The following is a 512,701-nucleotide window of genomic DNA, read 5'->3' on the forward strand; positions in this document are numbered from 1 at the left end:
TGTATATCTGTATCTGTATTAACCTTCATCTGAGAATATAACTCAAGTTACTCAATGCAAATCAAATCCAGAAGGCAAAGGCATGCCTACCTTTCCAGCTCCACCTGGAAAGCTTTCCAGCTTTACCTGAAGCCCAATCCCTGTGAATGAGTTTCATCTCACCTAACTTCAGCTTCCTGGAAGTTATTTGCCCACTCCAATCTGGATAACCAGACTCCTCAGGTCAATCTTCTAGACATAGACATCCAGTGATATTTCAGATGGATTACCCAGGATATGACCCAAGATTTGCTCCACTGATTGTAGCTGGAGCACTGCTGAACAACGCAGACAAGATACCTGACCTTCAGATGGCTAAAATTAGGTGATATGGACCCCATGCTTGATTCTATCAAGTTTACTCACAGTGTACCTTTGAGGAGAAATAAGAGGTCTAATTGGTAATTAGATGCTGTTAAGCATCAAAGAAGACAGAATAACATCCACAGAATTTAAGCAGTCACAGTTTTCCTGTATCCTGAAGAATACTGGTATCATTTTTTTTAATGCAAATAATTATCTTGCAAAATTGAGTCTGAAAAACCAACATTCAGGCAAAGTGAAATGAGAATAGCTTCTTAGGACAAGCTTTTCTTACTGTCCTTTCACTTTCAAAGGGACAATGAGCACAAATCATATTATGGGTATGCAGTATCCAGTCTCATGCAATCATTGTTACTGTTACAGAGCAAATTAGCATTTTTTACACTAACCTGGAGGTATCGATGCACTTTCAGTTTCATTCTCTGAAAAATGAGGGAAGAAGACAGATACTGAGCTTCAAGTCAAAGCAAATATTTTTCACACATTTGGTGTATACTTGATGAATTTGGACACAGTTTGAGTTCATTTAGTATTTCTATGTTGTTCTTAATTTTTTTTTCTTTCATACATGCAACACACGGCATCTTCAGAGTGATATGGTCAGAGGCTTTAAGCTTATGCTCTGTGAAGAGAAGGTACTGAATTTGGTCAGTGTGAGGAGATATAACATCCGTAGAATGACAGAATCATAGAATCATTTAGGTTGTAAAAGACCTTTAATATTATCACATCCAACTGTTAAACTTACATTGACAAGTCCATCACTAAATCATGTCCCTAAGCACCGTATCTATAGGTCTGTTAAATTCCTCCAGGAATGGTGACTCCACCACTTCCCTGGGCACCCTGTTCCAGTTCCTGACAACCCTTTCAGTGAAGAAATTTTTCCTAATATCCAATCTAAACCTCCCCCGGTACAACTTGCAGCCATTTCCTCTTATCCCATCACTTGTTACTTGGCAGAAAAGACCAACCCCTACTTGGCTACAACCTCCTTTTGGATAGTTGTAGAAAGCAATAAGGCCTCTCCTTCACACACAGGTCATCTAGCTGCTTGTATTCATGTTAATTTATACAGGTGTGCCCCTGTACATTTTGGTACTCTTTGGCAATTCCAGTTCAGGACAGTTCTGGAATATCGTGGAATTCGAGTTAAATTTCAGGTTTGGATTTGATTTGCTTAAGTAAACTGGTCTTAAGCCTATACTTAAATGTATAATTTACCAAACTGATACGGTTCTGTCAGACGATATCCTATGTTTAGGCAAACTTTCCATCAACTGGAATAATATCTGGTATGAATTTACTCATGAAGTGCAATGGATCCATTAACTGAGGAAGAGCATGCACAGAGGATCCAGAGACCTTTTTCTCATTTTCACGACACCATTAGATCAAGAGTTCAGTGCAAACAGAAAGTAAAAAATGAGCATTGCTGCTCTGCATAGGACCTACAATATGTTTTGTTTTTCTTTCAGTCTTGTTTTTAATCTATATCTCTTCTCTTTCAAATGTGTGTTACAGACACCAGGCTTTCTATCCTATTTAAATGTTACCTTTTTGGGACCAACTCTGATCTAAAAATGTAAGAGAATATTAGCTTAAATTTATTTTAAAACACTAAAGGAAGTTTATTTTCAACCTGTAAAAGCCTTAGAACTCTATGCTTGTAGAAAACTAATATTTAATGGAGATTGTAAATATTTGCTTATTGAAAGTAGTTCAACTGCAAGCCAGTGCACTAAGTTGAAATCCTTCACTGTAAGACTAGATGGCTCCTACTTCTGTCATCTTCTGGGTATTAACCTTTGGGACTCCACTTTCCATTATATGCAGGAAATAAAGTTTTGATTTCTGTCACCTACAGATGCTGGTAAGGCTATTCCTTTGCACTCAGGTCTAAATATAACTAATTCATACTCCTCATTCTTAATAAATCCATGTAATTGTTAAAAAGGAGGAATACTTTTAGTTCAAATATAATATTATGCGGACTGTGTGGAGTTGATATTATTTAGGAATTTCCGGCCACACACTTGGATTCTATAGAAAATTCTTATAGAGACTCCAAAGAGAATCCCTCTCTACAGGTAAGGAGCTTTTTAGTCACAGCACCCATGATAGAGAATAAAAGGGAGAAGAACAATAGATGCATAGTCTGATAATAACAAAATAGCTTATGGCAATTTCTTTTTTGTGGTCTAAGTTTTGCATTGTGGCCTGGGAAATTACAGGATTTTTTCACATGAAAATTCCAATACAACAAATACATCTTGGAACATATCCCCTGTACTACCAGGATGTTTCTCATTGCTTCTCCTGAGAATAAAATGACAGCTCTGTGGCACAGAAACCTATATATTGCATGGAAAAGCTATAGTAGAAAATTGTTCACTATTCCCTTGTCTCACTGAAATTTAATAGCTAGAAACAGGGAGTATTCTTATGAACTCTGAATTGGAAAATTCTCCCTAGCTCACCAGCAAGAGACACAAATTTCTACAAAAAAAGCACCAAACCAAGCACTTTGCAGTCTCAGATAGAAAGTTTATGAGCCTTTTGAGAGACTTGCCTTGAGTTTTTCTTTTATTTGGAAAAGTATTTAATTGCTTCCTCATACAGTTGTGTTGGTAAGAAATCACACATCTTTCCAATCCTGTGTTACCTACAAGTAGGGAAAATCTACAGCACAGATCAGACCTGAAATACTATTATTATAGACTGAACTTCCTCTCATACATGCAGACATCCAAGGAGATATTCAAAACCTGAGCTATGTCATGTGCAACCTACTCTAGTGGAACCTATTCCTAGCAGGGAGGTTGCACTACACAATCTCAAGAGATCCTTTCCAACCTCAGCTATTCTGCAATTCTGTGATGATGTGATGACTGAAGACAATCCAGGAAGTCAGTAATTTATTTACTAAACCATAATTCAAGGGGCTCTGGGCTATTGATAGGAAAACTGAGGCAAGAACTTTGCTCAGGGTAGAGACCTGAAGTATTCTGTCAGAGAAAAAGAGAAAGGGGGAGAGTTCCAGGCTGTGGCAGAGACATAGGAGAGACTTCAACATAATCTTTTGGGTATGTGGGACCCCTTTCATGGTCATTCTTACAGTTCCATTCCTGAGGACAGCCAGGAAAAAACCCATTAATAGCATCAAGCAGTTTCCACCTCCCCAAAGAATGAAAGCCCTTTCTGGCTGACCTCTGCAACAGGCTTGTCAGCCAGGAACAGGCTGTGTGCACTCAACCAGCAGCTTATGGTTGTGCTCCTTCCCTAGGAGGCATGCTCACCAGAGGCCCCAGATGCCATTCCCAGCAGCCCCATTGCCTAATATGGTTCTCTCCTGAGGCATTGTCAGGGGGGCTGGTGGAGGAGAAAGTGTTGCCTCCAGCATGCATGCCTCAGCCCCTTGGAAGAAGTTTCTTGCCCAGGTTGCAATGATGCCACTTGAGCTCCAGGAGGAAGAGGCTGTTGCAGGTCCAGTCACCACTAGATTGGTACCATAAGGTCAACTGGGCCTTCTGCTAAGCAACTGAAGTTAACTTCTCCCTCAGTTTCTAAGACAACAGGCTTTGCAGTTCTTTCTTTAAGTAGTTAAGAATGTTTCATTTCAGTGGGTTATGTCATGCTAAACCCAGACTTTGGGTTATTCATTGGTTGGGTATCTTGCAAAGCAGCTGGCTATATAGAATTCCACACCAAAAAATAAATAATAATAAAAAAGAATTAACTTTGCAGTCCTTTCTACATTGCTACTAAGAAAGGATAACATATTGAGAAGTGTAGTTAGCAAATAAAGTGAAAGCACAACTGTCACTTAGATAACATCTCCAGAAATGCTTTCATGTCTCAGCCATGTCATGAGATGCATTCAGGATCCAGTTTGACATAGGATATGAGTACCTAGAGCCAAGACATTTTTATTTGTGATTTATAATTGTACATGCATACATACATTCTTGAAAATCAACAGGAGAAGCAACTTGACCCATTACCAAAAATTTTCCATTACTGCTTCACATTTATAATGTTCAGCTTTTCAGATAAAATAAGACTTAAAATCTCTTGCTATGCACATAGATAACTAAGCTTTCAAAGATTCCATGAGATTACCCATGTGCTAAAGTTATGGCAACACTTAAGAACTGTGTTAAATTTGGACTATAATTTTTTTAACGTTTAATTCCATTTTAGGTCTGGCTGCACTGACATCCGACCTCAAAACCACAAGAAGCTTTGGCAGGGGCCTGGTGGAGTGCTTATGTGTGGTGACTCGTTTTCAAGGGCTCTAAATTCCCGCTTCCACTGGCTTCTATCTATGACAGCAACAGGCATAGTAACTCCTTTACATCATATATATTACTTTTCACATTGAAGTGTAAACATAATGAAGCATGCTGACAGTTCTAAAACAGTCTCTGGGTTCTGTTCTACTATTGAGATCTGGGAGCAAAATATTCTGGACTTAGAATATTCAGAGCATTTGAGAACTACAGGTTATCTGCAAGCGCATTGGGAAAGATGTCTGTCTGGGTAACCCTTCTCACTTTGTGACTCTTTACTCATGACCAGGTTTGTTTTGGGTAGGCTTATTCTCAATAATTGAGGAATTCTCAATAAGATTGGAAAATGAATAGCGAGTTTGAAAGAAATGACCTTGAGCATTAAAATGAGAGCTTGCACAAAATCTAAAGATATTTCACCATCACCAAGCTGGAACATTCGCAAGAGGGAGGAGGAAAGTGTCCTGGATGAATTTCTCCCTGGAGTTAGATATGGATAGGTTATGACCCAGAAAATACTGCGGTTTGAATAGACAAGGGAGTCAGGATCTCACCCAGTCTCACCAGAGGGCTTACTCCCATTTACCTGAAAGGGAAAGGACGGATATACCTGCATCATCACAGATACAGGTATGACATCAGTCTGTGTAATAGCAGCATATTAAGTGACTTCCATATGTCAAAGAGCACGAGGATGGTCACTTAATGCTTTTTACCACAAAGATCTGTCAACTTCTGCCAAATTTAAGTAGGTGGATTAAGCTTGCGGACGTAGTCTCAAGGGATCAGACAAATATAACTATTACGTAGGCATTCCTAAAGTGCTGACTCTGCTACTCAGACAAAAATAGACAAAATGCTAGTTTGGGGAGAGAGCATGGCTCCCCCCAGCTCTTGTGCAGTTGTCTTCTGCAAGGTTTGTCCCCTCTGTGCTGCTCCTACAAGAGAGCTCATGGCTTTCTCCTGGAGTAGATTGAAGTAAGTGGGTAGGAAAGGATGGAGCATGTGGAAAAGCTGCTTGAGAGGTCTCATGTCCAGATCATCAGCAGAGAAAATCAGTAAAACTTCTTCCTTTCAATGTTAACTTACATTACCTTCCAAAAGAGGTGCTGGGAAGAAGAGAAATGGCTCAAAATAATTTGAACATTTTTTATGGGTCACTGCACAGGCCAGTTCAGAGTAGTAGCGGCCTGTCTATGTCCATATCACTGATATGATTAAAAGCCAGAGGGTCATCTTTTGGATGGCAAGAACTTGCTCAAAAAACTATAGAGATTACCCAAGCATGATGAGCATTTCACTGGGAAACATTACTGTCACAATACCCCAGATCAACTGAGCTGAGAAACAGAGTGCTTGATTCAAAGTAATTTGTAAAAATAAAAGCACTCTTACTGTGTTAGGTTGGAATGAAATTGAAGTAAATAGACTCTTGTCAACAAAGAGAAAAAGTAGTTCTAAAGATTTGAAATGACTGAGCAGGGATGCTGCTCTGGTGACTGCAAAGGGGGCTGTTGTTCTGGCCAACATTAATGATGGATCCAGACTGGTAAATTTGTTGATGCTTTTCTATTTTCTATTTCTTCTTTTAATATTGTGTAGGCAAATGAGACTGGCTATTTTGGCTTGGAGTGACTGTTTTTAGTTAGACATAAAACCCCCACAACCTTAGGTTAAATAATGGCTCTTACTGCAACAAAATGAACAGATCAGCATGTTCACTGAAGCTGAAATAAATTTTATATTTCAACAACTAAAATTTTCCAACAATCATAATTCAGTCATATATTTTCAGCTAGGGACTGGAAAAGCAATAAATTTAACAGTGAGTTTTCTTACATATTTAGTTTTACAATTGAGTAAAATCTAAAACTTCCTAATGAATTTCAGCTTGTATGAAAAAAAAGGATAACAATAAATCCCATCATATAATCTCACCTACAATATTAATTTTTAAGGAATAATCCAAATGCTTCCAACTATAAAGGATTTTATGGTCCACAGGATCCTATCAAATCATCATATGATAAATGAATAATATTCCCTGACTTAAGGACTGAAAAACTGAATGAACAGTTGGAACAAAAGCCCAATAATGATGAATTCTGTGGAATGGATTAGACACCAAAGAAATAGTTTATAGATCCTCTTGAGGAGCTGCATGTTAGATGGATATTCCAGATTTTGTCTTCATTGCCATCCATAGTTATGAAGTGCATAAAGCAACCATTGCTTGTATAATGTGTTCCTTCAGTTCCCATTTTATTAAATAAATTAAATAAAATTAATTAAATAAATTAAATAAGATCTGATCATATGGAAGTTCACTCTCACAACTTTCTTTTGAAATCTTTGTTTTCACCTAGTAATTAAACTCTAAAGAACACTCTAAACTTGAATGAAAGTAATTTCTTAAATAAAACGTCTGGCTACATACCTATAGTCACCTAAATTTATTCAAGTAATCTGTCCAGTAAGAACTACATAATCCATGCTCTAACCACTCCACACCCCTCCTATTTAATTTCTGGTGGGTACGAGGCAGTGCTCAGCAGTCAGCACCCTCATCAGATGGTGCGAGGCTCCCTTGGCAGCCTTGTAGTTGCGTATGTACTGTAACTGGGAGCTAGAAGGCTGCCAAGTGTTGACAGTATTTAAAATAGATAATAAAGATAGAGTTGGTGGTTCCCATGCATTCTCAAACTCATATTTAACCCACTCAGCCCACAAGGCACCGACGTGGAATAATTAAATCCTATTTGTATTTCCACTGTATCTTGTTTATCTCAAAGAAGTGAACCAGTAAAAGTTTTTTGTTGAGCACTGTGTATCCTAGAGAAAAAAAGTGTATTTATGCTTTTATCTCTTAGATAACAGACTGAGAGTAGATTGTAATGTGAGTGACACAGCTGAAATTTCTGACTAAATTTTCTGACTAAAGAATTTCCCATTCAGCTTTTCACAATCAGAATTTTCTAACTTATTCCATCATCTTAAAAAAAAATGTTGGGTTTTTTTTTTTTTTTTTTTTTACTTTCAAAACTAAAATTTTGTGAGGCTCTCTATCCCACAAAATCCATATGTCAAAAGGATTTTGCTGAAACATGCTATGGTGTTTACCAAAGCAACTTGTGTTGGTAAGGTAATTCAGCTTGCCACCATAACTATATGTATAGTGGAAGGCTTTATCAGCCTTGGGAAGAAAAGCATTTCATTTTGAACTATCATTGAAAAACTTGTTCTAAAATGAGGTGTATACAATCCTAAAAAGCACTGAAAAAAATTGAGTCATATTCCCTGTAATACTTGCATAGTGAAAACTCTGGAAATTCTACCCAGAGTCAGCTTATTCCTATTGATGGTAGCTCAGTGATAGAAAGTGTCAAACTTTCTTGTATCCTGGCACCATCTGAGTTTATTTAGTGATTTAATGTAAGTCTGCAATTATTCCCTACTCATGAAATTCTGAATTACTCACCTACCTATTCACAGTCATCTGAACCATTCTTTAATGTTGCTTCAGGCAATGTACTACATGGTTTTCTTCTGGCTTCAGTTAAACAAGGAAGGACTGGCTGTGTAAGTGCTTCCAACCAGGTGGGTGTTACATCTAGAGTATGGAAGCAGTGTTCCTATTTTTGTGTTGTAAAACTAGCAATAAAGCAGTCCTAAAACAGCTGATCTGTGCTTCTCACCCTCATAAATATCCCCTGACAGTTTCATAGCAGAAAGGCCTGGTTCTCTTTAGTCTGAGCAGGTAGCACGGATTTCTGTAGATGTGGTGGAAGCTCTACAGAATCACTCCTGCTATACTGCAGTCGACCTATGAGTATTGACTCTGCCTGTTTTATAATTGGTATTTTAAAGGTCCCACTAAGGTCTATGAGCAGATTCACACTAAACCTGCTGGTGGCCGTAGTTGGTGACCCGTGAGGGGCGCTGGTGGCTTGCAGATCTGCTGCCCGGTGTCCCCATCTGCTGCCTGGTGCCCCAGCCTCAGGGGTTACTGTGACTTCCAGAGCGCAGGGAGGAATCAGAGCAGGTCTGATTCTTGTCTTCAGGTTAAAAGTCACCGGTCTGGCTCATAGTTCAAAGGTGAGTGATCTGTCTTTTAGTCTTTGCAAGGGAGGAAAGACACACAGCCACAGATTGCTGGGTTTTCTTGGTGACAGTGTTGAGGAGAAAGTGTTTTCTGCATAACCCCACAAAATGCATGAATGCAGCATAATTTTAATTTCTTGTGATTCATTTAACAGTGCAACACATTTTTAATGTGTTAAATTGCCTGTAAATTAGTGCATTTTTTTTGTCAGCAGGTGCTAATGTGAAAGCAAGGGTTCAAAATGACTCGTAGCCCAGACAACTGAAAATCTTATTTTAAAGAACCTAAATCTAACTAATCTTTGCTATGTATTTACTGAAATAAATTAATTAACTCATCAGTTGAATTTGATCCTGTGTATAAATGTATGGAAATGTACTTCATTCTCAGTTTCCTATCCTTCTTTGCAATAGAATCATAGAATCCTAGAACTAGCTGGGTTGGAAGGGACCTCAGAGATCGTCGAGTCCAACCCTTGAACCACCGTTGCGGTTGCTAGACCATGGCACTGAGTGCCACATCCAGTCTCTTTTTAAATATCTCCAGGGACGGAGAATCCACTACTTCCCTGGGCAGCCCATTCCAATGTCTGATCAATAGCTTGTTAATAATTTTTCTCTGGAAGTAAATAATTTCATTTAGTTCAAGAGATTCCAAAGGAAAAAAAGAAATCAAAAGGCATCATGATATGACACCAGAAACAGTACATTCAGTAATGCTGACTTGCTTTCTGAAAGCTACAATATGTAACAAAGTGAAAAAGGCAATTGGATTAAAAACTTCATAAAACAAAGCACTGTTGCTCAGGAAAGACAGTAATGTATTTCTCTAATTTTACCATGTATTCTCAATGACTATTACGTGTCTTATTATAGGATAAAAGGCATCACTAAAGTTGAAAGGGCAGTTATTTCAAGAGGTGAGTACTTAACCAGTAAAGAATTCCCTTTCAGAATTTCCAGATAATTTCTATACTAGCTCAGGAAGCAATTCCCTAATTTAGAAAAATGTCTTCACTCTTGCTTAACCCAAATGACAGCACTGTTCTTTGGCTGCTCTATCTTAAAATACTTCAGTCTGAATCAAAGGAACTCATTGCAGTATTGTTTAATGGACACCGTAACACGGACCAGACGCTCTACATAGCTGGAGTGAGTTCCCCAAAAGACTGTGCCTCCTGTTGTTCAGTGCAATCAGGTTTGTCGTGTGAGCCACGTAAGTACGTGCAGGTAGTGAGAAATCATCCCACATTTGGGAGCTTGACTGTTAAGAAAAAATGAGGGCCTTACCATTAATCAACAGTGAGGTGAATTCACGGAATCCAACTTACTGTAGCAAATTGCAAGAAAGAATTTGAGACATGCTGGTAGGTTACATTTTAACCAAAATTCAGAATAAAGCATTTCAGCCTTTTCAAAGTGAAATCTGCTTTCTATTCCATAGTTTTGAAATGTAAACTTTTCTTTGAGGATCAGGGCAAAACCAAACATGAACATTTTGCCATTTCCCCAGGACTAATTTTCTCATCTTGTTCTCAGCTCTTTGTCACCTGAGTCTAAATGCTGTAACGACTGTGTCCAAATGCAAAATAAGAAGAGCATTTGCTTCACGTCTTTTTGACAGTGGGCAGTGGATAATCTGATACCTTGTAGTCTTTTCAAGAAGGAACAGTCTGCACAGACTTCCTTCAGATTGGGGAACTCTCCTGTCATCTCCACTTGAGAGCTTGGCCCCCTCTTGAGAGACAGCGTCTTACAGAACGGGATTGTATGGAGGAACCCTGACACATGGCTGTCAGGTGCATAGGAAATTAAAGATCATTCCGAGTAGCTAATCCCTAATAATGCATTACTTACTGATTTTTTTACCCAGTGCTACTCTTAAGTCATTGGACTTATGGAAAACAATTCACTGAAGATAAAAACGAAGGTGGTAGCATCCCCTCGGTTTACTAAGGGTGACTCATTTTTATGGACTAGAAAATTCAGAGGCTATTTTTGTGAGTGCTGATGTTCCTCTACATGCCAAGCAAAGATGATTTGTAATTAAGGCTGCAAAAGAATTTCAAAAATCCCCATAAATGTCAATGCAGGAAAGCTTTGTATTCGAGAAGCAGTACTGCTAATACCAAATACTGAAAGCATTTGAAGTTACCTTAGAACTCAGAAACTTATTTATTTAATGGAAATTCTATGTACTGATTTTGTGAGTTTTCTTTCTTTCTTTCTTTTTTTTTTTTTTTTTTTTTTTTTTTAAGAATGTTTACATATAAATAGTTATTGTTGCTCAGATGCTGGCAATTCCACATTGTATTGAAAAACCCCTAGGAGTGTATTGCACATGTGGAAAAAAAAGACTTTTTCTGTAGGTAAAAATTTAGATCTAAAGTAGATTTAGATCCCAGAGACATATGGCACCAGGCCAGCCTTTAGCACAGCAATATTTATGTGCATGAAAGTCACGTATGTCCCCTTGTGGGTGTTAGGCATACAAAACTGCATATATCTCTCTGTGTTAACACCGTTGTATTTTCTACCTCTCAATCTCATTTCGCAGTAAAGAAGATAACGGTGAGAATTATAAGCTTCACTGTAAAAAGAATCATTTAACTTTGCCTTTTTGGTAAACACTACAGCAGGCTAGACACCACCACAGATAAATTGTGAGGGCTTACATCAGTAAATCTGTAAGCGACTTGTATAAAAGAAAGCTCTTAAAAAGCATGACAGCAAAATGCATTTAAGATCCTTTTTTCAAATAACAGTCACTGCTCGTTGAATACTCTTTCTCTCCAGCTAAAAATGCTGTTGGGTAAGAAAGAAACCTTCATTGCAAAACATGGAAATGCAAAACAAGGGCAAAGAAGAAGGGGCAGAGGACAGAGGTCAGATTTCCCCTTTAAAAATAGGGCTAAGGAAAGCTTAGATGAGAGATTAGTAAGGCTGGAGGGAATGCCATGGAAAAAATGTCATCAGGCATCTGACCCTCTGTGCCTCCACTGAAGTCTGCATCTGTGGAGGAGTGGCAGCCACAGCCTCCATTGGTATTACAGCTCCTCTTTGGGTCTAAAATAAGTTTTTGGCCTAGATACTATGTTCTTATAAAAACAGAAGATACTGAATGTGCTACAGTTATGTGTATGTTTATCTCCATCTACGTGAATATCACAACTCGAGAACCAGAAGCTACTAGCCAGTGGATTACTCCATCTGCATGGCATTTCTCCTGTGACTGTTCCTAGATATCTCTAGCCATAGATAGTCTCCAGATCACCAGGGATAAGTGTTTTCTGTGAATTTTGCAAGGAACAATGTTTTAGTGCCATTGGAAACTAATAAAGTGATGAAAAGGATCAGAAGTGCACTTCCGTGGGTGTTCAGGTGTGAAAATGGTTTAAAATGTTTCATTTTAAATCAGGAAGCAGTGAGAGGTCCTAAATCAGCTCAGATTGGTAAGAGTAAGGTTTTGGGTTTTTTTTTACCTTCCAGAACAGTTGGGATGGGTGCTAGGTGTCACAATCTGTGCATTTCTCTTGCACAGAAAAGATCTCATGGAAGAAAGATATGAAGGTGAATACTGAAATATCCAAAGGTTGGAATTCAACAGCTGTTCAACAACTATGTCTTACTGTTCTTTCCAGTCCACCAGCATATAGGAGTAGGTGAGCATCGAGGAGTAAGTCCTATACTACCAACTGAACCATTAAGTTTTTGATTTGGGATCCCTTTCTGTTTTTGCTATGTCTGTATTCAGTTTAATTTCATCACAGCTGCAGAGCTTTGAGAGAAGGCAAAATAGGCTTTCAGATTGGATCTCCTTGCTGGTTGAGCAAATCACGTCTCCTGTGCAAGAAAAAAGTGACCATTTGAGCTGTTTTGCAAGTTGCTTTTGCTGAGCCCCTGCCTAACATGTTCCATCCAGTCAGTTCAATTGGAAGAAGTTGTCCAACCTCTCTGCAGTTTATGTCTATGCACAGAGAGCTAAGATTTATAAGCGGAAATCTGAGAGAAAAGAAAATCTTCATCTATGTCTATGTATGACTGCAATCTACTCTTGGCATTTCTGATAAAATTATGAAGTTATTCTGAGCCTGCAGAGTCGTGATGAGCATGTATTTTAATACAGATCTCTCTCAGGAAGCATCATGGTACTACTGAACAACATTTTCAGACGCTCACTAAAACCACCATTTAATCCTATGGAAAATTAAATTAGAACAGAGCTTTTTGCAATAATCACCTGACCAAAATAACTTTCTGGAGCCATCACATATAAGGGCTACTGCCCTAAGATACTTCTATTCTAATACTTCCATGATCACATGCTATTTGCAATCAGTAATAGGGCCAGGGGATAGGAGATGATGTAAGAAATGTTTCCTGATCTCCAAGTAAGGGAGAGCAACAACTCTCTTGAATATGTTCCATTGCTGCAAGGTAGAGCAGGACCCCCATCTTGCTGCACTGCCTGTGCACTTTTGGGAACATGGAGATGGGACACAGGGATTCCTCTAAACTGTAGAATGAGTCACCCAGGCATACTCACTCATCCTCGTACTGCAGCTCTCTGCACCGCAGGGAAGTGACTTGCATGGACTGACTTGCAAGTTATTGTATCCATGAGAGTCCTTTCTGGAACTAACAATTTTACTGCAAGGCTCAACATGAAGCAATTAATTTTAGGGTGATGAATGGTTTTTTAAATTTTGAAACTTTTCTGAGACTGTGCTATATTTGACTTCGTGTTCAGCAGCCTTCAGACACTACTCAAGGAGGCCTGACATCCTAAATTCACTTGCATCCAACACTATCAGACAGCAAAGTGTCCAGAATCTCACTATTATGACATCTAACACCTCCATCATGGCTAACTACAGCAGAGGTCAGAGGTTATTTTGGCCCTTTGAACTGAATACACACACAGAGACACTTGGCCAAGCAGTAGAGGATTGTGGCTGTGATTTGTCTCCTTTTTAAGAGGAAATTCTAAGCAGTCTGGACCTGAGATGTTCTGCTCAGCTTAGCATAGGTCACACAGACTGCTCTGTGGAGATTCCATTATCAATACAGACGAAGGTGATGGGGGAGGGAAGCCAGAGAGAAACCATTCAAATTTGGAGTGCTGCATTTTTTTAGGGTTCCAAGAGGTCTCTGGGCAGAAATATAACTTTATATTTCTTGAATCCATGGTAATTTCCTTTCTATTCATACCGTGTCTCAGGAAGCTATGAAGATTGGCTGAAACTTTAATCAAAACATGCTTACTAAAATGGCTTCTTAGGAACTGTCATTCAGTTGGACAGAAATATCCACAGGAGTGGATTTTGACTCTAATTCTCACTCTTCTGCAAGTCTCTTCATCTTGGCCAAACCACCTGCTAGTTCAGTGAGATCTAGAAGCTAAAACCATACCTGAAAAATTAGGAAAAAATGTTCCAGAAACAGGAATTAATGTAAATTCCTTAATCTACATGTGTTTTGTTGAACACGTAGATAATTCAGAGAAACCTAATAAGGTTTAACATAAAAAGGGTTTGCTACAAATGCCCCTGATGCAACTGGTCATTCATCTGACAGCATAAAGCTATAGGAGGAAATGAGAGTAACCTAATGTAGAAAGAAAGAAGAGGAATTAACACTGATTTGAACAGAAATGCAAGTTTCTGCTTCCTCTCATTCACGCTGAAAATAAACTTAATTTTGAGTGGATTGAAATACTCATATTAGCCATGAAACAAAATACATTAACTCCTTTTTATAAAAAAAAAAAAAAAGCCAGTAAAACCAGTTGGGTCTCCAAAATAATGAAAAAGTAGCACCTTTCTTACATGGTAGATTACTGGGTGGACTCACAAAAGAATCTGGGCCCAAGGTTTTCCCTCATTTATGGAGAGAGAGCACCTGAGTATCACATTCAAATAATGCTGGAGTGGCATTCACTCCTTGTCTTATAAAACTACCCATTGAAGAAAATCCTGAGACACTAATTGAGCAAATTACAGAGAACAATTCTGCTGCCTTATTGTCAAGGTACTCAGAAAGAAAAAAGGCAGACACAAGAACGTGTCTATAATGTGAGCCAGGGGTCCAAGCTACCATTATAATCAATGGGAATAGATTTTTGTTCAACCTAAAATTGCTGCTTAAGGCTCAATTCATTTCCTTATACACAGGGGATAGCTGACATTCAGATGCTGCAGCATACCCTTCTGGTTTCTAGCTGCTGCTGCAGGGTGTTGCAGATCTCCATTAGGTCCTGAGTCATATCTTCCAGCCCAAAATGGATATTCTCTGTATCCGTGAGTGTCTCATATGGCAGGAGGCAACTATGTTTAGGCAACTGCTGGTTGGTCAGCTGAGCCTGGGCTCCACTGACTGTAATGACCTGCTGTCCCTGACTCCAGTGGGAATGGGGACACCTCGGTCACTTGCACACATTTCCACTTGGGTATCTAGTTCCTAACCCGAAGATCTCCTGTGACGGTGTGAAGACCCTTGGGATCTCTGTACGATTGCAAACTTATCAGCATTTTCAATGAACTAACTTGGACATTCACATCAGATCAGGCCTCTCTTCTCTAACTCTTAAAGCACCAGCAGCTCTTCAAATCAAAAGAATGAAGTCTGTCAGTAAGTCTGTCAGTGGCCATAAAGTGCAACAAACTCTTCCAGTGAATGATGGGAAAATGGCTTCAAATACTCATTTCCTAGCATCAGTGAAAAAGTGGAACCTTTTACCATTTTCAGAACCAGAACTTCGGTTGTGACTTGAGAGCAGAGAGGGCTGGATGGGTAGAGAAGGGGCTGATTTTCAGCCACACGGTTCCTCAGACTCCAGAGACAAAGCTTCTTGCAGTGGGACTGAGAAAACTCTAATTACAGCTAAAGTTAATGATTCTATCCATTTTCCCTCTTCCTTATTTTAAATGTTTGTACATTTTGGGCAAAATCACATTACTGTCTGCATGACAACAACCTTTTTTCCCTCACTCTAAATTTAGACCCCTAATACTGGAATCTCTTCTTTTTTCCTGAGTGAGAAGTCTTGTATTTGTCCCTATGCCAAAGGAAATTTTTCCAGGAAATATTTTTTCAAACTTTGTTTGCTCTTCCACTTCAAGGAACCCGCTGGATGTCCCTTCATGAAACACAAAATATATTATACTACACATTATCCAAAGACTTTTAATATGCATGGTGGCTACTAATGATTTGATTATTGGAGTCACCCTGGATCTCACTCATAATTTCTTGCTATGTGACCGTAGACCTTGTCCTCTTCTTTTCTAGATCTTCTATGGAGAAACTCATCCTGTTTTTCATGAAACAAAAGGTTAATGTTGCATAGTTGTTGTTTGCTTTTTTTTTTTTTTTTTTAAAGCTCTCTTAAAGTGATATATTTAGGAGGTATGAGAGGAAAGAGCTGGACAGTCCTTTATTTATCTTCCCAACAGGTGCAGCATAGGGAGGCACAAAGGCAGCATTTGCTAATTTCAGTTTTGCCACGTACAAAGCACCCTCTGGATTGCTGAAAGACTGTTCCCTGCTTTGCTCCTAAACTCAAAGAATTTTTTGTTTTACTACAAAGATAGCAAATATTTTCCTTGGGCATAGATACACTGTTTTTTTGCACAGGGTGGACAAGCTTTTCAACTCAATGAAAAACAACACTATGCCAGATGAATCTTGCATTATCCTACCCTGATAATAAAATAAAATAAATGGATTGTATAGGAATAAAAAAAAATTGTTGGTCCTTCAATTTACACAGTAATAAAACAAAAAATACCACATCCACAATAAATCAAGTTTGAGGCATTTTCTTCACCAATATAATTATTCTAATAGGGAAAATATTCTTAAACTAGCAGTGGAGCAGTGGAGGCGGAAGGTCAAAGAATAAATCTGAGATGCTCTGGTATCTCAGAAGGAAGTGTGGGCACAACAGTAAGAAATTAGCACTGGGAGGACAAAGGCAGTCTAAGAACAACTCAGTGCCCAGTGTGCAACAAGATCTGTGCAGGAGGACGCTGCTCTGCAGGGCTCAGGATGGGAGCGGAGCCCACCCGCACAGATCCAATTACAGCAGCTAGGCGTAAGTTTGCTTTCCATTTGTGAGGGCTTTAAATTTATTAGTTAAAGGTGATGAAGAGAAACTTTCTAAAGAATTGAAGTGGAAAATAAGATAAGGGGTTAGGGTTTCCTCCTCCCTTCATCCACTGAAAACTCATTTACCTGTGACTCATACAGTGCTTGTAAGCGATATAGACAGGCCTGATTTCGAATGTGATTTGGCTCCAAGACTGAAGGAAGTTAGAAATAATGGGAATGAATTTTACAGTCAGTCCTGGAGAGGGTCAGTGATGATGGCAGAAGATGGATATCTGTATGCTTCTCTTTTGCTTCACTGAAGCATGTATCTATCTATGCAGCAAGGACAGCAGCAGCTGCACTGCCCAGTCTGATGCCATAATCAAATGGTTATACAGGTCCAGTCTTTTGCATGAAAAGCACTGAGGAATGTAATACAATGTTCACATGGTGGCTTGTTGAATTTTTAGGAAAACATTCCATCAACAGTGTTTTGGGGGGTTTTTTGATGCAAGCCAAAATTGTATACCAAAGCAGAATTTTGATTTAACATCTTTTCTAGCCTTGAAAATATGATACTAAAATAAATCTGAGATAAATTTTTATCCAACTTGATACTGATATTGGTTTCCTATTGGAATGCTGCTCTAAGTGTCCACTTATATGATTTATATGATGAGCTGTGATGAAAGTTGTTTTACAGTTATAGTTATATAATGTAGTTATAGAACAATCATGCAATGAAACCAAACCAGTAATATTTAAAAACCCATAGCAGTACTGTCCTTCTTCAGAGAAAACAGCATCACCCTATCTTCAAAGCAGTCTCTACTAATAGGTTTTTTTTTTCTCCTTTCACAAATTGCTTCATGTTTTGGAGATTATTGTTCTAACAGACAATATTCGCACATAATTTGCGTCACAACTTTCACGTCTGTGCTGTTCATACATTCAAAAAAAGTTTCACTGAAACACTGCAGCCGACGCACTGATTTTTTATTTTGGTTCCTTGCCAATATATGGATGGTCTAGACAGTATACAAGCAGAGCTTGCAAACCCTTAGAAAATAAGTTGGCAGATAGTTGATAAATGCTTTGGCTTAAAATCTGGAATGGTCGCTTAACTCATGGCAATGACTTATTTCCTAGACTGGGAAAAACACTACGAATGTAGAGAGCTGCCTACTAGGGACAGACTTGCACCTGTCCCTGTGGGATGATGCCCACAAATAGTTTGAAACCATTACTCTGGAGAGGTTTGGTGCTTTTACAAAAGCGTGTCCAAATGCCATGGCCTGTGACAGTTTAAGAGGGCGTGTAATTAATGGGCAGCTCTTATGATGAATATTGGTTAAAGGAAAGGGGGGAAGAGGAAAGACTGACTGGGTGATTAAAATAAATTGCAGAAAGTAATTATACGAGGGAGGTTCTCCTGTCACCAAGAAAACTAAAGGCCTTTAAATTTAAACGCACTAGTAAAGGTCTTTGGTTCCACAATCCTATCTTACTCGTCCTCTGGGATCATTTAAACCATGGAGCTCTTCACCTTGAGACTATGAAATTTTGAACAAGCCAAGATAAATCTATCTTACAACAAGAAAACATACTCCAAGGTAGCCACAACTGATATAAGACTTTGACTTTTTTGGAATACAACAATAAAGGCCTTAAATCATTAAGCATGGAAGTCTCTTTCTACAGTGACAAATTCCATTAGTCTGAAGTGCCCCAGCAGCCTTCTCTTAGCTGAGTGGTGTGTTTAATTTGGTGATCCTATTTGTCAAGTGTGCACTGTTAGGCTATACTCTCACCAAGACAGGAAATTTCTCACTTTGTTAATCTAATAATCTTAAAATAGCTCAAAGAGCATTTGGCCTGAAAAAAAAGCCTGTGAACTTATTACAACACTGCATCTGAAAAAAATCTAGCTATATTAACTTCAGAGACTTCAGTGACAGCAAAATGCAAAGCTGAGATTTTCTTAACGTTCAAGTGTTAGCCAGCTTCTGATTTCTCAGCTGCTTGCTCTTGTGTGTGCTGTTTTTAACTGGCAGGACCTATGAGAGTAAGGAGATTAGGATCATTCATGTAGACTGCTTCTTTTGGAAATGTCAGAAGAATACTGCTTAGGTGTTTGTGTGATACAGAAGCCTATGCCTTTTTTTTTTTTTTCTCTGCTTTTTATAGTAGTCTGCCAACAAGTTCCTCAAAGGTTCCTCAAAGAATCCTTCCAGTGGCACCTTCTAGAATGCAGTCAATCTGAAGTTCACCTTTATTAATGGATTATCTTCAGTCCTTCATGCCTTGGGAATTTCCTTGAGAACAGTCATTTGGTGTAAGCTTATGAATTCTTAGTAGTAGAGCTTGTGCCAGTAGTAGCACTACTGCTACTGTACTATTACTGGTACCAAATACTCCTGCCACTAGTAAGTACTTGTACTTGCTATACAGCTATGGCCACCAAGTCAGGTGAGATCCTGATCAATGGAAAATCTTTAGGAAGCATCTAGTCTCTTATTTTACTTCAGACAAACCTACCATTACTCTGATCTATTGGCTGAAAATACGTTTTGTGAGGTGAAGATCAACCAGTGTACAACCTGCACGTACCACTTTTTCAGAGCTCCTTACTACTTGTGAACTCTACCTCTATCAGAACAGAAGCTTCAATATTGGTTACTTCACTGAATATCAACTCACCAAAACCAACATTTATTTCGCTGTCTAGATGATGTTGTTCGAAGTTGCTAAAGTTATTTTGGAACACAATTACAGAGCTGCATTTGTAATCGCTGCATTGTAAGAACATCTTTGAAATAATCGAGTCTAAAATAGAATTATAACCTTTAAATACATAAATAAATGATAACCTTTAAAAACATGAGCGTCCTAAAAATTTTTCTACAAAGCACATATCTTTTGAAATTGCAGAAATATTTTTTTTTTCACTTGGCAGCCGCAGAACACATTCTGATTAAACTGTGTAATATCCAGTCAAATAACAGATCAAATAAAAAGGACACTTAATACACGTGTAAATCATTTGAATTACAAATCAGACACTCTAGAAGGGGCTTGGCTCTGGGTTTGATATAGGGGATTAGGCACTTGTATTAATACATGCACTTGGTGTAGCTATTTTCAGAAGAAAGCTTCATCCATCATTGTCCTCCAGCACTAAGGAGGGCCAGTAAGTAGAATGATCACGTTATTCTGTCAACACTACTTGCTTAGGACTCAGTCATATAAAAAGTTTAGTTTTCGTATGACCCCAACCCAGCAAGATGCTGAAACTGCCTAATGCTCCTGAGAGCTGCTTTGCTCTTGCCTTCCACAAAACTAGAAATATTTCAGGACTACTCAAATACAGCAAATGCTCTTGATAGGAGAGTGTTAAATCCAATGGACTCATTCAAACTATACGGATGGGCCTATCGGATCTTTAAAGAAACAATGGTAAAGAAATGCTGTTCAATGACTTACATACTTTCCACAAGATTATCTTCAAGAAGAAATTCAGTTTTGCATTTTGGAATGCATTAGGGAACCTGTTTCTATACCTATTTTTGCCAGGACTTGTAAGGCATATACAGTTTGCACATTTATGGCTTTGCAGAAGCTATGTATATTATCAATGCTAAACAATAATCATCACAAATTCTTACCCAAATGTCTAAATTTTAAAGAAAAACAAAAGAAGAGCTATGGAAGTAGCACGAATACAAGAAGTTTATTTAAGTTAAATTTAAAATATAATAACAAATAATTACATACTTTAAAAAGGTTACTAATTAATAGACCCTGAACGCTTTACACCTGCTTGGGCAGCATCCAGTGGACAATGCTGTATCTTGCTACCAGACTACATACTCATTTTCTTTGCTATGAACTTAATAATACCACAAAAGGGACCAGTAATGCTCCCTCTAAATATCCTTCTGAAATATGAAATGATAATTTCTGTAGCATGGCAAAATGTACCATTCCAGCTTGAACTGTAGAAAAAAATTTCTACATTCTTCACTTACACATTAGACGTACAGAATATATCTTCATTAGAATTTTAAAATAGTTTCATTAACATCCTTTGTATTCAATAAATTGTAAAAACTCAGTAAAAAAAAGTATCAACAGGCTGACTTTTTAAACTATAAGAAATATTTGTTCCCTGTTTTCAAGAGCTTCGAAATTTTACCTATGGAGAAACCACTAATTGCACTCCAAAAATACTGCAGTCTTCAAAAAGTGAATACAGAATTTGCTCAATCATGTATTTTCTAAATACCTCTGCAAAGGTATTGTCTATTGTCTAAAACAATAGTTGGAGTACAAAACAATTTTGTACTGCCTGCCCCTTACTGAAATTAAATTCTTAGTTTAAAAGGATCGGTGTTCTGTAATGATATGGTGATGTTACACAGCCACCGCTTTGAGATATTAGCTGTTGCTGAAAAATGGTCTAAAAAGGTGATTTGTGTGTGAACACACTCGTAATTCCTGTAATTAAGAAACGTTCAGGTAATATTTGTTATGCTTACCATCCTTCTTGGTGGGTTCCGGCATTGCTACAGGAATTCTTTATTCCCAGTGAGTTTCAGCCTTTCAGATGCTGTGAGTAGTAGCCCCAAGTCCAGCTGAGAGAGTATGCAGACCAGTGTGACAAGCAGAGGGTAAGAAGAATTCCTCTGCTTTATATACTGCGGCCGAAATATCAATCAAAATAGCACCTCCTCTCTTTTCAATGCAAACACTTTGAAAATTGACAGTTATGGGAACCCCTCTCACATCTGTTGTCTGCAGCCTCTGCTCCCTTGGCTTTTGGAAGGAATCTCTGCTGCATTGCATGGGGCTGATGAGAACATCTATAACTTTCTAAATTCAGCCTCGGCGCTCGCTCTCCGCGTCTCTCCCTGTAACGTGCAGACCCACAGACACACACAGACAGTGGCTGAAAAACAGACTGCCACACTGTTAAAGAGCCCCTCCTGCCTGCAGAACTTACAGGCTCTACCTGTATCAATTTACACCTTTTTCCACAACATTGAAGAACAAATAAGTCCCTTTAGGTAACAGGAGGTATCCCTGCAGGGACATTTCAGGTCCTTCCTGTGAAAGAAAGTGGTAAGCAGAGATGGAGTGAGAAGTACAGTATTTTGTAGTGTTAAAGTAGGAAAAGGGATTATTTTGTTTCTGTTTGGAGCAGTAAAGAGCCACTACATCTGTCTTCTGCTTACATTTGATATGCTGTCTTGGGTCCTTTTCTTGTAGCCACCCTCATTTTGGCTTTGACAGAGATCATAGCATTCCTTTCAGCACTGCCACCTCATTAACTAGAGAGGTCACTGCTGAGAGATGAGATATTCTCTTTTCCACTCATCCAGGAGATGCAACACTCCCTGCCTTTGCCAAGCCAGGAAACCAGACAGAAAGAATGGAAATCCTATCTGAAGCGCACGCCCTGAGCCACTAAACCAAGGCACTGGGCTGCCCTCCTCTTAAACTCCTACTTAAACTATGAATATGCAGACAATAGAAATACAAGCCAAGTTAATCAGGGGGCACTGGGATTTATTTTCTTATGCCTTTTCAGGATTTTGAGCTATAACTGGAGTGATTAGTGGAAGAGATGAAGTGGTCCTCAAGAGTTCCATCCTATTAAAACACATTTATGTCATTATCACACATCAGTAAGCACTAGGCTACTAGACAGACTGCTCACTGTCTAAACACACACAAATATTATGGAAAACATATCTACATATCTTATGACTTTGGAAAGGAGTTAGAGATGGAATACTGGTCATGTGCCTATTGATGCTATAGCAATGCATAATTTTTTCCTCTACAATCTGTTTTCTGGCTATTTAGACATTTTATAGACATCTTCTAAGGAATGTGCATTTCATTCCTTTTATTAAGGGACCAGCCTATCATGTGTCTTTTTCTTGTCTACTTACTGTGGTGCTTTATTATTAGCTAAAGTCATTTGTCTGAAATACAGAGAAAGGCAATACCCCTGCCTACAACACCTAAACAAGGAACATTAAATCTATTTTTCTCCTTTGTTCCATGTCACTATCCAGGTAAACCTCCTTATATCACTGAAATGATTCCTGTCCTTGGAAAGCAGAGCTCTAACCTGAATAGATACCTGGGTATTTGCATTTTAACTTTGCACTTGGCCTTTTTGAACTTCATAAGGCCCATGCAAACCTCATGAAGTTCAATAAGTCTAAGTGCAAGGTCCAGCACTTGGGTCAGGGCAAACAAGTAGAGGTTTTTCCGGGAATGGATTGAGAACAGCCCTGAGGAGAGGACTGAGAAGTCCTGAGAGTGTTGGTTGATGAGATGTTTAACATGAGCCAGTAATGTGTGCTTGCAGCCCAGAAAGCCAACCATATCCTGGGCTGCATCTAAAGAAGTTTGGCCAGGAGATTGAGGGAGATGATTCTCCCCCTCTACTCAAGGGTATTTCAAGAAACCCCATCTGGAGTACTGTGTCCAGTTCTGTCTTTCCCAGTGCAAGAAGAACATGGAGCTGTTGGAGTGAGTCCAGAGGAGGACCATAAAGATGATCAGAGCATCTCCCCTGTGAAGACAGGCTGAGGCAGCTTGGGTTGTTCGGCCTGGAGAAAAGAAGACTCTAGGCAGACCTTATAGCAGCCTTCCATTACATGAAATGGAAAATGAGAAGACAGCTGGCTCCCACAGAGGGTGCCAGACTTCATGTCTAAAATTAAAGAATGTCACAGGTTGGGAGCTAGATTAAATGCAATGCTTGTCAGTACTACCTGATGGGCTTTGTTTTTCAGTGATTTATTTCAAGGCCAGCATGAAGAAAGTTCAAAAATGGTTCATCAACAACCAGGAACTGGACTCAGCTTGTAAAAAGTCACTTTTGGTAGCACTGTTGCACAGCCTTAGAAAGATCAAGAGACCAAGATCAAGGCCAAAGACCAAGAGAGTCATGAGGCTGGCTTAGTCCCTTACCTAGATATGATGTCTTCAGCACATGCAAGATGGAAAAGAGAAAAGGGAATGGGCATTTCTGGAACAGGTTGCCCGGAGAAGTTGTGGGTGCACCTTCTCTGGAAGTGTTCAAGGCCAGGTTAGATGGGGCTTTGAGAAACCAGGCCTAGTGGGAGGTGTTCCTGCCCATGGCACAGGAGTTGGAACTAGAGTATCTTCAAGGTCCCTTCCAACCCAAACCATTCTATGGTTCTATGATGCTGTGATTTTGTCTCTCTGTGTATGAGTGGTGTTGCATCAGAGGACTGGTGCATGAACAGACCTAATAACATTGCAGAAACAATTTTTTTTCTTAATCTTTTCTCTTCTACTCAAATCCAGACATTGAATGCTCTAATAGCTAGAACCAGAAGGGAGTGAAGAGGAACTGCCAATTCTCTCCAGCGTGGCTGTTTCCTTAGTGGCTCCTGTAAGATCTAAAGACAGTCTGCTTTGCATTTCACCCATCACATACCAAGAGGTGCTGAGAACTATGTGTCTGGAGATTCCTGCTAATACAAAGAGGATTAAATACGGTCACAGTCTATCAGTGGGTGGGTTAGAGAGGACCTTCATCACAATCTCACAGTGATAAAAGATTGGAGGCCAGTGTGCATATCCTTACAGATTTAAAGGGCTTCTTCTACAGGAAGAAGGACATACAGGAAGACAAGATCTAACTCAGATTACTTTTATACTACTGATCAGTACTGAGGCCAATGAGTGAAAGCGTGTGGTTCTCATACACACAGCAAAACTTCTCTAGCCCAAAGGTGGGAGACTGCAGCCAAAATGTCCACAGGGAACAGTTCCTGGCATGTGTCTGAGCTATGCTTAGGCATGGGTGGGAGACCTTCTGCTGAGCCAAGTGGTACCAGTAAGCATGCTAACCTGAGCAAAACTTGAGCCCATACCCTAGCTCGACTTTATTTACTGGTATATACATAGATAGAAAAACTACATTGACTCTATAACCACTGCTAGGCAGCAAGGTCATAAGATAGGTTATGGGTAGAAAAAAATCATGAGACGCTGTAGTGTGTGGAGTGATGTATGTTTCTTGAGGTCTCTGTTTTATAAAGGCCAGCTGAGAGTGCAATCAAAAGGCTGTTCAACTGCATAAAATTAATAGAAACTGTAGTGTAGCAATCATCTGAAAATTTGCTGATCTTTTCCCTTTTCTTACCCTTACATTATACTTGTATAATTCATTGCATTTCATATTAGGTTCTCTCTTATTCTGACAAAAAATCCAGTGTTGAAACTTTCTTGTAAAGTATTTTTGAGTAGTATAAAAGATACCAGAGGGATATATTTAGAGTGTGACATCTCATTGTGCCTTAGCACAGGCAGTGACAGGGAAAGCAGTTTATTTCCTAAGTAAGCAAGCTATATTTTGTTTCAGTCTATTTCCCAGTTTTGTCCACGCCTCAAACACCTTCAAATACTTCATACTCCAATCTAAGACAACGTAGTAATTTCAGGTTACTTTTCTTCCTGAACAAATGTTGTCACAATGTTCACCAAATTTTGCTTATGCTGAAGTTTTTATTAGTACTTCAGTACTACTGGATAGGTGTCATTCAGTGCTTGTTTTCTTATAGTTCTTTACCACATTTGCAGACTGCACAGTAGTCATCAAACTTACTTCATCACAGCATACAGGAGAAGTGTTGATTTTGTCCAGCACTTGCCCAAATAACTTTAAGAATAGTTTAAAAGGAAGTAAAAAAAATGAAAAAAAAACCAACAACAAACAAAAAACACTTGGCTAGGCTTTACTTCCATTTTGATCCACTTAGGGTTTTTCCCATTTTTATCATCCTTACACTTATGCTTCTTGGATCACAGAAATGCATTATTTAGGATATACAATTATCCATACACCAAACGTGTACCCTCTCTGTTAATAAATGCATTTATCTAATCATTCTATGAATCTCAGATTTTAAATAATTTCTTCCTGATGTCCTATTCTGCTTCCTTGTGTATGACAATCACTCATCTGATTTGCTTGCATGTGATCTTGTGAAGGAGCTGAGTCAGAAGAGGAAGACTTTAGCTCCTTGGTGCCAAACACACAACTCCTGAGCAAGTGAAATGGCCAAGAACCACCTTTTGACTCAGCCACCAACCTGAATGACTGAGCCAGACCCTTTGCAGAAATTGTGATGTGGAAAGAGTTGAGCTGTATTTTGTTTCTAGCCCACCTCTTATACTTGAGTTGATAGAATTAGAGGCTGTGGTTTCCCCAGTCACACTTTCATTAACTTACCCTATTGTTTAAAGCAGCCTTGTTTGCACAGATTGCCTCATGCCTCTGGATGGAAATGGTTCTTTCGTAATTTGATATTCTTCTTCAATACGTTGGCCTGTAACTTGCATTTTTCCCTTCCATAAGGTGAGAGCCTTCTGACCAAAAGTTACTCTTATAGCAGGATGGCTTTCGAGTACCACCCTAAGTCCTCAGCCACCTCAGGGGTCAAAAATATTGAGCTCTCTGTGTCTTTCCCTTCCATGCCTGCCTCAGCTAATCTTCTGTGGTCTCCTTCCAAAATATGAGCATCCTATTTTAACTCTGTTCAGCTCCTTGAGCTGTTTCCAAACAGCAGCTAACCAAGGCATCAGATAATCAAATAATTCTCCCTCGTCTGTTTTTAATAAAATCCCTTGGTCAAACATTCAAAGCCCTTATTTGCTCTTGCAGCTGCTGGATATGTGTCCATAACTTCATATTTGCTGCTATTCCTAGACCTGAACTCATTTACTTCTGTCTCTATTCTAGTAAGTCACTGTCTGTTTGTTACCAGAGAAAAATCTTTGTCTTGTCACCAAGCCAAAGTATCAAGACTTTCCCAGAACACCTCAGAGGCAAATCTTTAATGGAACTATTTAAAAATTCTCCAATGAAAGGTTTTACTGATATACAGAAAAGGTGGTCAACTGAAATACAAATGCTGGGCAGAAATCACCAGTTTAGATGAGAGTGGAAAGAGTTTCCCAGTTCACACAGGGCAAACTCTGAAGATAGTCCCCCAAATGATCGTGTGCATTTTCACTAAAAAATAAACAGCACCTTGGTTTTGTTTGAATAAAAAAATCCAAAGTCTTCTGTAACAGAAAACCATTTTAACAAGTTCTAGTACTTGGAGTTTTGAAGCCTCTAGGAAAATATTATTGAGCCCAAGGCTGAAGGATAAGAAGCAGCACTACAGTAGTCTTTGCTCCCATCAGGAGGAGCTCAGAAACGTGCTTCTTCGGGAGGGCTCTGGAAAGATGTTTGACAGTCCCACATCCCTTCTCACGTGCACAAGGCCTGAAAATCCTGTTCTCCATATCTTCAGCAGATTCACATCATAATAACATCAGCATAATTTTGTGTTTAGATTCTGCCTTTGGTACAAATACAATTTAGAGCAGGACATTAGAGATTTTAATGAATTTATTTATTTTTATATCACTGGCAATCCACAGAGCTTTTTTTTTTCTTTTCTACCAAGAGAAATAACAAATCGATTATTTCAATTTCTACCATGTTGGTCATCCTCTTCTTCCAAAGAGAAGACAGTTCCTCATCATAGGAGAATTCTGCATCTCAGGATCTATGTTACTTTGAGTCCCCATCTAGTTTTTAAAGGCAGTCCCTTTTACATGGTATCCCTGCTGAACTTACTGGTGTCCATGAAATGACACCTGGATTTACCTGGATGACTCAATTTAATCACAGCCTTGCACTGCCAGAAAAGAAAAAATTACTTTCCTCCTCTGTCAAGAACCCAACTTTTCTGCCATGTAAATGAGCCATGACCTTGGTTGAGAAATGATGAGAAATACCTTCTGCATAAATGCAGCATCCACAAATGGGATCTTACTCGATGCAGAAAGATGAGGAAAGATTAAACTTTAAAGCCTAGATTGCATTTTTTTCCCAAGACAGTCGGCTTGGCGACACTTCAAGGCATGCACAAGATATCGTTGACAGATAAACACCACTTGTCAGCTTTACCTTCTGCCTTACAATGACCCAAAGGGTGACATTACTGTGTAAGCAACACATGCCCCATGGTGTCCTATAGCAATCAGAGTGTTTCCTTTCTGACAGGATATTCCAGCTCACTGAGGCACTCAGCACCAAAGTCAAGAGCTGGTCCCTAAATCATGGCAGCAGGGAAAAGGCAGGAGGAAGAAGGAGAGCAGCTTCTTTCTGTTGACTGCTTGGCTGAATCAGTCAGAAAAAGTAAGATGAGGGCTGCTTAGAAGGGAAAAGTGATTGGAATTTTGCCACTGACTTCAAGAGAGCCAGAGCTTATTTCACTCTGTTTTAAAGAGGCAACTTGAAAGAGGACCCTGCAGCCAGCAGAAGAAACAGACACTGCAGCCCAGATTTTCATTCTTACTTCCACAGGTGAAATTGAGAGCAGCTCCTCACCTGAGCTATACCTAGGTAGGCAAGACCCATGCTGGGTTTACCTGTTCTATTGCACTGAAAACTGTCTAATTGTGAATGTCTGCTTGATGCAGTGTAACAAACAGAAGGTTCTTTGGACCTGATTTGATCTGTTCATTAAGTATGTGAAATTTCCCTCAGTAGATTTTGATGAGCACATGATTTGCCTCAGCAGATTATGGTGTTATCACACTCGTGTGATGCCTTCAGTACTGGCCAATGAGGCTTGGGATGAGGATAACGCTCCTTCATCCCTTCATCATTAGAAACCTAGGATTCTGATCTTGACTTCTCACTCAGAATGTCGTTTTATTTTTTTTTTTTTCTTCTGATTTGAATGTTTTGAATGTAGCATTTCACCATTGTGATTAGTACTTATACAACACCAGTCTTCTATGTTAAAAATTTTTACAAGCCTCCAAACTAAAGTACTCAAAATACATTGTTACTAAAAAACCACATTGCTTAGAACTTAAACTTTACTTTGAAATTTTAAATATTGAGGTCTTGCAAACATTAATACTTCATTGAGTTAGATAAATATTTCAACAATTCAGAATGAATTATGTGAATCCAAGAGTCATAATTCATCAGTGTTTTAAGAAAAACATCCAAGCCCCAACCATGGAGGGGGTAAAAATAAAATTTTAAACTCACTCTAATGTTTTCAAAGTGGCTGTTCACATTCAGATTGCCACCATGTAAGGTCACCTATGCTGTATGATGAACACTCTACAAAGGTATTTAACAGAAAGATATTCAGTTCCCAGATGTCCAAAGGAGTTCATACACATAATCATAAGCAGCTTTTTAAACTGGGGTGCACTGGTTCTCTCTTTGTAATGTAGGAATGATACCCCATTGTTCTACCCTATAGCTACCATCATACCTTCTTTGTTTCCTTAGAGAGCCTATGGAGTGGGCATTAGTAAATATTTGCACAGTGGAACTTTAATCTCAGTTGCTACTCTGATATATTATTACTGTTTACAGTGGCTAAAAAACACTGCTGCATATAAATAGATGGAATAAAAAGTATCAAGTTCTGGAGCTGGTATTCTCTTTTATCTATTAAATCACTTATTCTAAGCATTGCTGCAGTATAATTATAACAGTATAATTCTAATGCATTAATACGAATACTAATTCATTAGTATAATACTAATACTAATTCATTGGACATATTAACAGTACAGCTTCCTGACAGATGGAATCCAGTGCAGCTGCAGACCACTGCTAACAGGATGGACCTGTTCTCCCTTCCTTTCTCCTTGTGTCCTCTATCACCCAGATGGCCACCTCCTTGCATTGGATCTTGTGGCTATATGGGATGAGCCAGTTCAGCTCCCTGACCCGAATGAGCCCAACTCATTTGGATCAGGAGACTCTTTATTTCTGCTGGTTTAACCTGCTGAAGCAGTGCTCTCCAGCAGCCCTGTGGTCTCTAGATACAAAGCAACCTGAGTGCAGGGCTGTGGGCAGGGGAGTGGGACCGTCCCTCTTAGCTGCAGCCTACACACACATAGTGTTGGGTTTAACAGGAAATTATACCCTCGTTGTGTCAGAGATCCACAGTTTATAAACATCCGCTTCCTATTCTGGAAGAGAATTGAGATGTATATCAAGAACTGCATATTGATCTCTGAATTCCAAAAATGTCTCTTGCGTGGAGACAGATTATTCTGTAATTTATCCAAATCTTTTTTCATTTGTATTGGATGAAAAAAAAAAAATTAAAAATAAAATTCCATTCAGCTTTCAGTGAGTCACTGGGGGTCTTACTGATTCAATGAGGAGGGGGAACATTGGTTGCAGGGGGAAGAACTGGAAAAGTAGCTCCATGCACCAGGAGCACAAAGCAAACCTGCAGTGAACAGCCTTGGAACTCTGCAAAGGTGGAAGGTTATTCATTTTTTGTCATTTGTTCTAGGAGCCTGACTGGTCCTCAGAACTTTTGTGTTCCCCTTGAGCTCATCATGTGCTGAAGATTTACCTTCTTCCTATGTACCTCATATAATGAAGGAAACAGCACCCCCCCCTTTGCCCATGAACAAACATAATCTTTTATATAACATGTCTAATATGACTGAATGACAGGAACATGGTGGCATCACCCTAGCTTCACCTATTGGCTTTAACAGGAATACAGTGCTGGTTTCTGTTGGCATTTTCAAAATCTTTTTAACCTCTATTTATTATAAGTCAGCACTGGGCTGGAAATGAGTGATGTCTTTTAAATGAGGGGTGAGGAGATCTTCTTGGGGAAAACCCTGTATGGGGAAGGTTCTGACTTCAAGCTTTTGGAGAACATCCAGCATGAATTTTAAAGAGGCTGTAACTCAAAAAGTGACAGGAAGTAGTAAGATTAAGATTTTAAAAGACTGTCAGAATCAATTAACAAGGACTTACTGCATTAACTAAGCTTCACAAGAAGCCTGGTGGAAGTGGGCTAGGAAGAATATTTTATATGTAAAGGAATAAACAGAGATAAGTCATGAGATCTGAAGATTCACGTGAGTATCAAAGAACAGGACCCCAGAGATACTGCTCTCTATGTCCTTGGTTCCTAGTCTAAGGTACAAGCTACTTTCTGGATCTGTGAACACTGGAAGAGGAATCCCAAGGGGATGTATTTAACTTTTGCCATGGACTGCACGTCTGATATTCAGAACACACACTTCCTTTTGACTTTTTGGGTGACATCATTCACACTTAAATTTGAGTGAGTGCAGTGCCAGCCTCTGCATCTGAACTCATCTTTTCACACTATGCTGTCAGTGGAGATCTAATCATCAGTTTCAGTTCAGTTACTTAAACATGATCATGAAGCCACCTAAGAGTGTCCTCTGGTACCCATCACAGCCTCCCATGGCCCCTGCACAGCGTGTGGGTAATCAGTAAGTCTGGAGTCAAATCTGTCTCTTCCACAGATCTGTCTGAGAGGCTTCAGGCACCTCTGATGGCACTATGGATGCATGCTCAGGGAGCTGGAGCATTATCATAGAGGTTTTAGAGTGCAATGCACTCTGAAGTGATTTTTAGGGCAAGGTGTTTCATGTCTTGGATTTCAATTGTGACAAGCCCATGTGGCAGCGTAGATACCCAGAGAGCCGTACCTGATGCCTCTTTCACAGAGATTAATGATTATGAGAGATTGTTGGGCTCATAACTACAATACCTTGGATGCCCCAGAATGATGCCTCTCATGTACCCATACTCTCTTCCACGGGCTCGTTCCAGCTGCTGCCTCATGTACCAGGGCTTGTGCAACTTCTCCCTGAGTGGTCACAGCAGATCATCCCAGTCTGGCTTTTTACTTTTGCAGTAGCTGTGCATCCACAGAGTTGCACATCATCCATAGAATACATCTGTGCATACATGAGGCACCCAGCTCAATATTTTCCCCACCTAGACACACGGTGTCTGGGAGTGCAGACTTTACAGTTTGGGTTCTGTATATTTCTGTCTTAGTGGTACAGTGGCATCTTGGACCAAGTTTTTTTTCAGTTTAGTCTAAGTTTTACAGTATGGTTCATTAAAAAAAAAAAGAAAAAAAAAAAGAAAAAAAAAAAAAGAAAAAAGTTGGTATTGCAGCAGTTGTCTATGGGAAAAAATTCTTCTTCCAAAAATAAACCCTTCCTGCTCAAGTTAGAGCCTGAGGCTTAAGGCATTAGCAGTCTGGAACCATAACAATACAAACATTTGAGAAGCCCAAATGTGACTGAACAGCATTTGTGCACTATGCCATCACTGCTTTCTTATTACCAGTTCAATAACCCTCATGGGGTTATTTCCATGGGACTTTGTCCCTGCATGTGAACTGCATAAGCAGGAAGACTGTGTGCCATCTACTGGCACCTAAACAAGCAGGGCAAACTTTTTTTCTTTCATTTCTAGATTTGAAAAGCTTGAAATATGTATGCAGTAAAATTATCATTTATATGATTGAAAATGCTTTTTTTTTGGCATAAACTTTTCAGGCAGGCAATGGCAGTGCATCCTGTGCCCTGCCCAGCAGGAATCAGGCACAGTCCCAGACTGTCAGTCACAAGTCTTCCTTGTGAGCCACACAGTGAGCTGCTCCCATGGGAAATTTTGGCCAAGTCAGATGGACAATATTCTCTCTACTTCTACCTTCTCATAGATATGGGTTAACATATCTTTATGTTAACATATACTTAACATAAGTTTAAGCAGTTGCTATCATCTCAGCTATTTTTTTCTCACCCTCTTTTGGCTATTAGAGACAGCTTCAGCACTCCTCTCAGCTGGAGATGCTAACAGCACACTGGACCGAACCAGAAGCACTTGCAGGTTCTGTTGTATATTGTTAGGCTGTCTGGCACATTGGACTACCTGAAAATGGCCTTTTCTTAAACCTTCTTGCTAGTTTCACTAGTAGCCACCAGGATAACCTGTCCAGGTATTTCCAGTGTATTCCAGCAGAGATTGTTAATTCTCTCCTTAATATTCCTAATCACCCCTATCTCCTGTCTCAAAAATCTCCCCCTCTGTTGTTTCTTTCATTAGTGGCCTGCAATTATTGGTTGTTGTGTGATTTTTTCCAAGGATCAAGCTGCAGAGAACTATAAAAATAGAGGGGAAAAAACAAACTATCAGATTTCTGCAATGTCAAAAGGATCAGCCAGTAGGTTGTGTGTGGCACTATCATTTTTCCTTGGCATTAAAAGTTATGAATAGGGATAAATGTCACATTAGTGAATGTCACATCATTTTCCCTCTTATGTCTGTGCATGGTTTAAAATAAAAAATTACAGAATTTCAAGATGTACACCAAACCAAATAATTAACTTTAAGTTTAGATTTTGGGAGCCCTAAGTTGTCATAGGGAGCTGCAGTCTATGCAGTGCTGTCAAAATTAGCCACAATAATATAAATATGGGCTTAAGAACCCAAGGTCAGGCTCCTAGGTTTTAAAATCCTGGATTTATTTTACTAAAAATGAGCAGGCAAGACAATGGAGTTTATACCACTTCATCATGAATATGCAGACCAGAACTTCTAATCCCATCTACTAGTGTCACCCTGAGCAAGACAGTCTCTGATGTAGTTCTTATACTTAAAACTGAGGAAAATGGTGAAAATCTCCATTTCCTTTGGCCAGTGATAATGAAAAACATTTAACTAGGAGAAATCTAGAGCTGCCAAACTCACTGAATGAAGACGGCATCCTCAGGAACTGAGCAAGTTCTACAATGGATCCAAAAGTCAAAATCTTCTTTCTTTTGCCACATATGTGGCTCATCACACAAGTCAACTTTCATCCTGGTTTGAGAATTGTATAAATCTCAGGATAAGATGGTCTTTGACCTGTCAGTCAAATGTCTGTAAGGGTACTGACACACACAGTCATAATTCAGAGTGTTTTCAGGACAATAATAATTTAAGGAAGAATTTAAACAAGTTTAAAGAGTTATAGACTAGAACTAAGAGCTAATTCAATTTGTACAAGAGGCCTCAGAAGAAGAAGAGGGAGTTGTGAAAGAAAACATTTGGATGTTGTGATAGGTAGATATGCAAGCACAGGAAGTTAGGCTTGATTGTGGCACCTCAAGGGTTTAGGAGAGTGAGAATGTGAAATGCAATTTGACATGATGAAGGAGGAGAAAGCCCTGAAAAAGTTCAAAGTCATATAAAGTACCAGAGAGTGGGGTGATTTTCTTGATGAATTCAGCCTCCCTTGGGTTTCAAAGTGATATTAAATCTCAAAGAGATATTTAGTCTGAGGATGACATGAATAACTGAAATATCTCTAGTCTAAGACACAATGATGGCAACCAACAAGTTAAGATTAGCCATACTGGTTCATAAAGATTTTGTGCATGAGCAAACATACTTGCACAGAAATGTGCTTCCCTGCAGGTAGTTACCTCACCGAACCTAGCAGTATTCCTTGATGCAGGTACTGGTGAGAACCTATGACAAGGATTATGGGAATTCAAGAATCCAAAAATCCATCATACATTGAAGAAACTCTGCTATCCTCCGGGTAATGGTATAATTTCCTAGGACTTGCAGAAAGAATGGCAAGGGTGGCCAGATTTGAATTCTTGCACAGGAAGAAGAGGTTTTTCCAGAACAAATTCAGCTGTCCCTGCAGCAGTCCAGGTATCAGGAGTCTAAATAGTTTCATACACAGTTTAAAAAGAGAGAGTGTATTGGCCACTGTCTTTCCAGATGTAAAGGAACATCCAGCTATCCACAATTAGACAGGTACAGACTTACACAATATTTTAATCCTCTGTCTGTAGAATCTCATACTATCAAATATTGCAGACTAAATGGCCTCTGACAGAATGCCAAGAGTTCTTGTATTCTTATAAAGCTGATTTGTCATCCTGACCTAGACACTATATTATCTGTTCTACCCTTAGCATTTTGTATGGAAAAACTGACTAACTTCTGAAAGGCCCACTGTAAATAATACTAGACCTTAATTTTGTTGCTATTCAGTAGATAATGTTACCAGAAGCCAGCAAGCCCTTCTACATACTCAACAAGTGAGAGCATATCAAAGAGCAAACTATGTTTTCTGGCAGTGATTAGTGGATCAAAATGTGCTCTCTCTCCTCCTTAATATCAACTTAATATTTGACTTTATAGGAATCCCTATCTGGGATATCCTTTGGACAGTTGCATACATATCTTGGATTTTATTTATTGAGTTGCTTAGCAGGTCACACATACCATTTCAATAAAAGCTCAAGATGCTGCTAACTGAGCGATAATTTTCCAGATTCTTATGGTCTTCTAATGTTTCGTATATAGCAAAGACTATAAGGGTTGTCATTTTAGATTTTCTCAGGCTGTTCTGCTATTGACATAATCTATCATGGTTATTTTTTTACACTTTTAAGTAGGAGAAACTTTTGCTTCTTAATGCTTTCTTGCTTAATGCTTTCTTCTTAAACATTCTTGAACTCGGAATCTGCTGCCTTGTATTTGCAGCTGACCACTTAATGCTGTTCACTTCTCTCACTTTCTCAGCCCAGCCACACTTCTCTTTTACAAAGTTATATGCGGTGAAGGATGCATTTTTGAGTCAGTGGGGCCCTTTACACTCATCAGTTCAGCTACCAGTAGACACACATGTCCTCAAGTCAGTTCTCCAGTGAGCACATTGTAGCAATCACGGTCTACCCATTCAGCCAGTGAAGGTGACAATGTCAGACTCAGAAGAACAGGTTTAAATCTACATTTAAATCTTATAGGGGATGTAGCTCCCTTCTTGAGCTCTGTCACCGAGGCATATCTTGGCTCACCTTTCTAGGCACCTCCTCTTCACTGACACTGCTTTCCTCACTGGAGGTATCACAGAGGTTGTATTGCACTGGCAGCATCCCTTGACAAAATGTCAATCTGATTCATCTTCCATTTCATCACAAGGTCTGAAAACATGTGCAGCTGTCAGAGGTTTACAGTGACTTTGAAGCAGTATGGTAAAACTATTCTTACTATATTGTTCAAATAGAAACAACCTCCATGGTATCAGAAGAAAAATACAAAAACTAAAGTCACAATTCCTCATACTTGCTCAGCTTGGAGCAATTGCACGGTATACAATAACTGCAAAGAGAAAGCTAACATCCTATTGCAGGGTGAAGAGAAAAACAAATAAGATAGAAAATACAAGAACTGAACTGCAAAATACAGCATAATATACACATAGTGTAATGTAGACATCTTTACAACATAATGTTTTGCTACTGCTTGAACTTATTTTTACTGTCCAATGGGAATATTTCTTGAGGGTGGTATTTTTTTTCCCCTTAATTTATCATGTCTTCTTAAGAGGACAATATTAGTCAAAATTTCTTACTTTTGGCATAATTCCTGGAAAGCTTAATATCTTTGTTTGACATATGATGAGTACATTTTTCTCATATGCCTCTAATTTACAAACACATTTATGCAAACTGCACTCCAAGTTCCAACTCTCTCCATTTAGTAAAAAGAACCAATTGCATAATATCAGCACCTCGCAAACATATAAGCATATCAATACCTTGGCTTGTAAGAATAGGTCCACTAGTTTAAATACAAGAATTTGCACTACAATGATGAGTGCACTGGGAATCCTGCTATTTAAACCCACCCATTTAGAGGATATCTGCCCAGTATTTAAATTGGATATTGACAGCAGATTTAGCTTTGGCAGACAGGAATACAGCACGGGTGTCAAAACCCACAGAAAAGGTTGGATATTCAGAGGGACTTTGCTCCCCACGGAGCACCATGGTCTGTGACTACACTACAATTAATCTTTGAAATAGTTTTCTTCAAACTGCAGCCATGACAGGGCACACAATTTCTGAAGATATGGTGCTTCAGCTCTAATCTACTTTCCTGAAGACAATCATGAATCGATTTCCACCATGCCAGGCAGTAAATAAATAAAAAAGTAATTAAAAATAAGGACAGAAATACTGTCTAAGCTAGAAGACAAATTATGCCTATTTAGGAGACAGATTTTAAAGCTTGTGTTTTCCTAAGTGCACTTATTACTGATGTCTACTTATAACGATGCTGGAAAAAAAAACTTTCTATAAAAAGAACTCATCTTTTACAAAATTGTCAAAGGCATTACAGAAATTTAGCAAGTGTTTGTTGGAGCAATCCAAGATTCTTATCTAATTTCAATGATTTGATATACTTTCCTGTGATGGAGAATACCATCATTCAAGACAAAATGATTCCCTTTCTGAAGTTTGTTGATAACCCAGAGGCTGAATTTCAGGTTTTTTTTCAATAAGTAATTTTCCTCAAAACCAAACAAGGTATTAAGACACCCACTGCAGTGAGTGAGGTGACAATATTTAGTATTTTTTTTTAGGATCATTTTATCTCTAAACAAACAGAGGTCTGAGACAAATTAATACAGCCTGGTGCTGATGGTCAGGACCAGCACAACCATGGTGAACCTGTCTGGAACCAAAAAACAAGAATATGTGTGGAAAATCATCCTAGAAAAGTGGAAGGAGATGTGGCAAAAAAAATAATAATCAAATTTGCTTTTAACTATTGCTTAGGTTGCAATATTCTACTTCTGTTTAATTTCTCAAAGCATTTCAGTTTGTCCACAAAGTAAGTGAGAGGTAATATGTGTCAGCAGCCAGCTGACATTTGTGTTGCTTTGGAGTAATATATCACAAGGAAAACAAGAAGCTGCTGTTCCTGATGACATCAAGGTGATGGCACAATGGCAGATTTTGTACTATCCCTGGAACTGCAAGGCAGAGGACACTTGGTGTCTGGGCAGCCGTGGGCAAGGGCTGCTTTGCATAGTAGCCACTGTGCTCTTGGAAGTGGAGAAACCAGAGGAGATATATCTGAAGTCAGCTAAAATAGCAATGGATTCAAACTTTTGCAAACACCCCTTGGTTTTCCTGCCTTCTGTTTTAAAGGTTCTTTTAGTTTTTACTTATCACTGCATTCCTCACTGATGGAGCTGTCTGGAACTTCCAGAGCTCTGGAGGAGGGGTGGCTGCTCCTATCCTCCTTGTCTGAAGGTCTAAGTGCATATCATGCCAAAAACATGAAACCAGCTATTTCATGAGAGGTTTCATGGTAACTCCAGACAAGAGGCTCTGACAAGGTTTGAATAATCACTGCAGCTTTGACACTTATCTAAACTTAACACTCTCTTACTCTCTAATTCAGATTATGCATCTGCCCAGAGAAATGAGAAACCTTTTCCACCCAGCAAGGGCAGTTGGGTCCCTGGATTCAGATAGCAGACATCAAAAGGGCCAACTCAGAGTTGATGAGTTGGCAATGGTTGGCTCTGTCCCCTCACCTCTATCTGCCATGAAGAGTGGCTAAGCTAGCGTGAGAAAGATGAGTAAGAAATTACTTCCCTCTTCTCTATAACTCCTGGAAGCAAGGCTGATGCTAGGAGGATCCTCCTGCTCAGAGCTTTGCCTCCAAATCAGGCCACCAGCTCACTCCTGTCCTAGCCCAGTTTACCCACTCCCTTTTCCTCAAAGCTGTGTCTGAAAGTTACAATCTAGTCTAGTAACATCAAAAAAAAAAAAAAAAAAAGAAAGGGAGCAAAAAGACTGTGACTTACAGTACACAGGAGCTGGCAAGTAAGAAAACCTTGCTGATCTGTAGGGCACAGCACTGATGCAAGAGAATAGCAACAAGGTATTTTGCAAGATATATGTGATGGAAGATAATAAGAACAGCAATGAGATTTAGAATTCATCATACAAGGGTACAATAATGAAAAAAAAGAAGCCATGTCTCTTTTTGAAGAAGTGGTAGCAAACAATTATTCTAGCAACCCTGACACTTTTACACATGGTCGGACACACGTTTAAGTTTTTGTAAGTGTCAACAGTTGGAAAAGATACAAAGTGAAAAAATAGAAATATGATCCTTAGAAAGACTAGAGAGAGAAATGTTTACCACTAGCTCTGGCAGGCTGACTTCAGTTCCAGGTAAAATATTAGCAAAACCTGAGAGAAGCACCTGTTTTTAGATAGATAGAGCAGACAAACCTACTGGCTTAAAGCCAAGAGGGATTTGTGAATCAGGCAATGCCAAAGAAACCTGATAACCATTTTTAATGTGGTATCTGTGTGGGTGGGGTTTTATAAAAAAGACCTGTGCCATGTAGAAACAGTTAAAATAGTGCCTGGGTTACAATTCAATAAAGAGACAAGCAAGCACTTCACACTCATACTCTGTCTTTACAGAAAGTCCTTGCACTTCTTTAAAGGCTATCTTTCTACCCAGGTGGTTATTTATAAGGCAAAATAAGTTTTGCTCAACATAACTCAGAAAATAAACACAGGATAGACACAGTATAAGACAGCAGACTCTCCCACTTGACATTTCCTTTTCTTTCTTTCCCTCTTTCTTTCCTTTGCTTGCTCTGTCTCTTTCACACCTTCTCTTTCCTTCTGCTCTTCTCAATTTCTCTCTCCTTTCATCTTTCTCTTTCTCCCTTCCCTTCTCTGTCCTCTCTTTTCCCTCTCTCACACATACTTTTGTGTACAAACACACAACTTCATGCTCTCTGGTTTGTTTGGGGTGCTGACTGCAGGCTGTTGAGATGAGCTACACTGAAGGAGCACACTTAGAAGAACTCAAAAGCAAGAGAAAATATTCAGCCCTTGAAGTGCTAAAATCAGTGTGTAATCTACTAAGTAATTATACTCATGAGGTGCAATGTTCACACCAAACTTGTTATTGTTATAAACCCATGGTATTATTGAAGTGACTCAAACCCACAACAGAACAGATGACCTACACTCCACCCTGTGTGGGATGGGTTAATCGGGAAGCATTTCTTGGTAAAATCAGGCATTATGTATGTGCCCCACCATGTGTTTGGACACAGCTATGGCAAGTTGAATTTCCTTTTGCTTGTCCATGAGTTTTGAATTCAAAATGAGAAACAGACATGGCTGTTCTTGAGTGGGATCAAAAGAAATTCTTCTTTCTTTCCATCAGCCAGTACAGCAATGGAATGGCATTGTAATGCCTCCTTTTGTTTTTTTTTCATGTTGGAAGATATTAGAACCACTTTGATTTTTCTTGCAGTTCTAGGAGACAGCATACTAGAAGCTTCATGCCAGGAAAATACAATTGAAAAGGAATGTTCTGGCTTCAGCTCCCACCATAGCTCATTAGTCTGGCTAAATTTCCCCTCCCCATTCTCCTCAAACAAGCTTTATCTTTTTGCTGTGGTAGAGCTTCATGCCACACACACAGCAATGCAGACAGCAGGCGCCTGGGACGTTACCTCTCCCTCTGCTGTGCTTTGCTTTGCTTTGCTTTGCTCTCTCACTCCTAGCAGTACAAAGTAATTGCACGTGTGTAATCAAGCAGGTCCAAAGAAGGGCAACTAGGCTGGTGAAGGGATCCAGCACAAGTCCTGTGAGGAGAGGCTGAGGGAGCTGGGGGTGTTCAGCCTGGAGAAGAGGAGGCTCAGGGGAGACCTCATCACTCTCTACAACTCCCTGAAAGGAGGGTGTAGCCAGGGGGGGGTTGGTCTCTTTTCCCAGACAACTCTCAGCAAGACAAGAGGGTGCAGTCTCAAGTTGTGCCAGGGGAGGTTTAGGTTGGAGATTAGAAAGAATTTCTCTACAGAGAGGGTGATCAGACATTGGAATGGGCTGCCCAGGGAAGTAGTGGATTCTCCATCCCTGGAGATATTTAAAAAGAGACTGGATGTGGCATTCAGTGCCATGGTCTGGTAACTGCAGCGGTAGTGGATCAAGGGTTGGACTTGGTGATCTCAGAGGTCCCTTCCAACCCAGAAAATTCTATTCTATTATAAGATCCCAGACATTTTAATAAGGCTTCCTCAACAACCGAGCTTCCTGTGTATCTACACTTTCTTTGACACAATATATTTGCTCTAATAATTTTGCATAGATAAATTCTGAGGCCTTTATATATTTATCTAAGGTTTCTGGCTAACTCCAATGTCTAGGCAGATAGAACCATGGGCTAAATTGCAGAACAGCCATCCTGGTGTTATACTCATGTCTCTGTTAGCATGCAGGGCAGATTCAGACTGAAAGGTTATGGAAATTCTAGAAAACCTCTTGAAGTGTCATCATTGCTTATGAATTTGTCTGCAGAAATCTAATACATAGAGACTGCCTGGTTGAGAATAGTTCTGTGCCTAAGGACTGCCTATCAATTTCTTTGCCCTTTATGATTAAAAAAAAAAAATCAAGAAATCAAGGATAAGGTTCTAAAATTGGCTGTGCCTGGCACAGAGAATTTAATCCCTGCTAGCACTGTAAAAATGTATCCCACTACTTCTGTGAGCACTGGAGCAGAGCTCCAGAAACCTCTGAGAGTGAGTCCTCATGGAAGCATTTCCACCTGGGTTCTTCCAAGTGCCAGCTTTACGTCCTTGCAGACAGTCCTGCACAAAATCAGCTTTAATGACTCCCCAGGGGAAAGACTCTGTTGACTACAACAACTGTTTTCAGGATAGTGCCCTCTGTCTTATATTTAAAGCAGAATCAGAGTGTGAGAAGCCGTCACAGCTGTAACATGTGCAATGATACGTGAAGGGAAGCTCATGTGCTCTGCCCTGGTGTGAACATACAATTGCCTTCTTTGCTAAGCAGTGTTAGAGAAAGACTTGTGACTTAAAATAGAGAGTGACACTTCAGGCTAGAGGCTGTGGAGAATACTAAATAATTCTCCCTGGATAAGGATTTTATTACAGAAATTGAGCGTGAAGCCAAACCAATAATAAGACGTCAAAGCTGGCACTGTTCTTACCCCTTACAGGAAATCTTGAAAGAAAATTGAGAAGGGTTCTTTAGCCACACAGGTAGGTTGCATTTCTCCTCTCTACCAAGGATGACTTAATAATTTCTGAGCAGCAGAATCCTTAATTCTCAGCACATTGACACCTCCAGAGACCAATGATGGAAATGAAGGTGTCAAAATCAAGTAGGATCAGATTGCTTTCTTAGCTTCAGCCTAGCAATGCCTTCCCAAATGTCTAAACCTTCATTCCCAGCTGATTCCTAACTTTGCTTACGCAGTCAGAGTCCTGCCAGATTTAACAGAGCCTTCTTTTACATGTATTGCATAGCCAAGTAGAGCAGGGCCTTAGTGAGTTTTGAGACAGAACCACCACTACCCAAATATTCATCTCTCTAGTCTATGATATGACAGATAAATTAGTCTCAAAGGTGACTCTCAGGACGTATGTTCATGTAACTGTGCACTTATATTCAGCCCAAATAAAAATCCATACAAAGTACACACATTGTATGAATATAAGCACAGACATTCCCATGAGTGCTTAAGTAGAGCAATGGCACTACTTAGCTTCTAATGGTCTTCTCAGAATTTTATATCTGGTTCTTTCAGCTGGATTTAATTTCATTTTAATTAAGTCAGCTACACTAGTGGTTAATTTCAATTTTTTGTATTTTTTGACCCAATTTCTCTTATACATACAGATTTCAATCATTATTGGCATCTCCTATCCTGCAATAAATAATGATAGGACTAGAGGAAATGGCTTGAGGTTGTTCCAGGGAAGGTCTAGACTACATATTCAGAAGAATTTCTTTACTGAAAGAGTAGTCAGGCACTGGAATAGGCTGCCCAGGAATGTGGTGGAGTCACTATCCCTGGACGTATTAAAAAACTGTGTAGGTGTGGCACATCAGGACATGTTGTAGTAAGCATGGTGGATTTTTTCTGGGTTTACAGTTGGACGCAGTGATCTTAGAGGTCTTTTTTGAACTCTGACAATTCAGTGATTCTGTGATTATTACTTAGTATTGCTTATTGCTCCTATTTACAGCAAGAAAAGCTTTAACGTAAAATTCTAAGGGACAAGGATTCATGCAGTCCCCATGCTAAGGCAAGGTCACCTGTCCTGGTACAATTCCTGGGTTTTTTTCTAGCTACAGAAATCTCCAGGGATGAAGAATATGTACTCTCCTGTGAGATGTTTTGCATTGCTTCATTAATCTCACACTCCCTAGATTTTTCTGAACAACAAAACAGAATTTTGTGTTCACATATCTGGTACCAGAGTGGTAAATGATGATTTTTAAGTTTCCCATGTAATGGTTTCAGATAAAACCAGCAAAGGAGCTTTGGAAGGGAGTGTAATGAAATTTTCACTTTAACTCATCATTTGTAAAATGACTTTTGTATAATTATTGTATAGCTAGAGAAAAGACATGAAAAACGTCATGAAGATCAGTGTTTCTGAAGTTTGTGTTACCACTGATGACATTTAATGACAGAGTGGGAATAATCTCAGTAAGTCATGTCACACAAGGACATAAAGATGAATCTCACAAGTTTTTTTATATAACAAATTTAATTTGGTTTCTTCCTGCAGGATTTTTAGTAGTTATTGTTATTTAAGATGAGACCTTGATAGTCCTAATAACATCAAAAGTTATTTTCAGTATCCATTAACATAATACTTTTGTTAGAAAGAGCCACACCAGATTACCAGTGAATGTGATTTGATATGAGTTACTTATCAAGAACTGACATCAGTGTTTCTATTTTTGTTGTTAATAAATTTCTGTACAAAGCCATAAAACATTCATGTCTAGCAGGAGGGAACAGATGAAGTGTACTTTATACACAGATATGTGATGCAGTTACTGGAAAAGTGAAAAGCTGGTGTGTTAGCATAGGTTGTACACAGAAGACTGAGTTTCCCTTGATAAAAGGCATGCCAAGACTTTGTCTAGGTTCATTCAAATTTCAAACACAAACTGATAGTATTAAAGGCTGGTAGAAAGTAAGACTAGGAACCTTTTGGGAACACTGCAGAGGGAGAACTTCAGCAGTGTTGGGCACCAGGGGCATGGGAGTGGAAAAGGTCAAAGCAGGGGAGGTGACCAGAGAGGAGGGAAAGGGATGGAGAGAAAGCCATTGGGAATGTTAGCATCAGAGTGAGCTGAGCACATGGTAGCCGAAGGCTTCTAAGAGAAATGCCATAGATGTGAGCTGGTGGATGCAGTTGTAACACTGCAACAGTTGCTTTATACCCAGAGAGGAATCTTTCCTCCCCATAGATATGTGTTTCCCCAAACCTCTAAAACAAAGATTTAGCAAAATTAGGGAGCACTGTTTGCATCCTATCTGTCCTACACACTGTAAATACCTTAAACCAAGTTGACTGGACAATGGTTTTTAATGATGCCCTCAACTCACTAGAAACAGGGGTTATCAATGGGCTGGCATTTCGATGCTTTTCTTAAAGAGCAAAACAGAGCAAGACTTCTGTCCATGTGCATAAAATAACAAATTCGAAATTAAAATTGGAATTGCACTGAAAGAACATGAAAGAAAAATTCTTAGCTCTACTGCGATCTAATTTATGCTCCTTATTTGCAGCAGCAACCCATTCTGATGATCAAATTATCATTAACCTTTAAAAAAAAAAATCAAATTTTAGTAACAAAAAAGAAAGATTTAAAAGGGTTTAGTGTCGAATTTTACAGACCTTGCCAAAGGGTAATCTGAAGTCTTACATTTTATTCCCATCTTCAGCATGCCAGAGCTTGCATCATAAAGCTTGCACTAAGCATCTTGGCTATGGGTCAAGTCCAACTGAAGTCACATGCAGGGTAAAGTGGTGAAGGTGACATTGCTTCTACCTGGCTCAGAAAAACAACAACAAAAAAACCCCCCACAACTCTGCAGCAACCTGCAGAAGGACTTCATCTCTCAGAAGCCTGTGGCAGTCTCCCTGGTTCCAGTTTTCCACATCTAAATACTCTCTTTAATATCCAGAGTAAGAACGTGCTAGACAGAGTTGGATGTAAATCATTGCTGACCTGGGACATGCAGTGCTGTGCTCTTTGATCATATGATTGACAACTGGCAAGAGCCTGCATTGTTTCTCTGTTACCTAGTGAGTATATTTGCAAGGAGCATGACGAGTGTCAGTACAGGACAAGAGAGAAAAAGGGTGAAAAACAACCAGCAACAAATACCTCCATGCAAAACAGGACTCCACAGCAACATTAAGATGATGATAAGATCAAATGAAAAGGTGAAATTTTAATGCCCCTCAGTTTCAAAGAATGTGAGGAGGTGGGTCTGAATACAGACTTCACAGTGTGATCATCTCTAAATGGAGCAGACCAAGCAATGTTGCCTTTTGGAATTTCAGTGCCAATTATTTGACTCCTAGGCCAGACTACTCATTACGAGAGAATTAATTAACTGACAGTATTTGGCTTATGATCAAAGCAGCTTATAAAGTATCTGCGTGCCTATGATGATGTTGAAAAACTCTGACAAAATACTTGTTACATGAAGATGCACTCACAGCTGCTGACACAGAAAAAAACCCCACCAAAAACCCAAAAAAACCCACAAACCACTGAAAAATGCCAGGGCATGTGCAGTCAGCCCTACAGACACTGACTCTGCCAGGCAGCCCTGGGAGCCCTGGTGGTTCTGCTGGGAATCTTAGCATCCTTCCCCTCTTGCATTTCTGCAGTTCAGGGTTGGGGTGACTTAACCTTCACAGGCAAATGCATGAAGAACAACAGGATATTTACCTCTTCAATTATTTTTTCACAAAATATGCCCTGGAATATAATTTTGGTGTCTACAAAACACTTTGGAGAAAACTCCCACTTCTATTTCAACTCCAGTGTCTGAACAAAAGTCATTACGAATCATTCTGTGGTTCAGCTTACCTTATCCCCACCACTGTGTCTCTCAGAACCTTTAAACCTCATGGATACCTCTGGAGAACATGGTGTGTGGGGTGAGACCTGTCCCTGTGTAGATGGGTGTCTGAAGTCACTTTGGGGCCATGCAGGGTGTCCTGGTTTGAACCAGGATAGAAGCTATTTTATTTCTTATAATTTTGCTTTCAGTTAAGTCTCTTTAAATATCTGTACTTGCTGAAATAAATGGCATGTTCCTCTGTCAGTGTATGCCTCTAGGACTGATAACACTCATATTTATAGTTATTATTAAAGAATGTTATGCAGAACCAAGGCCACTGATTGGCTCTGAAAAACATCTCATGCTCCAGAAAGAAAAAAGGAGAAAAAGGGTCACACCTGCAAAGCTCCTTTAGGGAGGAGCAGAGCACTCAGATGACCAAAATTGACCAAACAAAGTATTCCATCCCATACATGTCACACTTGGTATAAATTTCAGGAATCACAAATGTCAAGCCCTCTTTGTCTGTGGCCTGCATCCTGGGAGAATTCTGTGCATTTATCTGCTTTTGATCCCAGTCATGTGTTGATCCCTGAATCAGCGTGTTCCTGCATTCAGCTCCCATATGCTGCTGACTCCAGGAGCCCAACCTGGGACTTTTCTGGGGCCTGCCCTACAGGCTTGGTGGGGAATTTCTTGTACAGATCCCTTGACCTTGCTTCTTTTTACAGCAAACTCAACTTCTAGAAGAGTTTGGATCATTTCCTTACCTTTCTCAAAGCTGACATTAGTAATTCATAACTCACAGATAAGAACTGTGACACGGGGTCTAGGGCAGTCTCCCTGGAATTAAACTGCATTTCCCAATGGGATAGTAAGCTACTGTAAAGAACTTAACTATTTACCTATGTTTGAGTCAAGAAATAAATTTGAAAACACAAATTTTATTCAGATGTTTTATCCACAACATTATATGCGTGTGTATGTAAAGCATGTACATATAACTGGATCCTTTAAATATGTTCACTAAGAAGAACCCTTCCACCCTGGATTTGATCAAAATTACTTCTAATCAATACAGCAAAGCATGCTCTTCCACTTCAAGGCAAATATCTAATTACAAACCACTTTATTTCAAACTGCTTTACAAAGCATTCATTCAAGCATTATCAAGTATTAGCAAAAGTGCTGGTAAAAAAATAAGGTTCCATTGCTTAACTCTCTCTTTTATAACACAAAGTCCTCAAAGCACTTAAGAACAAATAAAGCTCTGAAAATTACATAGAAGTTGTAAAGAATAACTGTAAGAAGGTTGTTGTGACTCTACAGCCACTCATACCTCTCAGTACCTTGAAGTTAAAAACTGGTTCTGTCAAACAGGCATAAATCACATAAAATTTTAAACAGATTCATTTTCAAAGGGCAACACAATATGAAAAATATTTCCATGAGCTACTTTCTGAACTCCTTACATCAACAATTGAATATCAACAACCATATATTATATTAAGGAAATATCAACGTTCAAATAGCCCACACCTTTCTTTCTTTTTGTTTCAATCAATAAAGAAAATTTAAATATTTACTACAGCATTTCCACTTTGTGTATATAAATTTTTATGACTGTGTGTATGTTTGCCTCATGTGTGATGAGTGATACAAATACACACAAACTCGAAATATTAGACAGTGGATGATTAAGTTATACGTGTATGTATGAACCTAACTGTTTGAAAATCTGCATTTATACAATAAATTACATGACCATTTGCTAAATTGTGTAACTTGGGTATTGCTTGAGCTCCTGACTGGCTGGTTTGCACCTAGCCCACTCAACAGGTGTGGGTGCCTTGATGAACTTACATGAGTTTTTTTGCAGGATACAAAATTAAGACTTACAGACCTAAATGCCTGTAGCATTGAAGCTTGGTCTATCTCCTCGTGAAGTACTTCATCACTCCATGCCGTTGAATATCTATGAGCAGCTGTGGTTAAAAAGATAACTATGACAGAGCAGTACAAGCCCTTATGGTCATGTTCAGTCCCAGTGAAGGTAGTTCATGGTCTTAGCAGATTCAGACTCTGAAATGGGGACTCCTCTGCTTCCAAATTACTTTGGACCATGTCTCAGGCTGACAAAATAATAATTTCTCTGACCCAGACCCCACATCTGTACCTGACCCCAGGCCTAAGGAACATAAGAAAGGGAGATTTTTGCCACTGGAAAGAAAGAAATTCACCTACCTCACAGTATATAGTGCTCCTTGTTCCCAGTCTCAGAAGATCATTTAAAACAAAAGTTGAAGGTAACTGTGATCACTTTTAAAGGTGTTAATTTTTTTGGAGTAGGCTAGTTGTTAATTTTCTCACAATTAAAATGAATGGAAATGACAACACCTTTCACACCTAATATTGGAGAGTCAAATTGCATGGGTATTTGACCTACAGCCCAGGACAGGGTGACAAAAGTATTAATCTCAACCAAAAGGAAGATTGATGTGGATTTCCTGGGACACCTGCTGCCAAAGCCATTAGCATTTGGGGCACTGTCCTGCCTACACTGAAGTTGGTATGAACTGTCCTCTTTCCCTTTGCAGAAAGAGGATCAGGCCCTTACTGCAGAAGATTAATAGGAGTCAGCCTGCCATTGATTATGTGCTGCTGTCCTCACCATGTCAGAGGGCAAGCCAAGGGGTGAATTACTGCCACCCAGGGACTCCAGACATGAGAAGAAATCAAGCCGAGAGACACACAGTGGAAAATAAAGCATGCTGTACCTGAGAGAAATCAATGCAGGAAGCAGAAAGACCTACGTTTCCAGTTCCTTGCAGCCTGCAACAGCCCCAAAGCCTGCAAAGCTGTTTCATCAACATCACTTTGCTTGGTCGAGATAAGGAAGTGCTACCAATTACACCACTGACAACTATACTTGTGTAATGCTTGTTCCAGAGGAAGTGTGGATTTGGCAGAGACCTGTGAGGAAGAAGAGCTCAAATGAAGAGGGGAAACTACTGCTGTTAACAACATTAGTTTATATTTGCAGTTTAGCACGTTATAAGAGAACTTCCCTCTGTAGAGAAGAGTTACATGGGTTGTTTTTTTTTAACCAGGGGCCAGAGAGAGGATGAAATGCTTCCCATATGCCAAATGATATTCTGAAGGTCTGATTAGATACTATTTTCAAGTAATTCCTTTTGAAATTGTGTTTCATTACACTTCCCAGGATCTGGTAGTGTCATTCATCTTTTAGTACTGAAAATGTTATAGACTCATAGAATCATGGTTTCAGTTGGAAGACACCTTAAGAGATAACCTAGTCCCAACCCCCCTGCCATGGGGACCTTCCATTGGACCAGGTTGCTCAAAGTCCCATCCAAACTGGCCTTTAGCACTTCGAGGAAGGGGGCATCCCTAGCTTCTCTGGGCAACCTCTTCCAGTGTCTCACCACTGTAGATGCTGGCAGCAAGAGCTGGGTAAAAATGTGGCTTCCTGTGTGATGGCAGAGAATTCCAGTGGCCAGGGACCTCCTTGCTGCTTTATCTTTGTTCCTTCATCTCTGACTGCAAGTCTTTAGCCCCTGCAGGGGATGAGTTTGCCTCCATTACAAAGCATGCTGCTGTTTGTACAGAAGTTGGAGTTTTCCTCACTATTCTGCATCAATTAAAATGTTCTGCTTTGCCAACAACCTCAGCTCTCTCAGTCTCTGGCACTTTTTTTTTAAGAGAGTTACACTCAGCATTGATGTGTGCAGGCTGGAAACCTGGAATTAGGGAGCTTAAAACCTAGAATAAAAATAATTCGAATAAAAATAATTCAAGTATTAATGGTTTTGATGCAATCTCATGATTTTCAAGCCAGTTCTTGAGCTTTCTGGACCTCAGCAAGATTGATGGGTTTAGCCAAATCTGTAAAGATTTGTGATTGGACTCTAATAAGGCAGAAAAGTCAACCTAGACCATGGGACTATTATGTATGGCTGGTAATTGATTTGCTTAGTTTTCATTTTCTCTGAAAGAAAATATGGCATTGCTTCACCAGGGCTCTGCTTGGATACAGTAATATAATGAATAGCTACATTCCCCTTTAACTGTCATTAATATTCCCCATAGGTAATTAATGCCTCTAATTCTACAGAGAGATCTTATGACAAACAACCAGCTGCCTTTCTTTTTATTTCATTGTGGTTCTTGAACCCCTGGCTCAGGTTATGTGTCTCTAGAATGTCAAATAAGGAATTTATTCTTCCATCCATCAGTTTACACTATGCATGCAGTTTGATGGCATCTTGCTAATACAGCCTGGTTGCACAGTAATTCACCTTATAATCCATTGTATCAACACTGGCTGTTCTATTTACAACTTTCTAACAAGTCTGCTGCCTTTTAGATACCGTATTGCCTTCAGAGAGTGGTATTTAAAAACGTATGCTCAGCACCAAGTCTGTCTGGCTTGAAGGTCCTGACTGTCATAAGTAGATAGGACTTCCCACACTGAAAAAAAAAAGCAAAATAAATGCTCTGCTCAAGCAAAAAGCTGTCCATCTGCTTCAGGACTGCCCTTGCACAGTATGACATCCCGCACTTCATATCTGAGATGTGATGTTTACTAATATGAAAAGCTTGTGCTTCCTCTGCTTCCAGGTGTGTTGTATGTTTCAGTGGATCACTGCTGATTTTTAGGCACTTTGCACACCTGGATTGGATCCTGCTAATTATTTTATTTGCTTCTTTTGATGCCCTGGAAACATCAAGAAGCTGGAGTGGCACAAGGTGGGCCTGGTTGTTGGATGCAGGGCAGGCTCTGGATGCTGGCATTCTCCTCACTTTTCATCGAGTCTATGGAAACCTGATGGTACCTCACACATGGTCTGCTCTACCTACAGGTACAATGGGCACAGTGGTACTTTTGCAGAGCCCTTTGAAGTCTCCTGGTTAAGGAGATGTAATAAAAGACGTGGTAAGACAGTCTGTTATAAGATAAGGTCGGCACTGTGTTGCTGGTCATGCATTTTACTCTGGTGTTAGAGGTCCAGCCCTGTTTCGAATAAACCGATGGTTATTTCATAGTTGCTACTTCCAGTTTTTAGTCAAAAATATGCCACATGAAATTCACAGCATCTCAGAAGACACTTATAAGCAGGATGAAATAAGGCTCTAAACAGTCATGGATTTCAGCAGAGGTCTTTGCACAGGTAGATAGAAACTGCCTGTGAAGAGCCACTTGCTGGTGGCTAGTTGATAACTCACAGGAAAATTTGCTGGACCCAAAGCTCCAAGAAAAAGATGAAGTTTGGTAAAAAAAGCTCTGCTGTCATTATCAGTAAGGTATTCCTCTACTGAGTATAGTTTTCCAGGTCTTCTGTAATACACGTGAGGCCTTCATCATGTTGCCTAATGGAATAATACAGGAAATGTTTCATTCTGAAATGTGGTGTCCTTGTAAAGCTGGTTGAAAACAAAAATGAAAATCACTGTCCAAAAAATACTTCTGATGCAAATTTTTATAGTCTCAGACTCAGTCCCTCGAATCTGCTCATGCAGACAACATATTGCCTTCAGCTTATGTACAGATGTACGAATCTGCTTCTACAGTACACAAAGATACTGGGAGTTTGCCTTGAGTTTCTTTGTAAAAAAAATTTTGTAAACCAGAAAGCTGTGAAAAAGTTGCCAAGGTCAAGGAAACCTAACTAGAAAAGAGCCTGAACACCTAACTTGAGCTTCAGCGTTACCCTGATATACCAGTGAGAGTTTGTAGTCATTCATTCTCTGGGCATTTGGCTATGGTTGTTTAGCTGTTGCCAAGAAAGCAGGGGAAGCTCTCATTAACAAAAAAAGATTATACAATTTTGTTTACATCTGGCATACTTTTTAGGAAACTATCCATGGGGTAGTTTCTTGCAAAAGAGCCAACTGCTGTTTGTACTATATTCCAATATTTTACACTCACTAAACAATGTAGTAATGGTAAACCAGCACATGCAGCTCTGTGAAATGATAGGAGAAAATCTCAGCTTGTAAAGAGTAGGAAATAGTAACCCAACACTCTCCATGGGGCAGCATCCATCTGGACGTAGGGCAGTCTCACTCATCTGCCACCAGAATGCTCATCTGGTAAGCAGCTGACAAGGTGGAGGTGAATACTTGATGTGTGCTCAATGTGCTGCCAAAGGAATAAAATTCATTCAAGTTAGATATGACACAAAATAAATAAAATCACTTTCTCAGCTGGAAGCTAAGAATCTCTCCCGTTTTTCATCTGCTGAACAGGGTATATATATGTGAGTATTGCATAGGTCAGGCAAGGTGGGCTAGATAAAATGTGTTCCAAAGATGATGTGCTCTGTCCTTTTCACAGAGTCTGTAAGGCAGCCGAAGTAATTCCTGCTAACAGGATTTCAAAAGTCTAAATGTGGAAGATCAGCTGTACTCCTTCTCCAAGCACCATGCTCAGCAATGTTAGAAGCCATTGCAGCCATATTTATTTTGGAGAAGACACTGAGCTGCAGCTTGAAATCTGACTGTTGTTCTGGGTAGCTGACAACAGGTTATGTTGTGGAGCTGCCGACATAACATATCTGCTTTAATTTGTGGGTTTCATACCATTATCTTGGTCAAGACATTTTCTGTATCTGCCACACGTGGAACTGGAGTGTCAATAACTTTAAAAATAAAAGCTTTGTTTCTGTCACATCCACAGCAGCACTGTGCAAAAGGTGAAAATAATTGAGAATGAAAAGAAAAGAAAAAGAAAAAAAAAAACAAACAAAAGAAAGGGACGTGCAGAGCACAAATGATCTCCTGGAAAATGTTGCCTGAAGTCTGAAGTGTCACCAATATGGTGGGAAGAGCTGTCAGTGAGTGCCACCTTGTGGGCCCAGGGCCACCACTGTGCCAAAGAGACACAACTCCTCCAGCATGCAACCCCACTTCATGCCAGCCTTGGCTTGTAGCACAGGAACCTTTCATCAGAGGGCAACTCTGAAGTCACAGAAGATGTCCTTGAGCAAATGAGAGCTGTGCATTGTGGAGTGGCACCAAAGCAGCACTCACCTGGGACCCTCTGATCTTGTTTGCCACATCTGAACAGAAACCCAGGCTGCAAAATTGGCACAAGGGATGAGCAAGGAGACTCTACAGGTGACTAGCTACATCCTTTATAACAGGATTTCTGCCATCCTTTCAGAGGCATCACTCTGAAGGGCTCATGTCCTCATTAAGTGCCTAAAGCGTCATGAGGCACAGCATTAGTTACATTTAGGAATTCAGTGTGGGGCACCTTGCTTGGACTGGGGTGTCCTTCAGAGTGGTGAACTGAGTCTGGAAGCTGGAATCAGCCTAAACTCCTTCCCCTCCCCGAGGTCCTATCCCACACTCTTTTGAGGCAGATGCAGCCTCAGAGTCAAAGGAAAGTGTGAAATATGGGCAGATGGGTGGGCTGGCTTACTGCTATCTGGCCTGATCTGGCTGCTGGGGTGAGGAAATAGGAGGCAGGAGAGATTGTACTGGGAATGAAAATGCTTTCCAAGTATCCACTCAAGTCCTGTTTAGATCTCCACACTCAGCCTTGAATTTCCCATGTAGAATTACATGACAGGATCCCACAAATACTACGAGGAGTACAACTTCCTACAATCAGTCTTGTGTCTAGTAGTACAGCTATGATTTTACCATGATTTATTGCAGTGCTGTACATCTTCAAAATGGCTGTGGTCTTTGGTTTAAGATGTTGAGGAACCATGAATCCACCACACCCCCTGATGTGTTTTTTTCGGTGGTTAAATGTACAATTAGAAACAGATACACCTTATTTCAGGTCTCAGTAAGCCTAAGCATGTTTCAGATTTGGCAGTTGTATGCTTTTGCTTATGATTTAACTTGTCTTTGCTAGATTAAAGCATTGCTAATAGCCAAGAATCTTTTCTGTATGTGAGCTCAATATCAGTGCATTGCACAGTTAAAATACCCTTCTGTATAGCCACAAAACTGCAGTAGGAGCTTCTAAAAACTCTCCAGGTCCTCTTGAGTAGGGTGGGCAGAAAAGGGGCAGAGAGGTTACCCTCTTTCAAATAACTCTTTCTAAAATTGTCAGTCCCCATGGCTTCTCCTGTGCCTGAAATCTGTCTCTTCCATAGATATCATGATTCCCTCATATCTTCTCTGCCTGAACTTCCTTCGGTTCTTCTCACCCTTTACAGTCTTCTCTTTCAGCTCTGTACTGTTCTCTGAGCTGCTCTGAGTGATAACATCTCACCTGGTTACTAGACTTACAGGAAGCAAATGCTAATGTTTGCACCTCAGTTAGAAACGTAACACAGAATACGAACAACTCTTTATTTCCTTAAACAGTAGATGAGTCTTTGGAAAGTGAATTTAAGCATATTGTTTAAGTAAGCATTTTACACAAAGCAGACCCATAACCCAGTGTATGCTACCAGCCTTGTAAATAAACTGTAACTAAACTCTTCAGTTTCTTGGCACAAGTATGTACAGTGATTTTTGAAATGTTGTATTTACAAATGTACTCACAAAGTGAATGAATGCCAAGTGAAAGACCTCAGTGCTTTGTAAGAGCTAAATACTCACAACATTCAGTGACACGGGAGGGTCCAGATTAAGTCCTGCAAGACCAGAGACAGTTTTGTGATGCTTACTGACCTAAAATCTGGCTCTGTTTTTAATACTATTCAACACGTGTTAGATTTCTAGGGCATGCATCTTGCATCTCACCAAAGCCCAAACTCAAAACCTTGAATTTTGCTTGAACAAAGTGTGTTGCATTGTCTATATTACATTAAATTATATCCCTCTACAAGTAAGCAGGGGCAAGGGTTAACTATCAAAGTCAGTGGATTTCATCAAAAATCTCACACTACTATTTATATCTCTCCATAGAGATTAGGTGTGCCTCTGTTAATATACAAATGTGTACTCATTTGATGCAAAATGCAAAACTTGGAATTGAACATAGTTAAATAAAAGTATTTTGGCATAACAGCCAAACATCATAAGGTGTTGACAAACATCACAAGTTGATCAGGTAACACAGGTATGAGAATAAGTGGATTTATTGGTATCATCCTAGCATAAGGGGCTAGTACTCTCTTTTTTACCTAAACTTAGTCCGTCCCTATAAAAAGAGTGTAAAATCACTGAGCCTTTTAACTGCAATTCTGTGTAGGAAAAGAGCTTGAGAAGTGAAATTGTACTTATATGTATAAAGTTAAAACTCCAAAAGAGGTTATAAATTACAAAGCTATATTTGTTAGGTGAGTACAGAACTGTTTGATAGAAGTGTAGCTTCTCATATTAGTGGAGGAAGAACTGTAAATAACTTCATGAAAAGCATAATCCTTTACTAACCCTCTCATGGTATGGTCACTTACCCGATGAATCCACTGCCAACAGTGCACCTGGCAATACTAATGCCATATGTCAGGATATGTGCTAAGATATGTTAATTTAAGTGATTAAGGATTAACAACTTAGCCAACAGGTGCATCTTCATGTGGACTCTACCCTTCAGCCAGGCATTCATTCAGAGCATGTCTCACAACAAAGAACATTGCTGAAAAAAAGCAGGCAGTAGCTTCATGCAGTTGGCACACCTCTGCCCTTTCTAATTCACAGGCACCCAGATGATCAGGGAGTGTGTGTGCTGTGGTATAACAACAACTAAATTCTGATTGGAAATGTTGGACCCATGCATAAGACTTTAAATGAGAGTTGTCATGGTGGGATCTTTGATGTCCACTAACAGCCAAAAGCCTTGATCTTGAGCTTGGATCTACTAGCTTGGATCTTCAATAATTCCTCTGGTTAAAGTCATGGAGATTAGAATATGCACCACAGCTGCTGCTTTTCTTCAATAGTCAATGGTGGTTAATCATTCACTTCAAAAGGAACAAAACTAGGGCAATATCATTTTTAAAACCCTCCTCCATGTGTGCTTTTATATCTTAAAGGAAAACCTATCTGCAGAGAAGAGTTCCTGGGCTGGGAATCATTAAAAGCTAGCAAAGGCCTGTTTATGTGAAAGATGTGTCTAGCTGCTAGCGTGCTGTAATGCACAACAATTGTTATACATGTAATTATTGTAAGTGGTCCAGTCATCTGCACACTGATACTCTTGGTTAGACTGAATATGGGGTTTATAAACCATTTCTTTTCCCAGGAAGTAAGATGGAGCAAGTCTCTGTAAAACAACAGCACTGAACTGGTATGTCAGCTTCCTTCGAATTTTAATGATTTCACCTGTTCTTCCGTAATTCCTCAGTGCTCTGGCCATTTTCTGGTATGTCATGATCTTGCGGTTTCCCTTTCTTTCTCCCCACAGCTCTGCAAGTTTCTCTTTGTTTTTGGAGACAAACTGGAAGACACCATTGGGCTTGTCTACCCACTGGATGCAGTTTGCCATAGCTGGATCATACAGAGACTCGTGGAGGTACTCAAACAGTCGAAGTTTTTTTCTGCCTATCAAGAAATAAAGTACAAAAGCTTAGAACAGACCTTATAATTGTTTCAAAAGATGAGTCTTTTTACTGGAAAGGATTTTACAGGCAAAAGCTTAAGTAAACCTAATACCCTGTCAGAAATTAAAAGATCAATAGAAATTGTTCAATGGAAGATCAGGAAGAGCAAGTGGGACAATAGTTCTGAAACATGCACAGATCTGTGGTGACAGACAGGGATTTGGTTATTAAGAGTTTCAAGAGTAGGTTATACAGGGATCATGACAAATGTCTGGTGACTTCACTGTGTGATAGGTCTCAGAAGCCACTTTCACCAGACTTCAGACACAGCTGTGCAGGTGCATAGTCAAGGAACCCACTTCAGGAAATTATATCCTCAGATAGTGCAGGAAAGAGGTTCTAGAGAGCCAATTTGAATGACCATTGGTCTCCCTCCTTAATCAAAACTCAAGGACTGTGAGATGACTCAGTTTTGTAAGGTTTGTTTCAGGAGTGAGTTTGGGCTGCCAGATGGTCTGATATAAGAAAAGGTGATTGGGTGAGTGGGAAGAGTAATCTAGTTTTGAACCATAAACTTCATCTAGTTAATAAAGAGCTAGACTGTGGTTCCCTAAACACGTGCAGAAGTGTCCACTTGCATTCCATCCAGGATGGAGCAAATACTGTGATATTTATTAGTCAGCTAAGTGTTTCTCCCCACAGGCTCATCTTTCAAACTCAAGTTTACTAGTGAGGTTTATTGAGTTTCACTTAGGTCTTGTGGATCCCTCACTCTTAAATACTGCTAGTTTCCTGCACAAGAAGCTGCTGTAAGGAGGAAGAATTGTAGATTATGAGGAACATTCTGCAGCAAAGAGAGGCTATGCAGAAGAGCACGTTCCACTTTAGCCAAAGTGGAAATAAGCAGCTGCACCTAAAGTTCATGAAGCCTTGTCTTGCATGGCTATTTTAGACAAGGAACAGGGGAAAAGTGACAGTTGCTAAGGAACACTGAGGTCAAGCCAAGACATCTGTTAGGGATGACAGTAATTCTGCATCTGGTGGTAAGGAAAGAGGAGAGAAGTGACAGTCAGACTAGGAAGAAGAAGAGCCTGAAATTGGAGGTACTTTCCAAAAAATTAATAGTTTCATTATCTAAATAAAAATTGGCCTGTGACTAGAAGTACGAATTCTACTATAAATACATAGAAAATTACCAAGGTGAGAAGCTTAAAAACAAAAGTCACAGAAAACACTTCTTATTAGGTGACCTCCTTATGTTCCCGTCAACCCAAATTATCCTGTAAACCTATGAACTTGTGTCAGAACAAATAAGATCAGGGGAAAATCCACAGGTTATTGCAGACAGTGTCTGCTGGAAAAAAGATAGTGTAGCCATGTCTGCAGAAGAGCCTCACATTTCTTTCTATCTGCCCTTTTAGTCAGCTCTCCTTTCAGCCTTTTATTTCTAGACACATCATCTCTAACTGATGTCTTGGTTTGAGAGGGCTTATTGGATCTTATGTGTTAATGCAGATATGTTTTTTTATGCCCAGCTGTTCTCTCCAAAGTGATACACAATGTGGATACAAGAGTTTGAGCTGGGGTTAGTTCACAGGTCTCGGTACCTCATTGCATGAGCTAGTGGTGCTTGTTACCAGGCCCTAAACCAGTGTCAGCTAGCAGGTATCTTCAGATTTCTTACCCTCACTTGGTCACTGGGTGTTCCTCCAGAAGGTGTTTCAGAGCATCTGCCTTAGATTTCTGTGCTGAGCTGTCCTAAGGTAGCCCAATCATCTCTGGCTGTGTCCAATTCAGATGTATTTCTGAATTAACTCCACTCAGCCTTGACTCACAAAGCTTTAGTTCAGATCATGGAATAGTCTTGACATGCATGGACTGGACTCCTTTCAGAGGAAACCTAACTCAAAGATGATTTCCATAAACATATCTAAGTTACTGCAGCTTTCAGAACTTGAGGTTAGCCTAAAGTTCTAGCTATTGTCCTAAATAAATCCCTGTAAAACACTCCAAACATAAACATTGCATCCTCAGTATGTATCTTTTCATCTACAGATCTGTTCCTAAAGGGCCACACTACTTGCTAGTGTACAGAAAACCTCTCACATCTCAATAAGAAGCCAAGTGGACTATTTTATTTAGGGATAGTAGAAATAGCTCCCCTACCCCAGTTTCTGGCAGGAATATCACCATGGAAAAAACCTAAAACCCATGAGAGGACACCCAAAAAACCCTGCAAGACTGGTTATTCGTTCAGAACATTTATGTAGTATGGGATTCTGAAAAGGAGACTGATAATAGTGTAAAAGAAAGATGAAATAGGAAATGAAGTGTAACAGAGTGGTAACAACTGAAGGAGAGTTCAGATACCAATAGGTAAAATTTCCCAGTGAAACACTGGGTAAGACCTAAAAACCCAACATTTATGGATTGAAAGGTTTTCATTTGCAATGGTGAATTTCAAGCAAGAAGTACAGAACATGAGAAGGGCTACTCTTGCCATTGTCCCAAGGAATTTGTAGCAGTAGAAGTGGCAGTAGTAGCTATTAAGCAACAGAAACCAGAGTGTTCAGCATCAATGGGAAGAGATTAAACCAAAAACTGACACCATGTGGTTAAAGTTGAGAGAAGGGGATTTCAAAAAGCAGCAAAACCAGGAAGCTACTCAAAAAGACCCCATAGTCAAAAGTAGGTACAACAGCTCAGGATGGAAGCTGTGGAAACCTCATCTAGCAGTCATAGAAAGGATGTTGAGTCCCAAGCAGAAACCAAAGAACTGTTTTGTTCCAGTGACTGGAACAAACAATAAAGTACTGTAATGACCAATGTCACCTGTAGAGAAACAAGATAAACCAGGTGCCTCGAGTTGCCAAAGAGTGGGTGTGAGTCCACTTGTGCCTGATTAGGACAGGCCCCCTGTTGGGCATGAGCAAGACCAGGGGGCCAATAAAGGTGGGACACACACCCACAGAGAGAAGCTAAGCTCACTCTTGCGCAAGGCAACGGAGAGGCCAGCAGCTCATTGAGCCTCAGGAGCAAGAAAGGCTCTTCCCGCTACAGTCACCTAACATATTCTTTGCAAAACAGGTATCTATTCAAGTGAAGTCAATCAAAAGGAGCACAAAAATAGATTAAAAAATGCACAATGGAAGTAACAAAAGCTAAGAGGTAATTTGAACAGTAACTAAAGGCAGGCATAAAAGCAGGTGCAAAAAAATTCACACTGTGAAGCACAGCCCCAACTCGTTGTTGGGACATAATGAAAATAAGTCATTAAAGTGGGTGAAAATGTTACTGATAGCTCCATTTTCTTTGCATAAGATTTCATCTCAGACAGTTTGGAGTGAAACACATCTTAGTTTGTTTTTTCCTGTACTGAACAAGAGGAGAGGGTAAGATGTTAACAGATTTACCTTACCCTATTAGACTTAGCAGATAGGAACTCAACACTAGCAGTTGCACTCTATTTACTATTAAAGGTTAACTATTAAATGTTAACTTATTTTTTCCTAACAAAAATCTAACAAAACACATACACAAAAACAACCAGGAAAAAGAGAAAGCACGATTTTCCACAAGATTTTTTTTTAAAGCAACATAGTATACACATCAAGATACTCTTTCTACACACCTTTCCCTGCTTTTGGCTGGCCAACAGCACCATGCATCACTTGGCTTTCTGGAGTATTCTGCAGCATATGGTAAACAGTCTCATCTGCATAAAAATCTGCTGTACTGTTCTTAAAAAATAAGACAATCAAGAATTACTAATTCAGTACATTCTCTGAGGAAAAAGAAACTTATTAAATACCTGAAATCTTCAAAAAACAACCTTTCAGCACCTCACCCATGGAGGACACTGCCATGAAGACACGCAGAGTACTGTACCAGTAACAAGCAGCAGCAATTTATGTCCAGTAGACAGGAAGGACATCCCACCAAGGGAAAAATTAAGATAGAAAACAGCAATTTCCTCACTCTGGATGGTCAACTCTTCCACTGGAAGAAGAGGAGGAACAATGGGCTCTGTTTGCATAGTAAAAGATAAGAGCCACCTGTACTGTGGTCCCAACAGATTCTGTAGTTTCTGTGTTGTGTTATTGCTAATCTGCTGGTAAAAAAATCTGCTGGCTTTTGTGGAATCCATTTATCTGAAATTATCTCCCCTGCAATGTAGATTGTCTATCACTCCTGGTGCCCACACTCCCAGTGTTTTCAAGAATGTTTATGGACTCTGCAGGTTGACGATGAACTCAGAATCCAGGAAATGTTGGTCTTTCCAGAACTCTTAAAGCAAACTTCTGGAGAAGAAATCAAAGGCGTGATATTTTCTCACAGCATCAGAAGTTATGCAGAAGTTGGACGTTCTTTGCCTGTTCCTGGAGAGTAGGGAGACACCCTTTTCCTTACTGTACTAGCAGGTGTTTTTTCCAAGTTGTCATGTTTCGTGATGAACCACATAAGAGTACCAGAGTTAAACAGCTAAGATGAATACTAAAAAGAGGCTATTAAACATGTTTTTCAAGTGTTTCTCAAGGCAATTGACACCTGAATCACCTGAATCAGCCCTGACCAAACTGAATTACTATCAAGATTTCTCTTAGAAGTTATAAATAGGCAGCCAATTTTATATGTTGATCTGACTCTGCTAATAATCTCTTAAACTTACAACCACATTTCTCCAGTTATATCCTGGGTTTTCTGTAGAAGGTGCTGCAGAGGAGCTGGGACTTGCTTGGAGGTGATGGTGATGGTTGGTCACAGCCAGGCCATTTTTATAACCTGATGGAGCAAAAACTTAGTGAGTAAAAGGGAGAGAAGAAGGGGAAAAAAACAGTGGCAAAGAATCTAAAATGCTTCTGGGTCAACTGAAAAGCATTTATCCTATGTCTGCCTTCTAGCTAATACAGTCTTCAGAGCTAAAGATGTTTCATATCAACAGATTATCCAAATTATCTGTACTGTTACTACTAATCTCACTCTTGGGCTGGTTTTGTTTGCCTTCATGATGAAAAGCAGTAGTTGTTAAGAGAAAGTGTCAGATATTTCATGAAATATTTTGTTTAATAGAAAAAAAAGCACCAAACAGATCACCAAACATAATGAATGGCATAATTACAGACTAGTATAATACATGCATTAGAGAGGAAAAGGGAATGTCACAGTTCTTTAGGGAATTAATACAATGCAAATCAGAGTCTCCAGTTGTGAATAAAGTGAAGAAATGTCACAGCATCTGTAAGGCCTGAAAGAATGACATGGAAGGAATGCCAGACCACAGGATGTTTAAAAGAAGCAGAGAAGACCAGACTGAGGCACTTGGAATAAATTATGCACTGCAAGTCATCAGAAGATTTTGGAGGGTGCATCTATTGCAAGTGGAAATGTGGGTGCAGCTGTGGGACAGAGTAAGCATTGAGTTGCAAGTAGTACCTCTCTCCATTGGCCCTAAAATAGATAAAAGCCAGAATATTGCAAGAAGTTACACATAGTCCTTTACCATATGTAAATTAACAGTGCAGTGGAGGCAAAAACTTACTAACAACAGCTAAAGATTTGGGCCAAATGGTCTTATTTAAGTTTCAGTATACAACAGACAATAGACAACATATAAAAAAATTTCCTTGAATGAAATTCATTCCACATAGAAGATGGTACATTTTCGTTATGGACTTAAAGGGTTAATGATGTAGCCTCGTATTTCCCCTTCCTTTTATTTCTGTTTACAATGTAAAAACACCAAATACAAATTCCAAATTTCATAGTAATTTAATTGCCAAAATCTTGCCTGAATGAGAACAATTTACAGCTTGCCTGTATTTGAAGTATTATAAAATAGAAAACTCTTGAAGCAAAAAAACCCTTTTCTAATAATTATCCATCCTCAAACTATTATTTCTGAATAAAAATATTTAGAAATTATATTAAACATTAAAATAATTGTGGAAATAAATGTAACCCATCCGAGTCTTGGTTTGCTTTTGTTCTCTACACTGGAATTCATTGCAATGTGAGTTTATTCATAGCATAACAGAAGGGAAATCTTCAATTAAAACATATATCTGGAAAATGTCTGCCCCACTATGGTCATATATCCTCTGATTATAGGAAATCTGGGCTCAATGCACCAAGACTAGTACTGGGAGGAAGGGTTAGAGGGACTGTCAGGCAGTTTCCCTCTTGTATGACATGGAAGATGCACTCCACTCTGAGCAGTGCTAATGGAGGGGTGGGAACCCTCCAAACATTCTTCCCCCTTTCCATCCTCCCAGCAAACCCCTCTGCTGTCCATTAATCCACCTCTGGGAAACTGCTCTCCCCAATATGTGCTTCAAGATGTACCTTCCTGGACAAATACAAAGTGGTAAATGAAAGGGAATAATGTTTTGGGTTTTTTTTTTACCTGGTGAACACTGCATTTCTCTGTCAGAGTGCTGCTGCAGGACTTGGAGTGCATCTTCAAAAGCCTGGCCCAGTACATCCTGGTCAGCAAAACTCTGGAAGAACATTATGCAGTCAGGATCCAGAAAAGATCAGGCTGGTTCTATCAGAATAGTCAGTCAGAAAATCCCAAATAAATACAGATTATAGAGAAAATACATTTTCCTGGAATATGTATTTTGCAGGCACTGGGGCATTACCATAATGATTTACCATGATGAGAAAGTTCTCCCTCTGAGAAGTCTCTTTGAGGTCAGTGGGACAACTCACAGGGGCATCATTACTCACTCACACAAGAGTTTCAAGGTTCATTTCCTTCATTTGCAGCAGTTTACATAAAGGATGCTTCTGCTGTTGGATTATTTTATAGGATGGAATACAAAGGTATATATCACTTGCGTGACATGATTTATAAATCCAAAGTTATCTTCCTATAACACTGAAATGGCAAAAGTTATTATGCACAAGTTATGAAGTAGTTATGCAGAAAAAATGCTATACTATGCCAGTATAGGAAACCAAGTGTGGATTTCCAGAAAGCACTTGTTCCAAAATGCTAAAAAATCCCCCCTCCTTTGCTTAGGAGTTTTCTGCATCATATTTGAAGCACTCCATCAATAATGAAAGAGAATAGAGGCATTGTAGACTTACCATTCTTTAGATATCAAAACTTGAATCCTGTTTAACAAAACCAACATTTTAAACTTGTATATTTCAAAATAAACAAGGATTCTCACAGTACAAATAAAATCAAGGAAATTAAATAACTGCATTATTTCCAGTGATGGAATAAACTATATTAAATAATATAGGAAAAGTAATTCAGAAAGTGGTACTTTAATGAAATGAAATAACTGCAACATTGTATTTTGCTGGGGTTTAATTAATGTTTTTAAACTAAAGTTTTCAGTTTCACTAATACTGTAAATTTTAGATTACTATCTACATACTTGTAAAGACAATTTTTAAAGATATTATGAAATGAAGATGCATTATTGGTGACATTCAGTCTCAGTTAGCACAACTAATAATTTCTGAAAGAAAATATGTTTAACTCCTGTTGCTTTTCAGACATAGTTGAAGCAAACAGTTTTTTTCTATAATGAAGATTAGCATGAGTGCATATAAATACATAAACTCACAGACTAATTGTGAGTTTCAGAAGCAAATTTTATAGTTTATTAAACACTGAAAATAAACATATTTTTAGTCAGTTTAACATGGACGATACATAACCAACACTAATCAGAGACAGTTCCTTAGTACCTCTTTTTTTGTTACATATTTATTTTTTACAGATTATAATAACCAGATTTTGTTGCCTTGCAGGGTTTTTTATCTGTCCCGTCATTTACATTAACATTTCAAAATTATAAAAATTATAATAACAGTAGTAATAATAATGTTAATGTATTCATTAGTATTTTGCTAATTAAAAGCTTGATTATAATCTGCAAATACTGGAAATTTTGCCAGTGATATCAGCAAGTGCAAAAATGGTGCCTGTGTAATGTTTTGAAATGCAAAGAAGATACAAGATACATAAGTGAGGAAGAATTTTATTCTGAACTCACCACTAATCTAATTATGCCTCAAACAAATACATTATAAAGTGCTGTTAAAATGTCTGAAAGTTTTTTTTAAATTTTGATGACCAAGCATATATGGAGAAATCCTGGTGATTCAGTAAATTGATCTCATTGAAGTTGATGAGATTGTTCTCTTTGACTTCATTGCAGCAAATATTTCAATAAACTGATCTGATTTTTATCTAAAACCAGAATTAATCCTTTAGCTGCAGTGCTGGCCACAGATTCTTGGGGTATAGAGCTGTAGAAATTCAGGACATGAATCACTTTTGTAAAGATCCTCACATACTGTTCCCCTAATTTTAAGTAATTAGCTTTCTTTAAATTGCTTTTGTCAAACTCTAAACTGATACTTGACAACCTTGACAGAACATCTACAGTCAAAGCCTAAAGAGGTACAAGTATTGGCAAGGTACTGTTGAAATGTTATACCATTTACACAGCTGAATTCGAACACACACACACACACAAAAAAAAAAAAAAAAGAAAAAAAAATTCACTTTAATTAAGTTTTTTTAAAAGTCTGAATACTTACCTAGAATTTCAGAATTTCAACTCCACATGCAACACAAGAATCTGTCTGGTTTCATAAATAAATGAAAGACTGGGTTCCCACAGCAATGGGCTGGCAAATGGGCTGCATTAAATAGCTGATTTTAGGGAAGTGTTTTGGCTAGGGATTTTTTTGAGAGTAAAGGTATAGTGCCTGGCCCTTCATTCTGCACAAAAGAAGGGTGATTTATACTGATACAAAAGAAAAGAAAATGTTTAAGTGGTGTCCAAGACATGCAGATTTTAGGCAGTGGGAGAGATTCCTTTTGGTTATGGCCCATCCTAACAAATCTGTCACCAGTATTGTACGGGCAAAGACATCCATCCCCCAGACCTAGAGGTTTTATCTCTCTTTGCTCAGTATAAGAAGCCAACCAAACCAGATCTCAAAATAGGAATTAGGGAGAGTTACAGAACTCTACTCCAGAGCATTTGAAACACTATTAAAGCATTTACTAAAGCATTCAGTACAGATTCAGATTTCTCAGGTGCTTCATGAGAAGCTACAAGCCATGATGCTGCATTCTAAAGGATGAGAACTCTTGTGTTTTTCAATATAAAACTTCTTACACAAACATGACATTTCCTGTGCCTCAGCTCTTCGTAGTCAAGTCTTTCAGACTCACATTTTACAAAATGTTCTCAGCGTTTTCACTGAAACTGCTGTAAAATAATAATTGCCTCTTAGAATATTTATCTATAGTCCCTCAACCAATAACCATAGCCAGGAACAAGCCTGGCTGTGGATGCTCAGTGGAAACAGTTTCAAGCTATTACCTGCTGGGGTTTGATTCAAAATATTCACCTGAAAGTTTCAGAATATTGGGTTTGGTGTTTTTTTAGTGAATTACATTTATACATGCATGTGGTTTTTTGAACTACAAGTTCCATTTTGTAGCACTCCTTGTGTGGGCTTATAAAGGAAAATTAAGTGGTAATTTTACGCATCAAATTGTGACACAGCACTGCATTTCAGGCCAAAATACAACTGCACAATTAATGTCTTTTCCACATATGGTTAACTTTACTTTGCAACATGGAAAAGTGCAGATTTTATGTTCAGTTCTTTAGTGAAGTAGAAGGATGTACCAGATTTAAAATTACGAATCAGGTTCAAGATCCCTCCTGGATTCCTTCTCCAAAAATGATGTGCTCATAAGTCCTGTGATGATGCAATCTGACCTGCCCACTCATACATCTCTACCTGGAGCTGGGAAGTTGCTGTTCTGCCCCATTTTGCTCCCTCCCAACTTCTCCTGGTCATGGAACTGCAGGAGGAGGATGAGGATGTCCTATGCAGGTCACACCAATACCAACTGGCTCTCCAACAGCCCCACTAGGTGCCAAAGCAGATCCTGTGTGTATGGCACCTCTGTGAAAACTTACTGAGTATAGGTCAGAAAATGCCAAAACTGAAGAGACAAACCAGGGAGAAAACACCAGAGGGGGCAAGGAGAGAAACAAGGGAATGAAGGGAAGGAGTTGGAGGTGTTCCATGACTGAACAGGCACATTCCCAAAGGGACTGTGGCACATGGAGGGACCACGCTGGAGTAGGGGAAACAAGAAAGAAGGAAGCAGCAGCAAAAAAAAAGGAGGGGGAACTACTACATCCTGAACCCAAACCCCTGTGCCACCCATCTCCTCTCTGAAGGGGATGAGTGTAACCCCAAGGGACAATAGGGGAGGAGATGTGTCTGGAGTGCAGTTGAGCCTGGGAAAGGGGAAGGAAAGATGCTTTAATATTTGTCTTCTTTGTTTCCCAGTACCCAAATCAGCACGTAAATATATTATAGCAATAAATTAAGTAAAATTCACAAAGTGCACGAGCAGCAGCGTTGGGTGTGTGGCTGATGGACAGGGCCAACATGCCTCAGCTGTAAAAGAGGGTGAATGCTGAGAGATTAAAGCTAATGGTTTTAACACCATTAAAGCAATCAGTCTTTCTAAATGAAATTGCTCAATCAGAATGTTCTCACTTCAAGTAAGAGGCTACACTATGAGGCAGCAAAAATTTCCAAGGAAATGTGAAGGTGCGAGACGTAGCACAAACACAGCATAAAGACAGAAGCAAGCACTGCCTCAGGGGGGTAGATTTAAACTCCATAATTTATTTGTGCATTGCATCTTTGGCCCATCACATGGTCAGAGTTGAGGGCTCAGGCTGCCTCCCTGCGAAAGCCTGTAAGGGTTTTGAGGAGATGGAGTAAGGTACATCTCAGGGCTGAGCATCAGATATATGGACTGCCCACTCCTCAACAAACCAAAGTAGAGTCAAGGCAGGCAGCAGGCTGGCCTCTGTCAAGAAGAGTTATTACAGAGGGATACCAGCTTTGATTTCTGCATTGCATGGGAAAATGGGTTCCAGATACAAGCCTAAGAAAGAGAAGTCACTATTCACATTTTTATGTGTCAAAAAATTGATGTGCCTGATAACAATACCAGTTAGAAACCACAACATCAAGCTCTTCTTCCTCCATGTTTTAAAAAAGAAACTTCCAACAACAGAACAACTTTTTAAGTTTCAGAACTTGCTTTGCGTGCCACTAAAATCTAGTTCATAGCAATGGGACAGAAGAAGCATTTTGCATCATGTCTTTGATGAAAAGGCAGAACAAAATACTTTATTACAACACTTGTCAGAGGGCTTGAGAAAACATAAGGTCTCTTGCAAGAGGCATTGTTCAAATGTAGAATTAAAAAAGTCTCACCCTTACTAAAGGAATGTAAAGCTTGAAATGCCAAGTTTTCTCACCAGGCGTTTTTAGCTTTCTCAGAATTTTTTTGAATGTCAGGCAATTGGTAACTGTCCAAGTAACACACATAGACCATTCATAATGGAAGGCACTTCACAGAAAACGAACAAACAAAAAATGGTTGCAGAAATGTTTCTGTTCCAGTGAGTCATTGGCACATACAGAACAGACTCAACAATCCTCAGAAATCAGAAACTAGGGAATGTGACATCCAGAGAGTGTTTCTGTGCTTACACACCTGTCCTGGCTTTTGGCAGATGTCTTTGCCACTCCTTTTCTGGCCATGCAGCTCTGTAATAATCTTTGCCATGAATCCTTATGGTTCACAATTGCACAGCCACAGACGTTGCCTCCCTCAAAGTGCAAGGGCTGTGGCATCACACGCTTGTGCTCACCTCCTCGGAATCACCATGCTGACCAAGGAATTTTCAAATTTCTGCCATATTCTGCTTCTGGTCTGCTCCACTCAAGGTTCCAAAGAAACTGGGAAGTGTCTTGCAGAAGAGAATGCAGACAGCAAGAGCAGGGATCAACACGTGGAGAGCTCTCTTCTGCCACACGTAGAGTGCAGTGATAATCCAGGTGTGAGTGTTTTGCAGTGAATAAGCATGGAGTTTAAACTTCAAATTACTGGGCTCAGAAAATGCCTGAAATCACATTCCCAGCCCTGGAAGACAATGAAAATAAACCAAAACAATCAAACAAAACAAACAAACAAAAACCACCAACCAAGCAAAAGAAAATAATAGACGTGCTGGTTAATACCACGTTAGTCACTATTGTTCATCATTACTTTGGTCAGATAACTAAGTGTAGAATAAGTACAGAAAAAATCCTGAAAGGGAACAAAAAACCAATACCACAGTTACAGTATCATATCATATAAACAAAATAGATGATGAAAATGCTTCTAATAATTCCATTTGTTTTGGGAGGCTTTATTCTTTGTCTCAACAAACATGATTGTTCATTCAAATATCGGAAGATGATGATATATCATAAACTCTTTGCTTACAAACCATTCTACAAGTGGCAAACAACCAGCAATTAAAAATATAGATTTTTGTTGAAATTGGTGTAGTTATAACATTTATAAATATAATATTATTATATTATTATTATATTATTGTATTATTATAATTATAATACTATTATAATTATAATATTTATAAATATATAAATATATATTTATATATAATATAGCTGGTGGAAATTGGTAGAGAGCTACTTACACAGAGTTATACAAGACAACATTTTAAAAAGAATTTTGTTCAACCATTATCTCCAACTTCATCTTATATATGAAAATAAAATATTGAAAATATTTATGAGTTGAATTTTAGCACTAAAATCAGATATTATCTCGATTAGACTCCTTTCCTTACCTTTGAAAATGAAACCTTTGCATAGCACATTGGGATCACCATCTCAGTATTGGTTTTAATTTTGGTAGTTCCTTAAAATATAAGTATTTAAGAATACTTATAGTATACTTAAAATACTTATAGTTTATAATTTTCTGGACTTTACAGGTCCAAAGAAAAAAAGTCTTGCTATTTCTTAGGAAGATACACTCTACTTTTAGACTATTTCAGAATTACATATGATTATATTAGTGTAAAGGATATGAATAGAGACTGTGACATGTTTGGATCTCAATGTTTTTCTGCTTTAATACTTACAATCTTATTAGATATATTTAGTTAATTTTACATTTGTAACATATTCAACTTAGAACCTTCAAATAATTACAGTTACAGAATCAAGTACTTGGATAATCTTGTCAGAGGTTGGGCCTAAATATTTAGTTACCTCTTCTGGGGGCTAAAAAGAGAAGTGCAGCATGAAGGCTGAACCTGCCTGAGTGGGTACATCAGCTCTTCAATGGCAAACCCACATCTAAAGCTCCCACTTTACAGCTTTAAATATATTTACCAATATATTGGTTCTGTTGCCTGTGTCAGGAGGACTTCTCAGGAAGCTGCTTTTTGGCTCCATATAACCAAAGGAAGTGACTTTCTGCTGGGAAGTCCCGTGAAGACAGAAAACCAGAAACCACAACAGAAGCACAAGGAACTACTAACAAATTGTGCATTGGGAAAACAAAAAATAAAACAAAAACAACACCAACCCTGAACCCTGAACAACACCAAGAATATTTAAAGATTTTAAAGTGAAATATTAATTACTTTGATTAATGTACAGTTACAATGAATATTCCCTAAAATATTAGAATAGTTAAACCACCTGCAAGCCAATAAAAATTCAGCAGAAAAAAAATCAAAGCAAAACAGGCTTAATAATAGGAGATTATTTAATAAAAATAGTGATGGATAAGGGAAAGATTATTACTAAGAGGTAATCCTGATAAAGGTTAGAAGTGGAATTCTTTTATTTAAAGAGAAAGCATATAGAGTACTTTAATAACACTTAATAGAGAAACTGGGAAAGCCAAATAAGAACTAATCATTTTCCAAACAACCCAGATATCTGTGGAAGAAACATACCTTCAGATTCAAGGGGCACTTAGATAATTTAGGATTAATTCAGTAGCCAGTTTCAATCCCATTCCCCCTAAATCATATAGCTGACATTTGATAAATGTTAAGAGTAGGTGACAGAGCTTCTTGGACTCCAAAGGAGGAAGCAATTGTATCTGGAAAAGGTAAAAAGCCAGGCATACAAAAGCTGCTGTACTGCAACCAAACTACGACTTGGAAATCTTGCCTTTTCACTGCATAGACTTGTGTCCTGGTCAATAAAATCAGACTTTACAATTTAGGTACTGAAATACAGATGCTTTAGATGTCTCCAGAATGCAAGACATTCCTCTCCTCTGAAGATGTCAGGGGCAGTTTTGTGTCTCAAACTTGAATCAGCAGCTGCAGCACCTCGCAGGAAGTAATATATCCAGCAATTAAGAAACAAGTAGTTTGAAATCCCAGTCCCTTCTATTACTTTAAAGCCTCAGTGTTGAAGAGGGCAGTGGTGAGCATTCTAGATGAATGATGGCAGCACTGCCCTGGACAGTAGTGATGTGAGTTCAGTTGTCCCCTCAGTTTCAGGAGTTTAACCTCACATTCCCCATCATTCAGGGAGAAGGCCTTGAATAGTAGACCTGTGTGTAAAGTCCAGGCTACATTACTTCAGCTTGAAGATGGGCCTTAGTGAGACATCAAAATTTGAATGTCCATTAATCACTGAAAAGGCTGTTTCCAAGTCACTTGTTTCCATAGCAAGCGCTCCTGCCACTGGATCACAACACTAAAAAGAGGCAGCTCTTTCTCACATTTTAAATCAAAGTCTCTGAAATCACATCAGAAGAAATGTCTGTTCATTAGCATTAGAAACAGCTGCCAGCTTGGACAATGCAAAGGGCATCAGGCAGGAAGAAGTGCAGCATCTGGATCCTGGGCAGTTCAAGGAAGAAGGAAGGCACTGGTCTAGTCAGACTGGGTGGGTCACTTGTAGATATACATAAAAGGGGCATTGCTTCTTCAAGCTGAAAAAAGTGTAGATAAGGGATGGAAGGAATCTATTAAATCAGTATTACCTTAAAGAATATGTATAAAGATAGCTTACAGTTCTATTAGAGCCCTTGTATTAGAAGTGACACAGAAGTAAGCCACGGGAGGCAAGTACACAACCAGCAATGGATACTGTACTTCACACAACAAATCATTAATTTACAGAAGACATCAGTTATCTACAGGATGCTGCAGAAACTAAGAAATAATACCTTTTCAAACAATAAATAAGGGAAAATCTACTCAGGGATATTAAATATGGAGAGATTATTGATTTGCTTAAGCTACAAGTCTTTGGGAAATGCCAATATGTCTGCACAGAGTGGTCCTTGAGGTGTTTTATATTACATTCAGATCTCTAATAGTTTAGAAAACTTGAAAGGCAGCTGGAGAGGTGTTGATATAATTCAGTCTTTCCAGAGTTAGGCAACTGCACAACAGTGCATTCTAGTGTGGTTTGGGTAAGGGTGCAAAAGTACTTCCTGACGATAACGTGTCAGGCAGAGCCTAGAAACAAATTCGAGGGGGTGACTATTTGAGAAAAAGCAATATTCACAGGATATATACATGCCTTCAAAGAAAACAGATAAAAGCATATTACTGAGTGGTTGTTGGCTGCAGTGAAAGATTTTGAATTGTTGGTGGGACAAATTTTTTGGAGTATGAAGGGAACGCAAAATGTATTTCACTTTAGTTGTGAGCTGGAGGGATGCAGCATTAAAGAGAAAGGCTTAAGAAGACAAGAATGGCTGAAATTATTCTGACCAAAGGTCCATCAAGCTCAGTAGATTGTCTCTGATTGTTTTTCACACTGGATGCCTAAATAAGTTCATAAGAACAGAAGATGCATGGAAACCTGGTTCCCAGTGCTCAATTGCACACAGAACTTCTTGTGGCTAACATATTTGCTTCCTTAATTTTTTTTTTTTTTTTTATTACAACACTGAATGGAGCAAAATAATCTCTGATAACTATTATCAAGTCTGGGAATAGGGGGACTTCAAAGGGCAAGCACCTAGATTTTATAGAAACATAACATTTTTTGGGTTGAAAGGGACCTTAAAGATCATCTTGCTCCAACCACAAATTGCTTTGGGTACAATGAGTTATCACAAAACAGATACAATTGGGAAAAAAAAAAGACAGGTTTAGAGGAAAAGGAAAATCAGGTCTTAGAAACTATGAATCAGGTGAAAAAAACCCACAATTAAAAGACCTATAGCAGACATGTAGAATTAAACAGTATAAATGCAGTATCCTAGCATTTTTAAGACAAGATACATACCAGGTTCAGGTAGGCAGACCACATATACATCTCTTGAAGAAACACATCTAGTTGTTGAACAAGTAGAAAAAACAACATCTATTATTAAACAGGCCCTAAATTATCTTGAAATCCTCTGAAAATTACCAGGAATCAGAAAAAAAATGCCTATAACAAAAAGCTACATAAGAAAATCATGAGGTCAACTGGAATTCCTAAGTCTATTGAGCTAGAGAATAGAATTAATGAGTGCACTATTAACGAAACTGATACCATACATTGTAAGAATATAAGGTGGTTTTTTATTATAGGAATAAAAATTGACCTTTACCTTAAATTAAATTCAACACTTTACAGGATACTAGGGTAAAACCTATAAAGTGTATGCATTTCATTTCTACCTTCAGAATAGTCAGAAATAATATAAGGCAATATAAAAGAAATAGATTTCCACTTAAAATAGGAGGAAAATGGTTTTAACACAATATGGGATTTTTTCCATGAAAAATGTGCAAAATCATTGGAAGACCAAGAAGTAGCAAAGCAAACTGCACACTGACATTAACTTTCTGAAAACTGAAAAGAGAATTCAGTTTGGGCTTTCAGTGAAAAGCTGAAATGTTCCATAGGAATTTTCCTCCAGATATTTGTGCTTCAGGAACATTTTTCTAAAATAATTATAAATAGCCCTACTAGATGGGCCCAAATTCAACAATGAAGATGAACTGTCCTTCCCAGGCAGATGCACTGAAAAGTGAATATGCTCCTATTTTTTCTATTAAGGCAAAATGTTTGATCACATTTTGACATGATTCCCATGCAAGTTATTGTCACACTGCATAACTGGTACCACAAAGTTAAGGAAAAAAAGCAAAAGCAAAGAAGTCTGAGCTTCTGACAAAATACCCATTTTTGAGGGACAGATATCTACATTAAGTCCCACCAGGGAGTTGGACAGCTGTTTTCTAGACAGGGCTGAGAAGGGGAAAAAGTGTAGTGAAGACCTGAAAACAGATCATGTGAAAGGAAGGAAGCTGTATGGTTTGGAGGAAGACAGTAATAAATAGTTGTGAGAGGACACCAATTGATCTAGTTCAGTTGGAGACATGAAAAAATGTCTAACCTTACAGTAAAATGCTCTGAATAAAAGTAGTAAAAATACAAAAAATATGTAAATCTGCTCTTAGTCCTGTAATTCTCATGTTACAAAAAATCCAAGCACATTCTGTCTGCTGAAGGAATAGAATGAGGTCAGATTCCTGCCAGAATTCTAGATAAAAGAAATAAATTTTAGGGAACTGCAGACTACTAAAAGAAATTATTTAAAAATAGAATTCCTATCACTACTATACTCTGAAGGTGACTGAAAAACAGCTGTGCCAGATAAGGAGGTTTTGTGCTTTGATGAGGCAAACAGTTATGTTGGCACAAAATGCTATGGCTAGCAAATAAATGCTTCCTATATTATCAGGGAAGTGCCGAACAAGTACTTCAGCTTTGGGGATTTTTACAAACTGGTGCTAAAGAAATCCTGTATCTCAATGGTAGGGTAGAAGGCATTTGTTTTTAATATTTTAATTGTTTTAATACTGTTTAATATTAATTGTTTAATATTTAATATTGTTAATATGTTAATAATGTTAAAATTGTTAATATTGTTAATGTGCTTTGGAGTCTTTTTTGAAATAATTTTTTTTTAAGCTCAGTGAGTTTGTTTTTAAATCTCGAATGAAACTCTCTTTTTGCAGTGGCTTCTCTTTGGTTATTGGTTATACTCTTTTCAATTTCTCTCTGAGGTAAAAGAAATGGTAACATCTAACAAGTAACTTGTCTGTGGGATTTTTTTTTTCTGTGTTCCATTGGGTAAATGTCTAGAAAAGAGAAATATAAATGGAAAAGCTAAGAGTTAAGAAGTTAAGATAAAAAATTAGAAATGCCTTTTTTGTTGTTGTTGTTGCCATTCTCACTTCCATTCTCATCAGCCACAGAAGCCCACAGAATCGAACACTTTAAAATTTAATTAATTTAAGAAAGACCTACAACAGACAAAGGCTCGATGCCTGCATTTTGAATTCTTACTGAATTCAGCAAAAAGGAAGAGACTTGACAGCTACACCACACCTTATCCTTACATGTATCCTGTAAAGGTTTTCCACGGAATTCTTCCAACTCACACACATGATGTCAGCAAGCCTGGCTCACTCTAGTTTACGGGGATGACAAAGGTAGGTACAAAAGAAACACAAAAAAGCATGAAGTGAACTGAGAAGTGGAATCATGGGTTTGTAAGTTCAGGCTTTCATGAAATTTTCAAGCTGTTGACCAGCTAACTGCTTAAGTCAGTCAGACACAGGAATCTAGAATAAAGATTTGAGATTTATTTTAAGTGACTTTAAAGAGTAAGTCAAATAAAATAAGGGCTAGATACCCACTTTTAGAAAACATTCAGATGTGTACATCTTAACTTAAAACTCTGTGTGCTTAACATACCCAGATAAGCTGCTGATTACTGCACGGTAAGAGGTAATTGTAATTAACAGCTTCCCCAAAGGATTTCAGACAATTTACAGAAACAAATATAATTAGGATTCCAGAGAAGGCAGCTTGCAAGTTATATTGTAAACATGATGCAGAAAAGGAAAAGCGACAAATATTCTACATCAGTCTTCAAATATTCTACATCAGTCTTCAAATTGAACAGCATTTTTGACCTGTGTCTGCTGTACTTCTCTTGTTTTCAGCCAAGCTCTTAACATTATCTCTGCAAAATATATGTTGGAGGCTTGAACAACATATCAGTTCAGGGAATATAGAGGTTACTCAGTGAAATTACACACAACTGAAACATTGCACATTTTATGCATAATAGCCTAGAAGATCAAACTTCTTCATCCCATGTCAAGGAATGCTAACGTGTTGAGAAAGGTCCATAAATGCAAATCAGGACAGAAATAACTGGGTAGATATTAGGTTTTCATGCCACCGTGGACCTCCTGTTGAACATTTGTTCAATAGTTTTAAGTGTAATGCACGGCAAGCAGAACTGCATTGTCCTCAAGAAATATCTGGAGGACAGAAAACCTCAGAGGTATGATATGGTTTGTGTTTGGGACATGACGGGGTTTTTTTCTGTCCCATAAAAACTGATCTGAATTCAGATTACATTGCAAGCCACTGGAATTCTTCACCTGTGTTCAATGAATTTTCATACTTCAGCATCTGAAGCACCAAGACCCTGGGCAATGAAGTGTGCTTTGTTCCTTCCCAATTTATTCCCAGGCACAGGACTGTGGAAAAGTGCTGCAGAGGCAAATTAGGACTTGCCCTGTAACAGAAGCTTTGTGCCAGGACACAGCTGAGCACTAATAGTCTGAGAACTATCTTTTCCCTGCTCTTTCAGATCAACTCTTTCTTTCTTCTTTCAAATCAACTCCTTCTACTACCACCTGGGCTGTCACCAAGCTTCATGGGAGAAGCAGCTGCTTGACTGGCATCCAGGCACAAGAAGGGCTGAATCTCGAAGGAAGGAGTACCAGAGACTGCTGTGCAGGACTCCAGGAGAGCCATTAGAAGAAAGCTGTGATTGGTAATTAGAAGAACAGAAAATGATGGGTAGAAAGACTGGAAGGCCACCAGAGATAGGTGGATTCACTGGTACTGGTTCTGTACTCCAGTGTGTTCAGTGGAGTGGGTGGGAAGAGGTTCCAGAGATAGACTAGATCAGAGAAAAGAGGACTGGAACTTATTTGGCAAGGAGATAAAAGGAAGGCATAAGGGAATCAGGGCTAATTTTGTGGAACCTGGATGAAGAGAGTAGGATTGGGGCTGAAAAGTGTGGGCTTGGACCGAGGGGGGCAAGATTAATAGAAGTCACAGATAATGGAGTCTTCCCTAAGCCAGTATTCCCTAAGACTGGCATTTGAAAGATGAAGGAAGGGGTAAACTTGAGGAATGGGGGGGAAGGCCCAATGTCCTCTTTTTACTCTCAGACTCCAAGACTACAGTGGAGCTAAATATTTCAGCTGGACACTTAGTGCTTCCCTGCTGCAGCAAATATCTGTGAAACTCTCTAGTGAAGCAGGAAGACATCAACCTGCTATTGCCATCAACTAAGCAGTTAACTCAAATGATGGGAATGCATGTATCAGACTGGAGAGATATTTTTATGCAAGCTTTTTCCAAATACTACTATTGTTAACTGAGGAATCTGAAAGTGGGGCATGAAGGAGCCTCTTCCAGAAGAACGCAGAAGAACTCTTAAGACAAAAAAGCACTAAATCAAAACATAGTTATCTCCTTTCCTTCCATTCCTAGTGTATATTTTAACATTTTCCTCTAAAAACCTCTACTTTTTTTTTTTTTTTTTTTTTTTTTGTGCATGGGATAAATTGTACCCTAATGGTACACTGGAACTGTTCAGGAAATGAGACCGTGATTTACAGAAATGCTGCTGCATCTGTTGCAGAAGTTACAAATTGTCTGGCAAATAAGGAAGAGAGAAGATGCTCTCAAATTAAAGCAGCTGAATGCGACCCTGGAGAAGTGGGTTCTGACCCTGTCTCTACCACAGAGTTCCCAATTGATGCTAGGCAAGTCCCTTTGAACAAATTTTCACAGGTGGTCATTTACTGTATGTTCCTCATTTTTGGGATTTCTGGCTTGAGACCTCGATGTCAGATTTGCAGAATTGCTGAGCAACACCACCTGCAAGTGCAGTCACTGGGCAGTGGGCTGAGCTGGTGGCAAGAACTGTGCACAAATGCTGAAGTCTCTAAAACATAAATTCTTAGGTATCTTATGCTGAGTAGACAAAATTAGTGGGTATTCTCTAATACAATCTCTTTGTGTCTTTATCCGTGAAGGAGGGCTAATAAAATTATCTTCACAGCACAATGCTCTTATGAATATAAATGTCTTAATGGTGTTATAGCATTCATATGCTGTAATGGAAGAAGGATATAAAGAGATTATCACTCTTTTTTGAAAGCAACATCTGATTGTCTAGTAAATAAGGTTTGGGGATCCGATCAGTAACGAAATCACACTGGTTAATTAGTCCCTAAAAGAGCACTATCCCATATTGGCACTGAAAGAAGGAAAGATCTGCTAGCAGAAAGAGAGGGTGATTATGTCAAAATAGTACCATAACACACATACACATTTAGGGTAAATTCAAGTTGTACAGGTCCACTTAATTTTGCCATGTTATAACTGATGATTGTAGTAACTTAGTAATTTATTACTTTAGAGTATAGTCACATCTTCCTTTTTTTTTTTTTTAATTTTTACTTGTAAAGGGCCTTCTTGATCCTTACCAAAAGTAATAACATATTTTCCAAAATTTTGAAGAATTTTGAGTCACATGGACATAGTCCTCTAAACCAATGTTAATAAAAAATGTAACTAGCTAAAAATTCTTTCCCCTCAATTCTCAGATTCTCAGCATTCGTTTGTATTTTAAAAATCAACAAATTAACAAAATCTCAGATCAATTACAGGCACAAAACATACTTCAGAAAGTTGTAGGAAGGGGAATCCGGGACTATTCACAGGTCAGAGATGACAAATATATTGCTACTGCTCCATTTGGGAAAGTGTCTGGGCTGAGCCAGTAAATAAATTTCCAAGCAATGTCAGCCTCAGCAGCACCATGCAAGGAACTGGGAATGAGATCTTCCTACAGACCCCAGTTAGTTATGAGATGCAGGCAGAGTTTGAGATGTGCCTGTGACCAAGCAGTCAGAGTGCTGACACATCTGCTCTCCTTATTTCATGGTTTAATTCACTTTCTAGCTGTCCATGGCCTTCTAACACAAGCATGTCATGAAGATCTTGATATGTGTTGTGCAAAAATAATCAGCTCATACACTGATGAGGAAGGAGAGGCATTGGGTCCTTTTTCTACAAGCAAAATTAAAAGCAGAAAAAGAGCATAGCTACAGTTTCCTCTGTGTATCATTTAAAAATAATTGGATTGTCTCATATTCAGTATATTTGCCTACAGCTAAATATTTATTATCAGTGTCCTTTTAGAGTTCTGTCTTTGCTATTTCAGAGTACGAAGACTGATGAGAAAACATTTGCTTATGAAAATGACACAGACCAGCAATAACTTGGAAACTGAAAGGTACCAAATGAAAAGACAATAAGCAGAAAACATGTCATTGGCTTTGATTAAAATAATCTCTGTTGAAAGTATGGAATTCCCATGAGAATGTTAAGAAACAATCATAAATCTACTTTTATAAGACTTATATGACTCAGCATAATGTTGATTACAAGTAAGTTCCTCTTTTTTTTTTTTTAAAAGAACTTGAAACCCACTAACATATAGTAGCACTATTCCCTCAGAACAATAGCAATATATCCACATTCTACATTTCAGCAGACTACTAGCTTGATTTTAACATTCCTTTGAAGAATAATTAAATACAGTATTTATGCAGAAAACATGGAACATATTTTTATACAGAAGCCAGAAGGAATTACACAGGTAATTTGCCCATGTGTGGCAAGGAGGAGTACAATGCTAACAGAATTTCAGTTGGCAAACACATTTTTTCTTTGTCAGTGTAGAGCATTTGCCTTGCAGAGATCAACTACAGATAATCAAAACTAGTCAGCCTACCCTGCTGGTTGCAATGGATTCCTGGGCAAAAACTGTTTTGTGGATCATCTGACAAAACAAAAAAAAAAATGAAGACGCAGCAGACTTACCTGAAATTATGTTTTTTTTCTACACCAGCAGTAAACTCTTATAGACCACATTGTCTTTGGTTTCAACTGAAATACTTTTCTGCAGAATGCCCATTATCTGTGAGTATCTTTGAATTCATTCCCATTTTGCTGCTTCATTTCTAGTTAAACTACACATGCTAAAGCATTATGTGTCATTTAGTTCTCCCTTTACCAAGCACTTATTTCAGCTGGGATTCTGTTTCAGATAGTATGAATATATTAGTTATACATCTTAGGACACTACTGCAAGAAGATTTTGAAAGCACAGATTGCTGTTTGCTTTTGATGAGATCCTTTACTCCGTTTATCCCCTGTCACTGTAAGCAGATGCCATTGATCCCTGACTCATTTCCATGTGACATTCCAGGTGATCACTGACACACCACATGAGCAACCTGGCATTTAGCTGCTTTTTTCCTTGGTGTGGTCAGAGGCTACAGGTCTTAAATTTGTTGCAAAGAGTTGAAGAGTTTTCTGGGGCTCAGGGTGCCTGTTGATTATCCTGTGGATTTTTCTCAGTCAGCCATTTAAAAATTATTTGTTCATGGCTGTGAGTGACTACAGTTGACGATCTAGTTGATCCATTTTGTGCCATGTTCCAAATTGTTTTGATGTTACAAAAATACCAATAATCCAGTCATAAAATAGCAAGTTGCTGGGTTTTTTCTCATCACTATGTGCAAACATAGAATTTCCATTCATAAATATTACACGCTGCCATACAACATACAGCTGGTGGACCATGAACAGAAGTGTAGCGGGAGGAGCCATTCTTGCTCCTGAGGCTCGACGAGCTGCTGGTCTCTTCCAGGACTCCAGCCACCACACAGCGCTTCCAGAGTAGAAGTGTAGCGGGAAGAGCCTTTCTTGCTCCAGAGGCTCGACAAGCTGCTGGCCTCTCCATGCCTCGCACCAGAGTGAGCTGAGGTGCCTTCTGTGGGTGTGTGTCCCACCTTTATTGGCCCCCTGGTCTTGCTCATGCCCAATAGGGGCCTGTCCTAATCAGGCACAGGTGGACTCACACCCACTCACTGGCAATTCGAGGCACCTGGTTTATCTTATTTCTCTACACAGAAGTAAGTCCTTATCAATGGAAGTGCATATTTTGTCTAATGGGATGAAATACTGTATGATGAGGCCAACTTCTGTGTTGTTACTGATTGCCATACAAAATGAAATGTTCAGTAACAGTCCTGGTTCCTGAAAAATTACATCTTTTTGAATCATAACACATTCTGAAAAAGTACTGAGATTTTCAAAAAACTTTTTGAACTGTTGGAACTGCTGATTTAAATCCATGCATGTTAAGCAAATATTTGTGATACAAAGATAAGTAGTTTGGTGGCAACTCTTACCTGAAAGAAAATAGAATTGCTATTTACAGTCTGTCAATAGAGAGGTCAAAAATTAGAACACTTAGAGAAGACATTAACAAACATATTCAGATTCAGTGTATTAAGACAGTAGATAATGTGAACAGTGGATAATGTGGTGACAGAGGCAGGCAAACGTGCTGTGAGACAACAAAGGCTTTGAGACTTTGACCATCTCTATTTGCATGTTTCAATAAACTTTCATTTTGGTTGAATCTGATGCTTTCCCTCTCTACCTTGCACAAATTTCATCTTGAATTTCTATTCTAAATTAAGACAAATAGAAATATAAAAGCTGAAATCAACAGATTTGGTTTTTTTTCCCTTATCATGACCATGACACCTTCCCTGTCCTTTAAAGAAGTAGCTTTGTGAACAAAGATATTGTTGCACGTATATATAAAAATGGTTAATCCAAGACATTTGGACAAAATCAGGCAGAGAACTCGTTAAGGGCTTCCGTGTAGCTCTACCCAGCATATAGACTTCTACTCACATAGCTTCTCTGTAGAAAAATCAAAAAATTCCTGATCAGGATATGGCCCTCGAACTGCCCATGTAAGGATCACCCTAGTATTAAAGGAGTCATGTCACAGTTTAACACTGGCCCGGCGATTAAACCGAATAACAGACGCTCTCTATTAATCTCTCTCTCCTTGATAGGGAAAGGAGAGAGAATAAGGGAGAGAGACTTATGGGTTGGAAACTAAACTACACAACTTTAATGAAACAGTAATGATAAATAGGAAAAATTACTAAATATATACAAATATACAGGAAAATGGATACCACATTCCTCCCCCCTCTCCCCCAATAACTCTCACGTCACCACCGAGGCTGCAGGGCAGCACTGGGAAAGTCCAGGCTGGACTCCTGGAGTCGGCAGCAGTCGGGAACCGGAGGCAGGAACACACAGATATGGGCTGGCACGGATCAGGACCACAGGCAAACGAACGGATGGGATCCTTCCAGGATGCTGAGAAGGAAGGGAAGCAGGAAATCAGGAAATCCAGAAATCCGGAAAAGATCTGGCTCGGCCCTCGTGATGCCTCAAATTTATACTGAGTGTGACGTATATGGGATGGAATACTCTGTTTGGTCAATTCTGGCATCTATCTTGTCCGTTCCTCCCTAAGGGAGGGTTCAGGTGGGACCTCTGTATCCTCCTGGATGGTAAAATGTTTTCCTCAGAGCTGAGCAGTGTCCTTGGCTCTGCATACCAGTCTCTAGCAGTAACTATAGACATCAAGTGTTATCAATCCTAGAAACACACACTGTCTGAGAAACTTGCTGTTAATTTCAGCAAGTGCAACTACTTACAAGAGACTTAGCTAAAAGTAAAAGTACAAAACAGAAAATCACCTTTATCCTGGCCCAAACCAGGACAGTCATTAACCCTATTAAGAAGCCTTGGAATAGAGATGTGCTTCAGAGGCTTAGTTCCAGCTCACCCATGTTTTAGGAGATGTCTACATATGAACTGAAAGAGCTCTGCCTTGTTCTTCTAGCAAGAGAAGAGCCTCCCAAAATACTGACTTAGGGAAACAACCACCAGGAATAAGACCTGTAGCCTGAAAAGTAATGGGAAAATTCCCTCCCATGTTAACCCCCCTGAGTATAGGATAAAACTGTGGAAAGCATGACTCAGTCCTTACAAGAATGAAGTAGGAGAGACATGTAATCCATGGAGGAAAGAAGGGTCTAGAAGAGAGGTTCTCAGGAAGCTTCTGAAAGATGAAGGAAGCCAGTGCAGAAGGCAGTAAGTCTGTGAGACTAAAATACCTCTTTTGAGGGCATGAAGCTGAGAGAAAAAAAGGCTATGGCTTACGCAATAAACTGACATTTTGCACCTGCACCAAGTAACTATAGTATGCCAATGAGAAATGACAATATTGCCCATGTACTCAGCGCTGGTGAGGCCACATCTCGAGTCCTGTGTCCAGTTCTGGGCCCCTCAGTTCAGGAAGGAGATTGAGGTCCTGGAGCAGGTCCAAAGGAGGGCAACCAGGCTGGTGAAGGGACTCGAGCACAGACCCTATGAGGAGAGGCTGAGGGAGCTGGGGGTGTTCAGCCTGGAGAAGAGGAGGCTCAGGGGAGACCTCATCACTCTCTACAACTCCCTGAAAGGAGGGGGTAGCCAGGGGGGGGTTGGTCTCTTTTCCCAGGCAACTCTCAGCAAGACAAGAGGGCGCAGTCTCAGGTTGTGCCAGGGGAGGTTTAGGTTGGATATTAGAAAGCATTTCTTTATGGAGAGGGTGATCAGACATTGGAATGGGCTGCCCAGGGAAGTAGTGGATTCTCCATCCCTGGAGATATTTAAAAAGAGACTGGATGTGGCACTCAGTGCCATGGTCTGGTAACCACGATGGTGGTTCAAGGGTTGGACTCTATGATCTCTGAGGTCCCTTCCAACCCAGCCAATTCTATGATTCTATGATAGCTATACTGTGAATTTTCAGCCCCCAAATTATTTTTATTTTCAGGAGCAAGGCTACTTGAAACATATTTATGCAGCAAAGCAAACTGTACACAATATGAATTCTTGCATATAATAATAGGCTGGATTCTTCTCATTAAATAGAGAGCTTGTCTTATATACTGTCCATCCTGACAATATCTGAAAGTAACTGTAGAAAATGAGAATTAATACTGCTCTTTGCAGAAGCTGCTATATCTCTGGGACAGCCAACAGCCCCACAGTCTGGTGTACTGCAGCAGAACAGAATTTCCAGTTTCTTGCTTTTGAATTGCAGGTACACGTACCAGTTGCAGGCTGGTTGATTGCTGGTTTAGTCTGCCACTAGGAAACTCTTGGGACTGTAGCTGTAGGCTTGTTATGCAGACATGTTGCCAATTAATCCAGATTTCATAAATACAAGTCATAAGTGAAGAAATGAGAGTAGTACATGGAAATAATACAAACACTTAAAAACATTAACTACAGCATTTGTGGACAACGTGGTACTGTTGAGTGGGTCATGGGAGGGAATGGAGAAAAATATGAGATTTTTTTTTTTTTTTTGTGATCTAGCTGGCTTTAAGACAGAAGGGGAGAAGTGTTACGGCTTTTACATCCAGCCTACAAAAGACTTATGTATGATCAATGACTGTCATCCTTGGATGATCCTCCCTCAATATGATTGAACATGGGAGTTCTGAGAAGTATTTGGGATTCTGTATCGCCCCATGGACTGATATATCAAAACCAGAATTAATGGAAAAGAACAAAGGATGGCTATATCAGACTGGAAGGGCCCCATTAAAACTATTTCAGAAAATAGACAGCTTGAAAGGATACACTGTTCCACAACTGATCTATTTAGCAGAGCAAGCTGACATAAAGGCTATGTACTTGGAAACTCTGGGCTTGAGAATTTGATATCTGTCAAGGAATGATTACCTCTACCAACCAGTACTTGTGATGCCATCCTATATTCCAGCACTAGGGAGGGAGATTTGGGTACTACCAGACTCTTGGGACTGATCCTCAATTTACAAGCCTGAAAAAACACACAGAATTGCACAGACTTTGGATGGCAGGAGGACACTGAGAAAGGATTTTAACAACTACAGTTTACCACAGGAGTAGGTAAGGATAAAATACCATCTAATATGAGATCCAAGAAGTGGCTGTGGTAATATAAGAGGAAGAAGGTAGTGAGAAACTAACATCAGAATGGGAGATGCCTGCACCAGTAACTATCTTTCTGAAATTCTGTGAGTAGTGGAAGTAAGAATTTACGATCGAAGCCAAGCTGCTTCCCCAGGGCTGTGGGATTTCCAGCTCTGAGAAGGATAAAATCAGTAAAAAGTGGATAGTTAATTACAGAGGCATTTCACACAGGCAGCTCCTCGTGGCTTTGCAACTGAGATGAGTGGACATCTTGCAAGAGTTTCTTGAGGGGCAGACAAGACACTCAACTTACATTGGCACTGTCAGGTGGGCAATGAAACTTTCTCTCATATTATTGGATATTGTCCTATGGTTCAAGACACAACCAATCATGTGAATTATTATCTGAAGAGCATAAAAAGAAAGGATAGTATTTAAAGAACTGCTATTAAAAGATAACAAAAATTAATTCTATAAACCTGACATAGTATTTGTTAAGGAAGCCCAAATGTTGGTGGTAGACGTCACAAATGGGTATGAAAGTAAACTGAGATTGTTAGCTGATGCTGCACCACAAAAGTCAAAGTAATAGCAACTATCTTAACAGTCAAATTCAGGAAGTGATGAATGCAATTGTTATTAAATATATGGGACAGTCTTGGGGCACACATGGGGAATGACATTAGGGCATTATGAATTGTTAATGCAATCAGGACTTTCAACATCCCAACAGGAAAAAGTTGGGCACTTTTTACATCAGTAGATATTGTTCACATCTTTACTGCACAAGAACTGACTGTGTTAAAATTGTAATGAACTGTTATAAGTGATCATGGTTAGCAATAAATTGATGTGCATGGGAAAATGCAGGGACAGCAATGGGGCTCATAATGACTATTTACCTTAACTTGTCACCTGCTGATGCCACATACCGATTATCATTAATAAGGTGAAGGAACCAACTTTACTTAACTTGGAAAGGAACACATACAATTTTATATGTTCAACAAATAGCAGTCATTATTATCAGACCAGTTGCAGAAAATAATCACTGAAGGTTTAGCAAAGTGTTTAAAATGACCGTGCTGTCAGACCATCACTGGGAAAATTATTAGCCCTCTGAACACTTGTTTAAAAGCAGGTTGAGAGGCAATCAAAATCATTAGCAAGCAAACATTCTAACTCACAACTGTATCTAAATCTGACTTGTTCTGACCATTTTCCTTACATCATCTTCCAGAACAGACAACACAAAGCTAGGAGCTTCACCGTGCTAGCTAGGAAAAGGACTAAAGCAGATGAATGGAGCAGGAAGCTGGGTACTATGTAATGTTACAATAATGGGTATTTTAAAGATGTGTGCAAAAATTCACAGGAAAACAATTCAGTTACTGTATTTTGAAGATCAGTGCATGCAAGATTATGAAATTGCATCACAATTCAAATTAACATAATTACCCACCAACTCTTCCTAAAATAAAGACATTAGTCTAATGATTGGCACTTGAAAATTTCTAGAAAAGTTTTCATACCACAATACATCAGATGTCAGCAAGGGTGGCTCAATGAAACTGCACTACCTTAAGTCTCACTGTTATTAAAAACCTACTTGCTCTGAGTCCAGCAGCTGTTCAGGAACCATAAGAACTGTTTTAAGGGAGCTTATTATAGATCTAATGCACAAAGCAGTCATAAACTGTAGGTAGCATAGCTTACATGCAATTATACTACAATGGCATTTAAGAAAATAGTTCCAGCCTTACCTTTAATTATGGTATTTGACAGGTGAAGAGGAGCTGCTTATGTGTCTTACATGCCCCACAGGTCTCCTGTAACCCATTCTTACATTGGAGGTGCTTAATTTTACAAATAAAAACTGACTTTTCCATTAGCAGAAAATTCTGAAGGAGAAAATACATTTTTGCTTATATATAATTCATAGGTGGGGAAGTTCTATCAAATCAAAGAGGTACTTTTTTTCTTCCTGAGGAACATGCCACAAAACAAACTATAAGAAACTTGTGTAAGAAGGAATAAGTTATGATTTATTTCAAGTATGTGTCCCAGGATGGGAAGGTATTTAAATTCAAATGCATCTCTGTAAATCTCTCTGCATCAATCACTGACTGTTTTTCTAGTTTTACTTTTGTTCACATGAAAAGAGACAGAACTATATCTCTGCTTGAGAGCCTAAAAGAACCCTACAACATTCTAACTGCAAATCAGGAACAGCAATATGAACTTCCTTGTGGTACACACACCAGCACATTGAAATCATTTTATGATGAAAAGAAATGTCATATTTCTGCCAAGTGAGTGTTGTTTCTCAGAAGCATGAGGAATAAAAGGATGGAGGGGAGATGCCGTTCAAACCACTACCTGGACCACACAGTGATGCTGAGACAGGTACTTCAGATGTGAGAGGTTAGGAGCCAACTAGATAGGATGTGCTTAGGGCCCTAAATGGAGGCCTTCTGGCGAGAGCAGGACCTGTCTAGTCCATGCTGGCTTCAGTGCTGGTTGTGACTATGAGAGGGTACCCTAAGTGATGGTTTAGTCAAGGTACCTCCTACTGATGTGGCAGTACAAATAGCAATCCCACAGGTTGAAAAAAATCAGCAACATGCCAAAGTTAGGAGTCAGTCAACCCTGTTCTGAACAACTCAGAGAGGAAATAGCTCAGTTTGGGTTTGGACCAGTTGACCTCCTCTGATCTTCAACTGTTCTATGATTCTGTCAGTTCTTCTCTGTGGTGTGTGATCTGTCACAATTGCCTGGCCACGAATGTGGCACCTGGACTTCAGGGGGTATCCAGGGAATTGCAGAACAGGAAGCCAAATGACTGAAAACTATAATTTGGAACAGAAGGTGTCGGAAATAGAGAATACTAAGGAAAATGGTCTTTTTAAATTTATACTTCAGAAAACACTGGAACTATTTGCAGGCATTAACAAGGGTCAGAAGACTTCATGCAGATGGCTTTTAGATTTCCAAAAGTTCTTCCCAGCAGAGGGCAGTCCTCCAGTGCAGGCCTGCTCAGGCTTCCAGCGTTCAACATACTCATAAACCAACAGGAACAAAGAACAAGGCAGTCCTCAAGTTTGCCAAGAACTTTGTATTGTTTGGAAAACAGTAATTAAGGCAAAAGATGGAGAATTGCTAGAAGACCCTATAGAACACTTGATGACAAAATGGCACCTTAAATTCAATGTAGATTTAAACAAGAAGGCAAGAACTATCCTATCTTCATGTGGATAGTATTGGCTTCTGAACTCTGAGAGGTCACAAATGAGATCTAGGGAAAAAGATGTAATTCTATGACACCACCACCTCACTTGTGTCTGTCTGTTCCCTCATATGCTGAGTCAAAAAGAGAGCAACAAGAAGGACAGGAAGGGATAAAGGTCATTATGAAGCCATTGTCACCTGCAGCTTCTTGTCACCTGAAGCCATCATCTCCTGTATTCTTGCATATTAATTCTCTGGATGGTTCTTCATAATCTACCAATTTACAGAAATGGCAGAGATCAAACTTCGAGCCTGTGAGGTCTAAATACCATCAGCTCACCTGAAAAGCTTTTGAAACTGATCCAACAGCAGCAGCCAAAGTGCTGAGACTTTTGTGCTTCCTGGTGTGATACAGGGGATGCCCACACTGCAACGAAGAAGGAAATATAAGTACTGTCACCCACAGGTAGGTAACCATTTTGCTCTTAGGTATATGAGTTATGGATTAGACAACTTGTGAGTCAGCAACTTCATGAATTAATGCAGTGATGAGCTAGTGAACTCAAATTTCAGACAAGTCTGTACGAAAGGGGACCGAGCCCTTGTTTAACATCCTTGTTTGTCTTCTTTCCTAATAAGCCTCAATTTACAGAGTATGTTGTGCTGTGAATTTGAGATCTCTAAATTAACAGTGACACTCTACCCTCAAAAGTAACCAACAAAATCAAACAGTAGGAATTATTAGGAAAGCAACATAGGACAAAATAAAAAACATCAAATGTTTACTCTGCGCATTCGATGCACTCATATCTTTCATACCATCTTCAGGTCTGCTTCTTAAGGAAGGCTGTTTTAAGGCAGCAAAGGATGACAAAGATAGCTCAAGCTATGGAATTTCTTCCATAAAACAGATAAAAACAGACCAAAATTTTCCATTTATAAAAGAGATGACACAGGGGAATAATGATCAGTGGGCAGAAAATCAGAAACTCTAAGAAGAAAGTAAATAGGACTTTTCCTGTGTTTCAGGAAATCTAATCAGTGAACAATGGAAAGGATGGATGAAGGACAGTGATGCTACAGCTTCTCATATTCCCTTCTAGGCATCTGTTGGTGGCCTGTCAGAGGCAGGCTACAAATCTATATGAACCTCTAAATGACCTAGTATAGATGTTCTTCTGTTCGATTTACTTGTCTAGTTTCTCATTTTGAGTCAATATTGTGCAGCACCAAAAGTGATTAAATGACCCAAAGAGGAAGGCACTTAAGAGAGATGGTGCCCATTCTAAGGAGTTTGTGAGCTCCTAGAGGTGAGAACATTGCTTGGCCATGGTCTTGTGCCACAGCTGCAGTGCGAGGATGCAGCAGCATCAGTGACACTGTGCAGGAGGTGGTACTACAACCATGACAACCAGGGCACTTGCTTATCCAGCAGAAATGTGTGACTGAACTTTTAGCTTAGACAACAAAAGAAAGGAGCATAAGAGTGACCTTCATGATGTAGCATCAGAAAACTACCATCAGAAAATTGACACAGGTCAAAAACCTCAACTGCTTTTTTTCCTGGTGCCTGAGGCTGAATTCACACATCAGCTTTCTTTCTACAATTAAAGGTGGTGAAGGAGACTTTGCTGCAGCCCCTCTTCTCCAATGGTCCTCTTATTCCTATAGGAAATGTGTATCCTTGCAGATGCCACCTCTTTTTGGTAAAATTTGGTTAAAAATGGCTTTTATATCCCAAAAAATCATCAGGAGAAGAGAAGCAAAGGCCCCTAACAAAGTATCACTGCATGTCTCACTCCCTGCACACAAAGTCGAGAAAACCAAAGCAAACCACATCCCAAACCTCACCGAAGCGATTTCAAAGCCTTTGTGTGACCCTGGGTTTCTGGGAGCACCTCAGCAGGAAAATGGTGACTCCAGCCTCGGGAGCAGTGTGCGGCCACGGCCTCTTCCCCTCTGGGCTGCCATAGATTCATAGAATCATTAAGGTTGAAAAAGACCTCTATGATGACCATCAAGCCCAACCTGTCCTCCCAGGGAGGCTTGAGCGAGAGGCAAGCCCGGCCCAACCCAACCCAAGAACCAGCCGCAGCACCTGGTGGCACAGGAGGGCAGGAGCATCCGGCTCGGACTGGGGCTCCGGGGCAGCCACCTCCGCTTCCTGGCCACAACCCACCCGTGGCCCGCACCGTTAGTTTCGTTTTCGTTTCCCGGCTCCTTCGGAAGGAGCATCCCGGGGAGGAGCCGGGCGGGTTCCGCCTTCCGTCCGGGGAAATAAGCTTCGGTGATGGCCGTGGAGTGTACCTCCCGAGCGCTGCGGGAGCTGTGCGCTAGCGGCGGCTGCTTGGAGAAGGACGAGCTGCAGCGGCGGCTGCTGGACCGGCACACGACGGCGGAACATCTGGGCCGGGTGCTGCAGGATTCTCAGAGGTTCACGCTGGTGCGGCGGCCCGGCCAGGCGGGAGCAGCGGGGGGGCTTGTGACGGTGGTGGTGGCTACCAGCCCCCTGCGGCTGTGCCAGGACTACGGCACCGGCTGCGAGGGGAGGTGCGGGCGGCTGCATTTCTGCAAGTACCACCTGATGGGGCTCTGTCGCAACCAGCTGGCGAGGTGAGGAGTGGGGCACGGAGAGCAGCCGGGGCGCCGCTATCGCCGCCTCTCCCCCCCGGGGCTGCCAGCGGGACCCTCCCTCCCTTCTCTCGCCGGCGCTGACCGCGGCTCTGCCCTGCGTGGTAGCACAGAGCGGGGGGGTTCGGGCTGCGACCGCTTTCGCCTCTCTGGGTGCGGGCAGGTGGAGGCGGGAAGCTTGGTCCTGTGCCCGGCTTGACCCGTGGGGTGAAGGGAGGGGTCTGCCTCGGGTTGTTGCTCGGGGTGCCCCCTTCAGTGGAAGGAGGCTTCAAGAGAGTCCTCGTTGCACTTTTTTTCCGCATCGGAAAGGCTCTTCCCCCACCTCACTCCCCCAGCCACCCCCCCCTTTTTTTTTTTCCTTTCGGATTTTTGTTCTGGTTTCTTTGGTCCAGAGAAAAGCGGAAGCTATTGTTTCACAGGCTTCGTGTTGCACCAGTTCCTCCCTGGCTCCCGCTTACCCCTTCCCCCGCCCCTCTCCATACACACCCACACCCATGTGTGGGCCCGTGGGGGGGGGAAAGCTTTGCCCCCCCCTCCTTCCTCGCACACGTGCCCGAGGTTGGTGATTCTGCTCATCAGTGTGAGGGGGAGTGTTTTACTCTGGAGTTTTGGCGTTTGTTAGCCCCAGGTCAAAAATGCCAATGTTGTCCAACTACACTGATTGGCAAATTACTGGAAAGCAGAAATAGCGTGGCAATTATCCTCAGACTAATTATGTACTCTTTTAGCAAATCACACAATTACTTTATAAAGGAGTGCTACAGATTTTTCTGAAATTAGCTATAATTTCACTTTTTCAGCTGTTTAGTGTGATGTAGTTAGGGTAATAAAATTGGGAGTTTCTTACAATAGTTTTGCATTGGGTTTCTTAACTTGTAGGAAGGAATGCAGGTTTGTTCACAACTTCTATGCAGGCCACAATGTCTGTGTTCTTAACCAACTTGGACTTCAGAATCTCAACAGTGATGAACTTCGCCAGCTTCTGCTTCAAAATGATGATTCCCTCTTACCAGAGGTGAGTAGTATTGTGAGTTTCTCCTGTAGTTTGGGCCCAGCTGGCAGCAAAGATCTACATGGCTGCTCACTCACTCCTCCTCCCACTGTTGGATGGGGAGGAGAAAATACAGTGAAAAGCTCTAGGGTTGGGACAAGGACAAGGGAGAGTTCACTCACCAGTTGTGATCACAAACAAAACAGACTCAGCTTGGTGAAAAAATTGGTTTAGTGTGTCACCAGTCAAATCAGAGCAGGACAGTGACGAGGAAAAAAAACCAAAAAACCCAAAAACCAATTTTTAAAAAAACAAGCCTAAACCTTCCCCCATCCTTACTTTCTTCCCATGCCAAATTACTTCCCTCCTGATTTCTCTATGTCCTTCACTTTGAAGTGCAGATGGTGATGGAGTTGTGGTCAGTTCATTACAAGTCTTTTGCCACTCCTTCCTCCTTTGAGGGAGGACTTCTCACTTCCCCTGCTCCAGCCTGGAGTCCCGCCCATGGGACGGAGTTCTTCATTAACTCCTCAGATGTGAATCCCTCCCATAAGGTGCAGTCCTTCAGGAATGGACTGTTCCAGCATAGGCTTCCCACAGAATCACAGCTATTTCTGGGGCAGCCACCTCCCCTGGTATGGTGTCCTCCATGGGCTGCAGGGTGACAGGTTGCTGTCTCACCATGGGCTGCAGGGGAATCTCTGCTTCTGCTCTAGTGCCTCTCCATACTCACTGACCTTTGTCCCTGCACAAGTATTGCTTTCACCTCCCTGTCTTCTCTCACTTGTAGGTTCTTTAGTAGTTTCCCTTTCCTCTTCTTGTTTACACAGAGGTATTAATCACCCTTGCTTGGCCCTGTCTAGGGGCAGGTCCAATTTGGAGCCAGGAAAGCTGCCAGCACCTTCTTACAGGAGTCACTCCTGTAAGCCTCTCCCTGGTTACCAAGGCCCTGCCATACAAACCCAACACCGTTTCTTAGCCTTATGTTTTAGCGAGCATCACAAAGTAGAAGAGGCTTGATGGTGGCTAGAGATGTTGGGTAACAATTTGGTTACCATAAGGCAAATCTGAAACCTTAAATCTGCACTACCTGTGGTGGTTTGAATCTGTTCAAGTATTTAGCTGGCAGCTACAGCTCTTGAACAGCTTTGGCTTGCTCCCTCCCTTTCTCCCCTGGCCCCAGCAGGACAGGAAAGAGGAAAAAAACCTAAAAAAACCAAAACAAAACAAACAAACAACAACAACAAAAAAAGTGACACAACTTGTGAGTGGGGATAAAAGTAAGTTTAGCATGTGGAGTAAAGATGGGAGGAAACAACTGTTAAAAGGAAATTAGTGACCACCTCCCATAAGAAGACCAATATCCAGCAAGTCTCTAAGCTAGGAGCCACCTCTGCCCTCTGTCTCCCCCTCCCCCTGCCTCATTTTTTCTTTTTAAATTGTAGCATGATATTATGATATGGAATATCCCTTTGACCAGTCGGGGCTAGCTGTTCCAGCTCTGTCCTGTCTCAGTTTCTTCTCTGCTTCCAGCCTGCCTCAGGGTGGAGGAGATAGAGTGCCAAAGAGCAGAAACCTTGACACTGTGCAAGCACTGCTCAGCAGTAGGCAAAACATTGCTGTGTTATCAACACTGGTTTGGTCACAAATCCAAAACACTGCAGTGCATAGACTGCAATTGAGAGAGTTAACTCTGTCCCAGCCAGATACAGTACTTCTTACCATCAAATTCAGCTAAAAAAGATTTACTATTCCAAAACTTTAAAACTAAAGAATTTGGGTAATGACACAATAAAAAATTCACTCCCCTAGATTTATGTGACTTAGAGCAAAATCCCCTCTGCTTAAGAATGTCTTTCAGATTGTTTCTGTTGAAACATCTTTCTAAACATTAGCAGTCAAAGAAGAAACTGCTAAATAATAATCTGGAAAACAACAAAGAATAGTGTAAGTCTTAAATACAGGTGTAAACACATAGCTGTAAAATATTAAAAATCATGAATTAACACAGTCTGTATGAGCATATTGTACTTCAATTTTAATTATTTTTTTTCTCTACCCAAGGTCTGCTTGTATTATAACAAAGGTGACGGACCTTACGGATCTTGTACCTATAAAAAGATCTGCACCAAACTGCACATTTGCCAGTACTTTTTGCAGGGCCAGTGCAGATTTGGCAACAGCTGCAAGCGATCCCATAACTTATTAAACTCAGAATGTCATCAGAAACTGGAGAAACTGGGAATGAGCTTAAACATTATTGAGAAACTACCCTCCATTTATAGGAATATGTACGACATAAAAAATAACAACAAGAACATGAATGATGTAGAAAATGCCAAGTCTTCACTGTGCAAAGGTAAATGGTACCATCTTCAGAAAGCATCAAAAAAAGAATCATTATAGTGAATGTAACATTCTAAGAGATGTCATTTAGAAAAAGAAAATTTAATATCTTGATGTGTCTTCTAGGAGGGACCTTGCACCTATCTTGTTGACAGATTTGTCTTGATGAGGTAGATTTCAAGCCACTATGCATTTCTGAGCAATAAAGTTCTTGGGGTTTTTAAAGATCTTAAATTTGGGGTTAGAGAATCATAACAGGAACCGAAAATAAGGACATGCATAATTTTTTCATGGCAAAAAGCGTAAGGGTTGAGAACTGTTGAAGAACAGGGGTGGGGATTACTTGTGTGATTATAAACTACCCATTTTTTTCTTTAGTGTAGCAGTTGTTTAACACAAGAATTCACTGACAGCACTACCTTAGTTTCTTCTTAGAGATGTAGTATTTTGTTTATTCTTTTCTTTTGAAGTTCCTTCAAGTATAATTTAATTTAACAGGAAAGAAAAGGATAACAGAATGGAAAATCCAAGTCTGTTTGTTCATCCCTGCTATGTTCCCTGTAGTTCCTTTTTCTCTTGGTTGTTCTCTTATGCTTTGATTTAAAAAGTATCAAATTTTGGTACTTCTGGTTCTATAGCTGCCAGTGTGAACAGCTCTGTGGAGAGTACTTTTGCTGGTTTCACTGGCATAGGATCATAGCATCGATTTTCTATTCAGGAAAGATGCATTTTTCAAGAAGACTGCAGCACCCAGTTTGGTGGGAGCAAAATTGATAAGGCACTTTGTTTAAGACTGTGGCTTAAGACTTCTGTGGCTGGTTTTGCTTCAATCCAGCTATGGTATGAGGTTTTCATGGCAATCAAGGTCTTTTGCAATTTGGAGTTAGCCAGTTGCTAAAGCTGGAGGGGGGGCGGTGGGGAGGGAAAAGCCAGGGCAGCTGACCCAAGCTGGCCAACAGAAGTGCTCCATACCATAAATGTCACACTGACTATATACTGGAAAGTTTGCTGGGGAGGGGTCTCTTTCCTTGATGGCTGCCATCCCTGGAGTCCTGCTGCCCTGCTTCTAAGGTCTGCTCTCCTGTTTGCTGTGACCATCACTCTTCCGATGGAGCTGTGGTGCTTGGGACCACCATATGGGCCCAGTATAACTTTGTGTATTTGATATTAGTATAAGTATTAATATTATTTTGTTGTTATTATTTTATTGAGGCTGTTTTTACTTCTATCCAGAGGTCTCCTTTCCTATCTCAGTTGCCTTTCTCAGATGGCACTGGATGATGGAACAGCTAACTAAATACAGTACCATTAATTCAAATCCATACAGAAGTATAAAGGCGTTGGATTCTATTTTTATTTTGTGGTGATAGCTAAAAACTATGTCTGATGAATTAAGCAGTTACAGGAAAGTCAAGTTCAGTAAGGATGGATAAAGGAATAGACTTCTGAGTATACCAGGTTATCAAAAGACTACACTGTCATTCTGGAGCTGAATGCAGTTACTTTGTTATGAACACTGTGTTTCAGCATCTTCACTGCTCAAAGGTGCACTTAAAAGAGGGCTTGTTGAAACCAAGGGCACTAATAAGTCTTATAATTTTGTCCTCTAGAGAGAAAACGCAGCTCTAGCCAAGACTCCTCAACTACAAATGATGATGAATTGGAACAGATATGTTTATATTATCTGTACAAAAGTTGTGTCTTTAAAGGTAGGTTGAGACTGCAGCAAGTTCAGTCTGTTTTCCATTTCTCATAAAGAGAAATTGATAGATGCCTTTGACAGAAAGGGGAAACTTTTGATCTAGATTCATTGTAAATTTTTGTCTCTGAAACTGAGTGGTCCTTCACCACTGAGTTCCTGCTCACCATTTTGATGCACAAACAGAATCAAGTAGGTACAGAAAGTGAACTGCTTAAGTTTAGAAGTTTGAGTTTGCTTGCTCATGCTGAAAAATCATAGTATCATAGAATCATAGAATTGGCTGGGTTGGAAGGGACCTCAGAGATCATCGAGTCCAACCCTTGAGCCACCGTTGTGGTTGCTAGACCATGGCACTGAGTGCCACATCCAATCTCTTTTAAGTATCTCCAGGGACAGAGAATCCACTACTTCCCTGGGCAGCCCATTCCAATGCTTGATCACTCTCTCTGTAAAAAAATTCTTTCTAATATCCAACCTAAACTTCCCCTGACACAACTTAAGACCGTGCCCTCTTGTCTTGTTGAAAGTCATCTGGGAAAAGAGACCAACCCCCCCTGGCTACCCCCTCCTTTCAGGGAGTTGTAGAGAGCGATGAGGTCTCCCCTGAGCCTCCTCTTCTCCAGGCTGAACAGCCCCAGCTCCCTCAGCCTCTCTTCATAGGATCTGTGCTCGAGTCCCTTCACCAGCCTGGTTGCCCTCCTTTGGACCTGCTCCAGGACCTCAATCTCCTTCCTGAACTGAGGGGCCCAGAACTGGACACAGTACTCGAGGTGTGGCCTCACCAGCGCTGAGTACAGGGGCAGAATTGTAAGCTACTGCTTGTAGTTATTACACAGGTGAATACTTCTCATAGCTATGAATTTGATACTTTCACCAGCTTGGTGCTCAGGCCTCAAATGTGGGTGTTTTTGTCATAGCCTGTAAAAAATAACGCGTCTCTTACTTTTTTATTTTCAAACTTACAGACAAGTGTATCAAAACTCATTTTCACTTGCCATATAGATGGCAGATCTTGGAGGGTCATACCTGGAAGGACTTGAAGAATATGGAAGAAATAGAAAAAGCATACTGTGATCCCAAGAACGCCAGGTATAAACTCTTATAAAATTTAATAATGTTTGGGGTTTGCTATATTGGACTCGATCCTTAGTGACTATAAATTGCTGCAGTTCTGTTGCAGCAATTTACTTACATAAGTAGTTTCATTTGGAGTTTTACTAACCTCACTTTACTGATCTACTGTTACCAGAATTCTGATCCATCATAGCTTACTGTCCTGGTTTTGCTGGGACTGAATTATCAGTTTTTCTGCTCAGAGAAACTGTAGTTTGAGAGACTGCAGAGTCCAGTTCTGTGAGAACAAAAGAGATAAGATGCATTGTTTTCATTAATATGCAGCTCTGGTATGCAGGTTTCCATAGTGACCAAGGCTGAGGGTAGTTTTGAACAATGCAGGGTGCAGTGGGCAAGGAGGAATGAAGCCCCAGGGCAGCTGCTGGTTCAAGCTGTCCAGCCAAAGTATTCTGTATCATAAATATCATCCTGCCTATCAGGAAGTTTGGGGCATGTTTTTTTTTTCTACTGTGGCTGCCTTCCTGAGAGGGTCCTGTCCACCTCATCTGTTGTCCTGCACCAGAGGCCTCCTCCTCCGATGGCTGTGAACATTGAGTTTGCACTGTTTAGTGTTTGTGTTTAGTGTTGGGCCTTCAGCCCTCACTGCTGGGAGCACACAGCTTGCAGCTGCTGTCTGGAGCTGAGGAGAATTTTGTCTTTTATTAGTATTGGTATTGGGGTTAATATTAGTTCATTATTATTATTCCATTAAACCTGTTTTCATTTCAACCCATGGGTAGTGGACTGCATGAGGAGGTGAGGAGCAATTTGCTTTGCTTTTTAAAATTTATTTATTTATTTACTACCGTTCCACCCTTCCTTCTTCACTCACTGAACTGCCATTGTATTAACCCAAAACTTTTCTTGGTTGTGCCCTTCCTGTTTTCTGCCCTCTGTTGCACTGGGGAGAGAGAGGGAGTGGGCAGCTATGTGAGTACTTGGTTGCTGGTGAGGGTCAATCCAGGAATCCACCTCAATTATTTTATGTGACTGTCCCATAGATGCTAGTATTCTTTGCTGTGATAATTTCTATAAACACTTCCTACTGCTGGTACCATAAGAAGTCTTAATCCTCATTAAGAATGGCTGGGAAATTGCAGATAATGGTAATTTTATCACTAGTACTCATGGGAATCTGTCTTTGGTTAGTGCTTGTCCATACACAGCTTGACCCCACAATTAGAAGTAACCTTCTCTGTCACCTTTTGAGATGGAGAATGGAAAGGAGCGTGAGATTTGTGCCTCCTGTACCTTTTCCCATATTATGGAACTGGTAGAATACCTTGTGTACCTGGAAAGAGAGAGACGTTTAGGTGCAGAGAGTGTTAAGAACATGGAAATACTTCTAGGAGTTTGGAACTGGTTATGTAGCACAAAGAGGTTATGGGGAAGGGGGTCCTGCCAGTGTGCTGTGTCCTATGCTAGAGAGTTTTCCTAGCTCTCTTTAAGTTACATTGGAGGCTCTTTGAAGCCTTGCATAAATTAAGACAGTGGTCTGTTTAGAATATGATTGGTTAGCAAGAAGGCTGCATTTGTTTTCCACTGTTCTGCACATCCTATGTAACTGATTTACCAGTTGATAGTGGTTAAGGCTCATGGAACCAATGTGAGATCTAATACTGCAGTGCAAAATATGTACAGACAAAAGACAGAGCCGGGACTTCTGTGGAAACTGCAGGTTTGTGTTCTGCATTTCAGTGGCTTAAATTGCCCATTTGTGGTGGGCTTCTAAACCTATGTGTAAAGGTTTGCAAGCAGTTCTGATTTTTTTTCCTCTCCTTTTTTTTTTTAATAGATTTACTAATGGTGTTACTGAAAGTGGCTCTGTCTTGCCACATATCTGTTTTTTGAATATGTCCTGCGGATTTTCAAAAATTAGACGTCTCTCTACAGTCTCCTCTGTGACCAAACCACCTCACTTCATTCTTACAACAGAATGGATCTGGTACTGGAAAAATGAGTATAACGTGTGGCAGGAGTATGGAAAAAAAGTAAGTGTCAAGAAACAGGGAGACTTTCAACTCTGTGTTAAAAGTGCAGAACTACTGAAAAGCACACAGTGTTTATATCCTCCCCACTTTTGTCACTCTCTCCCTCCCTCTCACTCATACTGTACAGATGGACTTTAGAGGCCTACTAGGATCTTTTCCCTGTGAATTTGATTGGTTCAGGTAGAGGAATGCTCATTGGTGAGTCACAAGTATTACTGACAAATAATTCTTCAGTGAGTCATGTCAGATAGGATCACATTAATCCATCCTTTTCATTGCTCCTGACTCAATCGTCCTTCTCTGAGATTTCGGTGGTATTCTGTACATCTTTGCTAAAGGTCTGGTTGGTGAAATGTGTGGTGTCAATAGTAGTTTACACAGCATGCACTTTGCAGTGTAAGCTTAAGCGTCATAACACCGCTTGCATTGTTTTAGGGGCAGTTTCAGCTGCTTAAGATGTGCCTTTTGCCTGAGAGCCATCATGCCCCAAAGCAGATACATACTGTAGCCACCATACCATATGACAGTGGTTGGTTTTTAAACTTGCTTGTATGTAACAGACCACAAGAATCTTTCTTTCTCTCTCTGGTTTTGGCCTGACAGGATAAGGATCATGAAGCTGCCACTGTGTCAAGTAATGACCTGGAGAAAGCTTATTTAGGCAAAAGTTCTCCAATGCTGAACTTCAAAGCTGGAAGACAGCAATATGAACTAAATTTTGGAAGTAGGTTCCATTTCCTTTGTGGGTTTTTGTTTGGTTGTTTGTTTTCACCCTCCCACGTCTTTTGGGGTTTTAAACTATATTAGTGCAGAAGATAGAAGACAGGAATGTGGACTTTGAACTACAATGCTTACAGAGACAGCTTCTGTGAAAATTCTCAGGATAACTGCATTTCATATAAGCAAAGTGGCATTCCTGTTTGTTCAAGCCAGCTTCTGAGAAGTTCTTGTGCTGGGTTTCAGAATGTTTGTTAGCAAGTCCAAGTGTGTCATTCCCCAGATGCCAACACAAATGGTGAGAAACTTCTGAAGGATTTGGCAAGCCAGCTTCTGGTCTTTTTTAATCACTGGCTTTCAGAAAAATGAATACTTGGGCAATGGGTAGGCTCCAGACAATCCTTAGCATTGCCAGAGCTATGTAGCTGTTTAGTTTTTGTAGCTCTCCCTGTCTAGATAGAGGCTGAGGAAATACCTTGACTATGTCATAGCAGGGAGAGTGTGTTTCCTAATAAGTCAGGAAATTTAAGCCACTTGTGAAGGTACTGTCCTTTATGTTGTTCCCTGGCCAGGTATCCTTTTCAAAGACCAAGGGGAACAGTGGTGGTGGTAATCAGCCTGGCTAGACTGATTTTTTTTTTTTTTTTTTTTTTTTTTGTGTGTAGTTGCCTTTCCTCCAACTCTCCATTGCTATCTCTGTCACTTATTCCATGTGGCAAAAAAAACCTGAGCAGAAAGGACATGATAAATTGGTTGTGATTCAGTTGAAAGCAATGCTGTAATCTTCTCTATAGGCTGGGGAAGCTTTTCTGGCTTAGAAGGAAAAGTTGCCTACTAAATCAGTTCTTTTGCTAAGCTTTGGGCTTTTTAGTAACTTGGGCAAACATACTCAATGTAGGTGTCTTCCAAAAATTGAGTATCTAGGCTTGGTGGTGCCAAGAAGTTTGCTTGTTTGTTTTCTTCTTGTGTATATCTCTGAAGATGAGGCCTCATTCTCCTGGATACTGCTGACTCTTAGTTGCTGACTCTCAGTATGATGCAAGGTTCCAAGATCCAGGACAAATGCCTCTAAAATTCAGGTTGCTGTGACTTGTCTCTGGTGGTCAATAAAAATGAATGGCCTGTGATAGCTTTTAGATTGTACTTATGGGGCTTGAAATCTACAACTACATTTAGAAAGGGGTATCCTGATTGCAAATTGAGAAGGAAGGGATGCAATCTATGGAGCAAAACTAGGTACTTATTTTACACTCGTCCTTTTAGGTTAAGTGTGGATGATGGAACAGTGAAGGGAAAACAGCTATCAGTGTCTGTCATTCCCTCTACAGTTAAGAAATCTGAAACTAAAATTCTTCACAGATTTGCTCTGATTTCTCTTTCTGTAGCAAAAAAAAACACCCCAAAGAACCCAAAGAAACAAAAAAATACCCTTGGTGCCTTTTTGTCAACATTTTTGACTAAGCAACTTAGTGAAAGTTTTGCTGCAGCATGAAGCCTTTCTAAGACATCTTTCTGACTGCTCAGGGTTTTTGTTTGGATTTTTCTTTGTTTTTTGGTTGGTTGGTTGGATTTTTTCTTGTGTTTGTTTGGTTTTTTTCCTTCCCCCAGCCATGACTCAGAAGAACCTTCGCTACACAACAGAGAGACCGATTTGCAGAAGACCTAAATTTGTCTCTCAGAAAGAGGTAGAAACGATTAAAAAAAGGTAAACTGCAACTGCTCTTTCTCAGGTGATGGATTTAGTGCATTGTGAACGCAGGGGCTTCCAAGGGTGTAAATAAGATGAAGGAGTAGCTGTTAAGGCAATTTTAAGAGAAACTGAATGGAAAGGGACCTACTTTTCCTACAACAGTGTTTAGCTGAGGCAGTATTGCAGTTTTCAAGCAACCTGGGAGCCTTGAGCGTGAAGGAATTTGAGACTTGGCCACAGAAAGTGTGGAAGCATAGAAAATAGTTGTAATGTAGCAGTGTTGTAGGGAGCTGCTGATTGTAGGGAGCTGTATTATTAGAGCATCTGATTCAGTGGGAAGCAACAATGTTTATGCATACTGTCCCTTTCATAGAATCATAGAATTGGCTGGGTTGGAAGGGACCTCAGAGATCATCAAGTCCAACCCTTGAACCACCGTTGCAGTTCCCAGACCATGGCACTGAGTGCCACATCCAGTCTCTTTTTAAATATCTCCAGGGATGGAGAATCCACTACTTCCCTGGGCAGCCCATTCCAATGCTTGATCACCCTCTCTGTAAAGAAATTCTTTCTAACATCTAACCTAAACTTCCCCTGGCACAACTTAAGACCGTGCCCTCTTTCTCAAAGCTATGTACAAGTTTATAAACAATTCTTTTGAAAACAACCAGGCAGTCTGAGGGGAAAGTAGTAGCTGTTGCAAACGGAACAAAAGGTGGGAGTCTGCAGAGGGAGAAGTTTGATATAATTGCATTTAACATCCAGCTCTTTTTTACACATTTCCTTGTAGCATGCTTGAACAGCAAAGAAAAGGGCAGCTAAGCACACTGATCAAAACTGAATTGGAAATAGAGGGGAGGACTGTTTCTGTCCTATTTCTGTCATACTGATGTGATACTGAATGCAATTTTATTTAGCTACCCCAGTGTAGCAGGACTTTTATGTGCACATTCAACTCTTTAGGAACTAAGAGAATTACTTTCATGTTTAGTTCAGTCTATATCTAATTTTTTTTTCTTGTTTGGAATTTTATTTCCTGCTGCAAGTCTTGACATGAATAAATGGAATAAATATTTTCATGTCCTGAACTGAAAAGATAATTTTGAAGTATTTCTGAATATGTTCAGTTGCCTATATTCTCCCTGAACTTGGCCAAAATGTTTAGTATTATATGTACATAAAACACAGGGATTTTTTTTTTCTGTTTTAATTACCTATTTGTAATGTCTTGTAATGTACAGAGGTTCTAAAGATACAGAAGAGTTTAAGAGCATTCCAGCTCACTGGGACAAATCTGCTGTGCCTGAACTGGGATTCAAGGTCTGGAGCTTTTTTTTGTTTCCCCTTTATCAGTTTTGTCACATGCAGGTTTGTTATATCTTTTTTCTTATGTAATTTAGTGAAGAGGTATTGGCAAATTTGGGACTGATACCACACTAGGCAGACCTGGAAGCAAAGGTAGATCTAGTTTTAACTAAAAATGGTGGCAATATAACAGTGGCAACTTTTGTCTTTCACTGCTACTGTTTATCCTGTTGCTTGGCAAATTTGCCTGAAGCTTATGCTGTATTAGCAAAACAAGATATATAGCTTTGATATCCAACATCTGCTGATAAATCAGGGATAAATCATTCCTCTGAACGTCAGGGTAGCCATGCCCCGAGCTGTGTACAAGGGGGCTCTTCTACATCTATGGAGCATTGCTGAAATCAGCAGAGTTCAGGCTATGATCGTTTGTTAAGACAAACCATAATTCCAGTGGAGTGAACTTGTTTATCTTTGCAACACACCCAGTTAACATCTGCATGGTTTACCTTTGCTGACTTCCTGCCTGTCTCCACCACATCTGTTAACTCTAGTTTCTACAGAAAAGATTTTCTTAGATGAAGCTTGAAAATTGCTAACTTGCAAAATGCAAAACCTCAAGAAAGTGTCAATGAAAATAAGGAAGGCTAACATTGACATTCTTTATAATCCTAGGGAAAATGTATAAGTAGAAAACTTTGCTTGCTTCCAGGAGTGCCATGTAAGGAACTGACTGTGTCAGTGTGTCACTACTCTGCCCTAAAATTATTGATTGAATAAACCCTTTTAAATTTATTTTAAAACATAAGAGTCGGTGCAGCTTGTGTTCATTGGTTGTAGGGAGTGTAGAGATTTAAAAAGTATGGATTTAGTTGTACTCTCAGATTTGCTGCTATATAAATTCTTCATTATATTTTTTATTTATGTTCTCATTCCTTCTATGTATTTAGGTACTGCTTAATATCTGCATACAAATGTATCTTGGCCCAAATATTAAAAGAGGCTGTGTGGCTGCACAAAGACCTGTAGTTCTTTTAGTGTTCTCACTTTTACAGAGCAGGAATCTCTAATCTGCCTTTTTATTAAGAGTATTTTTTGGTGCTTGTACCTCTGCTTCACAGAAAAGACTTTAAAGGTCTCAAGTAGCTCACTAGGTAGGATGTTATGATTGTTATGATTTAGCAAAAGAGAGAGTAGCTTCTTAATCTTTTCCTTACAGCTGATTAAGCTTGACCACTCTTCTGAAGAATATAGGACAGTGAAGATGGACTTTCAACGCACAATGCCCAAAACCATTATTCAAAAGATTCAGAGAGTACAGAACCCATCTCTTTGGGAACTGTTTCAATGGTACGTGTAAAGTACAGCTCTGGTATGTGTGCATGAAGTTTCTTGTTTCTGCAGTTAGCTGTGTGCTTGATAGACAAATGCATGCCTGAGAGGCAGCTGCTCTTAAGAGTCTGCTTCCACTCCTCCCGTGAAATAGCCAGGATCAACATGTAGATCATAGGTACTGACATATCCAGAACTCAGTTGAAACACAGAGCTCAGAACAGTCAGATGAGCTTTGTGGGAGGAATTCTTACTCCTGAATAAGTGGTTCTGACTTCTGCCAGGCCTGTGTCCAGGACAGCTGCCTTCCGCTGAAGCCTTGAAGCTGGTAATCAATCACATCTAGCACAAAACTGGGTTTGTAGCTGGTCAAAACTGAAACAACAGTAAAAAAAGTGCCAAGTCACTGAGGGAAAGCCTTAACTTGAGCTTCTGCATTTAGAAAAAAAGCAACGCAAAGTTTCCTCCCCCTCTCCCAACAGGCAGTGAATGAAACAAAACATTTTTGCTAATAAATATCTCGAGGCATTTGTGTATAACAGAAGCACGTTTGTATGTAGCTAGACAGCAAGATATCCTTTATGCCCAAAGTTTAAGCCTTAACTTAAGGATTTTCAGAATGTAATCTTTGTGTAAAATTTTTTCAGTGCTAATATGGCTGGAACCTGTCTGGGTTGCATGGAAATGCAAAGATCTTGCTTCTTTTTGCAGGCAGAAGGAACAAATGAAGAAGACCAAAGGTGGACAGGCTGTGGATGAGAGACTTTTATTTCACGGGACCAGCAGCAGATACATTGAGGCCATCTGTCAGCAGAACTTTGACTGGAGGATCTGTGGCCTTCATGGGACAGTCTACGGCAGAGGTTGTTTTTCAGGTTTTTTTTAGAGGTTGTCTTTCATTAACCCAAGGCTTGCTTAAAAAAATTCTCAGGAATTACTGCAGATGTCTTAAGTTAGAAAAAGGGCACTCCGCCAACTGAGGGCTTATGTCTGTGATGATGTGGATAACATAGCTGACTTTGACAATGATTATTTTGAGCTAAGGCATACTTGAAGAAGACCTTGGCCTCTATATTCCAGTCTGTCCTTGCAAGAAAATACAAGCTTAAGAGAGGCCAGTTTCTCCTAGAGTCCAGATTTCTCTTCCATTTTCTCCAAGCTCTTACAGGAAGGCAATATGCCATAATTTGGGTTTGTGTTTTTTTCAGGAATGTAAATGCTATCCTAGTTACAGGCTTTTTGCTTTTCCTAATTGTATCCCTTTGCATTGGCCTGAGTACAGGAAAGGATCACTGATCCAAGCAGAATAGCCAAGAGGCAGGCTCACTGACTACCTGCTCATCCAACCTGATGTATACCTTGCAACACTCAGAAATGTTCTAATGAACATGAGTAGGCTCTGTTAGGAGAGGGGGTTGGGTGAGATTGGAACAGGTGGATGTCTGGTGTCAGGAGGAAATCTTTTTGGGGAATATGGTAACATTTAATGCATTACTTGTGTGGCTTTTTCAGTGTGTGCTGTGAAACATAAAAGCCTAGGAAATACATAGTGGTCATGTTCACTGAAAGGGACATGCAAAACAAGTGAAGACCCATTCATGATCTGCCTAATGGATTGTCTTGTGAATTTGTTTTCACACTGTATCACTTCCTTCCTTGCAATTTCGGTGTCTTACCAACTCATCTTGGTGCCTCTTCTGCAGGAAGCTATTTTGCAAGGGATGCATCGTACTCTGACCACTACTGCAAGAAAGAATCAAACGGCAAGATCATGTTTCTGGCACGGGTGCTGGTGGGGGATTTCACTCTGGGCAAATCTTCTTATGTTCGGCCTCCATTCAAGGATCAACACAACTTTTATGATAGTTGTGTGGATAACTTGTCAAACCCTTCTATCTTTGTCATCTTTGATAAGCAGCAGATTTATCCAGAGTATCTGATAGAATACATTGACTAGGCGTTGGCTTGCAAGAGAAAAAGTGATTTTTAGAAGTTTTTTAATTAGGTAGGTGAGTGTCCAGAAACATTTATTCTCTATCCTTTCTGTGCAATAAAAAAAAAAAAAAAAGGAGTAAAATGACACAAAGGATGTTTTAGAATTCAAATCCTGTCTCCTATTCTTTAGAAGGTATGTTTCCCTCCATTAACAGAGACTTTTATAAATTTATTGAATTAGCTGATAGTTGTAATATGAGGATTGGCTATGACTGCCAATTTTAAACAATATTTAGTTATTATTTCAGGATAGATCTTTACATGTGCTTGTTGGTCAGAGGCTGTCTCCTGCCTGGCTATCTCAGAATTTTATAAACCAAGTTTTTTTGAAATATCTATCTCCTGTAACCACAGGCATTCAAGTTTTGGCAAACAAGCCTGACTTCATCAACAAAGACTTTCTATTCCACAAGCAACTTAAAATTTAAACAGAGTTATTTTCACGTAATAATTTTTTCACTTAAAACAAGTAGCAAAGACATGAAACATCCAGGTTTAATTTTAAGAGTTAATTTTCTTCCTAGCAGCTGGGATAGTGCTGTGTTTTGGATTTACTATGAAAATAATGTTGATAAAACACTGATGTTTTAGTTGTCGCTAAGAATCAAGCAAAGAGCTTTTCAGCTTCTCATGCCTTGCCAGCAAGAAGGTTTGAAGTGCAGAGGGAGCTGGGAGGGGACACAGCCAGGACAGCTGACCCAGACTGTCCAAACCATCACCATCTGACATCCTGCTCAGTGGATAAGCTAGGGGGCAGCTGGGGGGGGGAGGTGGGGATTGCTGACTTGGGGCTGGGCTGGGCATCGGTCAGTGGGTGCTGAGCATTCGCATTGTACCTAACTTGTTTTGTATCATCTTTTTTTTTTATTATTTTCTCTTCCTTTTCTGTCCTATTAAACTGTCTTTATCTCAACCCATAAGTTTTGCTTTTTTTGTTTTTTTTTCTTTTTCCTGATTCTTTTCACTTCCCCACTGGGGACAGTGTGGAAGAGTCAGCGTGTGGCTGCATAGTTGTTGTTGTTGGCTGTTGGTTGGCACCTCTGTCAAAATTTAATTAATTATGTATCTATTGAAGTCTTCCAATGTGCTTACAAATGAGAGAGTGCTGGCAGGTGTCAGGGAGGAAGAATAGGAGGCAACTCACTCTGTCATTAAGAGTATCATACTAAGGGGTGAAGTGCACTACTTGCGCTGCTTGGTTAGCAATCCTCTGGTTCTTTGGAGCAACTTTAAGGTTCTTTGAACAGCTGATGGGAAGGACAGTGAGTGACTGTGTCCCTTTAGTTATAATGTCCCTTTGGTTGCAGGAGATACTTGCAACCTGGAATTTTTTTTCAATTTTACCTGTGTAATCAAATTGTCTTGGGACTTGCAGGAAAAACTGGGCAGCAATCTTCAGCCACAGAGCCTAAATCTTTAAAAATCTGAAGTTGAATATTTAATTGTTCCCAGCAAAGCAATGGTATTAGTCAACATACCTTTATGCAGATAATGAAAAAACCTTGAACTGTCAAGTATTTCTTAAGATTAAAGTTGCTGATGTAGAGACAGCTGCTTTGTAAAAGCTTTAATGCTTCTAAATGAGTACTTGTTGGGAATGGTATACTGCAAAAGCATTAAGAAATACTTTGTATAGGACAAAAAAAAAGCTCATCTTTACCTGTATTCTAGCAGCACTTCCTTTGAATTCATCTGGATGATCACACACAGGTGTACACAGGGTAAATGTTGCTGGTAGCTTAGCCATGATTAGCTGCAGTATGGCTGTGCAGAACTCCTTTTGTATGAACTGTAAAACTAGCAGCACAGTATATAAAGGACACTATTCCTATCTGTGTTTAATCCCAGTAAAACACAGGGTACTGAAAAGCAAATTGTCTGTATTCTTTCTTCTGAAAGATTTGTTACAGACCATACACTATAAACCTCATGATAGCAAATGAGATTTTCATCAAATGGTATGTTCATTAAGGAGGATACCGATGTGTATGAAAGCTTTCATACCTGTGCCAAATAACAAAACAAAAACCTTGTTCAGCTACACATTAATGGCAAGTGAGAATATTGTAAAATGTCACTCTTTCTCTGAATATAACCAGCATTTCAGCTAAAATCTGGAATAGCTTAAGTTATGTTAATCTTTTGCAAAAAAATTGAAACAGTTTGCTATGCACAAAGTTCAATATTTTTTAATAACATTTTTGATGGCAAGTATTTTTTTGAAAATTTTTTACTTCATTTTTGGAAGGGGGTGTGCAAGTTGTGTGTTTGTGTATGTGTGTAAGTAAGTAACTTAAAATGGCTGGTTGTGTTACTTTGTCATCTGTTATTTCCCCATTACACACCCAAAAAAAAGTTACCATGTTTTCCACTTTTGAAACTAGAGTGTTCGCTTCCTGTATGTAGTAAATAATTCAAATTATTAAATTTCTTGTTATGTTTTCTCTCTCAGTACCAAAGGCACCATATTCTCTGTGTCGTGGAGTACAGGTGTTTGGATTACATTTGGAAATGAACAAATTAAAAGAGGTTTTTGCAGCAAATGTAAACCTACAACTTTGCTATGCCAGCAGTGCAGGATGGGGCACGGTAGTTTAGGAACCCCTGACCCTCCTCCTGCTGGGATGGGTAGGTGCCCGGCAGCCAGCCAAGGTCAGCTCACCACACCATTTAAGGAGTTTTACCTATAATAATCAAGTTTGTCCTGATATTCTGTCTAGATTTTGTAAGATGTGGGTGTCAAAATCCTGCACACCCAGCACAAAAGACTTCTTTACTTTTTTTTGTACTTCCAGCACAAAATCTGGGAGGGATGGCTGCCCCAGTGGCTGGGGTTGCTGGTGCATAACTGTTTTACAAGAGAGCAGACTTCAGAGGTCTAAGTAGTTCCCTTGTGCTTCTTGTTTCAGGCCTGGCCACAAACTCATCTTTACTTGCAAAAGTCCCAGCATCTTAGGGAATCCTGCTCCCTTCTTAAAAGTAGCCACGCCACTCAGCAGTGTAGGTAACAAACATCTTAGAGATTTATCAGACTTGTCACAGAAAGCAGGACCAGCGCAAACCAAGCAATGAAATTAACAGTTTATAAGAGGACTTTACTTTCTTTTAGCATGCTTACTACTGTAAATGCACAGAAAAATCTGATGTTAGGTGAAGCTCTGTTCAAGATGGAAACATCATTTAACAAAGTGAAATGAGAAGATGGTACTTTTGGAAAGTATCACACACACAAAGGAAATTCTGCAGTTTAATTCCAGGTAAGAACAGACACTTCAAATTTGAAACCAGTGAAGCTTAATATTTTCTAAAACCCAGCTTAGTTTTTTTTAGGAATGCTATTTATAAAGTACAAAACTGTAAAGGTTTTCTGTATCAGCAGTCTGATTAAAAATACCATTTTATACTGACAGCTTTCTGTAATCATTGCGAAGTCCTAGAGTATATTTTTAATAGAAGCTTTCCTTTACCAAGCAGCCTTTGCTTTATGTCATCTGCCAGAGAATGACTACGACCTTTTTGTGAAAGAGACACGCCCAATTTTAAAGAAACTCAGAGCTCAGCAATGCAAGAAAACACACATTGTTTCTGAGAAGAGAAATTATTTTACATCAGCTTCCTTGTTTCTCCCCACAGTCAAGTGCTGTTGACTGGAGCATGCTGTACCAGCCATGCCAATAGTTACCATAACTGAAGGATATGAAGTTATGTTTTGATCTTGCAATGATAAACCTAATGCCTTTTTTTTTCCCTTTATAGGATTTGGTTTTGGGGGGAGGGGGTTTATGAATCCTTAAGCCAACTCTGCTCAGGATCAGTTTGGCACTGTGTGATATGGGTGCACAAACACTGTGATTAACATCAGCTTCTGTTTTGGAGAGCTGCTTTGAGTCTCGTGCCCTGCTTTTTCCACCTGTGTGCTTCCAGGGGGCTAGAGCAGTGCCAGACCCTCAAGACAACTCACTCTTTAGGTATGTTGCTGAGCCCACACAGCCAGAGCAAGGGCCAGCATCATTAAGTGTCCTGGTAAAATGTCTGTGCAGTGTGTGGTGACTCTATCAGCAGCTGTTGTTTAAAAGGATGAAATGGCTTGGGGCTCTTGATTTTATTTCTGGAAAGCTGGCAGCCACCTTACTTTTCTAGCTGTCTCACTAGGCCTGCACATAGAAGAAAGGACAATGGACTTTCAGAAATATGACTTGGCCCAGAGCTGTAGTCCCATACCACTACAAACTGACAGGTGAAAATGGCTAATACTTAAACAGAAAAGCTTGCAGAACAGTTGGAAAAAAAAAAATAGCTAGCACAGACTCAAGTGAGTTTACTTGCTCAGGTACTGTCTGCATCAAACTTAGAAGCAGCTGGAAAAGACTCTTGGTGCAATTTCCAAGCCTGTAAAACACGATGCACAGTTGCAGGCTGTGCAGTACTACCAGTGGAGCCAACATGGCATTCAAGATGCTAATGCTCTGTTCAGACCCAGAAATGTGAGTTGTTAAACTACTCTACTTATTACTGACATTTTCATGGATAAATATTGAGGATATCAACAGCATTCAGGCAGCTGTAGAAGAGTCCATACAAAAGCATATGGAAGAAAAGCACAAGCTTGATTTAGGCTTGGAATATCTAATTGAAAAGGAAGCACCCCCAGACCTACTAATTCACATAAGAAAGAAAAACAGTGTAAAATTTTGAAGGGGCAAACAAGCCTTTGGCAGCTTCCTGCTCTTTCAGGTATGTGAGAAGTTTTTAGTTAAGGTCCATCCAACTTTTTGCCAGCTATAAGTAGAAGCTGTACAGAAAATCAGCTGCCAGCACACTATTTTCAAGAGGGGAAAAATGGTGGGTAACCTGTAGAAACAGTGTGTTGCTTTTCAGATAAATAACAATCACTCTGTCAGTAATTTTTATAATCAGTGTTTCTCTAAAAGGGCACCTCTGTTTAGCATGCCAGAGATGCTCCATGGAAACAGGAAAACTTCCAAGAGTTCCAGGGCAGTACTTAACCACTGCTACCTGTACAGTTCTGGTTAAAAAAAATAAAAGTAATTTTAAAAAATCCCATGAAAGAGAAAGAAAAAAAAAATCTTCCAGGAGCAAGATACAGTAATTTCATCAGTGTTAAGGCAGCATGTGAGAAGAAAGCAGCAAAAGGTTCTTGCCAGATTAAAACTAGGGAACCAGCTAAGGATCAGTGAGCAGATGGCTCCTTCCAGCAATCCTTGCAGTGAAGCTGAGCAGTCAGCCTCAGCCTCCTGCTGCCATGACACTTCTCTGTGCATACAGCCTGGTGAGATGCAGTACCTAAGGAAACCTTGAGCAGAGTGTATCAGCAGGCAGCAGGTCAGTACTTGCAAAGAAATAAAAGGTTCTTCCATATTTTTATGGGGCTAAGAGAATTTATGCCACTTATAAAAACTTGAAAAAAAACAATTAAAAAAAAAGGGACCCTGAGACTGAGACCATCTCTGATCTTCTACAGTTTTGTTTTACAGCCAGACAACTTGTAGTGCCCACTGAAGGAATTTTTTTTTTTTTTCTAGTCATTTGAACACTGCTGTGTGATGCTCCACCAGCTGTGTGGTGATTGAAGGGGTTTGTAGGGGAATAAGAAAGAGCACGGAGGGAATGTAAAGAGTGCAAGTGCACTGTGAAGATGCATGTGCTTAGTCAGTCAGCATGAATGGATTGTGGGTGCTGCCAACCAGACAAGTTCCTTCCTGAGTGGACTGAGGCACTTGGGATATGACCTGATCCAGAGTCACATTAGGAATCAAGATTGCTGCTGGGACTGATGGTCCTGGATCCCACTCCTTTGCCATGGCCTTTGTCCATGAGGCACTTTTAATTTCTTGGAGTTGATGAGCTAAACAAAGATGGTGCTAACTGTAATGCTTGGAAAGGCCTCAACATGAAGCAGATGTTGTACCAACACCTTTTGATTACCCAAAAACCTCCTCCAGTCCTGCTTTCTTTAAATTTGTGCCTTCTTTTGCTCCACCTTTCCACCAGCAGTTCAGTATCAGAGCAAAATGGCTGTTACCTCATTTCTTTGGTCTTTGCTACTCACTTAAATGGCAAGCAGAGGAATTCTTCGTGCCTCTTCAGACGATGCAATGTGCCAAGTGCAAATTCTCAATCTGATTGCATTTCAAATCACTTAAAAATCATGAAGAAGGAGCAACTGATTCCACATTACAGACACAGAGAGAGAACAAGCATTGTGCAGGACACTCAGCTTTGATTTCTAACATAGTTCATGATCAAATCCAATGCACTGGATCATGGGTCTTCTGTTATAACTGTGGTTCCTCTGGGGCTTCTTCTAGAGAAGAGACTTTTAAATGCATGAGAATGATGTGTGAAATAATGAATTGTGATTAAAATCTATTGAAAATTGCATGTACATTTAACATCTGCTCCATTTATTGAACGTGAGCATGAAGAAAGCAATCTCAAAGATGAGTAAAAAAAAAGTGTAATGTAAAAAAGCAATTGAAAGTGGTATGCTTCTGTACAGATGGTGTTCAGAGCTATTAGAAAACCACCAGAAAGACTCTGGAGCCCATGTCCAATCTAAAAAAGTGACTGTCCCACAGGTGAGCAGTGAGGCAGCACCTGCTGACCATCAGTGGGACTTAGGTTCCTACCTGTCTTTGGGGTTTTGAGAAAGAGTTATACACAGCGAGCCACTGAACAAAGGGTCCAATCCCAGTAGTCTTCAGGATGTACATTTCCTTTTAGCGAGGTTCTAGGATTATGTAGACTCCATTTTTTGGTCCAAGTGTGGCTTTTGATTTCAGCTGCAAAGGGATCTGAAAGAAAAAAAAGAGCATCTTATGTACAGTTGTGTGTATTCATTTTTGTGAGTAAAACATCCCCACATACAGACAAACATTTTTGCTGGGGGACCAGTTCATGCCAGGATTACTGTGGAGGCTGCAAAATACTTGTTTGACAGCCAGCTGTTGTAGTATTATATTAAATAGAATTTACAGCCAGAGGCTGTGGTAGTGGTTGCCCAGGTATACTGTAAAACTGAACAGAAAGAAATTAACCCTGTAAACTCTAGAGCTGCTGAGTGCAAGTGCAATGTCTACAGCAACAGGCATTTACTGAAGTGCTGGGATCCCACGAAAGAGGTACACCCACCCTGACTCTGTTTAAATCAAGACATTTTGACAGTACCCTGCTCTACCCTAAGATAGGGCTATGTAACTGCTCATTCTGATGGAAAAATCAAAAAGGTTAAATCATATCTTGACTAAAACCTGGAGTCCAGGCCCCATGTCCCTTATTATGGAAGTTGCTGTAGCAGTTTTCTCAAAAGAAGTGGCAAAGGCAAGTCAGTTGTCTTGTCAGGAAACACTGTCAGCTCCTTGAAGTTGACAAGCATGCCCTTTAAGCTTCTGGATATACAAACCTCAGTCTCTGGGCAGGTCTTAAATTGAAATTTCTGCAAGATCCTCAGCAAAGTAATTTTTGTCTCCAGCAAGCCCATTTTCATGCCCATGCAGCCACGGGGTCCTGCCCCAAAGGGCAGGTATGCAAAGGGATGTCGTTCCTTCTTGGCCTCCTCTGTAAACCTAGAAGGTGCAAAGATGGAAAGTGGTTCAAGAAATGCTTTTTGGTTCTGAGTCCATGCTTTTCGTTTACATCTCAAAAGGTGGGTATTTTAATTGGTCTTCATGGACAGGCCAAGGGGACTGTTGATATATTATGTCCTGATCAGGCTGACACTCTTAAGTAAAAAGGTATTGACTTACAGCCATCAGCCTTTGTCAGCTGGTGATTCCAGGAGAGGACATTAGTAATACATTAGTATTACTTCCAATCTGTCTTTAATGACTTGTCTTCATTTGATGGCCATGATCAGAAGAATAACTTCAGAGGCAGACATGCTGTGTAGACCTTTGCATGTATGAGGGAGAGGTAACAGCTAGGTGGAAACTAACAGGCTGCAATGTGGATTAACTGAAATCAGCAACAGCACTTCCCTGCTGTGCACCATAGATGCAATCCTGAGAGTTAAGTTCTCTTTGAAGCCTGTAAGAGGAGATGGCATCTCATGAGATTGGACAGGCCAGGGGAGCCAGTTATTACCATTCAGTACAGCCATTCTTTCTACGCTAGGCCCAAAGAGACCAGGTTCCCAGTTGGGAAACTGAACTTACAGACAGTTCTGTTCATAATGCTGAAGTACCTGAGTCCAATGTGGCAGGCTGTATGCAGATCTGCATCAACTAGCTAGCTTATTAACCCATTAGAAATTAGCTTCACACACACACACACACAGACACACACCCACACCCCCAAGGAAGAAAACAAAATTCCTATTTGAACAGCAGTTGAAATGAAATAAAGTAAAAGTAATAAATAAATAATAAAGTAAAATCTGTTTGCCAACATCTGCAAAGACGGATGTCTACTGGACAGAATATGTACAGACAAGAGTGTGAAGTCTGAGTCAGTGCAAGTTCTTAGGGCTGATGCATAATGAGTAAGGTGAGGCTCACCCAGGCCTGTGCTGTCTCAATTATCAGAGTGGTTTCTTCAAGCAAGAAAAGCTTTACAGTGATAATATCACCCTGGAAATTTACGTAGTCCTCCCATGTCATAAAGTATTTGAGCCGTTCTGGAAGTACAGATCTGCTTTTCCAGTTCTGTATGTGGATAAAGTTTCTTTCCTTCATGTATATGGTCATCCCTGAAAATCTCTCATCTCTTGGACACAGTTAGCAAGAACTATAGACTGCTAAGGCACAGAGAGTTCATGCAGAGCAGAAAGAGATGAGAGGTAATACAGGCTATTTCTAGGTTTGGAAAAAATTAGTAGTGTGTATTTCTGCTAAACTCTTCACCATGTTTAGATATCTAAATAAGATTGGGTTACTGCTTCAGAAAGTACTATAGAGGTCCATAATTTGAGACTGAAGGGCCATTGATTCATGTACTGAGCACTATTGCATATCTCATGCAAACAGGTTAATGAAATTCTTGCCTTGCTCACCCCTATATATTATTCCAGTAAATTTAGATTCTCTCTTGTGTTATTCCTGAAGCAGATTTTACAGCAACATATTAGGGAAAAAAAGACTACAGCTGAATTAATTTAATTTTTATTAGGGTGTTATTTTACAATTCTTACTAACATAACCAACTGATACAAGTTGGGGAATGATTCTTCCTTCCCCAGGGAAATTTCATAGAGAATTAATCTCAGATTCATCACATCCATATGAGTCAAGGCAACTGCAGCCCCCATGATATATTTTACCCTGTGATGTTCTTTGATACTACTCTGAAAATGGTGAGTAAACAATTAAGACAGCATTTCTAGATAAGCCTTGCTAAAAAAATTAACCACCCCAGACTTCTAGTTATTTCCAAAATTCCTCCCCAGCAAAAGCTCTGGACTTCTTTAACCCTGGCATTGCTGTTTTTCATGGCCTAAGGTACCTCACAGAGTTTATGCCAAGATTTGTTCCAAAAGGAGCATTGGGCAAACCCACCTATATGATACCTGTGTGGTCTTACTAGCAAAGATGGTTCTGCCTGCCTCATACCCAGTTGTTTGTGGAGCATGTATTTTTTATCTTAGTAGACTTTTCAATGTAGTGGTAGCTTAAAATGCAGCAGACTACTGAACAGCTCAAAATATAGATGCCCATGAAACTAAATTGTGCTTCCACACACCACCATATCAAGCTGAAAGTCTCCCTGTAAGATCAACTCAGCATCTGTAAGATAGGGCAGGGTACAAAACCACAGGTTGCCTGTGTCTTTCTCCAGCTGAAGAGGACAAATGCTCCATGTGAAAGTACATCTTGCCAAGCAGAGCTAAGAACCCAGGATCAAAACTTATGGACTGAGAACAAGTTTCCAGCAGGAGATGGGATAGATTCCCCACTTGCAGTGTACCCACACCATTACAAGATCTCAGGTGAAAGGACTGCTCTAAACCAGCCAGGAGCTTCATGAGTTTCTCAGGTACCTCTGTGCCAGTGAATATACCATCTCACTTCAGAATTTCATTTTCAGCATTTGATTTGGGAACAGGTCTGAAAACCTGCAACACGTTTCAACCTTGACCAAACCTTGCACCTTCTGTTGGAGGCACCACTAACACCATTTGTCTGATTTGGTAGAAATAACATATTTTATAATCTCGATTAAACTGTGCTCCTCTTGATGGAAATACTGCTTTGGGGCAATAGTGGATGACTGTGGCTATGAGGGAGCAGCAGGATCTGGCACCTCCATCATTTCTCCCTAACATGTGGAACAGCATTTGAAGCAGGTCATTGATCTGAACAGACCCAGATAAGCACTTCCACCTAAGAATAGAAACACTACACCACATACCTCTCAGGAATGAACTTCTCAGGCTCTGGCCAGAACTCAGGGTTGTGGTGGAGATGTCCAACTGCAGTTTCAATGACAGCCCCAGCTGGAATATGCTGCCCCAGCACTACGCAGTCTTTAGCTGCTTCCCGAGTGAACCTGGAAGAGTAAGTGTCAGGTATCCCAGATGACTACTAAAGGTAAACAGACATCAGGAGGGAAGCTCTAAAAGTTCAATCAGTTCAGCTAGACTGACTCCACAGTTCTGGGAGTAAGACTTTCCCAGAAGATAAACACAGCAACAATTGCTGATCATAATGTCTTCTCAGGGTACAATCCTCCCCATCTAGAAGCACACAACTCCACCCCAGCCAGCTAACTTTTGCCCTTTTCACAGCAAAGCATTTCTGGTTGCTTGTGGTTTTCCACAATGTTAACTGTTAAGCTGCAGTTTTGCTGCTAATGGTGGTTTGTAGACTCACTTTTAATGAAAACTGCAGATGACATATGTCAGTCATCCCTAATACCTGGCAGAAAGAGAATACCACATTTCCTTCAGGAAAAAATAAATACAGGTTTTCAGTTTATTTATTTAAGAAGCTCCCTCACATTGAGACAGCACCTGAAACTTAGCAAGGGAGGGTTTTAATGTTAGGCTAAGTGTTCTGCTGCTGAGGTACAGAAATACAATCAGTTCACAAGCCCTAGAAAACTGCCTTTCACATACACCCATCAGAGCAGGCATGACGTTAGCAAGGAAAGTCTCTGGTTTCCACCCACCCTGTGGTGACAAGTGACAGAGTAGGACTGTCCTTAGAAACCTCATTGTGACAGTAAGACTTAGAAAAGCCACCTGCCAAAGCTGAGCTTGGGTCTGTAAACCTTGCAAAAAATAGTGTGAGGGTGGGCATGTGTGGTGGCAGATCCTGATCTAGATCTTTTGGTGTACAAGTGGTTGCTACAGACCCCCGATCAGCCCAGATCCAGGTGGATGCTCTGCTATCTTAACCTGGGAGCTATTCCCTGGCACCAGATGGGATCACAGGGGTGAGACAATGTGCAGGAGCTTCCTTTGCTGCTCCCCAAATTGTGCCTGTGAAGTTGAACAAATATTTCAGTTCCAGGACTGTCAATCTGGTATCGTTACAGGAATATATTCTTTTCTCACTGTCACCTGTCTCTCTCTCTCATAGGTGAATAAACAACAGAGGCTTCAAACCTGGAACAAACACTGACATGCTAAAAAACACATTGACAAAGCCATCCTTCTCATCCTTCCACGAACTTGGTGATAGTGGAAACAAATTCTGGGGAAGAAAGTTCTCTGGCTAATGAGTCCATTTTAAAAACAAACAAACAAACAAAACCAACCAAACAAAACAAACAAAGCAAAACAAACAACAAAAAACCCAAACAAAACCAACCAAACCAAACCAAAACAAACCCATCAAAATCACAACTCATTTTATAATAAGCTTGGCTGCTACTGAGTTTTTCCCTAACTCAGCGTTTTCCTTGTCATAGGTAATTAGAATCTTTCTGAGGCACTGGGCTGTCCTATCCATTCCACATCCATCAGAGTAAAAGCCAGCTCAATAAATACCACCAACAACACCAATTGAAACTTCAGAACAACTTTGCTCCATTCTGATTCTTCCATCTGGGAAACACTGATTTTTCTCCCAGTGTTTCAGCTGAAAATCAAAGATGCACAACACTTTGACTGGCAAAATAATGTCCTCTTATACACCATCTATAACATAGTAAAGCCCACTCATCTCATACAGGAGCAATTACCTTTGACATTTACTCTCTGAACAATCTTGCAGGTGTTTCAGGTTCTTGCTGTTGGGGGGTAAATTTTATAAAGACTCTCATAGCAAGCTTGTCTTTGGCTCCTTTCTCATTTTTCTCTGGGCTTTATTTTTTTATGAGAATCAGTGCAACTGGCTGACCAGTTTGAAAAGTTCCATTCTTTAAGTTTGCATTGATGCTTGTGATATCTCAGAAATCTGCTGCTCAAACAGTTTTCTAATTTCTTTTCTCCTTTTTTTACTTCATCAATCTTAGTGAAATTAGTCTTGCAGGAATTGGGGTAAATCTTTCAAAATGTAATGTAATCATTAGCTTAGCTGTATTAGTATCACACAGTACTAAGACCAAAAGAGTGAGCATCCAAGTTAAACACATATGGAATAATATACTTTCTGAATTCATAACTTTTCCACTGATCAGGACCTGGATGACCACCAGGCAAGGATAGGTCTTTGCTCCATATCTCTGATGCCCATGAGATATGGAAGCAGCACCATCTGCCTTTCTAAGGTCAGTCCTGCTGCAAAATAGCTCCATCCTCTAACCTTGAGGGGATGTGAAGAACAGTGATGAAACAATCTTGGCCAGTCTGCTGTAAAAAACTGCTTTAGAAACACCAGTATTAGCCAGATTTTTTCTTCAAAAGCCACAATATATCTTTCAAATGCACAGGCAGTATTGATGTTGGCACAGAGACTAAGGGCATATTCATCTTCCAACAGCAGATTTCCATTTTATAGAGCTAGGGATCTACCATATAGAATCAGAAAGGGGAAAAAAATGGTACCTGAATGCAGGTGGGTACAAGCGCAGTGTCTCTGCAATCACCATGTCCAGATAAGGGAGTTCTTGCACATTTTGATAATCAGGGACCATCTGAAAAGGCAGGAAGAAAGGAACAATTACATTTTCTCACATTTAAGTGCCAAACCCATCTCAGATTAGCTTTTAAATAATCTATTTTTACTGGGTATTTTTCCCGCAGAACTCGATGTCTCATCTAAAACAGTAAACGATAAAATTACATAAAAATGTGGGCAGTAATTAAATATGTGTATAACATTCCTACCATCGTCAAAATGTTTTGGTGTGCAGCCCAACTGAAAATACAATAATAAACCAAATTGTCAGGCAGCATCAAAACCAGGGCATTACAGAGAGCATTAATAACTACAGCAGAGCTATTGCTTAATACATCCACCAATATCTGCAGAGGACCCTTGTTTCTTCTCCAAGGCAAGAGGGTGGCAGACCAGGAGCACTTTGTTCACAAGAAATGGCAAGTCCTTCAATTCAGTGTTGGGGGCAAACCCCTTGCCCTCTCCCAGTTAGAGATAAAGAGCAAAGTGCCAGTGCTGCGATGCCTACAGAGGAGTGGGAGATGGCACTGGAAGAAACTGGCACCCTGATGAGGAATGGCACGTGGTGACAAATTGCTCTGCTGAGTAGAGAGGCTGTGGTAGACCTCAAGTCCCACCTGGCAGGGTTGCAATCATGCCTGAGAAGTCTGTCTCCTCCTGTGGCCATCCCTTGTGTGATGCTGCTGAATTTTCCATGTCAGGCAAAGCCTGAGCCCATGTTTTTATAAGCCTACAAAACCACCCAGCCCTTGACAAGCAGCAGTGGGCATGAAAACCCAAACTGGGCTGTAGCTCAGAAGACTCTGGCCTCTGACAGGCAGCAAACACACAGTGAAAGACACCAAACCATGGACTGCCCGCAAACACCAAAGTAAGTGCACCAACAACCAGAGAATTTCTCCCACTGTTATTTTCCTTGGGAAAAGGACATTTTCCCTGTTTTGTCCAGTGCTTTCAGCAGAGGGCAGCCAAAGTACATCTAATAACCTAACCAGGAAAGAGTTTTGTTTTAAATTAGAGCATCTCCTAAGGACTGACACAGAGTAAATTGGAGAAAAGCACAGACGTCAGACTAGACTAAACCTTTTATGAAGATTTGGGGCCCCTGCCGTTCACAAAGGGGGCTGGATTCCATCCTTCCTTTATTTACTACAGCACTTTCCATGTATAATGCATATTTTATTGAATTTTCATGCAAAAACATATGGTACATACTGAAAATACTAAGCAGAGAACAACTCCAGATGGTACGCAGAAAAGGCATACAATAGAATGAGGATACCTTGCTGGATTAGGGTATCCCACTTATTCAGCACTAAGCCACCATGCACCATTTCACATTAAGTGATCTTTTCTACAAAGGAAATAGATACATTCTATTATCCCCATTTTTTGGCTCAGGAAAGAAAAGCAAACACAGAGAAAGTAATTTGCACAGGCTGAGCAGGACCAGTGTGTCTGCTCCTCTGTTAGGGAAAAAGATGCAACTCAGCTTGTCAATAGATGAAGTATTTTGTCAGTATATGTCAAATATTAGCAATACAGGAAGTATAAACTGCACTGACAGCCTTTTATATTGCAGTAGTGCCTGCTAATTCATACCTTTGGCTTCAGTTGATGTGATGGTTATCAGACAAAAGACTTGGAGACTAAAAGCCACAAATGGCCACAATGTGATGAGAACCACAGCTGAATGCTGTTTGAGAAGTTGTGCTCCTGTAGTCTGCACAGCTAAAACCAAAGACAGGAGGATGAATTTTATCATTTTTGCTTCAGAGAAAAGAATCCAAAGGGCTCCCTGATTTTGCATGGGAAATCAGTAGCAGAGCCTGGAAATTAACTGTGATCAGACTCAAATGTCAGGCCTTCATGGCAAAACTGTCCTTCTTCATGACCATGTCAGTGCTCCAAGCTTGATGCAAAGGCATGCTGTGGTGTGTATAAATTTTTTCCTGCTAATTTTACATCTCTTTCAGAACTTTCCTCTGTCCTCTTTTTTTTTTTTTTTTTTTTTTTTTTTAACTTCTGTTGCACAGCTCTTTAAATCTTGGGTCAGCATCTGAATACTGTCCTTGCAATTCCTCTGCTTTCATGGCCAGGATGGCTCGGTGAAGAGTTCAGGCTCAGAGTAAATGGATGGTGGAGCCAAAAGCACACCATGATGTGTTTGATTCTCTGAGCTGTAATCTTTCCACTGGGCCTTCCCGTCTCTCTCATAATCCCACCACTTACTTCTGGAGTCAATAATTAAGATAATTACATGGTAACCTGATATAATAAGTAGCCACTAAATCAAACCATACATCAACAAATAATATAACACTAAATTATGGGAGCTTTGATTTGCTCTTTCAAATGGCTTCTATACCTTCAGGGGATTAGCAGTTCAGAAAACAAAACAAAGGTGCAAAACCAGCTGATTTTCCTTAGAAGAAAATTCCTCTTGCTTACATAAACTAAAAGGGGTCAGTCAAATGGCAGCACAGTGAACTCTGCTATCGTGAGCATGGCAGATACATCAGTCATTTCCTACGTCAGATGCAACTTAATTATTGGCACTTCCATGCTTTTAGCATCAAAGTAGCTGGACCTAATTTAGTAGTTGTTTGCAAGGTCTGACCTATGGCTGAGTAAATTACACACCAGCCAAGTATCTCTATTTAGGAAGGACAGTTTGTTGCTTTTTTTTCCCTTTCAAAGAAAATATTTTCCATTTGTTTTTCCACTCCCTCTCTTCAAAATATTTCTTTAGCCAAGCACATTTCAAAGGAACTTAAATATAATTTTCTCCCCTAAATGTCCCTGTTTATTCTTTCAACTGCTGGCAGTTTTGCTGAGGTGGGGGGTGTTGTTGTGCAAAGATGCCCCTTTAACCCCCTGCAAAGAAAAAACATCTACATTGCCTCGTATGCAAGATTGGGTGTTTTTTCATTAAGAAAGTGATTCCTTTCTGTAACAAGTAAAGATGTGGGGGTTGAAAGAAGGCACCAAATTGAATGTAATAAAACATCCTATATTTTAATTTTGCAGCCACTACTGTGCACAGCAGTTTGTCTCATGCATTGCACAGCCTTCTAGTATCTTTGCCTGTTGAGATGGAAGTGAAATGGCCATGCAACATCTTGTGGCATTTCTGAGCATGCACGTTTTCCTGGTTTGATTTCTGGAGGTTTGGTTGTACACCCTCACCCATCCCAGAAGTTCAATCACTTCTGAGGTCCAGAAAGCATTCTAGTTTGGCCTTTATGAGTGACAGCAAATCCTAGGCCTCTATTCATTAAAGAAAGGTAGAAAACTAATTCTTCACCCCACAGAGAACCCTGAGGTGAAGTAGCAGCAGTGATTATAAAATTGCCTGTGTGCTACAAAGATGATGAGTGTTTTAATCCCCATGTAAATTCCAAGAGAGATATATGTCTTCAGATCCACCTCTGCTTTTCAGTATTGGCTTTAGCATTTTCTAGACAGGCAGACCTATTTTTGCCACCACCCTCAGTTAACTTTTAATTCCTCAATGAACACGAAAGGAATCCAAGTGCTGACAGGAGGGGTCTGGCCAACCATTCTGCTGCAGTTTGAGATGTTACTGTTCCCAGTTGCTTGCTCCTCTTTACTGGCTGTGGTTAGCATCACCAGAGCCAAGTCAGCAGAAGGCAACATATGCCTGCACCTCAGCTGCTTCCATACAACGTCCAGCATGAACCCCTCTTCAGAGACAGTTTAAGACAAGATACTAACTTCTCCTCAAAGTAGCTGACGAGCAAGGCACAGATGCACAGATCCTCCTTTACCTCCTCTGTTTTGGGAATGGTAATCCAAGTACACACCAGTGACTAAGATTTCCATTTATGCTGTTGGTCATGGTCTGGTGGTGCTCAGCAGCCAGAAATAGGAAAAAAAAAAAAAATCAGAGAAAATTATTTTGCATTGCTGACAGAGTGTGACGTGCACCTGAAATCAATTTGGAAGCAGAGAAGGCTGCAGAGATCACATTCCTCCTGACAAGCACTGCTGAGTCATGGCCTGAGACTGAACTGGCTGTGGTTTCTGAGAAATTCAAATCAAATGCCTCATGGGCAGGTGTAACCGGGACAGTATCCACGTCAGAGATGATGTGCAGATCTGGTTAAGTGCAGATGCAGATCCATGAGTTATCTGTCTATGCATAGCTACACAGTTCACATCGTCTCTCCCCCAAAATGAAGACTTTGGATGGCAATAGGATAGGAGGTGGTCAGTCAAAAACAGGCCAGAATCATCCCTGGTGACTATCACCCACCCCTGTTTCAAATTGCCAAAAGAGGTATTCAGAACACAGCCAGAGCTAAGATGCACAAACAGGTCAATAACAGTTCTTGATCAGATGGATCAAAAGTGCTGATAGATCAAAGAATCTGCCTGGGGCTTCGACCTCTCTTTAGTCACCTCTAGGAACTGCTCATCCCCTAACAGCACTAGAGCCTGTGTGATATGCTTAGACTGGGAGCAAGGAAAGAAACACAGGAATACTATGTAAAGTGAGGGTTGCCCCATGACAACCTTGATAACAACTATATCAAGAAAGAAAAGGTTAGAGATAGTACAAAAATGCAGCTGGAATGGAAAAAGGGGTGGGATAGTCCAACAGGCACCTATCTTTAACTTGCTTAAAGAAAGCTTGCCTCGTGTTTTACCACTTTCATGACAACATGCTGGAATACCTGTAAAGCATAAAACTAAACCCTCCCTACAATGTCAGGCAGAGGAATAGGGACACAGCTGATGAGGTAGAATTTCTCTGCCAATGGTATGTTGGCCATTTTCAGTGACAGAGGCCTACAGGAAGGGTATCTTCTAACAATATTTAGTTATTGACTGTAGAATTAAGAACAAGGTTCAGGAACAACAAATAGGACAAACATCCTGATTTCCAGATTAAGATGTTGGAGCAAGAGGCTTCCTGAGCTGCCTAGGATCTCTTGAATCCTTACAGCACACCTTGGTAGCCTCCCCAGCAGCGTTGTGCCATCTCACATGTTCTCAGAAATGAAGATTAAAGCAAGTCCTCAGCCCCATTCCCTCATGCCTCTTTCCCCAGGGGTAAGCAAATACTATCCAAAACATGTACACCCAAGCTTTGCCTTTACTTCTTTATTCCACACAGGTCACCTGCCACCTCTCTCATCTGCCTGGGTTGTCATTCAAATGGAAATGCAGCACGCAGGCTCTCACCCCAACCTCCAGTGGGTGATCACTGGGTTTGGGAACATTACTTTGCTCACTGAGGCACTCCCCAAGCTGCAACAGCACTTGGCATTTCAGTGAACTCAAACAATTCCTCCATGCTCCTCCCAAAGACCGCGAGTGCCAAATAAATTCAGCATTACAGCTTCTTGTTCAAATAATCTTCCAGTCACCCTCACACTTCCTCCAACTCCACCCTTCGTGTTCTGATGAACCTCTCACTGGGTCCATCACCATCAAGCCATGTGAGCAGAGGCAGGTGCTGACTCATGGGCCAAGTTCAGAGGTGATGGGAAAGGACGGGGCACCAGTTACGCTTTGGTAACCACATTACACGCAGACCTTGGAGCCAAATTCCCTCTTTTACTTTGGTGCAAATCCGCACAGCTCCCTGGGGATGTATCAGTGTAAGGGAAAGGAAAATGCGGTTCAAAGCATGTACCCAATGGTGCTGGGGAAAGAGCCAGAAAGTATAAGATTACACCAGTCTTGACTCTCTTTAATGTTACTCAGCTTTTCGAATCAAAGATTTCAGCTCCTGACAGAAGACAGACCTGAAATACCATCAGTAGCTTTCTTGGTGCTAAAACAAAGTCTTCGTAGCATTGCTGTTCACAAGGAAACTTCTGTGAGATAAAAATACTTCCTGAAACTGAACAGTGTCCCCAGACCAAACAGATAAACACAAAAGCTGCAACCAAAACAGTCAGAAATTCTCTTCCACCTACATTACTACTGACACATGGTGATCAGCAAGAACAGAACAAGTGCCATCAGGTAGAAGGTCTGGGGGGGAAAAAAAAAAAAGACAGGAAAAGAGAAGAAAATCACCAAGTAAATTCTCTACAAGGCAAACTACAAATGAAAAGAGAGCAGAAAAATCTTGGTTTTGTAAATTTGCTGACTCTACCTAGTCCCAGATTCCTGTGCCAAGAATCATAGAATCATAGAATCATAGAATTAGCCGGGTTGGAAGGGACCTCAGAGATCATCTAGTCCAACCCTTGACCCACCGGAGCAGTTGCTAGACCATGGCACTGAGTGCCACATCCAGTCTCTTTTTAAATGTTTCCAGGGACGGAGAATCTACCACCTCACCGGGCAGTCCATTCCATAGCCTAATCACCCTCTCCGTGAAGAAATTCTTTCTAATATCTAACCTAAACCTCCCCTGGCACAACTTAAGACTGTGTCCTCTTGTCTTGTTGAAGGTCGTCTGTGAAAAGAGTCCAGTTCCCACCTCGCTACACCCTCCTTTCAGGTAGTTGTAGACAGCAATGAGGTCTCCCCTGAGCCTCCTCTTCTTCAGGCTGAACAGCCCCAGCTCTCTCAGCCTCCCCTCATAGGGCCTGTGCTCGAGTCCCTTCACCAGACTGGTTGCCCTCCTTTGGACCTGTTCCAGGACCTCTACATCCTTCTTAAACTGAGGGGCCCAGAACTGGACACAGTACTCGAGGTGTGGCCTAACCAGTGCTGAGTACAGGGGAAGAATCACCTCCCTGGACCCACTGGAGAAGTGGGTGTCTTAAAAATGAATTAAAAACTGCAAGTGAGACTGGGTGCCTTGGGCTTTTATGAAGGAAGAGGTCCCCAGTGTGCTGACAGTGCTCATCCAAGAACCTTTTAATATACAAGTACCCTCAATATACTGTTTTGGTGGGTTTTGTTGTGTTTTTTGTTGTTGTTGTTGTTTTTGTTGTTGTTTGACTTTGGTTTGGTGGGGGAGAGTAGCTCCTTTCCAGATGTGGCTCCCTACCTGTATGAGATGCCAGTCTCACTCCAGCTCTTTGTGGATTTGATGTAAGTCCTGGCCGTACATTGTAGCAGGCTAAGCCCATCAGAGGCATGGAGACTGCCTGTTTCTCACCTCCTTAAAAACCACTCAGCCCCTCAGTTCTATCCTCAGCCAACTGAGGCTTGAAAGTATCTCTTTCTACACTTGTGTGACACAATCAAAATTTCTACTTGGGTGGCAGAAATGCTGAATGGTGAAGGATCCCAGAGGGAGGGAGGCAAGGAGGAAATTAAACATGAGAAAGGACTGCCAGAGGCCCAAAAGGCTAAGAAAAAGAATTATAAAACTGGGGTAGGTCTGTCCGAAGGGCATGTCACCAGTCCAAAGCACATTAAGCACTGAAGTTGGTGCAAGGATTAATCCTTCCCGCTATACAAGTGTCCCTTGGAGGTTGCTGCAGATCTACAGGAATAAAGAGAAGGAATTTTTTTCCCCTCTCAGCAGACATCCATGGTATCACATAAAAGCCGGATGATTTAATTTAATCATTCCTCCTGCCACTGATATTTTCTGTATGGAGGTGACGTTGCTTCAAATGCATACAAAAAGTTCATGTATTTAGTTTAACCAAATGTTCATTTCACCATATTAGGTTTAAATTGAAAGGTGTCAGCATGAATTTTCATGGTGTAAATAGAGGCTATCAGATGTGCTGTGTAGTGAGGTCCTCTTTAGTAGCTCTTCATCTCTATGGCCTCATATACTTGGCAGCCTTATGCATTGAGAAATTACTCAGCCCCAAGCATAAAGTATGGGGAGATACAACCTAGAGAGCACAGTTCAACCTATGAGGAGAGCAGAGCTTTGCACAAAATTAATTAATTTGTTAATTCATATTTCTGTAGATACTTAAATATGGGCTTGAGTCAGTGGCTGCTTAAGTCATTGGCTTAGCAGTTGCTTGATGCCACCTTTTCTGAATTAGTAAACAGGCAAACCTTTCCAGCAAAGGAACTGCAAGATTCTCCCATCACTCAGTGTAATTATTATTTTCTCTGACAAGGGCAGGCCAGTTTTAATACCATGCAGCATTTATGTAGTGCCTGATGCCTTGAAAGCATTTTATGTACATTAGGTGCAGTACTATAATAAAACTTTGCCTCTCCGTAGTTGTTTTTCCCCTGAGGTTCACGAAGCATTTAACAAACAATAATTAGTTGGTCATCTTCCAAATGCATGTGTGAGGTGCTCATGGTGAATACTCCCTCCCCATACACAAGGGGCCAGCAGAGATGCTGAAGACTGAGGCCAACAATTTACAACCTCGAGTTTAGCACCCAACAACTCCATGATTTTTTTTTCAGCATCAGTGTGACTCCTGTGAGAAAACAGGCGAATACTGCTCCAATAAATAGACTTAAAATGACCAAAAAAAGAAATAAATCCATTGCATAGCACTTACATATGTCTTAAACAAAAAGGAGATTTGTTTGGTTTTAGTTGCCAACATCATAACTTAGGGCATCTGTCCTTGAGAAACTGATGGTACTAAAAGTACAGAATGGAAAGAAGGTTTTTGGTGTGAGAGCTCCAATTCTTTGCTGGAGACTACTGCACCTCCTACCTAATATAGATGCAATCAACAGGAAAAATCCAGTTCTAGCATACAGTGTAGCATATGGCCTTTCTACAAGTCATGAGGGGAAAGTTTATTCCAGTAGAAACTTCTCACATTTTAGCTGAAAATATGAAAAAATCGAGAAAGGGGGGAAAAAAAACTTCTGACCAAAGCTACTCAATACTTTTGCCTCTTCTGCTCCCTCTGGAAAGGGCTGACTGCTTGGCTACGACAAAGCAATTTACAAGTGGCATGTGAAAAACTTGGTAGCACTTCAAACAGCTTTTGTGTTTTCTCCCCCAAGTGCACAAGAAGGATCTTTTTTATTTTTTTTTTTTTTTTTAAACCCTGTATGCCAGTCCAAAACCCACTACCCTCAGCTCTGTGGGAAGCTGGCTGTAAGCAGGGGTGTCTTCTACCATGACACTATCCTGTAACAAACCTCTCTAGATATTCAGATAAAGCTGTCTGAGAGGAATCCTGGCAGACGCCTATTCAAGGGTTTCTTTACTTTTCTTCCCTTACTCCATCTCTTCTCCATCTGGGATTGCAGAAATTTCCCTAAGCCTGTTCACGCTTAGATTTAGTGAAGCCATCATGGTGTCATGTTCTGGCACTGATTTGTGTCTTTGCTTTCCTTTACCCTTTGTAGAGCAGCATGGCAAGGCTGTCCATCTGTTTATGATTTCCTTCACACAATGACTTGGTCCTGATTACACTGATAGGCACAGTAGGCTATTTGAGGGCCAACTGGACCTCTGTAATGACACTCAAACTGTACCCAAATTGTGGGAACATTTCCAATAGATAAAAAGGCCAGGGGAAAAAATCAACTGAGACCTGCCCCAGGAAAGCCTTACTGCCTTTAACCAGGAAGTAAACTCAAAAATCTAATTTTTTACCTGGATTTTTTTTTTTATCATCATCAGTGTCCAAGAGAACCACAAAACCAGAAGAGAAGACAAGAAAAGAAACCAAGACTTGGGTCTTTCTGATGCTTAGAGATGTGTATTGGAAAAGATTATAAAGAACAGTATCCAATTCAGGAGGCCACTTGTTTTGTGATCTCCTTTAGTAAAGAATCAGAGAGTCAGAGGAACTGTACCAATCTGCACCATCTGAGGACAGACCTGGGAGGTGCAGGGGTCTGGAGGGCACTGCATACTCCCACAGGTCAAGACCCCCTCCAAGTTCATTGAAACATTGGCCCTCAGGAGAACTCAGGAGAGAGGGGGAGAAAAAAAAACACAACTCAAAAAGCTGCAGGAAAAAGTCAGAGGGTCAGCAGTGAGAAAATACAGAATTCATTTTTAATCTGAAGGAGGTAATTTCTAGCATGTTTTTGGATTATATAAGACTTTACAGGGAAGGCAAATGGAAAGTATTGCTCATGATTTCTTCTGCTTTATGAGTATGTTTCAGCCTTTATTTATTTATTACCTCACAGTCCCACACTAATCCTGGTGTGAAGACCAATTTGCTGTGCTTTCTCTCTTGCTTTTCAAACATATTTTTCCTTCTTGAACCTGACCCTTTCCTGTCTCAGTGCTTGGCCACCTCGCTCATGTACCTCTGTATTTCCAAAGATAAATTTGTTATTATAATTCATAGAATCACAGAATCATAGAATGGTTTGGGGTGGAAGGGACCTTAAAGATCACCTAGTTCCAAGACCCCTGCCATGGGCAGGGACACCTCCCACTAGACCAGGTCACTCAAAGCCCCATCCAACCTGGCTTTGAACACTTCCAGGGCAGGGGTATCCACAGCTTCCCTGGGCAACCTGTGCCAATGTCCCACCACCTCCAGCTTTCCTGTGGGCCCCCATCAGGTACTAGAAGGCTGCTATAATGTCTCTTTGGAGCCTTCTCTTCTCAGGATGAACAACCCCAACTTTCTCACCCTGTTTTTGTAGGACAGGTTATTCAACACACCTCTCCTTTGTGCTGTCATTTCACTTATGGCTACACTATTGTAATACCCAGTTTGTAATCCTTCTTCTTCCCCTTTTTCAAAGCTCTGTCCTGCATCAAGTTGCAACAGCTCTGGGGCACAGGGGATCCCAGCCAGCACAGGCATACCTACCTAGATTTGACCCACAAAGTGCCACATTTGTTGAATCATGAAGCACAAAAAAAGCACTTTTAAGGTAGAAAAATGCACAAACCACAGCATTCTGCAGGGGGTTCACTAGCAATTTCACCAGTATAAAATACCTACTAAAAGATGGTACTCTGTCCTTTTTAGCATGAAGTGTGGCACAAAGATCTGCAGATATCTGTAGATGGGCTAATTTGTGAGGAGGAGTTTTTGGAGAGTACAAAGATGGAGCACAGCTGTAGGCTTTTCCTACAAAGGGCCTGTCACACACACAAGAGCAGCGAGGCTTACTCAGAGTACTACCAACCCCAGTCACTCAAACATTATGAGTGAGGCCCCACCATACTTAGAAACTGGCTGGAAAACACATGAGATTTATGACAAATAATATTGTGAACTTCATTTGCCTTCTGGCTTCTGAGCTGGGATTCATGGGATTCATGTTTTCAGCCTTACCTTTTCAACTAGAAACCTTTTTCCATTTTTTTTTTTAATTATTTTTTTGTTTTAATAATAATGAAAGACAATAATAAATACACCTGACTTCAGCATTGAATGATTTGACAGAATACTGAACAAATACCCAGAGACTTGCAGTGTGATGGCAGGATGCTGGTAATATTCCACTTACAGAGCACCATGGGCCATCCCTGCCTGCCCTTTGGCCATCTGCTGCTAGTGCTTGGCTAGAATCACACAGATTCTTTTTTTTTTAAAGACTGGGACCTTCAAGTGAAAGAACATCACACAAATATGATCTGCCCCTTAGAGAGTCCAGAGTTTTGAAGCATGTGTTTCGGGGGGATGTTACTGCAAGAGGGGTGCTGGGTAATAAGCATCCAACCTCCTCTGAAAATGCTGAACTTGATGCACAATGAGGTTGAAACATACACACAAAGTAATTGGGGGGGAACAGTGCTGAGTCTATATATAGCATTTTGTTTCTACTGGTACTAGATGGGGGTGGGGAAGAGAGGAAGTAGGGAAAATAAAGATAAATTTTGGTTGATGCTGTCATATGCAGATACACTCCTCTACAGCTGAAGCCCAGACAGCTGTGGGACTCCAAATGAAAAAAATTAATTAAAAAGTAAAAAATGAAAAAAAAACAACAACAACAAAACAGATTAAAAACAGGACTCCATGCTTCCCACACCTACCCTGATGTATAAATAGAGACTATCTGACTGGTGAAGGGGGCTTTTTTTTTTTGAGTGCCATGAGAACAAAGAAATCTACAACTCTTTCTAATGAACAAGCAGAATAATCACAAAGCTAACAGCATGTTGCTGCTGTTCCAACTTTGCTGCTCTAGTTTAAATGACATCTCTGTAGTCCCAGTCATATAACACCTATAATGTGCTAAAGAAAAATGGGGTTTGGATCAATTAGGAAGTAAAAAATTTTGGAAAGCAGGTTATTTGGGATCATATTCTGAACTGAGTTACATCTCTTGTAAGAAATATGTTGGGTAAAACTACAAGTGGATGTGATTCCCTTTTGCACCTCTTGCACACTTGGACTTGCCTTCTGCCAGTGTAATTTAGAGCAAACTCATGTTGCTCCCTGCCTTAGCTCCCAAAGCATTTGTGATGCAGCTTAGAAGAGCCAGAGGATTTTGCACTTTTTAAGCATACCCACCTAAAATGTTTGCTTCCCGTGTCCCATTATGGCATAGTAAGAGAAATTGGTATTAATATTTTTGGCCTCCCTTCATGTGCACACACATGTATGCATGTGTATTTTCTGTAACACATCCATCAATTTCAAATGGTATAAAAATAACTAAAAAAACCATCCGCTCTTCATATCTCAGAAGATGCAAAGTGTTAGTGCTGTGAAGCCAGAAAATTCATTCCAACTCATATTTAACTAGGTCAGGATGTGAGAAGACTTTTTTTCGTGTGTGTGTGTTCTGCATATGCACATCACCGCTTTTGCTCCTTGGTACTACACAGACTGGGAGCTGAGGAGCCAGGGAAGATGATGGCTTGCTCCCTGTTTCTAGTGGACTTGATAGAAATATCCCTTTTGTGTTTCTTATAATGGAGTCTTGTCTCATCTCTACCACAAGAGATGCTTTGACCAGTACATTACAAACCCTGTGCTGACAGACAGTGCGTGTACATAGCTCTGCCTCAGTGCCACATCACCACTGCCTCTTCTTTAAAGCAGAAGAGAAAAACAGCCTGCAAAGCATAACAAGAAAAAAAAAAAAAAAGCTTCATTTATCTCCAGATGATACCAACGTGACAGCGGGAAATGCGGGGTCAGATTCCAGGCACGTTATTGGAAGGGCAGGAGGAGAGCAGGGAGTAGCTGCCGTGTGGCAAAGCCACAGGGCTCACAGTCAGAGGGTCAAGTCCTGACACAGCTTTCCAAGTGAATTTAGGAGAGACTCTTCCTCTCCTCCCGCGTTTTTAATAAGGCCAGTAAACCTTAATCAAGAGATGGAGTGGATACTGTTGGAGTGCTCAGAGGAGGGAAGCATAGGCGGCTCCTTGTCAAAGCCAGATTGTTACATAGTATTAGCAACAATTACAAAATAAAGGTAAAATCTGAATGGACAACAAAATTGTGGACAGACTATGAGGACAGAAACATTACGTTCCTTCTGTGTAAGTTAAGAAGTGAACTTAACCCACCACTGAAGCTTTGCTTTACCATGTGCAATTGCTGGAGGAAAAAGCTGTAATGGGCGTTATACACTCAGCTACATGACAGAAAAAAAAAAAAAGAAAAAAGAAAAAAAAAAAAAAGGCAAAGAAACTCACTGTTTGCCTACTTTTGCATGAAAAAAAAAACAACTCTTAATTTGAAGTTTAAGGGATCTGTTTTCTAGGTTTGTCAATTATGCCCTCAGGTACCAAACAGAGGTTGGGATCCATGGGGGTCCTCCCTGCTTCCTACACCTCTGCCCTCTCATATTTTGAGAGAAGCATGCAGGGAAACTGCTGCTGCTGCTGCTATGGGGCCTCTGGAACAGGAGCGGCACCAAAGCTCCCCGATCAGACACCAGAGCAAGCTCCTGCATCCAGTGTCAAGGTGCAGAAGCTGGGCTCATGCCACTCTCATGTCCTGTGCTTCCCCAAACCTAGAGGGAAGGCTGCTGGGAGAAGTATATCTCTCACCATATCTCTTCTCCAGCCTGGATAGTGCTTCTCTATTTGATTTTTTTTTTCATCATGCATTTTTTATTTCATAAAGGGGAGTTATTAATCAGGTGACCCTGGAGTTATGAGGCTTCCTGTGAAGCTGGCATTACCACAGCAAGGGAGAGAGCTGCTGCTCTGCTTGGTGTCCCTCCTTGCTTGAGCTGAAAGATGGCTCATGGCTGTGCATCACCAGGCTCCAGACAACATGCAGTGTGCTCAGCTCAGTGGGAAATGAAAAGGATACAGGCTCTTTTGTCAGTGCAGCTTGGTCTTAATGATGTTTAAATATCTGAAGGTCGCTAAATTACAGAGTGCAGAACTTGGCACAAAGGCCCTTTCTCCAAGATTATCTAGGTTTGCTGAAGTAAGACAACACAAAAGAATAAACCAAAGTGAGCCAAACCACCAACTGCTGCTAAGACGTTTTTCTTCTCATTAAGCCTATATGCTGAGCCTATGGAGAAGGCAGCATTTCCTGTCCCTCTTGCTGACAGCTCAGCATTAGGGCACAAAAGCAGGTCACTGTCCTTGGCGATATGGTAAACAAAGATAAGAGCTAAAAGCAACGGGGTATTTTTTTAACCCTGATAATTCACTCAAAATAAATTCCATTCTGAAGAGTTTTATTGTTTACTTAGCACTCCTCAAAAGAGCTTCTCAGGAATGCAGTCTCCTTCCCATGTGTTGGGCACGGAAGAAGTGTTTCAGCTGAAAGCAGTAGCCAGGCCTGCCCAGGGCATCTGTTCCTCATCCCTGGATACACATCTATGAAATCCATGTGAACCTGCTAGAAAAACATAGCCCCGAACATTTGCCCAGATCTGCTTATTATACTGGGTTGGGAACTTAAACAGATGTCTTCAATGGGCAGCTGTGCTCATGAAAATTCTTTGCCAAAATGCCAACAAAAAACCCCACACTTGCTTTCCTTTTCTGCTCACAAAATGTTTGCAGCAGAGCAGCAAAAGAGTGAAAAAACATCAGTTTTCTGGCACTCTTAGTAGAAGAAGTGTATGTCTTCTACGTACCTGCCCCTAATAAATCTGCCCCATCCCTTTCCCCTCACAGCACATCCTCCCAAATACAGACATACCAAGCCAGTATAAGGGAAAAAACCTGATGAAGTTCAATGAGGGCAAGTGTAGAGTTCTGCATCGGGGTACAATTAACACCAGACACCAGTACAGATTAGGGGATGTCCTGCTGGAAAGCAGCTATATGGAGAAAGAGCTCGGAGTACCAGTGGGCAGTAAATTCTCCAAAATTCTCCATGGAGCAGCAGTGTGGCCAAGAGGGCCAATGGTATCCTGGGGTGCATCAGGAAAAGTGTGTCCAGCCCATCTAGGGAGGTTCTCCTCCCCTTCTTCTCTATCCTGATGAAACCACACCTGAGACATCCAGTTTTGGGCTCCTCCAATTCAAGGGAGACAGGAATCTACTGGAGAGAGTCCAATTGATAGCTACAAGGATGATTAAGGAACTTGAACATTACTCCTATGAAGAAAGACTGAGAGAACTGAGAGAACTGGGCCTGTTTAGCCTTGAGAAAAGGCTGAGAGGGGAACTTACTTATGTCTATAAATATCTAAGCGTTGAGTGTCAAGAGGAAGGGGCCAATCTCTTTTCAGTGTTGTCCAGTAATAGGAGAAGGATTAATGGGTTTAAGATAGAACATAGGAAGTTCCACCTCAACGTGAAGAGAAACTTCTTTACTGTGAGGGTGATGGAGCACTGGAACAGGCTGCCCAGAGAGGTTGCGAAGTCTCCTTCTCTGGAGACTTTCAAAACCCACTTGGATGCATTCCTGTGTGGCCTGCCCTAGGTGATCCTGCTTTGGCAGGGGAGTTGGACCGGATGATCTCTTCCCTTCCCACCCCTAACATTCTGTGAATGCCAGGAGGGCATTGCTCACAACAGCAAAGACAGTCTTATCTTCTCCATGTAAGAGGCTGAGTTGCCTCAGCAACTCAAAGTAAGGCAAGAGGTTAAGCATCTTGCTGATTTGGATCCTCAGGCTTCAGATGAGTATTTGGGAGCTGTTGATGGCCACCAAAGTGGCCATTTAATCCTCCCTAGTAGATTGGAACCTCTCTGGAAGGGGCATTTGGTGGACTTCTCCTAGAAGTATCATAACAGAAAACCCACGTGGGTTCAACTTCGGCAAACTGTCCTCGGGAAGAACATAGAGTGGGGACTGGAGGAACAAGGGATTTTCCATTGTTTCTGCTGTACATTTGACCTCCCCTACCTTTTCACAGGGCCTCTGGATTTCAAAAGAGACAAAAATCTCTTTCCAGGACACAAAGAGGTTTGTTGCAATTCAGCTCTTAAACATGTGCTTACTCATGACATCCTAGGATTGGCAGAGATGGATTACCTATGGCCTTGGGCTATTTTGTAAAGTGGATTGTGAGTTTAAAATGTTTCTGTTTCATTTTCTGAAAGAGTTATAAGCTTGCTAAAGTTCCCAACAGCATTCTTGGGGATAGCTTTTGTAACCCAATCTCATCTCCCAAGCCTACATCACTCTGGTTCTCAAAGTGCTGCAATGCTCATAGGATGTACACTTCCATATTCTTGTTGAATGTTTGCAGGTCACTTCTACTCCTGCACAGGGCGTGCTAGTTGCTCTATTGATTGCAGCAGGCATGTACTTGCTCTTTTTCAGATGTTCTCATAACCTCTTTTTACCACCTCTCTTGCCAGATAGTCTGGCAACTCAAGATACAGAAATGAGTACTGCTGTCTGTTCCAAGGCAAGTTTTTCCAGGACGACTCAAGGATGCCAAAATGATGAAGGAATTGTTTATAAAGGTCAGGACACACTGTACCAGCATGCCATCCAGCTTCTGATATTCAGGTCAGTCAGGGCTTATCAATATAAGCAGTGGTTCTTGTTGCAGATATCTTCCTGCACTGAGACCAGTCAGCCCACAAACAGAAGCTGAGTGGTTGTGAAGTCATGAAGAAAACAGCAGTAAAATTCAGCAATTCCTCTGCATTGCAGGGCACTCCTGGGAAAGGAGAGAGATGCCTCTTTGGGGACATCACCCTCAAAACACATTGGGGGCTTATGTGCTGTCTCCTGCTGCTAAAACTAGCAATGTCCCATCCAGATGTGTACATGGAACACACTTTACACAACCTAATACACTAGGTAGGAGCCTCAGGAACTGCCAAGGGGTATTGGTCCACCAGTCGTCTACCAGTTCTCATGGATCAACACTGGCATGCATGCCCATGCCTTGTCTTCAATTCCTCAAAAGAAACTTCTTTTTAAAAAGAAACAGAAATACAAAATTCAGTGCAACACGACAGTAAATAGATTGATAGAATTTCTTCAACCTGTGTAAGTCATAAGTATATCTATGCATAGGAAAGAAAAGGAATCAGTCTCCTTTGAAACAGTGGTGACAGAAAAGAACCATAAAGCACATCCCCTGATGGTAGATTCACCTAATTTGCTTAATAGACTGATTTCGATTTTGTATAATTATATCAGATGGGAAACCTTTGTAATTAAAACAAATTAAAGAATAATGTAAAGGCATTAGATCAAACTAAAGATGCTTGTTCAGGGAAAAAAGAAGTTATGCTGATAGAAGCAGTTCTATATGTGTACATTTCTATGCATACTAGGAAGTTTCATGGCATAAACTGCATTGGTTTCTAAAGTATATAGCTATCAGCTACAGCTATATGATGTGTAAAGCTATATACACATGTGCACACCCACCCACATCCTGTTTTCCCTTCAACACTGTACACAGAAATTTACTGTTCTTTTCTGTAAGAACAGCCATTTGAGTACTCTGTAATACAGAAAGGGCAATTTTTACGCATTATTTTTCAACAAAGATCTAATTTAAAAACAAGACCAAAAAAAGGATAGATTAATAAAGCCCCCATCCACATGGTATTGACTAAAGTTTTCAATCACAAGCCACTTCAGAAATAAGCAACAGAGTCCTACATTAAGATGCTCACTCACACAAACACACATGCATGCACATATGCACACACAAAGGAGAGACTAACAGTTATTTATATTTCCTACTCTGAGAGACAGGAAACCTCCTTTTGCATCTGCTTTTTTCTCACTAAGAAGAATAATTTTAATTACAGTCACTTGGCAGGAAGCCAGTTTTGATATTTTTTTTTTTTTAATGACATCTGTCTAAGCATTTTTAAACTTCCTGCTCAATGTAACTTCCTTCATTTTATAGACCAACACCCAGTTACAGCAGAAAAGAAAAGGGAGTAGCAAATGATTTATTCATTTTTCATGTTAACTCTTATCAGGTATATCAAGTGGTTCATTGTTCTGAGAACTGATGGCACAGAAAGCAGATTTACAAGGGAAATTTAGGACTCAAGCAGTCTGGGAAAGGAAAAAAAAATAATAATCCATGCATGGAAAAAAACAACACAGTTGTAACTTAACCCTAAAGCAACTCAACAGTTCCTGTTCTGTAGGCTGATTTTCCTAGGTTTGGCGAGGCTTTTTTGTTTTTCAGGAAAATTAAAAAAATTTTAAAAAGGAGGGTTGAGAATAGGGGAAAAACTGGGGTGACAGACTTGAATGTGAGGCTTCATGGTCAGCGCATACCACCTACATCAGCTTAATGCTGGGCAAGTCTCTGCTGCACTGATGATGTCCCCCTTGGCTTGGTTCATGGAAGCAGAAGTAGAGTCTTGCCTCCAAGTCCATATCCCAAGCCAGAATGGCCCCCCTGCTTCATTCAGATAACTGGGACAGGAACCTCAGAGCTCCTCTAGAAAAACCACAGAAAAAACCAAAAATTAAATTTTCAGATGACAAGTGTTAAAGCATCCTCTGCCCTTCACTGTGCTGTTAGTTGTGGCTTACAAGGCTGTATTGCATGGCTTGCTGTTCTCCTCCTGCACATGGAGGATGGCGAGCTGAGAACTGAGAAAGAGGAGGCAAAACCACCACTAATAATGTGAAAGGTGAGAAAATAGGAGAGCTGAGTAAAAAGCGGGTGCCATGGGGTGGAAAGAAGAAGGCAAAGACAGAAGCAATGGCAGTCAGATGAGTGGGGGAGCTGCTCCTACAGCCCTTCACAGGTACCTTGGCCACTCCCTGAGATGTGTCAGGGTGTAACAGAGCTGGGGCCAGGGGAAGGCTATGGCCTGGGTGGCCAGGCAACACCAGGGAGCAGTGAGCAGAAGAGCCATCAAGCAGGCTGGAGTAGCACATTTTATTCCTTCTGGCCACTCATTCCCTGCTGTGTTGGAGTTCAAGCCACAGACACATACCCACACCTGGCTAAGGAAAGTCCCAAAGGAATGGGATTTATAACACACATCAGGTGTGCAGCTGGTGTCATAAGAGCTGTAAGAGGAAGCTAGAAGTGTACCTGCCTCTTGGCTGGCCTCATTGCTGGGACACACGTAAGCCTAATGAACTGCTAATGCCTTGACACCCAAGCTGCATTTTCATTCTTGGCTCCAGACAACTTAGATTTTATTCTTTTGACTTACATCTTTTCTCAAGAAGGCTAAATCAACACATGAGCAAGACAACACAAAAATAACCTAGGAAAACTTTGTCTCCCTCCTGCACTTTCTGCCTCCATGCAGATCTAACCTACAGTCATCATGAAAGGGCTACAAAAGTTTCCATGTGCTTTTTAATTTCCTGGTCCTGGTTGGAACCAGAACTGTGAGTGCTGGAAGCCCCCAGAGGAAAAATTGGTATTGTCAGATTCTGCCCTAATTTTCCAAGATTCAGGAGTTTCAAAGGATACCTCAGCTCTTTAATTGTTTGGAGACTTCACTTTCACAAGTGTCTGGCTGCCCTCTGACTTGAGTCAACACAGCTGGAAAACGGAGTATAAAAAAAAAACCAAAACTCTCAGTGAAAACCAGATGTTGCCATTGAGCAGAGCTACTGTGTTAATAAAACTCTAGCACCCCTGAGCTCTCTGAAACAAAATGAATAGCTCTAATAGATTTCCCAAATTGTGCTTTATGCCAGAAAGAAAGTTGGAAAAATATATTTTAAGACTTAAAGAAGACTGTGGAGAGGTACAGTTCTGGTGCTGGCACTAGGATTAGTGTGCAGTAAGAAAAAGATCTCTATTTTTAGGGAGGTCAGACTGTGTTTGTTATTTGACAGGAAGAGATCAGGACTGGTGATTACAACATTGTTGCTGGACCCCTGGTCTAGTGGGTATGAATGATGTGTTTTAACTCATGGTTTGGTACAGTGGTGCCCAACATGCGTGCCATAATATTTAAGCAGAGTCAGGAGTTTATGTGTACCCCCAGGGCACATGGTGTTCCCCCAGTGGTAGTTGTGTGGTAGATGTAAAGGAAAATATCTCAGCACTGTCAGTAGCAAGGCAAAGATTTTGGGGCAGTTTTGCTTAAAAATACCCCAATCAAAGACATTTTTCTATCAATCATGTGCACCTCACAGGATGTACATGCATTCTGTGATATGATATATATACAGGTAAGCAGGAATGCAAGCAAGAACTGAAAAAACTACAGTGGCTTGTTTAAAAGCCCTGCTTCATCTCATCCAGCCACCATTCCATTATGAGCCACAGGGGGCCAGATTTCTGAGGCCACCAAGATGTCAACAGTTGGAGAAAACCTTCACTCAAATGCCCCTGGGGTTGTTCTGAAAGCAGGCACTGACATGACATCCACAGCCTTCTGCAACAGCAGCAGCAGCGCAGATTTGTTAGCAGGATACTTGAAGACACAACAAACTAGAGAAAGCTCATGTCTTTGGAGAAAAAGGCTGACCTCTCTCTCTCCTTCCCATCACAAACAACATCCCAGCCTTTTCTTCTCCCTCGGCATGGCTGATAAAGGGTCTTTGGAGCCAATGAAGGACATAGAGAAGATCCACATGCCAGACGGACACAGCCCGTGTGCCTCAGTCACTGCCCGCATAGGATGATGTTGGTTTGCTCAGAACCAGATGCCAAGAGAAGGATGTGTTTCACCCCTCCTGCTGCTTTCTTGTGATCAAGCCCTAAGAGCATTGGCAGTACTGGCTGCTTATACCACTAACTTTAGGTTGGATCATTGGTATGACTTAGACTGCTCTGAACATCAATCTCCTTAATCTGTGGGGGTGTTATGTTTTAGCAAAGCTAGAAAAAGTGAACCCAAATTAAAAGTATAAATATGACAAGGTGTCTCAAATGCAGAGCTGTACATTATAAATAATGTGCTGAATGCATGCAGTGCTCTGACGCTTAACAAAATAAAAATATGGCATCTTTCTCCTGGTAATCTCCAGACACTTTTTAAAATACAGCTGGGGAAGCTGACTCATGGAAAAGGTAAAATGTTTTGCTTAAGGTCACAGATCACAAATTCAGTGCTAGAAAAATCAGTTCCTTAAGCTAATTCCCTTGCTTTGTCACCAGATAATATTGGCTTCAGCGCACTTGAGCAATAAATTAGACTTTAAAAAACTCAAGGGCATTAGCAAATTATAATTAAGCGCATATACTGCCATAAGATGAATTGTTTTTATAATAAGAGGCAGCAAAAACTAGTGGCTATAAATTGCACATTGTAGGAGAGTATTACTCCTTCTTAGAGACAACAACAAATATTTTTGCCAGATTTTGATGATACAGATGTGTGTGTACGCCTGTGCATGTTTAGAATACAGTAAAAGCAATAAGAGCCTGGCCACGCTCACTGCTGTGCACCTTGATGGGGAAGATAAGTGATGCTAGATTCAGAAAACACTCCAGAGCCTGGTTTAATTCAAAAATACACAGGTTTTTTTTAGATTAACACTGCTAAACATGTGAATTGTATTTGCTGGAGTGGATGATCTAAGCAACAGCCCCAAAGATACACCAACTGGCTTTGATAACAGCATACACTTCATTGACATTGCTTCTTTGCAGCTAGATGCTGATTGCAAAATCAGGATGACAAAATCAGCAATGACATACCATATTCAAACCTTGATGTTTAAATTGAGATGCCAGATTAGAACAGCCCTTAGAAATAAATGCTTTGGTGTTAAAGGGCACTGAACATCTAAAGCTCTAATTCACGTTGGTGGAGATTGCTGGTGGTTAATTCCCTCTAACAGACTCAGGCACCTATTTAGGTGCTTGAATAAAGAGTTAGAGATCTAACTTTAGGCACTCATGGCTGAAAATATCGCTGCTAAATTCTATTTGTGTGGGCTGATGCTGAAATACTACTATGAACTTCCTATAATGTCACGAAAAAGTTAGAGATATAATAAAATTATAATAGTATGTTCCCTTTCCTAATGCCCTTCAGCCAGAATCTCAAACGTCCATTAAGAGACATATAAGTATGCTCCATTTACCACATGAACGGAAGTTAAAATAAGTCAGAAGCAAGGAGTTCAAGTAATGTTAGCCAGCATCCATTCCCCAAACAAGAAACCAGCCTTTCCTTCTCTGTTCAGAGGAGGACAGGCTGCAGGTTTTACCATGTTTGTTGTGGTTCTTCTGAAAAGCACAACATCATGGATATGGAATGTGTGCCATAGGTCAGGTCTGAGTGTACGCCAGAGTTGAATCAAAAGGGAACAATATTTTAGCTTAGAGTTTAGAGAAAACAAACAAACAAAGAAAACAAACCAACCCAATACTGATCAAGGAAACCATTGTATCCCTCACTGTGTTCTTTACTGATTTGTTCTTAAGTCAGCCCAAGCTACCACCTTCCCCTGGCAGGAGAGCTGGTCAAACATATGCTTCTGCAATTGATCCAAGTGCCAGCTGGCATAGTGTAAGAGGGGCAGTCATGCACAAAAAGGCTGGCCCACATCTTCTTCTGACTCTGAAGATGCTGTTATCTCTGTCACCCACTCCAGCTCTTATGTCCTACAACTAGGCTGTGGCACAGTGGGTCTTCTTTTTGATTTGCCACTGCTGTGAAGCCACGTCTCTTTCCCAAGGTTAACCATTTAGCTTCCAGCAGCGTGCAGCTCTTAGGACCAGCTCATTACAGCTTAATGAGCCAGTGGTGTTGATTAGATGGTTAATCTACATGCTGCTGTAGCAACCCAATAAACGAAGCCAGTGTTGTTCATTGGTACTCCAACTGTACCAAAATGGCATGCATCAGGTAGAAAAGAGAACTAAGGGATGTCTCAGCAATCATTAACTTTACAGCTACACAACTTCTTACATACTCCAGAAATCTGAGATGCAAGGGTTTACATTCCTTGAAATCTTACTCTTTTCCCCTTGGAGACATAGAATCATAGAATTGGCTGGATTGGAAGGGACCTCAGAGATCATCAAGTCCAACCCTTGAACCACCATTGCGGTTGCTAGACCATGGCACTGAGTGCCACATCCAGTCTCTTTTTAAATATCTCCAGGGACACAGAATCCACTACTTCCCTGGGCAGCCCATTCCAATGCTTGATCACCCTCTCCGTAAAGAAATTCTTTCTAATATCCAACCTAAACTTCCCATGGCACAACTTAAGACCACGCCCTCTTGTCCTGTCACATGTGACAGGAGTGTGACTGCTGGAAGCCAACAGCCAAACTTCATGTGGGCTGCCACTCAATTTCATTGCTGGCACCTTCCTCCTGCCAGGAGGATGAAGGGTTGGGTGTGATGGGTCTCCTGCTTGAGGTGTCCAGGAATGTCTCTAGGTCAACCCAGGAATAACTGCAGAATTCCTCCCATCACAAACCACCTAGGCTTTTCCCATGGGAGCTTTAGCTCTGGCTAGTTCAGGGAGTGAGAAAGTAGACCTATGAGTTTAATTCAGAGCAGAGGACCTGAGTAGATGACAAAGCCACTGATGAACACAGACAACACACACTCTGCACCCAGGGGCCAGGACCAACACCTGCCACTAGAGCAGCATAGGTAATAAAAAGCATCAAGCCCTTATTAACAGAGTGATAAAACACTATCTCATCTGGGAGGCATGACAAGCACAAGCAACTACTTCACAGCACCCTGATTTTGTCAGTTTTGCTGCTGAGGAGGCCCTCTGCCTCTGGTAGAAATGTGGAGTGTGAACTTCACCAGCCCTGCAGGTGCCCTCAAGCAGCACGAGGAGCAGGAGGTACAACAGCCCCCAGATGGCTCTGGGTGAGCACAGGGCTGGCTCTGCACAGCATCTGGCTGCCCCTGTTTAAAGGAGGGAAGTTTGGGGTGGTGGGGACTGTGGATGAAAAAGGGTTAGCCCTTCCTTGTCCCCCCCTCTCCCTTCTGCTCTCTCAGCCTTCTCCATGACTGCCTATTAACAACACACACAGACCCTGCTCAGCGACTGAAACTGCTGCAGCAGAATGATTGAATGAGACAGGGGGAAAAATGCTTTTGCAAATTCAAATATCCATCTTTTAATAATATAAACAGCTTGCCTTGCTGAAGCAGCAAAGCTGGGCGTTGATGGCTACGTCTACTTCCATTTCACAGAGGAATTAAAAGATTAGCACCAACCTTTAAACAAACAACTGCCTCCTTGTCTGTTCCCCTTGTCTGGGCTGCTTTTGTGGGCACTGAGCAGCTGGAACTGAGTTGCAGGGGTTCAGACCCAAGCAACCATGGCTCGACCTGCAAGCCCACCTCACCTGAATCATGCCCTGAGCCCCTAGATTATTAAATGCTGATAAACCTGCATGAATGCATCCTTTTGCTTACTTGAACAGAGTGGCTCTTACCTCGGGGAAAGAGAGGTCCAGACCTACCAGAACTTTACAACCTTTAGTAAAATCTTTGTAAGCCTCATTTTCCCTCTTGCACTGAATGGAGATGGTGGCACCCAGCCTGACAGCGTGACACACTGGACCAGGAAGAACAGAAGACCACAACAGGGATTTCCTTGGCCATTTCCAAGCTCAAAAAGATGAGCATATGGCAACATGGGCAGTGTGAAAGTGGCACACTGCAAAAGGTTACAAGGTCCTTTACAAGGCAACTGGCCTTTTTTTGCCTCAGTTTGTCAGTGTACTACCAAAAAGTATTCTCATCTTATTTGCACTATCTGGATAACAAATAACCTGTACCCTTTTTGTTTGGTACAATATTGCTCTCTCAAACCTCCATTTGTGTGCACATACAGACACAACATCTGCTACAAAGTTTTTTGTGCAATATCCACTAATTATTAGAGCCACCTCTGCTCCCTCATGGAACAAGGAAATGTCATATAGGGGTTGGCTCTCCCAGCTGAGCTTTATTCTAGTTGTAAATAAACTTATTAATACCCCAGACAGCATAAATAGCTACATATCTATTTTTAAACATATGTAATTATCAGTCTGCTAACTATTAGTTTTATTCTCCAGACCTTTCCAAATGGGTTTAACTATGACACAGGCAGTATTTATTTTTCATTTATTCCCAGCTACTTCAATTGGAAAAAGGAAGCTGCAAAGAGGGTGACTTATCTGCAACATTACAGTTATCTGTCAGAATGACATTCTGATTTAATATGGAGGTTATAGGGCATGTATGTTTTATTATGCTCTGGCCATTTCATGACACTTGCAATTACGGAATTAATAGTGTTGATGTTAAGAATTAGAAATAAACAATAGTTCATTTAATGATTGATATTCACTGGAAACAAAATTATCTTTAATGTAATTGAATAATTAGTTATTGATGAAGGGCTCATGATTAATTACAATTTACCTGCCTTAGCAGGATTTTAAAGATCCAGTATTCATTATTTTCAATGACAATGAAGAAATAGAAAAGGAGAAGTTGCAACTGTTAAATGTCACAATTTCAACACCATGATCATTCTAAGTAGGTTAAAAGATCTGAAAAACCTTCCTAATACATTAAAATCGAAACCTGCCTCCCTAGAGCTGGCTGCCCTTTTCCTCTGGGCTACACATCTCTCTCCACCATGAACCCTCTGGATTTGAGCTTCAGGCTTTGGGCCAGAGTGCCAACTGGTGCAAATCAGCACAGCTACTCTGAAGCCAGTGACACAAATAGTAAAAAATTCAATTCAGTTGGGTATTTGTATAGGTCACCAAAATTATTTAGACTTTGTAAGGAACCCGGGTGCTGAAATTGTGGTATCAACTGAAAAAATAACGGGTAAACATTTAACAGTTGCCATGTAACTGATCAGGGATAGATGTATAAGGATTGATTTACATGACACCAAATCACAGCATCACAGCTATGTTAATAGTGTCCAGGAAGGGCATAAGAAAGTGACCATGCTTATGCAAGTAAACACCTTATGAAGACAAATGTTGCTAAAACACTGACTAGGTTTTAGCCTTGCTGCTTTCATTTCTGTTTGGAAAAGAGAGTACAAAGCGACTTTGACACTGGCTAAAGAAATTGCTAAGAAATATTTTCAGGTTTACAGATGCTACACACACTTTCTTAAGGCATTAATTCATTTTGGCTTGGCAGTCAGTGTCCCCAGTCTTAGTAGCCCTTGACCAGCTCAAAGACCTCAGTGTGTTTTCATAAGAGGGGAAGAGGAATGACAGATCCATCACCACACAGATCTTACGACTGACAGCAAAGCATTTCCAAAGTGGGTCCAATAATTTTAGCACGAAGCATCACTGGTTTTCTGGCTGTGTTCAAGAACACAACGTGTGATGGGATCCCTCCCAAAATACAAGAAAGGATCAACTAGATGGAAAAGAAAGGTGTAAATACCATTGGTTTCCAAATGCACTTAACCTGGCCAGCAAAAATAATCCCAACACAGTTGATTCAAGACTTTTCCTAAAAATTTCTTTGTTCTGCATGTCTCTGCAAGACACTCTGGACACCCTATATTTGGATAGAAAGGAGTTCACTATGCTCCTTTCTTCCCCCTCTCTCCTAAACTCTAATTCAGTGGTGTACTTTTCCCCTTCCCTCCCCTCTCTTCCTCAGAGCTTAATTAAAAAAAAAAAAAAAAAAAAAAAAAAAGTCATTTATAAGGTGGAAGTAATATAACAAATTATGCCTTATAGGGAAACCCCACTGCTCTAATAAAGACCTAGTAGGATCTTGGGATCATTCCTTGTTGGGGAGGGTTAATGGAGGCCCTGCTCCTTTGCATCACAGTATTAAGCTTGAGATTTTTAAAGGAGAAAACACTCTCCACTAAAACATAAAATGCTGTGCCTACAGCACTGCCTATACATTCCACTTCTCTTACAACTCAAAGTGAAAGCAGTGGAAGCTATAAACCACTCTGCAGTCACTGCCAGCAGACAAAGGACTTTCTTTAGGGAAAGCCAGAGACTGCAGCAAGAGTTAAAACAAACAGTTAAGATTATACAGCTCACTTAATTTTCCCTTAGGAAACTGAAACATCCCTTTCATTCTACTCCTGCTCCCTCTAAATCAGGTTCAATCCATTCATATGAAAGGGCCACAATACAATACCCTTAAGGAAAACATATCCCAACTGTGATGTGCACTAATCCTATCTGAAGACCTTGGAGGTCAAGGCTGTACTAAAAGAGCAACCAAACAACACATGAGCCTGGAGAAGTTAAGCAAGAATCCTTTGCAGCAGCTGTCTCTGGGAATTTGAGGAAAACCTTGCGTAAACTGATGGCTTTGGGGAAGTGACCCTGGATTGTGTAATGGCCAATTCAACTGTTGCCTAATGAGAGCGTCCTGAGAAATTCAATTTTGAGAAAAATTAGCACTCAGAAAAGGCCCTCTTTTTATGACTTCCTCTGACATGGTGAGCTGTGGAAAGATAATTTCTTTCTAAAGTTTATAAAGATTTCACTCACTATTTAAAAGGTTAATGCTAAAATGAAAGCCATTAAAAGGATATCTTTGCTCACCCATATACTAATAACACCTTTGATCATTAAAGATGAGTTTTATTTAACAAACCCCCCGCTACTGCCATGCCTTAAGATCTTGATCTCTCTTTCTTTCTTCCTGTAGTAAATTATAATTGCTGCTAGTGATGTTTTAATAGAGGTTTCAGGTTGGCTATGAAGGTTTGGGAAACATTCCATGATCCACGATGTGTTGGTAGTGTGTGGAGGAGGACTTCTGTGTATCTTTTCAAATGAAACTCCTACATGAAGGCACATGCTGTGATGACCCATGTTGTCTCCCTGGGTTCTTGAGAAAGAAGTGCAAAAATCTAAGATTGCATTTTCTGTCCATGATATAGCTTTAACTTTCTGAATTTTACTCAGAATGGGTAGTGGATGCATTTCAGCAGTCCACACCCACATGAGTACACCACGTAAGCCACTGGAAGTGGCTGTATGGGACAGTGCTGCCTAGGGCTAGGAAATTGGACAGATCAGCACATGTCCATGTTGTAGGCACGCTATGCATTTTGCATGCAGCTGAGCTGGATGAAGTTATGGCTTCCATTGCTCATCACCATCCTTACCTGCAAGCTACCAACCCCTCAGATCCTAAAAGCAGATCTGCTCAGATAATTGCTCTTCACTCATTCAGCCAAAAATCTCTACTTCTTTCTTATGAAGTCTTGCACTAAAATAAAATTTCTTCATGCTAAATAGGGTCATTTTGATTGAGGCAGGTGTGGGGGGCAATTACTCAGGCTTGCAGGTTTGAAGGGAATATAAACTGTGATGCAGGCCAAAGGTTGGCTGACCAACTGTTGCTGTCCTGCATCCAACTCAAGGGCATCTAGATGACTAAATGGTCATAATCAGAAGCTTAGATGGTGACCTCAGGAAATATCCAGGGTCTAGTACCACAGAGTGCTGAGAACCCAAGTACTTATTCAGGGTCCTAATAATTTCAGTTGTGTTTCACTGAAGAGCAATGGCATACCCATATGCAGGTTCCTGTATTAGAAAAGGAGTTAATATCTCTAACAGAGACATACATCCATCTATGGACCAAACCCATAGAAGGGCCATGAAGGCAATCAGAAGTCTGCAGCACCTCTGCTGTGAAGACAGGCTGAATGAGTTGAGGTCTTTCAGCCTGGAAGTGAGACCTACAGCTGCCTTCCAGTATCTGAAAGGGCCTACAGGAATGCTGGAGAGATTTTTTTATAAGGGCAGGCATGTGGTGATAGGACAAGGAATGATGGCTTTAAACTAGAAGAGAGTAGATTTAGGTTAGACATCAGGAGGAAAATCTTCAATGTGAGGGTTGCACAAAGTTGCCCAGAGAAGCTGTGCCCCTCCCTGGAAGTGTTCAAGGCCAGGCTGGATGGGGCTTTGAACAATCTGGTCAAGTGGGAGATGTCCCTTGCCATGGGAGGAGGGTTGGAACTAGAGGATTTTGAAGATCCCTTCCAATCAAAATCATCCTGTGATACAGCTTTAAATGCACATTGTTTTCTCAGTTTAAGTACACACCATCTTTCAAGAATCTATGTCCTCTTAGGTTTTTTAAACACTGTATGCTCCCACACCCCCCCACCTCTAGGGTGGAAATTCTCAGCGGTACTGTAGCAATAATCACAGGAATAAGGATTGCAGCAACTTTCCCTCAGGAAGTCTGCTTTGCTCTCTGGTTCCCATGGATCAGGGATGTGTAAGTTATTCAAATGTACCGTTCAGGAAAAGAGATCTTGTATGAAAATAAGTACAATTGTTATTTAAGAAGAGAAGGAAATAATGAAGAAGGAGCTTTTTAAAACACATCTGTAGTTTTTTTCCACAAAGAAACAAGTAGAATTTGTACGAAGAACTATATACTGTGAAAGTCTGCTTTGTTTGTTTTTTAAAATGGTATTTTTAAAATTGGAAACACCAGAAATATGGATACAAAGCAAGTTTAAGTTACAAGTGAAATAGCAGCTTTAAAATACAATAGTAACAGAGAACATGTTCAGTTAATTTACTAGCAGGAAACTCTCTAAATTTTAAAGATTCATTTTACTTACAACTAAAGCTTTGCAAAATTGGGCTTACACCCATGATATACATTTCTCTACTTGCTCTGGCATGCAAGAGAAAAACAGAGAATTACAACTGAACTGGCATAAAACTTCAAACCAAGTTCATGACAGAATTTACAAAGCTAATGCCGTGTGACGTGCTTAGCAGGTCAAATGAAAGCAAACCAGCAAGTGGAAGTGAATAGTGTAAGAGAATTACGTTTAATTTGGGGAGGTAGAACAAAATGATTGCTGTGTTCTTGCCTTGAAAATAATACTGGATGAATTCAGAACTCTAAATGAAAGAAAAAAAAAACCCAAAACCTGCCAGTAGCAGCTGCACTTTACACTTGCGTGGCCACATGGGGAAACCAGGGGCAGGTCCTCAGCCAGGGTAAATTGCCCTAGCTCTGAATGGGACCTGAATTCAGTAGGAGTCTATCTGTTCACCAACTTCAATGAGCTGTGAATTAGACCCAAGAGTGCCAGGTTTCCACATTTTCAGAATTCTCTCCCGCTCATTAAAATGTACTTACTAGTGACAGCAGCCAATGTTAACCTAATGAACAAAGTTCATTACTGACAAAAAGTGCTAATACATTTTTATGCACAGCTCATGACAATTTCATTTTTGAGGAAAGCAGAATGACATCCTCACCCCTGGTTGGATTGGATAAAGTCCTTGTCCAAACACTGCAGTAGATCTCCGACAACTATTTTGCAAGCCTAAACAAAAGGACTACCTTGGACTGGGCAAATTTGGGAAGCATTGGTACCGTGAAGATTTTATCTGGACTTTTCCTGAAGATCCTGCTTTAACTTAAATTTCCCAAGGCTCTCAATTTAACAGGAAGCGTAGACCTTGCCCCAGAGAAGCTGACACAAGAACAAGGTGCCAAAAGGATTCCCTCTAGATTTTTTACCTATAATTTTTTAAGACTTATTTATCGCACACCTTTGTCCTGAAAACCACACCAAGCTTCCTAAAGTCCATATTTCACTTAAGGCCTCTACTGTGAGTACTTGCTGAGAGAGTTTTGAGCAAGCTATGAGTAAAGGAAACCCCATCAGAAGCAGAAAGGTCAGTGAGAGCTGAACTAGGTTAATACTCAGAGACTTAAAACGTCTGTTGTCTGGATCAAGGTTACTTAGCTAACCAGAAGCTAAGAAAACCCATTATCTTGGTTATGCAGCAACTACTGAACACAGAGTATATATAGCTGACCCAATCCATAATTTTTTTGTGTCTGGACTCGGTAAAAGCATGACTCTTTGAATGCTCCTCACTTGTTTTGCTTGCCCTGTAGTGCCTGTTGGTTCCTCAAAGCAGGGAGAGATGTTCTGCCACAAAACCAGGAGTAATGTACACTGCTGGCCCTCAACACACCCCATACACAGCCATAACAGTATTTACAGGAGCAGCAGAAAGACCCTGCAGGTTTGTTCAGCAATAAAGGGAGTCACTGAACGACCTCCAGAGAAAGGGACATTTTGAAATCTAAAACGAGTACACAGATGCCAATTTTCCAATGAGGGGATAGAACATGGCAGGGCATCTTCCAAAGCACAAAAGGCAGCTAGCTTGTCCAACTACCACTTGAGCCTTTGAGAAGAAGCTGGTAAAACTTCTTGCCAGAATCTACTCTGTCCAGAATCCTGTTAAATTACTCATACTTTTACAAACTGAGCCTAAAACACATATCAAAGTGCTTACCTCAGAGCTGAGTAAGAAGGAATTGCACAGAAGACAGACCATAGAGCATTGAGCTCACCAGCTCCAGAAAGGAAGAGGAGCAATAAGAGCAGGTAGTGAAGGATACTTAAAAAGAGCTTGAGTCACCTCAGGACAACCCAATTCAAATGGCCCCTGACAGTTTGAGAGGCAGGGAAGGATTGCTACACCCAGCCACATCCTCCAGCTCTCCAACACACTTTTAATAAGGAGCAAACCACAGACAAAGGTGAGGAGCAATGGTATTGCATCACACGCATCCCACCCAGAACCTGAACCCACCTTTGACATACTGCTAGCCATATTTTTGGCCCGTGTACCAATAATTAAGAATGAGAGATGGGATTCTCTTAGATACAAAACAGCAAATCCCACATCCAGCTCCACCCTCCAAACACCAAACCCTTAAGCAATACTGGAAGTATTAAGAGTGTTAATTGCTTTACAGCTTCAAGAACTCAACCCCCTGAGAGAGTTGCATTAAAAGATAATTCTGGCTGCTATCTCATAGCTCTATGCTGAGCAGGAAAGCTCCATAACCTGCCATAAAAGCAGACAGGAATACAGTATTGCTGTAAATACCATCATGTCTCAGAGCAAAATCATAGTGACAGGCACTCTGGTCTGCTGTAGTTCACAATTGCATGAAATAAGGATGTGGGTAGGGTACAGTAACAAATAACAGGTATGGATTTCAAAAGAGAGAAACCCATTATTTGTAAGAAAGATGCAGGCTGAAGGAATGAATGACAAAGCCTCTGGATGTTGATCTTAGTATGCTAAAAAATTACTTTATCCCCTTTTCCAAAAATGTCATGTTTACTTAGCAGGCATTAAAAAGGAGGAGAGGAAAAAGGGTAAAAGAACAGAACCCACAATGGCTGAAGCTAAATTTGTAAGCACAACAGAGACAGATAAAGCATCCCAGGGGGCCTTATCAGTTTTACACAATAACCAACAGGCTGTTTCCTGTATATAACAGCTTAAGGTCGGCGGATGTTTATTAGAGGCAGAGGGGAAAGGAAATGCAGTATCTTTGACTGACACAGCATGGATATATGAGAAGTGCTATTTATGCTTTTGACTTGAATGAGAACCACAGTGACTCATAGCTGTCTTCTACTTACTATTCCAATAAGGCTCCAGGAATGCTAAGCACCACTGTCCCAAAAATGCAGGGCTTGTTTACTGTTTCTGACAAAAAATATTAAGAGGGTAGTAAGAATTTAAGCTTCCTCAATCCATGACCATCTTTCAGTTAAGAACTGCTGGTATGGATCAACCTCTTTCCACAGCCTTTGATTTTTTTAAAAGAGATATTAATTATTAAACATTTGTATCGTGTCCAGTGGGAATCTAGCCTAGGTTTGAGGCCACACTAAATACAGCTCTGTGGCATGCTAGAGAAATCGGCTGCCTGTGTGCTAATTCTTTTTGTTCCTAGGAGCCCTGTAGAAACATGAGAAGAGATTTAGGCATTCAGTCCACTGTTTTTCTATTAATCAACCTAATACATTATTGAATTGGGAGTATTGGAAACAAAACAGGCATGAAGGGGGAGGAGAGGATACCTTCTTTGAGCACAGGCCTCCTTGCTACCTGGCTATGACGAGAAGCTTTAACTGGAAGAGGGACAGCATGATGGGCAAATTAGTAACATACTAAGTATTTAATAGAGACCCTTCCCTAGAAAGGCAAACAGGCATTTGCTTGTCATCGTTCTGCTGCAGTGTGCTCCTAGAGGAGGTCTTCAGAGCTCTGTCATGCTGATTCGTCTCTGAACTAAGCCTGGGGTACAGCCACAGATGTAACATTTTGGCCTCAGAGGGGTAACGGGGGAAACACGACTCTTCATGTTCATGTGGAAAACAAGCATAAAGAGGAGCTTCTTGACAAAACAAGGCATTGTGCTTCTTGGTTGGAAGAGTAGAGACAAGAAGTATCTGCTGGAGACCTTGGAACTAAAAGAATGTTAATTCATTTTAGGGAACTAGAACTACCCTGTTATGTGAACCCAAATGTTTACTTTGCTCTCACCCCTTCAGTGTGAGAGAGTAAGGTACAATAACACTTCTCTTACTTGCTTTTTAGAACACCCACTATTTTCCACAGTGCTGTACAGAAAAACAGTGATCACACTCCACTCACAACTTTACCTGCCTTGGCAGAGGAGACAACTTTTTTTGTGACTCTATAGAATGGACACAGTTCCTAATGTCAGGCACTCAGGATTTTCTCATTCCTGAGAGCATCGAAAGGGACACAATGAGAAAGGCAGGGACAAGGGTAAAAAGAAAAACCTGTTTTTTTCTCAACCCTCAGGATTATACAAGGCTACAAATAAGAAAGAGCAAATGGCACTCTCCTAGGGAGATGAAGCTGTACACATTTTACATCACCTGAAGAAAAAAAAAATTGCTAATGATTACTGTTCTCTGCAGAGAACAAAACTCCTCACTCCATCATGCTGGACAAAAGGACACATATTCACCTTTTGCCCCAAATACCTTTCAACAAAGCTCATATGTAAAATTGTACACTGTTTAACCCTATTCAGATGCACATTGGTGCAACCTATCACCTGCTGTACATCCACCCAGAGGTGTGTTGAGGGAAGCAAAGATACAGCTGGACATTTTAAAAATAGTTCACAGAATGTCTCCAATAAATTGGAAGTAAACGTACCTACCTTTCAGAAAGGTCCTCTATTCTTTTTAGGAACTGTGCCTTCTAATCATAATTTTTCACTATAGAACTGCATGTTGTACAATGAGGCTTGGATGTTCAGAGGATTTAATTTCTGCAGCAGGTTTCCAAGGAGAGTTCATCTCCCACCTAGATGTCATGCAAGGAGCAGCCAAACATCTGAGATTCAAACAGCTGGGCATACCAGTATTATGCTGGTATTACTGTGTGTTAAATGCATCCTCAATGCATCTTAATCAAACACCTAAGTGGGACAAACTTCTAGAGGCATCAACAAGTGCTTTTAGGCATGAACCTTTCTTGCTCTGCTTCACAAACTGGAGATCACTTGGGTAAACTGGCAGCAAAACAGAAGAGCTTCATGCCAGCTTGGAAGCACCAGCATGGTCCATATCCTCAACTCCAGAGGCCAAGTACTCTGAGAGGCCCTGACTCCACTTATGCCCTGAAAACCCCCTCTAGATTCAAGTCTCACCTTTATACCAGCATCCTGCAAGGATCAATCAATGGACTCCTCTCTCATATTTAGGCAAATATTTATACCATGGAAAGTCACCAAATCAATGTTTGGAAAAAAAAAAAAAATAAAATCCACAATTGCAGATACCAAGCACTGAGTTGAAGCCATCTCTACTGACTGTTTTGGAAAGGGTAGGCAGGAGGAGACCTTGAATTACTGAGTAGCTACCCTTAGCTGCATATCTCCCAGCAATGCACATCTCTAAGCTATGTCCAAGAACTCAGCCTTAGGGAATTTAAGTCAACCAGTAGTAGCAGCAAAGGCCTGCTTTGAATAAAAACAGGGATAGACTGGACTGAAATGATTGAGGTTGGAAATGGGAACGAGTTCCCTGTGAATCATATGGCTACAAAAAGGCTATGACACGTCCAGTCTTCTGTAAGGCAGAAGGGAAGAGAGGTGTCTCAGGAATTATGAGTAAAGTGGGACAACTTAGGTAAAGTTTTAACTTAAAAAAAAAAAAAAAAAAAAAGAGAGAGAGACCAAAAGCCATTAGATACATAACCTTGTAGTCTAATATGGCCATAAATTAACATCTGCACTATATTATGTAAATTTATGTTAAATTATTCACTACCTGTCACCATATCCCCATAAAAAATCTACGTTCTGACATTTACAAAAAATGACATCTTCTGATAATAGTATTGCTACATATTTCAGTGGCTGCAATTGCCTTTTAACCATCTTGACTGCTGCTGAGGCAAACACTACTGAAACAGGGATGCTTTAGGAAGTTTAATGAATTCATTACTATTCAATGATTCACCCTCCAGGAGGGCACTGTCCATGTAAGCCAGTGTCCTTAGGGCCGTGCACTTCTCCTAGTTTCAGAACTTGCTGGAGAGGAGCCAGGAAGGATCACACAGGTCCCTGCATCTCTCCAGCTATGAGCTGAAACTGGATACCCTGTAAAGGCCCTGGCTGCACTTTTTTAGTGTTGATGTGCTGGCCACTAAACACAGTAGAGCCACGTTCTTACTTCTTAAAAGCCATGTCTTATTTTGGAACCTATGTTAGAAACAATTCTACCTTAAGCTACATCTTTCATAGAGGCATAGAAATGCTTTGGTTGGGAAAGACTTTTAAGATGATCATATCCAACCCTTGACCTAGCACAGTGCCAAGTACATGACCAAACCATGTCCCTGAGCACCACATCCACAAGTCTTTAAAATACCTCCAGGGATAGGGACTCCACCACTTCCCTGGGCAGCCTGTTCCAGTGCCTGATGACCCTTTCAGTGAATAAATTTTTTTCTTAATATACTCTAAACCTCTCCTGCCACATCTTGAGTCTATTTCCCCTTGCTCCTGGCAGAGCTTACTTGGGAGAAGAGACCAACCCCACCCCTTTCAGGTAGCTGTAAAGCACCGGGTCTCCCCTCAGCCTCCTTTTCTCAATGCTAAACAGCTCTGGCTGCCTCGGCTGTTCCTCACAAAACTTGTGCTCTAGACCCTTCACCAGCTTCATTGCCCTTCTTTGGACATGCTCCATGTTCTTGTGGTAAGGGGACCAAAGCTGAACACAGTTTGAGGTGCATCACCCACATTTCCCCATCCTACATCATAATAAAAGACCACAGGAGATTATTCAGGTCTTAGAAGAGGATACATTTCCCTCTATATGTGTCTCTCCCCACCAACTACAACAGGAGTCTGTGATGTGGGTTCCTGAGAACCTGGCACAGGTTTACTCACTCCTCATTGCCACTGAGATGGTGAAGCTTGAAAAGAAGCTCATGTGCTGGCCTCCTCCTTAAAGGCCTAGGCAAGAAGCTCTGGCTCAGCCCTCCAGTCAAGGAGTCAATCCAAGTGCTTTTACTCTCCATTTGCTAGCTGACCTCTAACATCCAGCTTAAACACCAACTATCAGCACTCACAGAGCAGCTTTTGCTGGCAGCTACTGCATCGTGACTTAAGGTAGCAACATCAACTGGAGTTCAACAGAAGACTCCCAGTGATTAGATTTGGACCAAGTCAAGAATAAAAAGGAAAGCTCTGAAGTTGACTGAGAAATGGGATAGAAGTTCAGCTTGCTCTGCCTTTTCCTGATCAATTTTTAGTGTAAGCGAAGAAAAGAAGCAGAGGGCAAAAGACAAAAAAATTTTAGGCCCTCTCCTGTTAAGCCAAAACCCATGCAATAAATTACTAATGTATTTCCAGGGGCACTGTCCCTAATTTGACCTTGCAGTTCTACTCACAAACATTAAGCCAACATTTTAGAGGCAGGAGAAAGGGAAAGGGGATACATATAAAAGAAAGAAAGAATGGAGTGAGGGGGAGGGAAGGCAGAAGAATAAACAAGCTTTTGTGACAGCAGGAAGCTCTCTCTTAATTCTGAGATAATGAAACGCTCCTAACCAGGCCCAACTGCTGAATATTACAAGAGCCATCATCTCGTGTGGATTGCATGCAGCTTTATTTTCTACTCCCCTGCATGGACTGAATATGATTCACAGCACAGTCACTGGAAACAGTCATTACTATTTATTTGGAGCAAGATGACTGACTGTTCTAAACAGCATCAACCGCACCTGTGATAGTGCAGAAATTTTTTTTTATTAAGCACATCCATACCCTCTTTTTTGCCCTTCTTCTCTTCAATATCCTCTTCACAAAGAGCATTTATTACAGTGCTGGCTGCGCAGTTCAAAAAGGAAAGAGGCAAATTTACAGCCATCATTAGAGAAGATGCAAAAGCATGGCAGCAAACACCAGCTTCTCCTCTTCGTGTGCACAGAAACATGTCACACAAACAGGATGTAGACAAGCATGAAGAGACAAACAATTCATAAAGTGTAGCTAGTTATAATATAATAATGTGTTTGGCTGTGGGTGAGCCTCCTAGCTCCAATTTCATATTTTTGCTGCAATGGGAACATTTCAGAACATCCTGAACTCACTCTGCTCCAGACAACCCCAAAAAAACATCCTGTCTCCCTCAACCCCCAAGCACAGCTCCTCCATTCTATTTGCAAGACACTGCTCACAATTTTGCTGCAGCAATTTATCTCTGGCTGCACAGAGAGGTGATCAGCCTGCTCCCTGCCTTGCTGCTGCTCTTTCTTCTGCCATACTTCAGTAGCCAATGCTGATGCCTCCCTGGCCCCCAAAACACTGCACCTATGAGGTGACAGGGCCTCAGCTAATTCCCACCCCCACTGTTATTCCTCTCTTCAGCAGTCTCTGCCAATGAAGTTATGCTTTTAGACTGCTATTTAGAATGTAATATACTGCTATAGAAAATTCAGAGTGCTCAAAGCACAGACCTCTCTCTTGTCTACAGTCTTTATTGCCCAAGTGCATGCACCTGATGTGCTTACAAAAAATGTCCTTGCTGGCAAAATCCTCTTAAAACAGCACAGCTCTGTTTTCTGCTGGTTTCAGGCCAACTGTAAGGAGAAGCTAAGGCCATTTCATCTCTCTGCTGTAGGTATCAGTGTCTCAAGTACCTGCATCCTGTGATGCCATTAAAAGCTTCAGGAGATTAAAAGTGTGGGTTTTCTTGTTTGTCTAACAAAGTAAGGTACTTCACAGAATAATGGATTGCTCTTGAAAACTAATAATCCTAATAGCAGTGAACAGATGCACAGAATGAATTGTTTTTCTATAGTGCACTTGGGCTCTTATTTTTTTCATTTACATGTGGCCTCTGGAGCAAGTGTGATTTCAGATCACAACACTAAGGGGAACACCCTGTTTCTATATGATCACTCTGAAGCCACACAAAGAAATCTTCCTCCCCAAACAGGGAGCACATCACCTTCCTGCACAAGGGGCCACGGTGAGACCAGCAACACAAAGGAGAGCAAGAAGGAGGTACAGGGCATGGAAGAGGGGACACATGATGCAGGGTAGAAGTGGGGAGCAAGGATTTCACAGTGACATGTACCCTGTTTACACTACAGCACTATAGTTATCACTGGTACATCTGGGACCCAGATACTAAAGCAATTGGCAGAGATAAAAATATGGTGGGAAAAGAAGAAAATTAATAGGGTTAATATATCACTAAAAACTGCTTTTGACTGGTCTACAAGCTATAATTGTTCCTAGCCATTGCATTGATTGCTGTAGGCTTTTCCCCAACTGGGTGCAGAAAATCTCTTAGTATTGATTCTCTTACTACTGCCTGGCAAAGGACCACTGCAAGACAGCTTACTTCTGAACTGAGGGAGGGCTGCACCCACCTTGGGCCTCAGCAAACTGCAACAGCACAACACCCTTCTCTTCCTCTGTTCCACCATCCAGTCACAGACTTTGTCAATCAAGAAATAAGGACTCTCATTTAATTGTTGCAAGAATATGCAGAGAAGTGGAATCAGCCTCATATCAAGCCTGTGAGAAATTAATCATTCCAGCATTAAGTCTTTTCTGGATCCCAAAGAGAACATCTTAAATCCTGAGGCAGGAGGACCATCAAAAATAATCCCATTTATGGCAGAGTTAGTTTTGTAATACAGACATTATAGCTCACTAGGACCTCATCCCAAACTATTATCACTCCACTTTTGCCTTTGATAACCATTAGTCAAGCAAAACTGAGGGACACATTCTCCTCCCAGCAACTGCACAGTAAACCCTCCAAGCTGATAAGGTTATTCTGTATTTGTATCCCAGAACTGAGAGGCAGGACTCAGATTTTGTGGGGTTTTTTTAAGCCAGAGGTAGCTGATGGGAAGAGTGGGAGTAGCCTGGAGGGAGATGTGAGGGAGAAGCCCCTCACATATAGGAGCAGCTTGATGCTGTCTGTGCTCACAGGGCCAGGTAGTGGGGAAGCAGATCTGACCTGGCTGAGGAAGGATCTGTCCCATGTCCTTGGTGATGGGGACCTCCGACAGCAGAGCTCACCACTACAACAGCATGCTGAGGGCTAAAGCAACCATCAATCTTCCCTCCTTCTTTGGCACCAGTGTGGAGCCTTCCCCACCAAATTATTTTAAGCAAAAGCCAGGGGTTGAAGCAGAAAGTGATTCTTGATATGTGAACTCTCAGCCTGTGAGCAGAGTGAGAGCCATGAAAGATTTGTGGGCTCCCCCTGCCCCCAGTGTTTAAATGATTAATTAGCAATTTCTAGAAAGCAATTCACAAATGGAGAAAGGGCAGATTTTCAAAACTATCAGCTTGTTAATGGAGCAGAGCTGATTCTCTGGCAACTCTTCTAACAAGGTTTCTTTTTTCACAGTATTTGTTTTATGCTTCCTAAAGATCTGTCCCTAGTCTAAATCCCAGCAGGGGGAGATGCCAGTGGAGTTTAATTACATTCCAACTATGGGGAACATTCAAGGAATAGGGCTCTGGAAAAATCCCCACAACTTGGTCTAAAAAAAATTTAAAAATGAAAATTAAAAATGGAAAAAAAGTTATCTGATTAAAGCAATGATATGAATGTGCTGTGTCTCCTAACCATAGGTTTAAAACATTCTCCTCTTACAAGTCTCAAGGCATAAAGCCAGATCTTCTGCGGAAGCAAACAGGGAATTTATACCATCATTTTACAGCAGACATTCAACATTCAGGCTTACAGTTTAAGTAAACAGTTATGAGAGGTGGCATTTTAGAGGGTTTTGCTGTTTTCTTTTTTATAAACTAGACATGTCATGTGCCATACTGACAATCCCTGTGACTGAGGACAGTTTTAGCTTGGACCTGAATTATTAGTATTACAAGGGATTAAAATGGGCCCTGTGCTCTGCTAACAGGCGGTCCATGTGGGCATTCAGGTGACCTCCCAGGCCCCAGGAGATGCTGGAGACACATCTCATCCTGGCCAGGAGGGTGGGCAGGAGCTGGAGAGGGGCACATTAAAGGCAAAACAGAGACTCACTGATCCACAGTCATGACATGGGAACCTGTTGCCCTCAGCACAAGCGTGAAGGAGACAGAAAGAAAACTGCAGGCAGCCTCCTCCAGGTATAATTCTTTAAATCAGGAAAAGCCATCTAGCTGAAATATCTTTCTCGGCAGGAACTGGGCAAATGACTTCTGTGCATTCAGCTGGGACACTTGAATGGTGGACTAGGCATTAGAGGAAAAATATTGTATTCAAAGCTGAGAGGGAAAACTAGGCTTTTTCACCATTCCTGCTTCTGGTAATCCAAAAAATCAGGCACCTCGCTGTTCTGCAACTACCCGTGATGAGACCCAACCTCAGCTCTTAGAGTAGTTTCCAGAAGGGGCTGCAGAAGGGACAGCAAACATCACTTCCTCACCGACCCTCTGGACTCAGCATCACATCCAGCTGTACACAACAGAGAGACTTTTCACCAAACAAGCACTGAAATATTTAATCATTTGAAACATTCAAGTGTGAGAAAATTGTCAATGAAGCTAATTAAGAATCTTGAGATAATAAGCACTGATGGCAAAATGTTCCACTCTAGCGCTTGCCATCAGGCAGCCAGGATTTATAGTCTGTCATTTATAAAACTTATACCCTGAAGGATCTCACACTTTCAAAATGTGTGCTTCCACATATAGCTAGCTCTGCTCCCCAAGGTGACTCAAACTATTCATGCACAGCCACCAATGGTCCCCAGATGATGGGTGAGGGCTTTAGATCCCAACTGTGACATACAAACCTATATGGCATTGCAACCTCAGAAGCTGGGAAGTGCCAGCTTTGATGTCTATGTGGCCATGTTCTGAGGTCTCACCCAACCCAACTTTATCACAGCGACCAGAAAGGGCAGGCCACAGGAAGGTAAGCCACAGGTACACAGAGCCAACACAGGGATGGAAGGACCATGGAGCAGAAAAAAAGCCAAGGCACCAGCGTTTTATGCGCCGGGATTTTTCAGCAATTTAGGACAGGAAGTGAACTGGTGTCAGGCGATCGACACTGCAGATGGGCCTTTAAGCAGCCAACATGTAAATGGAGTTTGGCAAAGATACCGTGACTAACAGCCTTTTTTTCTTTCTTCTTTTTTTTTTTTTTTCCTTTTTTTTTTGTGAGAAATGCCATTTTTAGATACAGAGAAACGCTGCCTTCTGCCTGCTAAGAGCAGGTGTGCAGATGTCGACAGCGAGTTCAGGCAAGTGCCAGGTACTCGAGAGTTGTCACGGGGTATGTAAGCATCCTAACACCACCTCCCAGCTTTTGCAGGAGGCGGGTGGGTTGGGTTTTTTTTTTTGTGCTGAGCTTTCCAACAAACTGCTTCTCTAGCAGACCCCATCTCTGGGCTCAACAGCTCAACGTAGCCTGGTTTTCTTTTATCTTTGTTTCTAAGTTAAGCCCTCTGCACCAGCTTCTCAGGGAGGCAAATGGTAGGTCTCTCTCTGACTCACCAGTGTGGCTCCCAATGAGCTGCCCACCAGACAGGTACAGCTAATCTGAAATGATGCCTGGTAACTGCAACGTGTAATTTCAGACTAAAGGCACCAATTTCCCAGTCAGTTTGTAGCTCCACTGTGTTACTGGAACAGGTTCTCTGCACAATTATCACGACACTTAGTAAGTTATTCCTTTCTGAGAGAGCTAAGAAACACTTTCGTTTTAGAGAAAGCAGGGATATCTCTCCCTCTGGAAGAAAAAAATAATAACATTCCCCCCCCCCTCCATCCCCCTGTGCTGTGTTTATCATTAATGTTTCATAAATAAGATTATTCCATCATAAGTATTAAAATACCTTTACTTTTTTAAAAAATGGAATACACAGGCAAGGAGTTAAAACGCAGGTGTGTGTGTGCCTTTGTGGCAACAGCACGCATCAGGCACAGGCAGTTTGAATATTTTATACTTCATAATTTTTTTCTTAAATAATTAACTAACTTTAGCTAGTGATTGTCCAGTCCTACCAGTGCAGAGGGTTTAACTGCACATTACATCTCTGAGTGTTCTTTTGGTTGCTCTGATTGTCCTTGCACTGAATCAGGACAGAATACCTCCACAAACCCCACTTGATCTTTAACACAGAGATCTGTTTCCTACCTCACTCTGAAGAGTGATGTAAATCTATTTCCTATAGCTTTTTCCTTGTGCAGCAAACCCAAACTACTCCAGTTAAGATATCTTGTGTCCAATGGATGGACCAGAAATGGATGGATTCAGTCCAGTATCTTTTAGCACACTGAGGGAACCTCCTAGCTGCAGCTGGGAATGTGGACTCATTTGATCTTCTGTTTGTCTCTTGCAGTCTAGAAATGAAGAGGCTAAAAATCCAATAGCTTGGTGTGATTACTACATTGCTGACAGTAATGCAGAGCTGGACCAGGAGACAAGGCACACTGCACTAAAGAGTTGTACCCTTTGGATAACACACTGAAATGAAACCATTCCCACCCCTTGCTGGCTTGGAAGAGAAAGTTCTCTCAAGAGTTTTTTTCAAGAAAAAACCAAAAACAAAACCCAAAAACCTCTACCAGAGAATGACCTGGTCTATAATTACCATTCCATAGCACAGTCCATTACTGAAGGATACATGTGTACATATATTTAGATGAATAAAGATGCACATGAGGGCCTGGTAGGGTTTGCCAATGCACTGCTCACAATTTGCATATTTGCTTATGCACAGCAAGCGTCTCATGGCTACCACATTTCTCTGCAAATTCTGAGCATTAGTGGGATTAAAGTCATTACTGCCTTAATCTGAAGTGCTAAAAATATAAAAGACAGCATTCTGATTTCAATTCCCCTTTAAGAAATGATTTCAGCAATTAGTTTTGACTTAGTGGGAGTTAAGAGATCTGGTAACATTGTATCCTGAAAAACAAAGCCTCAACCCTAACTTGTGACAACACTTCCCATCTATATTCTCTTTGTATATTTATAGAACTATAGAAACAGGAAAATAATATATTGACAAGAAGATTTAACAACACATAGAAACACTTAACTCCACCAACTGCAACACCTGAAACAAAAGCAAAACATAGCAAAACCAGGTCTGTGATATAAGTTTGGTAAGAATTCACACAAGTGGAGATTAATTTTAAAATACTATATCCAATTCCAATATCTACATTTTCCAAATGATGTTAAAAGCTCATAGGTGAACCTCTAAAACCAGACACAAATACAGAGCAACTTTTAAAAAAGCAAAACAAAACAAAGCAACCTTACCATTTTTAACACAAGAAAACACAAACAGGTGATATCACTGCAGTTTACAACTAGGGTCACACACTGAGAAGAAAATACTTTTCTTATGCAAAGGCTCTTCTGCACAGCGGTCCAAGAATGAGAGAAGTTCAGGGGAATTTAACAGCAATGCAATGAAAATGGAAACAAATTCTAATCTTTATTTAGGAGAAGGATAATTACCCATGGGCAGAGTTGAAAAAAAAAATTGCGGTAAGCTCACTACTGCCAGAAAGGTTAGGGTATGAGAAGGAGAATCCTTTGCATGGCAATCCCAGTCCTATTTATCCTGGTGGCAGGATAACTCCAACCAGTCAGGACTGGTGGCAAGATGAATCCTTACAGCATGAATGGGGATGAAATCAGAGAGCGATTCCAAACATTGCCAAACACAGAAAAAGTTCACATCTGAATGCTATTACCTGTATCTATAAATTCTTTTTTTCTTGTAAACACAGAGCTAGGAGAGAAAGTGAAATGTTCACTTTGCACCAAGTCTCTGTGTCCTTGCATTGTTCTCCATTTAAGTGCATTGCTAAGGCTCCACTGCTAATAAAAGATTGATTTAAAAGACCATTCTAGAACCTAAGCAAACACTGAGCCTGGTTAATGTTACATATCATATCCCCTTGTCATTTACTGCTACTCGGCATGTTTACTGTGTCTCTCACTCCCCCTCAGTACCAGCCCCAATTTACAGCAGAGCAGCTGCTCCTCTGGGGCTGAGTGTACAACCCTAACCCCCAGCCCAGCAACAGCAGCCTCTTGATTGCAAAAGCACAACACTGATCTCACTCAGGATCTGAACCAAAGCAACACCCTCCTGAGGTTTTGGGTCAGACCTTTGCAGATTTCCTAAGTGACAGCCATCTCTATGTCACTACCCTACAACAGAACTTTATCTCCACTAACATCAAAAATTGCATTTATATATATATATATATATATATACACACATATACACACACAAAGGTTACTACTTCAGGTCAACAGAGAATATAAAAGAAGGTGGTGTGAACAAAAAAAGAATATAAAATAAAAATTGCTTCCACTCCACCTTCCATAAGATATTATTTTCTGTAGGCTACATTTTTTATATCAAATTCGGTGCATAGCATAACAAAAACATCCATGTTCTTCCACCTTATAAAAAAGGAAAATTTAATAGAATGTGTCATATTTTGTCTTTTCTTTCTCTTATCATTTTCTGAGTTACTGGTTTGCTTTGTAATCCTTGCCAGCAAGATGAGTGTTGCTCCTTTCCTTTAAATAAGTGGATTGCAAGAACAAGAGATGTGTCTTTAGAGCCTGATTCTCAGTTGCACTAAGGTCCTTCTATGGCAGCATAAATAGACCATACCATAGTTGCAAGTGCTTGTTTATATGTTAAATCACTGAGGAACAAGGTGCTGATAACACCACTGCAGGAAAGGTGTGAGGATGATGCAGACCCACCTTGAGAGTCCATTCCCAATACAGGAGGGGTGAAAGAGGGCACAAATGTAAACTGAGAATCAGGCTCTTGGTTTGCAGTTACCTTGGATACAGTTCATAGGTTTTATATGTTTAATTAATGTAAAATGTGGAAAGTTCCACAATCCTGTACAGACAACATGTTAAATGCAGCTTTGCTCAACATTTCTAGAACACCAAAACTTGTAACAATGGAGCAAGGGTAATTAAAAGAGACTACTAAAGCATTTTGTTTTGCTTGTTCTGCTTGGGATCGTTCATTTTCAAAGTCAGGAAAGACATTTTATACCACATAATTAAAACAACTGGGAGGATTTTTTTAAAACAGATATACTAATTTAAACAGAATTAATTCAGTGAAGTCCTCTGCCTTTGGTTGTACACAAGGTTAGACTATACAGTAATAAATCCCTAAACTTAAAATCTATGGTTTAATTAATTTTATACAGAAGGCTTCTTTTTTTCCTGCTGCTGAATTGAATGGAGTGTATTTTGTAGGGACCACTCAAACTACTGCCAAAAACACAATCTGCATTTCTGTCCTTGCATAGGGTGATGCATACACACCCTTTACCTTGAGCACACCAGTAGATCTATTGACTTCAGTGATTTGGATCTCCGATGAAAATCACTGGATTTCCACTTAAAACCACGGCGGGAACAGCAGATGATTTTAAAAGGGTTCCCTATGGGACGTAAGGTAACCAGAACATGCAAATATTTTTGACGGGTTCTTTATTTCCCATGCCAAAACTTTTAAATTCTCTGTGCCTCACCCTGAAAAAGCAGGGACATTAATGTTACGAGTCTTTCAGGTACATTTGGAGGTTAGTATTTCTGTATCATTTGGGTGTCATCATACAAAAAGTGCTAAAATAACCTAAAATACTTAGAAGAGATAGATCTTCTAAATAGATCTATCTATTTAGATCTTGCTCCCACTTACAGAAGCCTGTGGTGCCTAAGTGGCCAAGCACCTAAACTAAAGAAAAGTAATCCATTCTCCTGACAGTTACAGTTTGGGTTAAACATTGCTCAAAGCTGTAGGTAAAGCAACTGCTCACCTTTTTGGGTAAACATAAGAAAGAGATAAGCACCATTATAGACTCCAGTAAGGAGGATTACAGCACCCACACAAAGTCAAACAGACGACTGTCGCAATGCAAAATGACAAGCAAGGTTATGCACAAGGCATCTACGGGCAGACCTCTGTGTTCAGGAAAGAAGGAAAAGGATCAGACAAGGAAAACAAAGGAGAAGAGAAAGCACCAGGTGTGGTCTTTGAAGTAAACACAGCTCAGTGAGGGACTGCCACCATCCATGCCGCTCCACAAAGCTGCAAGCATGGGAGCCGCATTCTGCTGCTCCATTCCTGCTTGACTGGGGAAAAAGAGTTTCTATGTTCCTTGTAAACAAATAAGGTCACTTCACAGATCGTTGGAACCCACCTCTGAGCCAAGCATCCCAACAGCCCTGAAATTTCAGCTGGTTGCAACACTCAACACAGCTAGTTAGTGTAAACAGCCAACAAATCATGGTATGGCACAAAACCTGACAAATGTTGCAATCTTTCTCAACTGACAGCATGGCCACATATACAGAGTACCTTTCAGTACCACTTACACACTCCTTTGGTGAAGGAGCAAGCACTCCAAGTTTGCATCCAAATTGTGCATTTTGTCTCACATTGAACTTGCTCAAGTGACAGGCAGTATTTTTAGGTAACAACCTACGTCTTGCTCCCCGTATCTCCATAGGAAATTGCTCCTAGTCATGACTTTCTTATTAAAGAGGGTATCAAACACACAGAACTGCTTTAAAATAACAAGCTTCTGAGGGAAAAACCTACAACCTGTGACTCTGTCTGAAGACAGGCATGCAACTGGTGTCATGCTGTGCCACTTAAAAGCACTTCCGCGGCACCCACCAAGGACAGCCCGGCAGCGCATATTTGTGAATTTCTCACAGGCAGGGAGTAAAATGCTTTTAAACATCACCTTATTTCCTCCCCTCCCTCCCCCCTTCTCCTCCCAGCAGGGATCTCTGCCTGCTGTTTTCTATCAGGCAGGTAGAGCAAGATCACTTTTACATACAACAATTTTTCCCACTGCTTGATTTCCTTGCCCCAAAGCCTGGGGACATGTACCTGGAGCACTGAGGTGCCAGATGGGGCATAAGGAAATGTGATACTTTGGGCCATCCCCCGGGGTCTGGAAGAAAGTCAGCCATGGAGTCACCATGTACCAGAGACTTTGGTGGTGAAACCAAGGGAGTCTGAACGTTTCTGAAACATCCATCGTAAGTAAAGCTGCTTCTGAAGACACAGTCTCCAAGGTTGGAGGGCAACATCACGAAGAAGGGAGGGTGTGGTAACCTGACAAACCATAAAGGGGTAGCAGGGCCTTCCTCTTTGGACAAATGGTGGAAAAACTCACCTTTGGGTGAAGGGGCATTCATACTGACGGAAAATTGTGAAGCAAAAATTCAAGCAAATCCCTCGCAACAACTCCTCCCCTTTTCCCCTTACACTGAAACAACATCAGAGCTATCTGCTGGTGGTTCTTAAATGCTTGTGTTTTTCACATCACAGAGGCAGGAGTTTTGGACCCCCTGATTCCTGTACTTACATACCTTTGGAAATTAGCATAAACATCTCAGCTGGCTACCGATGTGATTAAGATGTGCCTCCACTTGGCAGTTTTTTCCTTTGAAACAAAGCAAAGACTTTCATTTGTTAAGTGAAAATTCCCTGGTGGAAACCCCTCTCTCTTTCCCTCCCATTTCTGACCCCATATTGGGCACTTTAATCTAATTTTGGTTTGAGGTTTTAAGAAGCTGAAGGCTGCTTCTGAAGATCACTGAGGGAAAAGAAATCACTGGGAGGAACACCACACTTTGAACTGAGAGTCCCTGGCACAATGCGTATTGGAAAAAGCACTGAGAGCATTCCCAATCAATGGAGCTGTATTTTTCACACCCAGCTAGGAAAAATGGAAACCTGTGGTAAATAATGCTGCTTTGCACAAGTCCAATTACCCTAAATGATAAATCACCTAATTATTTTGGCTCTAGAGTCTTTCCCAGGTTCTTTATCCTTTTCTTTGTAGTCACTGTCTGCAAAACAAGAGCATTTGACTGTTACTAATTAGTGAGAGAGAGAAAGAACCAGGACACTTAGTAAATTCACTTCCCTTTAAATCCATCTTACAGTTCTTTTCCCCATCATGGAAAAAAGTAATAATTTATTTAAAAGCCACTCTGCTGGAAGAAATTTTTTCTCCATGACTACTCTATGATATTAAAACAGTCAGCTTTTGTTTTTTACATTCTCCAGAATGCTAAAAGATTAAAGGCACAGCAAGGTTAGATTAACACCTTGAAATTATCTGTGAGGTTCTGTTTATCAGGCTATTAAATCTTCATTCTTGACTGCACAAAGCCCTCTTCATATCATATCCTGAGTGCATACGGACTTGATGCATCTCAAAACAAATCCAAAAAAGCAACAGCTCTGAAAAGTGTTTTGTTCCAGCTCACAATACAATGACCTCTGACATCTCGTTACTTCCTTCCTTCATTTAGATCAACAGCAATGGCGAAAGCCTGTGGAGAACTGCCCAGTGCTCAGAAATTTTTCACTTCTCAATTTTCTCTTTTAAATTTGAAATGTAACTACAAGTATTGCAAAAGATATTAAAGTTTATTAAAAATTTCTATTGATCAGAGGGTCAAAATAACTTCATGCATTCTTCCTTTTGAACTGAGGATGCCTTAAGCATAATAAGTATAAAAGCATCATGTGTTTTTTCTCCCACTTTCCTGAAAGCTTTTCTGAAATTGAAAATGTTTTTCATATAAAATAATAGGAATATTTTGTTAAGTTCCAAAAGCAAAGATTTCATACAGGTGGAAAGTATTGAGCTAACAATAAAAAAGATGGAATTATTCTGATTGCACAACATGCCCTAACACACTGTGCCTCAGTACAAATCAGGAAGGATAAGTCCCAGGACTGTGAAAGTAACTGAGTTTTCAGTCTCATTACATCTGAGACCTAAGAAAACCACAGAATTTGGTACCAGCTAATAAATGAGTCTTCATTCAAACATATTTATCCACTCAGAGTTGGCTAGAAACCAAGAGAGCAGTCTGTACCAGGCACTGGCATTTATATATAATAGGTACAAATTTCTCAGTCTTTCCTGATCAAGGCTCCCAGTGCTATCTCAGTGGCTGCTACAGGAGTGAAACTCCACTTCTGACCAACCCACTTCCACAGAAAGCATTTCTGGGGCCCTGGCCAAAACATTCAGATGTTACAAGTTACACTGAGGTAACAGGTGTTTGGTTGCTTTAAAGGATTTCATTTTGCAAAAGACAAGCAACCTGTCTTTTCTAAACAGATATTCAATTAGTTGGCAATACTAATGAAAAATTGGTATTACCCAGTTCTCTGAGACAATAAAATCTATTAGCTGGTGTGAAATGGAGCCGCCCTTAACTAGCACATATCTCCCACATTTTTGTTTGGTTTTTCTTCCTGACTACTCCCTGTGCACCAGTCTTTTTATCTGGTTTGGTAAGGAAATGGTCACTCACGTCAGTGTAAGACCACTGACTTTCTAGTGCAAGGGCAGACCCAAGAATACCACATTTTCTTCCTTTCTACATCAAAAGAGAAGCGTAAGATGAAGCAGGACAAACACTCCAAAAGCTATTAAGAGTGCTGATTAGAAGTATCACACAAACACATTGTTAGAAATGGAAATTATTTAAATAGAAATGTGCTGCTAGGGTGGCAGAGAAGGAAGAAAAAAAAAAAAGGGAGGAGGAGGTCACACGAAGTTCATTCTACCAAGAACTGCTTTACATAATCATGAAATGCAAACGAGTTTCCATTCCTTCTGGCACAGGCTCATTCAGCCTTCACTTTGAATGCTTATTGACAAATAAATGGACTGGTTACTTCCCATTAATGCTACCTAATTCATGTACATACCTGGAGGAAAAATTCCATTTTGACCTCACATTCATACAAGCTAAGATCATTTTTAAGCTATGAATACTCTGAATACAAGTTTAATTTCTTCTTGGTTGCTGTTGGGGATTTGCTGTTTCTTAACAAATTAGGCACGTGTTCTCCTCTGCTCAGCTTTCTCACCTTATGCATATAATATGTGCAACTCAGGAATCTGTGTTGAACTTTCAGATGAAGATGAAGGGCCTTCTTTTCTTCAGTTGTGATTCATTCTCTCCCTCCTCCTCTCCCTTATATGCAGGCATTGTGTGCACTCATGGCTTGTTAGCTGTTTTTGTTTTATAAGCCAAATACCTCTTCTTTTCTTCCTCTGTCCACAAAAAGTCCTTACCAAGAAAGTGATACTTCTTTTCACTTATCTCAAAAGTCGCTCTCATCCTGACCAGTGAAATGGTATTAAAGCAAGATTTTATCCCTGAGTCTTGAAGGCATCTCATAAGTAGACAGGTGAGGGAAGATCCCTGAAGCAGAAGAGGATGCCAGGGCTGGACCAGTGCTGTCACCTCCTGAAGAGTCTGCCTGCCAATTTGGAACATGGAGGGATCTCATTCCAAGTGGATGCTGACTAACATACACTTGGAAAATGTTTCTTTGTTTAGCTTAGTGTCCAGTACTCCCCAGGAGAGGAGTTCCTGCCTGATGAATGCAACTGCCTGCTAAGCTGAGACACAGTGTGGGGTCCTGACACAGATGTCTAAGGCCACCCTTTCTTTGTAAGTTCTTTTAGGTTTAGGTCCGATGGTTTGGTATCTCTGAGGTTGTGCCTAGGGCTGCCTATCTTCCCTTTCATTGCTGGGTATTAACAATTCAGCAGCAAAAGCTTCTTGGTCCCTAACTCCCATGAAAAAAAAACAACCATGTATTTATTAGTATAATACATTTTTGGACTTGACCCCTACTTTACACAGAAAAAACTCCTTAGTCTTAGGCAGACTGCTATCCAAAGATGAATGAGGGACCTAGGCCCATGAAGGGCCTCCCAGTTCCTGAGAAGTCATGGTCATGCTGTGTACACCTCTCTTCCTGCCATATGTAACTCCTCTGGCAAGACTGGTGGGAGTATGACCCTCTCAAAATCATAGAGGGGACTGGTGCTATTTACTGTGCTTTGAGTTTATCCCCCTACTCCTGCAGTGTTCAGCTGTCCAGTGAAAAATCTCATCAGCCAGTTCTACCTGGAACCATGCTCTACCCTACAAATAATGTTAAATTTCTGTGGCTAAAAAAGTTAACACTGATACTGGAAGTCTGCATTGATTAAACATTGGTATCAGTACGAGTTTGTCCCTGAGGAAAGCATGTAGATTGAATGTAACACCAGAGTGGTACACAGAAACACCTGGAGTAAAAAACCTGAGGAAAGAGTAACCAGTTTCTTGCTCAGAAGTGATACTTTTACTTAGACTAAAAGCAAATATGCTATTTCCTCCATAAAAGCCTCAGATGGAGAAGGGAAAGAATAGAAGGATGGCAAAAATGCATCCTCCCCATACTTCCTCTTTAATCAAATCAAGGTGATCACTTTTAAAGTACTGTATTATTAAAAACTTTGTCATTAAATGTTCCATGTCACTAGAATTTTTTGTTCTTTAACATGAACCCTGTAGCAGTGTAACCTAAGAAACACAGCTTTTGTAAAGAAGGAGCCAGCAATGAGCATCTTCCAGAAAGGCCTCCAGGACAGCACTAGCTGGTGCTGTGAGGGTGCCTGGAAGAGAAGGCAAGCCATACAAAGGTGACCACAGTGAGCAAACTGAGCCCAAGGTTTCTGCCCAGGTGCTTCTGCTCAGCATTTTTGTCTAGGACAAAAATGTGGCAAAGTGGGCAAACACAAGGTAGGCTTGGACTCAAAAGCTTTCTGAGGCTACCTTGCCTTATAAAGCAGAGACATGAGCCAGGGAAGAGAACAAAGCTCAAAGTCTCAGAAGTCCTTAAGTGACTGAAAGTTAGGAAGAGTTGGGAACTGAAGTACCCTCTGACCAAGCAAAGCAAATGTGGGTGTCTCAAATCCAGAGCCTGTATTCAAATTAGTAGATCCTAGATCTACTAAGAGAATCCTAGATCTCCTCTACTAAGAGAATCCTAGGATCTCCTCTTAGATCCTACTAAGAGGATCCTAGATCCTACTAAGAGAAGGGGACAGGGGATGCAGAGAAGGGCTTATTGTCTACTCCTGTCTTTTGCAATCTCTGACTTTTATGAAGAAAAGTACCATGAGACAAAGATAATTAACTGACTTCAGACAATGAGCAATTGTATGAAAAACTAACAGCATTCTGTCTCTCCATTTTTAAAAGTATCTTTTTGTTTGTTAGCATCAAAACTGATTGCTGGCAGCTGGCATTCATGAATGATTTGAGGCTCTACAACATCTACTTAAACAAATAAAGGAGACAGAGAGGGTAATTTTCCTTCAACAGAACAAACAGCAACACCGTGTAACATTTCTTGTGCTTCCTGGTTTTGTATGTTTTGTGCACATATGTGTATGCATGAGTAAAAGCAACTCTCTTCTGAGGCCCTTTTCCTGCAACTATTTACAATTCAGTCTTCCTTGATAAATTCAAGCCTCCACAGTCAGCAATATTTGCTTAGTGAAGCTTAGTCTCTGTTGCAAACTTCTGAGAGCAGAGTGCCTTGAGATACTGCATGAAAGCCACCAAACTCATGCAAACTGTCGTGGTTATTCCCCGACAGTGTCATTTATCTGACTTTCACCTCTCATTTTCACTAAATGCTCAGAGAAACCAGTCTGTGCTACCAAGGAGATTCTCTGCATAAAGACTTTAAACATCTGAAGTACTCAATTGGACACCATTGAAATGGCCCTGTCTCTCACTGCTCTCTGGTAATTTTATGGGAAGGGAAAATTTTGACATGGCAATATCTCTTTACAATAAGACAACTCCATTAGAATGCAGAGATGTTAGTGAAGGGGCTCTCTGATGCAAAGAACAGAATCATAAGCCAGTATAAAATATTATCACTCCACTCAAGTCAATGATGATGCGCCAAGCTGCTGCAGATGAGCAACTGCCACACCCAGTATCTTTGATAAATTACAGCACCAAAGTCATAAATTATAAAGGAGGAGTTTATGTATCAGTCCAATTCAACCCAACCCATTCACAACTGACCACACATAGCTGTTAAAATTGAATTAAATGTGCCTTTTCATAAATGAAACTACAGATTTCAATGACTTTGGGCTGGCATAATTCAATATTATTGACATGAAGGAATACAGCTGAAACATAGCCTGGTCAACATTTTCAATTAGACATATTGAAAATAGTCCTGGGCCCTAGAACAATAGAAGAGAAAACTTTTAGGAATTAGGAAGATTTCTTTCCACTGAAAAAAGCCCCTTCAGATCTCCATTTAAATAGTGGGAGCATATGGCAGAACTTTGAAGCTTTCTTAAACTTTATGGGCTGAAGTGACCAGTGAAAAAATTGGCAAGTCACACCAGCACTGAATAGTTATGCTAGTGCTTCGTGGGGATAGGAAACTGGATGAACTAGAGACACACTGGGGCTTACCTTACTCTTCATTCCTCCCCACACTGATGTTTCCATGTATCAGATTAGGCAATGAAAAATAAGAGCTGTACATGGCATTTTAAAAACAGGATGGAAAAGCTAGCGGATCTTGCAGTCTCTAGTGAATGTTTTACAGTAACAGCTACCCTTTCATCCGTTTACTTTATTACTCCTGACTCTTATGCTCTCCTTCACCTTTGCCAGGGGTCCTGATAACAGTCCTTGAATTCAGGGTGCTCCTTTGCTCCAGATTTTCTATGCTCAGCACCTTCAGGGATGCATTTTCTTTATAACATGGCAGCAAAGTAGTTCATTCTTGTACCTCTTTTGCCCAGACTAGCTGCCCCAAAGCATTTTTAGTTTTCCCTCCCTCAAGAAAATGACCTCATTTCAGTGGTTTAACCTGATCTGTTTACTTTGCAGCAGATCAGGAGCACACACATAACCACATACCACATTTCACCTAAGGGCAACAAATAACTTCTTAAGAGAAGTTTGCCTGATCACCTAGTTTTTGCAATCCATTTTGTACCAGCACTCTGCCTGTCTAAAATTGTACAGTCCAGTAAAAAAACAACAACAAAAATAATAATCTATAATTGTGACTGACTCAGGCTTGAGAGGAGGGAGAAAGGTAGAGAGACATTTAAATAATAAGATAGAAAAAGAGGTAAGAACCTCATAGTAAGCAAATCCTCAGCGTGGAAGACAGAGCAATTTTTAATGCCCTGAGCATTGTGGCTTAGGACAAAACACACAGAGCAGCTCAGAGTGCAGTGGGGCTCAGAAGAAAGTTACCATCTGCTCAGAATGCATGTGTGCTGCTATGCTTTTGCTAAGCACACACACATGCAAAAAAAAAAAACCAAAAAACCAAAAAAAACACAAAACCCCAGCTTGCTTTTTTATAGCAAAATAATCAGTCACAAGTGCAAAACCAGTTCATAAATGCATGTCCTCTGAAGGGCTCTTTTAAAAACTCTGCACAGGAATCGTTTTGAATTGGAGAGGGTGAATACCCTGGGTATATTTCTTCTCATCTGATTAATGTGGATAAAAACATCTTTTTCACAACTGTATAGCCTCTAACAGTTTAGGGACGGTTAGCCACAAACCCTATAAATATAATCCGGTCTTGAAATAGCAACAACTACTTTTTTTTTTTTTTTTTCTTCCTCTGTCCTCATACTGGTATTTGCCAGGCTAGCTTCTCAGCTGATGCATATCACCATACCTGTACTAATGCCAAGCATATTGTGCCATTTACAACTTTCTAAAAACCTGACCCCTCTCTGCTGTCCTGTAAACATATTTGTGGTCTCTACAGAAAGTAATATTCTTTTATATACACACAGATGTAGGCATCCTGCTCCCACTAGTTCATATTTAACTCTCTTTTAATCTTGTTTACTTTGTCTTCACGGTACCAAAGCAAGCTGCACACCCAGCAACAAGCTTACAGTAAACAGTAGCATCTTATTTTCGGTGGATGGTGCTTCACAGGGCATGCACTAAAACCTCCCAGGGATCCATGAAGAGGGCCAGGTCTGAATCTTTACAGTTCTAATTTTGGTGTGTCTGCTAGAGGAATTATGCTTAAACTTGTCTGTTTGAATGCAGCTGGAGCAGACACAGGGCTTCACAGGCAAGGATGGGAAGGTGCAGTGCATGCTGACAGCAGACACCACTCAGTACCCCGTCTCTCTGCTTCCCCAGAGATGATGAAAAGTTGTGTGCTCCCTTTCTCCACATGCCAAAGATCCAAATAGAGGTTAGGAGGGCAATAACTTGTGTGTCCTGCTCTCTGCAATAACCAAGGACAGAGGTTTCTCCTGCTTGCCAGACTCTGAAGAAGTCCAGGTGCTTCTTCTCATTTTCAAGCCTACCCACTAAGCTATCCAGCCAAGAGGAAGACTCAAAAAGTCTTTTAGCAAACAAATGAGGAAGGTCCTGGAGGTGAAAATGTTATATACTCGGAGATACTAAAAGGTAAAAAACGGAGACAAAACACTATCATGACTTGCTCCAGCAGTGTTTTCTGAGGACACTTGCCTGGAAGTGTCATCTCTACAGTGTATTTTGGAAGCGTGATGGAGAGAACCTGGATGGACACAATACAGCAGTGCAACAGGATCAGTTGGACCTCTCTCTCCCTCTGGGTTCCGAATTCCCAGCGCAGTGCTGGTGCCAGACCACTTCCAGCACCTAACCTTGTATTTCTGCTCCAAGCCACAGCAGATTGCACCAAGCTAGCACAGAAATGTCCAACACAGCAGTGCATTGGCTTTCTCTCTCCCCTTCATGCTGTCCAATTCTGCTAAGAGGAGCAGATTCCCTGTGCAGTTCCCTAAGGATTCCCTGTGCAATCAAGGCAGATGAAGATCAGAGCAAAATCAGAGGCATCCTCAAGTACAACACCCAGAGCCACCAACATACTGCAGTAGGCCCAGATGGACCAACTTTGCTCTCCTCTTAGTGACTATTACAAGGTCACAATGCCTTGAAATTTTGACTGGTGTGACAAAAAAACTGGAACCACACCTGTCATTTAGAGCACCTTTTCTCAGATAGCTCCCACATGCCTTTATAAACTTTAGTAAATGAGTGTATAAATCACCCTGTCCAACACCAAAGTACAGCCATCTCTGGGATGATACAGAACAGCTGCTATAAAATCAGACCACAGCTCTGCACCACAGAACAGGGCCATAAAACATGCTGTGTGAGGTGACTGAAATGGTTGGAGGGAGGAAGAGAGAATGTGGTGAAGAGCATTTTGTAGTTCTAATTACCTGATTATAAATTTGGCTGAAGAGGTTACTGTATTTAATACTTGCATATCTTTAAATCAAAGCAGTTTTCCACCACCTGTCAAAACAACCTGACTGTACCATTCTCCATGTTTTGGCCTTTGAAAGCCCTTCCTTTCTGCAGAGCAGCTTGATAAAAGCAAAGATGACATGCTGAGCAAAAAAAATAACCTACTAAAATTTCTTAGCAAGTGAACTGATTTGATAACTAACTGTGAGACTACAGCTGCTGTGCCCCTTCTTTTCCTCTTCCTTGCATGACAACTTAACATGGCATCTATATATTCCCCGTTTCAAAATAGCTTCTGCTCCTGTAACTTGCAAACCATTTGCAAAGATCTTATTTTCTAGGCTAGGAGTAGTTAATTACAGTCACTGAGACACTTAAATGCTGAATCCTTTTCCTTATTCTGCGATGAGCTCCTCGAGCAGTGCATCACCCTCCCTCCCCCGCCTTAAATCATCAACTGTTTATAATAGGAAATTTGTTGAAGGATGGGGCTGCACAGAATAGATCTATGAATTTCCTGGTGTCAAGGAGAGCAGGTGAATAATTATACTTCTCTTCCTCTTCTCCTTGGTCATAGAGTCATATGCATCATCTAAAGCTAAACCTGAAAAGTGGAGAAGTATGGGGAAGTGTTTTGGAAGGTACTTCCAATCAATATATGACATGAGACAGCATAGTTTGGGATTGGGTCACCAGTTTGAGTTGAGGCACCACACAGACTGTGTATAGTGCTCACCTGCAAATTTTTTTCATTTCATTCGAGTGCCATCTCTACACCAAGTTCTAATTTCTCTGCCACAAGTGTCCCTAGGTACACAACATCTCCCAGATACTGAAAAAGCTGAATTTATTATCAAAGTATGCCTGTAGAGAAGAGAATCAATCATTAAGAGTTTGCATTGTATTATTATTGAAATGCTAATAGTGAGTGTCAGCTTGGACAGACCATACACAACACAGGGCCCATTTAGTTATCTAGCTTGGATCTGGAGAACATTCCCATGCAAGTCTCTTCCAATGGCTCACATTGCAGTCTCCAACTGCACAGCAAGGGCTCCTTTAACTGGAACCAAACCAGGAAATCAGCCCAACTGCTAAGGGCAACTCCCTGAACAGGGCCAGACCTGAAGTAGCCCAAACCAAACTCCTGAGGTGTGCCCAGTGGGCACCCAAGAGTCCTCACTACAAGCTGTGCTAGATCACAGACCTGTGTCTGTGGCAGTACACAACTTGTTGACCTAGACAGCCATGTGCGTGGTTTCCTGATGTGAAATGCCTGTATGTGAATGGCCAACTAATGGCTGCTTGAAGTCAGCTTTCTATGCATTTATACAAAGAAGTTTATTAATTCATATCCCCATCTACAGAGAGATATGAATGACATCGTGTAGCTATCATACTGGATATCTATGTCTCTCAGTGATTTCACTTTGGTTCCTTAGGGTTTCAGTTTTCAGGAACTGGCAAGGAGATGAACCATATTTTCCTTGGGGCTGCATAATAGGGCTTTCTGTGTGCAACTTTGCCACCAGTATTAGCCAGTAAACTGCACATAGTTGGGGCCAAGTTGCACCTTCACATCCTTGCAGGCCTTCAGGAAGTCAGCTGAACTAACCAGACTCAAGGGCATAATTAGGTCTGCCATATTCGAATGAAACAAGTAAATACACCCCAGCTGGAGTGTTGTAGAGCTAATAACCTAAGAGAATAACCCAAGTCCTATGGGTTAGAAAATCACACCATCAACGGCTCCATTGTGTCGAGTTAACTCACACCAGAGGTATGAAGCATGCACAGAGAAAAAGCTCTGTGGATCAGATTGCACAGTCCCGACCTCCACTGCTGTCCTCCATATGCACCCTCAAAGCAAAAGCAATTGTGGACAGAGAACCCCCATGCTCAGAACCTTGTCACGCAAGACAAAAGAAGACATTTTCAGTATACACAAATCCTGGCTTTTATGTTTGCACACGCAAAAGGAGAGAAATGGTAGCTTTTGAATGGACACAGTTTGCATAGTCAAGCACTTTCTATTATTAGCAAATCAGAAAAGTATCTAACTTTTTTCTGCTTCTTAAGAACACCACAGAAAATGGAATGAATAAAAAGCATGCTGGTCTCAAAATTGTATAGTTAAGGCTTTCAGCATGCAAATCCAGCAGCTAAAACCCATGGCAAGACAGCCATGCCTGGTGTAATTTTATTCCCGTTTGCCTTGTGTTCCATTGTAAAAGAGTTCATGAAAAGAAAAAGACCCTTGATCTGAATTCTCATAATTAACAACTTGTGTAGAGAGTGTAGGGTGGAAAAATGGCTGCTGCATGGTCTGCTAGATACACAAAAATATTGTCAAATGTTATCCAGGAGGAAAAAAAGCACTTGGTAAATACAGACAATTAAGGAGAAGTAATTTGAACACAGTATAAGAGAACTAGAAATTGTGAATTTTTTTGAAGTATACATATATATTCTGCTGCTGAGGTACGAACATTTAAAGCAAAACTTTACAGTTCATGGTTTGTGAGAATGCTCTTTGCATCCTTACAAAGACCAGTAAATAAAATTGACCACAAAAAAACTCCAACAAAAAAACCAAAATGAAAAATCCAAACCAAACCCCCCCTCAAAAAAACCATGAGCAATAAAGGTATCTAGACAAGAGGGAAAACTTAAAAATATGTAGTTTAAGAGTCTGGTGACAGCTGGTTCATTTCAACAACATAAACTATTTTGTAAAGGTTAAGCTTTCACTATTACACAAAGTTTCTGGGCCCTCTCTTCAGTTGATGTAAAGTGACATTACTCAGCAGTTTCCCCCCAAAAAAGCAAACCTAAAGAACATAGATTAACTTTGAATGCTTTGACTGAAAATATTAACAAAATGTTAATAAATATTAGCAAAATGTTAACATATGCATATATAACCGAGATAAATAGGGGTCATGCAGGTGCCCCAAAAGGCATGGTGATATTCACATTGCCTTGCTCCCTGTACCAAGCCCTGTAGAAGCACATTGTACTCACATGTTTTGTTGAGAACTCATCGACCTCCTGAAGCACTTTCTCCTGGCACTCTGGATGGGTGGCTAGCAGGTACGTGGCAAAGGCCAGCGTGCTAGTGGTGGTCTCATAGCCCGCGATCAGGAAAAGGAAAGCTTGGCCTGCTATCTCATCCTCTGTTAATGTCTTCTGAACCTTTACAGATGGGGCCCTGCCAGCAACAGGTGCCTCAACCTGCTTGGAACCAGCAGATGGACTCATCCCACCCAAACCCCCTGGTGACAGGGAGTCAGCTGAGTCACGGCAGTCGAGCATCCACTGAAGAAAATCTCTGCGCCTCTGCAGGATGAGAGGAAGAACAAAAAATGGGTCACTCATGGGGAATGGAAGGAGAAAGCTGTTTCCTATTTATACTGCCCCCTGGGCTCCCACAGAATGACCACCAAATTTCACCAAATCAGGAGACATCTATAAATCAGCTGGAAATGCTATCAATAGGAGACAGTCACCACTTTCTTCCTAGTGGGATGAGACTGATCTTCATCCAATAGGCAACAGGTACATATTTTCACAGAGGATTCCTAATGGACACCTCCATACAGAGCTGCTTTTCATTTTCAGGGTGAATTCCTGGCATTTGCTGGAAGGAGACTGACATGGTCAATGCACAGTCCCATGTGCACCTATTCAGTGGAGGTGACACTAATCATGCTTGGATAAATTGGCCCACCTGCTTGGAGACACTATCCTCATTTGTTCACCTGGCCCAAAGCATGAGAGTCACTAGCTTAGTTTAGGGTTGCATCAACAACAGTTTCTGTGCTGGCTTAGTAAGACAGGACTAGAAAATGATTTCTTTAAACTGGCACATGAGAAAGTAGAGTTATGAACACTTGTACCAACATAGCATTTTAAAAAATATTTTTTTAAAACATATTTGTTGCACATTAAAGCAGTAAGCATTCCTCTATCATAAAACCAGTTTCAGTGGCTTATCTTTGCAAAAGGCCCACAGAATAATTTTGTTATGAAAACTGCTTTCTTGCACGCTACTTTCTGACAGAAAAACTCTAATAAACAGACCTATGGCAAGAGTGAGTTGACTTCAAACCAGTCTGGACAGCAAGCTTGATTAGGCTTTGAAATATAACACAAAAAGTTTGAATTGACTTTTGGGAGAGGGCATAATAGAATTGTGCTGAACCTGAGCTATAAGGCTACATGATTGATTTTTGGTTCCTCAAATACCAACATCTATTGCTCAAGGACTTAGGAGCAACTGCAATACCAGAACATGACAACTTGTGCAGTAGGATGGACAAAAGAAGGGACCAAAGCTTACTTCAAAAGAAAAAAATTATGTAAAGCTGCATTTATGTGTTCAAATAAATAATTTGAGTGATTTCTTGGATCTGATGATTGAGAGATAAAGTACAAAAAGGGAAAACCAGAGAAAAAGACACGCAAAGGAGATGAGAGTAAGGAAAGATTAAATAATTATAAATGTCAAAGGACTTAATCTGATTTATTTTTTTTTTCTTAACATGACATGGCAAATGACAGCAGCAAGACAACAAAAGAGGAGCAATACTTAGTGTCCTGTGCTTAATTCTGCTGACAACAAACTGTTCCGACCAACCTATAGATTGAGAGGAATCCTTATTTTGAGGTTTCTGTAATATAAGGGATGAGCCCACTGCCTCTTTAACAGCTCCTTCCCTCCACTCCACAGAACCTTTTCCTTATTGACCTTGAACCCATGACCGTAGTGCATCTTGGACACTGGGACACCCAAGAATCAATGTTCCAGATAGTTTCCTGTGCCAGTCACTGCATGCTGATGGGCTCCACAAATTGGGCAGTAAAACTGTGTCACATCCAAGGCATGGGACACATACTTTTCCCACAGTAAGTGAAGGTGCAAAAAGCAACATCATACACATTATGCTCAGCAAATGAGCTCCAGGTCTGAAAACATTCCCTTATGCCCAGACTTAGGCAAAATTTCTGTTTTCAAATTGGCTGTATTTCCTTGGTCTCTCATTTCTAATACAGAAAGCCAAAAGTTGCAGCTGTTCTGACACCATCTTCCTTCTCCAGTGCTACAAGATACCTCTGCTCTTTTCATCACAGAATTGCCATGGTTGGAAAAGACCTCTAAGATCACCATGTCCAACTATCAACACCTCCCCAGCCAAAAAAAAAAAAAATTTATATATATATGTCCACTAGAGGATGTCCTGAAGTGCCTCATCTACATGGCTTTTAAATCCCTCCAAGGATGGTGACTCCACCACCTCCTTGGACAGCCTGTTCAGCACCCAACCACACTCTCAGTAAATTAATTCTTCCTAATACCTAGTCTAAACAACTTCAGGCCACTTCCCCTGGTCCTTTCATTATTTACTTGAGAGAAGAGGCCATAACCCATCTCCCTACAACCGCCTTTCAGGTTGTTGTAGAGAGCCATAAGGTCTCTTCTCAGCCTCCTCTTCTCCAAACTACACATTCCCAATTCCCTTTCAGCATAAGACTGGTTCTCCAGACCCTTCACCAGCTTGGCTAGGCCAACTTTTATATTAAACCCCTCCAACAAAACAGTCCAGTATGTTCTTTAGTATCTGTGTAGACTAGTGTAGTATAGCAATAAACTGCATCTGTAGAGACGTTTCCTAAAACTAGTTATCATAACCTGAAGGACCTTCATAACATAAACATGTATAACTGCATTCATATTCAGTGGAGTTGTAACACTGCAACATACAAAGTCCAAATGGTGTAACATTTGATATATTTCTGCATTCCTCCTTCTCTAGCTGTGAATTTTCTTGTAAACAAACCCATTGCTCTCTGAGGGTTTGTGGTTCCCAGTCAGGAGCTGTTAGCTGAGTCTGGTCTTATATTTAGCCAATGCACTCTCTGGAGACCCTATAAGACGTTTCTCCAGCCTTACAAAAAAATCAGGCCCTGGCCTTATACAAAGCATCTGGTTATGGCTGTGATAGTAAAATAATAATCGCAATGACTAGTGGATAAAATTTCATTCATGAGAATTTTCACTAAAAGCAAACTTAATGAATGCTAGCACAAGTGAGTATTCCCAAGAACGTGCTATGAAATGCCTCTGTGGCCATTTTGAGGAGCTCTTTTTATTACCCACCAAATTATTATTATTTGGCTAGGAATTTTAAAGCTTCTCTTGGTGCAGAATCTGTTTATAAGGTCGTCCTATCAAGAAACAACTAGGTGCCTTATCTGTGCCACATAATTTGTTCACAGGTGAGGAAGGGGTGCTCAGAGCAATGGCTTCATAGAAAATCCTTACAAAACCCACATTAATTTGGAAGAAGTAGGTGAATATCAGAGGAGGGGAAAAAAAGCATAAAATTAGCAAGATGCAAGCTGTTTTCAAGATAATTCTACACAGTAGAAGGAGCCATATTTTAGCAAAGCATCTCTTAGTTATGGTTCATTCTAATTCACCTTAGACAGCAGGATAGAATGCAACATAAAAAATTGTCATCAAGTGAGAGAAAAGATTTCCAGGGTTAAAACCAGTCATAATGAAAGATATATTTTTCTGCAACATCAGGATGGAAAAATCACTCTGGTTTTTGGAAAAATTACTCTGACTCAAAAACCAAACAATGGCAACACAATCAGACACTAGCATAAAACCAAATATAATTGGACTGCTAAGTGCTGGAAATGAGGAAAAGGTATCTCATGAAAATACATGGAGGTTTTTCCCACTTTGATTGAGAGCAGGGAGAAAAAAAAAAAAAAAGCAGTTTTTCCAGTTTGGTAACAGAGCAGATACTGACAATGTCACTGCACAAAAACATTCTCTGGCCATCACATACAGCTGCTGGTTATTTTTTTTTTTTTTTGTGTCGGGGACATTTGTTTGATTTTCCTCATAAAAAGCAGAAGCCCATAATAGCCTCTATCCTGTCCTCTGACACTTTCATAGTTGTGTTACAATGGCCTCAGAAACAAGTTCTCTCTTCAAAAGAGTGGTGTGTCAATGAGACAGACTCTTGTTTTGCCCTTGTACAACACAGAACCCATCATAAAGCCAATGAAAATTAAATGGAAAGATATTATTTGAAAAAAATACATCTAATTTGACTGCAGTATGGGACAGGGTGCTTGTCTAACTTGGTGGTGACAAAGACATCCCTTCTGAAATATATAATAAGACAAGCCCTGCTTTCAGCTTCCCCAAGACAGACACCTTGCAATATATTTCCTGACACCAGTGTTCTGGGCCGTATCATTTCTCTCATTAGTCTCCTTAAACATCACCTGGCCATGCAGAGAAATCACTCTGCACAGAACCGTAACAAGCTATGTGCTGCACGATGGGAGAATAGATGGGTGCTGTACTGTGGAAGGCCAAGCTGGCAGCATCTATCACTCCTCCTCAAATCACTGCTCCCTCAAATCACTGCTTTTAAGTTTTGCCACTGTCGGGAGGAGAGATGTATCGCTCCTACACGTGATGTACCATGACTTTCCTCAGAGTAGGCAAAGGTCCTGGGGGTTGGGGAGGTGGACAGGAGAAAACTCCATCTCTTTCCATCCTAAACAGGGCACTGTTTTTTCATATCCAAGGCTGACATACTGGCCAACATTTTGGCAAATTCATCGCTGCTTTGGGGACCCTGAAGACCACTGGGTTACTTTTTTTGGTAGAGAGATCAAGCCATTCAACTTCTCTGCGAGGTCAAGTAAAAAATTACTTCAGGAAAACTGCCAAATATATATATCAGTTGGATTTTTGTGTTTTTAATGCTGTGATCTGTTGTGTTTTCTGCAAACTATGCCCAAATTTTGCATTACTCCGATAGTTTAGCTCCACATTTTGAATCTACAGAGCTGAGACCTCTAAAGCTGCACTCCTTTTTTTTTTTTTTTTCCCCTAAAACAAGTTATAACTGTAAGCTTCTCCAGCTGTAAAATCAGTACATCACGTATCAAATCTGAAAAACCTTGTGAGGAAAAGCTAATGATGATCTCAGAATACCCTTTAAAACCTAGGATGAAAACAGATTTACACAGACTCAAAGAGTTTAAGGCAAAAGCACCATCACATGGGGGAAAGAAGCCCAGAAGTAACTGAGCAAGTTATCCGTTCCATCCCTTTGCCATGAGGCAGCATCAGCCAAACCACCCCTGACAGCTGTTTGTCTGACCTTCTCCTATGAACCCAGCCAAATTCCAGCTTCCCACAATCTCCCCAGGCAGTCTACCCTGGCACTGAACTGTTTTTGTCACTGGAAGGTCTTCCCTCCTCCAGTGAGTCACTGCAGATATTACAGATCATTAGATTTTCAACCCAGCTACACCTGTAACATCTGAGGCTCCACAGTCTGCACATGTATATGTGTGTGTGTATATATATATGTATATGACTTCAGCAGCAGGTCTTCAACTAACCATGTCGATAACAGAAGAGTCCTACTGCTGAAAAATACACAACTGTTCTCACATGGTAGTGCTTCCATTCATGACATGAGGGAGAAGAGTGCTCAGGCACTGCTGGCTTCTTCGTCAAAAAATTCACACTTTTCTGACCTTTAATATGTAAAATTAAAAGAAGAGTGTTATTAACTGACAGAGGCATGAACAAGCCTAATTTGACCTGAAGAAGCTGGGTGAAATTCTTAAAAATGGGATTTTGTTAGGAGCCCACCTCCCTGCAGCACAAACTGTTGCAAGCGGTGCTTGAGGGTTCACATCTGGGAAGACCACAGCCTCCTTCTCAAAATGTTCCCACACAGTCTGGGAACAAAAATAAATGTGAATTTCAGATCTAAGAGTTAGTGAATGGAGGGGAAGCAAAGAACTGTTTCTAGTCGAGACGAGCTTAACACAGCTCATTACAGCTCCTGTAGAAGGATGCTGGTTTTAATCTTTGGTGTGTGGACCTGTTACCTGTAAGCTGCAAAGATCCTAGCTAGAAGCCTAACTTGGCTGAAGTGCTATGTAGAATGAAGACATACTACAATTATGGGAGAGTCAAAATAAGGCACACACTTATTTGATTGTTTCATTAATTATGTGGGCCCACTGAAAAATCTATGGCTTGCCTAGAGAGCTGGAAACCCTCCAAGTAGTTCTTCAGTGTAAAGCCAAGGGATTGCCTGCAGCCTGCTCCATTTACACCCCTAATGAACTGATCTCTGTCTCTGACTTTGGGGAGTTTCCTTCCAAGACCAGGCTGAGCAGAATGAGAAACACTAAGTTTCCCCATGACACTCAGTCTAATGGCAAACAAGTGTCATGTATCTTGTAGCTGCTGGTTGGCATCTGTGCCGTGTTGGGCTGGCAGCCTCAGCCCTGGGCACAGCACAAAATAGTATAACCACCAAAACACCCCCCCCATCACAGGAAGGCTCAGAAAACAAATCAAAATGCAATGGCTACAGAGTCTCATCCACCCTTCCCAATCACTGCATCACGGTGGGCAAGAGTCACTGGTAGCTCCTAACAGTGGCTACAACCTCCTTATTCTGTTTTTTCAAAACATTTAGAATGACAACACCCCAATAACAACTCCTGGCATTATCAGAACACAAACCATAAACACCGGATTTGCGCATGTGGCAGCTGAGCTTCTCCTGCCCCACACATTTTCCTGCTTAGAGATGGAGGAATGAGGTTATCAGAATGGGCAAATACAGCAAGAAAGGAATAACTGGGCACAGAGAGGAAGAACAGTTTTGGTCAGGCCCCCTTCCCCCTCATGCACACCAGTGTGTGAAACAGGCACTGACTCCAAAATCACTAGCAAGCTGATCACCCTCTCAAAGTTTATCTGGCCTCCCAGTAAACCACCCCTCAACTCCAACCTTCCACAGTTCTCAGGAGGAAGGGAGGATGCAGGAAGAGAGTATTTTAGGCTAAGTGTTTGACATGCAAAAGCTTGACCCTCTGCAGACTCAAATTGCTGACTAAAGGCTGCTGGTGTAGGCAGCCCTCTCTTCCTTTTATGTTTGCCACAGATGTGGCAAATTCTATTTTGTTGTGCTGTAAATTTTAAGCAAGTTGCACTTGCTTAAAATTAATTCCTGATTAATAATCAGGTTCTGGTTTTAACAGTTGCCTGACATTCAAGGAAATGCACAGGAATCTCAATATTGCATTTTTATCCTTTGTTTTCCCTGCCCCATATGCTCTTTTTAACAGGCTTGCAAAGCCCTGACACTCACTTTGAAGAGCTATCAGGACATTTCAAGACCATCCTGGGAATTTTCCATTCACATCCTGTCCTCCCTCACTTCTCCCCATGGTTTGTTCAAGATTCTCTCTTTCTGCATCACATTACATGTAGATTACACAGTTTCTACAGTGAGGAACACCACATTATTTGGTTTTGTGATGGTCATAAGTAATTCTGGGTAACTAAAAAAATAACTTTTTTTTTTTAAAATAAGCCAGTTATGGCTGTGAGACATATAAATGACATGTACTGTTACAAAAAAAAAAAGTACAGTTAATGTTATTTATGTTCTTTATTAACAATATGGAAAAAACACTTGTCTTTTCTATTACTCCTCTGGGCAACAGTTCTTCAGTGCTGGCAGGCAATCCCACCACTGTCTAATCCATTCATGATCACACCTGCACCCTACATTAAGATTTATCCTGGATCTTTGGCTATATTAAACTGGCTTTTACCTCAAGTACATAAATTGCTTTTACATCTGACTTGCGTGCATGAAGAAGAGGAGTACAGGTTCCTAACACATTGAGTGAAAGCAGCACTGGGAAAGAAAAGATTATTTTCAGCTAGCCTGTGACCAATAACAAATTGTGTTATCCCCCACAGTTTCATGGATGCTCAGTTCAGTTATGGGTTTTATCCAATAGATGGCTCCTTGGTAGCAGGGAGGATTCTTCCTTTGCTCTCCTTTCCTTCAGAGTTTCAAGATGACTTTCTAATATTTACACAGCTATTATCTTGCAAATATAGGCATTTTGTGCACAATGATAAACACACAGAGGAAGCATGTGTGCATGAATTAAAGAACAAAAGAAAAATTAGATGGCATTTTATATATTTCATGCCACTTTGTCCTCTGCCAGTACAGGGATGCATGAAAAATTAGTCAGGCAGCCCTGTGGTCTGGAATGCTTCCTGAAGTCAAACTAAACTAAAATAAAATAAAATACAACTTCAGAAACACATGAACAGCATAACAGAATACTGGCTTTCTCCCTCAAAATATAAGAATATCTCCCACATCTTATAGATCCCTGACTGAGCAATAGTTAAGCAACTTACAGGCATCATTACTCCTCTGTCAGTGAAAGATTTTTCACAAGGAAAAAAAAAAATGTGTAATTATTGATCTAATGAACCAGGAGAGGTCTGTAATTGGCAGGGTGCAAGTTAAAATCATTAAAAGTAACACTGCCATTGCTGAGATGGGAAATGTGAATAAGGTTTTGTTGTTTTCCAGAGAAACACAATCAGGATAATAATAGCAAAACCCAAGCCATTAATTACATTCAGACAAATCATGCTTATCCCATATATGTGCTTGTGACTTCTCTCAATCAGAAGTTCTCAGTCATTACTATCCTGAGATCTACCTTCCATCTGACTCAAATCATGTTAAATTCTTGTCAAACACCACTTTGGAGATTGTGACCCTCGTGTGGGGTGGTCAGACCAAATGACCAAGAGAAAGGTGCTAGCAGAGTGCCCACAATAAATAATAAATCTAATAGAAGCCAGACCATGACTGTTTAAATTCCTACATCTTAACACTTCAATGGGCCACAACTGTAAGCCCACCATACCTCCTATTAGAATCTAAAATAATAACATTCCTAATAATAACATTTATCCTTGAAATATTAAACTGCTTTGAAAAGGGGGGTAGTGATGTATCAAGTATCAGTTACTAAGAATATACATATCTATATATCTTAAAATCTTATCAATAGCACAATTTAAGCCATAACAACTGTCAATAAGAAAAAAAAAAGTGTTTCGTCCCTATTCAAAGCAGAATACAATCACTGTTTACACTTCAATGCTCCAAAAGGCCACGCTTAATTCCATACCTCAAATTTGCTTTTTGGTAGCTAAAACCTGGAAAATTCAAACCAGCTTGCATATTACTCACCCCAAAAGAAGCTCTTCAGCATGCTTGATCATGGGCTATTGCACTATTGCTGCCCTTTACCCCTGAGCAGACACCCTAAACCATCCTCCAGCCTAATGGCTGTTGTGCAAAGAAACAGCACATGTATAGGTACCCCATGCTTTGGTGACCCCTCAGATGACATGAAGGCCCATTGCATGCCCAGCAACCAGTTGGGGCATTCCTCTTAAACTGTGTCAGGAGAATATTTAACCCTTGGCCAGTCCCAATAGTGGTGAAACACAAAAGCTCCATCTTTCCCCTGGTCTCTCTCTTGGGATGCTGTAGCCAGCAGAACTTACCCAGACCCAAAGCCAAGGCTGCTGACTTTCACCCCCCTCCCTTTTAAGGTGCCAGGTTACAAACATGGTAAAAATCAGAACTCACAGGTGAAATACTGACAACCAGTTTTCACCACGGAGAAGTTTTAAACAGGCAGCAGAAGTTTTAAACAGTGATATTCATTAAGCTGTTAATAATGGATTGTGGCACAAAGCAATTTATCATGTTTCCATTGTAATTAAAATCACTGAATATTTGGGCACTTGCAATACACCTAAGCACTCTTTGCTTTTGAAGCTTTACATTTTAATGTGAATTACAGCTCCTTCTCCCCAGAGAACAACTAAAAAGCCCATTTTAATTGGTATTTTTTTTAATTGAGATTACATTATTAAAAAGTGTACATTTCTGTTGAAGAGAACAAGAAGGTGCTCAGCTCCTCTCTAGCCTCCTCAGTCTCTCTTACATATAGCTTGCTTATTCCAGCAGGAGGGAAACATGAAGGATAATCACTGGGAAGAAAGCAGAGAAAGCCCTGTAGAGACACAGACTATGAAACCAGAACAAGGCTGCCACTGATGCAGGATTTCCTAGGCAGATTTTTTGGGAAAGAAGAGGCATGGTGGTAATCGTTCAGGCTGCTCTGTAGCAAAAGGCAGACGGAGGAGCAACATGCAGGGATTCCTGCCTTGCAGCCAGCTGACATCGAGGGCACATTTTAGAAAGCCTCTCCTCAAGGCTTCCAGTGACAGACAATCTGTTGTTTTCTTCCATAATAAGTAACTCTAATGTTAAATTATCCTCATAAATCCAGATATGGTCATAAGTGGCTGGTGCCTTGCTCCAGCAGTCTAGGGAAGGAGAAGTTGTTCCTGGGGAAGCCAGGGCACGGTGGCAAGAAGAGAATTGCCCCAGCAAACAAAGTTGATCACTTTTGTGCATTAAGGTGGCCAAACTGACTTGCCACCAGGTTCAAAACAAAAACAACTTCATGTGCTTGGCATCCACATGCTGGCCACATAAATAGATCTCCTGTTGGCAAGAGGGGCTGTCAGTGTCTCTTACAGTAGAAGTGCGGATCTGGTAAGGTAAGGACACACAAGGAAGAAATATCAAAGGAGTGCAAAGTAGATTTCGAAGAAGAGACAGCTAAGGGTAAAAACTCCAGAGATCAAGACGTGCCAACAGATGGGCAAGACAGTAGAACCAGAATGAAATATCGTGGAACAGCTTTTTCATAACTGCTTCAGAAAAGGTCATGCTGTACTGCAAAAAGAAGGCCATGCGTGGGGCTGAGAGGTCAGTGCAGGCAAAGAGAGCCTCCGAGAGACTAACAGAGACAAATCTGAAAAACACCTGCTAATACCACAATTCCTGCAATTCCCCTCCCAGTTCTGAGGGTGACTCAGGGAAGAAGAAGGGTGAACTAATAACAGACAAAAGAAAAGAAAAAAGAAAAAGGATGAAATATGAACGACAAAACTGAAGATGTTGAAACTGACAGAAAAAGGGAAAACTCTGTTATTGTAATTAGGTCCGTAAATCTGTGATTTTTTTTCTAAATTAAGAATTTAGATGCTGTGCTCTAGTTACATATGTCAGAAGAAAGTCTGTTTATAGATTGAAAGTACCCAAACATGGTGTTGCTCTGAATGGCAAGGCGAAATAAATACATAAAACTCCCAGGCCCAGTTAACAGATCCCTTGCAAATGTAGATCAAGAACAAGTTTTAGTTTATTTTCTTTTTAAATGCTATGTAAAAGAAGGTTAGACCTTATATCTCACATTGGCATTCAAAGGTCATGACCCTGCTATGCAGAAAATGTAACTCCAGATGATTTCACTTTATGGCAAGATTCCCTTTGTTTGCTGATTTCAAAACCCCACACCCTGGATGAAGACCAGATCACAGATTAAGCAGAAAAAAAAAGGAAAAGCTTTCAGTGACCTAAAGTAGGATCTTATGAAACACTTGGGATGGACCACAAGGCTAGTGTACAGAAGAGACAGAAGTTATAAAGAAATAGAAGAAAAAAGGGAATGTGTACAACTTCAGGGTGAGGGTTTTTTTTTCCTTTCAGCCAAAGGGATGAATACAGAGACTGTACCACACAGGAAAGCAAATGACAGGAAGCGGGAAAAGGCACGTTGGAGGACATTTACTTTATGCTGAGGGAACCACAAAGGGCAACTGTGCTTCCAAACCCATAGGAAAATAACCCTGAAAGATAGAGGTAACAGTGCTTAGGCTGGGTAACTTGCTCAGACGAGAACATGCAAAAGAAAGGACAGACTACTTACTGATTTGGCATGTATCACCAGATATATGACTACACCAGGTTTTGCCTCAAGTATTAGAAAAGAAAGAAATCTCGAGACCCTTTATTGCCTTCCCAGAAAACAGATACCTTCTTCTCAGCCTTGGACATAGCAAAGTCTCACTTCCGTGACCCAGCACCTAGGAACATTTCTCCAAAGACAGACAGTGACCCAAAAGGTTGCAACAGCCTCGATCCAATTATTTTCTCTTATCAGAGTATCAGGAGAAATATTAACTAACCAAGAGATAAACTTCATGTCTAAGGTCATGAAACAGCAGTATTGAGTACTGGGTATAAAAAGTATTAAAGCCTATGCCACATCCTCCTCAAACAGATGGCCTTTCAGAAAGATTTAATCAGACATTGAAATGCATGCTGCGAATACTCATTACTAGCACAGGATCAGGCTGGGACAAGTGGCCAGCACTGACGTTATTGCCTACAGGGAATTACCACAGGCATAAACAGGATTTTCAGCATTTAAACTTCTCTCTGGATAACAAGCACAGGGTCTCCTTGCCATCGGAAGGAAGGGTAAAGCAAAAAATTAATGATGGGGTGGGCAAGATCTAGGTTGCAGAGAAGTAAGAGACCCGGGCTCTTAAAAGGAACAGCCCCCTTTTTTGGGGCTTCCTCATCCTCTGTTTTTCACCTGTGCTGGTCAAGCCACCACAAAGCTGAGTGGCACAGACTGGGCTTTGCTGATTCCCTCCTTCAAAGCACAATGAGCTCTTGCTGCTCCTATTCTTACAAACACATAAACCAAAAATGTGACTACTCCCTCCTCTTCAGTATCAAGAAGAGGAAAAACAGGGTATAGCCATGAGAACAAGTGCTTAAAAGAAGGTGTAAGTATAGTTGGGAAAAAAAAAAAAAGACATCTGATCTTCCCTTCAAGAACAGGACAGGTTTTTTTGGAGAGGACAAGTTTACCTTTTAATTCTTTCCTCCTGTTTTTCTGCAAATATTATTTGAAAGAGTCCTTCAGCTATCTTTTGGCCTGGCTTTTTGATAAACAGTCTTTTAAGTGACTGACCTTACCATATAAACACAATTTTTCAAAGTCACTAAAACCCTTGACATTACCAACAACGGAACACGTAGATTTATTTAATTTTACTCTGGATGAAAAAGACTTTTTCAGGATGAAAAATCTCACCCTTCTCAATTAAAAGACATTTCTCATGTGCTGTAGGTCAGTCAGCATAGCCAAATGTCCATCCTCACTTTGTACACTGAGAAGTGAAAACAAGAGGAAAATGCATGTAAATCTCACTGACACCACTTCAGTCCTTCCTCCCTACAACTCTGAAGACATCCAGTTGGCCTAATGATTTCCTGGGGATTAATCCTACCAAAGAGAGCAACTGAACCTCCCCTGCTCTTCCCAGAAAGGGCCAAAGTTACCATTGGGGTTTTTCAGGGCTTTTGAAGGAGCTCCACCACTTTTCCTGCAGACATAATCACATTTTCTCAGTACTGTCCGCAAGATACTTTCTTGGCAACTCGAGATACCCAAAAACTTCAGCAGCCTAATCAGTATGAACACCCTAGTTCTTTGATTTCATTTCTATCCCTCGGCCCAAGCTTTGCAAACTGGAGCACATGAGCAGTACTCCAAGATGTCAGTGGGATTGCTCACGTGCGTGACAGCAGTTTGAACACCAGATTGCTGCTGAAGTGGGACACATGAAACATGAGATAGGGACACCACTCCTGCCACCCCCAGAATGAGAAATGAAGATGCACAGCAGTGGCTGAAAAAAGACTAAAAGGGACTGAGGAGAGCTGGAGGTTTGGGAGAAAGTGTCCAGATGCCAAGATGATTTTGTTATGGATGCTGTAGAGTTTGCTGGAGTGGGGCAGATAATAAATATGTTATACCATCTGCCTGTTCCTTGCCTAGGATCCATAAACTACTCTGATCCATTACTGAGGAGACAGTAGAAATAGCCCGATAAGCTCAAAAGGTGAATGAAAGCAAACAGACCTGGTATGTGTGTGCTGGCAGCAGGTAACCTCTAGCAGACATTTACTCTCTTTTCATTACTGCAGCAGTCGTAAAACTCTGGGCTCACTGGTGTGCTGGGACAGCTGCAGCAGTAATGCAAAACTCTTCCTGCTTCCCCATCAACACACCTCAGGGAGGTGAGAAAGTCACCACTCTCGTTACTTATTCTGTCCTTGATCTCTTTTGAGCAGAGAGACTGCAGAACTGCATTTCATGATGAAAGCACCTCAGCCAGATGCTTTAGTCCAGGCCTGAAACTAAAAGATCACATTTCATAGACCTGAAATTCATCGTTGGAAAGATAACAGACTGATCAAGAAATTTCAACTGGCAACCAAAAGTAATAGGGATTTCAAGATCATCTCCATTTGAGGTTTTGAGGTCTTCCTATGTTTTAATGCTCACTTAAGAAATCCTGAGGAAGTTATAAAATTCATTACACCTTTAAGAAAAACGAAGAAAGAAAGAAAAAAAAAAAAGGAATGATTTTTCTTTAAATGTGGAAAGGAATTTTAAAAGGAAGCAGTAATGGCTTGATTTTTAAAAGAAGATGAATAACTAAAACACCTTTTAACATAATGCCACATTTTTTCCTCTCAGAATCACTGCATGCTGCCCAAGAACAGATTTAACATTCAAAAGGTTTTTAACATATTCTCCAGGAATCATATCCTTCTGCTCAAAACAGTAGAGACACAAGTTTGAGATTTTAGTTCAAACCCATTATTTAGCACAAATTCATTTTATATCTTTGAGACACACATTTACCTTTCTGAAAAGCCCACTTTACATTTCCACCCAGCAGTGGCAGAGGATAATGACATGATCAAACTATGAGAACAGACCAGGGAAACAGAATCACAGCATCCCTCCTACACACTTAGAAAAACAAAAGGGCCAGATTGATCCTTTGTTTTACTGACTTGGTAAACCAATAAATATAGATTATTTAGTATTGCCACATGGTGTGCATACCCTTAAATGGACACCACCTTCTTTTAGCTATAAACAAGTTTTGCTTGGTTTTCTACAAAGGCAGGAAAACTGCACACTATTAGAAGGTGTCTAATTCCTCCATCTGCTGTTTCCTTAGAATAATATTTGCTTTTTAACATCTGTACTGCATTTCCACAGTTCAAACACACACAGAGTTCCTGGAATGTACATAGTATTTAGCAAATTTTAAACTAAGTTTTCTTAGTAATTGTATAGTTTTCCCTTGACAAGAGGAGGATCAGACTTTTTCAGGAGGATTACCTCTGCTCAACTCATTTCAAGCAGCTCTTGAGTAAAATAGTTCATTAGTTCATGAAAAGAAAAAACTCCAGGGAACTGCTGGGGAAGGAAGAGAAAAGAACAGAGTGCCACAGTAATTAGGTTTTCAGATTGTCCCTTATCCTCCAGAATGCAGGTACACACATGTATGTCCCTCTTCCCCTTACGTAAAGCATTTGGGGGAGCTCATAGAACGTTTTTCCCTGGGAATCAATCTTCCAGAGATTAAAGTTGTACCCAGGCCATAATTTCCCAGAAAGATATTCAAAAATACCACTTCCTTATAGTACATTACTATTGCTACCCAGTAGTGAAAGGGCAGCTCTTTTCTTCACAAGTGTTTAAACAGCTTAGTTTCAGACTTCCTCAAAATTAAGTTTCTTGACCCTTTTAGGCAGAAGAACCAGAGGACCTACACACACCAGGAATCACACATGTCTGCCCAGGCGTGCGGGTAGCCAAGGGAGGCAGCAGAGCCAATGACTGAACTTACCAGGGGCTTGGAGAAACGATTGGTGGGGAAAAAGATGAGAAGTGGGGAAAACTGGAGGGGGTTGCAATTGTTGACTGGCAATTGCTGACCAGAGGGGAGCATCTTTTGATCTAGACCTAGCACAGTAGAGTACAGAGCATCCCAGGGCTGTATCAACTCACAGGAGACCAGATCATCACCAGAACTGACAGCACCATGCAGCTTCTTTGTGGCTTCACATCACATGGCTCATGGGCAGTGTGATTCACAGCAGCACAGCCTTCTCCTGTGGTTACTTCTGTCTGCTCTGCACTTACACCAAAAAAAGCAGGTAGTTCATAGATCATTGGCCAGACTAAGCTGCCAATTGAGATGCCAATGAACACAGTTCTGGTCATACTTCCCTGTGCTTCATCATCCTCTCATTTCCAGTCAGCTTGAGACCACCAAGAAACAGCTGATCATCATCAGAGACATCATGAGGTCACTATCTGTCTGGCATGGATCAGTGACCTTGAGGTACACATTCACAGCAGACAGGATGACTGGAAAAATCAGGAGATGCCAGAAGAACGTGTGGCAGGCTCTGTGAATTCTCCAGTTCTCCGTGTCAAAGGGCACATATTTGAAAAGTGAGTTTTGCCACTGCTCTGTTGTGATTTTCCAAAAATAATGCTTTGAAATATCACGAATTGTATCATTCCAATTGTTATCATTACTATGGATTACAAATTAAATCCTGGCCTTTCACCTGCTGAGATGGCTAAATTTCAACCCACAATTTTAAAAAGGAGTTTCAGTTTCAGGGGCCATATAAGACTCCTTTGTCTAGGTACCATCTTTTAAAATAGACTGGTAGGTTAAGTAACGAGATATAACATGATAGAAAAACAACAATTTTATGAATAGTGATATGAATAGTGCATACCAGATTAATAAATTTTTTAAATCTATCAAATTATAACTTATGGAAGTAAACAAATGCTCTATTTGCCCCATTTCTGGAAAAATTTTGCCTAAGGGAAAAATTTAAACCTGGACAGATAATCAGGATAAGGTATTTGAACACTTAAATCCTTCTGGAGTCTTCAAAGTAGGTGTTAAGTGGTGCATTAAATTTGTGCTGTTTCTTCTGAGCAGGGTAAATTTACTCTTCTGTAAATAGTGGGAAAAGCATTTTACAGTAATTTGAATCCATGAATAAATGTAATATATTAAAATTGCTAAAGTACAACCACTAAATGTTTTGTACATAAGCCAAATGATTGGAATATCCAGGACTGAAATTATTTGACTGACCAAAGAAAGATAATATGTAATTAAAATGACATCTGCAGCACTAACTGATGGGATGAGAAAAAGTGACATCACGGATCTCATAAGATACAAGTGTATTATTAGATCCAAACCTGGCTGTAAAATTACTATCTGCCCATGGGATTATCTTTAGGCATTCAGAACCATTGTTTCATTTACTGATAGAGCAGGGATGATAACAGGCTGACTTTGCTTGTCACATTGTTTTTTGGCCTTCCTTTATTCTTTGTTCACATTAGCTACAGAAGAGAGGAAGAAAAGCTTCAGCTGAATCACTTTCATGGAGATTTTAATTGTTTTAGTTTGTTCCAAAAGCGCTTTTTTTTTTCCTTTTTTTTCTTTCCCAGAAGAAAAAAAAATAAGCATTTTTAATGGTGACAAAAATCAATGAGGAGTAAAATAGGTGCACAGTGTAAGATCTAGAAATGTGGCAACCAAAGGAATACCCATTGGCCTTAATGCAGCATGGGGAGACTGTAAGGCTTTGCTTGTAGCTCCCATTATTAGCACAAAGAACCAGTAGCTACCGGTTATATCTCAGCCTCATTAAAATTCATTGCCAAAACTCTGACTGACTTCAGTGGGTACATTTCATCATTGGAGACCTAGGACACAGGACATAATTCTCCTTCATATCCAGGGCTATCTGGGACACCTAATCTCTACAGACTACATTTCTGCAGTAAATTGGACACAGCTGCATTTTGATCTGTTTCACATACCATTTTTATGTTCCTGGCAGATTATTAAGTTGCCCATACGTGTAACGTGACTCATGTGCCACCAACCTTAACCAGTCAAAATTCTAGGAACATGTAAGGAGACAGGCAGTTAAAAGGGAAAAAAAGGAAGCTCCAGAATTTCCATTCACATTTCAAAGCTGTGCTAATGATCCTGGACTGCAGAGGGCACTTAATGTGCTCTCAAAATATGGTCCTAAGTGTCTAACTCCCAGCATTTGAAATAAGTGGCAATTTTGCAAAGTAGGCAAAAGCCCAGGAGCAGGTGGGACCATAGCCAGTCGTGGACTCATGCATACACTGATACAGCAAACATGGACCTTGTACTTTCCTCCACATTGCCTCGATACTCAGCAGCTACTGCCATGTGTTATCTCTTCCAATATAACCTTAAACTTCTGCTCCATCAACCACTGAAACCTGCAAACAGCCCAAATAGGCAGAGGATACTGCCTTCTGCTCTCATCATCAGAAAACTGCTTTTCTTTGTGTTTTTCCCTAGCCATACCCACCTTCTGTCCTTTATCTGAGTTGGCACTTTGAGGGAGTGAACATCTCTAGTATAATGAAGGATTTATCCCACGATCAATTCCCTCAGTGCTACTATCATAGAAACACATTGAATTTTATTAACAGTAGTTAATACCTTAACTACTTCTAACCACATAAAATTGTTCCATTGTCCCTTTTATAAGTGATACACGGAGTACAGTTTTCAATAAGACCCCTTCAGCATAAATCCTTGATTCCAAACTCCACACCAGTATGTCATTAAAGGTCACAATGGATCTCACTCAGCATTAGAAATAAGTTGTCTGCAAGCAGCTTAGATATACATCACCCCTGTTGGAAAATATTCCTCCAGACTAAGCCTGGGTCAGGAACCATGTTTATGAATAATGAATTGTTAAGGCCCATCAATGGTGCTCCCAAGACTTTTGTATGTAAAGAAGGATGGAGACAAAAACCTAAAGGCTAACAGGGGCAAAGACTACTAGAGGTTAGCTGGAGGAAAGACAAGTATGTGGGAATAAAATAAAACAAATACAGAAGTGAGAATTCACTGCAGTAAAAGTCAAAGAAAACGAGCAGGAAATGAACACAGCAAAAATCAACAATATCTTGGAAAGCCAATTTAATTTTTAAATGTGTCCTGGATGTAACCTAGGATAAACTAAAATGCATTTTCTCCTGAAAGTTGACATCTCTGTGGCTAAGCAGTTAGAAGAATTTGGGAAGATCCATTCTTACCTGTTCTGTTATCCCATCAGCAATGTTCTTCAACTCAAAGTGAAAAAACATCTCATATTTCAATATTAGCATGCTCTTAATGTATACATTGTAGTGTGTTTCATGTCAGCTGATATGCAAAACTTGTCTCAGTTACCTTTAAAATTAAATGCTCGTTGATATTCTTTATTTCTTACTACATAGCCATAATTGTGTGGTTGACTTGCTTTTAGGAATATTAGGTGTAGTAAAGAATGATCCAAAAGGTCCATTCTTCAAGTCCAAAAGTAGACCTGAAGAACATTTGCATCACAGAACTGAAGCACATGCATATATTCTGAATCTATTAAAAACAGAGACTTTCATAGAAATGCATGTGCCTTCAGGTACTTCATAAAGTACTATTGATTAAAACAAAACTAAAAAAGCCAAAACAGTCTTACATCAGAAGAAAGAAAAATACATGGGTAACAAAAGATTTGCCAATAACACATACCATTAGTATGCACACTTCAGGCAGAATTCACTACCTTTCTCTATGGCAATCTCAGTATTAAGTGTCTGCTCTTAAGCAGGTCTTTTCCATTTTCAAAAGGAGTAGGAACTGCCACAGGACTGTATAAAACCTGCCTCAGTTTCTAGGTAATGACTGAGTTAAAACAATCAGTGGGGGGCTCCCTTTTCTCTGGTCATTAAGGAAAAGTAGCACAGACAAAACACCTGAATTTAAAATGAGGAGAAAAAAAAAGCTACAGAGTGAATCCTTCCTTCTTGGTCTAGAAACTGGGTTGGAAAGTCATCCCAGATGTAACATTTTCTGCATCCTTATTTGAACAGAAAAACTAAGAGAAGCAGTCTTTCTTGTAATGTGTTAACAAATTCTGCATCAACGCAGAGCCTGGTTGATGGTACATAAAGCTAAAAATGAATAAAATCTTCACTAAATTGCTTTGAATGTTCAAACAGACCGAGTTTGCTTTTTCAACTGAGGTTTATGCCACTTTCAATTTTTTCCTCAAAACGTTTGCTTATCCATATATTTATCACAGAAATAGCCTTACCTCAACTGCATCTTGCTGGTCTCTGAAGGCAATTGCATTTTTTATGGTTTCGATAAAAAAACCATTCAGTTCCTTTTGTTTCTTGTTTGGCAAAATCCGGAGCAATGGGATCATTATGAATGGGAAAGAAACTGTAAGAGATTTTAAAGGGGAAAACACAGAATAAGACTATAAAAGCATATAATGTTCCTTTCTTTTCATAAATACTACAAAACTTATCAAGTGGGCTGTGTCACTTCTATGAAACCTGTTTTGTTTTTTTCCCTCTTCTTCCCTTCTTCTTTTTATTCTACCCCCATGGGCTAGTAAAGGATTTCCTTAAAGTTAGGAAACTTTTAAAGAAATTAAATGTTTAAATTAAATTTCTTTTAAAGAAATTAAATCTTAAAGAAATTCCACGTTAGCCATGACTCTCTTGTCAGACAGATGCTTTCCAAGCTTTCATCCACAATGCTTCAGGATTTCAATTCAGCTTCTTGATGCCGCAGACAAACCACAACAAAGGTGAGAATTATTTTCCCTACCTACCCAAGCAATTACATCCAGAAAGTGGGGGATCTTGAACTACCCAAGCAATTTAGGCACTGATCCATGAAATTCTGTAGTAGTAATTCTCATTTGCAGTTATCCATCATTAGGATATTGGTTTGCTACTTTATTTTACTTTTCTAAGCCACAAACTGTGGAAGCAGGATGTAATCACAGGAATGGTCTCCAGACCATGGTCTTTATAGTCAGGACTTCACCTGAGTAAAGTCTTGAATCTTAATAAACTCTTAATTGACTTATGAATAGTTCAAAACTAATAAATCCTGCCTGGCCATCAGGGCTGAATAGTGTGGAAATTCAGACCATATAATGTATCACCAGAAAGAGGTAGATCAAAGAATGAAAGCCTAAACCCTACATAGACCTTCTTTAATGAAGGACATGGTCTTAAGATGTATAGAGGCACATTTTTGTCCCTTCGGAAATTAGTCATAAATCCCACTTTGCAATCAGGTTAAACATTAACCCCAGGACATTTTGGATACAGAGCTCCAGAAGGAAACAGTTCATGTGCTGCTAGTACAGGTGCAATCTGTAATGCCAGCAGGATCAGATGGGCAACTCTGCCACTGTGCCACCTGACACTACTACAAGCAGGTCTAGGTAAGGAGATGGCAACCTCAGCATCCTCAAATCATGCTGTGGTTTCCTCAGCTATGATTCTTAGTGCCCATGTATTAACAATGCCACAGACACTGTAAAACCTTAGCTTTTATGCCCTAGAACTAAATGGCTTTATACCTCATATTCTTGCATACCCTGTCTATTCACCTGAAAATAAATGCACTGTCTTAGTGACAGCCTGTGCTGGCACTTTATCGTATATAGCCATCAACCAAGGTACTGTTGCTATTCAAATGAGAATTTGGAAGGCTTGCACTATCTGCTTAGGTTTCTCCACCTCTTTTCTTTTGTGGCTTATTAGCCGACTGTTGTTTATGGATGGGATTTCAATCTCTACCAAGCAAACCGAGTGCACAACAGCTTTACTCTCAGGCTGTAAGTTACTGTAGCTACTCTGTTTTAATGCAGAAGCATATCTTAAGGGATAGTGTACAAACTACAGGTCCCAGGTCCCAGAAACCTCCCCCTCAGATCAACCTGGAGTTATCACCACCTCAGACTCTTCAGTTTCTGGAGAAAGTTACATTATTGATGACAAGAGCTGTAGAGCATGTGGTGGCAATCTCAAGTGTATATTAGGCTTGTAGGTTGAATTCTGACCATCTCTGAAATAAAGTCTGCTATGCAGCTTCCTGCTCCATCATTTCTTGCAATTTGGGAGCAACTTGTAGAACATCATCATAAAGAAATAGACAAAGGTAGACTATACTCACGCATTAGAATGAGGAGAGGCTTAAACAAAGACATTTCAAAGAATGTTCTGCAATTCTTAACAAAGGGGTCGTCGGGATTCTTCTGAGAATCCACCTGAGTACCAAAAGCTACACTACCAACAACATCCAAGGTAAAGCAGTTGTAACACCTGCATTGAGTTGAAGAATGATAAATCATTAGCTAAAAATCACGTATTCATTAAAATCTTGCTTCAACAAACATCACATAACATTAATTATTGCCTCTGATATTCTTTTTGCTTTTAGATTTTAATTTTGCTGACAAGAGATGCTTCCATCATTCTGACAAATGTTGATGCTTAATAACTCCCCTCTCTGTCTACATAGTGAACACATTCTCATATAGTTCAACAATTCCACTAAAAAATTACAAAAAATAAACAATTTTATTTGTTATTACCTAGAAATCAAATGCAGCAGGTCAAGATTCATAAATATTTTACCACGCATCCTAATAAAAGAGATCAGTCCTGTCTCATTTTATAAAGTAGAAACCACATCTACTACCAGTCCAGTCTACATTTTCAGTGACAAGAGGTGCTTAAGGAAAATTTTCTGTTAAGGATTTCCTTCATCTTCTTGATGGCTGCTTTGTAACATAAAAACATGGCTAAAACCAAGAGGAACTGACTCTACGTAAAATCAGTATCTCTGCAGAGGAGCAGCAAATGCTTTGAGAACTACAGTTTGTGGACTATGGATCTAGAAACTTCAGAATTTACTGCATCTCTTTTAACTTGAGTGAGAATGTATTTTGAGAAGAAGAGTACTCAGGCTCAGCCTATCCTGTATCTATGTTGTGAAGCAGCATTTGTAAACTATGATTTTTGGGCATTGTCATGTTGATGACACCAGAGCAGATTCGGAAAATAACAGCAGTAATGCAAAGCTAAATAACTTCTTAGCATTTTGAACTCTTTCACAAAAAACCCCAAGCATTAATAGAAATTGAAATGTTAAAAGAGGAGGCACTGCAATAAAACAGTAGTTTCAGAAGCACTCAGTCATCCACCCCTCAAATATACTGCAAAGGATTAAAATCTAGGTTTTGAATTGTTGTTGGAAAAAAATGGCTAAAGTACAACCAATGTACAAGACAACAGGAGGCTGCAGATAGGGTATTTAAATCCCAAAAATAGCTCCCTAGGCAGTTCTGGAAAACTGCAGTGCAATGAAAATCACATTTTTATATATATATGTCAAACCTGCTGAAATGGTAGTATTATGAAACAACTGGAAGATCATACTCTGAGACGGTCAACATCATTCATTTAGACTCTCAAAAGGTCTTTTACAGAGTGCCTCTTTAGTGGTGAAACCCTATCATGGATCAATAGCTTAAAGACCAGGCAAAGAAAAAGGACAAATAGAAAAAAGGGAAAAGCCTAGAAGGACTGAAAAGGTCAGTTTTCATCAGAGCACTAAGCTAATTGTAATGCATCTAAAAATTTCATAGTATCTCTTCAGATGTTTAAAAAAGAGATTTCTGTGTGCACACATACACTTGCCTCTGTACTTGAAAAGAAATGGGTGAATTGTGGCTAAATATCTATTTCTTTAGATGAAACAAAATTATTTGCAATGATCCAGTCTGGGGGAAATCATGAAGAATTTCAGAGGGCACTGACCAACCCAGCAACTGAAGTGTGTTCAAAATAGAGCCTATTAGAAAGAATGCATTTGAACTGCTCATATGTCATATGTCCTAGAATAAATTTATCTGCTCAGAGAAAAGGCTAGACAGTGCTGTGAACAGTTCAGTGAAGACCTCTGACGAAAGAGCAACAGAAGAGATAACTGGATATTAAATGCAGAACAAAGGGGAGGAAGCAAAGCACAGAAAATATTAAAGTGTCATTTTATAAATCAATGGTGCAGTCTCATCTGTAGTACTGATCCCATCATCTCACAAAAGGCTAGTGTGCCATTAGAGGGGGTTAGGAGGAATGGAGGAGAAATTATTAAGGGCTCAAAAAAAAAACCATATACAAAAAGCAAGATGGTGATGGACTAAAATGATTTGATACTAGATCAATTCCGGTATTTGTACATTATTGGCGCATTACAGAGAACAGACTGGACAGACACTGATTCAGCTTTCCTTTCCACTTCCAGCTGCTACAACTTCATTAAACAACAGCTAGAAATACATTAGATGCTCTTCCAAAATTACTTCTCAAGCATGCAATGGCTGCCCCCAGGAAGAAAAGGCATCTATCGACACATCCTCTATTAAACTATGGTCTCCACTTTTAAGAGCCAGGGAGGAAAAAAAAATCTTTCATACAGTAAGTGCATATTTAGAATAACTGCTGCTATTGACTTTTCCTTTTCTTTTAAAATCTGCTACTAATTTCTGGCATGTTGAACATACCTCTGGATATCAAAAGCTTTGCCAGAATCTGCATAGACTTTCAAGTTACACAGCAGGACGTCGCAGGCCTGGTTTAGTAGCGGTGTCATCTAGAAAGGAACACATTGCATTGTGAAAACCATGTAAAATGCTTTGGTTTGTTTTTTTCAAATCAATTTTTCAAAATTAGTTTTATCCAGTAGATGGGACAGAGATAGAATCTGCTGCAGTTGTGGTCAAGAACTCTTGCACAGGTAAGGTGAAATGTTGGGAGTAACTGCTAAAAAAATTTGTACACACTACAGAGATGCCTTTCTCTAGCTCCAGATCTAAATACAAGAGTCTCTGTCACTTAGCTGACCTTTGGTTCTTGCCAGCTGTGGCTATATACAGAGAGAAGTATCAAGCAAAGACATCCTCTCTCTTTTTAGTCGTTCCCTGTTCCAGCTAATGAGTTATCACAATCCATATTTACAGTACATTACATATAGGCTACATATGTTTCAGGGCAGAGGGAATAATATTTTCCATGGCCCCAAAGTCCTGTAAAGATACTAGCATCAGAGGTTCAGCATCTCCATCCTGCTTTCCTGCTGTCTGAGGGATTTAATAAGTACAATTTGAAAGCACTGCGTATAGCACTACGGGCTGCTGAGGGCAAACTCTTATTGCTACCTTAGGAATGTTTTTTTTTTGAGGGGTGATGGCATTCAATTGACATTCATGTGAATTTATTCAGCTAGTGGTTCTTTCCAGTCACTGATACATGATGTGTAAACATACCCACAAGCTGGATATAGCCAGCAGTGCAACAGTCTCTTCTTTAACCCTTCATGGAAACCATGACATAGGCAACGACCAAGACCTCACTACAGCTCTCCTTCTCTTTAACATTTTACATATGAAAATCATCAGGCAGTTGCCTTAATTTCACCTACTAGGGAGCAGAGGAAGGGTGCAGCATCAGCAATCCAACCATCGCCCTGAAAGTATTATCTTCTATAGCTCTTTCCCTATACAGACTGCCCAAAGATCCTTACAGCCTACAGTTTCATGCCACAGTCTTGCCTCAACAATTATGCCAAGCATCAGCAGACATATGCCCAGAAACCTGCCTTTCCTTCTTGAACAACTTCCTTCAGCATACGGATGTCAACAAACATGAGAACAGACTTGTCCTGCTCCTCTGACGTGCTTGATACCAAAAAAGACTTACTGCAGCATCTCAACACACTCTGAGAGCTGTGCAGCCTGCCCAGCCAAGTCCATTTTGCTTGGCACTTCTACCTCTGTGAAACTGGCATAACATTTTGTGCATGGGCACACTGCCATCCTAACACATGGGCAAGACTATACACAGTCAAAAGGCCAATGCAGGAGCATCTAATGTGTTTTCCAAAGGTAGAAGCCTGAATCAAGAATGTGTCTAGCTGCTCTTGAGGCCCCATACCTATATACATTGTCACTATTATAGTCCAAAGCTGGATTGATTTAAGCTTTGCCACAGTCTCACAGGACAATTCTGAAGCAAAGTCAGTTTTCAGTAGAAGTAGCTGTTACATGTTTGGGAAGTGCACATCATGTTATGTGGCAGTTTTCTTCCCCTTCTAGATTTCTAAAGAAGGTCCCTTGTAGTGAGTGTCTTCTCAAATGGTTCAAAAAAATTAACATGTTTCTGTTCAACAGGTTGAGCCAGGGTGAAACGCTTTAAAATCTCTGGGTCCAACCCCTCCAGTGAACTGAACCTGTCCAGCAGAACACAATGAAAATCCTTATTTTAACAGGTATGATATTTTCTAAACAGATGGTGACAATTTCACATTTTTCTATAATTGCCTTATTTTGTCTTTTATTCCACATCACATCACCAAGCCTGCAGCACCCAGCTGGTTGCTGTTGGTTTCCAACAGCTGGCAGAGATGGCAGGGCACACACCCCTGGCCAAGGCATGTCATAGAACATTTGCACTTCCCAACATTCCATTGGCCTTTCAAAATACCATTGCAACTAATTTCTAGCCATAAGATATTTTTATTAGTAAATCTAACCAGGAAAATTGGGAGGGGGGGGGCACATGGATTTGATTTATTGTTAGGCATGATAGGACCAAGTCACATCAATGAGACAATTATTTGCATATGAAAGCAACGGGAGATATCTACTAAAAAATTCTGGGTTTGGGGTTTTATTCCCCTGAGGGACATAAATTAGTCCAAGATTGTTAACTACAAAGACCATAAGCTGAAATATCCTGAAGTCCCTTAACACTTTAAACACTTTGTTCAATTGTCAAGAAAAATAAAGTAGTGTTGGGGGATGTGAATTATATCAAACTTTGAAAAGCAGCACAGAGGCAGACGTGTTGACCTGTGCTGCCTTGAGTACCCCTGACTTCCTATACATTCTCATTTGCCAGTCAGAACAAAAAAGCTGCATAACCTGCCCGAGATTCAGCCCTCGGTGGGTAAACAAACCCCAGCTGCTCTGCGTTCAGATTGGCTGAGCGTAACTGGATGAAAAAAAAGCTAAACAATATGGTCTCTGTAAATATTTGATCTGCCAGTTATCTAATAGCAAGAGTAGCCCAGAGTCCAAATTTATTTTTTTCTGCCAAAGAAGAGTATTTGGGGTTAGGGTTTTCATGATGCCAGGGGCTTTGCTGTATAAATCCTGCCAATGTGCTGTTTGGCACATAACAACAGTTAGACTCTGATTCTGCCTACACACGGTGCATGGGCATGTTTGCACTGTTCAGAGGCATCAGAGTCACGATCCTGTAGTTAGATGTGGTCCTCACTATTTGCTGTCATTATTCCCCTGGTTACTAGAACCCAAACAGCAAAGTAGAAAGCAGGATCATATTTACTGTAGACAGACACACTGAAGACTTCGCTGTTCATACATAATACACAGAAGCTGTACTCATACATAATACACAGAAGCTGTACTTGGGCTTCTTGTCTCACAAATGGAATTAAATGTAAAGATAGGAGAAGGAAAAGGATATATTCCTAACATAAGAATTGCCTCTCTAGCAGATTTCAAGTCCCTGATTAAAAGCTGGAAACGAGCAGAGCACAAGGGAGATGTTAGTGAGAGGATTTGTTTCCATCTCTTCAAAGCAGGGCCCTGCTATTCATGGGCACAACCTACCAAAGGGAGCAGCCCAACCAGGCACTGACTTGCTGCTCAAGGATATTCCCATTTCACCTATCAGCCTTTACATTAGTGATTGGCTTTATCTCACGTGAGCACACTTGCTTTCCTGAGTAACAATAGCAATTTCCAGAGAGCCTTCAAAAATGCCTCTGAACAATGTGCACAAGCAGAATAAAAGCAAATCAAGGAATCTCCAGAGGCTGGATTGTGAGATCTTATGTCCTAGTGGAACCTGGAAGATCTACATGCTTGAGCGAGACATTAGAGGATTTTCCTACGCCATTCTGCTGTGTTATGGCAAACTCTGCTTTGTGTCTCCCTTAGTTTGGAAGAAAATGCCTCAACACAAACTCCATTTCAGAGGCTATTTAGGACAATGCTAAGTTATGGCGTGCTCTCTTCTTTAATTTCTGTGTTCTGTTTTCTTTTAATGGTTGGTTAATGGAGGAGAGGCTTCCCAGCATACTGACAGGAGATGACAAGACTACTGCAGCACCATCAGAATAAATAAAAATCAATAGGTTTTCTGCTGGTGTTGGCTGTAAAAGAGAGCAGAGCTATTTATCAAGTCTGACAAGGGGTCCAGAACTGCAGGATCATCACAGGCACCACAGCAAAAAGAAGACGAACAAAATAAGAAATACTAAATAGGGAATCAAGATCAGTACAGCAAGATCAGTAGCATATCAGCTTGTTTCAATACATAATAGTTGAGGAGAGCATGACAGGAACACTGAGAAATGCAGCTTTTATTTAAGGGCCTCCAGGTATTTTACTTCATCAGTTCCTCATGAACTAGATCTTGGATCAACTTTCAGTGGTCAGTATTTTTCCCATTTAACAGATGAAAGTTGTTTTAAGCACAGAGAATTTAAGTATCTTCTGTCTGATCACCCACAGGCAGTCAATGGCAGAACTGGAAGCAAAACTTCTTGGGCCTCCTGCCTTCCATCATCTCTCATTTCCTCTCTTAGTACTTCCATAGCAATAGCACTATGAGGTCCATTCAGGGGCCTCACTAGAAAAGAGCATATTAGATCTGCTACCAACTCCAGTGATATCTCATGTGGGATGGCTACCAAATCTTACTGCAGGGCCAACTTAGAATTCTATTGATTCATGCTACACTCACCACTGCAGTATTTGAATTAAATGCCATCTTGAGCCCAACTGGAATGGACCACTCTACTAACCTTTACATAATCATTAGAAAATCAAAAAGAGAAGACACACAACATATAGAAACCAATAAAAGCAACAATGAACTGGTGCGTGGGTTTTACAGAGAAATCGAAGAGACAGAGAGAAAGCTGGAGAAGGTACCAGAAAATCTTGAAAAATTTTAGGAAAACAACTTTTTGTGTACATGCAGCAGTCCCTAGGTTGGCTACCCAACAGATCTATAATGTCATGTTTCAGTTAATTGCTTATAACTTTGCAAACTAAAAAATTTCTGGGATCAACTTTTCCACATTTGTTGACTGACAGTTGGAGATTTTTCTGAACTAAAGGGAAATTCCTCAAGCTTTCTCTGTGAATTTCTCAGTGACACTACACCATTTCTGTGGCAAGACAAGGGCAAAACACACCTTTGTCCCAAGCCACAGTAGCAAGATGTCTCTGTAGGGCATTGCAGGTCAGATACGAGCAACATAATTAGCACTCTCCCAGGTTTTGTCCTCCAGCAGTCAGCCTAAGAGTGGATGACCAGCTTCTTGTTCTTGCTAGAGCTGAAGCTGTCCTTCAACTTAGTAGTACATTCTTGTGTTTTTGAAATAGAGATATCAGAAACTTATACTCAACTCTCCAGCCCTTTGTGCACCTTTCGTTGTGATTGCTATGGGGAGTACAAGGAACTGTTAACATTTATTGCTCTGTCACATCCAAATGGCTCCCACTTCTCTCAGAGCATCCAGACAAGCATATGTCTGGCACAAGGGGTTTCAGAGTTTTGGGGAACCGTTCCCCAAAGCCATTTGGGAGGTTTGCAGTCTCTTCAGCATCAATGTGGATTTTGCATAGGGGAATGAAGGCAAGGCAGACGTTCAGAGTGAGCAGAGAGGAAGTCTTTGGTATGGGGTTTTGTCATAGCTCAGATCTCTGTGGAAAAGTTATCAATGTCTTAGGAGTAGAAATGAGCAATGTGTCTAGCAGGATTTATAAATACATACAAAACAACAAATCCAGATTCTTAGAAGCTAAACTAATACCAAAACTAGTTTATTTGTAACTCCTTTGAGATAGATAGGAATATATTATTATAAACAGGATGCCTTCAACTTAACTCTGAATACTCTGTAGTATGGCCAATACTAGAACACTGTGTTTTAATTTCCGTGCTGCTGTAGAATTTCTCAGAGAGTACTAAATATGGCAGTGTTAAAAAGTGAGATAATAATTAATGAGCATTGATTTCCTTTGAGAAGTGTTAATATGCCTTCTAAATAAAGCAACAGCAAGAGAAGCACACAGGTCAAGATGTAAGTTGCATTAACTTCAAATCCCAGGACTGTTCATCTATTTGGATAGAAAAAGAAAGGCAAGGCTTGAGGAGTACATCCATTCAGAAGAGGTTCTTAATCTCACATGTAAGTGTCTCTCTGTATAGGGATGGATGGCATTTTAGTGAAGGCAGAGGAAGAAGGTTCAGAGAGAGAGACCTTCCCTACTTCTCATTTTCCCACTTTCTGAAGACTGGGATGAGAAAGCAACCATTTCCAAATCACCCTGAGCTCACACACAATTGCACTCCTTCCAATGAGTTTGGAAGCAGTAGCACAGGGAAAGTTGGTTATCAGGCTAAAAATAAAGATTTTTCCATGCAAGACAACTACTAGGCACTAGCTGGCCCTCGATTTTAACCTCCTACCACCATTCCTGTGTTGCCACTCCACCACCAAGAAGTGTGAGGTGAGCACCAGGACTTCTCCAGCCTTGATTTAATCAGTCAAAACCCATAGATCTGTGTCAGCTTGGCCCCAAAGCGTAATGCCCAGGGTCTCCACCTGCTCATCTGCACTGCCTTCCTCTGTCAAGTCTGCCTGGATGGTGATGGCAGAGGTTGCTCTCTGCAAATTGAGGGGAGTGTGGCTTTATCTTCGTTTAGTCCAACAACAAAGAGCTGATGACCTGCAGTAAGGCAGATTAGTTTCCACCAGAAAAAATGCAAAACTCTCCTCTCCCCACCATGCCACGAGCAACTGGTCACTTGCACGTTTAAACACCCTCCTCTCGCTAAAATTTCGCAGTGGAGCCGGTGACAGAGCAAATGTTGGGGCGCATAACCAATGGCATTGTCAGTCGTGATTAATCAGCATCTCCACCAGGCTGGCGGCCAATTAGAATTTACCATAATAAGGAGGTGACAGCCGGTGTTGCTAAGCGACCGCTGTCTATAGGGCTGGGAGAGCCAGACACATTTAGATGTTACTGTGGATGTCGACAGCGGCATGTCAAAACATCGCAAGCGTCTGCCCAGTGGAAAATTTTACAACCTGGGACTGGGCACCGGAGTGAGGCATAATTCCCTTTCAGAATAAAAAACATAAAGGAGGAGGTGGTTTTTTTGTTGTTGGCTTTTCCCCTTCCCCTCCCCCCTTACCATCCCTTGAAAGAAGACTTTAAGGAGTCAATCATTTATCTGTGCTTAATTAAGAGATACGGTGCCGCTGGAATAGGACTTTGTTACCGGGAAAAGGGTTCCCATGGCTAAATAAATGCTGAGACATTTATAGGAAATTAGCAGCAGGTCAGTGCGGAGACATTTATTTTCAGTCAGAGGTATTTATCTGGCAATGACATTCTGTTCCAGTGACTTATTTTATTATATGAAAGGATTAAAGAATAAAAGAAGGAAGGGGGGGAGGAGATGGAGAAATGAAAATAGACTGACAGCAGTTCCCATGTTAACACGAGAGCTGCTGACTCTGCAAATCATGAAAAGCTATGTTCCTACTGGGAGCAATAACCTTCCCTGTACTTTAACTTCCTCCTAACAGGGAGAAGGGGAGGAAGGTGTAAGGCTTCTTTTTGAGTTTGCTACATTTTTACGGACAAACTGGTTTATATACAGACAGAGAATCATATTCTCAGATGAGCTATTCTGATTTTCACCGGTCTGTGACTAGGGCCACACTATATATATGCTCAGCTGCACGTGCTCTTCAGGTCAAAATAAACTGGCACAAAGCAGCAATTTTTTACCTGTTCTTAATATAGAGCTATATAAAGTAGGTGCTTGCAGGAAAGAAAATAATTATGTCTTCTAAAGGTGGAAAGCAACACAACCTACACCTTACCTCTTTCATTTTGGTATCACTGAAGGCTGGGGTGAGAAGACTCCGGACATATTTCCATCTGTCATCACGAAGGCAAAGGATGCTGTCAAGCATGGGCTTGGAAATCAAATTCGGCCTCTAAGTCAAAAAAAAACAAAAACCAACAAAACAAACCACATGATTCAGTTTTAACACAAACACAACTAAAGCTACTCCAGACTCTGGAACTTGGAAACATTGGCCCAAATGGCATTGTGCTGCTGTTCCACAAGGAGAGAGGTTCAAATCATCCTGAAACACCAAGCCAAACATGGATGAGGGCTTTTCTTGGATGAGAAAATTTCTCTTTTGCTGCACACATTTCCTCTTGGACTTGCGGAAAAGCCCCAGGCCAGCCCTGTAATTCCTTGCTCAGACTGTTCTGGTTCTGCCATTCCTGGTGTTCTCCTGTGATTGCCAGTTCTCCTTTGCTGAACCCTGGCTTCTTTCCTCCCTTTCTAAGGTGACTATCAAGAGGACCTGTCAACACTCCCTCTCCATGTGACAGGAGTGCCAACACACAGCACGTGGGTGTTTGTGGGGGACACGATTTCTGGTGACAGCTGGTATGTCAGACTGTTATATGCATTTTAAAATTCTTCAGAAAATACACTGATTAGAAAGCAAGTCCCATTCCATACTCTTGTCTATAAGGAACACTCCTAGGGAGTGTCCAACTATGAAGTTGTGGCCAGGGACACTTACAGCATCAGCAGTTAGTCAAACATAGTAGTTTAAAGCACTGCCCTGTAAAGTTTTGTACCCTGATGACTGCCATGGATTCACTAAATTTTAATCCCACCCTCCACTAAGAAATCCCTATCCTGAAAATAGTGATATTCACTGAGGAGTAAAACTATAAAAAGATTAAAGAAGCAATGTATCAGAAAACAACACAGTTATGCCTGGAAGAGGCATCAGGCAATGCTCAGCCCCACAGTAGAATCTACTACACCTTGTGTTATTGGGATGTTTCCCAATTGTTCTCAAAGGGCTCCAAAAATGAAGATTCAAGAATGTCCCCAAGCAGAGTCTTCTGGTGTTGAACTGATCTTACCATGATCTCTCTTTCTGGAACTTATGATCTTTAATCTTTTTGCTAACATAAGCATAGAAAACAGGTTATTCTCTCCCTCTTTACAGAAGCCCATACATACAGAAGGCTTCAATAGCCACCAATCATACTGCTGCCATCTACCCTGCATAACACCAATTAGCTCAATGCATACTTCTCAGTTATGTTATTTGGAGCCATTTGTTCAGTTTCACTGCTGTCCTTCTGCACAATCTTATTGATTTGCATCTTTACATGTTGGACATTTACACCATCCCAGGTACAATCTCTGTGACTTGACATAGCACTCCTATCAAGAAGGGTTTTTTTTTCATATGTTCTGCAGGCCATATTCTTGTCAATTCACCCCAAAATACTATCTATCATAGCATGACAACAGTGATTCACATACTGGCTTGTGGTTCCCTGCAACTCAGACTTCTTTCAGAAAAATTACTCCTAATGAGTTATTCCCCAGCCATTATCATTGAAGTTGGTTACTCCTAAGAGTCACATATACAATATGTCCTTGATGAACTGTGACCATTTTTATGATTACTTGGGAAACTGATCAAGACCACTTTGTTTTGTAGTGTCTTTTCATCCTTACAAACTTAGTGCCTTCTATATAAATTGTTGCAGCACTGATATCATTACCTAACCCAGTAAAAAAATTGCAGAATAGTACTTGCAAAGATAAAACCTCCGGGGGATCCACACAGATCATTTTTCTCTGCCAGTGGTATACTGCTCCCACTTTCCAAGACACCTTCAGTCAGCATTCCAGGTATCTTACAGCAATGTCCTCCACTCTAAAATTGGTGAGAGGGGGTGGAAGGTGTACACTTCTGTAGATATCAGGCTGTACAGAGGCACTCACTTGAGCAACTCAAATCTTCTGTAAAAAGACTTCTCTTCAAGGGTCATGAAGAGCTGACAGTCTAGCTACTCTGGTCCTCCACTGCACCTCCTTACCTTTCCTCCTTATTGGAAGAGTTTGCACTTAATATCTAGTCTTTAAGGAGGTGCCAGCTCTCTTTAACACCTTCTTCCTTAACTTGCCAGGATCTCACTGCACTGCATAGGCTCATAAAATGCAGAAGCCTATTTTATATTGTAAACAGGCTAATGGGATAGTTTTACATTCTCAGCAACACCACTCAGTGTAGTAATCTAATGTCAGTGAGCTGACACTACAGACCTGTTCTGAGCAAAGATGAGCTGTTTCCGAGTTGAAAAGTAAGTAGCAGGTTATTAAGCTGTAGGAAGAGACTGAATCAAGTATTCTCCTCAGATGACTACTGTAAGATAAAATATGGGCACATTTTTAATGGATACATGGGCCAATCTATTTCATTCAATAACATGAAAAACTTAGGACAGGTTGTCAAAGCTGAAAAGGTTTGGACTGTTTTCTCTGAGTATCCTCTTTGAAGAAAAGATGTTTTCTAAACTTGACAGTAAGTAGCTATTCTGAGGACCAGAGATACATCTAGAGAGACTGGCACACACTGGGGTGCTGACTCATTTTTTGCAGGTATTCAAGGGCATAGTAGTATCAGAAGGAAGCTCCAGACAACTGGAAATGAACATCATCCTTGAGCAAAGTACTGTATGGTAGGCTCTGATCCACAGTTCTTATGTGCATTGCTAGGGAAGCCCACTACACTAAATCTTGACTCAGCTGGTCACCAGATAAGTATTACTTATATATTTGGTCTTCAGTTTCAAGCTCTGAGACTCCTACTCACTAAGGCCATGAAAATCAACAACAGGGAATGTGCACTGATCACACAGAATTAATTAGTCCAAGAAATCAGGTCACTGAACAAGGCCCCCCAGTTAGCAAACACTCTTGGACCTGTGCTTCAACCAGCAGCATTTGCTCCTGTTTTATAATCTAGAGACATCAGATAACCTCCTCAGAACTGCTAACAATATATTAACATTTCTGAGGCACTCAGAAACTACAAGGAAAGAGCAGAATAACAATTTCCACAAGGAAATGACCAATTTTGTCTTCCAAGCAATGTTTGAATAATGTAAAGAAAAGAAAAAAAAAAGGGAAAAAAAAAAGAGAGAAAACATTGTAGGGCAACACTTAGAAAAGTATTTTGCATCCACTCCTAAATTGAAAGCTGCCCAGCCTGTGCTCTCTACAAGACCAATCTCCTCTGGAAGACAAGGTTCCACTTAGATGATAATAGATGCCATATAAATCTGACTATGTTTGCCTTGAAAGAAAAACCTCCTCCTAAAATCAAACATTCACCCTAAAAAATGCTCCTAATTGCATAAAAACAGCATATAGCACATTTATAGAAAGGGAATCCAGTAACTGAAAAAAAAGCCTGTTGACTATAATGCTATAACTATGACACTAACCATAGCATTGCCTTTTTAGCACTCCATTTTAGGTACATAAGCTCTGCAAAGAAGGAAAGGCAATTTTGGCTATAAATTACTTTCCTCTGTCTTTTTAAACTGAGTACACAAAAACATGTTTGTGTTTATTGGCATAGCACCAGCAGGACTGACAATATAGAGCAGATTTCATTTATCAGGTTTTCCTTATCATTTCTGCAAACACTTTTGTCCTAATTGCATAACCTATGTTACAGGTTCATACAACAGGAATGAAAATAGATTTGGTATGAGAATGAGCCTGAGGTGTCTTACTGAAAGATGAAGTGTCACCTCTCTCCAAATGGACACAGTACTAGCTCTATCTGAGAATTTTTGAGCCTGTAAAATTCCCTAAAAAAATTACCGTGGGAGAGAGCTGTAATATTTTCAGGGCTGTGATTTGGGGGGTTTAGGAGGTTACTAGCATTATCTAAATAGCCAACAATTGCTCTGTGCTTCCTTCTCCTGTGTAATCAAATATTTCTGACCATGGTACAGAAATGCTGCACGAAAACTACTGGCAGGACAGCATACCTGCAAGTGCTACTGAGTTCCCACAATCACAGACATGCCATCAGACACAACAAAGAAAATCAGAGGGATTTGACTGCAAAGAAATCCTTTTAAGACATCAGTGCTTTTAAAACAGAACACAAAATAATGTCTGTGGATGAGCAGCATCTTTGCAATTGTTGCAAGAACTCCCTCTCCATTAAGCTGCTCCTTAGGCTGACCTTTAAGACCCAGTTATTGGCTTGTTTGTCCCTGAGCCAATTTGCCTTGCTGTTAATTACTAAATAATTCAGGCAAGTGACTCTTCTTTGGCTCTCGGGACAAGTGGTACAGAACACCTGCTGCCTCTGAGGTTGAATCACTTGGTTGAAGAGAATGGCCATATCCAAACATGCTTATGGACATGGTGCATGTTCACCTCCTGAACTGTGCCCAGGATATGCCTAGGGGACAATTGATAGATACAGGACAAAACCATGCTAAGAAGCCTGTCAATATGGACACCTGTAGGACCTTCTCATGCACAAATATCCTGTCCCTGCTATATTCTGGGCTATTACTGTGGTCATGTGTGATTCATAAATCATTTGCATCTTTCTTGAGTTTGACACTAAAAGACTACACTGAACCTCTGACAGCCAGCAATGAGCAGGACGAAGGGTAGCAGTACCATAGTGTTCCCTCAGAAACCTTATCTTCTCTCTTTAGGAGAAAAATGGGGGATGAAGGTTTGCAACCAGTACAAGAGAGTTAATGCAGATATAAACACTCTTAAGACACCCTGAATATGTGAATTGTAAAATATCCTAAAGGCCACCTCTGAAAACCTTTAAAAACCTACTAGCTCCATAACCTACTATATAAACTATTCACTTCTACATAACACAGGAAGAAATGAAGGTCTATAGAACAGGATCTCAGAAACTCTCTTACCTAAACTTAATCATAGCCAACTTCAGTGCTACTAAAACCAATCAAGATTTATTTCTTCTGGAGATAACTCTCAGCACTGAAATCCTGGTTAGGCTTAAACAAGGAACTAAACTCTAGAGCAGCCAAAATCCTAAATCCTAACATTAACTCCAGCACTAGTTCTGCCATTAGCCATACCTAGCAAACACCAGTTGCCTTCATGTAAGTCCTTGGCTTTCTTCCAGCCCTGTAGGCTTTGCAGGATCCAACTTTAACTGGAATTCCATGTCCACGCTCCTCTGAACTCCAGTCTCCCAATCCTACAAATCACATTACTGAGAACCACTCACTGCTCTCACCTCCAGCCTTTCTTCAGTACCCCTGGACACTGGAGTACCCAGGGTTAAGTCCTGCTCTGGGTTTACCTCACCCTCTCCCTTTTTCCTCTTTGGGAATATGTTGGGTTCCCAGTATGAGGGCTCATACTTCTCCCAGCCCTTGTGCATGCCATACAATGGCTGTGATAGCTCTAGCGGGAAGGGCTCTGGCCTTTGTCTCCCTGGGTGAGGTCCTGCAGTGATGAGCACTGGCACATCAACGGGTTAATTTCTTCATCTTATTTTCAAGGAGGCTTGCTGTCCTTCTCTTGTTAAAAATGCACTTCTGATTAAGCATTACCATGCTTAAGAAATTGCCATTGCTTAAGAAATTTTCATTTTTAAACTGAATTTTATCAAGTGAAACACTGAAAGAACAGAGAGAAAGTTTGTAGCTTGAAGACAAGACTCTACCCCTGTACCTCCAACAGGAATTATTTGTAAAATAATTTTGTAAAATTTGTAATTTGTAAAATGTTATTGAACAAATAAGATTATTTCTTCAACCCCCCCTTGATTGACAGATCATCACTACCACCAGTTCCGCCAGCAGGTGAAACCAGTAAGCCCACTAACTGCTCATATGGTCATATGGTATTTCATCCAGGCTCTGGCAGTGGAATGACATTTGCAGATCAAAATAACACTTAAAATAACACTATAAAAAAAAGTAACAGGGAAAAAAAAAAAAAAAAAAACCAACAACGAGAGATCTCCAGGAATATATCTCACCAAACCTGCAGTAAGTGGATCATGAAAGTGATAAGACAAAAGATGCCTCCATATATTAGTTTATAAAATTCCTTGTTGGCAAACTGATACAGTATATTCCTTCAAACTTGCTGTGTAATTTCTAAGAGGAAAAGTCATGGTCAGCTTTTCCTGTGCTCATGACATTCAAAGACACATTGCGCAGTGGCTTTTGGCTGGACCAAGAGAGCCATGTCACGTGTTTAAAAGCAAAAGAGATTTCCTTTGTGTCATATACCCTGTGGTTCATTATCAGTTCCACCTAGCAGGCTCATGCTTACACAGATGTTACAGCCACATCTCTTCAAAATGCGTATCACTTTTCTCTTCACAAATCATACTGGAGCAAGACTCAACTCCTTACCCCAAGATCTCAGCTGTCATGGAGAGCAAACCCCTGGCACTGTCCATTAAGTGCTGTGCCCCAGGGTGGGAGACCACTGGGGTCCCCTCACCCTTCTGCTCTCCCTGCCAGGGATCTCCCTCCCATATAATGCCAGGGGCTTTCACTACACACAGGTGTGGACTCTCCCAGAGGATGCTCATTCTTTATCTGCCTTTCTAAATCTCCATATTCAAACCCAGAGGTGCTGCACACCCCAGACTGCTCCTCTGAGGTGACCTAAGTCAGTCCTTCCTTGCCCATGAAAACTATATGCACAGATATTTCCTTCCAAACACTTTCCCAGATCATCATTAACCCTGCTGATAATCTATTACACTTTCTTCCCCTCTATAAAAAGTCCATTTAAGTGAACTTAGATTTTATTATCTATGATTTAGGAGGTGTTCTTACGGGTCCAGAGGGAAAAGGCAATTCACCAAACTAACTCCAAAGAGCTTATGTTTCTTTGCAATTTTACTATTATTATATTTATATTATTATTATATTTATTTAGCTTATTTGGAAACCAACATGATTGTGGAGAAGGGGAGAAAACACTCATGCTTTATCAGTCTCACTAAGCTTTTAGGTTTTCCTTAGTCATTAAGGTACTTCTGAAGAGTGCTACAAGGTAGAATCAGTGTCAGTGATTACAATAATTGTCTTCCACTCTCCTGTATAGATGAAACTACACAAAAAGACACCTCCAAGCTCACTCTTCTGTTGTCAGGTCAGGATCTTCAGTAACTGACTAATGGCTACTGTTCATCATTACTCATTGGACAAATGGCACAGTCAACACCAGCTTACACATAAATACTGGATTTTTTTCTCTCTCTCTGTGGCAAGCAGCCTGGAAACATCTGTTCTTGTCTTTGCAAACATTCTCTTAAGTCATGGTTGTATCAATAGAAACCAAAGCGTGTCATTGCAGTGAGGTAAATATAACCATTAATAAATGCTAAAATAAACACATATGGCCTCCTGCAGCCTGACCCAGACTGATATGTCAAATATCATTCCATTTGTTAGTGTAAGGAAGATCAAAACAAAGTCCATGCCTTCATCAGCTTGCATATGGTGATCAGTTTACATATTTGGGGCCCAAACAATGAAACCAAAGATGAAAGTATTTACTGTTAATTAAAAGTCCTGGTATTATAAACAAATTCAGGTTGTACTAGAGAACCTGTGCTCTATATGTAGTATCTGCTGCACTGAGAGGCAGCTTTTAAACACAATGTGTAAATCTACTTTCCAGCTGACATAACTGGACTTTTTTAATGTTGGGTAAAGTCACAAGACTAGTAAAAGCCTCTGTGTATGTACATTTTTCCTAGAGGTAACGCTGAGGACTAGAAGGTTCCTTTTACAGATTGTAAGGAGAATTTGGACAAAATCAGTACCAAATAACTTTTAATACAGATAGAGTCCTATGCTTTCAATCACTGGTATACATAGGAATGGCAGGCAATGTCCATAAGAACTTGGACTAGATCTTCCCAGTACACAGAAATGTCATATTCCACAACCTACTCATTAAGGGACATCCCTGCAGCTGGAGAGCAGCAAGAGAGACTGTAAGTATTACCCAGCCTCCCACTGTTTGTCCTCTAGGCTGCTGACCCCTGCCATAATCTTGACCCAAATGCCTTGGGTATGTAGTTAGATACCTCAGAAGAGGATTCACCAAAGCTGAGTGTGCAGTTGTCCGAAGTGCCACGACAGCAATGTAGAAAGAGTCCCACAGCTCCATAGGCTCTTGCCACCTCCCTTCTCATGTACATCATAAAATAATGAGCTCCAGAAGAGAGGTCACCACAACTGTGATCAGGGATTACTCCCTTTCTTTCAACTGAATAGTAAAGGAAGTTATGGTGGTAACTCCCTTTCATACCAACACAGGGAACCGAAGTCACACATGGGGAAAAAAAGTTGTAATTCCTTCATGGGGATAAGAGTGGGAAGTCAGAAAATAAGAATAATAAATAAAGAACTGTCATAGAAGGAGTAGGGGAAGGTGCAGGGAGGGAAAGTCCTAAACCTTCCTGTCCTTTCCAAGCAATATTTAGGAGTGAAATGGTACTAGACTTATAGCATTCATTCCCCTTGTGAGAATGGCTTCAGTCCCAGTTCCTCTCCAAGTTCTGTTTACATAAAACTATCATTAGATAAAGCTGTACGAGCAATATTTTGCAGTAGTATCTGAAACCTTGTCCTCCCTGATCCAAACGAGTGCCTTATTATGCTGCAGAGATTCACTAACTCCTCTACCATAAGTTCTAAGGATGGCAGAGAATGTGAAGCAGCTTCAACAAGTAAGGCTGGAAGTGCATCTTCCCCAAGAATCACCTATAGGTTGCTAGGTAGGGTACTTCACAGACAGATGTGGTTAGTTTCAGTGGAAAAATGTATGAAAGCCTTTCTCTTGTAACCTGGGCAGCTCCCTTTGTCACTAGGGCCTGTATTCAGGTGCAGTTCCCCCACCTTCTCTTGTGACTTGAAGGAACTTGTTTGCTGCTGCTACAGTTTATTCAGAGCCCGAATCACCAGTCAGTTTCAAAGGTACCCAGTGAAGTCCCTCTCCTCTTGAAACATCAGATTCATAGGTATCCTAGACTAGACATGAGGTCTCAGAACTGCTAAACACTTTGGCAACAAAGTGCTTCTGATCATGTGCCTGAGAAACCTTGGTGTTGAAATCATGAGCTCCACGGGACTTGAGACACTTCCAAGCTCTCAGTATGGCTGAGCAAGAGTTTTTAATCTGCATTTTCAATGAAACTCCTCAAATGGGAGTTAAATGCTTAGGACTTTCTGATTACCACCAGAAGCAAGCTAACCAGGTGAAGGGGAGGCTTACCAGCACTTCATTTAAAAAGAGTACTTGTATGCAAAACTTCTCTTCAGAGTATATATAAAAAAATGTAACTTTTTCATGTATTTCTTATTTTATTGACAATTTTTATTTGAAGTCTTTACCTCAGATATTGCAATATAGAAATAAAATCATAAACAGACCTGTCTATCTTAAAATCTCAAAACATCAAGAAATGCTAAAAGCAAACAAGAAAGTAGTAAACTACGACCAAAAGCTGATTCTATTCAAAGGTTTTCTATCAATCTTCTAACTTCCCATACAGCACCTAAAAGTTGCTGCCTAATGTCCCATTTTCTATGTGACAGCATCATGATACACAAAATCCAACTCTCATTTATCTAATTTGAAGCAGAACATTTGGAAGCAGTACATCAGACCAATGAGCTCCAATACATAGAAGACAACTCAAGAAAAAAGTATGTCACCTTTTTTGCCCTCAATGCCAAAATTAATATTTTAAAACAATGTCAAACTAAGAAAATAAAAATTTGCCACATGGTTTTCAAAAACACAAATGAGTTCAAGATGCTATTTAAATCAAAGTACTGAAACAAAAGAGTGATTAAAAATGAAAAACATGGACCCAACCAGCAACTCAGGAAGCCAGCCATGGACCCTGAGATGTTAGGGGGCTATTCCATGGGAAATACCACTCTGGAATTACCCTGTTCTTTCTCTAAATATCTACTGCTAGTCAAAGACAGAGCACTCCCTGGAGAAATATGCCTCTTTGTCTGTTACTTTTCCTCTGAAAAGTCATTTGGAAAAAAACTCCAGGTCAGCTGTAATGACAACAAAACAAGCTGTCAACAAATCACATTTTCAATATCCGTTTAACTGAAGAATTTGAATTCCCTGCCTGCTACTTCACAATTGTTTCTAATTACATTAAGTGTATATTTACACATCAGGGAAAAAAACAAATTTTGCATATTAAGATCTCTGCATTTATCTGTCAAACACTAATGCATTTTCCTGATAGCAGTAACTGTTTTCATTCCTCATTTATTTGTCCCTCAAGAAGACCTAGACTATAAAACTTTATAAGTAGTTTCATAGCACACTTTCAGGATTTTATCTTCCAAAATTTCATATTTGTGGTTATTTGTCTGGTTTCAATCAGGTAAAAAATGAATTCTAATTTATCAAAACATGTCAAAACATGACTATATAAAATAGTATTCATTCATTTGACTCTCACAAATTAATTTGAGAGCATCAAGAATTAAATGTTTGCAATAAGATAATTTCAAAAATAATAAAGTCCTGTTGCATACAGATAATATTACAGGACTTATGGTGAGGTCCCTGGAGCTCTCAGTTTCAGTAAAACAGCCTCACTTCCCAAACAACCTGTAACCAGACTGTTCCTCATATCACTCGATTTCTTCAAGGAGAGGAACTAAAATGCTCCTCTGAGTATCAGCAAGTACCTTGTTCAAAATAAATTAACAGTCAGCTACTTTTGCATTCTCAAACATATTATGCTTGTAATAGCAAGCAGTGAGGATCATGAAGATATAAAGGACATCACCATATCTTGTCATCTTAAGAGTTCTAGGATGAGTTAAAATTTAAAAACAACCACAAGCCCTGCAAGTTGGAGCCCACATCCAGCTCACCAACCCCCTCCTTGCCAAACAGGCCCCCCCTCAGGTGGCTCAGCATTTCACCAACCCATTGCTTCAGTTTTACCACACTGTCACCGTGACACGAACTGAGAGCCATGGGTTAGATCCTGAATCCTCCTCCCCCTTATGTTGCCCCATAAGCCATCGACAGCATTTCAGGCATGGAAAAGGTGGAAGCTCAGCAAATACACACTAGGACAGGGAGGGACTTGGGATGTAGATACTCTTTTATCAAGTGCACAGGGAAGGACTGTGTGCCAGCCACAAGAATCAACCACCAGCAAGCCTTTCAGCAAGTATTAACCCCACAACAGCCACGAGAACAGAGAAAGGCAACAAGAAACTCGACTGCATGTTGCCATAGTCCTGCCTGCCCACGTGAAAGAGAAAAGAAGACCTCACTCTCTAGACCACACTTCAGTGAAGCTGCCAGGCTGCACCCATGCTCAGCACACACATCACACTTGGTGGCACCCACCATGTGTTTTCACAAGTTCTCAAGTGTCTGGCACTTCCAAGCCCAGCTTTACTGGTGGGTGGAAAAAGGGGGAAGGGTTTTAGTTTCCAACCATAAGTGCTGGACACTGTAGCAGGTACTCCTGCATCACAAAAACTGCATCTGCACAGCTGCTACCCCCAAATCTGATGTTGGTGATGAAGGCCCCCAGCATCCAACAGCCTGAAAAACAAAACTGAAAAAAAAAATAACCCCTGCAATATGTCTAAAACCTAGCTGAAATTTTCACTCAGAATCTTAACCTTGGGACCAGCCTAAGTTCCTACAGCCAAAACTGGCCATGTACTGCCAATATAATATAAAAACTACCCTGAGTTCCAAGAGATCACCTTAAAGAAGTGTGGGAAAGAGAATTGCCCCACCTAACCACTGAGGAGAGAAAAAACAAGGCTGTTTCAAGTCAAAAAACAATCCATCAACCAGAGCATCCAGAGAACATTTAAACATGGTGAGACACCAATTAGGGATGGGGTACTCCCTCTAAAACCTAAAATCTACCATTAAAAGAAAAAAATACAAGCAGAGATGGTTAGTGAAACTTAAATAAAGCTGCATTGTCAAGAGAAACTGGAAATACTTCAAAATCTTTTTGGTTTCCCAGGCTTTCTGGAAGAAACAAATGAGGAAATTTCCAACAAAACACTTTGTTATGCATATGTTTTTGGAACAAAATTACTTTACTTGGCAAATTGAAAGAAATTTAAGTCCACATTAGAAGCTGTACCTGAAACAAAATATTCTAATCAATTTTTAAGGTTTACTATTTTGGCTTTTGACTCTTCAAAAATAGCCACAATGTGAAAACTCTATCTTCCACACTTTTCCTAATCAAATCTCAGAAAACACTAGGGGCTTTGCAAGGTATATATTTTTTTAAAATTCTCGATGCTGGCCATATAGAATGCCACCTATTCTTACTGCAGTCGATTACAATGAGAAGGGAATTAAGAGAGCAACATAAAGCATTAAAAGTGCAGTCTTTGCATCCTGAAGCACATGCAAAACTGAGTCCAATTCTTTAGTTATGTAATCCTCTACTATTTTTTTTTTCTACAGGATCTCTATTTGATTTTTCAATTTTATAAAGAAAACAATGTCCTGATAGGTTTTAATATTACATATTAGAAAAAAAAAATTAGTCACAATTAATTAGTCACAAACTCAGGCTTCTAAGCTTTTAGTCATAAAACTCATTCGACAACTTGGATAAGTGAGTGATCTGTAGAGCCCTATCACCAGAAAGCAAAACTAGCAAGTGAGCTTCCTTATTCTTTAACAATTTTTGTTGAGTCTGAGTTTATTGAGATTCTTCGGGTGCTTATAAACTTAAACAGTTTGGTCAGATCTTCAAAGTGGTTTTTATATGTATCTAGAGGGAACAAAGTCAAAGAAAAAACTCTGGGGTTTATTTTCTCCCACGATGGATAAACAACCCTATCTTTCCCTAGGCTGTTTCTCCTAATAGGGAGACCATTTTGATTAAAAAATTGTAAATGGAAAACATTAAACAATACAGCTTAAATTTGATGAACTACCGAAAGGTAAATATTGTTAAGACATTGGGCAACTTTAATTATAGATATCACCACTACATCCGCTACAACACAGCTTCTTCAGAACTGATATAATACCAATACAGTCCTGATGACATTAAAACGTGACTGAAGGTCAATGACTGGTTAAACTGGAATGTTTCTGAGCCATTGTTAAATTATTCTGAATTATTTTAGGAAAGCTGCATAAAAAGTGCAAGAGTGCAGTTTTAGCTTCATCTAAATGCGCATACTGAAAATGGAAAAGGAAATGGGGGAACTGTCCTTTCAAACTGCCTTGGGAAAAAAAAAAAAAAAAAAGAAAAAGAATATCTTGTATCTTCAACTTACAATTAACCTAGCAGAGAACAGTGCAAGATAGTTCTTGGTTTTACTGCTTATTTCCCCAACCCCTCTTGTGCAAGAGCAAGTGTGAAAGGAAAAGGAGAAGGAGGAGACATTATTTCAGTAAAGAATGTCACTATTTTAGTTTCTGCTGCTTATTACCAGGGAGAGGAGACTGCCAGGAGTAAATAATTAACAATGATCAACAATTCTATTCTTTTGCTGCCAGACAGCTGTTTCCTGATCCCTGTATACATCTCTTGCTGCCTAGGTGTCCCTGGGGCTGAATGGAACTTCATCTGACCCTCACCCAGCAGAAACAGCACAGAAACAGGTGAATCAACATGAGAACGAGCAGCATTGGGTGCACTCAAAATCAGGAGCACTTATTATGCTTGAGAACTGGGAGCAAGTGTGCCGACTTTTACATCCCTCCCCCTCTTTCCTTTTTCTTTTAAGTGTGGTGAATTTAATACCAACCCAAAGTCAGCAGTACTGGCAACTTTCCTTGGTCGTGGTGGGGAGCTCTGCAGGCACCACACAGTGCTTCCCCAGCACCTGCCTAACACACTGCACCAAGTTCCCTTCTTAAGGCTCAGAGTAGCCAAGTATTTGCTATCAACTATTTACAAGAAATGATGCCAAGATATGTGGTTGCTATATAAACAAAGAAGAATTCTCACTAGAGACTAAAATAAGACCTGCCGAATCATTTTTCACTCATGATCTGTAAGATTTATAGCTGTAACACACTGTCAGTGGTAAGAAGCTCATCGTCTCTAAACATTCTATCCCATGGAGGTTTTGCTCTTGCAGAATATACATTACATAGTGTGCAATTCACATGGGGAAAAAAAAAATAAAATAAAAAAAAGAAACCCCACCAGGCTGGCAAAAACTTTCATTTAGAACAAATCTACTGGAGTTAACTGCTAGGTAATTTTGTAAAGATCAGAAGAAAACTTTCCAAACTCTGGTCAGAGAACCACTACATCATGTTCAGATTCTGTTAACACCATCAGCTGTTTGCCACCCCACATCTGTTGGAGACAACCACCATTGAAATGGAACTGATAGAGAGCCCATGTGAACACTCATCATCTGCTTCGGTGCCAAGTCAGCCTGCAGAGTTTTTAAAAAGCCTGCATTGATACATAAATGAAGGTGGATTAGTTTCTGAGCTGAACCAGATGAGGAATGCTTACATAATCCATTTTGTAGGCCTTCCTCTGGGAATCCTAAGTCCATCTAAGACATTCTAACACAAGGTTGCTAGCATTGTGCTAGATAAGAATACTATCATTATGTGTGTATATATATATATAACTAAAAAACAAAAAAAAATGAAAGAAAAATACCTTTCAAGTTCAAATATAAACATAAAGGCAGGTAAGCGGATTAAGCTATCTGAATAAAAGACTAAAGAGAGTTATTCCCACTATTTTTGAGATGACAATACTATTTTTGGAAGACTTAAAAGGAAGAGCAGAGGGCTGCAAGGATTATTATAATAAAGAACTACATGTATCACAGTAAGTCTCACTGAAGAGGAATGAATTTCACTTACACTCAAGTCCCCAAATGTAACTCCTACCGCATTTGAAACAAAAAGCTCATCCATTAAAAAAAATCACCTGCTTGAGTAATAGTTAATAGAAAGGATTTAAAAGAGGTGGTGAGAAACTGATTTGTGGCCAGTGGAGCTACTGGGAGAAATGATGCCCATATGTAACCTCTGGCACTGGAAGTCACCACAGCCCTCGTTGCTGGAGGCTGGGTAGTTATGTTAAGTTTATTGACTTCTGCTGCTGGCCACCTTGAAAAGTGGACACTCAGCTAGGTTAGACACATCTGTGGCATGGTATGTGACAACCATTCAAACTGTATTTCCACATCACGTCTGCTCCAGTGCTCAGTGCTGAACCTGTAGTCTTCTAGCTAACTACATGTAAATCACTGTCTGTGAAACATCACTTGCATAGACCTGAAAACAGGTTCCTCTATCATCAGATTCTTCAAAAGGACTTTTTGTTTATAAGCAGATGAGTTATCTCTAAATGTGGATAAAGACATGGAAATAAAGCAAAGTACTGGCTCTGAACTCTGATTGCTCATGTAAAAAGGCCAACTCGAATGTTGTGATCCAAGCTTCTATCAATTCTAGAACAAATGACAAGCTAATTACTCTTCTACTAACAAATACAGACTAGGAAAAGCAGGAATCATAGGACATGACACTCTACTCTGTGTCAGGAATAAGGAAAAGAGGAAGACTGTAAACAAAACAACCAATCTGCTACTGAAAAACAACAGTTTCAGAAGTCAGAAATGAGGGACTGTTGAAAGCCCATGCTATTACAATAAATAAGCTTGAGACAAAATATCTCCATGTCATCTGCCCAGAGAAATAGGGTAAGTTGAACTTCCCTTTAAAAAAACAACAAATCATCAGTAAATAAAGCTCAAGATCAGCAAAGAACAGCATGAACTCTACTCCAGAGGTATCACACCTACTCATAAAACAGTGACCTAAGGACAGGATTAGATAAGGAAGCAAAACTGTATTTAAACAGAGGAAAAAAGGGAAAATAAAAAAAACAACAACAATTCATTTATTAGCCTTAAGATTTCATATCTTTTATCCAGGAAATATTTATTAATATTTCCTTTAACTATTATACAGAGTCCTGGGAACAGACAGCCCTTTCTTGCCTATAAGTGTTTTTCTTCAGTGTTGCGGTATAAAGAAACAAACCAAACCAAACCAAACAACCTGCTGCAAAACCAGTAAATAAATAGCCAGTGTAAGTTTGATGAAAGATTGGTTCAAAAGACTGCTTTTGGCCTGAATAGAAAGATATGCTTTCATCCTGTTTTGACTATACTCATACGTTTACCTAACATAATTGGATGTATTTAATATTGCAGGAGCCTTCAAGCAGTGCACATTTCCCTCATTAGTGGGTTTAAAGCCTTAATGATATCTCCTGTGCTGCAGAAAAGCCCAATGTAGGCTTTAAAAGTGATTGGCAAGTTACAACAGGAGAAAAACTGGGGGAAGGGAAGGTAAAACCTAATAAAAATCTCATCTTGTTTTCTTCAGTCATTTAGAAAAGTAAAATTTGCAGAATGGTAGAAGAAGGGAAAGAAAGGTGAGGACAAACATATAAAAAAAAAGGTAATTTCAAAACTTGATCTTACAGTAATTCAAAGAAATGGGGAGTGGGTACAAAGAAGGAATGTCCCTTCATTTAACTTGCAACACTTTAAGACGTGTACATTCTTAGTCCTAGACAAACTCCTTCTGACATAAACAAGTGCATATGCATAGAGTATTGTAAAATCAGCATCTTCCTACACCTGCTGCAAACCCACCTTTTTATAGCTTCCTTATACAGCTTTTTTTCCCCCCCCCTTTAAGTCTCAATAGAGTTGGCAGGGAAGCTTTGCCTCTAAGAATGTCACAATATACCATTAACTAAGTATGCAAAGGCTTTGGGTTTTTGCTGTTTGTTTTGGTTTTGTTATTGTCTAATTTTGACCATTTTCCAGGAACAGAAATTTCACAGGCTGGTTTAGTTTCAAAAGAAGTCTAATTATGGACAGCTGTATGCAGTATTTTCTAACTGCCTTGAACAATCAGTGAAAGGGAGATTTGCACACATTATCAGCAACTAGCATCAGTGCTGCCAAAGTATGTAATCCATCTGGTGTTCTGGTGTCTACCTAGAAGCAGGTATTGAACCAATGATGGCTGCAGTATGAAGAAGGAGCATTAAAAAACAAACAACACAACACAGCAATTCTAGTAATTTCTCCATACCAGATTGTCCTTGTGTTTGTGTTCCCCAGTGATTTTGCAAACCATTTTTATATGTATAGACGTGGAGAGTGGAGAATTAAAAATGTAAATTTTATCAAAACCTTCACAGGGAAAGAGGTAGCAGGATACCATGGTGATGGCAGCACTGCAGCCCATTAATAAACGAGAGAAAGACTCAGGAATAGATTCAAATACTTAGACCCATGCTGAAAAATACCTCACTTCATGAAAAATTCTGTAAAAGATAAGATGAGTTGCATCTCAACATCAGCCGTGGCCTCAACCTACTGATTCATCATGTCTGACAGGGGGCAAGAGAAGAGGAAACGCTTTTAAGCTTTCTGGCTTCCTTATAGTCAATTGCATTGCTTTTAAATTGCCAAGATTTATGAGCAACCTGAAAACACACAACCCACGTCTGGAAAAGAGAAAAAGTGGAAAGTTTTTGTTCTTCTATTCCACCGGTGTGTAACCCATCTGTCTCCCCCCATCACAGCCCCTCACACAGCAGGGATCAGCTGGTTTTATTTGTTATCTTACCTAGAAATCTGACAAATGCTAGTGTTTGCTTACTCAACGAGAGATTCATAAATATTAAGCAAACAAACTCACATGGCCTACCTGGACAACAATATATTAGCCAGTGAAATTAGCAGCCTCTGTAGAAGAGTGGCTTTCTCCAAGCCCAGCTATGGTCTGAGCACCACCTGTGAGGATATGCTGAATTCTTGCAGGAGAGCTCCAGCCAGCCACAACAACCCAGCAAACCATTCTCAAACAACAAACCATCTAAGTAACCACTCAAAGAAAATGCCTGTTGAAGGCTCTCCTCTTTAAGAGAGGCTCTTCCCAAATCTGTCACCCACCTTCAAACTAATTAGATTTAACTAATCAGTGTTTTCAGGTGGCTTGCTTGTAAACTGTTTTGTGGCACTCCACTAAACTGGTTATCTTCCTAAACTTCCCCAAGCTCATCTTTATGAAAAACTTAAATGTGTGAGAAGAGACCATATGAGGCACAGAAAAATAAAGGCTCCTATTTAGGAGAACGTTCCTATTCTGGACAGACTGTTATGCATACTTTGTTAAATATACACTCATGGCCCACTGAAATAAATGAGACATATGTAAGTAAATGCTAGTATCTCTTTATGAATAGCAGTCAGCAGAGGCACAAGCCAGGTGTTCAGGGTAGGCACAAATGAGCCTTCTCACCTTGAAGGACAGAGATTTCACTTGGTGTACTGCTCTGAATAAGAAATTACAAACTTAGAAGATAATCCTCAAAATATGTTCAACTGAATCTGTTAATATTAATGCTTTTATTTCAGTTTTTAAAAAACACTTCTGAATGGAAAGTTACTTAAAAGGACATTTCTGAAGCTGCTCCTAAGAACACACAAAAATCCCTCCTACCTCAACTATTTAAATTAACAGATAAACCAAATCCTAACCCTTTGCCATCGGTTCTGAAGTATTAACATTCACCAATGATAATGTTCAGCTGGAAATTCCCAACATACCCTTTTAAATTTGTTAAGGTGACAAAACACTTCCTAAATTATTTGCCCTTGTGAACACAAGAATTCTGTAGCAAAGCCAAAAACTGAGCTCAGAGCTCTTAAATCCCAACCTAGAGGCCTAATCACAAAACCAGATTTCATCTCACTGGGATTCAGAGGATCAGGTGGTTCCCAGAACACTGTTCTACTAATATGTCAAGTCTTTCTCTAAGGCTGACTGAAGCCAAAGTCTGATTAATTTTACAGTCAATAGCAGTGATCATTTGACAACATTAGTTTTGTGCTATTAGCTTCAGCATATGGGGAATAAGGGGCAATTTGTCGTGCATGCATAAAAAGACATACACAGTCTGAAAGAAATGACCCTCTCAATATTTATCATTTTAATTTTAAAGTGTCTGCTGCAAGCATATGCACTGCTACTTAAAAACATTTGAACAAAACTGGATTTAATTGCTCAGAAAAATTAACCAGCAAGCTCTGAAAGCAAAAGAGGCAAGAAAAAAAGTCCAGAACTAAAAGCTATTTTACCAGGTAAAGAAGAAGCAAAATAGTTACATACACATTGATCAAGCTAGAAAGGTATCATCATATGTCTAGCAGACAGCCATGGAGGCACTATGGGGAAAGAAAACAGATACATTATGGTTGTTGAGCCCAGGAGGTCTTACTCTGGCACAGCCCAGTGGGAAACATCAAGTCAGACCAAGGATAAGAGCCCTTTCTTGGCTCCCTGGCAGAGACTGGCACTGGAAAATCTCTCAGACATCTGGGCTCACACAGCTGTACAAGAGCACCAACAAATATGTGGTCAAACAAATTAACATTAAACAGTTAAGTGTTATACAGCCAAATACATTCCCTGATAGCATTACTCCCTTTCTATAAGGATGCCGTACCAGCCAAGACTTCAAGCCAGCTATGATCTAGCAGCTGTAGAAAACTGCTATGTAAAAAAGTAAATCTTAACAAATTCACTGCTTGGATACCTTTTCACTTCTTCTCACAGAACAATTTTTAGAAGCACTGAATATTCCCAGCCCAGTGAGGCTGAGCCTTATTGTACACGTGGCAGGATCTACACTTCCCTGAATTTGTCTTACAAAGGGAAGAAAGGAGGGAGGGAGATTCGAGGGAGGAGAGAACATCACATCTCTGAATCACAGGGAACTGGATGTTCAAGGCATGTCCTGCCATCAGGTGTGATGGTTCTGCTGCATCAGGAACAGAAATGTCACCACAACACATACAAAGAGGAACATTTTGTGAAGTTTCCATAATAAGATATGACACAATTGATGTTCATAGGGCTCTAGTGAGAACTAGAGATTCAGCATCTCTTCAGATCACAGACAGTCGCCAAATCAAACGTGTGCATCTGTCTGTGTCCATAAATATATACAAATAGGCACTCATGCACACTTGCAGTTGTAACAGCTAATCCTGAGACATGTCTCCAAAAGTGTTTCCATATCCTATGTGAACCCAGTAAAAAAAAAAAAGATGAAAAAAAAAGATGAAACAAAATGAAGGAATGGGAAAAGAAAAGTATCTAAAAAGATTGAGACAGTGAACAAACATAAAGCACATTCCTTCCTTCTGTTACCACAAAAACCAGCTTCCTTTTTTTTAAACTAAGTATCACAATCAAATTATTAGCACACACTGGAACATCACTTGTATACTAAACCATCAGACTGAACAGTCATTCTAACAGGGTGGAAAAATTCAGATTTCATGATACATATTTCAGCATTTTTTCTCCTCTGTTTTAATTACTTTCTAAATACTGACTTACACACCATTGCACTGTGTGCCACCATGTGCTCCAAACCATGGGCCCATGTGAAGGTGAGCCTCCAACAAAGCACACTCATCATCTGTTCACAAACTGAGTCCATTGCACTTTGAAATAACAATAAGAAATTCACATGAAAGAATGATGGCAATAGCACTGCCACAACCAGAAATAATCTTAGGAGATTTAATTTGAAGGAAAGAAACATTTCTAAACCAAACAACCAAGGGTTCAAGGTCAAGACAGCATGTATATGTGACTTTTGGCAACCGTACAAAACGCTTCATTCCTTAAATTTTTTCATTACTTGTCTCCAAATGAGTATGTTGGTGGGTTAATTTTTCAAAACAAAACCCGTAGATGTGATAGAGAGACAGCCCAGCCCGTCAGCTGAATCAGACCATGGGTTTGGATACACAATGGAATCACCACCATTTACTGAATGCCAGCACACCAGAGTGGGAGGGGCTGCTGCATACAGGCAATATCTTTAATCCAAAAATCAAGGCAGAAGACATCAAGTAAGATCTTGCAGAAGACATGGAACTGACCCTTTACACACAAAAGGCCACATACACACATATGAAGCCAGTTCCTGAGGCACAGATAGAGCAACATCCACAGACAGTTTTTTTGCCAGTACTGTGTTCTCTAACAAGAGACCAGGAAAAACAGCTGATGCAGGGGTATGGCAGCAGTCCTGGACCACAGCTAAACAAGACAGAGAAAATAGGCTCCTTCCCACTTAGTGGCTGTATTTTATTTAATGCCCCAGGTAAGCCTAAAGCTTTAGCAGAATAAAGATGAGGCCAACAGGTTAGTATGATAGGAGAATTCTACATGTGAAAAGAGTAATCATGTCACACTCAGATGAATTAGAAGGAAGAGAAGCAAAAGGACAGACAAAAAAAAAAAAAAAACAACAAAGCTTGGGCAAATGTTTCTTCCTTCATGAAGAATACTAGGCATTTGTGCAGTCATGTTACATCAACTTCCATGCTACTTTTATTTTTCTTACTTTTACCACTTTGTTATCATTTGTTAATCCATTATTAGTTTTTCCACTGTAGCGGTAAAGCTCCTGATGAGAAAAAAGTCATGTTTTCCTACAGCTATTGGAATTGCTGTAGATTTTTGTATTTTAAAACATAATCCTCCTGCAGCTGGATGGCATGCAGATAATAAAGATCTGGTCTGGATAAACTACTAGTTTCCACTTGTGGCAGCCACATGGATGCTGGCAGAGCACTGACTCAAGCAGCCTGACAAATCTTGACTAGCCAGTACTTACATTTGCCTTTAGGCTCACTGATCCACATTTTCAGCAAATACTTTGGCCTACAGCTTCTGAATCACCTAAATTATATACCAGGTAATATCTTTCTCCACATTGCTCCACCTAAACATTTTATTCCTAACTTTAATGTACACTTTCATGATTCTCAGGTACTAGGATCAAAAACAAATTTACAATGCAGAAATTAAAAACAATCTGAAAACAGATTATGTATCATTATACTGCCTGCCAGAGTGCAACAAACATTATCAGCCTATCTCACTCACAACACATTAATGCAGTTAAAACAGTCTTTCTGCTCTTAAGAGAAAACTTCTATTCAAGATATGACTTACCATAGTTGTAAAAAAAAAACAGGTATCGTTTACTGCAGCGCAGCCCTGCCTAGAATGCTGGCTGAGGTTTCCCTGGTTAGCCCAAATTAAATCAATTCCATATTTTTGGCAGAAGGTCTATAAGTTAATTTTCATCTTTTCTTCTTCGGCTATAATTGAAAACCTAGGGAAAAGGCTTCACATGCCTCAAGTATGAAGGTACATTACATTAGACATTTTTGGTTTTAAATGGCTATGGTGCTCACCTTAATCAAGTCAAAATTAAGTGGGCAAGTAGAATGCCATTATTGCCTCCTCGTGATTATAGAGTTAACAATAAATATAACCCATGCCTAGAGGGGAATAACAGCCTGCATACTACACTTGGTTTCTTGTTCTTTAAAGAGGTGACCCTTAATGCAGATTTGATCTGCAGTCACCATACACTTCTGCCACAAAAATTACTAATTAGTAACTCAAAAACAACAAAAGAGAGCAAGGGAACCTGCAAGGCTTTTTACAGCAATATTCAAAAGATACTCAGAGGGAAGATGTGAAATATATAATACCAAAGGGAACTATAAAATGAACAGGAGTTTGGCTTCTGTTCACATGCAAAATCTACTTTTTACAATGAGTGAGCTGATAGGCTCAACAAGATATCAGCATACAAGTGGTTGAGGTCTCTCTAGATGTGGGGACATGTCACAAGATGCTTCCAAAAGAGGCCTCTCAGCAGTTTATAACCACTCTGATTCCATAAAGGTCTTCTGATGCCTTCCCAGCAGGCAACCAGCAGGTGCACAATCCCAGATTAAGATCATCCATCTTTTGAGCACTCAAAGGCATGACATCAGGTTATAGACAGCTTTAATAAAAGCTCAGCATTCACTGAATCATCTTATCCACATCTGTCCATCAAATACATCATCCAGTATTTCCAACCTTTCACAAGTTCTATTTTCCACTGTCTCAAACTATAATTTATTATAATAGTATATAATATATATTATATATAAATATTATATAGAGAGACTCTAATACATATGGGCATATATATATACTCCATATAGAGAATATATCTCTTAATTGAAAGAATAGCGAAATAAACATGTAATATAAACTTCTTTTACCCTCTAAAATCTTGTTTTTAGAACTAGTCCTACACAGCATGCAATTTAGTGACACTTTGTTAATAAAAGGTTGCTAAAGCTGCTACTAAGTGTGGTGAATAAACTCTCTGTAGCATTCTGGGTTAGATAACTCATATTTCACCTTTTTGGTGAAATATTTAGTAGATGAGGTACAAATGTTGATTTTTGAAAATGTTGTGGTTTAACAACTTAGTATCATACAGCTGCTTGCTCACTCTCCTCACCAGTGGGATGGGTAAAGAGAATTGAAAGGGTGAAAGTCAGAAAATTTGCAAGTTGAGATAATAACAGTACAGTAATTTAAATAAAATAATAAGATAACAGTAATAATAAAAATATTTTGTAGTGTAATGAAAAGGAAAATAACATGGAGAGGTAAGCAAAACCCAAGAAAGACAACTGATGCAAATTAAAACAATTGCTCAGCATCAGCCAGGTCCCAGCCAGGACCTGAGCAGCCATCCCCTCCACCAACCTCTCCCTGGCTTTATTGCTGAGCTTGAGATCATACAGACTGGGATATCCTTTTTGTCCAGCTAGGTCCCCACACAACTTGTTGTGAGCCTCCAGCCTAATCACTGGTGGGCTAAGAAGCAGAGAAGGCCTTGATGCTGTGTAAGGACTGTGTAAGGTTTTCCCAAGGTCTGTTCAAACCCAGCGGTCTCACACTCCTTCCATCCTTCTAACCATTAAAGACTGAAACTCTTAGGCTAAAAAAAGTCTGTGTTAAAATAATAAGCTTGTGCCATACCTGGACTGAGAGATACTAGCCTAGCTTTGTGAATAGCATTGACTCCAAAGTCTATTCTATAATCACTTATCAGTAGACTATTTTGGGGAAGGAATGGGTAAAATAAGGTTGGGGGATCTATTTTGCTTTTTGAAATCTCTACTGGAAAACCCTCACTTAGAGAAGTGGAGCTTGCATTAAGTGATTTTAAAATATATAAGCAGAAGCAGCCCTACTAAAAGTCTTAACATTTATTCAGTCAATATGAGAAGAATTCAGTTACTCAGAAAGTGCTCTTCTCACTCTCACCTTTCAACTGTTATTCACATACAGCTAATATCACATCTGAATAAATTCCACTGACCTTCATTACATACCATCCAGTACTATTTATTTTCATATAGAATCATTAGCATACAGGATAGCCAAAAACTTCACGAAGAGAGGTGATAGTGAATTGAAGAGGGGGGGCAACACCTTGTGTGAAAATTCAAGAGAGTAAAAAGATCCCCAGATTAGATGTGGAAGGACTCAGGAACAGAAGGCAGCTTATCATCAGTAAGTGAAAAGTGATGGTTGGAACAGGGGGAGCAAAGTGGAAAGTGAGAAATAAGAGTGCTCAAAGGTTGCAGCTGTGTGAGACCATAGAACAAGCAGATAAAAGCATATAAGATGAAGCAAGCTCACTTGAATTAGGCTTATAGGCATTAAGCAAGCCAAAAATACCAACAGTGCATAGAGGGAAAACTGTTTTGCTAAACAGAGGGCTAGGAGTTAAATTTTCTCTTCTGCCACAGGCTTTCTGGTTAGTAGCGAGGACGTCACTCAGTCTGTGCCTCAGCTCCTCATCCATAGAGCAGGATGTTGTGCAGAAAAGCCCCAAATGGTTCAGGAGACAGTCAAGTGATAAGGCCTAGATATGAACCTTCACAGACAGCTATACCCAACAGATCCCTGATGAAGGAAAAAAGGGGAGAGAGATTGGTTATAGTGACCTGACCCACCTGAATTATAAATAGGAGAAAAAGTGATACAGACCATGACGTATGGATGTACAGCCACAAGAAAGAGAGATAAATTTCTGATCACAGAAGTCTGAAGAGAAAGAAATATTTTGCCCAATAACAAAGATGACAGTGTACCAACAGATATATTCAAATGAGAAGGCTGCCTAAAATTAAGAGCAGAATGGATATCTCAATGTACCCTCAAAGGAATGCTCTCTAATTTCAGGGAGGTGTTATTTAGGCACCAGCTACTGCTATGAATAGTGGGTACAGTCTATTCCTGTCAAATATACTGAAGAATAGCATGGAGAAAGTTACAGACAGGAAGAAATAGGAGTACTGCTTAGGACTGGAAAATTCCTTCAAATATAGGGAAAATGGGGGAAAAACCCTTGCCACACAAAACAACTTCAGCTTAAGAAGCTTGCACATTAAGATTCTTCCATTCAGACATGAGTTCTAGGTAGAATGGAGGGTGACTGGTACAAGTGGTTGTTAAATAAGATATAGGTAGCCACAAGATGAACCTCTTGTACTGCAAGAAGGAAGTGAAGGAGACAAGTAGTCTGCAAACAGACTGTCTGGTTGCAGGGAGGATCAGAGGGGCAAAGGAGACAGACAGCTGATCAGAGATGAAATTTTCCCTGAGGGCACAAACAGCCCTCCTGAACACATGTGAGTTTATTTGAGCAGGTCTGAGAAGAAAAAAGGGACAGAGGAAGCAGGGAAAGGATGGCACTGAGGCAGCATGCGGTCACAGAAACAGTGTTTTCTTGTAAAAGGCTAAGAAAATGCTAGAAATCGTACTATCCCTCAGGCCATTCTTCCCTCATTCTTTGTTCTAACTAGTACTTGAAAGAGAACTTTTTAATATATATGGGTATATAGCTAAGTGAAATAAATAACCAACACAATACGTAAAAGTCCTTGCTAGCCCCAAATTCATTCTTTGCTATTTGTTATTTTCAGAGTGGCAAGTATGAAAAAGCAACACACGTTAACTGCAGGAGCTGTGTGCCAGTGCCAGGGAACCTCCTACAGCCACAGAAAGCCTAAACCCACAAAACAGACCATGGGTGGGGAAAAGCAAATAACATTGTACCCATGCTACAGACTGAAAACAAAGGAAGAGCAGAAGCAAGTGATTGTGATTTCACAGGAAGCCGGAGACAAAACTGGATACTGAGAGCCTCTCAGTTCAGAATCCATCTGATGCCTCAGTTCTACTGACATCGTATCTCTTGGTCTGAGCTGAAATTAACAGTGCTACCATCTCCATCCAGAAAGTCAACCTTCCTATCTACTTACAGTTCTGTTGGTGAAGTTACTGAAGTCTGTCACTAAGATTTGCTTGATCATCTCCGGTGTGGAGACCACCACAAAGACCTGGCGACCAATATAGTACCTAGAAAAAGAAAGAGAGAGTCATTTTAGGAGACAACATCAACCAGAGAACTGTCACCTTCCCTAAAATGTCACCTCTGTTGGCTTGAAAAGACAAGTATCACAGAAAATGCATTCCCTTGAGTAAATTAGTATCTATACCCATCCTTCTCATCTATTAAATTAAGATGAACAGACGGGAATTTGAAGGAAACAGCTTACAGTCTTTAGTCTTTTACTGATTAATTGACACTCACCCAGCATTTTAACATCAAAGTTTACACACTCTGTGCTTACTGTGAACTCTGTACAAAGTGATGTAGTATCACTAAACCAAACTACAGAGGGGCAAAACAGTAGTAACCAGTATCCCAAAGAATCATGAAAGACCAACCAAACTGATTATCCTGCAGTTACCCACATGCCTTTCCATGGCAAAGCCCTGACTACAATGAGTATTTCCAGAAGTCCTCCCAGAGTGGAGGCAGTAAGGGCACACTTCCACCACTTCTAATAACACTCGGAACCCCATGCATCTCAGGCTCTGCATTACCACAAACTATCTGATAACATCTGAGCCTTAAAAAACAGCAACGTGAAAAAAATATATATATTAAAAAAGGTCCAAGAGGTATAAAGAAATCAATAAAACTTTAGAAGACGACTGGGTGATAGTAGTCTCTCACTTTGTGCTTTTACATCCTCTATCTTGTGTTTCCTTTTTAATCTGATTTTAGGAGCCTATGTCTGTCCCTAGGGGTCTACACACTATTGCGGATGCCGAAGAGGTACTGGAACCCACCCCAACCCCAAAGTCCTCGGGATACAGCATTCCCTGGCAGCATTCCCCCTAAGGCCTCATGCTTGGCTGCTCTTCAGGGGGAAGGAGAGCCACCAGCAAGCAGACAGTGCCTGCAGTCCCTATCATTGCCAATTGCTGGACCAGAAAGACTATGTGGCTGCTGCTGCCACTGCTGTGCTAGGAGAGAGGAAGAAGAGGTTGGAGGCAGGCACAGGAGAGCTGTACAGCTTGGAGTAGAACACAAGAGCAATGCCACAGATGCTGCAATACCATGGTAATATTGATATCTAAACATTTTGGTATGATAGAGCTTGGTATCAATATATTACTTATCACCTGTCTATGTTGCAGCAACAGAACAGACAAGCAAACCCTGGGCTGAATTAAATTTAGTAACTGGAGGTTCCCATGGCAATGAAGCTGCAGTAGCACTGATTTCACCAGGGGCAAACAAGTCAGACACACATCTTGATTCCAAAGCAGGGTTTCACAGTCCACCTTGACCCCTGTATCACCAAAACTCATAAGAACCAAATGGCGGAGAAGAACAGGCACATTATTTATTTTGGAAAGGAAAAGATCTTTTTTTCTTCTCTGGCAGCTTTCAAAAGGGAACTGTGATTTCCCAAATACAACCCACAGGCTCCAGTTGAACCTCCAGTTGAACACACAGGTTGTACGTTCTATAAAAATAAACTTTTTCTTTTTACTTTTCCCAGTTTGCTAAGCCACAGCAAAGTAGCTTTCTGCTAATGGTCAAACTTTTCTTCAGAATCCTGAAAGGTGAAGAAACAGCCAAGGCCTCATTTTGCAGAGGGCTTTGATCACAGACTTTGACAAGAGTCAAACACCCTACATGCTCCTTCAGTATGTACTTCATACAGTTTTTCTGGCATTAGAGAGGCAAAGCAAGCTCCCAAGGCAAAGGACTTGTACTGCTCCAAACCTACGCAGGATGATGCACCATAAATATTGAACTCTCACACTCACGCCTTGGGTTGTTTCTTTTTTTCCTCTTCTCCAAGTTTACCAAATTCCTTGTGCCATTTAATGGTTAGTGACTGATGGTCTTCCAACACATAGCTTTTCAGAGGGACCAAATCCCTAACAGTAGATGCCAAATCTGAATCAGAAGCCAAGTGTGCCTACCCAGACAATTTAACCCTGACCACAAAGAGGTTACCATGTGACATGTCATGCAAAGCACATGGGTATGCATAAGAAAAAGAGAGAAACTTCCAATTTATTTCGAATTTGGGAAGTTGCAGAGCTCCAAGCTCTGGTCCACTGGAATAACAAGACAGCACTCACAGTTGGAGCCCTTATGTCACTGTGCACTTTGTGCTTGAAAGCATTCAGGACTAGAATTTGGGACAGGAGCATCTCTTACTCAAGCTGCTTTTATGAGAAAGTGACTCACAAGCCAAGCTTATGCAAACAAATCTATTCATCATCCTCCAACTCAGACCAGTCACCCGAACTCCCAGTTCTGCTTCCACAGCTAAGCTCTTTCTTTTTTTTTACTCTTTCTGTCTACAGGCACCTGTTTTGTATTTCTTTACTCAGTTGTAAATAAGGGCAGAGGGGTAAGAAAGGAAAAAATCCCTAAAAATAATAAACTGAAAATACTGAAAAAATTATCTTAATTAAATAGATTTTTTTATAAGCAAAGTTGTCCACTTTTAAAGAATGACTGCTGTAAATACACTCATTCTACCATCTTTTATTGTATCCCAAATAGTAAAAGCTCTCTCACTGGCTTTTTTTTCCATACTCCTACTTTTGTACATAATCTTCATAACCTTTTCTAAGTTAGGAGAGACTGTTAGAAGCATGTATGGACACACTTTGGAAGCCAAAATCCACAAGCTAGGAGCATGACTTGCATGATTTTCCCCTGAAGTTAAAGAAAAGTACAAGAACAAGTGAGTATGAAACAAGATCATACCAGCTACTTCATTTAGCAAACACAGGTCCAGACCCTGCAAAGCCACCAAATATGTGCTTATCTAAGTTTTAACATATTTTAAATCCTTTGCAGCATCAAGGCCTCAGTCACAAACCAAGAGGACATCTCCAAGTAACTTTTTTTTTTTTTCAACTTGTTCCAAAATGGCAGGTAAAAGATAAAATCCTCCTGAACAATAATCTATTCTTCCCAAGTAAATAACATATTCAACTCTGCCATGTAACTTCATTTTGATTCTGTATTACTACAGAAGGATATCACCAGCCTCACATAGACATAGATTTATTATGAACAAAATCCGATATTCTTGTCAGATTTTAATAAATAAGAGTTTGAGAGAAACAAAAGCCTCCCGGCAAGCACATTACAAATGGATTCATGAATAATTTAGGACAGCACTTTTTATTAACTTTTTCTAGGTTAATCTTTTCACAGGGCTTGTCCACACACAGCAGTCCTACCTTTAACTACAGTATTACAGAAATGTTATACTGCTTGAGCCAAACCTTTGTAATATTTTCATGCAGGGCATTCAGGGTGTAATACAAACTCTCTGGCCTATCTAGCTCATTCCTGCACAGAAACAAGAACGTGTGAATGTAGCATGGTATCTTCAGAGAGACACAACCCTGGCCACATGGCAATCTGCTGAACTACTGCCATACCAGTAAAAATAAATGTCATGACTCACACAAGTGTGATTTTTCAAGTGCAGATGTAGATGACACCTTAGTAATTTAAGTCATGCCATTAGGGCACTTTCTACTAAACTTCAGTGTGAACTGCAGCCCTACAAACCAGAAGAAAAAAAATCCACATTTTCAGACCAGCAGCTTTAGTGCTGTTGGAAGGTGAGACAGGAAAGACCTGGTGGCAATACATCAAGAGCATGAGGACAGCATTAGCTTCCTCTGGCAGATGAAAGTGCAAATGATGAGCCAGTGCCCCAGTGGGCTGCTGGTGCAGAAGCAGTCCTGTGCTGCACCATCTCCTGAAGGGCCAAGCAAAAAGCTTTTCAGAAGCATTCAATGGAAGTCATGGATTTACTCCCACAAGTTATAGAAAAGACAGGCTGTCCTCCAGCATGCTTTCCACAGCACTCACAGGTCAAGGGACTGACTACATTTTACTAAATTGAGCTAAAGAAGTTAATCTGCATTCAGCATGTTTTAATAAGTGTAGAGGCTACAAACACCCAACACATTCAACTGCAGCAGTTTGGTTAGTAAGAACAGAGAAGCACCACTCTTAGAGCAATTAATGAAAGGGACTGAGACTTCTGCCTTGTGTTCAGGTTTCACCCAGCAGGTCGTGGACCTCTTTGCAAACAGTCATTTGGTGAACATGTCTTTTCTTTTATTGGTAAGAACAAGCAGCAATCTACCAGTGATTTCTGCTGTTTTGCATGCACCTAACCATTGTTTTCTGCAGAGATGTCACCCAAGTGCCTCAAGATTCACATAGTGCCTGCCATACCTGCAGAAGTTACCCCATGGAGGAAAGAGGTACCTGAGAAATGAGCTGCCAAGTCCAACCATGAGGTGAGGTAGGAGCAGTGAGAAGAGAGGCATGCTGGATGCCCAGTCTCTCCTGTAACACCCAGGCACACCACCTCCCTTTGCAATAATTGCCAAGGATGCTCAGGAACAGTCATTTCTCTTCTTGGGCGATGCAGTGAATCAATCAACTGCTTTTAATTTGAAGGAGCACTTTAGTGTCATCCTTCCTGGGCCCCCAAGATCATTCCAGTCACACTGCACTCTCATCTGCTGCCAACAGCATCCCCCAGCTCCTCAGACATGGATGTGGTCTCTAAGCAAAGCTCACAGCAACGTTGTCTTGTTGTGCAGGAAACAATAGAGTGCACACACAGTACATCATGGCAAGGAACCATATGTTTTTGTAGAACACCTGTGTGGGAAACACCTGTAACCATTTCACCCTTTTTAGAGTGCTGCTGTCAATTCACAGAAGACTTTGATCTCCCTATCTATTATCAGTCCCATGCATTGCAAAAATATCACATTAATCATAAACCACCTATATGCTGTCAGGCAATAAAAAAGGCTTTGTTTTCTATGCTGCAGTCTGGTAAAGTACACAAAGATCATCTGGTAAGCTAAATGAAAATTGAAAATTTTATTATCTTAAACTTCCTCAGGGAAGAACAAAGAACAAATAACCTTAAAAAAAAATAGAGGCATGCAGAAAAGACACAGAGGTACAGGGGAAAAGGCTAATTTTCTTATGAGACATATACATTACAAAGTTTCTTGATCACTGCCTCTCTTCTTATTTTAAGACAAAAAACCTGAACAGCATGCTGCTTGTTTATAATAGGGGTCAAGCCTAGTATTACGTGCCTAATTATTTTAGAGGTCAGCATATTGCTTTGTTTTGAGCACTGTCCCATCCAGTTCTTGCAGGCAATTCAAATTTTGTAGGACTGTGCAATACATAATCAACAGCTGCAAAACCCAAACACAGTCTTCACAGAAAGGGTTACTTTGGGCTTGAGAGGAAAGGAAAGAAGGGGACAAAAAATGTCAGGTACCATGTGTCCCACTATTATTTGTGTTACATTAGCAGCTGTAGGACTCCAGGATCCCCAGGTCCTAATTTGGCAGGAGCTATACATAAGTAGAAAGCTTATTCTAGCCTGTGGACTCTACAATTTAAATAACAGAGTCTACAATTTAAATAACCTGGAGCAACAAACAGTGGGGAAAATAAACAACAACCTCCATTTTCCAACTGAGGGACTGGGGCAATGGCACGTACAGATGAGAAGAATGAGAAAGGAATTGCCAGCAATCACCTGCTCTTTTTTCTTTTTTCTCTTTCTTTTTTTAATTATATTTTTCTTATTCTTAATTTCTGTGGGGACAGAGCTCCTCAGCTTCCATGCACACCTGGAAAACCCACATCATTGCAAAGCTGGGAGTCAAATCCCATGCCATTTCTCTTGCATCTTGGGCTGTGACTTGAGCTGGCAGGGTGCTTTCCTGGACTATTTTTATAAGGCACTGACAAGCTCAGTATCTCCCAATTAGAGAATTCAGAAAAGCACATTACTGCTTAGGAAAAAAATAAACAAAAAACCCACAAGCAAAACCCACAACATCCTAGAAACAGGTGAATTTATTGCACATGAAAATGAAGCCCTGGTAACACTGAGCAGTCTGAGGCACAGAGAAAAGTTTCAGAGAAGAGCTCTGCCAACTCACACGCACGTGCGTGCCTCAGCCAGAGACTAATCCAACCCATTGTGTGAATTCATTAAAAAAGACATGGCCACAGTGCTTTCTATTTTAGAACAAATGGTCCCTCATTTCTTTTTTTTAATGAACTATGCTTCTTTTTAAGTAGTGAAAGCTTTAAAATAAGCACATAGAACTAATTATTTAATTCCTGACTGCATTAAAAATATAATATAACAAGATGCCCAGGCACTGGCACACACTTTCTGTACTGCACTGTATTGCTATGCATCCACCTCTTTATCCACATAGCCAGGATTAAAAATACTATCTTCTGCATACCAAGAACCTCTGCACTATCTCAGACTAGCACCTTGCCAAAAGACCTCTGCATTCTGACATGCTTAAGGAAGTATCAAAAAGGGAATAAAATTCTGGGATTATTTATATTTTCCCCACCACTAAAAGCACATCTATTTTTAAAGGAGCATCTCTCTTGTCAGGTACAGTAAAAGATTCATGGTATGAAAATAATACATTTAGGGTTGACAATAAGGAGAAGGAGGGGTGATTCAGGCCATCAGAAGGCACAGAGTTGAGTCTTTTGAGTACCTTACATGAGGGTACAAACAAGGGTTTTTCTGGGCATCTCTAACCCCAGCTGGGGTTTAGCAACCTGAGGGTGTCACACACATTTACTAATCCCTTCCCCCTTCCAAGTGAGCAGTGCAGAAGACGCAGACTCTGCATGGCTGTGTTAATTCATTCATGAAATGAAGTAGATGACATTTACCCACATATAAGGAATGACAGGGATTAAATTAAGCTCACAAAGTGCCACGAAGAGAAAAAAAAAAAAAAAAACCAAAACACACACACCACAAGAAAAGAAACAACAAAAACCTAAGGCCTATGAATTACACAAGCATATTTGGAAATTTATGTCCATTTGGTTTTCTGAGGAAATACGATTCCAGACCAAACTGCAAGCACAAAAACTCCTGCATGTGTTCAGGGACTGGGAAGAGAAGCAGGGAAGGAAACGGACAGAGATAAGGGAACAATTTCTTTTCTTTCATTTCTTTCTCCAGTAGGCTGCAGGAGAAGCTGGGCACTAGTGCAGTAGAGAGCCATGGGGTCCTAGGCTGTGCTTCTCCACAGCTGGGGAGCTGCTACTTTCCAGGGCTGGCAGGGGTTATTTTTATCCTGGCAACTGGGCTCAGATGATTGCCACCACAGCCGACACGCCGCGTGCCTGCATCATACCACTAGCACTGATTAGCTACATCAGTATTCCACTTCATTAATGCGAAATGAAAGCTGTAAATAGGGTAACTGTTTTTATAGGATGCTACTGGAAATGAGGAGTACAGTGATATTAGTGAGAAACCAATCTCTCCTCCCACCTGGGTGTGCTGCGCTACAGAAAGTGGGTGACACTGACAGCATTCGTAGCTCTTCAGCTCGGCAAGGGAGCCACAAGAAGGTTTCTAAACCTTTTCCCGTGGTGTTTCCCACCAAGCTTGGACTGTATTAGTCTGTGTTTTGTTACACGTGTTTAGACTGTGACATTTTCACCAAAGCTTGTTTTGTCTGCTCTCGTTACAGCAGAGTATGCCTGACTGACCTCATGTGATGGTACAGCAGATGTTTCTTTCTTTCAGCATATTTCTGCGCTCGGCCTTTCTGTGGGCTTGTGAGACACAGCATGAGAGGAGTCTCATCTCAGGCTCTCTGCACCTGACTCGCTACCAAAGTACAGCTTTGCTATACCCTTAAAAGAAAAAACCATCAGGTTACTGTTTCCAGAACACTGGATTACTGTTTCTAGGGATAGCAACATCTGGGAGATGGCAAACTTTCTGTGTCTCTGAAGTTTACTTTCCACCACCTACACAGTGTTCATTTGTATGGATCTGTATGAGTCTGTTATTTATATTCAACAGTGGTACCTATTTTTATCAGTGCAGTGGAAAAAAAAAAACAAAAAACAAGGCTACAAGATGGCTGAGGAGGATAAGCAGGCAATGTTACTTGGGCTAAACAAGGGCAGCCTTCTCTCCATCTTGGTTTTATGTTTTGGTTTTTTCCATGTAAGGGAGAGAGAGGGATCTACTGAGTGCTTATCTTGATTTCTAGTCAGGAGCTCTAAGCAGCTTCCCTTGACAGACAGGTAAGCAATTTCTGGGAAACAACAGGCAGTATTACACTGGCAGGGCTACAGCCATTTCATACAAGATAAATGGAGACAGAGCAGTGCACTTGAAGAAGATGAGGGATATGGCTGTGATGCTGCATCGAATAACACGGCTGAGAGAACACGTAGAAGAGGGGTGTGAAGTGCAGCACTGCTTCCTAGCAAAATGGGGGACACCCATCCAAACGGGGGACTGTGAAGTCAAAGAGGATCCTCAGTGTCCCAGAAAGCAGGAGAGCAAGCAGGCACTGTGGTGCAGGCTCCAAGAAAAACTTGGGACAGAAGGGGGAGAGCACAGATGTGGTCATACAGAGGAAAAAAAGGAAAAAAAAAAACAACCCAATGAAAAAAAAGCCAACAAAGGTCAAAGGATTCAAACAGAATTTGTGATACTATGACATGGCAAGGTACGGGAACCTGTGAGACAGGGACAGGTTGACTATAATAAAAAACACAAGTGTAACTAAATTGCCAGTTAAAGGCTGATCACTGAACTTCATATTTGCAAGAATACTTCAAGATGACTAAAACAAAGCTGGTGTGATCTGACTTTTGCATCTTGTAAGGCATTTCTGACCACAATAAAATTAAGGATTCATTCTTTTTCCTCCCTGAGACCTAACAATAATCAGGGTACAAAGAAAATCCATTTCTAAGCCTGTATTTTTGCATCTGTCATCTCATATGAACTTTACATATCATGGCCAGGACCCAAGCATGAACAGGGTTTTTCACATCTCCAATTTTGGTTAGCCACTTCAGCCCTGTATGGAAGAAAAGGCTTTCAGAAAACACTGTGTATATGTCTATCTGCTGGAAAGTCATGTCCTCTTACATTTCCTCAGAAACAGAGGCATTCAAAATCAGTAGGCTGTTTCTGTTTGTTTTAATTCTGCACTTTATCTTTGAATTCTTTGCAGAAAAGACAGTTCATCTGCCTCCTTAAAATACAATCCACAGTAGTGGACAATACAATATTTTATTTCTGCATGCATTTGAAATAAATATTTTCTCTCAGCCTACTCCTTACTAGCATTTTGATCTTAAATCAGTGACAGTTACAATACATTGAACACCATTCCTTTTTATTCCTTTGCTCTGTTAATGTTTATGCAAATGCATGCATTTCTGAAATAAGAATTACTTAATATTAGAATATCTTAACTCCTCAGTAAAATAGAAGAACCAATATATTGATTTTTTGTATATTAAAAATAACATGATGACATGAATAAGCCAAACTGAATTTTGTGTAACTACACCTACATAGATCATTTTGCTGAACAAGACAAAAAGACATATATGGCTACTAGCCTCAAGCTACCTGAAGTTTAAGCAAAGGAAAACAAGGTTTTAGATATCGAAAGCAGTGGGCAACCCATTCATCTGGTTTGTGTGCAAAAAAGACACAGATCCCAGCCAACACTGGAGAGCTTTACTGAGGCACATAAAGGTTTGTCAGTCTGGCCACGAGGGGGACAGTCCTTGGGACTCGCTTTTCTTTCCCTATCTGCCTGAAAAAAATGTGTTGAAACAAAGAAAGAAAGGATAGTAACCACCTACTGAGCTCCTGGGAATATAGTTTATTATGCTACAGCATGCAAAATGCACAGAGGAAAGATTAATTTTTTTAAATCCTTGCAGACCTATAGCAGTGTGCACTTTTTCTATACATTCTTACTATCTACACACATCCACACAAAATCATTTAATTTTTAAAAATGCATTATTAAATGCACACTAAGCCAAATAAAAGTCATTCCCCAACGCTTTATGCATTTATCATGAAACCACTAGCAGAATTCTTTACAATAAAAATGCTAGCCGTATACATGACCAAACTAAATTAACTCGGGGAAATGGCTAGTATCTGACCATGTGGAAACATTAGGAAGCAGGGCTTTCTTATATTACTAGAGGGGAAAAAAATAGATGTGTTTTCTTACAGAAAAACTGCAATGATAAAAATATTTTTAATATTAAAAACCACTACAGCTCCAGGAAATTTTCCTGCATCAATTCAACCAGTGTTGTGCTGGACTTTAAAAACCCATTAAAATAATCATGATAAATTTCCTAACTTCTTTCAGTGCACCATGCAGAAGACAAAGGAAACTGCAATTCAACAGAGGCAGAAAAGAAAGAAAAGAATGGAAAAACCTGATAGCTTGTGCATCAGTGATAACATCCTCACTAACAACAATGGGCAAATCTGTGCCACAAAGGACTAAAGGGGCAGGAGTGATGTGTTCAGCTGACAGTAGCACTCTAAAGTAATGACTTCCAGGAAAATCTGGTGTTACCAATGGACAACAGGCTGCTGAGAAGTAGTTGAGTCACAACTTTCATAGCATGACACATTATTTCAGCCTAAAAATGGACATAGTGAGAAACAGGATGCATATGGCTCTGGTAAGGCATCTATGGGAATAACAGCCTATGGAAGGTTAATGTGATCTCCTGGTTTAAATTACAAAACCTCACTGAAATCCATGCACATTCAGAGATTTTCCCCAATGTTTAACGTGCAGTCAAAAGACACACATCATGTTTCAAACAGCCATATTAGTAAGAACACTACCTAGTTGACCTATTTTCCATTTACCACCTTGTACATATTATCAGTTATAAGAAACATTCTTCTTTTGTTGCTCCTTTTTTTTGGCAGAGGAGAAGGACACAATTGTGTAACAAATAGTGTATATGTCACCATATCCTGAAACAAGCCAAATCCCTGAGGATGGAGGAGTACAGTTAGCCCTTTCCTCTTCCACAAATGTGCCCTTTCACCATGGAGCAACATGTCCTGTTCACACACCTCCTTCTTCTGATGGCCAGTCAAGGCACACCATATCACATCAGTGCTGGGGAACCAGTTCCCACATACATGTTGCACATGTTTGAGATCTCCACATCTGCATTAAACAGCTGTCCTGGGCCTGGACCCAGCTGACCAGGAACACAAGCAAGATGGGATCAGTGTTGGGCCCAGTTCTGTTTAATATCTTTATTGATGATTTAGATGAGGGGATTGAGTCCATCATCAGCAAATTTGCGGATGACACTAAGCTGGGGGGGAGTGTGGATCAGCTGGAAGGCAGGAGGGCTCTGCAGAGGGACCTGGACAGACTGGAGAGTTGGGCTGATTCCAACGGGATGAGGTTCAACACAGCCAAGTGCCGGGTCCTGCACTTTGGCCACAACAACCCCATGGGGAGCTCCAGGCTGGGCACAGAGTGGCTGAGAGCAGCCAGGCAGAAAGGGACCTGGGAGTCTGGATTGACAGGAAGCTGAACATGAGCCAGCAGTGTGCCCAGGTGGCCAAGAAGGCCAATGGCATCTTGGCCTGTATCAGGAACAGTGTGGACAGGTCTTGATGATCTCAGAGGTCCCTTCCAACCAGGCCAATTCTATGATTCTATGTAGGCTCAAGAACAGCTTGATTGTAGCCATTTGGCTAAAGGTCTTGGGACTCCCATGGACCTGCCTCATTTCTGCGTAAAGGTTAACATCCAACAGTACTTTGCTACACAAGTCCTCAGTCCCTCTGGATCTCTGGAGTCTGCTGTAGAAGTTTTCAAGATTTCTTCCCTTCAAACATTGAAGCATACATGAAAAACCATCAGTCAAAGCTAGGATTTTTGAGGAGGCAATTTTGAACCAAAATTTGCATTTTTAATCATGCAACCTGCTGAGGAAAAGGGGAAAACATATAGATCTGAAAGCAGACCAATACAAACACTTCATATTCCTTCTAAATATACAGGTATGGGGGCAAGATCAAGCAACTTGATCCTTATGCAACAGAGGTACTGCAGAGACAATACCCACTGAATCTATTCATAACTCCTATAAACAACACAAAAAAAAAAAAAAACCAAAAAAACAAAAACAAAAAAAAACCCAAGCACAACTTTAGGATAAACCAGCACCAAAGTACATATATTGATCTGTCAAAAATGATTGAAGACTGACAATAAAACGGTTATAAATTCTTAGAAGAAAGAGAAAGCAAAGCCACCAAACCAACCCACTGAAAAACTCCCACTTACATTCACAGGGAAAAATGGACTGGAACAATAAAACACAATGGCAGCACCTGTACGTTGTTGATAGCTGCCCCTCCCAAAAGCTGGAACAATCTTGCTGTAAACCAAGGTAATGAAAATGTAAATGCATGAGCAATCATCTAGGGGATTCTGATGCTTAGCATCCTGCAGGCACAGAAGGAATGGGGAAAAAGGTTGGAAAGCAAGAGAAGGCACCACTTCTCATATTTGTAGTTACTGATCATACGCTCGTCACCTGGAGCTTTTTTAAACCTTGCAGTTACAGCTGCCAGGCTGCCTGCATGGCAGCTGCAGTGCCTCCAGCAACACCCTCTTGTCCTTTGACCTCAGTGCAATCTGCTGCTTAGACTTGTCCAGGGCAGGAGGAGGTGGGCAGGGATCACCTGTGGCTTTTGGGGGTGCTGGGTGGAGTGAATCACATAAACAGTTGCCTGCAAAAAGCCAGTAATCAAAACCAAGCTCAAAAGCAGCATGAGATGGGGAAATATGCCAAACACAATGCCCAGAGAAGTCCTGTATGTATGTACACAGTGGTGTAACCAAAGGGGTATCCAGAGGTACTTGAGAGCTTGCAAATTATGTATTTGTTTAAAGAAAATGAACACAAGGAGAACTACAGTAATGCCACTGTACTGCCAATTCTGTTCTTCACTATTCATGAAAATCCATTTGTTTTAGCTATTGGGCAAAGGCAAATAAAATGTCACTGACACGGGAGAAAACTTGGGTCTGGAATAAGATTAGAGTGCCCTGGTTTTTGCAATACACTTCTCTGCTTCAAAAAGCAGAATTTAAATTATTTTAATAGAGAATCATAGAATCAGAATTGTTCAGGTTGGAAGGGTCCTTAAAGATCATCTAGTTTCAAGCCCCTGCAGGAACACCTCCCACTAGACCAGGTTGCTCAAATACCCATCCAACCTAGCCTTGAACACTGCCAGCGAGGGGGCAGCCACAGTGTCTCTAAGCAACCTTTTCCAGGGTCTCAACACCCTCACAGGATAGAATTCCCTCCTAATACCTCAACTAATTCTCATTTTTTTCCAGTTTGAAACCATTCCCCCTATAAAAATAATCTAATATAAAAAATTTCATATAAACTAAATAATTTAATATTTAACAGCTAATGCCTTTCCACATGAGATTACATTACCATCTGACCTGTTTTAACATTTGCCTCTGTGCTGCACTTGTAGACCTACTTTCTCTTTCTCCTACCCCATGCATAGCTTATTTCCTACTAGGCCAAATGAGCTGTCAGTGGACATACAACATTGTTTAGCTAGTGTGATAACATTTTACTTTGTCCCTTCACACTTAGTATTTCATAAGATGTTCCATGCAATAAAAGGTCCCAAAGAACCAAGATTCTCTCATAATGTTACTGCAGCAATTCCTGGTGTCCTTGCCAAGATCCTTTTTCAATAAAATAGATTCCAACATTGACAGAAAATTTTGGATTATTGCCGAGTGATAAAATGTCTAGTGCTAGTCCTGAAAGAGTCAGAACATTGCTCCCAACTTTCTCCTTTTTCTGCAAGCTACTTTAAGATCTGTGGATATGCCTTAGAATCTGCTGTACAAAACCTAATTTTATTCAGTAGGCACCATCATCCAAAAATGGATGTTATATAACACGAGAGAGATCTAAAAACATTGGGTCAAGATCCTCAAATAGTCATAGGTCTCTGCCTGTAATGGAGCTACAATGAAGTTAACAACAGCTTAAAGGTCCAGGCCACTATTTTTGGACTTGTTTATGTGGAGGAGAGAGGAGATTCTGGGACAAGACATGATTTGAATCTTTATGAAGTTAGACTCAAAAAACCTCCTGTGGTAGAATGCACCTACCAATACAAAAATTGCTGGGGGAGGTGGTCAAGTTTTCCCCTGATGTAGTTTGTGTCATTCCAGAACTGCTGTGTCTGTGCATGGGAGGGATTTTTTTTGGCATTGCTATAGCTGTTTAATTATACCACTACTATTTTATCAGTATGACTACAATAAATCCTCTTTCAAGACAAGCCTTCAGGTTCAGCCACCAAATTTAATGGAAGGAAAGGAAGATTCACAATCCCTAGGGTAATAGTGGCTCAGCTCATTTCACACTCCCCAAGCTAGAAAAAAAAAATAAAAATGAATAGAATAACAGCTGAAAACAACTTCTTCCTCTGCAGCAAGGTATACTTTTGCCTATTGCCTGATGAAATCATACCCAGTTCACCAGCAGAAGGTTTGACATAAAGCAGACTCTCCAGGGAAAGAAGAGAGGTAGTCAAACAGAGAAAAAAAGTGTAATTTGAAGATGGTGCCAAACCAACAAAGAAAAAGGAGATATTTTGTTCCCCTTACTAATAATAAAACATGGTAGACTAAAATTGATCCCCAGACTAATAAGATAGAGGAAAACTAAAACCTATATATGACAAAACAATAAAAAAGCAATGAAAAGATTTATGGAAGTACATAAAAACCTTGGAATGACGTAAAAATTTTTAGGTCATGTTACTGTTTTCAGCTCAATGTGGATAAGAAAAGCAGGGAGGAAGAAAAATTAGAGCATGGGGGAAAGGCAGCATAGGGCTGAAGGGCATGAAGAGAAGCAAGAGAAAGATAACAAAGCCAGAGTAAATATTTAGGAGTGGAAAAAACAACAGCAAGAAGCAAGAAAACAAAGCCCACAAGACAAGGTTATCAAAGTTAAAAAACTAAACCAGAACAAATCCCAGAGCCAACAAAGTGGTGACACCACAGAAGGACAACAGGAAGCAATGGAATGGAAAGTGTCTGCACATATTGGGCAAAACAGCAAATAATGACTGTTTCTAGGAAACAAAAGAAGAGGTATCCCAAATCCATTCCTGTACAAAGATCTAAGAACTGCCCAGCATGGGAAAACGGGGTCTAACCAGTATCTGTGTCTCCTTCCTGAACCTCCTAGCAAAGTGGGAATGAAGAGGGGACAGACCCATAGATGCTCCAGCTTGTGCTGAGGCTCACAGAGAATCAGGACATGCCACAGGCTGTTGATGTGCAGTTTCTTCTCTGCATCCTTCTTTCTTCTCCAGCCCCCAGTGGGGAATATGCAGGGGGGAAAAAAAAAATCACTTTTGCTTGATGTTTCTCATGGCAGATAAGAAGGCAGACACAAGCTGATTTTCACAGAATCATCTGGGTTGGAAAGGACCTCTGAGATCATCAAGCCCAACCCTTGATCCATTACCACTGTGGTTACCAGACCATGGCACTGAGTGCCACATCCAGTCTCTTCTTAAAAACCTCCAGGGACACAGAATCCACCACCTCCCTGGGCAGCCCATTCCAATGCTTGATCACCCTCTCTGTAAATAATTTTCTCCTAATATCCAACCTAAACCTCCCCTGGTAGAGCTTAAGTCCATGCCCTCTTGCCTTACTGGGAGTTGCTTGGGAAAAGAGACCGACCCCTACCCGGCTACCCCCTCCTTTCAGGGAGTTGTAGAGAGTGATGAGGTCTTCCCTGAGCCTCCTCTTCTCCAGGCTGAACAGCCCCAGCTCCCTCAGCCTCTCCTCACAGGACTTGTGCTGGAGTCCCTTCACCAGCCTGGTTGCCCTCCTTTGGACCTGCTCCAGGACCTCAATCTCCTTCCTGAACTGAGGGGCCCAGAACTGGACACATTTCATTTTTAAATTTCCATGCATCACACTGGAAACACTAGTTCATAGATATATAAACCAGTGAAGTCAGAGACCATTAATAACTCATGGACTTTAGATTTTATATATTCACACTTCAGGTTTTCATCAATACTTCTGGGTGCTGTAGGAATTCTAATGAAAGCATTTAATACACACAGAAAAATATTTCAAATAGAATTGGGGTATTAAAATAATATCCACATTTTTCAGCCTTTTAAAAGCCCTCAGCCTGGTTCTTCCCAAACAGTAAAAAGGAGGAAAAAAAGCTACAAGGTGGACCTTATAGCCTGTTTAGCAGATTAACAAGTGCAGGTACTGGTAGATAGTGAAGAGGTAGATCAAGGTGAAATTAAGTCTAGGAAACTAATTTTTGTAACTCAGAATATTCCCTCTCCTTGCTTTAAATTAGGATGACAGTCTGGTGTGCAGGTGCTGATGATAACAGTGTTATGGGATACAAAGAGGTAACCTGTTTAGCACTCCCATCCCAAGCCCCTCAAAATGATAATTTTAAGCATTATTTAGCCAAGAAGCAGGCAGTAGAAATCAAAAACCACCCATGTCGCACATTGGGTGTAAAACACTCCTCAGGCACCATGTTTTAAAATGAAACTTTACTTTTCATATAATCTTAACCTGGAGGTCACAAGGAGTTAAAAGCTAAGATCTGCATTGCCAGTATTCAAGAAAAGGGAAACTAAGAGACATCTCCCAAGGAGTAAAAACAAGTGAAATCACTCTCAGCCAAAGCTGCTACCTGCACAAGCAGAAGCATACCAAGATGAAATCAGGTTCCTCAAGTGCTAAGTCACACTACAAAGATCTGATCTGCTGCTTGCTTTGTCAGTCTTCAGAGCTGACAGAGTTCTCAGTCTCAAAGAGCCTTCCTGCACCCAGCTGATGTTGTCTCAGTGGATCAAGAGACTTCCCTCTATGCAAACAGTAATTCAAACTTCCATGAGTAAAGACAGAAGCATCAGGAATGTGGTACAGGTGACAGCACTGTCCTTTGCTACCTTGCCAAGTGCATATAAAATGTTGTCTGTCTCTCATTTTACACTCTGTTTCCAGAGGTGTGAAAGATTACATCAGATCATTGACTTAGGTTGGCTTTAACAGCTGCAGTAGAGTCCTGGAGCAGTCATGTGTGGAGGAAAGAAATTTGGAAAAAAGCGCCGCAGGGAGAACATGCCTGCACCTCAGCCACTCCATGGACATGCCTGGAACCTGAGAGAAGGAGCCAGAGAACTCTGCACACAGAAGAGTTCACCACTTGCATCAAACATTACCATCCAAATAGCTTTGCTTGTGTTGAGGGCTGGAACTGTGACATTTTGGTGGGCCTTTGAGTCACTGCTTGTGTCCTCTAACCAGAACACAAATGTCCCTGGACCTAAACCAGGACAGCAAGTGGCTACAGTGGCAAATAACAGCCATTACAGACTATACAAACTCAAGTTGCATGCTTTCTGTGGAATGTCATAGTCCACATGTAAGATTTTGTCCTTGTCTTAAAAGAGCTCATTACTGAATGCCTTTAACATTACTCGTACACTAAGCATCAATTTGCAATGTTCCAGAGACCTGAGGACATTTGAAATATGCCAGAATTAAACTAGTCAACTAATTTACCATAAATTTTGCCTGTAAACTGTATCCCGTAGGTCTCGGTAAGCAAAACATAAAATGCCCCATAGTGATCAGGGAGCCCACAAAACCCTGTAATGATAACACCAGACTCCAAATCCCAAACCAGTGTGGTGTGCCACCTTTTGGGTAAATCTTAAGGCATCAGGCCCATAAAAGTTATGTTTTTAAGATCAATTGGCTCTAGAGAGAAGAGTAGAAACTGGTGATGATATACCCATAAATAATGCTCGGGACTTGTTCCAGCAGCTTGATTTGACTGTTGGAAGTCACTATAACCAATATCTAATCATGTGTGGGGAATCAGATGGAGATGCAGCATTGTACCTTACCTTTCAGACACGAGTATTGCTGGGTTTGGGTTCACTTTTAAAAGACAGCTTTAAAAAAAAAAAGATTACTATTAAGAAATGCTGAGAGTGTTCATAAAAAAAAAGCTCTTAAGGCATAACTTAAGAATATTTTCTACAATTGTTCAGTCAATTTTTGAGATAATCTTTTCTATTTCAGAGAGAATGGCGAGCACATTACACAGAGGAGCAATAAAATTGTCTGCATGCGAAGTGCTGTCAAATGAGAGGGTGTGGAAGAGGAAGAAATACTTTTGTCCCCATTAACTTTTTTCAGCTACAATAAAGCTAGCTGTTTGTGTGTACCAACAGCAGCAGGTACACATAAATTTTCAGGCACTATGGCAATTGTTTCTTTATGGCCCTGATTCAGCAAGGTAGATAAACTTCTGCTTAACTTGAAGCATGTTGAGCAACACCAGTGATTTTAATAGGATTACTAATGTGCTCCAAGCTAGGCACATGTTTAAGGGATCTGCCATAAGTTATGCACAGTTTGCAGGTATTTAAAGAAAAAGAGATAACTCTAATTCATACTAGAAAATTTTGGTCTGATCAACAATCCTTTAGAGTCAGAGGACCTTATCATAACACATAAATGAGGAAAGACAGTGAGGAAAAAAAGGATCTTGGAAGATCCATGACTGGTCATGGAAATATATCACTCTTGAGGAAAACAGATATCCAGGCAAGTCAAGCTACCAAAAATATTTATCACGTTAGATGTGATACAGAGATTAAGAGCTATAGGTCAGAAACATGGAGTCTGGTTTGCTTCTCCCTTCTCCCCCGCCCATCCTTGCTTAGGCATGATATTTTCTAGCTGAAATACAAAAAGTAAATAGTTTAAAATATCAGAATAAAGGATTGATCACAAGAGAGGTAGTAAGTCCATTAGACCTCAGTGTAAAAGAAGAAATAAAGCAGGATAAGATTGTTTCATAAAACTAAATTATTTCTTTACATGAGCCTTCAGAGAAAAATACAAGAAAGCCTGTCCTGGGATTACTCTTTCCACATAAAGCAGAGTAAAGCTAGAAACAGAGAGGTTAAAGAAATAATAAAATAAAATCTGAATTTAAAATGGCAATAAAGACAATCTTTCTTCAGGTAAATTAATTGCACGATGAAGACATCAACGGTTCCCTGCAGGAGATCCTGCTCCTATCCACCTTAGTTTTCCCCTGAGGTATTCAAGGAGGGCAGAGGAAGGCTTTCAGAAAAGTTCCAGATGCCCAAGTGCCAGAAATTCATATCCCTCTCCTGTCCACAAAAAGAGAAGGCCCAAGCCTCCAGAGTGACTAACCAGTGTGCCTCAGTTCCTGATGCAGAGGCAGGAGCAGCAGTGAGAAAAGCCTGTTTGTTGTCCACAACCGTGTGACTGTGGACTCATCAGGAGAAATGCTAACTACTGCCATCTGCAGCAATAATTTGGGGGGAGAGGAGAAGCCATGCGTTAATACAGAACCAACTCTGGCTCCGTAGACTTCTGAAAAGCTGTCAGCTGCCAGCATGGCTTACAATCACAACTCACCCCTGGACACATTTCAAGTTAGTGACTGGCTCCATGATCTCGCCTAATCCTTTAAATCACCCAACCATTTAAATGACATGGCTTGATCTTGGTTCTGATAATGACTTATTAGGAAATAATTTAAGGAATATGAGGAAGTCTTTAAAGAATAATAAAATTTAAAAAAAACCCTTCTCACAGGTCAGACACTAAGTAACGCCACAGACACCTCAAGAAAAAATCACCTGTCCTATTTTAAGTTGCTTTCTGTGATTTAAAAACCACGCTCAAGTAACCCACTGCAAAACAAGATACTCTTATATGGAAAGGGGAGCTCCAGTCACATCTTTATTTTCAGAAGATGCTTCAGCAGTGCATGCATGCATCCCATTTCTGTGACTGCACCTTGACTTGTGACCTGTGATACTGTGCTGATTCTGGGATGTTTATGCTGGAGCCCGGTAGAGGCTCATTTTGGATAAATGAAGTTTGTTGCTAGAGGTCTTAATAAGGACTGAGAATGTCTTATACTTGTATCTTGTCAGAAACATTCTCATAAATTCCTCCCCCTATCAGAAAACACAGATTTTGAGCTCATTGACTCTGTCACTTCACAGACTGACAACCCTACACCCTGCTTGTCTCCTGCTTTCTAGAGGTAGCTTAATCCAAAATACACCCTCTTGCTATTCCTAGAGTACCCTGTCAGTCTTTACTTTGTTCTTGTCCTCCTTAGCACTTATTCTACTACACAGCAGGTCAGACTTCTCATAGCAGGTTGAAGTTGAGAGTTCAAGCAAAGGAAAAGTAAGAACAGGGGGGTTGACCTGCTTCAAGCTGTTTCAGATGCAAAAGGACTTGAAGAAAGACTGTCATGCCACAAATTGTACTGAATTTTAATCTTCTGTTCTTTTTCTTTTAAGATACACAATGAGGTCTGTGCTATGAATCCTTATACTCTTCCCAACATCAAAATGCACTGCTACAGTTGAAGGCAAAATAGGTTCACTCATCCCAGAGGCAATCAACTGCCTGCTTGGGGCTTTATAGTATTTTCTGTTTCTTCACTCACAGTGTGTTGCTGGGCCAAGAATATATTACTTATTTTGGCACTATCCATCAACTCCAAATCAGCCATACGTGCTTACGTAGCTGTAAAGTCATAATGATGCAATCACGGTAGAGTGCAAAGTGTGTTTTTAAAGCAAAAAATTAACTCACTGCCCCTACAGTTCTGCTCATGTTGTAGCAGTTGCTTTTCTGATTCCATAAAGTATATTCTCCCCCTTTAATTCCCCTCTTTAACCCAGAAGTTCTTGGTTTCTCTGTCTACACCAATTTCTGATCAGTAGCCATAGCCTAAAATGGAAATGGAAAAATTGGATATGGTACAGGTGAAAATAAAGTGTCAAAACAACAAAGTTCATCCAAAAAATAAGTAACATAAGTCACTTATTTCCACAGAAACCAAGACTACTTTTTGTGTAAATCTCATACCACAAAAAAGGAGACTATTCAACATAAATCTTCGTATGTATCAATACACTGCTTTCCAAACAATGTATCTTTCACTTTTTATTTTTGGTGCAGAGAGCCAGCACATATTTTACAGGAAACATTTTTACAGAAAACACGTCAAACTATACCTGAACCAAAAACTACCACTCTCTTGCAGGATCTCCTCAAAAGTCACATCAGTGGCTTGGATCCCCTTGTTGAACAGAAATGCTCCAGCTCTGTTTTTGCACCGAACCAGAGCTGTTTGTTTCTGCCTTGGCCTCCATCTTGGGGCATCTCTGTATGAAAACAGTTTTCACAGCACACACAACTGAAGACTATTTGCATTGTCTCTCTCTATGAAAGAGTAATGTCATCACCTCTCCTTTGGATCTATACACGGGAGTGAAGAAAAAAAAATGCTTTTGTGACCTACAAAAGCCTTACTTGAAATAATTCTCTATGACTTGAGGCCTTTTGGAATGGAAGGGATATATTGTTTTGACTTGATTAAAGCTGAAAAGTTGATTTGACATCCTGTTGTCAAGGAAACCAATTCACACACAAAAGAAAACAGTTGTGATGGTATCATTCAGACTATTCAAGTGACCTTAGAAAGGAAAAAAGGCTTCAGTTCCAAAGATTTGTATTCAACTCACTTCACCACTGTAGAAATAAAGATCATTGCTCTTAATGCTTATTGGAAAGCAGTTTTCAATCTGGAAAAAGGAAAATACCCCATCTTCTTCCAGCTGCCAGATCCAATACTTTGCTGAGACCATACACACAAACACACCTACCATTTACTGCCCATTTTGAAGACTGACAAAATCATGCAGAAGACATATGAGGAAGGAGAGGGAATTTCTTTAATTGACAGGACTATGAAAAATACCCCCAGACACATACCACATCTATTGAAGAGCAGCTCGCAAGCCAGGTTTTAAAATATCTTTCTTCAACTACAAATAAAGCTTACCTCGAGCACAGCAATGTTTGAGCCTAGCTTTGTTTTCCTGAGAGGTATAAAAAAGCAGCATTTACTCTCTGCCAGGCTCCTAGATCCCTCACAAATTAAGTTTTTCATGCACACAATAAATGACTACATACGAGTTGCACTCAATCTGAGCACTCATCCTACCTAAGGGATCCCAAGGAGGCAGAACTGTCCTGGCTGATCCCCCAGCTTTGTAGCTCGTGCAAGTCTCAGAGAGGTTTCACTCCCTAACAGCTGTGGGTAGATTGGAGAAATGAAAGTTTCTATCTATCTGCTCACATACTGTGATTATACATCTCTCTCCGATGACACAGCCTCTGCCTGGCTGAGTGAGCAGACAGATAACTAAATAGCAGCTTGTCTCAAATTCAGCTTAGAAAAAAATAGGCATGATATTAATAAGGAGGGAAATACACTGAGGAATGAATGCCAGTGTTCTTACATTATTGTCATTTAAGGGCACCACACCAAAGGTCACGCAGATAATAAGCCTCAGTCATTTTTCATTTGTTACACAACATACAAATTGCCACAGTGTTAATGAATATCTTTCTCCATTCCTGGCCAGTCAAGACACTGTACTATTTCCTCTTAGACAAGTACCTAACCCCTGGAATTCATTATTTCCATCACTTCTTGCAGCACTTTGTCCTTAGTGCCGAGCATAAATGCCACAAGGCGGCTGTGACTGAAGCATCAAATGCATCTTATGCCTGAACCTGACTTCTTTATCATAAAGCTTTTTTGCTTGAAGAGCATACAAAGCATATTTATATAATTTAATATCAAATACGAACACACACATTCATATATACTCTCTTAGAACTGTCTTAAACCCCTTACAGTACACAGGAGAAAAAAAAAAATTGATGTTGACTGTTCTTTGTGGGTATTTCTTGATACTTATATATTGAAATAATAGTTGTGCTAGAAACACCAACTGAACACAACAATAGAAGATACCTGAAATAACTGCATTTCCACTTAAATGATGACAACTGGGAAGTAGTTCTCAGAACAGAAATAACATTCACAGAAATGTGGAAGGGCTTGTGTAAAGGGGTATACCACTTTAACCCACTTTCCTCCTATTGAACTGCTAAGATAGCACAGCTGAGCTATAGAGAGGAATGCTTCATTTCTAATCTGTACTTCATTTTAATTTAAGTTCAGGAATTTTGCATAAATATAGATAGCAACAACTGAATCAAATTCATACTATTTCATAAACTGGGTGAGGTGTTTTTAAGATTTTCAATTATTATTTCTGCTGTTCACCATAAGTATAAAAACTATGCAGATGAAAAGAGAGTACTGAAGGCTAGGAGCTCAGTATAATCCTGAAAAAGACTAAACTTCATGCATATAATTAAAATTACAGAGAGAAGAATTAAGTCCAACACCAAATGCTGAACTAAAATAAGCCACTGACAACTGAGATTGCAATCAAACCACCTCAGCCTCTGTTCCCCAGACTTACCCACAAACAGGTCCATACTCTTTTATGAGTTTTGTGTGGTTTTCCCAGAAGCCCTGGATAAAAGAAAAACAATGAAGTTTTTTAGAATAGTATTTAACAGAAACTCTGTTATACTGTGTTGCTAATGCTCACACCACAGCTTTGAACCTCAACTAGGAGAACCATTGTATGAGCTCATAACCTCACCTTTCTCTCATTGCCCACCTGTGACAGCAGAGCCTAGAAATGTTAAAAAAAAAAGCACCCAAAAAAGACCTGGAAAGCCACAAAACATGTTTTCATCGAGGTTTTATGCTCCAAAATATGTTACTGTTTCATGATTTATTTATTTTAGTAAACTGAGTTCATGACTGGGATCCTGACTCCTAATGTTTTTTTATGTGCAGATGGAAAAACTGACAGAGAAATTAATAACTAAATAAGTACATACAAGAGAAACACAGGGAATATGGAAAGGTTGTCTTGTTTGGCTTTTACTTATATTATTCTAAAAGAAAAAGAAAAAACAACCCAAACTTTAAAAGATAGATTTTAGCACAAGGAAGCTGGGACACTCTGCAAAATAGTAAACAGATTTAACAACTTTTAGAACAAACTTTTAGAATTTTTATTGTGTATTTCATTTTCATAACTGATGAAAATTGGTATCCATTTATATAAATAAACCTGCCACTATACTAAATTGTTAGTGTCCTAAATGAATACAAATTGATTAATCTTAAGGAAGGTGTACAAAATGTATCCCCAAAAGTGAATATAAAAAAAAAAATCTGTTGTAAGAAAACCGTGATATTTGAGAATCATACTCCGCTGTGCTAGAAAAAAAATAACATATTTGACTGCATTCATCTGCATTTATATTAATTCAAGAGAGACTATTGTGATCTATCTTCATTCTTCAGAGGAAACTCACTAACAAAGTAGAATACTTATGCCTTATATTAAATCATTCTTATTTTTTATGATAAACTGCAGAATATTAGCTAGAACAATATGAACTATTGTAAATACATTAACTGCAGACATAAATAAACAAGACCATGTAATCTGAATATGCTTTAGGAGCATTTTGTCTAAAGAAAAGAAAATCTGGTAATCAAAAGTAGTTCTCCTACCTATCACACTTGGGTACTTATTTATCACCCAAATTAGCAAAGTAGTTGCCACCACCTACGGTCCTTCTCTTACATAGGCCTTCTATGAGGGCTTTTGAGGGTTTTTTATTTAAAATACAGCTCTGGAATTTGTGGGGTTTTTTAAATCCTGAACTTTCAACATATGTATTCTTGTCTTGGGTTAGTGCAATATCTTGGGAGCAGGGGAGGCCACAGAGGTGGCTCCTGTGAGAAGCTGCTGGAAGCTCCCCAGGTTCCAGTTCCCTGACGTGACTCTGCCCAAGGCTGAGCAGATATGGATGCACCCCTATGAATAACATATTTAAAAGGGGAAAATGAAAGTGCAAAAATATAAGAAAAGGACCGGCTGAGCAGCGTAGAGGATGAAGTGCGTGGGAAATGCCAGAGAAAACACACCAAGGTCGGCGAAGGAGGTGGAAAGCTGCCCGAGCAAGAAATTTCCTTAAAGGCTGTGGTGAGATGGCGGCTGTGCCCCTGCAGCCCATGGAGGATCATGGTGGAACAGACCCTGAAAGACCCCGCTGGGGTAAACGTGGATTTGTAGCCCCTGAAGCGTCACAGGCGGGCAGACGTGAGGAAGCAGCCTGTGCAGGATCACGGAGAGGGGCAGATGTGCATCTGCAGCCATGGAGGACCCCATGCCAGGGGAGGTGACGGCTTCCACAGCAGCCGTGACTCTGTGCGCAGCCCGGGCAGTTCCTGAGGGACTGCACCTGTGGGAGGGAATCATGTCCCAGGGGTTCCTGAAGGACTCTCCCAGGAGAGAGAGGGACCCCGCTTTGGAGCAGGGGGAGAATGTGAGGAGTCCTCCCCCTGAGGAGGAAGGAGTGGCAGAAACAGCGTGTGGGGAACTGACCCTGAACTCCCCCTGCCCCTCCCTGTGCCCTGAGGGGGAGGCAGCAGGGAAGGGATCCGGGCCTGGGGAGAAGGGAGGAGGGGGTGGGGAGAAGGTATTAAGATCTGGCCATGTTTTCACTTTCTCCTTGTAGATTAAATTAGGGTTTTTCCTTCACAAGTTGAACCTGTCTGGTTTTTGCCCATTACTGTAATTGGGGAATGCAAACCTTCCTGTCCTTGTCTTGATTAACGAGCCTTAAGGTGGATTTTCTCCTCCCTGTCCCATGGTGGGGGAGAAGGCAAGCGAAAGCCTGGTTGATACCAGCCAGGCCTAAGCCACGACAATTCAACAGGACAATATGTCTCTAGATTAAGGCAAGAACTTTAAATTTTTAAACTACAAAACCCTAAAGCACTGGATGATGTGTAATGAAACAGACTAACAAGAAAATTGCTAAAGAAGTCACTTAGAGGATTGCCTGAAAAAAATCTATATATTCTCACCTGAAAAATACTTTACTACTCAGGTAAACAGAAAAGAGCCTCAACCATTAACACACAAAAACTCAGGTTGACAAAGCCTTTGTGACACCACAAATACATACAGCTAACTCAAAAAGGCTCTTATCTGCAGACACCGAGGGAGGAGAAGTGTGTACACATTCACCCCAAACTGCATTTTGCTCCAGAGACACTTCAGCAGTAGCAGGATTTCAGCATTACAAAGGTTGCCTGCTGCCTTCCCCCCACTGATGCCAGGGGAATCGTGGGGCCACATTCCCCAAGCAGTCGGCTAAGACTGCAGGAAGCCAGCAGCTCGGCTCATCGGTGTCCTATGGCCACTTTGCCTGGGGTGCAAAAACATGGTTGGGTTGCAATGGTGTCGGCTGCATGGGACAGAAGGACTTCCAGTCTTACAAGACAGTGCTGAATCAGGTCTGTCCTCCAGTCTGCTTTCCTCCTTGTCTGAACCTTCAGGGAAGACATCCCAAACTACAGCCTGGACCTTGCCTGCTAAGTTTTGCTTTGGATTGCGAGCACGTGTGTGGGTATTGCACTTGCTGTATGCACCAGAGGCATTCCAGTGAGCCCACAGGATAATAACATTTACAAGAAACCCAAGATTTAAATGATTCAGTGAAAAAGCCTTTAAGAAAGCTGGCTTCTTGGAAGCACTGCTCCTGGCTCACTACAGTAGACAGGTCAGGCAGAAGACATTTCATACTAGGCCTGTTGACCAGTAGCTGTTTTTTCACCTCCAGGTCTCCTAGATGATTGAACTGGCTCAAAATTAACCACACTTAAGGTTTTCTTCCCCAGTGTGAGAAGTACAAGCCTGCAGGATGTGGGGGAGAGAAGGAGCTGAAAAATATCTGGAGAGACAGTGAGAAAGTGTCCACGGGATTAAAAAACATCTTTGTTCTCTACGCTGCAGGATAATTTCCCATGTCCCGCACCACTGCCCGAAGCACACACCACTGTCTACCTCCACCTCCCATCCCAGGATACACTGATGTCCTGGTCCCTTCCACAGGCACACAGGGTGTGATGAGCACCCCAGAGCAGATCTCAGCAGACTGCAAACAGCAGAGACAGAGCCCTTCAAGGATACAGCGGCTGGAGCACAGGCAAGGCAGAGGGAAAATGTGTATGCATCCCTTAAAACCCAAGGCACACCTTTCATCTGGAGGAAGCTGGGGTCACACGAAGGCACTTGTGTTTCTCTTTCATAGCCATGAGGAAGGCCAAAGAACCTGATCTCACTACTCAGTGGCAGGATATGCTGTGTCCACCTAGCTCTGCCAGAATCTTGCAGAATCATCCCTGAGCATGGCTTTAAGTAGACAGGTTCCCTGAAAACATCCTCCTCCTCTGAGTCATATTTGAAGCACAGCAAGCTTTCATAAAGCGCTTTTGGTAACTTTTTTATACTGGCTGAGGTCAATCTGCTCCAAGGCTCATTACTGCAGGTTTATGATTGCAATTGTACTTAATGCCTGCAGGATAACTAAGCACCTACCCACTAGAAGCAACTGTTTTATAAGAAAATAGAGGTAGAGACCCCTCCTTGACTCAAGATCACACAGTCAGTGAAGAGAAGGAGAGGAAGCACACTCACAAATGGTGCCTATTGACACATACCTAGCAGCTTAAACAGACATAAGACAAGAGCTATAATGGAGCAATGTAGGGGCTAGGAAGGGGATAACTGGAGAAAAATCATATGTATTCTGATTTTTTTAGGAAAGCAGAAAGAAATGGAAAATCAAGGCAATGCATGTTGTTACGAGATGATGCCACATGCATCAGGAGGAGCCATAGCATATTAAACAGTTACTGGTAATAAAAAAACTGTGAAGGCACGGTCAGTAATGCTGTTCCAAGTCAGAAAAATCACTCAGCTGTTTTTTTGGTTTAGAAGCTGCAGAATATGAGTTGTTGTCAACAACTCAGAAAAGGGTTGGGACAAAAGCAAATTGCTGCGTGCAGTCCCTACAGTGACGTACCAGCCCGATGAGAGCCCACTATCAAACAAGGTAATGGAGGGGTACAAAAAGCTTCTTTCCCTGAAGAAAGCATGGTTTACAGCATCTGGTAAACCTTGGAAACAGCAGCTCAAGTGGGCTGACTGCAGCACACCTCGAAGGCTTCTTTATTTACATGGCTGATGATTGCCTCTGTGAAGGGAATTTGCATTCTCCCTGTCCTCCAAGCATGTGTCAGAAGCTGCATCTGTAGACAGAACCACTGCCAAGGGCAAATCCTGCTTTCAGGGATACAGGTGCAACCCTTATGGAAAGGAGCAAGGTTTGGGTCTCCACCAGTCACAGCCAAGTCTGGCCTTTGCCAAGCACGTCTTGAGATATCAAACATTTAAGACATACCATGCAGGGGGACTGGGACTAGATGATCATTAAGGTCCCTTCCAACCCCAGCCATTATATGATATGATACATGAAAGGAGTTCAGAGAGGACTCCCTTGGCCCAAGTGCACCCTTATTTTCTTCAGTACATCCTGCCACCTCACAACAGATCTTTCAGCAATTTCGTCCTTGTCGCACATCCACCTTGCTAGCTCCTCCACAGCAAGGCAAGATCTGTAGCAATGTCATCGTCCATCCTTGCTGTAAAAGGGTGTTGTCAACAATTTTCAGAAAAAGGCAGTAGTACCATGCATTCTGATTTTTGGGGTGCCTAACATGACACTTATGCAACCTATACTTGCTAGTTGCACAGTATCTGCAGATCCCATGGTTGCAAATGAGGACTTAAGTGACTTTAAGCTTAAGCTCAAGTTTAAACCCAGACCTGGAGGGGAGTCACTGTATGCTTTAATAATATTTCAGCTCACTGCAGCTGTAAAAAAAACAAAACGATCCCATGGTTTATGAACTTAGCTATGGTCCTTAAGGGTCACTGTATATAATGTTTTGAAATGGGCCACACAGCTGGGGTCGAGCAGATGCATGCTTCTGACAGCAGCTCAAAATTTAGACTTCAAAAAGTGACTTCCAGAATGTACAAGCATCATAACTCTTGGATTTTCCTGAATTCTGTAGTGTACTGAATGCTACAAAAGCTACTGAGCTATGCTGAGAATGACGTGGTGTGTGCCCATCAAAATCCATTGCAAGTAGGAAATACTGTCTTTGCAAGAATGGCCAATGGAAAAAAGCTTCTTGTTTTGCCTCTTTCTGAAGGGCATCACGCATTACCTGATGTCACTCACTTAAAGGACAACCTGGATTTAATGCTGACTCATATGCCAAATAAGCCACATCCTGTCACTAGTACCATATATGCTTCACCATCACCACCTTGTAGTCAGAGATGATGTTCTATTTCACTGTAGCATTAATAATCATCCTTGTTTGAGTGCACACCTCATGTCAAGAGACAAAAATCTATAGTTATTGTGGTATGTAATGACAATGAATGACATTTATGGATCAGATTTTATTATTCAGTGGGCTTCACATATCTTTCTTTCCTTAGACCACCTAGGAAAAACAAAACAAAACTAAAAAGAAACCCCACCAACTTGGTACCCAAATTGATTACTTTTTTTTTTTTAATACATGGTAACATTTAATTAAAGCAACCTTTTATCAGACTTCAGCCCATTTTGAAGGTATGACCACAGACTGTACAGCATCTCCAGTAATAATCCTGGGGAAAACACTAGGATGCCAGCAGACGAGAAGAGGAAAACAGCATGAACTTCTCAACAGCCTGATTCTGAGCCATGTACATAGTTTGTTTCCTTTGATCATTATCCTTAATGGCTGTCCTCTGTGTGTAATTTGGTTTAATTTATGTATATGCCATTTCAGATTTTAAAAAACACATATAGCCCTTCCAAATTTATTAAAAGCATCCTTCCTACCCTTAATAGTTATTAAGAGAGGTTAGTGTTATGTAATTAAGTTAATCCTCATCTGTACAGGCTAATTAACTGAACACTAATTGAATCTGCATATGAAAATTTGGACAATGTGTTCTCATTACACAATTAAAAAAAAATTACCTGAACTAAATACCAAATTGTAAATTTTTCCCCTCTACCTTTTCAGGTCTTTAATAAAAACTAAGCAGGCAGATTTATTTCTGTGTGCTGTATTAGCCCTTGCTGTCTGAAACAAGAAGCTGTCTTGTCAGTGTTAGCAGAAGCTCCTCCTTCGCTGAAAAATGTTTCTTTGCCCTCTTGCACAAGCTCTCCCTTTTGGCTCTGCCCTTGCCCCATGCCTTTCATCACCCTCTTCTCCTTCTGCCATCCATCACCTGCTCTGCTCAGAGTCCAGAAGCTCTCGGGATTGAACCATACCACCCAAAGGATCAGGTATCACATCAAGATATCACCTCAATGGTTCCTATCACCCAAAAGGGCACAGTAACAGTCAGTCATGCCAAGTCACCACCCCAAAGCCTTGGGCACAGCCAGCTCGACGCCACATGGGCAGTTTGGGCAGGTCACCAGCCTGTCACCACCAAAGATTGCTTCCCAGTGATGTTCTGTGTGGAAAACAGCCTCATCTCATTCTCCTCTGCCTGGGTGTGCCTGCATTACAAAAGCAAGACATGTTTTGGACCCCTTTCAGCCTTTGCTTGAGAACATTTATAGTTTAAAAGAGTCAGGTTTCCAAGAGTGAATTAAGAAAAGAACATCATCCTTTCTGGTATTTGCTGTCTCTCCCCATTAACCAGGTTAATGGCTGATTCTAATAGGCTGCTAACAGGAGAGTCGGCGGGAGGGAGGGGAAGCCAAGCAAGTAAATACACAATTGTGAGCCTGACCTCAATAGCATGCAAGATTTCCCAGTGCATGGAACACACACAGCCTTCAGATTTTCCTCCCAAACCCCACCATATGTTTTTAACATTTGAGTCGTAAGCCCTAGCTCTGTGTAAGTGGCGTGGCTGGTCAGAGCAGCTGCAGCCAAAGTCCCTCGTGCACCACTTCTGACCCAGCAGTAGCAACCTGGCACTCCTGCTTCACAGCAAAGACCTGAAGGGAAGAGGATCAGAGGAATGGGAAATGGGATATAACCCATGTTATCTTCCTTTGGAGGATAATACATTTCCTCAGTGAGAGAACAGTGGAAGATATACATATCTTTCAGTAATGCACTTGGTCTGGGGAAAACCACGGTAATCACACTCAAAAGGATGAAAATCAGGATAAAAATTGAAAGACAATAAGCATTCAAGCTGTGGAAAAATTAGTATGGACTGAGTTGAAAGACAAGCAGAGGCATGAAAGGAGGAAAGCCATTTATTTCTCAAGAGTCACTTTGGGGATAAACTTTTCTCAGTGTTTTGAGGACTGAATCTTGGACAAAAAGTGGACACACTTTTGTGAAGTATGCTCATGGTTATGGACTGAAAGACAGGTTCTTCCACTAGCAGGCAGAGAGATTGAGATTCCCACATCAGAAGAACTGCATGACCTAAAGATCCTGAACAGCTGCAACACTGGCTTTAGTTCAAAGCAAAGCTTCATACTCTTAGAGGTACTATGTTAACTCCAAGAATTTCTGCAGAAGTAGATTATTGTCTGAAAAGTGACAGAGAGGGAAAAAACCTGGATGAACATATGAACCACAAGTATGATGGGGATACACTTTCTCTGGAATGCTGCATGCAAATCTGATGAGCCACGTTCAAAAGGAATGAATTAAAAATGGAATGAGTGGAGAAAAGGGTTACAAGGATCCTCAGGGAACAGAAGACCTGTCTTACAAGTAATAATTAGGAGAGTTCATTTTAGCAAACCAAAGGTTCATTTTAGCAGACCAAAGGGAGGAGACATGCTTGCTGCCTGTAAGTGTACAGGGAGTAATCATCAGGGAAGGAAAAAATATCTATTTAATATAAAAACCTACATTACTAAAAGATCAAATGAATATAAACTGGCCATGGATAAGTGTTGCTAGAAATTAGATGAAAGTTATTGAGCATCAAAGTAGAAAAGACAGAATATTAGGGACAAAAACTTCAAGGAGGATTTTTAGGAACAAGGCTTAATAATAGGTGGATACCAGGAAAAAATGGAGTGTAGGATACATAGCACAGGCCATCTCTGTCAGTCTCTCAAGATGATACACAGCTACTTGTAGAATAAGAGACTCTGCTAGTGGAAAACATTTACTGAGCTTTTGGATGTGCAAGCTGCATTCACACTTCCAGTTGATTCACATTGATTCACCTTAACTTTCCAAAACATTCCCACATAGATACAGCTTCAGATACTCATTTGGCATTCTTCTATGAGATTCTCAATTTCTTTTTGTCTTTTTATTCTCAATCTTATTTCTCTCTGCAAACTTCATTTCCACAACATCTCTGGGATGATGAGTGCGCATCTGTCACAGATGGGGAGTTGGAAGTGCACAAGATTAAGCAATTTGCCAAATGCCATAAAAGAAGTCAACAGTAGAGCCAGAGACAAGTTACAGGTTTCTCAGAGCTCCTTCTTGGTATCTTACAAAGCCATTCCTCCCCTGCCACAGAAACACAGACAGTATATGCAATGGAAATATCAATGAATTTGATCTATTTCTGAGCTTTCAGACATAACACATGCCTGAGGCTTCTGAAAAAGGCAAGAGGAAAACAACTCTGCATACACAGTTAACTCTAAAATGCTTTAAATAGGAGGTTTCCTTCTCACCCAATGTCAGCTTATGATTCAATTACTCTTATCATTATATGCACAGCTACAAATGTAATTAGTCATAAAATTATCCAGACCCTCCAATTATTCCAGCTGCTGTATTTGGCTCCCTGATTCTTGCAACGATGAATTCTTTAGCCTGATTACAGTGGCTAAAAAAATATTTCTTTTTATCTATTTGGAAGTTGCCTGCCATTAGCTTAGACCTTGTTTATATCTGCTGCAAAGCTATAATTGTAACTTTACTATTTTTATTAGGACTATTGTCTAGATAACACTTAAACCTGCTAGGCCCTTATTTTATTTAATAGTAAATGTCACAGAAGACACCTATTCAGGCATCTAGGAATATTTAATCAAAACCAGAAAACATGTCATTATGAAGACACAAAGAGAAATACAATTTGTGCTATGTGTGTTCATGAAAGGCTCCATATGAGGTCTTACAGACTCACTGCAATTTCTGATCCTGTGCTAAACACATATTTATAAGTCAAGAAACTAGGAAAAAAAAAAGAAAGGAATGATGGATTTTATTTTTTTACTAGACTGTGTAATTTCTACTGAATCTCTTCTAAATTGTCTTCTTTCCAAGCTGAGTTTAATTCTCTCCTACACAATCCCTTCTTGTCTGTAATTCCACTAGATTGTTAACCATCTTTGTTGCCTTTCTTAATATTACTACATCCTCAAATTGCAACAGGAAAACAGAGCATTACAGTGCTCTCTATAGGAGGGAATTCATTGTGCAAGGGAAGACCATTGTAATGCACATTTCACTGCGTGCTCAATGTTTCTCAGATGGATTAGTGTAAGCATTCAGCACATCTTACTAATGGTGAATGAATTTTATTAGTTTTCTTTGCTGGCCTCCCTTAAGGGAAGCAAAGCAGTAATTGCATAATTTAAAGAAATGGAAACACCTTCTTGTTGGACAGACTTGCTAGCTAAATCTAATGAAAACAAAGATTTCAGGGGTGCTCTGATGACACAACACTGTTTTGTGGGGCAAAAAAATTGGTATATGGAAAAATAAAAGTTGGCTTTTCCCTAGGAAGTGAGACAGGGAATTTTTTTTTCTCCAAGCAGTATCTCCACTTATGTACAGTGTCCCTATCCTTCTCAGTTACATCAACAGCAGATTCCTGAAGATAACATTTAAAGAATAAAATATATTAACCAATTCCAGTAAGCAAAAGCCTCTCTTAGGTGCCACAAGAGTGTAAACAGACATTGAAAAGAGTACTGAAAAAATTACATGTCCACGTGCAAATCTTGCATCTTCAAGACTGTTTAAGTTTTCTTTTCTGATGCAAACTCTGGACTACCCCATATTGCTTTAACTCAGTAGTGCCTAAGTAGATCCTATTGAGACAGATGAGTTTCAAGAAAAGTTCAGCTTTAGGAAGCAACATTACTCTTTCAGTGGTTGATAACATCAGCCTCCTCAGAGACACTTCCCTTGTATACTCCTGGGGGTCTCTACCATTTTTTATGAATTGATTATAAAAATCAATGTCATTTAATTATCTGTGACCTATAAATGACATATAAATATATGTCATTTAATGATCTGTTTCATAGTCTGAAACTATGAAAAACATCTGAAAGAACTAAAATTATCACAAACTCCATCTGCACTGAGTTCCCAAATTTTGATCTTTTATCATGATGATACTAAGACACAAAACAGTGCCCAAATCAAAGCCCTAGGCTGCACGCAGAGCCCTCCATCATGGGAAGAGACCTGGAAAGAGCATTACATGTGACAGACAGTAATCATGCCACTTAATGCATTACTGAAAGATACCAGGACTATTTCTGTATTTTAGCATAGCTGGACAAGTCCAGCTTCCTCTTGTCTAATTCCCACCTTGTATGGATGCAGGCTCTTAAGCATGAAAGGAGAAAAATGTCCCCATAGATTGTACTGGTCTCTGATGCAGAACAGAGCATGCTGCTATCTGCAGCACAGACAGGCCAGGCACAGGCATGACAGGTCCCTTTTTACTACCATCTATCACGTGGCACCTCTGTAAAACCCACAAGGTTAAGGGCAGACAAGTCAGCTTGACACACACAAGCCTTGAGGTGAGCCCATACATTCAGCAGGGCACAGGAGGGGCTGAAGCTGCTGAGCTGCAAGTATCTTCATCTGAGCAATGTGAACAAACACTCAGTGTGCTTCATCCTGCTCCCAGACCAGCAGGCCAATAGGTAGGACAGACCTACCCTAAAACACTATGGATGGAAATATGTTGTAAGATCCTGGGCAGGACAGAATAGTCTTATCCCTTTGGGAATAAGACAAGCTGAATCCCCAACAGCCACACCACACCAAGCAGCTGACTCCTCACATCTTAAAATAATTATTCTAACAGGATCTCCTGATCTTCATAGTTACTCTTCATGTTCTGTCCTGAAGACAAACACTGCTTAAGAACCTAGCTACCCATTTGGTAGCTGGTAGGATCCAAGCATGGAAAACAGACATACTTAAAACCTTTATTCAGGCTTCCTTGGAACAAGAGATTAGCAAGAGACTGAAAAAAAACACTCAGTGCCAACCCTTGCTTGGGCTGGTGAGAGGACTGCAGAGAGCAGTAGGAGCTGAGGTAGCACAAGGAAACTGAACAGGAGGCTGCAGAGGAATGAGAACTTAGGAAAGCTCTAGGAATCAGCAAGGCCACCAGCCAGCACCCAGCCAGAGGGTGCCAATAAGAAGCACAGTCACAGTTCCAACTGTGATAACTTCATAGACAGGAGAGCTTGGTTTTGGAGGTGTGGATTGAATTGGCTCATGTCAGTGATTCATTTCTGTTTCTAGTTCATAACTCAGGGCTGGATTCTGCAGCAGCATCAGAAAAAACACCTTACCAATCCACTGGGGTTTTGGTGCATTGTTTTTTCTTGTTTGGTCTTTATTGTTGTTGGTTTTTAAATGAATGATGCTACATGCCTACAAATATCAGGTATTTAACAGAGGGATCAATGGATTTAACTGCCCTTTCAGAACTGCACCCAGAAAAGGAGACAGAGGCTTGGCACCCTCATTCAGTACAACAGCTATACAGAACTAAATGCTTTGGCACAAGGCAAGAAGTCAAGAGAAACCACTGCTCCTCTGCCTCCCTGTAAATTAACCACATTTCTAGGAGATTGGGCCACTGGCCGAAAGTAACCACTGAATGGGACAGAAAGCTCTTCTATCACAACCTCCCCATAAAGCAATAACACAGAGGGACTGTATAGGAGAGCAACAGAAAGGGACAACAGCTTCACAAGCTTCTTGTGAAGACAATCTCAAATGGAAAACTGTCAGCCCTTGCATCATACCGCATTTCTTATGTATAAAGTACATGTACATCTACAGAGCTGAGGGTTTGCACATTCTTGGCTCCAGGAGGATCACGTATTCTAAACAGTAGTTCCAAAACAGGGTTTTTCTCGTGAGGGTCCTTAAAGAAAAAGGAACTTTGTTCTGATAAACAGTAAGAAATCAAATGATGGGTCATTTGAAGGGCAATTTCTGCCCGGAAGTAAAAATCAAAATAATATGGTTCACTGTTTAGAAGAGCTCATAAAGGTTTAACCTCTTGGACATCAGTGTTTGTTCCACAAGAAAAGGGCTGGAGGAATGACCACTGAAGAATGTGGTATCCACTTATGCCAAGAGAAGTAAAAGGGCATCCCACCATATCATTCAAATCAGTATGGGGCACCCAATGAAAGCCTTGGAGAACCTCCTGCTGGTGCAGGATCTGGCAGGAGCCAGCTCTCTGCTGCACGATCTTTGAACCCAGCGTGCACACACCAGGCATCACCAGAAGGCACATGGACTCCTGATCCACTGCCAGTTCCCCAAGGACTCTCTCATAGACAGGACAGTTTAGGGGCTGCTTAACATGAGGGATTAAACTGAGGTTTTTTGACAGACTTTTCAGTTCAACACCTTTTTAATTCAAGATCAAAATTGCACAGTTGATCTGGAAGTAAAAATAAGGATCCAGATGAAGAGTGTAAATATCTATTCCTCTGACTCTCCTGCTAAAATTTCAAGCTAAAAATGTTACATGCACACCCCCCCTACTTATATGTAAAAGTATCTATTTATTCTTAACAACCTCAAGTTATTTATACGACAATGCAGGATGCACTAGAGAATCAGGTCCTTCAATAGACAGGCAAACATCTCAGCTCCTGTGGAGTTTTCTAGAGAATGATAGATGAAATGTAATTAAAAACAGCTTTGAACACTATCTTTAGATCCTCTCTCCCCCAAATCCTTAACACAGTAGCTGGACATTTAGTTTTGTCACATGCCAAAATCTTTGTGCCTAAAGAAAGCCACAGGAGGAGGAATTTTCACGGCTTTCTTTTACAGCAGTCAGTTGTCATAGGAGGTGGAAGGAAACAAACCACATAGAAAACAATTGCCAATTTGTGGTCTTGACCATTTAAAAAATGAATCCCAAAATAGCCTGCTAAATTGTTTCACCCGGAGAAAAATTACCCGTGAATACATATGCATGCACACAAAAACAGCATCACTTGACGCAGTGCTGATGGTAACTGCAGTCAAGGAAGAAGCGTTACTGCATTCCACATTGTGAAAAGACCACAATGCAGTAATTACTCTGAGAGGTTTTCTCAAAGCACAATTATTAAGCTAACACTATCCCATTATTGCTTGTTGCTATGGAGATAATATAATCAATATATTTTCTGGATTGATTTTTTTAAATACTACTAGCACATTGCACAATATAGCAAGACTTAGCTCAATGCATTAACTGATTTTAGTTTATGATTGGCAAAGTCTTGAGGCAATAGATTGCAATCCATCTCACGCCTATTATTTTATCAAGACGCTTCGTGTCAAAATCTCTGCTGCAAAAGCAAGTTTTCCTTGTTGAAAATGAGAAAAAGGATAACAAATTTCTCTGAAGCAAGGCAATCTTTTAAGCTAGAATTTAACACTCATTCCTAATTTTCCTTAGCCAAACAAAATTCAGACTGTCTGCAGAAGCAGTAGAAAGGGAAGTTGTATTTGAAATCTCCACTTAAGATGCTCATTTAGTCTAGTGAAGCTGCTTGGAGGTATCATCTTCTTCCACATAATATAAACTTTTCCTTCAGCAACAGGAGTCTCCAAGAAGGCAGCAGGGATCATAGCACTGTGACAGAGCTCTCTGGATGTAAATGGGGTTCAGGGTTTTGCCACCACCCCCCTTCCTGCACCAGCTTGGACCCATCACTCGCTACCTGCTCCCGCACCCAGCGCAGGATGGCGGGCACTCAGCCATTGGTCTCAGTGGGTGGTGAAGCAAAACTCTCACAGCTACAGCCCTTAGTTTCCTTGCCTGTAAAACTGCAAGATTGTTCCCTTCCTTCCAGGTCTTTCTCTGCAGATGATAAGCTTTTAGCAAATGCACGGACTGCTCCTGTGTTACAACAGTGGAAAGTCTGCACAAACCCGAGCCTCAGATTTTTGCAAGCCAGTAGCGTATTACGAGGCTTCAGTTCTGGCACTGTTGTTTTCAGCCTGTTAGCTCTGCTAGGAAGAGATGGGCTCATCATTGTGCAAGGTCTCAAAGCCTTTTTATTTCCCATAATTGTCCATAGAAGGATTTTAACAGGCTTTCTTCTCCCAAGTGGCCATACGGTGGTAAATTGCCTTCACCTTAGTCTCAGAGGTGACCGTATTTTGCAGCATGGTTTAAGTTCATGTAAAAATCTTCTAAGTGCTGCATGCTGGACTTTGCATAACTAGATGCAAGGAGTAATAGCAGCTTTTGACAGTAGCAATGCCTGTTAATTCCAGTGTGAATCATAAGTTAAGCGTAAAAGAATAATGGTTAAGCTTTTCTGTACCACACTGTGGCTTTAGCTGCCCTAGGTTAGACACCAATATACACATATAGGCACATTGGCCATAGTGTACAGTTGCTCGTGTAAAATGTGAAATTAGCAATCATAGTAATCACAGTAATTCCACCTTCTCTCTTCCCAAAAGGCACCAGATTGGGTGGTCTTGTCTTTCTACATGAATTGGGCTGAGGCCCAGTATTGTAAATTTTGGGGCCGGCTGGAATGGATCCATCAGGAATGATCATTGGCAGATTAAATATGTTGCCTGTTCAGCACATCTGGCCCTTCTGGCCCAGGGGATAAGTAACAGAGTTAGGAATGCAGACTCACAACCCACCCCCTGTAAGACTGCTGCACTGCCACTAACCCAAGGTGAGCTAAGGCTGCTTTATAAACCATCTCTGCCCTCCTTGCTCTGCATGGCATGGACCATGCTCTTCTATCACTCTTCTCAATGATGCCACTTTTATCAAAACAGCTCTAAATTACTATGAGGGCACGTGTTTAAGGGTATAAGGGATACAGTGTTTAAGATAAGCACAGGTGTATGGTCACTGTCCTTCCCACCTTGTTTACTTTTATGTTCTTTTTTATAAAAAATTTTTCTGCTGGACAGGGCTCAGGGTTCAAACAGCCTAATGTCATGTGTGAACCCTCAAGGATACCATCTGCTCATTCATCAGCACAGTAAACCATTGCTTAATACACATCACTGTTTCAAATGTGAAGGATAACTTCATTTGGCTGAAAACACTGACTGCATGCTGGTCATCACAATGCCTTATCAAGCAACAGCCCAGAAATTCTCTGAAACACACACTCATTTAACCCCCAGTCATTCAGGGGATATCCATTTTGGTAACAAGAATGATACAACTATATTCCTAAGCAGTAGGTCTCAGTAACACCCAGACAGCACCTCCACTAAGCTGGCTGCAGGGCTGATTTTAGCACACTCATTCATGCTGAGTAGAGCCTACAGGGAAGACCCTCATCATTTCAATGCTACCACCTAGCAAAGCAAAGTAACCAGTGTCCTGCTGCAAAGGACACTGCAGAGTGAGATATCCATTCTGCTCTTAATTTTAGGCAGCCTTGTCATTTGAATGTATCTGTTGGTACACTGTCATCTTTCTTATTGGGCAAAATATTTCTTTCTCTCTTTCTCTCTGACTTTCTATGGTCAGAGGTTTATCTCTTTCTTGTGGTTGTACATCCATCCATCATGGTCTGTATCATTTTTTCTCCTATTTATAATTCAGGTGGGTCAGGTCACTATAACCAATCTCTCCCCTTTCTTCCTTCATCAGGGATCTGTTGGGTATAGCTGTCTGTGTAGGTTCATATCTAGGTCTTATCACTTGACTGTCTCCTGAACCATTTGGGGCTTTTCTGCACAACATCCTGCTCTATGGATGAGGAGCTGAGGCACAGACTGAGTGACATCCTTGCTACTAACTAAAAATCACATTTTGCCTGGTGACATTCTGTAATTGCTGTGTATCTTCTTCTAGCCAAACATTACAAATTACCTTTTAAAAGAATGAAGTAATAAAAAATAAATAAATTATCACCCTGCAACAGAGGGATTGAACTGTGTCATTGGATGTTGAGATAACAGGCAGCAAAGAGTCATGCAGTGGTGAGAGACATGGTATTGAGACAGAATCCTGTCCCTGCACAGCAGGGGCTTCTCTTGGATCTCAGCTTTGCCAACCCAACTCTCTCTGCCCAGCAGGTTGACCCAAGTTGCTATAGGAAGATTCTGGGGTCTTGCAGCCTCACCTTCCTGACTTAGCCTCACAACAGAGCCCCAGAGGACAGAGAGAAAGGACAACTCTCACAGCATGGACCAAAAGGCTCTTAAAAACCTGTCACCTGAAGCACTTTGTCCGTGATTATGCAGAGAGGGGGGTTTGAGAGAGGAGGTTGGGGGGGAAGCCGGCGCGGCGCGGAGCTCCCTTTGCCGGCTCGGCAGCAGCGCTGAGCTCCGGGAGACGGGAGCTGTTCAAATGTTTTGACAGAACATGCCGATTGCTCGGGAATGTTTTTATTTCAGTCGATGTGCCAATCCTGCATAGCTTTCCAGTGGAAAGCAGGCAGACAGTCTGGGGCTGCTGAAATAAAATGACTTCAACCAGAAAGGAGAGAAAGTTGCATTTACAGGCTATATTTACTTGATTTGCGATTGTGTTTGGTTTTAACCAGTTTGTTGGATCGATTTCAATTTTACCTGGAAACTCCCCTTGCTAGCAGGGTCTAAGGCCAAAAGAGACCAAAGCACTGTAGAAAATTAAGCTCAACCAAAAGACTACAGGAACTTCCTACAGGTATGTAAGTAAACTGGACGCAGAGATTCATAGGGAAACCCAAAATGACTTTGCACTAAATTAATGATGTTCTAACTAGAGCTGCTTAGTCTCATTCTGCAAGAACCCAAATACCTCCATTTCTCCATTTGTGGTTGTCTTTCAAAGGCTTTCTTTTTCCTTTTTGCCTTTGGGAGTTATTTATAGGGCTATTATAATTTGAGGTCTGGTCTTCTTGCAGCAGGTCCTCCATCCAGGAAATGAAATAGCATTAGAAAATGAAATCTCACATTTATGAGGTCTTTGAGATGGTTCCCTGGGGCTTTGGGTTGGGGGAAAAAAAAAAAAAAAAAAGGAGTGAAAAATATAAACACAAACATAACTACAAGATACTCGCGTGGTGCCTATCTTTATCTGTCATGAATTATATGAGACTTTTTAGTAAAACAGAGACCAGTGATACAAGGTCAACAACTGTAGCTTTATTTCCCACAAGCTCTCCCATTTTGCCCTTGTGTGTGATCAAGCACCTTTTCCACCCTACCCTGGCTGCAAGGTGCTCCTGTCTGAGAATGTCCTCGGATGTGAACATCATGGAATGCCACCCCCTTACCCTGGCTGCCATGTCACACACTTTTCACAACACATTGTATGTTGCTGTGTATTAATGGATGAAGGGAGGTTTGTTCACCCCTTTGCAAAAATCATGTATCAAGCACCAGTTTCTCATTCATACTTTATGCTTCTTTCTTAGACTACCCTCTAGAGCCACAAGGTGCCTTGCCACCTGCTGCTTCCTCTCAACATACAGACAGAAAAGCAAGTAGAGGCAAATCAGTGAAGAATTTGGGGATCCCCATCTGCTTTCCCTGTGTGTCTAAATGGACACTTTCCTCCAAAGCCTCCTCTTGCCAAGCATCTTTTTCCCTTTACTTAAGTGGAACGTAATCACCGTGTTTGAAGTCCCACTCTCAGAGAACACTTAAATTAACCATCACATGGGACTTCTAACAGCTTCTGCAGCCCAGCTTTCACTAATCCTACTTAAATTACCTCTGGCATCATGGTACCTATTAAAAGTTAGCAGCTTTGTGTACTCCCAGAACTGAGGGAAGCCAAACAATGCACAAAAACTGCAGAAATTCATGAAAAAGAATAATTTGCAACTATTTTCTTCTGAAATTATTTATTTGATAGCATTTTTAGCATATACCTACATTTTAATTTCTTTTTCCCTTCTTTATAATTTTCACTTTTCTTGTCTCAGGGTAAAAAAAAAAACCACCAATATTCAGCAAGGGGTTTTTTTTCTACCTGAATATTTAAAATTTCCTCAGTGCAACTGCCCAAAACACATTTAACTTTTCCCTATGCCTTGTTAGAAATCACCTAAAATTAAAAAATATTTTAAAATTACAAAATTGAACAGCAAAGAAATAAATTGAAGTTAAAAAGTACAAGGACAACACAAGACTGTATTATCTGTTTCACTTCACTGCTTAGTGAAAAAAGAAAAAAAGATCATTTTGAATACACATTTTTAAAGCACACAGGTTTGTTTAGTCTTCCTATTGTTTTTAAGGAAAAAATATTCAAAGAATTGAAGGAGAAAAAAAACCTATATCAGTTCTCAAACACACCTGATTAGAATACAACTTTTGTTGATTCTAGTTTCACCTTGTCATCCATACTTGAACAAGCACTGAGGCCTCTGAGGACATGGAAAATTAGATTAACTTTTGAACTTTATAGGTCTCAGACAAGATTGGTCCTTTCTTAAAGTTCTCTGTCTTTTAGGTAACTTGCATTTCTGGATCAAATTGCATTAATACTTATCCAAAGAGCACTCTAGAAAATAACATTTCATTAATTTCTGACAAATTATGAGCATCCCAAACAGGCAATGGCTGCTTTACATCTGTCCCATGTCTGCAGGTACTGAAGCCCTCACAGCTCTGCCCCAGTGTCCACCCTGCCCTTCCCAGCACAGGATCCTTTTGACCACAGGCCATGACTAAAACCCCAATTTCACACTCAGTCCCTCTTGGGGAAAGTTGTATTTCATCCCTACATCCTGCCTGGGAAGGGAAGGAAGAGGGGAAAACCCAGTGAGTCATAAGTCTTACATCCAGATAAAGTTACCAGGAGGTGATGCCACCCAAGGTGCACCATAGGCAGCCAGAAGAGAGCACACAATGAGTGCCAAGGATTTAATGGCACACACTTGAACAGGCATTTCTCCAAAGCTTCCTGTTAGTCACTTCAGGATAAAGCCTTGCAGAAGCCCAGCTACCTGCAGTGCATCAGACCCACAGCAGCTCTACCTTCCTACTCTCAGAAAGGGAGGAGAAAACATCTTGCTCACCACCCTTTCAAGATGATTTGCTGTGCAGAGGGCCAGCTTCTTATTAGAAGCGACGTGCCATGCTGTAAACATTTCTAGTGGAGCCTGGGTTAGCAGCACTTGTAAGAAAACCCTAATGAAAATAAATTGTTATGTATTTACCCATATGCTGAGGAGCATATGGCTAATGCATTTAGACACTGCTAATGAAGTTAAGACTCAGCTAAATTTGTTGGCTCATGGATAACAACTGTTCTCAGCAACCATTCTGAGCCTGCTATAATTTTAGCATTGCAACTGATACCTGGCTATTATCACATGTACTGATCTTGCTGACACAGAACTTGTTTTCTGAATATTGGTTTCTCCACATTGCAATGTGATGGTCAGCAGCATATGATGCCACTAAACTCAAGATTTACAGGTATTGTGAGCAAGTTACAACTTCATTTAGAACAACAGACACTACTCTTATTCCTTGTAGCCTTGAGTCTATTATTTTCTTTCTTAAGTTCAAGAACTAAAAGATTTTCTTTAGTCCAATCTCAACCTCACATTGATGTGACTGAAGCCATAACTGAAGACAATCACACTAAGCACCTAAGAAATATTCCTGCTTTTTAAAGTCCATTTGTAGAAGACCATTAAGTTTACTACAACAGCTACAGAAGTCCTCCTATTCAGACATAACATTATTGTGCTTCTCTTCCAAGTGAAGATCCCTGCTGATCCCTGCTTCTTGTGGGAACTCTATTTCTTGAGCATAATTACAGGGATCCTGGAGTCCAAGCTAAAATCCAGTTAAAGTGATTACACTAGGTCTTTCTATATGCTGCTACCATTGCAGCTGTACATTATTTCCAGTCTCTTAATCCAGCTACTGAATAGCATAGCTGGTTTGTGTTTACTGTTTCTACACGTCATGACAGAGCTGGCTTTACTTTAGCTGTATGTGCTGCCTAAAGAGCAGGCTACACAGCAACTTCCAGAGGGTTTTCTGGTGAGCAAGCAAATATAGCCTCTAAAAGCAAAACACGTGACAAACTTCCCCTACACCGTTTCTGGGACTCAGGTCTTCTATTCTAATGGATATCAGGTAGCCATCTCTCTACTGACCTCAAAAAGCCACATGTTCTTGGTAAAGGATGGACTAGCACAGCAGATAGTGTCCTTCAGTACTGTTATTTTGGGGATCCACCTTACTCAGACATCTTTATTTATAGACCAGAGCCAGGCCCGACACTGATTCATGGCCCCACTTGCTCTGCAACTATTGCCAAATTGTTTAAAACCTCCTCTAGCCTTCAAGTGACCAAATCTCCTAAAGACAGCAGTGAATATCAGCCTCCCCAGGTCTACCTGAGAAGATGCTCAAAGTGTTTCACCATGACCTGATGAAAACAGAGACCTAGCTATTCTAGAACACTGTCTATACCAGTTTGCAGCCCCAAGGTGAAGCAAAAGAAGGATTTGCTGACCCAGAAAATAAGACAGCTTTGCCCTAGTCAGACTTCCTTGAAGTTACATTGGGAGGTGGGTGAAAGCCAGGAACATGATTGGAGAGACTGTCTTCTGGAGAACAATCTCTTTTTCACTTAAAAGGAAAAACCCTTTAGCTTGTAATTGCCTCAGCCATTGCCTCTCAACCTCATGCAGTGTTTAATAAAGAAAGCATAAATTATGTCAAAAGGAAATCACCAAAACATGGCTTAAAGAATACCAAAACCATGATGTTGCAACAAAGCTGACATCTCCTTCAAGGGGCAACTACAGGTCTACTCACTCCAATACAAGTGGGAGCTGTTCTGGACAGAAGCCACACAGTTAACATACCACTTCTTGGAGTACAAAAGGGATCTCTTTCTTTCCTCAAAGGCAAAACACTATAGTCCAAAAGACCAAAAGCATGCATCATAACCACAACCATTTTCACCATCATTATTCACCAGCAAAAGCAGCAATGATTGATCCCTTCTTTGTTATGTAAAACCCATTGGTTGCTTTGAGTATCCCAACAGTTTCCAGCTTCCATAAATGTTATTTGAAGTTGACATCATATTCAGGGATACCTTGCAGACACAGCTATCAGAAACATCAAATGCAAAAAAAGCAGAGAACATTACACCTCCACAGAAGGGTTTGAGGCTTACATACTGCTCACCCTGCTGAGATCCCACAAGCTCAGGGAGAAGCCGGGCTGAACCACAGCACAAGTCTGCCCAACAGGCTTGGGAGAAACCACAGGTCCAACTCTTGCTGAAGGGTGCAAGTAGCATTTAGTCAAGTGGAAGACAGCTAATTGCCATGTCTTGGTTTTCTGCAATAGGTTCCTGCAAACAGGTACTGCACTGACTTTGTCAGGGTAGCTGACAAGGCTAACACCTGATCAAAGGAGGTAGCACAGAATATCAGCTGAAACTAGGGAAATACACATATTTGAAGGGGGGAGAGACTGGTTTATAGATGCATGAATATACTCATAAAAACACATCTAACCCCAGGTTTTCTGTCATGTTGCAGAATGTGACATGTCTAGGTTTAGATCTGCACCACATGTATTCATGTCACATGAAATGTATGCATGCCCAGGCCTCCATTAAGGTGGGAGGGTTTCCTGGGATGTAAAGGAAGACCTGAGGCACCCTGTAAGGTCTGTTTGGGCAGTCAGCAGTCCACGGTGGACATGCACAGATGGCTGGAAGAGATAAAAACAAGTTGATCTGTGATGCCATAGCCACAGTTTCTGGTTCCTTACAGATAGCTATCAAGTGGCAAAACAAATGCTCCCTGTCCCATTCCTCTCCTGTTTACCTGCACAAAGCAACACAAAACCATATGTAGGCTTTCACTGTCAGTGTAAGCTATATTATTCTTGTAATTAAATCCAGCCCCGTGGCCTGTCTGAGACCTCCTCTTCTTCCTTTTCCCCTCCTCTTTGCTCCCCTCACCATTTGCTTCTTTTGAACCTTGTTTAGGTTTGCATGCTGTGTCATTAAATTCCAGAACAGTAAACACTGCAGCCTCTCTCACTAATCACTGACATGCTGCTTTCTAGGCTGAAATTAGACATGGGATTAATTTCATTCCTGCAAGGACACAGTCTTTTATTTTTCTTAATGTCCAACTCACAGGATGCTTCTGGCAGATGCACAGTGGAAAAAAAAAAATTGTGTTTGCTCTCTGCTTCCTCCCTCCACTTTCTGTGTCTTCACTCCCACCCATCAGCCATAAAACATCACAGCCCAGCCAGATCCCAAACTGAAAGCCAGACAAAGCACCCACACAGCCCCTGCCTCCATTCAGCAGAAATGGGCCACTCTGGGATAGCCGAGGATCCACAAGTAGGCCAGACAGAAATAAACAGGGTAAACAAAGAGTATCCTGTCCAACCAGAGAGGGACTAAAGAGAGCAATGTCCTTCATTAAAATGCAAAGCAGGGATACAAGCACACAGCCAGTCAAAAGCATCACTGGAGCTTACTAGGAGTAATAGAAGGGAAGCAGCACATGACCACTCCATTGTAAGGACCCAAAACACATCACCCAGCTGCACAGGGGCACAACTGCACATCCCACCTACCACATTCCCAAACATAGCAGCCAACCACCACACACCTACCACCACCCCAAGACACCAGGGACACCATCCCCAAGGCTACAGCAGCACAGTGCTGCTCTCCAGGTGGCTGAGTAGGGAGCAGTGCAGACAGGTACAGTACCAGGCAACCAGAGTCGTGCAAATATCAGAGCCAATGACATTTAAAAACAACCTAGGTGGCCTTTTTAGAAAGCTGATGGGAAAAAGGGAGCAAAAGCAGAAGCATGGCCATAGCAACAGGTCAAGTGCTTTGCCGGGGTCCTTTAGGAGGAAGGGTGACAGGACGTGTGTGCCTGCTTGGTTCTCGGAGCATTTGTCATGTAATAAAATCATTAGTCTGGAAATTCATGGGAGAGTTCTGTTTAGTTTTTCTGCAACCTGCTGCTCCAAAGCCCTTGCAGATTCCACGTGTGAAATTCCATGCTGTGTACACCCTTGTGTCTCCTGCTATGCAGCGATCGCAAGGAAACCTCATGTTTTTCCACACAGTGGTAGGAAAAAACGCAGTACACGGAGAGGTGGGGGGACAGTCAGGAGTTTGTCACAAAACAGCAGTCTGCTGCAAGTCTGCTTGGTTACTGGGAAAACTGAACATGCTGCTTTTTTCAAACAGCCTAATGGTATTTATTATTACATCAGACTTACCCACCAAAAATCATTCTCATGCAATGGAAGAATTTTTAATCTAATATCTTGGACTCGGATAATTTCCCAGCTGCAGGAACTGCAATAATTTCCTATCTTCTCATTTTTGAGATAAGCTGATTAACTTGGGTATGTTTTAGTTTCAGGGTGTGATTATCTCTATTGTACTTGAGAGAGAAGGAGCAATTTATAGTAAAATAACTGTTTTCCCCAAGTCAGTTCTTACAGTCTGCTTCTCTGTGATGTAGATAGGTCTATCCTATTGCATTTCTCTTAACTCCTTAAGTTTCCATTCTTCATTGTCCTCTCTCAGAGACACTGTATTACAGCAACTCTTATCCAAAGAAAATACACTGAGAAATCCTTGAAATAACTCCAAAAAAAAAAATCTCATGGAGAAAATATTTTCTTCTTTAAAATACATTTGAAAGTTTATCAAAAACCCACAACCCCACACTGTAGATCAAACCCTGCCTGTATTTTCCATTTATTTTCAGGAACACTCACGAAGAATAATAATGCAAAAAAATTTTAGGCCCGATGTTCTGCTTACATAAACAGCAGAGCAGAACAGCAACCTCTGTTCACTTACTGATTTACAACCAAGTAAGGGAGAAGACATGCAAATCCTTGAATTTATGCTGTTACAAATTGAAAAACACTGCATACTCCCACAATTTTGTTGAGAGCCTTTGATATTTAATGTTTTTTCTTAAATTCCCAGATCCTAAATTTACTTGATTATGTCAAAGTGACTGCCTTCCCTCCTCTATTTTTTTTCCTTAAGTTTCTATAATGATAATACCAGGGGAAAGCCTGCAATGATGAAATGAAGGCACTTTCTGGACTGGGTCTATGTTGAAGTGTTTTGATTTCCTTTTCTATGTCTCATTGTTATTCAATGGGCTTTTCAACCTGTGTCTTACAGACCAAATTTGACAGCGGAAACACATAAATAACTCATATGCAGATTCTTGTAAAGCATGTATCAATTCATTTTCCTTAGTCACCATTCGTTAATTCCTCTGAAATAAATGTTTATGAGTTGAAAACCACAGTCTGATGATTCAGTGGGAGCATGGCTCATCTGCTTTTCCCGCACAACATTGTCAATACCAAGAAGGAGCCTATTTTAAAAGAGGCTCTCCAAAAAAAAAAAAAAAAAAAAAAAAAAAACACAAAACAAAACTAGCTCAGTGCACAGCTGTGCCCTCACAGCTAAAACCAAACCCATCCCCAGGAAGGTGACAGGCAGCCTCTGGTTCTCCGCTCCTGGGGAAGGGAAAGTGGAAGCTGTCCTCTCCTGACTCCAGTGAGAGCACTTGTGTTCCTGAAAATGCTTTCATAGAGAACAGCCTGCAATATAAAAGCAGCCTCCCTATTACCAGCACGTTGCTATGGGCACTATTTCTAAGAAAGTATCCACAGAAGCAGATCCAGAAAATATGGCAATATATGTGAGGGAAGATAGAAAAATCACAAAGGACCTGGACTTATCCCTGCTTGTTCCTACTGGCAGCTACAGGACCGAAGAGAAGATGGACAGAGAAATGTAGTGCTGGACGTACAGCCTGGTGGGGCTTGTGGTTGTGCATCACTCAACTCTGTTCACAAACCCTGCCTGGAAGAAGTATTTCCTGGTATTCCAACATAAAATTTCACAGCTACCTTTAATTTGTTTTACTAGCTTTCCTAAAAGCTAATAAAATCAGGCTTATCTTTCCTTCATTAGCCAGCTTTAAGCGAATCTAATGAATGCAACTCCTGTAATAAAATTTGCCTAATAGATCCTAGATAAGAATTTAGAAAAACTTTCTGCTGGTATAGGGCATGCCTGTCTACAATATATCAAAATAACTTACTCTCTAGGCACCTTTTGCTATAGTAAGTGTTAACAGGTGACTAATAATAACTGGATTTTGCCACCAAAGATCTACAGAGCAAGGAGCTTCATGCCATCCATCTGAATCTAAACCAGAAGAGTGAAGATGAATTGGTCTGTATTCCACACCACCAGCATCTCCCATATGTTAAAGTCACCCTGTCAGTTCCAGCTCAAGTTAATAAAGAGTGGATCAAGTCCACCTTTTATACTATTTTCTAAATGAAATCAGATGTACATGTAAAACTGGTATTTAAATGGGTTTTACCTAATAACGAGACAGATATTGACAGAACAATCACCATGAAGACCAAGGTAAGAGACACTATATTCTCATTATTAATTCTAATCTCAGCACGGCTATTGATGACCATGCACTTAAAAGAGGAAATTAAGCATCAGCTGGAGTTAGCCCAACTTTCCTGAAAAGTTGTTGGACTGCAACAAAGATGCACAAGAGATATGCTGCAAGATTAAATCAGAGAAATGCAGCTCCTCATTACTAAGAGAACCTGAACCCTCAGAAACAGTACTGAAATTGAGCAAGGAACAAACAAACTAACTAAAAAAAGCCAACATCCAGCATTAGCAAACTAAGGAGATGGGTGAGGAAAATAAAGGAACAGAATCCAGAGGCAGAATCTCAATCCTTCTTCCTCTTCTTCCCTTCTCACACAGAATGGTTACAAGCAGAGAGCAACAGCATTTGGTGGTACCTAATCCCAGCTATTGCTTAGGAGCAAGCAATGTTACTGGCTTTAAAACAAATGTGTACAATCAGCAAAAGCTCAAACAAATAGAAAGGTCATAGGAGCCAAAAAACACTCAGAACAAACCAGTCGGGGCTAGTTAACATAATCTTCTCTATATACGTAAGTTTGTTTCACTGAGGGCATGAACTTTCTTAGAAAAGCTCATGTAATTAACTTGCAGGAGCTTACACATTTTATTCCCCTTAAGTTAACTCTACCCTGAAGTTAAAACTGCTTGCACACAACTGCTTCTTCTACCAATTCCTTCAAAAAGCAGAGTTTTACTTGTACCAGAAGGAGATGCTCCAGTTGAAGTGTAGCATTCCCTTCAATTCCTCTTCCCTCCTATCCACACGTCCCATTACTTTGGATAGATACAAAGAAAACCACATCTTACCTCATGGAAAAAGAGCAGGTTTCCAATGAAAGGAAGAGGAGGAGGATGTCGGATACCAACTTTGCTTAGCTTGGAGAATGCAGAGGTGGAGTACCTAGAAAAAATAAGGGAGTGGGTTAATTTTGGATCTTGTCATCACAGGACTCACCCTAGTAATTGGTTCAGATAATTTTCCTGGATTCAAAGAGTGAGAAGATGCTTTCTGTATTGGCCAAATACAGAACTGCCAATGTGGTGATACTGCTTAGCAGCTCCTTGGGGTCACAGAAATAAATGCAATTTACACACTGGTGTTTCAGACAGGGCAAATAAATGAAGGGTCTCACAACACAGACATGCAAGTCAAGCTGTGGATAAACAGAACTTCTCTTCCCACAAAAGGTCTTGTAAGTCAGAAGTTACTTTCTACAGGTTTTGTGAGGTTACAAACAAGACTGAAGCAAGCGTTTGGGTTTTAACTACTGTGACACAGCCAGGAAAGGAACAAGACACATCTTCAGACTATTATTTTCCTTCTTTTCTCCCATCACCACTACCTATACAGATCACAGAACAAGAATTCAAACTAGTCTCACTTGTGCATGAGCCAAGACACTGTCAGAATGCTCAAGTCATGCCTAGTATTTGGGCTAGATATGCTGATTAAGTGATTTTCCAGCTGCCAGTCAGCAAATTAAACAAAGATAAAAAATACAGGGGATAAAAAATGCAAACTGAGAGGCTTCACGCATCCCTTGTTTCAGCAAAAACTGTGGCATGTTGATAGGGGCAATACTGGAAAAAAATAAAAAACAAAGTAATTTTTTTTTCTCCAGTCCCCCTGTTTTAATGCAAACAATGGATTTAAGTCAGTGAGCTTCATTTAGTGAAGCCTGAAAGAGCAGGAGCTAACAGCAGCAGTTTTGGCTAGCCAACAATACAATAATACTGAGTATTATCATTCTGAACACTATCACCAAGAAGACTAGGGCAAAAGATCTTTAAGATTAATAAAGGTTTTGTCTATATTAACACCTTAGCTCAGAACAATACTGCAATTCTAAAGCTCTTCACAATGGTTCTCTGTCTGGGGCAGCTTTGGCACATGCAACCACACCTTTTTCAGATGAAACTGAGGCTGAAGGTCTCCTCCAGACTTTCATCTCTTACCAGGAGAGATCTGAACTAACGAGTGGTCCTTTAGCTTTGGACCCCAAGTGTGGAGACTGTTTAGCCCTGGAGAGAAAATTAAATCGAACCCAAAATAAAACCTATGAACAGCATATAATACAGGGGTCACAATATCAACCACTTTAGTCCATCAAGCCTGCAAATCAACCCCATAAAAATAGGGAAAAAAACAAAAACAGAAAACAAAACAGAGGGAGAGCAGAAGCAGAGCCCTCAGATTCCTATGGGCTGACTCCCTCTTAAGCCCAGCATACAGCCTTGTTGACTCTGAAAACTCTGCTAACCAGTTCCTATGATTTGGACCTTTCCTCCTTCAGGTCAAGTACCTGATGTGCATCATCTGAAATGCCCTACCTGGCACAGGCAGGAATATTTTGATTTGACCTAATGGACACACTGCACAATTCTTGGGGGTTAAGGAGGAGTGGGGAGAGAAAAGAAGATAAAGGACCAGAAAATGGTCCTTTCCTCCAGAAGGGGAAAAAAGGAAAAAGATACTTTGCGAAATTAAATATATAAACCTAAGGTAATTAAATCTCACATGGCCAGCAAAGCAGAATGGGACTTAAGTATCAAGTCAGGAATCAGTAACTTTTTGTATTTCCATTTACTGAGAAGTTTTCTTGCAGCACAGTCCATAGTCTCTTAATGGGTTTCCTTTTGGGAAGATATTTTACAGAAATCATTCTCAGAAGACACAGATTTGATAATTTTTAAACAGCAACAATGTTTTGTTATTTTTTATTGGGCAGTACAAACTTTCTAATAGAAATTATATGTTTTCAGTCTACGCAAATGCACTATTTCAATATGACAAGGTATTGCACAGTAAAGGCACAGAAGTCAACATTTATTAGACATTTTATACATATTATTGACTTTTTGGTTGCTCAACTGCTTTTAAAAAATGTAAGAGTTTTTTCTTATTGAAACAGCTAATACTCTTGGGGAAAGAAATGTTTTAACTTCAAAATGACAAACAGCCTACATGATACATTTCCTTTCTCAAAGAGAGGATTTTTTTGCTGCTGTTTGAAAATCTTCTTAAAGTGTCTCTGTGTCATAGCAAAGTCCTCATTTCTGTATGTAAACAGTGCAAGAGATGAAAATCTCGTCAGTAGAAACCTGTCAATTTTGCAGCATTTTATACTGGATGTTTCAGTTCATAGTACATGGCAGATCACAAAAAAAAAAAAAAAAAATCAGGAAAACAGGCTTGGCCTACAGTTAACTGCTATTTCCACTGTACACAAGACATTTCATAGACTCCTGGTCTTCAGGTACTACAAAGTGAAAAGTGACTGTGACAGAGCCTTACCCTACCCAAAGTAAACAATGCAATCACCAAATATTTAAAAAGGAGCAGAACCAAAGAGTACCTTGCACTCAGTTTCACAAGGCAAGAAACACCCAGACTCTGGAGACTATTTATGCTCAGGTGAGCAGTTCATCTTTGTCAGTTTCTGAAGATTACTGACAGCTCCATGCAACCGAGGATTTGCTTTCCTTTTTCCCCTCCTAACATGGTTTGCTCAGATGCTTTTTATTCAGTCACATTTGAAGTAGGTATTCAAAAGTTAAGGAAAAGCAATTTACAATAAGGTGGGAAGCAGAAGCACTGGAGTCAAGGTACAAGACTGAAATGTAACAAAAGGGCAGAACAGGGAGGGGGAAAAAAACTTCCTGGATATAGACATCTAGTTCTACCCTATGATTTCACTGTATTTCTGGGATTTTTGAAATATCTGTAGTTTTGCAGAAAAGGGAATACAAGTGCTTAAAGACTGATGGTGCTGCACACACAAAAAAGGAAGATCTAACATTGCACTGGTAACCTTGACTCCGGCCCCTTCTGATGTGACAGCTGATGTCCTGCAACCTTAAATATTATTGAGAGAGAGAAGTAGCAGTGACATGGATCTTTTCAAAAGAAGAAAATAAAAATTGTCCTGTATAACACATGATGAACACCACCAACATAGGAATCTGACAACTTCAAGACACAAACCTTTGCCTTCTCAGCCAGAAGCAATCTATAACTCAAACAGGCTAATTTATATCTTTAGGGTACTCAGCATACCCATAACACACATCTGGCTGGCAAGTCACAGAGCTGTTTGCTCAGCACAATGGGAAAAGAATCTGGGTTTAGTCACTGGGATGGAGAGGTGGGCTAGAAGCTGGCAGAGTGCAAAGAGGCAGTCACTAGACCTTCATCTGGAGAAGCTGTAGATTTAAATTTATCTCCATTAAGGGTAGAAGACCAGCCAATGCACTGAGCTGGGCTAAGTCAAATACAAAATCAAAAAACAAAATTGATACTGAGAGGTGACCAAGATGACCGAATATGTGGAACAGTTTCTGCACAAGGAATAAGCAAACAGCCTATAAACTTAACACTGGAAAAAGAAAGAAAATGATGTAGGATATGACAACTATATTTAAGATCCTGCATAGCTTCAAAAACAAATAAAGAATTAGTACCCACTATTTAAAGAAACATAAAATCCACAAATGAATATTCAGGTGGAAGGATTAAGAATCAAGCACTTCTCCAAGTAATCAATACATTAACTCTGGAACTGGGAATGCTGTCTGTTCCAAAAGCTTAAAAAGCTTCAAAAAGTTGTTAAATAAGTCAACAAAAAAAAAACACAACAAAAACCCCACCAAAACCCAACAAAATCAGCAGGCACTTTTAAATCATGAACTTAACAAATGTAAGAGATACATGGAAAAGATTAAAGGGAAAGAGGGGAAATTAATCAAATTTATTTTCCTAAGTTTATTTCCTAAGGCTATAAGCTTGCAACAGCAGAATAAGACATTAGACTTATAAAACCTAAACCACTGCAATTTTCTTAAAAGGAAGAGAGGAAGGAGTCTTTACACAAAGGGAGGGACACAAGAAAAGGATAAAGCTCTGATGTCAGCAATATTTACTGGACAATCTAGCACATTCTCACTCAAAGGAGAAACATACCCTAATATTTATACAAGTAGGGTTTCCTGCACAGCTATTAATTTAAAACTTTGGCATTAGATTTTGAACAAAGTGACAGGACATCAAAAGTAACCAGAGAAACAGCCGTAATGAAGTAGATCAATAAACATTTCTATAACTCTTTGAAGACATTCAAATGGCCTCTCATAGCTAGATACTTTCCATATATATTAAACACAACTGTTAAAAAAAAGTTATTATGCCAAATATACTCTTGTAGGCCAGCATGGCTGATTTAAGATCTCAAATATGAACTTCTCTCCACAAAACACCAAGCAAAAAACAAGGAGAAAGAGTTAAATTCAGCAGGTAACTAACATGAGTTGCAATGAGCATATAATCAACAGAACTTAGGCACCTGGCCAGAGAGGGTAATAATAATCAATACTGCAAGAAAAAGTATTATACAGTCTACCATTAAGGGCAATCTATTTGTGCATCAGATAAAACTACAGAATTGCCAATTCTGCATCATAGAGTTCAACATACCATTGAAATTATCCCAAATTTCTCTCAATAGTGTAAGTGCGTCATTCCTTCCACATCTAAGTAATGCAGAACCTAATAATATCTGAAAGCTATAAACTAGGACACTTACAGATAAAGAAAGTGATGTTATTTAATTTCACTGTTAGGAGTTGGGAGGCGCATTATTTTGGAAGACTGAGTGGGAAAATAAAGAATTTTGCTGAGATAATGGAAAAGATGCCTGCCAAACAAGAGATAATCATCACATATTTTCACCTGCTTGCTTCTATTTACATATACCCATACCAGATCCCAGTTAACACTGGTGTGTGTTTTGCTCACAACACAGGGATAATACACAAAATAATGGTTGCCTCCCCAGTATTACAGTGATGGCTCATTTAAAGTAAACAAGCATCCCCAGAAGCACTGCCTGGACAGCAGTCTCACCAAAACATTGATTTCATCCCTGGGCTGGCTAGAGTTGGCCTTTCTGCTCTTAGCCCTCTCTGGGAAATTTTACATTACAAATTCTGGAGCAGGGTCACTGGAGAGCTGTCATCACACAAGCCTTACTTTTAGTCAGATGCTCAGGATACTTAAGGTAGAAAATCATTATCTGGTCTGATTCCAGAAGAACACACAGAAACCAGGACTTGCAAATGAGGGAATATTGCAGATACCACCCCAGGTGGCTAAAAGCAACTCTAATTACTACCTAAAAGTGTAATCATTAAAGAAAAAGCAAAAAACACAAAATTAAATTGGCTGTCTGTCCCCAGAAGAGAGGTAGGCCCTGAAGCATGCTCTCACAAAGCTGGAAAGTGAAGAACGGGGAAAGTAAATCCCTCTTATAACTTATTCTAACCTTGGTCAACAAAGATTACCAAATTGCCTTTTACTGTTACCAAACAATACCCCTGGAGAAAATGGAGTTTTCTGCTGAAAGGAAAGCATTTGGTTGTATAGCACATCTGGCTCAGAGTAAGGAATTATTACTATGCCTCCAACAAAAGATGCAGAATATCCACAAGTATAATTTCGGCACATTCTAGAGGTTTCTTCAAAAGAGACTTCAACCAGTTTTGGATAAGGCTATTTAAGTATTGCAATTTTACTTTCAAACCCAACAAATCCACATTTTTAACTCTGAATTTGTAGGGCTGTAATGCCAGTTTCAGAGATAATGAGAAGTTCCATGTAACACTTGCTCTTCTTAATCACTTGCATGCGTTCCCAGTGTTTTAATTTTGATATAATTGCACAAGAAAAAGACAGACATTTCACACACTTGCACCATCTGCCTCCACATAGGCAGATGTTTTCCAGCTGCAGAACCTAAATGACCACAGGATTATTATTTTATTGAAACTTTTGCAAATGCACCTGGAATAATGTACAGGAAAGGCCAAATTATAAGCCCAATATTAAATCTATCCTCATATATCTGCTAACTATCATTTTTAATCCATACTGTTCTGGTCAGATGAACAATTCTTTTAGTGTCTCTTAAGAGAAGTGGTAGGCTTAAGGGACTGGTTGTAACAAGGCTGCAGGTTGTCACGGTGTCTTTAAAGCTTTGGATGTTGCTTGCTTTGGTTAAAAAAAAAATTAAAAAAAAAGCAATGAATCAAGGCCAATTAATTGAAAAAGCCCATACAGAAAAGCAACACACTTCACTATGCTCCATAGTAGCCCTGGGAGAGACAGATGGCCCTTACAGCAGGCCAATGACAATATTTCATCACCTCTCTCAGAATGAAGCCCCTTCACATTGGGCAGTGACTTTTCAAAAAAAAGAGCAGAAGAACAAGAGTCATAAATCCACAGCTTCAGCCCTTTGGTTTTGGCTCAACACCTGACAGAGGTCAACAGCAACAGAGTCTGCTGTGCCCTTATAGCAATGCATATCCTTTGGAAAGGAGCTGGGACCTCCACCCGATGTGGGTGCGAAGGGAGATCTGCTCACCAGAAGGAGTTTCCACAGCAGACCTGAATTCTGGTGGATATGCAAGGCCAAACAGAACGTCCAGAGGAAGCCTGGGTCAGAGCTGATAGCAAAGCTCAGCTCTCTTGTCACAGCCCTAACCACAGGCTGAGCCTTCCTTTCACTCCCTAGGACCACTGGTGCCATTCCGTCCTTGAAAACAAATTTCCTCTTTTTATTCACACAGAAATTGTGAAGCACACAGATGAAAACAGTACCACCTCAAGGCCATAAATGTTCTTGCTTCAGCCAGGAAGACTGACATTTGCGTTGGCAGGTGCATTGCTGGGGAAAATGGCTTTCTAAAACTATAGTATAATTTTGCAAAGTTTTTTTCTTCCTCTGCATGCAATTACAGGTATTAATTTTGTAACTGGACATCTTAATTGCATAATTAAGAGGACATGAAATTTCAGTCTACTTAGTCTTCCTAATTGTTATGCAAGTTCCTATCCTAGTGATACAAGTCCATTTGCAGAAAACATGGCACCCATTTCCGAATGAATCTCAGCCATCCCTACATCCCAGCAATAATGGGATGGATGAGAGATGTGGTTTTGCATTCAGTCTGAGGGAGGAAAGTCTGCCTGGGAACCTGGTCATTCTGGCTTTTCATTGCAATAAAGGAAGTACTCACTAGGCCACTGGCCCATTATTTGACAGGGTCAAAAAGGGGTTGCAATGCTATGGAGGCTGCATTCCTGAAATGTTATCTAGCACACACATCAAGTGCTGATGTGCTGCGCAGGCAAAGCCAAGTTGTATTCCCACTAGAGTATACGTATCTCAGCTGCCTTTCACTTTTTAATCCATGCACTTCTGGTCCACCAGACAACTTGCTGGATGTCTGTTGCTGTCAGGGAACTGGCTGCAGATTTCAGGTCTTGTACCACATTTAACAGCACCAGTATGTACAGAGCCACTCCGTGGCTTTATGGAAAAACAGCTGGCACTAGGGCTGCATGGAGTCACACCCTGTCAGGGAAAGGCCTGGAAGAGACAAAATTGTGTCAAGAAGGTCAGCGCTTTCCAGTGCTTCTGGGCCCGAGGTGTCTTCCTTGACTGAAGACAAGGTGGGGAACACAGCCTTTCCTCCATTTATGAGAACAGCCTTTTAGTGTATAGGTGGCAGGATGGCAGGCACCAAAGCACAGAGAAAAGGAGTTACTGGAACAAACCTTCAGGCCTCTTCGCCACTTGTAGTCTCAAATGAGTAGCTCTGACAGAGTTCAGGGACAATTCACCTCCCTTTAGACAGTCTTGGATGAGCACAGGCAGACCTTCTGATTATATGGCACATTAAAAAATTATTTTCTTTATTTATTTTTAATTTAAAAGTGCAAGGCCACTACCCATCCAGTGCACTGAAGAGGGCAGAGGTCCTGCTGACCAGAAAGAGATGTGATTAGAGCACCACAGATCATTTCATAGTGTCCAGAGAGCCTGAATTAATGATCCAACGCCCAACTTTATTCTGGCTTTTTTTTAACTCATGTGTACTTGACTTTACAACCTTAACAACGCTCCTTTAATGCAATTTTCTGCGCAACTTCTCAGGTTTTTAAAAAGCTCATTAAAAATCCATCATATTGCATCATTTTGCATCCCTGGGGGTCATCGTAAGACCCTAAGACTGTGGTAGAGACCTTTGCCAAGTGAGCTAATGGTGGAGCTGACAGAAAAGCAGATTGTCTTTCATGCAAGGGAGCTGCGAGGCACAGCCTGCCAGAGGGTCTAATACTTCCTTGGAGAGAAAAAAACAAAAAAACAAAAAAACCCACGCAAACCAAAAAAAACCAGCAAAACTGAAGAATTCCCAAACCAAAAATGTGAGCCTCCTTGCTGGTTACTGACACCTCACAGCTGAGCCCTCATCTGCTCCTCTGGCGATGATTACCACATCTCCATTTTTCCTCACCCAAGGTCCTGCCATGGCTCTCTGCTTTTCACTTGAGCAGACCCACACAGCTCCCCTTGCCAAGCCTCTGCCTCACCTTCCATCACGAGCTCCCCAACCAACCTCTTCCCAACACAGCCCCCTGCTCCATACGCCATCCTCCCTGCAGGGATTTATCCCAGGACCATGTGCACAAGTGCCCTCCTTTCTTACCACTTCAACACCCACAGTCCACAACCCTTCCCCTCCTCCCTGGCACACAAGTGGTGGTCGAGTTGAGAGGGATGCAGCGGGTGCAGAGGTGAGGGGGAAAAGCGGGTGCAGAGGTGAGGGGGGAAAAGCGGGTGCAGAGGTGAGGGGGGAAAAGCGGGTGCAGAGGTGAGGGGGGAAAAGCGGGTGCAGAGGTGAGGGGGGAAAAGCGGGTGCAGAGGGGAGGGGGGAAAAGCGGGTGCAGAGGTGAGGGGGGAAAAGCGGGTGCAGAGGTGAGGGGGGAAAAGCGGGTGCAGAGGTGAGGGGGGAAAAGCGGGTGCAGAGGTGAGGGGGGAAAAGCGGGTGCAGAGGTGAGGGGGGAAAGCGGGTGCAGAGGTGAGGGGGGAAAGCGGGTGCAGAGGTGAGGGGGGAAAGCGGGTGCAGAGGTGACAGTGATTCCTCACTTGCAGTTCTTGTGCCCCAGCCTCCCTGGTGGTATCAGATGGGGGATCCATTACAGCTATGCTTTTCACACTGCCTGTAATTGAAGCAAGCTGAACTGCTCTCAGGGACTTGCTGCCTGGTCAGCCCTCAGCACAAAGGGTGGGAATAAACTTAATAAAGGAGGAATCAGAAATGTTAGCTTAAAACTATATGTAAACATAAGAGACTCCAGTGAGCGTGTGCTAACAGCAACTTTTCAAAGACTTACTATTTGCCCAAATTTGCATGAGAAAGGCAAGAAGTACATCCACTTACAAAAAACACCTCCTCTCACCAAACATTGAATCCCTGCAAAATTAATATTAAATAAATAAATAAATAAGACTGAACCCACTTCTTTAGAGTAATAAAAAACCACAAACCAGAAAGGTGCCAAAAATAAAACAAACCAACATTTCCCTTTAGCGTTTTTCTCAGAAAGTATGGTACTCATTCAGAGATTTTTCAATAATTCCACCTAAGGCAGACACAGGCCTTGGAAAACTTCAAGCCCAGATACTTATTCATCAAGCAATTGAAAATAGACTTGCATAATGGGAGCATCACACAGCCTTAATTTGTGGTGCTCTCCAACCTAGTCTATAATTAAGTATGTCAGATTAAAAGTAAAGGAAGTGATGGCTCTCAGTCTGAGAGCACACAAAATCTCAGCTCATAGCTAGTTATTTTATGCAAGCTCTAATCCATAATATTGGGGAGGGTGACAATGACAATGCTGTCTGACCCTTAATTACAGGAAAGATATTCTAATACAGTACATACCAGATAGCCTATGATAAACTTGAAATTAATACTGGATCCTCTGTCTGCTTCCCCATGACTTGGAAACTTGGAATATTCTGATGAGAAACAATACCTCTTCATTTTACTTTTCTTGCTCAGTTTTTCAGTCCTTGGATTTTTCTGATTTTATATCATTCCCAATAAAACTCACCAAAATGTATTAAATTACACTTCAAAAGCACACAGATTTCATTTCCACACCATCCAGGCACAAAGGAGGCGCAGACCCTTCTGGAGGGCTTGTTTCCTAGATCCAGTTTCCTAGAAGGTGGCTGAACCAACTGGAAGACCCATTGAAAGTGAGAATGCTTCAGGGAAAAAAGAACTATCTGCTGTATTACAAAATAGCACCAGTGCTGGCTACAAAGCCCCAGAATTAAACAGGAGAAGCTACTATACATGTAAAACATCTAAACAGTGCAAGTCTGGAGCTCCATGTTTTGCTGTATTAATCTTATACCATGAGAATTAAAGTGAAAGGTGTCCACAGCTCCCTTCATGAGAGCAACAAAGCACCGTGGGCACCAAGGAACATCATCATTAATTTCTGAAGGTAAAAAACAGACAATGCTTCCAATGTCATGGCTGCTGCACACATGAACAGTGAGCAGAAGTACTGGGGTTTCAAAGGCTTGTGGAAATACAGAAAAACTCAGCCCCCTTTTTTTCCTTTGCACCTCATTCACATGTTTCAAGTACCTATGTACTGATATGAGTTGAGCCCACAGGAAAGAGGAACTCAGTCCTTCTCATAAAGTGAATTCATCTTGTAAGAGATGAAGTAGATAGAGCAAGGAGTATACATAACTTTTATTTCCCACACCAGCACTAGCAGAATCCCCTTTTAGCAACCATAGGCATGAGACAGGAAGGGCAGTGAAATTATTTCAATCACCTTTCAGTGTGCTTGAGCAGACAATCACCACCACCAGCCCAAGTAAGCTATCATGGGCCACTAACAAAGGCTGATACCTACTACAAAACAGTTGAATAGATGCCAAACAAAGCCAAAGGAGAAGCAGAATTTCAAACAGACAGGATGAAAAGATCACAGGATACAAACTGCAAGGAGAGTCTTCAAACTAAATTGTAAAAAAAAAAAAAAAAAAGTAGGCTCAGGTATTGCTTCCAAGTGCCATCCAAAACACAGGGAAACAAAAGCATTTGGGGTTTCTTGGAGCTCTGAATCACACATTCAAGCTGTAAGAAGGCCGAGAGATCAAATAAACACAGGAATAGCAAGACTAGGTATGCACAAAGTGTCAAACCCAGAGCAGAATGGACTGAAAGGTATTTTCCTCCTTTAATCACCACAAAATGTAGTAACACCATGCACTACTTGTAAAACAGCAGGTTGGACCATTCAGGCAGAAATATACTTTTTAAGCTGATATGCTGCTCTCTGAGAGGGCTGCTGGTTATAAGAGAAGTGCTTGTAGCACATTATCTCATCTTCATACTTTGAAGTCCATTCTGGCTATTTCTTCACAACACAGACAAATTCCAACCCTTAAGAATAATTCTTCTAACTTTGTAAAGAAACTCTTGTTCAAGTCAGATAATTTTCATGTAGAGGCTGGCATGGAAATTACTTTCCTGGAATAGAGTTGATTTACATTACACGGTGTCATAGCACACAGCAGCTTCCTCTGCAGCCTGCTTTTCTGGATCTTCCATAATCCATGCTGCCACAGGACAGCATCCTCTGTCCATGGAGCAGTTGTGCACAGGACAGGAAAAGCAAAGTTTAATGAAGCATCCTTGCTCTCACACTGGTCACGTCTTTCCTCAAAGTCCTTATCTGACAGGCTCATGGATGCAATTTGTATTAGATGTATTATTGGATACTAGGAAAAAATACTGCACTTGAAGGGTTGTCAGGCACTGGAATAGGGGAGGGGAATCACCATCCTTGGAGGCATCTTAAAGCCATGTAGATGTGATGTCTGGTGACATGATCCAGTGGTGGACTTGGCAGTGCCAGGGTGACAGTTGGACCTGAGGATCCTAAAGGTCTTTTCCAACCCAAACCATTCTGTGATTCTACATAACCCATTACAACCACCTGTTCCTTTGACATGGGTTTTTAACATGTAGTATACTGTTGCACAAGTAATAAACCATATGGATCTGTTAAAGACCACCATCACAGCATCTCTCAAAGGACCTGCTCTTGCACCCCTCTCCCTGCTCACCCTCTCTCCTTCAGTTAAACAGTCTGAAACACTCCTGGCACACAAAAGCAAAACACTTCAACGCCTCAGCTGCAAACACACTGAGACAGCAACCATCTTTCCATTACCTCACACAGCCTTCATGTGCACAGTGATCTCTGACAGCGGTTCATAGCTCCTGCTGAAATGAAAATGATAAATAAATCATCATCATGGGGTCCCCTAAAGTGAAAGGAAGACTGCGCACTGCCATTCGATTACTTTTTAACTACCACAATGAACTAAAATTCCTCAGGGAGGTAAACAATAGCAAATCATTACCAAGAATGATTCACCTTCAAAGAGGGGCAAGAGAACTGGAGCCCTAAGAAGACAGTTTTCTTCTCCCTCTCCACAAGCACCCACGAGCAGATTGGCCATATTTTCCAGAGGCAGAACAAAGGCACTAAATGCTGATATGCAGGTATCTCTTCAAAAGCGATTAAGAAGTTGATAAAAATAAAAGAACTGATAACAGAATTGGGATCAAGAGCAGAAGTGAATAAGAGAGAGGCATGATACAAATTACAGAAAACCTGGCAGGAAGGAAGGAAGAAGCCTGCTGAGAGAAAGGAAAGGGCAACTCAGCCTGTCAGTCTCAGAGAAGTCACAGGCTGGAGAGGGGATGCAGGATCTCAGCACTACCTTGAGCCACATACAAAGAAGAAACTCTAATACAATGAAATGAGTTAATTATTGCATTGAATTTGTGTATTTCTTGTGCTAAAACAGTGATTTTTTTTTTTTAAGGCTCATTACAGACCTATATCATTATTTCTAGCTTTAGTTTGTCACCAAGGAGCTGGCCATGACACTAAACTGGATATTTGAAGACAATTTTTTCAATTATTGTTGGAGATCTTGAGTGTAGTGTCTATCCTAAGAGAAGCTAGACTGGAAGATCATGGTAAAACCAACAACGGAAAGAAACCTTTGAGTTGATGGAATATGAAAAGACATTCAGGAAAGCATTACTACAATACCCTCAAATCAAGTGTAGAAGCCTGCAAAAAAAGGGACCCTCACTGGCCACTACTAGAGCTCTGAAGATCAGCTTTAATTTTAATGTCTCTCCCAAGTGGTAAGTGAAACAATGGTTGCAATTTAAAGGCCCAGGTAGGGTGATGTAGTCCCATACTGGCACACCACACTGCACAGTGGCTGCTTTATTCATTCACTTTGTCTCTACACCAGGAATATCTAACTCAAGCTAAGGTACTTTTGAATCCTTCAGGAAATCATAATTATGTATTCATCTATGAATCTACCAAAAGGGGCTACCAAGCAGAACTGAGGAACCAACGTGTAGAGCACAGGTAAGATGCCCATGCAACTGTTACACACAGTCCTGTTCAGGAAAGGTGTGGAAGTACTGGGTGGAGCTCAAAAGAAAAAGAAGAAAGAGATCAAAGGATGGGGAAGAAAAAATGAAATTAACTTTTAAGTGAGACGCTTAAGTAGCTCAGTTAGAGCAGCATACTGAGCTGAAAGCTGAGAGGTGGCTTGACTGCTGCCTACAATACCTCCACAGGAACAAGCTCGGGCAGTGAGCTTTGTCCATCCTCCCTGACAAAACCAAAACACTGCTGGAGCTGGGTATAGACATTAGAGAAATGTAACCCTGAATTTAGATGCCACATCTTGGCATGGACGGCATGTAAAGATTTAAGCAGTTGACCAGGGAAGCTAGTGGACTCACTGTAGCTTTCAGATTAATAAAATTCTCTTTTTTCCCCCTCTTTTTCTAATTGTTTTGGCCAAAGAGGGGAAGAAAAAAAATGAGGACAGAAGGAAAAAAAAAAGAGAGAGAGGAGAGAAAACAACAAAAAAACCAAAACACAGCACTTCCCCCTACGAAGTCTAAAGGCAAATGCACAGCCTGAGTACACAGGAATTCAAACTAGATGGAAGTGTAGCTCATTCTGGCCTATAAATAAACAAGTGATTAACTATTGCTCTAATTGCTGTTTGCTGTCGATGGAAGAGGGACTATTTTCCTCCTCTTCCATCAGGGAAGTTTTTGTACTACCAATACAAATCAGTGACAAAGTCACAGAACTTGCCCCTTCCACACCAATAGAGTCACACAGCTAAAGGCAGCAACAAAAAGGCTTTGGCTAGAAATTGACTACAGTTTATCTGCAAAGACAAAAGCTTTGCCTCTTTAAATGGGAGCCTAAGCAAACATACCAAGCCAGCTAATAATTAGTCAAGCAGACCCAAGCAGGTTTAGGCTTTCCTGTGTTGAAAGGTTTATCAGAATTTAGCATTTGTCTTTTATTTTACTACCTTATCCTACCACGTAGTTTCACTAAAGATGTTTCAGGGAATGGAGCCTTTTATCTAAAAAACAACAGAAAGACCTCTGTGAGCAAAGGCAGATCTCCCCTCTGCATACCAAATAAAGGCTCTTTGGGAAAGTAATCATGCCACAAGTCTTCAACTTTCTTTATAAATAAATAAATAATCATCATCATCATTTAAAAAAATACCTAGGGAACTATTTGGACCAGTAATTTTTTTGAAGGTAACAATGAAATAAACTCTTCTACACGTGCAGAGGGGAACGTCTATAGTGAAAGGGCATTACCACAGACAGAGATGCAAGACCACAACATAGTCATCGTTTTGAACATTGCCACTCAATGTGGTAACTTCATGTGGCCCTCTGGATTTACAGAGGGATGAGGATTTGTGGATGTATGAACAGCTGTAAAGAGTGGTTTCCAACTTCCAGTTACTGCCAGTTACCTAAAGCATCTTTGAAGGAAGAACAAAAAAAGTTGCAAAAACCTACCATTTCGAAGTCAGTGCACCCAAATGTATTCTTTAATACACAGAGCATTTTCTACAAGATGTTCTGGTAGAGTGATCTAGTCAAGTCTTCTCTTCAACATAATCTGAAAAACAACTCATTCTTCTAACCTGCTCCGAGATCCCAGACCTCATAAGGCATATTCTTAACTTAAAAGCATGAACACCCAGAGTAGACCCCATATCCTTCAGCAGCCATACCTGCAGTGGTTAATCATCCTATGGAATGCAAGCAGGCATGATTAATTATTCCATTAGCAACATATCATGCACCTGAGACTTACTACTAATGCCAGACCACCTGTGGACTTCAACATTCTGAGAATTAACCCTATGTTACTACTCTTCTCTCCTGGCAGGTCAGAAGAACAGTTGCTTTTTTGATTCTGAAACAAGTCTATTTGAGTGGAGTTGTATTTTACTGTAGAGCACAGCCCTTTTTTGCATGTGCTCAATTTGCCTCCTACAGAGCAAAGCAGTAAAAGACCAATCTGTGATGTTAGAAACCAGCATTTGAGGAGGGAAAAGGGAAGGAAGGGTTTGATGGCAATACATGGTGATGGGACCAAATCTGAGGACTGGGTTACCTGAAGGGCTTGTGACTGAGACATGGAGAATTTTACAGTTATAGCTGCTGGCAGGTTGGCAAAAGGGCAGATGAATCTTTTGCTTTCCTGCACCTGGTTGGTGAAACATTGCAACAAATAGACAGGAGATGGCTCAGAGGCCCTCATGAAACAGCCTCGGGCCATCCACATCTGCAGGGGTTCCTCTTGTTCCCTCAGCAAGTTGTGGCTGCTGATAAAATTGGTTGCACATCTCTAAAATGGTGCAAGTATGGTAGGTTTTTGTTTTTAAGGATAATTTAGTGCTTTTGACAGATGTCTCATCAGCTCAGGCAGCTGAGGCACCCAGAGGACACAGTAATTACAGCACCCACGTAAGCTGATTTGGCTTTGCCACCTTGCCCATGAGTTGGCCATGGTCTTATGTTTGTTCAAGCAACAAAAGAGAAGTTCTGCACACAACAGGTACTCACCAACTCTCAGCTTATAAAGATCTTAAACAAAGCAAACTTTCCTGGATTTAATTAAAAAAACATCAAGAAATAACCCAGAGGCTGCATATTCCACATTGCATTATCCTCACATATTAGAAACGTATTTCAGCGTTTCTCCCATTATAAAGGAGAAAGATTACGCATTTTGCATCCCTGCCTGCAGCCCCATTTTTCAAACTTGGGTGTCAAAAGACAAAGCTCCTAAGTCTACATTTAGCTACTAAAAAAAAAAAAAAAAAAAAAGCTCTAGCTTAACTAGGCATTGCACAGAAATTCTCCAGAAACAAAGGGAAGTTGCAGACACCCAACTGTTTCTTAAAAATATCACATTATTTACCTCTAAGTGTCCAAATATAGGCCCCTGAAGATAGCAGAGGAAGGGGCTTTTGACCACATTGGCCACAGCTGCAAGTGTTTGCTGCTGCACTAGTAACACAAGCAAGAAATAACAGTGCACAGAAGGAATGGAAAATAAAAGAGGACAGATGAAACAAACAACACAGGATTTAAGTGTGTTTTAGAGTGGGGGTCAGGGTTTTGAGAGAGCCCAAGGAATAGGGTGCAAGGCAACAACAGAACCGCTGCCTTTGCCCTCCCTGCTCTGTGTACAAAATTTCTTTAGCCCTCAAAAGCTGGAATTTGAAGAGCAAAGACAGAGTTCTCACACAACTGAGACACACAACTCGATGCACAATTTTACCAAGTGCGTGCCAACACAGAGCCCTAATTATCTGTGCTGTCATGTGTAATTAGTCAGTCTTGAACATGCAGTAATCATAAGTATGTGAATATTAGGTATGCTTCATACATTCAATAGCATCCTGTGTTTGTACACAGGCAACTCTTCATAAGTATAACTATGATCATGCCCTGAAAGGGGAGAGCAAAATAAACAAAAGATTTAGAGTATAGGTCATTTCTCTTGAGACCTTATATGAAGCCAGAAAATTCCTTTCTAAAATACATAACAGAGTGGTTTCTGTGCTTTTTTCTTTTAAATAATTGGACACGGTGCTGCCATGGTGTACATTAATGACAGAAATTGAAGATCATTATTAAAGCCTGCTGTGATCAATATAGGGAAAACAAGAGGACAGACATGAGCAGGCAGTCCTAGAACACTCTTTTTAAGGTCAGTGAAAGTTACTGTGTGATTGCATTGGAAAATGGACATTATTAGAGAACTATAAATCTGGAAATGGAGGAATGATGCAGTCAGGAAATATCACTGTGCACATCTCAGCACACCTGAACAGTCTTTCACATAGCTGAACCTCACATTTGCAAAAAATCTGGACCTACTCAAACACAAAATTCAGCATATAAAACAGGATTAACTTCAACTAAATCATAAAAAGGCTGGCTAAATATACAAGACAGATCTAATCCATCTCTTTCTCTTATTCTGGGTATCAGAAAGATTGAAGTGTTAATAGCAGTCTTACTGGCTCATTACCTTACAGGCTTTAAAAATCCGCATTAAAATAGATTTCAAAAAATCTTTTTCAAATCAAGTACTGCAACTACATCAAACAGAGTCCCAGTTTTATCAGAGATATGCTGCTTCATGTCAGTCAGTTGACACAACCACACGTCTGCCTCTGTGCTAAAGAGATGTGCATGCAGGGAGGAGGGGAGTGAAAGGAGGAGAGCACAAGCACCTCTGCAAACATGCTGTTACACATTTTTTTTTTTCCTTCCAGGTGGAAAAAATTCTTAGCACAGCTCAATCAAATCTATTGAAAAAGAGCTAGGAACTCATTCAACCACCCTCTTTCAACAAGCTCTTTATCCTGGGCCTCATCCCAAATGTGCTGAAGACCATGGGAGTTCCTCAGCCGACCTCAGTGGGTTTTGGATCAGACTTACTCTGCAAGTTATCTCATTTGATATGGTCGTGTTAATTGGCTGTGCTGATGGAATGAAAAGTTTTGCAGAACACGAGAAAGGCTGACAAAGTCTGATTGATGGAAAGCCACAGGCTGGAGCCTGATAGAGGCAATGTAATGATTTTGCCTTTGCTGTACAGACACTAGTCTGATCAAGAGTGAAGCAAAAAAATAATTTGGGCAATGTGAAGATTACTTCTCAACTACCAAATAAGTTACTTAGCCCACTTCTTAAATTTACTGTAACAACACTGGTCCTGTTCCCAATGGCCCCTCTCTTGGAAATGCTTTAGCCATATGTAGAAATTGGCAACACCAACACTGTAGCTTCACTGTGCCACTCAGCCACATCCCAAAGCACTGTGAAGAAGCCTTTTTAGCTCCTCTGATAGATGAACAACACTGTGAAAGACTTTCAGAGCAGTAAAGGCTGCAGCACACTGTAGATTTGCATTAAAAAAAAATACTGTCCAGGTTGTCATAGTGTATTTTATCAATAAATTTTCTGCATTTGCTGTCTCAGAGGGATCCATAGAGCAGTGAACTCCAAATCTTTTTGATTGTGCAACCCCAACAGTAAAAAAATTGAGCACACACCCCCCAACATATGGATATATACTTATTTATAAATTATACACATGAACTTCTGTATTCATAAATTATGTACATTATAAAACATACACAAAAGCAGAAATTAAAAAAGGATGAGATGTAATAAACTTTTTTCATTAATAGTACAAAAGATATTTTTCCCACATCCTAATGGATTATTTTGCACATCCCTTGGCACTTTGTTGCCATACAGAACTCAGATATGTTCCTTTCTGCATTGCCAATGGCATTTCAAAGTCTTAACCAAATACACACAGACCCTGGCCTCTTCTTCAGGCAAGAAGCTGGCCCATGAGTGCTGGGCAGCACAACAAATGATTGCTTTCTGCATCTGCTGGTTGTCACTGTACCCCACGACTGCTTGGTGCTGCTGCCTTCTGCTCAGTGCTTAGTATTTATAAGGCTGTTTCTCAATTTTCAGTAGTAATCAGTGAGTCTAAAAAACCCTCTTCTTTAGAGCACTTTATATTCTGAGAAGATAATTTAAAATTAAAGTCTTCTCATCTTTGTTTTTATGGATTGAAAAATCAAATTATGCTTTCTTACATCTTTCACTTAGTATCTTCTTGTGTCTCCCTTCCCTTCTGTCCTACTGAAGACATCAGTCTATCTTTTTCCTGTTTTCATAGATATAAGTATGCCACCCTCTTTTCTGCCTCTCAGCAAAAGTTTTCCCCAAATCTGGCCACCGAGACAAATTTTTTGGCTCCTTTTTACCTCTTTCCTTATAAGATCTCTTACTCGTCTCTTAGAAAAAAACCACACCTCAAATTAATGAATTCTGAGGCATGAAGACAAGGATGTGTTACTGAGCTTATTCATAGAGAGGAGGAAAAATCACCTAATAAGACAGAGCTTTAAAGCTTTATGAGTTCATGAGAAGGCTTATAGGGAATAACACAGGTGTCTGCAATCGCAGGGGATTGGGCTCAGCATCTCAGGAGCCCCATTCCCAGGTGCAGCCTCTCACCCACCTTTACCTCTCTTACTGGTCTGCACGATAAGCAGTGGAAAGCAGTAATAAAAAAGGTTGTTTTTATTATTTTGTTTTGACAGGCATCCCCATTCCTGTATTGCACAAGCTAGAAAACAGCCATGTCAGATTTAGAGCACCACACCTACCAGTGCTTCCAGTCAAAGGCAGAGCCTCCACACTTGTCTTCACACTGACTGCTTTCCCTGTAAGCCATCCCCTTATTAACATCAATTGCAAATCACACCATAGAGGTGAAATTCATCACTGTGCAGAGTCAGCGGGTATCCTACTTCAGCCCATCAAAACAGGGCTTATATTAAACTCTTAAGCAGAGCTTAAGCCTTATATTAAGCCTTTGTAGAGGGTGTACTGCACTTTTTCTGAGCTACATTTCATACAAAGCATAACACTAGGAAAATGCACTTCAGCACTTAGCCACTCTGCAAATAGATATTACAAGGAAAAAAAAAATCTTCAACAGATAGGCTAAGGGGCACTATATTATGAAACAATTGAATGTGGTTTTTTTTCAATGCCATTTTATTCTCAGAAATTGATCGCTTTTCTGAGAAAATTGTAAGTGATGTGATCTGATAACCTGTAATAAAAGCATTACGTTCCCTCAAATCCAGAACTTAGAAAGTGGAAAATACCTTTAACGCTTCTCAAACTACATGAGATTCCAAATGCATGTCTTTGGTACTGACATACCAACAGGAAAACAGTCTTAGAAAAGACTCAGAAAACCCCCACTAAAAACAGAAGCTAGTGTTCAAATATGATCTTTCTTAGTAAGTTTTATAGCAAAGTAGTTCCACTGACTTCTGTGGGGAGAAAAAAAAAGAAAAAACAAAAATAAACAAAAAAACCCCCACTAGTTTATGTTAAAGGGAAAACCATAACTGCTTCTTAGAAACTCTAAAAACCCTCATATTATCTAACTTGCTGTCCTGACAAGTGTATCCTGTTCTGCTGTAAAGATGAGGAACCACAGATAGCCTGAGACTGGGATAGGGGAGGCACCATAGGGCCCTCAAAACTGTCACATCCAAAAAACTGAACCTACACTATTTTCCTGTTCTTCACACATCCTTGGCAAAACTATGACTGTAGGAAAAATCTGTACTGCTACAGGACTACTAGTCCACCATGCTGACCATCCACCTTGCACTAGCAGAACCATGTTCACTGCAGCATAGCAAGGCCAGCATGCTTAGTGAAGCTCTACCAGGGGAAGCTTAGTGAAGCTCTACCTGTATGCATCAAGGGCCATGTTTTATACTGCCTGCACATCATCATCATGTAGTACAGAATCAAATATTAAGCCCAGTTTATTCCTCTGAGAACAAGGGAGGAGCACTGCGATGGATAGGTGAGACGCATCCTATTCTGGCCAGATGGTTTCTCTTCTGGCTGAGGGGAGGAAAAATCCACAGCTCTTTTAAACACTTCACCTTAAATTAAAGAACTCCTCCATCAAAGTTTGAAGGCACATTAGAGGGGTGGCACATCACTGCAGAGCTTCAAATTCACACCTGGTTTCTACTTAGTAAGGGCAACATCTCCCTCCATGTTGGATCTCAAGGATTTCACAACCATGAAATCCTTCCAGAAATGGATTCTGCTGCCCAACAGCACCAGCACGGGCTCCCTTTGAAGAAGAAATGTCCATGATGGTGTGCCAGAGGATACAAAGCAGGCTGTTTCACCTGCGCTGAGAACACTCCGCATTGGTTACCAATTGCAGAATTATTGTCCCTCAGCTAATTAATCATGTTGTCTGCAAGCAAGAGAATCTCACTGATCTTAAAATGTGTTACCCGCATGTAAGCTATGAGATCGGAGCAGAATACAGGATGAGGATTTTCAGTATTTTATTTCAGTAGATCTTGTCCTTTGCATAAGACTACCACCATTTAAATGTCGGTTCAAAATCAGTAAACTTTGGTTTATTTTAAAGGAACTGGAGGAAAAAAACTGCAAGAATATCTCTCAAAATTGCCAACTAAATCTTACACCTATTTTATAAATTTGGTATAAGGAATGTCAAACTTCCATACAAACCTGTGCAGGTGTGTGTGCATATGTGCATGGACCAAATCATAGAATCATAAAATCACAGAATGGTTTGGATTGGAAGGGACCTTAAAGATCATCTGGATCCGACTCCCCCTGCATGGGCAGGGACACCTCCCACTAGACCAGGTTGCTCAAGGCCCCATCCAACCTGGCCTTGAACACTTCCAGGAAGGAGGCATCCACAACTTTCCTGGGCAACCTGTGCCAGTGTCTCACCACCCACACAGGAAAAAATTTCTTCCTAATGTCTAACCTAAATCTCCCCTCTTTCAGTTTTAAACCATTGCCCCTTGTCTTCTCACTACACATCCATGCAAAAGTCCTGCCCTGGTTAACTTGTAGGCCACCTTCAGATATTGCTTGGAAAATCTTGTCAAAGAAAAAGCTTTTCCAGGAAAGCTTCCATGAACTATTTTCCCTGTTTATATCATCCCCTACTTATGTAACAAAAAAAAGAAAGAGCAAAACATGATAAATATTATTGTCCTGTTTGACTGTCAATGCACAAGCATGAGGGTGTGCACAGAGTCATAAATCATGTCCCATGGCCACCTCTCTCCAACCCGTGTGGCAGCAGAACAGTTCCTTCTCAAAAGGCATAGGACAGTGGTAAGAGCTGATGTCTGCCTTTGCCCTTCATGTACATCCAGAGGGGAGCGTGATCTATAGGCAAGAATGTGAACACATGAGTGCTCACCTTCATCAGTCAGCAGAAATTACACAAAAGGGGCCTCAACCCAAAAAATCCCCTCCCTCTTCCTCCTTCACACCTTGTAGTTTCTCCCATGAGTATGCATTCAGTATTTCCTCCCACTCCATTTATACATATTCCTTGTGTCCCTGCTGAGAGCTGCACAAGCCCATCAGGTGAAAAAGACCTCTATAAAGCTCATAGGTGCTGCTGTGCATTGCTGTTCATGTAATAAATATGGCCAAGAAGTCAAATGATTATATATGCCTTCAACGGGCTGAGGAAGGATGGACAAGTGTAGGAGAAGGGGAAGGAGGGGGGGGATACAAGTTTAACACTACAGCATTGTCTTCATGGATATTTTTGTTTAAAAAACAAACAAACCCAAAAAAACCCACAAACCCTGGTGTGTGCATCCAACAGAGCAAATTCAAAGAAGCCAGGGTTCTGGATTTTTTCAGGATGTGACGTGCTAGGTGAGAGTTGACACTGTGCATACAATGCAAGAAATGCACAAAAGGATTACTCACACAGCCAATTGCAAACCAGAGTTCCTACAGCTGGATGAGTGTAAAGACTAAATTGAGTCACAGAAAATATATGTCAAATCAATATTAACCACAGACAGAAAGAACAAATCTTTGTTGGGAGGCAGTTTAAAAAACCCTCCCCCCTTTCTCTCTGCAATCCATACCCCTCCCAAATAGATATACTGTTTGTGAAAGGTCTCTTGGTACTATGAGGTGCTACTGGAAGGGTACCACCAGAACCAACAGAGAGAGGGGTGAAGAAGGATTCATGCTGAGCTGGCAGTCACCATGGTTCTGAGGGACTGACAATGCTGTGCCAAAGCTGCCAGAGCCAGTGAGGACATGGGCTTGGTACAAAGGACACCTTGGAGGGTCCATGGTGGCTCCTCTGGACTCTTGTATGGGTCAGGAAACAAGGTGCACCAGAAACCTTGGGCCACAGACTCTCCTGTTCTGGGCACCTGCATTCTGCAAGGGCAAATACTGGTGTTAATCATTCAGAATGGGGCTCTCATGGTAAAACAAGCTATATGGATCAGGAGCAAATTGGCAAGCAATGAAACATGAGAAGAAGCAAGGTTTTCTCTAACAGTACAGAGTAACAGCAGCCACCTAGCACTGGCAGCCTGCCTTCTCAAAACCAGCCCAGGATGGCCATGAATTTGAGATGAACACCACATAGTCTTCCTTCCAGCCCAAGTCATTTATGTAGGAGACCATCACATGCACTAGGAACTCAGTTCAGCCCATCTAATGCAGGGCAAGTAAGGCACAGACAAGCCCAGGCAGCTTTCAGACAGTGACAGGCCACTCACTGCAACCACAACTTTCCCCTTGTTCTGTAATCACCATCTGCAGAACAATTGAAATATGGGTCCTAGAATTTATTCTTGACGCTTCACTTTGTTATCAATATTCAGGAAACACTGCAGCTACACTGGGGAGAAAAGATAGTTTCGTGGTACTCATTTTTCACACAAACACAATACAATGCCATGCATAAGATCTAGCACACTGACAAGAAAGCCCAAAATTCTAGCTCCACTCTTAGCTCTGACCTCTTAGTCCTCTGACAAGAGGACTTGTGCACCAGTGGCAAATCCTTACCCTTTGTTGAAGCTCTCCCACCTTCAAATTGGAAAAACTGTAGCAGACGAAACCTTTCTCGGGGTGCGGCGCTTCGAAGTCAAGCAGGTGTTCTTGTTGGGGTGCACAAACAGTGCTCTGATCTTGTCGCCTTTAGACTTGGCTGGCCTTGTTCCATGCTTCTGTTTCAGACTCAGCCCACCTCCTCCTCTGGCTCCTCGAGAGTGAGCTGGGCATTCACTCGGAAGGTCACCTTTTATTGGTTGCCCAATCCTGCTCATGCGCAGCTGGGGTAGGCCTTAATGGGGCACAGGTGGGCTTGGCACAAGCTCACGCCTCCCACCTCGTAATTAGCCACACCTGATTGCCTCATTTCACTACAAAAACCAATGTTCTTAAAAGAATTTCAGGGGTTTTTTACTGTGTAGTTGAAGTCTTAAGGCAAAATGTGTTGCAGAAACCAGTATCAGAAGTACAATTCTGTGCTGTGTTAGAGTAACTTCTCTAAAGGAATGTCACCTTTCACTTCTTAATGCCCACACTTTCAAATCTAAACACTGCTCAGCAGCTGATTCTGTTTTCAGGATCAATAATTTAGAACTGTGGATGAAACTGGTCAAACCTCTTCTGTCCTTCGTCAGTGCATACTCCTCTTAAGCTCTTGACATTTATAACAAGCATCCATTTACCAAGCATTATTTAAATGCAGTCTTCTGGTTGGACAAGACAGACTGCAAGCCACCATCAAACCCAGGGAAAAGCTATGCATAATTTAACCTAGAAAGAATTATGTACTTTAATTTGGACCTGTTACAAACTGTTTCATTTCTGACAGTGGGATTTTCTTTGGAGATAGGGCAGACAAATGTACGGCTTCAGTGGCTAAACTCTGGACAACACAGCAACAAGAAAGTTGCACATCTGATCTAGTGGAAGAAGCTTTTCACATTGCTGGAGTGCCCCAGCTTTTGAAAGCAAAGGCTTATGAGATTTGGATTAGTTTGGCTGGCATAATAAAAGTACAGTGGGAATCTGACTTACTTTTTGGGAAGTAGAATTAACTTCAACGCATCTCTCCTTATTTTTTGGTGCTTACTATCAAGCAGAATCCCCTGTCCACCCCACCAGTTCCCTTCCAAGTTGTGCTAGTAGGAAGGCTTCACTTAGGAATGTGGAGGGTACAGACAGATGGCTTCCGTGTTTATTCTTTTATTAGGAATTTGTTTCAGTGAGCACCTCTATCATAACACAGCCTAATTTATGCTTATCTTGCAGCAGGGAAGACAAATGCACTAAACTTTCCACAGAACAAGATTACCTCATGCTTTAAAAGATATTTTTAAAAGGATTTTGGTAGGGGACAAGAATTTGCCCTTAACAGCAAGCTGCAACCCAGAACCCATGTCAGTCCAATTGACTCAATACATTACAATCTACTGACAAATTCTTATTACAAAGCTCTTCATTTCAAGAACGACCTTTATGGTTTACACACATCTTGGGGGCAAGCCAGTCGCTTTCTCTGGGGCACTGGCAATCTTCATTCCAGCAGGATCAAGGTGGTGATTGCACTTCATTAAGAGCTGGGATAGAATGCAAAGACTTTTCATTTACCTTTATCTGAGTATTGAGCAGAGGCTTCTGCACTTTCTTTGCAGTAGTTGAATTTCAGAGGAGAAATAGATGGTGGAGAGGTACTGGGACAGGGGTGGTAGATCTAAGTTTCATAGAAGGTCACAAAGCTGTGTCAGAGAAAAGAGCCTTGTATCTAGTAGGCTCACAGTTAAATACTGCAATGGAAAATCTAGATCAGCTCCACTGACTGAGGGAGTTAATTCTTCCCTATACCCCTCAGCACTACGTGCAGAGATAAAGGTTTGCCCCTTGATGCTTAGCAGAAGTCTGACTTTCGAGTCAAAACAGCACTGTGTCATCTGGCCGTCCGGGCTAAACGGTGCATGTGGCATCTGCTTGGTCTTCTCAGACTAAAGAAATGCTGGAGATAAAGTATGTGCAAATAAAAATAGTTTCAAGAAGAATGCTGATGATAACACCCAGTAGTACCTTGTTGCTTCACGCTTCCAAACGTTCTTAAAAGGCTGCTCATGCCTCACGGGGAAACAGGCAGCACTTTCTGCTTACAGAAATAACTTACACTCCAAATTTCATCCTCCCTAATGCTATTAGGAGAGATATTGGCACATAGACAGGATGTACACGTCCAGGAGGCTTTTTGATCAGTAACAGACCCTGATCCCAAGGACACCAGTAGCCCTCATGCTTCCTTTGTAGCCCAGGGACTGAAGCAAAGGGTCAAAAAGGGAAAAACAACCGTCACGATTATCTGTAGCCAAGATGACTGTAAGGTCTGAGGGCTCAGATTTCAGATGGGAAAATGAGAAGTCCATGACCCACAAAACCCTCAAGCAGTCCAACTTCTATTTTAAAGAGTGAAGGAGAATGCAGACTCTGTAGAGACACCTGAAAACTAAAAAAGAAAAAAAAGTGCAGTCGGACCCACCTTTCAAGAAAAACAAGAGCTGTGTTGCATCATGTGCAAAATAATGTCTGGCCTGTATAACCTCCAACACCATGAAGCAATAGAAAGGGGAAAAAACAAACTATCCAGCTACCTGAGTGAAGAAAAATACTGAATTATTCTTTTTTAAGTCTCCAAGCACCAAAAGAGCTCAACAGCAATCAAAAAAATATATATATATTTTTATGAGAGAGAATCATATGAACCTCTCTGATGACGTGCTTTTCTAAAAATAAACATGGGCACTTATTTTGCCCCTGAACCCAACGAGGTGCATAAGATTGCATTACAGCCTTACAGTCACATTGCAAGATAATGCGGGATGTGAGCCAGATTCTCACCTCACGTAAATCAGCACAGCACTGCTGGAGTCACTGCAGTTATTTTGAACAGCCCCAGAGGAGGATCCAGCCACACATTTTTGTGTGATATACACAGCTCACAAGAAGCATGACCAGCTTTATTAAAGCTTGTGTTTTTCCACGTAACTGTCTCACATGCTTCATTATTCAAATTTTATATTAAAAAAAAAAAAAACAACGAAACTTGAGATCTCAAGATGCCCTGAGGACCAAACATATTTTAAAGGAAATCAGTTAGAAATAAGGCAATGGGTATTTAAAGTTGGGTTTGTTTGTTTTTTCCCTGCTTGTCCCATTTAATGGGTCAGGAGAGTTAGTAGGTTAAGAAGAGAGTTACAAAGAGGCCCACTGAAACCTTCTTCTCATTCTTCTTGGCTAGATCAGAGGGAAGCTGGTTTGTTTATTTTTTCCTGTTATAACATAGGTCAGAGTATGAAAAAGACTGAGAATCACCGACCTCTTGCTTACAGTCTTTGGGCTCACACATATGACAACACTGGGCAGAAAAGGTTAAGTTCAAAGCAGCTTGCACCTCTAGGGACACTTTGAAGTACTTTAGCATAATCTAAATTCATAAGGACCCCTTTAATGTCTAAGTAAACTAACAAATGCTTTTGGAACAGCCTAGCATCCCCTAAGGAAAAAGAGCTGTGCAGTAATAATCACTGAATTACCCAAATAGTCTAAAAATTAGCCTGATAAAAAAATTCTGTTATAGCTGCTCCCTTCCTTTGGTAAAGATAATTGCATTTTTTGCTCTCTAAAACTAGCAGCCACCGTCTTCCTCCTAAAAAGGGTTAGTTTTCAAAGGGAAGTGTCATTCCTGCTAATTGCTGACAGACCACCATGAGGAAGTGCACTCTTTAGGGCTGAATTGTGCTCCTGCTGCTGATGGGGATGATGCGGTCTCACTGGTCCAGCCAGAGAGCTATGAAGAATTAAAAACTATTCAAGCAGAGGGCACAACCAACATGCTGAATCCTGGTTTTGGGCAAAAATATACTTGAAAAGGAGTTGGATAAGCAGCTACTTTGAAAGAAAGATGAGGTCCTTCAGAGCTCTATTGCTGGGTGCTTTGTACATGCACATTTCTAGAAGGAACCGAGGGAATTCTGTTGCATCTCCAGAAGAGAAACAACAGAATATTTCTGTGACCAGATGACCGACAGCATGCTAAAATTGGGAATTATATTTCCCCTTAAAATAAACTGCTCTTTGTTGTCTGTACTTACTTGTATTTGCTGGAAATAAACAGGGCAACTTCCCACTAACTTGGAACTGTGTTTCTTGAAAAAAAGAGATTATTTAGTGTAAGGAAGTGAAATTAGAGCATAAGTATCTTTCGCTACCACAGGAACATTACTCTATATCCTTAATTCTGTGTCATTTCAGAAGGGATCCAATGACATGACAACATGTGGTCAGGAAGGGAAAATTCCTCTCTTACTCTGTACAAGTAGGAAGCACAAGGAGACTTGGGTTTTTTCCACTTTCTACGACAGTGTTAATTCATTTAGGACAAGGCAAAGAAGTCATACATCTCAGGCTGTTTCTGAGAGATTAGTGTGATATTTTCTCACTGCTTCTCTCTTACGCAATCCAGTATTTACCCAAACTGGCTAGATGTCAGTACAGCAAGCAAAGCCTCCATCCAGGATACTGGCCAACAACTATTAGATAATAATTAATACAGCAGTCCCAGCAGTCCTCTGCTTTAGATCATAGGATTGCAGAGCAGGAAGATTTCTCTGCTTTCTGTCTTGCACAAGCAGACACAGGAGGCTGAGAGGATCCTGGTTACTTGTAGGAGGGGCTGAAGACCAGCACTGGGAGCTAGTCCTGTCAGCAGGGACTGTCACCTGGACGCATGACACAGGGGACATTGAAGGGGAGGAAAATACAACACAAAGACCAGCTGTGACTTGATCATTGCAAAGTGGTAACTGCAGTGTGAGAGCTATACACAGATCCCTGATGGGATGCCCAGCAGTGGTGCAGGGAGACCACATGGCAGAGCAGAGCCTTGAGGTGTAAGTGAAACAAACACAGGAGAGTTTTGCTACTTTTCTCCTCTAGGTAACATCAAGGCTTCCACACCTTCCACTGAGGGTGAAAGCAAAAGGCTTTGGTAATAATGGCCTGGATTGGGTTCACATTTAAAGTGGCCTCTAGAGAAGCAGGAGCATTTAACATCAATGACCAAAGCAGCTGTGGAACTAATTGCAACACTTTGCCCAACATTTCAACAAGTACAGTAAAGACTTTGTATCCATATGCCATTAATGAAAGGCAAAAAGAGTCAATTATATTCAAGCAAGCTAATAGCTGGGATGGAGGGTTTTATTATTATTTTTGCTGGAGACCAGCTCCTGATAAATTCAAGAGGTGACTTGTAACTAATTAAATTTTCTGAAGGAGAGAAAGAGCTCTCTGATTTAGCCAGAGATAGTGGCTAAATCAGTAGAAGGACTTTTAAGTGTGCCGGGCTTGTGTGCTCATACAGTAGCAATCCCCACTGTGCCTGAGCTGCTCAAAGCAGGGAGCACAAACCCTGCCAGATGTCCCGTCCATCCCACAGCCTAGTGTGAAGCAGCTCTGTCATCTATCCACAATAGTTGTGCAACTCACACACAGTATCAGTGCTGGCATTATGCCCAGACTCAGCCCTGGTCATTCATAAATATGGACAGAACCCAAGTCCTTGATTACAAACACTCTTACAAGCAGTTACGCAAGCGACTGAATAATCCCAGGCTTTCTTCCCAGATACGGCATAATCTTGAGCTCTGTAAGAACACAACTCTGCCCTGGCACAGTGCAACATCTCTGTCCATTAGCCCTTCTCTCCAGCACAGCTTGTAATAATGGGGAAGAGCAAAACTCACAGAAAAGCTTACAGAAACATGGCCTCCCACAGTAGCACCCTCTCACTTCTGAGCATCCCCTGGATCTCCTGTCTGGCTGCTGTTGTGTGTTCTGTACTTTGCCTTAATGCCAGGATCTCAAGAAAAGAGAAATTATACTGACAGCCTGCTGGGGTGACACATGCTCCATGGCTGGCAATGTTATGCTAGCAAGACTATGGCATTTTGAACTCTGGAAAAGAATTTGAGCAGGAGCATACCTATAGCCAGGTACAGCTGTACAGGAGGCAAAAACATAGCCCAGAGCAAGTGGATGACCGTGGAAAAGTGAGCTCTAATCCCACAGTCTCCACCACAGCCCATCTAATCCATTTCAATATCACATAGGCACTTTACAGGGTTGCTATAAGAACCAGATAGGCAAAAGCCAGAGTTTAAATTTAACAAAGTGTTTCCATCTTTAGTAAAGCAGAAAATAATACCAGCATTCCCCACAGTTACCTAACACCCTCTACTGAAATAGCATTTGCTCAGTGACTTGCTTACACACCTCAGTACTGACTTCATTCTCCCGATTCTCCCTTCACTACAACATCTTTGAAATTCATTTCCTTGACCTGTACTGGACCATGAAACCTCACTCCATGAAAGCTCCCACTGACCCCAGAGAGAGGTTCCCTGGGCAGACAAGCCTCACGCTGAATTGCAGCAAGACCCAGCTCCAATTTCCTGCACTGCAGCAATTCAAGGTGATGGCTGATTTAACACCTCAAGAGTCACGTGTGAAAATGCTCTGGCCACCCTTTCTCTGCTCTGAATGTGTGTATGTTTTCAATTAGTATGCAAGTAACAGAGCAACTAAACATGAGCTGCTCATCACTTTGCAAGGGGACTTCCCGGTCCCCTTCAAATGTGGCCAGCTCAGAATTTTCTTTGAGAAGTAAGTACTCTATCATCAGTATGCATCATATCAGAAGAACAGACAACAGCCTTGGGCAGGTTTAGTTATTTGATCCCTGCAGCAAGATGCTCCTGACACAGTTTTATAGCACTCTGTGAAGCTCTCCAGCCATACATCTTCCATGTCTTCAGCAGACAGTGGGACAGGAGCAGGGCTCTCATCCGGGTGCAAGTGTTCTTCCAGTCTTTACAGCCAGCTCACAGCTTCACAATATTAAACACAAAAGTGAATTACCATTCCCTATTGCATTCTATTGTGGAAAAATCCATGGAGGCTTAAGGACAACAGGTAGTCACCAATATGGTTAAAGTGAAGTCGTCTATTAACAATTCACACTCCCTGTATATAGAGCCCTTGTTTATATAACAATATCTTGCAGGTGGCTATATCTTGGCCACAAAACCTGTTCTCACAGAACTTCTGCTGGCTACATCATTATCCTGTTGTTATCTTTTCCTGCTGCCAGCTCCCTTATCTTTTGCCCATAGCTCATCTTTCAGTAACCTTGAATATGGGCCTTAAAGCCCTTAGCTTACTCTAGCTAAAGCTAAATAGTCAGGATTGCCCACATGTCTGTTTTCTTCCAGACAGTTTCCCAACATTCTATGAAAGAGCAGAATACAGGTAGCTATTTAAGCCTCCACATAATACATTTAACCTAGAACAGAGAGAAATGGCATGCTTTGAAAGCTATTTTTCTTTGAAATGTTCAGCTAGGTCTCTCCTGTTCTAGGTGAGTATTTCACACAGATAATGCTTAGCAGTAGAAATAATTCCTTTCACTCTCATTCTTTATACAAGCTCTGATACAAATCCACATTAGAAATCAACCTGATGAAAGCTCAGACAGGCACTTCAGCAATGATCTGCTGATTACTCAAATATTCACATTAAATTAAAATATAAATAAGTACTTGTTGCTTTGCTATGAATTTGGACCATGTTTGGCAGATTTGCTTTGGTGTTATACTACGTTTAGCAATTGCATTTGGCGGGTGATGGGTAACCACAACAAGGAACAAACAGAAGAAAAAGACCAGAGCACTTCAATTACTTAGTTTTGCCATAAAACACCTCCAGTCTCATGCAAAAACAAAAAGCTACCACCATAAAGCAATTTATTTTTCTTCAGCTAAGGGCAATTTTGTGACAGGAAGGAAGGCATTCCCAAAAACTGCCTTTTCCAGACCTTTGTGCACAGTGCAAAAAACTGTGCCTAGAGTGACTGTTCTCCTGCTCATCTTTCATGCATGCACTGTGCAAATGCTACATACAAAATGGGAGAGCCAGCACTGTTTAAAAAACAAGCAGAAAAAGCATATAAAGAAGGTGCTTCAATTCTTTACTTCGGTGTGGCTGCCTGCCTTCCTCAAAAGACAACCATCTTTCTACTAAGCATACTTTAAGGATGTGGAAGTTAGTGCTTACTGTAAAACTTAAAAAGATTATGAACTAAACTGGACTCCTCCAATGTATTCAAGATTATTTGGTCAGCAAGCATATTTTTTTCAGCATTCAGCACTCTGGGGCCAGGTGCCCACACCCCACACTGGTCTCTGTGGAAGAGTGTGTATATGGAGAGAAATCATCATGGGATCATTTTTGCTTGACTTCATAGGGAGCTGTGGTGCCTCTCTGGATGCACTTTGTGTTTCTGATGCCAGCCTGCATGTCTAATCATCTCTAAACTTCCCCAGCACAACCTTTTGAATCATGCTCAGAGGAACACACAGAGTGGCACTCCAGGCTGCCTTCCTATTTGGTTTTGAATCCATCTACACTTACAGCTGTGGGGAAAGGAGACCAATCCTTATACCTGCAGAGAGAGCACTGCAGGCTTCCAGCTCCTGCCAAGCCCTGCAGAAGCCTGGCTCTTCAGCCTGGCCCTGGCTGTGCTCTCAACATTCGCCCTCTCTGAGCACTGGCTGCTACTGCTTAGTTTGCAAAGAGTCCTCAAATGAAGAATTAAAATCCATGCAGGAAAGTTGGAGCAAGCCTGCAAAAACATTTTGATCAGGTTCTGTGCAAGTGGAAAGGCAACAGTAGACAACATCCGGGAGCCCATGTGCTCTGCCCTGGGCAAGACATAAATTCTCCACCCTGCTCCTCTGCTCTAAGTGGTTCCAGGTCACAGCAGAAAACTTTGCTATTGTGCTCATGGTGTTTAAACTTGGGGGCAGGAAGCAGCTGGGCTCCCGTGTATGATCTCATATGGATCTGCGTACATATTTCCATGAGAGCATGGTACAGCTTTTAATAGGCCTAATTTCTGCTTCATACCTAAGTTTTCCTGCCTGGGGAAGGAAATACCCTGTGGATTCTGGCATAGGTAGTGGAGAGTTGATGACAGAACATCTCCAGAGGGAATCACTGTGTTGCAGAGATGTCGAAAACCAAACATCCATCCAAAAGCCAGAGAAATAAACACAGGTTCATCCCTGAACAGGCCCATAACATGGGCAGTTTTATGCAGAGACAGAGCCTGTGGCAGATCCAGGTTGTGCACTGGAGACTTTGCCTTGCCTGCTGCATCGCACAGAGAAACACAGGGCACAGGGGACACTGAGGAATTTGTACTAAGAAATGGGGCATCAATGAGTCTCTTCGTGCAAAGCTTGTGAGCCAGGGGGTCCTCTGCCAGCACCCCATGCACAATTCAAAGTGACCTAAAGCCACCCTAAAGTCTGTTAGAAGAAACTTTGATCCAGGGCTAGTCCTTAGGCAAAACTCCCAGGAGTGAAAACAGCAAAATTTTCTGTCCTCCCCCCTCCACCAATACCTTTCTGGAATATATTTTTTTCTAGAAGTCTTGCTCGCTGCCTCCTTCAGGAGGATTTTTTCCCATCCCCAAGTCAGATGGAGCAGTATCTCATGCATCCTGCGTGGTTGTCTTCTCATTAGTTACACCAACAGAGAGGGAAACAGGGCTCTGAGTAAGAGAGAAGGCTGGACAGGTGGATGATGCTAATTTTTATAATCCAACCCCAGAATAATTGAAGCAAATGTAAAAAAAAGCTACCCTAACGCCTCCATGCATAGTAACATGCAATATCCAGTAAGCAGCTGTGTTTTCACATCCTTAGATCAAAGAGGCTGCAGAACAAGAGGGTCATGGTTTGGTTACAGTGTCTAAACAACTAAATCAGTGGGTACCACTGGGCCTGTCACTTGATCTCATTACCCTGACCTCACCCGCTCTGGAATTTAGTGACCTTCCCAGATCAATATTTCAGAAATGACTGAAGCCTTTGAGTATGCAGAGATTCTCTCAGTGTTGGCTAAACAACTATATCCAAAGTCCAGGAAAGAGAAAAACTTGTTCCCCTTTTCCAGTTAGCATGTATTTCTCAATTGTTCTGGAATACAGCACACACCCGGGAGGGAAACATGATTTTCCTTTTGCAACTTGAATCAGAGTATTTTTTAAACTGGAACATTTTGGAGATTTTTTTTTTCCCCTAACATCACATTGCTATTGCAGCCTTTCTTACATTTTACCTCTGTAGACATGAAGCCAGGCTCCTCAGCTGTCAACATTTAATCATGTGCAAACCTATTTCCTTTTGCCAACTCTCATTGTAAACTCATGCATGCAAGGAGGAGGAAGCAGGACTCAGTTCATAGCCAACATATTGATACTACTTTGTTTTCTATGCATCTGACACCTGTTTGTCTGGTTCCAGCTCACAAAAAACCTTGCAATGGTTGCATGAATTAAATCGAGTTTCAATCTCCAACATTTTTTTTTTAATTTTGTTTTTCACAGTAAAATAGCCTACTTTCAAAAACTTGGCTAAGGCGTCTTCCTTAAAGTTTTATTGGTTCTGCTCCACAAGAATAAACCTGGCAACAAAATCTCAAAGCTTTGTAATGGATCCTTCATTACTGGGATTTTTCTGAAAGCATCAGTATTAAAGATGTACAATTGCATAAGGAAGTGGAGTTTGGTCATGCAAAAATGGATCCAACTAAAACTTATATCTAGGCTTGTGGCTGCTAGGTAGAACTGAAAACATTCTCAAAGTCCCCAAAACCTATGAGCAAGTGAAGACATGTTTATGGCTTAAATAGCAAAAAAGAAAATCAGAAGGGTTAGGGTTCAAAAAATAAATTAAAACCCCTCAAAAAATAAATTAAAACCACAAGCAAAAAAACCCCACCAACCTTGCACAACATTTTGGAACCTGAATAATGAATTTAAGCATTAAAAAACCTGTAGCTGTTCGTTCTGCACATGGTGATGGCATGCAAGGCTTTCCTAGACACCTGGAGAGATAACACCCAGCCCCAGCAGCAACACATCATCAACCACATCCCTCGGAGATGGCCAGATGGTTGCTTCAGCAAAGAGACAGGGCTCTAAAAAGCAAAGGTTTGCACCAGTGGAAAGTCTCCTATTCTCCGAGAGATGCCTTTTCTGCCAGATCTGTAAAAGTTCCCCCTGATACTTCTGTTCCCAGTGTTCACACACTTGAACAGTAGGTATGATGATTATTTAGGAAATTTGGATGTTGCCAGGGCATTCTGTGGAAGAGCAGTGATATTTCTACTGCAAAATATGCTTGCCAAGTATACCTGCAATGCTGAGATATATGACTGAATGCTGGAAATCCTTCTGGGAGTGCCATATAGATTTGTCTTCTCCAAGTTAAAGTATATAAAGTGAATTTATTCTGCTCTGTATTTCAGAGTTCACTTCAATTGTGGAGTTCAGTGGTGCTGCTCTTGCTTTACAGCAAGGTAATAAAGATCATAATCAAGATTACTGTGTTCCTAAGATATTTCTTACTTGGTTTTGTTACGAAAGGTATATTCCTCCCATCACAAGGGCATGCATAGTTAGATAGCACATCGTGTAAAGATCATTTCTCCTGATGCAGCTGCCTCTCACTGTATCTGGAGCATTTGAGCACCCTTACAGACTAAATATGAACAACAAAACATTCTTCATAGATGAAAAATAATTTTAAAGCATCCATTTAACTTGCATTTGACAGTTAGAAGAATGCTGGTTGCTTGCCTGCTTTCAGGTAGTGAGGTTAATGGCCCTTCAAAAACAACTCCAAAATACGCTGTGGTGACATACCATAAATACTGAGGGCTGGGAGTTCCCTTTTAATTGCTTTTTGGTAGTCAACACTAAGGGAAATTGAAGCTTGAGGAATTTATCTCCTCTTCTTCCTCTTGTGTATGCACATTCAAGCGCCATGCTTTGTATACTGAAGCAAAGCCAGAACCGCACACACATTTACCTGTGGCACTGCTCAACTCCCTGTTCTGCCCTGGGATCCCTCACCCAAATCACAAATATTTAGTGGCTAAAAAACAAAATAACAATCATTTGGATGCATATCCAAACTTACGGACTCCTCATAATTAGCCTGTAAATAATCTGTAAAAGTTTGAGGTAAAGAAAAATAAGCTCTACATGAACAGCACAACTAAACTAATGGAAAGAATACCTTTTATTTAAGTGGTCCTTGTAATATTAAAAGAAAAAGGAAGTGGGTGAACAACCATTTTGTTGGAAGCACATCTGCTAAAAGATCAATTTGCAGAAATTAATGTTTTACACAATCTTCTAAGGCCAAATGTCCAGCCTCAGCTTACACTGGCCCTCATCAGAATATGACTTCAATCAATCTTCTAAACCATAACTGAGTTTACATCTTATTCTGAAACACAGTCAAGATGAAACATAGAATAAATTCAGGTGCTGAAGAAACAATGAGACCACAAATGATGCATCAGCTGGGACTCTGACTGAGGACAATCCCGATTTGTTCTTTGCTTCTCCAAAGAGATTAAGTCTTTGCTGAAGTTATGGCCCTAGTTACTAAGCCTCTTCTAATTTGATTTATGTCTAGATACAGCATACACAAAAATATTTTTAAAAGAGGGAGAGATTTGCTCCTAGGAAATGTAAACAACAGCCAGGAAGGAAATCATTGTTTCCCATTAGCTCTGATGTGCAAATCCTTGATTTAAAGTGAAATTGCAAAAAATACGGATCATCCAAGACATGGTTTCCATTTAAGAAAAAGAAGTCAGTTTCTCTGAATGTTGCAGTTTAAAAGTTGAATGCATCCATCTTGAGACAAGTGCCCTATAATATCTTGGGACAATATTCCCTATAATTTTTGAGGGCTGCTAAGGCATCCTTATAAATATATATATATATATATTTATATATATATGGTTTCATAAGCAGTTCAGGGAGAGGAAGCCTAGTGTGAACAAGTTCAAAAGCAATAAAGCCTCTGAAAACACTTAATTGGACAAAATCCCCTAATAAAATCATGGCAATCAGTGTCTGTCAACTGGCTGAAGCAAAGTGGCCAGTGGATATCCCAGGGAAGGGACCCGGACCCAGGAACTGTGGCCTGCTTGGCCATTAGGTATGTGCTTTGGGCATGCTGGGGAGGTGTGCAAGAGGACAGGCATGATCAGGCTTGGCAAGATTAGGTAAGCATGAAAATCATCTAACATGATTGCATAAATCATAAACATGATTGCACAAATCACACCGCTGACAATCTCCATCAGTTGTCAGCCTGAGCATTCAGAGTTTCACCAACCATGTGCAGATTCTCAGCTGAACAACCAGGCATGGCCCATTGCAATCTGGCCCTGTGGCTCTAACCACCTGTGTCACCTGCAGCAGTGAAATGGTTTTCTGAGGTGAGGAGAATACAGCCCAGCTCTCACCTTGGATCCTAACTGGATCAGCAGCACAAGCACTTGGTGTCTTCACCAGGGAGACAAAAAACACCACCATGGGAGAGTTGGCTTTGATGGGTTGAAGCTCATTGCCTCATCTCTGCAAATCATAGAATCATAGAATTGGCTGGGTTGGAAGGGACCTCAGAGATCATCGAGTCCAACCCTTGAACCACCGTTGCGGTTGCTAGACCATGGCACTGAGTGCCACATCCAGTCTCTTTTTAAATATCTCCAGGGACGGAGAATCCACTACTTCCCTGGGCAGCCCATTCCAGTGTCTGATCACTCTCTCCGTAAAGAAATTCTTTCTAATATCCAACCTAAACCTTCCCTGGCACAACTTAAGACCGTGCCCTCTTGTCTTGTTGAAAGTGGTCTGGGAAAAGAGACCAACCCCCCCCTGGCTACACCCTCCTTTCAGGGAGTTGTAGAGAGCGATGAGGTCTCCCCTGAGCCTCCTCTTCTCCAGGCTGAACAGCCCCAGCTCCCTCAGCCTCTCCTCATAGGGTCTGTGCTCGAGTCCCTTCACCAGCCTGGTCGCCCTCCTTTGGACCCACTCCAGGACCTTGATATCCTTCCTAAACTGAGGGGCCCAGAACTGGACACACAAATGGAAGCACTGAGCTCTGGGCTTGGGATGTTTAAACAAACTCCTGCTCAAACATGGACTCTCAGTTCTCCCAAGTCAGTAGTGGCATGAAGTCCCCCTCCTTCAACAGTTTTAACAGCTTGTACAAAAGAAAAAAAAGCAACAAGCAAGGGTCTTAGGCCACCATTTAGCACCTGGTTACACTTTAGCTCAGTTTCAGGCAGAAACTGCTAGAGCTCAAGGGTCAAGACAGAGTGTGAGGAAAGGAGTAATTGATTAATTGGTCTTTCATAGATCTTTTAATATCCAGGCCTCAGAAATTCTGCAATACCCATGGGCTGCTGCCTAGATTCAGTGTGACAGGACTCAGTGATGTGATTTTGTCGATAAGTACGCACACTTCATGCTTACTTGCTTTACTTAAAGTACAAATCATAAATATTTGGATGTCACAAATTCCCCCGTATTGAACCTTCATGGCTGCCAAGCAGCACGCTGCAGAACAGAACAAGGAGGGCTATAATTTTCTTTTCTTCATTTTGTTATTTGACCTTCAGTTTTTCAGTTGTCCTTGGATCAGTCTGGAACTAAATATAGTCCTTTCAGCATTATTTATATGTTTAACCCAAAGCTACCCACGTGTGTCAAGGGACTATCCCAGCACTGTTCTAAATTATTTTAACAGCTTATTTTAAATTGGAAAATGTGGGGTTTGAAAAAACATTGTCAATTAATTATGATTCCACAAACTCCTACCAACTCTCTTGTGTTTTGTAACCGTTTGCTCACAGCCTAAAAGACAAAGCCTCCAACTTGCTCAGAGAAAGCTCTTGAAACTGTCCAGCTTTTGAAAACACTGACTGATCTTTAAATTAACACATTGATAATGATTTTGGCCACCAGCTATTTACAAATGCAATGCAATTTGCAAACAAAAAAAACCCCATAGATGGATCAGATGCATCCTTGGGGATCAACAGTCATCAGAGCTGAAATGTCTCTTAGTGCTCTGTATCTCTACAAACTAGTTGGAATGGGAACGAGAATCCACCACATTCAATTGAAAATCATAGATGTCTGAATACATGCAATAATTCCTTTCAAGATAAGCAATATGTTTTTCAGTGCAAAGGTCTTCGTCAAGCAAGGAAAAGACAAAAGAGCTATTATAAAGCTATTATAATGATTCTAATGATCTCAAAACCTTGAGAAAGGACACTTTTTGCCCCAGGTAGTGATTCTGTGGTATGTTTACCAGCTACAGAGCTAACCAAAACAACAAAAAGGTTGGTGGGCAGCCAGATAGCTGGGCACACATAGGTGCACACAATTTCTACCATGTAAGAGCAATTTCCCCTGTATCATCACAATCCTGCAAACAGCATCAATTTTCTTTTATTTACATAACCAGTGTGAACAACTTCAGAGAAGGATTTATGGTGCAGATTGGGTTTCTGTGTGGGTTGCTCTTTTACTCTATCCATATTATGTTTAACAATGTTTTTCAGTCAGAAAAATGTCCATGTGAAAGTTGAAAGGTGAGAGAATTATTTCTAACTGTTCTCTGGTAAGAAATAATAAAACCAAAGAAAACAAAACCCAAACAAAAACCACAAACAACTCTGCTTTATCACTGATCTAAGCAATGCAAGCCACATTCAGCCTATGAATTTAAAGGGCTTGCATCAGTAAATCAGCTTAGAGCTGTTATTTAAGAGTTCAGAATTTCTTGGATAATGAATGAGGCAAGTTGTCCACATAAACTTTACCACAATGTTTTTAAATTTTACAGTAAGCTCTATAACTTAACACAAAATAATGTTACCCAGGAAAATAACCAGCCATTGCCACCAACATCTGGGACATCTAAAGCTCTGTTTCAGCACTTACCTTCCATTTCCTTAAAGCTCTGAGTTTGACCTCCATAGATGGTAGAAGCCTAAATGTTCAGACACAAGCAAATCACTTTGGGAAATATATTCTTACACACCAGCTTTAAAAAACTGATTTGTATGCAGTTGGAAGTCGGTGAAATTTCTACTGATCTTTTCTTGCTGGTCCCTAACTTTACCAGGGCAATTGCACAAAGTGAATGTAATTGAGTTCTCAAGTGAATATTTTAATGATACAGTGAATCAAGGCTTAGGGCAAGAAGCCTGTGATCAAAACCATCCCAGCCACATCACCCAAAACGTTGGTCAGCTCTGTTAACTTGAATTTGTTAATACTGAAAAGTGAACTTTGAACTAGATCGGGTACAGCCTGTCTTCTCCCAGTAGCATAGCAGGTATGGAATACATTACCTGCACTCCAATTAATTAAATCAAAATTGTCTCATGTGCCCATCCTAGTCCAGATCAGATCTGCCTGGAGAACAATCCTCTGCTGATGAACATCAACCCACAGCCTGAGTGCCACAAGGACAGATGCTGGAGTAGGGGGGAGAGACCACAGTTTTTTCAAAAACCCAGAACAACATATCAGCCACAGAATGAAGATATACAAGGCAAACCCAAGGTGGTGTCATAAAATACATGCAGGGTCAATAGCTAATGTCCCTGTTATAAAAGTTCTATTGGTTTTACCCAAGGTTATTTCCTTAGCTGCCAGAAGTCATTTGGCTAGAGATGGGATAAGGGAGTTGCTTCTGGGACACAGTGTGATGTATCCAAGAATCAGATCAGTTATGTTCAGATGCTTTTTTAGAAGCTGTTCAAGTCACATGCTAAAAATCAATATATATAAATATAAACTTATACGTATGTTTATTCTTATGCATGTGTATGTATTTGTTTACAAATACATGTACATATACAGGGTATTTACATTAAAGCCCTCTGGAGCTTTTTTGATGACAAACCACAGTTTTTTCCTTCAGTTCTAAACCATGCTTTATCAAGATGACCAGAAGGAGTGCTGCCAAATTTTACTGCCTTCCTGCCTCTCTGCTAGCTCCAAGTTCCTCTGTATCTCAGAGGCTACTGACTATTTATGGCAAAAAGACAGTCCATTAACCCAGCAATGCTCAAACTTTTATCACCTTTCTCTGCCCCTGCAAGGATAAATACTACTCCCCCAGGCCTCAGTTTAGGAACATCTGGATAGCTACTCTCCCCCCATACAGAGGCACAGCTCAGGAGGGGGAGATGTGCAGAAGGATGCTGCTGGGATAAGAGACACCTCCAGCTACACCTCTGCCAAGGGCTGCCCTGCAACTGCTTCCAAGCACTGTGCACTTTCTCTACCAGCTTCTCATCCAGTACCCTCTGCTCTTTACTGTATGTGATCCATCTCCTACCATGGGGCTGCTGGGTCTTAGCCCTTCTCCAGCCATAGCTTTTGGCCACAGCCAAAAAAACCAAAAAAACCCCAAAAAACCAAAACCAAAACAAACAAACAAACAAAAACCCCCCAAATACCACCAAAAAACACAAAACAACAAACAAAAAACAAACAAACAAAAAAAAAACACACAAAAAAACAAAGAAAAAAACACAAAAAACACAAACAAACAAAAAAAAAAAACAAAGAGGAAAATGGAAAAGGCGAGATGCCTTCAAACAAGGGCTTCCAACAGACTGGAGGTGGCATTTCTCATTGACTTCTACTGGACTCCTGGACTCTTTCTCGCAACAGGTTTGAGCACTGCAGCACTGGAGAGGAACTCCTCAGCAACATAGGGACACACAGAAGCACAAGCAGGGTAGCAAATTCTAAACCAGCATTTTGGCTGTACTGTTATCCCCTCCCGTGTTTATTATGGGCCCAGACTCATTCAGATCATTTCTGCCCCTCATCCTCCCATGGCAATAGACCAAACCCATTCAGAGTAAAGACCCAGAAGCTGTGACTGCAGAGGTCCCCCCACCCCAGTATATTCGCTTTCATTGCTAAGCTATATGCTATTAAACCAAACATCTCATCTCTCTTTGTAATCTTGTTATTAAAGCATTGTAAAATAAAACAATGTGTTATGTTTTGGGTTTGTTTTTTTTTTAAGATGGAGCTGCCACTGTCTGGAGGAAACCTGTGTTTTGCACACACAGAAAGGCATACAAGTATTTCATATGGTGCATTGCTAGCTGCACAGAATAGAAAGCAGCTGGAGGAAAATGGCTATAGAGAAATGGTTCTCCTGGGCATCATCTGTTGATTTGTTTTGTTTATAGAAGGAATGAGATTTTTATCTCTGCTCAAAATATAAAATGGCACTGAGCTCAGATCTTGGTTATGCTCTCACTCTGGAACATAAATAAAAAGGTGGGGGGAGAAGAAAGAAAAGGCTTTACTGCCTTAAATCCCTAGAAATGTCAAAAATTAAATAAAAAAATGTCCATCAGCAACATAACCAAGGTTTGAAAGAGGAACTAAGTCACCAGTATCATGGAAACAAGGGTCTCTTTTACATGCTTGTTAACATCTTGCTTCTTCCAAAGCTGAGGATGCAGGTTAGGGACAAACTACTTAAATCCCAGTCTCAAATCCCAGGCTTAGTCCTGGCAGGATGAAGATCCTTACACTGTAAATACACCAGGCCCTATGAGATGCATGGCCTGCAGAGGCACAGATCCTTACAGTCCTTCCACCATCTTGTGTCCACAGCTGATACTCCAAGCTCACACTGCAGCCTTGCTCTGGGGAGGCTCCTCACTCCTCCATGCCTGACACCCAAGATCTGATGGTCTCTTTCATTTAACAACAGGGCTCTGTGTTCTAGGAGAACACCAGATGACTGGTTTTGCACTCAAGTTGACAGCACTTCCATTTGTAATCAGCAAAAGTCGTATCTCAGAAAAGGAAATGAATTGTGAAACCACTAATTCATTAACTACTGCTAATAACGTTAACTTTCTGAAGCTTAAAAACATAACTACTGTATCCAAACTGTGAGAAATTACCTGAAGTCTGAAATTTTCTAGTAGACTAACAAGATTAAAAATACTATTCTTCTGAGATCTGAAAGATTCAAGGTCTGTTGCCATAGATAGGAATAGTTATCACAAAACTGAGCATCCTTTATCTTCATACCACCTATTCTTAGCTCTTAAGAGGAGATGAGAGACAGCAAACGTACCTAGAAGTGAAGGCTGCTGAACACCACTACAGAACAGATCTGCTTCATTACATACAGAGTGGATCTGAAGTCTTTTCTGATTCTCCAAGGGGTCTCAGCTCGTCTTAAAACTGTGTTCTCTCACTCAGCCAGAGCTCTGACCTGACCAGCTACTGAGGAAATATTTGGGCAGCCCAGAGTCCCATGCTGGCCACAATACACTATAACTTTCAGAGACATGAAACAATCCAGAAGATCAGTGCTATACTCACTGAAATTTATCCTAAAATAAACATACAACATACAGTATAAACCTAGTCTTCCTGCCATGAAGCTTATACTGAGGTCTCCCTTGAAGAAATTGCTGAACCTCAGACCATCATGAGTATTTCAGGTCTTAAAACAGGTTTGTTGAAGTCTTTAGAGAGCAAACAGATCATACTGGAAACAAGCCCTTGCAGTCCTGACCACCCCTCTCTCTGTCCCTCATGCTAGCATGCAACACACTGAAGATTCTTTAGCTGCTCCTTCCTCTCCCAGAGTGGCTGTATTTCATGTCTTTCCCACACTTCAAACCACATGCCTTGATGACCTCTTCATCTTGTTATAGCTCTACTGAGAGGGTATTTACATAAAAGCTCTTTGGAGCTTTTTGGATGAGAAACCACAAACATGCATGCACAGATTACATCAGATTTATTGCTACTGAGGAAGTTAAAAGAACACTTAAGGTTACAGGTTCAAAACTCTGCCAGTAGTTCTCATCCAAGAGCATTCATACAACAGGAGCTTGTGACCACACAGTTACCAGATACCCACCTCCTCCAGCATCCAGTGTCTTCTAAACCTTTCCATACCCCTCAACTTGTAACAAGCATCACAAGGTTTCTAGTAGCCAAAAGTAACTATTTCTAAAGAAGGAGACTTCACTTTGTCACATCCAGCCACTGCCCTATGCTCTACTCCCAACACACATTTCAAACCAGTTTCTCTCCTCCAGCTGCAACGTTGCCAAACGTGCTTGACCTCAATCTGTACTGACCCACTTCAAAATTATATTGAGTTATAGCCTTCTGTTCCCACTTATCTTCCCAGTCCTTTTCTAGCAGTTTCTGGAGAAGTTTCCAACTCCTTTCCTATCCAAGAAAAAAACCAATGTAACATATTTGCCCTTTTCCTTAATAAATTTGACCAGCAACCTCACAGGTTCTGAAGAACTGTGAAAGAAGGGACTGGCCAGGGAGGAAACTAGCAGAGGAATAGATACAGAGAATCTATCACATGCCTGATGACCCCTGCACTAAAACTCCAGTATCCTTATTGACCTGCACAGTCATTCCAGCCATAAAAAATTTATGTAAAATAAACACATAGATTTGTCACCAGGGTAAGCACCGACACATAAAGAAAGGGAATGGAGAAACAGACATTGAACACAAATTTCTCAAGGTCTTCCACTATTCCTGTGAAAATGAACTAAATACATTTCCAGAGCCAAGCCAGAAAATACTTTGAGGTCTTTCTGCTGGATGTTTCTGAGCAGTTAGCACACACTGAGCTCATGGAACAATAAACTCTTTTTGATGGGGAAAAAAAAAGTCAAAAACAAACCTAGGGAGATAACAGAAAAATCCATCTAAAGGTTTCGGGTATGTCAAGGAGAACTGATAAAAGACAATCTCAATAATATGTCAATATTTTATTTTAAAATAGTTTTCAGACAGCTCCATTAAATACTGTAGAAAATTCCCCACAAAAGAACAAGGTATGGTAATCAAATGCATTCCTTACCTGTGAGACAGAAATCAGGACAAAACACACAAAGCATTGTTATCAACTAAGCCTGATGCAAAGACAAAAAGGAGTGAAGAACAACTAGAGGTTGAGCTATGTTTATCATGAGAACCAAGGTTCTGTAATATCTTTTGAGGACATTACAGAAAATTTAACTCTAAAGCTGAAAAAAAACTTATGAAAAACTTACACTTCTCAAAAAAAAAAAAAAAAAAAAGAAACAAAAAAACAAACTACCTTTGTTCACTTAAAAGCAGCATAATCAGGGCACTCAGTGGGCTTCATTCTGGATGACCAAATCTACCTTTTTTTTCAGAGAAAGAAAGTCTTTAGTCATTTGTGGTGTGGCACTTATCCAGATTATAATTCAGTATCTTACTCTGCTCTTTCTCAGGCTCACCTAGAGATGCTTGATTTAGCTCAAAGAGAAGGCCACATATTGCACTGCTGTGGGATCAAATTATGTTTGACACTTTAGTGGGAATTTCAGATTTGCTTGATGTAAAGCTGCGTGACAAAGACAATTTGGAATCTGTTGGGTTTTTTCTGTCATCAACAGCAATTTGCTGGTATTTTCTGTTATCCTACTAGCTTTCATAAGCCATATGGATGAAGGGAAGGGAAACAGAATGACATCCACTGGCATAATGATGATTTTAGGGGGGAAAAAACAAATGGGGTCAATAGAATATTAAAAACAAAACAAAACATCCCTGCTTTCTGGCCCTGTAAACCTGATGGAGGGTTCAGTGCAAACGGAGCAGCTACAAGGTAGTAACAGGGCAAAAGTCACTAGGGACCATAACATGAGTGCCTAGCTCCAAGGTCCAGTGGGCACTCAGAAGGCAGAGCCCCACAGCAGAGCAGAACCACCAGACCCTGAGCACTCACTGTCTGGGAGCTTCTGCCAGCAGGGGAAACAATCATGCTTTAACATCCAAGGATTAGGATGCTCTCTGAACCTTTCAATGACTCTCTGAACCTGACATGAGAGCCAAGCCGTACAGCTCAGCACTGGTGAGGCCACATCTCAAATAATGTGTTCAGTTTTGGGCCCTACACTACAAGAAGGTCATGGAGATGCTGGAGCTTGTCCAGAGAAGGGCAAAAAAAGCTAGTGAAGGGTCTGGAACACAAGACTTATGAGGAGTGTCTGGGGGAACTAGGGTTGTTTAGTCTGAAGAAAAGGAGGCTGAGGGGAGACCCTTTGGGTCTCTACAACTACCTGGAAGGAGGTGGTAGCAAGGTGGGCATTGGTCTCTTCTCCCAGATAACAAGTGATAGAGCAAGAGGAAATGTCCTCAGGTTGCACCATAGGAGGCTTAGATATTATGAAAAATTTCTTTACTAAAAAGGTTGTCAGGCACTGGAGCAGGCTGCCTAGGGAAGTAGTGGAGTCACCATTCCTGGAGGTATTTCAAAGCTGTGTAGATGTGGCACTTAGGGACATGGTTTAGTGGTAGACTTGGCAGCATTTGATTATTGGTTGGACCTGATGACTTTAAAAAGGTCTTTTCCAACCTAAATAATTCTGTGATTGTATCATCTCTATGGATGTATGTTGGTGCCCTGTACCCAAGCCTGTTTCCAGCCACAGGGGTTCTTGCAGCCCTTTCCCTTTGATGGCAGCAGTGATAACTGGAAAGTTGGGCCTACCCACACAGTTGGTACTCCTTTTCTGAAAGGATCCAAGTTTTGTACTGTGTGATACTGGATGTGTCTGGGAGCCTTATCTGGATGCCTTAGGGAGAACAACCCTATTCCTGCACTCAAACCATAAGCCTAGAGTTCTAGAAATGAAACACTACCAAACAAAGTTTTAGAATTTGTAAATACTGATTTTTTTTGAGAAGCAAAAAATGGTGCAAGATCTAGCTTTAGGTGGCACCTAGTTGGAAAAAAAAATTGAAAAAATAAAAAAAAAGCAAACAAAATGCCTGAGATTTACTTGATCTCGGTTTTGCCTAGATCAAGCCCAAATAGCGAAGTTCTGCAAAATCAGAATGAAGTTTTTATGTGGAGACAAATTATCTCTCAGCTTTATTTTTGCTGAGAGTCCTTTCCAAAACCACACATGTAAAATAATGCCGAACAAGCAATAGTATCCAAGATTAACTTCAGATGTGGTCTGATACTGTTATGGTATTGTCCTGGTTTGGGCCAGGATAAAGGTGATTTTCTGTTTTGTACTTTTACTTTTAGCTAAGTCTCTTGTAAGTAGTTGCACTTGCTGAAATTAACAGCAAGTTTCTCAGACAGTGTGTGTTTCTAGGATTGATAACACTTGATGTTTATAGTTACTGCTAGAGCCAAGGACACTGCTCAGCTCTGAGGAAAACATTTTACCCTCCAGAAGGAGTAAAGAGGTCCCACCTGAACCCTCCTTTAGGGAGGAACGGACAAGATAGATGCCAGAATTGACCAAACAGAGTATTCCATCCCATATACGTCACACTCAGTATAAATTTGAGGCATCACGAGGGCCGAGCCAGATCTTTTCCTGATTTCCTGCTTCCCTTCCTTCTCGGCATCCTGGAAGGATCCCGTCCGTTCGTTTGCCTGTGGTCCTGATCCATGCCAGCCCATATCCTGCCTCCGGTTCCCGACTGCTGCTGACTCCAGGAGTCCAACCTGGACTTTCCCAGGGCTGCCCTGCAGCCTCGGTGGTGACGTGAGAGTTATTGGGGGAGAGGGGGGAGGAATGTGGTATCCATTTTCCTGTATATTTGTATATATTTAGTAATTTTACCTATTTATCATTACTGTTTCATTAAAGTTGTATAGTTTAGTTTCCAACCCATAAGTCTCTCTCCCTTATTCTCTCTCCTTTCTCTATCAAGGAGAGAGAGATTAATAGAGAGCGTCTGTTATTCGGTTTAATTGCCGGGCCAGTGTTAAACCGTGACAGGTATCAAGTGATGAACTCTAACACATGCTGTACCCCATGTCTAAGTATTCCCCGCATTTGTATTCCCATGCAAATGTCTAGTTTAGTTTTCATTCTTTTTGATCAGAGGCTGCAAATTCTTTGGCACATTTGGATTGACTTGTTATGCAACGGGTGGACAGCATCGAGATCCTTTGGAACCCAAATCTCTCAGTCCCTCCATATGTGTCTGTAACACAAGTGATCATAATATTATTTCTTGGTAAAAATAGCATCTTTCTGAGTGATTTAGCTGTATAGAAACAGAAAACAACACCACTAGGATATGTTTTTCTATGCCTGAAAGCATGCAATTAGACCTGTATCTTACAAACATAAACAAACACCTCCCATCCAACCTCCATGTTTCTAAAAAAACCCAGGTTTGTTTAGACAAGGGGTTGATAATCCAGTTTGAACACAGGTATCTGAATGCTGTGACAGCTTCTTCATAATGCTAAGCTTATGGTACATTAAACTTTAAAGCAAGATAAACTCCTGCTTTCATTTTATCAAACATTTTCCCAGACAGCAAAAAGAAAGACACAAAGCAATGTTTCCAGCTACAACCAAGCACAGTATACCCAACTCAGTGTATGTTTGAAATGAAAATGAACAATAACTTGCATAGATATACTACTGTTTTTCAGTAGAGAATATCACTGGGATTTGTGAATGTTAACCTCATTCATCCCTTAAATGTTTGTTTTTATTTCAGGCCTGAAAAAAAAATGAGATTCACAGAGATTAAGCAAATAGAGAAAGCAGTCCTTGGAAGAGAGAAAGAAAGTGCTCTTTAACAAAACTATTCTGATAATCAGTTTGGCTAGTAGAAATCACAGTAGGTCAGGGGGACACAGACAGGAGATTTTTTAGGAGTGCTCAGAGCTGAGCCACTGGTATTAGTGAGCTTTATGTCTTAGCCATCTTATGCCTTACTGTTGTCAAAATAGCAGCATTTTCACTGTCCATCCCAATAGCAATGAGGAAGCAACAGCCTCCAAAGAATCCATGATATGAGGTCTGTGGGAAGAGATTTTGACCTACTGAGAGAAAGCAGTAAGGATGGTGAGGGAAGCAGACAGCTAAGTTCTGCAGGAATGAAGGACAGCAAGGAGGCTTGAGCATATAGAATGATAGAATAGTTTGAGTTGGTAGAGACCTTTAAAGGTCATTTAGTCCAATGTCCCCTGCAATGAGCTTTAATATCAGCTAATTTAATAGAACTTAAGGTCATGTGGAGGATAAACACTGAGAGATTATATTGGCTGAATTTTCCACTGACTCAAAATTGACACAATACACTACAAGCATCACCTTCCTATTACACGGGTGAAAATGTATGAGAAATCAGAAGTGTGCCACTAGAGGATTTGTTATAAAGTTATTGATGATCATCACTGTACCATAAATAATAGTCTAAATCATCCAAGTTGCCTCTTAAGATCTGCATCTTCTCTAGAAGTTTGTTTTTATGCAGCTGTAGCCCCTCCTCCTTTTCTCAATCAACCCTTGCTTCTCTGCCTGCTTCATGTGACCTCACCTTACCCAAAAATGTGAAGAAATTGGTCTTATCACAGCTTTACAAGATACCACCCGCCAGCTGAACTGTGATAAATCACAGCTGGTCTTACAATATACATTCTAAAAGCCACTGAGGTTGAGCTGACAGGCAGCAGCTCAAGGCTGTAGTTTAAAATCAGAGTAGCCCTACCCACAAAAATCATGCTCAGCAAAATAGCTCAGTAACACTATAGTTGCTATCCCCATATTATGTTTCTGGTTAGATCTACCAACCCTCTTCTTTACCTGCAAATGCCTTCTGTTTAGCCTGTAAGCCCTTTACAACCATCAAGATGGACAACGTTGCCTGTTGTTTGCAATACAAAACAGCAATTCTTTCTCCTCCTCCCCCTCCTGACTGCCCCTCTGGAAAGATACAGCACTGGCAGAGAAAGCTAGAAAAAGAAGAATTCAGAAGTGATTAAAAAATGAGAACAAGGTTTAGAATGAAAACATCAAAGGAATTTGAAGAGCTATTACTTTATAATTATTCCGCCATACATGACACTTGTGTTTTCTGACTTCTAGAAGAGCCAGACAATTGGGTATGCAACAAGATCATAACAAAAACATTCTCTAGAATTAGGGACCTGCATTTCTATTAGCAGCCCTTTACATGGCCTTTAAACAATTCCTCAAACCCAAGGTTTCAGCCATGAAGGAAGGAAGCTGTGAGCATGCATTGGTTGTGACTCATTCACGTAAAAAACTTTATAGATTGACAGGTTTGAACAACAACCACCACCCTTGCAGATAAGCCCCAAATCATTAACCTTGTAGATTCAGTCACTGCATTTTATTAAAATAAATGGATCTGAATAGCACAGCCAGCAGGCAAACCTACCAACAGCCCACAGATATGTTCCAGAACATTTTATTCTGAGTTTAAGAAACACCAGCTTCCCATCAGAAGAATCACTATAGGCACCCATATTTAAATAAGCTACTTAAAATCAACCTGTGTGTGTAGATCAGCAAGACTGGTTAGTAATAACCATTGGCAGGTAAGAGTATAAAACACTTCCCCATATAAAACTCCAGCTTCCTTTACTTGATGCCTTCACTGAACTTGCCTTCAGCTAGGAACGGAGAAACAATGAGTGGATTATCTCTACTGTAAGACAATTTCCCACCTCACTCCCAAATTAGACTTCATGAAACTTATATAGTAGGCACTCAATCCAGCAGCTGACTGTCCACAACCAAGAGCCTCATTTAACTTTGACTTCAGTCTTTAATTAGAGGTAGGTTTGCTTATGGCAAGACCACAGTCTGCACTAAACTGCCATGTTCAGTTCAAGGAGAGGAACAGCCTTCTTTAAACTGAAACAGAAAATGAGGCTCTGGAGAAGTATGCATCACAATGTACCCTACATTTATTTACATGGAGCAGTTCTGTGTCTTCAGAGACCTTGGCACATCATGACATGCACTACAAGGAAGCACCAGGCCCTTTCAGCTGTCTCATAAGCAGCCAGATTTCACCAGACAATCTCTTCTGAACTGTGAATGAGCCTTTGCCCTTCCTCTCATCTCCTTAAGTTTACTGAGATCCACAACTAAACAGCATGGTTTTACTGAAACATTTAGTGTTGCCATTCTTTTCCCCATTAAAATACAAAGGGAGAAGGAGTTGGACCTTTCTGATGATTTGGGCAGATCTTTTTAAGAAAGCAGTCTACTTGAGATGGCAACACACGTCAAATACTAGCTTGACAAAAAAAGAGACTTTTTTAGTCTCTCTAGATCCTCCTTTGACATGCAAGGAAGTTGAACAAAGCTCTACAGGGTCAAAGAATGAAGAAATAGATACAGAAATTATCCATAATTTAGTCTATTATAATTGTGCTAAATTCCTGGTGCCATCACCAATTCTCTTCTTGACTAGCTTCAGGTTTTCATCAGAGGTTCTTTTTCTACCACTGTCCCTGAAACTTTCTCGAGCACATGGAAAAAACACTGATTGACTGGAAAGCAGTATTTGGAAAGGTATTAAAGTAAAAGCAATTAGAAAAGCACTCGCAGTTCAGCTAATTTAATTTCTGAAATAAATTATCTGGACAGGGAGGGGTTTTTTCCTTATTTTAGCACAGTTCACTTTAATGCCTACTGTGCTTACCATTAGGGCTGCTATTATTCTGATTTGTGTCCACTGCTCAGTATGGAAAGAACAAGAGAGGAAAATAAAGCAGCAGTGAAAGTGTCTGTTAACTTAAGCCAAGAAACCAGGCAAGGAGCAAGAGTGCAGCATAGTACAGAGAAGGGGTACAAGACCCTGTAACAAGTATTCTGTTTCTTTCTGGACAGCAACAATGTTCCTGCCATCTACAGACACCAACAATAAAAGTTCCTGATTTTTAAGACAATTTTTCTTAGCAGTTTGCTGGGAAAGCCCTGAAGAGAAAATATTGCAAGCAGAGAATTTTCTAAGAAGCATAATGAGGTTTTTAAGCATTTATTTCTGTCTCTCCACCCAAACCAACCCCTTCACATCCCTTCTAGCCAATTCTCTTCCAGTTTCACCTTAAGAATAAAAGATTCTATAGATGTTGAGGGAGCTTCATCAGGCTTTCTGTCTAATATGCAGTCCATCTCATCACTTACCAATACAGCAGGACTAGGAAGACCACCAGCAAAGCCACAGTGATAGTTGTACTATTCATTTCTATGGAGGCAAATGACAGGAGATTTACAGGCTCCATTTTCCTCCACCACAGCTCCAGGCTTGAGTGATGTGAATATATGTGCAGGGGAAAGTTTTCTCAAGAGCTGATAAAGCCTTCCACAGCTATATGAATGACATCTGCAACAAAACAGGAACCAAGAGAGCATAAACATATCAAGTCAAGCACAAACTGCAAACTTTCCCTGCTCTCATCGACTGCACACTCTGAGAAAGAATTTGAAGGTTCCCTGTATGGCAGGATGTAGCAATTTCCCCCCTTTCTGCTGTTGTTGACTGTCATGCCAGTAAATATTTACATAGTCACTGCTTGAGACATCAGTTCTGTTGGATAGGTTCTTAGGCATCAAGTATGGGAAACAGGGAAAAGTCTGGGCAAAAAAAAATGTGGGGGAAGAGAGGCTGACCATAAAACAGAATATGGAAGAATAATATTAAGACCCTTCAGGGGTGCCCTGGCATACAGACAGTGGCATTCTCTGAAGTAACCAAAATACAGCTTTTCTGCAACACAGAACTTTGTTAGCACTTACATCACAGAATCATAGAATCATAGAATCCTAGGGGTTGGAAGGGACCTCGAAAGATCATCTAGTCCAACCCCCCCTGCCAGAGCAGGGCCACCTAGAGTACATCACATAGGAACATGTCCAGACGGGTTTTGAATGTCTCCAGTGAAGGAGACTCCACAACCCCCCTGGGCAGCCTGTTCCAGGGCTCTGTCACCCTTACAGTAAAAAAATTTTTTTGAATATTCAACTTGAACCTCCTGTGCTCCAATTTACACCCATTACCCCTTGTCCTATCACTGGTCACTACTGAGAAGAGCCTAACTCCATCTCCCTGACACTCACCCCTTACATATTTGAAAACATTGATGAGGTCACCCCTCAGTCTCCCTTTCTCCAAACTAAAGAGACCCAGCTCCCTCAGCCTTTCCTCATAAGGGAAATGTTCCACTCCCTTAATCATCTTAGTAGCTCTGCGCTGGACTCTTTTGAGCACTTCCCTGTCCTTCTTGAACTGAGGGGCCCAGAACTGGACACAATACTCCAGGTGCGGCCTCACCAATGCAGAATAGAGGGGGAGGAGAACCTCTCTTGACCTACTAACCACACCCTTTCTAATGCACCCCAGGATGCCATTGGCCTTCTTGGCCACAAGGGCACATTGCTGGCTCATGGTCATCTTCTTGTCAACCAGGACCCCCAGGTCTCTTTCACCTACACTGCTCTCCAGCAGGTCAGCCCCCAACCTATACTGGGACATCGGGTTGTTCTTCCCCAAATGCAAGACTCTACACTTCCCCTTGTTGAATTTCATCATGTTTCTCCCTGCCCAACTCTCCAGCCTGTCCAAGTCTCTCTGAATGGCAGCACAGCCTTCTGGTGTGTCAGCCACTCCTCCCAGCTTAGTGTCATCAGCAAACTTGCTGAGGGTACATTCTATACCCTCATCCAAGTCGTTGATGAAGATATTAAACAACACCGGTCCCAGCACCGACCCCTGAGGGACTCCACTAGTCACACACCTCCAACCAGATTCTGCCCCATTGACTACAACTCTCTGACTCCTTCCTTTCAACCAGTTCCTGATCCACCTCACTACCTGATCACCAAACCCATATTTGATCAACTTATCTACAAGGATGCTGTGAGAGACGGTGTCAAATGCTTTACTGAAATCAAGATAAACCACATCTACTGCTCTTCCATCATCTATCCACCTAGTAATTTCCTCATAGAAGGCTATGAGGTTAGTCAAACATGATTTACCCTTGATAAAACCATGCTGACTGCTCTTGATGACTCCCATGTCCTTGATATGCCTGGAGATAGTGACAAGAACAAGTTGTTCCATCACCTTTCTGGGGATGGAGGTGAGGCTGACCGGTCTATAGTTACCCGGGTCCTCCTTCTTGCCCTTCTTGTAGACTGGAGTGACATTTGCTATCCTCCAGTCCTCAGGCACCTCTCCTGTTACCCATGACTTACTGAAGATGATGGAGAGTGGCCTAGCAATGACCTCCGCCAGCTCCCTCAGCACCCTTGGATGCATTCCATCTGGACCCATCGACTTATGGATGTCCAGATTACTCAGCTGATCCCTAACCCAATCCTCATCTACTATGTCTAACTCCTCATCTATCTCGACTACTTCTGGGGCTAAATGAATCTGGGGCTCATGCGGAAACCCCGAAAGAACGGAACCAAGTAATCTTCAAGTTATCACAACTAAAAGGAAGAATTAGGGGAAAATTCTTCTAATATGACTACTAGAACACACACACACATATATATATATAGACAAACTAATGAGCAGGAAGAAACAACTGTAGAACAAAGGTCCATAATTCAGTATCTGCCACACAGACAGAACTGCCTGGCCATATCATCTCAGATCCATGAGTACCACAGCAAGTTTTCCTGGCTCAATGCAGTGCCCTCTTGGAGGTACCACTAGCCAGCCTCTCTGGAGATACTTTGGCTACACTGTGTTTCTAGCATCAGGGTTAACATCAGTATGGACACATCTACTAAGTCCACGTTGTGCCACAGTCAAGCTGTCACACTCCCCTGAACAACCTGTACATGAACAGCTAAGTTTGAGTGCACTTGAGGAAATAGTTTGTCCATAGTATCGGAATTCCTCGGTTTTCTTCCATATTTTCCCACCTGCAAACATCAATCACATTTCAAGCACCTGATCCAGTCCAATTTAAAAAGTCAACCCCAAAGGAAACCTCGAACCATTTATATGAGAGAAGACCACAAACCTATTACACACAAAGTTACCAGATGCCATTATTAAAAAAAATAATCTCCAGGATTACAGCAGCAGCAGCTTGCAAACAAACACTCTTGCCTATGACAAAATTCCCCAAACTATCTGGTACTGTTTGTTATTCAAGAAACTAGAAATACTCATATATACTGCAGCCTTCCCACTCTTCCTAAACAACCTATTTGAAAGTTAAGGAAGTCAAAGCTACACAAAAAGTTAGCTTTCTGAATTATACAAGAACCTTGAGAAACAGAAAATCTGCAACATCTGATTCCCATAACACACCAGATGAAGGGTGGCTTCTTCTCTTACAACCCCAAGATAATAGCTTCGATTTAATGTGCCAGGCTTCTTCAATATCACTGTATTACATTTCCTGTTCTTATCAGAGAAGTTAATAATATAGGTATCAAAAAAGTAAAGTCACTAACACAATGGAGTTTAATTTTAAGATGCTTTGGCTCTACTTTAACTGAATCACTGCTATTTTAGTTCTCCGTGCTTCACAACTATGTTAATTCCCTTCCAGCCTCAGATCCTTGCAGAATAAGTAAAAGGTGTTAACCAGCCCATCAGCTCCACAGAATAGCACACTAGCTCACAGAAAACCTTGCTTATTGTATTAACAATGCTATTGCTATTCTGGGTCAATAACAGCTCCACCGGTTCGCTGATGCTGCTGCTGCTGCTGCCGAGCTCTCCAAAGAACAACTGAACAACTGCAACAAGATTCAAGGCCAGTGACACAAGGAACTAATCAGTGGGCACAAGCCAATCCCAACCAGCAACTGCTCTTGTGGCACTTTAGAAGGAAAAAAGAAAAATTTTTACATTTCCATATGCTTTAATGTCTCTTTAAAAAAAAAACTAAACCAATCACCACAAGTGCAGAAGGTAAGAAATAATATTCCAGTTTCACTGGGCTTTAAATTATTTGGCTTTTTAAATTAAAAGACATATTTCTCTCCCCGTAGAGGACTTATGCCCTCTTTTTGTTATAAAGTCAATGGCAAAACTACTGTCAGCAAACACTGAGTCAAGCACAGACCTCACTTATTTTTTTTAAGAATCACAGGAACTTTTTCCCAGTCACACTTGGAGGTAGGTGGGATGAATAGTTTTAAACACACGTATTACAAAAGAAAATAGGCTCTCTCATCAGCATCCAATTTGGAAGAGAACACATAATCAAGCTCCCAAAACCAACAGCCATCATTTTCCTTTGTTGATGTTGGGGTTTTCTTTGGTTTGTTTTATTAAGTCTTTGCACCTGTTTCTTGCTGAAGGGTTTTAACTCGGCACCTCCAAGAAGGTGGCACACAACATCGACTCTAAAACCCACCTGGAGCATTCCTCATGACAGACACACACACACACACAACTATCATCCCAGAGTTAAGGACTTCAGCTTCATGAAGAGTCACAAAAATCCACAAACAGTTTTGCAGGGTAGGGGGAAAGGAACCAGGGATGCAGACAGCAATTAAACCCAGCTATTTATCAGCTCTGCATCTCTCTTTACAAGTCCTTTACATGAGATAAAACCATCCTAATTGACAATAACACATATATTTTTTACCAACCTCCCAGTTCTTTTTGTGAAGCCTCGCTGGTCAGGGTGATTATGGTAATGGTATCAAAGAACTATGGAGAAAGATAAGTCCTCACCAACCACATGCTGGAGGAAGCCAGAGACAAGCAGAAGTGGGAAGGAGCCTTTTCCTGTCAGACTGCTATGAGTCAGCAGCACAATCTACATTTGCCTCCACAAGGCTTCACTCAAGGTTGCATCTACCAAGGTTCACATCTCCTTCACACGGTGCCATCCGAGCTCATCTCCCCCACGGCAAGTGAAATCCACAGATCACCACCTTGAACAACACAAATTTCAGCAACAAAAGAAAAAAAAACAAAAAAAATCCAAACATGCTCAACACACATACTCAAGACACCCATCTCATCCTTCCTTTCCCAGCACTACCGGAACTGCAGACTTGGAGTTCCCCAACAAATGGCAGACCTACATGACAGCAGCAGTTCAGTCCTATGCAGATACAGCTTCAGCTTGCACAGACATTCACAGCAGTAAATATTAAAAAAGAGAAGTAAATTGTAGCATGCAAAGTGTAAGAAGCTGAAGTGTTCCTCCACTGAAAAAAGCTGGCACCCAGACAGTGCAGATTTTTCCAAGAAGCCTTCGTGCCTTGAAGCCCTGTCTGCTAGGACTCCAGGAATATTTTCTGTAAATACTCTTCCAAAAACAATGCATTTCAAATTAAAGATGAATATAAGTGGAGCAGTGAGCCTCAGCAATGCTTGACACACACAAGTATCATTCAGACATGAAATACAGAGCTTATTAAAAAGCAGGATTATAGAACTTCTCAGTAGACCTAAATCATGTTAAGGATTTTGACCTGTCTTCAAAGCATATCAAATGGAAAATGTAGTCTCATGTATTTCAGCAGCTAGTAACTAGCCAGCTACACTAACCACAAACTCCTGCTAATGACCAAATTTTACTCTTCTTTTGCTATTCTACCTCATATGTTTTAGGTCTATAATAATCTAATTAAGGCTGAGTAACTCAAATTTTATGATAGACTAAGGAAATCTAGAAAGATGTTAAGTTTTAATTTTATAGCAGTTCTTCTTTATAGAAATTTGTAGCATGGTCTTCAAATCAAGGAAATTCTGTTTCACAGACAACTTAGCCACACAGTATTGCAAATGAAATACCACAGAACAGCTTAAAAAACCTTGAGATTAATCAGAGACTAATTTATGTGTATGTTTTAACAAAGCCCATGGACAGAACTGATGATGATATTAATTTATCTTAAAGACAAAAACCTTTCCAAAGCCAAAACGAATTCTTAACATCATTAAGGCACACCAATCAAAAAGATCAAAGGCACATTTCACAGAGTGTTTTTTTAATATTTAAAACAACCTTAACAGCCAAAGTCCTGAGTGTCTTAATGTAGCAGGATAGAGAGATTTACAGAGACAACCTTACTACATTATAACTATCCCTGTTCAAGGATTGACCAAACAGCTTAATCAGATGACTTTGTACTCCTGCATTATAAACTGTGACAAACTATTCAGCAGACAGACCACAGAGACATTGGAATCCTCTTACAAGGGTCTTGCCGTGCTTCCAAAATGGATGGAAGCACCAGAAGGCTCATGAAAGATTCTTGAACTACCTTGAACAAACTCACTCCAGTGAACTAGGTCTCAAAAGGCAAACACAGTAACTGTGAAACCACACTAAGGAAGCTGCTTTCATGACAGTTCCTACTGAGAAACAGAAAGACACACTTTTATACTTAAATTGGTTCCCCTAAGTCAGAACCTGGTTATATTAGCCTAAATATTTCTCAGAAAAACAGGCACCCCAGCTTAACATTCTAGGAAAGTTAAAATATTATGCAAATTTGTCCTTTAGTAAGAAATTTAATCTTAGCTGACAAAAAAGTTATGGCACTTTAAACTCAGTCAATATTACAGGGGCTAAAAAACTCATTATGCTAACTAAATGTACTACCTCTGTACTAAGTCCCCTCTAAAGCAACAAGCTGTGAGATATCCTAGTTATTTCAAAGAAGTCCACTTAGAAATAGCACAGATTTTGTGGTCAAAAGGAATGACAGTTTCTTCCTCTTGCTGTGAGAGCTTGGAATGAGTTTCTAAAATAAAGTTACCTTTGCTAATACTGACACTAAGATCCTGCAGCCCCAGTGACATTCCAGAGAAAGCAGAAATTAATGTAACATCTGCTGCCTACGGCCATGGATTTCTAAGCTAATTGACTTTATTCAATAATTGGTAACTTGTTTATATTTCTATGGCTTGCTTCAGAAACTTTGATTGATTCAAGCAATACTATAATGTCATTGCCCTATAAACTTGACTGGAGATAAGTAAGGATTTATGTTCATGGATCAATAGCTCCACATTGACGGCAAAAGCCTAAGAACCCTGCCTAGACTAGTCCTGTAGTTGAAGAGAGCAGTATAAATGTTTGCCTTTGTAACAGTATCATGGTAAGAACCAGTAAGCTATAACTTCTTCTCTTTAAGTTCAATTTTTAGACACCATGAAAAACACGTAACCTCTTTTGTTTGATTGAAAAGCTACTCCAGATAGCAAACATAAAGCTTGAATTCTCCAAATGGCATTTCAGTGAGGGACCACAGCTCAAAGGAACTATTAAAAACTTAACAGAAGCCCCTTATTCTCTAAATGGTTTATTAATTAATTCTTTAAACTGTGTCTATCAACCTCTTTCACTCATTAGCTCATGGGCTTGACACCGAAACATATCAAGCCCAGTCCTTTTCAGCACTTTACAAAGTGCAAAGAAAGATGCAAAACCCTGGTTTTCCCCAATTAATGGACATATTTTGAGAGCTCAATGCACTATCTCTAGCTACTATATTCCCTACCTTATCTCTCCAGTTTGCAGCTCAATACTTTTACTGTGGAATCCTTTCAAAATGATACAAAGAGATTTCTTTAGAGAAAGATTAGCTGCAGCCTTCTTAAAAGCAGGGCAGTCACCTCAGAGACAATTAGCCACAGTGATTGGCATTGCAGAGAGCAGTACAATGGCTCCTGGATTGCCAGCTAGAGAAACCCTGGCCACTGCATCCTTCAAGTTGCCCGAGCAGGAGAAGGAGAGTCGAAGAACAAATAGAAAGGACAAAAGGGAGAATAGCAGCCAAGAAGAGGTAGATCTGACTGTCCTGTCAAGGGAATACAGCTGTGGCCACCCGCTCTGTGTTCTGCTTGTGAAAAGGACAAGCCAAAAGCTAGATGAATGTGCTGCTCAGTAACTCTTTCAAAAGCATTAGATTGATGATACGGACCATCAGCAGGCTGGAGAAGGACTGTCAGTGCCAGAAGGGGGGCTGGGATGAAAGCTGAGGACAACTTACACATAGACCAGCTCTCATGAAGGGGTCCAGACCTGTCAGGCTGACCACAGGAGGCAGATAACAGGGTCCTTTGGCACAGCAAGGGGCGAGTGGAGTCTGGGGGCCACCCAGAGGGTCAGAAACAGAAGTCTCAGACTCAGACCCTCAATGGGGCTTCTGGGACCATAGGCAGAGTTTGTGGAGGTGGGGAGGGAGGGGTAGGATTTCTCAGATGAGGACAATTAAGATCTATCAGTGCTGTCTTGAGTTAGTGCAGTGATGTTTCGGAAGTAGCGGGGGCCGTAGAAGTGGCTCCTGTGAGGAGCTGCTGGAAGTTCCCCAGGTCCCAATCCCTGCTCTGCCTCTGCCCAAGGCCAAGCAGATTTGGATGTGCCTCTGCGAGTAACATATTCAAGAAATGAAACTGCAAAAAAGAAAAATAAATAAATAAATAAAAGACACCTGCTAAGCATAAGAGAGGAAGAGGTGAGAGAGTAATGCCAGAGAAAAGGCACCAAGGTCAGTAAAGGAGTTACCAAGGCCAGGTGGAACAGACCCTGAAGGACCCCAGTGGGGTAAATGTGGATTTGTAGCCCCTGAGGTGTCACAGGCGGGCAGACGTGAGGAAGCAGCCTGTGCAGGATCACGGAGAGGGGCAGATGTGGCTCTGCAGCCATGGAGGACCCCATGCCAGGGGAGGTGACTGCTCCCGCAGCAGCCGTGACTCTGTGTGCAGCCCGGGCTGGAGCAGTTCCTGAGGGACTGCACCTGTGGGAGGGACTCATGTCCCAGGGGTTCCTGAAGGACTCTCCTGGGAGAGAGAGGGACCCCGCTTTGGAGCAGGGGGAGAATGTGAGGAGGAGTCCTCCCCCTGAGGAGGAAGGAGCTGCAGAAACAGCATGTGGGGAACTGACCCTGAACCCCCCCTGCCCCTCCCTGTGCCCTGACGGGGAGGCAGCAGGGAAGGGATCTGGGACCGGGGAGAAAGGTATTAAGATCTGGCCATGTTTTCTCTTTCTGCTTGTAGATTAAATTAGTTGTTTCTTCCCAAGTTGAACCTGTCTGGTTTTGCCTGTTACCGTAATTGGGGAATGCAAACCTCCCTGTCCTTGTCTTGATTAATGAGCCTTCAGGTGGATTTTCTCCTCCTTGTCCCATGGTGCAAGAGGAGGGTGAGGGAGCGGAGGTCTGGTTTGTCCCAGATGGGCCTAAACCATGACAGGTGCCCTCAAGGTCCTGACAGGCTCACTACAAAGGTGGGGAAAAGGTAAAAAGATAACGACAGACACATGGGAGTAGGGTATTTTAAAGAGTAAATTCACTAATACAACACATTTATCGACACCCTGTCAAAACTCAAAATGACAAAAAAAAAGAGGAAGAGATCGAAAGCCTCCAAAAATCCCTCAAACCTAAGAAGAGGTAAAGAAGCATTCTTTACCTGAGGGCCACCACTCTTTTTTCAAACAATATATGCTTCCACATATAGCCCCACTGCTGTGAACGAAGACCATCCTTGTGGGTTATGGCCCTCTAGGAACTGTGGGTAGTATCAGCTCTGCCTTTATGTTTAATCTCTAATTGTCTTAAATCAGAGGGATTGGGCACAATTATCCCTCTGAGATGTGTAAAATAACAGAAAGAAAGAGTGAAAGAATGTGCAATGGATTAGACGGTACAAAGATGCCAAAACCAGGACAGCCATTGCAACCTCTCAGCACAGAAGAGGCAGTAAACTGGCACAAAGGAAAAATAAAGGTCCCAATCAAGTAAGTGAAACTAATACAATTGTCACAGGAATGCTTTTTGTACTTCAGAAAGCCCAGAAGCTATTAGGCTACATCAGCATGCAAAAAGAAAATATGACTGCAAAGAGAGCCAAGCTGGCAGCTTGAGGTAATCACTGTGGACTAAGCCCAGTTCTTCAGCAATTCTTCAGTGGCATCTACAGAACCTTTCTTTTAGGCTGCAGAAATATCCCTCTATGGGACATGGGAATTTCTCTTGGAGATGACCAAGTGCAGGGTTTGGTAATGCTGCTCTAATTCCTGTAGGCAGGCAGGGAGAGATTAGGGCCCTGTTGCCTCTCTTACCTTTGAAAATGTTCCCCATAGTAAACATTGCAAAACTACCATAACTGCAGATATGTTCAGATGGAAATCTGAACATATGGGGCACCCACCAGAACACACAGAGCTGTGGTCACACTCTGGGACAAATGCAAGGACAAGGAAAAGTTTTATCTTCACTCATGCCCCTATCCGAGAAACACTGACTGCGTAAATTTATGAATCACATGATGAGTAATTGTTGGTAGATGATACCAAATATTCCCAAAGGCCTTTTTATCTATATGAAAGGAAGCATAGATAAGTAACATGCAAATTGCAGCCCCTTATATGCTGCAGAAAAGCTTGTGTAATATATGGATGGCTTTACTCTAGTTCAGTATTTTGTGCTCTCCCATTCATCGCTTTTCACTGCAGTTCTTTCTGCTAACCCCTTAATACACTTAATTCACCAAAACAGAAATTCCTTCTGCCCTCTCATTCTCAGCAGACACGTTGTAACACAGATCTGTATGACTCGTGAGAGGGCAGGCAAAAAGAACAAGTGAAAGAAATAAAAATTGCACAATCACAAAAACAGCATTTCCAAATCTTGAGTTCCTACTGCAAGTCTTGGCGTAGTTCAGTTTTTGGTAAAGCACTAGTTCTTCATTGGTGCAGTTGTGACAAATACAGGTTTTACTGGGAACAAAGATAGTCAAGCCCTCAAAGAAAGGAAAAAAAAATGTTCCAAAGCTATGAAACTTAAAGGATGAGGGAAAAAATACGAATTCAACAATTTTAATTGTTCAGTTAAGAAAATGTACGACTTTTTTCCTGCAGTCTCATGAATCTGAGAGTAAATTTGTGATTTCTGAATGCTTGAGTTTAGTGATACTTGCAAAAGGGTGTGAACCCAATAAAACGATGGGTTAGACATAGAAAGTGAGGTTAAGTGGAAGACTGAATTACATGACAGCAAGAACTTGGTCTCCACAAGATTTCAGCGCTGCTGACACTCATGTTAAGTTGCTCTCTCAGCCTGAAGCACAGATTAGATCCAAGCTTCAGGTTCAAAGCAAGTCCAGCTCCCTACCTCCTTGCCATCTTATGCTGCCTTCTACCAAATGTCAGATAAGTACAACCTTACACTGTGGCTGGGATAGTGAAAGGATGAAATAGTTTCTTCCAGTCACCTTTACCTTGATTTCTCTTGGCCAAGTCTGTAAAGCAGTTAGGCATCAAGTGAGGTGCTGCGAGGGGCCTTTGCAGATGTCCACAGGTGTTTTAACAGTACAGGAAGGAATGGCATTATTTTTTTGTAAGTCTGGTGCATGTAGACACATTCTGTCCCTGTGTGATGGTCTCAGCTCCCGGGATGGAGAGCACTATCTCCAAGGGTAAAATACTGTTTTTCTCTTAATATATGTAACTCCAATTAACCTTATTGGAGCATTGTGGGTACACTGAGAAGATTACACTCCTTAATGTGCAGTTACAGCTGTATTGTAAATGCAACATTACACACTTTCTATTATGGTTCAAGACTGCTACGCTCTTCAAGACTGTTATAAACCTCAGAAAACAGAAGTTTATAATGGAAACACTGAAACATTCAACTCTAAAAGCCCTGGTAGAGAGGAAATATAGCTATAAATTCAGCTTCTGTTTTCCAGCATATACATCAGCAAGGTATGAATAATATGTATTTCTACACTCATAACAGACAGATGTACACATTGCTCAGGGTAACCTTTGCTGTGAAAATGGAGGACTGAAAGAGTTCAAAATGGAAAGAGCAAGCTTTTGTCTTGTCATTTACAGAGTTACTGCAACTGAAATAATGACATAGAAACAGCAATTGAAATTTAGTAGCTTGCACACTGGGGTTGGATTCTTGATGCAATTTTTTAAAAGTTGTGTTACCATTCTACAGTCAGTAAGAGTAAGACACAAGCCTCCAAGCCCCTTCATCCTCCTTTAAAAAAAAATAAAAATAAAAATTAGCTATGTGTATGCTGTTCAAATGACATTGCAAATCACATTGTTATCCTTTGCAAAAAATGTCTATTGTCTATAAATTCCCTGTATATTCTCTTCTATATATAATCTAGTGTTTAGATTTTTAACACTACCAAAGGAGCAAAATTTGGACTAGTAGTTAGTGGACATAAAAACATAAAAAAGACCCCAGTCTTTTTGCCAGACAAAGATGGGCAGGCAACTATACTGCCATTAAGTCTGTGGTATTTAAGAATTTCTTTGGGTATTCATAGCAATGGCAGGGGTGGGTCAATATAATCCCATTAGCCACATCACCCTGTTTAACTTCTGATATCTATGAGGAAGGGAAACCAAACCTGATGCAATCACTTTTTGGGAGGTACTCTGAGGCTGGGTAAACAGGAAAATCCATGCCTGTTTTAGACATGATGGGAAAGGTGGAGTAGGGAGGTCCACATTTTGCTGGCACAGCCTGCACCTCCAGGAGGGAGGGGATGGAGGCAACCCCAGCTCCTGCTGCTCACACAAGCCTCAGTGCAACAGGAGGTCCCACAACCACCATCTTCTTCCTCAGGAACCTGCACTTCCCCAGGGTTTCAGTGGCATCCCCAGCCATGCCACTGCTTTGGAGATGGAGCTGCCAGTCCTGCAGTGGCTCTCATCCCCTGGGCTAAGTTGGTGTAGCTGGTGTCAGCATACAGGGAAAGACCCAAAACTCAGCAAGGATGCATGTACGTGTGGTCCTCATTTTTTTTTATTTTAAATGGTGTTGCTCACATTTATGAAAGTTTCTTAAAAGTGTAGGGAATGCTTTCAGATTCAGATGCCCCTATAAATTATTTTCTATTACATTTATGTTAGCAGTGTCACTAGTACTCTAAACAGGGAAAGCATCAAATACGGCAGAAACCTATGAGTTGTATGAACCTCCCCATTACAGCTGCTGGATTTTGTAAGGTAAAGGATTATTTGGCAGAAATTTTACTACTTCTTACCAAATCCTCAAACATTAGATTTGAGGAATGAGGAAAAAAAAAATCCTCATTTTGCATATCCCCTCCGTATAGGTAAACACTTGAGGGCACCATGTTTAACATTCCTGCATGCTTGATTCATGAAGGACACCTCCTTGATTAGCTTTCTACTCATCTGGTAGCTTTCTACTGGCCCTGGTGCCCCCAGTGTACAAACCCAACACCCAAGCTGTACCTCTGTGTGACCCTGAGGTGCCAAGTGTCCAAGCAGGAATCGCCTCATTGTCCAGACCTGTTCAGCATTCCGCATAATCTTCTCAGATTAATGGCAAAGCTACTTTATTACCATTAAAAGGGCAACACAGTTCCATCAGTACTGAGAACTGCCTTTCACATCTTCTGTTGAGTGATACCTTGACTAGGACTGACTTGTCTTTGCTTTCACCTTTTGCATTTAAATAGGGTCTTGCATCATTAACCTTAGCTAAAAACTCTCACACCGCTCCCGCATTCTCCATTGTGCCCACTGCTTGCTTTCTCACCCCAGAAGCAGTAGCTGAGAACGACTGTCACTGACCTTAAGGAGTGCATACAGCAAATGTGGCATTTAGCATAATTAGTAAATTACTTGCCGAAAAAAGACCATAAGGGTATTACTGTGTCGTTGCACCCAGCACCTGTGCATCAGAGATCACCACCTGATGTATGTTGAGCCCTGGAAGGCCAGCAGAGCATCCTTGTGCAAAGTATTTCCCAAAATTCTCTGGGAAATTTACACTCAGAGGTAAGGACCAACAACAAGGCTGGAATACTTTCCCAGGCACCTACTTGCCAGAGGATCACAGCCAAAATGTTCAGAAGTGTCTTACCTGACCCATGAAGCACACAAAGCTGTTTCTCCTCCCTTTGCTGTCCTGAAAACGGCTCTGTTTTATTAAGCATGAGGATGATACTGAAGCATTTCCAAGGATTTTCACTGTAGGGATCTTCACACCCTGAGACTTTCCCTTGCTTCCAGTTCAGTGAACAGCAGAAGCACTGGAACAAGGAAATATACACAGGCAAAGGCTGTTGCCTTATGAAAAAAGCCACTTATGCAAAATGTGTATTTGGCTATTTCTCTCTATTAGGACCTAGAAAGTCAACATAAAAAGAAGAAGAAAAAAAAAAAAAATAGAAAGCAAGCTTCAATTCAGAAGCTGGATGTTATAAGACCATTATTCACTAGAGGAAGATTTTCAGTCCCTAGAGGGAGTGAGATTCCCTCCCCCACTTTCTTCTAGGATGCAATGATTACTTATTCCCGCTAACCTTTACACAGTGGAGCCAACAACCACACTTCTCACCACCGCTGCAAGGGACAAGGACATCCCGACACCGCCGCTCCCACGCTACAAAATGTCCCTCCAAGCCACCCCAAGCCCAGACGCCTCGCCCAGCGCTGTGCCAGGGGAACGACCTGGCGAAACCCCCCAGCCAAAAAAAGCACGGGGCGAGGAGAACCAGAGAGGGGCATGAGGATTTCACAGCTCACATCCTCCGCCAGCTCCACAGCAAATACCAGCAAGAGCCTTACCTTTAAATTCCTCCCGTGCCTCCTCCAGCGGTTCCTGGCCGGGCTGCCAGCAGGCAGCCGCACTGCAACACCCCGAGGGGAGCGGTGGCGAGCGGAGTCATCGCCACCGCCCACGGAACAGACAGGTGCTTGGAAAGCTGCCCTCGGCCCGGCAGCCAGGCAGGGGGCGAAGGACTACAACTCCCAGAAGGCCCCGCGCTCCCCTGCCCCTCTGCTCCCCCCCCGGCTGCCCCTTGCCGCGCACACTGGGGGTTGTAGTTCCCTTGGGGCAGCACCACCCGCCCCCCCCCGCTCCCGCTGACATGCCCTTTGCCGGGAAGGGAGGTTTTGTATGGCTGCGAAGGAAACGAACACTAAAACCTAGTAATTTAAAAAAAAAAAAAAAAAAAAAAAAAAAAGCAAACAAACCCAACACACACACACCTATATATATTTATATATATTTATATATGTCTAAAAAAAGCAAAATTCATCAAATATTTTTGTCTACATCAAGGGGAAAATGGGAGTTGAGTACACTAGCAATGCACTTTCTGATTCTGATGGAGGTTTGGTTTTGCTGGGATGGAAGGGAGAAAAAGGTGGAAAAAGGCTCATAAGCAAATGTTGCCAAATAACTTCGCAAAATCGGATGGGAAAAAAATTAAATGTTCCCATACACTAATTAGTTAATGACTAGCCTGAGGCCTACAAACGTGCCTATACTTAACTGTATCCTCCACTGAAGTGAACGCAATTGAATCTCATACTCCAGTTGTTCCAGAAACTCAAGGCCTCTAGAAATTACAAGCATGGCTTAGTAATGGTGAGATTTTAGAAATAATTAAGGGCTTATTCACATTGGGAGTTGCTGCAGAGTAGCTTCACTTCTTAACTCCCTTCTCCTGTGCTGGACATGTATTTCCCACTACTACTGCTTTATTCTGAATTAATTTGCACACTGGGGGCTGGGGGGGACTTTCAGTTTACAAGCTACCTTCACCTGAATTGATAGACTTGTGCAAGGTAATCCTAAACTACATGGGGTTTTTTACCTTGTCTTTATCTTTTTACCTTGGGCATTTCTTCCCCAAAGCTAGGTATTTCTCTTGGAAACTGGTAGTGAAGTTTCTCCCATCATCACCGCTGTCCTGAATTGTGGAGATCAACAGGAACATAAATGCCACAAGACCCACAAAAAAAACCCTTTGGAAACATGGCCCTATTTGCCTAACTGGGAATGTTTGTTTTTCTAACATCAGGAAGGAGGCTGTGTTGGAGGAAAGCTCTCCTTTCAATGTAAAATCTCCTCCTAGTAATTAGTTGTCGTGGGTAGCAAGTTTTAATGATGCTTCACGAAGAACATAGAATTCATGATCTTTCTAGAATGTAGTCAAAGCCTTTAAATTTTGCCCCAAGTTTATTAATTATATATGCACCAAAAATATGAACAATATTAATGTACAATGAGGAACAGAAGTTCCTCAGAGACCAGTAGGTACTGAGCTCATGGATATACTAACAGTACCCCTTGACCTGAGGTGAAGAGGAGCAGAAGCAAAGGTCCTAGAGAGTGGAAAATAACAACACATGAGTAATGCAGGAGCTTTTTGTCCACAGGCAGCTGGTATACACAAAAACTTCACTTCCACACAGCACACAGCCAGATCTGTGCAGTTGTATGGCAACACTGCTAAATGAAGAAGACTTCCCAGAGCTCGGGGTGTGATGCAGAGGCAGACACAGAGTCCTGCCAGAACTGCTGAGGACCTGCACAGCTCCATGGCTCGGGGTGCTGAGGAACAGCCCAACTCTGCTGCGGCCAGTGGGTGCCTGCAGGACTTCTATACTCAGGTCAAACCATCAAACCATTTCTGGACTCCGTCTGGCCCAAGAAAGAGTTCAGCTGTTTTGCAAGGCACTGAAGTGAAGTTCTAGAGCAAGCTGGCAGCACATGAATAGCATACTCAAGCCACAACCCAGATAGGCCTTCCAGGATAATTGAGATTCTATGGTATGTAAGTTTTAAAAGTAAGTTGTTGTAGACTTGCTAGAAAAATGTGAGTTTTGACCTAGCGCTTTTCATTCCAAGATTTCTGAATAATCTTTTTCAATGCTGGTTTAGGGGAAAAAAAAAAAAAAAAAAGAAAAAAAAAAGAAAAATGAAAGAGTATGTTCTTTTGACTTCAGTTCAAATTCAATTGATAGAAGATCTATTAATCAGCAACATTCAATTTGCATTGAGAATGTCTGTAGAGACACAGAAAAGCTGGAACGGATTGCTTCCGAAGGTCTTCTAGCAATAAGAGAGGAGCTATGATTGTTTTCTTTTTTCTTTTTTCTTTTTTCTTTTTTCTTTTTTTTTTCTGAACTCTAGCATTTGTTTGACTGAGGTAGTATCTCTATATTAAAAACAAGCCCTAAGACAAGTGTTTTTGTGAACACACAGGTTTATTACTTATTCCAACAGGTAGTTTGTTGGTTCCTGACTCTGTAAAGACTTGCATAACCAAATCCAACACGAGTAAGTCCACTGAAATTGCTAAGGTCTGTCTAATGTTTTCATCTTCCTATTTCCCAGAACAATAATGGTCTTGGTCACTCATTATTTGCAAGAATTCACAGATAAAATCAGAATAAAGAGGAAGCATGGGTAATATAGCTCCAGACCCTCCTATTGTTTTGTTTGAGTAGGGAAATCCACTGGAGACTAAACTTTCTGTAAACATCAGTCTGACAGTGGCTGCCCCACTTCCCTCCCTAAGGGGCCATCTGACATGGGGAACCTCAGCCCACCCCATTTACCTCACCACCTCTAACACGGAGCTTGAAAGAGATGCCATCTGGAAGGACCACGGGAGGATGAACATGATGTTTTTCCCATATGGAAAAGAGGAGTAAAATCCAGGTGCAGATGGATTTCCCAACAGCAGAAGGCAGGATAAGAGGAAAAGCCATTTACTGTGGTAATGTGGCAGAGCTAAAAAATCCCGCTGCCTTTCACAGGGGAGCGTTCTTGAACTGGTCTGTGTCATGTTGTGCAGAGACGAGTGAGCCAAATTTCCAACACCGTTCAGCCTCAGACATGACAAAAGCTTTCTTTGTTGCTTCCATATTTTACAAAAACCAGATATTTCTTCAGCATGTTCTCTTATAAACCTAGTAGGCACAGGAAGAATGAGGGTAAAGCCAAAACAATAACCTCTCAAAGTGCTGAGCAGCAAACCCAGAGGCAAAGTGCTCCTGTTTGTCCTGAAAATGCCTTTCACAGCTGCACCCTGATTTCCTGGGCTCTTGCTGAGACAGAAGCTGATGCTGCCATCCCACCCCATCCCCAGCAGTTTCCCACTCTGCCGTGCAGCCTCGGGGAAGTTGTGGGGCACTTCCACTGGGGTTTGACTGACCACAAGTGAACAGCAAAATCATGTTCCCAAGCAGTAGATCAGATGGTGAATACCCAAGAGTGCACAATACTTAATTTGCCCTCTTGTAACCTCGGTGGCATTTTAGAATGTAGAGGGAAGCTCACGGGAGGGCAGTTCCCCATCCTGTGACCCAAGAAAAAGGGTTGTTCTCCCTCCTGCTCCTGGGGAAATCTCTGCTGTCCCCACCCCTGTTCCTTGTGGCAGATAAAATGAGACCATGGAGGGTATCTGGGCTGGGGAAGCCACAGGAGGAGCTGGAACCCACCAGGCAAACTTCGGAGGCTCCGCGTTGATCTTGCCAGCAGATGGAGCAGGGCTGGCATGGGAAGAGCAAGCTGCAGAAGCAGGAGGACCTCCTACCTCCATCCATGCCTGCCTCTCTCGCAGGAGGAGCTTCTCCTGCCCTACCCCTGGCCCGGAGGCAGTCTCACCTTTCTGGAAGGAGGTCTTTCTCCTTCCCTTCTCTAGCTGGAGGATCCATCCCAAAGCTCTGTAAAAAGTGCTGCAGCAAGGAAGGTTGATGAATATGTAAGTGGTTATCCCTGATTCTCTGCTGGTGTATGCATGTCTATACTCACATGGCCATAAATACACAGCTACCCTTTTGGTCTTTGGCTGTGAACTACCTTGAGTAGCTGGAATGCTTCCATGTACTTGCACTCACCATTTCTCCTAAACTGGTTTACTGTCATTGTCTGAAGAGGCCAGCTTTGATAATTTCCACTCCCATTTCTAATTCTGCTGTATTTAAGCCAGGATCAACATGAAAGATAGGTGTGTTTATATCACGTCAACCAGATTCTCAAGGTGAAAAATCAGAACTGAGAGTGGAAATTGAAATGGAGATGAAGTGCTTAGTCCCGGATTCAGGAATGAATGGAAAAATAACATGCTGCTTTCTCTCTCCCCTCCTTGACTTAGGTTACATCTCCAAGACTGATTCCCCTTCCCAGTCCCCATTTCTTCATCCCTTTCACTTGCTTTTTTGGCGAGACTGTGAGACATAGGTCCTTCTGCAGCTTCCACCCATCAAAGCCATTTCAGGCTTTGAAAGTCAGAAATAATAGTCTTCCCTTGATATGTAAGTGCACACCAGTGTGTTGTTTCCACCATACAGTCTCTGCAGAGGCATAGAACACGGTGGGTGAAGGCGAGCCCTGACCACTGCATTTTTCATCTGCCACTCTGAAGAGGGACATGTCAGACCCCTGCACTCTGAGCTGCCTCAGTGGGTCTGTTCTGCCAAGGAAAGTCCTCCACAGGCACTGATCTCCTCATAGTGAAACTGCTGGTGAAATAAGGGAGTCCAGGGCAGAAGGGGCAGCAGGCTCTGATTCCTCCTCAGCAGGCAGCGCTCAGCCAGTGGATAACATAGACACAGTGCTGCTAATGTGTGCATGGTTCAATGCTAATGTAAAGACAGACAGGTTATCCTATGAGTAATGTGAAGTGCTGTGCAGGATGCAACATACTGTACAGAATAAATACCATCTTGTTTGCGGAGGGGAGCATTTGCAAGTAACTACAATATTTATGCCACATTCTTCTCTGTTTTCCCTTTTGGTTTTCATTGTTCTGCTTTTTAGAATCAGTTCGTTCATCTCCCTCAAGGGAGTGGGAATGTTTCCTTTTTTCTTGTTTTTAAAAAGCAGCTCTTTTGTTTGTGTCATACATATGATCTTCACCATCATTAATTAAGACATCACCTGGTGTTATGCCCACAGGGGCAAATACAAGCTTTGTAAGTGGAAAAGCACATCAGTATCTCATTTGCTTAATAATAGTCTACACATTTGAGGCCAAACGGTAGTTGTGTAGCCCCAGTGTGTTCCAAAACTTCCACACTGGCATCATTAATTTTAGCCTGTTGTATAAAAAGGAGAGATGATCAAAAATCCTGAAGCTCATACCTGAGAAAGGACAGCAAGAAATCAGCATGATTTGTATTCTGTCTTACATTATTTCAGGGACAGAAACAGATCCCGCTGCAGAAAATGCCTGTGACACAGATGTTTGAGTGATCTGCTACACAGACAGTAAGGAATAGCATTTTATAAGCTTTTCATAAGGTATTAAAAAAACAAAGTGGCCAAGTTTTCTGATGGAAAACGTAGAATATTCCAGGGTTTGTATAGAGGCACCATCTGCATCAGGGTGACCGACCCCTGACTAATTGACCCTCTGTGTGTGTATACGTGCACGTGTGTCTGTGTGAGTGAGCGAGTGTGTGTGTGTGTGTGCATGTGTTTCAGAGGGACATTCTTTGCTTCAGTTCCATTATAATTTCTTTAAATATTTATTACTGGAATGTAAATTCTGCTGAAAACTGAAGTCTTTGCTTTGGAAAAACCAGACCATCACCTACCACGGGTGTCGCCGCTCAGCGGAATATCCAAGTCCCTTTTGGAGAAACAAAGGGATTTGGTTATATAAACAAGTCACTGCATGGAATTATAGAAGTGGGGGCTGGGGGGTTAAAAGACAAAAACCTGCTGACTGCTGGTTGAACTGCTCCTTGGCGTGTGAACTGAAGTTCTGCAGACCTAGCAAGAAACAGGAGCAATATTAAAATGAATTGGTTACAAATAATGGAAATAGTCCAGCAAGAACATTTAGAATATGCAGCCCTAAAGATGGTTTTGTTTTCAGATTTGTTTCTCTTTATTTTGAATGTAAAACATTTTTAAGCTTCTTAAGGAGATTGAGGATGGGAGAAAACATTGGCTGATTACCTTAAAGCCCCGGAAAATAAAAGTTCTCAAGTTGCTGGATGAAATAACAAACTAAAATGGGTTTATACTTCTTACATTGCTGTGAAAGCTTTACTTCTTGATCATTTCCAGACACCAGAAGCTTATTAAAAATCCACAAAGGGAAAAAAAAATTCTATATTTATAAGATCTTTGAAACTTTTTTTGGGATCCCAGCTTTTTATTAGTGTAACACAGAGTAAACCTGCAACATGAAAAGTACTACCAGCTCTTGGAAAGAGATTGATCGCATTGATCACATAGCCTATGGGGTTACACTTTATGGTGGAGGGTCAAAACTGGAGTAGGATAGTGTGGATTGTCCCTGTACTTAGCTTCAGATATTTGTATCCCCTTATACCCCACTGTCATTTCAAGGACAGAAATAGGCTTGGAAAAATCAGATTATTGAAAGGATTAAATTAGGATCAGTGTCAGTAATCATCTATTCTTTTGTGGTGACACCAACTGAGAGAGGGAAAGTTTGGGGGAGGGGAGTAATAATGTACAAACAGTGCCTATGGGTTGTGTGAGAATGAGGAACATAAAGAAGGGGAAGGAAGGTTAAACTCCTGGTAGGCAGGGAAAGCATAAGGACAAGAAAATCCTCCTTAGAAATAGCACTGGACAAAGACCTGGCTTCACTAAAGACTAGCCACAGTGATGGAGTATTTAAATATGCAAGTTGGTTTAGTTTATTAAACTAATAAAGTCTATCTGTGCCTCTGCTCCCATACTTCCTGTCCTACCACCCATCGTGCTCAAAGAGCCACAAAATCATCAAGGAGATGTTTGCTTTTTTTTTTTTTTTTTAATCACATTGCCTGAATCTTCTCTCTACAGTTTCACTCCCATTATCTTCTTACCAGGCTTGAAAAAAGGCACCACATGCCTGACTGCTCTGTCTCCAGGGACTCTGGAGCATTCCAGGCTGAGGAACCAGCTCCTCTGTCTCCAGTTTAGCTCATGACACTGCAGTTCACCCTTCCAGCCCTCACTGGACCAGTCTGCTCCTGAAATCCATACATGTATTGCCTACATAAGAGTTTAGCAAGATGCAGTTTGTCCAGGCTCTTTATCATTGCCCAAAATGCATTTCTACAAGTAAGATCAAATTTATTCAGCTTTTTTGGATTCAGACTTATTTTGGTAATGGTGACTTTAATTTGATGATAAATTGCCTGCTGAATTTTCTTTTATCCAGAAACATAGAGAGCAGAGTACAGAAGGTACCTTTGTGATGTTGAGCAAAGAAACCATACTTAGATTTGTTTTCTACCTAGCCTTTTGGAAGAAAGTTAAAGGCAGGAATTTCAGTTCAGAGGCTCTGTAAATGAGATCCTGCTTCCTTGGCAAGCCACTTTCTACTAATCTTCTTGCCCCAGTTTCACCTGACACCAGCTTCACTGATGGGGTAGGACATCCCTCTACAAAGGGACTTGGAAGCCTCTGAGTCCAAGGGCTATTTCTCCCTGGCACCTGTTGGCTTTTGGGATGTACCATAAGGCCTATTCCTTTTTCCACTTTTTCCTTAATAAGAAGAATGAAAAATCTGATAGGGAGGGTATCTCCATGTCTTTCATCCTTCTGTTGGCCAGCTAAGTGGACAGTCCAGGGGGACTGTTGGCAGTGCAGCTCAGGGCTTTCAACATATTTAATAAATACATCTGACTTTAAGCAAGGTAGGGGTGTGAAGGAAGGAAAGCAATGTTTCTTGGAATAAATAATACTTATAATAATGACCTCACATACTGACTGAAGAAAAAAAACAAAACCCAAAAAAACAGGGTAAACAATTTCCAATTCCGTTCTCAGGTGTTTTCCAGAAAGTTAACTTTCATGCAGTAAGAAGCTAATTCATTTCTTTTTTTTTTTTTTACCATTAAAGAAAAAAAATCTGAATTTGGGGTTGTGCCTTTGTAACTCTTTCTCTTCAGTCTATTCCTCACAAAAGCTCTAAGTTCCTTTTTGCATTTCCCATTTGATTTTTTTTCTTAAGTGTGAGATGGAGACAGATTTCTTAGTAGGGCATGTAGCAATAGGACAAAGAGTAGTGGTTTTATACTGAAAGAGGGTAGGTTTAGACTAGATAAAAGGAAAACATTCTTCAGTGTGAGGGTGGTGAGACACTGAAACAGGTTGCCCAGGGAAGCTGTGGCTGCCACCTCCCTGGAAATGTCCAAGCCCAGGCTGGGTGGGGATTTGAGAAACCTGATCTAGTGGGAGGTGTTTGTGCCCATGGCAGGGGGGTTGGAAGAAGATTATATTTAAGGACCCTTCTAACCCAAACCACTCTATGGTTCCGTGATTTTATGATTTAAACTTCTCCTTCTATTTCTTTAGACACAAAATGCAAACGTCCACATCTACAAAAAAATCTTAGAAGCTTTTCTTTTCCTTCTGTCTTTCAGTCCTACTTCTGCTTTCCATTTTAACTTCTCAGTTAATTAGTCATATAATTATTTCCCTTTTCACATATGCAGCCACAGAAGATGCTTTCCTGGTCCTTGGGACTCAGCATAACCTGACCTCAGACTTGTTTGCTCTCTGCAGACCTCCTGGCATCACGGAGCAGCTGCCCTCAGCAATCCAGGGGCAGGGTGGCTGCCTCGCTTGGCCCAGGGTGCTGGCTGCCTGCTTACTGTCTGCCTCATGCACCACAGCATCTGGCAATGCACGTTCATCCTGAAAGAGCCTGCCCTCAGATGGGCTGTGAGGGCAGAAGCCAGGAGAGGGGGCAAAGCAGGAGAGACACAAGCAGCTTGTGAGAGGGAGGAAGGTGACAGCATCCTGGGATCCGTCCCTTCAGCTCCCACCACCACTGCTCTTCTGCTGGGCAGCCCAAGCTGACAACAATGGTGCTACCTGCTTTGAAGGGCTCCTGCAAGGTAACTCACTGCTATTTGTGTAGTGGGCTGGAAGTCTTGAGTGAGTGGTGATACATAAAGGAAAATTCTTAGTGTAATTACTGATCCTTACAGCTTTTCATTTCAGACAATTTGAGGGTAAGGAAATAGATGTGTGGAACCAGGTGATAAATCTCAGTTCACAACGCTTTGTTTTTGCTTTCTCAGCATGTTCAGGAGCTGCTGTCCCACAGGCAGAGCTTACCAAGGGTGCAATCCCTTTCTTCTGCATTTCAAAGTATTTCCAGCTTTCTCCTTGGACAGCAATTGGAACCAACCGAACTGAAAAATAAAATACCAGAGGGGAAACATCTTCACAGATATTTATTTTCAATTTTTCTTTTCTTTCCTTTTTTTTTTTTTTTTAATGTTTTTAAAAGTGTTTCAACCACTTCTTTCTTGAAGTTGTGAGCAAGTTTACCTCTACTGTCCCATAATCAAGCAATAACAGAAACAACACGTTGCCTTCTCTATCCACATTAAAGAAGCTTATGGCTGTCCCACTTAGGAATTAGCTGCTACTGTGACCTGCATTTTTTCATCTCATCTCCACTTTCTTGTGGGTTCTTTTTCATTTCTCTGTAGTGGCAGAAAGGGAGTCCCAGTCATCTGTTTTTCTCCGAATCAGACCGAGACTTGGCCTCTGGCCACAGGTGTTGGTCAAGTGGGTGAAGGGCTCTAGTTTAAGCAGCAAAACATCTCTTTAGTACTGGTAGCTAGAAAGAATTCTTTCAATTAATGGCAATCAGGCCCCAGCAGCTCTCTGGTCTCTTCTGGGAAGCTCCTGATACAAAACATTCAAAGTTTTCCACGTTTTTTGGACAGGGCACCTTCTGTGATTATGCACAGGCTGAGAAGCAGCACCTGGTTTTGTTTCAGCTCTTCCAGATGCCTCAGTTTGATAAGTTTTGGAAAACATCCTACAGAAAAACAATTCAGCAGCACCTGTCAAACAGGCTACAGGCAAAGCAGACCCAGGTTTCTGTTCAGACCCAGGCTCTGCTCCTGGTACCTTGTATCACCCGCCAGCACGAGGGGCAGATGGGTGACATGCTCCAAGATGAATCCATGGGCACTGGGTAACACCTTGAGGAGTGGGCTCACAACCCAAAGTTATTTCAGAGCAGATCACAAAACTCAGTTTTCTCAGGTGCCTCACAAATATGAAAAGGAGCAGGAAGAAGAGGACAAAGAAAAGTCTTCAAGTCAAAGAGGCCAAGCACTAGGATGGGTGAACAGTGTCCACAATCAATAACATTTGTGCTTATCTTGATATTGTACCTGGCACCTAGGTACTGTAGCAATTGGAACCTCATAAATACCAAGGACAGATAGTAATTAGCACCCCATAAATACCATCAACAGATAGTCTTACCACTAGGAAGCAAGAACAAGCTTTTCATACCCAACTGGCCAAGCAAGCTTGAAGGTGAAAATAAGAAGATGGAAAAAACACTGTTTGAAAACAAAGGTCTCCCTCTGCAGTCAAGCTTTTTAATGGAAATAAAGCCTAACCCAGCAGCCTTATACTAGCCTTGGGCTCTGAAGTGCCCCAAGTCAGTTTATATCTGCCTGATAAAAGGGTAGTTGATTGATTCATCTCTGCCAAAGGCTCAGCTCCTAGGAATGCATGGTGCTTAATTTTTTTTCTGGGATCCTTTTGATCTCTCCTGGAGGCTGAGGAGAAGGGTCCAAATTATGAAGTATTTTTGCAATAAGACTGAGACCATTTCACAGAAAAGTCACCTTCAAGTCTCAGAAAATCCCTCTAGAGACACAAGGGAGGTGGAAAGCTTCTGGTATGGCATTTTTATGTCAGAAAAAGGGAACACAACAGATCTTTAAAAAGTGGAAATTAAATCATATTTGGAACAACATTAAGATCTGGCTGTAGGACCTCACATTTTCGAAGTTATGAACTAAAAACACAAGTTTCTGTGAGGCTTTCTGGAAGCAATAACAGATTTACAGATCTCTGCAGATCAGCTAGAGGAGGAAGACAGGCATCCGACACCAACCTAAAAAGCCAGCAATGGCCACATGGGAGAAACTTGTCTTTCAATTTGATGTGCTAAATTCCACAGTAATATTTATTCGAGGTTAACAAAAGCAGCCAGAGGTACAACATTTGCTCCCTACCTTTCCTCTTCTGCACAGAGCTCTCTCCATCTCCCCATGTACCTCAGAGCCCAGAGAGCCTTTCACCTTGTCCTGACTACCAGACTTCTGTCACATTTGCTGCCCTGCTGCAGAGCTCCTGCAGCCAGACCTGTAGCTCAGAGTCTGCTGGAGTTTGAAGGTCTTCTCATCACAGCTGGCAGTGAGTAGGTCTGGAACCTGCAGTTCAGTAGCTGCCAAATGCTCCAGCAGAGCAAGACACGTAACAGGGGAAGCTCCTTCAGAGCAGCTCTAATGACCTCCTCCATAATAATATAGAAATGCAGAAGACTCTACATTTACTGACTGTATTTACCTGAGCATTACAAAATATTAAATAGCATATTTAGCAAAACAAGAGCTTTCAGGTATTCTCTTTGGTATGCAATTGTCAAGGGCAGAGCTGCACATCAAGTTTCTATCTGTGTTGAAACCTCCACCAACTTAATTAGGGTAAAATGAATGGAGCGTAGTCATTATAATCTGCTTTGCAGTGACACAAACATATATAAGCCTTGTTCACACGACAGGAGTGTCCAGATTTTGCATTTGAACTTTTATCAAGAAAAGCCAGGTTTGAGGGGTAAGAGAGAAGTAGAGAAGGAAAGATCACAAGAATTGCTCAGCTGATATTGCTAAAATGCATGAAAATGGTCTCTAAGTCTTGCTGCTTCCACCTTTCCCTTTAGTAGTCTCATTATGGTAAATAATTTGCACTTACTTGAAAACTCAAGTTTCCTATGGCTGGCTGTGCTGGGGGAACCAGCAGTGCAAGCAATGCTGGAATTCTCCTAAGTGCCAAACCCTGGTACTCATGCCCCTCATGCCCCTGGTACTCATGCCCCAAGGAGCATCCTAGGAGGGAACAGGTGCCATCCAGAGGGACCTGGATAGGCTGGAGAGGTGGGCCCATGCCAACCTCATGAAGTTCAACAAGACCAAGTGCAAGGTCCTGCATCTGGGTTGAGGCAATCCCAAGCACTGATACAGGTTGGGCAGTGACTGGATTGAGAGCAGCCCTGAGGAAAAGGACTTGGGGGTGCTGGTGGATGAGAAGTTCAACATGAGCCATTAGTGTAACCTTGCAGCCCAGAAAGCTGACCCTATGCTTGGCTGCATCAAGAGAAGCGTGGCCAGCAGGGTGGGGGAGGTGATTCTCCCCCTTTACTCTGCTCTCATGAGACCCCACCTGAAGTACTGCATCCAGTTCTGGAGACCCTTTGATAGGAATGGCATGGATGTGCTGGAGTGTGTCCAGAGAAGGGCTACGAGGATGATCAGAGGGCTGGAGCACCTCTGAAGAGGACTCTGAGGAGACCTTATTGTAGCCTTCCAGTATCTGAAGGGGGCCTACAAGAAAGCTGGAGATGAACTTTTTAGAATGTCAGATGGTGACAGGACTGGGAGGAATGGATCCAAGTAGAGGAGGGTAGGAAGTAGTTAGGAAGTAGTTCTTCACCATGAGGGTGGTGAGACACTGGAACAGGTTGCCCAAAGAGGTGATTGAAGCCCCCTCCCTGGAAGTTTTTAAGGCCAGGCTGGACAGGGCTCTGAGCAACCTGATCTGGTAGGAGGTGTCCTGCCCATGTCAGGGCTGGTGGAATTAGATGATCTAAAATGTGTCTCCCAGCCCTGAAAATTCTATGATTCTATGGTTCTATGGTCTCTGCTTTCAGAGAGGGCCTTGAACTTCTGCCTTAATATAAAAGCATAATCGTGGCAGATACCCTAATCACAATGTCTATATATAATACAAGGGAAGACAATTTAAGAGAGCACAGCTACTCATTTTTAAGCAAATGCCAGAAAACTGCCTCTGTGGCTTGCTGCTTTAGAGTAAGATTAAATGAATCAGTCTCACCATTTCAATGCGTGGGAAGTCAGAGACAGCAAAGTGACATCTAGAGACGATTTATTTATAATGAAGCCCTCCTCCCGTAGCTGTTTGTGCTTCAGTCCTGTGCACCGAGTTCAAAAGTACCTGCCCTTTGTTTCAAATTACTCACAAATGCTACGTGGAGGCCAGGTGGATGCCTACATTGGCTTGGCTGATTATGAAGTTCATATAATTATTATTGAACTCTCTGGTGATGTTTAGGAAAAAACATATAGCTTATTATGCAGCAGCTTCAAAAGGCTCTGACTCCCCGGTCCTTCAGACAGGCAACTTTCACAACAAGGAAGAGCCTGAGCTGGGCATCACTGCCAGGAGAAGTCTGTAAGGGCAGGAGGGCAATGTGGAGGCAGTGCCAGTGGATGCTTTACTAGCAGGGAACTTTGATACTTAAGCTGGTGCTCCCACTCTTTGAGCAAAAACACCTCTGACTTTAACCCAGAGGTTTAAAGGTTTCCAAAACAAGAGATCCCAAAGATAAGTAAAAGCACTGTATCTGCAGCTGCAGTCACAAGCATGACAGTAATTCAGTTTATGGTTTATCTCATTAATGAGCCACACTGGAATGGCACTGTGATGGGAAATGGGTTTGCCAAAGGAAAATTGTGAGTATAGCATCTCTACCACCACAGGATGTAGTCCCAAACTTTCAAAGTGTCCTTTTGAGTAAGGAAAGGCAAATCTGAGATGAAGTTGCTGACATAAGGCCTGGGAGTGTCTGTGTTCCTTAAAAGAAGAGCAGGACTGCTCTGTGTCCAGCCTCCAGGTAGGTAGGTCAATGAAATTGAGCTGACCTTAGTACCTAAGCCTTCCTTCCTCCCCCCTTTGGCAGGCTTGGCCTTTAGTCTGTAGCATCAGCCTGCACCCCTAACTGAGAAATACTATTAAAATGGCATTAAATATTAAGAGAGACAACACAGCATCTCTCACAGTGAGGGAGCTCCTGACACAGCAACTCTTTTCCTAATAAACTGCCTTGACAAACAGTTTACTTATATTCTTATTTCAATTAGATGAACTACTCTGCAATGGTAAGGATGAATGTGGCTGGGTGTTAATTATGAGATGTAGTAAATATTTATTCAGCTTTGCCAGTGTGGAAGTGAGTGGATGGCAGGGTCTCAAGACCTCATTTTTTTACAATTTCTAAAGCCATTGTCACAGGCTGCATCTAACCACCAAGGCACAAAGCTGCTGTGTGCATCCACCACCAATAGCTTAGGGATTAATACTGGTACTGCATTAACAGTGACAGACATCGTGGCCAGGTTCAGCTCCTATAGAGATCTGGGCTGGAAAAGGAGATGACCTCCATTAAATAGTCAAATAAGTGTAGACGTTGCAAAGGTTTTCCGTCTCTGGCCAAGAGATTTCCATCAAGCTCAGGGCTGTGTCATGGCAGGTGCTGCCTGTACCAAATGTATTCCTTGGCCCACAGAACCTAAATGCATAATGTCCCTGAGCAGATCAATGGTCAAGTCATGGACTCAGATCTCCAGACTCCTGGCTGAGTAAGAGGGCCCTGCAAAGGCAGGAGAAGGACTGCTAAAAGGTACTGGGAAATTTAATCTAAGCAAAGAAAAATCTCCATCTCTTCTTTCTTAGGAACTCAGAATGCAATTTCAAATATTTTCTGCTGACAGCATGAAGCTCGTGGAAGCAAACACACATGCTTGTCTTCTAGACACTGCTACTCTTCTGGCCATTTGGGAAGGCACAAAGCTGTTGTGTGCATCCACCACCAATAGCTTAGCTATTAATATCATAGAATCATAGAATCGACTGGGTTGGAAGGGACCTCAGAGATCATCAAGTCCAACCCTCGAACCACCGCTGCGGTTACCAGACCATGGCACTGAGTGCCACATCCAGTCTCTTTTTAAATATCTCCAGGGATGGAGAATCCACTACTTCCCTGGGCAGCCCATTCCAATGCCTGATCACCCTCTCCGTAAAGAAATTCTTTCTAATGTCCAACCTAAACCTCCCCCGGCACAACTTAAGACCGTGCCCTCTTGTCTTGCTGAGAGTTGCCTGGGAAAAGAGACCAACCCCCCCCGGCTACACCCTCCTTTCAGGGAGTTGTAGAGAGTGATGAGGTCTCCTCGGAGCCTCCTCTTTTCCAGGCTGAGCAGCCCCAGATCCCTCAGCCTCTCCTCATAGGATATTTGCTTAAGTCCCTTCACCAGCCTTGGTTGCCCTCCTTTGGACCTGCTCCAGGACCTCAATCTCCTTCCTAAACTGAGGGGCCCAGAACTGGACACAGTACTCAAAGTGTGGCCTCACCAGGGCTGAGTACAGGGGCAGAATCACTTCCTTATGTTGGTACTGCATTAACACTAATGTGAGATAAAAATGTGTAACTTAGGAAAAGCAGTTGCTTTCCAGAAAATCCCACAGGATTCTTCGCAGCACATGGGTTAGAAGCCACAAGGTTTCTTGTCAGCATGTTCATACTTATACCTGAGGTATGGAAGATCAAATGTGGCAAAGTGCCACAGGAAGTTGTATTACTTTAAAGGCACTGAGTTTGTCTTACGAGGCCTGTCCAAAAGTTTACCTCTGCATATTTTTTTTTCCCTTATCATAACTTTCAGTATAGTAAAATAATTAACAGTACTCTTCTAATACCTTTCTCTGAAAAGGCTATTTCAGAGACTGAAGGGTAGAGGAAAGTCCCTTCCCTTGCTGCTGAAGCCATGGCTGAGACCAAACATAGCTGTACTATGCCAATGAGGCCACACAATAGTTCTTTATAAGATGGAGAGCAAGAGTGAGATAAATAAAGCTGAGAGGCAATGTGGGGTACGTGAGTGGGCCAGACAGGCATTGCCCAGTGGGAATCTGGCTTGCAACTCAGCTGGTGATTAACTCCATAGAGGCTATAATGATGGGGGACCTCACCTAATGCCTCATCAAAAGACAACACACCTTGTGGAAGAGAGCATCCCTCACTCAATTCTCTACAAGCACTCCATACAGTGTTATAATCACAGCCTGCTCATATGTGATTTTTATTTTTGTATATGTATATGTTTGTGTGCGTTGGCTTTTTAATTTGAAATACTTCCCTCCTTTCCCTTTGACTGGTGTTCAGGAATGGATTTAAAAATGGGTGTTAAATCTAATTTCAATTCCAGAAGCACAGGGTTTGGAGTGCAAGATGATTCCTTGCATGCCCATATGCATCCCTACAGAAATTATTCAAAGTCCAGAACAGCTGATTTACAAGGCTGAGCCAAATTGTCCTTCTGAGTGGCTGTATTTAGAGATGCATATCTGTCTGTGGGCATTGTACAACATCACTGGTACCTGTAGAGCTGCACTGGCTGGTAGCAGCTGAGACTCTGCCCACAGGGCTAACACCACTGGCCATCAAAAAAGTTGACTTTATGCTGGGTAATTCAGTCCCTCCCTTGGGAATGACACTTTGGATAAGACAGAGTGTATGAGCTGGAGTTTAGGGGGTGCACTGGTGGTTCCACCAAAGGAAGCTGAGGAATTGCAAAGTGAAAAAGGGGCAAAATTTACAAGAGAATATCTGAAAAAAACCCCTTCTTTTAAAATTGGGAAGTACTGGAGGGAAAAAAATTAAATAACTTCATTAAGCCCTGGTTTGCTTTCAGCAGGATATAAGGACTACATTTAATCTTTGTTGTGCAGAACGGTTGGATTTTTTTTCCTTGCTCCATGCATGTCTCTTAATATAGCCTTACCAGTGGAATAATTAAAAAAGCCTGCATCACAAATGCAGTGCTCTTAAGAGCTAGGTACTGATGTGCCCTTTCCCACTGCAGCAGAGGTAGGAGGGTTTCTAGCAAATTCTGGAAGAAGGAGTCTCCCAGGAATTTCTGAGCACAAAAAATGCACGACTAGGTGCTGTTGGCGATTTTCACCAGGAGGATTTTCTTCAGTGATTTTTTTCCCTCCTTCCAACCAAGGACAAACCTCTGACACTTTCCCACATTATTGTTTGAAGGCAGATTGAAATCTCGTGATTCTGACATAATTTTACTTTTAATTTCCACTCTGCAAATGTCAGGGGAAAAAATACCCTAAAAATTATACTTCAGAAAAGACTATAATTACTTCTAATTAAATCATGGCCCTGGTTGTTTGAAAGACTTGACCACAGCTAGAATTTCATTATCTGATAAGCACTTTTTTATATATATTTCAAAGTTTCTTTTTACATAATAATAAGAAAAGGATCCAAGATCCTGGCAACAATACCTGAGCCAATTGCAAAAGCTTGATGATGGGAAATGGTATTTAACCCCTGAAATGGAGAGGCCAAGTCATTTTTAGGGCATTTATCTCAGTGATACTCCTAATGGGAAAGAAAGGTTCAGAAATGTGATCAGATGTGGTAGCAGGCATGGATGAGGTGACCCAGATCTTTGCCTTCCCCAGGGCACTAATCAGACTGTGCACTTTCATAGTACCTTTATTTCCATACGTGGTACCTAAAGGGTTTTACCAACATCTGCCCTGTTTCTCATTGCCACACTCCTGTCTATACTGGGATGCAAAAATTTAAGCCACTGAGATTATATCAGCATCATCTGGCTTCATAGTGGGGATTAAGTCTCATCCCTCTGTATGTCTGCACCATAAATCCAATTATTTCCCCTGAAATTGTCACTTACGTTGCGCTGAGGGTGCCACTGATGTTCAGACTGAGTAAAAATGTCTGTGGTCTTATAGAATTTTACTTGCTGGTGCATGGATAATTTTGCTGTTGATTTTTGTAGTCTTAGTTTGAACTTCAGCTATGATGGATGGGGTCATCAGTCCCCAACCTCACTCATGTATGCAGTGTACTTTCCATATGCATTCAAAGATAAGAACCTTTACTCGGAACATTAAAAAATAAGCAGCCCAGTTTTGGGGGCTTGAGTGGAAACTGTTTCCTGACATGCTTAGGACCCCACCTGTGTCATTTGTGATTCTGTGATTTGTGATGCTGAAGCTGGAGGCCTGGGCTGGAGGGAAGGGGCAGGAGAGGCTACTGCAAAATATCTGCCTGGGAAAAGGGTCGAGTGTGGAAAGATGGGTGGTCCTGAAGGGAGCTGAGTCTAGCAGTGGTGCAGCAGCACCTGTAAAGTCAGCTAACACTGCAGCCCCTCTCTCTTAGCATCTCATCCAGCAGTAATCCCAAGTGTTTCAGTAGCTAGCAGTGATGCAACCGCATCGGTGGTTCAAGGGTTGGACTCAATGATCTCTGAGGTCCCTTCCAACCCAGCCAATTCTATGATTCTATGATGCAAAATTCCAGTCACAAGTGACAGGATTTTTCTCCAGGTGATGCTACAGGAGTAGCCTATACCAACTGTTTGCTAATGATTAGCAGAGACGTAAGGCTGAGAATGGACATAGCATAGCAGGCTGCCTCAGCACCCGCAGCTTGCACACAGAGCAGGCACTCCTGCTATCCATGGAAAAATCCTCCCCCAAATATTCCACATCACAGTGGCTAGTCTCAGAGCTGATTGTATTAGGAGGAAAGAAATTAAAAACTGCAATTGACTCACCAGCAAAAATATGTGAGTGTACCCAGCAAATAAAGTAGATTCCCTCAGCACTTACCTAATAATTTTGCTTTTAATTAAACTGTCCATTCCCGCACTGATTTACATTTAAGAAGAAAACATCTGTGTATATTTCACTGGGAAACCTTACCCGGGTGTTCACAAAAATATTTTGCTTTGCTTAATGTGGAAGATTTGGGGCCTGATTCTTGTTAACAACATGCTGCCTTCCAGCTTCTCCATGAAGGCAAGCAGATATTAAAAGCTGTCATTGAAAGAGATGTGCTCACCCTGTGTTCTTACAATCTTTCTGTTAGGTTTTTTTGTTTGGTTTGGTTTTTTGGGGTTTGTTTGATTTGTTGATGTGGGGTTTTTTGGTAGGTTGGTTGGTTTCTTTAATGTACCTTGCAGTCTTTTATGAATACATTTTTTAAGTTCACACTTTCTGAAGAAGAAAATGCCGTGGATGGGCAACAAGCTGAAGAAGCTACAAATCCCTTCAACTTTCTTTGGGAGAAAGAGGAAAAAAATTGCATCTAAACAGCACGTGCCTCTGGCATTGCCCCTCACATGCTCTCAGCACAGTGGGGCCCAGCAGAGGCAGCAGAGACAGGAAGGTGATGTCCTCGCAGTGTTTCTGGCTTGGAGAGACCAAAGGGCATCTCGTGTCCATTCGTGCAGCTCCTCCAAAATGGGAATGATGCCCAGCAACCATGTTTTATAACTCATCTGCCTTCCTTCTTCCACCTCAGTCTCCAAAATCTGTGTTAATTTCCAAGTGAAAGGAAAAAGGGTCACAATCTCCCACCATTTCCAGCAAGAGGCAGTAGCTCCTGCCACTCCCACTGTGGCTGGGTTTCAGGTTGTTACCAAACACCATGTGTTTTTCTGGAGAAGCAAGTGATGTACCATCAAGATTTGCATATGTGGCACAGAAGTGGACGAGAGCCACCCTGAGCACCAGCCCAGCACAGTATAAAGGCCATCCCTCTTCTCCCTGGCTTAGCATCTGCCACCACCACCCAGCAGCCACAGTGGACATGGATGAGGATGCTGCTGTTTTGCGGGCACATGATGCTCAGTGACAAGGCTGAGAATGCACTCAGACTATGGATGTGTTTATGGTAGACCCAAATAAGCAAATGCAGAAGTGTAAAATTATATGATGAGACATTAATATATGCTTCTCCAGTGCTGGCTTGCTATCCTTTCCCGAATGACGGGGTGAAAGAGAAGTGGTCTGTTGGGATGGGAGTGTCTTTCTGGATTAAAAATTTTAGTGGCATATCCTGCGGTCTCAGGCACACAGAGTAGATCATGATCTCTCCTGCAGAGTGACCTTACCTTGGGGCTTCAGTGGTCATGCTGCTGCTATCTGGCTCCTGATGGGTACATTTACACCATGGCTTTGGCCCTGGCTGAAGGCCTAGTGACCAAGGGTATATGCATCATCCTTACCTGGATGCTCAGTTTTGGTAAGAATGGAATGAAGGCTCAGAGGTGAGAAAACTCCAGTGTGGATTCCTGTCTGTGCACAGCAGTGGGAAAGCACATCAAGGGATCGTAACCCCCGGGCTCAAATCGTGTTCCCCAAGTCTCCTCTGAGGGAGGCAAGTCCCTGTGTGAGCCAAGGAGGAAGGTGAAGCCCTGCTCCCTCTGCATGCCCACACACCACCAACTTCCGCTGTGAACCAGGTTTTAGCAGTCAATCTGGGCAGAGGTCAGGGCCTGTTGTGGCTGGTTTTTGTTTACCAAATGCACTGTGACCTCATTTGGCAGAAACATTTAAAGATAGACCGGAATGGTCCTAGTTGATTAAAATATCCCCATACATTTTCCTCTCTTTGGACGCCTTATCTGCAGATGAGAATCTGTAATATCCTTGGCTTTACTGAACCTGAAAAGCAATCAGGAATTGCCATTCTGGGCCAGCCAAGTAGTCCATCAAGTTCAACACCTTACCCCTAAAAGAGGCAGAATAACCTGTGCTTTGAAGCCAAGCAGCTTTAGCATTTGCATAAGTACATCATGCACTGGTTTAGCTGCTCCAGCATCCCCCTCTGTGCTCCACCCACCAGCCACAGGGTCTGGAAGCACCACTTCCACCTCCAAACCACACAAAGTGTGTCCTGCAAACCCATCCCACTGACTCCTCACTGTTTTATTCTGTTAGGGAAGTGGGGAGTGAGTTTGTTTTAAATTCCTGCATCGTGATCATGTTGATGGATGTGGAGTTAATGGAGGCCCAATAACTAAATGGTATCTCAGGATGAAATGGAAAGGGAGAAGAACCCATCAGTGCAGTCTCACACCATAGTGGCCAGTTCCACAGCCAAGGAGAGTTAAGGGTGGTGTGGCTAATCTGGAGTCACACTGCACCAAAATCTAGTGACAAGAAGTGAAGCTGTTTTCTCTAGGAGCCTGCTCCTTTCCTGTGGTTGTGTCTTCTGCTCTTCTCTGATACTTCTCTGCATCTCCTCTATAGCTCTGAGACTTGCCTTCGTGGCTCCATGGCTACCTCTCTAACAAAGGGCATGGAGGTTGGCTGGAACCACAGGCATCGGTAGCCTCACAAAGCAGATAATGTTCTCCATCATAAAAGAGGGGAGCAGCACAGATGACCAAAAATGTGTTTTGGAAACATGTGAGATAATCATCTCAGTGCATAGAGACAAACCCTGAGGGTCACTGTGGCTAAATAAGAGGAGGGTGGGAAGCAAGTTCATATACTGCATTGGCTGCCAGCTGCACAGCTTGCCCTCCAGCTCTGGCCTGGACTTCCCAGTGTTCTAGCTGGAGGCAGCTCCATTTCTGTCCAAGATTTGGTGGTGGCTCGTCCTGGCATCAGTTTCAAAATGAAGAGAGGATGAGATGTTACAGGTTTTGCTCCCTCTGCTGTACACACTCCTCCAGTGCTGAGTCTTTGCGCCTTCAACCACCCCCACCTGCCCTGCCTGCCACTCCCTTACACGTTGAACACGGATCTTCAGCTTCATATTGTAAACAGAATGCTAATGGACCATGACACTACACTCCTGTTATTTCAGGCATTTTTCAGTGGGGTAAAAAATTCACGCAAAATGCTGAAGGTATCTTGTGACAAAGGGGGCCTGCAGGAGCCTGGGGATCATGTCCTCCATGATGCAGACATGGCCATCCTGCTCCATCACCTTGGCCTGATGTTATCTGCCAGGGTAGGCATTCTCTGAGCACTCAGGGCCAGCCAGGCGGGAGCGCTTGGCTCTCAATTCCCAAATGAAAGTTTCTTCTTGCTTCCTCTTCCTCCTTGAGACATCAACAGGAGAGACCAGGTGTTGAACCCAGCCACGATCAAATCCTTCAGTGAGAGAGGTCTGAGCTGGCACCAGCAGCTATTTTGGGACAAGAGGTAATGTAAAGAAAGTACATCTCCACTGGTCTGGCCCCAGACTGCTCACCAGTAAGGAGTTCCAGGCGGGAGTCAATGCAGGACCACAGCCCGAGGTTTTGTTACCACCTTTGCCAGAGGCTTTGCGTGAGTCTCAGCTTCCTTGCCTGTGTACACGGGTACCTGGTGGCTGACCTTCCTTTGTACAGCCCCTGCCAGGTAAAGGGGCTCCAAATAATGTGGTGTCACCGACAGCTTTCCTGTATACACTGACTAAACTGATGCTCGGTGGGTTGGCGTTCCTACAGCAAGAGAGAAACTAGAGAGATGGAGCTTTTAAAATAAAAAAAGGGGGAAAAGAGGGGTGGGGGAAGCAGTGGCTGTCAATCTCAGTAAGTAAACACTTCTTTGATGTGGTTTCTTTTAAAAAACAAAAACAACCCGAATCCTAAAAGCAACAACGTATGTTTATTTTAAATGCATCCGCTAAATATTTACACTGCAAGCAAGCTAAAAAAAAAAAAAAAAAAAAAAAAAAAAAAGATAAATTGGAACTTTTTGTCAGTGAACCAGATTGTGAAATGCCTTGAGGGAATAGAAGATTTATTTGGGGAGAGGGGGAGAGGTAGGAATTTTCCATGCTATTGTAAAACACGAGCTCAAATTATATGATCCCACAGCCAGTGAATTGGAAAGCTTCAATCAGCTGCCTTTTTTATTTTTTTTTCCTTCCTCTCTTTTCTGTAAAGAGGAGGGGGGGAAGACAGAAGTGTTTCACCAACTTCTGTTGACTGTTCCTTTTTTCTCCTGATTGAAATGTGTTGTTAAACAAGATCCCACATAATCTCAGCAGAGGGTTTCTCTCGCTCGCTCCCTCTCCTTCTGGGAAGCCGCGATCAGTGCCATCGGCGCTTGATTATTTGCAAACTCCCTTCTCTGCCTTTTTTTTTTTTTCTTTTTTTTTTTTTTTCCTTTTTTTTTCCTCCTCTCCGACTCGGTCTCCGTCTCCCTCTCTCTCCCTTCATCTCTCTCTCCCTTTCTCTCACCCCCAGTGCAACTTTTGCGGACGCCCCGGCACACGCAGCCATGCCGCGCTGAGAGCGGGGGCACCGCGCCAGCCCCCCTCCTTCCCTTCTTCCCTTCCTCCCTCCCTCTCTCTCTCCCTCCCTCCCTCCTTCCCTCCCTCCCTCTCTCCTTCCTTTCCTCCCTCCCTCCCTCCCTCCCTCCCCTCCTCCTTCCCTCCCTCCCTCCCTCCCCAGCGCCGCCGTCCCGAGCCGGGGGGCCCCGCCGCCCGCCGCCCCTGCCCGGCCCCGCGCCTCGCCCCGGCCCCGGCCCCGGCCCGGCCCGGCCCGGCCCGGCCCGGCGCCGCCGCCCCCCGCCCGCTCGCCGCCCGCCCCGGCCGCGTCGGAGGGCCGGCAGCGGGGCTGGATGTGCCCGGCTCCCCCCGCGCTGAGGCGGGCAGCGATGCAGAAGGCAGGCGGCAGCTTCGCCTCCGCCGAGAGACACCCGCTCAAGATGGCAGATGTGTGTTGAGTTTGGGGGGCTGCGATCTCGCGTCGTTCGTGGCGGCGTTGCCATGAATAACAGGCGTCCTTGCACCGATGGCCCCCATGTACGAAGGTAAGCCCCGACCCGGCACGGCACGGCCCGCCCTGCCGGCACCCTTCGCCCAGCTCCGGGAAGGGGAGGGGGGGGGGGGAACCGGGGGTCCCCGGCCGGCCGCGGCTCGCCGTCCCCCCGGCGTTGTTGCGGGGAGGCTGGCGGCAGCGCACCCCCGCCCTGCCCGGCGCCCGGCGGGGAGCGGGGCGAGGCGCGGGTCTCCGCTCGGCACTGAAACCCCTTCTGCCCCTCTTAACCCCCCACGGTCCCGGGCGCTCGGGCCGCGGCGGGGGGCGGTGGGTGAAGTCCGTGCCGGTGCCGAGCAGAACAATGAGGTGGACGAAGCTTGCCCTGCGCCTCCGTGTGTGTGTGCGTGTGTGTGCCTGCCTGCCTGCCTGCCAGCCTTGCTTGCCTGCCCCTTGCTGCAGTTTTCCTTTCCAGAACCGGCCACCCCGCTCCTTTTGCCGGTTTCTTAGGAGTTCTCTCCGCCTGGGCTCTCCTCCGGGGCTTGGAGACCCCGCGGGCAGCGGCAGCGGGGACGGGGCTGCCGGCAGGCGCCTGTCAGCTCCTCCGTGTTCTCCTTCAGCCCAACCCGGGCTGCAGCGAGAAGCCCAAGTGCCCTAACTTAGTTTTTTTCGGGTTATAAAAGAAAAAAACAGAACAAAATACGAGGGTTAGGGAGAGAGTTATGTGTTAGATGGGTGCGTTTTTCAGGGTGGCTGTTTAAATAGAAAACCACAATATATAAAATTAGAAAATGTATCGGGGTTGATTTAAATCCCCTCACGATGCGTTTATCGTCCCTCGGTACCCCTCCCGGCTCGGTGCTGACCGGAAAGCGTTACATAAACCGGAGGGACATCCATCCGGAGGGCGCTTTATCCCGACAAGGCACCGGTCGGTCCGTGGCGGCGGAGACCCAGGCGCCCGGCTCAGGGGGGTAGCTGGGGGGTGGGAGACGGCACAGGCACAGGGACACACGGTACTTTTTTCCCTTTGGCGAGGCCGGTAAAACTTATCTAAGGAGAAAATCGAGCCTGGGCTGCAGCGGCCGAGAGGAGGGCGCTCGGCGGGTGGTGTAAAGTTACCGGCCCGCCGGGTTATTTGTGGGCAGCCCCGGGCTCACCGGCGGTGCGGAGTTTGGACCCCGCGGGAGACAGGCAGACAAAGAGGAGCGTTTTCGGCAGCGGGGGAAGGACGGCCGTCCCTTCCCGCTCTCTCCGCTGCCAGGCACCGGGCTGCCGGAGCCCGGGGGCTGCGACGCCGCCGGGCGGAGCGGAGAGGACGCGGTAGCGGCGGCGGGGCCCTGCGCGGCGGCGGGCCGGTGCCGGCGGAGGGGCCGCGGCGGGCCCGGGGTGCCGGTAGGGGCCGGCCCGCCGTGGGCGCCCTCTGCCGGTCGCGCCGCGCTGCCGAGCGGCCTCGGCCCCTGAGCCCGGGCAGCCCCCTGTACCCGGGCTACCCCCGGCGCTTCCAACGACAGCGGGCGGCCGCGGGGTCCTGCCGCGGGCAGGGTGAGGCTGCCGCCGCCGCCTGACCGCCGCCCTCTGCCGCGGCGGGGAGGTCGCAGCTCCGGCGCGTACCTGCCTGGCCCCCGTCCGCGGTCCTCTAGTCTGGCCCTGCCTGTCCCGCCCCCGGCGCGGCATCGGGCCACCGGCGGGCCAGTGAGGCCTGTCCGGCATCGCATCGCCCGCCGCTGAGCCTGCCCAGCCCCTCCCGAGCGGGCGCCGCTGGCAGGGTGGGTAATGCGGCGATTCTTCTGAAGTTCGCTCCTCTTCCGGCCGCATCCGCCGGGCGGGCGGCGGTTCGGGGCGGTGAGGTGCCCCGCGACGGGCGGCGGCGCCCGGCGGCACCGCAGCGGCTGGGGAGGCGTGAGGCGCGGGGCCTGCGGTCAGCCCGGCCGCGCTCCCCTTCCCGGAGCGCCGCAGCGGGCGCCCGCCGAGTGCCGGCACGGCCGCCTCCCCGGAGCCGGCCAGGGGAGGGAAAGAAAAAGGAAAGGAGGCCTCGGCCGCAGCCAGGGCGGGCAGGGCGCCGGCTTCCTCCCGGGGAGGAGGCGGCGGTGCCGCACCGGAGCGTGCGGTGGAAGTTTAGCGGTTCCTTAGAGCATCCTAACTTCAGCAGCGCCCGCCCTTCTGCCTGACTGGAAACAGAACAGAAAAAATGCTCTGAAAAGCAACCCTTTTAAAACAAATTCCCTGCAGCCGGTACAGAAGGGGCCGTGTCCAGGCTCTGCAGCGCGCCTCAAGCCTTGAAGTAGGTGAATATCCCAAATGGCAGAGCCAGTAGATACTGTAAAGGCTGATAGGGATTGTTTTATTTGCTTTGTATTGCGATACGTTTGTGGGTTAAATTGCTGCTGGCTGGCTTCAAGGGAGGCAGAGGAGGGGTTAATTAATGTTTTTTCGCCTCCTAGTTGCCATGAGAGGTCCTCAGAATTCCCTGCAATATCGCAGTGCGTAGATAAAAACTCACTTATTGCAGGGGATGCAATTTCCTCCTTGGAAGGAGGCAAGGGCTGCCATCCTCCCTTACAAGCCCCGTGTTACAGGGATAACAATTCTGGTCCGTAGCCCTCCTCTGGAGCATCAGTTACAGTCAGGCCACTGAGGAGAGCACAAGAGCAGAGGGGCTGGACCAGCTCTGGGGCTAGCAGTGGCTTCTCTGCTCGTGGTCTTGGCCAAGTAGTCTCTGGTGACACACACACACACACACACACACGGCCACTATCACAAATCAGGGGAGGGGAGGTGAAACAGTATCTCCAGAATACGGTAGGCTCTTTGACTGAAAAGGTGCCCCGGGAGGAAATGTGACACCTCGGAGGGCTTACGAAATGGTTCTAGTAGAAATTTAAGTGAGTAATAACATAGAGCACATGCAGAAAGTCACCCGCAATTCTCGACGTGGGGGTGAGGGCAGTGTGTGCCTGTGCAGAGCAACCGGCTTAAAAATTGGTTCTAGGGAGGAGGGTGGTGCCTCACCTGATATTAATAGGCAAGGCATGATAAATAAGTAAATACCTGGTGTGAAATCCTCCCCCTCACGCACTGTTGTAAGGAGAATTTTCCCATTTTTAAGGAATTCAGAGTTTTTGCTGTCATCTTCTCCTCTGCTGGATTTTATTTGTCCGCTTTTTTCCCCGGTGTTGCAGACCTGAGCAGTAAAAGGAGCAACATAAAAAGCTACCAAGTAAAATAAACCAGAAGTAACACCGTAATACTATGTTTGACCTGGATTTTTTTGGTTGTGAGCCACATGGGAAAATGCATTGGGCTTCAGAGTGGGCCTCATCAGGTATAATCCTGCATAGCCTCTGCTCCAGAGTTGGGCAAACTAGTGGTCACTGTCTCACTGAGGACTGGAGATCTGGCTTCCTCAGAGCTGGCTGTATTGGCTTCAGGGGCAGCAGACCAGCCTATGGCAGGTGAGAATCTGGGTTTTTGGACTCTCCTCTGGGCAATGTTGCCTTCACTGTGCAAAATTGTCATTGGTGCACATGTCGTGTGACATTTCCTCCTGTGCAGAGAACAGACCCAGGCTCTATGGACCTGGGGAGACTGCATTTCATGAGGACTTAACTGCTTGACATCATCAGTGTATGGTCTCTGGGTAGCTTTCTGCCCTGGGCTGGTGTGTCCATTGATATTCAAGGTTCGTTGTACCCATAGTCCTTCATAAGTGGGTAAAAAAAGGTGTTCATACACTTTCACCTTTATTTTCTGGCTTTGTTCCTCTTTGCTTTGCTTCTTTCTTATCCCTGACAACTTTGTTGCAACTCAGGGTGTATTTTTAGCAGCCACATAGGTAGTTTTCTGTGTGGGTGGCTTATGGAATTAATCTTGGTAATATTTGTAAATTACACCTTACCACCAGTGCTGCTGCTGGAGCTCAGCACAGGCAGGGACCTGCCCACACTCCGTCCTTGTCACATAAGGGGCTGGGAAATCCTGAAACCCTGATCCCGGATGCATTGCAGATGAGATCCTGTTTAACGCCAGGAACCGGCCAACCCTGCTGGGTTTTGAGTGCATCCTCAAATCTCGTTAAAGTGCACAAAACTTGCTCATCAGGGAGGCAGCACCAGTGAGGCGTAGCAAAGGTCTTTACCCCAAAGTTTGTGCAGGGAGGTGATAACTCAGAGGCGCTTCCTGTTTATGAATTAATAACCAGAACTTAAACCACCTCAATGCTGGGACCAAAAGTTTTTATTAGCTCAGGATATGGCTATAGCCAGGATAACAGGAAGCCCCCTCCAGTTCTAATTATTGTTCTTATCATGCTGCCACATCTAGCGATTAAATGGGTTTGAGATGTAATGGGTGAAAAATGCTGTTTTATTTTCAGAAGTGGAATGAGAACTGTCGGCACCAGGGGCAGGGGCAAGCAGACAAACAATGTGGTTGGACAAAGAGGCAAGCACAGTTACTTGCCACGGCCCTTGGACTCCATGCAGCATGTTCCTCTGCATGGCTGGAGCAGGTGGGGAAAACCTCCTGGCTTCTGTTGGACACCTTAGCTGGCCAGGAAAATGAAGTAATTTTCATTTTCCTGTGCCTCGGTTTCTCTATTTATCCAGTGGTTGTTATTTACTGCCCACTTCCATGTGGTGCTTTGAAACCAGTGGATGTGGTTTCATATACACTGGGTAAGACCTGGCAATGACTCCTCATTTGGGTAGATCTTCTACTGATTGGGGACAGCCCAGACACGTCCTTGATGACTTTGCGAGTTTTGAACTTAAAACAACCTCTGGAAGTCAGACCATTTATTCAGAGGCAGATAATGTACTCTAAGAGGCTAAACGAATAAGGCTCAGTGTTGGCCACATCACAGCAATGCATGCAAAAATGTGTGGATACTTGGTCAGAAGGAAAGTTATGGGAAGTCAGATCATGAAAGGCTTGCTGACCTGGGCATGGAGTAAATCCCTGTACTGATGGAGTGGGTCCTAGGTGATAGTGTTAGAGCAGTCCTGCCAGATGTTGAGCTCAAGGGCAAGTTCAACCACCTTCTGCTCAGACTGGGCTGAGGCACCAGTATGAGACAGATTAGACCACCTGGGTGCAGCTGGGATAGCATATACCTTCTAGCAAGACACCTGAGAAGGGGAGTTTGCAAAGGCATTCAGTGGTGGGCTGACAGCTACTACAGTGTCCCCATCCCTGTGTCTGTAAGGAACGGGTAGGCTGAGAGTGGATGTTTTTGAAAGTTCCACCCTTTTCCTCCCTTTCCCAATTTAAGAAGATATTTTAAGGTCTGTGCCTAAATTTAAGCTCACAGGCAGTGCTGCTGACTTCATTAGAATTGTTTATGTCTTTAAAGCTGGCCACATGCTGAATTACCTTTCTGACTCATGGCCTCTATAGCTTCATCAGTCCACTTAAAAAAATGAGGTTGTTTCCTCACCCTTACTAGGAAGTCTCTGCCCTCTGAATGTGAAATGGTTAATTGGTGAATAGCAAGAAGTGAGATTTAGAAGCTATTTAGAGGAAAGGTTGTTTCTTCAGCTATTTACATTCCCTATTAGAGGCCAAGGTGTTTAACAGGAGGCCTTCTCTCTTGAAAAGAATTCCTCCTAGCAGTACAGAGTTCAGCTTTTGTTTTGAAAACAAACCCGAGTGATAATTCCACTCCAGACAGGGCATTAAGCAATTTGTCTGTTTCTTACAGGGAAAGAGTAGAAGCATGTTACTGCTTCCCCCAGTTTACAGCACAGAGGTACAGACCACATCTGAATCCTCTCTTATTTGGCTGCATCAGCTGCTGAGGTCCTTCCTCTGGAAATGATAAGTGCATGTATTTTAGAACCACTCAGATAGGTTTCAGATAGGTTTCAGAGTTGGGTAATTTCTATAGTAAAATTCATTCTTTTAAGACCTCCTCACACAGGTGATCTGAGCAGCAGCCCCCACCTCGGTAGGCCGGGAAGGGCAGTGCCACATTGCAAAGTACCAAAAGAATTCAATAGTTGGGTTTATTTATTTAAGGGAGGTAGTAATAAGCTGCAATAGTGAGTGTTTATACAATGCTGTATATGTTCAAGTGATAAATGAAGAGTGGCTGTCTGATCCAAGCCACTGACAGGATGGTGCCAAGGAATGGAATCTTATTCAGAGGGAGGGTGCAAAATAGCCATTGGGTGGTAAGGGTCCTTGGGATAAGAACCCCTCAAGCAGCTCTTGGGCTCAGTTCTGATTTTGGAGATCATAGTGGAGATCAGCAGCAGCACCCCTGGAACTCATGGAGCTATGTGGTGGGGGGAAGGGCCATCTCTGTGCAGTGAGCCTTAGCCCATCTGCATCGCGTTCTGGAGGGAGAGGGAGCTTTAATGCTGGGTGAGGGATGTCATACTTTGCTCCCGTGGTTTTCTTAAGGATTTCCTACTGAATGGAATATTCGCTTGGAGAAGCTGAAGTTCACTCTTTATTCAGGCTTTGTTCTCTGTCCTGCTCACCTTCCGGGGCCTGTGCTTGGCTCTGATAGGATGAAGTGAGAACAATTGCTTACAGCTCTTACCCTGAAAAGTGGGAAAGGTCACTCTGCAAGGCAGTGGTATTTGCCAGAGATATTTGGGAAACTCAGAAGGGCAGCTGTCTTCCCTGTTCATTATAACCTTTAATCCTTAAAAGCATTAGCAAGACCTGGAACAATGGTGTTACACAGCAAAACCCTGCAGCCTAATGTCTCCTTGGCTTCTAAACACTGACAGGTTTATCTTGGTCTGTGGGCTATGCTGAAATGCCAAAGAAACTTAGCTGTCACCAAAAATCATTGAAATCATAGGAAGGAGGCATAGGAAAGACTTCAAAAAGTTTTGAGGTTGTTCTGTACCAAATGCATGCTTGTCTAGCATGCTTCCTAACACACCTATCCAACATGTTGCCCAGGTATTGAGGACCCACAGCCTGCCCAGGATGTCATTGCTGCCTTTAGCTGCCTTTGTAATTAAATAGATTTTACATTGTAACTCCACTCTGCTTTGCTTGTTGTGATTCCTTGTCCTATCAATAGTGAGTGTGGAAAAAACTATTCTTTGACATGTCTCTCCTTGGCTTAGAGGAGATGCTTCCTTATGCTAGATCCTATCTCAGACACATCCTCCATCTTTTCCTGGGTCTTGTTTTCTGCAGCTCTGACCATCCTCCTGCTAATCTGCATTCCCTTGAGCTAGTCCACCTCTCTCTTGAATGGCACTGCCACATCACAGTGCTTTACCAGGGGTCTTGTGCTGGCCAAGTAGAGCAGAAGTATCCTTCATGTTTCTTATAGGCAGTGCTCCTGTTTGGTTCTAAGTTTTGCACTGTGGCATCATTCACCTGTGTGTACCTTATGATGTGCTGTGGCTCCCAGGTCCTGTTAAAGAGGTCTGATGCCTCATGAGCCTTTTTTTGTCCTCTCTGTGTGGAGATAGTCATACTACTTAAGGGTATGATTTTTGTGTATGTTCCATTTGAATTTCATCCTGTACCTTTCAATTTTATCAGGGTTGTTTTGAATTCTAATGTAATGCCCCCAGTTTTGCAGTCCCTTTCTCCCTGGTGTCACCTGACAATTTAAAAAAAGCACAATCTCTGTTTCTTCACCAAGATCAGATTTGTTTTTCACTCCACACTCCCAGACAGAAAGCACAGAAAATCAATTGTTTCATAAAAAAAATAGAACCTTTCCCCAAAAATATAAAGGACACTGAAAAAAACACAAAACACTCAGCTTTATTTTCACACCTCCTATTCTTTTACTGTCCTTGAGTGCTTTTGAAGTATTCCTAAGAACACTTTTATTTGTTGTAGTAGTGCCAGTGCCAAACAAAAGCAGGACCTTACAGCACTAGGCATGATGTTTACATGAAGGGGTAAATAGTTCCCACCCTGGAGAATGTGCATTTTATGTTGATGAAGAGACAGGAGGGTGGATTATACAAACCAGCTGGACTCTTTGAGGAGAGGAAATCACAATGTGTGGGTTTCCTTTGTGTATTTTTTGACAGGGGTTCATTTGTGGAAAAGAGGGGTGGGCTGCAGGTTGAGAAAAAGTAAGGAACAAGAGAGAAGAGGAGAGAGACAGGTAGGGAAGGAAGATGAGGACAAGTGACTGTAACAGGAGAGAGGGAGGTGATCCTTGAAAAGCACAGGGGCTGAGGCTGTCACAGTCAAGACCAGCAGGAACAGAAAGCTGGGTGAATTGCTGAAGATGTCACCTTGGACTGTTTGTAGCTGCCCTGCTGGCATCAGTTTCTCCCAGGTTTTTCCCTGCAGTTGTCTCTAACAACCTCCTTTGGAAAGCCGGATAGGTGAGTACAGGAGATCATACCTGTATTGTAATGCTCATAGGCAGGATGTAGAGACCGTGTAGGGATTTCCCAGCTGGTGTTGAGACCAGAGGAAAAGGTGATGCTAATAGCATTCCAGTAAGACTTCTGAGCCTGCTCTTCATGCTTGGGAAATACTGCTGAGGCAGAGACTGTCCGAAATTCCAATACTTTTTTATGATCTGAGATCCTTGTGATTTCCTCCCTTGCTGCCAGTGCTCTTCCCATGATGAAGGTAGCTGTGGGGGACAAATTTCATCTGCCATCCTCTCTCTTCCTCCCTGGCAGGCCGTGCATGCTTAATTTTTCTGTAGGCTGCACATGCTGTTTCTAAGGGCACGTGTAACTGTTTTACCCTCTGTCCTCATGCCTTACTATCAGTCCTGGAGGCTGGAATGGGTATGAGTGGCAGAGGCACAGTCATCAGGATCTAAGAACATGGGTGAGATCCACACGTGCATCGTGCCACGAATGGATGTGCATAGCCCGAAGGCTGGGTGTGTTTTAGGCATATGAGGCTAAACATACAGTTCTGTCTTGTAGCAGGCCAAGCATTCTGTGTGTTTGGCAGTGAGTCTATAAAGTTATGGTTTTCTCTTGGGTGAAGAGAGCAAGAAAACCTCTTTTTTTTTCTTCTAGTTTGGGGTCAAGGTGTTTATTTGCTACTGGATGTGATCCAGTGGATTCAGTGTGTCTCTGTTTATTTTTGCTTGAAGACATGACTTTTTTTTCCTAGTTGCAGATCGTAAAGGCACATGGGATGGCAGATAGCCAGCAAGCTCCCTAACTATTAGCTGTCTTGGTGGGGTGTTACGCTAACACTGCTGGAGGGAATGTTACAGCAGACGATGGAGTGGGTTGATGGAGACTTGGACTCCAGCAGCAAGGCTCAGAAATTGCCCAGTCCCAGAAAACTTGGAGAACATATCAAAGAAAGTTTGGTTTCTCAGGAAGCTCCTTTAGCTTTCCCAGAATGTTTTTACTTGTAGGCAAAATTTGTAAGCATTCTTTTATTTTTAAAATGCAGTGTGTATTCTGCTCTTGTCTGCAGCAGTGCCAACACAGTCGATGTATTTATCTTTTCCCTGTTAACACTTGCCATTCCTGGAACGTCTCCTGCTCAGCAGCTGTTTGTAGGTGGGTTTTTTTTCTCTCCCATCATCATGTACCTTTCCTTCCTCTTCAAGGCATCCATAAACCTCTGACAGTGACATCATAGGTGTTTCCATAGCAACAGATTATGATACTAGAACAGAGGATAATATCAAACAGGAGGAGGAAGAGATAAATTGTGGTGTTTATATTTGTGTGACTGAGGGCTTGATTATATTCCTACATTTCTTCAGAGGATGTTGTCTGCCTGGTTTCTCCTCTGTTTATCTTACGTGCCTTTTAAAGGTTAGGAAAAAGTGAAGGAAAAAAAAAAAGACCTGAAGGTCAGAACAATACAGACACATATCTTTTATAGTCTTTGTGTAAACCTAGGCTAAGATTCAAATTTTTTTTATCTCAGTGGTAGCTCTCCTGTGTCTCCTGAGAGTAATCTAGTCTGGAGAAAACTTGGAGGCATAATAATCCCTTGGTGCAGCTTCACTTTTATTTTAATCGAGTTATTTGTAGCCACTGGCAGTTGGGATCCCAAGTCAAGGATCTCTGTGCTACAAACATGGCACGACATTGCTCCCAGGAGCTCATAACCTGTATTTGAGAAAGGATGCAACAGGTGCTCAGATCAGCCAGCTCTGACATGGGGAGGAAAGGGAGAAGTATCCCAAAAAGAAATATATCAGCAGAAGTGTGAGCTCTAGACAATACTTGAGCCTGGTCATGGCAAAGGTGATCTGAGCTTCATCCCAGTGTTAACTTTTTGCAGTGCTGTTTCTGGAAGTGCTTGCTGGGCATGGTTTGTGACCATCTGCACAGTTCTTTCATCGCTTCGAGCTGTCTCCCCAACAGGATTGCAAAAGGATGGATATCTGTGTTGCTCCATGCTTACATTAGTAGGAACTCTATCTGTTTGCTTAAAGCATGAACCTGAATGTGAAGAACATCTAGCCAAAATGCATAAGGTTTTTTTTTTCTCATAGGCAGCATTTAGTGTTGACAAATTGCAAAAGGTGAGGATTTTCAGGAGGTTTCTATTTTGCCTCTAAATAGCAGTAATTTCTGGTCATCATTGCTATTTTCTTATTTAGATGATTGACTTCAGAAGCTAGGAAAAGATTTCCAAGAAAACCCTCTTGGATATCCTCATAACTGTGTGTGTATAAACTTTATTCTTCCTCTTCTGGCAAAATTTACAGGGAGTTAAACAGCCATTGCTAATCTTTAAAATACCCAGACTAGGGTCACCTCTAATCTAGTGATGCTCTTGAGCACCCTAACGTTGACAAATGCTTTTGATCCTGTGCTTAGGAGCTGTGGTGCACCAGGAAGGAGTACAGGGGAGGGATCTGAGCAGAGCAGTAATCCATAACGTGTCAGCTAGCTTCAGCAACACAATGGGGCACAGAGGTGTGTAACAGAGCTCTTTCCATTAGAGAAGTTCCGTGACGTGCTGCAGAACGAGGCCTGGGCCATTAATGGAGCAGTGCTAAGATGAGGTGGTACCCAGCCTCCAGCTCACAAGGCATCAGAGCACAGGAGCTTTCTGGAGTCTTGCAGGCTGCTGATGGGTTTGGTGGCCGTGTTGAGCAAAGACTTTTTGGTCCAGCTTAGTGCCACCAGGATGTGGAGAAGTTGGCAAGTAGGAGGGAACTCTTGAGTTACTCAAACTCTGCAATGCTGTTAGGATTTAAAGCTGCTCAGAAGATAGGTGAGCACAGAACACCTTGGTAGGAATTAGTAGTTAGGTCACCTTCATGGAAGCTTATTGGGAGCCAGTAGAGATCACAAAGGACTGATGAGGTGTGTTTCCCATGTGCAGTGCCAGCATAGCATGCTAGCCCCAGTTTCTGAGCAGGCTGACAGCATTGATCTGCAGAGTCTGGCTTCCTCAGTCACAGCCTCAGTGTGCTGGGGGCAAGGGAAACTGGAATGAAGTCCTTTGCAATGGGAAAAGAGATCGCAACCTTTCCTCTGAAGCCAGAATTAAAATGAAAGGACAGCTCTTGGCTACAGCCAGAGGATGTGGTGAAGAAACCCAGAACCTCATAACTACCCCAAGGCATGTGCCTACAAAGGAAGCGGGGATGACATTTAGTCAGGAGTACAATAATAAATTCCTTCATCTCTTCTAGCACTGTCACTGACATCACCAGAAACCTGACTTCCCACTGAACTCCCTTTCTGCATTCTCTCAGCTTCAGAGCACGTGTGCATTTATCAAGTGGGGATAAGAAACAGGTTGCAAACTCCATTGTAAAATAGACATACCACCTGACAAGGACACATGAAACGCAGACAAGAGCATATCCCATTGATGGTGACAATACTTCTTTGGCAGTGTCTTTTTCTCATGGCTTATCTGAGGCTGTGAGCACCTGGATAACAAAAGTGCAGCTTCCATATGCCTGCGCTGCCTGAAAGCCCATGCGAGTCAGAAGGGACAGAAGATGCTGAGCCATGTGTGTGAGAATACAGGTAGAAGAGTGTATGTGTGTGTATGTGTTGGACTCTTTCCATGTTTTCAGGCACATGTAGGAGTGAGCACACGTGTTTGCATGTGGATGCATCCTCTTTGTCTAGAGAAAGCAACGTGGGCCTGATTCTCGCTCGAGCTGTTAGCCCGTTCCCTCAGCAAATTGCATTTGTACCAGGGCTCTTTTCCACTGCAGGGAATGAAGAAGGCAGATTTATTATAAATATAAATTAGGCCTTCTGTCTGTTTGTGAGCTGTCACAGCCTGTACAGGAGGAAATATAAACAAGGTGAATTCAGGGTGTTTATGTGGAGCAATGCTGTGACAGCGTATGTGTTGGCAGGAGTGGTGTCTGCAGTCTCTGCGTAAAGGGGTTGAGTGAGTGGGGAAGGCTGTAAATCACCGTGTGTTCAGGAGGGGACACTGCCACTCTGCCTGTAAAAGGCTGGGAGATTTTTTAAGCAACCTGACTTTTTTTCAGGCTGAAGAAAAGGGTTACTGGAAATCCAGTTCTGAGGAAAATACCGCCCAAGATATTTTGACTAGGAATGATCTGTAATCCACATCCAACAGCTTGCCTCCATCCTGACCCAGAACAGCTGCATGGCTGGCATCTTTTAGACTTCTCTCCCACTGCCAGGTTTTGGTGGCCCTACTGGACCAATTCTTGGGTATCTGCAGCTCTGCTAATGTGCCTTAGGTCTGTATCTTCAGTTATTTAAGTCTTTACCTGGTCCTGATGTAGCTGGCATCTGTATGCAAATCCAATATTCCCTGGGGAATCTGTGTCCATTTAGATGTATTTACCATATTACTCACAGCATATTCAATGTAGGTGAGACCACCTAAATAAAATAACTGTATCTTTTTCAGCATCCCTGCAGGCAGGCACCTGAGCCTGAGTTTTTGCTCAACTGCAAACTCAAGCTACAGACTGTGGAGTTCCCTTCTTTAGGACTGGTCTTGGCTTAAAAGTTATTTCTTGTTCCACCAAAATCATTGCTGTTTCCCAGAGGAGCACTTGAATCATTTTGAATCATTATCAATCCCTACATTTCCTCTCAGCCAGGAAGGGCTGAAGGGGCTTCAGGAAGAGCATGCTTTACAAGGAGATGTGGGCTTTCCCCTGCCGTGCCCTGTTGCAAACAGACACCGAGACTTGCCAAAAAGCCACTGCCTGTAGAAAATACTGTGCAAGGGAAGAAGAAGATAGGATGAGAGTGAATGGCAGGGTAGGGCAGGGTTTAAGGTGGGGATGCCCGATGCTTTTAATAGAATGTACAATAAAAAAGATGCATGTGGCAGCACGTGGGTAGGAGGGAGCTAGGAAATGTGCTTATGTCACTTGGCTTCACTGGTGCAAGTTGCAGGTCATAGTTTTTGATTCGGGTTTCACTGCAGCTGGTATTCCCGTCTGTGTCTTATTATTGCAGGGCTTGTGAAAGGGATGGGACTTTTACTATCCTTGTGTATTTTGTGTCCTTTTGTCCTGTCCCTGCCATCCTCTTCCCCTCTGCCACTCCTTCCCCCAGCACAGCCTTGTCATGTTCAGCCTGGTTGGGTTGAAGATGACCAGCCCACCCAAGGTGTCCATGGCCAAGGGCATATCAAGAACGTTCTGGCTTCCTGTGGGAGCTGAATGCTGGGTGTCAAGACAGCCTGAGCTGTGGGCTGGCAAGCACAGGGGGCTCTGCAGTTGCCCTGGGGCTCAGGGTGAACTTTTTGGGGGCCTAGTGGATGTGTGGGGGAGGAAAAGCACAGGCACGGTTACATGGATGGAACACTCTGTGATTACTGTGAAACACTTGCTGAAAAGGCAGATACTGGGAGTTCCTTGGCTAACTAAACCCAGGGAAGTGGAAGCCTCTCCCAGTGATCTCAGCCCTCCTGCCTTGCCCACTGGGAATGTGGGGAGGACAGGGGAGGTGCTCCTCATCCCATTCTTGGGGTGTCCTGGTGGATGGGCTGCGTGCCAGCCAGCCTGCAGGGACTACATCCCTTTTTTGTTGGAGGTGGCAACCCAGCAGAATGGGAGAGCTGTGAAATCCAACCCTGTGTTGGGACAGGCTACGCATAAGCTCCGTGTAAGCCCCAATTTGAAGGTTTAAAGGGAGCTGAAGTGTGGCACAGAGTGCTACAGCTGAACTTCACCCTTCCTGAGCCTTGACAGCCTGCCAGGAGGGGAACCAAAGGGTAGGACACCCTCTGCCTTCCCAGTAAGGCCAGGAACCTCCAGCTGAACTCCTCGGTCCCAGCAGAAACATTGGATTTGGCTGGGTTTTAAACTGCAAATGTGATTAATCATGGCTAGTGGTTCTGATCCCTGTGGTTTTCAGTAGATGCCCAAAAAGTTGTTGCAATAATGGGCTTGTTCTCTCTGCAACCCAGCTGATTCCATGTATCTTGTTATATATGTTTGTCCCTATAGTTCTGCCTCTTATAACCACTCTTCATCTCTCCAGCCTGGTCACTGCTTCTCTTTGCAGGCAGTGGGCTGAGTTTGGGGCTGGTAGCAGGTACCACCACACCTGTGCTAGGCTCCTAAATTCCACATAAACATTGCAGTGGGCCTCTGTCAGGGGAACTCTCCTGCCTGTGTCCTCCCTCCTCATGCCTTCTCCTTGCACAGAGGCTCCTTTCATCTGGTGCCCCTCAGGGAGATGCTGGGCTCTGCACAGCAGGCCGAGGCTCACCATTTCTTTCTTATCCTGTGCAATTGTGATCCTTGTTTATTTATTAATTTGTATCAATTGTTGTTGCATTCACTTAGGGTCACTTCAGCACTGCTTTAATTTCTTTCAGAGCCCCATCAGACACAGCTGTAACATTAGGAAAGCCACAGAATGTGCCGTGCTATGGCTGGGCTTGGGAGAGGGGATTCAGACAGGTTCTGAATGTGGCCCCCAGCATGGTGTCTGTTGTGTTGCTGGGAAGTACACACGTGCACCTATGGCTCCATACAGACCCATTTGCAGATGTTCCTGGGAGCATCCTGTGGCGTTCTGCCTACCTTCCCTCCCCCTCAAGTCCATGGGACTTTGGCCAGTACGCTGGAGAGAGGATCACTGGTGTTTGTCAACCTTTACAAGAAAACAGATGGGTTTTAAACCAAGGCTAAAACTGTAGCACATGCTGGAGGCTGGAAGGTAACTGTAAATCCTAGGTCTCATTTGCACAAACACATTTGGTTCCAGTCCCAAGGGCATTTTTCCTTCCCCTGCCCATACATTTGTTTCAGAACCATGTAAATTTAGTTTGGATTTGTTTCATCAAAACACCACAAAATGTGGCCAGGGATGGAGGAACTTATAAATTACATTTGGCACAGAGGGGAGAAGGAAAATTCTGAATGCTCCATGGGGTAGGAACCTGTGGATGGAATCTGTCAGAGGGGAACACCAAAGAGGCTGAATACACCAGGAGAGCAGTAATGATATTTGCAGCCTCTAACTTGTAGGTCTGATGCTTGGATCAGACCTCTCGTTTTTCTTCTGGCCCAGCATCTGAGACCCCACACACTGGGTCACATTTCAGGTGTGAACCTTACATGTAGGGTCAGATGGTGAATAAATGTCATGTGGAAGGGGACAGGAAAGTTTGCCACCAGGGTGGAAGATGATGCTGGCCAGTTAGGTTCTTTCTGGGACAAAACCCTGCAACATAGCCCTTACTCTCTGAAGAAGGCATCTCTTTTGTGGCAGTATCCATGGAGCAAAGAAGGGGGACTTGATTTCTGCCCTGAAGATGTGGGAGGTGCAGACCTACTGGAGAGAGCTGATGAGAAGGCATCTGTGGCAGTGATTCCCAGGGGGTCAGCAGTGATAGCACATTTACACCCCTGAAGGCCTTACCCACAGCAAAGATGCTGTTCACATTTACTGGCTGCTTACCAGATCTCAAAATAATTACAAAGAAGTGACAAACCAGCTAAGATAGGCTTAAGGACAGGGACATGGCTGGGCTACCCACTGTGGCTCCCTCCAGGAGGCAGGGGGAACATGCTGGCAGGGATGTGTGGTAGGAGCTCTGCACTGACATAGGTCATGCTGTGTGCTCTTGGTGTCATATCCAGACCTGCCAAGTCGGTGTCTTTCTCCTGCAACAGCCCTCCAGGAGGAATAAACTAAAGAATTGGAGGCTTGTCCAGACAGAGACTGGCTGCTGGAGAAACCTCCCCTCCCCCAGCCCTCCCATTACTGTCTGCAGAGGAGAGTGAGAGGTTTGTGTCCTCTCCTACATTGCAGCCAGAAGGAATGCGTGTGCCTGGGGGCTTCCTGCCATGCTCTCTTGCCATGAGGATGGATTTCATGACACCACTTTTAGCACCTGAGGATAGGTGTGAAAAGGGAGGAGGTGGAGGAGGAGGAGGAGGAGGTGGTGGTAGTGGTGTGAGTTAATACAAGATCCAGTGGGAAGCAGCGGCAGGCAGTGTTATTTCAGTGGTTTGAGCCAAAACTTTCTCTCTCTCATTAAATTACAACTAATGCAAGTAGCATTGTGAAGGAGGAATTTGGGAACTGTTGTTCATCATTCAATTGCTTGTAACGAATGTGCTGCTCAGTGCCATAGCCCATAGTCTAGCTGAGTAGTAATTCACTTGGTATTTGCAGGCATGACATGCATGCCATAAGAATTCCTCTGTTAGCATTATTCCAGCATTAGTGAGGGGATATGAAAATAAGTGATGAGTTATTGTTTTTCATGATTAACTCCAGGCTTTTTTCTTCTCTGTCTTTTTCCCTTCCTCCCTCTGAAAGAAAGGGCCTCTCTGTTCCTTTCCCTTTCAGAGTGGTCAGGTTCTGCCCTTGCTCATCCCAGCTTCCCCATGCCCCTTCCAGACCAGCACTCTTGCACTTCTCCCTCTGTCTGTCTCCTCCTGGGTTTGGAGACCTTTAAATTGCTGTAGGATGTTATGGCAGAATGATATGACATCAGAGGGGATCCAACTTTTGTTGCAGATATACAAAGCCGTTTGGTGTTTACCATCCCTCAAGGGGACCAAGCCCTGTTCTTCATGGTTGCACTGGCAAGCTCAGAGTTTGGTGGTGGGTCAGTAATTCCATAGTTCAAGGTCATCCACAAGCCTAAGTGACTGCTATTATTAAAAAACAATGCAAACCAAAACCAAAACAAACAAACAGACAAACAAACAAAAAACCCAAACACAAACAGGAAAAGCTCTTGAGGCAGCCATCAGTCTGGATGTGCAGGAGCAGAGCTGAGCAGTCTCTGCTGGGGTCTGCTGGCAGTGGTCAGTGCTTGAAATCAGTCCTCAGGCCAAATGAGGGATCTGCTACTTGGGGTTGTGAGGAGCATACCTGTCCATTTCAGTGGGTTTCCCATGTTTCCTGCAGAACTTTATAAATGTGGAGTAGTTAAACATTACAGGGGAGTGCAGTAGTTAAGTGTTACTTATCCCTACTTTCTACTGGTGGTGAGGAAAGAAGAAAGTGTAGCAGTTTCAGAAATGACCTCTGTTTCTGGGGGTCATGGTCAGCTCATGGGGCTTCTTTAAGCAGGCATGTGAACACCCACTTGAGTGAAATAAAAGATTTCTTTGGAAAACCAGGCTTCAATATCCCCATGAAATCCCCAGACTGAGTCAGTACCAGTGCTATACAGAATTCCTGGGCTCTTAATCTTATTCTTAATCAAGTAAGCCAGGCAGTCTTTCATGTCATTGAGTTGCTGCTCACTCCAGTGGCCCAAGCCCACGTTGGCTTTTCAGCAGAAGGCCTGGCTCAGCTGAAGGCAGATGGCAGGGTAGGAGCGTGTGCTGATCCTACTACTATTAACTCTACCACTCCTCTGCACAGCAAGCTTCTCCCTTTGAACATCAGCAGAACCATTTTCAAAAGCCCTGTGTCCCAGCCTGGTGCCACAGAATAGCTCATTTTGTCAAGGAAAAAAGATACCTTGGTAAACTTTTGAGTGTTAAGCTGTCAGAGGTAACCTCAGGAGGATGGAAGAAGCAGATATAGGCTTTGAGGAAAGAGCAGCAGCCAGCTGCAGGTGTCACGTTCCTATCTGAGAAGGGACACGGGAAAGCTACTACTTCTTCTCCTTGTGCTCTCTATTCATCCTTTTATGGGAGCAGTGTACGGACCAGAGTGTTCTGTGACATTACTTTGCTCATAATCACAGTTATGAAATACAAAGCTGCTGGGTCACGGTACTTGTCCTGCATGCTGCCAGCACACCTCGGCACACAGTAACCTGCAGTACATCGTGGTTATCTCGGTCTATCTCTGCCCAGTGGGTTTCCTAAAATGTCTGAAGCCGGGTATCTCCTTCTCCCCCACAACTGGCCCTCCCTGACAAATATGCAGGTGCATGTGCAATGCACAGCCTTCAGCACCGGTGGTGTGTGTGGCTTTTATCAGTTCACTTCAGGGCACTTGCAGTGTCCTGTGTCTCAGAAACGGGGAGACTCTGTCCCTCTGCCTAGGCTCCTTCACACAGTCCTCTCACAACCCTCACAGTGATTTCCAAGGCCCTTTCCACTCGGAAGCAATACCTGCACTCTCTTCTTTTTGGATTTTGTAATATGTGTAAATGAGGTAGTGGTGACACTGGGTGTGAAGCCATCAACTCACATGTACTTGTGATTTGAGAAAGCAATTTTGGTTTAGATCTCAAAGACCAAGCTGATGTGTGATTTAAAATGGTCCTATCAGGAGAAGCGTATGACCATATGTAAAAGCAGAGGAGATTAGCGAAGAAGTAAGCTTCGAATCTACTTAAATGTCCACGAGGAAAAAAAAAGAAATATTTTAATAGAAGAGTCTATTGTCTGCGTAAGCGAAGGCAGGGGAAATGACTAATTTGCTGGTTCTGTTACATGTGCAATTTTGATTCAGTTGTTCCTTCTTTGATTCAGGCCCCCTCCTTCGCTTTCTGTACCCCCTGCCTTGCCTTGGCTTTTTCTGCCTTTTAAGAGAGAGCGGGCGAGGGAGGGTGGAAGGACTCAGTGAGGAAGGAGTTAAGGGAATGCTCAGTGGGGATTATAAAACAGCCAGGCACTTGGAAACAGTTAAGAAGAGAGAAACAGATCTGCCAGGAGGGAGTGTGGCACTGGAGCCGGTGGTTTATTTTCAAGCCTCCCTACACAGCGATGCAGAAGGCTCTCTCGCAATGGGGACGGAGGTAACGAAAAAGGGAACATGGTTGGTGGCGGGATGGGCTCAAATGGGAAAGGGACTTCTTTGGCACCAAGTTGGCAACCCTTTCCACTGATCCTTGCTGACGTACTCTGCTCTGGATGTGAGTTGTTCCCATTAAGGGTGGCGGGAGTTCGTCCCTACAGTAGCCCGAGGACTCGGCCTTGCCCTGGGATCAAGGTGTCCTGTTTGCATGTTGGACATAGGGGAGAGTGGTCTTTGTGGTCTTGGCATTGCCTTGGAAGGCTGAATGCAACAACTTCGCAGTTTGCTGGAGCCTGGTGCTGAGAGCCAAGTGTGGGCAGGTCTGTGGCTATGCCTGCATGACCCTGAGTTGCATGCGAGGTCCCCTGTGAGTGTGGCTGTGGGTGGACATCTTGTGCAATCCCACCTGGCCAGAGGGAGCCTTCTGTCATGCTCCGATGAGGCAGTCTTTGAGTCACCAGGAGCTGTGTTTTTACTCACCCTGCGTTTGTGTCTCAGAAGCCCAGCTGAGACCCTCTGCCTGCTGTGCTGGGCAAACAGGTGCCTGGGCAAGGCCCAAGGAAGGAGAGGCTAAAAGAGGCACCTGGAGGAAACGTGACCCAAAAAGCCCAGGTTACTGGCAAGGCCACAAAGAGAAGCCGGGTTACTTCAGGCTTCCTTCATCACATTCACCACGTGCCTGTGCTTGGGGCAGTAGCTAACCACGTCCCAGTTTGAGGGATGCTGCTACTGTGATGGTGAGTTAAGAAGTGACCAGAACGCAGGCTCTGTCATCCCCTCCTGGTTCTGTGTGTAAAAAATTGTGGTGTCTGCAGCCACACACGGTGGGAGTGTATGTGGCAGTGACCATAGGGGTGTACTGCATGTAAGCAACACAGAAACCCATTTTTTAGGGGGGAAAAACAGCTACAGCTGTTGGAGCCAAAGTGTGTGGAGAGCAGGGTTAGTCATTCTGCAAGTGTAAGGGGCTCATGGGGGTAATAGCAGGAGTTTGCTGACTAATGCCAATGATGTTCATGGAGTAAATGAGAAATGCGGAGGGAAAGCCCTGTTTCTGAATTTGGAAGGAAAAAAAAAAAAAAAAGAAAGGAAAAAAAAGAGGAGAAAGAAGAAAAAAACTGAAGATGAACGAAGATACTGATCAGCCCCCAAAATCTCTGACCTATATCTCCCTCCTTTCCCTGGAGCCATTCCTGAAATGAAAAATTAATAGAGAACAACCGGGTTTTACCTCCAGGGTACCCTTTAAGGCTGCTGTGTACTGCAGGCTGAGACCAGAGGATGGGATTTTGGTGTCCCTCAGCACGATCTAGAAAGTGGAGTTGTCTCTATCCAGCTCATTGTGAGGACATCCAGAGAGACTGAAAGTAAGAAGGTAATCTACTCTCTGGTCTCTGGCTTCAGAAGGTTGGGAAAAGGATGTTGAGCTGACAAGCTAGGTTAAAGTAGACCAATTAAAGAACGATAGTCCTTGAAGTTACAGTAACTTTATCAGGGGAAATGGAGGTGAGAAGGAATAAAAAAAAGTATTTCAGGTCATTAGCCCTCTGAGGGCCAGGTTCATTGTGTATACAGAATATTCCTCTCCCCATTTTTAGTTTTTTAATGAGGAAAGAGAATTCTTATTTAAGAAGCTCAAACCTGGAGTTGTGGGTCAGGAGGTTTAATTTCCCAGTTCTGTTGCTGCCTCACTGGTTAGGCTTCAGCAAGTAGCTTTACTTTCCTATGGCTGCATCTTTGTCTCTATAGGATGTAGATTGTGATGCCCTTTCCAAAGTGTTTTCAGACCTGTAGAAGAACCTGTACATTTTCCAAGGTGACCAGGACCTAGGCATTACAACAATAGCTGTGTGCAGCAGAGGAGGAAGAAGGCTTGAGAGGTTTCTGCCTGCACTGGAGTAGGTTCTGTGCTTGCACAGCACACCCACAGCTTTGGGCACTGCTGGATTCACACCACACCATGTGGGAGGGACCAGGACCATGCAGCTGTGGAGTGAGTAGTCCACACTGTGAGAAGAGATGCTGTCACCAGCTGTGGAAGCAGAGATAGGTGTGGGCTCCCTTTGAGGGGATTTGAGCATATATGAAAATCTGCTCCTTTCCCATCTTTTCATGTTGGATGACCTCAACCTGCGTGCCCAAGATCACTAGCTATATTTAATGTATAGACCTGGATGCATCACGTTGTCTTTGTTGTGCTCCTTCAGTGCCTAGCTCTTTAACTGTTATTGCTATTCAGTTAGCTTCAGTTATTGCTATTTGTGATAAATATCCTCCATAACCCTGAATGGCCAGGAGCTGAGGCATACAGGCTGTCACTGCATAGACTTGTGCCTCTCCAATAGTAGGATGCCTCATGCAGCTTGAGAAACTAGGTTATATAGCAGCTTTAATGGGGCTTTTTCCAGACACTGATTGACCTGATTCCTTGGACCAGCTGTTTTATTTATTAGACAAAATGGGAGAAAAAAAAATGCATCTCCTACATAAATGTGTTTCATTGCAGGGAATGTTTCAACTATTGTTTTGTTTTTTTTCATAAATTGATGTGGAGCTCTTAATTCATATTGATTCTGGAGATATTAATTTATACACTAGAAATGAGGAAGATTTGCCTCTTCATCTAATCCTGTTTCTAGAGAGAGATTGACTTAATGTGCAGTGTAATTTGTCTAATGTGCAACTTTGTATGTAGAGTGTACCCAGATCCAGCAAAAACAGTGGGTATAATAAAAGAGCGCACTGTACTACAGTGCTGTAAATCCCTCTGTAATTAAAAATACTAAATTAGTCAATGTAGTCAGGAGACATTGCTAGCTGAAAAGCAGGGATATATGACAAGAGTTTTCAGCACAGGACAGAGAAACTGGGTCTGTGTTTGTTTCTGTGTGCATGCATGGTATGTGTCTAGAGGAGGGACAGTTTATATCATTCGCCAGGAAAAAAGCTTGGATGTCAAAGAGGGACCATCAGGAGTTATCCCAGGGTTCTCCTTGCATGTTAAACAAGGTGATGGAGGAACCAATCCTCCTGCCAACTCCCATTTTGTCTCATTCTGTTTCTCTCTGAGTCCTGCACATGCTTGGTGGAGAAGCTTGAATGCAAGGTTGGATTTTACTCTTGTACAAAAATGTCTCTACAAATAAATTATTGCTCTGGAGAAGGCTCACATTAGCTATGGGTTGTTTTTTTTAAAAAATTTCCCTCCATCTGTCTGTCTTTTGTCTTTCTTGTTTTCCCAGTGTTACAACAGATAAATCACTCCACAGAATTTTCAGATGGGCCTTTTTTTAGGAATTTGTGAATCTCCCTGCAAGAGGGAAGAATCCATTTATAGCAGTGTGAGAGTTACTACCTCTGAGTACTGTCCATCTGTCAGTCCTAAATCCATTTTATAACCAGTATTGCCTGCAGTGCCCCACACTTCACTTGCTTTCTCAGGGAACAGGAGAAAAGGTGGGGCTCATTCTGTAAGTAAAAGTTGCTGTTTGAAACTGAGCAACAAAACTCAGTTTTGCATTAAGATTAAAAATAAATTAATCTTGGTTATCTGAACAAAACCAGGACATGAAATGAAGTTTGCATTTAAGTTTGGCATAATACTGCTAGTATAACATCTGGCCTGTGTGGTTTCTTCAAAAGTGTATGTCATGGCAGTGACCTGGTTTTGAAGCCATCCAACATCTCCCCTGTTAGAAGACTCTTTTTTTGGTTGTTCACAACTTTACTAAAACTCTCTAGGCTACCTTACCATCCCAGATACCTTTCTCACAACATATATTTAGAAAATATAGATGCTGTTAGACCTCTGCTGAAATTTGTGATGAATGTGAATGTAGTGAATGTACAAATAAATGAGAAGATAGTCTTCCATCTTAAAAACCAATCAACATTTGCATGGTATATATGTCAGGGGCACTGCTTCTGCTGGCTTCATGAGCATTAGCCCAAACTTGGCTAAGTTTTAAGCTGTAAAAAAGTTGGTTGTCTCCACATCGTTAGCAGACAGAACAAGTCTCTGAAGAACTTTGACCCAAGAGTTTCAATTAGGCAGTCAAAATTAGTGGAAGCTTTTCATGTTAATCTTTCTGTGCCTTAATTCCCTGCCTATGACATATGGATAATACAGTGTCTTACTTTATGAAGACATTGTGAAAATACATTCCTTTGTGTTGGTGAAACATTCAGTTACTCTAATGATACTTACTGTAGGAAAGCCCATGAGTAAATTACTAATTCTGTCTGCAGAGCAGAGTGTGGCTGGTACCTAGTAAACAAAACTTGGGGCCACACCTTGAACAGAGAAGATGAAATAGTGACTAGCTGCTTGCTAGGTGAGCACTGGGTATCCTGCTGTACTGGGTGAGGCCAAGATACTATAGAAAAATAGCCTGTGATTATATGATTACCAGCTCTGCTACTGTACATGGGCAAAAGAGGAGGCTGAAGGAAGGTTTCAGGGGCAGTCATAAAGCTGAGGTTTCCTAAGCCTCGCATTCCTGATTTGCAGCTTTCAGTAGTCTTGTTCTCACCTTTTTTCTGTTTTCTGTGTAGCTGTTTATCACACGGAGTGGGCTTGAGGAATAGTAAACAGCTGTTGCTCCTGAAAAGACAGGGAAAATGCCTGGTGCCATCGATCATCAGAGATGAAAATTCTTGGTGAAGCCTTGTGTCCAGGCATTGTGTACAGGAGCATGTGTGACCAGAGAGAGAGATAGAGAAATCAGGGATGGAGGAAAATAAGAAAAAAATATAGATGTCTTTTTCCTTTATTGCAACACTTCTTTTTATGCTATAATAATGCTGCATACCATTAAGCAGCAGAGCCACAAACCAACAGACTTGCAAGTTATACTTAAAGATGCACAGGGTCATCCTATTGCTTTTTGCTGTAGGTCTTGTGGGAAGGCATTCCCTGGTTTTACCCCAGGTACTCACAGTTCTGGTTGCTCTCATTCCCAGTTCTTGTCCTCTGGAAATCCTGAGTAGTACACAGATGAGACTGTTATCTTTAAGCTTGGAAAAATGATCCAGTCCTCACTCACAGGCAGAATCACATCCAAATCCCTCTGCTTTGGTTCACTTTCTTATATTTCACTTTTCTACCACACGTGTTTGGTCAGGTAGAAGGGAGTATCACTGCCTGCATCCTGTTGACTAGTTCAGGGTTGTATGTGGGCAGTAGCAGGGGAGGAGGAGGCTGGTTGAAAAGTTTGAAGTAGAAATCATGATCATGCCATCAATGAACAAGCTCTTAGGTGGCAGGGATGCTCACAGCATTTGTCCATAACACGATAGAGTCATCTGCTTATTCTGCAGTAAGTTAGGATGGGAATGAGTTAGGATGGTGACTCTGTTCTGCAGAGGAGGTGAGAGTGGAGAGCAAAAATTGCCCTGAGCCACGAGCTATGTTGCAAGAGTTGCAAGGAAGTTGTTCAGATACACTGACTTTAAAGGGTTACAGTTCAGCATGGGAACATACTGAGCTGTACAAGTTGAGGAAACATGCTCATTCTCTGCCTACATTATGAGTCAAACCAGGATGCACATTTTCTTCAAATCCCTGAATGCAAAAGCCCATGCACAAGAGCCTCTTCTTGATGTGGTTTTCATAATTGATGTTTGGCTGTTTCACAGTTGCTTTTCCCCATGGAATTTCTCTTAAAAATGCCCTATATTTCTTTTTAATTTTGACTGTGCATGGCGAGTATATATTTCAGAAAAAACACTCAAGCATCATTTTTTGTAAAGCTAGGATGCCATTAGGGTACTTTGGGGAGAGAGCTGCTTATTATTTGCGCTGTCCCCTGAGAAGCTGATAACTGAAGTCCTACCATTATTTCCCCCTTTTCTGCATGTGAATTTTCAGGAAGGTCTGTCAAGACAGACATTGGTCATAGAATCATAGAATCATAGAATCGGCTGGGTTGGAAGGGACCTCAGAGATCATCGAGTCTAACCCTTGAACCACCGTTGCGGTTGCTAGACTATGGCACTGAGTGCCACATCCAGTCTCTTTTTAAATATCTCCAGGGACGGAGAATCCACTACTTCCCTGGGCAGCCCATTCCAATGCTGGATCACTCTCTCCGTAAAGAAATTCTTTCTAATATCTAACCTAAACCTCCCCTGGCACAACTTAAGACCATGCCCTCTTGTCTTGTTGAGAGTTGCCTGGGAAAAGAGACCAACGTCCACCCGGTTACAACCTCCTTTCAGGTAGTTGTAGACAGCGATGAGGTCTCCGCTGAGCCGCCTACTTCTTTAGGCTGAACAGCCCCAGCTCTCTCAGCCTCTCCTCATAGGGTCTGTGCTTGAGTCCCTTCACCAGCCTGGTTGCCCTCCTTTGGACCTGCTCCAGGACCTCGATATCCTTCCTGAACTGAGGGGCCCAGAACTGGACACAGTACTCGAGGTGTGGCCTCACCAGGGCCGGATACAGGCCAGGATGCCATTGGCCTTCTTGGCCACCTGGGCACACTGCTGGCTCATATTCAGCTTCCTGTCAATCCAGACTCCCAGGTCCCTTTCTGCCTGGGTGCTCTCCAGCCACTCTGTCCCCAGCCTGGAGCTCCCCATGGGGTTGTTGTGGCCAAAGTGCAGGACCCGGCACTTGGCCGTGTTAAACCTCATCCCATTGGAATCAGCCCAACTCTCCAGTCTGTCCAGGTCCCTCTGCAGAGCCCTGCTGCCTTCCAGTTGATCCACACTCCCCCCCAGCTTAGTGTCATCTGCGAATTTGCTGATGATGGACTCAATCCCTTCGTCTAGGTCATCAATGAAGATATTGAACAGAACCGGGCCCAACACTGATCCCTGGGGGACACCACTAGTGACCGGCTGCCAACTGGATGCAGCCCCATTCAGCACCACTCTCTGGGCCCGGCCCTCCAGCCAGTTCCTAACCCAGCACAGGGTGCTCCTGTCCAAGCCACGGGCTGATAGTTTTTTCAGGAGGATGCTGTGGGAGACGGTGTCAAAGGCTTTGCTGAAATCCAGGTAGACCACATCCACAGCCTTCCCCTCATCCACCAGACGGGTCACCTGATCATAAAAGGAGATCAGGTTGGTCAGGCAGGACCTGCCCTTCCTAAACCCATGCTGGCTGGGTCTGATCCCTTGCCCATCCTGCAGGTGCTGTGTGATTGCACTGAGGATGATCTGTTCCATGACCCTGCCAGGCACTGAGGTCAGGCTGACGGGCCTGTAGTTTCCTGGGCCTGTAGTTTTCTTTCCAGCCCTTTTTGTGGATTGGTGTGACATTCGCCAACTTCCAATCATCTGGGATGTCCCCAGTGAGCCAGGACTGTTGGTAGATGATAGAGAGAGTCTTGGCGAGCTCTTCTGCCAGCTCCTTCATTACCCTTGGGTGGATCCCATCTGGTCCCATAGACTTGTGGGGATACAAGCATCTTAGTAGGTCACTGACTGTGTCCTTCAGGATTACAGGGGGGCTGTTTAGATTCATGTCACTTTCCATGAGCTCCAGAAGACATCCATCTTCAGGGTAACCTGTCTTTCTGCTGAAAACTGAGGTAAAGAAGGTGTTAAATACCTCAACCTTTTCTTCATCTTTGACAACTATATTCCCACCCGTGTCCAGTAAAGGATGGATGTTTTCCTTGCCCCTTCTTTTGCTGCTGATGTATCTGTAGAAGGACTTCTTGTTATCCTTCACAGAGGTGGCAAGATTCCGTTCACTGACAGCCCTGTGTGGTTATTACAGTTGTTCAAGCATTAGGTGATTGTGTTGTTGTGAGTAAAGATAGTTTGAATTTCTCTTTTCTTTCCCTTTTTTGTTTCTTTTCGTAGCAAGTGCCTTTCACATTCCCTGCTATTGGCTCCTCCAAAAGGAGGCTTGACTTTTAACTGGCAGCTTTCAGTGTTTAAATATGATCTGAGATCTCTCAGCCCTATCAAAACCTGGAGAAGAAGCTGGAGTAGGGCAGGTCATCCTGCTTCAGCTGAGGTCCCTGTGAGGGAGGAATGAGGGGGCTGTAGTCCCTTGGTCTCGTTTCCTGCAGTTTGTACCTGCACACAGGGGCAACCACTGGTGCAAGTGGCCTTTGTTACCTCTGGGTTGTACTTAATATTTAGATCACCTCTAATGTCCCATTAGGGTCCCCAGGGTCTCCCATGACCCTAGCAAGGGAAACACAGAGCTGCTCTGGAGCAGAGGTTTTGGAGGAAAGGGGCTGTTGCCACAGGAGGGGCTTTTCTCCTCTCAAAGGTGGTGTCGAGCCCCACGAGTGAAGGACTAAGATATGGCCCTCCTGGGAATCCATTGTAATGCATCAGTCTGTTGTCTTGACCTCTGGTGTTTCACCCAAACTGATGGGTGTTGACTTTGTCTGGATATGCTGCTTTTAAAAGAACCCTTTCTAAGAGGTGGAAAGTGTCTTAACTCATTAATTTCCTGCACCATTCCTCCTGATTCCCTCTACAAAGCTCCTGGAGTGCCACAGCTTGATGTCCTGGCCAGCAGACAGAGAAGTAGTGAAAGTAACATCCCCCTCTGAAGATCTTGTACGTGTTAGGGCATGGGATGCATTACTACATTTCTAACCTCTGAAAATTACCTCATTTTCATTTCTGACCTCCTTGAAACTTAACTCTTTTCCCCTTTCCCTGACAGCCTGCCCCATTCTGAGTTAGAGAACATAAGGCAGCATAGATGGGATCACCTTTCTTTCTGAAAAAGAGTACAAGGCAGCACCAGCATTTGTTTTGATTTATTTCTGCTCCTGGGTGTAATTATAACCTCTGGGTTTCAGTGTAAAGGTGGAAAGGGATGTGATTGAATGGGGTTAAGTTTTTTTTTCAAATTGCATTAATACGTGACTTATATGAAAAACAACCACGCTCACACAGGAATGCAGGCAGTATTTGCAAGCTGCCTGTGGATTTATGAAGCGTTTGGAAACATACTGTATGTTATTTCCTGAGACCTGTTTCTTTACACAGCAATGGCGTTTGCTTATTCTGGGACAGTGATGAGACATTAAAGTATTAAAAACAGAATTACAAAAAGGACAGAAAATGTTTATTTCAAAAACTAATAAGGGCTCTGTTTGGTAACAGAAACAAAATTTCAAACTTATTTGGGACTTTGAGAGACTTGCCTAGAGAAAACTCTATCATATATATATTAATTTATACTTCTTTAATAAAACTTTGTTTATATTTATATGTTGAGAATTTTTTACAATTTAAAAAAAATTATATTTAAAAAAAATAAAGCTTAAAAAAAAATCCCTCTTTTCTTTGAATGCTGTTTACACCAAAATAGTATATTTCAGGAGTTCATCTGCTTCCTCTACTCCTTTTCTAGCTGAAGTAACAATAGTCAGTGATGTCCAGACCTCCAGTCTTCAGAGAGGGCAAAAAGAAAAACCTGGGAAACTACAGGCCAGTCAGCCTCACCTCCATCCCTGGAAAGATGATGAAACAGCTCATTCTGGGCATCACCTCAAAGGTAGTGGAGGAACAGAAAGTTATAAGAAGTATTCAACATGGATTCACTAAGGGGAAGTCATGTCTGACTAATCTGGTAGCCTTCTGCAGTGGCATCACTGGATGGATAGATGAGGGGAGGGCAGTGGATGTTGTCTGCATTAACTTCAGCAAGGCTTTCAACACAGGTCTCCCACAGCATCCTCATGGTCAAGCTTAGGAAGTGTGGGTTAGATGGGGTGGACTGATAACTGGCTCAAAGATAGATATCTGAGGGTTGTCATTATTGGCTTAGAGTCTAGTTGGAGGTCAAAATCAATTAACAACCCCAGGGAACTGCATCCAGTTCTGTTCAAAGTATTTGTCAGAGACCTGGGCAAAGGGATAGAGTGTACCCTTAGCAAGTCTGCTGATGATACAAAGTTGGGAGGGGTGACTTGACACACTAGAGAGCTGTGCTGCCATCCAGCGTGACCTGGAAAGGTTGGGTAATTGTACAGAGAGAGACCACATGAGATTCAACAAGGGCAAGTGTAGGGTACTGCACCTAGGGAGGAAAACCCATGCGCCAGTACAGGTTAGGGGCTGACCTGCTAGAAAGCAGCTCTGTGGAAGAAGATCTAGAGTCTTGGTGGTCAACAGAATGACCATGAGGAACAACACGGTCCTTGTGGCCAAGAACACCAGTGGCATCCTGGGTGCATCAAGAGCATGGCAAGCAGGTTGAAGGAGGTTATCCTCCCCCTCAACTCTGCCCTGTCAAGCCCCATCAGGAATACTGCATCCAGTTGTGAGCTCCCAAGCTCATGAAGGTCGAGGAACTACTGGAGAGAGTCCAGGACAGAGCCACTGAGATGGGTAGGGCACTGGAGACTTTGCTATACGGGGAAAGGCTGAGAGATCTGGGTCTGTTCAGCCTGGAGGAGACTGAGAGGGGATCTCATCAATGCTTATAATTATCTAAGGGTCCATCAGGAGGATGGGACCAAGCTCTTCTCAGTGTTGTCTGGTGGCAGGACAAGGGACGGTGGTCACGAACAGCAATAAGGAAGTTCAACCTAAACATAAGGAAAAACTTATGGAAAAAAGTACTGGAAGGGTAAGAGAGCATAGGAACAGTGGAACCTCCTCACCAGAGAGGTGGTGCAGTCTCTCTCTGGAGACACTGAAAACCTGCCCGGATGTCATCCTATGCAACCTGCTCTAGATCAATCTGCTCTGGCAGGGAGGTTGGACTAGATGTTCTCCAGGGGTTCCTTCCAACCCCCAACATTCTGTACTTCTGTGATTCTGTGATGTCACCGGTGGCTGCCATGACAACGGGGTGTCACCAAGTGGAGTGTTCACTCCAGGTGGAGAAAGCGCAGTGAGCAGCAGAGGAACTCTGTTGTGAGCAGCAGCAAACTTTGATGTCTGGACTATACCTATCGCTAGCCATGGCGAAGAAAAAATCCTCAAGAAATTCTTGGAGAAGAAAACCTGCATATTGCCCATGTAGGTTTTCTGAGAGGTTGCAACCTTTTAAAAATAGGGAGTGGGAAAGGAGAGTTTAAGTCTGATTCAGGTTTGACATTGGATACCTGGACTGTATCCGTGAGTTTTATGGGGTTTGGTTTTTTTTGCTTTGACTTTTTCCTGCACAAACCCTCTTGCAGAAAATAAGGGAAGATGGCTAATGCCCTAATCCTGATAATGCTTACACATGTGGTTAGCTTTCAGTGTGTGAGTTGTCCTGCTGAAGTCAGTTAAGACAATTTATGTGCTTAACCCACGTGCCTGTAGTGTAGGGGTCTAGCTGGATGCCCTAGGGGAACAGTTAAATAAAGAATTTATAGAGTATTTTCTAATGAAGACACTGTCTTGACATGGAGAAGCTGAAGTCTCTGGCCTGGATCCTCCAGGAAAAGCAAACAGAGTGGCCTCTCCCCTTTGCCTTTGTCTGCCTGATTCATCTCTTGGGTCACAGGCTGGCTAGAAAGTGAGGCATATCTACAAATGTTTGAAGGATTGTGGCTTAAGAGGGGACAGATCATTCAAGAGCAAGAAGGAAACAGATTTGTGTCCCCATTGGCTCTTTTGGAGTGATAAAACTGAAAACTACATGTGCATCTTACAGCTAGATAGAACTAGACAGCCAAAGTCTAGTAATTAGTTACTGGTTCATTTGCTGGTTGCCTTGAAGAACAGTATGTCCTGGTGGCCCACAAACATGACTGGAGCAGTCATCCCTGATCCATTCCAAAAGCTAAAGATGGGGGCAGCATGGGGACCCCTCAGATGCACTTGCAGCATTCTCTTGATGCTACAGTCTCATGGCTGCACCAAGGACTCCAGGAGGACCTTGAGCAAGGAGGGGCATTACTGTTTCCCTAACATAACTTCCCTGACAGTGCAAGACAGGCAGCACCTTCAGCTGGCAAAGTGCATTTGGAGATGTGTTTTCCAGGAGACCCTGAGCAACCTCTGCAGCCACAGCCCTCAGCTTTTGCTTCAAGTATTTTCTCACACCTCCAGCAGCCCAGGCAGCCCAGGTCTCTGGGTGGTTAGGGTCCAGGTTCTGAGTGAGAGGAGACTGACTGTAACTCTTTCCCCTGGCTCCCTGCTACAGCCATTTCTGAAGTGTCACACATCAGGATGGTATCTGTTTTTCAGGCAAGACCTGTGGCATAACTGGCAGCCTCAGTAGTGTGGCCATGTACCTACATCTGTGTTTTGGAATGTCTTAGGAATTCTCTTTGTTTGTTTGTTTGTTTTAGCAGGGCTGCACAGGCTGTGTTCCTGTAGTGGCAATCCATATGATTCATGTCTTGCACAGTCTGACAAGTTTATTGTAGCTCGCCTGTTCTGAGCTGTGCACTGCATTTGCTGAGCTGCTCAGGGTTGGTACCAGGGCAGCCCACGGTGCTGGGTGCTCTGCCTGGGAGGGCCATTTAAGCAAGCTGCTTGTGTTGGCTTTGGGAAGTGGAGAGGACAGGAGAAAACTTGCTTGGCTTTTATTTTTTAAAACTCTTTCAGAAATAGCATGTTCCTTGGAACAGACAGAGCAGAAAGCAGGGAGATCAATTTGGGGATCTACTGGTGCTGCCAAGATCTGTTTTCATATTTATATTCTAAACTTGCAGAGCATGGAATAAGTTATCATTTTGTTTGAACAGCTTGGAATCTCTACTACTGAGCCTGTAAAAGACTAGATGTCTAGTTACACCTGCTTGGTTTTGACATCTGTCTTCCCTAGGGTTCAAACATTCCTATGTCTTGGGGGTTTCTTCATTTACTGCTGCCTCTCTGAACTTCTCATCTCTTCTTTTTATTTTTTAATATTAAAAAGCTTGTTTGTTTGTTTCTTTGTTGATGTTTTGGTTTCGGTTTTGTTTCCTTTTTTAAAGCAAAAAGAGAAAAGTGCAGAGGGCTGGGAGCAGAAAGGTGGATGCATCCTGGCCTTGCTGAAACCCAGGGATGAGCTGGAGGGAAGAACCAAGACAAAACAGGAGCGACATGACTAGTTGGGAAATTTAGAGCTGTTTCATGAAAACCTGTTTGGTGCCACCTCGCATGCCTCTGCCTTTTGCCTCAGCTTGGAAGGAGTGTGGTGGGGGGGCTCAAGCCATCAGGTTTTCTGGGTGAGCCACAGGGGAACCTACCCTGTGGGTCTGCCCCCATGTGCTGTCCCCATAACCACACACTGCTTTGGAGTCCCCCATGCATGGCTCATACTCTGCAGGGTGATGGCAAGCTCTGCTGAGATGGGTTTCCCTGAGCAGCTGTGAAACATGACCCCTTCCAAGTCAGTGTTGTTCTTCCACAACAGCACAGGGAGAACTACGTCTACCCTGGAGATCAGCCTACTGTTCATTTTGCTCTGGAGCTACATCTACTCCCTTTTATTTGTCTCTTCTCTGAAGTTAATATTTCCATAATAGTTTATACTAGGGCTTCCCCTGGCCTTTGGTGGCTTTTGTCGCTCAGCTACATGCTTTCTGGTTTTGCCAGTTTTCCATAGAGGAAGACAAAGATAAAGGCGAGTTCTGTATTTTGGGATGCAGATTCTGTAGGTGCTGCTATAAATGCTTCTGGTTTAAACTTTGTGACAATGACTGAAGTTTGTAGGACTGGGGTTCACTCGATACTCTTAGCTTGTTGAGGTGTGTCAGAGATGGGCCTGACAGGGTGTGCTGGTTGACAACTGGTTCATCATTTGTTTGGTGCCCACATCTGAGGTTGTGATTTGTTGTCTGAGTGATATGTGGGGCAAAGGGGGCTTGCACTGCATTTGCTCCCAAGTGTGCTCAGCTCCCCAGAACAGGTCAAACAGCCCCCCACTGTCCTGAACACTGTCCTGAATTCACTTGCTGAACTTCTGTAATAACTAGAAAAGTATTGTTGGGGAAATATGTTTTCTGTGTCCAAAAGCAACTACCCCACTTCATTTTGTTCTGAAGATAATACACATAAAAGTGAAATATAGGCTTGTGTTCTTAAAAGGTCATAGTTACTTGGTCCTGAGAGAGATTGCATGTTGAAACACGGTATTTTTAAGATTCAGCGATACTCTAAAGAGCTGCAGTGAATTAGGTCTTTGGCTTGTCAAAACTGTGAAACAGCTAGAAATTGCTCATGATTTGGAAGATGGAGGTGGTCTTTTCTGAGATAAGGAACTCCCTTTTTTCTCATTGCAACCAGGATGGGGATACTGAACCAGGAAGGGCATTGTGTCAGATGCAGAACCAGCAGTCAGTGCTTGTTTTGCATTTTACTAGTTTCATTTAAGGCCTCCTTCTGTCTGGCTTAAAATAGTGGCTTGTAGTGGTAGTGGTCTCCAACCCCTGCTGCCTACTGTGTGGTTGGTTGCTAGGAGGGCTGCTGTCAGCCACATTTTAGTTGTGGATGTGATGACCAATTCTGCATCGTTTTCCAGGCTCTGGCTGTCTGACTCAGCTGGTCCTCTTGTGACTCATTTCAGTCTCCTGTGAGTCCGGGAAGGACTAAAGAGGGAAGTGTGAGTATTTTCAGATATTAAAAATTACCAAACTGAAGGAGTATGCCCACAGTGGAATACCGCAAACGTGGAATGAATTGGGTATTTATATAGGGTGTAAACTCGCCCCTTCCCACTGAAGTTCTTTCCCCAGTTACTGTACTGCTGAATCTAGTTTCCAGTCTCTTCTTGTTCTTCATCCATATGAAAACTGGAAAGCTCTCTGTGAGTTTTGAGTGCATAAGGTCTGATGAAAGTTCACAGGATTTTTGGTACTAAATTCCTCTAGCTGGTTTTGGTTTTGGTTTTTTTGGTGGTTCCACCCTCTCATCATTTACTAGTATTCTCACAGTCACTCTGCCAGCAACCGGAGGCCCACCCCAGGTCATTTTTTCCCCAGCCGTTCCTATGTTATAAAAAGTTTACATAAGATTGGAATTTCCTAGCCATAAGAGTCACCAGAGTTTCCATGGAGGCAGGTATAAACATTCCAGGTTCTCATGAAGACTACTGCAGCTCCCTCTCACCAGGGTCTTCTAGGAGCTACTCACCACTTGTGACAGAGGAGGGATGGAGAGAGACAGTTAAGTCTGTTAAGGCAGTTGAGGGTTACTCAGGCACAGCCTGTGAATTCAAGAGGGGCTTTAGGGGAAAAATGAGTCCACGCTCCAACCTTAAACTCCTGCGTCTCCCCAGTGGTTTTTATTTTGGTCCAGGTGGCTCAGTCCCACTGCACTCGTTCTGGTGCCAGCTCACGGCCCCAGCCTGTTTCATGTCATATGTTTCTGGGTTTATAATCTTAGTTTGGAATGCAAACAGAAGCCATGAGCGACACCAGAAAGTGTCTCTGACTGTCTGACCATCACTTTTGGGGATATTTTCTTGACCCTTCATGATGCGGATGAGGAAGGTAAAGTCTGGAAGACAGGGTGAAAAATTCATGCTCAAGTTGTGTTTCCTTGAGGACACTTCCTCAAGGTCTTTTCTCTGTGTGGGTGTGTATGTGCCTGTGTGAGGATAGGTTATTTACAGAATTGTTTTACCTACTTAAAGTTCAGGTGAGGTGGTTAACCTGCAGTATCCTTTTTCTTGATTTCCTGAAACACACTATAGCTCTCTGTGTATTGGAGTGCTGTAAATTTTGCGTTTGCTCATTCTTATTGAAAGGGAGATGTTGCTGCATAATTGAGGAGCTGGAGCTAATCCTGGCTTTGGGATAGTTGGGAGGTCATCAGATCAGTCTGTCTTGATTTTCTGCTTTGGCAGAGCCCCATGCCCAGCTTCTCCCACTTTTTTCCTCGCATCTTGATCTTCCTTTGCAGCCCGGATCTTTTTTCTTTCATCCAGACCTCACCCAAAGCTTGTTTCTCTCCAACAGGTCTGAATCCTTGCGAACAGGCAAACTGACCTTTTCAGCCCAGCTAGCGCTTGATCTGAGTTTCAGATTTCGTAAACAAAGCAAGGGCTGAATGTCATGCAATGGCCTCTTTGCTAGTGAAACACTTAGGAAAAAATCCTGTGGGAGTGAGAGGCTCAGCCTGAGACTCCAACAAGCCTTGCCCGTATCCTGCCTTCACAAGTAGAGTTGCTTCTCAAGAGTGAGGTATGCGAGGTGCCAGCCATTCCCTGTGGTTTCACCACACTTGCAGGCTAGTTGGAGTAATTGACATTACAAAGCTAATATTTACAGGGGGAAAGTAGTGCAGGTAGGGGAGGCAACTGTGGTGGAAAAAGCCAAAAAATCCTTTCCTCTTGGCAGTTGTGGGAAGCCATGAGCTTGCCGGGGATGCATGGGTGAGGGGGGAACAGTAGGGCAGAAGAGGGAAACACTGATTCATTTTATCCTCTTTTCCTGAGGTCCTAGCACCCCTTCCCAGGAACTAGGGTAAGAGAGGGTCTGGTAGGGTGGCCAATGGCGTCTGTAGTACCTGGGGTCAGGAATTGAGGGTGTCCTTTGTTTCCCCTATAAGATGGGGATGCTGTGGTCAACCTCTGTTCAGAAGATAGAAACTGAAGTGACCCAACTGACTGACTTAACCCACACTGCCTGGAAAGCAGAGCCCCGTGCCAAGGTCCTCATTTTTTTTACAGTCCTGCTTTCAGGATACAGCTCTGTCAGCAAGTAGCAATCAGAGATGGAGCTCATGGGGACCCAGAGGCTCTTGCATTACAGATCTGTTTGGAGGTTAAACATAGGGATGCACATGCATGCTAAACTGGACTACAAGGCAAACCACGGCCAGTTTCATATTTACAGCTGAGACTATCTTGTAAAGGTCTCCAAAGTAAACTTTATGTGCTGTAGAAATGCTGTGGTTACTGTTTGCTTCACTTTGCTGCTCTGGAGGACATAGGATGGGGAGGAGGAAGGTGGCCAGAACACACGTGCATTTGCCAAACAGCCTGACGTGGCACATTCATCTGAGTAATTTGCACTATTCCAACTGTGCTGGGTTTTCCCCTAAGAAGGTATCTAGGAGTTACCTTTGAGGTGAGCATGGACTTGACTGCTGGACCTTCTCACACCAAGATCTAGAAATTGTTGTCTGGTCCAGTGGCGGTAGCATCTGGCGGTAGCAGGGAGGTAATGAGGAAGCCTCTGGTGAGGTATATTTTAACCTGTGTTCTCAGGTGTTGCATTGCTAATTAACTATAATGTGAAACATAAACTAGTCACATGATTTACTGAGGAAATCTGTAATATTTCATGTCATTACTGCAGTTCATTAAAGTGGGAGATGGAGGTGACCCTGGAAGAATCCTTCACTGACGTGTAATCAGGGATTTAAATGTTAAGTGTATGTATTTGTCCCTGAGATTTTGCTTCATGTGCCTAAACCAGGAATAGGTCAGATAATCCTACAGCCTGTTACTCAGGCTTGTGGACACCTGAACCCACATCAAAAGAATTAATAAGAATCACCATGTTTCTGGATTACGTAGGATATTAGGGCTTTGTGGCTTGCAGTGGATATGGAAGAGTGGAGTTTCGTAGTGATGAGATGGGAAATTGTGGTCACTGAACACTGAAGGGAAGACTTGATATTGCAGGGACTCTGCAATATACTTTGGTCTACAGAGACAAAATAAAGAGAGCATAGATGTAACAAAGGGTGATCTGTTGCTGGCTTGTACTGATGTTTCAGATGTATAGAATGCTTATTTAAGTGGTTGCCCACAGTCCAAATCCAGCTCACATGACATTGTCTAGTGACCCATCAGATGTGATGAGTGTGGGCAGATGGAGCTGGAGCAGCCTAGCTGTTAACCAGACTCTCGTCCAGGGTCTGTCCCGGGGTCGTTTGGACTGTGTGGGACATGCCAGGGCTCTGGGTAGCCTATTTCCCACCAAGCTGCTCATGACAGCTTGCACCTGGAATGGCAGGATTGCTTCCAGGAGTGATGAACCCAGCAGGGATGGATCTGCCCATCTCAAAATCTCTATACATAGCTCTGGGAAAGGAGCTGCTGCCTCTGCAGGGACCTTGTACCAGAAAGCACCCATCTACCAGCATTCCCCAACACGGGAGATGTCTTAGAGGGGAAAGCAGTTGTGCACCATCTCACTGGCTGTGTCCTCTTCTCCTTGGTCAGCTGAGAAAGCCATCAGTACCTAGCAGGCAAATTGCCTTAGATTGAAGGAGTTAAAATAGGAAGGGAATAAAGATGGTTTCTGAGGAGATGCAGCAGTATCCTGAGCCACATGCCCAAATAACCTGCCTAGGGCATGATAGAGAGCAACTGCCTACATTTCCCCATGCCCAAGAGTAGTAACTGAGTTCTGGGTTGCTAACTTTTGTCTTCACTATAAAGGAAAGTCATGGTGTGGATTATGAGGTAGTAATCAGGGTCGTCTTGCTGAAGCTTTAAATGCAGGAAAGGGATGTGTAGGAGGGCATTCCGGGGTGACAGGGGAATATGAGTTGTGAAGTTGATTGGGGTCTGAGTTCCCTGGACATTGCTCAGTAGCAGCTTTGTGATTTGGTGGGGGAATAGAAGGATGCTCACCTTTTTTTGGTTGGTTTTGTTTATGGCTACTCTGTGTGTTGGACAGTCTTGCTTTATGCATCTGGCTGTGGGACGTAGATCATATGTGGAGCCATATGAAGCCAGGTCTGGAGCAATGCAGGGGACAGGCCCTGTCACATCTTTGAGAACTGTCGTATGATATGTAAGCATTTAAGAAACTGCTAATTAGGATCAGACAGTTTTACTAACATGACAGGAAAAGCAGAGCAGAAAGTCAAAGATTTTCACCTGGAACTAAGGCTCCCTTGACATGTTCTGCTCACCAAGAATATGAAGGAGCTGAGGCTGTTGAGGTCTGAACTCCACTTCGAGGTTGTCTCCAAACATTTGGTAGCACAAGGAAAGGAATTTGTGTAGCCTCCAGGAACATAAATTTTAAGGAGTTCCCAAGAGTGCAGTGGTACTGGGGACAATGCCCCTCAAAAGGGGCCACAAGGAAGCCACCGTGAAGAAGGGTGCTGTGCTTGAGACAGCTATTTTGAAGGTTCAATACATTAAGCCTACCTGGCAGATCTCATTTTCATTCCCTTCTCAACCTAGGCATGTCTATGAGCTTGCAGGCTCGTGCTTCTCTGGGGAGAAGTGGAAGATATTTATTTCAGGAGTGTCTTGTGTGCATCATTTATATGCTGAACACACGCCATGTGCTTTCGACGGTATTTTTCAAGCAGGCACTGTTGTTCTGGCAGCAGTCAGCAAGCAGCCTCTGGTTACAGTGCACTGGCAGCTCTGCAGGTACTGCAGAAGGTCTCACTTACTACTTAATACAAGGCAGGGGCTTGCTCTCTTGCTACCACCCAGGCCAAGTTTATAGATCAGTAAGTTCTAGGAGAAAAGCAGAAAAAAACACTGGTGACTTTAGAATTGTTCCTTCTTTAGTCCCCAAAGTGTATTTTTTGCCTTTTGGGGTGATGTGGGTGGATAGGGAACTTTAGCTCACTTGCTTTCCTGAAACCTGTTGGAAGTACAAGTGAAGCAGCTGGCTGATTTGTGTATGCATGCAGAAGAGGGGCCATCTGAATTGTAAATAGCACCCGCTAAATTATTACAAAGTGAAAGCTAACGTGGGAGGAGTTCTCAGGAAAAAAAAAAACACAAAAAGACCCAAAAACAACAACCAAAAAAAACCCCTCAAAAAACAAACAAACCAAACTCTCAAGTCTTTTAATAAAAGTCATTCAGACTGTTTTAGCATTGTCCCCTGGCTGCACACTACATGGCTTGTGTGGATGCTGTGGGGAGTTACATGAGTTGTATCAAGAACAGGGGAGGCCCCATTAACTCCAGTTACCTTCAGTTGTGTGAGAGCTTTAAGTGACTGCACTAAAACTCACTATTAAAGAAAGGAACTATCAATTTTATTTAATGCATGGTGCCCAACCTTGATTCTGCTCCCATTCCAGGGTCTTTCTATATTCAGGGCTGATACAAAAATTAGACCTGCACTCTTCAGGGCTTGTATTTAGCTGTTGCTGGCTCTTAGCTGCAACTTGGCTGGCTAACTGGGGCTGTGGGAGGCTACCCTGCACCCCTGCTAAGGCAGAGAGACTAAACCTGAGCTCAGCCTGTGTTGCCACTTCCCTTAGTCCAGGGGAAGCTTTTGTAGGTGAGGCTGCTGGTCCAGGCTTTGGGTAAGCAGGAGCATTTAGTAGGCACATCCTAATCCCCTCTGCTCCTGGCAGAGAGCAAAATGATGAGGAGACAGAGGCCAGGGTTGGGTCATCCTGCACAAAACAAGGCAAGGTGGCTGCTGGGATCTTCTGTAGAAAAAGGAGGTGGCAAGAGGGGCTCACCCTCACACAGGAGGTTTCTTGTGAGCTTTGGTTAAGGAGGACTTCTCCCAAGTGAAACAGCCTGGTTTTCATCCCTCTGTAGCTTATAGCATCTCTCCAAGACTCCTTGGAAGCATCCCTGCTGACTCTGGGGGATGCTTAGGTGCATTGCTGTCACAGGGCTTGCCTGGCATGGATCACCCCATTACTGCCAGATTGTTTCTTCAAGGACATTGTGGCAAGGTATTGTCAGCCTATGTAATCCAAAGGCTGAAGCTGTAAATCATATTACAGGCTGTAATGAGGAATTTGATCCCTGTAAAAAACCATCCAACTTTTATTCACATTTATTACTATTTCTGCTATTGCCGTGGATTAAAGATCCTTTTTGAAAGAAAGAAAATGCCACCAGCTCAATTTGATAGTGTCCTCTGGAAATTTAGGGTTGTGTTTTTCACACATTAACTGCACAGGCAAATTTGCAATAAAAATTACTTTGCTGCAGAAGCCTTCTTTTCCCATCACCAAGCTGTCAATCAGCCTGTAATTTCTTGGTATCGGACTGTGCTGAAGAGCTGGCCGAGTTATACTTCTTACAGTGTATGCACCTAAAGCCTCAAATGTCAGAAAATCATTTTGGATGGAAGAGGATTTTATCCTTCTTTTTTTAAGGGGGAAAAATGTTTCTCTTGCAATGAGATAAAGACATCTAGGTAGGGTGAAAATGGCAGCAGAGAAGTCCAAAGTCCTTCCTTTAGCCGCAACCCTGCTTCCTTCACCCTCTCTGTTTTTAGGGTACCAGTGTGGGTCAGGATTTGTCCTCTGCTCCTCCTCTGCAGTATTAGCCCCTGCTGTGGCTACCAGCAGCGTTGCAGGGACAGCAAGGGGCTGGTTGTTGACGTGGGAGCCGGTCCCTGACAACAGCTCATTTCACCAAGGGGCACAGGCGGTCGGCCATCTGACGTTGACAACATTGAGTGACTGCTGACCTTGTTTCTAGCGTCAGCTGATACCAACTGGAGCCCTGCCAGTTTGCACCAGTGGAAAGTCTCCCTCTTAATGGTGGCGATTATCCTGATTTTTCACAGTGGCGCTGAGAAAGTTTCGGCTGCTGCGCTTCACAGCCCTGACTTTAATTTGGGGTTCCTGGGTCTTCTGATGCTATCTTTAGAAAAGCACGTGAGAAGAACCTCTCTCCTTGTTCTGCGTCAACCGGGTGTTGGATTTTTTTTTTCCCCCTTTTTATTTTGTATTAAGAGATATTGCTCAAGCACACCGTGGAACGAAAGCCATAAAGCTATAAATTACAGCTCTGCTAGGTCCACAATATGTTACCAATTACATCTGCTTTATTATTCACGTCCAGGGGGAAAACATATATCAAACTAACCCCACTCTCCAGGCAGGTCGGTACTGTACTAGAAGGAACACCGTGACTCTTCTTAATCAGTGGAAAAACAAACACAGTTTCAGCTCGCTCGCATATGATATTTGTGTCCAGGATGACAAGTTGAGTAATATTGCTGCTGTTCTCCAAGCTCACCGTGTGCCACGTGATATAGCATTTGGGGCAACATCATCTCCCTGTGGAAAGGAGAGAGGAGAGAAAGCACCTAAAAGGGGCAGGGAGGTGGGGAAGTCTGAGGATGAAATCGCAAGGACCTTGGAAATTGCTGCCAAGGAGGTTGGTGGCGGGGGGAGTTAATACGAATGGCAACAAACAGCAACAAACAGCAACAGAAATCACATGAAAGCTGAGGGTCAAGTCTGCAAAGGAGGGCACGCTATAGTTTGCAGAGTTTCATTGCTAGAGCAGGGTTAGTGGGCTTTTGTGTTGCCTGTTCCAGCAGGGTCGAGGGTTTCCTCACATACCTTGATAGGAACATGCCTCACTTCTTCACAAATCCATCCCTGTGCAGGGAAGCAGGTGGGGATATTGAAGCAAACTGGAGTGATTGCTTTGCTGGTTTTTTGGCTTGCCTCTCTACTGAGCAGGTCCTGGGCTCCGGGCTGCTGGGAATTAACTGGAGAATGGGTGTCGGGTGGGTGTGTTAAGGTGTGGTTGCTTGATCATGCTCCTCAGCATTGGAAGTGTGAAGTAATGTTTGTTTTTATGTATGGGTGTATATGCTTATGCATGCATGTGAGTGTGTGTGTGTGAGTGTGAGTTGTGTACATGTGAGCTCCAGAGTCTTCCAAAGAGCAACACTGAATAGTGGAGAAGGAGTTTCTTCCAGGAAAGGGAGCTTAGTGTTAGATACCCCCATGTCTTCACACAAAGAAGTCATCCACGTTAACTGCAAAGTTTGTTGTGGTTTTGTCACTGAAGCATTCATTCAGCTTTTAACTTTATAAAGTTGAAAACAAGTCAAGGTTATGTTTGTGCTTAATAATTCTGCAATGGTGCCAGCTCAGCATATTGTCTTATTCTTCCCTCGTCATTCTGGTTTATTAAAAAGGAACACTGACGACAGACAGAAGGGTGAAGGAGGCTGTGCCTTCCTGTTAAAGTCCCACTGGGCACTGACTCCTTCCCCAGGAATCCCCATAGATTTGTGTTGTTCACAATACCTTTGCCCCAGCACTCTCATCCCTGCTCTGGGTAAGGAATGTTGAGCAGAAAGTCAGGATTTCCATGTCCTCTTCTCTGTGGACCACCTATTTTTTTTCACAATAGAATGATTTTCTGTTTTAGTGGAATATTACTCAGAATCCATCAGTCTCCGTGCTACTTTGAGTTCACTTTAAGCGACTGTGGGTTGTTCAGTGTTGTTTTGTTTGTTTTGTTTTTTTAAATAAAGACATAGAACATAACTAATTCTTCTATAATGAAAGCAGCTTGCAGTAAAAGAAGGATTTTTGTCTTTTTTGAAAAAGTATATATTAGGACTTAGTTCTGCCACATGCTGATGTGTATGTTGGTTCATTATCAGTGCTGTTCATTTCCAGGGGATCTGCTTTCCAGTGATGGTATTGTCACTGTGAATAAGAATAGATGAACACAATTTTATAGATCTAGGAGAGCTGAGAGCACTCGGTGAAGCTCATGTTGTATAGCTCCCATCTCCAATGTCCCTGAGCACAGACCAGCATTGTGCACGATTCCCACACGCAGACTTGGCAAGCAGTCTGAAATATCATCTGCTGCTTCTGTCCTGGCTCTTCAACTTTGTCCATGCACTTCCATTTTGTCATGGTGTATCATCTCTTGGTCCCATCCTGGCTCTCTGCAGGCCAGAAGCTACACGGTGGTTTTTGTGGGAATAAATGAAGGGAGTAAGTCAAATCCACCAAGCTGTTTAATATAGGATGCACCTGAGGATTTGAGATTGGGCCTCTGTAGGCAGAATGCTTTGCAATATTTCACAGCAGTTCTTCCTGTGAGCTAGATATATTCCTGGAGACAGTGGGAATAGGCATCACTTTAGGCAGAGGAGGTAAAAATAACATTTACATTCCGGTTATTAAAAATGAGAAGGGGGAGAACAAGAGAGCAGGAATCTTGGTTATTGTTAGTATAGTTCAACCAGGAGTAATGATTTATGTTACAGTATAGTATTTTATTTAAATATAAGTATATTTATTTATATTTCTGGAATAACTTGATTTTTGTGTGTGTGTGCTGTATCTGAAGCCCATATCCCATTTCCCCTTCCTGCCACCAAACAAGTGAAAAAATCTGGGGAAGGCATCTTGACGCTGTGGTTTCACTCTGATGTTTTATTGCAGGTATGGCCTCGCATGTGCAAGTTTTCTCTCCTCACACCCTTCAGTCAAGTGCCTTCTGTAGCGTGAAGAAACTGAAAGTGGAGCCGAGTTCGAACTGGGATATGACTGGGTACGGCACACACAGCAAAGTCTACAGCCAGAGCAAGAACGTGCAGTCCTCCCAAGCAGCCGCCGCAGCAGCCGTCAACGCCTCCCTCCAGATCCCCAATCCAAGCATCCCGTACGAACAGACCATCATCTTCCCAGCAAGCACGGGGCACATCGTGGTGACATCCGCCAACAGCACTTCGGGTGTCGTTGCAGTGTCTGGGCAAACGCTGGGCGGGCCACACAACCTGATGCGTCGCAGCACTGTGAGCCTTCTGGACACCTACCAAAAATGTGGACTTAAGCGGAAGAGTGAGGAGATCGAGAACACAAGCAGCGTGCAGATTATCGAAGAGCATCCACCAATGATTCAGAACAATGCCAGTGGGGCCACTGTAGCCACCGCCACCACCTCCACGGCCACCTCCAAAAACAGTGGTTCCAACAGCGAAGGGGATTACCAGCTGGTGCAACATGAGGTGCTCTGTTCCATGACCAACACGTACGAAGTGTTAGAGTTTCTTGGCCGTGGAACCTTCGGACAAGTAGTCAAATGCTGGAAACGTGGCACTAATGAGATTGTGGCCATCAAGATCCTAAAGAACCATCCTTCCTATGCCCGGCAAGGCCAGATTGAAGTGAGCATCCTCGCTCGGCTGAGCACCGAAAGTGCGGATGACTACAACTTTGTCCGTGCATATGAGTGCTTCCAGCACAAAAATCACACATGCTTGGTCTTTGAAATGTTGGAGCAGAACCTCTATGATTTCCTAAAACAAAACAAATTCAGTCCCTTGCCCCTTAAGTACATTCGACCAATTCTTCAGCAGGTAGCAACTGCCCTAATGAAGCTGAAAAGCCTTGGACTGATTCATGCTGATCTCAAACCAGAGAACATCATGTTGGTAGATCCATCCCGACAGCCATATAGGGTCAAGGTCATAGACTTTGGTTCAGCTAGCCACGTGTCTAAAGCTGTGTGTTCTACCTACCTTCAATCCAGATACTATAGGTAAGAGACTGAGCTCCTGTTACGTTACTAGGATAAATATTTTATCTGTGGATATTTTCCTACATTCCTGTAAATGTCTGAGAGTCATCCCTTAATCCTAAACTGGGATGGCTCTCAGAATGGCTTGTTGTTGACAAAAGAAATGCTATACTAACCTCTTGGAATTTACTTGCATTCAAAACCATTGATTATTTGTAAATAACCACAAAAATTTTGGAAAAACAGAGTTTGACAGTACCAATTTAGAAAGCCTTTCACCTCTGGTAGTACTTTGTTCTCTCTGGGACTTTTTCCAGAAGAGAGGATGAATCTGGAGAAGTCACATTTTCTTTCCAAGTCAATGCAAGTAGGCTCGTGGTTTCAGGAAGACCTTAACCTAAAAATCAGTACATATTTCAGTTGTGTTATATAGTCTTTCTTCGTATGTGAAACCAGGGACTTTACAAGAATAAGGCAGCTCACAGGAAAATTGTATGGATGCAGAAGATACTTTATAAAGGAGGTTGTGGAGGTTTCTAGAGTCAATGAGAGTATTCTGTCTGGTATCTTGTCAGCTCTGCTCCAGGCGAGCGAGGAGCCTGGCCAGGCTAGAAATACTTTTCTCCATGTGGGAAGCTGTTGATAGGGATGAATGAGTATTGTCAGTAATTTGGTATTGGACAGAGGACCTGTTGTGAAGTGTCAATTCCCACTCACAGTGCTTTTAACTACGGGTATGGGATGTTCAAGGATGGAGTTCTGACTTCTGTGTAGGTGTGCCTGAAGCAAAATGTGTAAACCAGCCATAACCCTCTTCAGTCTGTGGAAGTTTCAGCAACGCAGCTTCTTTTCATAACCTCTAGGAGGTCATCCTTTCACTTTGTCTTGATTCCAGGACACAAACTCTCTCTGTAGATGTTCTCCTCAGACCCTCTCGTCAATACCAGTCAGCTTGATACAACATCCCAAGGACAGAGAAAAGCAATTTTACTGCTTCTTTAAGGGTCGGGGTAAATGAGGGGTTAGAGTGGGAGAGAATTTGTCTTTAGATGACAGCTGAATTTAGAAATATTCATGCCATGTTTTTGTTGTTGTAATTCTGTGAAACAGGGGCAGAGGGAAATTTTTGATCCTTCTTATTGACTGATTTAATGAAAATGAGTCCTGGCAGCATCCACAGCTCATCAGATGGGTTACAAAAAAACAGGGTAGTTGCTGTATTTGTAAATAGGAAAGCAATGCTTTATACGTGGGGAAGAGTGGGGACAAAAAAGTGACTTGAATTGATAACAGACCCCTTCCAGACTTTCATAAATATCAAAGTGGCAAAGCCTACCTGAGCTCTGAGCTTGGGAAGAGTTAATTTTCAGAGGAACAGGAACTTCAACAGTGTAGCAGTGCAGCAGCTGATTTTTATCTGCTTGTCCTTTGCTCTGAAGGAGGCCAGAAAAAAATCCCCACCCCTAATTTAAACCTTGGAAGAGACTTATTAAATGAAATCTTCTACCTGGTGACAGTCCTATCCTCCAGGAGGGACATTTTTCTGTGGTAAATATGCAAAAGCTTTTAGGGTTGCAATTACCTGGCATTCTAGAAGAAGAGAAAAAAAAAAAAAAAGATAATACAGGCATTTTGTTGTTGAGTTATCTGTGATTCTGCATTAGCAGCCTAGGTCCTAGCTGAAAGACAGAAGGGGCAGCCAAAATGAAATATGTGACAGAAAGCAGAAATGAAAGAGAAAAATGGTTCATTCTCAGCGGCAAACAAGGAATATTTTTTGTGGTAGTCTCTGGGGAGGAAAAGGCTTGATAGAATTTGCTTTTTAAATTTTAAATGTTATTCCTGCCCGGTCAGAATTTGCAGCTTTTAGATAATAAGTTCTGTCTGTCTAATTCCTCCCTTGTTTTCCATGCCTGAATTGATGGGAGGAGTGGGAAAGGGGCAGCAGCTCACCAGGAAAAAAAATAAGAAAAATCTCATTGGGTTGAATTACATCAGCAGGGGTCTGCTGATGAAGCTAAATTCAAGTCATGAGGAAAATTTATATTCTTTTTCATTTTTCTGGTGGAGAAAAGTACAGCACAGAGAGTAAAGACCTATTCCACTCCAAAGTGGAACTTCTGTGCTAGAGGAAACACAGAGCTTTATGAAGATTTCATGTGTCTTCCATTTAATTTACACTTGTTTTGCTTGCTAGAGTATGAAAGACAAGGGGATAACTTCAAGAAATGGCACATTTAAGCTGAACATGAAGGAAAAGCTTCCTCAGAATAAAACCTCTCAGATTCTAAGCAGGCATGCCAAAGAAGTGACAGAAGCCCTGTGCCCCCATGCATTTAAGGAAGAACAAGGCAGTGTGCTGGGGATTATAATGTAGAGGTCAGCTCTCAGCTGGAGATTTTTTTATCGTGGGCTTTTGGGACCAAATTTTCAGGCTGTGCCCAGTGTGCTCATATTTTATTAACAACTTGCTTTTCATTTTCCTTCTTCTTGTTTTTTGGGTTTTTTTTTGTTTGTTTGTTTTTTGGTATTGGTTTTTGGTTGGGTTTTTTTTGGTTGGTTAGTTGGGTTGGTTTGGTTTTGTTTAACACTGGTCATCAATGTGATGGCCAAATCCTTCCAAGTGAGGAGAGCTGTGTGGGATCCTGCTCGTTCTCAGAGCAATATAAGGCCTTTCCTCTTCTATAAATGACAGACCTATTTTCATCTCCTGGAGGCAGAAGACTAAAGTATCTTTAAGCAAACTCCAAGCTCTTTCTTGATCGTATCTGCACAGCTCGGCATAAGTTGAGACAGTTCTAGGGCTGCTTGCAGACTTTACCTGAGCAATTCACTGTTGCTGTCATGTAACCTGACCTGAAGATGACCTGGATCCCTCGGACCAGTTTCTTGTGGAAGAAACAGATTTGGTATCACACAGGTGGTACAGTTCAAGGGCTCTTTCTTGCTGGGCACCTCAATATCAGGACCACTCTGTCCCACCATGTATATTTCTCTGTGGGGGGACCTGGAGGGAGAGCCGGTGCTCTCTGGAAGGATCTGGAGATATTTCTCCCTTGCTCCTGGCTGCAGAGGAGCCTGAGAGAGGAAGGACACAAACAGCTAAGGAGGGCCTTACAGGAGCTCTCCCTTGCTGCTGGGAGTCCCTCTCCTGGGGGGCAGCAGTTACAGGGCAATTAAAGGACAGCATCACAGCCATTGAGAGAGCTTTAACTCCTGGTCCTCAGTACTTTACTAGAAGGGGAATGACCTCAGAGCAGACTGGGAACCAGGGGTACAGTTCTTTCTTCCAGCTGGCTGACACAGCCCATGGTCACCTCCCCCATCTCCAATGGCTGTGCAGCTCCCCCTGCTCCAGCACCAGGAGGCCATGTAGGGCTTCTCCTGCCCACCCACTCTTGGGCAGCTCCTCCTGCTGGTGCTCCAGACAAATCAGAGATTTCATCAGTGCTGTGGTCAGAGTTGTCATCTAAAATGAGGAATACTGTGAAGAGGATCAGCCTCCTTCCTTCCACCGGTCTTCAGCCCATGGTACAAAACTCCTGTGTCTCATGTAGCATCCTTAGCCCCCATGGACCTGGTTGGTGGCCATCTAAGCATTCTCCCATGTTTGGCACAGTGGTCCCAGCCTGCTCCCAGTGACTAGTCCTTCATCTTGTCACTTACCCCAGCTGAGGTGGCCTGTCTGATCAGTGACCCTTCATGGAGGTATGTGGTGATGAAGCTGTGGCCTAGAGGTGGGAGTTTCTTCTGTGAAGAACTGAAGCTGCTGGTGGGGGGCTTCCCAGCTCAGGTCACAGTGCAGGAGCAGGGCATTTTCAGCTAGCAAAATTTTAGCCAGACACACTAAGGCCAGAAATGAAGCCCTGTTCACAGAGCAACCAATCAAAAGGCTGTGACAGCCGCAGTATCTTTGTGGGTTTTTATCTTTTCCTTTTCTTTTTTATACTTCAATTTGAAGAGAAGACCATTGAGGTAGGCCTTGTGATCCCTGATTTGCAAGACTAGAGAGATCCCTTCTGCACTGATAATCTATGTGTGAATAGCTTCCCAAGAAAATCTGCATCCTGAGTTGCAGACTCAGGCTCAGGTACATGAGCCCACACTCGTGTACTCAGGTGGAAGAGGTTACTACCCAGTGTTGCACCCCACAGGTGAGTGTATCTCACAAATTATATATCTCACATGATCACTTTTATGAGATTTAAGTCTTTCAGAATTTGCAAAATTCTGTAGATCCAGAATCATGGCTGTCACTCCTGCACTATTAGCAGATAAATGTAGGTTTTGTTGCTCGTTTTCAAGACACGCTTTGGTGTCTGGCCATGGGTTGAGGTGTCTGCTTTGTAGGTAAATGCCCTTAGATGAAATGTCTGGATAGCAGAGAATGAAACTGCGTATAAGTTTGAATAAGTTTTTTTACCAGTCTTGCTGCTATCTCTACAAGAAAACAGGTGGGCATGAAGTCTTTACACGCATGTTGTCTGCTGCCCGGAGTGCCAGACAGAGCACATTGTGAGGCTGTGTGCAGGTGTTATAACTGGCTGTACATGCTTAGCAGGCTGAGTGTGTGTCCGCGGGGATGCAGGGGACTAAACTGGGTCTCCTCCATCTTGCCCCATGTGAAGATTGTGTCATGGCAGGTTACAGTCCTCTAGCTGTGCTGACTGGGAGCCAAAGCAAAGCTGATTCCTGAACAACGTTACGAACTCTTCCCCATCGTGTGACTCAGAGAAGGCATCGCTCTGGCCAAAACTGCTGTGTAAATGAGGCAGTAGTAAAGGCAGCCAGGGATAGGCTGTGCTTATTAGTTTACTCACTGAATGGGCATCTGTTCTGTCCCTGTGTAACAGTGTTACTTGCACTTACATTTCAAAATCTTCTGCCATTCCGGCATTGCAAAAACCTCTCTATCTTAGACTGTACTGCTTTTTACTGTGGGAACCTCATTTTTACGCCAGCCTGTTTCAGTCCAACTTGAAACATTCACTGCTTTACTGAGTTTTGCCTCTCCAAGGTGAAATGCAGGGTAACTAGGTGGTTTTAAGGAGGAATGTTTCTTCTGGGGACTGGAGTGAAACCAACAAGTTTGTTGCTGAAGTCTAAGTTCAATTTCACTTAGTGATGATCATGCCTGGTAGTGCTACAGGTTTGCAGTACATGTAGTACATTATAGAAGACTTTGTGAAGGAAAGCAGACTTCAAGCTGTTCTATTCTAAACAATTCTTTAGTTCTTTCCCAAGGATATGTGCCATTGTTGGTCTGTTTTTTAACCAAAATTCAGCAAAATTATTTTTTGCAAAAGCAACATCAGGATTAATTGAATCTCGGTTTCATTGTATCCAGAGCATTGAGTCCTAGAAGGGAAGACATTCAGCTGAAAACTTTTGACTTTGTCCTGTCTGTATGACAGTCAGGCCAGGCTGGTTTTTGGCTATAAAAAACTCAAGCAAACTTAGTTCCTTGCGAAGTTCCTTTGTATATAAATCGCCCCAGACCAGGGATAGTAAACCAGTGTTGTGCCCATGATGCATCCAGTAGAACATGCACACTGTATATTTCAAAATAACTCCCTTTCTAGGGTCTAAATTAAACCAGAAAAGCCTATATTTCAGCCTAAACAATCTCTGCAGATCAGAGCCTCCTTAGGATTTTTTTTTACAGAAACCTTACCATTTCCTTAGGTGTTCTTGATTTTGCTTTGAGCAGATATGCCAGCTCCTCCTTTATCTTGTTAAAATTAGTGATCTGCCCCTTTCCCTGTGGTCCCACAACATCTCCCTGCCCAGTTCCAGCAGGAGACGATGGCCTCACTCTAAGAGTAGCACTGCATCCCTGTGCAGTCAGAAGGTGCTGTCACAAGAGGGCTTTGTTTATTAATTAACCAAGTGTATACAATATGCCCAGTGATGTGCCTCCAGGCCCAAGAATATTTCCAATAAGGAGCTGTTTGTAAGGAATCTGACAGGGGGACTTTGCCCAGCAAAAAGAAGCTGTCAGTAGCCTGAGGAGGGGGATAAGTCTTGTACTGCTTCCATTTGGCTTGTTCATGTCTGAGTAGTGGAAAATTAAATATCTCAACTGAGCACTGGGCCAGTGCCTTCAGTCCTGTCTCCCAAAACAGCTCTTTTACAGCAAAGGTGAGGGACAGTTATTACTCCTCCTTTTTCAGTTTTGTCTTGGTGGCTGTAAAGGAAGGAGCCTGTGTGTCCACAGGCAGGGCTTAATCTGCCAGAGGTGCTGTGGATCAGAGACAAGTGCATGAAAGGTAGCCAGAGGCAGGTACCAGGGTGGAAGCACTGGTTTTCCATCAGCTGGTGCCACCCCATGGGTCAGGAGCTCTGATCCTCACCAGTCAGCTGGAGCTGCAAAACCTTCTTCTCTACTCCAGTGAGGTAAAACATCACAGGAAACCAGCTGGCCGAGTCCCATTAATCACAGATTATGAATAATAATAATAAAAATAAAATATGTTTGGCTGTCACAGTAGCCGTTAGTTGTTGGAACAACCAGGAACCCTAAGAATACCCTGAAATCTGTGCATTGTGGACACCTGTTTACTATACCCTTCATTCCTGTATTGCTTTTCCTCTTTTCATCACTGTTAAGAGATAACTTGCACAAAAAAGTGTGTTTATTTCTTAGGAGTTCCTAATTTCCAGCTGTTTCTTTTCCATGCTTCAAATTACGATCTCCTGTTAGCAGATGTGGAAAGGGGATAGGATTGCCAGTGTGACCAGGGCAAGCAGCAGGATGATGGTCTCAGGTGAGGGGATGAGCACTGGGAACAGGTGCACTGCTGAACAAAGAACCCTTTTAGGAGAATGACAGTTGTGCAAGAGAGCAAGTAAACCACAGGGAAAAGAAGGAAAACAAATTTGCTTTATTTAAAAAAGAGCATTTTTCCAAGGCTGCCCCTGCTTTCAAGCATTTCCATATCCCCACAGAGGGAAAGGGAGCCCTCTGGATGCAGGCAGCCCCGTTCACCCTCAGTGCCTGTGGCCTGGGCAGGGAGGCAGGAGAGGGGGAGTGAGAGCAGAGTTGTGACAGCAGCTGTCCTGCCCCTCCCTGGGGCATCTCACCTCACCCATCTCCACAGGAGTTCTGGAGGAACATGACTTTGGAGAACAGTGTTCCTCTTTTCCCTCCACACCACTCCCTCTCCTCCATAACTTTCCTTTTAGGCACACCTACCCTTCGTGGGATTCCCACCACCCAGCACTCTGCAGTGCACTTTGAGCCTGGAGCTCAGTTCCCTGAAAGCAACACTTACTGGTTTGGAAACAAAACACACTTCAGATGTGGCTGAGCTGGTGTTCTTGTCTGTTTTCAAGAAGGCTTGCAGAGAGGAGACAGCATGCAATAAGACTCCATTACCTATCTTGGTACCCTGACCTGATGTCATCTGAGTACTCCTGACATAAACATCCATGTACTCTGTTTTTTTTCTTTAAAACTTAATGCTGAATCCTAAACTAATCCATAAATTATCTACACTCACTCTCAAAGCCATTTCAGTAATGCTAGGAGGATCAGTAAGAGCCTTAGAAGTCCCAGTCTTCTCATTTGCAGGTTGGCCACAGGTGTTCTTGTGTGAAGGGTTTTTTGTTGTGTTTCTTTTGGGGTTTTTTTTCTCTCTTGCTACAGTCTCTCTTACATGATCACGAAAACAAGCCTGTCACAGGATTTCCTGCTATTTTTCTTCTCTCAAGCTTTACAAGCACAGCAAGTCCCTTTAAGGCTGCAGCCTGGTGAAATGAAGTGAAAAATCAAGGTCACTCTTATATTTACTGTACCAGGGCAGGTCTGAAACAGCTACAAATGGCTAGCTTGTTTTACTTAAAAAGAGCTATTTACCTAAGAGAAATCAAACCCCTCCTATTGCAACTATTGGCTGTAGCCCTTGAGACTCCATCCCTGTAGTACATAAAAGACATACTGTCTTTTGGTAAAGATATACCTATGCTCAGGCCAGGGGCTGGCAAATAGGCTAGCTCAGTATGATGACAAGCATGTGAGTGACAGTCCAATGAGGGGGATAGAGCCCGGGCTGGCTGCAGTCAGAGTCTGCTGTTTGCACGTATATGAAAGATAAAGTTTGGTCTCCATTCCTAGTTGCTTACTTCTGCGGTTTTGTGTTTGCTCTCCTTCCTCTCCTCCCACTCAAGTCGCTTCCTCGCAAAGCACAAAGGAAACGGAGTGGGGAAAGGATGCTGTGTTTTTTTTTTCAGCTCTGATGACAGAACAGCAGCAGCTGCTCAGTGGAGCAGTGGTGTGGTGACCCACAGATGTTATTCCAGCAATAGGTGGCCAGTGAAGGAGAATGCACTGGAGTGACACACTGGAGTATGATTTTCCATGTCTTCTTCCACTTATTTCAGTGCATGATTTGGTCAGGGAATAGCTAGCTAAGGGCAGTGGTAGGTGCTGAGAAGCAGAATGAGGGGAGAGGGGTTGTTGGTGTGAGATCAGTGCTCCAAGTGTGAAAATAAGAAGAATTACGAGCAGTGAGATTCATCATCTGCACTCCTCAGTCTGAAAAAGCAGCATTAGCAACACAGTTTGCACAGGATTTCAGGGATGCTTTGCTCAAGTACCATGTATTTAAATCCTGTCAGGCTTTTACCTCCCCCTGTACATTTTCTCACTGCAGGCAAGAGATTTAAGTGTAACATGGAAGAAGCTTACTGTGTATTTCTGTGCATTCATTAGGTTCACACATTTTAGGCCCCAGCGCAGTGGGACTGAAAAACTGTGTTACACTAAAGAGCATTCTCTGATTGGAAAGTGCTTCTGCTCTGCTGCTTATTGGCAGTAAGGTTAGAAAAATGACTAACGTTGGTTTATAAGTGAATGAGTCATTACTGGAAAAGAAAAATTACCTTATGACTAAAGATGCTGTGATTAGTATGGGGCTATACATTGCCCCACTTCAGACCCCTGAACACTGTGATTTTGCCCCTGAAGGGTCTGTCTCAATTTCTCAATCCACTTGCTGCACTTATGCTTCAAGTTAGCCTAAGCTAAGCTAAAGGCACCTGATTCTCAGGTGGGGTCTCACTAGCTGCTTCCTTCTCCAGGTCATGCTGGGGAAAAGAAGCAGCTCTTAGGAAGCAGAGAGTGGTTATCTTGTTTGAAAAACACTAATCTTGTGGCCTGACATAAGCTGAGTTAGAGCCACAGCTGTTACCTGTTTAAGGGGGAAGGTCAAGTAAATGTAATTTGCTTTTAGGCCAAGTCATGCAATGGTCATTCTATGGTGCTTTACAAGGAATAAAAATAAAAAATAAAATTAAGGAAAAAAGCAGAAGAGAGACATGCACATATATCCTGTGAGAAATTTTCATTTCTAAGAAGAATGAATAGAAATTAAGTGGCTCTGGGAGCTGAGTGGAAGAACAGAGGAGAAATCCTCTTACAGGCAGTGGCTAGCTGGAAGTTGCTGTTACCCAGGTAAGGAAAGATGTGGGAGGGAAGAAGATGAGATTTCAGCCTTCTTGTGCTATCTGGAGACTTCAAAACAAGAGATAGTTGATTCCCAAACAGGACAGCATGCTTTTCTTGCAGTGGACTGGATGGAAACTAATTGGTGACTCCCTAGGTAACATCTTGACCTGTATCTTCTGCTTATTGAAAGACAGAAGTAAACAAAGCCATTGTTTTACTTGCACAGACATGAGTTATTTTGTGCTGACAGGTTTTCCCTTTATTTTGCTGTGACTGCATAGGATCAGTGCTTGTGTTCACATTCAGGTTCTGTTCTTTATCCCTGTCTGCTGGTTTGCATTAGCCAGGGAGTAGCAGTCTTCTGCTTGGTACCAAACCTACTGTATGTTTCCGAGTGCTCCCCTTTAGGGGTAGAGGCAAGGTAGATGTGTGGGATTTGGGTTCAGTCTCACTGAAGTGACTGAATCAAAAGCTCTACAGTTCAAAGAGCCAGGTTAACTTTTTGGATTTTTTTGCCAATCACTGCCATTTCTAGCTGGCTTAAAGCAGAAGCTCACAATTGTGAGTGTAGGACACCGGGCATGATAAGACATGAAAAGTGCTGAAATTTTTGTAGTGTCATCACTGAACTTTAGTTTTGTTGGACAGTTGGGACAAGTTGAGGCTTGGACCAGTTTTCAGCTATCTCTGGTGACTTGTGCAACTCCCAAGACTAGGAAGCTCAGCAGCTGAAGCCTTCAAAGAAGAATTGTCTGTTCCAGTGGCAGATGCGTGTGCTCATGTAGAGGCAGACAAGGAAAAGTTAGCAGTGCTTCAGTTAACTTGACACCAGGAGGTGCAGCAGGGTAATGAGTGCTGTTTTAACTGCAGAGGGTATGATTAGATCACTTGGAGTAATACTGCTGAGCAGAACCATGTTTTCTCCCCATCCTCTCCAAGCTTAGCTGGAGGTGTCTGTTGCCATGTACGCCTTACACTGTTCTCCTTGCATCCCGTGTTTTCTGAAGCAGGACTGTGTTTACAGCACCTAACAGGCAAAGATTTTTGTGGCTGAGGCCCTTAGACAAAAGGATAGTAGAGAGTATAATGGTACGTGTGACCATGAGGGCTAGCACGCATGTTAATGTGACAGCTGGTGTACAGAAGGAAAGCTGATGGCCTTTTTTTGGATCCACCCTGGTAAAAATTCTCGTTTCAACTAGTTGCTCCCATGTGGAGCTGTGCACTCAAAAGAAAATCCAGGGCACTGGGGTGGAAGGAGTGTCTGATGGATTAAAAAGTTTGAGTTTATTTTGTCTAAGAGTGCTTTACTTACCAGTGGGAGACCGAAAACTGAGAATAATCATCCAAGGGGAAAATTGAGTATTTCTTTGAAGCTCACAACAAGGTTTTGAGGGGTAGGTGAAATCTGAAAGGTAAACAGGTTCCACTGAGGCTACCTGAATTTGCTGGTTACTATGCTAAAAACATTAATGATAAAATACAGCCAGTTGATTTGAGGAGATAAAAGGAAGTAATGGTGAAAGGCTGACTCAAATCCCAAAACTTTTTTAGAGCAATCTCATCCTCTTAATTGTCAAAAGCAAAGCTCCTGCCATTGTTAGCCACATAAATTAGTGAGCTGGATTTTAGAGGGTTGCCAAAGCAGAAGATTGCCATACTGCAGTTTCTAGAAACACTTTTCTGGCTGTCATTTGATAACCTAACTCCTTTTGGCAGGTACCTGAGACACCAGGGAAGGGAAAGGTAGCATGGGTTGCATTCTTCTTAGCAATGCAGATTTGCACACAGAGATGAGGAAGCTCCCAATGTGTATCCCTTTTAAAGGGAGGTCAAAAATGCAGCTTGTGTGTACAATGTATAATTAGCCAGAGAAAGAAAGGCATGTTAACTGGCTTGGAAGATAACATTCTGTCATTTGAATGGATTCTTGTTATTGTCATCAATGTTACTTTCAGAAAAAAAATACGTTGAAATTATTCTTTTTTTCTCTATTGTTTAGCTCTTGTTCTCAGCTTTGTTATGGCCACAAGGAGATGATAAAAATGGATTGGCACAAAGTTGGGTTTCCTGTATCATTTAGAATTATGTTTTCAGCCCTTAGCACTTTTGTAGGGTCTGTTCTTCATTTTGAAAATAGCAATAAAACCGGAGAGAACATAAGAAAACACAATTCTTTTTTTTTTTAATTTTTAAATGAAATTGTCAGTGCTAGCCTGAACTTTGCCTCTCGTCTGGATGAAGTCTCTTAACTGTGCAGTTGGAAGAAAACAGATACAAAAGAGATATAAAATATCCATGTTCCTGGCTACTTTAGAAGGCAATAAAAAGCCCTCAAAGTCTTGCTTGGTTTTAATCTGTATATTTATGTCTACATAAATCCTTCGGGAATAAACTTTAAACATTTATGTTGGATTTAGAGAACTACCTTCCAGCATCAGTTCCTATGATCTAGCAAAAAAAACCCTAAACTTGAGGTTATGTGAATGGCCCTCTTGGCTTCCAGAGGCATAAGTAGCATTTGCTTTAGCATGTGTTGAATTGCTACTCTAAAATGAGGAATGGTGGTAATGGGTATGAAATGTTACAGTGTGTTTGCTGTTCCCCCTGTGATTAGCAAAGGCATTGGGCACGTATGGAGAGACAGTTCCCGTTTTAGGAAAAGGATCAGTCTTCAGTGGTTTGGTCAGGAGCATCCTGTGACGTGCACCTTGAACAAGCCCACGTTTTTAACCTCTTCATCAGAGAGAGCTGAAGAACTGCCAGCTGCTTCTCCACAGCAGCTGAAGAAGCACTTGCTCAAGCAGTGCTTGTCCCACCTGTAAGTTGTCAGGGCATTTTCCTAGCAACTTGATGCCCTTCTAAGGCTCTGAAGAGCAGCCAAAGTAAACGTTTGAAACAGGTGCAAACCCAGAGCATGAGAGTTTGGTACAGATGGAAGATGAGGATGACAAAAGCCAGAGTTGCTCTAGACATCTGCACCAGCATCCGAACTGCTCCTCTCAGCCCAGTTCTACAATGCAGTCTGATATGGGATGGGAGGAGACTCCTTTCCAGTTCAAGGTCTGCTCTTTTAAGCAACTCTGGAGCTCTAGCTCCCAGACACACCCACAGCTTTTACCTTAGCCTGGGGCTGCAGGATCTCATTACTGCCCACAAAATGGCATTTTAAGCCATGTAAGAATCCTCTGTGCAGAATATAGCTGCAATCATTACCTTTGTAAGGAGGCTGTTGCAGCAGCCCAGTGACGGGGAAGAGAGAAGAGGATGCTGCTTGGTTTTCTGCATAAAATGCAGACTTTGTGTATTACACAGGTCAAATTGCATGGTGAGTGAGAACTGGGAGAGTGGTTGCAAACTGACTTAAGTTTTCAGAGCCATTGGTACATTCAAGTAGCTTGCAAAGTAGCCACTTCTATTATATTCCCCTCCCATATTTTTACTTTCTAAGAGATCCAAACTGTTGTGTGTGTCCCTTCCACACCAAGAATAGTGCATTTGCTTAATACTTCATTGCCTTGCATAGCTTTTAGGGTATGCTCACAGAATCACAGAATGTTTAGGTTGTAAAAGACCTCCAAGATCATCCAGTCTAACCTTTGAGCTATACCTTTGCTTGAACCTTTGCTTGAACCTGTAGTATTTGCTGCCATGATGTTTTTCATGAGTGGCGTGGATGCACACTGGGGCACTTTTCTTCATGATGATTTGAAACATCTTCCATGTTCTCATTGTCCATAACCATGTGCACACATAGGCACCTCTCTGGTGAGACAGGGTTTCTCCATGCTGGTGGATGCTATGGCGGGCGGGCTGGCAGGTAGACCTGGAGAGGAGAGAGGGCTGAGGCACTGCAGGGACCACAGTGTGGTAGAAAAGGCAGGAGGCTGCTGTGGCTACAGTCTTCAGCTTGCTTTCCTTGCAGCTGGCACAAGATTTTCCAAGGAGACCTTGACTGACCAGGAGCTTAAAGGCTTTCTTATCTGCAGCGTGACACAGGCCGGTGGCAGCCCATAATTAATAATGATACTAACCCTCCTTATGCAACCAGGGGATGGATGTCTGACAGTGTTAATATGGTAGTTGCTCAACAACCAAGGCATGTTACAACTAACCAGCTGGGACCAATTATGAAAGCCTCACTAATGCCAGCAAGCACTTGCCTGTTCACATCGTTGGGCTGAAGTTGAAGAGTGACTGCTCTGCAACATGTGGGCAGGCTGGCAGGCAGGTGCTGAATGGTGTTGAGCTGAAGCATGGCCACCTTGACAAGCACGGGGTGTCCATGCTCTGGGGTACTCTGGAGCTGCAGCGCCCTTCACCGGTACCATCTCCAGCTCATCCTCCCAGATGAGGATGAGGAAGCACCCCTAGGGCTGCAGCACCATCTCTGTCCCCACTCTGCAGCTTCTCCTACCCCCTCACTGCTGTGCCAGCACCGATACATGCTGAGTACCTACTTAGCTGCTTGCTATGGTTAGAAAAAGGGGGGAGGAGCGGGGGCTCCTGCTTATGGCTTCCTCATGAATTTTTAGTCACTACATGAAGATTTCAGGAGTGTGCGAATAAAACATAAAATGAAGCGAAAGACTAAGTGGCACTGCACAAAAGGAAAAAAAAAAGAAAAAAGAAAAACAAAACCCAAACAAAACAACACAAAACACAACACTGAATCATTGTCCAAAAGGTGCAGCCATTAGAGTATAATAATAGTTTTTGTGTGCAGTGCAGCTGGGGCCACAGTTGCAGAAGAAAGGTCCTCGGTGACCTGTACGATGGCTCTGTTTGTTTAATGTGCTAAAACAAAGAACTGAAATGCAGACAGAGCCCTTGCAGACACTCGCAGGGCTTCTCTCTGGGTTCCTGTGTCTGTGCCCCCTCTCTCTGCGTGCGTGTCTTCATGCTCCAAATGCAACTAATCACAGCTACGTGCTCTTGGATGCCTTTCGTTGTGTATCCCTTGTGTCTGAGCCCGGGCACAGAATTGCTATTTTTGTAATTTAGAAACTATGACAAATAACGTAAAGTCAAACAGTTACTACTTTATTGTCTGTTTTTGTAATTTGTCCTTCAGAACGAGCTCAGGGTAATGACATTATCCCCACCCCTCCACCCTGACCTCAGTCTTTTTCTATCCATTTAGCAAATACTGCAGCTTGCTCTGTTTTTAATGGGTGGGAATCAATGTGGCTTTTGAAAATGGGATTCTCTCTGCCTGCACAAACAAAATCAATGGTGTTATTGAGCATGTGCAGGGCTGTGTGAACTGGAGGGAGCCAGCAGGGTTTGCCGCTTCAGCGAGGCGGGGGCAAAGCCTGTAACTCATATGGGGAGGATCACTCTTTATTTCTCTGTCATTTTGGTAAGGGCTGGCAAGCAGCTTGGTACTTTTTTAGAATGCAGGGCCTAGGGAGTGTTTTTTCATAAGGTTGATAAGGTTTTTAAGGTGGTCAGCCTGAGGCTGTAAAAATGGGCTAAAACCAGACCAGTTTGAGTGCCCAGTAGCAGGTCTAAAAATCCCAGTAAAATGAGATTTAATGTGAACTCTGCTTTGTTTCAGCACAACTTCAGAGTTGGGTTTGCCCTATCTTTCAGGGCATTCTCACTGTGGCCTGGTCAGAGACCTTTGCTCTTAGAAGTAAGCTTCAGAGGGAGCTATAGCAGCAGGGATTTTTCTTCATTCAAGCTAAGCATTTATATGCAAGCAAACAATGGTGGGGAATTTACCTATTCCTGTTTATCTTTCATGGGGTAATGAGTTTACTAATGTTGAGCTGTTGTGGGAAACTTGACTGACAGAATTTGTCATGGCCTTGGGTTATGGAGGGCAGAGCCAATTACAAATGGATGGTGTTGTCTTTTGGTTTTGTTTGTTTGGGTTTTGTTTTTTTTTACTTCTTCAGGGCTGATCTTCAGTTTTAATATTAGCAGGGTTTTATGGCATGGTGTGGGAGGAATGAACTTTACTACTATGTTCTCTTGGAGATGTCAGTGTCACCTGTGGGTTCATGAGGCTGTGGTAGATGATTTGCTTGACTGTATGAAATGGTAACATGCAGGATGTTATCAGTTCAAACTTAGTTGTGGAGGGTGTATCGTGATCCATGAAAGGCCTTGTGTCTGCTTCAGGAGCCTACCAGCTGCCTCTTCAGTCTGCATTGGCTGGACAAACAGTACACTTGAAAAGGAAGCTCAAAATTAATTCTTTTCCAAGTCTTGGCCCCTCTGTAGTATCCCAAACAGCTTGTGTATTTGTCTTCCAGGAGTTAGAGCAGTATTACCAACTCTGTGAGGCAAGACACCAGCAGTTTTCCAGCTGCAGCCAGTTTCAGACACCACTGATACGGGTCGAGTTGAAACTGATGACTTTAGTTGTATGTGAAAGACTCCAGAACCTTTTATCAACCTGCGGGGCCATTCAGTCATTTCACATAAAAGCACATGCCAACACTTGTTTTGAACATCTCTTTGTTAAGAGCACAGCAAGCCTGCTGTTTTGACTGAGAGCAGAATTTTCTGGCCATGCAACAGAATGAGTTTTCTAATGCTCCTGGTGGCTGAGGACCTCTAGGTCCTGAGAGGGGAAGAGTGGCAAGAAGGGACCTTTCCTCCAGTGACTGCACCACCAGAAGGTGTGCTTGGTCAGTGTCCTGCCTCTTCATGACTAAACAAGACTTTCTTTTGAAGTGCTGTCAGCTCTGAGGATAGAGTACTGATGGGGAAGGATTGTATTTCTAATGGCTTTGTATCTCCCTAGCCAAGAGGAAAACTTAAGCTGGCCTTTGCTTCCTTACAGTGACTTCTGCTGGGCTGCCAGCCCTGGGGTTTGTTGCATGACTCTCAGGTGAAATTTTCCAAGTCTGCTTTTCCTGACCCACTTCATACTTCTTGATTTCTAAGTGCTAAAAATCCCCATTGCCCCTGAATTAAATTTGTAAACGGGGGGAGCGCATTTTTAACGAACAAGAAAATTAACCTTCTACTGTCTCCAATTTGAGTTTGGATTTCTTTATGGCCATCATTTCATTTTGTGATTGTGAGCGGTCTGGACAAATGAAACAGTTTTAGTATCCTCCATTTGAAGTAGCTTATCCTTGCAAATGTTGTGAAGTATATAGGAGAGCTAGAAATTATAAAGGAATTGTTTCTCAGCACAGGGACATGGTACATATATATGTATGTGCTGTTGGACACCCTTTTACATTATGTAGACACAGTTTTATCCATGCAAGAAGCTTGTGAGCATCAAATGTCCTTTAAAAGAAGCTAAAAATGTGTCTTTGTTGGCTTCTTTTCTTTCCACAGACAACAAAGGTCCTTTTTTAATTATTTTCAAATGTTTACAGCAGTGGGGCTTTCTGCAACTTGCAAATCAATGCAAGAAGCTTCCCTTGGCTGAAATGTGTTCAGCAAAGGGTCCAGTCAAAGACGAGTTCATTAACCACCTAATTTCCACATGTAATGTAATTTTTTAATCAATATAGTGTGTTTATTCATATGTGCTGGGGTGATGGTTAGATGTACTCCAGCATGTGCCAGGATAGGCTTGTTCCTCTTGCTTTCTGAAATCCCCAGGACAATTATGTCATTTTTTGTGTGTGTGGAGGCAGGAAACATCTTATGATGCTTTGATCCAGACCTTTTCTCCACTCCAGTGTCAGCCCTGTGTTCTGCTAGGAGGGCTGATCCTCTGTGGTGTTTGCTGTTAGGCAGAGACTTCCAAATGTCCAAGCAGGAATTTTGTTCCCTCCTTGGTGCTCCTGCTACCCCTTCCTCCCCTGTATATTGCTACAGGAATGGGTGAAAAGTGTTGGTCAGACTGTGTGGAAAAAACCAACAACAGATCCTCCTCTATTTTGGGCTGGGATTTTTTTTTTAAGATTTTAGGTGTGATACTGTAAAGATTTGGGTTGAATCCTTGATGATTAGAAACTGAATTAAACCGGAAGGCTGACATTCTTAGAGGAATCCACATTAGAGAATTAAAAAAAAGGAAAGTATTGACTGAAAGAGCCATCAAATAATAATAGTATTTGGACTTCCCTGACATGTTTTGATGTAGATAAGTGATCTCATTTAAGGCTAATCAGAACATGATTTTCCCCCCACAGTTTTTTAGCAGAAAAAATCACTTACTTTTTTTTCCATTTTAATTGAATATTTGCCACTATGACATTTTGGTCTTGGTCTTTATTTTAAGATTTTTGGTGGTTGAAAAAAATCAGTCCTATTTCCCTTTACATACTGAGGGCAATATTTGCCTTTTTTTTTTTTTTTAACCAAAGCAAACAAAAATTGTGTGTCCCCTACTACTCTTAAGGCTTTAAGATCAAACATTCTTCAACATTACTCCTTTTTTTTTTTTTTTTTTTTTAATTTTCAATATTGTAGAAATAAGAGTAAAAATAAGAAACTACAGTCTGAAATAGAACTGTTGCTCTTCAGCTTTCCAAAGCACTAAGGGAAAATAGATCACACAGCGATTTTTTAAAATCATCCCATGTGTGGGATATGCTACGCTGAACATCTTTTCGGAAAAGAACGGGATTGCAGCCTTTAGGAACTGTGATTACTGTATGAGAAACTCAATTTATATCAAGTAAGGGATGTGGGAAGCACCAGCTTGGTACCGTTGTACTGACTGCACAGCAAAAATTTTAAAATATTTTGAAGCCTGAAGCAAAACAAATGAACAAAAAAAGCCTGCGAAACCAAAACAAACAAAAAAACCCCACCCCTCCAACAAACAGAAAACCCACAGCCAAAATAGGGATTTTCCACCATGTGGATAGCTTACTGGCAGCATCTGAAATCTGTTTGTTCTGGGAAGGTGCACAACAACAGAAGTCATTTCTTCTCCCTGGCGATCTAGGAAGGGTTAAAAGTTTGAGGGAGAATTGATTCGGGGAGAGGGCTGCTGCCACAATGCTAAAGACTCATTTATTGGGAGAGCGCTACACTGCTTACTGTAATTGCAAGAAAATTAAAAGAAAGCAAATTAGCTGGGAGCTTTTCAGAACTCTTCCTCCTTTTGCTGACGTTAATGAGATTTTCCCCATGCCGAAGCGGCATTAATAACTTCCGCTGAGTGGCTGCTCTAAGCCCTCGCTTACAAAATGAAACAAACCTGGGGTGAGAGTGAGGCAGGGGAAGGGTGCCAAGCACACGGGGTGGTGGGGAAGGGGATGAAACCTCTAGGTAGGTTATGTTACGGTGCCACACATCCACGGGGTGAGATAGCTCCGTGGGCAGGCGTGTGCCGGTGGTCTGCGTGCGGATCGCCCGCTGCCGCCCGCGATGCTTCGGTGGTTTACGGTCTGTCGTGGGGAATCTTGTGTAGTAAAGGGGGGAAAATGTCACAAGCTGCGTCCTTAGGGCCGTGTTTATAGCCAGGGTATTTCCAGGAAGGTGAATTTCCTAAACTGGGGTGGAGGTCAGAGCAGAAGGGAAGGGCTTGATCAGGATCAGCTTCCTTAACAGGAATTCCTATCTTAAGCAAGAATCTGCTGCTTTCCAGGAAACCGGGCTTTTCCACAGCTAGCAGAAGGGATGCTTCGTAGACAGGGAAGGAGAAGAGTGAAATTATCCGTGCATTTGGAGGCCCCTCTGTGGGGAAATGCTGAGTTGCAAGCGAGTTGCATTGCAGGGAAAGGCTGACAGTGAGGCAGGACCCCCTTTTGCTTCTCCAGTCTGTCCCGTGATAGGGGTGGCTGATAGGGCTGTGCTGAACGTGGTCCCTTTGGAAGTGAGGCACGGAGGAGTTGGGATCCCAAAGTGCTGCTGGGATGAGGGGGATGATGAAAGTGGTGAGGCTGTAGATCTTCCTCACTTCGGGTACAGCACATTTCCTCTGAAGGGATGGAAAAAATACCTTTGTTTTTCTGAGAGCGTATGGATGCAAATGTTTGTTTATAGTGGGCATCTCTATAGCTGTGTACACACAAACCCGATGCATACATACACGAGTGCATGTTGAGTGGGAGTAATATTTTGTAATTTCTAAGGCACTCCTACATGAAGAAACGTGGGTGCCTAAGAAAACATAGCTGAAAGCAAGATCAACATGACCTAGTAAACAACAGCTCTCTAGCACATGTGTGCCTACTGTAAAGCCAATCCTGCCTGCACGGGCTGCGTCTGCTTCTCTGGATAGTGAAAAGTTGACATAATTTGAACTGAGAGCTCTCTCCAATGCTTTAGTGAATCCAGGTAATTGTTCCCCAGATGCTCCCTGAAGTTTCTCCTGCATGTAATACCCCACTGTCCGAATATAACACAGTGACACCCAACAGCTATGACGCCTGCTCTGTGGGAAGTGGAACCTGCTCAGTGCAGGGAAAGTGGAGATAGTTTTGGGCTGTTGCTGCTTGGTACAGGCACTTTCCCGGTGTTGTCCTGTGGGTGACAGCACGATTTGCAAGTTGTTAAAAGTTTAGGAGGATTCAGAACATCCTACTCCAGCGGTTTCTAAATATTTCATGCCTGTCATCTAAAGCAGTTTCAGTGCTTCAAAACAGCAGGGGGAAAAATTATGCATTGTATATTTATAATACATGATTGTTGATCTCTGCTTGACATTTATCTGTACTCTAGAGAAGAGGCCGGATAACTCGGCTTGTGGTGGGGAAGGTAAATGTCATAACCAGGATGTCCTGTTACAGATGTGTATTAACCCTTTCAGTTAATTTTATTACTGTTTTAATGGGCTTAATGAAGGGTCACGTGATAAATCAGGCCTGTGCTTCTGTCCTGCTATGTAAAAGGATGAACGATGAAACTTGTGCTGTTCTGGGGACAGAGATGGGAACCATGAAATGACCCTCAGTGGTTGACAGCAGAGAATAAGAGGTGATGGTTCTGTGGGGCCCAGCAAGCAGCGTGTCCTGGTGTGAGCCAGTCCAGAGGGTAAATCAGTTGGTGCCTAAGACCTGACAGCCATGCCTGGGGCATTTTGGAGGGTGATTTTTTTGGATTAGGTCTTGTTCAGTGGGTGAATGCCTGCCTGTTCCTACAGAGAACACTGTAATGATGTGAACACAGAACAAATGGGAGGTTTGCCTGGAAAGAAGACAGCTGAAACATGGATGTAGATAGACTCAGTATTGTTTGTTCCTTATGTTTATCAAGTCATATAATGATTTATTTATTTTTATTTTTACATCCTACCTATCCAGAAGAATCTGGTTTTTAGCTTTAAAAAAAAGAGACAGGCATTTCTAGACCCTAGTGCTTATTGCAAGAAAAGAGTTTGAAAAGAAGCTAAATTTTAAAAAGATTGAAAATATTCTTTTTTAAAAAAAATTAAAATCTCATGTGTTATTGGATGTTGACAGGTAGCTTTTCAGGTTACCCTTTCCTGCAGGAACAGCTAGAGTTGGATAAGAATGTCTCCATGACTCTCCATGATACTGAAGTGAGGGGAACTGCTTTTGTCTTGATTTAAATCCTTGCATCTCCAGTGCAACAGCTGTGGAGTTATTTGTGGTTCAGGTTCACTGCAGTGACAGCTCTAGGAAAATCTGCTTCCAAAATTTCCCTGAATACTGACAAGGAGCTGCCAAGGAAGCCTGAGCTACGTTATTTATATTTTTTTCTAGGTTTTTCTAATTTTTACAGCCTGCACTTTTCTGTGTGGGGCCAGCATTCTTTCTACACCTTTTTCTTTGAGCAGGCCCTGGGATATCCTCCATGCAAAGGGCTATGGGGTGGTTGGTGTTACGTGCAAGCCCTGGCCTTGGGGTGCAGAGAGCCGCCCCAGTGTCCATCCTCTCTCTGTGCACAACCACCCAGAGCCTTTCAGCCCCTTGATACATTCAGCATCCCATGGGGAAAGAAATTGGGAAGAACCAGGGGACAAAGTGATGATCCCTGTGCCAGGAATCCCTCAGAATGAGCAGCCAGTTGCAAGACAAAACCTTGGGAGTGGGGGAGAAGTGTGAGGTCATTCCCATTCTGATCTTTCCCTCAAACCTCCTTGTTTTCAAATGCCAAGTCACAAACCCTCCATTGCCTCCCCCACACCCCGACTCTTCCCCAGTGCTTGCTGCTTCTCCCAGAAGTATATCTGTATTAAGAAGGTGATGAAGAGATCAAAGCAATAAAACTTCAAACCCAGGGCTACACAGGAGGGACAGCAAGTGCAAAACCACCCTGCGGGTGGCAAACTGGTTGGGAAGGAGGGGTTTGGATGAATGCAGTGTTATTTTATCTGTGGGCTGGCCATGCTAAGCAACACATGGCTTGAAACTGAGGAGAGAAAAACATAACAGGGTGTTGTAGCTTTGAGGAGTGTCTTTGCTGTGTAGAAAGCTGCAGCAAGCCACTGGAAATCCTAGAGAGGGAGCGGCTGGATTACCCTCACCAGGGGGATGAAGAGATTACCAGTGGGCTAATAAACACGTAAAAAATCCCACTAGTCCCTGAAGTATGACAGGTAACTAGAATTGTCAGTGCTCTGCTGGAGATTAATTTGCCATAAATAAAAAGAATCTGTTTGTGAAGAAAATGTTCAGTTTGACACTTGAAGAAAATATCCTCCAGTTAGACCAGTTAGACCTGTCTTTTTTTTCTTCCCTTTCTCCCTCCCTCCCTCCTTTTCTTCCCATTGGAAAAGTGCATTTCTACATCTAAGATTTGGGTCTGTTTTGTACCTTCCTTAAATAATAATACGAAATAGAAGTCTGATAAGCTTTCTATAGGAATTAAATGATCAACACACACACACACACACCCAGATGAGAGGATTTCTAGAAATCCATGTGTTACAGCCAAGTATTTTTAAGTGTCTCCACATATAATTATTAAAGGGTGCTGGTAGTTCAGTCTTAAAAGTTATCCCACCTTCTGACTGCCTGGCTAGTTCTCTGTTTTAAGAATCTAAATGCATAATATATAGCTTAAATATTTCATTTTATGTATGCATTAAATACCTTAAATATTTAGAGAATTTAGGTTTTTTTCTTTTCTTAATTTGAGGATCAATGTGAAAAAAAACATTTGCCATTGATTTTTTTTTGTCTATGTGTGAGGGCAATTAATAATTTGTATTCTCTGAATTATTTCTAGTACGTTGCAATGATGCAAATTACAAAGCAAACCAGCTTCATATTAAACTGTAGGAAATGTACAAGTATAGTACATTTAGTATAGGTGTTTGCCAAATGAAGAATAAAGTGAAACTGAATTTTGAAAATGCCCAGAGCATTTTAGAGTTAATATTGAAAAGTTAAACAACAGAAAAGAGCATATTTGCACCAGAGAGGAGGGTAGTTCCCTTTGCCTTGTATCTCCATTGGCTCTGGCTGTGGAAAATATAAATCCACATTGAATTTGGATTAGGCTCCTTCTGGTTTCAGAGCAAGCCTTTCTAGATCTTCAGTCTCTATTCCATTAATAGTGGAATAAAGGGATGAACGTCTTATGCTCTTTATTCTTTTGGGTTTTTTTTTTCCTTTTTTTTTTCTTTTTCCTTTTAATTCACATTTCTGACTCAAGAAGGGGCAAAATTTAAGAGTGCAGCCCGTCAGGGCTGGAGGAGCTGCCTGCACTGATGGGATGTGAAACCCTGCATGGTTTCATGGGTTTTCACTTTTTTTGGCCAGTGGGCAGTGAGGGCTGCCTGTTGCATTTGGAATGAGCACCCACCCTCCATGGCATCTTGGCTTCCTCAGCTCCATCCATTGCGTTGTGATCTGTGGAGGTCCAGGGTGAATGCTGGGGCTAACACAGACCTGGACTCCAGAGGTGACAGATAAGTTACCTGCCACTTTATCTGCTCCCATCCTGTGTGAATAAAATAGCTGTGACAGTGAATGCCTTGTGTGCACCAGTGTTAGAAGAAGGTGGGCATGCTGTGATCAGCTGCTTCCTTGGTGACACAGTGTGGGAGTCTGGTGGCCCAGCTCCTGTTGGGGTCGCAGGTGGCCCTGAGTAAGAGCAGGGATGCCCAGCCCAGAGCAGGAAGAGTTCATGAGTGGCTGCTAGGCTCAGATTTAATATCTGTGCTTGCAGGAAGCTGAGGAAAAAGGAGGTGAGCATAGGATGCAAGAGCCAATCCTGCAGATTACCTCTGCCCTTGAGTTTTGTCCATCAGATAGACAAAGGAAGTAATACAGACACTGCAAGTTTATTCAGAAGTTGTCAGTCTGGAAAGGGCTCTGCCTAAATCGAAAATAGCTTCCTTTTGCAGAAGAGGCTTCCTTACTTGTTCCTTATGTATTTATATCTGATCTGGGCTGGCTCGATGGACAAAATGTTCTGTACTTGTTTCCTCTTCTTTTTTCAGAAGGAGGCAGCTGTGGAGTAGAGGAGAACTGCACTAGGGCTGCCTGGTCTGTGCAGACTGGGGACAAACACCCTGTTTCTAGGGCAAGCACTGGCACCTGGCAAGCACTTTTTGTCTGTACCTTTGTGTAGCTGCAACAGGAGAGCTTTGCTGCCCTATGAAAAGAGCTGTTCCACTGCCTCCTAAGCTGTTCCTCTTCTTCTCTAAGCTTTTTGCTTTCATAAAGCAGAGACCATCAGCTTCCACTGTAGTGGAAACAAGGGCAGAGGTGAAGGGTGGTAAGGAAGGCCAGCATGAAGTAACCCTGCAGGACTTCAGGAGAACGTATGAAAATCTCCCCCTGACTTTTATCAATTAAAGAGAGAAGGGGGATGGTATAGGCATTGCAATTAAAAAAAGTAATAGAGTCTGATTTACATTTCAGAATGTATTAGCTTGGTTTTAATTGGAAAATAATTTGAATTGCAAGTGAAATAATTAGATTAGAAAGCCACTCAGCAATTTACTGCTCATATTCCCTAGAACCAGACTCTTGGTTCATAGAGTAATTGTGAACATTATAGGAGCTGCCTGTGTTTTCCCTCTTTTTGCCCTCCCTTTCCACTCCTCTCCTAACGAACTGCGTTGTGGAAATAGAGAGACATCTTCATTGACAGCCACATTTTATGTCTGAGCTCTCAGTTGGTCACAGGGGCTTTTTTGAGGTATGAAATTTGTGAGGACTTGTGAGAAAAGAGCAAAGGGAGTTATTCTGGATTCCTCCAAGCCATTCATTCCAAGTCTAGGCTGTAAAAGAAAAATAATTGTCAGGTCCACCTTGGTATCCCTTCTTGAAATGGTCAGGGGCATTCTGGAATTGTTAAAGGCAAGAAAACCAGTGCCAGAGGTATGCAGTGCTTGTAATGAATATATTATTTATCCAGAGACATAGGTGTATCACTGGTGCTCTATCTACAAAAGGAACAGCACATTTCCAAGCACCTTGCAGCCCAGGAGCCCTAGTTCTCCTAGTTCTCCTAGTATGTGTGACCAAGCCCAGACATCCTTTCCCTCCTCCTTGCTCCGGGGTGAACACTCAGGGACAGAAACAAAGCCAGGCTGCAACCGGGGCTCCTGCCCCTAATGAGCACAGGACTTGCTTTTGGAGTTATCGGATGTCACTAATGCTTTCACGAGGGTGAATCTTTGTATTTGAACTGAAAATCTTTTCCATCCCTGTCGTGGAGAAGTACACAAGGGAATCATATTTGGGGAACTTGCCTATCGTGGTTTATTAATGTTATAAATCATTGTTTACTGGCTCATAAAAACAGTCTGTCAGGAATTACAAATCTTGAAAAAAAATCCTCACAGATGTGAGACATAAACCAATGCATTACTGCTGCCTTTCTTCTCTGATAGACCCCAGCAACTGCACTGTCAACCTATGGTTAGTTCTAATTGTTTATTTACACATAAAGCCCTTGCCTTCTCTTTCAGGTCAGGAATGCTTCTTTTACTTGAGGGGTAACTTAAAACCGATTTCATTGGACATCATTTTGAGAAGCAGTCCCTCTCCATAATCCATCACTCTTGTCATGCCAGCTTGCTTCTGAGGCAGGGCAGCATTTGCTCCTCTCTGGTAGTCTGAGGCTGTTATTTCTCCAAGGTAGAGGCCCCCTTTCCATCCTGATTTTTCCAGTCTCTGTTTATTTCCTAATGACTAAAGCAAAAGCAGATATTGTTAGGTAAGTGCCTATAAGTGATTCTGCTGGCTCTGGGTAAAGGCATGTGATAAATTTTCAGGAAAGAATTTGTTGCCAGGATAGCTTCTGGAGCCAAAATATTGGTGCCAATCTGAGTGGGATGAGTGCAAGATACCAAGTGGGGTGCTGCCCTGTGGGTCTGCAGCCTTTCTTCTGGTGGGTTCTTTTCCTGCAGTGGTGGGGCAAGGGGTGGTTCAATGCTCTGGGCCCTGCCATCTTCACCAAAACCATCATCTGCCCCACATTCTTCCTGCTGTTTACAGACCCTGTTCAGTATGTGCAATCCCATCTTATCATTCTTGCAGATTTGATTTTTCTTTTTTTTATTTTTTTTGAGCAACCCTTAACTTTCAAATTCTGACATTGTATGAGGAACCCTCTGGATTTGCTGGTGGGACTTCATATATCAGTATTATGCAATGGACAGCTTGTCTGCATAGCAGGGACATGGTTGGAGCTCATGCCATGGGGTATGAGGACACCTGCAGGACCTCCCCTGAGTTAGAGCTGAAGGAGGTCCCAGCAAAGGGCAGCAGCTATGGCACCGTGACATGAACCTGGGGTTCCCTTGGCAGGAGCTGTTCCTCCTGCCTCTCCTGGCATCAGCACCACAACCTAAACCTCTAAATGTCTCATGTGAGGCAGCAATTTGAATTCCCAAGCTCACAGGCTGCAGATTCCTCCATCTTAAAGAGCTATTCTTCCATCTGTAAGCTGGCTACTTGTCTGATTTTTAAATCAGGTTTTTCTATTGAAAATAGAGACCAAAGGGAAGGGCCCCTGTGGCACGACCCTCACCTCTTGCAGCAGTGTGTGGGCTTGGTAGTTCCCATTAGTCCCTATCCACTCCAAGCAGATTTAACTTCCATTTTTAAATGGCAGCATTTGAAAGGCATATAGGGTTGAGCTAACCATGTAAGTAATTAGGCTAGGAATGCAAGCAGAGGGGGCCATCAGCACTCATTATTTAAGAGCCAGCTTCATTATTTTTACTGCTTGGATGCTTATCTTAACATCAGCAGCTGCTTTCATTTAAAGGGACTTTGCCTTGCAGACTTGGTTCCTTGCTAGGCTCTCCTGGAAGGATGCTCAGAAATTGCACGGCTTCCTCAGAGGGGTGAAACTAAAATAGTTTGCTCCAAAAAGGGACCTTCCTGGTGCTGGCAATCCCGGAGTACTTGCGCCCTGTGCAGGCTTTGCAGGGGTTCCTGCCTCCATCCCTGGAACAGTGCTGCCACCATGGTAAAAGCAAGATGCTCTTTGACAGTGCATGGTATCTTTTTATTAGGTCTGACCACAAAAGTTAAAAAAAATCAGAAGATTATGATGTCAATAGGGAAAAGCAGTGTCAAATCACACAGTAGCAATCTGTGCCCCAAAGCACTTGCAGTTAGGTGCCCCCCACCTTGGCTCCAAGCTTTTGTTGAATCCAACTCATTATAAGGGACCTGACAAAAGTCTACAATCCAAGGTGAGCCTGAGTGCAGTGGTGACTTTTATTCTGACTCCCTTTATTAAATATGTATATGCCAAAGGCTGTATTTTGTTGGGAGACTGGCGAAGGAGCGTGTAGCACAATAGTGTATACCAAGTGGTGGTACTGCTGTGTCCCCTCCCTGAGCCCTTTCATTCTCTCTGCTGCTTTTTATCTTTCTTATATGTCTGGTGGACGCCCAGACTCTACTTCTGTAAATAACCCTTAGGTGTGGACAGGCCACGTGGAAAAAGGGGTAAACTGTCAGTTTTCAGTAAAAAGATGAGTCTGAGATGCTGAACCCCTTTGTGAGGGGCTTTGAGATGTATCAGCAGGTGTGCTGCTCTAGAGCTCTTCTGTGCCACCCAAAACTGCCTGGAAATTTGAAGGCACCTCACAGGAGTTGGACCAGTCGTTCTCTTGGCAAAACACTGGGCACTGAGCAGTGTATTTCTCCAGGCACCTGAAGAGAGGAGAGGAGGTGCTATCTTCTGCCTTTGCAGTTTCCCACAGCTTGGGTCTTTCCTGCAAATTTGTGCCCAGCCCGGCAGAGTTAAATGCTGCCACTGCTGCCTTTGCGTGCAGGGCTGCTTTGTTGCCATGTCAACTGTGCATGTCATTTGTTTACATTTGATTTGGCAGAACATTTCATGATAAGAACCAAGGCCTCTGGCGACTTTGAACTGCGGGGGGTGGCCGGGCAGAGGCATGGTGGGATGGGGAGAGAGGGAGAGGGTCTGCACCCACCTTTTGCTGGTTGCCCTCCAAATGAGTGGGTGAAGCTGCCTGAGGCCTCCTCTTGACAGTTAAGTTTCCAGGAAAGTAGGAACAGAGGAAATAGATGTTAATTCTCTTATTAATATCAAAACCATCATGCATTAAATCTCAGGTGGCTTCTTGTAGTTTGACCTGTGGAGTGTGAAGGTTATTTCCACAGCCTGTTGTGGCCAAGGTTGCTGCAGATGGGAAATTTCTGTGGTCCTACCACGTTCCCGACAACCAGACCTGGATTGTTTCCACTTGTTAGTCAGTGATGGGAGGAGATGAAGCTTTACAAGCAAAGACCCATAATTCAAGGCAAATCTGTGACAGACTTTTCTGAGGAATTTCCCCAAGTAAAAAGCACACCAGGGTTTGGCCTCAAGCCAAGGAGAATATACATCTTAGAAGACTGAAACACAACAAAACTAATTTTTCAAAATTGTTTCAGTGACAATGGATTATTTTTTCTTTTTTTTTTTTTTTTTTCTCTTAGTTGGGAATAAGTTGATAAAGCATAAGAGATTTTCTCACAAGTCCTTCTGACTGTTTGCCAGGGACGTTTTCTTCCCATCGTTGTTACTTGATCAGGAGTGATAAATTCTCCAGTTCCTTTTCTTTGCTGTTCTCTTACCTTCTGGACATGAAACACTTTGCATGTAGTGTTGCTAGAAAACACATTGAGGTTTCAAATGCTGGGAAATGGGGGAGGTGATGCAAGTCACCCCTCCTTAAAAGACAGAGATTAATTTATTGTGCATTATTATGAGAAGCAAAGCTCATCTCTCTGACAGCTCCACAGGCGAGATCAGGGGACAGTGTAAAGTCCACGATCATTTAGGAGGTGCATGTCTCTGCCAGCCCCTCTTCAGTGCCCAGTAAGTCAGTGACCGCAGTGAGAGGTTGGCTGCTAGGGGGGGGATGCTTCTGCTTTCATGTAAGAGAAAATAATCTTTATCTGTGATTAATGTCCAAACCACTGAGCTCTACCTGAAAGACCACGCTGCCAGGAGCTTAAGGGAAATGAGTTGTGGGCTGGCAGTATATTCCCCCACTTTGTTCCCCACTGCTTTGCTCATTTCTCTGGCTTGATTTTTACATACCTGTGTGTGATAGCTCAGTCCTAAATCACCAAGGCAGCAGCTGTCTTCTTGAGGCATGCTCAGATACCTGTCCTTTGGTGACAGTGGCTGCCTGGACAGTGCTGCCTCCCTCTCCTCATCTTACTGCCCTTGTGCATTGGAGCTGGTTCACCCCCACATGACCCAGGGTGTTTGTACCAGCTTGTCCTAAGGCAAAGCTCAAGGGTGGGACATAGGGTTTGAGGCAGAGACTTGTCAAACCAGAAGTGCCACCAGGAAGAGATGTACCTGAAGACCACAGCCTTCTCAACAGCCAAGACAAGCTAGGAGTGAGCTTCCCTGTGCCTTCTGTGTAGGTGGGACTTCAGCTCTTCAGATGGTGCATGTTGTTGGCCTAGAGCTTTGCGGGAGTTGCCTATATTGCTCCCTGCTTTGTTGCTCATGCCCATTAATCAGGGATGTCTCCCTCTGATGGTTAGGCTCATGCCAGGGAGGTAGACAGGGAAGATGGGCAGTGTGTGGTAGCACGGCTCGTGTTGCAGGAGGGGTGAAATCATAGAATCATAAAATGGTTTGGGTTGGAAGGAACCTTCAAGATCATCTAGTTCCAAACCCCTGCCATGGCAGGGACACTATCCACCAGACCAGGTTGCTTAAAGCTCCATTCCAACCTGGCTTTGAACACTTCCAGGGAGAGGGCATCAACAGCTTCTCTGGACAACCTTTTCCAGAAATGCCCATTCTCCTTTCTCTTGTCACTCTTGCATGACCTGGAGACATCATATTAGGTAACAGGATAAGCCAGCCTCATGGCTGCCTTGGTTTTTGGCTTCTCTAGAGCTGTGCATCTGTGATACCAAAAGTGACTGTTTTTATAAGGGGGGACCAACTCCTGGCTGTTGAACCATTTTTGAACTTCATTCCTGCAGGCCTTGAAACAAGCCATTGGAAGATAAAGCCCCTCGGGTAGTACTGACATACAGGGGATTTAATCTAGCTCCTAACCTGCGTAGAGGTTTTTAATAGGGCACTAATGGTGTGCTCCAGTTCTTCTTAATTTTCTACTTAAGGGAAAGACTAGGTGCTTTCCTCAGAACATGAGATTCTTTAATTTTAGACTTGAGGTCTGGCACCCTTTGTGGAAGCCAGCTGTCTTCTCGTTTTCCTAGCAGTGCTTTAATTCTTCTGCACTGAAGACAGCTCTTTTTCTGTGTAGGATCCTTCTCATCTCAGCCCTTTCTCAGTTATATAAAGATGGAAGAGCACTAAAAGAGTAGCCAACTGAAATAAAATTTAAAAAACTCAAACCAAACCAAAACATTGCTGTTGCCCTTTCTGCTGTGGTCCTGTATGCCAGATGTCTGCTTATGGTTATTTCGAAATAAAAGCACTGCCAGGCAGCAGGTGGGGGTCTAAGTTACCTGTAATAAAGAGCAGTATATGAGATAATACTACAAAGTACAGTTAAGAGCAAAGTAAGGTATCTTGGGCTTGAATCAAAGATCACCAAAGATAGGATGTTGCTTTGTAGAGTTCAGTTGGTACATTGTTTTCTAGACTTCTCCTATCCCTCACTTTCAAGTTGGTATTTGCATAACATTTAAAACCCAATTTGTGGAGGAAGCGTGCAGAGATAAACTTCTAAAATACAGGCCAGTAACTTTCTTGGAGGAAAAGTAGAGATTGCCTACATTCCTTCTGGATATCACCTTTTCCCTTGTTTAATCCAGAAAAAAGCCTTATGTCTTCCTCCAGGCTGTCTGCTGAAGCAGCGTCAGCTGGAAGAGGCACTGGTGAGGGATGCAAGGTGCTTCTGCTCAATCTTAGGCTTTAATTTTATCCTGAATTCCAGCTCCTTGGAGACTCATGATTACTATGCTAAGAGCAGGGACATGTTGTTTCTGTATTTATTGGGCAAGGCAGATGCCCTCATTCCTTTGTCACTTCTAGCAGATGAGATTTCCAGATGGGAACCTAATTTCCAAATAGTTTTTCAACAAAAATGACATTCCTTGGACTGCTTGTTCTCAAAAAGTGCTCCAAGTGGCCTTAATGCATTCTCAGCTGTCTTTTGCAGCTGAAAAATATTTCTGAATGCAAGATCATAACTTGTAGTAATATGTATTACTAATAAACTTGGCACTTGTGTCTAAAGATGGTCTTGTGGCTAACACACAAGGTTAGGACAAGGGAAGTTGTTTTTTGTTTGCTTCTGTGAACTTGCTGAAATGATTTTTCTGCTACATCTCTTAGTTTTCTCAGCTATAAAGTGGGATTAATAAATTGTGCTTGCCTTACCTGGGTGTATTAAAGTTTCTGAAAGTCCACTGGCTATCTTTATGGAAATATGAAGTGCTTGGGGCTTTCTAATACCACACACACCCTAATGGCTGACCCACAGGCTGGAGACAAATGGAAGTTCATTCTGCTTGCAGGCAAGTGGTCCTTAGCAGTAGCTCTTGTGAACATTCTTGCCCTAGACCCTGCTCCAAGGGGCCAGACAGCGTGTGCATCAAGATACAGTTTTCATTCTGTTAGGCATCTCTTAAAAACTCTGGGTAGAAATACTTCTTCCCCTCATCAGCCTCATACCTGGGGACCTGTTGATTGCCAGCAGCAATTAATGCAGTGCAGGCAGCAGTGCTTGGGAAGGAATGGAAGTGATTGACTTTCAAATTCAAGTCTGTTGTTTGCAGGACTGTGCTTAGGGGAGAAGCATTAAAAAGGTTTCTGTCTAGAAACTAACCGTATCTGATGTGGAATTACAAAGAAACAATGAACAGGCAAGTTGACAGTACTTCTTTTTTTTTTTTTTTTTTTTTTAGCTGAGCTGGAGTTGCACTTTCAAGTCTGCTTTAGAAGTAGGTTTTGCAAGGCAGAGCCAGAGCCTTAGACACTGAGGAGGGCAATCCTCTCAGTCCCAAAAAGAACATTGCAGCCTCTAATTAAGCAGAGTATTAACTACCTTATCTCCTTGATGAAACTTGGTAAACTCTGCTCTGACAGAGGTACACACACGGCTTTCTCCCAGGAAATCTGGAAGTTAAGACATGCTTTCTCTATCATCTATGTGATTTATTTTAACCCCTGGCTATTCCTCTGGAGCTGTGCTAAGTGCAGCTGTCTCTGCGTTCAGCCCTATTTGCATAGAGCTCTATTTGCATGTCGGCTTGTGCTGGCGTACAATATTAATAAGATATTAAAAGAGAGCAGGGGAAGGGGGAGGGGCAAGATTTCAGTCTTCTCTAAGCACGACTGGGTAAATAAATTTCCTTTTATCCAGAGTTACTAATACGTTAACTGGCCTCGAACTGGGATTTTGCTTGCCCTGGGAATGGTGTCTGCAGCAAGAGGCATTGCTGCCTGCTTTGTCTTCCACGCCTCCAGAGACATGAGTGGGTTTGTCCACCTTCAGCTGGAAGCTGCAAGGCTGTTCATGCAAGGAAATCTCTCTGGTTATAGCCGTGCATGTCTGGAAATAAATGCATCCCGGTGGAAAGCTACAGCATGGGAATTGATGAGAGAGAGAAAGGGGAAGGAGAAGTAAAAAAATAGAAGTAAAGAAAAAAAAGAGGGAAAGGGCAAGTTCTTCACCAAAAGAAAGCTGCAGCCTTGATATTAGGCCTGAGCTGCTCTTACCTGATAGAGCATGTCTGTAACAAATAGGTTGGTAAGAGGGTCTGATGTCCCTCAGGGAGGAGAGCTGGGGCTCCCTACCATCATTCAGTGTGGTGGCCATGCTCAGTGTCCAGAGCCGTGCTCACCCCAGGATTATCCTGGGCTGGCATTTGTCCTGCCTCAGGCACAGGGCTCAGCTTCAGCATGTTCTAAGTGAGGTAATGGTGCTATCCCATGGTGTCACACTGCTCTCCTGGGAGGGCTGTGTGTTGGCTATGTGGTAAGGGGACAGTGAGCAGGAGAAGGGATGGGTTCCTCGTCTGCCAGATTCCCAAAAAGCAGGAAAGAGATGCACATTGCTGTGGCCAGGAGAGCAGGGGTTGGCTGTTCTGTGTGTAGATAGCTCTCAGGTATGATAATCTGATGGAACAAGGTGATCTTTAAGGTTCTTTCCAACCCAAACCATTAATGACTGCAGGACCCTTGGAGCCCAAATAGTAATGGTTGCTGTGGGGTGAGCTGATTGGCATAATCTCCAGGGAGGGGTTGCCTTCGCTCCACAGGGAAAGTACTACTTCTGGAGCTTGCACACCTGGTACCTTTTTATCAACAGCTCAGAAAAGTCTGAAGAAGAAAGGGGGCTGTTCTAGAAAGATCCATGTATAATCAGGGTTTTAATAGGTTGCTCTGTCCCAGATATACAGGAGAGTACAGGAGGACCAGGAATCCTGTGTCGAGGAAAGAGGTACCTTAGCCCCAAGCAGGTTTGCATTGCCTGTCCCTGGGCTAGACCTGAGCTCACCAGTGTATAATTACCTCCCGTGATAATTCAGAGTCAGCTTTTCTTGGGGTGACAAAACAGCTGAACCTTTTCCCAAAGTCCTGAAGTTTCAACTTGCAATGGAAAAATAAGTAAGGTGAAGGTCAGGGTGCCATGCTCCTGTCTCTGTGCTCAGCTCTTGCTGTAGATGTTTTGGTGGTAACCTGGTAATCCCACAACTCACTGGGGGAACAGTTTGATCGTTCTGTGAGGATGGTGCCACACTATGGGGGAAGCTCTTTTTTTTAAAAAAATCAGTGCAGAAGCCGTAAGGGGAAAAACAAGTCTGCAACATCACTTGGCAACACAATTATTATAATAGGATTTGCTTCTTCCTACACTGCCCAACTGAATTATTTTTTCCATATGGTGGAGCTACTCTGTTTTTAACTGGTTCTTCCTGCCCCTTCACCAGATGGCTGTTTTTATGCAGGACTTCACAGCTCTTGTGCATTGTGCCTTGCTAAGCTGAGAGCAGAGAAAGGATATACAGGTGAAAGTAGGCTCAGGACAGATGCTGCTAGCCCAGGTCATGGGTGAGCAAACATATCTGGAGCTGGATATTTGGGCATCATCATCAGTAAGATGAGTATCTAGATGTTATCTAACATGATAACTCAAAGCTAGAATCCTGTTTGTTTCTAGTGGCTATGGGATTTTGATGAGGGTGCGGAGCTGAAGGAGCTCTAATGCACTGCACAACATTGTCTCCTGGTTTGCCAGCTCACTCAGGCCTGTAACAGCTGTCATGCTTAGGTGTTAAGCACAGCTCTGCTAATACGTTTCAATCCTCTCTGTCTTCCTGCTATTTTTGTCATCCCAAGGCAGGGCATCCACCTGTAAGCTTCTTGTTGCTCCCCAGCTGCCGGGGGATCTTCATCCTGCACCACAGTGTTCCTCTGCTTTGAGTTGCAGCCTTGTGATGTTTAGGGCATAGGGAATAAGAAACCACAAACAAACCAAAACAAAATGAAAAAAAAACCCTGCAGAAAATAAAAGGGACGTACAGAAATTACACTAGTAGGTGCATGGTGTTTAGAAAAAAATAAACACTTCCATATTTTACACCCCAGGAAAAAGATATGCCACCTGGGTTGTGAGTAGCCAGGAGCTCCACATCTGTATTCAAGGACCTTCCTCAGTTGCTTTTAGTCTGCTTTTCTAAGGAAATTACTTGTGTGTGATCACACTGCCATTGTGTTCCCTGTAAGTTTTGAATCCAGTGGACAAATTCAAGCAAATTTGATGCAGGGGGAGAAGTCTCAGTGGTATTGAGTTCTACATGTTTCATGAAAATAGGCAGCTGGGCAGAGACCCTGTTAATGCATGCCCCGGGGGAAGGGCTGCAGTGTCAGCTTACCAGTTAATATATACTGTTGGAGGAGTGTCTCTGTACATACAGGAGCTCAGTTCTGAGACCCCTCTGTAGGAAACAGAAGAAGTCTTTCTCTGGCCTTTTTTAAATTTTCCTTTTTCCTTTGGTGAGACTTGAAAATAAAAATAACACTTTTCATCTTCAAAGGGCTTTACAAACATCCGCTAATTAATCCTTCCCTCATCTAGTTTGCTGCTTCAAGGAAGAGTGGAAAAGCAGGGATTTTTCTGGGAGTGAGATGGATCCTTAGAGGGCCTATCCCAATCCTGGAGGGTCTGTGGCTGTTGCTCCACTCTGGAGCATGGGGCTGTGTACCATGCTGTTTGTTGTCTGTTCTTTGTTTCTGTAGCAAATAAATAAACAATGGAATTCAAAGAAACAACCAAGAGATGTTCCTCAGCACATATGGCCCAGTTTATGGGTAAACCATCAATCTGAAAAAGCTGTAAATTGGCTTAATTGGGAGAGGAAGAGAAACCACATAATTATATTTTAGATCTTCGAAGCTGATCACTCGAGATCCTCACATTTCCTCAGAAATTACCTTACACTGTTGGCTTTAAATGAGCTCTGGCTACTCTTTTCCAGACAGATCCAGGTTTTGCACCAATGACAGCTCAAATTTCTGGTCAGGAGCCACTCATCTCTCGGCTGTGTGCAGGATGGGCATCAGTGCAAAAAAAAAAAAAAAAAACAACCTGTTCCTGGTGTGTTTTCCCTTGATCTCAGCCACCGGCCAGGTCCGGGGAAGGTGCCACGATCACCTCTAGTCACAGGAATGCGGTGTGGAGCACCACAAAAGTTCAAGAATGACCTCCTTGAGCAGGCGTCTTTCTCAAGAAAAATTCTGTATTTAATTTTGCCTTGAAGCTACTCCCACAGGCTTTTCCAGGGTGATTCTCTCTTCATTAGCATTCAATGAGTGTGAACTTTTCTGCCGTGCAAAACAGGATATGCACACAACTTTGTATCATTGTGTGACTTTCGTGGTCAGATTTTTTTTTTATTCCTCTTTACATCAGCATAGCCCATCTATTGCAGATATGGTTACAATTAGAAAATAATTATTTTAGTATTGTTAGAGCATGAGTTAATTATATTTCCTGGTGGGCTAGAAAAAAGCAAGAACAGAATTTAGTTCTCAGATTGAGGGTTTAAGAGTATTTCTTGTTACTGTTGCTGCAGCAGCAGTTCTCCTTGTTTTACACATATTTAGTGTTTTTCTGCAACTGAAAAGCTTAGATCCAGAAATACTGCAAAAGGAAGAAATGGTGATTATAGAGTGCAGGTTCTCAAAGGAAATTATTTTAAGTTTCCCCAAAGCAAAAATAGTAAACAACAACAAAAAAAAAGACCCTGAGGCTTCCCTGTATCAGAAACATGATGCCATACTTCAAGCAGAAACACACTGAGTTCCCTGCAAATTCATTGTCTTCAAATCATTGCTTTGTGCTTCTTCCCCTGCCCATCTCTGCATAACTGTAATTTGCCTGCCCGTGTCTGCATGCATAAATGTGCAAGAAATGAGTCCAGAGTGACTCTCGAAGCCTTGATTGGGTTTGCAGGATGGGTAGATAGGAAAAAAAAAATTAAAAAATTACAAGAAAGAGAGAAAAAAGAAACAAAGAAAGCCATTCTTCCTTTAAACTGAGAAATTCAGATCAGACATCAGGGAGATGCAGTAAACAAGGAGCCTGGTGATGCTGTTTTTAGACAGGCACCGTTCAGAGTAGGATTACACTTGAGGAGGTGCTAAGTATGTTCAGCAATATTGACATTTTGTATCACTCGGATGAAGATCCAAAAGCAAATCTGAGCCCTTCGTGAATGGAAAATGATCTTCCCTTGCATGCCCCTACCTTGCTACTCTGTCTCGCATGTCAGCTATATAGACCTGCATCCATCCATCCCACCTCAAACTCCCGTGGGTGGTGGCACCTTCCCACATCAGGTGAAGGAAATGCAGGAAAGCCCTCAAGCTGCCTTCTGCTGGCTATGGCACTCCACAGGGATCACAGAACTTGTGCCATTTAATCCTTCAGCTGCTGTGGCATGCTGTGGGGCGGAACCAAGGAGTGTCAACAAAATACATAATTAATAAAGCAGAAGTGGTTTGTGTTTGGTGCTTGGCGATGGGTGAGACGTGAGGAGAAGTGGCCGGGTAATTATAGATGTGAAAAATGAGGCAGGAACGTGCAGTAACCTTTCTAGGTTAGCTGTCCCTGTGATCGATGGCCTACATTGTTTTCTCACTAACCTTTTGGTGAACCTCCCCTTAGAATAACAGGGGAAATACAGTTATTCCCTTCCTCGTCTTGTTTGTTGGTAAAACATTCATGTGTCGCCTTATTACTGCACCCTAAACATTGCTGTGTGTTGGTAGTAAATCACATGGTGGGTTATGAGCTGCACCTCATGCGTGGGCCCTCCTGTCTCCCCCCAGCCCACCTGGAAGCCACCTGCCCATCGCAGTGTGGGCAACAGCACTGACTGTCATGGTCCTGATTAAATAAAAAAAGACCACTTTTCCCAACTAAAATAGGTGTTGGTAGAGCTGCTGGGACAGAGGTGTGGCCAGGGGTGTCGTGAAGGAGATGATGAAATCAAAGATGTACCCTGAGGTCTTTTATGGAGAGATTAGGAGGCTCCAAGACTTTGGGGTGATAAATTCCTAGGCTTACCACTGGTGGCACAGGCCTGGGTGAAAGTGTCTTTAAGGGGAGATGTTGGTCTATTTGCATCCCCTGCTACATGAATGTACTCTGGCTTTATCTGTCAAAGCCAAACTTAACCTGTTTCAGTGATTTCAAACACAGACATCAAGGGATGCAGCTTCTGAGAGCCACAGCCAAGTTTAAGAACCCCAAACTCCTCCCTCAGGAGGAAGATGGTTTAGTTCAGGCATTTCAGGGGTAAACATATGATACACGCCAGATAAAATTGCAACATGTAAAAAAATGTAAAGAATGCCAGGAAGTGTTCTTGAACTCTACAGTTGACTTAGCAGAGGGCTAAATGGTAGCAGGCAGTCACCATAACTGAAGATAGGAATGTATACATAAGAGAGCCCCTTCCTTCAAGAAAGTGTGGATCTTTGCCTTCATGTCCTGGGAAGTACTTTTGATTGTTGTATTTATTTCTCTGGAGTAATTACTGAACTTCCTTCCTGTCAGCCAGAAGCATTCCTGATATATGGGGATTTCTTCGCCCTTTACAAGGACAGTTCTGGGTACTTGCAAAACAGTCAAATTAAGAAATGACATCTGTACCACAGTGCGATCCAAGGACGAATTAGAAGTTAAAATTAATCAGATGGGCATCATTCCAGATTCCCCTTGTGTATGGTAAAGAGAAGGAAAAGTTTCTTTTGCAGGATGTTTTTTTCTGGAAATTTTGTCTTTCCAAAATTTCTTCCATGACCATCTAAAATTTTAACATGTGGGAAATGTTTATACTTCTTCGGAACATTGGGATAGCTTTAAGAATTTGTTTTGGCAAGAAAAAAAATGAAACTTTAAAAGGAGACTTTTGAAGAGTCCCAGAAACAAATATATGACTATGTGTTGACATGTTATGAAGGTGTTGGGAGCAACTCCTTACTTAAAATTGTGTTGAAATTTGCACTTAGTATGGATTTAAATTCATCAACTTCACACTTTAGTGATTGAATTTAGTCTGCTGATTTGGTACAGAGATGCGTTGGAGAACAATTGAATTTTCCATGTGATGGTTTTAAATAAAGAATTAACTTTGCAGAAGACTTTTTTTAAAAAAAGTCTTCCTTCTGAAGAATTGTGTTTCTCCCTGCCAGCATCATGGACTATTTGCACACCATGCATGCATTCTTGTTTGTCATGTGGTTTTCTGTCTGGCTCCTGTAAGATATGTGACATTTAAGGTTAAAGTCGAGAGTTATTTCTCTGCTAACAGCTGCAAGGACTCTCTTCCACATCAGGACAGTTGGGGGACTGGAGTCTTTGGTCCTAAAATGTGGTAGCCCCCATGCCCACGTGAGATGAGGCATTGGTGGAGCAGAGCTTTCAGAGGAAACACGGTGCCAGAGATTGTGTTTCAGGCTTGCCCTGGCCTTCCCTTTGCTCCCTGGGCATGGGAGAAGCAGGCATTCAGCCCAAGAAGGGCTAAACCTTGGAAGAAGGGTGAAGAAGGAGGGGTTCTCAAGTGGATGTAGAGTTTAGAGTGAGCAGCTCAGTGGAGTTTTGAAGTGGAGCAAGGGCTGGTGGGGGCAGCAGGAGGAATCAAAGTAAGGGAGCTGGCATGAGAGATGTGATATCGGTGAAGTGGGGCACCTCGGGGTGCTGCTGTCACTGTCACTGTGCCCAGGGCTCCATGAGGAGCAGGGAGCATGCAGTGATGCTTCAGAGCTCAGACTCTGCTCTAGAGCCTCAGGCACTTACAGAACTGTAGAATGTCACCCTGGAAGGGACTCAAAAGGAACCATTGAATGCAACTCCCTGCTCCTTGCAGGAGTCCACACTGATGTGGGTGTGCTGGAAGGGTGTTTGTGTGCTGGTTTGTTGAGGGCAGCTATGTGTTACCAGCAGCCTGAGATTTTTTAGCTCTGATCCTTTGTCTTTCCTGCAGATTTGCTTAAGCTTTACTTTATCATACTCTTTATGTAAGCCTGCAGCAGGATACTAAGAGTCCAGGCTGCTGGAGCTTCCCAGCTGGGCTGCTCCTATCTGTGGGATTGCTCCTGTTCCCATGCACTATGTCAGTGGTATCACCCCCAGTGGGTCAGGGACTGTCCTTTGTGCAGACTTGGTTGCAGATCCCCGTTTAGCAGGTGCTGAGCAGCAAGCCCCAGAGTTTATATTTCCAGGGTGAGTTTTTTATGGTAGAGACTGTTTTCTTAGGCTTTTTTACAGCACCTCCTATAGTAGGGCTCAGATTTTAACCCTAGTATAAATGCAATAAAAATCAGTTCCAAGTGGACGTGTGTTTCCACAGTTTTGTGGAAGAATAATGTTTTTCCATGGTGCTGTGCCCTGCTGCTTGTACAGGGAGCTGTTGTCACAGGCTCCTCAGGTCACTCTGCAAGCTGTGTTGATTCGAGGTAGGGCTTGAGTTAAAGGTGGAAATCTGCAACAGGAGTAGCCAGCTCTGAGGTGCCCCAGCTCTTCCCAGCCATATATACCTCCACATATGGGTGGGCAGGCATTCTTAGGTTTTTCCTAAAACTTGATTTTTAGACCAGGCAGGTCCTCACAGCAAAGTTGGAATGCTGTGACTGAGTGGGTCATTAAAGCGGGCCTTGGATTTCATGAACTGTTCCTGACACACTGGTTTGCTGTGTGACATCTACAGGTCATTTTGCCTCTGAACCTGTCTTGCTTTCTCTTTTAAAAGAGCTTTCAAACGCATGTATTATTACTACTTTTCCCAAATATCATAAGTAGAAGATAATGTGGTCTAGTAGATCCAGCACACTGTTTGCAAGGACCCCACTTTTTTTCTTGGCTTTGCTGTGCTCTCTCCATGTGATCCTGGCCGAAGTGCTCCACCAATCTGTTCCCTTGTCACCACGCATTGTCTTTGGTCATCAATTCTCTGGAGCAGACACAGTCCAGCACGTTGTCTTTTGGTGTCTAGCATTATAGGGCTCCAGTCTCCACCAAGACTTCTGCACACTACAGAAATACAAATAGTTGCTAATGATAATAATAATATTAAATCTGTGTGGCTCTTCAGAGATAAGTAAGGGCAATGCTTTCTCTGAGGAGGAGACAGGATAAGTACTTTATTTTTGTCTTTGTCTTTTTCTAATGAAAAAAAAAAGTGGACAGTAGACATGATTAAAAGAGAAAAAATAAAGGAAACTGCAGTAATCTGATGTTTTTATCCTCAGTCCTGCAACTTGCTCTGTGAAGCCAGTCTTTGGGTCATGTCCTGAGTCTGTTTTATATCCACATTTGCCAAGGGTAGAAGTTGTGTGGAGCCTTATATTGGCAGTTGTCTCAGTATTTGGGCTAATCCCATAAAACCACTGGGCAGCTTGGTGCAACTTTCAGTATTTGATGTGAATAAAAGTCTCAGGGAGTGCTGTAGATCTGACATAAGGAGCTTCACTTGGCTGATACATGGCAGGGCTCTGGGCTGGGACGATAAGGGCTCAGGATGGAGCTGAGCGTGGCAGAATGGGAGGCTGTCGGGACAAGAATTCAACTCTTGACTGTCTTTGTGTACCTTGGGATTTTTTTTAATTATTATTTCATTTTTAAAGAAAGGCAACAGCAACAACAAAAGGTCTTAAGTATTCAGCAGTGAAAACAATAGATTTGAAAAGGAAAACAAAAAGTTAGAGCCAGCTCTGGATTTGGTGAAAATTTGGCTCTGAGGGAAGCGAGAACAGCTTGGATTTGCATAAATTGCATACTGCGGGTCAGCAGCAGAGTCAGAATTATGCTTGCATCGCAGTGGCATGAATGGGAGCACGTAATTGGCATTCTTTCCTTCTTGATCAGATGCCTCCTTCAGGGGTTCTCTGCACCCAATACGTTGCGTCTCATCCATTCACTGTCTGGCATGGATACAGCTTTTGTTTTCAAATTATAATTTTTCTGTTCTCTGATTTCTTCCATAACCTGGGAAATCCCCAGCCCCCACCCCCCATTCCCTCCCACCCTTGTGCATTACCCTTTGTTTCGGAGAACAACCAGAGGTCACGCTGTGCTGAATGCAGCTGTTGTTGCATCCCCCCCTGCCCCTTCGTGTTTCTGCACTTCTGGGTCAGCGTGGAGCTGACGACCCCCAGGGGCGATGGTTGTGGTGCTCAGCATCATACATCTCCTCTGAAGTTTATGAAGGCCTGCTTTCCTGTGTCCAAGGAGATGAGTCAGACTGTGATGAGTCCAGGGATGTACAAAGATAAACTTCGGGCTGGGACAAGCTTAGTATGTCTCTTGACTGATCTGGGAGCTTGCTTTCTTTTCCATTATTGGGCTCAACAGCTTTTCTTGCCTGTTAACATTTCCAGCTCCAATGCAACAAGGACTTGCTGACAAATTCAGATTCAGCAAAGCACTTAAATATATGCCTAACTTTATCTTCATCCAGTGCTCTCACCAGGATTCAGGCACGTATTTACCTCAGGTGATGCATTTGGTAAAGGGTTTCACTGAACTGCAGCCTCCAGCAAGTGCTTACAGTGCTGCTAAAACTTGGTGTCCATTCAGACATCGGCAGCCACATGGAAGCCTTTCCAGCTTGGATGTCAAGTCCTGGTCCTCCTTCCCATGTGGTTCCCTGTCATCACTGCCTGCTGCAGGGCTTCCTTTCATTCTGGATGTGTGTTTGCAGTTTCTCTCTCTGCAGAGTCACTAGCCAGACCAAATGCCATGTGCCACATGTCTGGTTCTTTCCTAGGAACGTACCCACCCCACCGTCGAGATCAAATCTGCCCAGCAGCAAAGGCAAATGGCAGCTAACAGCTATTGATGGCTGGGGCCTTCCTCTTCATTTATCTACAAATGTTTTAACCTGTCGGAGCTAAGAAATCATATTGATTGGAGAGATTTTGTTGGGTCTGCTAATCAAAAGGGCGAATCCTCCTTTAATATCTTCCTGCCGCGAGCTCAGTTCTACTGTACCTTGTCTGAAAAAGATTTTATTTTCAAGACACAGAGAAAATGATGTTTATAAGGTACAGACTACTGGAATTTTCATTCCCCTCTGGCTTTAGGAGGAGGAGAGCAGCTGGTAGAGAGTGGATGAGAAAGGCTTTATCTGCTATATTTTGGTTACTGTGCTTTGAGTGATTGGTTTAATAATTGATAGAGCAATTTAGCAATGATCCATAATCCCGAAAGAAGCCTATGCTCTCCTCCCTCTCTCTCTCCTTCCCTCCCTCCAAGACTGACAGGCTGCTCTCAGTGTTTTTGTCTGCAAAATTTCATCCCTTGGTTTCTGTAAACAGCCTGACAGGGGAGAGGGGAAAAAAAAGCAACTGTTTCTAAATCTTTTGTCTTTTTTCTGCAAACAGCTGCACTGCCTTCTCCAGCTCAGAGCTTTAGTCATTTACTCACTGGCTTTTGCTGAAGAGACCAGGGGGTTTTCTTTCAGGCCCTAACCTAAATGGAAGGGATATATGCAATGTACATAGCAGAGCTGAGTGGTGTAGAGGACTTTGCTGTCCCCATTTAAATCCAGGATTTGTTAATAGCTGAATCCGGTTTTCTTAATCCCTAGAAAGGTGCATAGCATTGGCAAGTACTCAGGGTAGGCCAGTGTGTTTTGCTTGAAACTGTTCCAGGATTAAGCCATGGACATTGCCCTTCCCAAAAGCTTTGTGCTGCCAGTCACAGTGAGCAACCGAGTCCCCTTGGGGTGCTGCTATGCAAGTGTCTGTGTGAAACCCCATTTTTAAAGATGGGTGCACGTGATCCATGCTTGCCCAGACTGACCCTGTAGCAGCATACGGCTGTGTTTGCAGCTGCATAGTGTGCGCCCCCTCCATGGGGACAGGGGATTTTCAGCACTCATGCTCATGATGTCTGCTTCCCTCTTCATCCATGGCAAGTTCAGGAAGAGAGCAGAAAAGATGAGGCAGAAAAAGGACACGGAGGTTATCAGGAGAGAAAGAGATAAAGCTATAGGTGGTGAGTATGTGTTGAGGCCAAAGGTGGGTGAAGATGAGGAGGAGGTTCAGTCTGGCAGATAGGCAAAGTCAGGTGAGATGTATTATTTTTTTCTACATATATTTCACGCCAGATTCACAATAAGTTGTAAATAAGCATGGCATTAAGTCACCTATGCACAGCTCTATTATTCCTTAAAATTACAAGGGGTGAGGCTGTTTAGGGCACAGCAAAGTTTACAGACATCCTACCACAGGAGTTATATAAGACAAACTGGTTGAACCCTTGCAAAGGCATGGATGGCAAGGAGGGAGTGGGTGCCTTCTCAGGGTCCCGGCTAGCTCTTGACACCATCCTCAGGAGTTTTTTCACCCTTCCCAGTGAGCTTCCTGGTGGAACAAGAGCAGTGTCAAGGGATGAGTAGTTTAGTCTGTGTCTGCTTCTGTGATTTATTTGCTATTAAATACTCTTAGTAATGACAGGCTCCTGAGGCTTGTTTGATAATTATGCCAGTCAAGTCTAGAAATAATTCTTGTGTTATTTGCTCTCTGTTTTTTTAAACACAGATAGAATTGTGTATGCACACTTGCTAAAAACACGCTGGAACCTGTAACTATAGCCTATGAAACACTCCCAGCTATGCAGTGTTTTGCCTGAATGTAGGATGGTGGTGACCTTCCTACTGTCAAGCATATAGGTACTACACCATATAGCGTCAGAGCAATTCAGGTGGGAGTGGGCTTCAGGAGGTCACTTAGCCCAACCTGCAGGCAGGCTCAAGGTAGGGTCAGCCATGAAATCAAGACTGGGACTTTGTCTTCTCAGGTCTTGAAAGCCTCAAAGGATGGCGACTTCACAGCCTCTCAGGGCAGTTTGTGCCAGTGGTTCATTATCTGCAGTTTCCCTTGTCCCTAGAGGGAGCCTTCCCTTTTTCAGTTTACATCTATTGTCACCACCTCCCGCTGCCTACCTGAGCAAAGAGCCTGGCACAGTTTTCTCCATGTGTCAGGGAGGGGAACAGGCTGCTCTCAGATCTGCTTTGACTGTCTTTTCCCCTGACGAGATTGCTTTGGTTTGCCTGTGCACTGGGGACCCCAGGCTGAACATGTTATTCTGAGGTGGTCTCACAAGTGTGGCTGGAGGTGGGTTGCCATGTTCCTTGGTCTGCTTGCCCAGCTTCAGGGTGGCTATTGGTCCGTCTGCTACCAGAGTTCTAGTTTCAGCCCACTGCCCCACAAGTTAAGGTGCTATGGCCTTTCCCATCAAGCAGTTCCCCATGGATTGTCAGCTGGGCTCATCCATCTCAGGGGCAGGAGTCAGCATGTGTCCAGGCTTCATTTCAGAAGGTCCCTGTTGGCCTATGCCTTCTGCCTGTTCGGGTCCCCTTGGGTGATAGTCTTACTCTCATGCTCATCACCCAGCCTCTCTAGTTTGGCATTACCCATCAATAGGATCAGAGTGCACTCTCTCCTGCCCTGGGTTGGTGGTAAATACATTAAAAAAGGACAGTCCTGGGATGAACTCCTGCGATACCTCACTGGTTACCAGCCTCCAGTTTATATTTATGTCCTGTAATATAAACCATTACCTAAGGCTGAGTGGATCCAGCTTCCAGTCCTCTGAGCTGATACAGATATTTTTTGATGTGTTGCAAACTAATCTTGAGGGATGATCGAGGGCCATGTGTGCAGCTCAGTGCTGGAGCTACCCTCTAGTGGTGGTTTGCTGGTGATCTGACAATCCTGGAAATGGCTTCAGCTACACCCACAGTTCTTTCCTGAATCTGGATGTATCTGTGTTTGACCTGGGAAATAGGAAGCATATTAGTAGGCCCTTTAGAGGCACTGCCCCTCCTTGCAACTCCACCCAAAACATCTTCGTTGGTAAACAACATATTCTGATAGATTGGGCGATGCTCCTCAATGGCTCTTGCACTCCCTTGTTTATAGCCCTGTGTTGACTAAATTCCAGGGGTTGAAATTTGTGCCGGAATCTGAAAGGCAGGGTTTGTCTGCACGTTCTGGGATGAGTCCAGACTACCAAGGCTATCCTTTGCTGCAGTTCTGGTGGACTGGTGCTTCCCAACATGGTCCAAGAATCTTGAGGCCATAGGTGGTGGTCTATAGGCTTGTACTACTTCTGTATGGGCCTTGGCTGAGCAGCCAAGGAATTGCCATTGCTCAGGGATGCAGGAGAAATGCAGAAGTCCAGCAGTGAATGAGCAAGTGAGCAGGAGCCAGTGGTGATGTTGGGTGCTAAGCTTGGTCCTTGATGGCTGGCTGGCTTTTTCACAGGCAGGAAGTCTGCAACCACCCAGTCCTGGGGCAGAGGAAGGTCTTGAGTCTGGGGGTCATCCCTATTACATACCTGCATCCCTCCCAGGTGTCTTTCCTAATGGACTGGTGAGGGAAATAACAATTACAGCCTTTTACTCCCAGAATAGAAGCCTGTCTCCTTTTACAGTCCTGCACTTAAGAAGTGATTTGGGGTCTGAGAGGTACAGAGTGACAAAAAAAATGTGTTGTGTGCTCTGCCTTTCCATTATCCGAGAGCTAAGGCTACGTGCTACAGTATATGGCAATAAAAAGTGGATATCTCTACAAAATACAAAAGGGTCAAGTGAGCAGGTGTGAGGAAGGAGTCCATAAAAGAAAGAGTTCGGCTGGGAGGAAGTTGGAGCCCGATGGCTTGAATAAAAGCCCCTTTGTAAGACACGTGAAGGATGCAGCTCCTCCTCCTGACAGGAGCTGCCTGGGTGTCCGAGGGGATCAAGCCCTGGGCATGCAGCCTGTCAGTCACCATGTGCCTGCTCGGGCCAGGGGGCCCAGCTCCTGCCTCTCTGCCTCTGCCCAGAGCTTTCTGGGTGTAGACGTGAAAGTTCCTGCTTCCTAAAGTTCAGGATCTGGCAGGTGAGACTGACAGGTAGAAGAGGATGGGAGCCGTGCAGACAGCATCACTGTAGGTCTGTCTGCACTGCCTGCAGCGTCCTACAACCTTCCTCCAGAAGCAGTGCCCTGAAGACAAGAAGCAGGCACACTCTCTGCTCCAGGTGCCAGCAAGTATCAGGTTTTGAGTTATATTTTTGTCTGATATGTACACTTGTCCACGAAGGTCTCTGCTGAGACAATCATGCTCAGACACAGGACACTACCAGCGCTGGTAAATTAAGCCAGAGGAAGTCTGTTTGCTGGGGAGTGTTAAGATTCAAAAAGAGCTTAGTTCTCTGAATCCCAAGTCTGTGGACACAATTTATTTTTTTATTTATTTATTTGGCATTTGTTTTTAATGTCTGGTGACGTGTAGGTGAAAAAGCCAGTGAGCTATACTGGTAATTAATTTTCCTGACAGAAACACCAGACAATGAAATTACCCTGCCACAAAGCAGGGTTGCTAAAGTAAATACTCTACCAGCAGCAGGCCTGAAAGCAGGACAGGGTCATATGTGAGCTGCAAGCAAATGATGAAATGGCACTTCTGTTTCTGGGGACTGTGGGTGGTGCCAGCATGGAGACCCTTGTGTCCTGGGTCCCCAGCACCCAGTGCTCGCAGCTTTCTAGTGTATATGGACACATCCAAACCGAACTCCCAGGTAATGGGGGACTTGTCAGACCCAGCACTGAGCTGAGGAGCATGTCACTCTTTGCTGGCCAAGGCAATAATTTGGTCTGGGAAAAGGGTAGGAGATGTATGGAAGAGGCATGGACTGGCTTCCCCTCTCCTGGAGACCCAGGCTTTTGGTGGAGGCTCTTCAGTCTCACCAAGGCTGGCAGTGGTTGGTTTCCAAATTTTTGTTCTATGCTGGTGAGATCTGAGTGAGCTGTAGAGCAGGTTGTGTCTGCACATATAGAAGGGGAGTGCCTTTCCCTGGAAGGCATCAAAAGCAGCTTTCAGAAGAGGGAGGATGAGAGGGCAAAGTTTTATGTTTCCCTCTGTGTCTCCTACCGCTGGCTGGAATTCCTGAGCTAAGGACATTGTGGATGCACAGCCAAACATCTGGCAGCAAGCAGCAAATGGGGATGTTCCTGCACGTACCAAGGTATCTGGCAGTGAGCTCCCTTTGGGTGGTTTCAGACAAGATCCCCACCATAACTGAAAGTTCTGGTGAGTCTATGTTAAAAGAAGCAGTGTAATTGGGATGGAAAACACTTCCTTGCACAGCCACGGGGTGATCTGCTGAAGATCTCAGTGCTGTTCTGGAAGGACCTGCCTCCATATGAATCACCCTTCTGATTTATAATCACAATATTCTGATGTACAGACTTTAATAGGGTATTTTCCCCTTCTACATAGTGTTACCAGCTGCAGAATGGAGAAATCCCATGTAAGAGCTGGCTAAGACCTGAAATGTTTTCTTTCCCTTTGGAAAAGACAACTACTTCTTAAAACAACTGAGCTAAATCTGAGTGCTTTTAGGTATAAAAGAGTCAGTTATCAAGTGGCCTGCGTGCACATTTTAAGACCAGAGTTATTTAATGTATTAATTCTCTGTAAAAAGTGGTAGACCAACAGTATAGTGTCTTAGTGCAGATTTCACAGCCTTGCTTAGGATAGGCTGCAGAAGAGAGAGAAACATTGCAGCGTCTTGATCTAGATTACAGACAGATTTCTGCCACATCAGTTTCATACTGACAGACTGTAAACACTGGAAAACTGAACTATTTCTACATAATACTATGTCTTAAATTAACTGCAGCTCCTCTGGAGAAAGGACTGTGTGTCTCAGAGGATCTCCCAGATAAAACATCTGCTGGAATGCCTCATGTCACTCCAAAAGCAAACAAAATATTAGGCTCAGGGAAGACTGGAACGCAAAAGCATTCTGCAAATAGTGTAAAATAAGTCTGGGGAATATTCTTGTGTTTTAACTGTTTCTAGATCCGTTCAGCCTGTCTCCAACCAGTTCTGTCAGGAAGAGGAGTTGTAGGACCTAGGCACTGGAAGTGGATTGAAACATCCGTGGGATGGAACACTGAGAATCCAGAAGCTGCTGGATATAAAGGAGAACTGGGCAGACATATAGAAACAGCTTGTGCTAAAAGAAAGGTGATTCAAGCACTTCTCTCTTCACCTCTAGGACAATCCATGTGAACACTGAGAGGTGACAAATTTAAACCTGATGGAGTAAAATTAGACTTTAAACAATTGAGTTAAGATGCTATTGAAAGCAAAAGGTCACTTGTGGAACTCTGCACCACAGTGTGTGGTTGAAGTCGAAATTTCACCTTGTCTTAAAAAGATGAAGTGTTTATCTTAAGGAAGAGAGGAGTTTGGTGTGTTAGATAAAGGAGTTTGGTGTGTTAGATAAAGGTCTATGTGCAGAAGAATCTGTGCCTACTTAACAGAGCATACAGAGCAATTTCCACTCTATAATAGAGGTTCAGAAGGCATTTTATCAGTGAAGTTGTTTTGTTACAGAACTTGTAGCATTCTCTACCAAAAGGCTTGGTGCTGGCAGGCAGGCAGACCATTGCTCCTCCTGGAGTGACTCCAGCTCTCTTACTCATGGCAAACTGTAGGTGTCTGCTAGCTGAAAATCTGGAAGCTTGTGTGGTGTCTGATACCTGTCGTTCTTTTGATGTCTTAATGATTGCTTAATTAAGTTAACAAGATCTTTTTGTCTTCGGGCCAGGCCCTCTCCTTGGAAAAATCGCAGTCAGGATGCATAGGAAGGACTGTGAGAAAGCCACAGCAAACAGTGGCTGTAGTGTACACAGGGCATCATATCACTTTGATCTGGCCCCACTCCTGCAGGGATTCTCATCATATTCCAAAATTGTCATATAATTCAGAGCTGAACAGGCAGAGATTGCAACTAATGTTTAGGCTTGTTGAGTAATGCAAATACCAGCTTTCAAAGGGGTAAGACAAAAGAAAAGTATCTCACCACCTCTGCTCCCTAGAACAATAGGTCTAGCTTAATGACATTCCTTTTTGTGGCCTCTTTCGTGTCTAAATAGCATGGACTCTTGTTTTGTGCTTTTCTTCCCAACAGCAGAGGTACAAAACTTCTTTTGTGTGTGCAAAATAAAATCCCTTGTAGTTGCTGTACACCAGAAAATGGAGCTTTAAGGAAAACACACTGGAAAGCTTGAGACTCATGAGAAAAATTAATTAGAAATCTTGGAACCTCAAATTCTAGGTCATCCCTATTTGCAGGGGTCTGGAGGTGTTGGTAGCACAAGTGTGTGTTTGTGTGTGGGGGGGATGTGCACTGTATATGACAGCAGTTCAATTAATTTTTATGAAATGAGAGGTTTCTACACAAAAATCAAGTTGGGAATATCCCACTGATAGTCCACCCCTCCACTCCCTACACTTGAGTTAGTGGGAGGGATTTGAAGTTCAGGCGATGAGTGGCTGAGCTCTCATTAGTGACCAGGGACATTTCAGTTCACAATGTAGAAGGCAGACAGGGAGAGGCAGATGGCTTTGAATGCAGGATTTACATAGTAATGAGATTCAGGTCACCATAGCTGTCTTTTCTCTCCTCATTTTGTCTAGGTGTCGAATAGTGTGGAAGGATGACTGAATGGAGAGGAAAGGAGGAAAATTAACCCCTTATTCCTAAAGGGAGACTGATGTTAGGATGAAAAGTTTGTCATGGTAGGCTGAAGAACAGTGGGGTTTGAGAACAAAAAGCACAGATGAAGCTAGAAGGGCTAAATAGTAGCTGCTTTTTGAGTTTTTGACATGGTTTTTATGGGAATGGCACAAAGCATCCTAAGCTTAAAATCCTAGAATTTCCCATAATTTTTACATTCTGCATTGCTGGTTTGAGATAGGTTTTGGCTTCAATCATTACAAGTCAACGCAAAACTGAGGTTTGCAGACTGATGATGGGGCATGGATTCTTGCTACAGGGCCTTTGCTTGTTTCCTTGGAAAAAATTACCCATTTTCCTTGGTTTCTTGGCTAAGGACTAGTCTTCACATGACTATGTAATGGTGTGATTAAAACTTAATATTTTCCACTGTAATTGGTAATCCTTAATATGATCTCACTGGTGTCAGATCTTATCCTGATGACAAATGGGAAACTAGGAAACATAGGCCCTATTTTCAGCTCTGGGTATTGGCACTTGATTTGCTCAATAGTTAACCCGAGGCATTTCCAAAATTCTCATGCTCTGAGAAATCTCAAGGCTATTTTTAAAATTATGAAAGGTTTAAAGCAATGCGTGCTTCTTTCTTGTATCTGTCTTTGGCCTCTTTTTTGATGTAGTTAGAGGTGTATGGGAAAGTAAGTTTTTCTTTCTTGTTGTACATCACCTGACTCCAGAAGCTGCGGCTTTGGAAGAAAGTGTTGCAAGATTTGCAAGAAGAGCAAGAGAAAAGTGTAGAATTCTGTGTAGAATAGGACATAGAGCACTTAACTGCTTGTGGAAGTCTGACATGAGGTATGGGGAACACAGGAAGGTGTTTGTGTATGGTGGTGGGTTTTGTATAAAGTTTTCAGTATTTGTAAGATACTTTTGATTCTGCCACACAGAAATTACTTTTGAAATCCAAAGCCTTTGGAATGCTAAGGGAAAAGACTAATGTTGTCTTACTTTGGCTACTGAAGTTTAGGAGGCTTGTCTGGCTTTAGTGAAGAAAGATTCAAACCATCCCAAGACACTGGGACAAATCCCTCTCATTGGGCAGGAGGGGTGGATATGTGTCTCCATTGGCTGCACTGTCTGCACAGTACCTAGCTAAAATTTGACACCATCCTCTCCCTGTTTGAAAAGTGAAATGATCCTCACCTAAAGGTTCTGTGGAAGTTGAGCTGAGACTGGTCTTGCTTATTTGGGCTTACCCTCTGTGCCCCTGTGGGGGATGCTGCTGGAGAGCTGAAGCAAAGCTTTTACCTTGTCCTCTCCTTCCTCAGCAGGTTTAACACCAAAACTCACTGAGCAGAGCTGCCTCAGTGGGAATCTCCTGAAGCCAGCAGCGAATGCACAGCAGGAGTGCCACTGCATTTTAGCTGTTTGGTCTGGAAGGGAAGAGGAAATCTAACCAGATGCCTGAGGCAGACTGGGAAGTGAAGGCTTCTTTGCAACTTCCTCCTGAGGAAACGACTTTGTTCTAATAGATCTAATTATGTTATTTCTCTGTTTTAAGTTTCATCTATTTGTTTGAAAAGTTGGTAATCCTTTTATACCAGTCCTGTAATGATTATTTAATGCCTGGCTGTTTGTGAAGCCCACCGAGCTGCATGAGCAGAGGATGCTTCACTGCAGTGAGTCCACACAGTTCCTCCACAGGACATCAAGCTGGGCCTGAGAGCCTCCAGTGGGGTCTTTAATTGGGTGGCCTTGAATGCACAACATTTGTTTGGGGCTTCACTTTCCCACCTGCTGAATGAAAAATAATGGTAGTTCTCTCCTTTGCAAACTGCCGTGGAACAAAGGACTATCTCCTGGCAAAATACTGCCAGAGGACTCTTCTGCAAGGATAAACACTCACTAAGGTTTGCTTTGCAGACACTTTGCTGGTGGCCAGCAGGGCCCTTGGTTCTGCAGGAGCAATGACACTTTGCTGGCAGCAAGCAGCTTCATGAGTGTCACGGGTCTTCCTACACCAGCCAGGCATAGGAATCTGCTCCCCTTGCTGATGTTTTCCAACCTCTTCTTTTGCAGAGCCCCTGAAATCATCCTTGGTTTACCGTTTTGTGAAGCAATTGATATGTGGTCGTTGGGATGTGTCATTGCAGAGCTGTTCTTGGGATGGCCCTTGTACCCCGGAGCTTCGGAGTATGATCAGGTGGGTGCGGATACTGCTCTGGATGCTAGTAAGAGCACGAATGTTTGTGGGTTGGAGTTTTTTTCCCCCTCTTTTGTCAGAATGAACAGATTCCAACTTTTTCTGGTTTTGCTGAAATGGGATGTGTAATTCTTAACCCACTGCCCCAAGTCAACTTTTTCATTAGCCACCCCGGGTATTTATTCTAAATCACAAGAGATGCTTGTAGGACCTGACCGCCTAATCAAGAGTCAATGCTGCTGTTGACTGGAGAGCTCTGCACATGTCTATCTTCTCACTGAGCAAAGCAAACACCCTTTCTCTGCTGTAACCAGCAAGTGTGGAATAAAGTTTTATTTGTTAGAAGAAACACTGATGCGTTTCATAACCCCGTTTCATGGGGGTGCATATTAAAAGCAATGACAAGAGGAACACTCACAGTGCTGTAGGCTTCCAGTTACTGTAAGCTGTTGTACTTCTCTCTCTAGGCTTTTACGCTCCTTTTGTAGTCCTAAAACTGATAGCACAGCAGCTCCTAGAGCCAGGACTGTGGAACACTCTCCAAACCTATGGTCTTCTTCAGGGTTATCTCATCTGTCTGCAAATGCAGCCTGAAAAGGGGCTTTTTTCTTTTAGAAAATTGTTTAAGAATAAGAAAAAAAGAGGGATAATAAGTAAGTTTGTAATTTATGAAAATGTTCCTTTGTCTCTTATTTTGTAACTAGTATTTTTTTAGTCAGGACTTGAGAGGTGAAATTTGGCAAGGGTGATAATCCACAGTGAAGAGCAGGGCCATTAGTGACACCAAAGGAAATCAGATGAAAAACTTACAAGCATTAAATCACATACCAAGCATGATGAGTAGGTCTCTTTCTCCTCACTGCCACACCCCAAAAGCCATGAAAAAAAAATCACCATGCCTTCCTGCCCAGCTTAAGTGCCCAGCACAAAGCTCTCTCTGCTAAGGTGTGGTGAGGGCTCCTGGGGAGCTAGGAAATGGTTAGGGGCTGCAGGCAGGATCCTGGTGTTTCTCTGGTTTACAAGCTCTCGTGGACCCAAGTTTCTGCAAAGCAATGCAAGCCATGCTCAGTAAACTGGGTCCTGAATGCTTGGTAGTCTTTGAAAACACAGCTGCTTTTTATGCCTTCATTTATTTAATTGTTTTTATACTTTTCTGTCTCTTCTCTCAAAACCACTTTCTATTCTTCCTTAGAATTTTCTAGAATAGAAGAGTGTTTTTAGTAGTTTTGCAGAGTTTGCAGCAATTTTGATGAATGAAACATTCAGGAGTCAGGTTATGCCAAAGTTGAGATTTTGTGTAGCACCCCAGGCATGTGTGAGGTCAGTCTCTAATTGTGTAATCACAGACCCTTTCTCCTTTGAATAAATAAATTAAAGTATGAGATTCTGGAAACACATGTGCAGCATCTTTTAGCTGTGTCAGTGCCAGCACGGTCATACTCATGGAAGCAGCCCAAATAACAGATGAAGTCATTTAGGCAATAGAGATGAATTATTTTACATATCATGAAGGTGTCATTTCATGTGAGAGTGTATTTCATCTGAGTTCACAGATAGTCAGTTCATAGTCATCCGTTTTCAACTTCAAACTGCTCCTAGGAAAGGGCCTGTGCTCATCTGGGGGAAAACCAGCAAATGTTAGAGCACAAATATCAAATTGTTGACATTACCTCTCAGAGAGCAGGGTGTGACATAAAAAGGTGCAAAGCAGTGAAACACCCCATTGAAATCTCAGTATAAGCCTTTCTCTTTCACCTCTAAAACCTGGGGACTTTCTTCTCTTTATCCATAGGCTTTGTGGGAGTACACTGGAAGCGTGAGTTTCCACTGACATCCATAATAACTGGAGGGATGCCCTACAGGAATTCTGTTTCTTCTCATCCTTTGCATTAAGGGTTTAGGTTTGGGGTTTTTTTTGTGCGAAGTCTAACTACGTGCTACATTTTCTCTTTATTTGTTCTATTGTTTTAAACACCTCTTCCCCTACTTCAAGGGAGGCCTCCAAAGATCTTCACAGCATGCACAGTGACCTCTCATCCTTCTCTTACAGATTCGCTATATTTCACAGACGCAGGGCTTACCAGCAGAGTATTTGTTAAGTGCAGGGACGAAGACTACGAGATTTTTCAACAGGGATACAGACTCACCTTATCCTTTGTGGAGGCTGAAGGTAGGAAAATGTTTCCTTGTTTCTTTTACCTTGCTGTTGATGGTTGGAAGTGCAGATGCAGTCAGGTCCCCGCAGAGCCTATGTCTCTGCTTTTAGAATTGCATCACAAATGTTAGAGTGGATATGGCCAAGATAAAACTGCTGTCCCCAAAGTTTGCAGCTCTTAGCTCACCTGCTTGGCACTGCTTTGTAGGAAATTTGAGTTCAGAGTTGACCTGGGAATCTCAATGAACTGATGTGTAGTTTGAACAAAACATGGTCTAGACAGACTTTGCTCTAATATCTAATGCATTGAAGGGAAGAAAAACAAACAAACAAAAACCCAACATAAAAATATATTACTTCTAATGGTTAAAACCACTAGTGATGCAAGTGAGCATTAGGTCTCTGGTACCAGTGTGTTGGGTGTATTCAGTCCCTAAGGAGAGAGGTCAGCAGGCTTCTGGCTGTAAGCGTGGGATGCTGAGACTCAGGCTGGAGTGGGTGTAAGAGACCTTTGGGACTCCCACCATAGATGGGGGAATCCTTTAAAGTGAAAAAGAAGATACAAAATCACCTTGTGACACAAAAGCTGTCATATAAGCGCAGCAGAGAATAGTGTACGTGTTACTGATCAGGTGAGAGAGACACAGAGGTCTCTGATGAGAGCAGCGTAAAGCACAAGCTGGAAGTGGCATGCAACCTGATTGCTGGGCAGGTCTGGTCAATGCCTGTCTCCTGTTCTGTGCAGACACCAGAAGATCACGAGGCAGAGACGGGGATTAAGTCGAAGGAAGCAAGAAAGTATATTTTCAACTGTTTGGATGATATGGCACAGGTAAGAGCATTGGGAAGTAACCAGCAAGACTGCCTTTAGGACAGCAGTAACAACAAGGAACTACATGATTTCTCTCTGCATGCTATTGCTCTGCCAGCACCTGAGTAATACGAAGATTATGCCCACCAAATCAGCTCATTATGTGCTGCTTTGTAGGGGCAACTGCACACAGGGCCACAAGGGCTCAATGTGCTGTAGTAAAGCAGTCTTGGAAAACGGCTAAGTCACATCTCTGGCTGTCAAAATCCTATGTTTTCTCTTGTCTCTCCAGTGCTCCTCTCTGCAGCCACTGGCAAGTCACTCACCTCTCTGTGCTTAATGCTTCTGCTTGTGAAACAGTGACAATGGAAATAATTGCCATGGCTGCAGAAGAGCATGCTCACTGGAAAACGTGGGGAAACAGGGAGTGCTAATTCACTGTGTTGATTCTATGTGGTTGTGAAAGTTTATTCCAGCATAACCACTCCTGCCACTGGAGTTTGTGCTAGCAAACAAACTAGGGCACAAAACTGGCACAAACTCCAGTCTGTACTAGCAAAGTCTAGACATTATAGCATTCACAAGCAAACATACAGTAATGGAGGACTGTATAGAAAGATGAAATAACACGAAAGGTTTTTTTTCCTGGCACCTGATACATGAATAGTGTGTTTTCCTTAAACATACTGACATTTTTTTTTTTGTTTTATATATCTTTTTTTTGATGACAGGACATATATAATTAAGTATCTGATAGCACAGTCCTTTATATGATAAATATACTGATTATCAGAGCTTGCCTGCTACCACATGGAAGCTGTTCATCTTCAGTGGAGGGTGACTAAGTGTTTCATTAGCCATTGACCCAAGCAAGCTGAACACTTAACAGTCTGTTTGGAGGCCTGACATGCACAAGCCAGCTGATGAGCCACCCTGGAGTCTTCTGTGTGACTTCAGCAGCTCCCTCTTTAGATAGAGAGGCTTGAAGGGCATGTGCTCCAACAAGGAGTAAACACTGGAGACCTTCTAGAGACCTGACCATCTGCTCTTTCCCTCTAGCCCTCACCCTTGTCCTTTCTCCTTCAGGTGAACATGACAACAGATTTGGAAGGAAGTGATATGTTGGTGGAAAAGGCAGACCGGCGGGAGTTTATAGATCTGTTAAAGAAGATGTTGACGATAGATGCAGATAAGAGAATAACACCCATTGAAACTCTGAACCACCCTTTTGTCACCATGACACACTTGCTCGATTTCCCTCACAGCACACAGTACGTGGCTTTCATTTCCTGGGGTTTTGAACTGGGGGATGAAGAGGAGAACTGGTTGTGGTAGAGACCAGTCTGCAGGGCATTATTGCAATGCTTAAGGCTTAAGTGTAAATCCTTTCCTGGGTAAAAAAAAAGCAAACAGAGGATTGCCAACTCTTAAGGTTACAAGAATTGTGTTGTAAAATTTGAAACAGTACAGGGTGTGCTACATTCATTATGCAATTATTAAATAATTAGATATGTTTGCATTAAAATGCAGAAGACATTATACAATTAGAGCTAGAAATATCAGTAATACAAAGTAATACAGTCAAACTAATACTCAAAGTAATACAGTCCTGATTGTTACTGCAGTAATCAACCAGATCTGCAGTGGAGAGCTGACACTTTCTCCTAGAACCTTCCTATCTTGCAGCGATCAATTTGAGGCAGTTTGCTTTTTAAGGGAAGAGCTTTTTCTCCAGCAGGCTGGTTTTACAGGCACAGGCATCAGGCCAAGGAGGCCAGTTTTAGGCTTTGTTGTTGCCTGCCTGTGAGACCTTAAACACCTTGCTCTGACCTCAGCTGACACATATGTGGAATGGAGATGGACTCCCTGTGGAGATGGGAAGTGTCATGCCTCCAAGCCTGACCCCCCCTCTCCTAAGGCTTCCTCAGGGACTCCAGCAGCCTGAAATGCAGGAAATGTGCACACAAAATGTTGCTCTTGTCTCCTGGGGAGTTCACACAGGGCCAGGCCTCCCAGGTGTAAGTGGAGGCAGATACATAGCAAGAGTTTTCCCAAAGCCTGCAGGACAACTACCTTTGAACTTCCTCCTCTACAGCACTTTGCAGTTCAAGGTCCTTTGGCAGGCTGTCCCTTCACCATTGGGAAACCACAGTTGAGTTACTGGCACAACACTGTACTTCAGTGATGGGTGCCAGGTGCATGGGTGTTTAAAGGCTGTGGGGAGCTCAGGTACAAAATAAAGGGGACTGCTTAAAAAGCCATAGATTGTGTTGGCATGGGTCCTGCAGACCAACAGGTCACTGTGTGTCACTGCTCCTGCCCATATGTGTGCTAGTACCTGCAGTATTTCAAGTTCACTTAAGGTAGTTTTCCATCTGAGAAGAAGCTGTAGCTGCCATTTTGTTACATTTATCACAAGATAAGAGCAACTGTTTACCAGAAGGTAGCAGGTGCACGATCTCTGTACACCCAGACTTACCCTGCACAGACATCTTTGAGCATTGTTATCTATAAGTAGATAGTAAGTGATAAACGTAATGAAAATGAGATGGGAGATTATTGTACCAAACAAAGAGGAAGTAAGTTTCATATAAAAACATAAATTTTAAAAGCTAAAGGGTTTTTTTTGCAGGGTTAGCATCACATACAAAAGTTTTTTAATTTACAACAGTCCTTTTTACTTTGCAACATCTGATTGTGTAAGATAGGAGAGAGTGTAATGCATTGCCATCAGAAATCTTTCCACTAACACAGTAGACCATAATCACATCTTCATTTTTAAGTGCTCACTTGTGGCTGCTCAGCCAAAGCCCCAGAAAGGTTGAAAATATCAACTGGGGCCAATAGCAATGAGAATTTCACCTGAATGAAAAAAAATTCAACATCAGGTCTCTGAATACTAAATACTGTGCCCAGCCGGGTGCGTAACCCCACGCAGCCCCTCCGTGGTGGAAGCAGTGATTGGTAAAGAGAGCAATAAGCTGTAACCAGCGTGGCAAGTCAATGGAAATTTTGTCAGTGATTGCCTGTGGTTTTGAGAATAGAAACTTCAAAGCCGTGAGAGATGCAGGGAGTTGTAATCTCTCTTGAAAGTAAATTAGGCAGCAGAGAAAGCGAGAATATATGGAAGATGTAGCGTCTGGAAAGAATCTCTGCTGTGTCATTTCTGAAAGGCTGCAAGTTTGAGCAGCCCCAAGAGGGTCTATTCTGCACACTTCCAAGCAAAGACCAAAGACAGTTTAGCTCCCCATTTCGGATATCCAACTGCCTGACTCTCAAATTGTTGGGTACTCCTCAGTCTTCCTCTCCAGTGTGCTTTGTTTCTGCCTTTTTTCCCCTCCTCTTTTTTTCAAAATAAAGGCAGAGAACGCAGTACTACATTAGCAGAGATTATACCTTGTTGTATGAAAGAGTTTGGTAACACGCACAGTTTACCACGTATAGAATATATATTCTTTCCAGGGCTTTCTATTTTTTGGAGGGAGAGTTATATTCATAGTTGACTGGAAAAATATGCAATCCAATGGTCTTCTACATTTACTTGATAAGCATTTGATTTTTCTGAATGTTCTGCGACTTACAGGTATTTCATAGTCCTTTAAGTGAATGCACATAATGTGCAGCTGTGCACAATGTCCTGAGCCTGTCTTGTCTGCAGGTGTTTATGGCACAGATCCAGTTCTCAAGATATTACCTGTAAGAGAAGAAAGATGATCATGTGAGTAAGAGGCAAGACAGGGATAAAAAGATCTAAGTCCTCTTCCTGAACAACCCTAGGGATCATTTGAGCTTGTTCCCTTAAAAGTTATGTGAGGATGTGTTTACCTCCCCTACCTCTTAACAGCCTAGATCATTACAAAAGAAATTATGCATACAGCTGATTATTTTACAGCTACAGCTGAATTTCATTGCTTGTATTTTGATTTTTATGGATTGAAGCAATGGAAATAAAATAAATGCCCTTATACTTCTTTTAGATGTATTTCAAACTCTGAGATTACATTTGTAAACCTCTGTATGCTTTGGTATCCCAATTGTATGAATGAAATACCAGCAGTTTCATGTACCAGACACCAATACTGTTCTAGAAATGAGAAAGTATTTAATCTCCTTTACTGGGGATAGAAAATACAGTACTTCCCGAAATTTCTATTGCTATATCAATAACATTTAAAGGGAAGTCTATGTATAGGAAGAAGCTGTAATCTTGCCCCCACAAAGATCCAGTCCTCAGTCTTGAGAAAAACTCAGAACCTGGTTCCCTTGGGATGTTGATGAATCTGATTTGGTGTAACCTTTTGCAGTATGAATTGTCCCATTGAATGCAAGAGGACAGATCATGTGCTTTAAGATAAGCATCTGTAGAAGTGTTTAGCCAGGCAGGGGCAATGTTTTAAATGCTTGGCTCGACTCAGGTCTCTGGGAGCTACGTTTCAAAATGAAAAAGTAACATTTTTCAAGGGTCTCGGTGACCAGGAATAGTAAAATTCTTAGCAAAGGACTTGTAAGACTTATGGTGAGGCAGAAAGCATGAGCTGTCTTTTCCTCTCAGGCTCAATTATCAGAAAAAATGGTATTTTCCTTTCTTGTTCTCAGTCTCGTTCACCCTTAGAATAGCCAGTTCAGGGTTTGGGGTTTTTTTGCCCTGCCACCTGAAGACTGATATTGATTTGCTGTCTGTGACTTACACTGGAATGCTCAGCCCCATAGGAGCACCCAGGAGTCTCAGAGCAGCCGCTCTCCCCTTGACACCCATTTGGCCCTCTTCTCTACAGGGTTAATCAGACTCTCACTGGCTAAGAGAGAGCTGCATAAAATAGCAAAGGACTTTAAGAGGCTAGAACATGCCAAGCCTGCTGGTGAGAACTAATGCAGGGCCAGCTTGATGAACTGTTGCCTGTGTTGTTCAGTTGGTTGATTTTCTCCCCCTTACTTGTGCCCCTTCTCCTTCCACAGTGTCAAGTCCTGCTTCCAGAACATGGAGATCTGCAAGAGGCGGGTGAATATGTACGACACAGTGAACCAGAGCAAGACACCATTCATCACCCATGTAGCCCCAAGCACATCGACCAACTTGACCATGACTTTTAACAACCAGTTGAACACAGTCCACAACCAGGTAAGGGCATTGATCAGAAGCAGCCAGCACTTAACACATTTACTTCAGTAGGGTCTAGAAGGTGAAAAGCAGAGCAGCATCCCATTTGACATGCCTAAAAAGTGATGGTCCTTTTTTACTCTCCTTCCTCTGCTCTACCTCATTCTCTTTGCTTCAGGGAAGTGGTAATCTTGTGACATTTTGTGTGATGGTGAAATGTAGCCCTCATTGTTTATGTTGTAATTGGGGGTGATAAATCCTGCTTACTTGGGAAGTTGCTATGGGGAAAAGCATATTAGTCCATTCATGCAGCAAGCAGGACTGCACTTCCTGAGTCTGGCAGAAGTGTCTGTGATCTTACAGCACTTCTTCATATTGAGATTGAAGTAAAAATAAACATAAACCGTTCTGTAACAGATACAGCACTGTAACCCTTCAACAGGAAAGAAGAGTTCAGTGGTAATATTTATTCTTACCTCTCATTTTACTTCAGGTGCTACAGTCCATCTGGGGACTCTGTGCACGTAGCACCACTCCTAACACATTGCACTCTACATTGGTGGGCCCTGGCTTTGAAGTGGTGCTTTGGACTCTTGTATTAGTTTTACATGCCCCAGTGTTGGGGGGTGCTGTGTTCACAAATTTTATGTGACTTGTAGGCTAAGCCTGTTTACTGAGCATTAAAACAGTGAAAGGAAACTCCCCAGTTATAGCACTCTGGGAGACTGAGGCTGAAGAAATAGCTACTGTCTTTTAAGCCTTTGGGAACAGGCTGCTCAAGATTCACTCTAGAGATTGTAGGTAGCATTGTGGAAATGCAGCCTGGAAAGGAAGGGAGCAAAAAGAGTGTGCACGTGCAGAGTGTTCCTGTGTCACTCAGAAAACCAGACTTCATGGTTCAGTTCCCAATCTATGTGATCACAGAAAGTCTTTTTGAATTAAGCAAATAATTCAGACAGGTCATGGCTTGGTATGATAGGATACTAGTTAAAAAGCTGATTGCCTTTCTTGGCTGTTTTGGAGATGCTGGCTAAAGAAGTACATGCTACATGGTCCCCGGGCCCCAGCTGCAGGGCAGACCCCACAGTTGTACCTAGCAATTGCTAGTAGGAAATGCAGACTTGCTTTTGTTTCCTCACAACTCACTCAATGCTAAGATCTGTTGTTGGATCGGGAGGTCCATGATAATCTCTGAATTCTCATCAAGGGTGGGGAAGGGTGTTGTGAGCAGAACCAGAAGCTCCAGTGTTCCTAGAGGAAGCGGTAGAAACATTTCCAGAGAGAGTGTTTTAATTTGAACAAGCTCTAAACCTTTCACTGTTCCCTTCTCTGTACCACTCATCTTGGCTCTCTGGTACTCCCTATCTCTGCAAAATATCTGGGGATTGCCTCCTTCCAGTAATGGCTTCTGAGATTAGGATTGTGGGGGCTCTCGTGCTTGCTGCCCAGTGTGTTGCACAGGGGAACAGCTTGCACTTCTCTGCCCCTGCAGAGAGAGGAGGAGGAAGAAAGGTTTTTCATTGCATCCCTCACGTCTATGGTTGTGGCTGTGGCAGCACAGCACAGGTACCCTTCCTGGACCCACGGGCTACCAGGGTAGCACAAAATACTGAGCCTGCTTCTTCCTGCATCGTTGATCAAAGCCTCAGCCTGGGTTCATACATGCAACAAGAAAATGTTGTGTCACTTGTCTCCATCAAGGACGCTGGGGCATTTGGGTGGAGATGAAAGGCAGGCTCTGGTCTAGTAGAACCGAGTCATCTAACTGTAAATGGTAAGAGCATATTTTTATAGAGCTGTGGCATAGCTGTGTAGGGGTTGTTTGCCAGCAACTGTTGCAGACTCAGTCCAAATAAAATACAAGTCAACCTTAGATTTCTAGATGTTTTGCAGAGCACTGGGCTTATTCTTTTGGCTTTGCAACTTCTACTTCTTGGAGTTTCTTCTCTAAGAGATTTTGATGTCAAGACCCACAAAGTTTGGATTTTGAAAGTACTGTTGTTAACTACAGTTATGCCTTCAAATTCAAAACATGGTGCTAGGGGCATCTAATATCTTAGACAGAAGGAAGAGGGAAGGATGGAATGAGTCTCCTCTCTTAGGAAAAGGCTTTGCAGGGTGTGGAGGTGCAGAGTTTCTTTTACTTGAGAAATGTGAGCTGCTTCTAAAGCTGTGAGCATAATGAGAGAACAGCCTGATTTGGAGATGGTAGCATTTTCTGAACCTGTCTTCATCATGCTGGAAATCAGAAACAGTTGGGCAATAAATGGGGCTACAGTTCTGCTTTGGAGAGCAGACTATGTCTCCAAGCAGTGCACAGCAGAGCTGTATGGCTGGAGATCCTGTGGCATGGACCAGCTGCAGTTACTCGGGCAGATCGTGTTCCTTTCCCCATCACTGCCCTTGCCTCTGTGCTCCTCAGTTTCCTGTTTTACCTTTTGTTTGGCTTCAGTTTGCTGTTTTGGTTTTGTTTTGTTTTTTATTTATTTATTTAATTTATTTTTGCTTTATCTTACACCATTTTACTTTTTTATTTTATTTTTTGGATTTTGCTTCTTCCAGCCTACCCATCTCCCTCATTTTGTTTTGTTTTGTTTTTGTTTTCTTTTGTTTCGTTTGTTTGTTTGTTTTTGTTTTAACTCCCATCATTCCTTTAGACCACCAACCTGGCTCCCACCTCCTCCAGTGCCACTATTTCCTTAGCCAACCCCGAGGTCTCCATACTAAATTACCAATCTGCACTCTACCAGCCCTCAGCGGCGTCCATGGCTGCGGTGGCCCAGCGGAGCATGCCTCTGCAGACAGGAACAGCGCAGATCTGTGCCCGGCCTGACCCCTTCCAGCAAGCTCTCATTGTCTGCCCACCAGGCTTTCAAGGTAAGTAAAAGCCTCACCAGGTCTTGGCCAGTCACTGCTCCCTCCCCACTGCCACTTCATCTAGCTCTTGGTGGAAACAAAACTTCATTAGCGCAGATCGTAGGGGAGAAAAATCGCTGGCTTAGTAAATCAGAGCAATGAGGCTGCTGCAGATGGAAATGTTTGTAACAACAGAGGAGATTGGTTGGAGGTGGCTGGTTTAAAGCAAAGGGTGAGGCACCGAGAAGGAGCTGCGGGCAGATGATATTTGTCAACCTTTGCCCTGAACAGAATTTGGGGCTCTTTTACCTCGCTTTGGTAGACTTGAGAACTTGTCCCCAGAACAGTGTTAACTCAGTGCGTAAATGGTGGGCTCATCACTTCTCAGTGATTCAGTTGGAAAAGGTGGACTCAGGGGGTTAATGGAGCAGGAAGTGTGATGCTGGTGGAGATGAGTGTTTGCCCTCATTAATAGATGCTTGTGGCCCTTGATCAATACAATTCCTTTAGCTCCAGCCCTGCTGCAGGCAGCTTTGCCTGTGTAAAACAGTGGCAGAGACCACAGATACCATACTGTCAGACAGCTTAGGTGATGATCAGATTTAGGCACTGTCCCTCTCTGGGCATTACATGCTGTAACAATTTGGAATAACTAGCCAGGTATCTGTAGGAAGTGGTCTACATAGACTTTGCTTCAGCTGGTGCATCTTCTGCTCTTCATTTCTACAAGCCAGTCTGTGCAGCAGTCTCTGGGCACTTGTTAAATGTTCTGCAAGATTATCAAAGCTCTTTTGAACTACAGGAGTTTAGCTAGACCTCTTCTACATAGTTAAAATGCATCTCAAGGGTTTGGCTTCAGAAATGTATGCTAACATTTTCTGCTTGCTATCTTGAGAAAGCTCTCAAGCAGGAGTAGCACAGGCTGTACCATGCACTAAGGTAATGGAGAAGGAAGCTTCCTGCAGCTCCGCTGGGCTAATGTGTGGCTGAGTCAGCAGTGACTGGGTTTGGGGTTTGCTAGATTGCACAGTCAAATCAGAGCCTTTTAAATAACAGTTCTGAGAAGCTGTGCAAGAGGAAATCATCTATCCTCATCAAGGCTGAGGGAGTAGGGAGTTCTGGATTCCTGTCTCATTTCAGTCTAAAGAGATAATTCTCACATAGCAGTGGGCTTTGGCTGGAAAGGACCCTTCTCTGTTGTCAAATCTCTGTACATGTATTGAGATTTTTCCCACACATTCAAGGTACCTTAAAAATATTAATTCAGTTAATCTTTAAAGTCTTTGAAAATGTCTTTTCACATGTGTCATGTTTATGAATACTTGATGAGCATGTCTGGGCTAGGGTAGAATATGTGGGACTCGGAGAGCCTGATTTTTTGGAGGGACTGAGTACTGCGTTTTAAGTGGACATCAGCAAGTGCCTTTAGACATCTCTGAAAACCAAATGCCTGTTCGTAGCTGTGCAGTTGATGGCTAATGCTGTGCCTTCTGTGCTGTAACAGGGTTACAAGCCTCCCCTTCGAAGCATGCTGGGTATTCAGTTCGGATGGAGAACGCTGTTCCCATTGTCACTCAGGCTCCCGGGGCACAGCCTCTTCAGATCCAGCCGGGACTCCTCGCACAGGTAAGAAGCCCTGAAGGCACCAAGCTTGTCAGGTGTTTTCTGTGTTGTTTAGCTCTGAAGGCTGAGGAGAGCGTATTTCTCTGAGAGCCTTCTGTGCTGCAGTTTGGAAACTTGGACAGGCATATTAATTTTCTATGTCTTTCTCTGAAATGTCCAAACCTCTCCCGGTTCATTGCTCAGCTCAAAGGCTACATTGGAGCGGCAAAAGTCTTCGTAAAGACCTTCTTTCCTTCTGCTTCTCCAGTAGAGTCAATGAGAAGCCTCAGGGGAAGCTGTGTCAAGCCTCTGCTGAGGAGGAACCAGTGATAAACTTACTGCATCCTCATGAACTCCCAGTTTTAGTGGTAGTGTGTGGCCAGGAGTTGTGCTGGTGAATTGCATGCTGCCAATAAATATCTTTCATGCTTTAAGTTTGCTCCCTTACGTTTTATGAGTGTCTTGGCTTAGTGCCATTAGAGCTGCCCCTCTGCTCGTAAGTTATGGGTTATATCTCGTGGTCAAAGGCGAGGGCCCCATAGCCAAGGAGCTCTCCTTGTCAGCATCACTTGTTGGCACAATTACCTGAAATACACTCACAGGAAAAGCATGGTTCCTCCCACATAAAAACCCAAACAGGAATAGATACCAGTGATAACACCTGTATCCTCAAGGAGAACTCCATCTCCCCAAAATGCATAAGCAATTCATTCCTCCTTGTGCTGGCTTCAGTGAATATGCCCCTAGTGGTGTTCAGCTGATGCCATGATGGAATTTCTGCTGAAATCAGATATGTTTCTGGCAGAAAAAAAAAAACCACCTAGGACACTTAGTATTAAGTTGTGCAGCCTGAAAAAGATGATCTACAAGTCAAAATGTACATGCCTCTGATTCAGGATTTGTTGGTCTGCCATGCCCTGGTTAATGCCAGCATGGTGTATGCAGTCAGGTGCCAATAGACTTGGGGGTTTATGCCTGTGCGTTGCTGGGGTAAAGCTGCTGGTGCAATTGCCTTTCTTTGCCATCTGCCAGTCTCGCTTATCTGGTGAAGATGGATCAAAACACAGCTTGAAGCCTGTATGATTTCTGTTAGCTAAAGTGCCTTGCCCCTTCCCAACAGCAAAGTCTTTGAGGGCTGTCTGAAACACTGAACCTATCTCAGCTGCAGCTTCTAACAACCTACCTGGGCCACCTCTCTTGTTTGTTTGGAAAGGAGAGCCTAAGAGGCAGGGGAAACAAAAACAATGGCAAAGTGAAAGCAGTCTGTGCAGACACAGTTGTAAGCACATATTGCTTGTGCAAGAAGTCAGCCAAGGCAGTGGGTGAAGGAAGTGACAGAGTTTAGCATGCCCCCACCTTTCTGCTCGGCCTCCTTAGGTGCACTTTTGCACAGGGCTTGATGGGGTGAGGCTGGGTCTGAGGGGTCCCAAAAGCAGCAGAATCCCAAAGATCTCGGGACCTCCAGTTTCTTCTTTCTTCTCAGGGTTGCCTTTTTGGGGTCACCACACAGTCTGTGGGAGGGAAGGAGTGTATGGGAAGAGTTTTGCTGTGAGTTTCTGTGCTGCCCCTGCTACATGAGCTCTCATTTCATGGGCTGCTTCTTGTACTTTCTACTGACATTTTATTCCCTGTCACTTCCACAAGGGAGTTTAAGATATTTCTGAGAGCACTCCTCAGTGGCGTAGATTTTTTATTTTTTTATTTGATAAAAGAGGGGCAGTCTGCCTGTTGATCTATCTGTCTGTCTCACATGATGAGCAATGCTAGTTGCTGCTCTGATGGCAAGGCACTCTGATTGATGCCAGTGGCATCTGGTGTCCGCGGGCCTCGCTCAGTTCAGGCTGAGCAGCTGGTCTGATAAACAAATCTGTAACCAATTCCAGTTTCCTGAATGGAAAAACAGGTTCTTTGTAATGTATTGTAGTCACATCTGATCTCGGAGTGTCTGGATGTCTCTCTTTCAGCAGAGACCTGTTCCTCTCATGCACAGCTGCTTATCTAATGCTCTTCAGACTGGACTGTGCAATTGTTCCAACTACTAGAGGGACTGTCCCCAGCAGAGAGCCGTGGCACCTCCAGAGCCCACTGCTGTCTTTCCACCCAGCTTATTTGTTCCCCTGATCAGGCATGATGCATGCAGCTCCTTGTTCTTCCAGCACTGTGTAGGCCATCAGGCTTTCTCCCCTGCCCACCACACGGCTCAGGTCACTGTGCTTACCCATGTCAGGATAGCTGTGGCTGGCAAAGCCTTACTGCATCAAAGCAAAGCTGGTGTCCAGCTCTCCCTGAGCTTTTTCTACTAGACCAAAAGTCCCAGAGGAAGGACAGTGGAATGAGCTGCAGGAGCTGGAAGGACCCAAGCAGAAACAGTGACATATTTTGAGCATCATCTGTGGCAGCTGTATGTCTGTGACATGGAGCTAGAACAGAGCAAGCAGGCTTCAAGATGCAGAGCCAGTGGTGAAAGTAACTTATTTGTAACTTCTCTAGGTCTGTTTTCTCCCTCCCAAGCAAATGTGCTATATACTGTACGCACAGAGACGAGTGAAAGGAGACTGATCCTGTCTTTACCAATAGCTCTCTGCAGCTTCAGATCTGAAAAGAGACAAAGCTGTAGAGTTTTCTGGCAGACTTTCATGACATGACCCAGAAATGTCCCCTGTCCTTGAATAAGTCTGAATTCTTGATTTTCTCTCTTTTTAACTCCTTCCCAACAACACTTCTTCCCATGGAGGTCTTGCCACTGGCTTTCAGAACACCCTTATTCTGTTAGTCACTGATGCTCTGCATCCCAAGCAGGAGCTCTGTTGCGCTGGGCAGCCCACCACATCCCAAGCACAGGGGCCAGCACGGTGCTCCACCACAGCAGCACAATTTCTCAGTAATGCAATAACTGAGAACAGGCTGCAGCTGCTGGCACAGGCCTCCCATGTGTAAGCACAGTGCACTGTGGTAGTGGATCAGCCTAGACAAGTCTTATCTGCAGATTAAATGATTCAGTGGTCCTTACCTAATAAGTGAGGAATTTGCGCCTGCACCCTGACGCTGCATCTAAATTTATGCACTGCAGTCGGGAAAGGAGCTTAGATTTGTTCAGTTCTCTTCCTGAAAAAAAAAGGAAGCAGTTTTCTCTACAAGTAAATCCAGGTAGTCCCTGGGGACTGGCTGCAACAGTAGTTTTGTCTCCTCTTTTAAATTAAAGCTGGGGGGGGAAAAAAGGTTTCTTCCTTCCCTGATCTTTTTGCGTGTTTGCCTCTTCCTCCTACCTGCTCCAAGCAGCAGTTAAGTTGGTGGTTGTGGCTCCTGAGATAAAGAGCTCACAGGAGGCCTCTGGTTGTTCCTCCATTTCAGAAGTTCTTTTAATCTAACTCAGCAACATGGAAAATTACAAGCCACTCAAACTTTTGAGAAGAACTGGGGAAAGGTTTTTATTTATTTGTGGTGTTTGGGCTTTGGTTGTGGTTTCTTTTTGGGGGAGGTTGTTTCCGGGGGGGGGTGGGGGGTGTAGGAGGTGATGATTATGGGGATAGTTAACAGGATTCTTATGAAGATGGAGGTGAGAACAAATGCAGGCTTGGAAGAAGCCTGCCCTCTCTAAAATTTAGCCTCCCTAGAGCTTTGAGCAGTCCAGAGTAGTGGTGTCGTTTGGGACTACGGAGGGCTGTAGCTAGTACCTCTGTGTTTCCCAGTCCAGGCACTGAGAAGTTGCCAGTGGCAGCTCTCAGAGAGCAAAGCAAAGACAGTTTCCCAAGTTGAAAATCCAATCATCTGTCTTGTGTTTGGAGTCACTGGAGCGAGACGACCTGAGTCATGCCTGTGGCAGCTCAGCTGGAGGGATAGTTGCATAGCAGAGTGATGGCTCAACACATAGAGCAGAGATTTCCACCCCTGCAAGGGGGACACCCACTCAGAAAAAGTCAGAGTGCACACAGAGAAGGCAACCAGCAATGTGCCTGCACAGCTCCACTCTGCTTTGGCCAGGGGGCTTCTGGTGAGCTGGACAAAGGACATGTGCAAAGCATCTGACACTGTCCCATATGACATTCTGATCTCTAAACTAGAACGATACGAAATTTGATGGATGGACCACTCACTGGATAAGGAACCTGCTGGATGGTCACACCGAAACAATTGTGATCAGTGGTTCAGTGTCCAAATGAAGATGTGTGACAAGTGCTGTTCCTCAAGGGCAGGGTTGTACTCAGACCAGTGCTGTTTACCATCTTTATTGGTGACATGGACAGTGGAATTGAATGCACCCTCAGCAAGTTTGCTGATGACACCAAACTGTGTGGTGAAGTCAACATGCTAGAGGGAAGGGATGCTATCTAGAAGGACCTTGACAAGCTTGAGAAGCGGACTCATGAAAACTGCATGAAGTTCAACAAGGCTAAGTGCAAGGTTCTGCACCTGGGTTGAGGCAATCCCAGCACTAATAGAGGTTATGAGGAGAAAGGATTGCAGATAGCCCTGAGGAGAAGGACTTTGGAGGTGGTGGTAGACCAGAAGCTCAATATGAGCCATCAATGTGTGCTTGTGGCTCAAAAATTCATCTGGGTCCTGCGCTCCATCAAAATAAACACAGACAGCCAGTCAAGGGAGGTAATTCTACCCCTCTACTTTGCTCTTGTGAAATCCCACCTGGAGTACTGTGTCCAGTTCTGGAGTCCCCAGCATAAGAAGGTCATGGAGCTCCTGGAACTTGTCCAGAAGAGAGACACTAAAATGATCAGAGGGCTGGAGCACCTCCCCTAAGAAGACAGGCAAAAGAAGTTGGGGTTGTTCAGCCTGGAAAAAAGGAGGCTCCATGGTGACCTTATAGCAACTTTCCAGTATCTGAAGGGGGCCTACAAGAAAGCTGGGGTAGGGCTTTTTACATGGGTATGTAGTGAGAAGACAAAGGGAAGTGGTTTCAAACTTGAGGAGGGGAGATTTAGGTTAGACATTAGGAAGAAATTCTTTAATTTGAGGGTCGTGAGACACTGGAAGAGGTTGCCCAAGGACGTTGTGGCTGCCCTTCCCTTGAAGTGTTCAAGGCCAAGTTGGTTGGGGCCATGAGGTACCTGGTCTAGTGGAAGGTGTCCCTGCCCATGCAGGAGGGTTGGAACCAGATGATCTCTAAGTACCCTTCCAACTCAAACCATTCTATGATTCTGTGTTTCTCTGATTGCGCTGCTTGGCCTGTGCAGGAAGATGTTTCTCACAAGGAGAGCACTTGGTGACCAATACTAACTCCCTTTTGATATCCCAAAATTCCTCCTTTTTTTCCTCCACACAAAAGCCCTTTAGCTCCTTTCTCTTTCCTGATCCTTGAAAATTTAATTCTCCTTTCAAGTTCCTTTAGGTTCCTGAAGTCCTTTAGGTCCCACTGCTGTGGGAGAGGGTAAATAACGGGACTGTACTACCCATCTGATCTGGAGAGTCAAAATTAAAAAGGCTCTGAAGAGTTTGATGTCTGGTTTGAAAATCTGATAAGTTTCTATCCCTCTTATTCCAAGTTTAACCTGAAGCATAGCTACTGCTTTGGACAGCAGGGTTGCTTTTTTTCCCTCTCTTTTGTGCTTTCTGTATTGATAACTTTTCAAACTGCTTTTCCTGTGGTTTCCTAGTGGTATATGTCATCTATGACTGAAAAATGGTAGAAGGTCAGTATTTTGACCATGGTCATCATTAGTATCCCCCAGCTGAGCACGGACGACCACCACACTCCTCAGCGTATGAGGACTCTTGTTACGAAATTGTTTTCCCTCTGTCCGACAGCAAGCGTGGCCCAGCGGCACCCAGCAGATCCTGCTCCCTCCCGCCTGGCAGCAGCTGACCGGGGTGGCCACCCACACTTCTGTCCAGCATGCCACCGTCATCCCAGAGTCCATGGCAGGAACCCAGCCGCTGGCAGATTGGAGGTAAATTGGTGGCACTTGGGAGGCTGCCTTGAAGGTACCCAGCGGTGCTGGAGGAGGCACGAGGGTGGGAGGGATGGGGTCCTGCGGGGCTGCAGAAGCCAGTAAGAGAAGGGTAGGGAGGCTGCAGCCTGGCATTGCCTGTCTGGCGGCTACAGGCGGCTTGTCCCATAGCTTCTCTCCTCGAAACCATGCCTGCATCCCTCCCTTCAGTCCATTCTCCTGAGGGGAATCGGGAGCCCAAGGTGCCCTGGATGAGGGCACCTCGGTGGGAGCCTGCGAAGGAGCCATCCGGAGGGCCGCCAGTTGCATGTTAAACGCGTGCCCATCTCTTCCCTTTGCAGAAACACCCACGCTCACGGCAGCCATTACAACCCCATCATGCAGCAGCCGGCACTGCTGGCCAGCCACGTGGCGTTGCCCGCCGCCCAGCCCGTCAATGTGGGTGTTGCTCACGTCATGCGCCAGCCGCCCACTGCTGCCACCAGCGCCAGGAAGAGCAAGCAGCACCCTTCGGCACCCCGGTGAGTGTCCAGGCTGTGGCCTCGGTTGTGGCGTGGCGTTGAGGAGGCAGGAGGCCTTGGGTGGCTGTGAATGCAGCCCTGCACCATGGGCGCGCTGATGAGGGCAGTGAAGTTTTTTCCACCGCCCACTGGTGATGAGATGGTGCTTTTTGTCGAGTGGGTTCTTTGCTGTTTTGCCTCTCTCCCACCCAGGTCAAGAGAGTGCAGGTGTAAGAGGGAGTCAGGCACCAGTGAGCTTTGTTTTGAGCTTTGTTTTGTCTGGGAGTTAGTGGCTGGAGTGGGTGCAGGGTGGGAGATTCAGGCCCTGTTCATACAGCTCCTTACGCCACTGTGATTACCTAAGGCCTTGTAGTCACCATAATTAAAAATGTAACAATGTTCTCAGGACAGTGTGGTGCAGTGCCTGGTTGCCAGACCTTTTCTTCCCACATCATCTCAAAGTGCTCCTGAGGTGCAGTGTCTGCATTTCCACAGTGTAGCTGGTGGACCTCCAGGGGACCACATCTTCAGGAACACGTGCCTGATGTGTGCACACAAGATCTGGCTTTTCAAAAGCAGTGGGGTGATGACCTGTTTTCTGAGCTGTAGGGCCACACACAGTGGAGAAGTGGGGTGGCTTTACACCACTTTCAAGCTCTCTGACTCCTAATGTAGGTGGTTGGCCCCTATCCTGAACAGTACACACCCACAGCAGATGGCCAGACTGTCCATTTCTAATCACGGCAGCATAAAACAAGGATCATTTTATAACAGCATCTCATACAGGGACAGTCCCCAGACACCTGAATCTATCAACTCTCAGCAGAACTATTTGGCTCTGCAAGTAGGAGACCGAGTTTTGGTTCATGCTATGGAATGTGGCACAACTCAAACTGTAGGATGATTGTGGTGCCTGTCACGGCCCCATGATCTTGCCTAGAGGACAAGGCTATTTAAGATGTATGTGTAGCTGTTCTGGGGAAAGTCCTCTGGGCTGTGAAACTAGCACATTTCTTTAAAAAAAGCCAAAAATCCAAAACAAAACAAGCCAGCTCAGGAGAGAGAACCAAAATGGGTCACCACTTGTGCAGCAACAAAAACAGAGGAGCTTGTGGTTTTCCTGGGTGACTGGACCAGGGCCAGAGGAACTCTAAGTTCACAACCAATTTGACTCTAGTTAAGAGGCCACTATTTAAATCCTTCCCATTTATGTGCTCTCTAATGTTGCATTTACTTTGGGTGGGCTCCAGCTGTCTTAGTGCATTCGTAATGCAGAGCAGAGGCAGCTATGTCCCCAGCAAGCCAAAAAAAGAGAGCAGCCCTGTTGAAACCAGTGTGCCTGTGCAGGGCCTCCCTTTCCCCTTCCCTCTCCTGAGGCAGCGTGGCAGCATCCAGGCAGAACTGGCCACTTTCAGAGCAACTGGGTTTTTACAGCTTCATTAATTGTCATGCTTTGGTAGCCAAATGAGGAACTCTTCTCCTTTGGAGATGAGGGTACTCCATGCTGCTCATTGGTATTCAAAAAGCACTGCAAATGCTACTGTGCAGCATTTGTTATGCAAAAGACCCTCTGTAAGTTGGTATAGTGCTATACTTCCAGAATGACTTCCTTTTGATGGATGCCACCTATTCCTTTTGTTAGCTTTCAAGCCAAGCTTGAAGGGGCAGCCAAGGCCCCAGGGTAGAACAAAGCCAGAACTTTTGTCTTTTTCCTTTTTGAATCTGCAAGTGTTCTGCAATAGGCAGAAGAAATAACAAGAAATACAAGGAAGAAAGAAGATGTGGGAATTGAGTGAAATAGGTTTTAATCACTGTAAATATTCTCACCTGCAGATCTGTGCTGCACTGGTTGATAGACAGGTTCTGTGTTCAGATCCCTGGTCCAAGTGGGTCCTTTTCAACTACCAGGCAGGAAAGCGGGAGCAGGAAGACTGGGGGGAAAAAACAGTACTTGGGAATGTTTTTCTACTACATTTTAAAAATATTGTTCCTTTCTTTCTGATTTATATATGCTGTATCTGCTGCCTCACGTGGGAATGAAATGGAACTCATTATATGTCCTCCCATCTATGTGCTCTCATCCATAGTACTCCACTGCCCGAGAGGATGAAGCACTGAGCAGGGAATGTTAGTTGGAAAGATTCTTTAATGGAAAATTAGATTTTCAACAAAGAACAGCATTCCTGATAAATGATTGTTGTTTTCTACAACAAATTCTATTTTTACCTTTAACTTTTTCCGGCCAAAAATACTTGGTTGTGATGTATCCATCAGAAGAGAAAGAGGTGATCATTTGTGTCCTGCCTTCTGCAGCAGCCATGCTGTGTCCACCTGTGTTTTGTATGTCTGGGCTGGGTGACTCTGCCTCCCTGTGCAAACTCCTGAGAGGCAGCATTTCTCATTCGGAAATTCCTAGGGAAAACAAAATGGCATTTTTTTTACTAGAAGAAACTACTTTTCAGCCAATTATATCACTGAGTCATGTGAGGCACTCTGTCCTTGGAAGAGGTGACTGGACCCCCTAAATCAGTGCCACAGAACCAGAGGCCAGGGATCAAAAGCCGCGGTGACGGGCAGCGTAAGCAAACCGGGTTCTAACCGACTGCCCGCCTTTCCCATTCCTAGAAATGCATCCACCTACGAAGTTTCATCCTCTCAATCCATCAGCTCGCCTCAGCGGTCCAAACGAGTGAAGGAGAACACCCCTCCCCGCTGTGCCATGGTGCACAACAGCCCTGCCTGCAGCACCTCCGTCACCTGCGGCTGGGGTGACGTGGCCAGCAGCACGACGCGGGAGCGGCAGCGGCAGACGATCGTCATCCCCGACACCCCGAGCCCCGCAGTGAGTGTCATCACTATCAGCAGCGACACAGATGAAGAGGAGGAGCAGAAGCATGCACCCACCAGGTGAGCAGGGGCTCTCTGCTTTTCTCTGCGGGCAGGAGAGTCCGGAGGCAGAGCTGGAGCACCCCAGGAGCTGCTGAGGTGCCCCCAGGAGTTATGGTTGGGTCTCATCACCCAGGACAACTTCTGTTTGAGAGGAAAGGTGGTGGCAAGGGTGAAATACTAACTGAGGGCTCTGAAAACTTAAGTGATGTTCTCTGCTGTGCTGTGCATTGCTGTGTGACCTTGGAGATGCATAGTGGTCTCTCTGTGCCATTGTTTTTGTAAGAGGAAATGATAGTTTTCTCTGTCTCAAAGGACTGTTGAAAGGAGACTTTACAGACCTATGGTAATGAGCACCTTTAAGTCAAATAGTAGTTTAAAAACACAACAAAAGGAGGGGCTTGGGAGGAAGGTAGCTTAAAATTGTTCTTTTGCTTTCCAAGTGATCCAAGCATCTGTAAAGAGCATTAAATGACAGGTTCCATATGTGCTGTTTTCTGTAAAAAGGTGACAAGAATGGCTAATGATTCTGTGAGAAACATTCAATAATGGTAAATACCTTGCAAGGGGTTTTCTCAGTTCTGGTTGTTGCCAAAACATCTGTGAACTATTGTCTTAAGTGGCAGAAACTGATGGCTCTTTGACTGACTGCAGGTGGGTGACTAAGCTTGGCCTTCAAGAACTGAGACACCTGAGTAAACAGTGTGGCCTAAACCAGCTGCAACTGCTGGTCTTCTACTGTGGATTAGAGAGAAGTCCTTAATTTTCTAGCAGTGTCTTCTCAGCACTTTTCATCAGAGACACTTACTCTAAGTTTCCCAACTGATGCCAGTCACTCTGCTTTAAAAGTTGTAGAGAAATAGCCATGCAAACAGATTAATAATTCTAGCATCTTTATGTTGATGACTGAGCAAGGAGCTTTTTAACTTGAGCCCTCCAGTATTGTTATGAGAGAACTATCATATATTTTTTTAATGTAGGACATGCTCCACAGCCAATGCTCCTTTAATCATTGGAGATACATATCTATATCTCCACATCTCTGCACACTGGTGATAAGTGGAGCACTGCAAATGTGCACAGAACAGATGAGATGCATTTAGCCTCAAGGATCTACAAATCTGTAAAGAGGAGTCATATGATTCAGGCATTTAGGGCTGAAATTCCAACCTGCCTCCTGACAGCCACCACTGCTTCCTGCTCTCCTTCTCCCCTACCAATGAACTCCACCAGGCAGCCAGAGCTCAGTTTCCCTTATGTTCAGACTTGCCACAGATTATGCCATGGTTATGCAGAAAACTAAGGTTCTAATGTTGGGCAGCATGAAGAGAACAGGTATCTCAAGGGTCATGGGAGCTGGAAATCTCAATGGCATGTGTCATTGCAAGCATGTTTACCCATGCTGCTGGTCCTAGGCTTCAAGGAATCACGTGCAAATACTTCTACTTACTACCTGGGTATCATCTTGGGTCTATAGGCAGGTGCAGGGAGGGAAGAGCTGGGCTCCTGCAGCCACTTCAGCTAAAGGTTGTCTCCTCCATCTCATCTTTGCACCCATCTGACCAGTTTCTTCACTCAGCACCTTTCTGTGGAGACAGACAGAACAACATTCTGGAAAATGCCTGTAAATCAAGTTGGGAGTTTGGGGTATTTAAATATTCAGACAAGGTCTGAGTAGGGTTTAGGAATGTTGTCCCAGGAGCCAGACTTACATAAACAAACTGGCTTGGATATGACTAAAGAATATTCAGGACATGTTCCCGCCTGGAATCAGATCCCTGGCTACTTTTTGTATCCATATGGCTTATCTATACTGAGTGCCAGAGCAATAGCATTCCTGGAAGGCCAAAGCTTAAGACCTAGATTTAATTTCTGAACCATGTAGAGATAGTTTGCACAGACACAGGATGTTCTTGGGCACCTTTTGGAATTGCCTGTGCAGATGTAAGCAAAGCAAATGGAGAATTAAGCATAGAGACACAGTTGGAAAACAGCATGTCCAGGCTGAGAATTTTTGGTTAAAGTCTCCAGGAGAGTGATACTGACTTACTCAGAGCATTTTGACCTGGACATATCTAAAACCAGATTCTCAGATGAAGTAAGAATGTAGCTTCCAGTCAAGGAAGTCCCATCAGCATTTAATGCCAATGAACTTCCCTGTTTCCGAAGCTGAGGTCTATTTCATTGAAAAAACATCACATTTAGGAAAGTACCTCCAACTTTTCTTACATATTTTCTTGGCTCCAAGAAAAATTAGAGTAACAGTGAATTATGTGCCTTTCTGTAATCATTGCTCAAATATTCAGGATCTGAGTCTAAAACTGTGCACAGAATGCATTGTCTTGCTGATATTTATACAAATACTACCCTGTTGGGCAATAGCTGTGGTACGAGGGTGAAAAATAAGGAATAACTTGAAGCATGTGATTGGTCCTAACAATATTAGCATTTTTCTACATTAGAAAACAGAAATCATCCAGCACTTGACAGATGAAAGTTAATTACATGATCCCAACTTATCTGTAGCAGTGATGTCTTTGCATTCACTGGTGCTGGATCAGCTCCTGAATTTGCCACAGCACTTCCTTTTCCTATTTCCTGTGAGACTGGAAATTTCTCTTTGACCCATGAGGCTAAAAATTGTTATTAAAGCTACCTATGTCTGTGAGAAGTAGTAGCTCCTTTGACCATGGAAGGAGTTCACAAGTCCCAATTTAAGAAAGACTGGTAATGCTGATAAAATTTGACACTGCTGATGCAGTGAAGGAGCCCTACAGCTTGGATTTACTCCAGCAGAAAAGCCTCTCTGTAATACCAGAGCAGCAGAGAGAGCTTTTCTAGCACAGGGAATACAACTTTCTTATTGGTGAAAGAAAAATCTGAAGAATTCAGTGTTATATAGGCAGAATTTTCCTTTTTCTAATGAAAAGCACAGATGTTCAAGTAGGATGTTTATGAAATGCCAGCTGACCAGGCAGGCAGGACAGCACGTTGCTTGTTCTTTGCTCACATGTGTTTTTCCCATGTTGATGAGCCTATCATGGTGTAATCTTTTTCAATCAATAGTAATCTGAAAATGTAGAACTCCTGTTGTGTAAAGGTGCTGGGGAGGTGGTGGAGGGTGGGCTCTGAGGGACCTGCTCTATGGAGTCTTGTCTAAGGGGGCCATCTGCTGGGCCCCAGCCCCATGTCTAGGGTGAAATTACACCCTGAGCTGAGGGACCTCACAGCTTGGTAGGGACAGTCCTCAAAGAAATGGTCAGATTTTCAGGGGTCAACTTCCTGACTAAAAGATTTGGTTTGTTAAAACCAAGGCCTTTTATAGGCTACATTGCTTTTTTAATAATAATATCCTCAGCACAGTGAAATCTGAGGAAGATTCAAGACTGCTAAAAGGTTTAATAAGGGGAAGAAAGCATTAGGTGATTAGATAACTAAGGGGATGACTTCTCTTTTCTGGTTTAATGGAGTAGTTTCTTCTTCTTCCAAAATGTAAGGAAACAAATTTTGAAACAGTCAAAATAAAAAGGGAACATTTTTGCCAGCCAAAACTGTTTTTACCTGGTTTCTGATGCTCACAAGGTTTTGCGTGTGACATTTTGCCCCATAGAACAGTTGAAAAAAAATTGTATATAAAAGGCATTATATGGACAGGAAACAGTTTTGTGACCCTGTTTATTTATCACCAGTGAACTTCTAGACTGTCAGTTCAGGATCCTTTACAAAAAAGACTATATAGGCCAAAGAGATGTTTGCTGTTCTGCTGTTATTTATTCTGGAAAGAATTTAGGTTTAATTATTACCTGTAAAGCACTGAAAAGAGTAAAAACAGAGCACAGACTTCATATTTTTCTTATAAATTTATTCTTCCTAAGTTTCTCTGCTTGCTTTAGCAAGAAAGTGAGGCAAACAGACAGACCAGCAGTGCAGCTGCAGAACTCAGAGCACATACTCAGCAAGTAGTAGGGGTTAGGTACTCCCTAGTATGCAACTTTACAACATAAACATAAATTAACATAAATTCTCCCTTGAATAAATATTTCTGAAGCTTGGAAGTGGAGAAAAACAAAGCGACAACTTAAAAGGCAGAGCAAAGAGGTGCAAGTGCACCCTGGGGTGGCTGAATTGTGTCCTGCAGGAGGCATGCATAGGGCTGTGCTGGTTGTACAGCTAGGGGTATTATTATTATTATTATTATTATTATTATTATTATTAATTTATTTATTATTTATTATTTACTATCCATGGCCATGGACAAGGGTCATCTCACAGAGCATGGCAGGAGGAAGGGTTAGAAGGAAGGGCAATGGAGGTGGCTGCTGTGATGTTGCCCAGATGACTTCCCACCCAAGTAATGACTGCAGGAGTCAAGAAAAACATTACTACTTTCTTGAAACAACACAATGATGGCCTTGAGGTGTGTGGTTTTGAGGGTGCTTCCACCCCAAAGAGTCAGGAGAGCCCCTCACATCCCCACTGCCTGCTCTGCTTGCACTGGTATCATCTGTAGCACATCTCCAGCTTGGATTTCCAGGGATCCTCAAAGTAATCACTGTCTTAGTGTCTTAGGCTGACACTGAGGCCTCTAATCATTTGCTTTACCAGGTAAAACTGCCCATTGTCAAGTGCCAGGGAAAATTGATAGGTTTGATTAGTCTTTTACCCCTAGTGGTAAAAGTGGTAAAAAAAAAACCCAGGCCAGATGATCAATTTGCACATCAGGACTACTAGACCTCCACCAGAGTTTCCAGTGGCTCCATCCTGCCCAGGAATACTTTGCCATCTTTCAGGTCCTAGTATGGACACTTCACACCCCATCTCCCTGGCCAGGTGGTGTGGGCAAGATATGATGGTGGTGTGCCTGGGGCTTCTCACTCAGCGTGACCTGGGCTCCCACCTCAGCCAGTGTGCATCACCTTCATTGCACCAGGGACTTTTGGGATGGCTGCTGGCATGTAGACCTGCTCGACTCCTTGGTCTGTGTATCAAGACAAGTCAGGGAGATAGTCAGCATGGCTGTGGGCTCTGTGTATGGAGGCTTCCTGGGCAAGAAAAACTTCCTGCAGCTGTCATGTGGGCATCCTGAGTAACTAACTGCCTCATTGGCTATCTTCACCGGTAGAAAATTCTTGCAGGGTTCTTTTCCTTTTTCCTTTTCCTTTTTCCTTTTCCTTTTCCTTTTTCCTTTTTCCTTTTTCCTTTTTCCTTTTCCTTTTCTTTTCCTTTTCCTTTTTCCTTTTCCCTTTTCCTTTTCCTTTTCCTTTTCCTTTTCCTTTTCCTTTTCCTTTTCCTTTCCTTTTCCTTTTCCTTTTCCTTTTCCTTTTCCTTTTCCTTTTCCTTTTCCTTTTTCCTTTTTCCTTTTTCCTTTTTCCTTTTTCCTTTTTCCTTTTCCTTTTCCTTTTCTTTCCTTTCTTGTGGTAAACCATACAGTGTAGTCTCTATGTTGAGACTCACCTTTAAAACTGAGTGTGAGCTTATGCATCTTATTAATTCATCTTACATTGTAGCAGTGGTGATAGAGCCTGTTTCAGAGGACTTTCCCCTTGTGCACAGAAATGGCTGGCAGGCACAAACCCAGTGTTTTTGCCAACCTGCTGATGTGTGTGTGTGAGGGTCAAAATTCCATTTGTAACTCTCTTCTGACATCCAGCTTATTGTGGCTGTGATATGCTGTGCATAGTAATGCACTGACTCTGCATAGCAATGCATTGACTAACCACAGTCATCTGGTAAAAAGATTGCTGCCTACCATCTCCAGAAGACACTGACATGCAACTAATACTTAAAATAACAAGAGATAAGACAGTAGCACTCTAAGCCAGCCTTCAGCAGCAGAACCTTTACAACCTGCTAAACAGTCCAATATGTATGACTTAAATAGCTACAGCACAGGCTGCACAGCCAAATAATATGGCCTCAGTGTAGTACCTGATAAATATTTCTTACCATCGTAAATACACAAATTATGAGAGCAGATTAACAGGTTGGGATGAAGGCTGAGCTAAAGAGAGGGGTGCATGTTCTCACCACTGAGCTATGCATTGATAGCATAAGATTTCAAGGTGAAGAGAGCAATTGCAGTTATTGTATGAGTTTTTTATTGACCAACTCTCTTCTTTCCTAGAATAGGTGGATTAGTCTGAAGCAGCACAATAAAAAGGTTGAATGTTACTAAGTTTTCTGAGACCTGGGACTAAATTTTTGTCATGTGATGTAATGCTAACATGCCGTGGTATACATGCACAGCAGTTCAAAGGCACAGCTGTGGGAGGGGTGCCACCTTCTCCCAAACTAGAAGGCCATCTTGGTGATCTTAAGAGCTGGAAGTCTTGGTTGCTATAGCATCAGCCACACTGAAAGGTGTCTGTCTCTGTGGGTGAACCACATGCTGAAGAATTGCCCTTACTAGACTCCATTTTTCTGGCATTCTGGTGTAACTTGAGATATTCAGAAAAAAAAGATCCTGTTCATGTGATGCCATCACATACCAAGTTTTTGATCTGGGCCTTCAGCAAGTAAAAATCATCTCAGGTTGCACTGTTACATAAAGCTGTTGTCCCTGTCTTATCCTTGGCTATTTAGATGGTTTCAGTGTTTTAATACCTAACTCAGCATCTTCTTTTCCTCTCTTCCTCACTCTTCATTCTCAACATCTCCCTTTGCTACCTTTCTACTAACAGTATCTGAGATGCCCACCTTAATATCTTGCTCTGGGCCTGTGCACAAACTATCTTCTTTCTTCCAACAGACTTTTCCTTTCCTTGAGATCTTCCCTTGCTGTGGGGAATAGGGACCCACTTCTATCTCTCCACTGTGCACTCACAAGGCTGGTGTATGTCAGGGACACATGCTGACTCCCAACACTACTAAATCATGTATGCTGCTGCTACTGTGCTTGCAGGAGGGAAAGCAATTACCAAGCTTGAAGTCAGGTTAATGGGAGGGGGTACAAGACTTTTAATAGCATTTTTCTGTGTAAGCACAAACACCCCCAAAAGCTGTGGCTGAGTTATAGGAATATAGTGGGCTTGCTGAGTAGGCGAGTGCTGTGTCAACAGGTAAAAGCTCTCTGTCCTGATACTTTGTGAGCAGGGAAGGTGATACATCAGCTGGAACCTCACGCAAATGGCTCCTGCATTACGGTGGGGTGGGGAGAGCAGCTGAGCCCTCAGAGAGAGCTGGAAGGAGAACAATTGCTGACTAGCAAGAAGCCCTGTAGAAGGGGGAGCTCTAGCTCTTCAAGGTTGAATTTTAAACAGCGCCCATTTTGGTTTAACATGTATCTCTTAAGGCTTAAGACTCAACCGATTTTCAGCATGAGTTGGGCCTTTGATGCTTTTGGAATTCCCACCGTTAAATTCTTGGGCAGGCTGGGGTACAGCAGCTGCCAAGCTCTGGGCAACGTGAGTAGTCCTGACTGACTTCCCTGACTGCTTTGACATTAACCACAGTCATTACCTTTCCAAAAGACAAAAATCCAGCTGGTTTTGGTGGAACTCCTCATGTGCTTGAAATTATGCAGCCCAATGAATCAAGGGGCTACTGGCTTAGTCCCTAATCCTGCAAATATTTACCATGTGCTTTAGCTCTGTTACTGGAATAGTGCAGCTGATTTTGGTGGATGACACATACTGGTAGTGCACAGCATTTGCATATGGCCTGGCAGGACCAGAGCTCTGGTCCTTCTCAGTTTCCCATCCATGAACTGAGTTTAATATCCTGCTATGCTCCCTTTCTCTGGAAAGGCTTGGGTTTGGGGTCACATATTTCTTCAACCAAACATATTTTCTTCATTTTCTTACTGTAACCAAGGAGCTACAAGCCTTGGAAGGAGAAGACTCCTCATGGTCACTGCTTTGACAAGCCCTCAATCAAATGGCTGAAAAATATGTCCTTTCTAAAAAAAAAATAGCATAAATTACACTGAAAAATACTTTTCCGGTTGATAGCTCAGCCTTCCCATGTCAAGTGTCAGCCAAGAGCCAGTATTTCCAGATCAGCAGCTTAGCCACTTACGTAAGGAAGAGACTGTAAAAGAATAGCTAGACCTTATCACTTGTCAAAAAACTCTTTAGTGACTTGATTTTTCTTTATAAAATGTAATAACTGTCAGAGGTAGAGAATATATATCTCTTCCCAACTGGCAGCCAAAGGTATCTGCAAATGGCAAGCAGCATGGATGCTCATAAATGTGTGATTACAGGCATTTCTGCTGAAAGGAGAGAGGAATATTGATGCAATATTCATCATTTTTATTGGCTTAATATTCTTCTTTTGTAGCACCATATCCAAACTGCTACATCTTTCTTCACATAAGTAGTTGTCCATCTAAGATGCTCTGTTGCTCTTTCCATTTCTAATCCAACACTTGCCAGCTCCTTGTGGAAAGCCAGAGTGCAAGGGTTTGTTGCAGTACACCTTCCCCATCAGAAAGATCCCTGCCCCTACCAGGATTGCTTTCAGCTTCCAGATTGCTGGGCAAGAGCTTCCCCTCCTTCTCTGTCACCTGCCCTGTTTTGTGTGTCCACGCTTTAGTGTAGCAAGGGCCTCCTGAGATGTACTTTTCAGGGTGCAACATGGTCTTCTGTCCTCTTTGGGGCAGACCAGAATCCTGTGATGCCAGAGTGTGTGATAGTAACTTGTTTGTGAATGCAGCACCTCAATACATTCTTCAGTGGAGGAGGAGATGATAGCTTCTCAGTGACAAGTCTTGGGAGCAAGGTGCTGAGCTGCATGGAGTGACTTTGGGACAGACAAGTTGAAGGGAACCCACCAGTGCTCCTTCAGCACTGTGAAAAACAAATAAAGCAAAATAATGTCCTTGGAAGGACATTGTCAGTATTTCCTCTACCTTTCCCTGGGTAAGACGTGGTGCTGAGACCACAGACTCTATCACAGACTAAGGCCAGATAATCAGGTGTTTCCTGGAGTGGACCAGCCACAGTAAGAGAACAGAGAGGAGGTTCCATGGGAAAGGGATCTCTCTCTTTTTTAACGTGCGCACTCAAGAAATTAAGAGATGGATTCCTTTTTCTCCATGGTATTTCTGTTCCTGTTGGGGCTGTTTCCACCATTAAGCCTAATTACTTAGCTTTTTATGTGCTATCCATTTCTTTTCATCATTTTAAAAACTTCAGTTGCCATAACAACATAATGCAATCAGTGAAACATAGCAGCTATTTTCTGTAGTCAAGGTCTGTGCACTGTCAAGGATGTGAGCCATTTAAGCAAATCTTCACCATCCCCCTTCTTCCGTCCTCTTTCTCACTCTCTCTTTTTCCCCCTAAACAAGCTCATAGCAGGAAGGAAAAACTATCAGGAATAATTAGACACAACAGCAGAGCAAATCCCAGTCGTACTCATGCAGTCTAGTCTAATGAATTTCTAGCACTAATCTTGGAAGTGTTGATGTTGCTTTTTAATCACTTTTTTGATGTCATAGATAGATTAGCTGCAGCAGGACCTTGATAACCCATGCTAGAGTCAGGAGACCCAGTGGCTATTCAGATAAAAAAAACTAAAAGCTTTACCTACTTTTCTCATTTTTTTCTTCATCCGTTCTTCAGCTTCAAATGCTTATTGAGAATATATGCCCATTGTACCATATTCGTAAATAGAAGGGAGTGTATTTTGTAGATTCATGGGATTTAATCATGAAAAGCCGTAGCATCTATTATTAAATCATTGCTGGAAGGCTGGGAGAAACCACCACGTTTTTGTGTGGGTGGTGAGACTTGCAACAAAGCATAGTATAACTGCTGGGCTTCCACTGCACACATATATAAAAAGCAGTCTGAAAATAAATCTGGCAGTCTGGATCAGTGCTATTCTAAGCAGTGTGAATATAAGATCTGTGCACAATGTCTTACTCACTCCTTGACCTCCATGAAGACTTTCCTGGAATAGCAATGAGTGAGTTTCGAAGCCAGGGATTTGGCTGGAGCAGCCTCTATCTGGCAGAGAACCGAAGGGTGCGCTCTGCCTCTGTGGAGCTAGGCTGCCACCGGCAGTCTTCTGGTGGCTTCCAAGTCACTCCTTGCCCATTCACACCCTCCCCTTGTGTGCTTGTGTTTCAGCACCTTGTCCAAGCAAAGGAAAAACGTCATCAGCTGCGTCACCGTGCATGACTCCCCCTACTCCGATTCCTCCAGCAACAACAGCCCTTACGCCGTGCAGCATCGCGCAGGGCAGAGTAACGGGAACACCTACGACACCAAAGGGGTTCCAGAGACTCACTGCAGTGGGAACCCCCGAACGATCATCGTGCCACCACTGAAAACCCAGGCCAGTGAGGTGTTGGTAGAGTGCGATAGCCTGGCACCAGGTAAATTGCACCTCTTCCGTCAAGAAAATGAGTAAGAAATAAATGGTTTATCTTGGAAGAATCTCATTGTTCGGTTTCATTTTGTTTGTTTGTTTGTTTTGTTTTCCAAAGAAACCGTGCTCCTGCCCTTCTCTCAAGTGACACATCTGTTCTTGGGAGCCCTGTGGCATTGTTTATGTGCCCTGGTACACTCAGGAGTCACGGGGGCAAGGTCCCAGTTACTTCTGTACAAACCCAAGAACAGAATGCAGCCTTTAGCTCAACATTTGACATAACAGGCTCCCAAATGCAAGTGTGAACATTTGCTACCTTGCCTTTCCATAGATGTACTTTAAAACGGGTAAGAGATTGAAAACACATATGCATTTTCATCCTAACTTGTTGATGTTTCTGGGAAGAACCCCAGGATCTTCATTATGGACTGAGGAGGTGGACTCCTCCAGAGCCTCCGCAATGCTTAGGTAGTACGGTGTGTTGAAAAGGGGCTTATGGTGGAAGTCTGGCCCAAAGCAGTTGGCTTTGAGCTGCTTAGCAGTCCTTTCTTTTGATGCACTGCTGGTGAACATAAAGACCCAGAGGGTGAGCTCCCCACCAGCTCCTTCTCTTTCCCTTCCTACTCGCTGTGAGGTCAGCAAAGCCAGGGCTTTTTTGTGCTGTGCACACTGTACTTTTCTTCCTCTCCTTGGGATTTGTACCTGCATCGTATGGTTCTGCTGGCAGAACAGTTTCTCACACTTCTGAAGGATGTGCAAAGCCTTCTCCAGGCCCAGTTTGGGTCTGGATATCAGGTCTGCTTGTGTGCCTCTAGGATAACAGGCTGGCTGTGTGTTTGAAGCACTGCTGAGATATGCTGTTAATTAAGGGAAATCATTTTCTTATCCTGCTGCTTTTGTATGTTCTCCTCCCAAAAGCCACTCTAGAGGAGATTCAGTGAGGAAAAAAAAAGGTAGGGCGAGCAAATTAAAGAATGTGATGTAAGCTACAAATGTGTTTCCTTTCCTGGCACAGTCACCACCAGTCACCACTCATCCTCCTACAAGTCCAAGTCCTCCAGCACCGTGACCTCCACCAGCGGTCACTCTTCAGGGAGCTCGTCTGGAGCCGTTGCCTATAGGCAGCAGCGACCAGGAGCACATTTCCAGCAGCAGCAGCCTCTTAATCTAAGTCAGGTAAGTCAACCAAGACTAATTTTGGTGGGGCATCATCCAGCTGTAACCTCCCACTCCTTCAGCATGGGCTGTCCACTTCCAGTATAACAATAGTTGGGCCCTACATCAAATTTCATCAACTTGTTTAAGCTTCACTGCAGACCTTGATCTTCCAGCTCAAGGCAGTAGAGATAGTAGTGCAGATCCTACCCCTCAATGGGCTGGTGATATGCTTACCATGTGTTTTGAAGCCAGATGATCTGAGTGGGAATAATGTGAGAGAGAAAGTGAGGCACCTCAGACACAAAGGAGTGGAGCAGGACTGTGTAGGAAGGACTGAATTGTCCTTAGCTTTAGGTGACCATGAGGAGAGTATCTTCCAGGTGAAGGGAGTGCTCTGCTGTGGGATTGGGAGAAGTCTCCATTAGGTGTGATGAGGCAAAGCAGAACCTCTATGCATATGCATGACCTCGTGTAGTGAGTCTGATCCATCCTTTGATAAATCTAGGCTGAGATCTGGACATATCTCATTACTTGACAGTATGCAGTTCTCAAGATGTTTCATAGTCTGTGATCAAAACACCCAAGGACCTCCCCAGGAGCTTCAGTAAATAATGCACTTTTTCATATGCTGCACCTGGGGCCTCTCTCTACCCTGAGGTGAGGTAATGAGAGTTGGGAAGTTACAGCACAGTTCTCCCAGTGTATCAAGAGGAGAAAGTCTGGAATGTTCAGAAAACAGTGCTGGTTTGCATCTAGAGCTGGGTATGAGCAGAACTGATTTTGTTTCTAAGATATAATTTTGAGGAGAAGAATGTCCACTGCCCCTCAAAATTTAGTTGAAATTTTAAAATTTAAATAAACTTGAAAGAAAAGTGAAAGTGGAGGAAGTGGGGTGAGATGCTTGTTCCAAAAGTGGAGAAGGAGTGTGGCATTCCAGACCACGACAGTGCAGAGAATGCTTACAAAGAGGAGGAGAAGGCTTGGAAGAACAGAAGGAAATAACAGAGCGTTGCCCTTCTTGCCTTCTAATTTCTATGTTGTTGGTTATTTAATACTCTACCTAGAAGATGACCAGGGAAACTCCTTGACATTACTGTGCATTGCAAAGAGTACCCCTTGGAGTATCTCTGGAAAAGTACGTTGCTCCTGTCCCACTGCAAGAATTTGCCTGTGCTTCAATAGTTATAGCTGATTACATGAGGGTACCAGGCACTTGCAGGATCTGATTCAGCCACGGTTTTTATCTTAAAAAAAAAGTAGTTACTAACTGAGGAAATTATAACCTCTAAGACCCAAACTGAGCAAAAATAAATTGCCTGTTTAAGGACCTTCACTCTCCTGAGCTGTCAGTGCACCACATTTCACTAGCAGAGAATTCATTAGCAAATCCATGTGCTGTGTCAGCGACTGGACTTGTGGAAGATGTTCTTAGGAGCCATCTTCTTAGGAAGATGGTTTGGGGTCTTCATGTTAGTTGTGACAGCAGGTTATGACTCAAAGACTCCATTATCTTTCTGGGAGCCATTTTGGTGAATGTATGAAACTTCAGGGTTTTCCAAGGCTTGGGAAGGGACCCTTTGCCATCACCCATATCCAGGGGAAAGCCGTGGTGGTGCTGAGGTTGGCAGGAAGAGCGCAAGGGACTTGACTGAGGCTGTCCTGGTATCATAGGAAGTCTCCCAGGCACCACCGAGGAGGCAAAGAGCCCTCTCTTATCTTGTAACCTCTTATCACTGTTGCTGTCTTTATCCAGGCCCAGCAGCACATCACGACTGACCGCACAGGGAGTCACCGGAGACAGCAAGCCTACATCACCCCAACGATAGCTCAGGCCCCGTACTCTTTCCCGCACAACAGTCCCAGCCACGGGACCGTTCATCCTCACTTGGCCGCGGCTGCCGCTGCTCACCTGCCCACCCAACCCCACCTCTACACATACACCGCCCCCGCCGCCCTGGGCTCCACCGGCACCGTCGCCCACCTGGTGGCCTCCCAAGGGTCGGCGCGGCATGCCGTGCAGCACACCACCTACCCTGCCAGCATCGTCCACCAGGTCCCTGTCAGCATGGGCCCGCGGGTTCTGCCCTCACCCACCATCCACCCGAGCCAGTACCAGGCTCAGTTTGCCCACCAGACCTATATCAGTGCTTCTCCGGCCTCCACAGTCTACACTGGATACCCACTGAGCCCCACCAAGGTCAACCAGTACCCTTACATCTAAACACTGGAATAAGGAGCGAGAGACGCACCCGTCCCCGGGGGAGCGAGGCGGCCGCTTTTGTACTGAAGAACGTGACAAACTAACAATGCAATTGGGGAGGCTCACTTGAAACTTGAACGAAGGAGACTTTAAAAGAAGAAAAGAGAAAGAGGAAAAAGAAGGGGGAGAACCGATTCTACAGTTTTTATTTAAAAAAAAAAAAAAAAAAAAAAAAAAAAAAAAAGAAAATGGAAAAACAAAAAGAGAACAAAAAAAAATTATTAAAACAGACCACAAAAAAAAAAAAACCAACAAACCAACAAACAAAAACCCCAACCATTCTGCACCAATCTAGAGAGAGAGAGAGAAGCAGAAGGACCCTCCGGCAGGTCCTGTCTTATGAAGAACTTCACCAATAGACTTTTAAAGGTTATTTTCATCCAATAGTGAGCTACATTTACAAATATGTTGTCCAGAACACCTAAAATTAAATCCATTAGGTTTTTAATCCAGTAGGTATATGGATTAGGGATTTATCCAGCATTTCACAGGGTTTATGCCTCACCTTTGCAGTGGTCTCTGTATCCAAAAGCATACATAAGGTTTGGGTGATTTTTTTTTCTGGAAGTAGAAAGTGGGTAAGAGAGGGAAGGAGGGAGGAGGGAGCGGAGGGAGGGGGGGGAGGAGAAGAAAATACTGACCCAGTGCTCTAAATTTGGATTTAGCACTGCTACGCTTAAACACACCTGGGCAAAACAGGCTGCGCAGCACTGGTCGAGAGCAGAAGCAATGGAGCAATGTTTCTCCCTTTCCTTGAACACACTGGATAAATCCCTGAGAAGTGTTATTCCTAAATGAGATCTCTAATAATGTATGTTGGGTTTCAGTTGTGTTTCATTTGATTTTATCTGGAAATTTTCCTTTTCAGTCCCTACCCGTTTTAGTATAGGAGGAGACATTTTTAGCTGCCCCCTTCACCCCACCCCGGTAGAATGTAGCACTATCCAGGTCATAACACCCTTTTTACTCTTTTGTTTTTTTGTGTGTGTTGAACTTCAACGATACCAATAGACTATTCCTCAACGTGATTGCACAAAGAAAAGTGATATAACATAGGCATGTAACAAATGTGATTGTCCAGGTATGTGCGTGTGTGTGCCTGTGTGCGTGTGCGTGCAGATGCTGCCTTCTCTCTGTGGTGTGTTCCTGGCACAGCCATTACAGCTCTCACAGTCTTAGTTTTACATCATTCCCTCGTAGTGCCTTACCGAAATACAGATGCGGTTTAAGGGTTTACTTCCACTGGTACTCCTAGAAACTGGCTGAGGCTGGTTGGAATTTACTCTCAGCTCTCTTTCTTTTCTTTGTTTTTTTTTTTTGGGGGGGGTGGGGTGTGGTGAGTTGTTGTTGCCGATTTTCTTCTTTTTCTTCTGCTGGTGGTGGTGTTTTGGGTTTTTTTCCCCCATGTCGTCAATCTTGGCTCACTTGGCGAGGTGTTAGGGAGGCTCATCAGGGTTGGAAGTGCATCTAGGTGGGTGTTTTGTCAAGCACTGGATGGGCTGGAAGTGATTGGGTCAGCTGTGAGACCCAGGGTGACTTTCAGAGGGTCTGGGAATTCTTCTGTGGACTGGTCTGTTTCTATCCTGTGAAATAGCAGGTTTCCTCCCTGGAAACTGAATTCTCATTCTGCTGTTTGCTGACGTTCTCGGTGGAGTGGGAGGACAGCATCCTCCCAAGCTGTCAGGTTGTCCTGGTTGTGTGTCTGAAATGGGGACAAAAATGTAGCCTGTGAAAAGGGGAAACACTGGTTGTTCCCAACATCTCACACTATGTCTGTCAATGGGAGGGAGTCAGGAAAGGGCTGGAGTCCCAAAGTGAGCGTGAGAAAAATCCAGTTGAGACCTTCAAACTCAGGTACAGAAAGTGAAAAGACTATTGTGATACATCAGGCCTTACCCACTTTATCATAGCTGTGAGGGTGGGCACTTACCCCCCTCTCTTCTCACCTGTGTCCCAAAAGATTGCCTGCAGCAGCAGAGTGACCCTGGAACTGGGGAGCAGGGTGGTCCTGTGGGTCCTCCAAGCTGAGGAATGCTATGTGGTTGTCTAGTTTTTCATCAGGTTTCTAAGGAGAGCCTTTTCTATAGCTGGGTTTGGTTCAGAGGGCAGTTTCATGGGTAACAGCAGTTGCACTGGTGCATGAATATTTTGGAAGTGTCTCTAGAGTACCCGTGTCTGTGGATGGCCTGGGGAGGAAGGAGAGAAGAGAGTTTGATTGACCCTTTCCATGAAAGCTGAAGTCTCGTGGCTGCTCGGTTCCACTAGACATTCCTCTGCAACTATTGCGTGAAGGATTCAGGTTATTTCACAAGATGCTCCAAAATAGCAGGTTCATCAGCAGGGTGGCAAGGGATGAGTGCCCTGGATGACAGTAGGGAAGGAGGTTCTTTCACCTGGGAAAGCTGACAAAAAGACAAACACAAATATATTGTCATGCAGTAAGTGCTTGGCTGGCCTGGAAGAAGGGATCCTGCTGTGCATAGGCTGTCCAACAAGGCTGTTGTCTTCTGGCAAACCACCAAATAACCTACAAGGTTGCCAGCTCTTGTTCCTGGGCTACCTCTGCAGAGTTTTCTTCTCCTGCCTGTCCTTCATTCCAGCTCAATATACTGTAGATGAGGATGTGATCTCCCAGCAGCCTATGCACCTTTCCCCCTTCCTTTGGAAAGACAACACATCCCCTTTCATCTGAGGAAGGAAAATGAAGCCCTGCTCTCTCCGTTGCATTCCTCTCCTCTCCCATCAGTTTGGGAGTGAGAGCGTCATGCTGCTTGTGTCATGGAAAGGAAAGATAATGTTATTTTATTGTATGGCTGTTACATTTATGATTATTATTTTATTATTATTATTATATTTTACTCTGGGTTTTAATTGCACACGCATTCCTTAATCTTTGTGGTTTGGGGGTTTTTTTTCTCTCAATATTTTTGTTAGTGTTAATTTTATTCCTCTTCATCAGTGGCATCAGAAGGGTTGCTGTGTTTGTGAAAACTGCAGAATGAGGAAACATGATTGTCTCGAGGATGAAAATTCTGCCTCTAATCTAAGGGGAGTGGGGCCATTCTGTGAGAGCAGTTGCAGCCTTAACAGGAGTTTTTCTCCATGTCACATCTGCATGTCAGGATAAGTCCAGGAATATTCATTCTGAGGCCAAAACCAAACAGCAGCCAATGTAGTGATCTATCAGGAGAGCTGGATTAAAAGCAGGTAAGGACCTTGGTGTCCTAGGATTCATCTCACCATCACTTTTTCTGATAAGAAGATTATGTAGAGAGACCTGTTTGTGCTCCAGGCCATCATATCGGGCTGTTCTGATGAACCCAAGGTCATGCTATGCATTGTTTGGTTTTCCTGAAGGAGAAAGGAGACAGATGGCTCTGCAGAAACAGGGCTGTTGGAGGAGGCATGAGTGTGGGTCCCATCACTGGATAAAGGGCACTGGCATGCACAGACAGTATTAGCTGGGTTAAAGCATGGCTGCAGATGGGGCAGGGTTCCTCACCTGATTTACTGGTCTTGTTGAATGTCAATGGGAGATGTCAGAATGGTCAGGAAGCTTGCTTTTTTTTCTTTTTTTTTTTGGTCCCTGATGTAGATTTTACTTTTATACTTATTTGTTGTGGAATTCTATTAAGCTATTCTGGTTACTAGAGTTCAGGTATTTATGTTTTCATTTGCATCGCTTGTTCTGTTAGAATGGGGGGGAAGGGGTAGCTGAGTTCAGACTCTATAAAAAAATGATAGGACTTCAGCAAAGACTTAATCATTCAGCAAAGTTAATCATGCACTTGAGTGCTTTGCTGAAGAACAGACTTAAGCCCTTTCAAGTTAATTATTTGTTTATGTGCTCCTCTGGCCTAGGATTGGCGAAGCATGGAAGGCTGCAGTCTCAATCACAGTAATATTTTACTTGCATTAATTGCATTTTCCCTGTGTTCCCATCTGACCTCCTCTCCTATGCGGGCTTGAATCTAATTTTGGGGGGCATTTGGCAGCAGCTTGCAGCGAGATGGGGTGCGGTGTGTGTCAGAGAAGCCACCTTTCATATTGCCCATCCTGAAGTCACTGACCTGCCAGCCTTAGCTGGTGGGATGATCATGGTGATGGGACACTGTGCTTGCAGGAGATGCACAGCAGAGCCATCAGGTTGCTTTGATAGTGGAACACTGCACGTGTTCTGGTGGGTACAGGGGACCTGAGCAACACCTCCATCCTCACACCCGTAAAGGTATAGCATGGGAAAAAGTGTGGCACAGTGAGTCACAGGGGAAATCTGGTGGGGTTAGCAGAGGAAGCAAAAACTTTGCATGCTGTCAGTGGCACATGGATAATAACAGTCAGCTTGGTTTGCTTGCAGAGTCCTTTGGAGAAGAAATGGGATTGGTGTGGTTGGGTTGGTATTTTTGTGCGTGCGGGGTAAATGGCATGGAAACTTGAGAGGGGAGGTGAATGTTTAGGTACTGGAAGTTTTGTGGGTGGCTTATGGCTGGCACAGTGAAAGAGTGGTCCCTTTCCCCATCACCTTATCTTGCATTCTTCTCATGCGGGAAGCAGAAGGAAGCAGGGATGTTGCCTCTCCTCAGAGAAGCATTTTGAGATTTATGCAGTGAAACCAGAATGCAGGAGGGAGCTGAGAGAAACTGCTGACATGTGCAGAATGGAAAACTTGAATGGAAGCATTTCTCACTGCAGACCGTGACAATTCAGTCACTCGAGAGAGCAAATGCAATTGCATCTTCCTCAGCAGAGTTGTACCTGCAGAACTGGGTCTTGGTAGGTCTCTCTTTCTCTCTTTTTCTCTTTTTTTAGTAGTTTTTTTTATAATACGTAAAACATTCCAAGAAAAGGATGCTTGTGTCTGTAACATTTTTACCTTTTTATACTTTCAAGGGATTATGTTTTGTAATTTGTTTTTGAGGGCAATTCCATTAGCAAACTTGAAGGGAGATAAACTTGTTTATTCTTCTTTATGAAGATAATTTTTTTTAAGAGATAAAAAGAGGCCTGCAACCACTCCAGAAATGAAATTAAGCCACAAGCCAAGACCATCGGGCAATGGGGATACACTGTGGAAGTCCATCTTTCCTTTCTTTTTCTCTCTCAAGTTTCTGCCAGCATTTCAAGTAGCTAGCTTGACAAGCAGAGAAATCAACACTAAATATTGCTGCTATCCTAAACTGTAGGGGATGTTGAAAATTTTATTCTTCTCTCATTAGAGTTCACATTGATTAAAGTGTTTCAGTGGCAACAATGCAGTGGGCAAACGGTGAGCTGTGTAGTGGGGATATGCTTCTGGGTACTCTGCATGTTTCTGTAGTGTCTTCTGGATTTAGGATTCTGTTTAGTTGGTGGTTCAGACACCACACAGCACTGCTGTGGTCAAGCAACATCTGGGCAAGGGGGTTGGACTTACTTGTGTGTTCTTCCATGGCTTGGTTATCAGCCCATGAGAGTTCTGCAGTGTTACCTGTGGTCCACATCCTGGATACCTGTACCTGAGGTATAAATA

General features: G+C 42.2%; 4 protein-coding genes across 13 annotated transcripts; 2 read left to right on the forward strand and 2 right to left on the reverse strand.

Annotated features, from left to right (window-relative positions):
• Positions 1–55,516: 55,516 nt before the first annotated feature.
• Positions 55,517–62,452, reverse strand: SPIC (Spi-C transcription factor). The gene is made up of 4 exons (XM_030465396.1): positions 62,347–62,452; positions 60,613–60,725; positions 59,575–59,683; positions 55,517–55,944 (listed from the first exon to the last, which is right to left on the reverse strand). Exons 1-4 carry the CDS (start codon positions 62,450–62,452, stop codon positions 55,517–55,519), a joined length of 756 nt encoding a protein of 251 aa, XP_030321256.1.
• Positions 62,453–89,212: 26,760 nt separating this feature from the next.
• Positions 89,213–105,510, forward strand: LOC103529516 (protein mono-ADP-ribosyltransferase PARP12). Of its 2 annotated transcripts, none has more exons than XM_030468191.1 (12): positions 89,213–89,636; positions 90,534–90,669; positions 92,710–93,004; positions 94,602–94,700; positions 95,659–95,782; positions 97,602–97,797; positions 98,401–98,521; positions 100,123–100,219; positions 101,446–101,524; positions 102,729–102,859; positions 103,553–103,704; positions 104,545–105,510. In XM_030468191.1, the coding sequence occupies exons 1-12, from the start codon at positions 89,314–89,316 to the stop codon at positions 104,796–104,798; spliced, it is 2,007 nt and encodes a 668-aa protein (XP_030324051.1). In that variant the 5' UTR covers positions 89,213–89,313; the 3' UTR covers positions 104,799–105,510. The 2 variants fall into 2 exon arrangements, with proteins under 2 accessions (XP_030324051.1, XP_030324058.1); XM_030468198.1 differs by having other exon boundaries at positions 89,213–89,456.
• Positions 105,511–108,030: 2,520 nt separating this feature from the next.
• On the reverse strand, positions 108,031–352,191 carry TBXAS1 (thromboxane A synthase 1). 6 transcript variants are annotated; one of them, XM_030468299.1, is made up of 15 exons: positions 352,030–352,191; positions 351,323–351,491; positions 337,640–337,838; positions 285,710–285,803; positions 258,764–258,816; positions 235,289–235,385; positions 209,014–209,130; positions 201,578–201,666; positions 199,183–199,331; positions 197,297–197,427; positions 177,450–177,764; positions 117,783–117,871; positions 115,202–115,339; positions 112,260–112,422; positions 108,031–111,651 (listed from the first exon to the last, which is right to left on the reverse strand). In XM_030468299.1, the coding sequence occupies exons 3-15, from the start codon at positions 337,735–337,737 to the stop codon at positions 111,577–111,579; spliced, it is 1,608 nt and encodes a 535-aa protein (XP_030324159.1). In that variant the 5' UTR covers positions 337,738–337,838; positions 351,323–351,491; positions 352,030–352,191; the 3' UTR covers positions 108,031–111,576. The 6 variants fall into 6 exon arrangements, with proteins under 6 accessions (XP_030324159.1, XP_030324165.1, XP_030324168.1 ...); XM_030468305.1 differs by lacking the exon at positions 351,323–351,491; XM_030468308.1 differs by lacking the exons at positions 351,323–351,491; positions 352,030–352,191 and adding an exon at positions 342,086–342,169.
• Positions 352,192–375,414: 23,223 nt separating this feature from the next.
• Positions 375,415–507,345, forward strand: HIPK2 (homeodomain interacting protein kinase 2). 4 transcript variants are annotated; one of them, XM_030466797.1, is made up of 16 exons: positions 375,415–375,658; positions 418,626–419,724; positions 471,523–471,646; positions 473,697–473,816; positions 474,547–474,633; positions 475,699–475,883; positions 478,271–478,330; positions 479,569–479,731; positions 482,368–482,587; positions 484,071–484,192; positions 489,929–490,071; positions 490,413–490,592; positions 493,197–493,478; positions 503,534–503,781; positions 504,790–504,950; positions 506,686–507,345. In XM_030466797.1, exons 1-16 carry the CDS (start codon positions 375,640–375,642, stop codon positions 507,151–507,153), a joined length of 3,681 nt encoding a protein of 1,226 aa, XP_030322657.1. In that variant the 5' UTR covers positions 375,415–375,639; the 3' UTR covers positions 507,154–507,345. The 4 variants fall into 4 exon arrangements, with proteins under 4 accessions (XP_030322657.1, XP_030322675.1, XP_030322665.1 ...); XM_030466815.1 differs by having other exon boundaries at positions 482,461–482,587; XM_030466805.1 differs by lacking the exon at positions 478,271–478,330.
• Positions 507,346–512,701: the final 5,356 nt, after the last annotated feature.

Source organism: Calypte anna, chromosome 1, assembly GCF_003957555.1.
Source record: "Calypte anna isolate BGI_N300 chromosome 1, bCalAnn1_v1.p, whole genome shotgun sequence".
NCBI classification, from domain to species: Eukaryota; Metazoa; Chordata; class Aves; order Apodiformes; family Trochilidae; genus Calypte; species Calypte anna.

Coding starts and splice junctions, on each gene's coding strand:
- SPIC (XM_030465396.1), bottom strand. CDS start 62,452: ATGTTCTTCCAGAGTTTTGCTGACCAGGATGTACTGGGCCAGGCTTTT. Junction 60,726..62,346: donor AGAAATGCAGTGTTCACCAG/GTAAAAAAAAAA, acceptor TTGCTCCATCAG/GTTATAAAAATGGCCTGGCT. Junction 59,684..60,612: donor ATAACTGGAGAAATGTGGTT/GTAAGTTTAAGA, acceptor TTATTTTTTAAG/AACAGTACAGCAGATTTTTA.
- TBXAS1 (XM_030468305.1), bottom strand. CDS start 337,737: ATGGAGCCTGTAAATCTCCTGTCATTTGCCTCCATAGAAATGAATAGT. Junction 197,428..199,182: donor GCCTCTCCTCATTCTAATGC/GTGAGTATAGTC, acceptor AATCTCTTACAG/TTTCTTTCCCATTCATAATG. Junction 177,765..197,296: donor ACCAGCAAGATGCAGTTGAG/GTAAGGCTATTT, acceptor CTCATCCTGCAG/AGGCGCAGAGATTTTCTTCA.
- LOC103529516 (XM_030468191.1), top strand. CDS start 89,314: ATGGCCGTGGAGTGTACCTCCCGAGCGCTGCGGGAGCTGTGCGCTAGC. Junction 95,783..97,601: donor TGTGATCCCAAGAACGCCAG/GTATAAACTCTT, acceptor TTTTTTTAATAG/ATTTACTAATGGTGTTACTG. Junction 102,860..103,552: donor CTTTGGGAACTGTTTCAATG/GTACGTGTAAAG, acceptor TTCTTTTTGCAG/GCAGAAGGAACAAATGAAGA.
- HIPK2 (XM_030466797.1), top strand. Junction 474,634..475,698: donor GTTTGGATGATATGGCACAG/GTAAGAGCATTG, acceptor TTTCTCCTTCAG/GTGAACATGACAACAGATTT. Junction 478,331..479,568: donor AAGAGAAGAAAGATGATCAT/GTGAGTAAGAGG, acceptor CTCCTTCCACAG/TGTCAAGTCCTGCTTCCAGA.